The 572,417-nt window shown below is 45.0% G+C and overlaps 7 protein-coding genes and 3 long non-coding RNA genes across 27 annotated transcripts; 8 read left to right on the forward strand and 2 right to left on the reverse strand.

Annotated features, from left to right (window-relative positions):
• Nucleotides 1-15,994: 15,994 nt before the first annotated feature.
• Nucleotides 15,995-252,043, forward strand: INPP5A (inositol polyphosphate-5-phosphatase A). Of its 2 annotated transcripts, XM_054204457.1 has the most exons (16): nucleotides 15,995-16,134; nucleotides 75,422-75,463; nucleotides 89,211-89,311; nucleotides 90,746-90,833; nucleotides 143,194-143,257; nucleotides 147,044-147,147; nucleotides 157,498-157,550; nucleotides 163,176-163,295; nucleotides 178,870-178,954; nucleotides 211,148-211,243; nucleotides 211,579-211,653; nucleotides 225,571-225,644; nucleotides 244,606-244,717; nucleotides 248,914-248,982; nucleotides 250,282-250,369; nucleotides 250,464-252,043. In XM_054204457.1, the coding sequence occupies exons 1-15, from the start codon at nucleotides 16,060-16,062 to the stop codon at nucleotides 250,360-250,362; spliced, it is 1,239 nt and encodes a 412-aa protein (XP_054060432.1). In that variant the 5' UTR covers nucleotides 15,995-16,059; the 3' UTR covers nucleotides 250,363-250,369; nucleotides 250,464-252,043. The 2 variants fall into 2 exon arrangements, with proteins under 2 accessions (XP_054060432.1, XP_054060433.1); XM_054204458.1 differs by lacking the exon at nucleotides 250,282-250,369.
• A 2,277-nt stretch (nucleotides 252,044-254,320) lies between these two features.
• NKX6-2 (NK6 homeobox 2) lies at nucleotides 254,321-256,271 on the reverse strand. Its single transcript, XM_054206575.1, has 3 exons — nucleotides 255,857-256,271; nucleotides 255,375-255,547; nucleotides 254,321-254,569 (listed from the first exon to the last, which is right to left on the reverse strand). The coding sequence occupies exons 1-3, from the start codon at nucleotides 256,269-256,271 to the stop codon at nucleotides 254,321-254,323; spliced, it is 837 nt and encodes a 278-aa protein (XP_054062550.1).
• A 33,026-nt stretch (nucleotides 256,272-289,297) lies between these two features.
• LOC128911330 (opsin-VA-like) lies at nucleotides 289,298-296,762 on the forward strand. Its single transcript, XM_054206034.1, has 5 exons — nucleotides 289,298-289,658; nucleotides 291,152-291,362; nucleotides 292,007-292,124; nucleotides 295,477-295,716; nucleotides 296,532-296,762. Exons 1-5 carry the CDS (start codon nucleotides 289,298-289,300, stop codon nucleotides 296,760-296,762), a joined length of 1,161 nt encoding a protein of 386 aa, XP_054062009.1.
• A 20,159-nt stretch (nucleotides 296,763-316,921) lies between these two features.
• On the reverse strand, nucleotides 316,922-400,118 carry CFAP46 (cilia and flagella associated protein 46). Its single transcript, XM_054206742.1, has 59 exons — nucleotides 398,186-400,118; nucleotides 397,520-397,644; nucleotides 396,417-396,548; nucleotides 393,883-393,947; nucleotides 393,174-393,338; nucleotides 390,855-390,978; nucleotides 389,223-389,317; nucleotides 388,317-388,424; nucleotides 387,218-387,317; nucleotides 384,288-384,386; nucleotides 382,732-382,922; nucleotides 378,507-378,735; nucleotides 377,182-377,302; nucleotides 374,626-374,749; nucleotides 373,622-373,752; nucleotides 370,942-371,087; nucleotides 370,277-370,410; nucleotides 368,486-368,698; nucleotides 366,927-367,140; nucleotides 366,446-366,595; nucleotides 365,602-365,709; nucleotides 363,714-363,895; nucleotides 361,594-361,725; nucleotides 360,921-361,086; nucleotides 358,800-358,884; nucleotides 358,551-358,689; nucleotides 357,841-358,024; nucleotides 357,219-357,372; nucleotides 353,950-354,173; nucleotides 351,781-351,906; nucleotides 351,206-351,373; nucleotides 350,700-350,848; nucleotides 349,126-349,224; nucleotides 348,736-348,865; nucleotides 347,666-347,812; nucleotides 346,047-346,247; nucleotides 344,425-344,531; nucleotides 343,419-343,601; nucleotides 342,513-342,642; nucleotides 341,457-341,645; nucleotides 340,553-340,741; nucleotides 339,729-339,863; nucleotides 338,595-338,774; nucleotides 334,681-334,848; nucleotides 333,457-333,554; nucleotides 332,657-332,736; nucleotides 332,065-332,216; nucleotides 330,119-330,240; nucleotides 329,634-329,716; nucleotides 328,538-328,702; nucleotides 328,316-328,392; nucleotides 327,673-327,733; nucleotides 327,551-327,586; nucleotides 325,470-325,572; nucleotides 324,226-324,338; nucleotides 319,946-320,027; nucleotides 319,121-319,257; nucleotides 318,540-318,626; nucleotides 316,922-317,772 (listed from the first exon to the last, which is right to left on the reverse strand). Exons 1-59 carry the CDS (start codon nucleotides 398,232-398,234, stop codon nucleotides 317,636-317,638), a joined length of 7,923 nt encoding a protein of 2,640 aa, XP_054062717.1. The 5' UTR covers nucleotides 398,235-400,118; the 3' UTR covers nucleotides 316,922-317,635.
• A 1,195-nt stretch (nucleotides 400,119-401,313) lies between these two features.
• On the forward strand, nucleotides 401,314-421,407 carry TCTN3 (tectonic family member 3). 5 transcript variants are annotated; one of them, XM_054206844.1, is made up of 13 exons: nucleotides 401,314-401,704; nucleotides 401,824-401,942; nucleotides 405,708-405,838; nucleotides 406,165-406,273; nucleotides 406,344-406,462; nucleotides 407,570-407,605; nucleotides 407,993-408,067; nucleotides 408,169-408,294; nucleotides 409,330-409,425; nucleotides 409,640-409,737; nucleotides 410,367-410,532; nucleotides 411,265-411,330; nucleotides 420,591-421,407. In XM_054206844.1, coding segments are annotated over exons 1-13 (1,365 nt in total). In that variant the 5' UTR covers nucleotides 401,314-401,702; the 3' UTR covers nucleotides 420,813-421,407. The 5 variants fall into 5 exon arrangements, with proteins under 5 accessions (XP_054062819.1, XP_054062818.1, XP_054062822.1 ...); XM_054206843.1 differs by having other exon boundaries at nucleotides 401,317-401,704; nucleotides 411,265-411,402; XM_054206847.1 differs by lacking the exons at nucleotides 401,314-401,704; nucleotides 401,824-401,942 and adding an exon at nucleotides 404,259-404,368 and having other exon boundaries at nucleotides 406,165-406,462; nucleotides 411,265-411,402.
• A 1,659-nt stretch (nucleotides 421,408-423,066) lies between these two features.
• LOC128911703 (uncharacterized) lies at nucleotides 423,067-429,043 on the forward strand. Its single transcript, XM_054206997.1, has 5 exons — nucleotides 423,067-423,084; nucleotides 423,700-423,981; nucleotides 424,289-424,491; nucleotides 425,342-425,402; nucleotides 428,924-429,043. The coding sequence occupies exons 1-5, from the start codon at nucleotides 423,067-423,069 to the stop codon at nucleotides 429,041-429,043; spliced, it is 684 nt and encodes a 227-aa protein (XP_054062972.1).
• A 2,181-nt stretch (nucleotides 429,044-431,224) lies between these two features.
• On the forward strand, nucleotides 431,225-462,998 carry ALDH18A1 (aldehyde dehydrogenase 18 family member A1). 6 transcript variants are annotated; one of them, XR_008467034.1, is made up of 19 exons: nucleotides 431,232-431,365; nucleotides 434,256-434,377; nucleotides 434,923-435,046; nucleotides 437,243-437,466; nucleotides 439,091-439,240; nucleotides 439,328-439,432; nucleotides 440,698-440,856; nucleotides 441,432-441,522; nucleotides 443,399-443,523; nucleotides 447,558-447,702; nucleotides 450,774-450,847; nucleotides 451,517-451,616; nucleotides 452,747-452,967; nucleotides 456,370-456,507; nucleotides 456,616-456,811; nucleotides 456,964-457,085; nucleotides 459,351-459,537; nucleotides 460,114-460,270; nucleotides 461,034-461,129. XR_008467034.1 is itself a non-coding variant. In XM_054205710.1 (19 exons), the coding sequence occupies exons 3-19, from the start codon at nucleotides 434,953-434,955 to the stop codon at nucleotides 462,314-462,316; spliced, it is 2,409 nt and encodes an 802-aa protein (XP_054061685.1). In that variant the 5' UTR covers nucleotides 431,232-431,365; nucleotides 434,256-434,377; nucleotides 434,923-434,952; the 3' UTR covers nucleotides 462,317-462,998. The 6 variants fall into 6 exon arrangements, 5 of the variants coding, with proteins under 5 accessions (XP_054061686.1, XP_054061685.1, XP_054061689.1 ...); XM_054205710.1 differs by lacking the exon at nucleotides 460,114-460,270 and adding an exon at nucleotides 462,135-462,998; XM_054205714.1 differs by lacking the exon at nucleotides 460,114-460,270 and adding an exon at nucleotides 462,135-462,998 and having other exon boundaries at nucleotides 440,698-440,850.
• A 3,946-nt stretch (nucleotides 462,999-466,944) lies between these two features.
• On the forward strand, nucleotides 466,945-473,926 carry LOC128911740 (uncharacterized). Of its 7 annotated transcripts, XR_008467157.1 has the most exons (6): nucleotides 467,397-467,561; nucleotides 469,415-469,473; nucleotides 471,097-471,228; nucleotides 472,429-472,525; nucleotides 473,322-473,364; nucleotides 473,776-473,926. It is a non-coding gene; the product is annotated as an uncharacterized LOC128911740 (long non-coding RNA). The 7 variants fall into 7 exon arrangements; XR_008467159.1 differs by lacking the exons at nucleotides 467,397-467,561; nucleotides 469,415-469,473 and adding an exon at nucleotides 466,945-467,326; XR_008467156.1 differs by lacking the exon at nucleotides 469,415-469,473.
• A 1,110-nt stretch (nucleotides 473,927-475,036) lies between these two features.
• On the forward strand, nucleotides 475,037-479,580 carry LOC128911679 (uncharacterized). Its single transcript, XR_008467136.1, has 3 exons — nucleotides 475,037-475,190; nucleotides 475,950-476,132; nucleotides 478,287-479,580. It is a non-coding gene; the product is annotated as an uncharacterized LOC128911679 (long non-coding RNA).
• Nucleotides 479,581-481,211: 1,631 nt separating this feature from the next.
• On the forward strand, nucleotides 481,212-485,256 carry LOC128911800 (uncharacterized). 2 transcript variants are annotated; one of them, XR_008467173.1, is made up of 5 exons: nucleotides 481,212-481,864; nucleotides 482,374-482,453; nucleotides 484,537-484,599; nucleotides 485,016-485,071; nucleotides 485,158-485,256. It is a non-coding gene; the product is annotated as an uncharacterized LOC128911800 (long non-coding RNA). The 2 variants fall into 2 exon arrangements; XR_008467174.1 differs by lacking the exon at nucleotides 482,374-482,453.
• Nucleotides 485,257-572,417: the final 87,161 nt, after the last annotated feature.

Raw genomic sequence — 572,417 nt, forward strand, 5'->3', positions numbered from 1 at the left:
GCTATGCCATAGGGTTCATCCCCAGCTGAAGTTCCCTGCGGGCTGATGGCTCCATGCTCAGGTAGGTTGCATTGTAGCAGCTCAGGTAGAAGCAGCCATGCGTACAATGGTGGATGTCTCTCTGTCCACGGCAGAAGAGCGAGGGCTACCAAGCAGGGACGACTCTTACCCTGCTGAGTAATGGTCTGCGTCAGCCTAGCGAAGAGCCGAGCGAAGCTCCTTAGCTACAGGCTGCATCGACTGCTGCTGCTGCACAGACCTGGAGACACCAAAGGGTTGAGAATGTTTTCACAGCGGTTTCCCTTCCCTCGGTCCCCTCTGCAGGGCTGGGCTGTCACCTCCCCTCGTCCCTGAGCGGGTGCTGCCCGTGCGTGGGTGCACAGTGGTGGCAGCAGTGTGGGGAGGACGGGGAAGGGCGAGAGCTGAGCCGCATGCCTGGTTTGGGAGCCCTTGGAGGTGGATGGGAGGCCACGCTGATTTCTGCTGGGGCCGGGCAGGGAGGCGCTGGGGTTGCCCCGGGGCAGAAAGAGCCCCGGAGAGAGCCCCTGGGTGGGCCAGCAGCAACCAGCGGGGGAACGTCCTTGGGCCTTCCCACAGAGCAGCTTCTCGGTGACTCTGATGGCTCCGAGAACGGGGATTACCCCGGTGCTGGTGAGTCACCAGCATCAGATGTTAGCGTTTAGTTTGTCTTTTGTAACACAACTTTGGCTGAGAATCCGAAACCTCACCAAGTTATAGCTTAGACCTGGTTTTCTGTTCATGCTAAGCTCATCTTCAGCGGGGAAGTAGTTTATAAATTATGACCCCTTTCCTCCCATCTTCCCACGTAGTAAAGCACGGAGGTCAACGGTCTTTAAAGCCTGCATCAGTTCTGAGTCTTCTTTCTATCTCATCCACACTGTAAAATATGCTACAAACAAAAATTATTGGGCAAAGAAGGCAGAGAAATATGGTACACATTTAACAATAATATTTCTATATAGAATTCCATAGTGTATTGAATCTATTTAATGAGTTTTCTAGATTAAGCTGAAGTCTAGGGAATTTTTATTATAATGCCATACCCCATAAAAATATCTATGGTCCTGAGAGAACAGGCACTATATTAATCTATTTCTTTAATGTTAGGTGATTAGGTAATAGACTTTTTGCAGCAATGATATTGACACTATTACTTCTTGTGTTACTCAGTTAAAGAAAAGTTCTGTTTTCAGCTCCTTCTCCGTCCCAGCCCCACGACAAAACGGGTGTAAATGCAGGTGGCTGAGTAATCGATGGAGTATATCCTGAATACAATCCCCATTATGAACTACAGATGACATTTATAATTTTTACCAGCCCCTGGGCAGATGGCGAAGGGAGGGAGAAGACCAGGCCCCTAAGGAACATTTGCACTTCGCCAGCCCACTTCTGTAAGGGGCCCAGACGGCCTGTCTCTCTCCGGCTTTTGCCTCTGCAGGAGCTGTGGGGAAGCACATCCCGGACCCGGCCTCCTTCCAGCTGTTTTCCAAACGCAAGGAGGGTGCACATCCTGACCACGATGTCCCACCCAGTGCTTCACAATCCGGTGCTTGAGGTTTGCTTAACAGATTTGAGGAAAAACAATTTTCTAGAAAAATCTGGGTGTAGAAGAGGATTTGTTATGCTGGGGTACCTGAGAGTTCGTCTTGGGCAGCGAAGGGTTAGGAGCCCTAACGGAGACAGCAGAATTGGCCTAATCGCACGGACACACACCCAAATTACATCATGTTTCTTGTTTAAAAGAAATAAAATTCTGAGAAACATTAAGTGGCTTAAATTATAAATGAACCGGTTCCCTAAGTGAGATCTGTGTATGAACTGTTTGCTAATGAAACCGGGAAGGCTGCAATTACCTTGTACGCAGCTCACTGTGCAAATAACTTGGGAAGGGGCTGCGGCAGCCCCACGGGTCCCGTACCGACCAGCAGCAGCCAAGCCGTGTCCCCGGTGGCCCCCTGCAGCGCCCGCAGGGGCACAGCCCCCCATGCTCCCCCGCAGGGCTTGCGGAACGGGCCAGACCCTCCCGGGGCCGTGGGACCCCTCTGCGGCACCGGCCCCGGCCACTGCTCCGGTTCACAGCTCCGGTTCGCAGCTCGGTGGCATCGCCCGGCACGTCCCGCGCTTTGTAACGCGCTCAGCAGCGGGGTCACCCCGGCAGGGAGCAGCCCCCCGCGCACCCCCTGCGCCTCCAGCGCCGTCCGCCTCTGCGCTGGTCCTACCTCCGGGGCAGGATTTGTTTAAAAAATAAAAATAAAAAATCCTGACAGTCCTCCGCAGACATCCAAACACAATTTAATAATTCTAAATGACCAGAGGATGGGTAATCCTTCTTATGCTGAAAAATGATGGCCTTCTGGGATGAGGTTTTTAAAAATTTTCATTATGAAATTGCTTAGCATAAGTCGTTAATTCTCTCAGTGTGCCACCACACAGCTCACAGGTCCCCTGTGGTTTTCTGGTTTTTTCTTTGTTTTTAGGGAAAAGTTTGTTCAACCAGGCATAAATCGGCAATATAATAAATACAACTTTTCAAAACAACATACAGAATTGCATATATTGCAACAGCCATTTTATGGGTATATTCACACTCAACAAACTGTGCTTTCTCCTGTTACTTTTTTCCACACTAATCCCATGATGCTGTCATCTTTTGGGGGTTTTGTTACCGTTTTACATGAAAACGAAGGATTGATACCACAGAGTTGGGTGTTTCTTAATATCCCTGAACCGCCCTTTGTCTGCTGTTTCAGGAGACTCCTCTGAAAGAACTCAGCTTTTCTTTTTACTCTGTACAAGAGCTGGAAGAAATGGTATAGTTCTCAAATTGTCTCAAGGGTTGATATTGTCCTCTGGGAGATAGCTCTGCAGGAGAGCAATCGGTGGTTACCTGCTTGTATCCTGCTTTCTCTAATCTGCTCCGTGTATTTATAGCTTTCCATATCACTCCTTCGTATACATCTCTAAAACCTTGTAATGTTAGAGACGACACTTTAGCAGTGAGAAAACGCGCCTGGACCATCACCAGCAGACAGTGACATAAAGCGAGGTGTAATTAATTGTGAGTGATCTCAACAGAGTGGGTGGAAGCTGCGACCGAGGTGCCCTCCGTGTGCTGCAGGATCCGCGGGCGCCTGCGGAGCGCGGTCCTGCTCGGGAGCCCTCTGCCCCGGCCACTGCCCTGTCTCCTTCTCAGTGTCCGTGGCCGCGGCACTTGAACTCCGGCAAGGTAAAGCTGTTTGGCTTTGGAAAGTCGGGTGTCCTTCCTCTTTCACTACGGTGATGATGGTCTTTACGTACTTTCTCACTTTTGTATCAGTAAAGGATGTTGGAGGTGGAACATTACTTTCACATGCTGCCTTACAGAGGATGGGGGGAAAACCGAAGGTTTTCCTCCTTATGCCAAGGACGAGAGTCGGGCAGGTCGGGCGCTGGGATCCCTGCCCACCCCAGCCTCTCCGTGGCCCTGCCGGTGACAAGCCATGGATGCACTAAGGCAGATTCAGTCCGTGAGCGACATGTCGTGGGGCACTTTTCTCTGCCCCTGAACATCAACAATCTCGTTAGTTTTCCCAAGCCTGAGGAGGTTCGGACTTGGGACATGAGAAGCAAACCCAGGCGAGTCAGAAGAGTCCCACAGTTATTTACTAACGTTCTCCGTGCGGAGGCAAAGCCCCGGTACCGCCACATCGGGAGCCCGGCAGCTCCTGGTGACGCCTCTCCCACTCAGCTCCACTGCCAGAGCCCCGGCACACGCCTCTGTCCTGGCAGGGAGCAGAGTCCGGAGCACACGGGACAACAGAAACCAGTATGGCAACTGCTGCTTTCATTGCCGCATCGGAATAAATTACCACTCGAGCCATATTTAAACTGAATAAATAAATGGTGTTGCAGTTTTCCAATGCTCCAGGCCCAACCATTCCTTATTCCTGTTGTTGGGAACGCGACTCCCTGCCTCGGAGCGTGAGCGATGCTGGGAATGGCACCATCCTCCTACCTGCCACCGCCTTCAGGCGTCGAGACCACGTGGCGAGGAGTCGCGGTGCCCTTCTCCAGGAGCAGCTGAGTGGCACTTGGGGGTGAAACGCCCCCCCCCAGGTCTATACAATGGTGTAGGATTTCCCAAGTGCTCCCGAGGTATGGCTGTTTATGAGCTGTACAAAAGTAAATATTTGGGTGGCCTTTAGCACTGGAACAGCAGACCAGGTGGATCTATCCGCAGCTAAATGCTCATAAGGGAAAGAACTATAGGAAGAGAACAAATATGAGAAATACAGAGAGTCGAAAGACTGTTCATCTTTTATTCTGCAAAAAAGGGTAAAAGCAGAAGTTGCAAACACAATTTGGGGGGAGGGCAGTTTTCTGCTTCTACAATAATATTCAGCGTGCCTAAAATTTAAAAAGGACAAAATTCTCCACTAATCTGTATTTGGTGAGTGACAAACACTAGAAGAACAGACTTAAAAATGTCTAGGTTAGGTTGCACCCCAATTATTATGGGAATTCAGTTAAGTTTCATGTGTCAGTGTGGGTGATGCAACACCACAAAGTCAGACAGAGATTAAGGACCCACCGGAAACTGAAGGCAGCACTAACGCTGCTGTAAGAGCACTTGTGGAATGCCTGAGAGGGAAAAACAGCAGCACAAGGGCAGAACTAAGCCTTAATGAAACCCACTATTAGTCAGCATAGTTGGCCTTGGCCCATCGATCCAGCCTGTCCAGGTCCAGCCTGTCCAGGTCCCTCTGTAGAGCCTTCCTACCCTCACCTGTGGGCTCCCCGTACAGTGGTTAAACCCCTCTGCCAGTAGCCCAACAATGCTAATCCAGAGAACACTGCACTGAAATACATGTTGGAAGATGAAGAAGAAAAGCACTCATTCGCCCTATCCCCCTTTTTTCATATTGGGTAGTTGCAAAGTCTGCAGAGCATCCTTGTGCTCAGAGCGCCTCGGTCCAGTAACAGTAGTAACGTCGCTGAAGAAAGTTAGAAAGTAAGGAACACGTAGCGGTGATAATTAGTGCAACTACATTCACTAAATTACGAATCTCATGGCACAATGAGCAAGTAAAATCATCATACAGTCACAGAATCCCAGGTTGGACAGGAGCTCAAGGATCAGCTGGTCCAACCGTCCTTGGCAAAGCACGGTCTGGACAAAACACGGCCCAGCACCCTGTCCAGCTGGATCTTGAAAGTGTCCAGTGTTGGGGAACCCACCACTTCCCTGGGGAGACTGTTCCGACGGCTGATGGTTCTCACTGTGAAAAATAATCACCAACAAAAATTTAAAAATAATAACCAACACCGAATAGCAACAGGTTTTTGATAACTTTTCTGCAGCTGCCTAGACTGGAGAACAGGCGATGTGTACCACGGTTATGGGGTAAATGTCATAAACACCCCCATGGAAGAGCCCAGGGGAGCGGGCAGCTGCACTGGCTTCGTCTCGCACGGATTCAGGAGGGAGGAACAGGGAAGGGATGGCGTTAACTCTCTCTCTGTTCTCTAGCAAATAAAACTAACGTAGCTGAAGGTGATCATGTACACACGATTATCGGGATGAACTGACAGCCGTGCACTTATCCTCTTGTTCAAGATGCTTTTGACACAAGGCTCTTTAAATAGCTCTATATTATTTAAAGAAGTCGTCTCATTGGCGCTGGCACGGCAATGCCTCTCTGAGAGCCCGTGGCTCATTAGCTGCATATCTTGGTCTAACATATAGCTGTTTCCTGGCTGGTAAGGCGTGTTTCCTTCACCTTGCCCCTCGGCCAGCAGCAGGGAACTGCAGGGAGCCGACCTTGAGAACACCATGGGCGGGAGCTGCCCCAGGCTCGGGCCCTGGCCCCAGCTCGCTGCGGATGGGAGCCTGGCTCCGGGTGGTCGGAGCCACCGAGGACACGCTCGGGAAATGGCCCCCGCCACTAATGGCCAATGTGAAACGGAATCTGCGCTCATCCCAGCGAGCTGCCCTAACTTCCCCAAATGAGAGATTCTTAAAAAAGAAAAACTGGGGTCATCGTTTCTTGTTCTGTTTTTTTATAACGAACGGAATGCGTTTTTGTGCAATTGAGACATCTTCTCTTCGCAGTGCCATTGAACACAGGAGGTTCCTAGTTGAATTCTTTCCTCATAAAAATGTTCTTTTTCTGCAGATTGGCGTGACAAAGAAAGAAAAGCTCTGTAAAATCTCCCTATCCCAACATACAACTCATTATTGTACAATTTCCTAGTGCCATTGCACATGCGGCATTTAAACTGCCCGTGTCCACCATGGACGCATCAAGCCGGCCAAGCTCCCACCTGGGGATGGAAGGGGTTTTTGTGGTTGTGCTGTCACTGCTGGTTTTTTTCAACTGGACCTTAAAACAGGCTTAAAACAGCTACACTTGGCAGAGCCCGGCACCTGGTACCTGGCTCTTGAAGGGGCCAAAACTGGTAACCTGGTGTGATAAGCAGAAAGCCAATACTAAGAAATAAAATATGCTCAAAAAGGACTTGCTATTGTTTTAAGTGAATTTTTTTTTTCTGTTGGGTTTTTTTCAGTGTGTATACTTTGATTACTAATTACCTCTTTTCTCATACAACGTTGGCATTCATATTTGAATCCCATATGGACCAATTGAGGCTAACTTTCTCAGCCAAAAGATTTATTATTATGATTTTCTAAGTGTTCTCAAATCATTTGGTGAATCTGAAAGATGCTGGACAACCCCGTCACGTGGTTACCGTCAGCAGCTGTGCCCGGATGGCATCCTGCTCAGGACAGCACCGACTCCTGCACGCGGGACCCCCCGACCCCCGCCCGCCGCGCCGCTGGCGCGCCACGAGGAGCTCCACGTGCCGGGGGTGTCATTTGTGTGCCAAAAGCGCACTACGAACAACTTCACGTAGTCTGTGTGCTGCTCTGGGAGTTAGATCATAGCAAACGGTGCTATAGGCATCAACGTGAAACAGAAAGTTGAAGTCTCTGGTTTGTATTACCATCTTCCTGTGGTACATGTTCCGGTTCTCACAAACATCAGCGTGTTTGGGGATATTTTATACAGGGTGCTGGAAGCCTGAAATAGCGCATAGGTGTTGCAGAGCAAACACTGCAGCTGTTCCTTGTGAAAGGAGGGGGTTTATGAACCACTGAGTTTTATTTCTGTGCGCACCAGCCCAGTTGAGATCCTTATAACCCTGGACTTTGTAACTGCCCAGTGACAAAACTGATACTGCAGCCCAGGGCAGCAGCGAAGGTGCAAACTTCACTATTTGCACTTTCCTCAGTTGTTGTGGTGCCGTCCGCAGCTGCAGAGCGTTTCCCCGGCCGGGCAGCATCGTGCTGCAGGAGCCGCGTCGGGGGGAGCCGCGGTGTTGGGGGGAGCCGCCGCGGCGGAGGGTCCCCGGCAGCACATCAGCGTCCCCCGCGCTCCTCAGGAACCCTCGAGCGGTGCGTGTGGGGCTGTAACCCTGGGTTCCCCGACACACCGCCCCGAGCCTCTTCCCTCTTGGAGTGGAGACAAAGCACAGGGAAAATGTAAAAGCAAGTGATTGTAGAGGCCTACTGAAAGGAAATAGATTTTTAAGGGTTTGGCCCGAAGAGCTGCTTTTAAGTGCTCTTTGAGGTTTTTGCTACTGCCAGGCTTCTCTCTTGGGAGCAACCGTGGGACTCCACATTCACAGTGCAGTCCTGAAGTGCCTGTGTTGGGCATTCATCCTAACACCGAACGCGCCAGCTTTCTGAAGGGCAAAACCCTGATGGCAATCAAACACCCCGTCCAACTTCTGCGGCCCCTGAGCAGCTGAAAGAAACAGAATCTCACTGAAGATACCGCTCTGTGAAAGCCTTTCTGTTCTGATTTACTCCCGCCCGGGGCGCTGGGGTCGGGACAGTGACGGAGACCCCTGGCACCAGGGGGAGCATTTGGGGGAAAGGCTGCCTGGGGCGGAGAGGAGGAGGAGGAGGAGAAGGAGGGGGATGGTGCTGGTGCTTTTCTGCTTGCCAAGACAGGTAACTGCAGTGGAGCCGCGTGGCACGTGCGGAAAGGGACTGAACAACAACAGCACAGCCAGCGTGCAAAGGCAGATTAACGCATCTGACACGTGGAACGTTTGGCTTGCTAACCGCAAGAAGATTTAAGGGTAACACCTGCATGTAGTTTGCTGCAGACCTGGCTGCACAGGGCTGTCACCTGCCCGTGGATGGGCAAGGCAGGCAGAGAGCCAGCCATGGCCGGGGAGGCGGCAGGTCTGAGACCCCTCGGGCTTCACTTACAGCTCACAGGACACACACTCGTTCATCTGCCGTCTTCCAGACAGAACACGCAGCACCTATTTGCTGAGCCATTAACAGTTTGACTTGTATCAGCTGTAATTTCGGTGCTAAAAACTGATCAGCTGCAGCTGTGCAGAATCACAGCAAAACGCTTTAAATACAAATTGCAGCACAGGTGTTGGGTGTTAAGACAGGACTCCCCCACTCGGCGACAAAACCTAAACAGCTCATGAGGCCAGTCCTTAGAAATGCCGAAAGATATTTAGGCCCTACAACTAAGCAGGAGCTGCAGACTGTAAGGGGTAACTATTTTAAGGAGTTGTTGTTCACCAGAAAGGTGAAATCCAAACAGCTACAAAGATATTTTTAGTTTTATGGGAGTGTGAATGTTGTCAGAACAGAGATGCTAAAGTACACCTTAACGTTCTGATATCATGAAGATGCCCTGTGATGTGTGGGGAGTTACCTCAGCCATCGCTGTCTTCTCTGCTTCGACGCCCTCTGCGCCAGGAACAGCCACAACAGTCCCAGGGTCGGCTGGAATTATTTCAGATCAAATGTAAGTATTTTTTTCATACCTGTACTTGCTGTTTTCCCTTCATTTCTATTAAGGGAATCAGTATGTTTTCCTCTGTTTTACTGCACGATTCAAAGTTAATGATGTGGCTGTTCTCTGCTTGCTCAGTGGGAAATATCTATTAACTGTACTGATGTGCCTGCTTGCGGGATTCCCTCCCAGCCTCCAGCGAGGACCGAGGAAAGCTCTAGTGGGTGCGCAGGTGACAAAGTGGCTCCTTTGAGGCGTGCGCAGCCATCTCGGAGGCCGACGGTCCCTGTCAGGGCCCTGGGGACATGGATCCTGATCAGCCCAAACGTCCCCGAGCAGCCCCAGGCACAAGGGATGCCCCATGCTCACCTGGACTGACTCAGACACTTCAGGAGTTACACTTCTTAGACAGCTGTCCCGGACAGTTACTGCAGCAGCTATATACTATGAATTTTAATTTTTATGCACAAAATATCCCATAATGGACAGCAATACATTTCTGTTGAGAAATATAACTGGAGCTGTTTCCGGTTCAGAAGAATTTCCAATGACTGAAAAATAAATAAAGGCCGTGTACCTAGCACAGTGCCCCGAAATCTGCAGGACTCGGTCTGACGCACTTTGGTTTGACATCGGCAACCCCTGGTCTGACGTGCGGGTTCGATACTCGAGTACCAGACCCGGGGTCTTCCACCTCTGGTTCCTGTGGCTCCGGGGCCACGATAAATTTAGGGAGCAGCCACTTGTGTGACCCTTCCTCACTTCCAAAGTGGGAACTAAAAAAGGACAGTGACAACTCCGAGACCATTTCCTTCAAGCTGTGTTTTGCCGTCTAGAAAGTACAAAATGGCCCATTTAATCAAATGCAGGGACAGGCTCACAAAGCCCACTAAGATCCATCTCTGAGAAGAACAAAGTCCGTCCCTCGGGGTAATAAAAGAGCTTTCAGGCAGCAAATACTACATTGCATTTAAGAGTTTTAATCTGATATAGTTTTGGGGTTTTGTTGTTTTTCCTGCCAGTATAAAAAGCTCTTCATAAAGATCCTTCTAATAAAAGCATAAGCCAATTAGTAAAGCCATAAAGACAGTGATGAAAGTAAGTCAAATGCAATTATAGAGGAACTGCACAACAAGCGTATGAGTGCTTCCTCTGTTGTCCCTGGCCATGGACCGGGAGCCGTGGCCCCTGCCAGACTCTGGTAGCCACAGCTCCGCGTGGTCCTGGGGAGATGTCCCACCTTGCGGAGACAGCAGACCAGTGACATAGGACCAATCTACTTTTAAAAAATAAATTCTCTGCACCATTTATCACACCTTATTTTATTCAGGGCAGAGATACATCATTTAGCAGATTTTTTTTTTTTGACCACAGCTTCTTCTTCTCCAGGCACGGTGCAATCAATATCTGACATCCACTTCCAAAAGGCGAACTCCTCAAAGGCTAAGGAAATCATAATTATGAACCAAACTAGGTAAGCACTGCGTTATTGTTAAGGCGGAATCTGCGTAGCACCCAGCTGAGGCTGAATCTAACCAAAACTGATGAGTGCGTCCCAGCTGCAGGGTGCCCTTGGGCCACTGCTCGGCACCAGCCCCAAGCCACCTCCGCGCACCCCGAGGCACAGCGCCTGTGACAGCCTCGGCTAAACCTGCCACGTGCCCTGGCCACCTGCGCCCGCTCCCCACCTCACCCAGCCCCTGGGGCTGCCCCTGCCCCGGCCGGGGGGGCCCGAGGGAGGCCGGGAGGGCCACGGAGCGTTTGTGGCCACCAGTCACGGTGGTTTCACACACCCACGCTGACGGCAGCGGCACAACAGCGCAAAAATAACCAAATGCGATGCTTGTTTGTTTGTCTTCTGAAAAACGAATGGAAATCTGTTTTCTGTTAATACTCTCGGGGAGCTGGCCCGCCCAAGCTTTTGGGTGAGGTCGCAGTACTTTTATCAGCTGAAAAACTGAGTTTGCTTCCAGCCAGACTTTCACAGGTACCAGCCTCCACAGCAGGCAGCATCCATCTTCCAACCCCCACTGAAACCCATTGTCCTAAAATCTCCAGTCCCCCCAGTCTGCGGGCTGGCCAGCCACAGCCCAGACGCGGGGAAGGCGTGAGGCCGGAGGGTCCAGGCTCTCGGCACGTGCCCGGGGCTGCCCCTCGATGCTGCCCTCCTGCCTTCACACTGCGGCCCCGCCTGAGCCTGCGTGGGCTCCACCGTCCCCGTCTGGCAGCAAGTGATGCTCTTTGCCTGCCCGTGTTTGTCCGCGCTCTCCAGAAGGTGGAGAGCGGGTCTGGGATACCCCACATCCCTCCTCGGTGCCAAGTCCAATCACATGTTCTATGAACCTGCCCACAAATAATGTCAAGCAACTCTGTTGTCTTATTTGTGCTTTATTTCAGGAGGAAGAGCTGTGGAAATATTGGAACTTGGGTCAAAAATGCAATAGCCCAAACGTCCAAGACAACTTTTCTGGGACATCTGTGCAAGTGGTGATGTTGTCTTCCAAGTCGTGTAGGTAAAATTTGTTGGGACGGTGGATTTGTGCACTCATCTGACCCTCAGGCTTATTTAAAAAATTTAGATTCAAGACTGTTTTTTAGTTCATAGTGGCAAAGCCACTTAGTAAAAACTAACCTGATTCTTGAGCCCTCTTGCTTAAACTTAATAGTCAAGGCAGGCGCCAAGACTGAAAATACTCAGATTGCACTGTCTGGGTTACAAGTACTGGAAAACCAGGAGCTGTAACAGAAAACATTAGGCAACCTCAGCTGGAAGTGGTGCTTTTCCAACAGTAACATCCCCGACCAACACCAGCCACTCTTCCCACTCTGTGCCGGGGAGGAAGAGAAACGGTCCCGTCTGCGTTTGCACCCCTGAGCTGGGCTCGGGGCGGGGGCCGGCGCTGTGAGCCTGGGCTGGGCGGGGGGACACGGCGGGGGCCGTTACAGCTCCTGCGCGCTGAGGGGGTGCAGAGAGGCACTTTGATGCTTACTCCTATTTCCCCGTCGTTATACTGCAACATCTCCTCTTGCAGTGTCTGGGGCAAAATCGAGTGTCAGCTCTAGAGTACACACTTAGGTTTAACAGTCGTGTCAAAGGGGAGATAATACAGACTTCAATGTGTTTTTTACCTATTACGCTTTCACTGTTGCCACTGGCAAACTTTTGTATTTGGACACAGATTTGCCCCTTTTTTTCTTTTCCTTTTTCACTGCTCCCTCTACCCCCACCCCAATAGCACAGGTATAGATCTTGCTCCTCTGAGTTTACCAAGAATCAGCTCTGATCCTTTTAGCTGTGCAAAATTAGCTGGTGTACCCTCTACACCTCCCCTGCACCAGAAAGTGGCTGGCAGTGAGCATCCCCCATCAGTGTTTGTACTGGGCTTCTGCATCTGAGCCTGGTGCTTCGGTCATTCCTTGCTTTTTTTTAATTGGAGACTTTTGTTACTGTTGAATGCTGCCATTTGATGGGACAAAGGAATTCTGACCCTGCCAAAAACGGCCAAAAGCTGGAGCAGTTGGGATCCGTTGCCTGGCGGAGCATGGTCTGAGCTCTGCCCCTCCGAGACCCTGCCCTGTGTCGCCAACGCGAGCCGCTGCAGCCCCTGCGAGCGACGGCACCGGCTGCTCCACGCCGCCTCTGCTGTCCCCTGGGGACGGTGGGCGCTCTGCTCGGCCTGCGCCCCCCGCGCGAACCCACGGCTCTAAGGGACCGTTGCACCTCGCCGAATGGTCGGCACTTCTTGCTTTGGGAAATGCCTTCTATTATAATCCTTTATTGGGCGAGTCAGCTCTCAGGAATTCTTTTGAAAATGCTTCATAGATGACACTATTTTATGTTCCTGTTTTCCCAGATTTTATCCACTCCTTTCCTTGAAAAAGGCCCGGGATTCACAGGCATCAGCTCAGTCATCGGTCAGTCATCGTTTTACTTGTATGCAGTTGCGACACTTTCATGCTGTAGTGCTTCCTCTGCCGAAGAAATTGGCAACGCGCGCCCACATTGTAGCCCAGTGATTGCTGCCGGGGTTCTGTTCAAGTAACTTCTTGTGGTCTGCAGCCACTTCCTATTCTCGTTTCCTGTTCCTGAGCACTGCCAAACTCTTCACCTGGATGCCATATGGCTCAGGATCCCTTTCCAGCTGGGTGTAATTTGACCCAGCTTCCTCCAGTGCACCCTGACTTTGCTGTAATCGCCGTGGGCTGAGATGTGTAAGACGCGTGTGCCAAAAGCACAGCAGCCAATGGGGGTTTTCCTCTCTCTCTCTCTCTCTTTTTTTAAATTTTTTTCTTGTGTGTAAACATGCAAAGATATATCAGGATGGTCTGTTTGTTCAGCTCATCTTTGATGCCTCTGATGGCTGCATCCAGGTATGATCACGGTGTCTGCAGTGCAACTTGATGCAATTGTTGTCTCAGGAGTCGCAGAAAACCTTAGAAGAAATTGCCCAGAGGAGTCCTGCAGCATTTAGCGCCTCTGGGCACAAGCATGTTCTGCACTGCGTTTGTCTGTATGTCACAGCTCACTGGAGGTCGGCATCCCACGTATGAGGCAGACTTCCACAATTTCTGCTTGCTTTTTTATTTAATTGTATATTTAACTTGCACCTTGTAACAAAGAAGGCCAGTGGTCGCAGTCTAGCAGAGCTTTTGTCATTCCACTTGCGTCCCTGCCCGAGAAAGTTTGCCCCAGAGAAGAGACTTTACGGGACTTATCGAGTGCGTTGTCACTGGAAACGGCCATCTCCTCTTGCAGGTTGGCTGACGCGCTCCCTCACCCGAGTCTCTCTGTAGCTGTGATACACACCTGTAACATGAAGAGCGCGGTAGGAGGGTGAAATCGATGCGTGGGAGGAACCCACTGGAACCGAAAGCCTGGCTGCTGGGCGCTGGGTGCTGCTCCCCAGGGATCACACGGGGACGGAGGGGAGCTCCGTCTGCTGTCCCACCTGCAGGCGGAGGAGCACAGCTGTAAGGCACCAGGAGACAGCCTTTAAATGTTCCTGGGCAACTGAGCGTTGCCAAAGAGGTGCGATTAAGTGCTGTCAACTTGTTGTACACTAGATTTATTATTTGAATCTCTTCTTCTAGTGCCTTACTTCAGGAATTACTTTTTCTAGGCAAAGAGTAGTTGCTCTTGTGTAGTTAGAAGTTTCAGGTATCTTTCCTTGGCATTCAGCTGATAATTTCTATTATCATAACGGTGTGCAGAATCCCATAACTGAAGACGGGCTTTATTTACCTCCCTTTTTCTTTTTTCTTAATACTGAGAAAATCTTGTGGCCTGTTGCCGTCCCTGACGTCAGCTGTATCAGCTGGGCATCAATCCCTTCTTTGCCTGCCACCGTCCTGGCTTGGAAACTATTTTTCTGCCGCACATGAAATCTCAGGGACTGCAAGCGTGAGCAGCTGAGCTTGTTTGTCTGATGTAGCTTTAATTTGGGAGAGGCTTGTTAACTGACCATAAGCAGGCTTTGTCGACTACAATGCAAAATATAATAATTTTTGCATAAATTACACCTGAAGGCCCATGGGGAGAGATATTTTCTTTGCCTTGCGTTTGGAGCCGTACGTGATTGTTTGCTGCCTGTCAGACACCGCTCCCTGGGGAGACGCAGCCAAGAGCTGAGGAGAAACAACGTTCTGCTGGGGAGCAGTAACAATCTCTTTATTTCTCTGCCAGGGCAGGCACATTTCTCTGGCCGAGCTTTCGTCTTCAGTGTGATGTCTTCCTGTCAATGGGAGGGACGCTTCGGTCTTTGGTGGTTTTCCGTGTCACCTCCACTACAGCGTGTGTCACCTGTTGGAGGTTCCGCACCATCCCGCGTTCTGCCCCTATGTCTTGTTCTCCCTCAGACTCGCGTGTGCAGTTGCTCCTGCATCGCGCTGGGTTCCCCTTTTCCCCGCTCTGCGGTGACCCTCTGTCTGTACCGTTTATGTGCTGTTTGGACAACGGCTTCCCCGCTCTGACGCGCGGTGAGGCCTCTGCAAGCCTGGGAGTGCCGGCTTCTGCACATTTTGTTCCCGTTACTAATCAGCCATGAAATATAGATAATCTTAGGAGCTGGTGACTTTGCGCAGCCTAGCAAAGACTGATTTATCATTTCTCTGGTTTCTTAAGCAAAGTTACTGAAGAGATCCCCTCCCCAGGAGCTGCATTTGTAAGCTGGAGGTTCCTGTGGAGCATTCCCAGGCTCTGCACGCGCCGGTCCATCCTACCCCTTGGCGGGCCCGGCTCCTGCGGGGGCAGGCGGCGCTCCGTCCGGCCCTACCGCTGCCTCTTACCTCCCGTCGGTTGCGATAGCGCCTCGCCGCGACGCCGGGGGCTCCCCCTCGGGAGGAGCGGCACGATACGCCTTTGCCAGAGCCATCGAGGCAGAGGGGGCCCCGCCGCGCCGGGGTGTCGGTACCCGGGGCGGCCGGGTCCGGGCACTTTCGGGCCGCCTGAGGAGCGGCACGGGGGTCCGCACCGCCGGAGCGCACCGCCGCGCTCCCGGGGCCGACCCCGGGCGACCCCCGGCAGCCGCCGCCGCCGCTCCGGGCCGCCCCGCGGCAGGAAGCGCCCGGGCAGAGGCGAGGCCAGTCCCACCGGGCCCGTCCCCCGGGCAGGGTCTGGCCGCCCCAGCCCCGCTCCCGCCCAGGTGAGCGGCGGCCCCGCCCGGGCGGGCCCGGCCTCTCTGCGGGACGGCGCCGCCGGCCGCCTCCCGAGGGTTGGCGTTGCCCTTTTAAGAGGCGCGCGGGGCCGCTGTGACGTCGCGGGCGCAGAGCCCTAGCCCGGCCCGCCCGCCGCGCCGCCAGAGCCGGGAGCGGCGGCGGCGGCAGCAGCGCGGTGCGCGCAGCGCCCGCCCGGCCCGGCCCAGCCCAGCCCAACCCCGCGCCGCCGGGGAGCGCCCGGCCCGTCCCCGCCGACACCGGCCGCCCCGTCCCGTCCCGCCGACCTGCCATGCGCCGTGGCCCGGCGCCAGCCTCCGCCGGTGGGAGCCGTCCCGGCAGCAGCGCGACGGCGGCGGCGGCGGGCGAGCGCTGAGCGCCGCGGCCCCGCAGCAGCCGCAGGGCGGCCGGCCGGCCCGCCGCGGCGCGGATGTGCGCGGGCTGCCCGCGCCGGGAGCACTCGCCGCGCTGACGGGGCGGGCCAGGCGCCCCGCTCGCCGCAGCGCCCCGCGCCCGCCCCCGGGCTCCCCGCAGCGCCGCCGGCCGCGCTCCGCGCTTCCGCCCGCCCGCCGCCGGCGCCATGGCGGTGAAGGGGGCCGCGGCCGGCGCCGGGGTGCTCCTGGTGACGGCCAACGTCGGGTCCCTCTTTGACGACGTAAGTACCGCGGCCGCACGCGCCCCGCCGGAGAGGGGGTCGGGGTCTCCTCGGTCCTAGCGCCGCCGCACCGCCCCCCGCCCGCGGCTGCCGCCCCGTCCCGCTCCGGCCGCGGGCGCCGGCGGGGGGCGCGTCCCGGCAGCCGGCCGGTGCGCCAGGGGAGAGGTGAGGGGGGGCTCTGTCCTCTGTCGGTCCGGGAAGCCCAGAGCGGGGCGCGGGGATGCGCGGCCGGCAGCGAAACGCCGTGCCGGGGATGCCGTGTGTGCCCCGGCCTCCGCCGTACGGCTGTCATCGCGCCCCGCGGGTCCCGGCGACGCGCGTCCCCCTCCGCGGCTCGGGAGGGGCGGCGGTGTCCGGGGGGGAGAACCCGGGGTGCCCCCTTCCCGCGGGGACAAACGGCTTCTGCTCCGAGGCGTCCGGCCGCCGGGGTCCCCTCTCGTCCCCCCGCACGTTGGGGCGTGAAAACACGCTGTGCTGGCTGTTAGCGCAGTGCGCGCAGGGGAACGCTGGGGATGTTTCCCATCGCCGCAAGTAAGGCGAGTGCAACAGCCGATCTGGTAGCGGTTAGCGAGGAGAGCGGCGCCTTCTTGCAAGTCCGCGTGAATTAAGACAGGTATTTGCAAACGCCTGGAACAGCAGCCAGGCTCCTAAACCTGCTGGGCTGCGCCCGGGTGAAGTCTGGCACCGCTGAAGTCGGTGGCAAAGCGCTTCTGGGGCTGAGCAGTGCCGGCGTGTCACGTACCGAAAAGGGAGTGTTTCTGGGGTTGCAGTTTGTACATCTAGCAGAGAATTGGGTCTGGACTTGCACTGCGTGTTGCTCTTGCCGTGTGTGTTAGGGCTGGCTTTGTGCTCCAGCCCTATGTACAAATCGCTTTGTGCACTAAAATAAGTGTGGGGTTTTCCTGCTCCTCCCAGTCTTCAAAGTTTGCTGTCTTTTTTCATCGTTTTGAAGGCTGACCTAAAGTACACACTTTGATTGATACGTATGTAGCCAAAGGATGCAATTCATCTTTTCACCAAGTTTAGTAAACTTTGACGAGTTATCAGCACGGTTATTTTTTGCACTTCAATATGTCTGTTCGTATTAAATGACCACTGAAAATACGTATTTCATAATAATTTTCATGACGATGGCCTTAGGCCTGTGCAGTGTCTGTCTGAGTAAAGCCGCGTGGCATCCAGCAGGACTCTGCAGGTTGTTACGGCTGTTCCTGTTGCTCGAGCCCAAAGGGGACACCTCGCTTTGACCCAAGCCTGCTCTCTGACCCCAGCCTGCTATCTCCTGTGGCGAGTGCTGCGGTTCAGAGTGCTCTCCTGCCTTCCCTGGCGGCTCAGAGTGATAAAAGCCGCCACTTTGGAGCATGTCATTGAAGAAATCCTGTGCTGTCAGACTAAATGATTTTCCGGTTGTTCCTAGTTAGCATTGGAGACTCACTGGCATTCCTGGAGAAGGTGAAGGGTGTTTGTTGTTTATCATTCGGTGTAACCAAAGAGAGGAACGCTTCTGCTCTAGGCAAGCGACTCCTTTGCGATGAAAAATTAATTTTCTACAGCAACAAACCCGGGCTTATTTGGATATGTTCCACTGCAGGGTGGGGAATGGAAAGACTGGTCTGAACTTTCGTGATTACGCTTCGGGTTTGTTGCTGTTGGAGTTGGGACTGGCGACTGCCCAGTCGGGTTTCTGGAGTAGTTCAGGCACAATAAAGATGACATTAGCTTGGTTTGTGGAGCTGTCAGTGGCTGTTTCTGCTTGTTGGGCTTTCCCTGTCAGTTGAGGAATAAGCTTCTCTGCCGTGACCTGAAGTGACTTCAGTTATAAACAAGGACTCGTCCTTTGGTAGACTTCACCGAAGCTGGGCTGGAAAATGACTTCCACTTCCTTTAATCTATTTTTCCCATTTCTGATTTCAAATTTCAGTTGGTGATACATATTTTACTTAAACACTACATTTTTAGTGGGCCGCAGGGCAGTGTGACAGTACGTGTGTTCACCGCACAGTGCAGAAACCCCGAGCAGACGGGATAGTTGGGTGTGAGTACCCTGCACCCACACAGTCCTGCCTTCCCTCGCCCCGGGCTCTGATTCACGGCGGGCCAGGAGTCCTCCAGGACCGTTCCTACACCAGGCTCCAGGGCAGGTGCCCCCAGGCACAGGGCTGCTGCGGGCAGGCTGCGTCCCGCAGGGTCTCCTGGTGGCGTGGGTCTTGCCCCGTAGGGTGGGACCTCTGCTCCCCCTTCCCATGCCAGCGGACCCTCGCGCGTTGGCTCTGCGGTGAACCTCTCATCCATTTGTTTAAAGTAGCCTGAACATTACTGTGTGGCAACAGTGTGATTTGCACTTTAGATGCGTTTTGTACGGGTACTGTTTACTTGGCTGGCACATGCTGTACATGCAAATGCTCTTTAGTTGAGACGGGTATTTTGTAGAATAATTCGGAATATCTTTTGTAGACAGGTTCATCTGGGTGGGATAGTCTTTCCTGGGTCACTGGTATTGCTGACCTGGCTATAATTTTGCAAAGAGGAGAGAATTGCTTTATTTGTGCTCTCCGATTGCCAGAAGCGAGTTATGATAACATACTGGTTTGCTCCTGCCAGCCATCCACAGCCACTCATGGCCTGTTGCAATGCTGACCTGGGAGCTCATGAATAAACATGTTAACAGTGAAGAGGGGCTGTGCTGGGTTTGTTTCGTTCCTTGAGTAGTTTTGCTGCTTCATTAAAAACATTAGTGCAGTATTAGATCTACAAATATCCTTCAAAGTTTCATGAACACGTGCATCTCATGAATATGAATGCGTATGACTTTAGGTACACTTGTGTTTACGTAATCATTTAATGTTTGTCCTGCTGTATAAACATTTCCTGTTTTTATCCCAGTGTGCTCTTGCTAACAACGGGGGATGGAGTTCAGGTTGGCTGTGGGTCGCTCTTTCTCTCTTTCCCTCCTCTGATGGCCCTGCCCGTAGCAGAGGGGTTGGACTAGGTGATCTCTAGAGGTCCCTTCCAGCCCGAACTGTCCTGTGATATGAGCCTCTCCCTCTCTCTCTCCCTCCCCAATTTCCTTGCTTTCTTTGCTTCATCTGTCTGCTCTGGCGGAATTTCACATTTACCTTTCAAGGAGCCTTCTGCTGTAGTGCCCACAAAATCGATCTGCCTGGCATGTCTCTGCTCTTACTGTATAGGATTTTAATTACTTTAATGTGCCGCTTTTTTCTTCCTATCTGCTGTATCCTTTTCATTCTCTTCAGTTGCTTCTAAACGTGTCAATGCGGTCTGTTTTTCCTTGGGACAAGAGCCCGTGAGTCGCAGCGTGTTTGTGGCAGGCGTGCGGAGCGGCTGGGCGGCAGGGGCACCGGTGGTGGGAGGCACGTCTGTCCCCAGGTCCCCAGAGCTGCCCGCAGCCAGGGCGGCAGCCTCTCTGCCCCCAGCCCTGGCGGGCTTCGGGGGCCGGCTGTGGCACTGCGTGCCCTGGGGACGCTTCCCCGGCAGCCACGGAGCTGTGGTTGCTCCTGCTGGAGGGAGGCGCATGGAGAGCCCTGCAAGTCAGGTTTTGTTGTTGTCCGAGAAGTTTTGTTCCTGTTTGCCGCATATTCGCTGAGTGCGGTCACAAATACTGAAAAAACACCTTAGTGCTCACACTTGAAAATTGTGTCTTAACGCTGTTTGAGTTTTTGGTGACTTTAGCAATGCATGTTGTTTAAACCTCTGGGCGTAGGTCTTTAGGGTAAAGATTTCCAGTGTGCACAGCAGGCTCAGCTGTACAAGTTCCAACGTTTCTGCTTGGGTTGGAAAGTAGTTAATTTGTCCCAGTTCCCTTTGAAATTGGCACGTATGAGCCCAAGTCAGGTAGGTGCTTCTGAAACGTTTCCTTCTGCCTTCCTACCACCAAAGGTAGGTAGCTCTTCTCTAATGGGAGGTCGGTGCAGTTCTTAAAGTCTCAAGACAAACCTGGGCCAGAATAGGAGTGCAATGATGACAAGAAAGATAAAAGCTAAACAGAACATATTATTTTATCAGTTTAAAAAAGGAGGAGAGAAAGTAGGTTAGGGAATCGCTGTGTGGTGCGCGGGTACTAACACTCGAGGTCTTTAAGTGACTAACAGCGTTACTGTCCTACCTGTATTTTCTTTGACTATACGAAATACTGGCCTTCGAGCGACAGTGCTGGGATGGGGCAGGAACCTTTCACATTCCCAAGGGGCCTTGGGACCTACTCAGTGTTTGGGTGAACATCCCCCTTTCTCACACAATACACAAAGAGGGCAGGGGTGCAGTTTCTTGTTCCAAGTCCTGTTTGAAGTAGTGTTGTTGTTATAATTACGCATATTGCTTTAATTCTGAGTACGAACTCGGAATAACCTTTACTGCTGTTAAGAGTTGAAGTCTGTCAATTGAACTTGAAATACTTCCCATAATAACTTTTAAAAACAACCTGCTCTTCTAATGGGTGGTGATCACAGTCTCGATGTCTCTTTATCGCATCAGATCTTAATTTTCCGATCCTGAAACAGTGGGTGTAGTTTTATTTTGATGTTAGATACCCGTGGATTTAGCTGGTATTAGGTGATAATGATAAGGGGGTTTTTGGCTTTGGGTTTGTTGTTTGTTTTCATTTATTTTTCTGTGCCGTCTCCCCAGCCCCCCTGAGTAATTATGTGAATTTTGTGGAATATTTCAACTGTGGTGGGATGGGAAATGTATTAATTAGGTTTTGATTTCTAAATAAGTATTAAGACTAGCTTGTTGCAAGTCAAGGCACCCTCTTCTTCAAATCATAGCTACTAGACTGAGTGAAAAGTAATGTTTGATTCATTGTGATTTAAAAAAAAAATAAAAATTACATTATTTCAGTGCTGAGAAACGCGTATTCCATCCTTGCTGCCAGGCTGCGCTGATGTTGTCTGGAGTGGAAGAGACAACTAAACAAACGTGCCCAGGCGAAGGCGATGTTTCTGTGAGGCGTTGAGGTGCTCAGGAGCGTTTCTGGCCGGAGCGGTGGGGCTGCGGGCTCCCGGCAGGCAGGGAGGGCAGAGGAGATGCTTGTTTTCTGGCCGGGCGGGGTGAGACCAGCAGAATTCGGGTGGCTGGAGGAAGAGGGGCAGAAGAACGAAGAGGGTCCCGGTCGGGCTTTGCCAGCGGGTTCGCGTGCTCTGGAGCGGACTCCTCCTCTGGCCGTGCTCCCCAGGGCGCGCGCGGAGCCGCAGCGGGAGCGGAGCCCGCGGGCGGGTGGCTCTGGCAGGACCGGAGCCCTCCCGGCACTGCGCCTGGCTCTGGGCAGCTCTGGCGAGTGCCCGGGGGGGCTGCCCCGGACCCGGGTTGTTTATCGCCCTGCTTTCTGTGATGCTGTAAAATCGCGCGCTCGTAGCTGAGGACTTCCATTTTAGGAATACATACTCTTGAGCAATAACGTAGAAGGCCAACGAAAAAGTGTTTTTTTCAGTGTTCTCTATTATGGGAACCCTAAAAATAAGTAATCTCTGTTTTCTCTTTATCTATTTCTGCACTCCTCACTTTCTGGTTTCTGGTTATTTTGGCGACTTCTTTCTGATTTTAATTTGTTGTGTGCCACAGGTAATTTCTTAAACATTGTTGCGGTCTTCTGTTTGTTTGTCTTTCTATGGCAGACTCTCAAATCAACGTTTTTCTTAGAGTTTCTGCTATTGTTATTTTTTAGGAGACTCTTTCTTGTTTTACTCAATTCTAAACCCCTGTGCAGGAGGTGAAATTTTGAGGTAAGACCAGAATTTGGTACTACCCAAAACTTCTTGAGCTATGTGAAAATGATGATGGGGAGGAGAAAACTGTTTTGTTACCCTTTGCAGTGCTTGTGCATTTGAAACAAATATTATTATTTTTTTTTAATAATTGAGGGATCTGTTGTATCTTGAGAATGAAATTGCTGGTAACACATTACCAGCAGGACACAGCTGTTGGCCCAGATGTGCAACGGAGCAGAGCTGAGCGGTGGCCCACCGCGTGGTGTCTGGCTGCTGAATAGCCCTCATCGTGTGTAGCTGTTAAGCTGCTGCTGTGAAAAGGTGTTTTGGTTTGAAACTCCTTCGCTGCCTCTTGTTTTCTTTTACTTCTGTGACGGGGGATGAGCGCGGGGACACGTACGTGGACAGATGAAGTGGCTTTGCTGGCACAGTGGAGCTCTGCCAGCAGTAATGCTTATGCTGGTCTTTGTTACAAACATGTTTTTTCCAGGGATAACCTGGAACCGTTGGTACTTGTGCTTTGAAAAAACTGTAGGGTAGCTGGGGGGAGGATTGTACCAGTTTGTAGCTCTTTCTTCCTTTAGTCTTTAGGTAGGTGACAGTGTCAAATACGTACGGCGAGAGTGATGTGCTCACAAGTGCGTGGTTTTGAGGAGGTCTTTCTGAAGCCCTTCCCAGCCTGCTCGCAGAAGATCTAAGTACTCGTGCTGACTTGGAGCTTCCTAGGTGTCTTCCTAAGTGATTCCCAAGCGATTCAGCTCTCAGCCTCAGCTGGGCGAAGGACGGCACAGCAGCGTGTGCTGGTGGGGTTGTTCGGCGCCCCGTGCACCCCCTCGGGTGGGAGCATCCCCTGCCGGCTCTGCGCTGGGTCCAGGCCTGCGTCCCCCCGGGGCTTGTGTGGCGAGGGCAGAGGTGCTGTGCGCGGCCGGCCCTGCGCACCCGGCCCCTGAGGGACCGAGTGAGCGGTGATGGCTGAGAGCGAGCGGCAGAGCACCTTCCCCTTGTAGGTGTAAATGGGGATCACGACCCGAAGCAGCCGTGCAGTAAAGCACTGACGTTGTTGTACATCCACATACCTCTAAAATTTAAAAGCGCTATTCTAATTTGCTGAAGACGATTGGAGCAACACAGAGGGTGGGGTTTGTCCACCAAGATGGAGTTGTATGCTTAAAAAATCACTTCTTTTTTTTTGACAAAAAATGAAAAAAAATATTTTTAGCAGATATTTTTACAATTCTCTGAGCAAGAGAGTTGTAATTAGGAGCTTGCACAGTGTTTAGCCTCCCTTAAGCAGGAAGCTCAGAAGATTATCTCGGGGACCATCTTTCTTCTCCTTTTGATTAAGTGTTATCACTAACAGCAAGAGCACATGTTTACATGAGGAAGTAATGGTGGCAAAGTACATTATATAATTACAGTTTTCTGTTAATGTGGTTTTATAGCAGGTGGAGTAGAGTTAGCTTTTTGTAACTTGCTGGGTTTGTGCAAATTGCCAGTGTATCAGTGTGATGGTTTAAGAGGATTTAATTCCCAAACAGTTTGAATACGGAGGTATGCAATGGGAGTATGATACCTTAGGAAGAATGCTTTACGTGTGAATCTGTTACCTTATTAGCTTGTAGGAGCACTCTCTCATTGTCAAATTTTCAAGGTTTTGTTGCTGTTTCAAAAGTTTTCATCATAAATTTTCTTACCACAGAATTTGACTTTGAAGGGAGTCAGTCGCACATAGAATACCAGTCAAGCCCTCGGATTTCATGATTTTTCTAAAAGGCTAATCTCTTGTTTACTTACGTTTTCACTTTCTCCCTTTTCTGTTACTTATTTTGTTGTGCTGTTCCTATCTTCTACCCCCTGCAAATGTATTTCCTCTTATCTCAGATGCTTTTTTGTCCTTTCTTGTACTGTGCGTACTTGGCTCCTCCTGGAAGCTCTCCCCTTATTCCCCATCTATTATTTAAAGTGCGGATGTCACTGAGAAAAGCGGCCTTTTCATTCGCAGCTTTGCGTGTGCCTCGGAGCCATCAGGAAGGGGAGCCTGGTTCCCCTGCACGCCGTATTCGTGGCCCCAGGCAGCAGGAGCTGTTGGGCTGCAGCAGGGACGGAGCGCGCGCAAGAGGGATCTGATTTATGAATGCACGGCCCCGGGGGCGTGCCGGGCAAGGAGCCTGGTAAAGACAGAGCCAGGACAGCAAACTTCCAGTGAAGTAACCCCCTGGTGTTACAGAGCTGTTTCACGTGGAGCTTTGTCTTGGGCCTCCAAATGTCGTTGCGCAGCCTTTAATGCAACAAATATCTTGCTCTCTGTCCAAGAGGTGATTCCGCAAGGTTAAACTCAAAGCTTCTTTGCCAGTGGGACAGACCAACACACCATTCCTTGGCATCCATGCGAGGAGAGGCGATCAAATTGCTGAAGTTCCTTGGAAGGGAGCCTGGCTGTGAGTGTGCACCCTGGGGGTTGTCTCCTCGCTGCCCCCACCAGCTGCTTTGCTCATAGTTTTACCTGTCCTCTGCCCCTGAACTCTGACTTTAATTTGAAAAAAAGGGAAGAAGTCAGGCGGGGAGGTCCAACTGCAGGCCAGTTGTATGCTTTTACTGTGTGGAAGCTTATCAAAACATACCTACAGTAGCGTAGTCTAATATGTTATTCAGTATTTTCTAATCATCTTTTTTTACTCTCTCGTAGATAATAGGAAGTGGTCACAGAAAAAACAAGACTTTCTGCCTTTGCTTGAATAGCCTGTAACAGAGTCGTTTAGCATCCTTTTTGCACCTTTATTACTGAATTGGCAAGGATTCTTCCCCTGATGAAAGTTCTGGGGAAATGTGTTATTTTGTATTATGTAAAAGATCAGACTACGCACAATAATCGTCAGACTGGGAAGAGTGAGTTTTAAAAGTAAAATGTTTCTTTTACTGCCTTTTTTCCAATGGTGTATAGTAGTTATTCAACATGTTCTTTTAGCATTTTCATTATTCATACATCATTTTTTAATGTAAATGTACAGTTTCATCACTTTCATTTCTAACATGTTATTGGAAAAGATATTAAAATTAAAGCATTTACTGACAGCGAACAAAAGCGATCATTGCTTTTATATAGTATTTTGAAGTCAGATATAATTAAGATTGTTTTCATTAATGTCTTCAAGTTGTTAAGCACTTGTCTTTGTGAGTCTGTCGGCTTTCACAGGTAACATCCTTGAAAGCAGAAGATACAGGCCGAGAGAAGTAATTTAAAAAACCCAACCGGGACAGCACTGAAAGCTTTCTCTCACGGGGTAGGTCACTGAGATGCCAGTTGAAACCGCTGCTGGTGGTATGACTGACTCCTGCGATACCGAGGGATTTGCCAGAGTTTAGCTCAGCCCGGGAGCTGTGCGCTGGTCGTTCGGGTGACACTGGCGATGGAGGGGGACAGTTACACACCTGAGCTTGCAGTGGGAAGAACTTTCACGTTGTGGTTTGTGCCTGGAAGGATTTTCACTTCAGGTTTTGGGTTGTCCTCAGTAAAACATCTTCTGGTCTTTTCTTACGCCTTTTCCCAAATCAATGAAAAGCTGTCCTGCCTATGTTCCTTGCCAAACAGATGTTTTTAAATGCCCCGCTGTTCCTACCTTTTCTCTCTCCTTGGTTTCCATTGGTTTCGTCTTGATTTCTTTTCTAACACAATTTGCAATCAGAAACTCTTGTAAGGAGAGGCTCTAATGTGACATGAAATTGTAGTGGAGACAGAAAAAACCCATAAGCTGAAACACAGTGATGGGTGAGGAGCAGCACGGCGAGCTGCTGGGGGTAACCCGACCGCACGGGTCACGGGCAGCACCCAGGTGATGGCGCATTCTTTCCCCTTTAGTTTGAGGAAGGCAGAGAAGCACCACCTCCTGCCCTCAACACAGCCTGTACGGGCACGCACCACACCTTATTACTGGAGAAGTTCCTGGCCAAACAAAGACTTAGTTAATGGGAGCTGTATGAGCTCCTGCTTAGTGAGGGGTTCCTTTGGCTTGTGCAAGCTCCAGTGAATGGCAGAACTGGCTCTTGGTGGACTTTGTCTTTTGAAGTCTATCTACTTACAGGAGTAAGTAAGAGCAGGGAGAGATGCTCCGTCTCAGTCTGCCTCTTGGTGAGGCTCGCAAAGACTGTTTACAGGATGTTAAGTAACGTCACCTTTCTCTAGAAAGTTCAGATGTTATTAAAGGGCCTCGCTAGCACGCCGCGGGAGGAGCGGCTGATCACAGGCATTAAGTACCATGGGAACAGGCCGTATCCAAACTCATTTGTCGTGCTGTGCGTGAAGCAGAGCTGCCTCTACTTGTTTTCTCTTCCTCTTCCAGTTTCCATTGCATTCTTGAAAATAGATTCATTTTTCTATTGCCCTTGAATGTATCAGCAAGCCACTGCATATCAATGGCTGGGCTCCTCGGAGCGCCTCCGTCCCGCGCTGTTGGCACTCCGAGCACCGCAGCAGGCGAACAGTGAGGGGCAGGCAGGCTTTGTGAGCGGCACGCAATGCTGAATTCTTTTGTTAAAGCCTTTTAAGGGAGCTTGTTTTGAAGTTTTTGTTTTTCTGGTGTGGCAAATTCTCTAATTTTAGAGGCTTTGCCAATCCCAGTGGGAAAAGCAAAACTAGTTTTCCCGTAGGAACATCTCAGAAATGTACGCTGAACTCTCTTTGGCAGTGTTTATTTACGTGTCAACCAAACATTAAAAGAGTGGTTCAAAAAATCACTTGAGGGAGTTCTGTATTCATTAAGTACCATCAGACAGCATTACCTATATTTTATTTACTTCAGAATTCTTGTTTATTTAGGGACAGAATTCCAGCTTTTCATAGGACTAACTGGGCAGTGAAGACGTTCCTATGTAACGCTGGGCAGACAGCTGTCGCTGGAGCTGGTACTGCAGCAGATTTGCACAAAGAGGGTTCCTTTTGACATAAGCGTTGGCTGTTTGTGTGCCTGACCTCACTGTTCAAAATGTTTTTTGAAAACAGCTGTTCAAAGCGAAAGTGTTGGTCTAGAATTCCTATTGCAATTTTTACTGGAGGAAGAAATGGAAGAACAATTTTTTTTAAAATTTATTTTTACTTCAAATGTTGCCAGGCACATGAAGGAGTCAAGAACTGGGTGGAACAGTACGATAGGACCAACCCACTCACTTCAGAGAACTGGACGTGGCCCAAAAATCTTCTGCTAAAGCAAGTTTGTTTTCATGAACTGGCAATGTTGTTTTTCTGGGCTGGAAGGACAGACTTTATCCAGGCTTGGCTGCTTCCGAGACCACGAAGCCAACTCTCATTTGTCTTGGGGGACAGCAATTTTTAGCAAAAAGGAAGCAAAGCTTTTTCCCTTTAGCTGTCCTTCCTAAAGCATTTGTGGTTTATGACCACTGTGCACCTTTTACTTACCTCAACAAAGATCTTTAAGATAATTTAGGAAAAAGTGGGAAAGGAACCGGTGCTGTGTGGATCTCCTTGTTCTTACAGGCTATCAATGCCATTGTAGCCTTGCTGAAGGGAGAAGACATTGTATGCCCGGATGGGTGAAGACAGAGCTGTGTAAGCCAGGTGAAGGGATACATCCTTGTCTAAGTAGGTGGAATTTTGGTGCAGGACTTGCTTGCTTGTGTTGCTTAAAATAATGAATGTGTGCCAAATGAATTGGTTTTTCATTTGTATGTGAATATTCCGTGTTGTATAATGGAAATCTATAGTAAACAGATGAAATGTTTGCCTTATGTTACGCTCAGAGCAATGCGAGAAAGGTACATGAGGCAACGCCTTCCTACTGCAGGGGTGGCCAAGCGCTGGCACAGGCTGCCCGGAGGTTGTGGAGTCGGCATGCTTGGCGGTATCCAGAACCTCTCTCGTCCTGGACGAGTGGCTCTGGGTGACCTTGCTTGAGCAGAGGGTTGGACCAGGTCACCTCCAGAGGTCCCTGCCAGCCTCAGCCAGCCTGGGATTCTTTGTAGCCAGACATTATATGGGTTTGTTCCCCTTGTTTTTTGCTGCTGATGCTGTTGCCTTTTGCTTTCCCACACTCGCAGAAGACACCTGCCTAGTTCTCAGTTCATGTTTTTGTGGCAAATCCTCGTTCCCTTTTTATCTGCTTTTCTGTTATGGATGTTGACCATTTCCGAATGCTTTGCAGAGAGACTTTGGTCCAGGAGCTGGAACATGTACATTTGAAAACAAAGGCTGTCCTGCTTTCCTGAAACCTTGAGGAAAAACATGCACGTTGTCTGTCAGCTTATAAAGTTTCTCTAGATCTTCTGAAAGCTTCCTCATATGCTTGATGAGTGTGCTGAAACCGAAGTCTCTAAGTCAGGCTTTCAGCTCTGATTGGTTTTTGTTTGTTTGCTTTTCTGTTGACATTTCGGTAGGGAGTAAATACGCTGTTCCTGATGACTTCAGAACTGGAACGGTGGTAGAAGCACAGGAGCCGGTTACAAGTGATGGGGACGGTAAGAGCAGCGTACGGCAGGGTTCGCTGACAGCGGGTGGACGCGGTATTTACCCCAGAGGCAGTCACAGCGACGGTGCGTGACGGCAAGAGATGAGATAGCAGAACCACTGCTTCACTTACCTGTTTCTGTTTTATCTGCTGCGGTGTTTGCAGCATTACTCTTTGTTACTTGAAGCATAATTGGTCCAAAGAACTGAGTTGAGAACTGGGAAGAGATGTTGCCATAGTACAAAAGGCAAAAAAAAAAAAAAAGTATTCCTCTTCTATTCTGCATTTTTGTTCAATCACCTGGTAATGTATGGCAAGATGACTGGCTGTCCGTATTTGCAGCAGTTCATCTGGCATAATCGGAGTGAAGCTTCTGCCGGTATTTTAAAATCCTCTGCGTCGCTTCTGAGAAGTGGCGTGTCTGCCCTGTCCGAGGGGCCATACGGAGGTGTTGGTCCGGAGCCGCAGGGCCTCACTGCTGGAGGTGAGCTGGGCTTGCTCGGCAGGACTGGGCTCGCCCGGCGCACTGCGGTTGCCCGCGTCGCCTCCAGCAGCAGGGCAGGTTCAGACCCTTCCCTCTGCTGAGAAGAATTCCACAACTGATCTCAAATTTGACTGCTGCGTGGCTTAAGGATGTCACCTAATTCGTGTCCCAGTGCTGCCTCTCTCCTCTTTTTCCGGATGCAGAGAGTTGCAGTGTGCTGGCAGGCAGTTCCTCGGGAGCGAGTGGCTCCACGGGAGATGGGGACAATGCAGACAGAGGTGACAGGTTTCGAGGATGCTCTGGGCCGTGGTGGGAGGCGAGGCAAGGCCATGCCAGTGGAGTCTCTCGAGGCTGCAGATATTTTACAGTGCTGTCTGTCCATCTCCCTGTTCCCTTTCCGAGCTCGATGCTTGAATCTCAGCTGTTCTGCAGACTTTGGAACCTCCAACAGCTCTCCCCAGCCATCCTGGAAAGTCTTCTTCCTGGAAAGGCCGCCGCGGAGGGGAGGAGGGAGGGAAGGCAGGATATTTGTGCAGCGCTCGAGAGCGGGGCTTTCTGCCACCATCACAGGCAGCTGCTGCTGTTCCTGCAAGGGGCTTCCCCGGGCAGCAGGAGGATGGAGAGGTGTACGGAGCGGCTCGTCAGGGCCGGGGGCTGATCCTGCTCTGCTCTATGGGGTTCACGTAGTGCTCCAGTGCTCCCGGTCCATCGCTCCATGGGGCTCCTGCTTGGCCTCTGCCTTGTTCTGGTTTCTCTCTGCCAGGGGGCTGTTCCCGAGCAGGGGCAGGAGTCCCGCTGGACGGGGCCGGCAGAGGCTGGAGGAGCGGGTGCTTCCCTGCGGGCCTGGAGCGGGAGCGGCGCAGCTCACCCGCCGGCCGTGCTGCAGGCGGACGCGTCGCCTCAAAGTTCAGAAGCGATTCTGAAGCTTCTGGGTGTTTCACAGGAGGGGATGTTCCCAAAAACCTTGGTTAGGAGAACTCATCGTGCTTTTCCTTAGTGGTCATGACCCCGCAAATAAATGCGTTTTGCAGGTACGTTAATTCTTTGATGGGAGGGTCTCTGTCTTACCTGTTGCTCGAGGTCGACCAGCAGGGCTTTGTCCTGACGGCCTGTGCAGGGCTGTACTGTGAAGACAGCAGGGACCCCGTTGTGCTACGCAGCATAAATGCGCGGAAGGTTGCTCTGTTCTGAACAGTTTGTGATTTTTGGGTTCGGCTCCTGCAATGGGATCCAGAAGTGGGGACAAGGACTGGAGCAGGGGAGGATGGGCGGTGTTCCTGTTTGTGGCAACCATTTCACTGGCATGTCACACACATACTGAACTCTTAATGAGTGTCCTGGACAAGAGACATTTGGTAAAACAAAACACAAAAAAACATCGAAGACCAAAACCCATTCCTAAAACAAGAAAAAAACCCAAACAAACCAAATCCCCCAAAAGTTAAAATTGTTACACAGCCTCGTACTTGTAAGGAATATTGTTACTGGTTTTTCTTCCAAATATAGGAATAAACCTACGGTGAATTTCCTTTAGTGTTGGTGAAAAGCAAGCTTTGCTGAGGAGCCTGTAGATACTTGGATTGCTGAACTGTGTTCCTCAGAGCTCCTTAGAGTTTTTGTTGAAAACTGGAAAATACCTTAGATAGCACTTTAACCATGTTTGCTTGAAATATACAGATACTGACATTTCCTTGCATGATATCATCCTAGAGGGAAATTCCTCTTGCCACTCCGGATTTTCAGAAGGTTCAGTGGTATTTTAATTAGTTGAAAAACGTGAAGACGTTATCCAGAGATCTCGGCAGAACTGAAGTTCTTATATAGTCTCACAGCACTTCTTTCAAAACCTCTTAATTAAATCCATGAACTTAAAAGCTTTAAGAAAATGGAAATAGGTGATTGTTCTCATTAAATGAGTATAGAAAGAAGTGGGAAAACTTCTGAAGATTTTTTTTTAACGTGGGAATTTCCAATAATATTTCTGAAATGTGACATTCATTCAGACAGCTTATTAGACTATTCCCTGTGTTCTGTTCTGTATTTCAGGCTTTTCCTTGTTTAAAATGGGTATTTTTTCCCTTAATTAGTATATTTTAAGCTAAAGAATGGGAAATTTATGGTGCCAATGATAATAGATGGAGATGTTCACGGGCTTCCTGTACTATTTGTGTAATGTTTCGGAACGATTTTTCCTTTCATTCCTGTGCCCAACCTGATGTCTATTATTTTAAGTATAATCTTACATTCAGTAAAATAACCTGTGGGATTGTGCAAGTATTTAGAGCAATAAGTAAATCATAATGTGAAAATACAATAGGAAGATTCATCAAAACCAGATCTGAAATTGAGGGTTTTACTTTAGTTGACTTTTCCATCTCTCTCTAAACACTGTCTGTGACTTACCACGGGAGTCAAATGTGTGCTGTTCCCAAATAATTTAACGAACCATGAATTCAAATGGCATTCTTTAATTCATTTTGGAAATAGATGTTACCAGGTCTCTGAGAAGAGATGGTAGAAACTGCATTCCTCCCAAGATACTCGATTCTGTACCGGAGGGAAAATACCCTTTTCAGTACTGTATTTGGAGTACTGAGACCTGTGAATAGAAGGTCTCCTCACAGGTCAGCGTACCCTGGAGTGATTTGCCTTTTCAGAGAACTGTGGCCTTTGCCTGTTCCTGGAAACTTTACGCACTGCTTCACTTCCTTCAAAGGTGCAATGAATACTGGGGGGAAAGTATGTCTGCTTTTTTATTGTGGTGTTGTCTTTGGACGAGTTTTGTGTGTCTAGCACCTTCTCTCTTATCGCTGAACTAAGTGACCTACAGGCTAAGTTGCCTTTTGATAAACCAAGTTAGGCTATGGGAAGTCATTAAAAAAATAGCTAGAGAGGCTGCTCGGCTTATATCTTAAGATGATGAAGGCCAATGGCATCCTGGGGGGCATCAAGAAGAGTGTGGCCAGCAGGTGGAGGGAGGTCATCCTCCAGCTCTGCTCTGCCTTGGTGAGGCCGCACCTGGAGTGCTGTGTCCAGTTCTGGGCTCCCCGGTTCAAGAGGGACAGGGAACTGCTGGAGAGGGGACAGCAAAGGGCTACCAAGATGATTAGGGGGCTGGAACACCTCTCTTATGAAGAAAGGCTGAGGGATTTGGGTCTCTTCAGTCTGGAAAAAAGACGGCTGAGGGGGGATCTTATCAACACTTATAAATACTTAAAGGGGGGGTGTCAGGAGGATGGGGCCGGGCTCTTTTCAGTTGTGCCTGGTGACAGGACAAGAGGTAATGGGCACAAACTTGAGCATAGGAAGTTCCACCTAAACATGAGGAGGACCTTCTTTCCTGTGAGGGCGGCAGAGCCCTGGCACAGGCTGCCCAGGGAGGTGTGGAGTCTCCGTCTCTGGAGACATCCCAAACCCGCCTGGACGCGTTCCTGTGCAACTGCTCTGGGTGACCCTGCTCTGGCAGGGCTTGGACTGGCTGAGCTCCAGAGGGCCCTTCCAACCCTACCATTCTGTGATTCTGTGATGATTGGTAGAGCTATTGAAACACTGCTTCAGTTAAATATTACAGACCTTTCTTTCAGTTCAGAAACTCTCTGAATGGCAGATTTTTTTGGTTATCGTTCCCGTCAGTGTGAGTGGTGTCGGGATGGTTGACATGTGCTGCAGTGCTCTGGAAGAGATCTGCAGAAACAGTCCTAAACCAGTGCTGCTCCCTTCATTTGCGCCCAGGTTTTGTCCTCCGTTGCCTTTTGCCCAGGCGTTGCACTGGCAGCTGTGCCTGGCCGCTCTGGAGACGCCAGAAGTCCGTGTTTCCTGGGATGTCTTGACCACGTACATCAGTGAACAGGGTGATGGGTTCACCTCCAGAGTTTAGACATGTAGCTTGGTTGTCTGGGGGAGGTCTTTTGGGTTTTTGTGGTGATGGTGATTTGGGGCGGCGGGGGTTTTGTTGTTTTGGTTTTGTGGTGGGTTGGTTTTTTTTTTTCATATTTTGAAAGGGACTGACTCCTGACAATGAACTTGAAGAAAATGTGATGTGAACAGGTGGTGATAAATACTGCCACGGTGAACTTTATTTCCTATGTTTTGCTAGAGAGACGGTAAAGCTCTTCAGCCCTCGTTATCCTCATCTGGCTTTGAAAGGACTTCGTGGCAGCATGCTTTCTTGGAGCAGTGCTCTCCCTTCTGTCTGTCTTGCACCTTTTCGCCTCATTTTGTTATTGCCTGCGCTTTGAAGATGGATAAAATTGAAATTCTTGTGTCTGAAGCTGTGTTTCATAAATATTTCTGAAGTATATTGTAAGATCTACTAGCTATTTAGAAATCTAAAATGGGAGTAGCAACTGAACTGAGCTTAGTATTTGTGATTATTTAAGCTCATGGCACCTGGAGAGCCCAGTGACAAGTACAATTTGCAGTACAAATGCATTATAAATGATAGTGTCTACTGAGAAGACAAGGTCTCAGTATGGGAAAACAGAGTGTTTGTAAAACCTTCCAAAAATTTGGTGCCTGCTACAGAACCTGGAGTACAGCAAACGGTTTACCCAGTGGAAAAATGCAAAGCAAATGCCAACAGATGTGGCATTAACAAAGCTCATTTAAATTTCCCGTGCACCTGACAAGTGAATAATTGCTGCGTGCACAGTTAGCAGAGCTGTAGGTATATGGTGCTTGGAATGTATATTTTGTGTTTATGGAGCCTGTGCTACAGTTTTGCTCTTTTTCCTAATAAAATGCTAGGTTTTGCTTAAGTCATGTAACGGAGAATGTGAGTGAGCTGAGTCGGGTGAATGGTTGTGCCATCAGTGAAGTGTCCGCAGTCGGCACTGGTGCCAGCCCCCCCGCAATGCAACACCTCCCGTCTTCGGCCCTGCTGCCGGGAACGCACAGGCGCTCTCTGGAGATGAGCGTGGTCTGAAGAGGAAATCCAGCCTATGGATGGATTTGGGCGGGAGAGCTAAGGGTGGCGAGAACCAGTTCTTAGGAAGCCCGTGTTCCTTGCAGGTCTCTGCAAATGGTCATTGCAGGTGTTTCTGGTCAGTGGCAGCGAATATTGTACCACTTGTACAACAGCTCAGTAGGCATCCTGATAAAAACTGAAAGGCACAGTTGTCTGAAATGGCCTCGATCTAGACTGCCTTATTTCAGAGGGATTTACTTGTCTCTGATAAATTGCAGAGCATGAAACCAAGGCAGGGAGCAAAAAATTGCCTGCTTTCATTTAGTAGTGCTTCAGACTTTTCGCTGGAATTTATCACTGCATATTGTTTATTTATTTGAGTGTTCTTCGCAAACACTGGCAGCATCAGACTTAACCTTAAAAAAAAAAAAAAAAAAAAGAAGGAAATGTGCTATTTCTGTTCTACCTTGTTTTGTTTAATTGAATATTTTTTGAAATGTCTGCCGTCTTCGTTTGGCAAGGCCTCCTTAAATCTCCAGCCATGAGAAGCACTGCTTGCCATCTGTGAACTGTTTTTTCTTTTTTTTTTTTGGGTTTTTTTTTTTTTGTTTCTAAAGTTGCTGTTCTTTTTTTAAACTCAGCATAGACATTCCCAGCAATTACGGAGAAGTGACTTCATTTCTGACAGCAGGCTTACGCTGACCTTGCTGAGAGCCCCCGCGAGCAGCTCGTTTGCCGGGGGGAGCCCCGCTTCTGCGGGAGGAGCCGTTTCTGGTAGCCTTAGATGTGCCCCGCCATGGAGCGCTGGAGATAATATGGAAATGAAAACACCCGCGTTTCTGGATTTGTACCAGGGAACTGCTAATTTTTCTAGTTCAACAGCATTTAGGACTAGCGTGTCTGGAAACCGACCTTTTTTCAACTTGTAAAACAGAACTGGGTTGTTTTTAAGACATTATTTGAAACTAGTTTATCGCTCTGCTGGTCTTTAAACCTGGCAAGTAGCTAAAGAGTACAAATCCCAAATGCAGTCACTGTTGGTTATCTTCCTTCAGAATGATTTTTATTAGTTGGTATGTTGCAGCAATATGTATCTCATTTATACTGACGTCAGTTATTCCTATCAGTGAGGAAGATGAACTCTGTCACATCCTTTTACTTAGTAAGCAAAAAGCTTAAAGCGCACTTAGCTTTTCTCTTTGTGTATTTTCATCGTGTTTTGAACTTAGTCTTCAATGTTTCAAAACTGCTGAATCTCACACTTTTATACCTGGTTTTACCCAGCGGTTGGGAGAGCTGTCTGTTTTCCCCCGTTCCTGGTGGTCCCTGACGGGGCTGGACGGAGCGTTGGCCGAAGCTGGGGGCTCGGGGCAGACCTGCCTGCGTTTGTCACCCTGGCGCCGTCCCTTCTGCGGCAGGGGCATCTTTGGTGGGCCGAGGTTTGGGGGGCGTCATCTCCAGGCGTGGTTCTGGCTGCTTCCTTGGCTGATTCCTGATAGCACTCTGGCTTGGGGGAATTTTAAATGTTAGACGTGAACTTGTAATGATAATCTTTCATGAAAATGATTCAAAATTATTAACCTAAGTTTTGGCCTTAACGTAGTTGCTTCCTTGTCTCGCATAATTTAGTGGGTTTTCATTAAATACCACAGAAACTCTGTGGCTGTGTACAAGGGAAGACTGGAATAGGAAGATGTCAGGAGATTTTTTTATTTTTTTTTGTAACATGACTAATCAGCATGGGGCCATTATGTCCAACACTAGTTTGTCAAATAGTTTTGTTTGTTTTGATGAGAGATTTCATAAGCTAAGACCTTTATCTATGTAACTTCAGTGAACCCTCGAGCGTTTCAGTGTGAGTAAAACAAACCGGATTTTCCACAAATATAAATAGTGAACCAAAAATAGCAGTTTTCAAAGAGAAACAGCTCAGAATTGGGTTGGAGAAGAAGAAGGTATGTATTATTCAGGAAGGAAACAGGAAGCATTTGAGAGAAGCTGTGTGTGAATTCTCTCACCCTGTGTGTAAGGATTACCCCCAAAGGTGATGTTTTCCTATATCTGCAAATATTTATTACATTAGATGGATTGATATTTTAAACAAAGTAAAGCTCTTGATGAAATTTAGTGTAAGTTTCCATATGGAAACTATGTCAAACATAATCAAAGCAGACATGCAAAGTATTAACAATTATGCCTAGCAAATCCTTTAAGGTTTTGAGAAGACCTTTATGCGTTAGGGACTAGTATGCTTTTTTCAGATATGCACTGAAATAGGATTTTTTCTTCTCAAACTGCATTAATGACTTGAAAAGTGGTCTGGGAAAATAGCCACAATGAGTCACTGGTTGTAAAGGACTTGCCATGTGTTTTTAGAACTCTGCCATTCTTTTCCCACACTCCTGGTAAGCCTCTCACGATGCATTGCATTCGGATACACTTTATGGTGTTATCACAAATAGTGTGGATTTCCAGTTGATCTTCAAGCAGAGATGTTGTGACTAGAGTTAACAGCTACCTGCAAGTGTTAGTCAATTTTCTATTTACTTCCTGAACTGTCTTCTTGGACAGCTTTTTAAAACTGATACACCAAGTCCTACACTGGTAGTGCAGTATTTTTATTGTGTTTTGCTTGTCTTCATCAAGTATTGTGTGTGGATGTATATAGACTGAATGCAGTGTCAAACTTGTAATAATAATTTAACAAAAATATCGGAGCAAGCTAGTTTTTTTAACAGTTGCTACTTTACACCCCGCCCCCGACAAAATGTGTGTATATGTGTGTGTGTGTGTGCGTGTACGCCTCTTTTGGGTAAAACAGAGATGCAAAGACTAACCAGAAAGTTGGATTTTAAGTGACAGGGTGCAGTGCTTACTAACATTTACAATGGAACTCGGTTCCCCTGAGCTTCTGTAATGTAATTGAAGTGTTTTCAGTGCAGGCGATGCTGGCGTGATGAACCGGCACACTGGAGGGTGCCCCCTCCGCCCGCGCTGTCTCCCCCCTTGCTGGGGCTGGGGGGAAGGACTGCAGCTCACAGATGTCCCCTCCTGCTGCTCCCTGTCACAAAGTCCCTGTGCTACCTTCACTTCCAGGATTTTGTGCCTTTTCTGCTCAGGAAAATATGGGTAACGAGAAGAGATCAATTAACATTATTAAAATACCGTTTTCTTAGAGCTAGCTTTGAAGTCCTGTTGCTGTTACCTCAAAGGTGATGGGAAGGGGAAAAATGAGATTTCTTGGTATTCCCAGGAAATGGGGAGGCTCCTGCCAGCTCCAGCCTTCTGCAAAGGTTGCTTTGCGCCAAAGTGACTGCTGAAATTCTGAAAAATCCTTCTCTTTGGAAAGCGGTTGCAGCAGCAGCTATCTGTGGGACATACTGCGTCTAACAGATGAAATCTTTAGTGAAACTCTGTAAAACAAAGCTCTATATAAAACCTTTGTGGCCAGGTGCAGTGTTGTATGTTTGAGATACTCTCAATGTGATATAATTTCCTTGGGCAGGAAACGACCTCATTCAGCCAAAGTTTCGTTCTTCATCCCACCAGTCTGGAAGTAACTTGATGCCTGGTTTTTTTGTTTGTTTTTTTTCTCTTCTAGCCTTCCCACTTTTTCCCACTCTGCGCATCTTTACAAATACAGATTAAGGCTGTGCATTGTAAGTCAGTTCTTCCCTTTTTTCTTGAAACTGATTGTCCTGTTTTGACAGAATGTGAAGTGACACAATCCAGATGGGTCCAGCGGGATATCCAGGGCTCTTCTCCAGCATCATCTGAAGATGCAGATTTCCACAGTAGTAAATACCAGTGATTGCAGAGGAGACAGGGTCAGAACCATTCCCGAGACTCTGGAGAGGCAAATGGACAAGTAATTTGATTGCTCTTTACAAACACCTGGGCATGAAAAAGATACTACTGAGAAGCCTCCCCTCTTGGTGACGAAGGGGAGGGCAGATTTGACTTGTCCTACAAGACATTCCCAGTGCTGCTGGTATACCTGGTTCTCAGATGCCTCGCCAACATGTTTTATTCATATGGTTTGGGGTTAAGCTCGTTTTCAGATGTGCTGGCAGATAGGCTTTGCAAAGCTCTTTGGTGTTTCTCCCCTTCATCCCCACCAAAGTATGTGGACTGCTTTATATGTTCATCTTCATTCTTATCTCACCTAATTAATTCCCAGGCATTGCAAGAGCCCTCGACAGCGATGATACTTCCAGCTCTCCTAGCATCTGTTTTCTCTCAACAATTTAATCTGCTGAGAATTGAAATATTTAATTTATTAATTCTTCTGCAGCCAATATATATGGGAATGTGGGTGAAGTTTATCATAGCATAGCTGTGATCTCGTGACTCCTTTTGAACTTTGTGAAAGCTATCACAGAAGCTGTGTGTGTACTGCGAGGAATGAGAAATGCTTTTCTTTTTTTAAAAAAAAAAAAAAGGTAGGCTGCCTGTTTAAATTATTGAAGAATGAGAATCTAACAGAGACAGCTGCTGGATTTTTAAAGCCTACAGAAACCCAAAGCCTGTTAAACTTCACTTGGCATCGTATTCCAGCTTCTCACACGTGATACCAAATAACAGATTAATTTGAAAATTTGCATTAAGTGTGGATTTTAATGAATGGTTCTGTATGCTCAGTTTAAGACAACCTTGGGTTCTGCCTTTTGGGGTAAGTGTCACTGTTGCTGTGGGTAGATCTGAACCATTTGGAAACTAAGCAAAGAAACGGTGCTTAAAAATGTGCCCTGTGTGAGCATATTAACTGCTCTCGCATGCAGAGGGGACATATTTCAGTGAACACACAGGCAGGTGTGACCTGGCTTTACAGTGTCAGACTGCTTTCCACCCTTGTATTCCCCGTTTGCGAACAGTGACTTTTCAAATGCAAGGGGAAGACTCCTACTCTTACTAGCTATGCGTACAATACCAGTGGCATTACCTGTAGCCTTTATCGCATTGTGATAGATTGTGTATTTTTTTGCCCCTTTGTCTTCTGGACGAGGAAATGTATACTGAGCTTTTTATGCTGCAGGAATTAATGACGGTGATTGTCATTGTTGTTACTGATTTTCTCCTCAAAACTTGACTGATTAAAATTCTCTTGAAATCAATGAGTCTTTTAAAACCAGGTCCTGTAAAAAGTGATGATGATGTTCTCTAAAATTCAGTGCTCAGATGAAGGATGTCTCTCCATCATCTGGTCTTGTGAGGAAATGCAGAGGGATCTGACTCGGTAGATCTGGTGCGTAGCTGCCGAGGCTCACGGATTTGAGGAGAGGGGGTCTGACTTTGTATTAATTTGCTTTTTATACCAATGATGTACTTTGGAAATCTGATGGTTTATTATTTCAAAACCATTCTTGTTACCTACTTCTGATACAGTGTTTTGATATCTCTTACTGATAGCTGGAGTATTGAACTTTCTGTGAGGCTGTCCAGGGAATGTATTAATCTTGTACATTTTTTTTCTGTCTTCTATGCAGTGACTTTTTTTTTTTTCTCTCCGTTTCTCTAGGCTTTCTCTTATTGTAGATGTCCTCATTTTTACACTATACCATCCCTTCTCTTAGCGTTTTTCCTGCTGCTCACATACCAATAGAGCAATAGGACTGTAACTTTCAATCCCTCCTACTGAAATAGGACAAGTCTTTCAGAAAGACACCAATGACATTTTCTTCTTGAACTTTGAAAAATGCAGAACGGGTCAGCTCTGTATCGCAAGGAACACGGCCTGTTATATTGGTTGTGAATCCACCGTCATTGCCAGGAGCGCTGTGTGCCTGCAGTATTACCAGCTTTTAAGAATTACTGTGTTTAACAGCAAGACAGAAAATGAAATGGATTCTGAATAGCTGTCTTGTCTATCAGGATTAATTGTTTATAAGCAAGATCGTGTATTAATGAATTGTCACTCTAAAGCGATGGTTTCTGAGTGTGTTTGCTGTAGAAAAAGAGGGAATATTGGTATGTACTGATTTCATTAAAAAAAATTCCGATAGTTTGTTAGGGGCACGTGTATATAGTGGCATGTGCCCCAGTGCTCCTGCCGGGCTGGGCTGGCTGGCCGCTCCTGTGGGCGCAGTGTGGCCGGGGTGGCTCTGGGGGCTCCCCCGCGCCCCCCATCCCCGCGCCCCGGGGCCGGCTCTCCCCTGAAGGCCGTGTCTGTCGAGCAGCCATCTTCCTGAGTGGGGGAAGCTGGCGGCGGGTGCTGCTTTGGGAGGGAAGAGGCAGGGCCCGGCCGTGGGCGCAGGAAAGCCGCGGAGCTGCCGCTGGCCGTCAGTGGGGTGTCAGCTCCCTCCGGCTGGGCTGATGGTCCGGGGCCGTCGCCCTCCCGCTGGCAGCGGCGCTGGCTGCCGAGGTGAGCCCGGCCACGGTGCGGTCTCCTCTTCTGAAGAGGATTATCTCAGGGGCTGCCTCCATCCAGCCACGGTTACGTAGACCAGCGTCCCTCTCTGTGGTGATTGCGTGGTAACATTGTTGTGGTAACGACAGCTCTTCCTTATATGGAAAAGTAATTTTTAGAAAGTAAAGTATTTTTAGCTTCCCTAGCTGAGTTACAGCAGCTGGGAAGGTGGAGGGGCCAAAGCATTGTCACCAGAATCTTCCCAGGAGTTACCTGCCCGTGATTTGGGTACACCGGTTTCCAAACTTGACGGTACTTTCCCATCCCTCCCGTACATCACCAGAAACACTTTCTGTCCCTGTCCCTGGGACACCAGTGAGTCCCGGCAGCGCTGCGGTGGCTCTGCCTGTGGCAGCTCGTGCTCCTGCCGGCTTCAGCGCCATCTCTGCCTTGCAGCCGTGTCTCGTGGGGACGCCTTTGTGCCAGCCCCGAGAGGCAAAGGGGCCTCCTTGGATTGTCGCTGCTCCTGGCATGGATGGTACTGGTCTCTGGTGCCGGCTGTCCTGGAGAGGTGCCGGCAGGCCTGCCAAGGCCAGCTCTCTGCCCCGGTCCCTCCCGGCAGCACCAGGTTTGTGTGCCACTCTGGGTCTGGGCGCCCTCTCCCGTGCCGGGGGCTGCCACAAGCGTGCGGTGCGTCCGGAGCCAGCGAGTGCTTTCTGAGGGCTACGGGCACCCTCAGCCGCCTGGCAGAAAGCGGAGTGCCAGCCTCGGCCAGGGGGTGAAGGGTGAGGGTACCCCCAGAGTGGGAGCTAGCGCGGGAGCTGCGGGAGTGAGTATGTGCGTGCGTTCCCCGGGGAGAACGGGGTCCTACACGCTGCTGGGGATCTCCGTTCTGGTGAATCCCTCGTGGCATGAGTGAAGGATGGGGTGCTCCGTCTTGTTTAAAGTAATCTCTGGGCTGTGCATGTCTGGCTGTTTTATTAACTCTTAAATATTTACATTTTGGGATGTTTTCAAGAAGGTGAAAGGTCCTCTCTAACACCAGGGTTATTCTCGTTACTCTGATGGATTGTTTTTAGCATTACTTCTCAATAGTACCTAAAAGTACGCGTCCAACACATGAAGAAGCTAAAGTTAGGTACCAGCATATACATTTAGGAATGATACTTCTGATACTCTTAAGGTTTAATTTTATGCTGCAGTAAGTAAAAATTGTGTTCAGGAGCCAGCCATCTGGACATCAGATAAAAATTTAAATCTGGCACTATGCAAAGAAGGGAAATCAAAAGATGATGAAACCGAAACTTTGTGTTGGGGCTGGAGCGGCCAGAGTTCCTTTGGGCAGTTCTCTGCAAGTGCGTTCGTGCTCCGGGTATCAGGCTTCTCGCTGGGTTTAGCTGCTGTGGAGCTAAGGTTGATGTCTAGCAGAATCGGGAACCATATAGGCATAAACTGCCTGCTGGGTGTTGCCATCACAGGAATGGTTCTCTGCTGTTAAATACAGCTGATGAAAAGACATTTTAACCTCAAGCTCAGACTCTAAATGTAGTGATAAAACCGAGATCTGTCACCTGTTAAGCTTATTGGAGAGAAAATTAGAGAATTAGCAAATTCTCTAATTTTTCTAATTCTCAAATTTCTCAAATTTCTCTAATTAGCAAAATTAGAAAATGAGAAAATTAGCAGCAATGGCTGGGCTGCTCCTCACGGTCCTGGTGCTCCACGGCTCCTTGCAAGCCCGTGCAGGCAGAGTGGGGCCAGCTGGGAGACCGGAGTCCAGGTCACACCTGATGGGAATTAAAATACCCTGAAGAGGCAGCCATTGCTGAGCAGGTTGTAAAGCAGTGTGAAGAGTGAGGAGAACCTAGAGGAGCTGCCTCAGGTAAGGGTGAGATCTGCCTAGTGTCAGCTGAATGAGCATGATTTGGGACTTGTAGAAAGCTTAAGTATTTAATGAGATCTAAAATAAGTGAGAGGAGTGTTTGGGAATTAATACTCTTTAAGGAAAAGCAGAAGTCAAATCTGGGGCTCTTTCGTGGCTCTTGTTCCCCTGTCCTGGTTGAAACGTGCTGGAATTTCCCTGTTGCTGCTCTCATGCTGCTGCCACTCGACTCCTTTCCAGCCTGACAAAGCTGTTTGCCTGGGAATGGCAGATGTCCAGGAAACAGTTCAAAGTCTGGCCTGTAACTTTAGTGCCTGTTCTAGCTTAGCCTTGGATGCTGTGAAGTTCTCCGCTGAGTGCTTCATGTCTTTGTGGAAAATAATGTATATTGGATAATGCAGGGTGAAATGCAAGCTAAAACACTTTAGAAGCACCAGAACAGACTTGGAGCCTAACTCCCCAATCTTTTTCTATTATTTTTTAAAAAATTATTTTAATTGCTGTATTTGCTTTATTTCCAATGGTGGCAACGTGCATTTAATGCATTAAGTCACACTTACAAGATACTATGAAGTCTTCAGTTAAAAGTGCTGTGTCTTCACACTCATATCGTATTAGCTAGTAACATAGTTTAGTAGAAGTGGTTTTGGAAAGAACCCGTTGATTTTGAGCACCTTCTTCAGAGTAGTTATGTCTTGTGGAGAGTAGCCGGCCTTGTGGGATAAATATCTGTTGTAAGGCTGGGGTGCATCTTGCCTTTTAGTTTCATTCAGAGGAAATCCAGTAGATTCATTCCTATCAACAATAAGTGGAAAAAAATCAGAATTTTGTTGTTGTTTTATAAACAAAAATTGATACAAAGGAATGTATTTTTGTATGCGAGTCTTCTGAAAGTGAAGTAAAACCATAATGACAGGTTTTCATAGCTCCAGAAGACATGAAGACTGTGACTCCTTAGTGCTCCTGGTGTTAAGTATTTGCTAACATATTCACAGTGCATGCAAGATTGGGTCAATGCGGGAACAATGATGCTTTTCTTCTTCACTACTCCTTTCTGGTAATAGTTGTTCTATTTAATAGCTCCGCTGAAGAGCTCTGAATAGCAGTCTCTCGTGTTTAACAATATCCTTCTGTTCTATAAGCATAGGACTGTGTCCAGGATCACCTCTGCTGGAATTAGAGAGTATTTCATGAGTAACCTTGACTTTGAGTTTTAAGGCTACTAAGTGAAGTGGTTTTGTCCCTGATTGTGTTGGAACTGTGAATGAAGCAGTAAAAAAAAAAAAGTAATCCTTAGTTATCCAAGCTTACTTGGAACCTCAACTTTGTTAAGGTACAAATGAATTATTATTTTTTTTAATTAAAAATGAAAATCTTTCCTTCTGTAAATAGACCTTTCCTGCTCATACTTAACCATATAAAAATCCAACCTGAAATGATGGATAATTGGGAGGAAAATGGATTTAATTAATTTTTGACTGTATCAACTTGCCTGCCTTTTAAAGGTCTCTGAAATCCTTACTTAGCGTTGGCAGTGGTAGTTTTAACGTGCGCTTGCTTCCCCTGCTATTCCATGTAAACTTCTGTGGGGTTTGAAAGAATGCTAGGGAATTCGGGCAGGGAGCGTTGTCTCACTGGTGCCGCCAGTTTGTTCAACGCGTCCTCGCCCAGAGCCACAGCGGTGACAACCGCTGCATGGCCACTGTGTCTCCCCACTGCCGTTGATCTTGCTGTTACAGCAGTCAGTGTCGTTAGAAACTCTGCCGGGGCCAGAATACCGCTTCAAGGACTTCAGTTCTTCATAGGAGATCTAGATATATACATATATCTATATAGATCTATATATACACCCCCCTGTATATAGAGGCGCATCATTCCTTTTGAGTGAGTGAATTTGCAGTCTATAATCGGAATTCAGCTTGGTTAGATCAAATTGCTCCCCTGAGGACCGTTGCTACCAGTCTTTAGCTAGGTATTCATGATTAATTTTATATACGTGCTATGAATCTGTCTAGGTTTTGAGAATCTGCTTTTATTCAGTCCTGTCATTGGGCTGTAAATATAATATATTGCTTAAAAATCATAGCTGAACTGTGGAACAAAGTTGAGCATGTTTAATCTAGGCTGCTTCGTTAATTGCTTTTTGTCACTGTCATCTGATCTGCATGGGATTGCGTGGATGAGAAGCCTGATCTGGATGGTCAGGGAACCTGGACTGGGATTTTACTTTGAATCTTGTGGTTTTATCCTGAATTTTCTGACTGTAAAGCTGCATGTGAAGGATGTGTCTAAAGACAGCTGTCAGCGCTGTGCTATTTCGGTTAAGATGGGCCCCCTTAAAGTGCACTCCCCTCTCTGCTGCTCTGGGAGGCCCTGCTCCGTGCTCTCTGACGCGCGGCGAACGGGCAGCTGCTGGTGCCGCTCGGCACGTCCCGGCTGGGAAACAACCCTGGGAGCAGAGCAAAGCTACACGGTGCTGGAGGTGCAAGGTGGACCCTGAAAGAGTATTTGCAGGCTGCTTTAATGAAGAGGCTAGAAATAACAAAGTCCCTTCTCCTGGGGGAAATTAATTGCTCTGTAACGATATGCTCATTTTCCCTAGCCCGGTGAGACTTCCCCGTCATCGTGCCCTGGTTTCTAGTTAGGGGCTGCTGCTGTCGGCTCAAGGCGCAGTCTGCAGCTTGAGGCACCAGTCACAGGAGAAGACTGGGGAACAGGGAGGGCTGCAGCTTCCAGAACCCTCTTAAGCCCTCAGGAGTGGTCACAGCTCCATCGTTTACTCTTTTGCACTTTAATCAGTATGTACTGTGAAATGATCACTACAGCTAATATCTTTCTATTAAAGACTGGAAATTGGAGGCCAGGGGGAAAATTCTGTGATTTTAATATGGTTCAGAGGTTTGGGGTGTCTTTTAAGGATCTCTGACAGGCAAGTTATGGTTGAAAACATGAGTAGATCTATTTTGGATGTATTAAACTATGTCCTGTCACTTCGAACTGTCTACTCTCAAAATTGGTGAAAAAGCAGATGAACTGATACTGAGCTCTAGTGCCAGCGTGGTCAGGCTGTCCTTGTCACGCGAGGACACCTGAACTGCCTGGGTGGGTGGAATGTTGATCATCTGAACCCTAGAAAAGGCAAGGTAAGAAAATGGTTGCTTTTGCTGTGGAATTTGTGAGAAAGTTTGAGATTTCTATTTTGATGTGAATGTGGTGAGCTCTGGGGTCAGACAGTGAACATACCAGGACGGGTGTAGCTAATCCCAGTATACCAAACCCTTTTAGCTTTAAATAGAGATGTAAAATAGGAGTACGATAGTCTGTGTATACTAGATACCAACTAAGACTTAGTTAAGTAATAATTTTTTCTAGTTAATTAACCCTGACTGCATTTAAGAGTAAATCTTGTATGACTATGGAAAATACTTTGTGTGAAAACTGAAGGAGGGGAGCAAAAGACAGCTCAGCATGTAAAAGGGCTGTAAGAACAGAGTGGAAAAAGATTTTTTTTTTTTTTTTTGCTTGTTCAGTTGGCTTTTAAAATGCCAAGTATAGTGCCTTCGCTTACATTTGGCTTTACAAGGAAACAAAAGATACTCTGTCAATGAAATGTAGGGCTTACTTTTGGGGGGAGGGAATTCCATTTCTCCTTAGGATGTGAACTTTGTGTTAGTGTTGGGGTCGCCTTCTCGTTGTCTCCCGAATGCCGCACAAGACTGTTCCCCTCTGCGCGGCCTGGGGGGCTCTGGGGGGACAGAAGCGGCCGAGCTGGGGCTGCCGCGGGGCGTCTGCTGCGGGGGCTTGTGAAACAGCTGCTGGGCTCCTTCAGAAGGGCTTGGATTGGTGAGAGACACAGGTTTTACTGCTCGGCTTGCTCTGAAAACTGAAATCCCTTTCAAGGATGGAAACAGGTTTTAGTCATTATTGTGTAAACAAAATTATTATTGTGTAAACAAAATTAGTATGATTGTGGATTTTTTGCTGTAGGATTTGACAGTTTACATAACTTTTCCCTCTGGAGTAGACTATATATTGTGTTGATGCATTGCAAGGTACTATGAGTTGGAAAACAGTCTTTCAGTGTAGAAAGCTGTTGCACAGTGAAAAATCTCAATACAGGGAGCGTGATACTGCTGCTTTTCTCAGTGAGCGAAATCTAGAGAAATAGTGTGCATGTTTAAGTATTTAATAAATAATAGTTGTGACCTCTGTGGGGGATGCCAGCTCCAAGGGCAGTCAAACAAATGCTGTGCTCTGCTGTGGTTGCTGCGGATGAGGCTGGGGGCTCTGCCTGCGTGGCCTTGGAAATAGACAGGCTGTGGCCTTGGAAAATCTGAAAACAAACGTTTTTCTACTGTGTCTGGAGCAAACTGGCACCATGCTGGCCTCTGGGGAAACTGCTGAAGGAGGAAAGGCAGGGGAATAGTGTGTTTCCACGTCTGTCCTGTCTTCTTTGTGTGCCTGGAAGTAGGACGTGATGTCTCAGTCCAGTGGTGTGACTGGCTTGCGGCCACGCTCTCCATCCCTGAGTCCAGCTATTTGTGTCATTCCTGACCTCTGTGCTGTGGGTACCTCCTGCTTCACACCAGATATGAGTCCAGGCACAAAGGAGCATGGGGACAAGCTGGGGACCGGCGTCCAGCCTGGTGTCCACAGGCTGGCTTGTGTCCACACGGTGGGACAGGTCCCGCCTGCGCTGCAGGGGCTGTGCTGGGGAAATGGGGGCAAGCGGGCTGTAGGTGGGCTCTTTGTCGAATGCTCCGTGCTGGCTCTGTGTGGTCTCGGTGTTTAATTTTCCCTGTGCAGGCTGGGTAGGATTTTTCTTACTGACAGTGCCACCCTGTCACTCCTCAGAGGAGGTGTGATGCCTTCCCTTCGGCTCTGCTCTCCTCTGCCTCCCGACGATGGGGTCACCCCAAACGAGGGTGACGTTTTGGCTGGCTTTCGGGAGGAGCGAGGGTGAGTTTCCTTCCAGAGGAAGGGTGTCCCCCCGGAGAAGCTCTGTGCTCCTGAGGGGTTCCAGCTGCGGCTGGGTGAGGGGAGCCTTGGTGGGTGCTCTCCTCCGACACTGCGTGGGGTTTCTCTTAGGGCACCCACTGTTCTGGTGTCAATGCTGCGCTCCAGCTGGTGTAAATATTCAGTGAAACTAAAAACTGGAATCGCAAAGGTTTTGGTGCTACAACCTGTGGCATTTTTTTGGAGTTGTGTTTGTTTTGTGAGTTTTTTGAGGGGGACGAGAGAGAGATCAGTGAATGAAGTCAGTTCAAAGCTGCTTTATTCTAGTGGGGTTGCTGTGAAAGCTGTCTCTGAGTCTACAGCTGTTGAGAGATTCAGCAGAGTAAGTTTAAAATACCTAATGTTACAGTGAATGGTATTTTTTGTTTTACATGTCTGCCTTCCAACCGTACTTTCGTCATGACTGTGTAATTTTGAATTGTTCATGCCAATTCATAGGGATGCGTTCCCTAGAAAAAATAAATCGAGTTGTCCCAAATTGTGCGGGCACGGAGCCCCCAGCGTGTGTCCCCTGCTCCGGCAGCGCTGTGGAGCGTCGTGTCCCGGCACGGCGCTGCTCGGGGAGTGTGTTTTTGGAGGTGCAGCCCCTGTCCTGTCCCCCGCGCCCGTCACAGCCCTTCTCCTCTGCTCTCCTCTCCTGGGATGAGCTGTCGGGAGGCAGCAGCCCGAGAGCCGCGGGACGATTTCCTGGCCCAGCCTGTGCCAGGGGAATGGCGGCCGTGTTAACCGTCTTAATTCTCAATCTCGAACATCACGGCAACCTTTTCTTTTACTTTTCTTATAGCAGCTGACATATCATGACATAAATATCTGTTTCCAGAGCTCTCCAAGAGAAACGTTTAAAAAACCATTTACAACTGCCCTTCTAAGTGTGTCCTCATATTTGCAGCGTTCTCTTGAAGTGCATCCTCGAGCCGTCGACCCCAGTGAGTGGGTTTCGGTTGAGTCTCACTCGAGTCTTCAGAGAAAGCTCGAGGTGGTTTTTCCCAGTGTGACCTATTACGCATTTGGAATGTTTCAAACTGTTCAGAAGAATTTCAGGGGGAAAAAGTCAGTAAAAGTAATCTTTACTTTTTGTCGGAGTCTAGCTTGAGCCTGCATCCCATTTTCCTAAACAGGAAAAGAGCCATTCCAGCGCCATTCAGAAATGTTGATACTAGGTGAAGTGCACTTCCTTGTGACAGAGAAAAATAGAGGTGTTACCTCATTGCAAACAGGATATCTCTTAATAGTTAGGTTTAAATATACAAAATTTTCCATAGTGGCTTTGAATTTCTGGAGCCACGAACACAGAATAAATTCTGGCTGTAATAGTATTGTTACTGGCTGGCGGTCAGGAGATTTCCACTGGTACCTCGTGGGATTGCTCGTTTGGGTTTTAGTGTTGAATCAAGCCTACTGCTTCATTAAATGTGTCCACAAGATGTTTGTGGTAATAGTTTTTGTTATGTTTTTGTCCGTAGGGTAGGGTTGCCTTACGCGGTGGCAGGAGCAGTGCGAGGTCGCCAGCCTCGGGCTCCCCCGGGGAGTGGGTGACGTGGGCGTCCCCCTCCCCTCCTGGGGTCCATCCCTGTGGCGGATGCACCCTTGCTTCTGATTATAGGAGGCTTTTTGAGATGGAAAATAAGTTTTAAATCTGTAGATGTCTTCCTTCCCCCAAGTCTGCGTTTTCAACAACAGGATTCAGTTGATGGTGAATATTCAGTTACAAATAGAGAGTGATTCGTTTTCTTTAAAACACCAAGGACAAGCAGGACCCAGAGTACATACTCTTGCAGTATGACTTGTGTTTTGCTTAATTGTCAAGCGTGTATTTATTCTAGTCTAGTATGCCAAGTTGTATATGTACAGTAGGTCAAGAAGAGTTCCATAATTCTGGGAAAATGTAACGTCAGTTCTCTTGCTGCAGTCTTGTCTCTTGTTTGAGTGAGAAATGCGTTACAGTAAGGAAGAATGTTCTGGGCATGTAACTTCTAAATAGAAAGTCTCTATTCCTGGCTGTGTCTTGTGAATAATTCTTAAGATGAGTGTAGAAAGTGAAGTGCTATGTAATGAGTTGGGGGGAAAAAAATCTGACCTCTCTCTCATTTGGCTCAATCCTCTTATTTTATGAAGAGCAGTAGTCTGTCTTCTTCAGCCCCTGGTTTTTAGGGTGAGGATCAGGAAACTGAGTGAGTAATCACTGCGTAGTTTTTGCTGGTGTTTTGGAGGTGCGCTGGGGGGCTGGGGCGGGTACTGCAGGGTGCAGCCATCCCAGCGGGGCAGGGAAGGCGCTGGGAGGTGAGGATTCTGCCCTGCAGGCTCCCTGGGCCTCACTGGCACCCCGCTGCCATGCCCCGGCTGGAGCACAGCCCGGGGGCTGCTCCGTGCCCCTCCTGCCCGTGTGGCCACGGTCTCGCCAGGTCCCCATGCTGGGGAAGCCTGGCAGGGCTCCCGTGGGGCGGCCGGTGGCCCACCTCACCTGTGCCCGGCGGTGGCTCCTCCATGGCCCCAGAGCGGGCGTCACGTCCGTTCTGTGGGGCTTCAGTGCCGCGCGGGTTGAGGGCACTTCTGTTCCTACGTTGAGGGATTTTCCACAGTTAAGTAAACTTCCCCTCATTGCAAAAGATCTTGCTGACCTCACAAGCCAACTTCAGTATTAAAGAGTTAATGATGTCACTGAGAGGCAAAGCTATCTCTTGGCTGTATATTAAAAAAATATATAAACACAGGAAATACAGTTCTTTGCATTTTCTTTCTGACTCCCAGATATATTCTTATCTCGGAAATGCTCCAAGATAATTTTCTCCAGCTTCTTATTTCTGTACGGTTGAATATTTAAAAAATAGTGAGCTCTAACAGTTCTACTTTTTAAGTGGGTTATGTCGCTGAAAGTTCAAATACCTCATGCTTGTGTCATGTACTTTAAAGCCTGACTCTTGCAGTCGGCACACTGCTGCCCAGCCTGTGTCCCGGCGGTGAAGAGCCCACGGGGCGAACGTGAGGTAGGAACGCTGCTGTATGGGTTGGGCAGGGAATTAGTGATCTTTGGTGTGTTTCTGCAGCGGTGCTGAGGCTCGAGCAGAGGGTACGGCAGGCCAGAAGACAAGGCACAGCTCTCTGTGGCACATCCTTTTAAACTCGCCGGTTCCCACGCTGGTTATTTTGAGGCTGATGTTGGGGGGGAGCCTCCAGCAGCGAGGGGGTCCCCTGCTGGCGTTGGTGTATGTCTCCCGCGGCTAAAGGGCAGTAAGGGGGCTGGAAGGAGCTTGGCACGCTCTGTAGGAAGGGTGGAAGTTCAGCAAGGGGGATCCACGTGCCCAACCCCAATGCTGGTTGCTCCGTGTGCAGTCGACGGTTGGGTGAATATGTACAGTTGTCCCTTTGACAACCCGCGGGCCACGATTTTGTGGGGGGAGAAGAAAAAACCTGTGAGAGTCTGAAGACAGGGTGCAGGAGGGCTGGGGCTGGCGGGAGCTCGGGGGTCTCTGCCCAAGGGCTGGGCAGCTCCAAGGATGAAGACCCCACGGCCTCCCTGGGCAGCCCGGTCCCGTGTTCTGTCACGCTGTGGGGTGAGTACAGCGGGGATGGGGTGGGGGGGGGGGGTGGGGTGTCTGTGAGCCCCCCTCCCACACCAGCAAGGGGCTGGGCGCAGCTCATGCGGAAAGCACGGGGCCTTAGGCCTCTTATTTTGGCCAGTACTTGGATCTGGCAGGAATGGCCTTAGGAGGCTACAGCGCTCTACAAAAACAGGCAAGAAATGGTGGAATTGGGGCCAGGCTTCCTCACAGCATTGAATCTGCAGGTTCTTGTGCAGGTGGGTGCAGCTATAAACTGGGAGGTTCTGCTTTTTGTGATTCGGAAAACATTTCTAGATCCTCTGCGTATATTTTTCTGTTCTTCTATCTGTGGTTTTGTATATTGCCAAGCCTGGCTATTTTTATTTTTCTGTTTATATCTGTGAAGCTTTCTAGCAACAGCGTCTTCCCCCACGAGCTTGTGAATCTCTTCTGGAGTCCCACACGAGTAGTTTATCCACACTGATGCAGACAGTATTTTCCTGGCTCCTCAAGTCCAGGCTCAGTCGTAATCTTGCTAATATTTTGCGTGCAGTCTGGGCTAATGGTGGTTCCTGCTGCCTGACTCCTGTTTGGGTGGTTGTTTTGCATCCTGATGGCTGTAAAACGCTTTTCCCTACCTGTGATGAATGCAGTCGTGTCTCGCCTAGCGTCTGTTCAGCCTGCGCTTGCACAGATAATGCTCCTAGTCTGTCACAGAGAACTTCACCCGCTTCCTTTATTTCACATCCTCTTGTTTTGCAAATAAGCTGTGTGGCTTAGTGTAAAATTCCCTTGTTTTCTGCAGCCTTCCTGAGACGTTTTTTGTCGAGTAATAGTGGGGGGTTGGCTCCTGGTTGGTTGGTTTGGTTTTGTTTGGCCAAAGTTTCCCGTCTTGGTTGTTCCCCTGCTGCATTTGCCAGGAGACGCAGTTTTGCTCTATCCCAGGATGCTTCTTATGTTTGGGAAACCTCCTCGTAAAAATCTTCAAAACTTTCTTAAAAGCTTTCAAGGGGGCAGTGCAAAAGTTTGACCAGAGTTGAACAGCTTGTGTACTGAAAACAGCAGCCTTCCATGCGGACTTCTGGCCTGCTGATCTCCCTGTAATCTTACATTTTTAACAGTTAAAATATAATTAAAGTCATATTTGCATATACATATATAACACATCTATATATATTTATATATAACAAATGCATTGGGGCACAGGCTGTCTCTTTTCCCCTCAGGTGTCCGTCTGTAGTTGCTGGCACGCCGGGGGCTGGCGCTCCCCCTCGCTGTAATTCAAGGTTTCCGTGAGCGGGGGGAGCGGAGGGGGTGATGGGGGAAACGGTGGGTGGAAGATGAGACGGGAGGTGACGCTGCCAGTGGTGACCTGGGACGTGAGAAGCTGAGGCAAGGTAAAGGCGGATGGAGGAGTGCAGTCAGATGGGAAGCAGATCACAGAAACCTCGAAGGAGAGTCGCCGGGGGCAGTAAGTCGGGCGGTAGAACTTGCTCACCTTCTGCTGGCGTAGCGCAGCTCTTCGTTGTCCCAACCGCGGCTTCTTTGCATCTGCGCCGTTGTTTGTGGCAGCAATGTATTCCTTATCCAGCTTACTGTCCTGCTTTACCCTTCGTGATTTCATTGGTGTAAAATTAGTTGCTATTTAATATTAAACATATCTCAAAAAGCTGTTTTATAAAGCATGGTAAATAGATTGTTTTTCACTTTTACAAGGAAGACACTTTGAAAAATTAATTTTGCAGAAGTAATACCCCTGAGCACCCGGGAGCTCAGTACAGCTGTGCAGTCTGCCGCGTCGCTGCTCGTGCTGTGGAAATAGTTTTGTTTCCGTGCCTGGGGCTGGAGTTGGAGGTGTTCCTGCCCTGTTTGCAGAGTGTCGAGGGGCAGCAGGATGAGTGGTGTGGTGTCGGGGAGCTGGCGCGTCCCCCCGCGCGGAACTGTAACTGCTGCAGACGCTGGGAGTCAGGCTTACTCACCTGCTTCCTGCTTGTCACACCGCAGAGAGCACTTGCGTCATGTTTTCAAGCTTTTTTCTGTATCCACCTGTGAGAAATTACATTTTTCATAGAAATAATGACTGAGGTACTCACCTGGCATTTGGAGTTTTCTTTTTTTTTTTTTTTTAAAAAAAGTATAAATCACAAACACAAAGCAAAAACTACTGAGTGTTGAGGCGATCAATGCAGTTGTAGGCGCTAACAACAAAGATTGTACTTGCTGCCTAATAAACGCCTGTAAGCTGCCAGTGCCGTTGCGTGGGTTGAACAGCAGTAACCTTAGTTCTGTGCGTAACCTCCTGCTTTGAAGGCAGTCCGTTCGCTTCGGCAGGTATATTGTAAAAGTCTTTTAATTTCTGTACCGTTTGCTTGCTGACTAGTGTGATCCTTCCCTGTTACTCAGTAAGAATCTGCAGAAAGGTAATTTGGGCGCTAATTCTGTAAAGCATGATGTGAGGTCAGCTGTGGAAATGGGAACGCTTTAGCTCAATTTCCATTTTTGTTTCGCAGGGTTACAGTGAAAGTTACAAACCCAGTAAATAAAACCCATTAACATCTGTCACTGGTTTTGGTCAGGTTCAAACAAAAAGTTTCTTGGCTAAAGAATGGAAAACTTGCAGGGAAATTAAGATGGAAAGCTATGGAAAAATCCGGTGAAGCTTGCTTTGACAGTTTTTCTCTTTGAAACGCCAGTTTGGGTTTTGGTAGCCGCTTTCCAGCCAGAGGTTTTTTGCAAACGCTGTAGGTATTTAATACCTTTTACACCCCTGCCCACTGGTCATACTTGTTTGAAAATAACTTAATTCATTGATTAATCTGTCCACACCTGCAAATGCACAGTCAGCTTGATAATTTTCTTTGAAGAGTTGGTTAATAATATATTAAAATTAAACCTTTATTCAGGTGGTGCTAATACTGTACGTTACGTTACTCCTGAAGAGTAACGAAAGCTTTGATACTTCCCTCTGGTGGTGATCCTAACGACCTTGTGTGTTGTATCCATAGTCATACTCAGGAAAAAATGGAAATTTAATGTAACAGTTTTTGAAGAGTTTGGTTGGAAGACAAATGGAAGTTGGATAACTGTGTATCAATACTTCAATATTAAAAACAAGGAAAAATAAGATAACTGCCTATAAAGACAGAAGGAGGGGAGGATGACATTTGGGGTGTAGCCTCAGAGCCGACGGGTTTGGGGTGGGGGCAGTTGCGGTGAGGCTGTTGCCGTACGGAAAGAGGTCTGCTCTAGGAACATTGCGTTGCGCCTGTCAGTTTGGCAGTGAGTAAAAGTGTCTCGTTTTAACCATATATGGTAGGACCAGGGAACAAACTAAGCTTCATTTTGTGATCTCGGGTTGTTCTCAGGTAACTCTATTGGACTTCTTTGGGTAAAAGTAAAGACTTCTGGACTGGATCTTCAATTTGAGTTGATGCATACATTTATTTTACACAAGAAACGCACTCTTTATCTTTGTTTTTCCTGTCGAGGGGTCTTGGAGCGTATGGCTGGAGGCAGAGGAGCTCGGGAGGAGTCTGTGTGGGGACGGGCTTGGAGAAGTTAGTGCGAGAGGGGCCGTCTCTGCCTGCAGCTGGAGGAAGGGCGGTGTGGGGAATGCAGCGGCGAGCAGGGGGCCAGAGCATCACCGGGGCCGTGGTACCCACAAGCACCACGGCAGCCGCCAGCCCCAGCCGGGCTTTGGGGGAAATAACCAAACAGATGCAGCAGCCTCCAGTTTAGCTCATGCCGATGCTCGTTTGTCCTCTGCGGCGTGGGGCAGTGGGACAGCTGGAAGGCAGAACTGAAATTAGATGGCACCGTGCGTGTTGTGGGTTTGGCTGTGGAGTGGGTCACGCAAAAGGCTTAAGTCTTGTATGGTTTGTTATGAACACGGTTTCACTTTCTCAAGCGAAACTGCGAGGGCTTGGCTGAGAAACCACGGGCTGGGGCTGCGAGGGGACCTGCAGGGAAGGGGGCACCTGTGATTTTGAGCCGGTGTTCCCTGCAGCGTGTGGGGCTTCCCGGGCTAATAAAAGGTGCAGGCTTACAGAGCTGGACTAAGTCTGTGTGCTTGAAAAAGTAAAATGTCACAGGTTTATATATCCACGAACGTGATGAGGAACAGTCAGACGATCATGCAAGGCTGGGGTGCTAATTGGGTATATTTCTGATCCGTGAATGGTTTTGTTGCTTTGGGTTTTTTTAGAATTTATTTTAAGCAACGGTTGATTTTTCTCAAACTGGAGAAAAAAGTTCTTATCTCTGCTGTTCATTAGTCTGCAGTTTCTTCATGTTAACGGAGCATGTGTTCTCATGGTCAGGCGTGTTTTCGGAGAGCCTGCACCATCTGACACAGTGCCTGCTAACGTTCCTCGCTTTTGTTGTCTGCCTGACATTTCCTTCCTTGAGAATCTATATTTAGTGTTAAGAAGTATTCACTGTGGCATAGGACGCGAAGCAGTTGCCTTTCAAGCAAAAGGAAACTGTTCTCTTTAGGGATAAGAGTGAACGAAGGGCAGGATTTCCTGTGGAAACTCACCCACATGAGAGCTGACTTTTACTTTGAACTTTATGGCAAAAAAGGCTAAATGAAAAGCCTGGATGATTTACATCAACGTAAAAGAAGTTTTCTGGCCTGTAACCCCCTCCTTTGTACTTCTCGGCACGTTTGCTGTAGCTGGAATTAGGCCTTCCCCTGGAAGGGGGGAACAGGACCAATTCAAACCCAGGCTTGTCGGGAGCTGACGAAGTGACATGTGACTGTGTGGTTGTACAGGCACTTCCCAGCGTGTGGTGCATGTGCTGAGGGCAGCGGCTGTAGTGTGTGCCACGCACACAGTCCTCCTAATGCAGCTTGGTGCCATGGAGCGCAGGGGAAGTGCTCTAACGCCAAGGAGTTAAAATCGGCTTTTTCAGCGCGGAGCGGCAGGGTTGGGTAGGACGAGCTCCGAGAGCAGCAGATGTGTTCCCTGGTGAATGGGATCTGTTTTCCTCTCCCTTATTAGTGGCTGTAAAAATAGGCTCCGTCTCAGGATGGAGTTGTGGACAGGCCGAGCCTGTCCCCGTGCGGTGGAGCGGACAGGGTGTGCGGGGCCGTGCCCAGGAGCCGGGAGTGCTCCGGGACGCGTGCCCCCGCTGCATTGGCAGGTGAGCGCGCGGTGGGTGTTGGGGTGACTCGTTTACCGTGCAGGAGCTCAGGAAGCTTTGCATATGATTTTAATCCCTCCAATAGCCATGCTGTGCCCCCGCGGGTGGGTATGGCCGGAGCCACACGGTGCTGGGGAACCCACCACTTCCCTGGGGAGATCATTCCAGCAGCTGATTGTTCTCATTGTGAAACACTTTCCTCTGGTGTCCAATTAGAACCTCCCTAGGTGTTTCCAACTCTTCTTGCACCGCTGCCTGATTTGGGGAGCATGTTTAAAAAATGGAATATCCCAATAATGCTCTTTGCAGAATTACAGAATGGTAGGGTTGGAAGGGACCTCTGGAGACCAGAGGTCTCCCTGCCAGAGCAGGGTCACCCAGAGCAGTTGCACAGGAACGCGTCCAGGCGGGTTTGGGATGTCTCCAGAGACGGAGACTCCACACCTCTCTGGGCAGCCTGTGCCAGGGCTCTGCCGCCCTCACAGGAAAGAAGTTCCTCCTCATGTTTAGGTGGAACTTCCTACGCTCAAGTTTGTGCCCGTTACCTCTTGTCCCATCGCTGGGCACCACTGAAAAGATCCTGGTCCCATCCTCCTGACACCCCCCCTTTAAGCATTTATAAGCATTGATAAGATCCCCCCTCAGCCGTCTTTTTTCCAGATGGAAGAGACCCGAATCATTCAGCATTCTGTACAAAATATTCCTGCTTTCCTTATTAATCATAGAATCACAGAACGGTTTGGGTGGGAAGGGACCTTAAAGGCCACCCAGTGGCACCCCCTGCCCTGGGCAGGGACACCTCCCACCAGCCCAGGTTGCTCCAAGCCCCGTCCAACCTGGCCTTGAACCCCTCCAGGGATGGGGCAGCCACAGCTGCTCTGGGCAACCTGGGCCAGTGCCCACAGTGGGCCGGGAGGGCGCAGGGAGCGGGCAGGACGGGGCAGTGGCGGTGGGCATTGTGTATTTGCTTCGTCAGACAGCTGGTGGCCTTTTTCCCCATTTAGCTTCTGTGGGGACTGAAATTCAGAAAGGAAGTGGAAAAAAAGGATTACTTCCGTGACAGCAGTGAATTTCACTTCTGCCTCTCCCTAACAACAGCAGGAGTGTTTGAATGGGAAAACTGTCTGTGAATACCCAATTATCTGTATGATTTCAGAGTTGAAAACTTTGTTTTGTAGTTGGCCCTTACCATTACACCTGGACGTTGGTACGAAGTGTTTTCTGAGGGTTCTGCCTGCCCTGCTCCTGTGCAGTAGTGAACAGGTGTCCTTTTACGTGAACTCTAAGCTGCTGCCTGGTGGGTGCTTTTATTAAAGCTTTTATTAAATTAAGTATTTATGTAAATTCCAAAATTACCATAATGCTGCCTTTTTGACACTGTAGGAACCTCATAGGAATTAAAAAAAAAATACATTCTAAATACTGATTTGTGTAACACTTTGTTATCTCGTGTGTTTATTCATTGTTTTCTTCTTCCATGAAAGCTGCTAAAACTCCCATTTTATACTCTAGTGCATTTCTTTTTCTTTGAGGGGTGGGGGACTAGTAAAAACTTCACTTTCAGAACGTGTTATGTTAGGGGTGGGTTGGTTGGTTGTTATTTCCCACTGGTAACATGAGGATTGAGCCCTGGCCTGTTGCTAAAGGCATATCCTGAGTGAAACTAGAGAAACTGACTGTGCGTCCAGTCTCTGCGTAGAAGCCCTGGGGCCTTAGGACTGTTAATGGATCTATAAAGCAAGAGGCTCTTTGCTGTAATTGGGGCCCAAACACAGTCCCTAAGATTTATATACTAAAATAAAGAACTAGAGAAGTGAAAATTCTAGGCATCTAAAATCACTATTGCAATATTGCTTGATACTTAGGTTTGTGAACATCAATGCCAGATTTAAATGTGCATCCATTTTAAAAGGAACAGGGAAGTATTTATGTATTTCATTTGAGAATTTTCTTCTGCTTAAGCTAAAACGGACTGGATAAAACACTTCACCAAGGGCTGTACATATGTCTCTGACAATTTACATCTTTATAAGATTGCTGATCTGCAAGATATCTGATGGTCTTTTATATGGGAACTTAATAGAATACCAAGGATGTTATTTCCAGTTGCATATGTCGGTTTTGCTGCTTTGGCTTCTTAGAAATTGCATCAATAATGTTAATAAAATCAAGCAAAACTGTTTTCCTTTTAGCACTTTGTTTCTCTAAATTGTTTCTTGTCAGTTGTCCATGGCTTTGGAGACTTATTTCTCCTAGTATACTTTATTTTTACCATTAAAAAAAAATAATGTAGATATTTTTCTTCTAAAATTCTTCTTCTTGGAGCAAGTGGAATGTTGAGTGCAGTTGTAGCACATAAACCTCCTCCTGGAAGATCCTGAAGGTGCAAGAAGGGAGAGGACTGGGCTCCCCTTCTGTCCCTGCTGAACAACCAAGGTGTCAGTAACAACATACAGGGCAACTGGTGCTTCCTGGGCTGGGCTGGGTTGGGTTTTTTTGTTTCGGTTGGTTGAGTTTTTCCCCCCATCCTTCCTGTGTAAAGCAAACCCCAAACCTTTCCTTTTGCTTAGGGACACCTGGTTGTGACACACAGCAGTGGAAGAGGTTGCTCCAGTCAGGAGAAGACCCCTCAGGTCCCATCAACTAACGAATGAGACCACGCTGAATTTTGGTACCTGCTCTTCTCCAGAGTTGGCGTCCTGGTCATGCAGCGCTCACGTGCTCAGCCCTTCATTAGGTACCCAGAGCAGCCTGGTCTGAGTCTCCTGCCGGGGCAGAATTTGGCAGAGACTCATTTTCCCGCTGCCAATAGTGGCCCAGGCACAGCATAAATGGCATTAGCCCCCACCTCCCCTCACGCCAGCTGACTCTGGAGGGAGGTTACAGCACAGTCAACTTGCCTGAAGAGTTTGGGGCTCCACGGTGCACAGAGGTCCTCGGTCTCACCAGGGCCGAATCCAGCCTCAGTGTTTTTGGGGTGTTAGCAGGTCTGATTTCTGTTTGTGGGAAGTGGGGTCCCGATCACCTTCTGAAGTAGCATCGCCCGGCGCTTGGGGCCGTTAAAGGGTGCGAGCTGTGCTGCGGGAGTTGTGTGGTGCCCCGTGGTTCGGGTAGGGGATGTTGACCAGAGCAGCTTTGGTGCTGGCCGCTGAGGTGACTCCTGAGCCCTGCCATCACCACGTGCTTTACTCGGGGCTCCCGGTGCTGGGGACTTGGTGCCATGAAGCTCCCGGGAGCCGGGCGCTGTTGGGCCCCGATGATGCGCGGCTGACCAGCCCTGCCTGGCTGGGTGCCCTGCCCTCGCCCTGGGCTGCGTGTGCCTTGTCTCGGGTCCTTCCCGGGCTGCGGCGTACCCTGCTGATCCCACGCTGCCCACCCTGCAGCTCCTCTGCAGCAGCAGATGCTTTCTCTCAGCAGAGCATTACGCTGCGTGTTGACGGAGCCGTGCTGGCGGATGGGTCACCCCGCGGGAGGTCACTGTCCGTTCTAAACCCCCTCTACCCCGCTCTCTCCCGCAACGCCAACGCAGCGCTGGCACGTCCCTGTGGTGGCTCTGAATAAAGCTGAGAGTAACCTGTGTGGGTCACTGGGCTGTTGATCGAAGGTGCACTTGTTACAGAAACACACAGAGCAGTAAGGAGAAGGAAGAAAGTAACACTGGAAACCCACTCTAGATCAAATTTTAATTAATTTCTAAGTATTTCCCTCATCGCTTTATTTCTGAAATAGGATGTAAACAGCTTGCCCGTGGTCTCCTCTGCTGTCAAACACATCGTTAAGATCACTACCTAGTTCTTTTACTGTGATGAACTGCATTTTGGCATCCCGCATGCGTCACTCGGCAGTAAATTGACTGCCGTTCTTAGGACTGGGGTGTTTTGGCATGAAAGATCTCTTCAGATTTAATAGGGTGCGTTGGAGCTGCCTCACTGACAGGGTGCACATCGCTGCCGTGGTAGTCCTCAAAGTGGTTCTGCAACGATTCTGGGAAAGCCTCGGACTTTCATCCCCTGTCAAAAGGCGTTTAGCTCGTAAATGTGGGTATGTCTCGAGGAAAGTGCGTTTATTGCTTGGGGTAGTTGGTACACTGCTGTACACCAGTGCATGTAGCTCATGAATTTGAGCTCTTGAGCTGTAGTTCATGAAAGCTCTTGTCTACAAAAGCGAGCATTTACATAATATTACATTTGTTTTTTTCCTCGGAACATATTCTACCTTATTAATTTAAGACAATATTTTATACTGGCCTCCTACTCCGCACTTACCGCTGAGCCGTCGGGCTCACCGGTGTCGCAAAGCTGTAGGAGGGCTTGGCTGAGCTGTGGTGCTCTCGCCGGCGCATTTATTCCTTGCGTGGGAGCACTGGCAGTCTGTGGCATTGCTGCTTCGAGCCACCAGCACAGTGCATCCGTGAAAAGGTGTGCCACTCTCACGGCCAGCAGGATTAACGAAATACGTACGATATCTTCGAGGCTCCATAACACCTAGCCTGCGGGAAGAACTGTTTTGATCATTGGCTTTAGTGGCTGCTTTCCCTGTTGTGCCATCATTGCCTCATAGGAGCTCTGCAGCTAAAAATCTCCTGAGTTTTTAACTACGTCCCTGTCATAACTTAGACATAGGAAAATTCAAATGTTGTGGTAGCAGCAACAGCTACAGGGTAGGTTACAGCTCTCAACGCATCTCACTCTGACCTGGCTCAGAGAACCATCTTCTTTATCAGGCTCTTGTCGGTGATGACAGGGATTTTCTTTTTCTTCCATCTAGCTCACGTCTAACTTCTCTCGCTTACCTTGCTTGCTAGGAAGATCTCCGCTCGCTGAGCGCCTCAGAGGTTAATAGAGATTACTTGCGGTGGGCGGGTCCGGTGCCCACACGCTGATGACCCATTAATTGGTACTTGGTGGTACCGTTGGCTGGTGGGTCCGTGCCCACCTCCGTGCAGCTGGGAGACGCGTGTTGGGACAGCGTTGCTCCCGGGGGCTGTGCTGCAAAGCACCTGGAGCACAAGCAAGGCTTTGCAGAAGAGACTCTCAAATCCCAGGGATTAACAAATACATTCCGGTCTCGTTTCTGGTCTTGTTGGGGGCGTGGGGTTTGGTTTTGTTTTGTTTTTTGTCCTTTTTCAAAGTTCATTGGCTCAGTGATTGTTCTGGTGGGATTTGAGAAGAGGGGCACTTCAGCATGTTGTAGATTTCACTTTTGAAACTTATTTGTTTTTAAGATCCTTAAAAACAAATGTTTTCATACCATGTACATTTAAAAAAACATAGTTGCTGTAGATAACAAGTAATTATCCCAATATTAAACCTAGGGGGAATTTTTAAAGGTCTAATTTAAAATAAATAAAGAAACTCTACAAATATGCAAGATAGACCCTGGTGGTGGCTGTGATTGTGAATATTGCCAGAGCTCTATTTTATCTATCCATGTGCAAGAGCAAATTAATTTTATTTACACTCTTTTTCAGCATAAGGCCTGTTTTCTCCGTGCTGTTCCAAAATCAGGAAACAAAGTAGTTGAAAACTTGAGTGCATTAATGTGGCTAATCGCTGCTATTTGCTGACAATTATGATTTGTGTGATGTTGTAAATACTGGGTGTTGGATTAACTCTTGTTGTTAATACTCTTAACACGCTGGTTATTCAAATAGCCTTTAATCTTTCAATAAGATGCCGGTAATAGAAGTCAAATATGAAATACATTGGGAGTTCGCCAGGGTCAGGATAGTTAAGACTCGTGGCTTTTTTTCATTCCAGTCTTTGCAGTTACTTGTAAATCTTTATTCATCGGCTGTGTCTGTGCTGCGGGTAGGCTGGCAGGATTTACCCTACAGGTGGATGTGGACGGAGACCATCAGTGGGGGCTGAGGCCTGCTCTCCGTCGCAGTGCGTGCTCGGAGACAGCCCGTGCGCGGGGGCTGCCGGCTGCGGCCAGTTCCCGGGAGCGGCAGGGACGAAGGGCGTCCGTGTGCTGCCCGCCTTCAGAAAACATGCTGTTTAAAGTGGCCTAACTTCGCTTCTTCTAAGGCTACATCTGGATGTGTGTCAGTGGGAGGTGTCCCTGCCCAGGGCAGGGGCGTTGGAACCAGGTGATCTTTAAGGTCCCTTCCAACCCGAAGCACTCCATGGTTCTGTGACCTGTGTAAACCTGCTCTTGCTGCCATCAGATACGCTGTGTTATTTTCTACACAAACAATTCTGGATGTCTGAAAGTCTTATTGCTCCATCTCACTGTAACGTAATCCTTAAGAAAATGACCTATTATTTAACTCCACTAAAAATAGTTATGAAAGAGTGTGTATCTTCAATTAATTATAGTGTGGGAATTTTATAATTGAAAGCTGAGCTTCGTTAGTGTTGAGAGAAGTCTCTTTCTTTTGTTCTCTGACACTGGGTTAACTAAGAAAGCAATAGACTTGGGACACATACGGATGCTTTGTTTGGAATATATACGTGTATATGTAAATACACACCCATGTATGTCTCTGTGTGTGTGCACTTATATGCATATACACCACCTTTCTTAAGTCTGCTGCTTTACTAGGTTTTCGTTCGTACGTATATGTGAGCAGTACGGCATTATGAAGGAAAAGAGGAAATGTTTGCTTTTCCTTTTTTTTTTTTTGTTTATTTTGTTTACAGCCCATGGTTAGAGTGACTCTTGTATCACCATTGCCCATTTAAGACATTATTTGGTATAAGTGATATAGGCTGAGGAAAGAGGGTGCCTCTGTGGATGGCATTGGGTTTATCAAGCCATTTATTTTTTAAAATAATAGAATTATATCCATTATTAAAGCTGTGAGTTGGCTCATTAGCAGTCCCTGTCAGTCAAGGCATACATGAATAATGAAGGGCCAGAGCAGCGTTTGGGTATTTGTCAGTAGGGCTGTGTGTTCTCCCTCGCGCTGTTCTGGGCTGCTGGGAATGTGTTTCCCAGGTGTTTGGCAGGCACAGCCGTTAATTGACTGTGAAAGCCTGTAAGACGGTATTAGCTGGATAAATCCCGCAGCGCTGCGTACGAAGGAAGTTTGGCGCTGACAACTCTCGCTTTAAGCAGTTTTTCATGTGAAGTGTTTTTTCCAGCCCGGGTACTGCCAAGGCCTCCGGGGGGGAGCTGGGGGTCTTGTTCCCTGCTCCGTGTCTCCGTCCCTGGGGTCCAGCCCCGGGCGGGCTGTGTTGGAGCCTCCCTGCCGCTGCTGCCTCCCGAGGGCAAGCGGCCGCCTTCCTGCGGTGCCAAACGCAGCCCGTCGTGCTGCTGAGCTGTCTTTCTGCAGGGCAGCTGCTTGGCTGGAGGTACCGGGTGTCCCCGCAGGTGGCACCCGTTTTTCACGCAGGTGAAAAACCCGCTGGCACAGCCCCGCGTCGCTCCCTCTTGCAGCAACTGGCCCAGTCCCCTCCACAAAGCGTCGAACCCGTGCTGCGGCTCAGGCACGTTCTGCTTCCTGCAGAGATGGGCACAAACACGTTCGAATGAGTTGCTGAACCGGAGTCTTGCTAAGTAATAGCATACACAAATCATGGGCTTCTCCGCCGGTTGTTCTCCCTGCGCGCGGATGGCGCTGGTGGCTGGCGAGGGGCAGATCTCGCAGAAGGGCTGTTCCGGGGTGGTGCTGCCCCTCTGCCGTGTGCAGCGCCTGGTGTTCGCTCTAATGCTGTATTGCGGCAATATGCTCTGGGTGCAGTTTCCTTCTTTGCACTTGGGAGTTAGAAATGTTGTGTTACAAACTTGTGTATTGTATGTGATTCATAAACTTTTTCCTGAGATTTAATTGTTCATATGAATGATAGATTGCTTTTAGTCACTGCCCTTGAATCATCCTTTATTAATGCAGGCATTGTTCACACTGAACTACCAATTTCAATTTTGTCACATAAACTTTATTTTTTCTGTTGCTAATGAGTGGTTTTCTTTTTTTGGTGTGGGGCTTGTCATGGTAGGTTTGTTTTTTCCCTTTCCGTTTTTCTTTGAATGGTATTCTTGGTTGGACTTTCTGTTCCCTTCTGCCCATGGAGTTTAGGAGGCGCTCCTGAATATCCACATTGAGACCCTGGGACAGAGCTGCGGGGCAGGAAAGCACGCTGGCAGTCCTCTGAGGGTGCAGCCTCTTGGTGCTGTTCCCCCCTCGCTGTCATGTCATGTCCTGCCTGCAGGGAGCTGCTGTTCGCCCCCGGGCACCCTCAGGTCACCTCTCCCTTCACCTGCCGAGCACCCGGCAGCGGGAGGCTGCGGCCACGTGTGCCGCGATACGCGCCTTGGCTGCGGCGTTGGCCTGGGCACAGGTCTGGCCAGGGCCGAGGAGCCCACGGGGCTGGACTGAAACGTCAGGCATGGCTCTGTCGAGTGGCCCAGTGTTTTGTGCTAGCGACACTGAGATCTGCACACAGCAGGGTGAAAAAAAGCACTTGCACAAATTAGAGAAGCTTTTGAACAGGCTTTATTCTTGTCAGGCCGGGTTGGGATGGGTAAGTGGTCAACGCACAGCAACTGGGTCGCTTTCTCCTCTTCCTCCTCCTCCCTTAAAGTACAAGGGCACTGGCTACAGCACTTTGTACACCCCAACCCCCAAAATAAACTACATTTGGGGACACTTTTGCTAACAGATGTTCTTCTTTAATAGGAAGTATTTTTTGTTTTAATTCATTTTTTTATTTGAACCTCCTGTGTCCGGAGTGAGGTTTGCTTTCTGTAGGTGCTGTGGGTGGTGTTCAGTGATGGTGCTTCTGCTCACAGGCATGACGCTGTGTCTCTTCTGCTCAGTGGCTGCTCTGAGGCTCTCTGGCATCGAAGCAAGCGTTGCGCTTCAGCCGTGGAGTCCTGTTTGTCGTAGTCACACCAGAAGGGGCCATGTCTGGGTGCTCGTGATCTATCCTCTATCTGACCAGTGACCTGGGCTTTCAGCTGTTTCCATCACACTACCACGATGCCATACATCACTAGTTCTCACATCGCTGCATTCTGTGTTCTCCTGCAAAGGCTCATCCTCCCCATGGTAAAGTTTCCGATCTTCCCGTGTTCACCCTCGTCCTGCGTGAGCCTGCTCTGCTCTCCATGCCCGAGGCCCTGCGCAGCCGCAGCGCGCTGGGAGGCGTCTCTATCTCTCCCGGGTTCAGGCCGAGCTGCTGCAGCAGGCTCTGGTTCCACTGCTGGGCACGTGCCCCCTGGTTGCAGACGATGCAGACGCTCGCAGTTGCGTGCAGTGCCCCGCTCTTGCGTTACGTGCAGTTGTGCACTCAAGCAGTCACGTGTTGCCTGAAATTAATTCACTGCAAATGCCGGTGTCCAGTGCCTGTCTCCAGGAACGATGCTGGGGTCACTGGTTGTAGGGTGGGCTGGCTGGGTCACTCCAACCATGGCTGCATCCATCAGCAGTCGGCAGACACGGTTTCCATGTGTGGGTCAATCGGCAGCTGCTGCCGTGGCCGGCCGCGCACATCCTGCGATCCCTGATGTTCTGTGCTGGTGCTTGTTCCAGCACCGTCCGGAGAGGCTGCGGTCCTGATCCTCAGTGCGAGTATCCATGGCAGGACTGAGCCCCACGTGGTACTGTGGCCAGGACTCTCCGCTTTAAAAATCTCCAGGCTAACATCCAGGGGCCAGTCACTGTCTCTGCTTGTCGATGTATTAGCCCTTTCTCTGCAGAATTGTTCTCGGCAAGTTCCCCTGAAGTCATAGAATGGTTTGGGTTGGAAGGGACCTTAAAGATCATCCAGTTCCAACCCTCTGCCCTGGGCAGGGACACCTCCCACTAGATGAGGTTGCTCAGAGCCCCGTCCAGCCTGGCCTTAAAAACTTCCAGGGATGGGGCTTCCACCACCTCTCTGGGCAACCTGTTCCAGCGTCTCACCACCCTCGTGGTGAAGAACTTCCTCCTAATGTCCAGTCTGAATCGACCCATCTCTAGTTTTAATCCACTCCCTCTAGTCCTACCATGACCCGACATCCTAAAAAGTCCCTCCCCAGCTTTCTTGTAGACCCCCTTAAGATACTGGTAGGCCACTGTAAGGTCTCCTCGGAGCCTTCTTTTCTCCAGATGGAACAACCCCAACTCTCTCAGTCTGTCCTCATAGGAGAGGTGCTCCAGCCCTCGGATCATCCTCGTGGCCCTTCTCTGGACGCGTTCCAGCACGTCCGTATCTCTCTTGTAGTAGGGGCTCCAGCACTGGACGCAGTACTCCAGGTGGGGTCTCATGAGAGTGGAGTAGAGGGGGAGAAGTCCAAAGGTTGGTCCTCTGCTGCTTCCTCTAACAGAGACTCAGCATCTCTTTGTGGTCTCTCTCCCATGTGCTGTTGTAGCTGTGCTTCTGTGCTCTAAGTGTATCGGTGCTCCTTGCTTTGCCACACGCTGTTCTCTAGAGCGTGTCCCACGGGTCCGCTTCCCGCGTGTCTCACTGTCAAGCTGTGCCTTGGACGTCTATGGTCACATCAGTGCCTTGGCCATTCAGAAGCCAAAGTTTGTCGAAACCATTTGTGAAGAGCACAGTTGGTTTCAGTGGTGCAAGATGCAATTGTTGAAGTTGGGTTTTAGAGGCAAGATGTTGTTTTGCTTTTTTAAGCACTATTTAAGCAGTAATCGGCCTTACCAGCTGAAGCTGCTGTGAACTGGAGCTTGTTTCAGCTGCTGCTCACGAGATGTTCATTCCTAGCCTTCCTTTTGTGGGGGTCTGTTTGATTTTTTTGTTTGTTTATTTTAGGGTGTTCTCATAACATATTAGGTTGGTTTCTAGGTCAGTGAGGTCCTGAAGTTTTGGGAGATTTTGTCCAGATTGGAGTCCTGACAGCACGTGCTACCGTTACTTTTTAGGAGTTAAAGAAATGTGGCTCTTTCCCCTTCCCTCTCTTGTGTCGTTAAAGGCGAGATTAATTCTGGTCTTGGTGTCAACTGTACTGTATATGTCTTTACCTCCAGCTCCTTTGAAGATGCAGGCACTTGATCACTGCTTTATCACTTTTGTTCAGTTCAACTACATCATTCCTGATGCTTCCCTAAGATGGGGCCAGAATAGTTTATTTACTTTTTAACGGATTACCCTTTGCTGTTATTGTTTTAGGCTGCATTTCCTATGTTTGAGTGTTCCTGGGTTTTGAACGCAACGTCCCTGGCTGGGGAGGTCTGTCTGCTGGTGCCTCTTGCAGCCTAGGCACGCGTGGTTTCCCCTGTGTCGAGAGGTGCTGGTGTCTCATGTGTACAGGGTAGTTCGCAGACAGCTTCAGTTACTTAGAAACACCTAGCCTTCAAAGCAGGTAGTAGACGCTTAGTATTTTTCGTTCAGCTTCTGATGTTTTCTGACAGGATGCCCAGGCTTTAGTTTTTCCTGCTGTTCCTGCTGGAGATGTGTGCTAGCGAGCGCACGGCTCTGGGCCACAGCCTGTTACCTGTCTCGGGCTCTCTAGAGCTGCGTCGCCCGCGTTCCTGCAGCCTTTCTCCGTGCTGAGGCTGCCAGCAGCGTGTTTTCTGCATTACTCCACAGGAAGCCGTAACTGCTTCGGTTTCTTTTTGTATTCCCGACGTGTATTGTGTCTTGATTTAGACACACTCACAGGAAGGGAGATCAACAGAGAAGAAGGTAAACAAAATAGGAGGCTACTGCATTTTTAGTAGGTACTCGGTGCATGTCAGGTGGAACAGGAGAGACCAAGACGGTTGTTTCCAGTGCCCCTTTGAGATGCCGCTGCGCCAGGGACCTCAGTCCTGAAACGCCAGCCCAACCCTGCAGTGACTCTGGTGCCGGCATGGCCCGTCCTCTGTCCAGGACAGCCCGTCCGTTAGTCTGCCCCGGTAACGTACTGCTCTCCTTGAGTTCTGCCACCCTTCCCTGTGAGGGGGACAGGGCTCTGGACGCAGAGACTTATGCCCTTCTTCAGGCACAAGGCCGCCGCCAGCACAGACCATCTTCGCTTCTCGGTGTTTGCCCTCTGTGTTGTGCCTGTCCCCTTTGGCACTGGCAGGGAAACCCAGCATCCCACGGAGCAGGAAGGGTGGGCAGCAGTCCCTTCCTCTTCCTTGCTCCTCCTGTCCCCTAACGCACTGATTTCCCCCAGTACTTTTGTGTCTTCATTTCTCTTGATTCAGCATCCAACAAGCCACTGCTTTTCTCAGCCCAGGAGTAAAACTGCCCTAAACTTTACAAAGAAAGACTTGTGTGTCCAAAACCCCATTTTTTTCAGCTGCATATTTTTCTGCTGCAACTCAGGAAAGCTTGTGACACTGCATTTGTATTTGGAAGTTGTCTGTGCAAATGCATGTAAAAAACCCATAGCATTTAAGTAAAAGTTCAGGTTTGGACTTTTCCTTAGAAGTTTTCTTCAGACTCATGAGTAATTCTTGTTTTCCTGTTTGATCCTGGTTGGTTTGTCTCCGTTGACTTTGAAATCTGGTAAACCAATAACGTGAACGTAACGCACAGGGTATCATCTTTTTGTTTGTCAACTATGAATCTAAAGTCGGTACAGAACACCACAATAACGGTACCCATCTGATGTGCGTTTTCTTCAGCATCATCTGTGCAGTCCGATGTTTAAAGCATAGCAAGGAGAGTAGTTACGACTCTATTTGAAGGTGAAAAAAGAATTTAAATCAAATAGGCCTTTGAATATAAATGTCAAGAAGTAGCCAGTAAACTTCTAAAGATAGCATAGGAGATTCAAACTCTTGATCTAAAAATCTTAATCTAAACAAATCAGTGGAATCGATGTAACAGTCATGTTGATGGACCTGAAACCAGTTTTTGAATAAGCCTGGTAACTGTGGTCAAACAGAGCTTGATTAAAGGTTTTGTTTTTCATTAAATAAGTAGGAAACCAAATACAGCAAATGCAGGGAAAAATATCCTCAATTTCACATTTTTCTCTGGGTGGAGCATAGATCGAATGGAAGAGCTGAAAAAGGCTGTGTGTTGCCTGGGATTGCCCCCGTGGAGGATGTGACTTGGGTAGGGCCGGTGCGTTGCTGTGCGGTGCCAAGAAACCTTCCAGCTCAGGGTTTTGGGGATCCCTCCCTCCACGTAGGGCTGTTTAAGTCGGGCATTTAGAAATTGGGGTTGGTGGTACTTCCCGTTCAGGTTGGCGTGCAAAGTCCAGCCAGCCAGTTCTCTTCTGTGTTCATTTTGGAGTTCAGAGAGTTTTCACAAAGTGAGTCAAGAATTTTTTCTTTTAGCTTAAAAAATGAGCCTATTCTTAGCTAAAAATAAACTTCACAAAATAGAACCTGCTTTCTATAATTCATCTACTTTCTTCCATTTCCCTCTGAATGAAACTAAAAAGAATTTTTCCAGGCTGTTAATTTGGTTTCATTTAGTTCGCTTTCTTTTTTTTCTTCTTGAATGAAAGGCTTCTTACCCTGTCTAAATATATTTTCTCTTTTTCCTTTTTTGAAAAGACTTCTTCCCTGTCTGAATATATTTTTGCAACAGGCTTAAAGCTTTCTTTTGGCTGTTGGGTGTAATTTTGTAGGAAATGGAAACACTGGGGAGAAGAGAGACTGCTTGTATGTTCGCTTTGAAAAGCCGCTTGTTTTCGGGATGTTACCAGCTCATGTGGTATCCATGCATCTGCAAGTTACTAGTTTTTCTTATAAGCCTGACCAATACAGTAACCAGTGTGACATAAATAGACTTCAAATGGAAACTAGGCATGAAAAGAGATAGTTTTAGTGGCATTTGGAATTCCAGGAAAAGGTCAAAAGAGCTTTTAATTGAAGGGACCAGCAGTGCGCGTGTCCTGTTACTGTAACATGGGTTCCATATGTTCTGCAGACTGGAAAGAATCACAGAACGGTTTGGGTGGGAAGGGACCTTAAGGGCCACCCAGTGGCACCCCCTGCCCTGGGCAGGGACACCTCCCACCAGCCCAGGTTGCTCCAAGCCCCGTCCAACCTGGCCTTGAACCCCTCCAGGGATGGGGCAGCCACAGCTGCTCTGGGCAACCTGGGCCAGGGGCTCACTGCCCTCAGAATAAAAAGTTCTTCCTGAGATCTAGTCTGAATCTTCCCTCTTTTAGTTTAAAACCTTTTGTCCTCATCCTATCACTACATGCCCTTGCAGGAAGTCCCTCCCCAGCTTTCCTGGAGCCCCTTTAGGGACTGGAAGGCTGCTATAAGGTCTCCCCGGAGCCTTCTCTTCTCCAGGCTGAACCCCCCCAGCTCTCTCAGCCTGTCCTCCCAGCAGAGGGGCTCCAGCCCTCCCAGCATCTCTGGGGCCTCCTCTGGCCCCGCTCCAACAGCTCCGTGTCCGTCCTGTGCTGAGGGAAGAAGCTGTGCTTGTTTCGAGGGCTAGGGTTTGCAGCTCTGAGTTGGAATGTGTGCTGTTGGATGGAACGGTAGGATGAAACCAGGACCGGGCTCCTCAGGGCTTTGGGGTGTTTGCTAGGATCAACTGCAGCAGCACAGCCCGAAGAGCAGCGAACCCCCCAAGCTTTGGTGTGCTTTGAGGAGACAGCCTGTGCACATCTGCTGGGCTCGCGACCAGCACCTTTGGAGGCCGTGTGGAGCCGGCTGGGGGCTCTCCGGGCACTGGGGCAGGATGGTGCGAGAGAGAAGCACTTGGCGCTCGGGAGACAGACTCCTTCTGAAAGGATGCTCAGACCTTTCTCTTGCCTCTTTCTGGCAGATCCCCGAGGGCACGAGCAGAGCTGGTGCGTGGCGGGGGAGAAGGGCCTGGGGCAAACGGGGGGCTGCCAGAAACAAGGAGGCTGATGAAGTGGGGTTTGGGTTAGTGAGTGGGGAGAAATGGCTTCATCAGTGGGTGGCTATAAAAGAAGCTAGTGCTGAAGAGGACAAGGAAAAGATTAATTTCAGTCACATTACAAAAAGAATTAGGTAATTTAATGAAGGACAGAGTGTGGAGAGAAGGGATGGGAAGAAGGCCAAAGAGTCTGGAAGACCTGAAATGTAATTTGCCTATTTTTAGACAGAAAAATAAGAGAAAGATAAATTACCTTTCCATTTGATTGTTATCTCCAGTCCTTCAAAACTTAAAATTATTTCATCTCTACGGAGGTGACCGGGGAGGATTTCGAAGCTAGATTACAGAATGTTACCACAGAGTGGTAAAAACAGAAGGAAAGGATGTGGTGGTGCCATGGGACCGGAGGAGGAGGAGGGCACGGCAGTCGGGAGCGTGGCAGGGCCCTTCTCCCGGTGGGGTTCCTGCGGAGCCAGGAGGTGACGGTCACAGTTGCCATGGGACAGACCAAACCCCCGGCCCTGCAAGAGGGGCCCTTGTTGGCAGCCCCAGCGCCCTCCTTAGCACTTCATCTCCTGAAATTACCTGCCAAGGGACTCGACTGGCATCTTCCAGTGCTGTTTCTCCTGCTCAGATTTGTGTTTCTCTCATCACTTCTTCAAACCTTCCTGTGGGATCCCAGAAGGAATTAATCTGCGGGTGTGAGAGCTTTATTCTGTCCCTTTCATGTTATTTCATGGGGCTTTTGCCTCCTGCTGGCACCTGTTTCAGAAAATGTCATTTGTGAACTGTGATGATCAGCTTCTCGCTTCTTGCCAGCTGTAGTGCAATTAACAACCCTGTGCAGAATTAACTTGTTTAAAACTCCCTGTGGAGCTGGGTGCTCAGCTGCCGGCCCGTTTTTGGCTGGTCCGGTGTCTCCCCGCTGCCATCCCTGGGGCAGGATGACGGGCGGGATGGCGGCTGTGCTCCTCAGCCCCCCTGGGATGGGCCTGACCCCGCAGCTCCCGGGGCCCTTGTCACGGTGCATCCCTCCGACACCCCTCGGCCCTGAGCGCTCCCGACTCCGCAGCTCTGGCACTGCGGTGGTGCTGCTCGGGTAGGAGAAAGGACAGAGGACACTGGGAAGGTCCTACAGCTTTTGGTGTGTTTTTTTCCCTTCATCTCATACCTGGCTTAGTTCTGGAATTATTTCTATAAATGCCTTCCCCCCCGAGACTTTGTTCTCTGTTGTTAATTAGTTTAAAGGGCTGTGCAGGCAAGTGAAGTTGTAAAATTAGGTGTACCTCTACTTAGTGACCTGAATTCATTTTTCCTCTTTCTGCTTGAACGCTGGCCTGTGCCAGCAGATTCAAAATACACTGGGTGTCGGGAGGGGTTATATTGGCAGGGTGCGGAGCTGTGCTGAATTTAGTTCACAAGGGGTCGGGTGCAGGTTGTCCAGGCCGTTGGTGGGATGGTGTCCTTTCTTCCTGAGCCAAAGTTCTCAATGCACCTGGAGAAAGTGCACAGCAGCTCCATAGAGGATATCTGCCATCAGCTTCCAGGGAGTGACTGTTGGGGTTAAAAAGAAGAAGAAAGCCTTTTTTAAAAACAACCAAGAACCCAAACTCCAGAGCATTGTTCCTCCGCATGAATCTGTTTTCAGGCTGCTCCCGCTTTTTCACAAATACAGGAGTTGGTAGATACCGTAATAGCTAAATGTGGCAACAGGAGTGCTATTAGCAGCTTTTATCTTAATCGTTGCTTGTGGCTGACTCCTGCTTACATTCAAAATGCGTTCCTGGTCTACCTTCAAAACGCAGCTGCTGTAGGTTTGTTTCATGTAGGTTTGAGATCTTGAATTTCCTAGGGAGCTATGAGTTTTCTGTATGTATTTGCATCTCCTCCACTGGGAGGTGCGGATCGATACAGTGATGGTCTCCACTTATAATATCTGTTATCCAGGGATCTCAGAGCCGTCCCGTCCCAGGCTGGGTAGTGGAGGTGGAACAAGCAGGTGCGTCGTTGGCTTTTCTGCTGTGACTTGTGGGACCACCAGACAGAGAAAGGTCCCGTCATCCCCAGTTCGTCTCCAAGAGCTGTGGTGGCAGAGCTGACGCTAAGAGCTGGGGCTCTCTGGTCGTGCATTCCTTCAGCCTCTTCCTGCTGCTTCAACATGAGTCCATGTTAGGTGGTATGTTGGTGGTGTCTTACTGCTGGAAGTTCTAGCTACATGCCCGTGACACTCGCTGCAAGCAATGACCCAGGGCTTCAGGAGGACTAGGAGCACAGGAAACAAAATCCAGTACCCCCTGGTCCCTTCCCAGGAGGGAAATCATTATTCCTCCTTGTGGCAGACTTTGCTTTTGGGTGCTGCGCTGGGCAGGGGAGTGGGGCATCGTAGGAGAACTGGGGAAGCCTTGGCTCGCTGTGGCCTGTGAGGAGCCTCTGGAGGTGCTCGTCTGAGGGACTGCTGTCACTGCTCAGGGTTTAGTTTAGCAAATTTTTCAAGATTTGATCTGATTTCTCAAAAACACTCTCGCCCAGCATATGGGAGGTAGGTGCAGAGCTGCTGGAGGGCCCTGGAGTGGCCTCGTCAGCTTCCCTCTGAGGTACTGGGTTTTTTCCTGTTTAATCTTACAATGTTTTCATTTAGTCACCTGGCAAATGGGGAAGCTTCTACTGCTTGCAGTCGTATACAAAAACAAAAGTAAGGTTGTGCTTTATTTTCTCCCCTGGGATTCCTCAAGTATGAATAACTTGCTTTAAATATTCTTGATTGGTAGCAATTTTTTCTCCCTTAAAAAGCCATAGCTAGTATATATTGCCATGAATAGCTGTGCCATCCTTATTTACAGATTCACACTCAGGTTTAACTGAAAATCTCAAAACATGGTAAATAAAAATCTTCTGTTTGTGCTTAACTTAGAAAGACCGTGTCTGAGACTAGGTGAGGTCTCAGTGAAGAGTCCTGCGCTCTGGAGCGCGTTTGCCTCAAATTGGGGTTTGCATTCTTTGGGCTATTGTCACCCGTCACTTAGCCCCTGCCTGTAAATACAGACTGAAGTGGGGTTTGGTTTGTTTTAGGGCGTTTACAGAAGTGACTGACTTCTGTTAATTTTAAATTATTCTTAAAACTTAAGAGGTCCCCAGGACATCTTGCGACTGGCGTAAATAAAATAAAGAGAAATGAGGAGCGCGTGGGGTTTGTTTGTTAACATGAGAATTGCCTGTTACCTACTGAGTAAGGCCATACTTTGTTTTGAAAACAAATACACAGCACTGCTGAAGTCTGCTGGGTGCCTCATGCAGGACTCACTGATCTAGTTCTCATAACTAGCAGAAAATTTTAATTACAAATTTAAAAATCCCCAAGATCTTGCTTTCTTGATAGTTTGAATCTGGCCTTTTGTTTTAGCTCACACACAAATCATATACAAAGCACGTTCCCAGTTCGCATCTGTCTTGTAGAGTGGTTAAAAAAACCAGCAGATCATTAAATCCTGTGCTATCTTCATAACTTTCAGCGCAGCTCCCGGTTTGCTTGTTTTCTTGTTGCTGCTTCTATAAAAGCAACAGTCCTTCCTTACTGTTCCTCAGTGGGTTGTCTCATCAAGTTCAGAATGAGTAGGAAAAGAGTTGCGTTGCCAAATGAGCAGTTGACGAGACAGCATTTCTAAAAATGTCTTATTGCCTGCGTGGCTGCCTTCAGTTGTCGCTTCTGCCCGCGGTTCCTTGCCCTGGCTCTGCACAAGGGGAAGGGTGCGGGGGGCAGATGGGGATGGTTGTTAATCTGAGCCGTCCCCAGGCTCGGGCCAAGGTTCAGCCCCGTTGGCGTCGGGCGCGGGACGGGGGCCTCAGGCTCTGGCTGGTGCCTGGCCCCCGCGCCGAGAGCAGAAACTTCCATGGGAAATACTGAGAAAGTTCAGCGCTAGGAAAAGTAGTTGTTCCTAAGAAGTGGAAATGTCACCTTCTTGACCAATAATGTCTGAATTCCAGAATTGTCAAGAAGGAGTGATCAATAAATGGGAGGTGATGGTTACAAGGGCCAAAAGTGGCGCTTTTTTCCCCTCAGCTTTCAAAAAGCTTTTGTAGACTTTGTAGGCTTACAGAACTGGATGACTTTTATAGGTTTGGAGACAAAAAAAACAATTTATTTTTTTTTTTTGTCCTACTTAGAAATCTTTATAGCCACCTATGGGGAAATCTTCATACAGCAAGCAGTCAATATGAATTATTAAGTTTAAAGTTGTATGCAACAATTTGAAAATAACACAGTCAATGGAAAAAGAGAGCAGGACCGCAATTTCATGGCTGTTTATTTGCCTGCAGGCAGCTGGTGCCATAACTGCTGCTAACGGGAGGATGCTGAGGCATCCCTCTGGCTTTCCGTTCGATGCTGTGCATTCCCGCTATAGCTGGGAGAGGGAAGTCTGGTCTGGGTTTTCATTCCTCACTATGATGCAGAAATTATCCAGAAGTCCTACTGTTGAAGATAAAACTCAACAAATGTTTTTCTTGTAGCTGTGGGAGGATTGGCCATCTCCCTCCGTAATCGTGTACAGGGTGGGGTTTGTTTCTGAGAATGCAGAACTTCACACTTTGCTGCTTCAGTTTTCATAACTTTTGTAGCAATCTTGAAACGCTTCTCCCAGTTTGTCCTTGCCAGGAGCTCTCGTGCTGGAGCATCCTGCACCAGCGCCGTCCTCCCTCTGCGCTGCTTGCTCGTTAGCAGTAAATGCCTGTAACGAGCAGCTCGGGTGTCGCCAGCTCGACTGGAGATTCTCATTTCCAGCCAATCGGTGTGCGCTTCTAAAAGCACAGATTTCAGTTTGCTTCGGGTCTGTTGATTTAATTGCTTGATAACCTTGCTGTGTATGACTTGTGAAGTCCTGTGCAAAACGTACCTTCTGGGTGACAGTCCGAGGAGCGGGGACTCGGAAACAAAACTGAGAGTTCTGTCCATGACGCTTGGGGAGGAGCATCCTCGTGTTTGTGCTGTTTTTCTTAAATTGTGGGGAAGAATCCCCACTTGAGCGTACTGAAGAAAGCAATAACTATCGGGATATTATTATAAAAATACATTACTCTTATTCTTAATTCGGTTTTGTATTTTGTTTTTCAGCCAGAAAATTTACAGAAGAATTGGCTTCGGGAATTTTATCAGGTAAGGTAAAACTTATTTTCTCGTGGACTTCTATGCACATTTGCTTATTGGCTTAATTAATAATTTAAAGATCTTTTGCTTTTGAAGCCACTAACTGTTCTATAGTCAAAACCAGTCCAAAAGAGCATGTCTCTTTCTGGATTTCAAAGTAACGATTATAAAAGTTCAGTATATAAACACAATTTGTTCTCATTGACAATCCTCTGCCTAAGAAAAGGTTTGATGCTTTATAAATATTACTTTAGTTTGGCATGAAATGGCCTTTTAAGTTTCCCGAGTAAGAAATATATTTGGGTAATTTAAAAAACAACAACAAACTGTTGATAAGTCCAGTTTACATTTCTATTGAAGTGTAAGTTTCTGGTGTTGGTTTGCAATAGCTCAGTCCTGCTGTCTGCTCTGCTGGAAAGTTTTCTTGTTCAGGCAACATGAAAATACTTGAAACTGAACCCGTATTATCAGATGTGTTGTAAACTTTGGGTGTGGTTGGTTTTTTTAAGCAGAAAAGCCACTGTGACACGTTGTGCTGTTGCAGTGGAGACGTGGTTAACTTGCTGAGATCAGGCAGAGACAGGTCAGTCAGCCATAGGGAGCGAGCCCTGGCGGGACACGAGGGTGTCACCCTGCTCGGCGCTGAGGGGGCCGGTTCACCCCGAGAGCGTCTACCGCGGCTGCCGGCACTGCTCGATTCTGAGATTCCTTCAGTCCTTTTTACATCTCCTATACAAAAATGGTTCAAGCAACAACATTCTGCTATGCAAGTTTTAAAATGAAACTGTATACAGAAAATATTATTAGCAATATTTTGCCTTTTGCATTTTGTAACTGCAAACGTCCTGTAATTATTTATCTGGTCTGGTTACTGGTGCAGCCTATGACCTTTATTGCGATGTTGGAAAATACCGCAGTTAGCTGTTTCTGGCGAGTGTAATGGATTTGCAGAAATACGAGATACAATAACCAGTCATATTCCCCGCGATCTGTTGACTTCACAAAAGATCCATCTGTTTATTTTTCTTCTTTCCTCTTGAGCGATTACTGCTGTGTGTACATGATGCTCACACCCTGCAGGCTTTCTTGGCTGATTCTCATTTAAACCATCTCCGCACCTTCAGGAAAAGCTCTTCCCATGAATAAAATACAAAGTACATTTAAATAAATAGAATTTAAATAAATAGAAACAACTTCTTTTTAAGATCGCCACATATTTTTCAGCATCACGTTACTTATTTATGCTCCTTTATCAAGGAGCTCCTTACATGTTCCCTTGTTTACTGGCAAGGGGTGAGCCCTACGGAAACGGCTGTGAATAGTTGTGGAAAACAGGAAAAGGAGGGGAGAAGAACGAGCTGCGGGTGTCCCGGAGCAGAGACCACCAGCACTTAACTGGACGTGGCCTGTCTTTGGGCCAGTGACTGTCGTGTGTGCAAAGTCCAAGACAGGCAGAAAGCGGTTCACGAACACTCCCACGTGGCAGCCACAGGCCGGGTCCGGGCCAGCCCAAGTGTAGCTCAGGTAGCCCTGAACCCGCCCCTGGGCTGCAGCGGTTCTGCTGCCTCCCCCCTCCCTCTCTGTGCCTCTGCCCCTCCGTGTCTGCAGCCCGAGAGAGCCGCGTTTAAAGGAAAAAAAGAAAGAATCCAGAACCAGGCAGCTGGCAGTTGTGGTGCTGGTCAGGCCAGGCGGCTTCGGCCGCTCCGGAGCCCTTCTTCTTCCTCCCTCCCTGGGCAGCGGGACGCTGCTTACGCCTGTTCACAAACGCAGCGGGAAGTGGAGTAAAACTTTATAAAAAGCTCCTTAGGGAAGGGACTGACATGCCGGTACCTAAAGCAGCCCGGCACAGCTCTGATGCCAGGCTTCGGAGCAAGCTAGCAAATGTATAACTTCAGAATTATTTTTATTTGAATTCTGCGTGCATCATTGAAAACCTCTGCAAGCTGAAGTTCATCAGAAGTACTGGAAAATGACTCTCAATGCTTCTTCGTAAACTCGAAACCCAGATAAACCGCAGACCACAATTTTTTTCCATTCTTCTGAGGAATTCAATTTGCATATGTAGTTGTGTCAATACAGTTTGCATAACTTCTGAGGATGAAGTCCTTTTGTAAGCAGTCAAAATAATCTCCACAAAAAAGGAAGCGCGATTAACGTTCGAAGTTTAAAATGGTTCTAGAAATTAGACCCGTAAGGAAATACGGTTTTGAATTGATGTCAAAGAATAAAAGGAGCATTCTGGGGGCTCGTTTTTAAGTTCCAGTAGATTAAAATGTGGGATTTTAATTACTGTGACAGGTATATGCAAGTCACTTCATTTATGTATCATCATCGATTGTGTGCTGTATGCATTTCTGAGAACGTGGTGGCATATGGAGGACTTCAATAACATTCAAATGTCACATGCTAAAATTTTTAAACTTCTGCCATTGATCTACAAATATGCTACGTTATTAACGTGAAATATGTGAAATATCTAATCTGTTAAATTAAACGGTTTGTCTAAGAAATACAAACAGGAAAAAAATATTTTAAATAAGCTTCCAGGGATGTTTTTAATGATGGCTTACAGTGTATCAGCCTGTAGAGTGCATGCTGCTTGGTTGCTTTTGTTGGCAACGCGGTTGATGCAGCTGAGAGACGTTGTTTTGTCCAATCTGTTTTCCTTGGGCTCTTCCCTCTCAGTCTTGCCCAAGTGGAGCCTGCATTTTGGGTAACATCTGACTTGGTAGTTTAAAATTGACTTAACTATCAGATACTGGGTAATTTTCTACCCGTTCGCTATTATTTGCTGCTTTTCCCCCAAGGAAAACTAAAACAAGATGAAGGAAGGGTTCAACTGAACTCAATTCCGGATATTTATAGGTATTGGCGTTCGGCGTGCTCCCGGAGGGGGGTGGCGGAGCCTTTCCCACGCATGCCATGGAGCACGGGAATAGACGCTGCCCTTGACGCGCTGCTGACAACAGGCTCCTGGGAGGAAAGAGGGGCCTGGATCTCAGAAACTCGCTTGTTTCCCATCGCGAAACTTCCAGTGAAGCTTTTCCTCCTTGCTGCTCTGCTTTTTCCATTTGATCTGATGGGTGAAGCCATAGCATTCATTTGGAGGCTTCACAACGCTTTTCCTTATGATCTAAGCCGTAGCTATTGTACTTTCATTGCATGTAGATAAGTAAGAAGGCTTAAAGCCAGCCAGCTTTTGCAAAAAAGTAGTAGTAGAAAAAGGAAGTCAACATCTCTGGTAGCGCTCCAGTGGGGAGATGCTTTAGGAGCAAGAAAAGGCTTCTGAAAGATCCAGCCGCCTGTCCGTGAATGCTTAACAAACTGATGGAAGTACGAAGTACATCCAAACTGTACGAAGTACATCAAAAACTTTCACCAAATGATTGAGGAACACTGTGTTCCTTCTCTTCTGTGGATTACAGTGTTAACTTTAACGTTAGCGGATTTTAAATTAACCAATAAGCAGAAAGAAGCAAATGTCAGCTCCCCTCCCACGTTCCCCCGTTCTCCCGCGCTCCATCCCCGCGGTGGTGGGAGAAGCGGAGCAGTGCTGCCGTGAGGGCAGCTTCCAGGAGGAGTCACCCTCCCGGAGCCCCTGCCTCTGCTTTGGTGTAGGACAAGGTGGTGATTTGTTTGAAGATGTTGATTTTTTTTATTTTTTTTTCTGAGCATCTTGTCAAGTAGTGATAATACTCTTCAGAAGGAGCACAGAGTATCTGAATTGAGTTGGTGATTTGTGTGCTCTGGATTTGGAATCCCTTGAATTCGGCTTTTCTCTGTGAAGCCAGAAAAGCACCTGTCCTATAGGAAAGTGAAGAATTGTGTTTAATTCATCACCAAAAGCTAAGCTTCAGGACCGTGCTGTCCTGAAATATGGCAATTTGAGAATTGGCCCAGTGGATATATATATTTTTTTTTTTTCTCCTAGAGTTGTCATCAGATTTTACATCATACTGCCTCTTGACTTAGCATCACTGAAGTATTTTTTTAATTTGTGATCATGAATAAGGCGGCCAGGAGTATCTCTCCTAGATCCATAGTGTTTTGAAAGTCAGCTCTCTCTGGAGAGCTGCTGGGCAGGGATTCCCATCCCCTGCCTCTTCCCAGCCGTCCTCAGCAGGGTCCGGGCTGCACCCCATCCCTGCACCCCGTGCCACCCCTGCTCCTGCCGTCCCCTCCGAGTCCGCCCGGGCGTGGGGGCTGCCCCCGGGAGGGCGCGGGCGGCAGACGGGCCGTCCTGCTGCGGCAGGGCCCTGGCCGGGGACAAAGGGACTGCAGGGAGGTGACCCCGGGGCTGGAGTTCCCTTGGTGAGGAAGGGGACATGTTGTGAAGGGGGCTGACAGAGGGCATGCTGCAATCTTCTGGAGCGGAGATACAAACTGTGCTTTGCTTTTTACCTTGAGAAGAGGAGGAGGAGGAGGAGCACTTGATGAGCTGCTGCCACCTGAAGTCGCTTTTTCCCTTGTTAAGCATGGAGTTGGAAGGGGCGGTGAGGGGTTACGTTTACTTGCTGTCTAAAACATGCTGTGATGTGGGGATGGAGGCTAGGTTGCAACTTCCAATGCAAATTAAATTATTCCTGAATTTCTTTGTTTGTTGTTGCAGTCTCTTTCCTCTTTGTGCGAGGAAGCCATCGAGATTATTGCAATGATCTACTACCCATCAGTAGCCGTAGCCATTACAGAAATCTGCTATTCCCTGGACGCGGTAGTGCTGCTGTAGACGGATATACATCCATTCCTAATATGGATCTTTATACATGAAGTGAAGTATAATGAGTGTAAGCCGGTGCTCAGGGAAGCCGCACAAACGTACCGGGTGTCCCTGTGGCGTGTTTTACAAGAGACTACTTTTTTTTCTGACTTTAAAAAAAACCCAAAAAAAGGCAGAATAGAAACTGTGGGGTTAGAAGATAAATGCCCTTGAAAATAGGGAATACTGTAGTGAGATAAAATACCTATGAGAAGAGACATCCAGCCTACTGAGCATTGTGTTTAGGGAAGGAGGAGGACAAACAGCAAGCAATCGTTTTGCTAAGAATCACCTAGGTATCACGCAGAGGTGATGAAAAGAAGACGGCTTGCCTGTTGGGAGAGTTTTCACTGGGGGCTGTGTCAGCGTCGGCGCAGCAGGCGGCGGCCCCGTCACAGACCAGCTTGGGGTGTCAGCGGCAGTGCCTGGGCTTGCACTGGCCGTGCGAGACGGCACAGGGCTGCCAGCATGTTGTGGAACAGCCCAGCACATCCCCTGCTTCGGTTGGTTTGAGCTGGAGAAGCGCGTAAGCGTTTGTACAGGCGGGTGGGACGGTCACCGGCGCTGCGCAGTGGGTCTGGAAGGGTGTCTTGGGGCAGGCAGCCCGGCTTTGCCGAGGCGACGCTGAGCGCCCGGTACCTGCAGCCCGTGGATAGGAAAAAACTCACCCGCCTCCCACAGCATAACGTCTCTGGCGCCAGCCCGAGCCCCGCAGCGGAACAGGGCGGTTCGGTAACGCACTGTCCTCCGCTTGGCACTCCTGCGCCATCCTCCCACGATGCCCTGCAGCTGCCACCCCAAAATCCCTGCGCTGCGGGGACTGGGCGCAGGCACTGAGGGGGAAGGATGTCGCAAAATCCCCGGTTGTGCAGAGTCTGCTCTGGTTCCTAACGTTTGGAGTGGAAAATTATATTTGCGGTTGAAAACAATCCACTGGAATCAAGATAAAAGAGAGGAGTCTTGTAAGCAAGTACGTCATACCGTGCGCTTGGTAGTCAGGAGTCGCGGGACATGGTGCAGAGGAAACCTCCTTACAGGGAGGCAGAACTCAGTGAAGCCCTGGTCTGGTTACTGTGCCCCCTCTGCTAACTGTGAATAGTTACTGGCAACTCCCATCTTACATGTTTTCGTTTAGACTCCCATCCTCTTCTCAGTAAAAATTCTCCTGGCCCAGAGCAGAGCTCGGAAGGCAGGAGGGAAGGCGGCTGCTGGGAGGAGAGCGAGCTCCAGGTGCGAGAATGGTGGCGTGGAGCATCTTGTATGTGATGGGGAAGAGTTTAGCGCTTAAGAAGAAATTGGGTGATTTGGTGAACTAGATGTTATGCAAATGTAGAGCACTCACAGAATATGCAAATCGCATTATTGTCCCACTTGTGTGGAGTGCCCAGGACCCTGGCTGCAGCCTTCCATCAGCGCGCAGGGGGAAAATACGGGGGAACAAGAAGCTTCAAGAGCATCCAAGAAGCTCTTTGCAAGGGAGGGACATGGGCACACAGGCAGGGCTTGTGTTGATTTGTTTACTTAGGGCTTTTTTCCTTTTCTTTTCACCTCCCTCCCCATCCCTTGTACTTTCTTCAGCTGCGTCAGGCCTAGTGTTTGGGGCAGGAGGAGTTTAGGAGCTGGAGCTGTTGAAAATCTGTTTTGTAGCATTCATGGCAAACGGTCATTTTAGATGAAAGTGTGGAGGCAGAGGGTTTTTTCCCTAATGCAGTTTCCATGTTGCTTAATGTGTTTTAGAGTATTTAGAGCCTTTATTTGTAATAATATGGAAGTTAAAAGTTTACCTAAAAGCTAAAGGTCATCTTGGTATTGCTGCATGGAAACTTTCTGTATTACTCTTTAAAGAAAGAAGGAGAAAAAAACCAAAACCCCAAACAAACAAAAAGACCCACCAGCAACTCAGAAAGTTTGTTCGGTAATTATTTTAGTGGACTTAATTCTGTTTGTGTAACTAGAAAGGGTGATTAACCTAAACACTCTGTTACGGACTCCAGCAACCTTTGTGAGTTTTGGCTATTTCAGATGGGCGCTTTTTCCTCAGGTGGGGGTGTTTGGGGTTTTGTTTGTTTAAATCCATCGCCTGAAAACAGGGCAGAAATGCCAGCCTGCGCTGTGCGACGGACGCGTGTGCGGCTGTGGCGCGCTGCTGGAGGCTGACACCTCGCTGGCGATGGCTGGGGTGGGCGATCCCCGCTCCAGTGGGAAGGCTCGTGCCCGCGCTGGGTGCCGTGGGGCCGGGGGCTGTGCCTGCACTGGGTGCCATGTGGCCGGCAGCCAGCCCAACCCTGACATCACGGAAACTTGCGGCATCCTGCGCCCGCTGGCAGCAGAGGGCCCTCCGTCACTGCCAGCCCCCCTCTGCTCGCTCCCTGCAGCACCACGCCAGCACCCAGCACGCCATCCCCCCTTGCCCGGTGACGAGCGTGTCGGGTCCCCGCGGAGCAGAGCCCTTCTCGGGCGGCGGCGGGTGAGCGGGGAGGTGGTGAGGAGCAGCATGATCCCCGGCCCTGCCGCCGGTGGGGATGCCGTAGGTGCCGTGTCCTCGGGGAGCAGGGGCATGGCCAGTGGCTGGTCTGGGAGGATTATTCCCGTTTCACATTTTGCAGTATGGACTCTTAAGTAATTAATCCCTTATCAGTTTATGTATTGGTTCCTTTTTCTATAGCGTACATCGCTATGTAACCATAACCTGTACTTGGAAACGCATTTCCCCCTTACTCAACCCCTCTTACTGGTTTCTGTCATTAAGCTGAAAATTTCCATGTGTATGCCTCATCTGAGTTTTAAAGGAAGCCTCCAGAAAAAAACGTTTCTTCATTCTGTAAATCAGATTTAGAAAAATACTCATTCCTGGTTTGAAAAAATAAGCGTGAGTACATGCTGGTAGTCAGAGTTTCTTTACAAAGCCGTGGTACCTGTGGGTTTTGGAGCAGGGGCTCGGCGGTCCTGGTGTTGGCCCAGCTGAAGGTCCATGTTTCGCCTGTCCTCCGAGGGCAGGCAGGGACCCGGGGGGGGCAGGCGAGGGCTCCCCAGGGTCGCCCGCCACGCTGGGGAGCAGGGGCACCAGAGCGGGACACAGACCCCAACAGCCACGGGCACTGCAAACAGGAGCAGGGCAGCCCGAGCCATGGCCACGGCTGAGCCCTGTGGTGGGTGCGGGTCTGGGATCGCCCTGAGCCCCAGGGCCAGCAGCCGTCGGCAGGCGGCCTCGCTCCAGTGACTCGGGTGACAGAGTAATAGGGGAGGGGTAAAGCTGCTTACCCCGCTGGTGATAGCATGTTCCTACATTACTTTGTGAGAGTTTAAGAAAAAAGCCTTGAGGAATTACTTAGAAGGACCCTGCAGTATCACTAATGGTCAAGAGCTCAAAATGCCACTCATGGAGTTCCCTCTGCCGTGCCAACCTGATCAGTAATTGCAAGTCAGTCTCCTCCTGTCCTTAGTTTACTGCACACCATTAAATTACATTAAAATTTAGTAGCAATTGCTAGATCATGACTTTCTTGGCCGCGGTCACCCTGCGGTATGGTGAGGTACCAGCGGTGATGTTCCCCTGTGGCACTCATATGTGCGTTGAGGTCGTACAGTGGTAACCCCTTCACACAGGCTTTTTCTTCTCTAAAGCGTGACTTGCTGCCCACGAAGCACAGCTCCGACTCGCAGGCACAGCGGGGAGCGCTTCTCCCCTCTGTCCATCAGATGCCAGGGGCTGTTGTGCTTAAGAAATAAAGATGATTAACAACACACGCGGCGCGTCCTGCCCAGCACCCTCCTGCCGTGGGCGGGGGCAGCCGGGAGTCCCGTCCCCCCCGCTGGCCCTCCGCTCCTGTGCTGCGCTGCTCTCGGCTCTGACAAGCAGGGCAGAGGGTTCGCTGACAAACCCCTTACCACTAAATTTTTGAAGAACTTGGACCAAGTCTGTCCAGTCATTTATGTAGACAGACTATGGATAACAACTTTGGATGGGGGAACTGAATTCAAGTTCCATAGACAACCTGATTTCCAGCATTTCTTAATGGCAGAAGAACACTTTCAGGTTTTAATAATGATCCTCTCTCGTGGTTAAGGTGTAATGTCAGATGTTTCGTGTCCATGGAAGAAGAGCCTGTCTCAGGGACAGGGAATTTCAGAATGCTTTAACAAAAAAACCCACTATGGCTATCATCAGAGTCTCTTGACTCACATAACAAGAGCTAGAATTGGGATGTGTCAGTTAATATAAAATACAGAAATACAGGGCACAGGCGTATCTGGGCTGCTGCTGCTGGGCTATGCACTTGTAAAAATTTATCTATCCTCCCCCCTCCCCCTTTTTTTTCCTTCTTCAGACTTGCAGAAATTGCAAATACTTTGGATGCTTTAGGACCACAAATGCTAAGTTGCTAAGTTGACTTGTATATATTTCATAGTTCAGGAGGAGACTAAAGCTCATGGCTTGATATTTCAACTGTATTAATAATTAAAAAAAAGTGATCCTGGATGTGGAAGCTCAAGGCTCAAGTTCCTCTCCTGCCTTGCTTGGATCAAGGTCTAGAAGCGGTGCCCTCTCTCCTCTCTGAGACTCCTCCAGCCGTTTGCCGAGTCCTCTCCCCATACCCTCTGCCCCGTGGCTTGCCGGGCTCCGGGCACCGCCACCGCTGGGACCCTGTCCTCCACCCTGTCCCCTCTCCAAATAGAAGAGGGCCTGTAGGACTGGAAAGAGGTTAACTCTTTATTTTTCACCAGTTTTATATTTGTACTTAAACATGTTGGAGCATCTTGTTCAGTTACCCATATCCCAAAAAAGAATCCCTTGTAGCTTCCCTTGCCTATTCTTTTGTACCCAGAAATTGAGAATAATGCCCAGCTTTGTAAAAGCATTGTGCTGCTGTAGATGCAGACTGAGCGTTTATGTGATCGTGTATATGATCTTTAACCTCTGGCAACTGCGAGTTTTCAACTCTGAAGTATTCATTACCCATTATTATGTACTGTTTGTTCTTTCATAACAGTAGAAAACTAGTAAAAGGTAATGAAGCAGAGCCAATTTGCTCTCAGTTGGAGGGTATTTATTATACGAGAGGATGTATCTAATATTCAGGTATGCTTTTGAGGTTTAACCTGCAAGGAATGCCATTAAGGCCTCTCACCACTATTAAGCCAATGCATTTCCCCATTAAAAAAGGCATAGAATTTTTTTAATACTTGCTGTGATTTCAAGCTTTTGGGGATTTGAGTATGAATAAAAACCACTCGTGTCCCGCATCTCAGTTCTGAGTCGGGAAATGTTTTCTGTTGTTGCTGGAGCACAGTAAAGTTGTCCTCCAGAGTTTTCTCAAGGCAGGACTCCATGGTCAAGGCTCCCTGTTACTCATCGTTCGTAAATGTGAGCTAGCCTATGCCTGAAACCATTTAGTTTGCTTTTGTCTTACCAGTTTACTATTTTTATTAGCTGTGTAAGAAGAGATCTTAATGAAGCGAACTGTTGCAGCAGTTAAAATGAACAACACGACGTGCCAGCACATTTTTGCTGTGTTCGCAATAAGCAGTTACTGGATGTGTTGCTTTGAAACAGTAAGAGTTGGATATGTTTGCTTTACAAGATTAAATAGTTACAACTGTTTTCTAATTATGGTAATTTCATAGAGCTATCCAAGTAGATAAGATCAGGACTTGGAAGCCAAAACTGATTTGGAGCAATAAAGCACATGGAGAGTTGGGACTGTGCGTTGTTTAGGGACCACAAATGAGCTCTGTTATGAAGTTCGACTTCGCAGGCTGTGTTTGGTTAATATTTATCTCCAAGATAGTGAAGAAAATGAACCAACCAGCTAACCTTCATAAAGATGCTTGACTGTTAGTTGGTTGCTAATGGACTGTGATTGCAGGCTGCAGTGCTGCCCTCGCGCTTATGGATGTCCCACCTTCAGTTCCATCCGTGGGCGGCTGGTGCTCTGCAGGACAGGGTCTTTCTTACAGTGATGATAAATTAGACCAATCCCACTGCAAGATGACTAGCATAGTGGAAATGTTAGTGGTGGGACCACCGTGGTCCCAGCTTGCCCAGCCAGAGGCTCACAACCCTGCTGTGAGTTGCGGCTCGCTCCCCGGCCCGCGGATGAGCCTAGCTGGTTCAACACACATTATCTCTAGGCAGAAAGGGGCATCTGTATGGGGACACTTGTTCCCGTTCTGCCGCGCAGCCCCCGTGCCATGACTGTGGGCAGGACGGCGTGCCCTGCCAGCTGGAGCGCCCCGGGAAGCCGCTCGGGTGCCCATCCCACCACCCACGGCTCGGTGGAGCGGAACGCCGCTAACCAGAGAGGTTCGTCTTGGGCTTCCACAGCGTAGCACAGCTCTCAAGTTTCCACCTAATGGTTCTCCCTGAAAATCAAAGTAGACATTTAGACTTGGAAATGGAAACCTCTCTCCTCAGTGTTGGTAGTTGTAGCCAAGAAAGACTTTTTGTGTGTTCAAAACCATGTTAGATATGTGTGCCGTGTTTGGTGTTAGGCAAGACACCTAAGAAAAACATTCTCAGCAAGGCTTTCTCTTAGTTGTTTGTAAATCTATAAAATCAGCTAGTATTAATGTAAGCTTTCATAGTTATGTCAAATGTATATCAAAGGAAAAGTATGTGTGTGTCCCAGTTGGGTACAGTTTCTTGGGTTCCAGGTGGTTTTTTTAGCCATCTGTTCTGTAGTCTGCTGCTTATTTATTACTCTTATAAATTTATTTGTCTCAGTTGCACTTTCCATTAGGTCCTGCTCTAGCTCATCCTCGGTCCTTACTGACGACAGCCCGGTTTAAAGTGAGATTGCTACGTATCGTACGTGTTGGGCAGAAACGGGCACTAATGAGCTAACTGAAGTGCACAGAGATGTGGGAGGGAGTGTTTACTTTTTTCCTTTATGTAGTAACACTTGTCAGTAGCTTACCTCAAAATGCTTCACCGAGCAGGTCGGTGCCGAGATGTGTTTCGATGATGGGGAAGCTGAGGTACAGAAGAGGAAGTGACTTATCTGAAGTCACTCGGAAACCAGCGACCGTTATCTCCTTTTTGCGAGTCTAACGTAGTTTAGATTAGAGGTGCTGTAGTTGACAGAAGTCACTGCGTGATCTGTAAATAGTAGTACGCCGTGTTCCCTTGGCGTTGGCGTTCCTGAGGCACTGCTGGGTTCCCATGCCCCCATCAGCAATGGACCGGGGCTCCCTCCTGCCGCCCTGCACCAGCCAAGCTCCCGGAGCAGTGATGCCTCGCAGCCCCGTGCCGGGTGCCGGGGAGGCTGTGGTGGAGAGCGGGGTCCCCGGGGCATCCCTGTCGTTGGGACGTGCACAGAGAGTCCTTCGTCCCTCGCACTGCGCTTCCCCTGAGCTGGCCGGCCACGTTGCTGCCATGGGGAGGTGGCAGTTCAAAGCAGGGAAGGGTTACTGCTTGCCTCTGCTCAATGGAAAGCTGCTCATTTCATGTTTTGCTAATCTTTAATTCATTGCCGTTAAGCTCGATTTTCTAACGAGATTATTTGCATGGTCAGGAATGAGGAATTTTGCACCCTGTCATCAGGTGAGATGACAATTTCTCTCTCCCGTGCTTTGAAAGAAAGATTTTTAAAGACCTTTTTACAGTACAGTTAGTCACTATTGATTTACATAATTAAAAGCATGACTGCAAGGGTTTATTGTGTCTGTCCCTTTTCAGAGTTTCAGGGTGCCAGCAGCAAAAAAAAACAAGTACGAAAGGAGAGCTCTCCCTGTTATTTTTTTCAGTTATTCTTCATTGCAGTGCGTTGGAGTTCCAGAAGCGTGTGCAGTCATCGTGCCCATCCCCTGCGCGCCCGTCTGCACCCACCCCCAGTACGAGAGGGGGGAGGATGGGTGTGCGGTGCCCCCCGCGTGCCAGAGCCACCCCATTGCCGAAGCCGGCAGAGGGGAGTTAATTTGTCGTTCGGGTGGAAGCCAGGCTGTTCCTCCCCTGAATGGCCGCACGGACAACGTGGCCTTTGTGCTGGCTGGGGCCGCCGAGTGCCACCCAGTCCAAAACAACAGTGGACCGTGTCGCAGATATTGAACGTGTTATTCACCCTGTATGCTTGCACCAGCGCATACTTGATTATTTCAGACTGTTACCCTTTTAAAAAATTTAAATAGTTCTGTAACTTGTGTCCATTAATTCATAAGATAATAAGACATGAAATACAAGTTGTAGAGACTCGGTATCAACACAGAGACATTGGTCGATGTGTTGTTTACAATGGTGAATACAGTTAACGCAGAGAAAATTTATTAGAACAAAATGACATTGAATGTGTGTTTAATGTGTCAGCAAATCTATAAATAACTGTATATTTGATTTGGTGCATGACCAAGAAAGCGTACGTTCTAGGGGTTTCAGTGTGATAATTGCATCCTAGTGCTGACTACTCAGTGCTCAAGATACTGGCGTTATAGAGGACTAACACTTGAACTGGGGTGATGGATTTACATGCCTCCTGTATTAGATACCTGTCTATACGTACATAGTGCGTGTGTGTTATTTAAATACTTTTGGAAGATGCTCCGTAAATAACAATATCAAATGTGACAGCTAATCAGCATTCTGTCATGAGCTAATTGGAGATAATTTTGTAAAAGTGGAAGAAACCCCACTTAAATTGATTCAGGTATTTGAACTCTTTCAGCTCGCAGACAAGGAGATGCTGTGATTATCTTAATGGTGTTGGGCCCAATTTGAACTTAGTTGGAAGAGGTTATGTATGTGCTTTAAATGCCTAGGAACTAATTCACAGTTTAAAAAAGAAAATAGTAGCTAAAAGTATTTGAGATAATTTCTGTGTATTATGAGTCTTTTATGTGCATAAGAAATGGTGCTCCCCTTATTGCTGTCCTGCCAGTCGCCTCTCAGGTAACAGCGGGTAATAGCTCTCCTTTCAGAGGTGACACATCTGGATCTGTGTCGTTGACGTTGTGTGATAACAGTTTTGGGGACAACTTTGTTGATACTTGTCTCTCTGTTGGTTTCAGGTTGTACATGCACACAAGCCCCACTTCATGGCTTTACACTGTCAAGAATTTGGAGGAAAAAACTATGAAGCTTCCATGTCTCACGTGGACAAGTTTGTTAAGTAAGTAACCGGGGAGTTATAATATGGAATGTTGGAATGTAATTCTATGGAGTGTGGAATGTAATTCTAAGCAGACGTTATTAGCTGTGTGAGTGTATAAGCTCTGAAATGTTTTTCAACTTCAGCACGTCGTACGGCCTTGCAGAGGGAAGTGACGAGGCAGATGTTTATGCTTTGCAGTATTAAAGAAATGAGGAGAAGTAATGAGTCTCCTCTGGCCGCGTCCCGGCAAGCCAGTCCTGCAGAATACGGAACATGGCTCTCCCTCTTGTGTCATCTCTGGGATGAAGCTGCTCGTTCCTGTCGGGACGGGGGGGTACCGCCGGGGCCGGGACGTCCCGCTGCCTTCTGATAGCGGCGGCGGTTTTAACAGACAACGAAGAGGGAGCCGGGGGGGCGCGGCGCGGCCGGAGCCCGGCGGAGCGCAGCCCGTTCACAGAAGCTGCCGCGGGCAGTCAGGGCGACCGCTCAGCGAGGGCGCCGCTGCCGGAGCCGCCGGGGCGGTGTGCGGCGGGGGCCGGCTGGGTCTGGGCAGCCGCGGGACGTGCGGTGCCGCCCCTGGCGGGGCCAGGGGCAGGTGACCGTGAGGGACACGCATCGGACCCCGGGTCGCCGCGCTGGGGGTTCCGGGGCGGTGGGGCCGGGCCGCCTCCGCAGGGGCTCCCGGCGCCCACCGGCCCTGCGGTGGGGCCCGGCGGGGGGCGGCCCGGACGGCGCCAGACGCGCTCGCCGCGGGCACGTGCGATCCGACCGGCTCCCGTCCGTCTGACCGCCCGCCGGCAGGGCCGCGGGTGGTGGAAGGTGCGGCCCGGCCCCGCCCCGCGGCGGAGCGGCAGCGCCCTCTGCTGGCGCCGGCGGGCGCGGGCCGCCCCGAGGCCCCCTCCGCTGCCGGCCCCGCCGGTCGCCGGCCGGTGCCGCGCTCCTGAGGCCCCTCCCCGGCCCGGCCCGGCCCCGCCGGCGGGCGGGGAACGGGGAGCGCGGCCCGGCGGGGGCAGGCAGCCGCGCCGGGGGCCCGCTGTGATCCCACCGCCGCGGGGGCGTCACCCTGGTCCCCCCACACCGGGAGCCCCCGGCCCGCGCCGTGCGGGGCTCCCCGGGCACGGAGGGCTCTCAGCCGAGACGCGGGGCCTTTAGCGCCAGTCGCCCGATCGTAGAGGATTCTGTGGTCTGGAGCCCGTCGCAGCAGTGCCCCGGTGGCGCTGCAGAACGGCACCGCTCCCGTTGAAAGAGCAGCCCGTGTGCTCGGCTCCGAAGCTGGCAGGTGCACGGCTGTGGCGCAGGAAACCGCCATCCCCGAAATTCACACAAAAGGGGATGAAGGGCTGTGGTTCCTCTGGGTGATATTGGGGACATTACAGAACATTTAGTGATGCTAAAGCAATATGGCATCTTTACATCTGTCCTCATGCTTTCTATCTCTTCTTTCTCTTTTAGAGAACTGTTATCAAGTGATGCGATGAAAGACTACAACAGAGCTCGAGTTTACCTGGATGAGAACTATAAATCACAGGAACACTTTACGGTAAACTTCTTTCTTTCGCAAGTTCAGTTCAACTGATGGCGAATTAAACTGGTTGGGGTTTTTGATTGTTGTGGGAGTGTGAGCGGCGTCCATCGTGAGGAGGACTGCATCTTTACTGAGTGTAAATGCTGATCTCACAGAAGCGCGTCCATTTAAAAATGAGAATATCGGAATGCACAGAAAGTCTTGTCTTTTGTTTAAAATGACTAAGTTTTTTTTTTTCTCTTAATAATCAACTTTCTCAGTGGGTCAGAATTATCTTCCACTTACGGAAGCATGTTGCTGTCTGTCGGTCTGCAGCGGTGCCGGCCTGCGGGCAGTGAGTGGCGATGGGGCTTGGCGAGGGCTGAGGACTGGCGCTAGGGCTGTCTGGAGCTGGTTCTCAGGCTCCCTCGCCTGCAGGATGTGCCAGAGCACAAGTTTCCCCAGCGTGCGTGTGGTGTTTAGGTAAACGTCCAGGCATGTGCGCAGAGCAGGAGCGACTGCGTGGTCATCGCCACAACCATACAGCGTGTCACCAGGCCTGCTGTTCGTCTGGGTAATTAGCGCTAGATTGTGCAAGAAAGAGCAGCCCCGTGGAGGTGAATCCGTGGCATCTCCAGTCTCTGCAGGATGGCACCTTCCCTTTCCCCCAGGACACTGGCCGGGGTGGTCAGTGGCTCCGAGGAGCCCTTTGCCGGCTCGCTGGTGCTGCATGGGGGTGGATGGCAGCGACCGGGACCTGCAGCCCAACCAGGGAAACCAGCCCCCAGCACGCACAGGCATCCCGGCTCGGTAGCATGTAACCTAGGGGAATAACAACCTGGAGAGGTTTTTATTTAGCCATTTTTTAATGACTCTGGCTAGGAGCCCAGGTAACATGGTATGGGAGGAGAGATATCCAGATTTTTTTTGTCTTTGTCATCAAAGAGGAGAAAAACAAGATTATCACCTTTACTGAGCCTTGGTGGGACCAATCTTGCGTGAGGAGTGTAAGAGCTGTGTGCTGGAGACATCCAGGACACCCTGGTAGATGAAGGGCAGTAAGACAGAACTGCGTGTTTTAGGCTCTTATTGCTCAGGACTGCGTCCAATAAACCTGCTCGCTAACGAAGCCCCCGCAGGGTCCCGTGGCAGGGCTGGGGTGGACCTGCAGCAAGCACCTCCTGGGACGGGCAGAAGTGCTGTCAGGGCTCTGCACAGCCTCAGCAGGGGCTCGGACCAGGTCACCTCCAGAGATCCCTCCCGACATGGACTCATCTGGGATTGTGAGGAAAAGGGGTAGTTGTTCATCTGTGATCTTAATTTGGGAAACACACTGTAGAAGACTAACGCAACCTATAACAAAATATCTATAACTTTTTTAAGAAGAGGGTCACAATGCTTTGTACTATTGAAGTTATATTATTTAACATGAGGTATGTTTATTTTTGATGCCATTATGGTGTATAAAGGCTCTTAAAGAGGTTGACAGCAATCCTGATGTAGAGCATGTGCTGTTTGTGTCGATGAAGTTCGATCTCTGTATTTTGCAAAGGTCCTAGTTCAAGAAATAACGTGGTTTTTTGTTTCACGTTTTAGCATTATTTTCTAGGCACTATGTTTTCTTGCAGTATTCCCCAACCACCTTTGTAATTCTCCCTTTCCTGTCATAAATACTACTTTGCATATCTTCTTCTCATCCTGTATTTACTAAAGCTAGCCCTTCCTGGAAAAAGAAATTCTGTCAACACAATCAGTCAGTAAAGAGGGGGGAAAAAAGACTGCTTATACCAATGTTGCTTTCCATGGAAAATAGTCTAACCAAACATGTGCTTTTATTATTTGATTAAATTACCCTCTGTAGAACTAGTGGCTGTACCGACGTAAAGCCGGTTTGTGGGGGTGTCCGATGCAGCCCCAGGTGCCGGGCTGTCTGTAATGACACCAGAGCGGTGCTGGGGGGCTCGGCCGTGGCTCCGGCTGTCTCTGGTGGCAGGAGGCAGGGGTTTCCCGGAGGAGACCTGGGACCGTTTCAGATGTGGGCTCATCCGCATGGGTTACCTGGCAGTGAGCGCGGAAGCGCTGCTGGTGGGACTAACACACAACGAGGTTACTGGGAAACGGCGATGAGCGTAGCACCCGCGCGTGACGGTGTCTGCAGGAGAGCGGGGGCTCCCCGCCTGGAGGGTGGGTTTATGTCAGACAAACTGGGGACAAGCTCCCGTTGCAGTGCTGTAGCTGGAGTAGGAAAGCAATCCCTGAAATGTAGCTACTGGAGAAGGAGTGTAAGAGAAATGGTGATTTTTTTTTCTCTGTAGACAGATGTGGTGAAGGCAGCATGGGTGTTCCGGCATCTGGTTCTTGCGTCAGAATTTTTAAAACCATAATGAAAAGATGGAGGTGACACAGAATGACAGTTCTGGCTTTTTTCTGACTGTCTTTCTTTCCAACCCGTAAGAAACTTTAAGAGCTGAATCAGTTCAGTGTGGAAAAGGGAAAAAACCAAAAGATGAACAATGGTTTTATTACGCTTTATATTACTGTAATCGTGAGAAAATGCCGTGTGCTAGGGGAATATTTCATACCTTCCTTGTTAGACTTTTAGTAGTAGTGGCTTAGAACCAAAGCTGGAAAACCTGGAAAGGAGAGAGGATGCACCTTCAGATTGAGATGCTTAAACTTTTGACTTGTTAGTCCACTTTTTGGCACTTAGTGCTGCCAGCCATCACACATGGTTCCCGAGACGATTGTCATGAACCAAAGATTCATATAAATGATTTTTCACACATGTGATTTGAACTGGCAGCTCTTCAGCTCCTCTGCTCAGCCTCCGCGTGCACAGAACTGATGCGCTGGCTGGCTCTGCACAGGGATTTCACCGCTGTGGTGTGTCCATTTAGGGTAAAGTTTTAGTCTTATCTCCAGTGTGGTTTGGCTCGCATGATGTTATGCGTCTCCCTGCTTCCTCATTAGTTCTGCTTGATTGCAAAGTTCTTTAACTTCTGTGGGCTTTTTTCCATCCCTTCTAAGGCACGGAGTTGGCAGCAGATGGTAGCCATGTAATTATTATATTATTACTTCTTTGTCTTTGAAACATAAACACTTATCACATATATTGTTGTATAATGCTATTTTCTTTAGAAATGGAGAAGCCCAAGTAGTTGCAGTTTGGCTAACCTTTACCCCTGCTGCTTTCACATCCCCTTTTCTAGCAGTTTCGGCACCGCTTCTGCTGTACGGCTCTCCTTGGCTCGGCTCCTGCAGAGCTAAGTCAGATTTATCTGCCCGTAGTTCCTCCCTTGGCAGCGTGAGGACTGACGCTGCCGTCTGAGGAAGCGTTTCCAATAGCCTGTCCCTTCGGCACGTCTCTTCCAGCCCGAGGCAGCGGGTGCACGTTTTACGTGAGTGTTGTGAAGTAAAAGAACAGTGTGATAACGAGATGTCTCTCATGGAGCGATTTGGTTTTAAAAGCTTTATTAAATTCACTACGTATTAAGGATCAAAATGGTTCATTTTGCATCATCCCAGACACAAATAAAGTTTAATACCAGGCATTTGTCATTGATGGTGACATATACCTAATGTGGTACGAACCAGGCAGGTTTTAGGTTTGGGATTTGTGTGGAGAGCGCGGGGGGTGACATGACCGGGGAGGAAACTGCGGGTGGGTTGGTTGGCTTTGTCCCACCGCAGGTGGTAGGATGAGGCTGTGCGGGAGTTTGTTCCGCTCAAAACGCACTAAATGACAGACAGCGAGCACAGCCCCGGCCGGTGGGACGAGCCGCGGGGGCGGGGGCTGGGGGATGCTATGAGATGCTGCTGCCGAGATCTCTGAGCCGCGGCCCCCTCGCAGGGGCTGCGGGATGGGCTGAGACGTTTTGGCAGCGACTCTTGCCCCAGGCGTTCATGAAGGCAGGCCTTACGAGCCACGTCAGCGGGGGTGTCACGGGGAGCGCAGGGTAGTGCCCACGCACGTGGAAGAAGCAATTCGTATCACACTTCAGAGATGCATGGTTCTCTAAAAATTAAAAATGATCTGAAGATAAATCTCTTGGCAGATGGCTGCTGCATTAGGGCTAATGCTGCTCGGCCCTGGGAAGGTGACAGTGACGGAGTTAAGAGCTCCCAACAGTTATGAATGAGGTTTGCGGGTGACAACCTTTGCAAGCGTAACGATGGCTTCCCAGAAGCTTCAGATTAACTAACCAGCAGCTCTGATGCTGTTCCGGTTATGACTGGAAATACAGATGGCAAACGAGCGTGGGCAGACTGACCCCTGTGCTAGACAGAGACTTGCAGGGATCCAAATGGGTTGACAACGGTTTTTAACATTCAGCTCCTGTGAATCTCTGTTTGAAACCGTGATACTTTTTTTTTTTTGTCATGTAGAATGTAATCTAGAAGGTAGATCAAGGGAGATCTTAGTTTCTGTTAGAGAACGTATAGTTAGTGAAGAGAGGAGACAGATATAAGAAGATCAAAATAGGTAAAAGCCTGAGAAGCACAATTGTGTTATTTATTTGTGAGTACACCCGATGGACTTCACTCTTGATAAAGCAGCGCTGCGCGGTTGTGTTGATCTTCCCTAATGTCCTAGCATTTACATTTTCTGTTAATTTTACTGTATTTGATATATTTCATGTAAGGGAAAAATCATAAATTTTGATGCTTCTCTATGTGAAGAGTTACTCAAAAATAGTTGGGTTTGATGAACTTTTACCTGTGGATACTTCTCAAATAGCCTAAGTTAATTGTGAATAAGGTGCTTTTATTCTGGAATAAGAGCATTCATACTGAGGCTGAAGAGCAGCCAGAAGTAAGTTGATGTTTTCATCAAATCCGTAATTATTTTAATATGAAAACAGATCAGTATAATCAGTGACATTTTTTATTGTAATTAGATCAAAGCTAGTTTTGTTTGGTGCCCTGTATTTATTGATTTCTGTGAGATTCAATTAAGGTTTTATATTGCTTAGCAAAAGCCTTTTCTTTTTTTTTTTTTCTTTTTTTCCATTGTTAAAAGAAGGCCGAAGGAATGCCTGTCTGCCTTAAACCGTACTTGCTGTGTTGAGCGCGTGGTTGCAGCAGGTCAAGAGAATCTTTGTTGCAGCGAGTCAAATCCTGAGGACGGGCTCACGCCGGGAGCTTTTGGGGGCATGTCTGGAGTGGCGGGGTGGGCTGGCGGGTTTGTGGAAGCATCTCCACAGCGGTGTAGTTGCTTTACTTCTCAGTATGGATTTATCTTTCAAAATAAACGGAATCCTCAGTTGCCTGCTTGCTCAGCCCAGTAGGTAGCCTTGCAATGAGAGTAATGCTGCTGGGCGGTGCAGCTCGTGAAGTTCCAGCTTGCGCCTCCTGGTAACGATGTGTTGCACTGTAATGAGTTCATGGCATAGTGGCTTTTTCAGATGTTTTTCAAATTAACAGCAAAGAAAGATACTTTTTGAAACTAGCGTTTCTGACATGAGGAAGATGTGTTTAAACAACACTGGCACCATAAACAGCAAATATTATTTTGTACTGCTAATACAAATAAATTGAAAGGAGAGGGGATGCTGCGCTCGCGTGGCTGCCTTCTTCCAAAGTTCAAGTTTTGTGAGAGAATTACTGAAATGAAACTTGCCTTAAATTAGGACCCCAGAAATGGACAAAGATAGATCGTTAGTGGAGATTAGAGCAGATAACGGTCCCTTTTTCTGACAGGCTTTATTCGCCCACCCCCTGCCCAGTCTGTTAGGCGGCCGGGACGCCTGGCTGCAGCCCAGCGAGGGCATCGTTCCTGGGGAGCGTGTGTGTCTCCCGGAGAGCAGCTCTCTGGAAACCCTGGGTGGCGGCCGTCGCGCCACCTCCCCAGCGGGGCACAGGTCTCTGGGGTTGTGATGGGGACCCGCCTGCTCCTCGGGCTGCCCCTCCGCCCCCGTGTGCCGGGCTGTCCCCATCCGTCCCAGGTCCCCTCCCTGCCCTGGCATGGTGGTGGCTGTCATGGGGCTGCGCTGGGGGGGGTCACGCCATCGGGTGTATCAGGACAGAAACAGTGAGGGTAAGCACCTGGAATGCTTAAATTCTGCGGTAACACAGACGTTTTCCTCTTGGACTAGGTAAGTGAGCACGTGCACTGCCATAACCATTCTGTGATTCTATGATCATGGGTAGAAAATAGTTATGCTTTTTCTTTTTTTCCTGATAGTTTTTACTTGACTCCTTACACTCTGTGCCAGTAGATTTTAGATGCAAAATGTCTCTTAAACTAAGCTAGATGCAGCATTGGGCGGCCTGCAGCAGGGTCTAGGACGGACCTTTGCTCGAGTCAGTCTTCAACAATAATGACCTGAGCTGGGGTGACGGGGAGGGCTCCAGCGGGGAGCGGTGGTCCTAAAAACCCAAGCGGGCAACATTTTATTCAGGTGTGTTGTTTTACCTTAAAATTGTATCTGCTCATTACTGAGAGAATAGTAAAGTTAATTTTTGTTAGATTAATGATATTTGAGTAATATTTTTGGTTGAGCTGAGTTCGAATAATTGGCCATTAATTGAAAAAGGAAATTGAATTGAATTTATCTTGTACATAAATCCTGTCATAGTTATTAATGGGTCTTAGAAAATATCGGCCTGTTCCCAGAAATGAATGGTGTACGCTGATTCTTCTGAGCTTATTAGCTGTGGCAGTTTGGAGTTTTGTGAAATAAAAAAGATGATTTAGGAAGAGAGGCATAATTGAATTGAATATTGGGGGGATTCACACGCCTGATGAGTTCTCCGCCCGTTTCCCCGTTAGGAGCGTTCAGGCGTTTTCCCTTTCTGCCGTGTTTCCCCAGGAGGGGGGGCTGGAGCACCGCTCTGTGCCGCCGGGCCCCCCAGCCCCCCACACCGCGCTGCGGGGCCGGTCCCCGGTGCGGGGCGGGCTGCGGGCGGGGGTTCCGCCCGGGCGGTGCTGGGGACGCCCGGGGATTTGTGGCGGTGTGCCGGCGTGCCCGCTGCCGAGCCCGAGGCGTTGGGGCACGCTTCCTGGCCAGGCTTGTCCGTCACCGTGCCCTCCGCCTGAGTTTTCTTCTGCGATTTACGTCAGCCTCTTCCCGCCTTGTCGTTTTTTCCCTTCTCTCCTTTCCGTGGATTTTTATTTTGTACTTGAGTTTGGTTTTTATAATATATTTGAAAAATGCGCCGAGCTAGAGAAGGAGGATGTCACTCCTCGTCTTCAGCCGTAGCATCACAATAAAACAAAGTCTCCCTGGCACTGGTTGCGCCTCTTCATGTTGGCGTGATCGCAGCCCCCCAGCTCGTCATCCCCTCCTGGCCCCGCTGTGGTCGGGGTGGTCTGCGGGACGTGGCACCCTCCTCACTAGTTGGGGGGTGTCGGAGGGGACAGGACCAGGACACTCACCTCCAGAGACATCGTCCTCCTGGGGCTTCCTGGGGTCTCCTGCCCCGGTCCTTCAGAAGGGTGAGCTTATTTCAGGCTTCCTACAAGCTGTACCTACACGAAGAAGCGTTCATGACATCGCACTGGGTTCCTCAGCACGCAGCGAGGTGGGGAGGTGGCAGAGACACTGTACCTGAGGGACAGGGCGGTTCTGCAGGGGAAGGTCACACCAAGGGGGTGGCATTTGGCTCTCTGCTGGAATTAACTCCTGTGAGGGTCACCCAGGGAACCATCTTGTGGAACAGAAAGTCCACAGGCTCCTTTCTGAGAAGCGCATACAAAAACCTATGAGTATTGTGTCATCCCCAGCCTCCCCACAGCATCTCTCATCATGTTTCTCTCTGCCTCGCTGTCTTTTTTTTTTTAAAGTAACAACTTTTTAAGCAAATCTTATTATGCAAGTTCTTTGGGACTTTTTTTCTTGGTACTCAAGTGCACAGGGGTGTGTATTGTGCTGGTGGGCTGTGATATGACCATAGAACTATGGAACTGTCTAGGTTGGAAGGGACCTTTCAGATCATCGGGTCCAACACTGACAAAACCCATCACTAAACCGTGCCTTTAAGCCCTGTATCTATCCATCTTTTAAATCCCTCCAGGGATGGCGACTCCAGCACTTCCCTGAGCAGCCTGTTCCAATGCTTAATAACCCTTTCAGTGTAAAAACTTTTCCTAATATCCGATCTTAACCTCCCCTGATGCTGCCTGGGGAGGCTGTCCATGAAACGCGGCAGATGCTGCGGAGGGGAGCACTCGGGGCTGTGTTGGTGCTCGCTGCTGGGATCTTTTTTACTTTCTGCTAATTCCGCTTCCTAGGTGAGAACGGGGGCGATAAAACCGATTGGCAAATTCGTCACTCTTCCCTGCGAGCGCCCCCGAAAGGCCGGGAGGGAATCCTGCCCGCCCGCGCAGCGGTGCCGGGGCTCAGTGGCGGCGGCCGGCGCCGCGCGGGGGCGCTGTCCCGCAGCCGCTGCGCCTGGACCCCCGCGCCCCCGCTCCGCACCCCGCTCCGCACCCCGCTCCGCACACCGCGCCCCCGCTCCGCACACCGCTCCGCACACCGCGCCCCCGCCCCGCACACCGCTCCGCGGCTGCGGCCGTGAGGCGCGCGGGGAGAGACAGGGCGGGGGGCTTGGAAAGCCGCATCGCGACATTCGGCCTCTGCGTTAGCTTTTCTCTTTTCTTGTTGATTGAAAAAACCCGAGTTCGCGAAGCGAGCCGGTGAGCGTGGGAGTGGATCCCGCCGCTGCTGACACAGTCATGGCAAAACGGTTGTGTACGCGTTGTCGTTTTGTGACACGGACGTGTGTTTACAAACACCTGAGATGAAATCTCCCACTTGATTTCTTAGCGAACCGGGTCGGCCGTCAGGGAATCGCTTCCAGTCTCGTCTGGATGGGGAGTGGGATCTGAAAGGTGTTGCCACAGCGGTACCTGCCTCTGTTTTTTGACTTACCTTTTTTCCTATGCATTTTTGAAACAAATGTATAAGACGTTTATAGAGCTGTTCTTGCTGTAAGGAATTTCATGGCTTATTTTCCACCTGTTTTCTGACGCTTCCGTATAATTGGAAGAGGGGGAATAATTACAAAACAGTGAGAAATTTTACAGATCAGTAGCCCAATAATGCAGTCTTGGGTCAATTCCTGTTGTTTACAAATGTGCTAGTGCTGAGGAAATCGGTGATATAGCAGCTTCTTTATACATAGAATCATTATACTGTTTGTATTAGCTATGGATTTACAATTTATATGGAATTGCATTTTCTCTGGGCTGTGTATTTTATATTCAGAATTTCATACTGCAGTCATGCGACAGACTACATGCTTAGAAAAAATGTGGGATTATTTATAAAGAATAATTACGACCTGTTTTTGTAGAAGCCCATACATCTAAAAATCAGCTGGAATACTTGAAATTAAATTATAGACTATAATATCTGAACACAAGGGGAAAAGGCGTATTTCTAAGCTTTTAAAAATTAAAAAAGACTTTTCTGATTCCTGTTGGAAAAGTGAGGCTAAAACAAACTTTTTAAAAAAATACCCTGTAGCTGTCACGTAAGGCAAGAGATGCTGTGGTTGTTGGCGACTTGGGCCGGTACCTTCAAGGTGCGTGGTGCCTCTGTGCACGGCACTGAGCCTTGCAGTCGCTGGTTCGGAATTCCCTGAGGGTTGCGGTGATTTGGAATTACCTGGGCCCACCTGGCCCCGAGCCCTCCCTGCCGCCGGGGGGGTGTGGCGGTGGGGAGGGTCCCATCACCGGGGCGGGCGGTGTTGGCACTTGGCTTTGTCTGAGCTGGTGAGGAGGAGCAGGACCGATGGAGACCTGCTCTCCTTCCGCTGTCGGAGCGTGTTGCGATTTTGTTTGATTCTGCCTTGTTGCATATTTAATTATTGTGTGTTCTTAAAGTAATTTCTCCAAAGATTTATGGGAAGAATTATTGGTTGGCTCAACGCGTACATCAAAACACTAAATCTTCTCAATTGTATTCCATTTATTTGACAACTCTGCTTTTGACAGTTCCGTGATACTGCAGAGATATTCCGGAGGCTTTAACTCAGAGCCCTTTGCAGATTAGTATTTGCTGCCTGCTTTTTGTCTGACAGTTCTCAAGCTTTATTTAGCTTTTTCCTTTTTTTTATAGTACGTGATACTTAGAATTTATTCTTCTTAATCCCATCTTGAAGAACGAATATAATTCAGTTTGGTACATAAATTTGCATGCAAATAGTAAAGAATTTTGAAGGAAAACATGGCTAATAGAGATTTTCACTTATTAAGAATGGGATAAAAGTCCCATTTTTCAGGCCTTTTTTTTATATTATTTTATTTTAGTAAAGTTTCTTTTGAAGTCCAAGACCACAGCAAATGTTCTTGGGGTGAAAGGAAGAAATCCTGGGCAGAGGAGCCGAGGAACGGCTCTGCAGAGTGAAGGCTGTCCTTCACTCCATCCAAGGCTCCAGCCTCCATCGTGGTGTCCGTGCTGCTCCCGAGCACAGGAGACCTCAGTTCCATCCCCAGACCCTGCACCGCGTCCCGGGGGCCGGACTGGGGGACGCCGGTGGTGCCCAGCGGCCTGTGGTCGCTGCGCTGGCCGGGGGCTGTGGCTCCTGGCCAGTTGGTGCCTCCATGACCTGGGGTCGTGGCTCTCAGCCCATCGGTGCCCCCGTGGGCGCTGGGAGGCAGACGGTGCCTTCCCTGAGCCATGCCCGGTGGCAAGCGCTCCCCATCCGGGAGCCTGCCAGAGAGCCAGGAGGAGGGTGTTCTACTGCTTGGGATCCATCGTTAGCAGCTCGTCCACAAGTGATGTGTGGCCAAAGATTAATAACTTCTCGCGTTAGTGGTTTGCAGGCAGCTGCTTGCCCTAAGTGTTTCGGTACGTGACTGCCTCCTGCACATCTGGCAAACATACGTTGGTAAACATTTAAATGCTGTAAATTACATTTCCTGGGACCTAACCCTTCCCTTCTAAGCCACGGGAACGCTCCCAGCCTTCCCTGGGGACGGCGGGGCATCACTCGGCAGCCCCCGCCGTCCCGAGGGCAGGCTGTGCCCCGCTGCGGGGCTGGGGGCTCGGCGGGCGGTCTGCCGGCGCTCGGGAAGGTGTGCCATGCTCAACGGAACAGGAAGAACAGTCACGAAAAACAGCCTTATCCGCTGAAACAACTGAAGGTCTGGCACAAATAGTACAGTAAATGCTTTAATTTGAAGTTTGCAAAGCCCCACATGGGTCCCGTTCAGAAATTTGGGGGCATAGTTGCCAGGTTTTGTCCTTCTACAGGAAAAAAAAAATTAAATTGTTGAAGTATGGGGCAACTGGATGCCTTGTTTGCATCTATATGCGGTAGGGTTAAGGGCAGGACCGTGTATGTATACATTGCTCCAGCTTAGCCGCAGTGTTATTAACAGCACTTTTCAAGTAATGCGTGTGAGGAATTTTGTTTGTGCGAACAAAATGTTTGATTTGGAACAGCTCTGGCTTTCAAGAAAAGATGTGAGATTGGAAAATGTGAAAATAATTGCTTAAGGAATTATGAAACGCTGTTTAAGGAACTTGCTAATGTGTTTGTCTGAGGCACTAAATTCTTAAGTAAGAGCAGCGTGACTCTGTAGAAAAACGATACGTATGCTATTTACTGATACAAACTAATGGGTTTATTAGTGTTTGAAATAATGTTATAATACAGTATTCATAGCCGAATAGAAAGCAATACGTGAGCCTGCCGGCTCCCTTTCTGTGCCTGCCGCGGGCAGCCGGGTCTCACCGCAGAGCTTTTACAGCGGTACATCTCAGACAGGCTGGGAGCTGCACCTGTTTTTTCACAATTAAAAACAAATGGGTAAGAGGAAAAGACTTTGTTGGATTACAGTAGGTAACCATAATCTCGAGATATGGCTATCAATGTGAAAAGGCAGTACGCGGCCCAATTACCACAGGGGAAAAAGACGAATAAAAGCCTGCCGAGCTCTGGGTGAGGCGGCGCTGGGTGAACCCGCGGGCTCTACGCCGGGGCTTGGCGGGGGACGACTACGCTGGGAGAAGGCAGGAGGAAAGGGCTGGGGCTGGCAGCGTCCCCTCCCGCCAGCCCCCTGGGGAGGGTGGATGCACCGGGCGCCAGACCCGGCCGTTGCAGGGAAAGGAACGGTCAGGGGCGTTGATGCCTGTACGAAAACCCCGCGGCCACGCGCACGCCACTCTGTTAAATTTCGCAGTGTTTGCAACGTACAAACCCAAACTGGAACCCTTTGACACTGAGGAAGTGTTTCCACTTAGTTTTAGAGGGCTTTCCAAGTGTCTATTGATCAGTGTTCTCTAACAGCACAGAAATAATGTGTCTAATTTAACTGGCCACATGGAGGAGTATAGAAAAAACATTAGTTATCCCTTGAAAGGCTTGGAACATCGATAGGAGGACATAACATTAATGACTTTCCTATACACGAGCTTCAAAAATGGCTAAATGAGGAAGAAATTACAAATTTATTTTCCTATAATTTCAGCAGTTGTCTTGTTTTACTGCACCAGTAAAGCATTAAGCAATGAAATGTCACACAAGGAGTATTTTCCTGATAATTTGTCTGACATGCAAAGCATATAAAACAAAAGGGAAAAAGATGGAAATGTGGGGTTTAGTCATTTTGACAAATTTAGTGATTTTTTGCTCATGAAGTCTGGCTGAGAGTCTGCTGCTTCTGTCCAAACCATTTCAAATATTGCGGTTTTCTGAGTGGCTCACTGCATCAGGAACGTCTTTGTTGTCTCAATTTTCTCCTTTTCCCTGAACACAGATTGGTAATTTATTAACATAAATAAATTTATGGCAAATATTATTTAGATGTCAAGGTTTTGTTTTTCGAATAAATGGGATAAATACCAGGTCTCCAGAGGTGGGTAGCAGAAGTCCAGGCTGGGAAAGGAAATGTTGTTATCAGTTCCCTTCCTTTGCGAAGTATTGAATTGTAAAAAGGAGTTCTGGGTTGGTTTCATTTTATCCCATCTTTTCCAGATAAACAGAAAATTTTGTGGGGGAAAAAAATACCTGATTTCTGAATGAACTAAAACCGTAAACATTCATTCTAGAGCTGGCCGGCATTGCTGCCTGGTTACCCGCAAATCCTTCGTAGACTGAAGTGTCCAGTGCAGGATTCCCTTCCCGTCGGGTGGGAGCTGGGGCTGGGGGCGAAACGCTCTTGGTTGTTGATCCGAGTAGATTTGGCCATGGTGCGTGGAAGTGTGTGTGCAGCAGGTTGTCTTTTGTATTCTTCCAGTTTGACTATTCAGGTTGTGCATTTTTGATCTTCCAGGGTCAGTGGAGGGGCATTTACCCTCACACTCTGAGAAAGGCTCCCCAGCTGCGCAGGAGGATGCATTATTTTTTTCTTTGCTAGAAGTCATTACTGTGCTGGGGTTATGAGACATCATTGCTTCCCTTTCCTTACCTAGAAGTGCGATCTCTGTTACACCTGCTTCATAATAAGCATAGAAAAAATGTGCTATAAATGGTAACCGTCATCCCATGAAGTGCTTCATCAGGCAACGAAAGTTGTGCACAAGGAGGTGATTAAAAAAAACCCAAAGCCAAACACAAACTTTCTTCGTGGAAAGGGTTGTCAAGCGTTGGAAGAGGCTGCCCAGGGCAGTGGTGGAGTCGCCATCCCTGGAGGGATTTAACAGCCGGGCAGACGTGGGGCTGAGGGACGTGGGGTAGTGGTAACTTGGCAGTGTGAGGCTGGTGGCTGTTAGGTTGGTGATCTGAAAGGTCCCCTCCAACCTCAACGATGCTGTGGTTTGCGGGCTGTGGATCTGGAGTGCAGGGAGGGGATGGGGGATGGTGGTAGGAACAGCACTCGGATCGCTGGTCAGGCAACAGGGACCTGTGACAGGGCCTGAGGAAACAAAACAGGCTCCGTTTCTCCTGGGTAACAAGGGCAATGAAAGGGCAAAACTTTCTGTTTGGGTCACTGACAAGGAAGTGCATCAGAATATCCAAGAGGGAACATCGGACAATTTATAAAGATGATGGAAGGTGTAAATCTGTGTTGTGCAATATTAAGCCACACCTTTAACATACTTGTGAGAACGAGCAGACGTGTGGGTACTCCTGCCTACGGTGACAAACTCGTCCGTGTCCCCGGGAGCGGGCTGGAACGGCCGGTGTTGGTGGGTACGGCTCGCTGGCGTGGGAGTGTGGGGACGGGGGCTGTCCGGGGACTGGGGCGAGAGTTTGGGTGGTCTGCATATTAAACGTTCGTTATTTGGTGCTTGACCACTTATATTAGGGCTGTCAGGGGGTTTAGATCACAGAGGAAGAAATCGTATAAGGAAAGTAAGTATGAAGGGATGGATAATGTATGGGAATGTCAGAAACAAAGTACTAATGATCAGGAAATACATGGGCCTTGAGAGTGGGAGAAGACAAAGTAAATGATATCTTTAATGTTAAAAAAAACAAATGACACAACCCAAACAACAAAAAAAACCCAAACCAACTCCTTTTGCAAGAATTCATGTCTATCTCAGCTAATTATCATAATGGCTTATTAATCTCGGACTCAAAAGGCTGCAACTTAAACTGTCTTGCATGCCTGGAAAAGTCTCTAAAAAAGATGCATTTTTTCTGTACGGACTCATTGTTGTGAAAGCAGCGTTCCTTCCAAAGAGAAGAAACACCTCAGCACGTGCTAACCTTTTCTTTCTGAAGCGCGCCCTGCCCGCTGCTTTGCTTTCGTTTTCGTGTTGATGCTGGGTGGAATCAGCGCACCCGCATCCCCCGCAGAGGTACCCGTGCGCGCATCCAAGCGCTCCCAGGTCACACCAGTGTCTTCTTTTGACACACCGCTTCTCAAAGCAAGCTGCGGTCTAATCCCCTAGTTAACACGGTACGTGAAAACAGATAGTACACTGATGGACTTTTATGTGCGTGGCGGGGAGGGTTTAATGCGTGGTGAAAATACAGCACTGAGTAACATCCAAAAAGTATCATGGTATTCTGGACACCTAACGGGGTATTTCTGATATTGTAATTACACTTTTAGGATTTAAAAACTGTGTTTCCTCCAAAACCAGCAGAAAAATCTTAATAGAATATAGAAATAAAGGCCAAGATTGGGTGGAGGAGAGTTATGTACCTCTGTTTCGGATGTTGCTTTATTTTATTTCCAGTTGGCTACCCCAAAACTGAAATATTGCTGAAGTGCTAATGGCTTTAAAAGTGGAATTAACATTGCTTATCAGTGAGCGAGAGTAAATTTACAGTATACAAGCTACCCTGTGCTTTCTTCCGTAAGAACAGAGTGTAAATCTTTGTGCTCGAACTCTCACGCTAACTGCTTAATTAGATCTAGATCTGTTGCGCTGGCTTTAGGCATTTCCCCAAAGTCCATACCTTCCCTGGCCTCACCCTCCGGCCGGAGCCCCAAGGACCACTTGGGTGGTACCTCGCTCCGCGGCAGCAGTGGGAGAACGCTGCCTGTCTGTCAGACGGCCCAGAGGTGTGTGGGGACGGGAGCGATGGGAAAAGCCATCTGGAGGCTGCTGCTTGCCGTGGGAGGATTGAGCGCAGAACAGCTGCTTTGCTGAACGTGCATTATGGCCAGTAATTTCTCCATGTAGACAAGGGTTATTCTTCTGTATGTGGCAATGATTTTTTTGAGAGGCAAAAAAAGAAAGTAACTTCAGTGGGCCTGGAAGAGTGAGAAACATCTGAGCTAAAAAATTAGAATACTTTGAAAATACAAACTTCAGTAAACTGTTTTGTGTCAGTAAGTACCAATACACTGCTTTTGGGTCCCTTTGCAGCGGAAAAGGGTGGCCTTTTGGGGTCTCTAGTAAACAGCATGAGATTTGAGGAGAATTCAGCGCAGTGTGGGGCTGTGCGGGAGACGAACAGCAGCTTGTTTGTCGCTGAGCGCAGTGAAGCGATGCTTGGGGCTGCTCCGCCGGGGTCGGCAACCAGCGCGCTCTGGCGTGTCTGGGAGCAGCTGTTTGGGAAACAGGCACTTTCTTAGGGAAGCGGTTGATTTTAGGTTGTGAGTTTTGGCAGCCTCGAGGAGAGATCACCCTGGAGAGTAGGAGCGAGGGCAGAGGGTAGAGCCGCCAGGTGCTGAGCACCCACGTGTCCCCGGGGACCACCAGGAGCAGCTCTCGCACCCCCAACTCCGAGACGTCCAACATGTCGCTCGAGCTCTCTGCCCTATGCCCATCATCCATAAAATGGTACTGATCGTTGCCTCTGCTCTCGGATTTACTACCTTTCATTGGATATTTAAAATTCACTAATATTAATATACCGATATTAATACTTCCTCCCCTGTTTTTTTCATCCTACAAAGTACTTTAATTATGTACACGTATATGCAAAGAAACGGGATCTTCTTCCGTGGCAGCAGAAGCCCGCTTTGAAGACGCTCCCCACCAGAGCCTCGTGTCTCTTGTAGGCTCCAAATCCGTATGGAGTCCAAGGGTACCTGATGATGTGAACATGATTTCAGCAGGACCTGAGTAAATCTTTTGTCCTTGCTGCAATTGTACGTACGCTTACATTATGTTTATACACTTGGCTCCCATGCAGTTTATGAAACACAGAGAGCGGAGGGCTATCACAATTGTCCACACTCAGCGAAGTGCTGTATGATAAGAGGTACTGGGAGGTTTGCAAAAGGACATGCAGCTGTATGTAATATTGGCACCTGTTATCATGGAGTAAATAAAATATATTGTAACTCTAAGGAGAAATGAAGGCAAGAGAAGTGTTAAAACAGAAGAAATAGCAACTGCTACAAGCAACCTTGAGAACAGTTAGTCACTCAAGACATCTTATCCCGTGACTGTGATGTCCATTATGTCAGAACTTGTCAATAATTCTTCAATTTGACAGGTATTTGTCCTCTTTATTTACCAGGGGTTTTCCAAATCCGAGAAGCTTCCATTTCCGTGTATTGCCAGACAGACTTGTCGGCTTCTCATGACACAGCTTTGGCTGGGTATCCTGTTCGTTGGATGTCGGGAAGAGATTTTATTCATGGTTGGCTGTAGTCTTAGGAAGTCACAACAGGCTTGAACCTCCACGAGGACCAAGACTATACTGATTTCTTAGAAATCAGCGGATGGTGAGAATTGCCGCCTGTAACTTGGTTCCTGCTAACTTCCTCATGTGGGGGGACCTCTGCCTGCTTTCAGGTCATTTCTCAGACAGGGACCTTAACCCAGCAGATGGGCACATGCTCCACAGCAGCCTTCACAGTGAAGGCGGCCCAGGTTGGCCCAGAGCAAGTTCAGGCTTCCAGTGAGAAATCTGTATGTGGGAATTCTGTCATTTAAACAAAACCAGAGAGAGGTGGTGGGGAGGGGACCACAGGGTACTTCGAGTACAGAAGGCTCTAAGATGTATCTTGGGACTCTGCATCATTTCAGCCCGGATTAAATCCAGTCCCTGAGCTTCCGTGGGCATACTCAGACTTGAAGTTTACTATTGTGTTTCAGAACTGTCAGTACGTTCTATATGCAGATGGCGTATCTAACAGGGCCAAACTGGGAATCTCAGCAAATCCTGGAGCAGGTTGTGGAGCTGTAGACGATGTCACTTGGCAAGTGTTCCTTATGATTTCTAGTGCACTAGAGGTCTACTTCATTTTTTTGCCTTTAACCGTGAGCCAACAAAATAATCACTTGCAAAGTGTCCGTAAAACTTGTTCAGAGATTGCAGTGGCTGTTAAGACATTTTCATTTTCCAGTGAGACCTTACTCACAGGCCAGTAAAATGTTGCATCTTTTTACTGGCCGAGTGGGAAGGATGATGCTCCTTAGTAAGGATACTGGAGTGGAGTATCTGGAGAGTGCCGTCCAAGCTGTGTCTCCCTCAAAGTGTATCCAGAGTGATCGATGCTCTCCAAGGGGCCTAGGACCTGTCCTCAGTCGTTAGCCTTTTCCCAGGTGAGAGCTTTCAACTCATCAGCTTGTTTTCCGCAATCCTTCTGCCAGACTTCTCAACAACCCAAGAGAGTGCCAGGACCCTATGGCTACGCTCAGCCAACTCTTGAAGGGTTTGTTCTCTGATCTCCTGATGCTAATGTAAGAGTTAAGAATTTAATTCTTTGACCTGGATCCAAAGCTGGTTTTTTTGTAATTGGGGCTTTTGTTTCTGATTGACAGAGATCAGCAAACCAAGAACGTTCTACTGACTTGCAGAGGTTTAGTTGGGAAATAGGGTGCTTTGCAGGGAAGTCGAAGGACTGTTCCTTCTAAACAGTGTCACAAGAACGCAGATGACTGCATACGCTCAGATCGTTTGTTAGCTGCGATTCTCCGCTGTCATCCTTCAGGACTTGAGTTTAAAAGCAGGCGTCTGTCCGTCGTAATCCAGAAGAGGCGTGCGTGGAGGGCTGTGCGCTGGCTGCCATGCCCGTCCCCAGGGTAGTCTCCTCGCCCCGACTTTGCAGTGCTGCTGTCGGCGCGCCAGGAGCTGCTCGACTTTCCACTAATGCCATCGCATAACGCTGCTCCTTTCATACGACCTTTAGCTCTGGTACATAATTTGGAGAAATAGTCCTGCATTTACTTTTCAGTTAGTATTCTGGAGCATACCCCAGGAGGATGACTATCATTTATTACTCTTCCAAGTACAGGACTTCATGAAGGCAATTTTTTAAAGAGCCTGAGCTATTAATTATGCTGAGAAAAGAATGTGGTACTTTGAGCAGCCCATCCACAAAGTAGCATTTCCTCCTTGTTTCTGCTTCGTGTTGTCTAGGATGCATTAAGAAGAAAGTGTGAAATTTCCTGATAAATGCTTCTTACTTGTAGATACTTTTCCCATTTTGGTATCCACCTAGTTTCACATGAGCTAGCCTTGTAAGGAAGGATTGCTACACTAAATGGCAAATAATGGCTATTTTGTGGTATCACCAATGACTTCCTGGGGACAGATGTATACGTTTTGTTAAGAAGTCACTCAGAGGTGTGCAGTTAGTCCTTGGGTTTGAGTTGCAATTCCTTGACAATGAGAATATTCGGTCCCTGATTACAGTACCGTCTGCTGTACCACGTTCTCGTACCGCCTATGTCCTGTCCCCGACCTCCATCTCCCTGACTTGGTACAGTAAAACCTGCAGTTAATACTCTTCCAAGAATTAAAAAATAGACTTCCTTTGTCTGTGGTGGTTAGTGTTTGGGTAGGATCTCGATCGTCTTGCCCTGGAAGGATGAATGCCATTGAGAAAGGGCACTTTGAAGCTGTATGTAAAAGGTGCCTCGTCAGTCAGTAGATAACATGAGAGGAGGTGGCTGGATTGAGAGGAGTGAAGTTAGCTGTGACAACGCGGGACGCGGCACGTGCCATTTGCTTTGGCTGTTGGAGAGGCAGCACATCCTTAACCTGCTGCAATGAGCGAGCCGTCAGGGCAGCGATCTGCTGGCCGGGCCCATCGTGCTCCCAGCCGTGGCCTTCAATAGCCGTGGGGCCAGGAGCGGTGCCTCCTGCCGCAGGAGATCTCCCTCCTGCGCGCGTCCCCTTGCGGCTGACGAACAGTATTTTGAAATTTATGGAAAATTAATTATCGATTACAGATGTGCCCTGGTTCAAGGAAGGTAAAAACGGATGGATGCATTTATGATGAGGGACGTAATCCGCTTTATGGAACTGATTGTCTTTTTCTGCGCTCCTTCCCTCCCTCGTTTTCCCCTTGCTCCCCTCCTGCCCCCTCCCCCTTCCCCTGCGCTGGGTAAGAGACAGGCCTGATAAAGTGAGAGGAACAAGATTGGTTTTCTAAGGGCACCGGGCCCTTCACGACCAGGTAAATCACGGGCTGTCTGGCTCTGGGGCTGGGTGATGACCTGCTCCCCGCGCCGCGGCGCTCGCACCCCCCTGCGGGACGCCGTGATGTGCGCCCGGGCGGCTGCGGGGGGCTGCAGTGAAGGTGAAACTGTCATATCGATCTTTTTAGCACTAAAATATGAGCCACTTTACTCCGCTCCCCGATGCTGTGATGTGAAAAATAATAACTCGGATCCAAATTAAAAATATTGATCTCTGGAAGGTGTTGAAAGTAAATAAACACCTTCCGAAGTTTTCGGGTCAGCCAAGAAATGGTATTCAGCAATAAATGTGTCGGCATGTCAGAATCCAGGGTTCTTGATCTGTTTTTCCTTTTGAATTGATTTTTCATTACTTACTTCCTAAAAGTGTTGGAATTTGGTCCTCTACCGTTAAATCCCAGTGTTTGGGCAAATTATTTCTTTGGGGCTTATGAGGTGCTCCTAATCCACTCGCTCATTGATTGATTGATTTTTGACTCAATAAACTTGCATTACCCTTGCTTTATTTAAGGCTTCCATCATAATTTTTTGTACATTTAGGCTTGACTTTTTTATTTCCTTCTAACAGATGAGCTGACATTGGTCTATCAAACATGTGGGAAAACAATTGCCACAAGGTTAATTTTATTGCCAGCTCCATGCATTTTAAGTAGGTGCCAGGTATTTTCCACTACAGGCTGATAAATTGCGGCTGAACCACTAAAGCATAAGAATGAATAGAAGCACTGTAACAACAACAACAGAAACCCCATATAAATGCATCACATAGCATAAGCATTAAACGGATTATTTTTGCTTCATTGGTTTAACTTCATTTTACATGCCAGCAGAAATAGGTGTGCGGGAGGGTAATGAGCTCTGCCCGGGCACTGACGCTGAGCAGTAGGAATGGGGGGGATTTCTGATTAGTGGGAACAGGAAAACGCAGTATCGCGCCTTCTCCAAAAAGTCGTTCTATCTTACAAACCAGCCAGTTTAATTTTAGATATCAAAACGTTCTTTGGGAACAGATGTATCGACGTTGCTGTTCTCTGGCAGCTCTTACGAACCTGCTTTTTAACGTTGCTTTAAGGAACGGCAGAGGGTCTGCTCTGCGCTCGGAGATGGCAGGAAGGGAAAAGCTGCGACGAGATGAGAGTAGCTGCTTCCATTAACAGACAGAGAAGTTTGGTCAGCGTTAAAAAAGTGTGTCGGAAAGCCCCGTAAGCAACCAGGTCTTTACTGTAGAGTCTTAAACGTATCCCAGTTCTCGTCAAGTCAGTGCTCAGACCTTTGCAAATTCCTCTGCCCGGGAGTTGGCATTTCAGTGTTCCTTTCCTGGGTTTACTGTCCGGTGCCTGATGGTTCAGATATAGTTAAGCTCATGCGTTCATTGTGTTTAATACAAGGAGACACGATCAATTAAGAGGAATAAAACTAGAGCTCCATAAATTACTTTACAGAGCTGTTCACGTTTTAGTCATTGTCCACTTTCCTGCGTAACTGGGTTTTGTCAGCCAGATTTTGCTTTTGTTCATGTAGGTCGTGTTAACGTCCAGAGGCTCCTTGGAAGTAGCTGGCAGATACTTACAGCTGAATTCTCTCAGATGCATCCACATGCAGGCATCTGATTAAGGTTCCTTCTTAAGGTTTATACTTTTTTAAATTATTGACTCTAAAAGCCTGTGTCTGTCTAGCATTCGTGTGGCTTGACACAGAAGTACGCTGCCCAGCTCGCTGGTTCGTAACGCGTATACATAAAAATACGTCTCTATCGCCATCTGTTCAGTGAATACCGGCCTGAGACAATTTGTACAAGTTTTGCATTTTGGTTCAAATGCTCTCTTGGCAGTGTAGAGATGAAGAACAAGAAATAATTAATAACAGTTTTAAAACTGTTGTCATCTTCTTTCATAACTTCACAGCCGTTATCCTGTGGGCACATTTGATGGCTGTGTCCAGCACAGTAGTCACTTAGATTTTTTTTTCCTTTCCTATTCAGAAGTATTTCCAAGGGGAAAAAACCAATATTAGGTATTTTCTGACCTCTCAGAAGAGTTCATTGTGCCCTGGGCTGCAGGAGGGGTCGAGGACAGCATCCCGCCTGCTCGCCAAGGCTCAGTGGCCGTCGGGGCTGCAGGAGGACCAGGATCCCACCGGGAACGGGGCATCCTTTCGGCTGTACATTCACAGCTCGCGCAGCAACATCAGTTTTGAAGAAGGTTCAAACTCCTTGTTATGTGGGTGGTATAGAAACCACTCATTCTATAGAGACAGCTTGGGTGTCCCTGCCCAGGGCAGGGGGGTTGGAACAAGGTAATCCTTAAGGTCCTTTCCAACCCAAACCATTCTATGATTTGAGTTCTCCTCTTGGAAAATTACAATCTTTTTTTTTTTTCCCCTCACCCGATAATTTGCATACAGACTGTGAATGATCTATGATCCAAGGCCAAGTGCAGTGAAATTATACGACCTTATGATAGGTAAGTTCTTGATAGCAACAGAATTTACCCGCCTTTTTTATGTTTAGCCACTGACTTCTGTGGGTCACTGGTCCATCCCCTGCTTTACTGGTGCGTGCCTTGAAGGAAACGTGTGACGTGTCGGAACTCGTAGTGTCTTTGGGTTGGTTCCTCCTGAGAGGAGCGTCCCTGTGACAGCTGGCTGTGAGCCCCCGCACCCGGGCAGTGCCGGCGCTGCCTGATCCTCGCTTGGGGACGAGCAGCAAGACTTACTGGAGCTTGAGAAAATACCAGGTATGAGGGACTGGCAACGCAGGGTGTGGCTAGTCTGGATAGGAGGACGCTGAGGAAGGCAGGGGGAATAAACTTTTCCCCATTTTGTGTGGAAAAGACATAAAGCAAATTAAAAAAGAAAAAAAGCGCCCCTAAATTTTCCAGTGGAAGCTCCCACCAGCAGGTTGTGCGAACAGCTGTGGGCGATGGCGTACAGTCGGTCCTGCGGTGGTAGCAGAGACTTCCCAGTGCCAACCCCTCTCTTTCCATTGTTCTGCTTTATCTTGAAAATTAGAGTCACACTTCGTATTTTCAAAAATCTTTTTATTTCATTGGCAAAAAGGAGAACATTGAATTTCATCATCCTGACAGCTGGTAATACTCATTCATTGGTTTAAAGAGGTTGCGACGCAAGAACATCAGCAGCTGCTGTAACGCTGTGTCATTACTTTAATCACCTCACATTACCCTAAACAAACTGCTACTGCTTATGATATTAAAAAAAAAAGTCAATAGCTGTTTAACTATTACTAGTTGTGTTCAGTTTGTCCCTTTAAGTTAAGATCAGAATTTTGTCCAGAATGTCTTTTAATTCAATCACTTGTCACTCGACTTTCTTAAAGAGTAAGAATAATCTGTAAGTGACACGTTGGCAAAGGCCTGACCAGGCTGTGCTGTGGTCGGACCGTATATCAAGGGAAAAGACAAACATGATTGAATGCTGTGTCATAGCACCACATGTGGGAAACAAATATTCTGCAAGAAATCTATTGGTGAACAAACTGAAAAATTGTTAAGCTCTTAAAGAGCTTAAAGGCTTGTTAGCATTTTTTGACAGAAAACCACTGCAGCGAACATAAAAAGAAGGAGCAAAAAGTCATAATGGCTGATTCAGAATTTAGATTTGTGGTTCTGCCCGTTCAGTGCTTCCTCGGTAAGGATGCTCGCTCCTCGGGCTGGAGCCGGCGAGGAGCCTTCTGTGGGCGCCTGTGAGCCTTTTCTCTCCGCTGTTGAGAACTGCTCCAGCGGCTCAGTTTTCAGTGGTGCTCAGAGAATTCAGCAAGTTACCTTTTGTCAAAACTGTAGGAAAGTCTTAGTAAGACAGGACACGTTGGTTTTTTTATAAAATGCTGTTTTCCTTGGGGTGTTTGTATGGGTTTTGCCAAAGGGACTTGAGCCCACAACGTGTGGGTCTAAGGCGACCACCGCGAGGGTCGATGTGTCCCAGCACGGAGGCGCCGGCCTGGGGCGAAGGCATCACGTCACCGCCATGAGCCCCCTCGCTGCGTGGTCGGAATGAGCCCGTGGGCACCGTCAGTGCGAGGATCAGAGGAGATTAATAATCTGTCCATGCGCTTTGGGCTTGCTTGTTGATAAAAGCCTAGCAGAAAAAAATCCACTGATATTCGACATAGTAGTAAAAAGAGAAGTTACTTTCAAAGAGAACGATCATGAGCATAAAGAAATATCAGTCTGCTCCCAATAATGTTGTTTTTGTTCCTAAAGTCCAACGTTATTTCTTTAAAAGCTTATCAAATGAAATTTTAAAAGCAAAATGAAGTTGAACGCTTTTCCTACCTTCAACAGTAAAGATATGTTTAATAATTCTTAACGAATCTGTCAGTTGTGCTAAACTTTACCGATGTTTTCTTTAGTCTTAAAGCACCAAGATCGCTGATAATAAGCTTTGTAAAGCAAACACAGGTCAACGCGTGCATGATAAATGGAGCTATTATTGTACATAGGGAAACAATTAATTTGTTGCTCCAGATGGTCTGATGTCCGTTAACATGCCCTGCTAATAATGCAAAACAGAAAAGCTGTAATAGAGTGTAGGCAGGTTTTAGGTTATGTACAAGGGAGAGGATTCTGATAATCTATCCAGACACTAATGTGGAAGTAGTATTTGTCTTTCTCTGCCTCCCGCTAGCGAGTAACGAGCTCGTCCTTTGGCGGGTCAGGTTGGGCGGCTGCTGTCCTCCCTCCCGGCGCAGAATCCCCGCCGGCTGCTCTGCCCGGAAAACGAGAGCAGTGTTCTCTCTTTTACTGCAAACACAGGGAAACTCGAGGAAAAACACCCCAGTCTTATTCAGTTCTCTTACCACGTTACTTCTTTTTAATATATGTTCTATTAATTCAGTTAGGTGTGGAATGCGTGTAGCATCATACAGTCAGCACTCCACATCTGAATTAATTTCTGTGCCGCTTAACCGGGGAAACGTTTTAAGATGTCAGCAGTGATAATTTCGCTGCGGTGTGAGAACAATGTTACTTTATGTTGCCCAACTTAATTGTAAAAAAAACTCCAAAACCCATCTGTTTGATTTCCTCTTTAAAGTTTCTTGGAGAAAAGTGATCTCTGACTAACACATAGGTGCCTCTCGTCTGCTCTGGCAATAGCCAGGTCTTCGTGCCTGTCTCTAACGCGAGAAAAGAAAGAATAAAGCAGTGTTTGAAGATACCAGGGGAATCCCAAAGCAACAGCGGCTTCACTAGTTTGATGTGCTTTCTGATCATTTTTTTAAAAATAGCAGTTTGGTTCTGTTTTGATGCAGTAGCTTTGTAATTTAAAGTTTTCATAATTAGCAGAGCAAAATGTAGTTAACTCACAGTAACGTTCAGTGGTTTTCCAGATTTAAAAAACACAAAACAAAAAAGCAAACGCCAAAGCAACCCATTGAGTAGAGTCTCCCAGTTCTGAACGTTGTCTTCCGAGTTCGGAGTCTGTGGCTGTTATTTCAGGGGAAAGCTATTTTGAATGAAAGCAAAGGGAAGTCGGGAGTTTAATTTGCCCGTTGCCTCGCCAGCAGTTCTCGTGTTTCAGGAGTTAGCAATGACATAGCAAGCGGGACGCGACTCCATCAGGTTTCCTTAAGTTGCATTTCAAAATTCTGTTTGTGCTCGAGCTAATATATTTAATTTAAAATGTTAAACCTCTCTTTAAAGTTTAGTTATTTCTTTTGTTCTTCATTGTTGTAAAAAAATTTTAATGGTCTTTGGTTACCCTCTTAGGGTTCTTCTTTTGACAGTTCATCTAAGAAAATCTGGGATTTGATAGATTTTCTGATTAAATACTTGAGACACCGTACATGTTTTAATTGTCCTGAGATACATTTTTCTTGAGAGTCTGTGGCAGTCTGCAGTCTGCTTTTTAGAAACACTGATTGATGAATTCTGCTGTAATTTAAACTAAAAGTTAATAAGACAGGCCTACACGGATCTGATGCAGGTTATTAGACCTGTAAGACACTTTGATATATGCCATTTATTATTCAAAGAAGCGCAAGCCAAAAATGTTTCATGCGCGCTAATAAAAATTCAATATCATTATTTCAGAGAACTTCAGGAAATGCAAACGGTCAGATAAACTGAATTTATTAAAACAAAGCCCGGCGAGGGGAATGCTGATTGACCCCTCGGGGCTCCGCTGCAGCTCTTGGTGCCTCTTGCAGTGGAATTTGTCGCTCCTCAACTTCCTCTGCAGAAGGAGTTTTCCACTTTTCCTTATGTTGAATTAAATCCACGAGATTTGGTATTTCGCTTTTGCTATCTGCTTCAAAATACCAGATATCGATGGCCAGTGTTTTGCCCAAATTGCTGGGCTTTTCCGTTTCCTGGAGTCGTGGAGATGAGCTCAGGTAACGATAGCTCGGCTGCGATTTCAGCTTGAAATACAAACCGAATCCTGGGGCTGTCTCATAAAGTTTAAGGTTTTCTATTATTAAAATCTTCCTTTGAAATAATAAATGACTACGGGCTGTCACGGCAGGGTCTAGAAAGGCCAGCACGTAGAATGGGCTGAGATTTCATCTAGGCGTAGTTGAGTTTTATAGATCTATTTATGAGATCCAATACTGTAATGATGTAATTTTACTTGTCTAATAAATGTAGCTGTACAAGCAAAGGATAGCAAACATTTCCATTGTGACCAAAATCCTTTAAACTGCAGCCACTTTGATCTTAGAGCTCATGCTATTTAATAAATGCTGGCTATTCTTCTAACAATCACAATTATTTAAAGGGTTTTCAAAAGGGATAGAGCAAATCAAATAAAACAATTACTGTTGTATCTCATTCTGAAGTTAAGTGTATTTTTTATGTGGGTCTTGTTTAGTGTCTCCTCCCAGTTTTCATCCATTATCACAATAATTGAGTTTGTAGCTGGAATTAAATTTATCAAATTGCGTTATCCTCTTTTGAAATTGGATAGGTATCCTGGCAGTGGGAGCTAGAAGTTAATCTGCTTTGCTAAAGCCTCCAGTGGCACAGCGGCAACAGGATTGAGAAGGCTCAAACATTTTCCTGTCACCCTGGACACGATGTAATTTCTCCTCAATCCCTTGTGCAAATAATGACATTTGAATCGAGCATTAACAGGCTTAATTACTTTAAAATTGTCATTTTAATTTACACTGATATAGTATTGATCATACAAGCAGAGATTAAGCTGTTCACTGGAGCAGATGATGGGGAATTAAACATTAAAGGGTCCTCGTGGGGCTGAGAGGCCGCCCAGAGAGTGCCAGAAGAGGAATGATATTTCTCCGTAATGAACTGGCGGCATGCAGGGACATGAATCTTTGGCCTACTGGAAAAAGGGAAATAATGGGGTTTGGGAAGCATTTGCAGGTTATTCATTCGCTGCCATGCACCAATTCTCCAGTGATTCATCCACCTCACCAACATTTATTTATCTAGCAAATTCAGGAGCTCTGACCTTTCTGCTAAGTACATTTAACATAAGACGGAGTGAAATATTTCGGGTGTAACTTTTCACAAATGTTAGTTATTGTTTCTTATTTCTGACTAATATTAAGCAGAGTTATTTAATCCGCCATGCGTACTTGCGCCCATTTGCGCGACTCCCGGTGATCAAATGGACTTCATGAAAAGATCCGGGTATTGTGGGGCGAAGTGAGGTCTTCCAAAGTCCTTGACCTCATTTAGCTACAGTCTGATTTTCTTCTTCGGTAAACCCGAATTAAAGTTAATTTAAAGCAAGCTGGCACAAGTTTACGTGGGAGATGATACAGCACGTAACAGTGAACACGACGACTAATCCTTGTAAAACCCCTAACCTAAAAATGTCGCCGCTCGCGTGAAGTATACTTCAAAAGGCCGAGAAGATATATGCAATAGTTTAAGACCAAAATTTTCCTTTCAGTGATATGGATTTGTCTAATAATCTGTTTGAAATGTGATTAGGAAACAACTATCGTTATTTTGATAATTTACGGTTTACAAATTCAAAATGAAACGTGGATGCTAAGTTATACAAAATCAGTGTTGCGTTTTCATATATAGCAATGAAATTTATTTTTTTTCCTGTGTTGAACTCGTAAGCTGGTTTCCCTTTATGCCTCACATTTTAGTTTTATCAGGGAAAACTATAAACAGTCGTGTGACAAAGCAGGACACTAGGTGAGTCAGAATTCTTGCAGTCGTTGCAATTTAAAACAGAGCGTATCCTTTCTGAAAATTGACATTTTCCCATTCGAGAGAGCGTAGGGCCAGATCACAGCCCATTGGCTTCAGGTATTAAATTCTGTTCTGTCAGGAAATATGTAAATTCCTGAGGAAATCATTGAAGTCGATAGCGTCCCGCGTTTCTTCGTGTAACTTCCTTAGGATGCCGTTTCTCTTGCGTGTAACAAAGGGACTGTTCCTTAAAAGTAAGGAAGGTGATGCAACAAGGAAGTTGAATTTTCCTGTCAATTATGGTTTTTTGCTCTTAAAACAGGAAGATGCATTGAATAAAAATATTACCAATTGCCAGATACAAAAAGGATTTTTGTTTTAGGGTTCTGAAATATGTAGCAATGATTTGTGTTTGCTTTTTTTAAAAAAGCTTTCTTTGGAAGCTGAGAAAAATTATGTTTATCATTTTTATCAGAAAGGATGTTCTGATTGGTTTTGTGTGGGCAGGTTTTAGGGTTTGGGCTTTTTCGATTGCAGCCTTAGGCACATAGTTGTTTGCTCTCATCATTTTCTTGTGGTTTTGGCTGCTATTGTAGGTCTAATATTTTTTGTTTAAAAATATTACCATTTTCAGTGAAGGTTTTTTCAGTTTTCTTTTAAATTGTCACATATTTCCTAGGCTTTTTTACATAGTGGAAATTCATTTTACACTTTTCCATCCTGCTTTTGGGCTGCTGTTCAGTTCCAGACGCTGAAGTGAGTCAATGTTGGCCTGCGCAGACAATGCCTGCTGCCGACAGACCAGCGCGCTGCGCTCAGCGTGACGGCGGGAGGTGTGGACGCGCCGTCCCCGCCGTTGGAGGACACCCCGCTGGCCCCACGGGGCCGGTGCCGGGACCCGCACTGCGCGCCGAGCCCGCAGCGTCGGCCGCAGGGAGAGGGCGAGTGTGGGAAGGAAGAGAAGGGAAAGGAGAAGCCCGTGTGTGGCTGCGGTGGGAGGAGCGGGATGCGCGCTGGAGGAGAAGCAGCCGGGAGAGGCGGTGAAGCCTCGCGAGGTCTGTGTTTGTTCAGACAAAAGTGCCTGTAGGTAGCAGGGACAGGGCTGACTGATGCGCACACGAGCACATGCAGAAATGCTGCAGTATGCTTCAGATGTTTTCAGGATATTTTGTATTTCCAGTATGAGCCATCTATATGGGGTGACATTAAAATGGTAGTCTTGGAGAAGATGAAATATGCAGAATCGTATTTCCAGCTGTATACGTTTGAACACAACTACTTAACGTTATGTACAATAAAAACACCGTGTGACATAGCGGTTTTATGGGCTTTCTGTTATCTTACACTATCATATAACTTTTAGTGATTGAGACTGAATTATAATATGGCCAATCTTTGCTGTATTTCAGACACGTTTGGAGGGTGTGTATGTGCCACTCTGTTCTCCTGGGCTCTAGCTGGTGTCCTTGCTCTCCCCGGGCCCGCGGGAGAGGTGCAGTTCCCCCGCTCCTTGCCCACTCTGCGTTCTGCACGGACGCATGTGCATGTCCTCTGCTTGCTCGCTTACACTGAGGATGTGGAGCAGTGGAGGAAGATAGGAGCTCGTGCTATCTTTCTTCAGTGTAATGCTATAATTTTGGTCTTTGTGGCACATAGGTATTTGGGTCTATATTGCATTCTCGCAGGAGGGTATTTCTGTTTGGAGTGACGCGGTGTGTACCTGACACGACGACGTTGTGTGCAGGGATAGCTTGGCTAACACGGGCAGGCGCGGTGGCGTACCAAGGTTTGCTGGACACTGCCCGGAGCTGACCCTCTCCCAGAGAAGGTCCCACCGTCAGCTCCAGACCCAAGCCATGCGGACGGTGGGCCCCCAGCAGAGGCTGGCCGTCCCCCGGGCTGCTCCCACCCGTCCGTGGGGCTGCCGAGCCCGGGGCGCCCGCGTGCATCAGGAGCTTCTGCTGCGGGAAGGTAACAGTCCATCTCCAGTTCTTCGGTAGGCTAATGTATCACCGCAGACACTGATATAGACATCTGAAATATAATTAAATGGCTGGAATGCTCTATTTGTCTAAACAAGACAAAGCATGGAACGGGTTCATTTGACTTGAAACATGTAATTAGCATAACCCTTCTGGATGCTTGTTTTATCATTTGCAATATAGTAAAAGATTGATTATCGTACTGTACCTTTTGAATTTCATTAATAGAATTGTTTTGTCCACTTGATTAATATGTTGCCTCAACCCCAGAATAATCAGATTAAACTAGGTTGCCTTGTTCCTTTTGACTTGTAACATTCTTATTTCCCTACACTAACTTTTCACTAAGGCCCCATGTAAATTGGTCTTTGGTACATTTTGTCATCTTCAGCGCATTTTGGCGTATGTCCATTCTTGAATCTCTCCTAATGGTGTAGACTGGGTATTTTACTGTTTGCACCTATTTTATAAGCTAAATGACTACTGTCTTTTAAGTTTAAACAGTCAGGGATGGAAGTAGGGTGTTTTCACTACAGTTCCTTTGACAAATCAAGTGTCTGGTATCCATATATGTTATAGTCTTTTAGGTATTTTAGGTATTATTTCGTATCATGGATCCCCAATTCTGAATACTTAAGCCTTGAGACAAAGGGGTTTGTTTTAATTACTGTCTTATTTTCTAAACAAACCAGCTTACACAAAAGACTGAGCCTTGCTCTTCTCAGGAGTTAGTATTAACGGTTTTCAGTTGTATAACGATGTTTAACGTTCACGTGTTGTGATCCATCGGTTGCCAGTTGCATTAAATCAGTGACGTCCCAACAGTGAAACAGGTTCTGTTGCACTGAAATCAGCTGTTTAAAGGCACATTTATTTTTGTTGAACGCTTTTATTTTAATATGTTCAGGTTAAAGTCTGTTTGTGGAATCTTTCCTGAGTGCAGAGGGACTGAACTGGGACTGGGGCAGGGGCAGTGGCCGTGCAAAGGCGCCGGTGCTGGGAGGAGCCGTGTCTCCGGAGCTGGGCAGAGCAGACGAGCCCTCACTGCCAGGAGAGGCTTCTGGACGCAGCTCGCAGAAACACACGGGTGAAAACGACGCTTCCAGTTTTGAGGATCTATGTGCAGATTTCACGTGAAGCTGCCGTCATCTGTACAACACAAGGGAAGCCTTCGCCTGCGAAGGCTGTGTTGTTTTCTTGCTTTACCTTGCATGCCTTATTTTCCACCATCTCAAGGAGGATTTGCTGCTTGATTAAGTAAAGTTAGACCTGGTAAAAAATAGCTAAGACAGCAGCAGCCAGTAAGAGTGCCACTTATATTCTATTCCATTGAGAAACCTTGTAGAATTAAATGGTTTTGCAAAAGTTGTTGCTGTTTCTAGGCTGTATGATTACAGAAACAGCAGGCGCTACCTGTACGCAGACAGGTATAGCCTGTATGCGGCAGTGCGTTTTTCAGTCCTCGGAGGAGGCGCGAGTGTGAACTGCTTTGGTTTCGCTTGGTGTCGAGTAACGGCCGCAGCTCCGCAGTCCCGGATTTCAGTGTTCTCTTAGAATCCTGCAGAACCCAGCAGCTTTGCTGCTAGAGTGCAGCCGTGCTCTCGCGTGCTCCGCTCTGCCGGGGCTGCGGCAGCCGCCTCAAGGGCCCGCGCGGGGCGGGCATCGTCCCACGTCTGGGAGAGCAGCACAGCGGGGCAGGGGGGACCCCCACTGCGGTTTCCTTCTGGAGGGTCGGTGGGGCCTTAACCAAAGTGCCTGGACACGCTGCGGGATCTGAAGTCTGGAAAACCCTTAAAAACAATTGCTCTCAAATTTTGTGGAAATTATGACCATGCATATTAAATTTTTAGCCATCAGCCATATTGAAGTGGTTTTGTGGAGGCTGGGGAATCAGTAAGGAAGGTGTTTTGTGGTCATGGAATTAACAAATTGCTGTTAAATATCAAAGCTCTTTTCTGTGCTGTGTAAAAGGAAGATTTTTGAGTTAAATTTCATCTCGTGCATTCTGATAAAAGCAGAATGTGAGAAGACACACTTTCAAAAAACGTGTTCCTGAAGTCTTGGTGCAGCCCCTCCGCAAAGGAGTGTCCGGTTTGGCCCTGTTTGGGCAATTCTGGACTTGGTAAGCACTGGGTTGTTGGTGCTGCTTTCAGGGTGGATCTTGTTCGTCTTTTGCTTCTCCTCAAGTCACGCAGTCATGAACAGCAATCACGTAACTGGCTCTGGCAAGAACTCTGTTTTCTCTGGCGTTCTTTTTGGCTTCTGCTCAAATTTTCCTTTCAGTTATTAAGTAGTAGTATTTCAGTGTGTTACAACTTGAAAAGGTCTACTGAATTTTGAGCTCTTCCATCCTGTGTGGAATAAGAGCAAGAAATCTATGCAATTAGTCCCTTTTATGTTCATTCTTCAACTTGCAGGAGTCTTGCTCTGGCTTCCTCTCATGTGCAGGCATTCCTGCTCTGTCAGCATCCTCCTTGTTACCGGCTTCAGCAGAAGTGTCCCCTCCGTCGGGCAGTGTCTGCATTTCCCCCGCGGACCTGCAGCGCTGTGTGCTCGGTGCCTGGGGACGGGCGTCCCTGCGCTGCCCCCCACCCCTCCTCCCCCGGCGCCTGCCGCCCACCGGGCCTTGGGCAGACCAGTGTGCGGCAGCAGTGTCCAAAAATCACGTATTCCCAAGGCAGTAAGTAAGAGATTTCCAGGTCAAGAGTACAGTAAGCTTAGGAAAGTTTATAGGATTCTCTTCAGAAATGGTTTCTTTTAGGCCTCGGTATCCTGTAAAAGGAAGATCCCAGTGACCGAGGGACGAGAGAACACAAAATCCTTCCAAAATGACAGATCTGCAGAAGGGGAATCTACAGCTGATTGGGTCACAAATAACAGCTAGGACTAAGGGCAGTGTTCTTTCTGTATAGATTTGTCCTGAGTATAACTAAACACAATTTCATTCTCTAAAACCCTACTGTAAGTGACGCCTGTTGTGCTGGGTCCCTGGTGAAGTGAGGCTCATCCTCCCCTGCGGGAAGAGGCGGCAGGAATAACCAGGTGGCTCTCCCCGTGTGCACAGACTCATCTCAGATTGTCAACTGCAGACGTAGTTGTACCAATTTCTGCAAAAATGATTGAGGGCTCGGTAGGAAAGCAGGGCGAGAACAAACGCCGTCTCAAAGTCTTGACAGTATGGATCTGAACACAGGGGAATCGTTCTCCAACAGAAGGGAAGTTCTGACTGTGAAATGAAGTAAGGGAAGGGGCGCTTATGCAATATGAAAGCAGAATAAGGCAGAGGAACAGTGACGGAAGGTGAGAAATGCTGATGGGAAAAGGATCCTTTGTTACAAGCAGTGCCAAACCACCTCCGCTGCTGTTTTATCCATCTCAAAGGGTGGCCTTGGCCAACACTAGTCCAGGGGTGTGCGCCAGGGAAGACCTGTGTCTGATGGTGGAGCCCATCTCCTCTGCCTGCTTCTGCATACCCCACCGTATGTAGTCTCACTGCAGACGCTACTGGGATCATCCCAGCTGTTAATTACAATTAACTGATGGGTGCTAATTGCAGGCGCTCCATATATCCCCACTCTGATAGCCTGTGGCTGTGGAATGAGATTGATTTTTTTTTTTTTTTTTTTGGTCCACCTCAGTTTACACACTAATAACCGTATGTCGGAAGGAAGTTAAACTGTGATTCTGCTGGTTCGTCAGTATGCTTCGTCTGCACCCATCATTTCACGATTCAGTCGGTGCCACCATGGTGACAGTGTGTGCCTGTGTTCCCCAGCAGGTCCCAGGCTCAGCGGGATGGCTGCTGTGCTGCCTCGGGCTGACGCCTCCACTCGGGGGGAGCAAGGGGTTCACTCTCCACTCGGGGAGATCGAGGGGTTCGCCCGGAGACTCCTCAGGGGAGCGAGGGGTTCACTCTCCACTCGGGGAGATCGAGGGGTTCACCCGGAGACTCCTCAGGGGAGCGAGGGGTTCACCCTCCACTCGGGGGAGAGGGGGGTTCGCCCGGAGACTCCTCGGGGGGAGCGCCGTGTCGGAGCGGAGCCTGAGCCGCGCTCCCCTCAGCCCAGCCGCAGCCTCCCTCACTTGGCGGTAACCTCTCCCCTGTGCTGGCATCTGCGAAGGCTAGGAGGGTTCTGTGTCAAAGAAGTCAGGTTTCTGCATATTCCTTTTTAACTTTTAATTGCTGATACGAAGTTGCTTCAGAATCTCTTGGCAACTTTTCCACTCCTTAGTCCTGGGAGGGAGCACACAGTGTGATAGAAGTACTTAGGACATACTTCGCATCTTTCCCGCAGACATCTTGCTGCATGAAAACTATGTATATACTACCTACAGAGTTCATATATATGCACGCACGCATGCATGCATAAATAGATGTGAAAAATACATGAACATTCAAAATTTCTTAGCAACAAAACGTGAATGAATCATAAACTTATGTTCCAGGATTAAGATTTAAGTTTCTGTCTACCTGGGTCAATGTTTGAGGTTACTAAAGTGTTTGAGTCATTGAACTTTAAGACTGCATTCATCACAGCTTCCTAGACTAATATAAATTTCTTCCCATTAAGTCAATAAGCGTGGTTACATCAGACAGCAGTTCTGTCTGGAAACTAAGATTAATGCCCATCATAAAAGTGACATGAAGAGACAACTTGTTTGATTTATATGGACTATTTTTGTCTTCCCAGTTTTAAAATAAAATTCAAGTTATTCCTTCTATCAATATAGAGGTTTTCTTTCTCACTTTTACTAGAACAAAAACATTCTTTTCAAATGGTGGCTTCTTTTTAACTCAAGTATGAGCATATAGAAAGAAAACCCCTACCTGTAGGTGGACTAACAGTATAATTGACATATTTTTCACATCTTTGAGAGAGATGCTTTTTTTTAAAAAAAAAAGGTTTTTTTAGGCTCTTTAATTCATCTGTTGCTGTTTTCTGTAAGAAAGTGTATTCCTTTTTAGCAATGGAAATTGGTTTCTGTTTATCTGGTTTCAAATTCACACCTGAAATCCCGTTGACGGTCGTGCAGCAGCACAGCGTGGTTCTGGAGCCTTGCTGCGACTCCCATCGCCTGAGTCGAGGCCTTGGTCTTCTGAGTTGTCAAAGCCATCTCCTGGCCCACAGTGGCCCCGCTCGGTGCCGTGGCATCCCTAGCTGCCATTTCAGTCAAAAGCATTGACATCATACCGAGCATGAACATAGCTTAAATTAATTCCATTGAAAATTTTAGTACGGTTAGGCCGCAGGTGCAAGTTTGGAGGCTTTTAGTTCTCATCTCCTGTACTACCTTTTATCAAATTTCCTATGATCAAAGAGCACGCTACAGAGCCATGAGCTTTGTTTCTGCGATGCAGTGCTGTTCTTGACATGTTTAAATAGATTATCATTTACTAGCTCAAAGCTAGAAACTGATGGTATGTGGTGATGCTAGGAAGGCCAAAAGTAGGATGTGAGCAAGGCAGTGGTGACAGACTGTAACTGAAGTATCTTAAAATCACTTTTCCTATGCTCTATAGAGACGTTTGGTTTTATTTTTCTTTTTTAGATTTTTTTTTTAAAGTCAGGCGTGGGTATTCAAATGCTGCTTTTGTAGGAAAAAAAACCCCACAAATTAAGATGGGAAGCCTTTGAGCACAACGGTATTGTTGTTTCTAGCACAACGCCATGGATTCCGTTGTGACAATTCAATAGCTGAAAGTCCATCTGAGACTCTGAAAGGTAAAGCATTAATAGAAATAATGAATTACAATTCCAAGCAAGAGATGGCAAGCACGTTTCTAACCGTTTCTTCCTAAACTGTCTGTGGTGTTTTCTTGTGAAATGAAGTTTTGCAGAAGGGCGGGTGGCATCCTTCCAAGATCCTCCTGCCATGAAGCTGGGTTTCTGCTTCAGGATAAATCTCGAGCTGGCGTGCCCAGGGAGGTGGCAGAATAAGGCACATTCATCCTAACGCCTTGTTCGTCTCAGTGCTCACACCGGTAGAAGTAGATCAGAAGGTGGGAGCCAGCATTTTCTTTCTTCTGACTGTACGTCTGGTGTCTGTCTGACACAGGAGTGGCCTCACAAAAGGAATGATCTGCTCAGGAACAGAACGTCAGCAAGCGCCTTACTAGATTAGCAGAATTGCTGGAATTTCTTTTACTAGCGCAAAGTAATGTCTTTGGGATGTCCATGTGGAGAAGATACCTTTGCTGGACATCAGGCCTTTGCTTCGTCTTTGCTCTCATTACTGGTTCTCTGAGACTCGTCAGATCTCCCAATTCTACAACAAGGAGGAAACAGTAGAGATAGGCCACAGTAAAACTCTCTTTATTCAGGCTTTTTAGGATGTTGAGACAAAAGAGCTTTAACGAGTTCTACTGTTTGCTGCCTGTGTTACCAGCGAGTCAGAGGGGACAGCTTCCAGTTTTGTCGTGAGTAATTCAGTTTGCTCCATGGCTTGCCAGAATTTAAAGAGAAAAACGTTCTTGTGTGCCATCAGAGCAACGGTACCTGCATGTCTGTAACAAACTTCAAGTAAGTGTGCTAAATGTTTTTTTAATTGTAATTAGTCAGGAACATGTTTCTTTAAAAATATGATTAGCTTAAAGCATTATACCACATAAAACAGGCATTTGTACAATTTGAGATGTAGATATGGCTGTTTTGGGGTGTATACGGAATGTCAGCGTTTCGTTGAACTTCAGACCCGAGCTCCACGTGACACCAGGAGTTTCCATTGCTGTTTCCAGCAGTTACTTTAATTCTAAAAATCTGAGTACAAGCAGAGTACATGTAAATGTACAAAATGTACCGGATTATTGAAATTTTAAAAATCAATTAAAGCTTTTCTGTAATTGTCCACAGACACTGCATGCTCCGGTTGAATGACAGTAGGTAATTTGTAAACTGTTTAGGTTCATTGTTGGCCATCTCTTAGAATTGATTGTCCTTTAATTAACTTATATCTATCATGCATGTAATGCAATTTCCAATAAAAATTACAGCATTTTAATTGAAATTGAAAAGTTCTGAAAGGTAGAAATATAAATAATATGTATTATTTATGTGCATGCTCCAACTTGCATGGACGTTCTGAAGAGATTTTAATAACAAGGCAGGTTTTCCACTTGATTTAATTATCAAGTGACTTGACTGAGTATTTAGATTAGAAGAGTATAATTTGGTTTATTTCATAAAGAAAAGCTTTACATCTTTATGTCCTTATTGATTTGCCAATGCTACTTAAGGAGTTTCAATTCACAAAAGTTACATTAGTCAAAATACATCTTTTGGATTGGTAAATGTAGCCTTATTTTGGAAATGAGACCACTTGAAGAAAATGCTGAGTATAGTTTAAAATGAATTATCACAAAGCATTGCTCCTAAATGTACATGAAGAAATGCAAAATGGCAGCAGGCATTCTGTTCTTTTACATATAATTATTGTATGTATTTCCAGAAAATTATTGTCTTTGCAGTAATCCTGGCCTTTTCTTATGTTCACTAAACCAAATATGCTGGATGTGTTTTCCTGTATGCTCTTATTTTAGCTTGCATACACTGAAAATTTTTTTATGATTCTTCCTAACTCAATTTTCAGTTTTTTTAATGAACTTTGATGGAGGAAGCTTAAATGATTGTATTATTGCTGCTTTGTTTTATATTATTATGCCTTTATGGAATCAGTGCAGCAACTGGTGCAAAGGGTGCAAGTGCTTATAATATCTAATCACATAAGTCATACTGCTCTTCGTTCCAGTGAAGTGAAGCCTTTTAGGAAATACTGGGTTTGGCCCCTTGTTAGCAGTAATAATTAAAAAAACCTTATAATATGCGTCTTTGTTTCTCACTGAAGTGGCCATGTACGGAGTGCACTGAATCAGGTGTCAGTGAAGGAACACTTTGATTTTTAATACCAACGCGCTGTATTAACAGCATTGGATAAAAGACAAAGAAAAGCTGGGAGAGAGACAGTTTTCCTGTTTTTTAAGGTAAAATATGTTGTATTAAGTCGGTAAAAGTCAGTAGAGATTCTGTTTTTCAAATATGGCCAATTCTCACTGTATTTGTTGTTAAATACATGACTGTGGTGGCAGAAATAGGCACTGAAAACCTTAACTTTTTCGTAGTGTTTTTAGAGATTTCAGACCTTTTGGGCACGTTACAGCGGAACCTGAGAATACAGGCTGAGGGAGGGTGTTAAGAGCAGGGTTACGAGCACATTCCCTGCAGCCCCGGTACCATCGCCCCGGGGCTCGGCAATACAGAGGTTCCGGAATTCTCTTCTGTGCAGCAAATGGGTGCTGTTTTGCCGTCCCATGCTTGGGTTCCCATACGATTGCGCTGACTAAAGAGCACGGCGCTGTGGGTTTTGTATGCCGTAACCTGGAGTCACGGTAGGTGAGGTTTTGATGGCGACGGTGGGTGTTTGCAGAGGTGCTGGCTGGTTGAACGCACCCTTCGGAGTGTTGGTAACGTGTGACCCGATGGAGTGGTTCTGCACAGCTGTGGATGCGTCAAGTGGCGTCACCCAAAGCCACGCCACCCAGACCCCACATGGGATGATCTCCCGAGAGCACAACTGGCCTCCGCTCTGCTCACCCGGGCTGGGCCATGGCTCTGGGCTCCTGTGCGGGGCTGGGAAAGGCAGCGGCGACATGCCCGTGTGTGCCGCCATCCTCCCACAGCCGCGCGGCCAGAATCTGGGCGGCAGCAGTTGGGAATGCTGAGGTAAGACGTCTCCTGTCACCTGCGCCATGGGAAGCTGCATCTTGCTGAATACGGAAAAGAGTGTCTTAAAACAGCGGTTCTGTGCAGGGCAGTTCTGGTGGTTTCTGGTGGTTTCCCTTGACCACGCGGTTGTCTTTTGTCATGCGGCAGGTAGGCTGTGCTTCACCCCAGCTTTGATTCACACGATGGCTCCCGCGGCTCTCCTGGACTGCAGAGGTTTGCCGTTAACAGGGACCTGATTTCCAACTGCATTACGCTCCCGATTGTACGGCTGCTCAGAAAGGCTGCTGCACGGGTACCAGGTCTTTGTATCTAGGCCAAAAGCACAAGAGTAGTATCGTTTAAATTATTAATTCTGGCTTCCCAGCTGGCTCCCATAGATTGCTGTATCATTATGTTTTCGGTCTTCTTCTCATGCAAGAATGCGAATCCGGTGATTTCAGTGTCCTCAGGGTTGATGCCCTTGCAAGAAGCTGTTCTCTCCCTCAAACCTGCGTCCCTTTTTTTAAGGCTGTCTTGTTACACTGCAGTTCATCTTTGTTATGGTAATTTAAAAATTTAACAGGTTTATTAATCCTGCAGAATTTATTATAGTCAAACATGAGATATTATTAAGTTGCTATTGTACGAAGCATTTACCCTCGCTGTTGGAATGACTTGTCCTCTGCATTGGCAGACACAGAAACATTCATTTTGTTTCCTAATTAGGAGAGCTGCAATCAGGAACCATGACAGAGTTCAGCTCCTCAGTGTACAGCATGCCAGGTTCCATAGTGCAGGCTTTATAAAATTCTCTTTAATTCAGGAACAGAATATCATTAACTTTGTAAGTGGATGAATACAATGGACAAGCAATTTAATTAACTTCTAACATTGGATGTTGGACAGGAGACAAAATGAAATTATGCACATATTTCTTATGCAGGCAGTCAACCTTGAAAGGGGCTTGATTGTGATGGGTCAGACAGGGGGACAGCTTTGTCCAATTATTTGATGTTTAGTCCTAGAATATGAAATTTGAAATTTGGTACTTTGTAAATCAATCATCTCTTATTTTGAGGCAGTTACAAAGGTTCTTTGAGACACAAAACAACGACCAGTGACTGTGACACGCTAAATACAACCTTTTACCACATGGTACCTTCCTATTTGGAGATGACCTGTATAATACTAAATGAAATGGGCATTAATGCCTCCTCATCAAATTGAATTTGCCATCTTGAGTGTATTATGTAAGAATATATCAGTGAAATATAAATTGATTTAAAGTTTTTAAAATTAAAATTATTTAGAGTCAAGTAAACGTGGTAAGAGTCATCCAGCTCACCAGTCTCCTACAAAATGAAGCACTTTTTTTTAGTAGAAGAAAAATACGGAAGATGTTAGATATCCAGCAGGCCCTCCCGTCTGATCAGAAGCCATCCAACTTGCATCCCAGTTCCAGTAGCACTGCAAAGGCAAATCCTGTCTCGTGTAACGCAGCTGGGAGGGACTGGTGGCTGGTTGTGAGGGCGCAGCAGGGATCAGCCGCCGTACCGGCTGCAGGAGCACTTCGGGATTCGAGCAGAGCTTTGCTTGTTCTGCCTGCCGGCCCGAGTGCCGTGCAGAGCTCTCTGGGTACAACTCACTGCCCCACTGCGGCTGTTTGTTGGGCTTGGCTGTACAGAGCGAGCACTGATCTGTAGCAGCAAAAAGACTGGAAGAAATTACCCAGATTTTCTTGCTGGGCTCACGTACATCTGTCAAGTTTTGCTTCAGAACTAGTCAGGAATTCTGCCCTCACAGCATCTCCCTTCTGCCCCTGCTGATCAGGGGAACGCTCCCAGGAGGACAGCCCATGGACTAGGTCTCTTCGTGGTGATCAGACACCTGCAACTAGTCCAGCTTAATTTCTGTTCAGTCTGCATCCGCTTTGTCCTGTGTCAGTGTTGCTCTTCAGCTTTAGTCCTTTCCATTCCCCAGTGCTATTCCTCGGCTCTGGTTTATTTGCAGCTTTGCTTTGTTTTGCTGGGGTACAGAGGCAGCCTCCTTTAAAAGTCACTTCTTGTAGGACAGGATCTTATTCTCTAATCCTGATGGCCTTTTCTCAGTGTGAGCAAGCCTTTTACGTGGGAGATGGGAGTTGTTAATGTGGTTCCGGATGATGTGCCACCATCACAGTTGCGTGCCCGCATCTCCAGTGGTGGCTGTCCCTCCTGTGCGGCATGCTGAGAGCGCGCTGCCTTCTCACGGCTGCGTCCCTTTGGGGGCTTGTGGTGCACTCGCTCATGCAGCACTGGGAGGACAGAAGTACATGGGAATAAGGAATACATTTCTGGAAGAGGTGAAGTGCTACCTTGGTCCCTGTTGCTATTGGTTACACTCCTAAAATGATTAAAAAAATAAACATGAAATAGAATATAAAATATAGCTTGCTTCCTGAAAAGTAGTATTCTGCACTTTTGTGTTATCTTCTGCAGCCCAAGACTCGGTTCATGAACTGTTACCAGTTATCCACTGGATAAATCTGGCTCTTCATACAATATTTTGATCTGTGTTTGTCAAGAAATAACTGAAATAACAGTTAAGTTACTTAAGCATTTAACTGCATATCTCTCTTTAGGTACACTTATTCTGTCTGCTATGCTTACAGATAGAAATTAGATTTTATTTCTCTCTCTTCCCATACTGAAGAGCCGGTGAATGTTCAGAGCCCTGCCGTGTCCTTTTTCTGGCTTTGAAGCCACCGGCGGGGTCCTTGGCAGAGGCTTTGGTGGTTTGATCCCACGCGCTTCTTGCAGTCAGGCCGTGGAAAAGGTGCTGGGGCAGGATTCGGTGTGGCCCTGAATTATGGTTTTGAATCCTGCATTCAGGCAACCGCCTTTTCGTATTGGTGCGGAGCCAAGCTGCGTGCCTCTTATCCTGATTGGGGGCCTCTAGAGTGCTTCTGTAATAGAAATATTAAATAACAGGGTGATTAATGACTTTGTGAAGGTTCTACTCTGACTTCAGGAATATTGATAAGTGGCCTTTTTTTTAACTGTTCAGCATACATACACTTTCCTTAAATCTTGTTGGCTCCTTGGTCTGTCAGTCATCTTTGTTTTAGGAAAAAGAACCTCTGTATGGTTTTTTTTTTAATCGAATTGATTTGTAGTTAAGATGTCAATATCAAAAGTAGTATTAAATATTCTGTGTCAGCGTGGTAGGTTACATATGTATCATTCATCTACTTACCAGGCATGTTTATACATAGCTTAGATTTTTTCTTAATTTTTTCTTTTCTTCTTAAATTAACTAGTCACAAAGAATCTTTTAAAATGGAATCTGATTTTTCATTTGCTATATTGATGCAGAAAAGAAATTATAAAGAGAAAGTAGTAGAGGTGGATCACATTAGCTGAAGATCACTTATTTTTTTAGTCTTCAGAACAGGAAAATGAAAGCTCCTGGGACTTTGCTTTTTTTTCCAGAAAATGTACTATTGATGGTTGCTCTTAGCAGAGAGACCTCTCTGAGGTATCCATAAAGACCAGGTCTGCAAGCAAGCTATTTTTTTATGATGGTCTCTTGATTAAGCATCTGAAGGATTTGGGATTTAGATATCGTGGCATTTCTAAAACAGTTACTCCAATCTGTCACGTAGACAGGTCACAACCTTTTTAGAAACCTGGACAGATAAACTCATTTGAAAATATCTAAATCTTGGTAATAAGTCCAGACATAAACAGTACAAGCTATAAAACTATACATAAACACTCCTGGATCAGTTGTTTCCTGAATTACATTTAATTCAACTATTTTAAAAACAAAAAAAAACCCCAGAATTTATTTTTAAATTATTTGGATTTTTTTTAGTGGTAACTTTATATAGTGACTATTCCTCTTGATAGTTCAGTTGTTATTGGTGTCACACTTAACTTCTGAAGAAAGAAGAAGGAAAAGAGTGAGGAAGCAGTGCTGGAAGTTAAAGGTATGTCTGGTGCTGCTCAACTACAACTTAATAGGAGAGGTTGTGGCATTAAAATTAGTTGAGGATGGTTAGAAATCACATTTCATGTTCTGACAGCTTATTGAAGCTGCAAACATGGGAAGTGTGAGGTTATTCAGCTGACACAAAGTGTAGTCAGAAGTGTAACCTCACTGCCTAGCTGCAACGGTACAGCCCAGAGAGTCAGAAAAATTGGCAGGTCCATGAAATAAATAGATGACAAACAAATTAGAACTTTTTAAGTGAAAACCAGCATGTGGATATTAATCTAGAAATCCAGAAGTACTTTTGCAGGTATGGGTCTAATACAACTGCAGGAAACAAATAATCAGGATTCGGGTAGACCCAGTGCTAGATCCCCTTTTTTCCCCACCAGCTGTTCCTGCAGGCTTCTGCTCTCAGAAGTCTCCGCTGCTTCAGCAGCATTGACTTAATTGGGGAGCGGTCACTGGAGAAACTGGTAAAGATTCTAGCAATTATGCACGCAAGTTGTGGTACCTCAAGGTGCCTCTTTACCACATAGGTATGTGTATATTATGATACGTAACATTGGTTTAGGTTTTATTGAGTAAGAGAGTCTTCAATACCAATCCGGCAGTGGTTTTACTCTTCTCAAGTGAGTAATTCCATTTGCTTTAACGAGAGTATCACGTGTAACTAAGCAGATATTTTTAATACAGACCAAGTTACACTATGCCAAGAGAGATTTTGTCACTGAATATTTGGAGCCCGCTCACTTTTCCACTTTATTAAAGGTGTAATTATTCAAATACTGTTGAAATGAAGGCGATACCCGTGTTTGAGATAGGAAGGCGCAGAAGCAGTGCGTAATTGTTTGGAATGGTCTGGTCCAGGCTCCGGCTGTCTGTGCGCCAGGTAGACGAGGCCTTTTGGGGGAAGCTCAATAGCAGTTTAATTGTATGTACTTTAGCTGATAAGTCTAATTCAGGAAATGATAAATTGCTGGACACCTCATTTATTTGCAAATAAAAAGTGATAGACTATTTTATAATGAGTTGATCTGTGTACCCAGCCTGGTTTTTTAACCTTGAATGAATAATAGACATTTAGTGCTAATTTAGCTATGCTGGATCAAGTAGCCTATGAACAGAGTTGACAAGCATATACTTTAACATCGCTCGTTATTTGTAGTTACCGCGCCGGTCGCTATTTGGATGTGTCAAGCCAGCCTGCCCTTTTGCTGTGCCCTTTCTTCACTTCTTGGAAAGTGGCAATTGTATGAAAATTAACTTGTTTACAGCAAACTAAGGACAGGTGTTTTCACTACATGTTTCTAAATTGCCACAGGAGCCCAGGCTCGCCTGTGGCTAGTGTCCTGGCAGAATTCGGGAGCCATTTCGCTGTGGCTGTGCCCTGTTGGCAGCGTGTCGGGGGGTGGCTGGGATCGACCTTGGCTACCGAGTGGCCCCACCGGCCACGGGACAGGACGGGACACTCCGCACATGGCCCTTCCCGGGCTGCTGGGCCAGGGAGAGGGGCTGTGGGCTGGCCGGGGGGTGCCGGGGCGCTGGGCACCCCCCACCTCATGGTGGCCCCATCATAGTCAGGGCCTGCGGCCTCCCTGGAGAGGCCACGGGGAGGTTGGGCCTGTGCCCTTTGCCATGTCAGGTTTTTCTGTTTGAAGTCTCTCAGGCTTCATTGCGACATAAATGGGTGCAGATAAGGCGTCCCCGTATAGTACCCGATAACAGCGCTTTTATGTGAAATTATTGTCTTCCTGTCTGGAGTCACTGCAGCTTCTCATTTGCTGTGTTTCCCCTGACTGAAATGTGGCAGCTAATAGACTCCATTTTAGTAATGGGAAAATCATACGTGCGCTTGATGTTTGGGTTTATAAATATGTAAAATATGCTTTTAATTGTTGTTAGCAAAACAGGCAGGTAATCGATAATATCAGGTGTGACAAGCTTGGTGCGGACAGGCAGCGTCGGCCGAAGGACTGGTGGGAGATAAGGCCTTCCTGTCAGCAGAGCCCCGCGCCGATTAATATTCAGACATTGTCATCTTCGATGATAAATGAGTTCCTTGAACTGTATTGATATAGTAGGTTAAACATTGAAAAAGTTGGGTTGAACTTTGACTTTAAAAATTCATTAAAGCTAATTATGGATTTTATGACTACATGAATTACAGTTTCTGTGTCATCATTGGCAATTTATTTTCAATTTATTTAAAGCAATTTTTATATATTAGCTGTATCACATTTAGTGAGGTAATGCAGTAAATGTTTACTCTGTACAGTAATTAAACTTTTATTCAGGTATTTCCTTTATGCATTAAATTTCCACAGTTGAAACGAGATACTTTAAAAAGAAATCATGCCAATTGGCTGTTAAAAATATTATAGCTCTTTTAATCTTCAGACTTTTGTGGCAAGATTTCTGTATAACGAAAGGAATAGCGTTTTTAATAATGCCAGATGTGTAATCCATCAGAGCCAATTTGTTTATCTTGCCATCACGACCAGTTTTTCCACATGAGTCTTTTGGCAGGGAATAATGACAGACATTTCCAATATTGTAATATTGTACTGAGTATCATTCTGGAACCTAATTTAAAGCAGAGAATGTTTAACTTCAGTCTACTAACAGGGAGAACATATCTAGTTTTTTCTCTGTGATAATTTTGGGGGGGAGATGCACAGCTCTTCTAATTAACATACGCTGCCTGTAAGTTGAATTTGCTGTTTCTACAGTTGCAGTACAGCTCTGTGCGTGCGTACGGTGATAACAGTCAGGTACTTCTGTCAGTCCTGAAAAAAGGCATTTTGTTAGTAACAGCATTGCTGTGAGATAATCCCCTGGCCTTTTCACTGAGTTCCTGAACGTTTCCGCAAGGGCTGTTCTCACAAAAGCTCTTGGAAGCCGGGATGTGTTTGACTCTGTACTCTGCAGTTAGTGTTACGATATTGAAAGAGTTTCTAGGAGTTCACAAAGGAAATTTTCACCAGTTTACCTGTAGGATTTTGTGTGCAGGTCTAACCGATCGATTTTAGGGGTGTTAAAGCAAAGCTGCTTAGTTACAACATACAGGGGAGACAGAAGAATAATCGGCAACCAGTTTTAACATTCTGGTGCATTTCTAAGCTACTTGGCCAAGCTAAAAATGACTATTTTCATGATTGTCCAGTCTGACTTTTCACCATGATGCTTTCTGCTCTTTTAGCTAGGGTGTACGTATATGTGTATTCATACCTATTTACAGGGCTTAAACATCTCTATAAAGCAGAATGTGAAGAAATTTAAATAGAGCTACCAGCTGTGTCCGTGTGGTATTTCTTCATGGCCAGGGGTATTTCTTTGAATTGTGTAGGTTCTTACAGGAGTAACTGGGCGACTCAGACTCCAATACAGCCCTTTCTATTTTGCCAGCTCCTGGCTTCGCTAGCAAGGCAGAAAGCCACCCGGCTCATCAGTCCAGAGGGTTACACATGTGGTCGCCATGACCACCTGAGGCCAAGGGGTTGTGCGTATCTTCCTGGACTTTGAGAAGCTTCTGGTATTCCTGAAGTCAAGGTGATTTGGTGTAGTTACAGACCCAAGGGTTGGCAGGTTGGCATGGCAAATTAAGAACAACTGATCTGAGCCAACCCGTGAGCTGTCTGTCCATCACGCTGCGATGGGGCTACTGAAATACAGGTTCCGTGACTAGGATGTGTTTGCAGACTGCTTGGAAAATCAAGCAGAGGAGACTGTGGCTGCTCCCTTCCCCTCGTTCTGGTGAGACGTTACGCATGCGGCAGAGCACACACCATCTCCTGTCCATTCCGTGCTGCGACTGGGGCTCAGAGCGGCGAGCAGGAGCTTGCCCGCTGTGTCTGAGCCCTTCTCTCAGACATGGGGTTGCTCTGAATGCTCCCGATGAAGGTCGTCAGATTGATCCGTTCAGGGGATGACTGCGGCACTGTCCGGGGCACCGCTGCTGCTCAACATGCATCCTCCCCGAGCGTACCATAAAGCCAGCACCGGTGACCCTCACTGCCTGTTATTTTTCAGGCTTCTACCCTAAAAAGACTGTCGTAAAGAGGGCTTAGATATTTGCACATTTGCTGATTCACTGTTCTGCAGTCACTGACGTAGATGTAGCAGAAACTGAGGAAGCAAGGTACAATCCACGACAAACTGAGGAATAAGGTACAATCCGTAATAAATTGAGGAATAAGGTACAATGCATAACACAGCTTCTGGGGTTGTGTTGTAGTAGAAGCACCTGCTTACAAGTGGCATAGAATTTGTGCTAACAGCAGAAGTAATCGATTTCAGCAATCCTTGAAGTGGAACAAATAATAGTTTTCTTTCTTTATGTTGAAATTTTTAAAAGTTGAACTGTTTGTAGTTTATCGGGGTTACGGGGTAGTTTATAATTTGTAATGTGTTTCTGTATGGTATTACTTAGGTACTGTATGTACTACTGTACTGAATGCCACTACTTTTTCCAAAGAATATTAAAATTGTAAATAAGAAAATAAATCAAAGTTCTAGACTTTGGATTAATATCATTTAACTTTGTTGTTAAGCTGTCATTTTATGGGAAATAAATTGGATTAATATAATCTCCTCAACAAAAGGGCCTAGGCATTAGGCCCTGAAAGAAAGTTTCTTTTTACTTATATTTAATTGTGTTAGGGCAGTGAATTATAACTGCACTCCATCATTTTTACAAGTTAACATTTATGTACATAAACCTGATTAAGTCTATAACAATGCGGAAGATAGTGATAGCCGTAATTTCCATTCCATTACAGTTGTGCTTCTTTTCAATGGTGTGTTTAGAATTACACGGTCAAAGCCTATCTTAATGTTAGCAGTATCGGTTCCTGAAACTGTACAGTGTTACTTAATCACTATCAGAGATTCTTTGTGCGCAATTAGTTGACACTCAGTGCTACAAATGTAGACTATCAAACCAAACTTTTTCTGCATAATTCTTCAAAATTACTTTTTAAAAATGAGATTAAAACTGTAAGTGAGAAAATCAGGATGTTCAGCAAGTTGTAGCTTGAGCACAAGTGGCAGTACTACTTGTAATAGAATTACGACATCTAAGTAAAACAGTTTTTAGAGCATCTTGGTTCTTCTTGGTTTACTCATTGGCATGTTACATAGAGAAACTTCAGAATTCATAATCCTGTTACCTAGATTTAAATTTTCACCTGTCGTTAAAATTATTTGTGCCTGATTTGGACAGGTCACTATTTCCAAATAATTTTTTTTCGTTAGCCTTACATTTCCGTCTCAGCTGTGGCAAGGGGAGTTCCAATGAGGATGGAGGGAAAGAAGTTGACCCTGAAGGTGGTGAGTCGCTGGAACAGCCCTGAGAAGGGGAGGCAGTCTGCAGCCCTGCGGGTTTGAGAATCCCCCGGGCAACGCCCTGGGCGGGCAGGTGTCAGCCCTGCTTTGGACGTGGGTTGGTCAGGAGACCCCAAAGGTCCCTTCCAGCCTGCGTGATGCTACTGTCCCAGGTCATGAGAAGAAGAAAAGCTCCCTTAAAAGCAGTATTTAAATGTTATAGGTAGGCTGGGCTGGCCATGTTACTGATGCAGCCCAGGATTTCCCATTCCAGTATCCCTTTTTCATTTGCTTTTTTAAATTTTTCAGACTTGAGGCATTTGGGATGATGTTTTGCAGGTGCTTGCTGAGGCTCATTTTTTTTCTTCTGAAGACTATTTATGGAGCTGAAAAAAGGCTGTATTATACTGAGTTCTTACAGAGTAATATTGTATAACAAAGTGTTATCTTTATATATGTCAGATTTTGCCCTGTGCATTGAAGAAAGAGATGGACCAGAATTCAGAAAGGAGTAGGAACTGGGGAAGAGACTCAGGTCCAGAGAGCATGACTTTAATGTACTCTATTAAGTTGATAATAGCTTCTGGTAAAATAGAGTAATCATATTTAATCAGATTTTATAACTGTGAGAACTTGTCCAGCAGTTTATTCTTTCCTTTTTTTTGTAATATATATATATATATACACATATCAGATTCAACTTATTTAAATTTGATATAATACTTACATTGTAAGCTTTTATCTGAGGTCAGCGCTCTAAATAAATAAGCAGGTGAGAGCTCAGCTGTAGTGTCCTTCCACCCAGAAGTACTCTACTAAATACTTGATTGCACTGATTTCAGTAGGACAAAAACCGTGTGTGTATAAAATGCATCGATGTTAAGAATATGAGATGCTTATGCATAAGGTGAAATTCTGTGATAGAGAACCACATGGCGAGATGCCCGCCCATGCGAGCAGTGTTTAGGCACCCATTGCTGTCACTGACCTCCGGAGCCCGCGGGCAGCGAGGGTACCGCAGCGGGGCCCGGCTCCTGGCCCCGTCCCATGACCCTGGTTTGGATCAGCCTCGCTGGGACTTGCTTTTATCAGGAGGATTCTGAAAATAACTTTTCCTTGAAGACAATGCATCTGAGCAGTGCCTATGTGCATTCAAAGAATCGGGCACTGTTAACATAGAATTTGCTGCCTTTCCACAAAATCTGAAGTTGCGACACCGTGTATTTTTCGTCTGTTGTTTTAATTGGGGACTTTTTAGGAGTTACTTTCAAGTTCAACAATTGAATTTTATCTGCAGCTTGCACGTGGTTTTCAGACTTTTGTCTAGTTTTAGCTCTCAAAGAGATAAAATACACTATAAAAAAACCCTCTCTGTAAACATATTGTTTAACTGTATGTTTAATTGTAAATATATTATTTAAGAATAATCTCCTGTTTTTAAAATCGAAAGGCCAGAGTATAGTGAAAGTTAAGCCTGAGATGGCAGCATTTTCTATTGCTAATGACATTTCTTCAGTCAGAAATTAAATATCAGGTGGCAACATTTTTATCTGGTATCAGGATTTATTTTTTTCTGGCAGCGTGTCCTTGTTGCAGGACAGTTAACCTTGAGTCCTCTGCAAGAGTGTCTCCTGCATTTTCTTATTTGCCTCCCCCACGTTATAAAAAAGCCAACCAAAGGCCTAAAGGAAGCTGACTGAGTCGCAGGGAAGCGTACTCATCAATTAAATGCGTGACAGTGTTTTCTGTTGGATGGCCTAATATGTCAAGGAGATGGGCAGGACCCCATGTTTGTGCTTTTGACAAATCAGCAAATGTTTAATCTCTGGATGTGCAGCGTCTCATAAATAATGCAGCAGTCACTGAACCAAAACACTACTCTGCCAGGAGGGTCTCTGTCGTTATAGGAGTAAAAAACAAAATGAAGCTAAATCATCCTTTTTTGTTTAATGCGTTGCCTCTTTTCTACTTCTCAGTAAGAGTTCATCCGGTGGCAGGCTGCTGCCTTTTTCCCCTCTCAACGTCTGTGGAGGTCGTCAGATGTATTTAAAGGCTCATCAAGTTCTCATTTATAATTTATACATTTTTTATATTCTGCTACAAAGCCTGTTTGCACTACTTTTAACTTTCTCGATTGATTTTCCTTTACTCTCTTCTAATACGTAAATTTCCTCTCATTAACTGGAGGAAGACTGTATTATAGGACTGTGAAGAAGTAAAAGCAAGCAGCAAGCGCACAGCGTGTGCAGGTGAAGTCTTGGCAGGAGGGGATGGTCTCAGCCCGAGCACCCGTGTCGGCAGCCCCCCCTCAGGGCTGGGCCGGAGGAGGTGCAGGGTCACTGCCCTGAGCACGGCAAGAAGAGGCGGTGGCAGGACGGCGAACGGGATTGTCCGTCTTGAGGAAACTTTGTAAGCTCCAGGACAGGGAAATGTTCTGGCAGGCTGCATCAGGAGGTGGTGGACGCCTCTTCTGCAGAGACTTTTAGGTGCAAGTTAGAAAATTGTGTGTCAGCCGTGGCCTAAATTTGTAAGTTGCAAACCCTGGACGATGCTGTGGTGGAGGAGTCGTCCTTTCTGAGATGACAGGGTTGTCTTTCTGTGTTGCTTCTTGCCTTCTCAGAAGCAGTCCGGGTACAACGTGCCAGGCTGGGATGTGCCAGGTCCTGTCTGGGTGCAGGTACTGGACCAGGAGAGGGGTGGCCAGCTCCTCCTGACGTGGTGAGCCATGGGGCATCTGGCCAAGGGCAGCAGCCCCGGGCCCTTCTCCAGCCCTTGCAGGTTCTGCGTGGGCAACCTGCTGCCCGTGTGTGACCACGGGCATTTTACCTGCCGTGTTCGAGAGCCCCCTCCGGGCTAGATGGTGTCTTGCATTTCAGATCATCATTTCTCTGTTTCACTTGCGTAAGACACTGTGATTGCAACGAGCATTATTTTCCCTCCACTGGGACAGTGTGTGCTCGGAGCACAGTGCCATTAGTGCCGGCTGCTCAGCCCTCTGTAAGCTGGATCCCAGAAGCCTGAGAGTGGGGACCCGGAAAATGAGGGATACGTGGTTATTAGGCGTGGGAAGCTTGGGGGCATTTCCTCCTATCTCCTGGGAACGCCGTGGCAGAGAAAAGGGCTGTCCCACCCACAGGAGGCTGACTGCCTTCTCACCGGCACACCCTGCACGATGATCGCTCTGAAGACGCCGTTTGAGCTCTTGTCCACGCTGGGACCAAAGCGGTTGTGCCTGTGCACCTAAGGGGAATGCTTGGGTGGTGTCCTGAACACAGCTGTTTTCTTAAATAATGGACTGAGGATTGAGAGCTCAGAAATCTTCAGAAACCAGGAAATTACTGAAGTATTTGTAAGGAAGAGCTACTAATATTTTGCTGAATATGGGTGGACTTCGGTATGCTTTTAAAATCAGTTTGCTGAGATGGGAGTTTATTTGCTTTTCTGAGTGCAGTGGAGACTACTTGTATGTTTACATGCGTTACTCGGTCCCGGACTAATCATTAAAACTGTAACAGATTCTGCGGTTGGATTAGGCCACTGTTTTGAAAAAAACTAAAGAGAGTAGTTGCTCAGGAGTAGATCAGCAGGATTTATAAGGCCTGTCTAAATCTGAACTATGCACTAAACTCTGCTTCTGCTTATACTTAGAAACACAGCCATTATGCCAATATCAAGAAACGGTGCGTGTATTCAAACATCTAAGCCTCTGCTAGATGTTTTTATATTCTTTCTCTTCGGGTGTGCACGTTGTTTAGCGGTGGTTTTAGTCAGTGTCAGGTTGATGGTTGGACTCGATGATCTGAAAGGTCCCTTCCAGCCTGGGCAATTCCGTGATCCTGTGGCTGTGAGCAAGCACTTGCCCCTGTGGGCTTCACGCGAAGGCAGGAGCAGCAGTTGCTCTGGGTTCTGGCTAGCAGAGGTGGACGTGCTGCACTCATCAGTCATTATAGTTACTGTCAGAACACTTATGACCAGGGGAGGCTGTACAAGCGTGTGCAAATATTGCCAACGCTCCTGTTGGGTTCTCAGCGTTAGGCCTGCTCTGCGGCTGCCAGAGTCTCTCGCTCTGCTCAGCTCGGGAGGAGGATGGAGAACCTGTGACCGGCTCTCCACAGCTACCGCATCCCTCAGCCCTTCTCCTTTCCATACTGCACCCTCGCCAGAGGCGTTTGTTCTGCTCTGAAAGCGAAGCAGAAATTGCCAGGCTGTTAAATAAAATAATTGTGGGGATGTTTTCGGTGTTTAAAAAGGTGCTTGTCTGTATTACTAATTGCATCCATCTGTTTGGTATTTCTAAAAGTACACCTGGTAATTGTGCCCTCACCACGTTCAGTCAACTGTTAAGGATCTTCTTTATAGTGGTTTATGGAACTTCAGAGAAGCAACAAACAAAATAAATATTTTTATAAATCTTAGAAAATGTGAAAGTTAGTAATTTTACTTATTAGTATTTAATTTCTTATCTTTTTTTAATTGGAAAGGATGGTACTTTTTTGGTTTTAGTTAGCCAAAGTAGATATTTTTATCATTTCTTATTTTTTTGTTTTTTACAGGCTCTAGGAAGTTTTTACTTTCTCCATGAATCTTTGAAAAACATCTACCAGTTTGATTTTAAAGGTAAGCGAAGGAATTAAATGTTGTTAATTGTCAATTGGCTTTATATATCAGGGCAGCTTTTCTGTCACCATTTCTGGTGGTGGTGCCTAGCAGTTTTTCCATGATATGCAGACTTCTGTATAATGCATGCAAGTCCATTGATGGCAGACGTTACCTTTTATAGACCTCTTAGAAGAAGTCAATGGACCGGCCACAGGTTGAGAAACGGCGCATTAATCATTCCTGTGCAGATGGATCTTTGGATCCGTAGAGATCCCTGATGATTTCAGAAGAACTGTGAATGGCCACAAGGTTCTTCCAGGTAGATCAGATAAAGAACCAAGACCTTGAATGTCCAACAGTGATGGTCATTTTGCAAAGCAGCTGAGGTAGATTTATGGCTTAAATTACTTGGGAGCAGTGCAGGTCAGTAGGAGAGTGTCATTGTTTTTAACCCACATTGATCCATCAGGTTGGAGGTCTTGCTAAATCTCAGAAGTTTAAAAGTAATGCTGGGCTATGTACATTAAATATTAGAGGTATCATAGCAAATTATTGAGTGCATAGAAGTGTACAGAGAAGTATAGTCCTGCAGTGTATAGAGAAAAGATTATATAAAATTTATGTTATTTCACAGTTGAGAACTGTCTTTATATTAAATACAAAAATCTTCTGAGCTTCTGAGCCTCATTTAGCTTACTGAGCTGAATCACATTAGTACTGCATCTAGCGTGCCATTAATTTGAGACACTCTTGAAATGGTGGTAACTATGGAGTGAATTAATTGTCTTAATTATATAGATTCATTATTTTTGTTCTCAGTAGACACAGGTTCTCTCTGCTCATGTAATTGAGGGTACAGCGTCTTCCTGCCCTGCAATGTTTGAATGGTACTTCTGCGTATATAGCAATTGAAGATTTAGCCCACATAAGTCCTCCTGTCATCATCGGTTTCAATGCTGAGGGAAAATTTCAGCCGTAATATCGCAGGCAGCTCAGAGTAGGTTTTATTTCTGAGAGAGAGGGCTGGAAAACTCAATAGTGATGTAGGGGCTTCTGATGAGAGGCCATGCCTGGTCTTTCTCCCAGACCAGAAGAGTTTAGCAGACTCTAGGTAACGACGGGATGTTCCTTACCGGATGAGCGGTGTGCAGGGTGGAAGCCCTGGAGGGAATGGGCGTTGCAGTGAAGCTGGGTGTCTAAGGTGTGACCCCTCCTGGGGTGGACAGCCCACGGGTCCTTGGGGTGTGAGGAGCAGCCGGGGAAGGAGGCAAAGAAACTCATGGTTTTATCTGAGATTAGCAGGCAGCGTTCCCGACTGCTTATCCATTTTGCCTTGTGAATGACTTTGTGTATCAGTGGTGTGGGAACTGGATCTGCCCACCTAATTCCTCAGCCCACTATTTCATGGCACCAGCGCTGGCAGACCAGCAGTTCTGCTGTGAATTCCACCTAACGTTCCCTCCCGCTGGTCGTAGACGAGAGGTGTCCTGCTCTAGCGACATCTGAGAGTGAAATTACAGCTGGTTTAGGCAAAGAGGAGCTTTCTGGGTTTATTAATCGTTGAGGGACAGCTTATTCGCTACTGTAAAGAAAATGTAAGAATTTTTAAAAAGTGAGAAAATGGAAGGAAGAAGAGTAGGGGAAGAAATTCGGTATAAAAGAAATAAGCAGATACTTGTTCCAGAAAATAAACACTTTAAATGTTCAGTGCTTCGTTTTGCTCAGCAAAACCTGAGCAAAGCCAAATGAGGTGTGAACCATGCTCCTAAAGTTGTTGTTGGCCCAGTCATCACTTGGAAAGAAAAAACTTAATAAAAATCCAAGGAAAGCGGGTGCTACACTGAATCGGTGTTGTAAGTCACCCGCTGCTCTCTTAATGTAGCGCAGAATCAGTCTCCCAGTGTAGTGTTTGTAAAATATGGCCCTGAAGGCTCCCATCTTTCAGGGGAAATGTAAAACTTGCCTCTTCTCTCATGACTATTGACATTTTCACAGTGTATTAAGCTCTTAAATCAGAGGAAAAATCCAAATGGATACAAACGTTCTCTGCACAAAAATCATTATGAAATTCTGGTTCTACTCAAAAGCATGCAAAAAATAGATGTTTATATACAATTCAATATTCCTGGAACATCACTGTGTCTTTTCAGAATTCACTGCACCGTTGGATGTGACTGAATACAGTCTTTGGAAAAAAAGATTGTCTCTGTTTTTCAGTTCTCAAGAAGAGATATTTGAGATTTAAAATGAGAACAATTTTCTCCTACAACTTTACGTGTTTTTTGCTATAGCATAGAAGGTGTTGATTTTTACACTATTTTTATGGTGGTCAGAGGCCCAAAAGTTTGCTTACGATTTAAATTGTTGACAGGCTCTGTGTCCTGAAGGGCCATCAGCCAGCAGAGGGGTATCAGGCCAGTTTCAGGCTACCTCTTCGATTTACAGAAAGTCTCATTTTCTCTGGTGTGAAATCAGAACTAGTGTAGAAGCATTTTTCTTGGAGATACACAAGCAGGCACGCTTCTTTCCTCCTGCGTGTGCATCTCAGCAGTCACGTAAATGAATCGGTGGTTCGTATTTAGCTTTGATGTTAACGTCAGTTGATGGTAAAGTGCCTCCTCTCTGCCAAGCGCTGCCTTTTATTCAGGTTCTCACAGCAGAAGCCTTCAGTCCTCACAGTTCTGCCAAGTGGTTTCTGTATCCTGAATGACATCGGGATCTTTTCGCTGACACTGTTAAACTTACTGAAAGAGGCACATCCGTCCATGATCTGCTTAGAATGATGCCACATTAGTTTATCAGGATATTTGTTTAGTCTTCCTGTGGGAGCCAGATCTCAAAGCAATTGGCACATAAAGAATGATACTTTTTTTTTCCCCTGAAGATATATTGCTACATTACAGTAGACGCTTCCTCAGATTATATAAAATACTTTATCTAGACAAGTTAAAGTGACAAGTTTTTGTATTGCTTGGTATTTTCACCAGATATCCAGTAGAACTGGATGTATCAGGGCTCTTGATAATAGTTGTTTTGGAATTTTTCTCTTATACATTCCTAGTCAAAACTCAGTCCGGTTGGGTAGTTCCAGCTTAATGGTAGCTGTAAGACAGCTGCCCGAATTCCACCGTCAGAGGAGTTTGGTACGTGAAGTCGGGTTCTCGCCTTTAGACATGCCAATACATTGCTCTGATCAGGAGAGAGACCCAGAGGAGACCTTGTGATGGGCAGAGGCCCGGGACGTAAATGAATGATTATGTACTTGTTTGGTGACTTAAAGATGTGATTACTGATGTGTTACAGATGTGCATCAGTTGACGCTTAGGTAGCTAGACATCTGAAAAAAAGAGTTGCTAGATAAAACATACAGATAACCACTATGCATAAGTAACAATTTTCACCTTAATGTGTTTTCTATTAATTAATATTCCCGTTACTTATCCAGTGTAGATCACTGGATGCTGTCTGAGGGCGCAAACAGGCATCTCCTGGAAGAACCATGCCAGCAAGTTTGAGTGCATGAGACACCTGGTTCATAATTAGAGCTCCAACACTTTACAGGGCTCTGGATAATAAAAATAGCAGCAGCCCTGACTGTAGAGCTTGAAAATGCCTGATGTAAACAAGCGTGTTCATACCTGGCGTCACGCGTTCTGGTTTCCCCCAGAGCAGCTCAGCGCCTGCGTACTCCTGCTGGGACCCTGCCGCCTGTTTTGCAGATGCCACTGCTTTGCCAGTGAGTGGTCTAAGTGCTGGTAATGGTAAAAGACATGTATGTTAATTTTGTTTTGTATCTCTTCCTAGCTAAGAAGTATAAAAAGGTTACTGGGAAAGAAATCTACTCAGACACTTTAGAAAGCACGCCCATGCTGGAAAAAGAGAAGTTTCCACAGGATTATTTCCCTGAGGTATGTACAATCCCGTGGAGCGTTCCCAAGTATTAGGTTTGTTTCTGATTTGCTGTAATTACTCGAGTAGCTACTTTTAGTAATGTAAATAAGCTCAGAATCCAGTCTTGGGTTTTTTTGGTTTTGTTTGTCAGTTCCTTGTCACCTGTAATGTATATTTTTAGTCGTTGCATGGATTTACCAAATTCAAATGGACCTCTTTGTATAGTAGGAAATCCTTGTGAAGGATGGAGACAGTGATGAAAAGACTTGTTTGTGCTTTTAGAACCAAAGAAATAGCCCGCAGTGCCAACTGCCCGTCTGTTCCAGGGAGACGTACTCCTTGGCAGGGGGAGATGCGGCTTTGAATGGGTTCCATCAGTATTCAGGGGCAGCAGCTCTGCAGTCGCAGCCATCCTGGTTTCTGTCTGCACAGCGGGGTACCGCTGCCGTCACCGCCAGCGTGCGGGGAAGAGGTGGTTCCTCAGCTGTACGAGAACACACGTAACTTGAAAACATATTGATCTCTTCCTCTGATGCGCCCTTGTACCTCCTTTTTTTGTTGTTCTCTGAAGAACGGGGGAGCACTGCGCGTCAGAAGGTGAAGGTCCTGTGGAACCCAGAAACAGGAGCGCAGCTGAGGGTTTCCTTCCACTGTACCTCCAAGTGCAATGCACGTGCAAACACGCTCCTTGCCTGCAATTCTCTTCTTTGATGCTTACTTTAATTTGCTCATTTTTCATTTCTTAAGAACATCTAGAACATGGGTGTTTAATGGTTACTGCAAGCCAAGTGCATAAATTTGTTGAATTCCCATAATATTTGTGGGTCAAACAGGCACATTGCTGCTTTAATATTAGAAAGAACTTAATAAACTTGAAAAACTAATTTAGAATTTGTAAATATACACACTTAGAGATATTTATATAATGCCCGTGGGCTTGGGAGAGCATTGCATAAATAATTACAAGGGTTCATGGGATGTAGGTTATTCTTTTACTTGACTTTGGTACTAAATTATTTATATTCTGTATCTCTGTACTGGAAGGGAAGCTGCCTTTGACATAATTTTACTAGCTTTTACCTCCTGTGAACAAACATCTTAAATACTTCCTTGAAGTTAAGTGTTACATCATTTTGAAGGAACTCCAAGCAGTTACTCAGGTATTTATTTTTCTCCTCCATCAGCAATAAGCTGTAGCAGTATGGGTGACTGACAACGTGAGCAGGAAACAAAGAGTGCTGTTGACTGATTTGATTGTAGTCCTGAGAGCAGTGAACAGCAGTGCGTGAGCGCTGTTAGCGCGCTTAACAGCAACGGGCCAAATTATGGATTGTTCATTGATACCCAGGAAGAATTATTTCCGTCCTTATTTCACCGCTGTTGTTTCATCATGAGACTGGCAAATTTGTTACTTGTTCGGCATCGTTTATTACCGCCTCTTACATGAACAATTCTTCACAGTCCCCTGGAGAAAGGGCTGGGTCTCGTGGCTTTCCCACTTTTTTGTGGATCCGGGGTTGTGTCCGTCTCTTGTGGGCGCTGGGGGATCAGTTGTTCCCACGCTTGGTTTTGGAGCTGTAGCCTCTATATTCCATAGACCTGCAGTGCTGCTTTAGGCACAGGACTGATGGGTCCAGAAGCCGAGGAGCAGCTAAATGCCCTTTGACGCCTTCATACCGCACCCATTCCTGCCGTTACCTTAAATGATTTTTCTAAGGAGAAAGCACCACGTTCTGGTGTTGTCAGGGGTACCGTTTACCTGGAGGAGGAATAACAAGGAAAAGAGAAAATCCACAAACCCTCACAATGAGGATATTAACACTCCCTGAAGCACCTTGGAAGTTCAGTCCTGTTCCTGCAGGCAGCACTGTTCCTTGTAACGGTGTTGTGGCAGGACCGATGGAACAGGCTGGGGATTTACCTGTTGTGTTTCAGAGCTTCACACGGGGGGAGAGGAAACGGTAGGGGCTCTCCAGGGCTGCGGCCATGCAGATAATAGCAGCAACGATATTTACGGTTCTCTGACTTTCCATGCTCATTTGGCGTGCAACCTAGGACAGACCAAGCCAGCATATTTTTCACGTGACTTGAAAAATTAGAAAGTAATTGTGGTGATTTTTACACTACGCTGTTTTTCATTTTGGAGTGAAGACCAAGGGGTCTCTCAAGCACACGTAGGCACAGCAACACAAAAAAAACAACGGTGGCATAGTTTGGCTTCTCATATACATGTTTCTATTTTTAAAGCTAAAATTAATCTTGTTATCACCTATATTCTTCCTAGCCAAGTGTTGGTAATAATGATGCTAATTAAAAGACCACAAAATTATGTGTATTTTGAAAATTTGAATTGACACAGCAGCATGCATGAACAGCGTATCTGTCCAAACGTTACATTTGCATGCTCCTGTGTGTTTTAGCCAGACTTCTAATATCACATTACAATATTTTGAGTGAGAAATGGTTTAAGACTGATTTCTTTTCTTTTTATTACTGCTGCTTAAGGATGATCTAAAAGTAATTACAATGATTGAGGCATAATGCAATTCAAAATAATTACAGCCCACTGCATATAAAACTAACAAAACTTTCTGTCCTGATTTATGGGTCCTCTTGGCTAGGCATAAGACTCAAATGATGCCTCGGGGAGCAACACTCCAGATAATGTTAGGCCATTTAAAAAAAAGCAGATTTGTGTAGTCTATCAGGCCTGAGTAATTTTTTTTTCCTATAGTGAGAAATTGGTTGTTATCATAGATCACAGATACTGCTCAAAGCTCTTATGAAAGATGAATTAATTTCACTAATGCTTTAATGCAAACCTTTCATGGAGAAGGCTGTATGGTGATAACCTTACCGCGGTCTCTCCTTTCTCAATGATGATTTATGTTGTCTTTTAGTAGATGAAACTGCCTGTATTCACAATCCATCTGCTGGCTAAAGGAATCCTATTAACAGAGGATCTGAGAAGAGACTTAATACTGTAAGGTGAAAGATGTGGTATCCCCTTTCCGGGACATGAAGTAGGATTTTTTTTTTTCCTATTTTAAAATGTAGATACCTCTCTGAGAGTGTACGGATGATCTATATCATCTCTACCTGGTTTTATGCTGGTTTACAGATGGTGGATCGGCTAGTGACTATTTTTTAAAGTCAAAATAAAGATGGTTGCTTTGAAATCTGCAGTAAGAAACAATTTTCTATTTTCTCTTTCCCAAGCTATAGTTCTTTAAATTCTGTTTCCAGAATTTTCTTCTTTCCAAATACTGTGTTTGGAAATACTTGATTGATCATCAATTGCACATCATTGATACAAAATACGTAAGGCACGTTGTTCAGCTGCAGTATATACCTAAGGTGAAGGATGGCGTTTTTGTATTTAAGATGTTAGACAGTGCTTCAACTGCTGGGCTGCATTAGGTCCAAAGCCTTTTGCGTTCTTAATTTTAAATAGGCAAATTATTAATAAGTGAATTAGTTATTGAAGTTAAAGGAATTAAGTAAGTGTTTTCGAGTATCTGAAGGTAATTTACAGGTTGGAGTGGGGGAGTATACAAATGACACAATAAAACAAGTGTCGTTTTATGATCTAGAGGCGTAGGTGTCCTTGCTTTACTAGCCTGGGCTGGGTAACCTTCTCCAGCGTGAGCTGAAGGACCTCCCGGTCTCCTGCGCTGGCTTTTACGTGGGCCAAGTAAAAGGCCCAAACCATCGTGTTTCTGTCCACCACTGTGGCTTTGGTAACTATTTGAAGTCACATGTTCCAACAATAATATAATTTTGCTGTACACATAAGTCCTAAAGAAAATCTCAATCAGAAGAGAACGTGTCAAATGCTGAGTTAGGCTTATCCTGACTGTAGCAGCAAATATGTGGCAAGATGGGGGTTCAGATTTTGTGGGTTTGGGACAAGTCATGTAACGTTGCTGTTCTTGGCTGTTCTGTGTGCGACTGTCATGTTATCACCGTGCTGCTATTGCCTTAATAGTATACATTCTACTATTGTAATTATCTACCTTTAATGACTATTTTATAAAATAAGTTTTGTAATGACTCTTTGCTTTCTCAGAAAAAGCGAAATGAACTACAGAATTACTGTCGTGTTTTGGGTTGGGCATGTAAAACTTAGATCCATTGTTTATACTCCTACCAAGCCTAAATTCTGCTGTTCCAAAGAAAGGAATTCTTACAGACTTCAGTGTTCTTTGGAGAGCTTAGTGAAATCTAGGAGGAAAAAAGAAGGTGCCTTGTAAAATAGGAGGAGTCCTGTATCTCTGATGGTGGGTATGAAGCATGAGAACAGGCAGGTGGTCCGTGCTGTGCTCTCAGACTCCTACCGTTGCTGTCCGCTGGTTTTGGCATGACCTCCACAGGAGTGTTACCCTTCGGTGAGGCCCCTCCAACTCCCCATCCCAGCTCCCGCATTCCCCTTGATCCGCTTACTCCTCCGAGGTTGTCGAGCAGCTGCAAGAGGGACCCGAAACCTCTGTCCCACCATGTGTGCTCGTACCCATCCCTCCCACAGCCCTTCTGCCCACTTGGCGTTGTCCCTTACAGCTTTCTTACAGATAAATACTTAACTTGATCTTTCAAAAGTTGCATCACTGTTGTGTTTCTGTTTTCTAAAATAACTTTTAGTGAAGAAATTCTGTATTGCTGCTGGTTGGCTACTTCAGTGCTGATGTGTACAGGAAGAAACTGACAGCACTCACGATTTGCATGGCCCGTGGCTTTGTATGTGAAAGGAAGTGGAGCAAGTGTAGGTTTTATCCCACATTTCTTCTGTTTGCTTACATCGTGCACAGATACTTAAATGTGGTCTTCCGATAGATATATTCTTACTAAATTCTTTATACTGTATTTTCTGGTAAATAAAGGGTAATGAAAGGATTATCTGAAAAAGGAAATTATCAGTTAAATTATTACACTACATGATAGACTTTGTCATTAGATAGATTGACTTCATATTCTCAAGCTCTCACTGTGCATTTTTTGATGAGTGCCACAGGTATTTTCATTTGCAGACTTTTAAATTTATGTAATGACTTCTAAAAATCTTTAGCAGTAAAAATATGACCGATAGTGCTGTTAGAATGTTTGATAGTGTTCAACGGCTGAACTGGGCTTGAGTCTTCCATATACTACTTGTTAATCTGAAATACAGGGAAATTAGAAAGGTACTTGGAACAGTTTGTGTACAAACTCCTAAAAACACAAGAGCATAAATTCTTTAATTCGGTAAAGTTGTCTAAGGGAGGACAAGAAGTCATTTTGGGTCAGGAGCTACACTCTGCGTGTTTTTTCTGGAGAGTTGTCATAATACACGCCCCTTTTCCTGGCTCGTTGAACACTGAGCATCCTGTGAGTAGGTGAAGCACGGGCTCCTGCGCGCGGCGTTGAGGAGGAGTCGTGCTCACCGCAGCGATGCCCGACATCGCGTGGTGCCCGCGCTGCTCGGCATTCAGCTGTTCGTGTGCAGTGTTTCCCATCTCCCTCCAAACCGCCGTGTTCCTTTAAGGAGCTGCAATTACACTGCAGTCATTGCCACTTTAATATGTCTTTCCTTCGTGCCCCTGCTTTGTATGGTTGAATAAACCCTTGCTGGGTCACTATTTAATTTGATATGGTCCCTCTCAGTAAAATGATGGAGAAAAGATGAATTAAGGCTCTGTGCTAGTCATTATCAATCATGGTTTGTGTGCATTACTTATTGCTCACAGTGCTTTTTGACATTAGCCCTCTATAACCTCTCTCTTCATGTTAATGTTGTCTGGAGGTCCTTTTACCCGATGTAGCAGAGGTTATTTATGTAGGTGGTGTTTCTAGGGGGTTTTAAAAGGTCAGCACGATCTCCTGAGAGACTCTATTCACAAAGAAAAGGCTAGTGGAATGTAACTACAAGTTTTCAAATTGTGATTTTTTAAATATATTTTTTAAGGACTTGTAATAGAGAGGTGTCAGAATTTCCATTATCTTATCGGAGTATCCTTATCAAAGTAAATTTTTGGTAGAATAGCCTCTAATACATACTACTGCCCTTAAAACCAGTATTTGCAGTGTATGTGTTTGGAAACGCCAAGCTACTGTAAGAAATTCTGTATTTTACAGTGTTATGACATAGCAAATATCCTTTCATTGGCTTATATCAGCATATCGTTGCATGAAACAGAGTAAGGCGGCATAGCGGAGGGTTGGGCCTGCTTTATCCTGGTATCGCTTGTGCTGGTGAGGTCATTGGTGGCAGAATCAGAGTGATGGCCTGCTGGAGAAGTGGGTGATGATTGACAACAGGACTCTTGGTCTCGTACACTTCAATTGCACAAAACCTTAAGCTAATTGTACGTGCACGAGCCCATGGCAGCAGGCAGGGCCATCCAAGGGAGAAAGGGATCTGGCTTCTCACTGCTGCCTTAAAAGGGAGAGGTTCCTGAGGGCAGGGAAGATACAAATGTCACAGCCATTTTCAAGAAGGGCAAAAAGGAGGATCCCAGGTGGCCTCTCCTCAGTCATGGAAAGGCGGTGGAGCAGATCTTCCTGTATGACCAGTTGCGTGGACAAGGGGAGTGCTCTGGATGTTGTATACATTGACTCTAGCAAGGCCTTTGGTGCAGTCTCTCATAGTATCTTTGAAGCCCAGTTAGTGACATGTGTACCAGGTAGGTGGAGGATAAGATGGCTGGAAAGTTGGCCAACCACCAGGCTCAGAGGGTGGTGTGCAAAGTCCAGCTGGCAGCTGTTTGCTGGTGGTGTTCCTCAGGGATGAACGCTAGGATCTGTACTGTTCTTGATAACAGCTTGGACAATGGGATGGAGCACATGCTCATCTTTGCAGATGATGTTAAGTTGAGGGAGCAGGCAACATGCTGGAGGGCGGGGCTGCTTTGCAGAGGGACTTCAGCAGGATGAAGAATGGTCTGATGGGAACCTCATGGAGTTCAGCAAAGGTTAATGCCGAGCCTCGTCCCTGGGATGGGATAGCCTCATAAAGCAGTACAGGCTGGAGGTGACTATCCAGAAAACAGAAGAGGACCCGGATCTTGTTGGATAGCAAGTTGAGTACGAGCCAGCAGTGTGCTTTGGTGGCAGAGGCGGCCAACAGCATCCCAGGATGTGTTAGGTCCCAGGAAGGGACTCCTCCATCTATTTGGCACTCCAAGGCACTTCACATCTCCACTGTCTTGTTTGGGAACCCCTGTACCAAACAGACGTGGGCAAACTGGAGCAAGCGTAGAGAGGCACCTCAGGCTGGAGCACGGGGTGTGGGAGGAGAGGCCAGAGAGCCCATCTGTGCCGCCAGGGGAGAGAGGTGATGGGGGACCATGCTGCTGCCTGCAGCGGCCGACTGGTGGCTCTTGAGGGACGGGGCCAGGCGTCTCCGGGTGGAGTGCAGCAACAGGACAAAGGGCAGCAGTCATCAGCTGCAGCAAGGGAAAATCTGACTAAATCTGGGAAAAGATTTCACCATGAGGGTAAACAACAGAAGAGGGGCCCAGATAGGATGTGGAGTCGCTGTCCATGGAGATGCTCAAACCCCAACCGAGTGTGGCTCTGAGCAACACCACCTACTTGGCCCTGCTTTAATGCTGCGTCTTTTGAAGTACCTGTTATGTTGCCAAAGAGGAAAATAGCAAATGAGAAATGACAGCTTGATTGAAGACATTATCTTGGGCCACATCATAGGCTTGGACTGTTTGATTTTAAGGTCTATTTATTGTTCTTCAGTAATTAAAAGTTCAATATGGTTATTTTTAAGAATGAAATGACAGAGCTCCCCTTTTTTGATTGAGATTAGATTTAAGCCATTTTGAATGCTTTTAGCATTTAACTTGTTTCATTGTTTTGCTTCTGAGTAAATGTTGACATTTTGCCAAATCTCAAGTTGTAACTGTGCTGTCATGATCCTCACAGAAACTGTGAATAGAAGAGACCTTATTGGATTACGGGATTTGTAGTTCAGCCACGAAAGCCGGACTATTAGGAGGATTTGGTGTGTTAGCCCTCCAGCCAGCCGTTCCCTGACTGACCAGGGTGACTGCTGCATCTGCAGAAGAGGTTATTTTTCAGTGTTGAAAAAAAAAACGCTTACAATAAAGTAGATATTTATTCACAGTCACCACAGAGTCTTTCTCAGTATAGCTGCAGTTTAAGAAAAATCAAAAAGTTGGGTTCACGTAAGACAAAAGAAGTAAGGATTCAGAGAAATTAGTTCTCCTCTGAGTGGATCTGTCAGATGGATTTTGGAGTAGTGACCTGTTCGGATTTCCTCCCTGAATACGACCTTGTTAGACCTAGGCATATTTAGTTGCTTTCAAAAGCCCAAAGTCTTACAAGATTTAGGCACCTATAAGCATCAACAAACAACTGGTGTTAATGACTAAATATCTCAAAAACACTTTTCCCCCACGAATGTAGTTACAGAATTGATGTGGTCGTCAGCCAAGAGTCACCAGACAGGTCTGCAGGGGGTGCTGGTGTAGCCTTCCCCTTCCAGAAGAGAAATCCATTTATTCTGTGTAATCCTTCTGGGTTGAGGAGGTTTTTCTCCTTTTGTCTACAGGAAGTCTTTACGTTTGGCTAAACATTTATTTTATTCCCTCTTAGCATATGTTCTCTGAGCTACTGACAGCCAGCTGTAAGTAGAGACGTAAGTCAAGAACGGAAAAAAGTTGTTCATTGTGTGTCCACAGCATCAAAATACGAGTTTTGATTCACTGCATGAAGAACTCCGTTGTTAGTCGCTGTTCTTGGACTCGACTCTTCAGAGGACTGTTTCCTTGTGCTGTAGCAATGCAAAGCTGATCAATCCGTGCAGGAAAAGCCTCCGGCCCTTCGTTGTCCGGGCCAGCAGAGCTGGCTCCCGCTCCGCAGCCCTGCGGGTCCCCTGCGGCTCCCGCAGCAGGCTGGGTTCTGTCAGCCTGGGTCGGAAGGGTCGGGGTCGCACGCCTGCAGAAAGGGGATTCTGAAATTGCCACCCGAAATAAGAAATGCTGAAAACGGGTTTCCCAAAATCTGGAGTACATAACCGTGCATAAATTTTGCAGACAATTTTTTACTTCTTAGTTTTGTAGCATGTAGGTAACACTTTCTCCACAGAATGACAAGCTCTGAAGTTGAGTGCGATCAATGAAATAAGCTGTCGTTTACAAGTAACTTTGCACATTTTCCTGGGTTTGGGTAGAAGAGAACAACTGCGTGTCAGTAAATAGTTTTCACATTAAAGCTTTCAAGAATAAGCTGGTTTTATTCAGTCAAATAAACGCTTTGCAATCTTCACAAGCATATTTTGAATGCAAGGAGAACCCAGCACCAGTGGTAAAGGGGCCCGAGCAAAGGAGCGGTGTTTGGCCGTGGTTACTGGGCTGGTGCCGGAGGAGCGGGGAGGCAGGTAGCTGTTAGCCAAAGGGTGGTCAGGAAACAGCCCCTTTAGGTGTTGCGAAGCACTTCACTGTCTCAGCAGTATTTGGGACTTCAGAGTTCATGAGGGCTGTCTGCTCCCGGTGAGATGGATAAATACAGCTGGCAAGTCTCTTCTGCGGGGAGAGCCTTAGGACAGCGATACCCCGGGACGGGGGATGCTCTGTGATGGGCGGCACTTTATTCGTAATAAGGACTTGCGGTGTTTTGCTGCAAAATCATTGGCGTCATTATGTAGGCCTGTCTGGTGCAGTATTCATTACCAGAGAACATTAGCCTAGCCCCACAGTCATTCTTAACAGTGAATAAATAGGATGCAGAATCATGTCTTTTTGTAGGAGGCTGTAATTTATGGCAGTGACTTAGGAGTGGTGCGGAAAAAAATCCTGTTTCTGTATCAGGAGTGCCATATGTTGGCACGAGCTGATTTGTGGCTTCTCGCGGACGTTGCAGTTTTGATAAATGTAATGTTTTACCATTATTTAAATTCCCTTTAACTTTTATAGAAATATTGGGTGGGTTGGCTCAGCAGGAGAAATAGCTTTCTAGCAGATCTCATTCATTTTAATTTGATGTAAATCTCTGATGACATTTTACAGTTCAGGTAAAATTAGAAGGAAGCCAAGACATTTGAGCATAGGCAGTAAGAATCTCCTGGTTTAGGCTAAGCGTAAGTACAGTTGTAAAGCTTTCCTAATTGGTTATCTTTCAGTTACAAACAGCTGTCAGGCCTTATGTTAATTTTACATGTAAGTTTATAACTGCTGCAGGACCAAAAATGTAAATAATTCCAGGATTTATGAGAGACAGAACCTATGTTTCCAAGGTACCTCGGTGTGTAGCACATACGTGCAGCCTAGGGATGAACTTTGTTTTATTTTGTTCTCTGTAGAAGTACGTTTCACAGTAATCCTTTACTTAAGGTGACTGATTCTTATTTGTGTATTTTTCAGTGCAAGTGGTCCAGAAAAGGTTTCATTCGAACAAGATGGTGTATTACTGATTGGTAAGTTGCACCTTTAAGTTATTTCTGATTAGGTATATATGATCTATGTTTTTGTTAACAACTATTTCAAAGAAGGTATTCATATATAGAGATTGGTTCAGTCCTAGAGCAGATTGGTTCCAAAACAGTTGCTTTGCTTTATTATTTATTGAGCACGTTGTGCTCAGTGAGTTGTAACGATGCAAACAGAGTGTTAATATTCACGTGTATGTGCAATTGGCATGAGATAATTCAGGTCACAGGCAACCCCTCAGCCAAGCGTGACCAGGAAAGCTTGGTGTCTGTGCCAAGGCCAGAGTCACCGTGCAGAGCTGAAGGCGTCCCCCCGCTGCCGCTTCACGTCTCGCCCGACACAGCCGGGGCTCCGCAGCATCTCTCCGGGCTCAGATTCCTGCGCTTGGGTGTACGCAGCCCTGGCCTCCCGCGTTTACAAGGAAAGAGATTGCTCTCTAGGAACTCTTTAAGCCTGGTCCAGTCTCCACTGCAGTCAGTGGAGGGACCCTACCTTCAAGGAATGCAGCTTTTTTAAACCAGTTCCTGCTATATTACTTCTACTGGAACAGAACTTTTTTATTTGTCGTATTCAGGTCAGGATTCTCATTTTAAACCCAAGGCAACCCTGTGGTTGCCTGTCTTCGTCCTAGAGCAGAGTGAAGCCCCTGGCAGCAGGGTCTGGCGGAGGGGCGGCAGGGAGCACACCTCTGCTCTGCGCTCGGCGACAGCGAGGAAACCTCCCACCCAGGCAGACCTAAATGCAGCGTAACCTGGCTGTCGTCAGAGCAGAGGGAGTTCCTCATGAGATGTGCTGCGAAAATCTGCAGAAGAAACAAACATTTTTTGCTCTTGGGATCATCCAGCAGCCCAAAGGGGCAGGAGCCGAGGGGTGCAGACAGCTATCGAGAGTAGAAGTTGAACATCATTATGGTGTTACACACTAGGTCACTGTCTTTGGAAGAAGCAGCGCCAGCTGGTGTTGACCAGAGGTGTGTCTCATAACTGAAGAGATTTACTGTCTGTGTTTGAAAACGCTGTCTTTAATAACAATGATAGTAGTAGTGTTATGTTTGGGAGCAGCTGGTTGTGCAAAACCTGAGAGAGCTGGAAATTATCCTGGCCTTAACACAAGGAGAGCTCAACAAGGAAACCCGCAGGGGGTTCAGATTTCTCCAGTCCTACCTGGAAATCTGACCATACTTTTTCACCATTTAGTCATAGTTCTGGTCTGTAGTGCTTATTTATGTTATAGTCACCTAAGGATATGTGACTAACATTCAGCATTTTTCCCTTCCTCCTGTGATCATTTCACATCTTAAAATTGTAAGTTTGATTTTAAAGTCTGGTGAGCGTTCACACAAGATGACTTTCGAGTGGTGAACAGTATTCTTGCTTGTTTGCATAAGCTTGTTTATTAGATTAAGCAGTTTGTGAAAAAGGAAAAAGCAGCAGGTTTTCTCCTTTTACAGGCTTTTGACCCAGAAATCAGGCAGGCAACTATGGGATAATGTAGGTTCTTGTTAATTTTTCCAGATCCATGTGAACATGGCACATGATTCCAGCAGTAGAGATCTGCAGAAGTGGGTGTTTAGCACCAGTTCCTAATCTGGCCTTTCCTCTTATGTCATGACTTTTCCAGGTTCTGTCTCTCCTATCCTCTTGGATTTCTCCTTTACAGAAAAAAATAACGTGAATTTATTTTTAGGCCTTTCCAAGAAAAAAAGTTCTTCAGAGAGAGATTCAAAGGAAATGTTTTCTTGCAGGCTGATATTAAAAAAGGACGTTCTTGGAAGGAGCAGCGTGTAGGTAGAAGTTCTGATCAGATAATGTGCTATACTTAGGTTTCTTGAGGGTACGTGGGGAAGTGAGAGTGAGGAGGCTCACAGCGTTTTCTGACCTGCACTGAGGTGAGCTATGGCAGAGCTTTGTGCCTGGAATAGTCTGCGATGGTGACCCACAAGGTATAACAAGATCTCAGATGTTTCTGATGAGCCGCTGAAGGGGCAAGTTACTGTGAACAGTGTCTGGAGAATGAAAGTGAAATATTGCGGAAAATACAGAGGGTTAGAAAACACAGCTAATTATGGCTAACTGCATAGCGTGTCTGCTCATGGTATGGTAAGTGTTTAAACCCAGCCTGTGTGCATACGCACGTGAACAAAGTTCTGGCCTTTTTCATAATCATGACTTTTGATCTGTACAATTCTACATGCTAATAGTTCAATAAAAATATAGCCAGGAGATTGTTGTTAATACTTCTGTGTGAATTCTTGAAGGGAGCTATTAATTTTCCCTGCCGAGGAAAACATCAGTATAGAATGTACCTCCCGTCAAAAACAGAGGGCTTCCAAAAATCCCAAAAAGTGACCTTAAAATTATCAGAGAACTGTCCTCTTTTTCCTCCTCTGAGATTCATTGATCTGCCCCAGTTGAGTTCTTCTGTGAATCCAGATTTTTCACATCCGTTATTCTTCATTAGCTACTCTTTAGTGTGAACGAAGATTTAAGGAATCTTGGGGCACTCAGAGATTTCATTTTAAGGAAAAACAAAACACAACTGCATAACTACATGCACTTTTTTTTAATATCTGGAGCATAGTGGGGCACGAGTGCTATTTATTTCTATTCCAGTAGTTCCTAGTGTTGTTGTCTTAGTAGGCGTGAGATAGTGCCCTGAATGCATTACAGCCTTAAATACAGTTTACTTATGTAGTTTATATTTGGTAGGGAGGATGGAGTAGAGAATACATTTACAGAATGTAGATACGGCACCAACCTGGGAATTTTTGCAAGTATATCCGAGGTCAGAATCAGCAATCAAAATTGTTTTGGTATTTTAGAGAAGTAGGATTGCAAGGTTGAAGTCAGAAAAGTGCAAAACATTGCGCTTTGAGGGGGGAGTTCAAAAGCACAAGTACAACGTTGGGAATGACTGACTCATTATCCAGACTGGAGAAAAGGATCAAGGGAGAAGTTGTTGAATGTGGTTCATTATTATCTTACTGGGGTGTGTTAACAGATACGTCATGTAAAGGACATGAAGGGAGGAGGGCATGGTAATTCTTTAACTGAGTGCTGCCAAGGCCTTCAGTAGAGAGTACTCTGTCTTGTTTTGAGTGCTGTGCTTCAGGCAAGCTGGGAGAAGAACAGCAGAGTCGAGAATGGTAGGAGTATTTGAGCAGGAGTTGAAAAATGTGGCTCGCGACATCTGGGAGACTGGCTGCTGTCTGTCTCCCCTGCAGAAAGGGCTGACAGAAATCAGTTTCATTTGCAGGGAAACAAGGTGATGTGATGAAACAGGTAATATGATCAGCTACAACCAAATTTTGCCAGCATTTTTTCTGAATGTGAGAGTAAAGCATTTTAAATAGCCTTGTTTCTTATAACAGTCCGCTGGGACAGACTTACCTCTGCTCTGGCATGTAATGTCTGTTTATTCGTAGTTTAAAAGAAGTTCAAAGAAGTTATTCCTAGGAATTTTTTTACCCTTGTCAGTCCAATGCAAGTGTAATAATCGTTATTAGTGTTCATGGAACCTACCCAAAATGTATTTTTTGAAACACTAGCCAAAATTGTGCCCTCAAAGTGAAGTGTGACAGGTTTTATAGCCCATAGTAGTATCATCCATGTAGGGGGTAATGGGGCACACCACGTTCTGCAGGTGCTGGAGGGACCTCCTTTCCAAAACATTGTCAGTGCTGTGCCCCCTGTGGAGCTTCCCAGAGACACCTTTCCTTCGGTCCCTCCATGCAGTGTGCAGGAATTCCTGCATATGCTGGTTGGTTTGAGGGGGTTTTGTTAGCAGGGGGGTGGTGGTGTTAAATCCGAGTGGCAAGAGTGTTCCAGGTTTTCTGGTTTCACTGTGACTCGCCATGTTCCATCACCAAAAGAGCTGAATAACAGAGAGATGATAAGAGGTTTTTAAAAATGCAGACCAGGTCTCTAGGACACAAGAAGCCACAAGCAGAGCAAATATAAAGCAGAATGCCAGCTTGGCCGTAACATCTGGGTAGCTTTTGGTTCGCCACTCGGATGTGTCCTGTCTGTCAGCAGAGGGAAAGCAGAGTTCAGAGAGTCCGCGTGCTTTCCACAGCAGGGGCTTGCACTAGACGATCTTTAACGGTCCCGTCTGACCCAAACCATGCTGTGATTCTGCAATTTAGCTTTTGTGCAGAGGGGCAAAAGAAGGTATTTCTGTTTCAGGGGGGTTTGAAATCGGTTTCTTTGATTAAGAAGGAACTTCCAGAATATCCCTATTTCTCTTGTCCTCAACCAACCCAAAATCCGTAGATTTTCTGTAGAAGCAATATGGTTCTTTTCAGAAATCTCTTCTGCCAGTCTTCGTCCACTCCACAAGGCAGACACGGGCACAGTAACAGTGGTGCTTGATCCCGCGTGTTCCCCCTGGGGCAGAGTTCCCAAAGCCGGGACAGCCCTTACCCCGTGGGATTGTCTCCTTTGGGGAGCACCACCAGAAGCGGGGGATGAGAACGCAATGGGCTTTGGGTGGGCCAGCCCGCAGCACGTTGGGGGCCACTCTCTGATCCCTGCCCCACTGCACGGTAGCAAAGAATGAGTTAATGCTCCTATCTTTCACGCTAGGAAGCAAAGCTGGGAAATTTTACAAATTTTACTGATTTTCTGAAGCTAGCTCCTCATTCAAGTCTTGTGAGGAGCGGCTGGGGGAGCTGGGGGTGTTCAGCCTGGAGAAAAGGGGGCTGAGGGGAGACCTTCTCGCTCTCTACAGCTCCCTGAAAGGAGGGGGCAGCCAGGGGGGGTCGGGCTCTTCTCCCAAGGAACAGGCCATGGGACAAGGGGAAATGGCCTCCAGTTGTGCCAGGGGAGGTTTAGGATGGATATCGGGAACAATTTCTTCATGGAAAGGGTTGTCAAGCGTTGGAAGAGGCTGCCCAGGGCAGTGGTGGAGTCGCCATCCCTGGAGGGATTTAACAGCCGGGCAGAGGGACATGGGTCGGTGGTGACTCAGCAGTGCTGGGGTAACGGTTGGACTCAACGATCTGAGAGGTCCCTTCCAGCCGAAGCGGTTCTATGGTTCCATGGTCCTGCAGGCACAGTCCGAGTTAAACAGCCTGTGTCCTCTGCCCGCCTGGAGGTGGTGTGTGCATTGACCACTGTTACCTTGGCATTCTCCACACAGGGACAGATAAGGAGTTGCGGTGATATGATTTATCCTTCATTGTCGGTAAAATTCTCCTGTCAATAGCTTTTCATTTTGGTTATTGCAAAGCTGCAGTTCTACAAAGTACTTAGTTACAGCTTTTTTGTGTTTGTGTACACATTCAATTTTGTTTTAAAAATATTTTAGTGAGAGGGTACTGCTTGATTTCTGTGAATTGTAACTGACAAATAGCTTTTCATTTTCATATTATGCATATTTTAAGCAAAAGCCTAGACGCAGTCTTACCTGTGGATGAGTTGTCATAAGTTTGACGATAGTCTTTGACAATTTTCCGATGATGATAGTTTAATTTGTACAGTCCGTGTGAGTAATTATCAAGGTAACATTAGAGAGAATACAGTAAGTGTTATTATGTTGAATGCTTTGCTGATGCAACAAGTGTTTTTTTCTTTTATACTGAATCATTTTATTTTTTTCCTTTTTTGTCATAGTGCCTTTGACTTGGTAAACATTCATCTTTTCCATGATGCTTCCAATTTAATTGCTTGGGAAACAAGCCCATCGGTTTACTCAGGAATACGGCATAAGGCTCTTGGCTATGTACTTGATAGGTATGTATTGGCCTTTACTAGCCTCTTTCAATCTTCTGTGTTTGTAAGCGGTCTATAAAAGATGTTTCAAAAGGCACATTCAGAAACGCAGAGATTTTTGTTCTGTGAACTGAAAATGGTCACTTCTTATCAGAGTTTTCTAGATGGTACCAATTACAGATCAGTTTATGACACTCTTTTAAGCTAAATTACTGCAATTGGAAAATCTCTCTGAAGTCACCAGAACTTGTAAAGTAGAAAGCAGGTTTCTTTTTTAAATGTGTTACTTAGATTAGCTTCTTTTTAGTCTGCATGGAGTCTAATAAAGCTGCCATTCAAGTATGTTTTCAGTTACAGAATAACAGAATAATTCCCGTTGGAAGGGACCTCTGGGAGTCTCTTGCTCGTCCTCCTGCTCAGAGCAGGACCGACTGCAGCACTGGAGCAGGTTGTCCAGGGCTTATCCAGCTGAGCTTTGAAAAGCTCCACGCACGGCGATGCGCAGCTTCTCTGGGCCACCCATTGACCACCCTCATTGTGAAATGTTTTCTCCCTGATACCCAGTCAGAATTTCCCTTGAAGCAGTTTGTGTCCATCGCCCCTCGTCTTTTGGTGTGCATTGGTGAGAGTCTGGCCCTGTCTTTTCTGTAACTACCAAATAGGTAAAGCCAGCAACAAAATCCTTCCGTCGCCACCTTTTCTGTAAACTGAACAAATGTTGTCCAGACCGTGCTGTTTCCGAGAAGGTTGGACCCGATGATCCTTGAGGTCCCTGGTACGCTGTGGTTCTATGAAATCCGGCTCTTTCAGCCTCTCCTCGGAAGTCACGAGCTCCAGCCCCGCAACAGTGAGCCCTGTGGTGTTTTAATCTCAGTGCTGGCTGAGCGCGGTGAGCAGCAGCACAGCACTCGTGTGCAGTCATCGCTGTTATTAGTGGCGTGGTGTATAATGGTGTTACAGAGTGGATTCGTCTGGTGGGTGGGACAATGCAGAGGATAGTCCTAAAAATACCCAACAATTTACAGCTGCCCTAATTAGCAGTTATAAAGTCAGAAAAAAAGACAGCTTTTCCTTGAGCAAGAAAAAAGTATTTCTGCAGGGACATGTGTGTATTGGCAAAGTAAATAGGTATTTCTCTTACGAGGTACTGCTTGGCTTCATGACTGCCTGAGAAATCGAGCTTTAAAAGGTCTCTTCAAAGCAGCTATGGCATACGCTGCGGTCCGTGGCATGAGATGGTGCTTAAAACAAACAGCTTCGGATGGAAAAAGCAAGATCAGAGCACTGGATGGGCTGTGTTGCTGCCCGTCCCTGCTGTCGGGGGGCGCGGGGTCCCCGAGCTCGGGCAGGGGCTCCCTGTCCCACCCCGGCACGGACCCCCGCCGCCTCCTGACCAGGGCTGGGAGAGCAAGTGCCTGCGACTGGTGGGGAGAAAGAAGAAGAAAACCTTCAATTTTAGGCTGCTCAACATGACAGCGCGTGGTCGAGGGGACTGGGGAGAAGGACGGGCTGGATGTGTCTCTTCCTCCTTCCCTGTGCATGGCAGCGAGAAATTCCCCATCCCCACCAACAAGGAACTGTTTACCCTCCTGACTCTCCCTGGCAGCAGCCCAGAAGCTAAAGACACTGCTGCACCAAACTGAGTTATGTGTTAAAAAATATCTTTGCGTATGCAGCGTTGTCATTTTTCCCTATGTAGGTTTTGACTGAAAAAGGTTCTGAAATGTGGGAGTATAAATACCTTTTCAATCACATTCTATCCAAAGTTTTATTTCTTTCTGTAAGTTTTATCTTACTTAAAAGCAGGCAGATATTTTAGCAAAAGAGACTGCTTTTTCCGCTATGTATAGAGAAGTGCTTTTCCTGTGCACCCCAGCAGAGGGCTAAGTAGGAATTTCTCCAAAATAGGCATTTATTTTCACTTTTGGGGGTGATACAAGGATGAAGAGGAAAAATCCAGTATGTCTTCTCTTGTATCGCTTGTAAAACCTGTTCAGATCCTCAGGAGATACTGGAGGCACTTGGGAGGTTTGCAGATAGGTAGCATGCCGTGGTTTATAAAAGATCCCCTTGTAGAGGACAGAGACGCAGTACGATCAGGATCCGCTCTCAGTGCGGTCTGAGACACGGGTTTTTGAGTTCGGTGACATACAGCAGTTGGCAAAGGCCTAGTTTTATTTCATTTTTTCTTGGCTCCACTGGTCTCCTCTCCTTTTCTTGTGCTTTGCACGAGGGAACTTTAGCAAACCTGTATAAACCCTTTGCATTATTTATTGCACGCTTGTTTACAGCATACCGTGTGCTTCATTAGCTGATTTTGGCTTCGGACCTCCCACGGTGCCCTGGCAGGGGTAAGGTAATAAGACTGCAGTGTTGGTGTCAGCCGTGGGTCAGAGATGTCACGATGGTATATCTTTAAAATGTGACACTGCCAAGAACTGCCCCGACTCCCCGTCCTCAGACAAGAAGGCCCGGGGTGCGGGGCTGCACGCTGCCGCTGGGAGCTCGCACCGAGATGAATTGTTCATTTTGAGGGAGCAGCCAGCCGCAGATCCGGACCTCCAGAGCGCAGTGATGGGCTGGCTGGCACAAAGCGGGGGCTCTGTAGGAGCAGTGAATAATGGGAAACCCCTTTCACGGCGTGGCTAACCTTTTGGCAGCCACCAGCAAACTCTATTCTGATCTGCTGATTGGGGAGGACAATACACTGAAGCTCACTTTGAATGAATGCTACCACCAACAGTGTCCCCATTCAGAGGGTTTTGGGAACCATCTTTGACCATTGTCTGCCATCACTCCTTCAGACATAGGAAAAGGGAAAGTGAGAGCGTCTATAGGGGGAAAAGTACTTCTTTTCTTGGCTTTAATCTCTCTTTAAAGCTTCATAGATCTACATTTCCAGCTGAGCTACTGGAACTATGCAGTGTCTGATAAATACAGAAGAGAGAGGTTTCAAGCTGAGCTTTTAAATCCCCTTATCTGCATGAACTAATAATGCAGATTTAGTGCTGTTAAAAACAGAGACTGATAAGTCTTTTCCTTTAAAGCCTTTAAACTGCTAAAGAGCATTTAACAGCAATGCAATTCAAACCCGGTGAACAATACTGAGAAGGAAAACAGTTTAATGAGCTAAACCTTGACTGAATGAAACAGAAACACCTTCTCACAGTTGATTTAGGTCACTGTGGGAGTAAGTGAACGCGCAGTTCTGTTCGCGCTGCATCTTCATAAACATGAATTAAGTGCAGCCTTTTCACGTAAGGTAAAAGCTGTCACGGGGGTTTGAAATATCAAAAAGAAAAGAGTTTGCAAATAAAGCTCAAATGAATTAGTTTAACTGTTAAAATCATCGGGGAAGCCGGTTTCCCCAAAATTATTTTAACTACAAGGTTTTAACACGTAGGCACAAAGCTGCACCACATCTCTAATTGCTGAGAAGCGGAGGAGTTTGAGGGGAAAAAACAAAGGAAAAAGTGTCAAGCGAGCGATTCAAAGTTGCGCTAGAAGTTTTCTTCTGAGGGAATCTATTAATAATCATAATAAAATGTTTTGGGAGTAGAAAGGTTTAATCGTACAATGGTGTTCTGAAGTGATTTAGCTTTAATGATGATAAAAATGAATTACGTAGCGAGAAGAATGCTTTTAAAGACAGCTGGCTGGTACGTGCTGCCAGATTGTCGTTAGCATTTGCCATTTTGCAAGTGTGAAGAGAACGTGGTGTTAGACTCTTTAAAGGCTTAAGAGAGTGGAATTACACTGGTGTTAAACAAATATTTGCTTGTATATTTACAAATACATATACAGTGTCTATGTAGAAAATTGGCGTGTGTGATGAGTCTTTGTCAGTGTTAATGTAAACCCAAACTAAATTCCCAGAAGTGAATTTCCGTGTTCCAGATGGACACAAATACAGTCAAAACTGAATTTGCTTTATAAATGAGAATAAGAACACCTGCTTTATATTTTGTGGGGCAAAAAAATTCTTCCAGGCCCGTTTTGGGTAATTCCCACGTACAGTTAGCCCTATTTGCATAATACTTGCATTTTTGTGTTTTCTAAAGTTGGAGGGTTTGCGCTATACATGAGAGTAAGAAGGGACATGTAGTTGACGCGTTAGTTTAGTCACTCATGCATCTGCTGTAACTAGTGCTTGTGCATGTGTCTCACTAATTAATCCGGGTGGCATATTAGTCATGTCCTTTAGAGGCTTGCTGGGGAGCAGGTCTGCTGGGTGTAGCAGCCTGGCTGGAGCAAGCCGGAGCTGTAGGACAGGGTCTGTACGAGCCCGAGAGGAGAGTTTGCGAAGGAGAAGGACGTGAGATGTTAGCCTGATCCCGCGGGCCTCGGTGTGCCAGCCATTTAAACTTCCTGAAATTATCTAGAGCATTCAGATCCATAAAATGAATGTGGTTTTTTTAAAAGAAAGTGACAGTGCTCTTCTGTTTTCCTATTGAAATGTTCCCTGGCCTAGTTCAACAGAAACATTTTTACATTACAACTGTGAAATCTTGGCATAAAGCTCCCCTTTGTGCCCTTCATTATTTTCTCACAAATATAGTCCATTGTCACATAGCTGAAGTTAATTTGATCAACATTGGGACATTTAACTTTTATGTCCGGTCAAAGGAGCTGTTTCATGCTCATTTTGGGTATTCAAAAGAAATGATTGCCAGAAAAATAATGTTACTATTAACAATTCAGAGCAATTAGTTTCCCAGGGAGAGGCGATGTGATGCACCGGCTCCACACAACTATTCTTTGTCATTTTATGGATGCTCATCAGTCAACTGTCACATCTTCTCAAAGACCCCTCCAATCTAAATGTTTCTCTTTGGGCTTTTCCCAGAACTAGCAGCTGAATGAGCAAAAGAAAAGCCACTTAGTTTCTAGGCAAAGGAAAACTTCGCTCTAAAGATCTGGGTCATTTGAGAAGATCCTAGGAGTAGCTCGCTTTTGGGGGGGGGGGAAATCTTTTTTTTTTTTTTTTTTTATTTTACTTATTTTTTTTGCAGCAGTGATTTTAACACCACGTGAAAATTCTCTGTAATCATGTGCCTTCAAACGTTTAGTGAAATTTCAGTGTATTCAAATAGAACGCGCTCCCAGGGCAAATAAACCTCCCGTCCAAATGTCTTCTAACAAAGGTTTAAAACCCCAGATCGCATTCAAAAAGACAGCTTTTCATTAAACACCCCGAGGCTCATCTCATTAATATTCAGTCATTCCCCCCTTAAACTAAGGTTAAGTGCTCTCAAAATTAGCGTGTTTGTATAATATGCTCTTTAAAGGGTAAATCCAGCAAAATTGTCTTGTTACTTTCAACCTGTCAGATACGGTCAAAGACACTTTTTCTTTGCTTCTTGGTTTTCTGCTGGCTCCAGCTTTTGCATGTTTGATGCAAAATTTAACTCGTATGTCCTTCCTGATTACAGAAACACATTTTGAATTTTTATTTAGGTTATATTTTTAGAAGAAAAATAATTTCATGCTTTTGTGCATTATACTGGAAAATATACATGATGATAATTTTGCCCTTATTCTGTTATTTTCAGTACTTGGGGCTCTTTTATTTTTTTCTTTTTGGCATTAATAACTGAACAGGTTATTAATAAATTTGTGGCATTTGTTATTCAAATTGTAAATAAAAGATCTGATTTTTCTCTCACAATAAAAAGAAGTCTGCAGAGAGGACAGCAGGTGCGGAAGCAAAGATCTGACTGGAGAATCAGCAATCCAAGATCCAGGACTTTAAGAACTTGCAGGTGTCACACAGAAAGGTGTCGCTTAAAAAAAAATAGCGTGGAGACACTAAATCACTCTTCACTTTGGCTGCCTGACGTGGGTGGAATCGGGGCGCTCTCGGAAGAAATGCTGACAGCAAACGCGCTGAGGTCTCCTGGGGGTTCCCCCGAGGCGACCCCGGTGTGGGTCACAGCAAGGGGCTGCCACGTCGGCCCCGGAGCCGGGGCCGCTGTCACCGCGTGCTGACACCCCCTCGTCCCTCCTCAGGGCTTTGCCTCTCTCTGCCCATTTTGCAGTGGCGGGTGCTCTGGAGCTGCCTCAGTCGCTGCCGTGCCTTTGTCGTAGAACAGAACTGGTGTAACGACAGGCGGGAGTGGATGCGTGGTAAAAATATACCGCTCCCGGGAGAACGTGTGTAATTAAACACGGACAATTGAAGAAAAGAGAGAGTGCCTCTTAAAAAAGAAATGGCTGCAAATAACTTGTTGCCTGCTTGATTTTGCTCTGAAAATGGCTCTATATGAGAACGTACGGAGTGCGTCACCTTCTCATTGAGTTGTATTTCTCTTTTTACTGTAATTTGTTCCTTAGAGAGTCTGGAGCTAGATAAAGAGCAGTCATTAGTGTCCAGCTAAAGGTGACACTCACATCAGCATTTGTTGTGGTTTGTGTCTTTGGAAATGTTCTATCGTATAGCCTATAATCTTCCAGGATAGCTGTGATTCAATTAAGAAGAATCTGTATGGGCTGTTGATCCAATTTTTATTCATTTGCAGAGAAATGAAAATAAATTACTATTGTGATTTTATTTACAGTGCTCGCTGTAAGATGATGCTATGAGCTGAGAGTTATAAAACAGAGAAACAGTTGAAAGAGCTCCATTCTGCTTCCCTTTGAGGCCGTGGGCGCTGGGGGAGTAACCGTCTTTCAGCATTTTCACTGCCAGGGGAAGGCAGGGGCGCTGTGCGAGGAGGTGCTTGTCTTTGAGTCTCGCGTTCTGTGTGCTGGAAAGACACGTACTCTCCTGAACAGGTGAATAACCAGGTGCAGGGTGCCGCGTTTTTAGCCACTTGTCTGCCTGTACCAGCGCTGGAGTGGTTGTAGAGGGGCTCGGCAGACGTTCTTCGTGGGCTGATGGGTAAATGGTGGAACTGCTTCCCCTTTCACGAAAGCATTGTCTGTCTCCTGTCGGTGCAGGGGTTACCATGCAGCTGAGATGATTCCGGTTCTCACTCCAACAAGGAAAATGGTCCTGCTGTCTCTATACCCACCAGAATCATCTTTGTTCAAACCTAATGTTGACAGCTCTGATTTTTTTAATCGGTGTGCTGTTTTCAGAGAAAGGGTTTTTTCCCTTCTCTTTAGCACTTCAAATGTTTCTGTCACGTCACCCCTCGCCTGTTTCCGCTTGTAGCTCCGTAGTCCACTGTAGTGCGATCTTCAAAGGGGTGGATGCCCAAGCTAACAATTGGGTATGTAAAATTTGTTGCTAATTAGCTTTTCTCAACACCAAGCACTTTTTAATCCTTTGCGAGTGAAGTCTTTCTGTGTTTCTAGTCATTTATTTGCGTTACCCTTTTCTAGAAGCTGTTGGGTTTGTTTTCAGTTCAGTGTCCCTGTGAGCCGAGCGCGTCCCCCGGGAAGCCGATGGGAGCATGCGGGTTCCTGTCGCCTGCAGCGCCCCGGGGCTGGCCTGGCCACTGTCCTGCCACCCTCCGCTGCCCCCTTCGCCCAGGCCACCAGCCATCGGGTCGGACTGGGAAAGGTGTTTCTTGCAAGTCTGGCAAGATTTCTGAACCATTCTGCTGCTGTTCCCTCTGATGAACTCTTTAGGGCACACAGTGTCTCTCTTCTGAATTTTTCTAGATTTGTCACAAAACCCACTTTTCCCAGGCTTAAAGAGTTAATGGATCATCAGTATGCCATTGCTGTGTATCCTGGTTATTTTCTGGCTTGTCATGTGCACTTTTAACACTGGGCAGACACAGGATTTTTGCTTTACTCCCCCACACCCCAGCCCTGCAGGACAGTAGGCAGGAACTGCAACGCCTCTGTCTCTCTGCGAATCCATACGGCAGCTTTCTGCTGCCTGCCTATGGCCAAGTGTTCCCAACACTCAGCAGTTCCAGAAGTGACGTGGAAGAATTTTAATCTTCCATGATGAAGTAAAGGAAGATTCAAAAAGACGTGCAATTTCTCTGGTTTCTTCTTGTTGTTTTTCTCTTACATCAGATGAAGTGCAAGAAAATGTCTTTGTAACATAACAGCAGTGCCGTAGCATTGTATTCTCCTGTAGCAAAATTGACAAGTACTTACATCATTATACATGGCTGCTATTTCATTAGGCGAATGTCAGTGTCAGGTAAGATCATGGTTTTGTCAATATAATGAAAATACCAGTCAAGTGAGGAAAAAGTCACAATTTTCCAGCTCTAAAAATTGATTTTTATTGCTCTTCTTGTAATCCTTTCTTTGGATTAAGTATTTATTATTGATGTGGTCTTTCTTTTAATCTTAATAGCTGCTGACATTGTAATTAATTAAAAAATACAACATTTTTGCCCAAATGGCACTATATTGAAATTAAAAGTGAACGCCACATATTAGTTAAACAGCCCTGGCAAATGTCTTGAGTGCTAAGATGATTGCCTAAGCTTCTTGACGATTCCCTTCATCTTGCTCTGTGCTGCTTGACCTTTTGAGATGTTTTGGTGTTATTAATAGGTTTTAGCTATTATATCAGAAAGAACAAGGCACAAAAATATGATAAACTTTATCTTTTTAATGACAGTCCTACAACACCTCAGGCATGCCAATGAAGGCACTTACATCTCTTCTTTTGAAGCACACTTAGACAGTCACCGGGTAACCTTTATTCAGAATTGATGGGGATTTTTCTGAATTTGTCTCTAAATATGTATCTGAGAAGGCAAAATGGTGCGAGCTGAGTGCTGGCTGTGCTGCAGGAGGGAGGCAATGGGCAGAAGAGGTCACGGGGTCCTGCTCCAGGGAAGTTATCAATGCCCCGTCCCTGGAGGGGTTCAAGGCCAGGTTGGACGGGGCTTGGAGCAACCTGGGCTGGTGGGAGGTGTCCCTGCCCAGGGCAGGGGGCTGGAGCTGGATGATCTTTAAGGTCCCTTCCCACCCAAACCATTCTGTGATTCAGAGCTTTCTTTGACACCTCTGCTGGAGGTGGATCTGCCACAGACCAGTTCTCCAGGTGCAGGTGTGCAGGCTGATCTCTTTGACTAAAACTTATAAAGGAAAAAGTAATGAGGATAGATAGGAGCAGCAGAAAACTGAAAGGCGATGCAGCAATCCTGTATCAAGTTTTGTGTAAGCCAAAGTCGAACATTTCCATTCTCTTGATCTTCAGTTCCTTAACGTGGCTGTGGTGGAAGACAGTTTTCACTGTCATCGTTCCTTGGCTTTCCACCAGAATTCACTGCGGGAGTTGTTATCACCTCTGCCATTATAGGTCTCTGGCAAGGAGAGTGTCTATAACCTTCTGGCTACCTCCAGACTAGCTCTTGGCTCCCGCCGAGGGGATGGTCAAGTCACCTTCTGCTTTTTTTTTTTTTAGCCCCTTTCTAAACATTCCTCTTTGGAGTAAGATCCTCCCATTCAAGAAAGCGTCAGTTGAGCTTTCCCTTCGCAACCGTGGCCACCAGTACAACCCAGCCGCCCTCGGCACGCGGGTGCGTATGGGGCTGTGGGGGCTGCCCGTCCCAGCTCCCGCGTGGCGCCCGATGGCCCTGCAGGCTCCATCTCCCCAGTGTTCCCCCAACACTTCGCCCATCGGCGGGGATGTGACAAGGTTCAGAGACACAGCCAGCGTTACTTTTATCAGATTCAGATCAAAGCAGAACCTGTGGTTCAGCGCCCTGCTTCGGTCAGCAATGCGGAGGATCAGCAGCTTAACCTGGGAAACGAGCCCGAGCTGTCCTCCCTTCTCCGCGTAGTTCGTTGTGATTTTCCTATTCTTTATTTAGGAAAGGACATTTTATATAGGCATCGCATGTTCTCTGTAAAAGCAGCTTTTTCTGCTTTTCCTCTGCGTGGATAATGTGCAAAAACAAAGAGATTGTGGAAAGATAATTTCTTACCCCAGAAGTTGTACAAGAAATATGGAAGTGCTCATATTAGCTGATATTTAGCTTAAACACATTTAGTTATTATAAAAATTTGCTTACTGAATAAAATATGGCTTGACCTCTGGATTGTTTCTTCCCGAGAAACGTGACAGAGTCCCTCCTTCTCCTCCATTCAGCCTGCTTGGCAGAGCTGCAGGTTTTTTGTTTTGTTTTGTTATGTTATTGTTGTGTTTAAAAAAAAAAAAAAAAAAAAAAACAAAAAAACCCCTCGAGCCCCTCTTTTCAGCCGTGTCAAGTTAGGATGAATTGGCCGGGCAGGCATGTTTATAGACTGTGTGAAGAACTTTGTCTTTGTGTGGGAATGCTGGTGACACTGGTATGGCTTGCCTGAATGAACTGCGATGACGCGGCTAATAAGGTGTCCTGCTGAGCGCCGCGGCAGCCGTTCTCAGACCTCCCACTTAATGCCATTCAGCTCCAGCTCAGTGTAGCTAATTTTTCCCATTCCCTCAATTCTTTAGGCCTCCTTACAAACAGAAAAGTCAACTTTCACACCGAGGAGAAGATAAGTGCTTTAGGAAATAATCGTGTAAACAGAATGTTACCTTCTGACCTGATGCTGATACCTTGGTCCGGGACAAAACCCAGCTGGCTATTGCATTAGACATGGCTATTAAAGGAATAATGCTGCTGATCCTCCTTACAAAGTGCCCTGAGAAATGGTTTAGCCAAATCACAGTGCCTCTTGTCACACTGAATCATGTTCAGCTGCTCTCTTCCATGACCAAGCTGCTGATATTTAGCCGCTTCCTTCCCTTCTCCTTTCTTGTGACAGTATGGGAGGGGGACAAGTATGAAAGCAAGAGAAAGTCGGTCATGTTTCTGATTGCCCTGTTGTTTTCTGGCTGAATTTCAGTGCTTTGAAACATATGCACAGTACACCATATAGCTTTTATAAAAGAGGGTGCATTTCGTAAAGTAACTTTAATTGTAACTACTGAGTACTTTTAAGTAAATAACCAAAGGATTTCAGTGATTCTGGTAACACAGAATTGTTCATTTTAAGGTTGCGCTAAGCGATTCCCTTTGGTGTTCTGTGTGGAGACTAAAATTAATAATTAGACACAGATTTCTAGTAGTATCGAGGAGAAGAGGAACCTCGGCTTGGTAGGAGTATGACATCCAGATCTCCTAAATGGCTTTGAAAAGCCTGACTCGTCCCAATCCACTCAGCTGACGCTGCCATCCAGACCCAGAGGTCTGTCTTTGCATCAAAGTAATTTGAGGTGTCCCGGGCTCCAAAACCAAACCCTGAGCATTTGCTTCTCCTGTGGCATCTGTTTGACCTCTCCTAGGTTTGGCTGCCGCGCGGGTCCAGCCGGTCCCTGCTCGGGGCTGGGCAACACTCCTGTCGCCGGGATGGGTCAGGCGAAAGCTGTTCAGCATCATCGCTTGGAGGGTTTTGGAGGTTTCCCGTAATTCTCTTGCTGCACCCAGAATAACAGACAGTTTTTGTCATAGGTCTTTGAGAAAATGTGTCGGGGCACTGCCATGCTAAAAAGCACTGAGGGGTTGATGTCATTTCCCTGCGACGCAGCAGAGCAAGAACATTGCCAGCGCAGACACAGTAGCTTCTTTCGGGGGTTGTAGAGCAGTAGCTGATACCCAGTGTGAGGCAACCTGCAGTTGTCAGACCAAAATAAGAATTACACATATTTATTTTGCAGCAAAAAAATAGCTATAGTAATTTAACAGCAGCTTGCACCCTTGCCAGTGAAGTTTACTCCTTTAAAAAAAGTGTGAACCATAGATCTGACTCATCAAAACATTTAAGCATGTGAGTAATTTTGACTGTAAACTTTACTTAAAAGTTAGAGTTGCGTGAGTGTTTCCTTCGTTTGCTGTGCTGTCATGTCTAAGAAGCCGTTCAGCTCTGTTTCAAAAACTGTTTGTGGCCTGCCTCTTCTGAAAATACAAAAAAATTTGAAAAGAAACAGAGAATAACCCAACCAGTCCAGAGGACTTTCCATGTAGAGCCATCAGTTAAAAATGTAGAATTAGTGTGAGACTGGCAAAATAATTAAAGTAATGTGTTCCAACTGTGAAGATCTGTGTTTGTGGAACTAGTGGAAGAGAAATCATCTATGGCATTTATATTTGTGTGCTTTAAAGTTTAACAATGTCATCAATAAACCCATAAGCGTGCATTTTTTCCAGTGATCCTTATTTGCCATATTAAATTTGTTATTTCCAAAATGCACAGAAGTAAAAGACGTTTCCTTGGTACGTTCTGAGTGCAAGTGACCTCTTTTCTCCTAAGCAATACCTTCTGGAGCAAGACCAAAGGATTAGAAGAGTCAGTGTGTTCTTCCAACCTTGTCAAAGGGAAGACTTCTCTTTCTAGAGAGGAAGGGCTATGATCTGTTTTAGAAGTTTTCTCTTTCATTTGCATTCACGTGTTGGGTACATCCTGGTTGCCCATCAGCTCTTGATGGCCCTGTGTAGGTGACAGCCAGCAGCACAGCCAGTTGAGGCGTTGATGGTCTTTTGTTTGCTCTTGCATAGACTTGTCAAGTGAAATATTTGTAGCTTCTTTACAGTCATGAAGTTTTTGCCTGAGTCACCTATTTTGTCACAAGCCGTTTAGAAAAGTTGTACAGGAAAGAATGGAGTCTTAAAGTGTGTTGAAGCCCTTCGGGATAATGTGGTGGTCGGCAAGTACAAGTTAAAGGCAATGGCATTAGGTCTTCCCACTAAAACCGTAAGATTAATGCTGGCGACACAGGTTGGCTGCTTTCTTTTTTATATGATTCAGATTCATCATTCCATTGACTGATTCATGGCAACATTTTTAAAGGATTATTTTATTCATGGTTAAAGGAAGGGCATTGTAATAGAAACAAATAGCAAAGTAGAAGAACGCAGATTTTTGAAGCCTTCCTAATTCATTTGCAAGCGCTTGTTTAAAAAGAAATTGTCTTCTGACTTCTCATTTACTTGTACATGTGATGGACTGTATGTACTGGTGGCTTGGTGTGCCGAAATGAGAGGACTGGAACACTTTTGTTTAGCTCTTGCTCCAGTCCCAACACCTTCGCTCTGTGTCTCCTCGGTGCTGGCGGCTCCTGTGTTTCCCAGCGCTGGCGTCCCCCCGTGTGGGATGCTTTTCCTGCATGTTCCTGGGAGAGGAAATACTGCTGCGCTCTTCTTCATTGCCATCTCCTTTGCTAACTCGTAGTTGGATTCGAAGAGCACAGTCAAGAAGGTTCGTTCTTGTGCCGTTGATGCATTGATTCAGTGCAATCGTAGGCACCAGAATAGAGCTATCGGAGTACCAAACTGCTGAAATAATTCCAGGATTTGGGAACTCTTGAACTAATAATAAGTTCCAATGGCAAGGACAGTAGGTTACATACATGTATTGAGTCATTTAAAGCGTATAAAGCATAAAATATCATTTAATAAGTACATAAATGCGTATATCCCTTGCTGTACCACTGCTGGTGATTTTTAGTGTACACCTAAATTTCCCCACCTGTGGAAAGGAGAAATGTCAGAAGCCACCTAAAGCATCAGACCGGAGAGGTAACGTGGACACTGTTTTACTTGAGTCTGCCATGAGACGCTCCTTCTAAAATGTGCAACGGGACAAACTACAAGGGAACAACTGGTTAAAATGATCAGTTTTAAAGCTGACATTGATTTGTATGCAAATCATGTTTAAATCAGGTAATGTGCAAAACTATGAAATGACGGAATTCTAATTAATTGATCAGAAGCAGACTAATCAGCTGTTTTGCTCATCAGTTAGGAGACATTTTAAATGGCTATTTTTGGAACAGTCTGTTTATTTGGAAAATCCGTCTTTGCATAATACAATCAGGGCATCATTCTCATAATATCAATTTGTTTTAAGAGGCCTTCTCTAGACCTTGATGTCATTCCTGCAATATCTGTCATTTCTTTGTCAGCAGTAAATGGCAATGAGCAAAGCCAAGACTAAGATATGAATCAGGAAAGTTGGCAAAGCAAGATCAGTTTTTCTTATACATAAGTTGCATATCAGATTTTGCAATGATAGTGTTAGCAAATTGTGGTAATGTAAATGGTTTAACTTTTAAGTTCTCATTTTCCTTTCGTGTGCCATGAGGGCACTAATCAAACTAATGTTATGTACAGGTCAAGAGTGACAGGTTTTTCTCAGTGCTTGCTGGGAGCTGACAGTAGACAGTATTTATTAACAGTACCTGCAATAATTTGTCAGCTGAATGGGGGATTTGCAGATTTTCGTACCAGAAAAGGATAAGCCTTTGCAAGAGATTTTGCTTCAAATGATCACTACCTTAGGTCCAATGCACATTAATTTTTCAATAGAATAATATTCCTTACGTAATAGATTACTGTTGACTAAAAATGTGAGATGTTTTTAAGAGCAGAAGCAGTACCTCACCGTAAATCCAACGTATCTTTCTTTATAGCTTTGAAAAGTCTAAACGGATGTAAAGTATTAAAACTTTTAAAGCCGTGTGAAATGGATGGCCCCTTGCCGGGCAGTGTTGTTCAGGAAGAAGCCCACGTACTGTGCATTACGTTACAACCCCTTCCCTGTCTGGGAGGGTCCCTGCCTCCGGCTCGGCTGGGGTTTCTGGCACCGTCACGCTTGCGTGTTTCTATGTGCCCAGAATGTCCAGGGTGTATTGCCTTGCGTTTGTTCCTTATTTCTTATCCATTGTACCTCTAATATACCGTTGCAGTGTTTGTGCATTGTGTCTGTGTATGCTCTCTGTAGCTGTAGCAGTTGCATTTCAGGTATTTCACACCTTCCTCAGCAACTGATAGGAAATTAATTGTATTGATTCCTGTTTTGAAATTAAGCGTGAATCAGTGGATTTCCAAATGCCAGGATCTCTGGAAGCATGTAAAATTGCACATTGTTAGGAGTACCAGAAAATTGTTAATAATAGGTAAGCTAATAATGTAATAACAATCTTTAATAATACAAGATTTGAAAGTTGAACAGTAATGCCTCATCTCCCTGTTTAGTACTGAGCAAAGGCTTGAGAAAAAAGTCAGTCTTTACTCCCCATCTGGAAAGATCACCTTTTAGGTGTTAGCGGCAACCCCAGTGAACATCTGCTTAGACCGAAAAAGAGAGCCGTCTTTCAGAGGACTGTAACTGAGCCAGGACACACCTCGCGCGTCAGTCTCTACCGGCTGTGATGATGAATGTTTAGCCCTAACGCGTCACTTCTCATGTAGTTCTTGGAGTACAACAAACACTGGAAAACGTTACGATCGCAATCTTACAGATAAGTGAACTGGAAGGTAGACATATTCTGAACTCACCACTAATTTGGGGCTCCTAATCCTTAGCTGCCCAGCCCAAAGCCTTACACTCCAAGTTCCAAAGGCGCGGGGTACCTCTGTGACGCCCCCAGGATTTCTGTGGTGCCCAAGTGCTGGTTCTGCGTTACTTGCACCAACTGCTGCAAACTTGCTTTCCTCCACAGCGCTCCTCCAGCCAGGCAGGGGAAATCAAATGCATTATTCTACTGGGGCTGGAGTTAGAATTGCCTAAGCAAAGAAAATCAGCCCAAAAACATGGTTAATATATTGTTCCAGTATAAACCGGTAGTTTTGATCGTTCCAGTAATTATTTCTGAGATTGTGCTTGGAAGATAAGCTACGTGTATTTGTGCATCCTCGCATATGCAGAAAGCTGAATGACAGGTTTGCTTTGTTTTGTTTTTTTTTTCCAGAATTATAGATCAGCGGTTTGAGAAAGTTTCGTATTTTGTCTTTGGAGATTTCAACTTTAGACTGGATGCCAAAGCAGTAGTAGAGGTAGGACTTTTCTTTTTCTTCTGTTGTAGACCCTACCAGGTTTTATTGCTCAAATGTTTTTTCCTGTGCAAAAGCTAAAAGCGACCTAACGAACTAATCTTAATATCGACATCAGACTTGCCTAGGAATACTTCCAACAGGAACATCTGACAGGTAACTAAAAATCACTGTTGTGAATCTGCGGAAGCAATGAAGAAAAACGCAGCTGACCCGCTGCACTTCTCAGTAGCAGAGTGTAAAGTGAGTATCGGCTGCAGAGCCCACGCCACCTGCGCACGGTCCCGGCTGTGGAAGGGAGGAAACGTGGGCACCCAGCCGAGCCCTGGAGCCTTCCCACTGCGCGCAGGAGTCTCTTCCTTTGGCAGGCAGATTCCTTCTTTGAAATCTCTTCGGGCTTCAGCACGGGATCCCACATTTCTGTTGTACATTTGTGACTTTGCCATACGTTTGTAGCTCACAGTGAATCTCACAATTGTTTACTGCAAGCGAAGTAAGTGCTGGTTCATATTTCTACACTGTGGGGAAAAAAGGAGAGACATTTCCTAAATGTCTGTAATAGAACTCCACACTTTAAAAGTACAAGCAGACGGTTGTGCAAGCCTTTGTGGCAGTAGCATCTCAGCGTGGACGGGTGACTGGAAGTTTGTATAAACCCAAAAAGAACGCAGTAAACCCTTTTCATCATGAGTTGAGGTTACCTTGGCTTTACTGCTAAAGCTCAGCTCCAGGTAACACGGGGTCAGAAATAACATCCAGGTTGAAATCCAGTTTAATCTCATGGTTTTCACACTTTAATTCTCAGAGATGCTGTAGTGTCTTTTTGGTGTCCTTGAGGATAGGCATGGATCTTCTAAACCAAAAGCTTTTATTTTGTAAATCAAGCAGCGGGAAGCGAGTGGCCTGTGTGCCCAAGGCTGGCTGCCCGTCATTCGGTGCGGTGCAGTTCTTCCTTACCCAATCATCAGTCCTTCACCTGGTGAAAAACAGGAGTTTGACATTACAGCACTGCGTATGTAGCTAATAACTTCCTTCTCGGAATCCTTCATACATTGCAGTCATTTAACCAGCCACCTAAAGGCAGAATTGAAATGCAGTTCAAGTCACTGCTTCAGAATACACAGCCCCATATGTTGAGGACTGAATCCTGCTCTGCTACACTGCTGTTACCATAGTTATCACTAATGCTTACAGATTACTTGGTTTTGAAATATTATGCCTGTTTGGTTTTTATTCATTAGCAATGCGATAGTGTTATTGAGAACGCTTCTGTCTGAGAACACCTCCTCTATCAATCGTGCTGCAGCAGAATTCTCTCCTACACCCACTATTGATGAAGGGCGCTGTAAGTTTTTCCTAACTTACTAACTGCCTAGCGGTCTGCAGGATTGAAACTGCAGAGAATGCTTTCTTTATTTCCAACAGAATAAGATTCGTACATTTATGTCTGTGAGTTTCAAAGCGATCCACTTCTAACAAAACAACGTCACTAACCATAGATGATGCTGAACTGCACGACAGGCAGTAAGGGGTCGGGTGATTCCTGGTCCTGACACAGTCGTACACTCGTGAACACTCGTGTCAGTTAATGCTGTTGCATATCATTGCATATGGTATGCATATGTGTTGCATATGAGCACACAAGGTGTAATCTGAAGATGAATCAAATTCACTTACCCGTTCTTGCTAGGTAAGGTGTGTGCTTGCGTGGCTGTACAAAGCGTGAGAATAATGCGTATTTTCTGTTGCTTTTTTCGAGAAGTAGCATACCCCATTAACCAGAACTTCACCCAGCTACTTAGCAACAGTAATTAAACATAATTAAAGTTGATCTAGAAACTTCCACGTGTAATTTACATATGCACAGTTAAAGTCATATTAAGTTTGTTTTGGTACAGTTTGTAAACCAGCATGTCAGAAGATCCAGAAGATTTAAGAAATGGTTGTCTGATGGAGTTTACTGCACAGAAGCGGTAGTACAGGCAGTGTGTCTTTGACAGCATCTTAGCACTGCAGCAGTCATGAATGAATCAACAGTAAGCATACAGCGCTCTGCTTTGACAGTACAGTCCAGGCTCCTGGGAGAGAGACCAGTCTCTAAAGCATACTTTGGAAGGGCGGAGTTGCAGGCCACCTCTGGCAGGAAGCATTCTGGATAGGACCTAATGGTTTGGCTGTACGTAAGATACAGATCCAGTCCCGGATCACTTCACAAACTAGTTAAAAATGGTGTTTCTCACCTCTGCCATTCTCCACGGCTGGCAGAGGGCAGATGCCGTGGCGGAGGCCGGGCACAGCCGGGAGTGGCGGAGCAGGAGCACAAACGGCCCAAGGCGATCCCTTCTCTGCCTTCTCCAACGCTGCGCCAGCCCGTGTCACGCAGGCACCTCACCTCCAGGAGACACCCTGGGCCCCTCCGTCTTTTCAATGCGTGCCTGTGCAAACTGCTGTTAACCATTATTGCGACTATTCAGCAGTGTAGTGAATCCTAGGAATTTTAAGGGTTAATCCGTTGACCTGTCATCTTCGTATATATTACTAAATTTATCTCTGCTTTTCTTGCTGACCTTTTGAGTGCCCCAGTGTGCTAAATGCTTGGACACTAAGTGCTGGGAGCGATACGTGTGTTGCAGAAATGTAGGCTGTGCTTACACCAAACACAAAGAATAAAGTATCTTTCTAAAGGATTTCTCAATTAAGCCGTGGAAAGGGAGAATCTGAGAGCTGTTTCAAATGTGGAGTCCAGACACTGAAGTGCAGTGTGGTAAATCAGATGCCCAAAATGTTGTGCTTATTAATTCATAATTAATAGACAATAAATCATTAACATATAGTTTATTAATCATTTTATGGGAATCTTAATCTAAAGCCGTATTGATTTCCTCGCTAGGGAAATCTGCTTTACTGTTGTTGGCGTAATCGGGGGCGGGGGGTGGGGGGGAATCAATAAAACAGGTAAAGGCCTCTGGCAATTCTGAGATCCATGTGTGCGTTAACAAGCGCGTTGTCTGGAGGGATAAACTGGCAAGAAAGAAATAGGACGTCTGTAGCATAACAAGCACAGCAAATACAATTGTTTTACAGTAGATTTGAATTATGGATTGAGCATAATTTGTAGCTTGGCATGATGATGTTCAGAGAAATACCTACCGCTCATCCATTTAAAGCATTTTAAAGCTGTCCTCAGCCTGGAAAGGGCCAATGATAAGGTTCCAGTTTAGTCCAGTTTTCTTTGGCCGATGTGTGATTCAAAATACAGGGCGCATGAGAGGAACCACGAGTTTTTTTCCCGAAGTCTCAGACATTTGTGTGCCTGGGTGTGTGCCCGGCATCGAGGACATCGGCGACTCTTTGCCAGGTCTCGGGCAGTGACACCCCATCTCGGCTTTGGCTGCGAGATCTCGTACGCCATCCTTGATGCCACCCTCTCCTTGGGACAGGCTAGAGCCCCCAGAGACTCTTTGCCTCCACATAAACATACGGAATGCTTCTCCTTCTGTCGCTTCTGTCTCAGCGAGTCGGTTCACTAGTCTTGCTTTATTTAAATCACCATTTAAGTGTTAGGTGGGTCTAGACCAAGGAAGAGTATTTTTGCTGTCAGCTGGCCGTAGTAACAGTCTGTATTAATCTTTGAGAATTACTGTCTTTTCATGTTGAAAAAAACAAACTAGTTATCCACTGAAACTCTTCTCTGTAAATCTTCCTAATACCGTTTTTCCATCTTAGGAGCAGGTACAATCAGGCTTAATAAAGTAGGCTTATTTTGGAATAAAAACCTATTTCTGGCTGAGATTGATGATTCAAAAGTCTCTCAAAGTTCCTTGTACTTCCAAGAAAAGAGGAAGGATAATTGTGTGCTCCTCAATTCCAAGAATTGCGACTTAGGAATGTAAAGTTCAGTGTGCAAACCGTAGGTCTTTAGGAGAAAGTCATATTAATCACAGAATCCATTTGCTCCAGGTAAACCGTAACCTTCACTTGTATCCAGAAAAGACAGTTTTCATTTTTCCCTCACTAAAGGACATTTTGTGAGGGTTGATAGTGACTTGGTAAGCTGGAGAGTGGTAAAGTGTATCATACATGAACATTTATAAAGGTAGCAACAGAAATGCTGTTTCGAGATACCAGTCATTTTGGCCTACGAAAAGCTTTCAGGCTCCATCTGCAGAATGAGAAGCAAAGTCCCCATCTTAAAACCCGGAATCCGTGCTTGTACACCTGCCCTGTCTACTTAATGGGTTACATTACAGTACAAGGTATTTGCTTTCTAGACTTCTGCCAAGCAGACATTTGACAAGCCATAACTGGAAATGCTGATTAAATGTTTTTGAAAAGGTAATAACTATTCATAAAGGAGTTGCATATCTAGCTCCGTCATTCACTCGCATTGTGCCTGTCTGCCACCTCTGGCCCTTTGCCTTTATATTGTCTAGTAAAATAGGAACAACTTCATTCTAGCATGAGTTTTTAGCTCCTGCCATATTGCTGATGCTACAGCGACTCACAGAATTTTCATTTGATGGTACAGTCTTGGCACAATATTGTCTTTCATTTTGAAAAGGACAGTGGTGGCATCGTATCTTTTTATCCAGTGTGCTTGTGCCCGCAGAAGTTGAAGGAGCGCTGCCTGGTAGTGCCGTGAGGTGCTCACCCGCGGAGCACAGACCTCTTCCTCTAAGAGCTCACTCGCTCTTTCGAACAAACACCTTCTGTTCAAAAAAAAAGCTGGTAAAGCTAAGTAATTGATTTAGATCTTCCTCAAATCTGGAGAGGTATTTTAAGTGGAACTCATTTCATTATGGAGTCTTGTGTTTTGTGCAGTAACTAGGATCTTTGCAAACTCCAGCCAGCAAACGCGCATGTGTGTGTGTTTTTCAACCAAGTTTTATTTGAGAAGATGCTTTGAATACATCAGGAAAAGTAAATGTAAGAATTGCACAGGCTCATTACAAACACAGCAGTCATTTCTTTTTTTAAAATTCTGACTTCTTTTGCTTTCACAAGTGAGCATTCAGGAGAAATTAGTAATGTTTAATTGTATTAAAAATACTGACGTGGCATAAAGAAGTAAGTGTATATAGTCGTGGGCATACGCAGTTCTGCCTCCCAGTCCAAAACCGAACTAGACATTGTTGTCTTTTCTAGAGAGTGATGATGAGCAGATGTCTATATGCATAAGTATACATTTAAGATCTGAGCTGTATCCATTTAATTCATAGCCAAGTGGTCAGCTCGTGTAGGTCCTGCCGAATTCCTCGGTGCAGGATAAGTGAACCACCTGCTGTGTGACAGTAGTTCCAGACAGCAAAACGTGGCATCTGAAGCACTGAAGTATTTTTAAATTGTGGTCTATATCTTTGGACTATTGCTCTCTTTAACACACTTTATATTAAGATTATTTTCAGCAAACAAACTTAAATTTCTTCTAGCTATAACTGTATATTTTCCTCAGCAGTTTCATAAATTAAAACAAAAATTTAGAAACATTTTTCTTTCCACATCTTTCCATATCATATTGATACTTAGTATTTTAAGCATTTTATAATTTCCATAACTACAAATTTCATGTTTTTTCCCTTATAAACATAATCTATTACAATAATTAGAAATAATACGGTGATGTGGGGGTTTGTGACCACAAATACCATTGCTTTTAGTATGGCAGAAAATGTGATTACAATTGGAAAATTATTAAATTGGAAAATGTTTAAAGTGGGGATTATGCAAATTGCGTTCTTTGAAACCATTTCAGCATAGTAAGGCACTTGCAGGGAAACACTGCTAAAAGAAAACAACATTAATGATCACGAAGATTACACAGGGACTGTGTTGGCCGCAGTATTTACGAAATAGCTGATGTTTCAAATCTGTGGCAGGGGAAACTAGAAGGCATTTTCAGAAAAAGAAAATGTATTGGAAACCCGTGCTTAGGACACATGCTCTTTCAAGTTCTTAGGTCTTGAATAACGGTTGGAAATCACTGAGTTGGTTTTACTCTTCTAACTAGGACTATGAACCTGCCTGCTAATGCTGGTTCATACCATACTTGCATTTCAAACAGACCTAATCATAGAATGCGGGTGGTTTGGTTTGGAAGGAGCCTCTCGAGACGCAGTCCAACCCCCTGCTCGAGCAGAGTCACCTGGAGCGAGTGGTACTGGGCCGTGACCCGTTCAGTTTCGAATATCCCTGAAGCTGGAGACTCCACAACCTCTCTGGGCAACCTGTGCCAGTGCTTGGTCATCCTCAGAGAAAAAAAGTGTTTCTCATGTTCAGAGGGAGTCTCCTGCATTTCCGTTTGTGCCCAGTGCCTCTTGTCCTGTCACTGGGCACCACTGAAAAGAATCCAGTAACGTTGGATTAACTGCCTGGGTAAGGGTTCCCTCAGCCACCACTGCGTGCCTGGGTGCCATCTTATCCCAGTCCTCAATTGGTATCTGCTCTCTGCCTTTGGGGCCATGGAAAAATACCTTTTGTTTCTCTTTCAGACATTTGTCTTACCTGTGGCTGTGTTCTCCCAGTCTTTTCTCTAGCTCACTCGCTCCCTTCTCGTCCCAGGTCTCCGCCCCATCTCTCCATTTGCTGGTTGGGATACGGAGAACAGAAAGGTCTGCAGCTCTGCTCTTCTCCTGTTCTTATTTAACAAATATTGAAATGTCTTTAAAAAAATAAGGAAAACATGTATGGAAAAATAACCTTTTTTCTAGATTATAAGAGTACGAGAAAGAATGTGGTCAAGAATTACTGATGTGAAATTACTAATAGTTACAATTGTGAAGAGTAACTTAAACATCTATGTACCAGTCTGGTTTTTGAGCATGTAGTTAGATTATTTTATTCTCCTTTAGAGACCCAAAATCTGCAAGAGGTGAAACTCGCGTCTTGTACACGTTTCATAGCCTATTGTGTGATGCCAGAGTAGATACATAGCAATAAATACACATTTTCAGGTGATTTGTGCATGTTTTGAGGCTGATCTCAAACCTTGCTGCTCAGGAGTGGTGAGTTGTTGAATGTAGTTGGAAGGGTTGAAAATACTGATGCAGTGAAAACTGTCAACAGGTAAAAAACCTGTCTCTACCTATTCTAGGCTTACATCAACATTTGTAAGTCTAATCCTCTGTCCTTCCTCTTCTGCCAGAACGGAAGCAGTTTAATGCATTTTTTAGATCAACAACAGTGCCGTTTCACACACGTGTTTTAACATTGCGGTTGTGCCCGTAAGCCGCTCAAAACCTGACTCACAGCCACCCAAAACCCACAAACTCAGAAATTTCTAGAATTTTTAAAATTTTCTAAAATTTCTGAGATGAGGTACGTGTCTTTCAGCCGATTGCTGCATTGAAGAACAGTTAATTGTGGCCTTCCTGTGGCAGCAGGACAAAATCAAGAGGCACAGGTGTGCAAATGGGCCGGTAGCAGGCCCCTTCTTAAAAAAGTAGCAAATTAATTAAAGCTTGACTGAATGTTGACAAAACCAGGACTATCAAAACCTCGTTATGTCCTAATTAAATCTTTAAATAGTTAGAAAGGAAAGCTTCTAATAAAGTGCTACAGATCATGCAAAAGAGCTCTTTTTTACACCTGTGAAAGGATTTGTTCGTTCTTTCTCCTGTTCTCCAGTTCGTGTGTTCTTTTGCTCCATAGTGGCCGGTAGTTTAAAACTGCAGTGGGGTTCGCTTCTTCCTTCAGTAAAGTGATATTAAGCCATCCTTATAAAAGAAGAATGGCATTGCTTTATTTCTGGGATAAACCTGCATACCATGGAATAAATTATTCTTAATAGTTTACAAGCTTCAGATCATGTTTTCATTCCAGTTAGAAATGTGCATAATTGGTTTTATCTTCTCAAATAGTGCATTGTAAATAACTTTGTCTCATAAAGATTTTAACTTTCTTTACAAGCTAAACTGATTCTAGGAAACGTTGGAAACAAAATCCTGTGTAAAATGAAAATGTAATAACGATTTATTAAATTAAAATGCATAAAACTTCAGGTCTAATAAGGACAGTTTTATTAATGAATGTAAATTGCAGGAACCCATCTGAGGCACCTGCTAAATGTTCATTATAAATTACTCTCATAGACATAGTGATGAGTTTCATATTGTAGCCAGGCTTATAAAAGCATGCAGATTGCTTCCCCAAGGGACTGTATATTTACTTAACAGTGCAGTTAATTGCAATTATTTATTTTCCAGTGATTGCAAATGGCTTCTGCATTAAAGATATATGTGGCTATTAGGAATTATTCAATTACCTCTCTTTTTCTCAGTAGTCTTAAGTCAAACCTGAGCTCAGATTCCCAGAGGTAAGTCAGCAGCGTATTAACTCAGTGCGTTCCTTAGCTTTCTGCAGGGGCCAAAACTGTGTAGCCTTAAGCCCTCTCGGCAGAGCTACCTTGAGAAACACTCATTACCCGTCCCCGCAGCTGATTTTTTGACATCTTCCGTTCCATACTGATGCTGCCACGCTTATTGGCAAGATTCATAGGAGGTTAATTAAATCCATCTTCAAAACAACGAGGGGCCAATGAGCCATATCCTCGTTGCAATAGTAAATTAAATGATGCAATTGTTTCTACTTCCATCATGGATAAGGGGAGAGATGAGTGAATGAATTGTTCTCTGGCTGCCTCTCTGGGGCCCTGGAGGGTCTAGTAGCATGTGGTCGTAAACCTGCTTTTAATTTGTGGCTACAGGAAAAGATGACACTGTTATCAGCAGGCAGAGGTCCCGCACAGCATCACGATGTGAAAGATGACGCTGTTTAAAAACTAAAAGGAACTCTATTCCCAGCAGGGTTTAGCAGCTCCTCCTGTTTCAGATGCAAATTAATACAAACACAGTTACAGAGCAGAACAGAAAAGATGATACGTTGATCAGATTTGGCACTGCTTGGGCCGTAATTAAAACGTACACAAATTAAATACAATTATCTTGTGCTTTCTAATAGGACTGAGCATCATTAAACTAATTAATAATGCAGTCTATAAGCTCAGCTCTGCTGCTGTGACTGTTCAGAGTGTATGTTTTACGCCTCGTGGCAGCGACTGGCAGCTGGGAGGCTCAGCTGGCGGCAGTGACAGCGGTGCCAGCAGCGCCCGTCTCCGCGCAGCCCGGCCGGCGCTGGCCCTGCCACACCTGCCACCCGCCACCTCGCTGACGGGTGACGGGAGCACGGGGGCCAGGCCCTCCTCTCCTCGCTGCTGGCTGCTTGCTGCCAGGGAAATATCTACCCACCTGTGGGGCGGCCTGGAGGGACAGACTGAGGGCAGAGATTTGTCCTGTGCACTAAGGCGGGGGGAAGAGGGAAGCTCCTGGGGCACCTGCGTCTTCCATAGAGGGCTCGTGGGTACCTGTTGGCACCAGGAGCAGTGCTCCTGAGAAAGCAGCCAAAATCACCTGGAGGGAGACCTTGCGGCTTCCCTCGGGCTGGCTGGTTCAAGAGGCTGAGACTTTATTCAAATGCACATAGAAGAATTGTCTTGACAGCAGGTTCCAGTTAATAAGATAGTAATGCCCGATCCCAGGTATCCACTGCAGCCTTCCCAAGTTTAACAGTGCTCACCTGTCTAACGGGGTCCCAGGTTAATTTCTGCCTGGTGACCTACTCATTAAGAAACAGATCCTGACATTTGTTTGCCAAAACTTTGACAGCGCTCAGGCTCTTGCACCTGTAACGTGGAGCATTTGAGACCGAGTACAGGAAGCACTTTGTTGTGTGCTTGTCTGTGGGCGTTAGCAACCGATTGTTTTAAGTCATGGAAGGATTTGTAAATATTTTTATAAAAGCAGGTGTAATTGGAATAATTAAATAGAGTATCATAATGCATAGTGAAAGCCTGCAATAAATATGTAACTAAAGCCACCTCTTAATTTTTTTTCTGCTTATATCTAGTGTAGAAACTCGTCAGTTCATCTGAGGCAAAATATCACTGGGGTAGATGCTATAAAATATTTTTTTCTTCATCTAAGAATTATGTCATTTTAGAAGAAATACATGTACATGGAAAAATGTATTCTTTTTACATTTCGCTTTATTCTGTTTGTTACCATGATACAAAATGTTAACATCTATGGACGAATTATGCACTGGCATTTGAAAGGCACCCATTGATGGTGTAAAATAGAAGAGGGGAAAAAAAGTTTGCACTCTGCGTATTTGCAGCAGTATATCAAAAGCCTATACCTGTTTTCATTGTCAGAAATAGAAGCCTAGAAAGAGTCTTTTCAAAAACACACCATGTAGTACAGATTGATATTTTGCTTGCTTATCAAAAACAAAATTGAGAAAGAATTTGATATCCATCTGAAAATGAAGGAACAGGATCATATCTGCCCCTGTACTGTACACAGGAGCTCCTGTGGCAAGTTTTGTTGTAGAGCTGGAGTCAGAAATGCAGTAAGAGTTGGTGAACTGAATACACAAAATCTCTGTGTGTGTGTGCAGCTACGTTAAAACATTTTAAAAATGTGTTTAACATATTTTTACCTGAAAATAGTCATTCTCAGAAGTGGGAGAAATGTACACTAAGGAACCAAGATTGATATTTTGTGAAAAAAGGAAAACATTATTTTTATTTAGATTTGGACACATAGTTAGCGTTGGCAGAAGAAAACGCGCTGTCTTTACTGTAAAGTGAACGGTGGCACCTCCTTCCCACTGCCTAATGGTGAATGCAGTAGTACGTATGGAGCATGGACAGATTGCCTTTTTGTGCTAGGCCATGTATGTGAGTCAGGCAGCCAACACCTTTGTGTAGAGACAGCAGTTTGCTGTTGCATTAAATCGTTCGGCGTGTGATTCAAATCTTTGATCACTTCTGTTTCCTTTATAGTTAAGGCCACCTTATGTAAACTGTTGTGTAGTGACAGATAAAAATATTCAGATTCATATGGCTTGGGTTTTTGTATGCAGCAATGGTACAAGAGCTTTCTGAGTAAAAGACGGCTTCTGCGTCTCCTTTCATGGAGGCACAGTTAATACGGCATCTTCCCACAGGACAGACTGGTTTGTGTGTGAGCCGCAAGACACAGCATCGCTCCGTCGCCACACCACAATGATGCTTTATGGCCCTGCCGCGGCTGGAAAGCTGCTCTGCTTTGTTCAGCTCCGCTGGAAACTCGTACTCCATGTCCCGCTTTTCTAGTGGAGAGGAAGGGCTTTCCTTCAGACTTTCAGGGTAAAAAAGGTATTTACTGACTCCAGTGGTAAGTGGTTTATGCACTACTGCTTTATCAGTGACTAGTGGCCCCAGGACCCCATCATGCCTTGGTAGTAGAGTATATGACAAAAAAGACACTACTGTTATCTGGTTCTTAATGGGATCTCTGCCATGAAGTCGTCGAGGTAAAGGCGTTCAGTACATTTTGTCTTGGATTGTAACCTTACAATGTAAGCATACATGTAAAGCTCTTTGACAGACTTAGATTTTTAGCTTGTTTCTCTTTCTTCTGTCTTCTTCGGACCTCTCTGCGTTAAGATCACTTTACAAGCATATGGAACTGGTTTGAAAGTCCCTATTTTACTTCAAATTAGCGTAGACATCAGTATTAATTTTAAGATGGTTCAGAAAACACACCCTTAACTACGCAGCAGCTTGGAATATTTAAGTGCAGCGTGTTACACTTTTATCTCCCTCACGGTAGTTGCTGTGTCATTTCTGTAGCAAAGAGGTAATAAATGGGCCAGCGGCTTCTCTTCATCAGTCTTTCTGAGGAAGACTCACACAGTGGTAGTGAACATAATTTCTAAAGGATTGGGATTCGATGCAGGTCTCCAGTATGTTTTGTCATTTTGTGCATTATCAAATGAAATGTTGATTCTCCAATCTGCAAGATGTATCCGCAAATCTACCTTTATTAATATTGATAATTCAGACAGCAGTTTTACCTTTCTCAGAACAGGATTTCCCATAAAGTATCCCATTTCCTGGTCCCAATTTGAGATAAGAATTCGACATCTCAAAGCAAAACATGCAAAGTGACAATCCACGAATTGCGCTCGCGGTGGCGGGCGGAGGCTGCCGGGCCTGGGCCTGGTGCTCCCGTACCCCCTGTGCCATGGCGGGCCGTGCCCCACGGCGTGGGCAATGGCAGCCTCCCAGCTGGGGTACGTCTGGGAGCGCCGGGCCTGGGCCGTCTGCTCTGGGTCTGCCCAAACATCCGTGTCGCATAAAGAGGGTGGGTTGTCGCAGAAATTACATCGGTTGGCCCAAATCTAGTTTTGTCCTAACTAGTAGCCATCACGTCTGTCCGAGGAGGGGCCAGTTCAGGTGTGCAGAGCACAGAGGGGTTGTGCCTGTCAGGTCCCGCTGGAAGATGGGGTTTGAAGGAGGGACCGCTCACCCCCCCGTGCCGACCTCATAACCATACCCGTGTCGGCCTGTCGCGAGGTTCAGGTAATCGGTATGTAGTAAGATGCTTGCTTTTAAGCTCTATGTCTCTGAGGCATAGGAGAGGAGATGGGTAGTTATTTTAAATGTTCCCCTTACGCGAAGGCCATTTGTTTCAGCTATGCTGAAGAGGTCAAGGGGTGGAGTGACGATGTTGGGACCATTCAGCTTCTCACTAGTCCTGCCTAAGGACCGAAGGACCACGGGGGGTGCATCTTCTGCGTGCTGCGCCTTTGAAACGGCGTCACCTTTGTCTTGGTAACACATGGCCGTAGAGGTTCGCTGTGTCCTGTGCTGCCTGCGGCGTCTCTTACATCTACAGGCCAACCATGGAGGTCAGATTGGTTTCTTCTTACACAAAGTCCAGAAGTCTTAATGAGAGGGCGAGGTGCGAGTTCCTGATAGCAACTGATGTTCTCTCTCGTGAAAATTTTAGCATTTCTTCTCTATGTTATTTAAAGTCTAATCCTGAATTTTTGCATTACTGCTTACACCAGAACTCTGTTAGGATGTTATTTACAGCTATTAGAAGCTTTCACAATGATCAATAATGTGTAGTAATTTAATATGTAAAGCCATTAAGGGGTTAAAATGAATTTTATGAAAAGAGATTATAGGATCTTTATCACATGTTGTTTATCTGATCAACAGTTAACAATTTAAGACAGTATTATCCAAGTAAAAAGAAGATTTGTTTCAGATACTGACATAAACATCCCCTCATAATAGTGGCTTTTCATTTACTGCATTGCAATGTACCATAAGCTTAAAGGCACAACAGCTTCTTTGTGTCTCTCAATAATGCTTGTCCAGAGTGATGTCAGTCAATTTTTGACCTATACAGTCTGATGTTATTCTCAACAATCTTAGAATAGATTTTTTTTTCCTTTAATGAGTGAGGAGTATGCCAATAAAATCCTTGAAAATTATCATATTCCTTTATAGTGTCTTCCTCTGGAAGAACGAGGTATATTACCCACGTGGACATTTTTGTTAAGTCATGAGGATCTTTCATCTGGCTTTTACTGCCTTCTCTTGTTTCCTTGGATTATTTTTTTTACATACCATTGGGTCATTAGAGGACCACTCCCTTGTGGCTGGCTTTCCAAACACTTTGTAACTTGCGGTGTCAGTGGCATAAATAAATGCTAACAGTTAAATAGCACTTTCTAGTAGAGGTTGAAAACAAAGCTGTATACATGAAACAGCATCCTGGTAGGGGCAAATTCTGAGCTCAGCCTCCATTACGGCATGCTGGAATCCCATGGAATAGCATAGAAAAAGTAAACCAAGGATGGGCCTGGGCTTCATTCCAGATGCACCTAATGCCTGCAGGGGTGGGGGTTCGCCCCCAGCGTGTCCCTTGGGGAGCTGGTGCTCCCCGTCCCCGTGGGGTCCCTATCCCCGAGGAGGCAGCACTCGGGGCAGGACTGAGCAGGCTGGCAGCATCGGTGGCACAAAGCGATGTGCTCGCCCTGTCCTGCTTTCCTGCCAGAAAAGGAGGAAAATCAGCTTTCTGGAGGAAAAACATCTTCCTGAGCTCTGATGCAGCACAGCTGCTCAGCACGTGCCATGCTGACCTTGGTCACAACCTGAGGCCACCGAGCTCGGTCCTGCCCACGTGGTTCAGAGCAGGGAGGCTGCTCGGTGCCTATGGGAAGATTCCCATCATCTGCCATCCAGCCTCTGGAGAGATACCTGCACGTAGCCCTCAGGCAGGAAAAAGTTGTTAGTTTACTCTCCAGCCTGAAAAAGTCCAGTATGGATTACAGTGGCATTGCTGCTAGTTACATTAAACTCCTACCCTTACTGTGCGGCACTCAGGTCAACTTGCTTCCATAGAGACAGTAAAGAAATGCATATACTGGATGAACTCTTTATGGAAATCACTTTGTGTTTCTATAGCCCTATTTCTAGATTACTTTTATTCACATAACTCTAATGCTTCCCTGAAAATCAAACCAGTTTTAATTCTTTCTATGTTTTCAGCTGAACACAGTGTAACTGTAGTACTGTCATTAGGCTTGCAGAAGCACAAACTTAACCCAGATAGAGTTGGACTTTCCTATGGGTCCCGTATTTCCCCCTCACTGTCGCTTGGGCGTTTTTGAGTCATGAATTCCCTGCAGCACATCCCCTAAGCTCTCCGTGGAGAAACAGCTCCAGGCTGCAGCTGCCACTGCTTTCCTTCTCTGCCCTTCAGTGTGAACCACGGCAGGGTTCACACACAGCAGGCTGCACTGTGCAACCCGGCCGTTACCAGCTTTGGAGTAAAGTCAAGGATGTGCTAAATGCTTGAGTGACAACAACTGAACTGAAACAAGCCAAAGGTCCAGAGTATACAAGAGATTTAAATTAGAGATTGCCAAAGTGGGATGGAAATTTGTTTTTCTTCTGTCTGCTGGATACTTTACATTATATAAAATGAATACTAGATGATAATTGCCAATCTGATGTCTTTTATTGATTTAATTCAATAAGCAGCTTCACCTCCACCTTTTGCATGCACTCGCCTTAAAATATACGCATTATGAAGACAGTGATTCAAAGTCTTTAGAAAATCAATATCAAGAAGGGATTTTGTTCTTCAAATATTGACAGCAGAATAACTCTAAGAAACAATGACAAACAATAAAAGCAAGGATAGACAAAATTAAGGCTGTAATTCTCTTGGAGTTAGGCTCTAAAGTAGTCTCAAACAATTGCTTGATATTGCATATTGTATGTGCTTTAGCAAATGGCGTGCGTTGATCCCTTGCTGTCAGAATTTCTTGTTGAAAACCTGTGACCATTGAAACGAAAGGCTGGTTTTGCCAATTATTTCTATTCAGTTGGCGGTTTCACTTGAGTTTTTGACAGTAACTTGCAGATTTTTTTTCAGTCATGAAAAAAAATCATGCACTGGGAAGTTACAGAAGAGTATATGTAGGCTGTTACTGTTAGCATTGTTCCCGCCTTTGATAATTCTCCCATAACTAAATAAAACTTACATTGAAGCCTGTAATGTTACAGTATTTAAACTGAGCAGCTCTGTGCGCTAATTTATTGCGGTTTTGTAATGGTAATTTTAAAATCCTTTAATACTGTCAGCTGAATTCCCTGCACATTGAGTATAGTTCCAATATACTCTTTTACGGAGTGAAATGCATCCTTTAGTTAGTGCAAATCGTACTGGTTGCTTAGTTGTTATGTTTCTGAAATCAAATTGTTATGGATAGTTCACTACTGCTTCATACAAGTAACACTATGTTATTAACATTTATCCATAAAAAATATTTTTTAAATGCTATTCAAAACTCAAGTCTGTTTTGATTTTCTCACTCTGAAATATCTGAAGACGGTCCAAAAGTCTAGATAATGAGTAGTGAGTACCCACTACACAGATAAGAGAATTTCTTTTCAGTAGGTGTCGAAGGCTTATCAAGTTTCAAGTATTACCCCACTTGCAAATGTAATTCAATAAACCAGTAAGATTTATTTTTAATTTCTGCCTTTCGTTTTTGCAGTTTTAACAAGTGCTGAATTTCACGAGGATGTCAGTATCGGACCCAAGTGAAAAGTTTGAGAGCTCGGTTCACATCTGATAGTAGAAAATGCGGAGTTAATGTTTTCCTTGAATGTATTGAAAACCTCTTTAACTTGACATATTTCTGTATAATTTACAAAAGGAGGAAAGCTTTGAGCCGCCTGTGCCTGGGTGATGTGTCCTGACCGTTAAACCAGTACGTGGAAGTTGGGTGGCTCGCTGCCGTCTCTCCGCGCGGCTGGACGGCAGCACTCTGCGCACAGGCGCGCTCCCAGCGTCTTCGCTGGCGCAAGGCTTTTGTGGAGCTGAGGCAGAGAGGAGCCTCAGCAGGTTGCAGACAGGACGGGGCCATTCCACAGAACAGGGCGGTTTTGATCAGTATCCTGGATCATCGCTCCAGCGGTTGTCTTGTTCCTTCATTATTCTGTCATTTCTTTTTCTTTCCTTGAGTCGGGAGGGTCATTGGCTATGTTCATTACTTTCAGACATCTAGAACAGGATCGATATTTTACTGTATCTGACCAGCTTTCCATTTTGAAAGTAGGACAAAAAAATTTACATCTTTTATTTCATATACTTAATAAAACTGAAAATGGTGTTTTAGAAATAGAGAGGTCTTCTCTATGTATGTCTGCTCTACATGCTAAAAGAAACAGAAAATGCCCATCATGTGAAGATTATGAAGCATACGGGAGTCGATTAGTAACAGAGGAAGATTTCTACTGGTAGGACCAGCCAATTTTACTTGTCCGTCTGTAGCCAACAGTCTTTAATGTTGGTTTAGAACAAATTGGAGTAGCTGGGATGTTGCAGAATGCTAAAAGAGGAGCAGATTTCTGTCTGTGGTCAAGGGGGAAGAAAGGGAAGCACTAAGCAAGGTTCTCATTAGCTGAAAGCTCGTTAGCTTGGCATTCATTTTAGGCGAACTAGCGGAAAAGTTGCTAGTGAGAAAAAAATTGAAAGATAAAATGCAGTCACAAAATATGCTTGAACAAGGCAGTTTGTCATGAGATTAACAACTTTGATGAAAATGGTAATCAAGTTATCATATGGCAAAATGAGTTCATTGAAAACATCATTGTTTAACTTTGCATTTGGCTGTTTGCATCTGTAGGAGCACCCAGGGGTCGTTAGTAGTCACAACAGTAAAGACATTGCAGGCAAACGGCCCAGCCTCAGCTCCCGTGGCAGTGCCACGGCATCTATAATTAATGCATCTGTAGGTATATTTTTTTAAAATTGCAAAGTTGATTTTACATGTGGCTGCAGAGCTGGTATGTTGGAATCCATGAGACTTCTTCACACCAGGTATTGAAAAAGCTTGATTTGGCCTGAGAGGAGAGTAGGGCAGTCTGTCTCTTTAGCGAGACTCTAAGCCAGATCTGGATGCAGCAGGGGAATTGCTTTCACAGGCAGTAGCAGGTTTGCTGGTCTGGGCCTCCGTTACGTGTGACTTGAACAGCCCTGCTCGTAGTCCAGAGAGGGTTTCCCCGGAGGTGGTAGTTAGAAGACTGCAGTCTCCACGTTCTGCTACGTTTGCAGCAATGTTCCCGTTCCTTTCATGTCTAAATGATATTTAGAAGCTGCTGAGAGACAATATTAAATGAAAAATCGCGCATGAGAAATTAGCCACAAGAGTGATTAATAAGAGGTTCTGTTCTTGGAACGACTCTTCGAGGAATTGGTGAACGCCCTGTGTCTTCCCAAGAGCTAATGTCTTTCTGAAGATTTGTTTTAGTAAAAGAGATGCCATTTGCTTCAGTGCAGGAGGAAATTGGTGCAGCGTAGTGGTCTGTGGTATGTGTGATTAGACTAGACAAATGCATGGCCACTTTTGGCTTGGGTTTTTACTAGTAATTTGTTAAGGCTTCCTAAGCAGACTTAGATACTTTCTGTCTCAGATCTTCTTTTCAGTAAAATTATTTTTACAGAGCTTCATGCTGGTGAAGGAGAATACCACGTCTTTGTTTCTTTACCATGTGCATCTCGCTGATGCTAATAATTAACAAGTTAAATCTGCACCTGACCACAAACAGCTGATGAAACATTTATTTTAGTTATCCACTGGATTCCTGATAGAGACAATCAATAAGTAAAATCTATGCAAATGTGCAGGGTTCAAGTGAGGGCTATCCTAAACAGGACTTAAGCTATGCACCCGCCTTTGTGCCAAATTTTCCAGGTTTTTTTTTTTCTCCTGTAATGAATACATGTATTTTGTGCATTGGAGCATGGCACAGGGCCTTTTGGATGGCAGGCTCTTCAAGAAAGAGGAAGAGAGTTTTAATCACAAAAGCAGAAACTTCAGTCAGAGAAGTGATTCTGCACTTTGTTTCATTTGTAAATGGTGCGTATTGGCTTTTGTGAAACGGAACCCGGGCCCAATTCAGGACAGCGCTTCATAGATTCTTTACGCGGGGCTTTTTGAGTCTGAAATAGTGCACATGAAAAGAGAAGGAGATTGAACATAATTTGTTCCAACAGCTAGTCTGAGATTTTTTCCAATCAAGATTCTTTAGGCATATTCCTCTTTGTTGAGCTATAAGCAGCTTTTAAAATAATAGCATTAGCCTATATTTCAAGACTTCACTGGGTGTTCCCAGCTATGGTGATTAGTTATAAGAAACGAGAAATGCATGTATTGTAACCTTTTAATGGATATGGGAGACTTGTAAACTAAGTCGAGATTTGAGCAATTCGTAGATTTCAAAATGAGCTGTAGAGTTCATTGAAAAAGAAAAATGCATCATTGAAATTCATGGTGCCACTTTGGTTTTCTTTGCTGAGATTTATCATTGAAAGCCATATTGCTTTCCCTTTGCCTTTATTTAAAGCTCTTCAATACATTGTTTTTAAGGTCCATTTCTTTTACAAGCTTTTCCTTTCAGCTTGCTCAGGGTATCGGGTCCTATGAACATCTGTTTGTGCCTAAAATCAGCCAGGACCTGGACTGTATCCTGCCTCCCTACTCCCTTTTGTTTCCAGAGGCTATTGTTTCCGATTTCATGCTATCAGAGGGGCTGCATGTTTTCCTGTGTGAAGTTGTCAGAGAGATAAAAGCACAGGAGCAGGGTCACATTTCGAGGGATGGGCATGAAAAATTGGTAAAATGTATCTTGAGGGCCACCCACAAGACTTGCTTGAAGAAATTCAGAAGTAGAGAGTAGAATTGTAATTTTAAAATCGTGCAAATTCCACAGTGGACTAACTAGTGGTGAAATAAGTGTTTAACTGGCAGAAATCTCTTTGTCAGATTTACACGTCGTTGACTTATTCCTGTTAGGTAGCTTGAGAGTCTCCAGTTGCATTTTATTAGAAAGAAAATACCATCATCTTCATTACGGTGCCTGCCCGTGTCTCTTCAGTACGAGAATGAGATGCCAGGAGATTTATAGCAAGCGTGTTACACCTTTCAGTCATCATAATACCCCAGGGAAAAGAGGAACATTAGTGAAGGTGTCTACCTGTCCACAATTACCGATATGATATGAGACCTGCAAAAAATACAATAAGGATGGTAATGGTAGAAAGACAAATAGTGCAGCTTAATTAACGTAATGAAATACACTTTCCAGGAAGAGAACATGACACTAGGCTTGTAACTGTGGCTGTGGTTTATAATGCTGTAAACCATGACTAACCAAAGCGTACCGATCCTTTTGTCGCTCATGAGTTCCAGAAGTGGAACCCTAGTATCAAAGGATGCAAAATAATTCAGTTGGGGGCTGGGGGGAAGAACATCTGCAGTTACCCATACAGCTGATTTAGGCGGTTTAACAGAGCACCCTCTCGCATCTGCATTGACGCAGCAGTAAGAGGTTGTGTCTCTTTCTCTGAAAGTACTAAAAACCCGATAAAAAGTTCTCTCCATCCTTAACATAGTGTCACTATAACTAAAGCAGTGTCTTGCCATGTTGCATATCATATGATTTTAACCGGTTTTGCTTAGGTCTTGACTAAATAGAAAATGAAGAATATGGTTTTAGTAGTACTGTTTTAGGTCAGTGATTCACTAAGACGGTTACTTTTATTTTAGGAGCTTGTGATGAAGATTTTGTTAAAGTGCATGACAGAAAAAACAAATGGGATATGCGAGTTGTAGTTTTTTTCATAGGCAACTGATAGATAAGGGATACCAAGCAAGGCATTACCGGCTGCCATATAACTTCCGAGTTAGTAACTGATGCGTGTGATACAAAGCAGTCTCATACCGGAATTTTAAGGGAATGTGGGTTTTTTTCCAAATCTTTGTGGTAATCTTTTCCAAAGATTAAGTCAATTATTTTCCTTAAATGCACACATGATTTGCAATTTAATGTGAGAAACTAAATACACATTCTAGGTTTTGTTGAATTTAGCAACATTTTTGGCTGTGGAAATTCAGGGGAGCACACTAATATGCAGATTTTTTTTCACTTTTGTAATACAGCACAAAAAAATACTAAATCTGGTTTATTATTGAATTTATATCCTTTATATATCCTTTACATTTATATCCTTTATATATCCTCTAGATATATTTGTATCCTTTATATCCTTTTTAATCCTCTATATTTTTTGAGATGAATTTCTTTATAAATAGAAAAAGGACAAAGCAGCAGATGAAGAAAACACTGCAAAGTGTGTAGCAGTTCTGTAGGTGAGTTTAAATAAGAGCACTGAGTGAGTCTTTTTAAGTCAGAATATCACTTATTAGCACTCATGTTTTAGAGCCTGTTGCAGCTTCTGGTGGCCCGGGTCGGGTGTCTGGGTCCCGCTGCGGGGCAGCTGTGGGGGCGACATCCCCTCCCACGCGTGTCCCGTCCCTCGGGACGGCCAGGGAGCAGCGCTGCCGCGGTCCCGTGAGGCTCCGCGCAGGAGGGCTGCCGGGGGTTGTGTGGGACGCCCCGGCCCGGCGCCACGCTCCGATGGAAGGCAGGCAGCAGAGCCTGCACCTCCTCAGAGTGGAGCGTGCCAGCACGTCTGAGGGGACGCCTCTGAGGAAGTCACAGGTGAAATTTCAGTTTTGGGGGGAAGACAATCACATGTTTGCTTATTTATCGGCATGTTGACAACCGTCTTTCATATCTTGCGTCACATCAAGTATTATGGAGAGGAATTGTAACTTCTGTTGTGAATAATGCTGATCGTGTCCTTTTCTGGGCTTGCGGGTATAAGTTCTTTTCGAAATCGCAGCTTTTTTATCCCAGCAGTTTTCTTTGGCATACCTGTCTGATTTGGGATGGGTAAAAGAATTTACTTTGTTTAGCTTTCTCTCAAAAGGGAAAAAAGCAAAGGCTAGAGTAAAAATTAATAGCACATCTTAAAATCCATTACAACATCTCCCTTTTTTCTGACTAAAAGTGAGTGAAAAAGGCCTCTCTAGAGGAAATAAAGAAGAAGTTATTACAGCTTTCACTTTTTTGTAGAGTATGAAAAAGCTTTCTGTATGTTAAACAGTCTTGTGGACATCTGGCATGATTGGTTTTAATCTGCTGACTAAAAAGTCAGGATTAAATCTTGCTTTACACCTCTTTGTATTGCAGTCAGTAAAGTGACAGAGCTGCTCTGAAACAATGGCGCTACTTATTCCACCCAATATGCCATGTGGTAGATCACCCCCTTTTTCAGCACCACTTCTCTGCAAAGACAATGAAGCATCTGGTGGGGTTTTCCTGTGTCCAAGATATTTTTTGTCAGTAATTTCACTCAGCCGGTCTGCTTAGCTCTCCCTTGGTGCTACTTTTTGAGACGGGGTTTGCCAAACCCAGTGGCAAGAGGTCAGGAGGCCAAAGTGATGAATTTTTATGTGCCTGTTTCTTGTGTTTCTGCTCAGTCATGATTCTTTGCGCGCTGTACTGCCTCTGAAAGGGAGCCACAGTGAGCAATTTGTCCTCCTGGGCCGCAGAGAATGGGGAGGCAGATGAGTTAAAGTAGCATGTATGACTCCGGACAGAGACGCACACAAATGTTTTCTTACGGCGGAACAGAATACTCCTGTCACTATTCACTGCGAGAGGGGCTTGGGAGATTTGTAGCCTGTTGGCTTTCGATCAAGTGACAAATGAATTTAACAGCACTTAAAGATACAGTGAAAATAGCACCTCACTAACTAGTCCGCAGCTGTTAGCTTAAAAATGATGTTGCATTAACACTTTTGAACTTGCGTTTTCCCCCTCTCTGCATAATTGGGAGCTCTCTGTATTTCTCAGCATGTTTGAATCCTTGAATTGCCTTAAGGAAAAAAATTTCATCTGTGTTTCAGAAACTCTGTAGAGTATGCGTTCTGGTCGTTTGCCCAGTTGGGCCCCCGTCCCCTCCAGATGCATGGTTGATCCATATGAGCACGAGGACCGAGGAAGCCGCGTTTGTGGCAGAGCTTTCTGTCCTCTCTCAGTGGTGCTCTGTAACACCCGGTGGTGTCGAGCGAGCTGGGGATCTGCGTTCGTTGCTGCGTGAAATCCCTCTGGATCCCCAGCCAGTGGTGTGAAGTTGCTGTTCCTCCAAGTCCTGCTCTCTCTCTGATCAGCCGTGTCACTCTAGTCGGTTGCAATTTGTTGTTGATCAGCAACTGCGCTTTGGACCCGTTCAGTGGAGGCGATGTCCTGGAGGGAATTCTCAATATTGCTGTAATGCACAAACCCTTCATACTTACGCTGTCAGAAACCACACCAAAGAGGACGCAAAGCTACCTTACCAGGGCTGGTGAAGAGACGCAGTAAAGAGGACATGCCGCCCTATTTCCTACTCTCCACATTGACTATTTGAGCCCACAACTGTTTCCTCTGTGTTGCCAGTCTTTTTCTTGGCTGTGGTGTATGTGTCATACACATTCTGATCTGTCAATCCATCCTGCCATTTATCAGGGAGAATATGGTAAACCTTGGGTCCACACCTTGCACAGTATTTTACAAAGATACCTTTCCTTCATTTTATCCAAAAAGCATTTCTTTTAATGTGTGAATGAGTGCTCCTGAAATAGGTGCACTCCACGATGGTTTGCGTCTTGTCCAAGAAGCAGAAGCCTGCCTGCAGGGTGCCTCCTGGGGCACCAGCCCCACAGCCCTCCTTCTCGCGTCTTCAGAGCCAACTGCCCGCAGGCTGCGTGAGGGCAGCCATGGGAGGGGAGGACAGCCTGGCCTCGTGGTTCTCTGAGCTATTGGAACATAACCAGCTAAAAAGGATTATTTGAACTTGCAGGCTGCTGCACTCATATTCCATTTAAAAAGTGAATAAAGGAGCAAATGATGTGGAACCAGACGGGGAGTACATCGATGAGAAATGAATGAGATATGGCAGGGTGAAAAAGAGCCGAGTCAGGGAGGCTGGAGAAACAGAGAAAGGGGAAAAATACAGTGAGGAAATCATCCATGTGTTGCATCAGCAAGGCATCACCCGATCAGCCAAGTCTTAGCCTCACCGTAACACTGTACAGCACATTCCAGTCATTAACACAGTGAATTTCACTGCCCCTTTGGAAAACTTGCTCAGGTCAGAAAACCAGATACAGTGAACTGGAAATGATTCTCCTGTCTCATTTGCTCCCTTAAAAAGTAAACTTAGAAGAAGGGCATTCTTTTCCCATAGAGGGGAAGCGGTGGAAGAGTATTGACGTCTCTCCCACTTTGCCGCTCGCGCTTGTGGTCGTTTGATGGGGTGGAGGGCACGTGTCCATCTCAGAGCTGGGCTTGGGCTTCACAAGAGCTGGCAGCCCCAAACACACTCGTGCCTTGTGCAAGTCACTTTCCTGTTCCAGCCCTCAAATTTCCTCTTTGTTTAAGAGACTAATTATTTTTGCTATTATGCTTGATAGGAAGAAAAAAAACCATTTTGTACTTCTCTGTATTTCTCACTTTGTGATTAAAAGCAGCTAGTGTCTGCCTAAAGGCATCTAGAGTTTAGGTAGATACGTGGTTTGATTTCAGAATTGCCCAACACTTCATGTTTTAAAAGTCAGCTCCAATTTTCCTTTCTGAGGGTAAGCTTAATGGAAGTCAAGTGCAAAAATACTATTGAACAGTGTATTGGGCGTGCATCGTATATTACACAGATGACACCTGCTGTTGTAAGTCTACTTTGTGGAAGCCAAAGGTTCCCACTCTTCAGAGGCTAAGCCTTGGTCTTGAGCCATGTCACACCATTGATTTTTTACAAAACTTCCCATTAATTTAAAGGGCAAACTCCCGCATTTACTGGTTTTGTCAGTGCTAGTTGGTGGAACAAAATACTGCATGGGAGTGTTTCTGAGGCCTGCTGTTTGTTCTGAGTGAGGAACCATGGAAGTACTCTCCTGAGCAGAGCCCTTCGCTGGTGACGGGGCAGCGCACGCTGTCTTGGCCCCAGCAGGCCGTCGGTCGCAGTGCTCCCTGCAGTGCTCACAGGAATAAAGATGACAGACTCGTTATTTGGAACCCCGTGACGTCCAGTTGTGGAAGTGAGTCAGGAAGCACCAAGTAGTTTTGTTAGGTGTTGTCTTAAATTTTTGCTACTTCATGTTACGGCTCCCATGTTTCATTTCTTACAGCTACCTTAAATTACATTAAATACGGAGGTCGCAGAAGCAGTAATGCCATCAGCACAAACAGAGGCAAATGTAACCACTCAAAACAAAGGCAATTGCAAAGCACACAGGAGCAGATGGGGTTCATGGGCTATTTTGCTTTTAAAATGAAAAGAAATAGAAGGTTCTTAGTCTGAAAGTTAGATAAAAGCAAGCTTAGCTTTTAGGAGAGAAGCTGCCTCTTATTTCATTCCTCCTGAATTCAAGGAACGGGGGATTTTACATTTCTCTACAGAAACAGATTTACATCACAGATCCTGTGTGCTTCATCAAAGTCTTTGCTTAACAGAAGCAATACATACCGTCCTCCGCTTAGTCAGCTGAGTGAAAAAAAGGGTAAGTGCTGTGAAAGTTTCCAACAAGGAATTTTTCAAGCTGGTATTGCTGCTTGGCCAAAGCAGAAAAAATAACGGAAGAGAAGTAATAGAAGAATGTCTGAATAAATCTCAAGAGGTTCACACATTATGCGACAACATACATACAGCAGCATTCCATGTGAACGGTTGGACTGTTCCAGTTCCTGTAATTACGGAAAAGCAAATAATTGTCTTTGAAAAGTCCCCAGGACCCTACTTGCCACCAAGTAGTGTTGCCAACAACTAGGGAGATGGACAGGAGGAGGGAAGGGATTTTTCTAGCAGACTGCTTCAAAGTTCCAGATCTTCTCGTGGCGTAGGGTTTATCCAGATCGAATCAAAGTCCTGAACGCATTCGAAACTTACTCTCAACGTCGGCAAGTGAATTTAAACTGAGAGGGCAGGGGGACCCTTTACCTGGAAACTTCCCCGCTGCCTGCAGAGGCCCTACAGCGTTTTGTGTTCCTGGTGCAGGCGGGTGCCAGACGACTCGGGCTCAAGTCGTTTGCGGGTCAATGTGCAGATCCTTAGCTGAACTCAGACTCGGAGATCGCAGTCAGGAACATGAAACAAGAGAATCCAAAAAGTTGTGAACCTGACCAGGAGGAGTCAGACAGAGAAAACTGGAAGCTAACCACCATGCGCGTGAGTATGTGTGGTGGAAAAGGAATTCTATCCTGATTATTTAATACTCAGAAAGACATACAAGGAGGGAGAGGGGACAAAATTAACAGTAATACAAAAAAAAATTTCTCTTTCTTGGTTTGACAAAGTGGGGTGTGGGAAGATGCTGTGGGGAAAAATTTAGAAGTGTGAGAAACTATTATCCCTTATTCTTTCTCTTCAGATCCGTGTAGGTGAGTGAGTAGTACTTAATGTTCTGCTATTGAATTTAGAATTAAATTGTCATGTACAAAATAACAGCTAACTGAACAAACTGCTTGGTTTCAGAAGAAAACAATGTTTAGGATAATTAGCCAAAATTAGGAAAGTCAGATTTAAACATGGGAGGTTTATAAATGAAGCACATTAGCTGGGTTAAGCACCCAGCTGAAGCAGCTGGGTTAGGTTATGTTAAGCATCTAATAACCAGATTGGATTTTATTGCTGCTAAACATGTAAGAATGCCAAGAGGAATTTCTTTCAATTGCCACCAGATGTATATGTTGCAGGCAAAAAGGCTGCGAGGAGGCAGCTGATAGCTGCAATCCAGTGGTCCTGTCTCTCGGGACAGAGCTGTAATAGCACATTCTTTCCAAGAAGGCAAGGCTGGGCGTTTGACACTGTCCTCCAAACCTGTAATCTTGGAGAATCTTAGTGGCAAAGGCCTTTTGGACTTAATTCAGATTCTTTTCTGAAGAACAGAATGAAAAAGAGAGCTGCCATTGCCACCAGCTGTTGGCACAGAGGAAGGCGGCAGAGGGAAGGCAGGTCTGCGGCCGCGGGCAGGCGGGGTGCAGGGTCTGGCACCCCCCTGCTGCCCCCAGCGAGCGCACGCTGCGTCCTCCCCCGTTAGTGCAGGAGGCGACGCTGTAAGGGCCGGGGCGCAGGGAGAGTGCCGCCAGCAGAGCAGGCAGGGGTGGCCGCTGCCCGGCAGGGGCTGTGCCTCAAACTGCTATCGCAGATTACTCGGTGCGGTACCTGGAAAGCCGATGGAAATGGGTTTGCGTTGCCTAGTGATACACCTTTGATAACAGTGGCATGAGTGATCTAAGTTTCTGGACAAGAAAGTGCATTTCATGGTGAACTCAGTGCAGCTGATGTGAAATTGAGCCCAAGGAAACACACGTTGTTTCCAGCAGCGATCATTTATTTTAGGGGTGCGGGAGATCTTTGAGGATGGGAGATGATAGGGTCTTTGTGCTGAGCTTTTTTTGTCACAGACACTCCCCAAGGAGGTATTTTAAAACCAAAATATCCCTTTGCCACAAATCAGCAAAAGGGTGGTGCGGTGGAGACCAGCGTCCTGCTGTGGGTCTGGGGCATCTTCTGGGCCAGGCATTCACCGGCGGGGAACTGCTGCTGCTCGGAATGGCCCGTGACGTTAGATGGGCCCTACAACGAATCCAGGCAGCAGTGCCACGTAATTCGCATTGATTTGCTGTCAGAAGGTGGGCCGTAGCACGCCACATAAGCAGTGGGCTGGGAGGAGGGACGGGAGCAGGGCAGGAGGGATTGCTCCCCACCCGGCCATTCCCTCCCCCGACAGCTGCCGACGGGAGCGTGCTCTCCGTCATTGATACTTCATGTGGCTTCTCGTTAATACTTTCTTATGTTTGTTCTTTACTCAACTAATGCTTTTCTCACTGCTGAGTTAAATTCCTGCTCTTGGAAGATTATTAGTATTAAAAGCGTAGTACCTTGTCTGAGACATTATTGCTATTTCCGCGCAGTTAAAGTTAACAGAAGCTAATATACAGTCTAAGGGATGTTTTTCAAATAGAAGTGTATGTCCTCTCAGGTGGGTTTTTGTTGCTTTACATGGGGGAATGTATCTCTCTGATTTCCCTGATTGCAGCAGCTGTGGGGCCCAATACCTCTGCGCCGTTGTGAAAAATGCTCTGAAATAAGTCGCCAGTTCAATGGCAGATAGAGTTCAAAAACAATGTTACCTATCCTATAGCTAAATGCACAGGTTTCATCGACTCAGAAAGTTACATTTAACTTTGTTTTTCTCACTTGCAAATTTTATTTCTCTTACATCGCGTGATCTGGTGAATTTACTGTTAGTATATTCCCAACACCCAGGAAATCACATCAGCCCCTCAGAGGTGAGGAGGAGCCCCAACAAGACAAATGTTCCTGTTATTCCCAAAGTAGCAAATCTTTTACCTCACTGATTGTTTCAAATACAATTTGCATCCAGAGAATAATAAAAAAGCATTTGCTTATCCTAATTTAATAAGTGTCAGATTGATTTTGGGTTTTGAGCAGCATTTCAGAAGAAGAATTTCACTGTCATAATTAGATAATACGTGTATCTCTGTCTTTTCTACCCGGCCAGAATCCACAGAGATGTAACTGGAATAAAATGAAATATCTTAAATTTAATCGATTTGGTTGCTCATGTGCTCAAGACCTTATTTCAACTGGCTCTTGTTAGCATTCTTCAGACTCTGCACTTCTCTCCTGGCACTTTTAGCAACAAACATTTCCGTTTTAATCCAGGCGGCTTACTCAAAATTGCAATTGCAACTACTGCTGAACTTTTTAAATTATAAAGGAGCAATGAATATATTCTACTTTCTTTTTTTTTCTTTTTAGAAGAATTCAAAGTAGTAAGTCCTAAGAAGAGTATTCAAATCATTGGGGAAAATAATACACATCGTTAGACTCAGTAGACAGAGGCAGTAGGAAAGCCTGAGTCTGTGTGTGCTTGGATACCACCTTTTTTTTCAAAAAAAATTTGTTGAAGGAATTACAAGCATGCAATAACGCAGCTCGCACGTCAAGAGGTGGGCTCAGGCGCCTAAAGGATGTTCAGAAAGCAGGAGTGCAAAATCAATGAAAAATCAGCTGCAGTTTTCCCCAGAGCACTGCTGGCAGGAGGCAGCACTACAGCTCACAGCTCTTCGGAGTGTTTCCACGTAAACGCGATATAAAAGCAATTATATATTACAGAATATTGTGTGTGTGTGTTTTATGTGTATAACACAATTGTTTTAATGTCTTTATCCCTTTTTACCGTAGATGTGCAGAGATAGAGTCTAAAACATTTCAATGTGTTGTATATGGGAGCAGATGTCTTTTGAAGGTTGCATTTATGCTGTAAATCGAAAGGCTTTCAGTTTGTGAGGGTTGCAGAGTTTGGAAGAAATGCCAGATTTGTCTCTTGTCAACATGAAAAACTTTCACTCCTGGCTTTGCGTAACAGTACGTTTTTATTACGCTCCAAGGCAATTATCAGGAAAGTTATTGCTATGTTCTACAATTCAATATACATAAATTATCACAAAGGATTATTTACAAAATACTACGAAGCGTCTACCTGTGTGGACAGTGTATGTGAAAACAGGAGTAAGACACGTCTGTGTTTGCTAAGCAAAGGCTGAATACTGAGTTCTCTCTCGGCTCTGAATACAGCTCTCCTGCAAACTTCTTAACCAAATCTTGTTTCCAAAGAAAAAAAGATTTTTTTAGAAAGAGACTTGGGTAGAGTTTTGATCTCCAATTTCCTCTCTTCTGACTTTGTAAAAGAGTACCTTTGAGGGAATACCCAAAAAGAAACCGTGTGTTTTCATAGCATTTTGATTTTCTTTACCAGCAACAAAAAATCCCTTCATAAGTAGACTTGTCTAAAAAGGCACATGTTCCCGAAAGTTTTCTGCTTGGGTGACTACGACTTTGTAGAAATTGAAAGGAGGAGGAAAAAAGGAGTGCTCCAGCTTGTATAAGAAATGAACCTTTGCCCAATCACTTTTTGTCTGTGAATAAGGTAACTTTTTGTGCTTGTGAAATTTGAAAGCAATAAGGTATGTGGGTCCTTTCTCTGTATTGGTTCTCAAGAGTCGATCGCGGGGTTTTTTCTTTTAGAGGGGGCCTGAAGTTGTGAGATAAAGCAGCTCAGGAAAAAAAAAATGTTCTCAAGCAGATGCCTTTAAGAGACAGAAATCATGAATTTCTTGAATTGCAACCACTCTGGGGGTGGCTACAATGACTTTTTGACAGTGACAGTAACTCTGCCTTGTCTTTTCGAGCCCTTCTTTGGCCCATTCACTCTGGAAAGCTGCTTAAGCGCACTTAAGCGCATTAGCATTTGGATGCTCGGGGACCGTATTGACCCTCATTTGGAAAGTTTAAATGAGTGAAAGATGGAGCGATTTGTTAGGGCTTTAGAAACCAGCTTTAGAGAGCGGCGGGTTTTCCGCTTTGGTTTGTTCGGGTGCTTGTTCTAATCTGGTGCGCTGTTTAAAGGCGACCAGACTGATTTGTGACACATGAGCCCAAAGCGCTATTTTTTTGGGCTTGACCCGATTAGCTGATCTGTGCTCTGAATTTCAATAGCCGGTATCGGAGGGAATGGCTCGCTGGTGGATTACCTCACCGGGTCCGCCATGGACACAGATGGCAGAACGGCAATTCCGTGTCCAAACAGGCAGGAGGGATCCTGCAGTACGCAGAGGGTGCGAGGCAGAAGGTAGTAGGTCTGGACTTGAAGAAAGTGGTACCGAAATGACGTGCGGCGTCCCTGATGCTCCGGTGTGCCTCTCCTCCTCTCTCCCAGGCGGAGTCAGCTTTAACTGGCTGGTGCGGCATCTCCCCTCTCTTCTCTCAGGCCTTTCAAAAAAACACCTTAAAATTCTGCAGAAGAGATGAAGTTCTCAAAGGGCAGCCTACATCTGTGTCCGGGCGACCAGAACTCCTTCCTCCAGTGAAAACTATAATTTCATAGACACCTCAGGTCGCCTTGGTGCCATGAGCGTGCCAAGCTTTTTAGAATAAAATGCAGTTAGATGTTTGTGGTCTGTAGACATGGCACTGCTTTCCTGGGGGGAGGAAACAGCCAAGAAAAATTTGTCAGTGAGGGACATCGTTTCTTCAGTAAGATAGGAACTGGCAGTTGTTCAGCTCACAGGTTTTGTATCTTTTTTACTGAATCACACTCCAGTTATCCTTTAGAAATGAAATTGCTTAGCTTGTTGCTTTGTGTTTGTACTATGGCAACACACAGGGGCCTTTATCAAGGATCATTTTTTAATGTCTTTTATCAAATGGGGGCAAGAAGTCTGTTGACAGATTGTTTCCATTCTAGCACTGGTAAACCCAGCTGAGATCTAAAGTATTTGGAAGCAGATGGATTTTCGTTTAAAGACATGTTTGGCATCTCCTTCAGAAGAAATTCAGAATGTGAAACTGAGAAGTAAGCTGTAGTTCCATGGTGTTGTGTCTGATAGATACTGCACTTCTAATAATGGATGCCAATATAAGTATTTATATTTGTGAGAGAAAGAAACGTGTGGTAGGATGTGGAATTCTATTACCCTATTACCATAGAATTTATTTATTTTCTAAGTGAATATTATGCAAAAGGAAAATGTTGTCTGGCCATTATGAAAAGGAACAGAACAAGCAGAGCAGGGAAGTCGCCTCTTTGCCTCTTCATGACTGAGTTTTCTTTAGCACGCCTTTGTTAAGAACCTCTAGCAAAATAAGCCTTTACTCAGAAGGGCAGTTTTTGCCAATATCCTTACCCAGGGCCGTGCGTAGGTCCTGTCAGCAGCCCGTGGCTCGGCCGTAGCGAAGGATGCTGAAGTGTCCCAGGCGTGGGTGCACATTTTCTCTCTGCCTTTGAGTAACACCGAGGTTTTCTCAGTTCCCCTTTCTGTCCTCAGCCTTGTGGTTTCCAGCAGCCCAGGCAGATGGGCTGGGGCACTGTTACACACCACCCCGCAGCTTTCCCCAGGCTGGATAACTACAGAGCACTCTGTGACGCCTGCCTACCCCACAGTTAGCGTGTAGTCTATTTCTGCATTTCAAAGCACCTAACATGCTTAAAGCTTCACTAAAAGTATAGGTTAAGTGAATCTAAAGTATGTTTTAAAGTTAAATATATGCCTAACTGCTTTGGTAAAAGCTCTGAATTTTCACCTGTTACAATGCAACAGAGCAAGCCCTTTAAACAACCTATTCGGTGTTACTCTCTAGGTCAGCTTTGATTGTCATTGAAACTGGGCCCCAGCCAGGCAAATGGCAAATGAATTGGGGCCTGGCACTTCCTTGGAAATTCATACCTCTGTGCCTGATAAAGTGTGGGTTTATAATATGTTTTAGACACCCAGACCTCAAAATATCTAGAGATGTGATGGTGTCTCCTGTTTAAAAGGATGCTGGGTGGGGAATTCATTATGCAGAATAAACTGTGGAGCTTGTCAGATTGTATAAGTGTTGCTCAGACTTTAAAATTATACTTGGAACATTAATTTACAAGGCAGAAGTTTTTGCAAACAAGAGTTAACCCGCAGAACTGTAGTGCCAATGGAGTTATCAGCTTTTAAGAGCGCGGTACAGAAGCCAGTAGGGCTGTGGAGTCATTACCTGTAGGAAGTGGCGTTTGAGGATATTTACAAGGAACGTGTGATACAGCGTCCGACCTGTGAAAGAACCCGGGTGCATGGTGCTAAGTTAAATGAATATTTGGCTTATCTGATTGATATGTTCTTAATATTGCCTGTTCCTCTCCAAACAGTAATTCAGTTTATTGTTTTAAATCCATCATGAGTGGAAGTAACTTAAATTAGCAACGCTTTGTATTTTGACCTACAGCAAACCGTATTTTCAGGGTGGCATTGAAGGTACATAGATTGATAAAGTTCAATGAAATGTGGCCTTACGTTTTGTATAAACTGGTTTCCCTTTCTCCCTTTGTGTTTTTTATTAGACACTATGTGCAAAGGCTACAATGCAGACTATCCGGGCAGCTGACACAAATGAAGTAGTCAAGCTAATATTTCGTGAATCTGATAATGACCGAAAGGTAAACAACTTAATGCCCTCTGTACCCCCTGTGTAAATAGAAACGTTGTTGAATGTTCGCTTTCTTTTACACAAAGCATGAATATAGTTGTTTCAAACTGATAATTTAAAGAGAGGGGAGGGATATGGATTGTCACACCTAATGCTCAGTTAATTGGATCTTTTTAAGCGATTGCCAGTCAAGCAAATGGGCGAGCTGACATGGAGCTTTAGACATGCGGAAGCATCCTGCAGTTTTAAAGGGTTGCATGTCTGTAAAAGGGTCACTTACAACAGCTGTGTGTTAGGTAGATGAGTCCAAGGGCTTTGCTGACCTTTCTCCTCTATTTTTTTTAGGTTATGCTACAGTTAGAAAAGAAGCTCTTTGACTATTTTAATCAAGATGTATTTAGAGATAACAATGGCACTGCGGTAAGTTCATTGCTAAACACTTTTGAAGGAATAAGTTGGAAACTCATACACAAATCGTTTCTCTGCCAGCCCTTTGTCCTTATCAATCCTCCTGTCTACAAAATGAGAAGATACGATTCATCTAACACCATAACTGCTCCAAATTTCCTCCTCACTTAGCCAGCTATTTTGTGTACGTACTGCTTCTTAAATGTGGTGTCTGTTTACCTTCTTTTTCGTAGAAAAAACTGTAAATTAAATACATGTGACAATTCACTTTTCTTCTCTGTCCTCTGGTCTGCATTTCTTCAAGCATCTTGTTTCTTTTACCAGCTCTTCATTGTGCACCATAGTAGTGTAGGAGAAGCCTTTAATGCAAAGCTGCTCTGAAAATATCTGGGTCTTCTGAGGATACAAAGAATAATAGAGACCCATGAATAAATAGAACAGAAAGCTGAAACCCTGCAGCAGACTGGCACTGTTTGGGCAATCATATAGGGCTTCCCACGAGGAGAAAGCAGACAGGGAGCACTAACGTTCTGATTTGTAATGAGGACTGCAATTTTTCTGTGGAGAATGGCTTTATATCTTCTTTAAGGTGATTTTATTTCCAAATGTAGACACTTAATTTTGGAAAATCTCTCTATCACTGCTTGCAGCTTTCTTAATTTCGTATAAGGTTCCTAGAGTTATCTATCTAAAGGAAAAACATTAAGCATCCAAAAACCCAACCCAAACAGTTACGCACAGATAAAAACCAAGAATTGCATGTGGGAGCCTTATTGCGGGTTTCGCTGGCCAGAGCCTCTGCCTGTGGCAATGGCCCAACTTCACTGACATCAGCAGACCTACGCTCGCTCGTGTCAGATCTTGGTCTGCCTGTGTATGCATCAACTAAAGCACTCATGTGGTGAATATTCTGAGCTACGTACATAGGCCAGGCTACGCTAGACAGAGAAAACTATCAGAAAACTTGGTGTGTTGTGGAAACTGTGTGTCGAAGTCGTTTGGGCAGGCTGACAAGCTAGCCAAGGTTCACCGTCTTTCTTCAGTCCTTTCCTCAGCGTCGCTGACTTTTACCTTCCTTCCTCATACCCAAAATAAAAGAAGATGAGGAATTCGTCTTCTGTGTCTCAGCTTTGTGGAGAACCCGTCTGGGTTTTGCCACACTCTGTACCCGCTACAGACCTTGCTGCTCACACAGTGTATTGCTGCGGTTTGCATAGGGATGGGACGTGCACGGGATCCAGGACCCTCTCTTCTTCTCCCCTTCCTACGGCTTCTTCTCTCACTGTCCGTAGAAAGGCTGTCTGCAAGGGTCCAGGCAAGGAGGATGGCTGGAGCCCTTCTGTTTACCCTCTCTGTTTTTAAATTGACTTAACACCTAGGAGGTTAATTCCATGTGAGAATCTGAGATCTCACTCGTTTCTGGAGGTCAGAAGAGTTTGACGAGTCAGACTCATGAGGAAAGTGAAGACCTGTTTCTCCTTTCAGCATCTGTTGATGTCCATCCTCTTCGGTGGGACTGCTGTCCCTTCTCCCGGCACGTCTGTCACGTGTGGCGCGTGCGCTCACCACAAGAAATACCTGTCTAGGCAACATATCTTAAAAACAGTTACTGTGAAATAAATCTGGTTTGGGGTTGGTTTTTTTTAAAATTTACAAGGTGAATACATCCTTGGGCAATACGTAACATTTTTTTCACTGATGTTTTTCAGTTTGGGGGACATTTAATTCAAAGTTATAACGCTAATCCCAGTTTCTGTTTCCATACTAATCCCGTTCCTGTCCCAGATTTTCCTCTAAGGGTATTATTGTTATTACAATTGTTTTAGCTTTTTTTAAAACAACTCAAATGTTTGTAATTTTTATTTTTTCCCAGTGCATTTCTGAAGCTTTTCTTGTTGGTGCCGTTTACCACATCCTAGTGGTATTTCGGCTGACTTTACGTGCATGGAGGTGGTGTGTGAAGGCATAGGCAGAATCCCACTTAAGCGCATGCCATTTCAAAATCAGCAGTTATTTCATTCACGCATCAAGAAGCGGGAAATCTTCCAGATCAAACATGGAAGGAAAAGATAAACGATATAATGAGCCATTGGAGATAATCTAATCTTCATGGTCTAGTTAAACACGCAGCACCATGATCACTAAAAACAAACTACCTATCTAAAAGGATAAATGTCTCTGTGCCGAATTCAACCCAAAAAATCCATCGCATCCTTCATCAACCGCCGGTCTTGTACCAGCCTGACAGAAATTTAATTCAAGCTGGCTCCTGAAAATAATTATTGTATTTTAAGAGTAGTAATCATTGGTCGGGACATGATTGAATGTGTCCATGCCTATTGACTTTTTCTATGATTTATAGCTTTGTTTAGTCGATATTCCCATCGAAATTGTATAATTAATTATAAGTGGGGCTGTCAGGTCTGCAGGATGGAGTGCCCTGATGAGTATTTGGGAAGATTAAATTTTCCTTAGCTGTACCAGTGCAAGGCTTGGGAATTTTCACAGCTCTATGGCTGTTGGATAAAGATGTTTTCTGTGTGTTTAGCAACTGCTTTAGCTCAAAATCCATTGATTTTTCTGAGGGTATTTTTTTTTATCAGTGTGGTGTCTCTTCAGTAACATTGGAATCTGTACAGATATGACAGGACCTGACAAATATTTGTTATCAACAGGCTACTTTGTCATTGTCCATACACAGTTATTCCTTCTTTTTTACATTGTAATCAACAAATATATCTTAAGATATATTTATAAAAATGAGTATTTTTTATGAAAAATCTGATATAGATACAAATTAACTGTTCAACAGAAATTCAGTTTAAAATGCGTGCAGTAATCTGTCAGGTCTAATTTTTCCAAACTAATCTGTAGCTTATCCAGACTTATCTGTAACTTATTCCAAAGTTCGCTTAGCAATTACCTATATTTATTACCTCGATAGTGCTATGACCATTCCATATCATTTTATTTCAGAAAGGAACGCTCAGATTATCCAGCTGTGTAGTGATAGAAAAAAGAGAAAACCTATTTGAAAATAGCTGCAGCCGTAATGCAGAGCTCTCTTAATATTGAATTCGTATGTTCCGAATTGTACGTCAAAGTTACAGTATGTCGGACGGAGCAGGGCGTAACTCCAGCAGAACTACCGTGCCCGGGTGCTGTGGGAAGGGTGTTCCAGAGCAGTGGCGATGAGAAGGGTGGGACAAGAGGAGGTACAACGTGTAGAGTTTCACCTTAGCGTCAGACAGATTCCAGTGTAAGTTGTTGCTTTTGAATTAGAGAAAGCTGAAGGCCTCTGGCGCTGCTGGTTGGGTGCAGCGAGGCTGTGCTGTACAGCGCCGCCGTCCCTCCCGCTCCGGGGATTTGCCCATGAGCGGTGGGCAAAGAACAGACGGGGCTTCTCTGGTCTGAGCGGCTGCTGGCCCCTTCCAGAGGCGGCAGACCCAGCTGGGAGCCACCGCTGTGCCCCGACCTCTCTCGTGCTCCTCTCCTCGCTGCCCAAAGCGCAGGAGGAGGCCCCATGCAAGGGAGGGCTCGGGGTCCACAGTGACGGCCGCCCCGACCTCACCCCGCTCACGAGGGCGCTGCTCACGCTAAACTTGGCCCAAGCTTTGCGTTTGACCGCTCTCAACTGATCAAAATTAGCGTGACGCTGCTTTCGGGAGAGTGGCAGTGTGCAGGAAGTTTACTGCAGGGGGATTGGACTAGATGACCTTTGAAGGTCCCTTCCAACCCAACACATTCTATGATTCTAAGTTCTTGAATAAATTTACACTTTTACCTTTTTTTTTTTTTTTTCAAATTCCTTAATCATTTATGATACATCAGGCTATAAGTGTTGGCTTTTTTTCAAAATATCTTGTATTTTGTAGTTCCCTGTTAATTTCAAAACAGTTGAAAGAAAAGCAAGCCAAGGGTAATTGTTTAATTAAAAAATTATAATCATGTTATTGATTTGTACAAAAGAACCGTGAGATAAATTCTGTTTCTTCAGGAGTCAGTTAAATAAATATATAGTAACAATGTAAAAACTCTTAATGACTCCAGGGGAATGATTTAATCGTTAGGAATTGTTTCATGATAACTACAATCGGAAATGAGGAATGGTGCGTACATTCCTATTTTTCGTATGAACCATAATAAAGACTCAATCCAGATAGAAACTAATGTTCTGTCCTTAGGATTTTAACCACAGCTGTGTAATAAGAGTAACCAGTGAATTAATTGTCTTAAGAGTTGAACCTGATGTTATTCCTACTAAAATCAGACTCAAGAGAGGGTCCGTTGGTGTTCATGGTAACGGGTAGGAGCTGCAGAGCTGTGCTGGCAGGGCTCATCCCTGCCCTCTGTCCTCCCCGCGACAGCGCCGGCCCCACGCTGGCACAGACACGTGCTGTCAGCGGTGGCCACCCATGTCCACCCGTGGTGGCAGCTGCTGCCCTGGCCACCGCTGCTGGGAGAGGTGAGACCGAGGGTGCCGGCCCCACCATAGCTCCCGGAGAGGCAGGTGGTGCAAAGGACATGGCTGTTACCAGCATCAGTTCCAAAACAGATTGGAGGGAGTTATGCAGAAAAGCCCAATGGTCTCCAGCCTAGATATTCATGAAATGGAAGTGCTTCCATTTCTTACTTTAATTGTTTTTATAATGGGAAAAAATAAGCAAAGAGCTTCACGTTGCTGTCAGTGGTCCTTCAGCAGTCTCTTGCTGCAGAGAACAAACAGTAAACTTGTACAGAGACCACATTCTTGTGCAGTTTCTATGTTTTCAACAGTGGAATCATCCTTCGAGGGTAGGTTCCCTTTATTCTGTGTGTCTGTTTAGCTTCAACTGATACAGTATGAGAAGAAAATTATAATGTGCTGTAAAAATGGATTGAGTTATAAAGGTCTTGTTCTCTCTATGCCAAGTAATGATTTAAAGTGATTTGTTATCATGTTAATTAACTGAGAGGTATTATTACAAACAGTTCAGGCAAACATACTTTTAAATGGTGAGTAATTTGTTTGTGGGTTTTTTAATATTCCCAGGAAATCCTGAAATGATATGCAAATTGAGAAGAAAGGTTTAGTCCACGGGGGACCTTTATTAAGCTTTTTGTGAGAATATGTGTGCTCGTGAAGGTTAAGGATCTGGCATCACTGAAAATGTATTAATCAACAGACAAGATATAGCACAATGCACTCTTCCCAATGGCCTTGGCTCTGACCCTTTTAAAGATAATGGGAATACTGTCCACTAAGAACTAGATTAGGACGATCAAGTGCATTTCATCAGGGTTTGACTTGAACCATGATCCCAGAGGTGAAAAGGCAGAGGTTTATCCACTGAGCCAACCAGCCCCTGTCCAGATAAAATCTTGAATATGATGTATAAGGGCAAATTAGGATAGAGGAAAGAAATTGATTGCTTAGGACCATTGTTACCTAGGACTGGTCATAGGAAATCCTGTGCGTCCTGGAACTGCCTCTTTTATTTAAGGGGGTCATCTGAGATGCCTGCTTTTCTTAAGTACTAGTAGGAAAATGGCTTCGTGCTCTATTGCTTTACTCAAAAACAGTAGCCCTGTGCTTGGAATTGTGTTTGCTTAAGTTAGTGGTTACTTGATAGGCCATTGGATAAACTGCAAAATGAGTAATGACAGACATCGGAAATATTATCAATAAATTGCTCTCACTAGCAAACATAAATTTAAAGCCGGATTGCAAGCACAAGTCAATCAAGATGTGCTCAGCTAGCTATTTACTGACAGCTTCGTGTTCCAAATAAAAGAATTATTCCGGTGTAGAATTTGCCCATATCCCAAAGTTACAAATACTATTTCATGACCTTTTGTCCCGCTGTCCTGTTCTACACAGCTATTGTAAGTCCTAAGGCAGGTCAGGTGTACTGTGCTATATTTCTTTTTTTTAGGTTCTGGTCCTTCTTTAAGTATATCTAAAGAACAGGTATTTGCACTCTGTAATCCAGCCTGTAGTCGGTACGACCTGCAGACATCCTTTGGCCCCGGGCACCCTTTTAACCTTTGCAGCACACAGGAGGATATCGGGAGAGACAATGTCTGCACCTGTATTCCAGTTTATGGATCTCACCGTCATGCCTTACAGTTAAGATCTGTGCATATACAAAAGCACCCTACCTAGGCTTCCACATCTTGCCTGAAGTCTACAGCAATCCAGATAAAGATAGAAAGGTGCTTAATTTTTTTTCGCCAAGTCTCTGCAGTAGTCCAGTCCTTCTTCATTCTCCAGGTACCCCTCATAACCTCACAGGTGGATGTCTGCATGCACAGAGGTGTGCACACACGCATATAGACCAACAAGTAGTAAGTTTAACATGAAACGTCATACTTAAGGCTGCTTTCATACCAAAAGAATGTATGAGAGCGGAGCACTCAGTTGCAAGGATGCGGAGAGATGGGTTCTGGTCCCTGGTCCTAGGACTGTGTGTGCGTTTCACACTACGTAGGTGTTGAAAGAAAAGCCGTGTAGGCAGCTCCGGACACACAGGGTATGAGTTTGAGTCTCCTCTGGGAGAGAAACTCCTCGCGTTTTAGGTGTCGGGAAGTTGTAGATGACCTTTCAAGATGCCTGGCTGTGTGCGGGGGACTGGAGGCGGAGTGGGACGCTGGGCCCTCAGCGGCCGCTGGCGCCCTGCCCGCTCCCCACAGGACGCGGGTCAGCTTCAGGGGAAGGCTCAGCCCTCGGTGGGAGTTTTCCCCAAGTAAGAAACAAGGATCGTAGTCTTTCTTCAAGGAAGTTCCTTTTTACAAGTGAGCTCCTACAAAAGTTCCTTTTTACAAGTAACTCTAAAAACTGTATTCGACATTTTTTTATGCTTTTGTCAAATTGCAGCTCAGCAGACTGACAATTTGACAGGACAGTGCATGCTGGTTTTAACTCCCTAGTGGAACAAATCCGTGTTAATGTTTCACCGTAACAGACGTGTAAAGTTTAGTGAAATAACCCACTGAATCTGTCGCATTGGCAAGCAGAATATTCCTAATTAAAATCTCTTATTTTTAAAGTTAGCATCCACACAGTCATTCTTGCCACTTTGAGTGAGTTCTGTTACAAGCTGTTGTACAGACTTAATGAATTAATTACAATAATGTTAAAGTGTCTATTCCTGCAAAGTTTCGAAAAAGGCAATTTGCATGAATGCAGTTTGGCAGAGTCAGTTTTTTTAAATGAAGACAAACACGGGAATCCCCGAAGAGTGAGTGACAAGTGCAGTTTTTACCACTAGGAAAGAGGAGGCTCGTACTCAGACTTCGTCCAGCTGTAAAGTCACTGAGAACTGGCTCTCACCGAGAGTCCCCATCGCTTTCCCTCTGTATTGATGGGCTAAAGAGCAAGAAACATCCATCCGCTGGAGACGGGGGGCTGGCGCTCGGCGTGACGGGAGCTGTAGTCTCTGCGTGGGAGCTGTGAGCGGCTTTTCAGGTGGCCGGGGCTCTCGGTCGGGCGCTGGGGAGCGGGAGGGATGGGGGGTGAGCTGCCTCTGCAGAGCACGTGGTGGCGAGGAGCCCTTGGGGTGTGAAAGGCGCGTCTGTTGTCAGCGGAGTGTTGCTGCGAGTGGCTGCTGCTGCGTGACTGACTCTGTACTCAGCCTGATGCAGTGCTTTTAACTTCTCAGCTAACTAGTTTAGTCTTTACATTTACTTAAGTTCAGTCTCCTGATTGAGAACTAGTAACCTGAGTAGTACAGCGGGATTCTATGTTTTTTTCGAGTAACACAAATATCCCAGGGTAAGATCTGGATTCTCCGCTGCGTGTTGGAGCTCAGAGGGGTGCCTGCACCCCGGGGAGCTGCCAGCAGGGTGCTGACTCCCAGCGCCTCCATACTCCTCGTTCCTGCCTGAAGTCCATGGACTTCAACTGAAAGCATCCACACGGGGCATTTAGGAAAAGCAAGATTATATGCAAAATCCAAACGTATGAAAATGCCTAAAAGGGCTACAGCATCCATTGGAAAAATGTAAGGGGTACATAATTGGAAAAGTTTGAAAGCACATTTTAATCCCAGTCACTGTTCAGGTGTGTGTGTTACAGCCCAACAGATACCATAAGGCACTAGGCATCTTTCAGAACGAGCAGCACTGCGGTGGGTGAGCTCTGACGGGTGTCTGCCTTAGACGCTGATGCTGCTGGAAGCCCCAGTCTGGGGCACATTCCCCTGCCGTGTCCTGGGCGCTTGCCCTGCCCTCCCTGTCACTGGCACCGCTTTGGGGACCCGGTGCCGCATTACTGCCTCTGGCGGCTCACGGGCCCTGTGGCTGTGGCCACCTCCAGCCCTGTGCGGGCCCTGCGGCACAGACCCGGTGAGAGAGGGCGAGAAGTGTGGGAACACGAGAAGCCAGGCCAGGGGACAGAGAAGGGAGCTCTAATGAGACAGAGCCAATAGTAGTCTCCAGTAATTACTCTAGCGATCAATAGACATCAAGGGAAAGCGTAGTTCTTTCTAGACATTTTAAGCAATCTAAATATTTCCATAACAGAAATACTATTTTTAAATGCATTTTCCAGAGCAGTTTTCTGAAAAAGTTGGCATGCTTATTAGAAAATGTTCATGTCCTTTAAACCATTGGAATGTCTCCTGGGAGAGGGAGGCATATTGTCAAAACAAGAACAAAACAGTGTTTTCCTGGAGGAGCTTCCACTGAATTCAGAGATTTTCTGAATTAGTACCGGCATGGGGAGCCTTCAGTGCTGACAGTCTTGGGCTGCCTGTGCCTAACTCTTCTCATGCTGAGAAAAAGACATGTGGTGCAGTTTCTCTGTGTGCCATACGTCCGCATTTATGTAGGAGTTTATGGTTTGACAACACAGCCATTCGGGATGGATAGACAAATTCTCAGGCATATGCAGAAATACAATAATATACAAAAACAGTGCAAGTGGTACATTTATATTTAATAATTTTGACTTTTTTCTCTGAAACATGATTTTAAAGAATGACTTTATGAGAGAAAAGTAAGATTCAAAATATATAGCAGTGGATCATTTTACAAAGTCTTAGCTTGAGCAAACAGTAGCTTTAAAATAAGGCCAGAGCAGAATTGTGTATGACATTTTCATGGGTAAGTGGGAGGGATCAGCATTTCCACAGACCTTTATTTGAAGTCAGTAGACTGCTGAATCAGTTTCTAAATATTTTTCTTTGACTGGAAAGCTGGATAAAATTACTGTATTTCCAAAGTCTCTTGAAAAAAAATGTATGCTATACAAGACTGGCAAAGGAGGTTAAAGTGACCAGCGTCCACGTATTTTAATTCTCTGAGGTCATTTCTGTATGCTCATCTCCTCTTTTTGGTCTGAAACTTCATTTCCCTTTCACAGCTGTGAATTCTCTGGTGGGCCCTGCAGATGGATTTGATAAATGCTGCTAATATCACCTTCTGATCTACCAATGCTCTGACTTTGGTCTGTAGGTCTTGATGAGTAATTGCCATTGTTCTACTCCAATGACTGAATTAAGTCGCCCTGTTCGAGAGGGTTCGCACGTGTGTCATTTTAGCCAAGGTGGCCTGTTGTGGCACGCCGATGGACATTGACCTTTTAAGCGTGCCTCTTCACTTTAAACTGAAGCTAGCAAAATTACCTTGATTTCTACAGCTGGCTAAACTCTTATAATTCTTTGATTACTGTCAAGCTACATAATAACAAAATTTAGTATTCTGGTTAGTTGTTTCCTTTGGCCAAAGCGCGCGCTGCCTCACCACGTGTGGCCCCATGAGCTGCAGGGACAGTGAGCTGGCGCCAGACTCGCTGGAGCAGGACCCCGGGCCCTGGGATCGTGCATCGCCTCCTCCTCCGCCCTTGTACGTCAATGCGCGTGTACCTCACAGTGCTGACAGGGGTAAGGGAGGAAAAAAATAAACTCTCTTCAGCAGCTTTTGCAGACATCACAGTCACCTGGAAAAACTAACAATTTTGATAATTGCCTTAGGAGGTGGTGGGCATGCGGCTGTTAGAGGCGACATTAAATGCTTTTAATTCCACTCAAATTAAATAGGGAATATCCTTTACTGCAAATGCAGTCATTCTTAATGCTGTGCAGAGAACTTCACTGATACCAAGCCAACTCCTGCGCGGGTCAATAGGAGCTTCAGTATAACTGAAGCATTTGGCTCATGAAGTTTGCTAAACAGAAATACATAACTTCAGACTACAAGATCCTATCAATAAATGTACCCTGTTTTTAAAAATAATATGCTGCCCTATGCGTTCTTCCTCACAGCCACAGGCCTGTGGATGTGTGCCTTTCTACACCTACTGTGTGGCTGCATTCCCCACGGCATATTATCTCTGCGTCTCGTGAGGTATTAGCTGACTATAGGTGTATCACTCGTATGTATGGATGTTATTTTCATTTGGAAGATGTTAATCAAACGTTCTTGTTGGGCTGGACATTGTAGAGCAAATATCTCGACATAATATCAGCAACGCAGTGGTTACAGCAGATAAAACCTGAGCCCTGCATCATCCTTGCTATCATTTATGTGTAAATACATTGGTGAAATTGAGTTGGGGGAAAAAAAACAGTGTTCTGAACTCCCTGTGACATATCGTTCTGAAATTAACTTCCAGCCACAGGATTTTAAAATCTCTGTGTAATTGCTGAAATTACCCCAGCACGTCATGTAACACCTTAAAGATTTGGTTCGTAAGGATGATCTCATAATGAGTAAATTAAATGGAACAATATATTGATTTTTAGGCTTTGGACTTAATTTCCTTGTCATTTTTAAGACATTAGAGTGACAGACATACTCATGTTTACTGTTGCAGTAATGACATTATTCACAATGCAGTTTAGTGGACAATATGGAAATAAGTGAGAAGTTTGTGCTGAAAATTGCCGAGAGTAGAGTATGTTCAGAGTGGGGTCTTTTTAAATACTTGCTTTAAAAATAAAGACGTTACCCTGTGAGATTCTGCCTGATCTCAGTATCATCTGGCCTATATTAATTTTCTGTAGTGCCGAGGAGCTCCAGACACCCAGGTACCTGTCACAAGGCAAACACAATGAAGTGATGCCCGTGTCGGGTCCCATTCCTGCTCTTACTAAGTTGCATTGAAAGTGACATTTATAACCGTTTGTGACAAGACCTAGCGGATGCCTTGGTTTTTCACCGATAATCTTGCATCTTGAGATTGCAGGCTTCGGTGTGAACCCAAGTGCTTTTAATACCAAAAAAAAAAATAGTTAAAACATGCTCTTCTACTTTAAAATTAACTGGAGGTTTTTTTAAAACGCACAGTTGAAATTTTCATTGTTTCTCCGCCTCATCTCCCGCACTGTCTGCAGTGCTGCCAGGTAAATGGAGAAAAGCTTTGAGGGAGGTTCACGCTGCGCGGTCCTGAACACACGAACAACTTGTCATTGCCCTTCATTAAGAATGAGCAGATGTTGTGTAGTTTGTGGACACGGTGGAACAGAAGCTTCCAGATACTGTAACACAGTCACTTAATATCTAGGCAAAAATGAATAATTTGTTAAAATTAAATAATTATTTTAAATATAGCAAGAAATAAAAGTTTGTGTAAATAATCCAGTGAAAGTATTTAACTGTTACACACGTGAGGATGAATTGTCTACAGTGAGCATTCCCGAAATTCTAGGCACCTGGTTGGGCTTTGACATCCAGCTGGGTCATCCTGAGGTTTTGGCTGTGTCATTTCAGGTTAAAGATGTCCCCCTACCTGGGAGAGCTTGGGGACTGATAGAGAGCGCAGCACACAATGCCGTCTTGTTCCTATTATCTGTCCTCTCTGTCACCAGTGTCAGCAGCTCATCTGCATAGCACAGACACAGCTAAACAAGCAACTGCCGCAAATAAACACGCCGGAAACTTCTTCGGAAAGTAACGCACCTCTGAATGCTTAGTCCTCTAAACCCCAGCCTTCATTTAGCTTGCAAGTATCATGACGGCAAGAACAATCTGAATGTATAAAATTTTGAAAGTGTGAATTGGTGCGAGAGGACAATGCATCTGTTTAACATCGCCAGCCCTCGGAATGCCCATGAGTAATTTATACCATTGTGTTCTATGGAGCATTGTCCTTCTATTCAGTCCTGGCAGTTTTCACACTTCAGAAATAGCTCTCTTTCTCCTGATGCTTCCACTTTCCTGCTCTGATCTGTTTACTTGGCAACAGTCGGGAAAATGTATTTGCACTGTATTAATAGATACGTATTTCAAAGAAAAGTTTTAACTGGGGTGGTAGATTTTTTCCTTGTGTTAGAGTCACGATGGGCAGATAATATCGTTAAGGTGGAGGGAGACGCTTGGAGCAGGAGAGGGACGGTAACATTTGTTTTCATAGCCAGTTCCTGCGTGTGTTGTGGCTACACGTCTGTCTGCACATACTGAAATAGAGCATCCCAGGCTGAAAACATGCACCATGAGCCATTTTTTCCTGAAATATGTTGAGATTGTTTCAGTAAGAAAAGTGGTTGAACCATCCCAACATTTTTAGGATTGAGCACGTTATTAGAATCATCCCATAAGTTTCCACACAGATGTCTATGAATATTTGTCCAAACACCTTTGATACTGAGGGCTTTTGATGAGATGTTAAAACACATAGAAATTGCCTGCAGTTATTTGCGTTGCAGAATCTTTTCCAACCTGCTATCACAGAGTTTGGTGTCAATGCACTAAAATAGGGAAAGCTGCCCATCATTTGGCATCCTCGCGTCAAAGTAGGTCTGTATGGCAACACGGCAGCTCCGGGTGGGCCATGGAGAGGGAGCTAATCAGCAGTGCAGGTGGTTCAGGTAGCTGCTTTTCACACAGATAATTAATGTGTACAAGTAGCTGCTAATTGCACATTTCAGGAATGATTTATGAGGTGGCAGAGGGGAGAGAGGGACGCAATCTAATTTCTTTGGGAACCTCTGCCATTCATACAATGGTATCAGCACAGCTGTGGGATGGGACGTGATTAATGAACAGCGGGCAAACACGCCGCCGTCCTGCGGGACGCCGTTGGGATGACACGCTCCTCGAAACAGAAAGTGGCACTTGGAGCCACGGCCAGCAACAGTGCGGATTATGAGCTTTTTGTCCTTTACCTCGCTAATTCACTCGGACGACAGGTTTAACACCGGCCGTGGATCTGAAATAAGGTCGTTCGTGTCCATCAGAACAGTTATTGGCTTAAAGTGGACAATTGTCATTGACTTGTTTGCGTTTATGCACAAAAGACTGCAGATATTTATTTTCTCTGTAGGGGTCCGGGGGAAAACAAATTTGGCAAGGACTAATATTTATACAGGACGTTAAATCTAGAGTTATGAACATCTCTGTTAAATACCTGCTTCCAGCACTGCGTGGTGGCTGCTGCCTGGGAACACGTTTTGCCCATTGCCACGTATCCCTCTCCCTGCTATCTGACATGCACCACCCAAAATAGGTGTGCAAAACCACCGCTTGTCTTTGCTTAGGAAGAGTGATGTGCACATCCCCGTGTTTATTGTACCTTCTTATCTGAGCTGGAGATAATATAAAGTAATGTGGTACTTTTTGCTGGCATTTTTGTGGGCTGATTAGCATATCAGTTTGCTGTACTTTTTTAATGCTAGTCTGGTTTATCTTTGAAAAGACTGCTAATAAAATTTGAAAAAATTTAGCTGTCTTGAAATAGTAAGTGTACGTATAGGTCGCCGCTGTAAAGAGCTGGTGTAACGTGCTTCGCTGAGATGAAAAGGAACATTTTAAACACTTTCCTCAGTGAACTGTTTATGTATCAAAATCGTACTGACTGTTTTGCACTATGTTTTAGAAGTGATTGTATGAGGGATTTACCTGAGCTGTGTAGTCAAAGTCTCTGTTTATTTCCTTTCTTATAATGTAGCATTTTTAGATTGCTTCAGTTGAACGTTAAAGAGTGAATGCCTTTGTTTCTATCTTTTATAGCTTTTAGAATTTGACAGAGAGCTGTCAGTCTTTAAAGACAGATTGTATGAACTGGACATCTCATTTCCTCCCAGGTAAGATTCATATATAATCCATTTATTTCACTAGCTAGCTAAAACATAATTGTTACTAGCATTGTAGGTAAAATGAGAGTTCGCGTACATACTGTAGAAATGAGGATGATCTTGGTTCCTTTCATAAACGTTTAGCCTTCCCGCACCCCCCAGCCCTGCCCAGTGACAGGGTGGTCCGCGTGCGACGGTGCCCCACGGCTCATCCTCCGCGCTCAGCCCGTCCTGTCTGGTACAGCGGCTCGTGAAGCAGACCCGACGTGGTCGTGGGCTAGAGGTGGGGAGCTACTTTTAAGCGCTGGACCCAGACAGCCTGTTAAAGTACCGTATTGCGGCCATAAAGGCGGTCTTTGCCCCACGCTGTTGAAAGCGGGCTGGCCGTGCGCGCAGGAGTGGACTCCAAGTGGGGGTGCAGAGCCCAGTGCCATCGCGTGGGGGTGTCAGGAAAGAGGACAGGAGCTTAGATTCTGCTTTTTCAGTTTCACTAAACATGTTCCGTAACTGCTAAGACTCTTAGAGTAATTTGGCTTTTTAATTTTTTAATTTTTTAATACACATGCATGATTTCAATCAGCTGTATCCCTTAGGTGAATTTTAGCTATCCTACAAAACCAAGATTTTTTGCAAGTGGCAGTCCTGTTTGGGAGAAATCTGTGGAAAATTTGGTACAATTTTAAACATGTGCGGACCCTTTCCAAGAATGAAGAAGTCGAATCTCACAGTTGCTTTTAAGGGAAAGAAATACTGCATATGCAAAGAAAGTTAAAGTTACAAGAAATCAGAGATAAAAACATACTTTTTATATACTTTTTTTTTAATAGATACAATATTCTTAAATATTGCTATTTTGTCCTTTACAGACAGATAGAAAAGTATCGTGTTTTGGCATACACTAAGAGAAAATTTGGAAAGCTTGCCTTTTTGTTATCATAATCTCATTATTTCTCACCAGCCAGCTGCGATACTGATTATATTGATCCCTTGGGATAATGGAAGTATGCATGGAGAGGTTACCACTGCTCTAAATTGTTCTTATTGATTGAGTATGATAACGGAAGACCAGCAGTGTGTACATCTCTGAGTGTATTTCATTAGTTGCGTACCTGGTCAGGATAAAAAGAGGTGAGGGGAAATAGGTAGGAATTTTGTAACAGAAATGCTCTTCTCCTTGATTTCACCAACATTAGTGCTTTCAGCCAGAACAAGGTTTGGCAGAATTACGTTGTTGCATGAATGGTGTGCAGATTCTTCACGCGTTTCTGTCAATACGGTGTCATTCCGCTCTCAAGCAAAGGTCAGAAATTTGGTGTGAATGGTCTTTGGAACCCAGTTGTATTTTTCATCTGCCTGTGAAATGGTGTGAACATCTGGCCGAGGTCTAAACCTTTGAAAAATTTGTCCTCACAAATATGTCCAAATCTCAGTAGAGATTTCTGTTATTACTGTAGTGGTTAGGTTCTTTGCAAATCACAGCTAGACGGGATACAACCCAGGGTTTTCCTCGGGGCTACCAAGGGCCATGCCCTGCGAGGTTGTGGGCCGGTGATAAATGAGCCTTCCTCTCCTTTACGTCCTGTTGGAGCGAGTAGCAGTGGGAAACCTCCATGGATGAAACACAGGCGGAACAAGAGCCAGGACCAAAACTGCGCGGGAGCCACTGGTAGCTGTGCAGGGAAGGGCTCAGCCAGGACGCAGGAGGGTGAAGCCTCTGCCCAACCTGAGGTCTCCAAGCAAGGGGACCAAGACTTGCAGCCAGAACAGGAAAGCTCTAGCAAATGAGCTGATGAGAGACAAGGACAACGAGACAGGGCTGCAGAGGAGGGAGGACAGGGCAAGGATGATCTGGAGTAATGGGCGGGAGTGGTGAAAAGCGCAGGAAGAGCGAGATGGCCACAGGACACTGCCCGGAGGACATGACAGGGAGTTGGTGTTGCCCTTCCCAGGTGGAAACGGGTAGCTGGGAAAAAGATTTTCTGTGTCCCTTCCTAGCACTGATACCCAGAGAGGGCGACAGGCTGCTGCTGTCGGAGGCGGGAGTGCCTAGGGAGCCCTCTCGGGTCGAGGTAACGCCAGTTCTCCTTGAGGTACAGCCAGAATGGAGCTTGAAAGTGGCATAACCTAAGACTGTATAAAGAGATAGAGAAGCCGTGGGGAAAAATGGGAGGTGTTTGACAAAAGAATTAGAAGTTAAACTGGGAGTAAATACTGGAGGGCTTGTGAGAGCTGTGACTGAGACTTGCTGACATTGCTGTAAAACCAGCAGCGAGCTTCAGGGGACGGATGGGGAGGACCACATGAACAGGAGCAAGAAGAGGTAAAGTAAGTATTAGCTGCATTTGTGCTCTCTTGCCTCAGTATCGGAATACTTTGACTCAGAGCGTTAACACCAAAATGATGTATGTTGGTACCATTAACGTTTTAAGCTACTGTATCTACTCTGTGAGTCTATTATTATCTAGAACAAAAATAGGAAATAAAGTGTTACACCAGAGATGAACCCCTGGTAAAAAAGTGAAAAAACAGGTGAAAATGTTCCATCACAGAAATCCCTGTGGATGAAACACAGATTTTGATTCTGTCTAATTGACGTAAGGAGTGAAATGAAAGGAATACCCTGTAATATGGGCGAAGTATCATATCCTCTCCCCTCCCCTGCCGGATGCTTGCAGGCTTGGCTAGGAAGCTACAGGAGCAGCTCTCTGAGGCTGTCGCCAGCCTCTGATGGCAGCTTACCCGCTGCCAGCTCCTTCTTTCTCAATCTTATGGCTTGTTTTTGTTTCCTTGCAAAACTGAAGCCAAATCCAGCTCATATCGTTGTTTTGTTTTGTACGTGCCACCAATATTAGAGATAAAATATTTCATTAACTAAAATTTTGGCTTGCACAGTTAAAGTTGAGGCACTGAGCCCTAGCTGTCGTTGAGCTGCGTGACGGGATGCTGTGGGCGCCTCGGTGCGGCTCTGCATCCCCCGCGCTGCCGCAAATCCTGCCTGGGGCCACAGCCAGCGGTCGATCACTCTTGCTTCTGGCCGAGATCCGGACCACTTCTTGCCATGGAAGATCCCATAACATTTTTGCAAGAGCAGAGATGTCTAGACAGACGTTCTGGCCAAAGTCCTGGTAATTGGATTCCACCTCCCCAAACGCTTACCACCCTGCGTAACTAAATAATAGTAATAATAATAAATAGTAATTAATGTTTGTATACTGGAAGCTGGCATTTGTTTGGTGGCATGGAAGAGATGTTAACACTGAGCTTATATAACACAAAATTTCTTTGAACATAAGCGGAGAATATTGATAAAATATGAGAATTGAATACGAGAATATTGCTAAATATACAAGATGTAAAACCAGCAAGCTAAACTCATGCATATACAAAGAGCAAATTGGCTTTACATTAGGGTGCTTTTTTTCACCCATCCCTCCTCGTGTTCTGGGTCATACGTCAGGGAATCCTGCTTTCCGCTACGCAGTCCTCGCACGGGCCCCAGGCTCAGCCAGAAGTCCTGCCTCGGTGGGGGACCGAGAACGGGATTCACGGCTGTTAGAGTTACTGCGGGTCAGCGTCCCGGTTTTGTTCATGAAATGAACACATTGATTTTCCTGGAAGAAATAACATGATTTATTTTTCTTTGTGTTGAAATAATGACCGCAACGTGCTATGAACTGCAAAACCAGGTATTTTGAATAGGTAAAAAGCAGGGGGTTTACTGTAGGACATTTTAACATGGAACCTTTTCGCTTATGCAAGAAAGAAGTGAAAAATATGGCCTAAATGTCTTGGTTTCACTTCCTAGTAGTTTTTCCTCCATTTTTCCCCCATTTTTTCTTTTCTTCTGGAAAAAAAATATCTGTAGCTTATCATGACTTAGCTGCTTTTATTTACTGTCTGTAAATACAAGCTTAATATATAAGATATTTGTCATATATCCAGTCAGACTAGGTTTTGGATTTTTAACCAAAGGACGACATGATCAGTCCTGTGTATTTAGAAACTAATTCTTTAAGCTTCTTGGTATTCTCAGCTGGAAAGTGTATGGTGCATCCGTTTGTTCTGCATATGCATCGAACAAAGCCTTTTCCACTGGAGGGAGAGACAGAGAAAGCTCCAGTCACTTTCTGTGTCAGGCTTACGGGCTTAATCAGTGAGCATTTGGATTTAGAAGGAAGTCGTAGCCAACTGTAATGTTAGCCTTAAAGTAGCATTTCAGAATTTGTTTTATACATGATATTTTAATTACGGTCCATTGGTTGAGTCTATGAATTACTCTCTACTTCTGTTCTTGGTCCGTGGCGTTACGGTCTCACATCATGGGATGCTGGCCAGCAATTCAAGACAAGAGTATCTCGGTTAAAACGGTACTGAATACGCTTAGTACTACATTTCACGTCTCTCAAAAAATGAAAGATCAGTTAGGATGGGTTTCTCTTTCTTTCATTTGCTTCATCATTTGCGCGTACAATTAGTTGCCCGATTTGCAGACAGAGTTCTGCAAATCAGCGGCACAGTTGCATGCCTGCCTTACTTGTAAACTTTTCCCTCAAAAGTCATACTCGAGATTCAGCGTATTCTTGAGATAAATGGAAAAGGTCATATCCCTTTGAGTTGCAGCAGACTAAGTTACTTATAAATTCATTTTTTATCAGCATAAACTATTTATTTGCTGGACTGTATCATGAGATCTTATTGATACACTGCCATGGCTGCCCTGGGGTTGAAAGCTCGACTCCTTTGATTCATGGTATTTTTGTGGTTAACTTCAGTGAGGCCAAAACTTCACCCTGAGCAGTGTTCTTGGTCTGTTTTCCTGCCACTCCTCGAGCGGCATTACACCGTGACCCAGCCACCTCAGCTATAAATACGGGTAGGCAGAGAAGTGCTGCGCTGTTATGACCCACATTTCACCTTGCTTCCCTGACGAATGCAGCGTGAGATCCCGGTCCCCACCCGCCAGGCAGTGCTGGCTGGGGACCTGGTGTGGCCAGTGTCGGACAGCCAACTCCAGTTCTTCATCAGAGGGCTTTGGTTTGAATGGAAACCACTGGTTTTGTAGCATTAAAACTAGCAAAGTCCTAATTAGAATAATATGTAAGAAAACATTCTCTTTGCGTGGCACGACAGAGATGCCTTTCTTCGGGGGGAAGCCTGGAGCCACGCCGGCTCTGCCCAGGCTCTGGCCAGCGCTTCCCTCGAGCACCACGGGCGGTGAGCCCAGGCCTCGGTTTCCCCGCACAGTCCCTGCTCCTGCTTTTCACCAGTGCCATCACACCTTCGTGTGCTGTAGGGACCTCCTCTTCAAGACTGAAAAAACCTGTTCATACACAAAGGGTGGCCAGAATCGTTTCTGTCGGGTTGGCTGGATGAGGGGAGAGCCGTAGATGTCATCTACCTTGACCTTAGCAAGGCTTTTGACACTGTCTCCCATAACATCCTCATTAGGAAGCTGAGGAAGTATGGGCTAGACGAGGTGACAGTGAGGTGGATCGAGAGCTGGCTGAGTGACAGAACTCAGAGGGTTGTGATCAGCGGCACAGAGTCCAGTTGGAGGCCTGTAACGAGTGGTGTCCCTCAGGGGTCAATACTTGGACCAATTTTGTTCAATATATTCATTAATGACCTAGATGAGGGGACAGAGTGTATCCTCAGCAAGTTTGCTGATGATACCAAGCTGGGAGGGGTGGCCGGCACTCCAGAGGGCCGTGCTGCCATCCAGCGTGACCTGGACAGGCTGGAGAGCTGGGCAGAGAAGAACCAAATGAGGTTCAACAAAAGCAAGTGTAGGGTCCTGCACCTGGGAAGGAAGAATGCCAAACACCAGTATATGTTAGGGGCGGACATGCTGGGAAGCAGCTCTGAGGAGAAGGACCTGGGGGTCCTGGTAGACAGCAAATTATCCATGAGCCAGCAGTGTGCCCTTGTCGTCAAGAAGGCCAATGGCATCCTGGGCTGCATAGGGAAGACTGTGGCCAGTAGGTCGAGGGAGGTCATTCTCCCCCTCTACTCTGCACTGGTGAGGCCACAACTGGAGTACTGTGTCCAGTTCTGGGCTCCCCAGTTCAAGAGGGACAGGGAACTACTGGAGCGAGTCCAGCATAGGGCAACCAAGATGATTATGGGACTGGAGCACCTCCCTTACGAGGAAAGGCTGAAAGAGCTGGGACTCTTTAGCCTGGAGAAGAGAAGGTTGAGGAGGGACCTGATTAATGTTTACAAGTACCTAAAGGGTGGGTTTAAGGAGGACGGAGCCAGGCTCTTTTCAATGGTTCCCAGCGACAGGACAAGGGGCAATGGGCACAAGCTAGAACATAGGAAGTTCCGTTCAAATACACGGAAAAACTTCTTTACAGTGAGGGTGACAGAGCACTGGAACAGGCTGCCCAGGGAGGGTGTGGAGTCCCCTTCTCTGGAGATTTTCAAGACCCGCCTGGATGCAGCCCTGAGGGATGTGGTTTAGGCAATCCTGCTCTAGCAGGGGAGTTGGACTAGATGATCTCTAGAGGTCCCTTCCAACTCTGAAGATTCCGTGGTTCCGTGTCCAACGGTATTTTTCTCCGTTATGACTGTTTTGCAATTAATTTCTTGGTCCCTTCTTCTTAATTGGAAAAGAAGCCGTGACATTCATGTAGGCATGTATTTTTATGCTGGTAAGAATTTATTTAAAGGAAATCACTGTACTTTGCTTTTTAGGTGAACCTTCTAATAAGAAGTCACTGTCCAAAATTTTCATACTCCATTTTAAAAGTTATAGTATCTTCTCATAAAGCCGCGTAAGTTCTGCACAACCTCACGTCACGGTGCTGCGCTGCTGATGGGTTCCAGTTGGGTGTCCAGGCTCGGCGGTCGGGCACAGGCTGCCGGCGGCTGAACGGGCGGCACCGGTGCCTTGTGCTTCGCCGTGAGGACGCCACGCGGGCTGTGAATCCATGTGGGGCTTGTGCGGAGGCAGCTGCGGGTCAGGCTGGGCAGGACATGCCCCGGGGACCAGCTCACGGTGCCGGAGGCAAGGGGCTTGCGGAGGGACAGGCAACAAGCAACAGCGTGCTCTGTCCTGAGGGGAAAGGAACTGCTAAATTGCCTTAATACATTGATAAAAATCTCCCATATTCATAAACGTTAGGGGAACTGACCTTCCATGAAACTTCACAGGAGCAATAGGAAGAGTTACCACTCTTGCTGTCTAGGATGTAGGGAAAATAATAAAAAAAAGATTAGTAAGTGAGAAAAACAAAACAAAGGGCATTTTTAATGTGCTTTCTCATAAAATATGCCATTTAGAGTATTAAAAAGTGCCAATTGTCTGTTATAAAAAAAAAAATCCATATTCTTCTTATCTTTTTATTTAGGGACCTAAAAATTCTTGTCAGACCTTCTTGTTTACAGTTTTTCATTCCACTGAGTTAGCATTTCAGTATAGGTAGTAATAGAAATGTTGACTCCTTGAGTAATTTTATAGCTATAAAATGCCGTAATGAAATGACGATGTGTTGTAATATTTCTATGTTTTTCTCTTCTCCACTGTGTTTGTAGTTGCCCATTTCATTACGCTTATCAAAATTCATGTACAGTGTGCTTTTCTGTAGTTTGTTACCGTCTGTTTTCAGTTGTTTGTAAATTACATTCAATAACTAGTGAGAGCACTTAATTCTTACCACTTGTTAGAAGAAAACATCTCAGGAATCATCATTCACAGGTCTTGTCAAAAAACGAGGTCCTTGTGTATTTCCAGCTACTGTATCATGCTTTTTAATACCAGCTTTTCAAAACTGAACTTCATGTAAACCTTTTCTTACTTCCGATCTAGTACCTGTGCAAATGGTTCCTAAAAGTAAAATTTTGATACGGTAGCAAGTATTAGTTATAAGTAATAGTTACTTTTTAATTCTGTGGAGAGCAGACACCCTGTACTGAGTCAGGAACAGTGTGAAATATTTTTTTTTAAACTACTGACTTCTTGCCTGTCTCTAAGCAATAGCACAGATAATTCCATAAAGAAAATGAAATACCAGAGGCCGCCTTCCCTGCATTGGTCCATTTGCCAAGCCTGGACAGCCGTGGTGAAAAGAGCGTTGCTGTACAGCTGTCTTCTCACCGTTTGGTGTTTAAAAGAGCGCTGAAGCCAAGCTGATGCCCTCCGTAACAAGTTAAAGCAAATCTTCCGTGCTTTCTGATCCTTTGAATGAGGCTCCACCTTGGTTTAAACCCTCTGTGGGAAGGTGTGTTAAGTTGGCTATCCATTGTGAAAGGCTGTGTAAAAGCACAGTGTAGCTAAATTAATATAACCTTACGGTCCTGGCTTAAATCACTAAAAGCTATTTTTCAAGGCTTTATAAGTTTATAATGACCATTAAATTTTACTGTGGGTTGAAACTTGACATGAGAGGTTTCCCTTCGGTTCACAGCAAGGTTTCAGGAGCAAAGCACCTCGTCAGGCTCTTGCTTGAGTGTTTTCCAGCCCGTAGAGCGTATCTACTTTGGGTTATCCGTTGTGAATACAGCAGGCACAAGGTCAGAAAGACAAAAGTACCAAGTAGAGGATGCTGTCACCCCGTGGCCAGCCGTCCACCTGGGAGCGGAGGAGCGGAGATGAGTTCTGCTCTCAGGGTTGCTTCTGCATTTCACAGGAAACAATCACTGGACAAAATATGGAAAACAGTTCTAGGAGCGGAGACCCCAGAGCCTGGGCATGGTTGATAAGATGGCAGGTGGATGAGGATTCTCAGAATTACTGCATTGGCCTTAGTTGGGTATAAATATAGCCATTAATCCAAAATTTGACTTTTTTCTGCCCTTTGGAAACAGCGGTTCGCTTTTAAGTTTTCAAACTACTAAGCAGTATGCAAATGGCATTTGTGGGATTTTACATAAATACATTAATATTTTCAATCATACATTAATTTTGGTAGGTATAGGCCATGATTATATACGTAATAATAGTTCTATGAGAATTTATAGTTACAGTACATTATTGTTACAAATTGAACTTGTAGCTATAAATGGAATGGTATTAAGGCCACACAGTAAATTCATGTTAATGTATATGCAAGTGGGTTTCTGCAGTGTCTCGGCAGAGTCTGTGTTAGTGAACGTTAGCGAACGACTCTTCCCAGTCGTCTTTGTATGTGGGGAGATTCCAAAGCCACTTCCGAACTCTCCTACCAGCCACATCTAAAAACAGCATTTCTGCAGGATACTTATGGAACTCAAAACAAAACTATTGTTCTTCTCCAGTGCAAAACTGCAGTTTAGTTTAAGACCATATGTCTGCTTGATGTTATGTTAATTGTTCACCCCCCCTGCATGACCATCCTGCCGCGGCGGGGAGGGAGCGGTGGTCAGGATGTCACCCCTCAAAAGCATCCAGAGCAAAGCCTTGGCAGAGCATGGCACTTACAGCACCTGCTTAATTTGCAAGGCTGTCAATTATCTCCTCTCTCCTTCAGCAAGGCCCTCAATATCTAGGCATTTTTCTAAATTCCCCTTCAATTCTGAGTTCCTTTTAATTCTTTAAGTACGTTCTTAAGTGGTACCAGCTTACCGCCCTGCATAACCCGTGCATCGCAGCGGAGCATGCCAGTGATGCGGAGGAAGAAGGTCGTAGCCTGGTAGCTCAACCTGTACGTGCTGCGGCCGTTTCACCCCCATCAGCAGCCTCTGCCCCCCACGCTCCCAGCACAGTCTTGCACTGCGCAGCCGGGATGGCCAGAATCCCGACAAGGGAGAGGCGTCTGCAGAAAACGCAGCCCTCTCTCCCAGCCAGCAGGGAGAAGTCCTGACCCTGCCCCAGGGCCGGTGGTTCCTCTCCACAGCCGAGACGTCGTCTCCCCAAAGTCCCCCCTTCCTTGTTCGTCCTCCCTTGGTCAGAGAACAGGAGAAGTGTCCAGCGACGCTGCCTTCAGCAGCAGCAAACCCTTCCTCCGGGCTCCTGAAACGTGCCAAAAGCGGAGGCTGGAAGAGGAGTCGCAGCTTAATAAGAAATCTCAGGCTGCATTACAAATCTGCTATCTTTAGACAGACTATAAAAACCCCTTCTAATGGAGTATTTTTCAGACGTTATTCACCCATTCCTGTACTCCTATATTTTGAGGCCTTTTACTTTATATAGTGAATATTCATGTTTTCATCTCATTACCCTTTGTAATCTAATGTAGCCCATAGCAACCTTAGCCGTTGGAGACTAAACACAATTCAGAATTTTAAACTCGGTAAACTCTGTCAGTCAGGGCTGAGCGGCCTGGCCCTGGGCAAACAGCAGCCCAGCGTGAGGCTGGAAAAGCATTTGTGGCAGTCGGCAATCATTGCAAAAGGCAGTAGGTGTGAAAAAAGAAGTAACAACATTGCGGTCAGTCAATATACAGGTGGGCAATTGTTACCCTTATCACTGCTCTCCATTAATTATTATAATTATTCTTGTTGCTGTTGTATAGCAAAGATAGGAGCTGACTTTAGCAAGAGTTCACACCCACCTACAAGGTTTGCTTTCAGATAAGTCTGCGTGCACAGTAATCTTGTGTATTAATCATTCTTTAAAGTGACCTATTCCTGTTTGTTGTTGCATTAGGCTGTCATGTAATCTACTGGTTGGACATATGTTTGTGTCTTAGATATCCTCTGTGTGGTATTTTTCTCAAGCAGACCCTCTGCACTGGCAGTGTCTTGGCTTTGACACCTCTCACCAGGAGACGGGTTGAATCTCATTTACTCCTGGAAGAGCGTTTCTCCTTTGGAATTCTCTCTGGCTCTGTTCCCTTATTCTGACAGAGTCCTGTTTAGTCTATAATCTGTTCATTCTCTACCCTTGTATTTTGTCCCACGACCCTTTTTTATTCTAGTAGGTTGCACAAGGATGCATCTATTTTTCCTGGTGTAATTAGCAGTGGGGAGCGATGCAGGCGGCTCTGCAGGAGGCAGAGCGGTGTTCAGAGGCACTGGCTTGTCCCTTCCCTCCTCAGCGTCCCTCCAGAGAACAGCTCTGCCGGTCGTACCCAGCCCCGCGGGGGCTGTCGCACGTATCCCGGTTGTTGCCCTGGGGCGGGAAACGGTAAGGCGAGGTGGTGGTTTCGGTGCCGACGGGCTGCCTTTGCTGACCAGCCCCTCCCCGACCGACCGCCCGTTTCCAGAGCACACGGACCATCTGGCTCCGGGACAGGCACTGTCGGTGCCCCTGGGGCAAACGGGGATCCCCTCCTTGAACATCACCTCAGCAACGCGCCGGCTCCCGATGTCTCACAGGAGCGGGAGCTGGGCACCTGAAGAGATTGAAAATTGTTAAAGCCCGAGATTATTTTTACGCTTGCTTTATCAGCTACTCTTATAACACGTGATTTTTCTGCCAGTTAAGAAGTATTTTCCACCAGATAGAAATACTTTTTACTCATTCAGGCACTGTAGAATGCCCTCCAGGTACCAGTGAGGCATCTTAAATCATCAGCGAATCCCGCAGCCCCTGAGGAACAAGGGACTCTCTGTCATTGTCCATGTTCTTCCAGCATCTAAGGCTGGAGCACAGAAACAGCTCCCAGCTGGAAGCAGAAAATACAGCTGTCATTTCCCCCAAAACAATGAGAATTTAGTCATTAAAATGGTTTTCAGATAGCTCTTATCCCCATTTCTCTCCTCAGATTAAATCAGTACAGCTATCCCCATCATTCTCAATTAATTTCCAAATTAAAATAGCGCATTTCTTTAAGTTGTGAGGAACTGGATAGAATTATCCAAGTAAGCAGTTCTGTTTATTTTAAGGAACGTGGCAAAAGGAAAAAAGAGAGGAAAATCAATGGAGTAAAAAAGTTCCAAGGACACAGTATTACTGTATGCCGTGTGTAAGGTGAGGGTTACTGCAAGCAGAAAGTCAAGCAAATTCTGAACAGAGGATGGTCTTTGCCTTTAACCCGGCCGTTCGCAGTGTTCCTGTCCAAAAGACCTGTAGAAAGCCCGTTGTTTGGCTTCTCAGCCCTGTCCCACCTGTCGCCTCAGCTTTGCCGTAATGTTTTTCCCCGTGTTATAATTTGTAAATGACAGCCCAAAAGTAACTTACTCTAGGCCAGTCACATTCCCAGAAGAGACGTTTAGCTCAGTCACAGCCACACACAGTAATATCAGGCTGTTTTTCTGAAACAACCAGCACCGCGTCCTTCCCAACAAGCCACCGTTGCTCATCATTATGTATATCCACTTGCAATAGTAGCGGTATTAGATATATTTGGCAGAGTGCAACATTATTGTTATTAAAGCAATAGAGTGCGTCGCTCATTGTCCGCCCGCTGAGGCATTGGTATTGCAGAATAATCCATTTTTGTGTGCGGGGCCCCCGCCGGAGGCTGGCGTTGAAGGGCAAAGCGCGGCACGGCGGTGGCTGTCACCCCCGCTCCCGAGGGGCCGAGGGGCCCATGGTCCCGCTGTCGCCATGTGGGGCCTGGGGTGTCCGCAGTGGGCAAAGGGATGTTTTCTCAAGGGGAGTGGAGGTGGAGGCCAGTTGTTGCTCACTGCAAAAAGCTGGCTGTTCTGGGTGTCTTTTGTTTTAACTGAAAAAGGTCCAGAGTTACAGAGGTGATACAGAAACCTTTAACTCCGAAACAAATCATGACAGGTATTTTCCAAAGCAGCATGTTAAGCCAAAAAGCGATATGCCCTCTGTAAATCCCCGAAGAAGATTCAGGTCAATGCGCGGTGTGGTTACCGCAGCTGTTTGTGCGGTGGCCAGAGCGGGGGCTGGTCCTGCTTGCCCTCCTCACCCCGGCCGCTGGACCCCCGCTGACCCCCCTCTTTCCGTCACCTTTGGCTGGGATTGTCCCCGCCATCACCATGGTGTTCGTGTCGCCGGTGCGAGGAGCAGCTGTTGACACATTGTACTTTAATGCTGTGTTTGCAGGGCTGTGTTTGCCCTCCTGATTTGGCCTAAGTGAGATGCGTGTCGCGGCCCGTTTGCTCGGCAGAGCATCGTGGAGGCTTGTCAGTGTTCTGGTACTTACGAAGCAGCTAATTTAATTCAAACAGCAACGCGTCTAACTGCTTAGCTTTAACTGTCTGCTGCCTAAAATGAGCGTATGAAGATAAATTACATGGAGTCATTTGTTAGGAAGAAACCCAAATCCCCCTTTCAGATTCAGGGAACTAAAGAGTGGGAATTCAATTTGGAGGAAGAAACTAACAGTCTGGTAGCTGACAAAAATTAGATGTCACACTTTGATTGGTCAGATGACATTTTATTGAAATTACAGTCATGTACCAGCTCACGCTGATGCCGAGTTGGGACCTTGTCAATTAAAAATATAAAAATATTTTTATTTACATCTTTGGCCTTACAACTTTTGAAGCACCCAAAGCTTGAACTGGCAGCCTGCATTCACTGTCCTCGCTTCTGGGGAAAACACCTTAGACAGTCTGAAAGTGTGTCAGAGCTGTAAGTAAGTTGGTCCAACGTTTTCTTATAAAATATGAAAATTGTAATTGCCTGATGAGAAGCAGTTGGGATTTTTCCCCTTTTGAAGTTCTTTCTCAATATCATATATAAATAGATTTCAGAGTGATAGAAGGTGTAGTAAATGCAAGGACTCATACCCGAGTTCAAAAATAAAATGGGCCAAATCAAAACTGTGTTATAAAGAGCTCAGTTTTCATCAGTGCTTTGTAACTCCATCCTATCTCAAACATTTTGTATTAGAAAGAATTCAGTGATATAAAATGTGTGGACAATTAATAGATGAGAACAAGTGATCTTTGAATAGGAGGCATTTCCATTCCCTGAAATGTGATGAAGTTTGCCTAAACATCTGCGTGTGAATATGGACATGGGACACACAGTTTTAAAGAATGACCATTATTGTACTGAAAAAGATGACATAGCTTAGTTTTTCCCCACTGTTGCCTGGTGGAAATGTCTTGACCATAGAAAGCAGAACCCCTAAAGCAACGCCGAAGCGCGTCACCAGCTGCAGGGCGTATTCGCTGCGTCCGCTGCCTGCAGGACTGAGCCAGGACACACAGCTCTTAAAGGTAATAACACGCCAAAGTGAATTAATTGTTTACTGTTAGAAAGTGCATTTCACCCATCTCAGTAACACCTTTTATCCATTCTTACACAAGAGAAGAGTTCATTAGGAGCATTTTTCCTGACTGGAAACGCCAGTTAAGGAGACATTTATACACACAGTATTGTTGGCTTGTGTTTCGAGTTAAGACACTGCTGACAGGATGGTTTATGATGTCAGAAGACTTTTCACCCTGCGGTAAGTATTTTTGTAAAGGTGTCCAGTCATCTTTGACAATACCTGTCAACAGCAGCAGTGCAGTGATATCACTGACGCTCTTAATGGTTTGTTTTCCCCCAACAATTGCCAAGTAGCTCTCATCCTTATTAGCTGTAATACCAGCAGTTCATCGGACAGCCTGTTCCGTATTAACAGAGTTAGTTAATAATTCATCAAAGTATTTGCTGAAATTTTGACAACATTTAGCATTATATTAATGATGTTGCTTTAATTAGTACCTTTTGGTAGTTTTATTCAGAAAACCCACCTGACAGTCATTCTTCTGGTTGAATAAAATGGGTGTAACTGAAATAAAAGTTTGTGAAATAAGGTGGAAAAGCAGCTAGAAGAAGCATTTTTAGAAAAAATAAATCCTGGACAACTGGAGATAAATCATACAAGCCATTGTCCAGAGGCATATACAGTCAAAGGATATTTTGCACAACTCTACTGGCTTTCATACACAGAGAATAACAGACTATTTTTACTATTAGTTATTCATCTAACATGAATGATTGAGATCCTAAATTTCAACTTTTCCACTGTTTTAAACGGGGCAGAAAAGTTGTTCCACATGGAATTCCTCATTTCTCCATTTGTATTTTCAAATGTATATAATACAGCGTGTGTAAAGAAGTCAGTAACCATACTGAATACTAAAGTTGGGAAGTATGTACAGTCTTAACTTATCTATAGCACCTGTAGGTGTTAGCATTATATCTATTTATCTTTTATATTTAAGTGCTACCTAGAGGCCTTTATCTGTTATGTCATCATTTTTACATGAGCACTCGCTATTCATTCTCAAGATCACTGTTTTCTGTACCTTGCACAAGATAAATTGTGATTGAGGCAGAACGCTACTGAAAGGAAAAAAAAAAGACATTCTTTCCTGTCTAGTCACAGGACTGAGAGAGCTGGTTCTCCCTTTTTCTCTGCCACAGTTCTGGTGGTCAAGACTAATCGTGCGGGCACAGAAAGGCGGCATGACGCTTACCCTCTGGGAGATTAGTATTGGAATTTTTAACTTTGCATTATGTGGTGTAGAGCCCTTAAAATTATTTTTGTCAGATTTGCAGTTGTTCTTATCAAGCCTGTCACTGTTTGTGCAATTCATAGATCAGAAAATCTGTTAACTAACATCATTAACTGAGTTTTGAATTAAGAACTGTGAGATCCTTACTTGCCTGGAATGGGTGTTTAAAAGAGGCTGGAGATGTCAGCCAAACAAAGTGATTTTAATGCACTTGACAGTGGACAGTCTTATGCTTAATGACTTTTGGAAGATGTGTATTGCGAGAATAGTTCTGCTCTTTGCGTGCACACAAATTTAAATTTACGTTATTCTTTAAAAGAGGCTATTTATGCTTTATTTCAAAAAAGTAGGTGAGAAAGGAAGGAAAAGAGGAAATAAACCATGAAGCCCCCCTAGAGAGAACAAGAAGTTAATAGTCAGATAGAAGTGTGTATTAGTACACGTCTATCCCGGTTAGCCTGTTGAAGTCAGTGGAAACACTGTCTGGTTTCTTGAGCACCGTCTTGGCTCTGTGCTGCTGGGGCAGTTGCTGTGTTGGCAGGAGCAACACGAGCGTCGAGACCTTGTGTCCCGCTTTCCCCAACACGGGGGAGCGCAGGAGAACAGCCCAGGGCTGCGGGTTCTGGTGACGGGTCTTGTGGGCAAGGCTGAAATTCGGTGCTGCTGTGTGCGGCAGTTCTGAGGCCTCGCGGGTTTTTCTCGTCTCTTTGATTTTTGCAACATCTCTCTGTTACGGCAGCACCAGAATCACCAGCCTGGTTCCTGAAATGCTGGTGCATCTGTCTGTCTCCTCTGGCAATTGCGTCTGTTGTCTGGTTTAAATCCCATCAGCTGGTGGGAAGGCGTCTGAAAGAGGTAACACCGTGTGAGACACCAGAGCATCCGTGGGGGAGAGATCCCTTATAAACACTCCCACCACGTAAAAGCTTCAGAGTGCACAGGCAGATGGTTCAATTCTGGGAGCAGTCACACAATTTTCGTTCCACTGTTCATTTAACTATGAACAGGATGATGGAGGCAGGTACTGGAGTCTATGTTGTTTGAAAAGTTTTATTCTGGAATAGTATACATTTGGCAATGTGTTTCATGAAAATTTCTTCAGTGACAGTCTGATTCCATAAACCTCTAATAGAGCTTCTATTTGCAAAAGTCTGTTTAAGATAAGTGGCATATAATAAACTAACTAAACTATCCTGCCCCCAAAACCTGTTAAGTCACAGAAAAGAATTCCAGCAATTTTGAGTCATATTGAGTGAGCTGTGATCACTTTCTGAGACCATCTACGAAAGAAGCCTGCTTATTCCAAAGTATATGTGACCCTTCTAGAGCATGAAGGAGGAGAGCAAATAGTTTTCCTTATTTTGGGGGGTGTATCTAGTTAGGATTTTTGTTACGTCAGCATTTCACGGCGAGCGAGACTTGCACAAGCCAAAGAGGCGGAGGTGGGGAGGGAGAAACCTGTTCATTAGAGTGCAGCAAGAAGGAATGCCCCGCACTGCCGGCCTGGAGGAAGGATGCTGCCTTATAAGAAGGAGAGCTTGCCCCACTTTATTGTATTAAGTTATTACCTACAGATCATTTTGTCTGGATAACTTCTGCAGCATTTATTTTCGTCTCTGTCCCAGCCATTAGAAATCTTATTTGTCAAAGATATTTGTAAACTCCAGTAACTTCTCGACTGGGTGATCAGCACTAAAGACCTTGAAAAATTGGCAGAAGTTTTCACCCTGTGAAGACGTTAAGATCAATAAAGCAAATTGATAAATACCATTTCACAGAATATAGGCTCTCAGATGAAATGCTTTAACACATAGCAGTAACAGATCATTCCAGGTACGGAACATCATACTTTAAAAGCCATACAGTTAATGCTGTAAAAGGAAGGATTATATGAAATGTGATTGATTCTTATACCTTATGTCATAAAAAGTATCTTCAGTTGTGTGGGGTTCTTGAGTAACTTAAGAAAGAGATTACCAGAAAAAGTCAACCCTTAAATTGCAGACAAAGAGCTTCTCCTACCAATAGCATTACATCATCAAAATATTTCACAGACACTCAGAAATAAGCTGTACTTCTGTATGTCAGTGAAGCAGCAAATTGAATTCTCATAATATGTTTTGAAAATGAGTCTTGTTAGGTTTGATGAGGTGGAAAAGGTACTGAGATCACTGGATTGTTCCAATACGTTCCGTACGCTTTTCTTGGATGTTTGCCACGGCTAATCTTTTTAATGGCAGTGTAGCTCGTAAACCCATTTGGTAGAAAGCTGTACGTCTCAGTTTCAGGCTATCACACCAAGTAGGGTGGTAAATAAGTTTCTCTTCAGGCATGCAAACCCTTTTGTTACAATACCAGAAATTTTATTTTAACACACATACCAGGAAAACCTCAGTGTTTCCGTTATGAATTCGGTGATGAGCAGAATAAAATGCAAATGCCATTTTAAATACGCCCACACCTACATGTGTAGATAATAAGCACCAGCCGTATGGTTTTTGCTTAAAGACGTTTAGCAAGGACAAACTTCAATTCATTCGGGCCCAATATTCAAGAAATCGAGCCTGTCACAAACCCTCTGGATTTCTCCAAAACCCCTCTTTGAGGAGCTTGGGGCTTTTCCTTTATTTCTGGGGGAACGGTGGGCCTTACAGCGTGATGAGCCACCATCAAACTCAAAGTTCCATCGTATTAAACTAGTGAGAACATTTGGATAAACCGAGGAAAACTTTGGCCTCAGCCTTCTGGCTGTTAACCAGAGGTTGCTGCTTCAGGTGCCTTCGACGGTTCCAGCCCGTGGGCTCACACGGACATGTTGAGTTATATTATTTCAGGCTGTTCTGTAGGTTAAAACAAACACTTTCTGTTGCCTTTTAAAGCAAAGTTAGAATGCACTGGAGATCCCATAGCACATTTATAATGACCCCACAGCAAAGCTACCATTTAATCATCTTCTATTCCAGATGTCTTTAAAAAATTATTTACTTTTTGTTAACACAGTTTCATATAGAGTTACAGAAACTTACGTAGTCAGCATCATTTTCCTTAAACCACATTCCTAATTCCTTGGTTCTGAAGAAATCCCCTAAAAAGCCTGCTTTCTTGTCATTTCTTCCTTTCTGTCAGCCTTAGAGAATCCATACAGGTGGTTTTTGTGTTCAGCTGCAGAGATGACAGTGCCCTGAACTCTCTTTTCTGTTAAATCATTCCTGGATAACTCTCCTCGAGAGAGTCATGCAAAGAAAGCCCATGAGATTAACCTTTTTTTTTCCTAGGTTTCCTTTTCCATCTTCTACCTGTTCATTTTCCATACTCATAGGCAGCAGCCTGCTCTGCACTTGAGTCGGTTCTGAGCTGATTTTCATACTTCGACATGGCTGAATAGTCCCTGGTCTTTGGACACTCTCAGGTGCAAAAATGCACGGTCGGAGGTGCGAGGTTTGAAACTGTAGTGTCTGAAACCCTTGGCCTAAAGTCGGATTGTAGGTACGAGAAGAGAAATAAGGAAAGAGCACGTGAGAAGGAAAGGGGGGGAGAAAAGAAAGATAAATAAGTATGAGAGGTGTCTAAAGAGCTGCTTTTTGCTGGTTACATTTTTTAATTAGTGTAGTCATTTGAGCCAGAGGATTCCGACGGCTTTGCAGAGTTGCTGATGGTTGTGGCTGTGGTTTGTTTGCAGTTACCCGTACAGCGAGGACTCCAGCCAGGGAAAGCAGTACATGAATACGAGATGTCCGGCCTGGTGTGACAGAATCCTCATGTCCCACTCAGCCAAGGAGCTCATTCTGAAGGTGAGTACGGACCTGCGGCCACCCGGCTGTTCATGGAGGGAGGGCTGATACACTTCTGCTTGTCCTTGGATTCCCAGTTGCCCGTAGCAGACGCTCACCAAGCTGGAGATGGCGTACCATGGCAATAATGAACGGTTCTGCTTTCTGGTGCGTTCCGCCCGAGCATGTGGATTAGCCCCCGGTAGCCCCTTGGCTGTTACCAGAGCTGCTTTTGGTATCTGAGCTGCCAGCACGTGCTGCCTGTCGCCTCTTGGCAGGGCTGTGCTGGGACGTGCAGCACTGCGAAACTGTGCCTGCTTTAAAAAAGAATAATAAAAAATAAAAAGCCCCCGTCAGTCCCCCAGTACAGTCCGCTCTACGGTAAGGCAGGTGACAGTACTGCCCTCACTGGGGATTCAGCACAGCTGCAGACAAAATAAGGAGGAGTGGCTGCTGGCTGAGGGCTCCGGCTGTTGAAAGAAAAGCCTGTGCAGCAACAGCTGGACGTACCCGAGCTACAAGCGTGGTAGATTTAGGTTCCCGCTGTTGATGGTGAGAAGCAAATTTCCCAAGAATATGTCAGATCCTGGATGGGCCACCTCTCCTAGTGCTGTCCCCTGAATGAGGGCAGAGTCTCCAGCAGGTAGCTCCTAACTTTGGGACGCCAATTAAGTGCCTAATTTAGCCATCCCATTAGAGCTTTATAAAGAAGGTTGTGCAACATTTTTAGAACATAGAGTTCCTCTTGGGACTTTAGTGTATAGAGGTAAGGTAAACTTGGTGGCGCTCTGTCGAAAGTTAAATGACCTCGGTATAGTTCAGAGCCTTCCAGTTATCCTTTCTCTCCTCCTGGCTGCGCTCCGCTCTCCTCCTCTCCCCGGAGCCCCGAGCCAGCTCAGCCGCTCGCCTGTGCCAGCTTCGCTGCCCCTGGGTTTTCCCGCGTGCTTGGTCATGGCAGCTCCCGCGTACGCTGGCTGTGGGTGTTCCACAGGACGGGGAGCACGCCAGGGGACCTGTGACACGAGGAGCCTTCCCGCTCCCCTCCCCGCCGCGGCCGCCAGCGCCCGGCCGTGCTGTGACTGCTCAGCGCCGCGCGCGGGGTCACCTCCCTGCCAGCCCTGTCACTGCCTCCCGCACAACCGGCCTGACAAACCCAAAACTGCCCCAAACCCTGCGTCTGTCTCTGTGCTCCTGTGTATCTAATGCCCTTTCATGGGACAGAATTGCAGAAAATAACCTTTGCAAATACATCCATGTTCTACATCTTAATGGCTTTTTTTAATTTTCTGTTTAAATTAATGAAACCCTCGAAACGTGCTTTCCTGAAGCTTATGGCCTTCTGTTTCTCTCTCTCATCAGGGTTATTTATCTCCTGATTAGACTGTTGGCTTTGCAGTGTATAACTCACTGAAAGGCTGAGAATGTTTTTTCCGTAGCTACGCAAATTTCAGTTTGATGTACTTCCTCACACATTTTAATGTTGAAGAAGTGTCTGCATGATATCTGGAAGTTTCGCCCAAAATTTTAGACAATGCACGTACCACAGTATTTACTAAAAAAAAAAAAATCGTGAAGCTAAGAGGAATATAGGCTTTATAATAAAATGGTAATGTCAAAATCAATGTTATTGGATCTTCTTACACAGAAATACCATATGAAAAAGTGAGACTTTACCCAAAATCTTACAGATAGTACTTGGCGCCCATGAAATTCCTAAAGAACAAAGGATTAAAACCATGGAAAGAGTGGCCAATGAGGGAAGATTTTTTTTAAAGCAATGAATAAGGAGATAGAAGTGTACACAAAGGCTTGAAGAGTGTAAACAGTACAGAGGGAAAGGAATTCTTTCAGATTATCTAGGGGGGCATAACTTGGATATAATGGGAGAAAATTAAACAAAGGAAAACAAAGTTTGAGCATTAAAGAAATTTGTAGCTGTGAGGTCACTTAGCCCAATTCTTAGTCTCCATGGAACAGAAACCCAGTCAGTTGGGTCATTCCAAGCTTATATTTAAAAAAGGCGTATAATTTTGTCTCTGCAGCTTTGCATTTGCAAATGACAAGCATGCAGTTTGGGATGTCTCCAGAAATGCATATGCAAAATTACAGCGGCGGATGAGGCCAAACTGGCGGAGTTGTTTAACTCAGGGAGTCCATACCAAGACAGGAGTTAGCTTATCCTGCACAAAACCAAACTGTAATTCTGGCCCATAAAGCTTAATGAAAATATTCAGTAGAAAAGAATGCTGAACTGGTAGAGGAACGGGCAAAATGACCGTACAAGTTTTTGCAGTTCTACACAGTGAGCAGCGTTTGCCTTGCCGTGGAGAATTCATTCTGTTGCAAAGGCTTAGCTTTGAAACTTTAAAAGCAACTGTGAAGAAGGTAAAAGCAAATGTTAATAAACTGATTACACTGTAACCAAAACTTAAAATATAAATGTATATGAATTTTTGAAGAATTTTTGGTTGTAACTGGCTACTGAAAATCCGTATGCAGGTAATTATTTTGCAGTATTAACTTTTCTTACAGGCAAGTAAAGCATTTATTTTTCTGCATTAGCAATTCTGTATTTTATTTCAAACAAAACTCATAGTAAATCTTCTGCATTTTAATCCCATGCAAAGAAAGGACAGTATGCACAAATTACCAGGCTGTGCGGTGTGTTCAGCCACACGGTAGGCATTACAGATTGTAGAGACATGGGGCTGTAAACAGCTTTCATGCAGCATCATCTATCATGCCATGGTCGGTTACCCCACCATCATGTTATTTTATGCTTCCTGAGCCCTAAAACACCAAAGGTTGCCCACTGCCAGGGAGCTGCGCTGACGCCTGATCGCGTGAAGTAATGAATGCTCAGCCAAGTGTATATTGTTTCTGCTTGTGCACCGCTGTAATTTGTTTATCTGTCTAAAGATTATGCAGTTGAAAATCCACAATTTTATGCTGCCTTTGTAAATTATCAAGTCGCTTTTGATGAATGTATCCCCACTTCCGATGCTAGTGGCATTATGATCTTGAAATATTGGAAAGTGCTCATGCATACAATGCAGAAGGTTATGTTTTTATATTTTTGGCAGACAACCGTGCTATAAAGTAAATCTGACCTTAAGCTTCCTTACTGCATTAAAGATAATTCAGTTTTAACTTTATAGTCCTAAATGCTACTGTTTATATGAAGTTATTGCCCAGTCAAACTTGACTGATTACAGATGAGAAAGTCTTGACTGTTTCATACAAAATAAATTAGTATTGCCAACTAGTTTAAGGCACATCTATGACTGCATGAGAGACTCGAGAGTGTGCAGATTGCAGATTTAATTAGCTTATAGGAATTGTTTAGCATAATAAGAAATTGTCTTGTATGGCAACGTATTTGTATTTATTCCCGAAGGACTGTGCTAGAGAGTCAAAACGGAGTCTCAAAATCGCCTTTATTGCAAATGGCAGAAAGATGAGTACATTTTATTATTCATTAAGCTACAAACGCTGAAGAAGTCAGCATATAAGGATAAAGTTCAACATGGAACAAAATGAAAGCAATTCGTAATGGAGACTGGAGGAATGTCATCTCTCATTTGCTGCCCATTTTCTTAAAATCACATAATAAGGCTTTTTCTCCGATGAAGGAATGTATCTCGTAGAAATAGTTAAAGATTATACTCATAAACTGTAAATAATTCGTTCATCTCTCTGAACGTTTAGAATCACCTATATGATGAAACGAAATGCTCTCCTGAGGCAATGTGGATTGCATTTAATTCGAAGAACAACATATTTCCCAGCTAATTCAATAAAAAATGCGTGTTGTTCTTAAAAGAAGGACTGTCCGGCTGTGCTGGCTGCGTGGCGCTGGCGGAAGGCCAGCGTGCCACCGTAACCACGGCAGCGTTCGGCCGCCCAGGCCTTACTCACGAAAATGCCCTGCGGTGCCAGCGGCAGGGAGCGGGCGCAGGGGCTCCGTCCGTTACTGCACGTGGACAAACCGCACAAACTGCCGCCAGCAGTAACAAAAATCCATTCCACGGCTTAAAAATCCATTCTGCGTGGTCTTTTCCCGGAGAGGCCAAGCAAAGGTGTGTTAATATCACTTCATTCAGAAGGTGGCTTGAACTATTTGCGTAAAGAATTTCCACATTTCTTTCTGTTTCTGTAACCTGGAGAATACCGGAACTGACTGTTGTTTCGTTGTGTTTTGTTTTTTTTTTAACTAGTCAGAAAATGATGAGAAGATAGTAATATATGACCACATTGGGCCAAATGTCTGCATGGGGGATCACAAGGTAATTAAATTAAACATTTTAGTATTGTATCTTCTAAGTATTTTTTGTTAGGAAGGAGAATGTATGCACTGGTTTCTCTTAATTTTATATTAAAGTCAAATATACCTCTGTCCTATTTTTAAGAGAAATTCTCGAAAATGTTTTAAAGTTGAATTCAACTGAAATCAGCCAGTATATTAGAGTAGGTACTTGGGTGAAACCAAATAAAGAACAGGTTGATGTGCGCTACAGTGAAAGCATGATACAGTCTGGCAGCTGCCTGTGCGCTTACAACTATTCTTGTAAAACAAACGTGTTTGCATTGGGTTATCGAAATTGCTTCCAAAACATTTAGTTTCAATTAATTCGGTGCCTAGCTGTGTATTAGTAAAAGAACATATTGGCAGTTCCATATTTAAGCATCAAGTGAGAAACAGGACGTATGAATTACATAAATACTAGTTGTTAAGTGAAAAAAAAAATGATGTGAGTTTTATAACCAGTCTTCTCTGCGGAAGGTAAGAGGAGGAAGGCCAAGTAAGCAATACAGCAAAACTGAGTGTTTGCTTGCTTTGAGAAAGAGCTGATCGAGGAGTAGGAGGTAACCTCTGAAAACTTACGTAAAAAGTACATAGAACTTATACAAAAACTCAACTAGAGACTTGCAAAAACTTGGGACCTGTACGACAGCAGTAGTGTGTCCGTCCCAGAGACGGTGCTGGGGCTGGTGAGCGGTAACTCCGTGCCGGATAACGGGTAATTACCCGTGTGTGCGCGTATGCACGTAAATCCAAATCCACAAACCTACACCTCTCTTTACTGTCACGGCCAGAGTTCTTGTGAGGCAGAGCACTGTTTCTCTAAGGAACATGCACTTACGATACTTGGTCCAGAATCGTCCAGGTCAGGTTTTAAAATACAGCAGTTCACCAACTTCTCCAGTAACAGGCGGAGGTTGGAGAGGTGGCAGCTGAAGGACAGGCAGTTCAGAAACACTAATTTTGTTTCCTTTGTCACCGTGAATTTTTGTAGCGTGGCGCTTTCAGTGGAGCTAATTCTGTGATAGCAGGGAGTTGTCTGTGGGACCCGATCCTCTTCCCACAGAAATCGGTGGCAAATTTTCCCTTAGATTTCAGAGGGAGCAGAGGTCTGTAAGGAGCTGGTGTCGTTCTCGTGTGCATTTTGTAGTTAGAGTAATCGGAAAAATCATTGCATCAATTTGTTTCCAGTCATGGGATTTTTGTTGTGTTTGCTACTGACTGTAAGAAAAAAATGTTTGTTTCAAATGTGTAACTTCTATTTTTCCCTGACTTGCTGCAGCCTGTGTTCCTGTCCTTTCGAATAGCTGCTGGGGCAGGTAAACCTATTGCAAATGTGCACAAGTGTTGTGTCGTGCAGTGATGTGGTGGTAAATATCATTTTTTTTCCTTTACGTTTACATTTCCTACATCATTTCCCCTGTGTTTATTTTTCTTTTTAAAAAAATGCCAATTCTGCGACAGGAAAAAGATGCCTACGAAACGAGAAGATTTTCCGTGAAACCACCCTGTAGCAAGGAGGGGAAGGAGCCCGCAGTATACTGAAATACATAATTGTAACAGCTGTATCGGTAGATAAAGTCCCGAGTGCCACAATTTTAGACTGCTGGTCGTACACTATGCTTCAGCATCTGGACTCTGTTCGAGAAAAGCCTCACATACCTCACTGTCTTGTATGTTCATGTGACATCAAGTAGAAACGTGGAATTATTTTTTATATATATGTCACAATTCTGTTGCCAAAACTCTAAATAGACAGCAGAGTTATGTATTTTAGATTTCACAACTTTCAACTTTTAATAAGTGTTTGTCGATGTGGAAAAGCTATTTCAGCATATTATAAACTTTTAAAGGTGTCATGCCTAACATTATATATCTTTACCACTTTGGGGTTTTGTACATTGGATTGTATAGATAGAGATATTGATGGTTTTAAATGGTATTTTCTTTGTTGACCAAGGCTTATGGTTTGTGTTTTAGTTTTAGTATTTTGTTTTTCATTTTTATAATTTTTTTCTCATGTTATTTACTATACTGCCATGTTACATGGTTTTTGAATCACACAGCAGCTGCTTTCTATACATACATATATATGTGTGTGTATATATATATGTATGTATGTGTATATATACACAGATATATAAATAATTTATAAACCTGACCAAAACTTACGCTAAATATACTTTCCAATATGAATGCTTGAGAGTGCCATATCAGCAGTTAGTGTTGGAGTCTTAGCAGGTTTAGTTAAGTGTACATCAACAAACAACATTTATATAATAAATAATATATAGCAGTGCCATCCTGGATACAGATATATAGCATACTATATAGCACATATATTAGCAGTTTCACTTTGTTACTCCTATAATCCCTTCTTTCTATGTAATAGTAAAGATTGAATGTGAAGTTCTTAGCTAGGTTTGGGTGTAACTTTCCAGAATTTTGTAAACTGTTTTTGTCCGTCTTTGTTACTGTTTTATGGTGCCAAGTATTCTATATTGAAACAATAACAACACGGGAGAAGAACATCATAGTCTGCTTCAGGTAGCAACTGTATTGGGCACAGACTGTATTTATACAGTGTTAAAGGAAAAAAAAAAAAGACTGTAAATTTTCCTGGTTAGTAGCTCGGTGCAGCCTACAATATAATCTTGTTACGAACATTTTTCTCCCACCACTAAATACAACATTAAAAGGTGATTAGGGAGTCTGTTGATGAAACACAAATGTATGTTTTATTGATTTAATTTAGAACACTACAGAGTTCATGGACTGCGTGATGGCATTAGATTGATGCTTGATTTTGGTATAAATCACTACCATTGAAAATGATTTGATGTCTGCTTGCAGAATGTTTTCTCAACAGTACAACCTGGGTTTATATTAAGTACTGTTGCCCAAAGGGTGTCTGCAGCTCTGTATTGTTATCGTGCCATGTTGCATTATAACCACACAGTAATTCTATTTAAGCGAACTCGACTCATGATAACTTTGAAGGCCTTTAGAAATGAGTACTCTGGTTCTCAAGCAATAAAACTGATCATGGTGAATGTGTCTGTGTCTGTCCCTTTGATGTGGGCGTTGGGGATTACAGGGAAATTATTAAATTGTCACATTTTTTATTAATGAGTTACCTTAAAATCTCCTGCCAATTTAACTGGGTTATTTTTCGCATGAAAACTTGTGTAATAGAATGCAGTTCTAGTGTTAATCAAAACACAGTACAAACCGAGGAAAAGGCACTTAGGAGTTTGTATCGGAGTAAGAGTGTGGATGTCCAGCGAGTAATACAACTTTATGAGCTATTCACGAGACGCCAGTCCCCAGCAGTTCAATAAATACGCCGCCGTAAACTCCTTTCTCATTATCTCTGGTTTTCGGGGGGGGGGAAAGCTGCCTTTTCAAACTCAGACCGAAGCCCCGTTTACAGATAAACTCATCAGGGCTATAAACTGCGAGACCATAAATAGCCCCAGTCCGCGGAGAGGCGTTTAGTTACGCGGGTGACCTGTCGAGGTGATTTGTTGGACGAGGCTGAGGTGTAACCCGCAGAAATTCATAAAACGCAACTTTAGCATTTAAACACACACACACGAAAAAAAAAAAAACACACAAAAAACAGAGGCGTTATCTGGGGAAGGCGCGGGGTGAGCCGGGCTGCGGGGATATTCCCAGACGGAATTCCCGGCTGGGGAGGCCACCGGGAAGGGCCCGATCCCGGCGGAGCCGCTGCCGCCGGTGGGTCCGTGCTCCGCCGGGCGGGCGCTTCGCGGAGCCGCCCCGTTCTGTAAAAAGAGAGAAGGACTCATCGCCGAATACGGATTCCCGATTTCCTTGGGGCACGTTTCGTCTAAAGAACTTTAAAGCAATAATCCGGCTTTTATGATTTCGGTGAGTGGCGGCAGCCCGGGCGCTCCGGGCCGTTCCGAGGCCCGGTACCGGAACGGCAGCCCGGGGCTGCCGCGGATGCCCCGTCCCGCCCCTCCGCACCCGTTGCGAGGCACCTGGACGGCTGCTTAATTACCTGGGTCTTAATTACCAGCTGGCAAACCCGACTCGCCGGTGCCGTTCGTGCGGGGCGAGGGTCGCGTTCTCCGGAGCTCAACGGGAAGGTGAGCGGGGGGAGATGAGGCTGGTAGACACCCGCGCTACCGAGTTCGGGGGGTTTTACCGCCGCCGGTGTCCGGGACGAGCCCCAGCCGCTCCTTCCCGCTCCCCGCAGGAAAAACCAACCGCCACCGAAACGGTTTTCCGTGCCGGTGCCGGACGTTCGGCCCCGTCCATCTCTTATCGGCTCTTCTTCCCTTGGTGCGGGGGGGTCCCGGCCGGCGGGTTCCCCTGCGGCACCGAGCCCGGCTCCCGGCGCTGCCGTCGGGGCAACCCCCTCCAGGCCCGGCCGCACTCGGTCCCGGCCGCGGGGCTCGCCCGGCTCAGCGGCTCCGTTTCCCCTCCGGAGCGGCGGCGGGGCCAGGCACCGGCTGCAGGCGCCGGACGGCGGAGCGGGGGCGGCGGCGGGGCCGGGTCGGGCCGCCCGGAGCGGGGGGCGGCAGCGCCCGGGACGGCCCGAGCCGGGGGAAGTGGCCAGGGCGAGCGCGGCACTAAAAATTCGAGCCCCCGGAGCGTTGGGGCGAGGCAAAAATGTCCCTGCGACAGGCACGGGCCCCCCCCGGCCCCGTCCTCGGCAGCCCCTGGAGCGAGGAACGAGAACGAGTAATGCGTGAAGAAACTCGCTAAAGGAGAAGCTTGTTAAATAATTTATTGGTTTATACAAAGTCTTTCCAACCCGTCTGGAGACGTTATTTGATGCTAATGTAAAATCAAGTGTCCGTTTTTCTCACGTGCTTTTTTTGGGTTGTTTTCTCTTTTGATATTATTAAGCATAAAATCCAGAGGCAGGAGAAATCAAACCGCCAAAACACTGAGTAGAGGGAGGGAGTGAAAGAAAACAGATTTTTTTTTTTTTACACTAGAAATATACATCACAAAATCTGAAATTTACTATATACAAAGTGGCTGAGCTTGGATTTAGCGACCCATACAAAACGTAACAAAATCTGATTGTTAGGAGCAGGAAAATCGTCAAGAAGGCTAAAAGAAAACAAGGGCAAACCTTAAAGGGTCACAAAACAAAAACCAAAAAAGTTGGAAAAATTCCTCTGAAATTTACATCGATGAGAAAGAAAATAATTTCATAACTTATTCTGTAAAAAATATATACATTTCACATACATCTTAGGCTGTACAACACACCACTTTAAACATCCAGGTACAACTCATCTCCGTCGCGGCGCTGGGAGCGGCCGGCGGTGCCCGCGCCCTCACAAGGTGTCCGAGCTGGTGCTGCAGGGGCTGACAAGGGACAGGTTCGTGGATTTGTGCTTTTTCAATAGCCTCGTGATTTTTTCGTCGTCTGAGTTGGGGTCCAGGGGCTTGTTGTACTCGTCATCGTCCTCATTGTCCGAGCTCTCCTTCAGTTTCTCCGTCTCCGAGTCGTGCTTCTTCTTCGCCGAGGCCATCTCCGCCGCGTGCCGCTTCCGCCACTTGGTCCGTCTGTTCTGGAACCAGACCTGGGCACCGGCACCGGGCACGGCTCAGCTCAGCCCCGCCGCCACCCCCCGCCCCCCGACGGCGGCACCGGGCCCGGGCCGTGGCCGCCCCTGCCCGCCCGTGCGGGGTCCGCGCGGAGCGGCCCCTCCGGGGAAGGGGGAGCGGCGAAGCCGCGGGGTCCCGGGAGCGGCGGGGAGGGGGCTGCGGCCACACGCGGGGTCACCCGCGCCGCTCCCCCGGGATGTCGCCAGCCGGAGCCGCGCGACGGCAAAAGCCGCGGTTTCGCGGGACAAACATCTGGTGTGAACGGAACACGGTGGCCAGAGGAACAAGCGCTGCTGGCTCCCGCTGCACTTCAGCGCCGCGGCGCACCCGAAGCCTTTGCTAAAAAATTTGCGTGGTTATGCCAGGTGAAGTTGTGCCAGTTACTGGACACCGTCTCGGTTGGAAACGGACCCGCTGAAAGCAGTTACCTGCGGGGGACTTTTTGGTTTGGGGTTTGGTTTCGTTTTGCTTTGGTTTTTTTGTTTGTTTTGGTTTGTTTGTTTTGTTTTTTTTTTTAATATATTACATACCTTTTCCTTAAATCGTTTGCAGCACAGAAAACTCTAAGCAAAAAATAACTTATGTAGAAATTGGCCTAAAACTTACCCAATATCCAAATGTAATTTAAAATATAATTGACTTAAAAAAAAATTCCCTGTACGGTTGTACAGTTTCAGCGGTGGCTGATAACTATCGCAAAAGCCCAACGCCTCAGCGCTGCTCGGCAGCGAGCGGGAGGCGGCGGCGGGGAGAACCCGCGCCCGGCCCGGGGGGACCTACCTTCACCTGGCTCTCGGTCATGCCCAGGGAGTAGGCGAGGCGGGCTCGCTCCGGTCCTGCCAGGTATTTCGTCTGTTCGAAGGTTTTCTCCAAAGCAAAAATCTGCTGCCCGGAGAAAGTCGGTCGCGAGTGTTTCTTCTTGCCGTCCTTGTCCAAAACCATCCCCGTCTGAGCTGAAAGCGGAGGAGAAACGGCCCCGTCAGAGACCGGGTCTGCGCCGGCCCCGGATGGGGAGCGGGTCTCAGCCCGGCGCCGCGGCTCCGGGTGTCTGCCGCCGCGGGACGCCGCTGGCTCCGGCGCGGGGTCCGGCCCGGGGACGCCTCGGGGCGCCGCGGCGGGACGAGGTGACCGGCACCGGCCCGCGGCCTCCGCCGGGCCGCCCGCCCCGTCCACCGCGCCCGCCCGCCCGGGGCCGCCCCGGCTCCCGGCCCGGAGGGGCCGCGCCGGAGCCCCGCGCTCCCCGCCGAACCGGCCGCACTTACCGGGACAGGCGAGGCGGGGGTCCCTCCAGGGCGATCCCTGCACCACTCCCGGCCAGAAGATGGGCGGCCGCCCCGGCAGCTCTGCCAGCGGCTTCGGGTACCGGGAGACGGCGGCGGGGTTGAAGTACATCCCCGCCGAGGCCGCCAGTCCGTTGATGCGGGGCAGCCCGCCCAGCAGGTTGCTGGCGGTGCCCACCGGCCGCCCCAGGATGTCGCTTATTCCGTGCGGCGTCCCCAAGGGGAGCTGCGTGTTGAGTCCGCCCAGGGCCGGCGCCTTGAAGCCGGAGGGGTTCTGCAGGGCGTAGGGGAAGAGGGAGGTCTTCATCTCGGCCATGTTGTGCAGCGCGGCCAGCGGCGTACTGCTGAGGACGAACGCGCTCTGGCGATTAGCATCCATCTGCCCCACCGCTAACATTTGCGGGCATCAGCGAGTGCGGATCCTTCTCCCCCCGCGCCGGGAGCGCCGGCGGCGGCGGGGCGGCCCCTCCTCCGCCCGCGGGGCCGGGCCGACCGCGAGTACTGAACTTTGCCGGGAGCAGGGAGACCCCGGCGCGGCCGCGCCCGCCCCCGCAGCTCGGCGACGCGCACCGCGAACTTCCAGGCTGGAGCGCGGGGAGCCGCAAGTCGGGGCAGCGGCAAAGCAGCGGTGAGGGCGGCCGGGGAGCGCAGCCCCCGCCGGCGAGGCGTGCGGGGCGTCCGCAGCGGCTCCTGCGCGGGATCCAGCGAGGGGGGGGGGGCCGGGGTCACGGTGCCGGCGGGGCCGGGCTGTGCGGGGCCGGGCCGGGGCCGCGCGTCCGGCGGCGGTAGCGGGACCCTCCGCCCGCCCCAGCCCCGCGCGCAGATAACCGCGCGGGCACCTGCCCGCCCCGCGCCCATTGGGCGGCCGCCTCCCCGCGCCGCCGCCGCCGCCCAATCGGCGGGCGCCCAGCGCCCCTACCCTGACACGTCACCGCCGGGACGGGCGGGACCCGCGCGCCGTGGGAGCGCGCGGAGCCGCACGTGGCCGCGCCGCGCCCGACGGGACCCCGCGCGAGCCCCGCCCCGACCGGGACCCCCGACCCCCCCCCCCGGATCCCCTGCCCTGGGCCTTTGGGCGGCCGGCCGGCCGGCCGCGCCGTCCCCCCGCCGCCGCGGGCCCCTCCGCCGAGCCCGGCGCTGGGAGACCCGCCCGCCGCGGCGGGGCCGGCAAGGCGGCCCTCGGGCAGGGCTATCCCCCGGTCCCACCGGGCGCCGCTCGGCGCGGGGGGGGGCGGTCCGCTGCCGCGAGGCTGCCCGCCCGGTGGCCGCAGGGCTGCCGGGTGGTCGGTGTCGCCCCCGGTAGCGCGACAGCCGCTGCCCCGCCGTGGAGCCGAGCGCTCAAGGCGCGGTCGCCGACGGGCGCGATGTCCCGGGAACCGCCGTTCCGCCCGGTTTGCGGCCGGTTTTGACACGCTCCGGGAGCGGGGCCTCCCGCCGAGCCCCGGCCGACAGGGACAGCCCTCGGCTCCGAGGGGAGAACGGCTCCTGCATCGCGGCGGAACGGAGCTCGTTCGCACAAATCAAATTACGGCGGGTTTTCTTCTTAATCGAAAACACGCTTCCTTGTCAAGAAAAGAAGAATTCGGATTTGAGGTTTTTAGAGAAAATGATTATGGAAACGGGGTTCATAGCGCGTTCTTCGCCTTCTCCCACGGGTTTGACGCTTTGCTGACCAGGGAAAATACTAACCACGACAAGTGGGGAATTAAAACGTTTCAAAGCGCTCACAAAGTAAACACGAATCGAATTCATCACATCAGAGCAATTATTAAAGAGCACGTTCCTTCGGATGTTGTCGTGTCTGTCGCCAGAACCGTTTGCAGGTGAAAACCGTTCCGTTTGACCCGAAACAACAGCCCTGACGCCAAAGTAAGTTTGGGAAGGAATTACTCGGTGTGGGTTAATGAGCTTTGTTTTCGGTCGCTGTCACAGTCCGTGTGTACGGGCGTCCCCGTAATTAACTCAACGCGTAAACGCCAGGGTAAAAACGACGCTGCTCTAAATTAGGTTTAATAAACGATTTAATGGCGCTTTTTTCCCCCTCTCTCTGCTGCAAGCGGCAACGGGTGCATCGGGCAGGAACCGGGTAACACCGCGCTCTCCGCCACCCCCGGCCGCCCCGACGGGCTCCGCTGGCCGCCGGGCTACGGCTCGGGCAGGGTGGCGAGTGCCGGACGGGATGGGCCACTTGACCGGCTGGCCCCATCGCCAGTGGCCGCCCGGGGGCGACGCCGGACCGCGACGGGCCGGTGGACGAGGTGTCCGCCTCCGCCACCGCCCCGTCGCGGTCCAGCGTCGCCCCCGGGCGGCCCCTTTTATTCATTAATTGTTATTAATTAGCCAGCGCGTTTGGGCTTGCCCCGGACGGGAGCGACCTTTCCTCCAAAGGACGTGGGAGCAAAACTGAAGTGAGGAACGTGAGATTGACCTGAGGTCGGTGCGTTCCGACGTGTTCGGAGTGGAGTGTTACAGTGACCTGTCCGGTATCAAATACGACAGTAGAGGAGACATGCCAGGGCTCGTTGGACGGGGCTCTGAGCAACTTGAAGATGTCCGTGCTCATGGAAGGGGTGTTGGATTAGATGGCCTTCAAATGTTCCTTCCAACCCAAACTATTCCATGATTCTATAACTTCAGACAAATCTGTTTAACCTACCAGTACTACTTTTTTTTGTTGTGCATACAGCCTTTTCTTGCAGCTTTTGTGCAGCTGAAAATGTCTGAGAGGCTAGGTGCTACTAGAGGATAAACAAAAATAAGAATAATCTGGTTGTGACAATTATTGGGGTTAAATGCGTGTGCATTCTCTCTCACTTTATGGACTGCAGAGAAGTCTGATGTGCAGTACATGAACGCATCCCCGCTGTGTTGTACATTATTCCAAAGTGCAGCTGTAAATGTCTGTGTCAAAAGAGAGTGACTGGGCAAGGGGGAACCCAGGGCAGCTCTCCACACAGGCTTATTCTGAATTATTTTGCTGCTGGTGGAGGTAGGAGTGAAGCTTGCCTGGGGAGGGAAAACGATATTGTTGCATGGGGTTACTTAGAGCATTAGTGACAAGAGAGCAGGAAAATGCACGTTGAGGCCCTGTAATCGCTGTCTGTCTGTGTTTCTGACAGTATGGATGCTGCTACTTCACAGCACACCTAAAAGAGATCCTTGTGTTTAAAACTGAGGGGGTGTTTTTGGCTAATAATGCAGTCACTAGAAAACAAAGTCATTTTAGACTAGATGATCTATGTTGAAGCATCTTCACAGGATGATGTATGTTCTGGGAAAGGGCATATTTAATATTTTTCATTATGATCCTTGGCACAAAAAGTAGGAATATGCTAATGGTGCAGAGCTGAGAGTCCTCATCAGTACAGAGCAGCACACAAGAGAAACTGGATGACCTTGAGAACAGGGTAACAGAAACATGAAGAAATGTAAAAATGCAAAAATGAAGTTATTGCCTTAGAGTATGGTATTATTGTAGTATTGTACTTAGGGCGAAATACAAAACAACATTTCATACAGCTGTGGCAGAATTTAAACTCTCACATTTAGGAGAGAGATGTGCAGAATTTCCCCATGGGCTTGAAATTGCAGAGAATAAAAATTCTGTGATGGGTCTTGCCCAGCCATCTTGGCAGAGCTGGCCAGGTAGGTGCTTGTCCTCTGTTCGCTGGAGACTGAGACTAGGGTGAAGTTCAAGACAAAGAAAGAAAATCAGTTGTGTAACAAAGGATCGGATTTAACAATCCAGGAAATCCCCTTATCTCTCAAACTCTCCTTTTCTGTTTCCCCTTGTTAATCCCGCTTCCGGGCAGTGTCCTCTCCCTTCTCCTGCTTTGGAGAGCCCGGGCAGCAGAGAGCGACCGCAGGGGACATCAGCCCCTCACGGGGCACATCCGCAGGTGAAAATGCTCCACACAGTCAAGTATCTGAGGGCTTCCAGCGTATTCACTGTTAAGTCGCGTGTACCCAGTAGTTTTGATTTTTTTTCTTTGAACGTTTCAAGGCGAAGTCTCATGATAGGTCTGCACAGAGGCATAAGGCAGATGGGTCACCCCCCTCCATGGGCCACATATTGTCAGTGTTGGCTCCAGCGTTTGGTCTGGACAAGGCAGTGGAGCCCATGGCAGGGAGCGCTGGAAGAACCGCAGGGGCGGGAGGAGCCTGTGACCTTCCCAGCTTCCTCTGCCTCTGGCACAACCCGGCATCTTTGTGCTCACGAGGACATTTACTGAAAACTGAATCCACGGGCAGAATAACCATGAGACGGCCATAATGCCCAGCACAGAAATGCTGCTGGTCAGGGCGTCCATGTGTGCCACAGTGAGAAAGAATACAGAGAGAAATGCCGGCCGACCAGTAAAATTTATGGATTCTGTACTTTGCCATTAAAGGGGGAGCACATTTGCAGAAGAAATACATTTTATTTTTTTTTTTGATGGCTGGCTGAGTCATTCTGTTTGCATGCACAAAAATGTCTAGTAAGTAACTTTCCATGATGGTGTGAAAATTAATTCTCAAAAAAGATATGGAAAGAAAAAAATGGCAATAGTGTGTCCTCATTCAAGAGTTTGTGCTTAAGCTGCATGGGGTTTTGTTTGCAATCTGTCATTATGAGCAAAGCATTACTAAATATCTCTTTTTAACAGCTGTCAGGTAGTCTGTATTTTTATAGCTTTCTAATACAATGCTCCTAATGATATGCTTAATTTGGAGTATCATGTTACAAGGTTGTATAAATAAAGCTAACTGAGCACTCATTCATATGTAGACTTCGATTTGCTCTACTTTTTTTTTTTTTGTAAGGCTGGAAGGAATCTTTTTCTAAATCTTTATCATTCTTCTGCTTAACAAGAAATCATTACCCAAAGTGCCCAAAGCTAGTTATCCCCAGTGGTGCTTAAGCCCAGAACTCCTTGTCAGAAAGTTTGTCGTCTTGTGTCCTTCGCCAGTGATATTTGAGACTTAATTATAGTGCATTAAGAAACTCATTTGCAAATTGTCTTACAACTGAGGGATGCAGTTCCCCCTCTGCAGAGTTCAGCCCCTGTCCTGTGCTGTAAAACCGAAAAAAGACCCTGTAATAAAGGTTTCATATTTTCTTGCCACCCTTCCAAACTGTTACAGAATTAGAAAAACTCTCTGCATTGGCTATTGCCGCTGCTCAGCCCTATCTCTGAGGGGCCTGAGTGCACCGATGGCCCCTCTAGGCCCCAACCAGCTGCACCTGAGAGCTGCCCAGTCCCAGAGCCCCGGGCTTCCCTGGCCAGTTTGGGGGCGGTGGGGCTGGTGCTGGTCACTTTACTCAGCCCCATGCTCAGAGACTGCCCAGGAGGCTGCTGCCGTGGTGGGTCCTTCCGTCAGCACCTGGAGCAGAACGTTCGGCTGCAAGGATAAATGAGACTGATTTAGCTCCGAACAGAGGATGCTGGGGCTGGAAACAAAGCGCCTTTCATAAAACAGATCTGTGAGAGGATGGAAAGCTTTCCCGAGGGTCGTTCTGTCTGCAGGGCATTTGAGGTAGGCAGCATGTTTGGCAATTTAGCCATCTGGGCATCTGGGTTTTATGATGGTTTCAGAAAGCCAAGAAATTCTCATATCTTCTGTCTTTCTGGAGGATCACCCCCCTTCTGAGAGGTGTGCGTTTGCTGCAGCTGGGGCAGAGGCAGCAGCTCCGTGCGGCTAGTAGGAGTCTACCCATGGTAGCACTGAGCCAAGAGCAGGTGCAGGGCGAGACCTCACTGAGATTGCAGCACGATAAACTGGACTAAAGGCCGGGCTGTTTTCTCTGGGCTGTCGCTTGTTTCTTGTCACACCTCTTCCCTTTCCCGGGCAAGTTTGGGAGGCTTTTTGTGATTTACCTGTTGCAAATGAACAGTTGTGGCTGTGTGACGTTATTTGGCTTTCTAAGTTTTCATAGCTTAACAAAAGAGCTCAATATAAAGCTTTCAAGCTCCTCAAGGCATGTTTTGGCCTAAAAGTTGGATCTACCTTTTTTGTTCCTAACCCACGCCTTCCTGGCATGGGTTAACTTCAGCTATCAAGCATACAGATGAGACTGCCTTTTCGTACTCCAGACTGCCTTTTAGCGTTTTCTAGAAACAACAAAAGCAAAAGGCCCAGTGTGTATTGCAACCTTGTGCCTTTGTTGGGTTTACTCTCTTTTTAAGGCTTTAATCTCATTTTGTAGAATTACTGGGGTGGAGGGAGCTATATACATAAATCCTTTCAAAATAACTTGTTTCTGCTAGAGACTAGAGTGTGATTTTGAAGGTATCGTCAGGAGGTTTTTCAACCCCTCTGTGTGAATTCACTGGTCTGCTTTGCATTATAAGCAACAAGTTTTTGAAGCTCTGGAAACCACGAATTAGATTTAAGGGAAGTACTTGACATGTTTAAATGACCAACCATTACTGTAAGTATCATCATTGGTGGAAAATAGCATGGACATAATTACATATATAATTTTTTTTAAGACAAGAAATGAAGCAGTATTTTTGCAGGTGAAACTTCTGAGAGATTTAAGATACGCAGTTGTCAGCATTGGTTTTGTTCTATCATCTGTTGTGTCTGATGAGAAGTGCTCTTAATGATGACAAGGTGGGCAGCAGTTTCTTGGCTCAATGTCCTTTCCAAAATGAAGGGCTTTTCCTCCCCCACTGGAGCTGGGAGTCAGTTTGTGGTTGACTGGATTTGCCAGTGCAGCTTCCAGCACATCACTGGTGTTGCTTAAATTCCCAGACCTTTAATATTTTTTTAATTTATTTTATTTATTTGTTCCTGTCTGGAAACCCTGTTTTACCCATTGCTTTTCTTCTGCTAATGGCTTAGATTACTGTTAGTATTAAGAGCATCGCCGCCTTAGGTCGTCAGACCTGAGTGTCCCCCAACCCTCTCCCCTTCCCTCTTTAGACCAACTTTTTTTTTCCCCTACTTGTCTTCACTCTAATAGTTTATTCTTTTAATGAGAGAAGGCTACAAGTTATTCTTTCTAAGTGAGATAAGCCCTTGTGAGCTCTATTTTATCTAACCAAGACTGGGAAATCGTTTGCCCTTATTTGTATTAAACAGATGTATATACTTTACCGCAAGTCATTAGTGCTATAAAGAGATTGCCTTCCTATTGATAGCCTAGATGGGGGAATTCAGGAGTAAATTGCCAATAAATAAAGAGTGTGCTTGTAAGCACTATTGATTCTCTCTGAGCCACAGAGAAGTGTTTTGTTAGTAAAACTCTTCCTGAATGTGCAAGTGAGGTTAAAAAAAAAAAAAAAAAGAAATTAGTGATTACTGAAAGCAGGGCGAGGGGAGTGGGGGACAGCTTTGGGTGAGAAGCTGACATTGTTTTTCCTTGAAGGGTACAGTTTGTAAAGATAGCTGCAAAAAATGTAACAGCAATTCTTCTGGCCACCCCCGGAAATCCTGGAGGCAATCATTAGAAAATTGAAGGATGGGCACAGCATTTCCTAGAGCATGTAACTGCAGAACGGTGGGAGAGTTTCCCAAATCACCATGAAAGGAATAGAAAGTATAATTTCACAGAATCACAGAATGATAGGGGTGGGAAGGGACCTCTGGAGATCATCTAGTCCAACCCCTGCCAGAGCAGGGTCACCTAGAGCAGGTCGCACAGGAACGCGTCCAGGAAATGAAAGAAGGAAGGAATCGGAAATGAAAGATTGGTGGGATTCAAATTCCTTTTGTCCTGTTTGGGCTTTGGAACAGTCTGGAAGTTACTCTTCTGAGCTGTTTGGGGGATGCTTTATTGTGTGCTGGTGGCTGACGTTGGAAGGCAGTTCAGGAGCAGGTACAAAGAGGAGCAGAGCGTGGGGATAAGCTGAAGGGCAGCAGAGCCCCTCCACTGGGAGCTGGAAGAGCAGTAGATTAGTCAGGTCCATGGCTGCTATAACCACGGTGCTGTTCTCTCTTCTATGTTTCTTCCATATTCATCCAGTTTGCTGAAAATTAGTATTATTTACAGAGTTGTCTTTCTAGAAAAGGCAACAGGCCAGAACTGGATGGGCAACAGGACAAAGCCAAGCTGCAGTGGAATTCTCTGCTGAAACCACATTCAGTGATACCATTCCCACCATCTTCAGTGCACACGTTCCATGACGTAATTGATATTTGTAAACCGAGAGGCGATTCCTTTAAGATTATCTCGACAGAATAGCAGTGAGTATAATCTTGCAGAATCTTTGGCAAATCTTTTAATTGTGGTTGATTAGAGGATTCTCCTGGTGATGTGCTGATCTTCCTCACATTTATTTAACGAAGACACAAAACAATGATAAATGCTGGGCATACAGCAACCATTTAGTTATATTAACACAATACTGGTGTTACCCTGAATGTGGAGAAGTAGAGCAGCTAAATAAAATTCATTTCACATGGTTACTCTTACTAGCAAAAAAAATTTACTGGACTGAGGCACATTAAAGATGTCCTATGTCTTCAGAAAACTGATTTCTTCAGACTAAATTTCTTCTCTAAGGCTGGAAATGTAATTCATCGTAATTCATCACCAAAGATTTAACACCAGGAATATATTTTTGGCAATGACAGCCTTTGGAAGACTCATTAAAAATGACAGTATGAATTCAGAAAAAGTTTCAGGTTATATGACAAATTTATCATATATGACAAATTTATTTATGCATTTTCCCTCACCATTAAGACATATTACATGTGAACATATTTAGGAAATGATAAACTATCTGTTTTTCTTTTTTTAAACACATATCTTGGCTTTTGTTCTGAAAAGCTCTTACAGAATCTATTACCTCTTCTCCCTTCTGGTTTTATCTTCTTTTCTAGATCTCCTTCTTTCTATCCATCTTTGTTCCCACAATCAGTGATGAAGTTATTTAAGTTTTCTTTGGGAGATTTGTTGGATTTCTTCCACAAATATTTAAAAATGAACAAAGAATGGTTTTTAAAATTCAGCAGTTGTCAAAACACTCAAGAAAAGAGCCTTCCTTGGAAACAAAACTGCTTATGCTGTGCTTTGTCTTCCTGTGTAACTTTCTTCTGTATTCAACCAGCCTGCTGAAAATCAGTATTATTTACAGACCCGTCTTTCTAGAGAAGACAATAGGACAGAATTTAATTTACACCACCTGAGGGCACTGTAATACTATTTCACTTCATTTTAAGGAAAAATGCAAAAGGGTAGTGTTTGAAATGGTCCCCATTTTTCTTCCTCTTATGATTGTTATCAAGTGCTAGAAGTAGTGTACCACTGAAATGAATGAAAATAATTTATAAAAAAAAGATACGCTGTCGTAGGCAGGTCTCTTGGAAACAAGATCATCCTTCTCTCATGTCACTAATATTGTTTCCTTGTGCTTACTGTAGGTTGACGATAATTTTATATACAATGCTGTTGTTACTGTAAATGGTGTGTTACTAGTACGGGAGCAATCGCTGTATGCCCGGTCGTGCTGCCGTTTCAGCTGCGCACATTTGCAGCCTCCCGCCGGTACCCAGAGATGTGTGGGGCTGATGTAGAGGCACCCAGCGGTGGTGGCGGGTTCCTGTACGTACACCACCCACCTCGAATGTGGCGGTGTCAGAAATGAGAGAAGTAGGAAGCTCCCTACGCGGACACTCCAGGTTCGGTTTACTTTCTCAGTCTCGCCAGGTTACCTTCGGTCTCCCATCTCTTCCTACGCTGCCGTCCCCCTCTTTTCCTTCTGGTTTACTGTTTTTCTTTCTCTGTCTCCTCTCTAGTAATTCGGTTTCCCCATCCCGTTGCTTTCCCTGCTCTCTGGTAGGCGGAGAAGGTCACCAAGCACAGTTCAGCCAAGAAGGGCTCTGTGCAGGACGGGAGGAGGCAGACAGGCTCCGGCCCCCGCAGCCCCCCTGCTGCCAGCGAGCTCCTTCAGTGGACTCCTCTCACACCTTCCGCTTCAAAGCGCATCCCAGAGCCCTTTTGTCCCGTTTGTACAGCATGAAACACAGAAAAACCTTCACGTCAGAAACTAGATAGTATTTCTAATTTTGTTAGAATTATAACCAAGTGTGCTTCCGCCAGAAAAAACCTCTAGACTGTTTGCCAAATTTGGGCGGGAGGTTCCCATAGCTCTCTCAGGAGGAAAAAGGCCATCAAATGTCATCTTCTCCACACTGGCTTTCAAAAACACGCGTCCAGTTCCATGACTGAAAATGCTGCAGTGATTTTGTGCATTTAGACTTTGTTTTTGAGTGTAGCAACTCTAAAGTGTTTGTTTAAGAGCAAGTCATCTGTCAAAGTCACAGTGTTCGAGGCATTGGCGTTGCATTCTCCTGGGGCTGCCCCAGCAGCCAACGCAGTCCCATGATGTTAGCAGCACTCTTATTTTTTGAGTTTGGTTGTTTTGGCGACCCAGGAGTACATTCAGGAATAGTTCTATAGATAATATACTCTCCAATGAGCCAACTAGACTGACCCAATAATACTTTTAATTTGTGCATGCTAATTCGGTTGACAGCATGCTACTGTTTCTTTTGCACTTGAGGCCAGCAGTGAACGAGCTCAACTGTTTTTTCCATAACAGGATTTCTTGGTAGTATGAATGGAAAATAAAAAGTTGTGTCAGATAAAGTAGTTTTAAAAATAGACTGGAATGACTCATGTTGAGAAATTATCCTGAAAGTAATTAAAGGAGTTTAAAAGTTGCATATTTAAACAGAATTCTACCTTTAAAAGTCATGGTATGAGCCCAGTATTAGGGACAAGAATAGATACGTAGTTATTTGACAGATCTAAGCTCTTCCAATAAAGCAACTCCAATAAAGCACAAAAATACAAGAATATTTTGTATAAGTAGTCCTGTTGGTTTGTATGCTTAAAGTTATCTTTATAGATACTTAAATAAGCAGTGAGACGAGATTAACTTCTTGCAGAGGATTTCCTTCCTTGAAATCTGATCAGTCTAATATGTTATTTTCTCACATTAAGGTCGTCGATAAGAAATATGTCTTTTACATTCCTGCAGTCTGACCAGGAAGTTAGTTCTCGCACTAGCGGGAGGCTGAATTATTGTGGAGAGGACCGTTGGTACGCCGAGGAGCAGGGGGGCTGCACCCGCTTTGGAAGTGCTGTGGGAGCAGAGGTGGGAGGCAGGCACCCCGAGCGGGGATGCCACCACTGGGGAGAGGTTGCCGGTCCTGGCTCAGATCCTCCTCTGAACCGCTGCTCTGCAGAGAACTTTAAATGCTGAAGGGCTGAGAATAAGATGAGTAAGAGTGCTTTGAGGGCCTCTGTGCCATCTAAAAAGTTGTGCATTTTATCTCAGGGGCCTGAGGTGGAACTTACAGGTGAGAAGTCCCTTGGCATAAGGTTTGCTAGTAGCTCAGTGGCTTTAGTTTTTGGCTTTAGTTTTTTAATTTTTAGGCTTGAGGTTTTGATGCTTTAGTTTTTAGTTTTGCCTCAGTGTAGTTGGAAGTCACATTGTAATATATTTTATGGGGTTAAATACAGAAATAAACTAAAACTATGAACCAAGGATACACTTACTTGTAAAATTCACATGGAAAATGTGGAGAGAATAAAATCATAAAAGCAAGGGAGGGAACCAAGATTTTAGTCCTTATAATCAGAAGACAACAGCCAGAGACATTCTTCCGTGCTTGCTAAAAATAAACCCTCAGCTTTTCATAAGCAGATTTTTGTTGATGTAGCGGCAGGTATTGACACAGATGAGAGATCCAAACCCTTTCACAAAACTAGAGAATGGTAGTTGAGAATAGGAAATGTGAAGGTAGAGATGCGGCGATATAAGGGTCCTGTACCCTTTAATCTTATTTCCCAGCTCCAGGAAAGCTTTTAGGAGGAAACACTGTGTGTTCCATAGCAAGTATTTATTGAATGAAAAAAATGTTAATGTAATTTTATTCCTAGCACATTTTTCCATATGTGACACTAGCAAGCACTTGTCGTGATATTTTATCAACAAGGAACGTAACTTTTTTTTCCACATGTACACTCTATATGTAAAATCACGAGGCATAACTTCACTTTGACACAATCTAATGTGTACTTTCTATCCTCTTTCATGCCAAATGACCAATACCTCATTTTTTTTCTTGCTGGCATTAATTTTTGCTTATTTGACATCCAATTTGCCAAATGAATGATGACAGTAATCCTTTCTTCTGTACCGTTGCTTCATCTTATTCCACGCTATGTATTCAGGTTTTCTGGGGTCACTCCCCCTCCCCGCCGCCCTTTGTTTTGTGTTCTGTGAAGATGAAAGACTGGATTTATTTATACTAATTAAAGTAATTCTGAATAAATATATGTTAATTTAAGTTCTGATAAACCAAATTGCAATATTAAATGTAAAGTGTAACTGCTTATGAAGAACATAAGGACTCTTTAATTGTCGATGGTATAGAAAAGCTCGATATGAACTCAAGTTTGGAAGGAACAAAATGACTAACAAAATCTGTCACTAAAACAGGGGTTAAAAGACTAAGAAGCAGTAGTTACAAGACGATATGGAAAGGAGGGTTCAAAGGGACCGTCTCCAAGGAAGAAAGGATGGTGGAAAGATTTTACATTTTTTCCAAACGCAAACACTTAGAAAATGGCTACTTTAATAGGAAAGGTAATTAGAACAGCAGTTTGGACATCTGTAAATGTGAAGAAGGCAAAAAACGTCATGCATTTTGAAGGAAAAAAATAGTTTTCCGTAACGACAATACTTCTCTTGAAATACATGAACTAATATCCTAATTTACCCAAAGAATAGTACCAGGTGGAAGGTGACAGTTGACTTTCCTGCTTAGTGCATGCCTGTTACTGCAGTTAATAGAGAAAATGAAATGTCTCACAAAGTGTATGCATACCCAGCATCACACAGGAGACAAATTTATGCTATGTACAAGCCTGCCAGTCTACCCAGGCCAGTTCCAGCTAGAAGTCACATAACCATGTTAATGCTAAATCAGATTAGTGAGATCTGATTACTAGTCATTTATCAAGTTGCATAACGTGGTGAGTTTTTTTTCATGAGTTAAGGAGCTTACTTTGTGCTGGATCTGTCTTGCCCTGCCTGTTCTGAGTGGACATTCATCTGTGCTCATGGCAGCTGCTGCTTTTTGCATCTCCCCATGGTCATACGAGAAGATGATGTCCTGGGATACAGTACTTCTGATAGAAAAGTCAACAAAATTAGGGCAGTTATCTTTGTACACTGCCTTTCACTATGGCAAATTCCCTGTTCGTTCACCCTGCATCCTTGCATAAGAGACCCTAATCTTCTCTCTCAACACGCGTCTTTGCTTTTCTTCCCAAAGCACTCATTAACAGAGGTGTGGTGGGATCTCATGCACAGGGTGTCCCAGGCCATCTAAGTTTGTCTGCAAGCTTTCTACATACATTCTGAAGCTGTCCTTGCAGTTATTGCTGTTTTGAGCCCGAAGGACTGCTTAGCAGACTCCCACCTACGGTTTCACAGGAGGTGACTCTCTGGGCTGGCAGCAGTCACTCCAAAGGGCATCCTGCCCACCAGGTGCAGGGCCAGCGGTGGCTGTTGCAGTCTGTGTCCTTCCCACAGCCAAAGAAAGAGCTGGCAGTGGTTCTTGGTATATTCTTACCAATTCCCCGCATCCCATTTTCTCCATTAAAGCCCTGACTTAATGGGACTCGATTTTGGTGAGAGAATTTAATGGCATTTGGATCAGTCTAAGCCTTCCTTTTTATGGGCTGCAAGAGATGGTAGCTTTTTGTTTAGGGCTGCAATAAATACTGTGACTTAAAAAAAATAACCCTGAACAATCATCTTATGCATACAGGCATATATATCTGAAAAACATTTATGCTGGGAAAAAAGAGAGTCACTGAACTGAGATGTGATTTTGCTTTCTTCACGGAGCCCTCTGTATGATGGACAAGTGACGTATGGGCTGGTTTATATAGTAGTTAAACTCAGCAAAGCAGGTTATAGTTGTCTCTTGAAGTGGTATCTCAGAACATTTCGCTTACTTCTCATAAGTTCTCAGCAATAAATGCTCTTTCTATTCCAGTACAAGTACAAAAATAAAATTTATTAGCTAAAACCTAATTCAGCTGGACAAGAGAGTACATAAAAGACGCTATGCCATCAGAAAACTCCAGTCATAGGCAATTGTAAGCTAGATGGAAGATGGGAAAATTAATTGTGATTGACTAATTCTCTGGAAATACCTTCTTCAGCTTAAATGTAATACAGCGCAGAGATCAGTGATTTCAAATAATAAAATGTTTGGGATACAGGGATAAGCCCCATTCCATTGTGAGTAAAGTCTATTTTAATGACTTCATCCATATGGAGCTACTTTATGTATATAATAATTAAAATAGTATCATAGCAGTGTTGGTAGAAACTGGCAGCCAATGCTTAAAAGTTGCGCTGTTGTTGCCACAAGTGCAGAACTTCAGCTGACTGATCATCGCTCAGAATGGTGGTTTCACCTCAAGTGTCTCTTGCCTCTTTTTTTTTTTAACTGTCAACTAAAATGATCTGATTCTGACTTGAAGGCGAACATACAGTACAACTGAGAAGCTGTAAAGCTTTGCCTTATAGCTTCTGCAAATTAATATGAAGTTTACTGGGGACTTATCATCTGAATGTAGAGTTATTTTAGCTGCAATGTGTCTGCCTTGAGCTGTTGCCAGCCAAAGCTGGCCAAATTTGGGCAAAGTCAGTCTTAAAAGAAAACAAATTCAATCCACATGTGGGTGTATTTCTAATTATTTTATCCCTCCACATTTTCACCCCCCCTTCTCAGCATGGTCCAGTGGAGGGCCACGAAGATGATCTGAGGGCTGGAGCCCTTCTGCTGTGAGGACAGGCTGAGAGAGTTGGGGTTGTTCAGCCTAGAGAAGAGAAGGCTCCGGGGAGACCTTATAGAGACCTTCCAGTACCTGAAGGGGGCTACAGGAAGGATGGGGAGGGACTCCTTATTAGGCATTGTTATGATAGGACACAGGGTAATGGCCTCAAATTGAAAGAGGGTAGATTTAGATTGGATATCAGGAAAAAATTCTTTACAGTAAGGGTGGTGAGCCCCTGGCCCAGGTTGCCCAGGGAAGTTGTGGCTGCCCCATCCCTGGAGGTGTTCAAGGCCAGGCTGGATGAGGCTTTCAGCAGCCTGGTCTGGTGGGAGGAGTCCCTGCCCATGGCAGGGGGGTTGGAACTAGATGATCTTTAAAGTCCTTTCCGACCCGAACCATTCTATGATTCTGTGATTCTGTCTGTGATTGAGTTAATCTCCCCTTTCTCCAAACACAAATTACAATTACTACAAGTTCCATACGTAGGAGGTCACTTTTAGGTTACCTTGTTTTAAGCAGTCAAGAGCAAAGCCCCAAGATTTTCAGCAGAAACCTCTCGAGAGAAATCCCAGCATCACAGTTCAGAGGCCCGACAGGCTGTCCTGCCTGCAGATTCTGCTACGAACAACTATATCCTGCAAGCCTGTGTTCCTCTCATATTGTAAATGCTTCGAACACTCCCTATCAAAAATGGAGGTGGCCGTGGTTTTTCTGATAATGACTGCTATTGCAGAAAGAGATGAAGTTATTCTTATATCTGTCCAGCTTGTAGGTACTTTGGGACTGTATCAGTTGAAAGGCACCATGACGTTAACTATTATTATGGTCAGTTTTTTGTTTGTGTCGCGCCATGGGAGTTCTGGCCTTTTTCAGGGCAGTGGTGCCGGGTTGTGAGGTGAGGTGCTGAGAATGGCGTCAGGAGGGAAGGTCTGCTCAGGTGGGAGCCACTGCAGTTGGGTGCGATCGGTGTGGACACCTGCTGGGCGATGCAATGTGTGTAACCTGGTGAGGACAAGGAAACAGCTCTTCTGCTTTTTTTTTCCCTCTGGTGTTGATTTTTGTGACACTAGTGTGCAGCCTGTTAATGCAGAAGAAGTGTTTGGAGGAAATTTGTTAGGTGGCACACTGTTATAAAATAAAACCAGAAGTTTGTCGGATAGGTGATATACAAAACCCAAGACTAAAACAGAAAAGGAAACCCTGGACATATTTTGTCCAGGAAAGAAAAACAGTGAGGGGTACAGGGAAAGCTGAATGAGAGCATAAAGCAAGCCAGACTGAAAAACAAAGCAGACAGCCGTGTTTTCCCACTAAAAGAAAACCTAAAATTATTTTTTTTTGAGCCAAAGCTCAAATCTGTGATCTGAACCTTGAAGAAGAAAGAGCTTCTTTCATAAGTCGCTATCTGTGTTACCTTTTGGCTGACTGTCCTTCCCTCGGGGCTGTTCCCCTGCACCAGCAGCAGCTTCTTCCCATCGGGATTCACAGACCGGGCTGAGACCGAGTCCCTGTGAGTTCTGTCAGGTTGTCCCAGCGCATCCCACAGGTGTGAGCATCCCTTTGCCAGCTGGGAGCTTGACAGTGTCACCCTCTGAGACGTAGCTCCTTGTACCTACCTCTTACACAATAGCCTAATTTTAGCTTAAGATTCGGAGTCTTATTTTTATCTTTTACATGTAAAGAATGAGCCTTGTTCATTTATTTTCAAGAATTCTGATAGCCATCCATCCTACCTGTAGGCCTGGAGGTGTTTTCCCACCACGCCGCAGCGCTGCCTCGGTGTGCTGGCTGTCCCGAAGTCACTCCGACAGGCGGGACGTGCCCCTTTCAAGGAGCAGGGACTACACGTGTCCAACTCAGCTGCTGCTCCAGGAAACGGCTGTATAAAGCATAACTTTTAGCCTCTGACACTGTTAATTGGATGCAACATAACGTATTTTGGCTTGTGGAGGGGCTTGAAATCAGTCTCCGCCATTCTGGCTGTGTACTCACCTGCTGTACAGTGAACTAGGGATGAACAGTGGAGATTTGGATAATAACTTCAGGTGCATCTCAAAAGGAGGTGCATTAGAAATATCTCCATGTGCATGAAAGCACCCACCAGTGTGTTCCGTTTGCAGAAGTGGAACTTGTGTTCATGTCACCCCTAGCTGGGGACACCTGGCACAGACAGTGAAGCTCTGCCGCTGTCTGCAAAAGAGGCTGCAACTGAGTATTTGCTCATAGTGCTGGAGAAATAGAAAAGCCACCTTGGGTTTTTTTTGCATTTCAGGCTGATTTTTCAAAGTGGGCAGGAAGGGATAGAGATGTTTTATGTAGACTCTTGAATACTCTTAGCAATATCCTATATTACTATTTAGAGCAGAACCACATATTAAGTCATGTAGGATCAAGTCAGGGTCAGCTCTTGAAGTCCATATTTGCAATTGACTTTCAGTAATGCCTTAGTTCTTATTCTGTTAAATTCCATCAATTTAATCAGAGGTTGGATGAGGTGCTTCAGCAATGAACTGACAAATTCTGCCAGCGTAATGATACAGCACATACAGGTCTTAATGTCAGTAATCTGCAGCCGAGTCCTTTCAGCAGCTGCCTGGGCTGTACAGGGACCGGTTTGGTTAAGGGTAGGTTCAGCTGTTGCTGTGAAGCAAAACGCTTGGCTGCTTTGGTTTCTGTTGGTGCTGAATTTCAGCTATCAATATTGTAGTGATGTTTAGAAGGCTTTGAGAACATTTTTCAATCTCCAGCTAATCTCTGTAAGCAAAATTAATTCCTAAAAGTTGAGCTAAAAATAACGCATTTTGGGGCTAGGAATTAGCAGCAGAACTTTGCTAAATGTAACATGTATATAATTTTGAGACCCTTGTAACCAAAACAAATTCTAACATTGTTATCTTTAATGAGGCTTTTTATTTCTCTGATTTGGAAAATATTATAATGTCTTCCAACTCTCTGAATATATTCAAAAATTTTATTTTGTCGTGAGACTATTTGCCTTGTTCTGTCTTAAGAGCAGTCCTATTTAGGTCAGGTCAGAAATAGAAAATTATTTATTCATACATAGTCTTTAATCCACATATGGGCTAATTTAACTATTTTCTTGCTTATAATGAATTTAAAATTTCACATTTTTGCAGACTCGGACGTGCTCTATAAAAGCCTAATGCGGGCACACAGAACTTTTTCAGTAAGTCTGAACAGAAATGGCCTGCAACTCTGAACTTTAATACCCTCAGTGAAGCAAAGCATGAAGATCTTGTGCAGGGAAGAATGGGCACAACAGACTACACAAAGTCCATCACCTAAAACTAAGGGGAAAAATGCTGATTCAAAGCCACTTTCAGTCTCACAGACTGAATAGGAATTTTGATTGGGTGCATTTATAGAATATAAATGAGAAAGGCAAAACAGCAATTGTGCGTTAAGGCTTTTCTGGACCAAAACGTGGTCGCTGTGGGGAACCTGAGTTCAGTGCAATTCAGTACATTGCACAATCAGATCCTAACACAGCATACATCAAACCTGGGTGTTGATTTGCATCTAGAGACAGGAAGCCAGTGACAGTATGTCAGTTATGAATTTGGGTTAAAAAAAAAGGAAAAAGAGAGAAAAAAATGTACAACATGGTCTTCGACAAGTAAGAATTTTGTTAGGTGACTGCTAGCAAACCTGCTACAAAACTGCTAGTACAAAGTGTAACGAGTCCTAGCATCAAGAGGTGCATCAATATTTGCCAGCATCTGTGTTCAAGTAGGTAGAACTGAGGTGCTGACAAAACCAAACATGGAGTCGGTATTTTCCCGTAAATCACGTCCCACTATTGGAATATTCTTAAAGAGGATAGTTAAAATTGACATAGTTTTTGTTTAGAGAAAAGTCTTGTTTATTCCTTCTTTTTTTTTTTTTTTAATCAACAGTGAAGGTTAAAAGCAGCTTCTGCTCTGAATCCTTCCTTGTCAAATACAACGAGCTTTGTTTTCATCCTTTGCAACCGGAGTCTTGATTTCCCTTTGTGAGGTGCAATGGCACACTGGTTGTGTTTTGACTTTTGGCAGCTATTACAGAAAGTGGAAGGATTGGCAAACAGGAACAAGTCACATTAGTTTTGTGTTACAAGGTTCAGTCTACTAGAATATTCTTGAAGATACATATGCGGGACGGCAGTTTGTTAGAAGTATGAACTGCCAGCACTGTTCAATACGTTTTTACTTAAAAACATAAATGCACAGGATCGAAGAAGAAGCAGCTTTATCTGTGTAGCTTTATCTGGCTTGCAAGAGCCATTGATTGTAACAGTATGCATACCATGTCATATTAAAAAAATAATCAGATAAAACCAGGCAAGCAAAACACTTTATTTCACATGATTTGCTCCCCCTTCTATAATCCTATCATAAATACTTTAAAAAGTCTGTAACTACTTCATGTGGTGTGAAAAGGCTGTTTTTCCAACAATTCAGAGACTGTACTCAGAGGTGGATGCAGGACTTTGGTTTCCTGAAGAGTCAAACTCCCGCTGGAGGTGCAAAGGACAGAAGCGACAGTACGGCCATCGGGACCCTGAGCATCCCCCCAGCCAAGAGTCGGCCCCGCTGCCCTGGGGGGGTGCATGTGTCTCAGCCTCCATTGTGCAATTATTGCCACATGAGAGTCATGCCTAAACTTAACTTGTGCACTATAATGAGTAGATTGCCAGGGAAAGGGTTGCTCATGGTATCATTACTCCACGGTAGCAATCCACAGTCTCTTAACAAAGACTAAAAGCATGCAGGAAGAAGTGGACTCCTTTCTGAGGGTAAATCAGAGGTTTGAATCTCAGAGGTCAATTTCGCAGGACTCACATCAACTAGAAGATAAAACATGCACATTTTGTACACAAAACTGTGTCCTTTTGTTCACATATGCAACTGCAGTAGTCTCACCCAGGTGAAGCAGCTGACTCGCTGTGATCAATATAACCATTTGCCGAAGGGTTTGCAGGATCAGGCCAGTAGGTTCTGATTCAAAAGGAAGGGCTTCTAGTGAATTTAAGATCAGGTGTTTTGAGGGAGTTGTAATTAGCAACTCAAAAGGGTGGGTCCAAATGGGTTATTTATGCAGAGAGTTCCAGGGATGTTGGAGGGTGTTGTGGAATACACTTGCAAGGATTTCTTTGCAAAGTAGGAGCTGTTCTGGTGTACTCTCAACCTGTCCCAGTACAGGGAGAGGTGCCATTTCATGATGCGGTGTCACCCGCATGGGTCCTTCCAGGCCTTGCCCCAGCAGCCAGAGTGTGCTGGATGGTGCTGCCACGGATGGGACCCCTCTGCCCCGTGTCCCTGTCAGGTCTGATGGTTCTTCTGCAGAGCATCCACAGCATCCTTTTGCCAGAACCATCTGCTTCTCGGAAACAGAGGAAGGTGATTTGTGCAAATCTGGACACTTTGAAAGCAGCGTGAAAGGCAGCTGTGTGCTTAGGTGTGTCTATTGATTGGAAAGGGAAAGGCAACTTTATCAAAAAGGGTAATGACTAACCTCCTCACAAAGATGAGAGGTGACCAGCTCAGTGCATCGGACCATGCCTGGAGGTTCTTCCTTCATCTTCAGGTTTTCTTTTTACCTAATTATTTTGTCTTATTCTTAGGCTTCTTTTTCATATAATGCTTTTCTCATCAGAGTAAGGTGACAAATTCACAAAGGAGCTGTGAAAAGACTTACAATAAGAATGAGAAAACACTAAGTGTCTCTACATAAGGAACTAATCCTTTTAGCCCTCCTGGCTGAAATTGGAGGGGAGGAGTGGTGGTGTGGGGCTGACAGGTTTGGGGAGGAGTGGTAGGGCTGTGCCTGTTCCTCTGAGCCGTGCCTGTTCCTCTGAGAGTGTACTTAGAATTTCTATGTTATTTCCATTTACCAGGTACATTGCAATAGCACCAAGGTGCTCCAGATAAGCATCTCAGTCCTGCTGTGCAATAAACAGTGGTCTGCAATACATAGCAGCACTGTGTGTGGTGAGTCCATGGTGTCTAAATGCAGATGTGAATACTCTTGGCAGCGGTCATCCCTATTTCTTGGGGTTTGATTAACACTAACATGCTATAAGCCACGGAAAGAGAGATCAATATGTCTGAATATGCACCACCCAACTCCTTACAATGTGTAAGAAATACATTATACGTAGTTAGAATCTGCGTTTCCTTCTCAAGCTAGATTGTTCCTGCTTCCAAAAGTGCGAGACTGTTTCTACAACTGATAGCACAGTGTTAGCTGTCTGTGTCAAGTTAGATAAGGAAAATTAATAACAAACGGCAAAATAAAAGCTCTTTCACTGGCAGACAAATTCATAAATATAGATGACTGCTGAACCTAATACAACATCAAAACAGACATCAAGTTCCTCCTTAGCCACTGAAGTGGTGAATGTTTCCTAAGATATAAACATTTCCGCAGATAGTGCTGAAAATGAATCAGAAGACAAATCACAGCCAAGAGAAACCCAGCAAACTGGGACAAGGTTAACTTTATGACACAGAGCCAAAATTGTCTGATAAACATTAAAACCTTTAATTTAATTTTCATTGTATTTTAGCAAGCAATGCCATTATATAAGGGACCTAGTTCCTACGCTGTAATCAGTGGTTTGCATTACCACTCAATTTTCACATCAAGACTTAATTTTCATCTTTACTTTGAATTTAATATTTTATATGTGTCTCTGATCGTCAGCTTCCAGACGTTTCTCCTAATGATTCTTCTGCTTTACACGAAAAAAAATTCTTATTTCCAGTTTGTGTAGAGAAGAACAGAAGAGAGGCACATTAATGGCTCAGTGCAATAATTTTATGTTATATAAAATATTTATATTTGTATAACTGTAACTGGGGAAAACCTTAGTTATGTAATAACTTGGTTCAACACAACTTTGTGTTGAAAAAAATAACATCATGTTAGCCATGAGTTGGTGGCCCAGGCATGAAACGCCCTTCTCTGTTGAACAGAAAATGTATTTAATAGATGATTATGATTTGCCTACCTGATTTTGGTCAGGATATTGTGGCTGAGCCCTGACTCAGCTTGTGCAAGCTGCAGAACTGCTGTTTGGTGGTAGCAATACTTTGGCCAGAGTTTGCCAATGCAGTGAGGTCCCATGTGGGCTCCTTCACAGTGCAGTGTCTGTGGGGGCTCGCCTGGCTTCTTGGCTAAGCCTTGCACTTGCCATGGCAGTGACGTTCCTCACTACCCAGCACAAGCCCTGCAGCTTCTTTTCTCACTTAGAAGGTCACTTCCTTTTGTCAGCATTGCCAATAGGAAAATGTTTGGGACTCGGTCGTGTAGGCGTTCATGCCTCTTGGCCACTTGCAGCCTGCTGAGAGCAGTGATGCACAAGCCAGGGTGGCACCGCCCCTGCCTGTGACCTTGGACCAGCGCTAAAGGCAGAAAGGTTGAACAGCCTGGTGGTTGGTTGTGTGCGTGTTTTAGATTTGATTTGCTGTATGTTCATGAGAACTGATTTATAACAATATCTAGCTGTTGCTCAGCACTTCCTATCAGTGGATCTAAGGCACTTTATGAGGGAGGCCAGGCTTGCTATACCAATTTACAGAAGGATAAACTGAAGCAAGACGTTCTCCCAGAGTAACGCAAAGGTACTATAGAAGTAGACCCCTAAGACTGGGCTCCTGTGAGCTTTACAGCCAGCTACATAATGCCAAAAGTTGTCGACAGTCTGCTCACACGTCACAAAGCAGCTGGCTCTGGGACTCTCCACCCATGGCATCTTACAAACCATAAGAGTGCTCCCCTCTCACTGCAGCTCAGGTAGGTCACTCTGCTGCTGGTAGTGATGGGGCGGGTGCTATTCCCGAACCCCGTCCCTTCCCACAAAGTGCATTTCAGAACAATTTTGAGGGCTCCCCACAGGTCCCAGTGGCGCACAGCAGCGCTCCACACCATGCTCCTGTGCTTGCCTCACGTGGACGTTCTCAGTACACCTAGCCAGTGCGCTGCTGGCAGGGAACTTCTTGTGACGGTGCTGAGACTTTTGGTGCCTGGTGTGCCTATCAATTTCACCTTTTGGAGATCTGATAATCCCTCAGTTGAGAAAATAAGGGGGAGAAGTCTCCTAGTTTTACTGAACTGTTTGACGACTGTTAAGTATTTTTGCTGCCTTCTAGTTCCTTCCTTCTTTCAAGAGCAGCTGCTCCTCCTCATCCACTTTGTGGCATCTCTCATTTAACACTGAACAAAGCTTTCATGTAAAAAACACATTTTAGAAAATACTATGGTGCTGTACAGCAATAGAAATTATGCCAAAACCAAGCTGCAAGTGTTAGGCAAGCCTGATGTCCTGTTCCCCACAGCAGTGGGGCCAAAACCCAAGGGCTGTCCCCCGGAGAGGTGCCAGCACTGGTCCCCGAGGAGAGGGAGCCGGAGCAGGCAGAGGTCCTGGGGGGCAGCAGGGCTGTGGCGCAGCTCCTCGCCAGCCGCAGCCACCCCCTCCTTCCCTGAGCCCTTCTTGAAGGCTTCGGCAGTGCTGTCAGAAGGGAGGGAGCCGCAGAAAAGAAAATTGTCCTTCTTCCCATCTGGGGAACAAGATTTCTGCTGGGTGCAGGGGAACAGAGGCATTTAATTGACAACTAGTCCTTGGAAAGGACAAGGACACAAATTTGTGTCCACCCTGAGGGTGGCAGAATTGAAGTAGGCCTCTGCTGCTGAGAAGCCCAGAGTTACTCTGACCAGGTCCAAAAAGATATTGAATGTAGCTACAGTTGTCTTCCATGGGAGCTGAGTGAGCCCACCACACCCTGGATGAGTCTCTGCACTTTGCATCATCATGCATGTATTTATATTTTTTAATATGAAAGAGTACCATTGCGGTTGTTTCTAAGAGAAATTTTGACACAATAAAATAGGTGGCTGGCTTAGCTGTACTTCATCAGAGAGCAGGGTTTTTTCAGTCAATGCATGCATAACTCATTTTTGAAAGCTCTCATGATCATTATTCATTGCAGCTTCCAAGAAAACATGGCTGTGAACCCAGAAGTGAAGGCTTTGTTTAAAATTATTTATGACACTAAATGTATTCACAGCATTATGATATAGTTTGCTTAGAGCATTTTGTGGTAATTTTATTTGTCTACATTGGGAATAAGCATAAAATTAAGGTCCACTTTTTCATGTTTGAAAATTACCTAGTGCTGGGCACTTTTAATCAAGCTTTTGTACTGTCTGCCTGAAATGCAGAGAGGGGGTATTTTTCCTAATTATACATTAAATCTGAAGTACAGAGGAGAACAAAATTCCTGTCAGTTCCTCATGCCCAGGTTTTACATTGAAAGGCCAGGAATCCCATGGATGGCGTGGCTCTAAGTTCACCCTCTGCACAGTTGTGTATTCATGGTGCAAGGGTTTTGGTGACTCAGTGTTGCATGACTTATTGCTCCTCCTGCTTCCCCGTCTCTCCTGTCTATGCGCTGCCTGCAGCTGAGCACCATACCACCAGGGTCCATCTCCATGATCTCACCTGCACCTTGGTCCTCTCCCTTGTCCTGGCTCCTGTGCTGTCAGACCCTTCTCAGGGACACTTTGTCATGATACGCTGATAGAAACTTCTGGCTGCATTTCTTATTTGTTTTTATTGGTACTATATATATGGCTCCAGTGAGTTGTATCTAAACATGGTGTATTTGGGGACAAAGCAAACTTACTCAGATGGACTTTGTGTTCTGTGCTTGTCAACCTGTATGGCTACTTCAGAGCAAGTCAGCCAAGCTCAAGGAAGGAAAGAGAGCAGAGTGTCACGTTTATCACTGCTGCTCAGGAATGGCTTAAAACTCAGATGGAGATAGGCAGTGTTGAGCCTTTGATAAAAGTTCAAAAGTCTTAGGAAGCTTGTGACTCTGGATGAAAGCTTCTTTGCTTGCTCTGTAACTATTGATCTATTTGTCACTCCTGCAGATTAAGTACTTTGTCATTTGAATAAACAGTTTCTTTAGCTTTGCTAATTTTTTTTTTTTAGTATATTTTGCTGAATTACTGTGGCTAGTTGCAAAATGTAACTTGTTTTTGTTTCTGTAATTTTCTTCTGGGTGGGAATGTTATAAATAAGTGATGCTTAGTTTAATGCATACATTGAACATTTTCTTCCATATTCTCTACAGACTGAGGCACGTGTTATCTTCAAATAGGTAAAGTAATAAGCAGTTATTTTCAGGCTGTGGGACCTGTGCCTGGTGATGGTTCAGGGTTGTGTCACACAGTTCTCGAATAAAAAAATCTATTATATGATTGTTGGTGACAGGAGGAATTCCCAATGCACAAAACCAGCCTGTATGTGCACCATACAAAAGACAGGGTAGGACTTCTCTTTCTTGTACTTTACTCCAAAACATATTTAGTTACTGAGAATCTCTGTGGACTATGTCCTTCAGAATTACCCAAGGAAAATAGTAATTTCCAACAAGCTAAGAGATGGAGTGATTTAAAGTATTTATCCCCTGCAGACGGAGTCAGGGTGGTGCCGTTGCTGCAGAAGGCAGTGTGGGATCAGCATGGGCGAAGGATGCCCGTGCCAGCACTAATGGTGCTGGGCAGTCTGGCTGAGACCCCTGGCAGAAAATCCACTACTCGGTGAGAGTGGAAGGCTTCTGTTGATCTTCATGGGACTTGACTGAAGTCTTTACTATTTCAATGTTATACTCTGCAGGGGTTTCTCCAATCTTTTCTTCTGCTCTCCTATTTTTCCTCTGAGGTTCCTTCCTAACAAGGGATTAATTTAATAAGACCTTTTATCTGGCCTCTTACATGATATTTCATTAGGATTTTGTTCATGAAAGTCAATTGTAAAAACAATTTAAGTGAGAGAAATTTCAAATTATGTTTACATTGAAAAAGAAACCTACAGATATGTGAGGAACTTCCTGTTCCTGAAGATAAATCCTGTAGGACACCCACAACCAAAGATGCTCCACAACAGACAGATACATAGATGTGATGTTCTGTCAAACGGCAGATGGGAATTTAGTGTTTTTCCTTTTTTCTCGGGAATCTCTGGGGTAGGTGTTAACACTTATAACACCATCAATCTCATAGAATGAAATTTAGCCGTGAGAGAATAACAGACTTGGCCCCAAACAAGTATAAATAAATCTGAGTAGAAGGCAAGGTCGTGTTATGTTTGATTTATATCACGCTAATGAGATACCATTGGCTGGATAGTGACTCTTACTGATTTTGTTTTGTCAGAGAATTGCTTTGGAAAACTACCTGAGGAACTGGAGCTCAGACCTGAATCAGAGTCTACTGACAGACATAAATGTTCAAATTCAGGCTTTAAGTAGAAAGCAAGAGATGGCCACTATTATAGTTCACAACATAGCTGGCTGTGAACGTCTGGCTAAACAAATGGATGTAACCAAGTGCACAGGCCAGTGGTGTCCATGCTGCTTCAGAATAGTCTATATTTTTAGAAATTGCAAGTATGCAAATAATATTTCCCTTATTTCAGTACCATACTTCCAGCTAGGATTACAGGTACCACAAAGAAAGTGATTTTGAAGTTTTGGTAGGAGCCGCATAGGTCCTCACCAAGCTTTCACATACCCGGGACCCATCTCTCTTTCTTCCAGCTCTCTTCAGGCCCTGCTAGCAGAGGACTGCATGGGAGAAAGCAGTGCCATGAACTATATTTATTTTCAGCTGCATGGTGGCTAAAGGGTAGAACCCTTCTGCTTGTAGCCTTGGACATGGCTGAGCAGCAGCGAGCCCTAGCCGGGCTACCCCAGCCTGGTGCTGAGGGTCGTCAGGGCTGTTTGAGTGGGAGACTCATTGCCCTCCCCTGCACTGGCCCGTGTGAGCAAGCAGGCAAGTGGATGAGTATGTGGACAGTGGCTCCTTGTTGTTCCTGTATATACACCCTGGACCTTAGAACATAAAGCCATTAAAGTACTGTTTACTGACTGTCACCACTTAAGGCTACATCTGTACTAATCAACTACATGGGTTGGGACACAGACTTGAGCACCAGCATGCAAATGTTCGTATTCCTGCTTGTTAGCCTGTTCCTGACATGTTTTGGGTGACATCAGGTTGTGCAGACCAGGCACGGTCTGGGGCTGCTCTCAGCAGCCACAAGCACAAGCCTTTCCTGCGGTGAGGAGGAGGAGAGTGAGCTAGATGGACAGATGTGCTCATGACACTTGCACAAGCCCTGTCCCAAACCTAGATTCTTTTTTTAGGGCAGCATAAGCTTACAGTTTAATTTCTGATACCTAAAAAAATATAAATAATAAAGAAATAAAATGACCACCAAATCAGTCACATGCTCACCACAAGCTATGAATTTCTGAACTGTAGCCAAAAGAACTTGGCATCCCAGATCCAAGATTTTGTTTTGGCTCAGTTTTATTGGGAAGTAGCTTTTAATATGGGCATCAGAGAGGGATTTGAACAAATATCTTTCATTCAAAGAACTTCAGCTTTCAGGGATATTGGGACTTGGAGTTAAATATTGCGGTGTTGGCCCATTTCTAAAGGAACTAAAAATTGACTTCCCAGTGCTGGTGCTAGTCTGGTGCTCACTGTAGCTGTGAAGGCTGACGACATTCTGAGCCTTCTCGTTTGCTTTCCTCCCGTCCACAGCTGCAAGGAGAATGTTAAAATGTCTGTATGGACTCTGTGCACCTCTGTTCAGTTTGCCAAATGGAAGAGATTGAGGTTCACAGGGACTTTGCCATAAAGATTTTAAGTGTTGAAGAAAACAAGTTACGTGAATGAACAGAAGATATTTGGAGTTTGGGTTGTTCTGAGATTTTTACTCTGTCTTTATTGGGTACCTAATGAACTTGTGAGCTAAACACTTCTGAGCCTGCAGGGACTTGCCTGCAAGGTCTTTGTGTGAAGTAGAACTGACTGCAGTGCTCACATAAATCTTCATGAAACCAATTTTAAAACCTCGTATCTTTTATTGTTTTCCTTGAACAAGTAATATCAAAAGGGAATGAACTTGTCTGTTGTCTTTTACCAGGAGCGTAAAGCTACAGAGTGAGAAAGTGTTGCCTCTGCTGGAAGGAGAGAAAAAGTCACCTTGTGACCTGCTGCTGTCTGAGGTCTAGACATGATAAAAATTGGACTTTGTTACAAAAATTAAGTTTAAAGTCAAATGTTGCAGAAAGAGTTTGTGAATATTGTAGGAGAAATAGAGAGGGATTTGTTTGTTTACTTTTGTTCTGCTTTTTTTGTGCATACAGGCTTTTCTTGCTGCTGTTAGGTTAATTGCTCAGTGCAGAGCCAGCTCTAGCCTTGCTGAGGGCATAGAAAGGACTGGCTGCTCCTGCGCCAAGGATGGGGGCAGATTCAGTTTTGGAGGAGTTTGGTAACATTTCTGCCCCTGACAGTCTCCTAGTTCCCAGCCAAGACTGGCCCAAATGCCCTTCTCCTGCCTGACCCAGGTGTGCCTGCTGCATCCAGGGGCTGCACACAGTCCAAGAGCAGGACGGCTCCGTGCTCTAGTGCTGTTGGGGCTGGTGTGCCCCATGGTCACCTCACAGCCGTCTGTGCCCTCCTGAGCGTGAGAGGGTGACATGGGGTACAGACGGCCCCAGCTGACTGATCTCCGCCATCCCTCTGCCTCTGGGCCAGAAGGGACCCTGAATGTCACTCGAGTCTGGTGCCCCCTCTGCGCCTCAGTGGGCTAAATCAGCCCGTACTGCACATGCTGATGTGACTGCTAGGGTAGAGTCTTCACTGATTCACAGCCTCTGCTATGACTACAATGTAGAAATGCTCGTATTTATCATTCGGCCTAGAGAAGAGAAGGCTCCGGGGAAACCTTATAATGGCCTTCCAGTACCAGAAGAAAAAAAAGGCCTTTTTTTTTTTTTTTTTCTTACAGGCCTTCCAGTACCTGACAGGGGCCTACAGGAAAGCTGGTGAGGGACTCTTTATGACGGAGTGGAGCAATAGGATGAGGGGGAACAGTTTTAAACTGGAAGAGGGGAGATTGAGCTGAGATGTGAGGAAGAAATTCTTGGCTGTCAGGGTGGTGAGCCCCTGGCCCAGGTTGCCCAGAGCAGCTGTGGCTGCCCCATCCCTGGAGGGGTTCAAGGCCAGGTTGGACGGGGCTTGGAGCAACCTGGGCTGGTGGGAGGTGTCCCTGCCCAGGGCAGGGGGGTGGAATGAGATGATCCTTAAGGTCCCTTCCAACTGTAGCCATTCTATGATTAAACGCCTGACAACAAATGTTACAGAAATAAAAATCTAAAAAAAACTTCTACATATAATCACTCCCAAGAAACACTTACTCTTAAGATGATGGTGAGAGTCTATTTGAGCATTGACTTTTAGGCCCCGATGAAACTAGTCGTGGGCAAGGGTAAATATGATGACAAATGCAAAGCTGCAAATTGTACTCTGACCTTAATTTCTTCATGGATTTGGTCTCTATCTAATACCAATTTAGGGCAAATGCCATATACTGTCTTTAGGGACTGAAAAACAGATAAAATTTATTTGATGTCTCTAATAACAAACTCTTTTAATAATGGTTATTAATACTAAAGATTCTCATGTGCATGATTCTCCTCAAGATAGTAGGATTTCTTGCACGATTAAGTCCTCTTTCCTCTGAATGAGGATTTCATAACAGAAAAATCCTCTTAAATAAGAAATATCATGTGAACAGTTTTTTTTACTTTGAACTGCCAGGTGAATACACTGGATAACAATTCACAATGATCTTTTGGGGAATCTACAATTTCTGAGGAAAAACAAACCACAGAAGTGTTCTTTTGCTCATTATAGTGACACGGTCAGCTCTTTCAATGCTCATGGACTTTATTGCTTATTGTTAAAACAACAATTTCTTTCACTGCAGTGTTAACAGATTAGTATCATGTGAAAGCAAGTGGGTGAAAAACTCAAAAATCTGTGGAAAAACTTTCATAGTGACAGCAAAATAATGTCAGTCAGAATCAGTAAAAGTACAAAATCATTGCCTTTTACTTAACTGCTTTTATGCAATGCCCAAGGAACTGGGTTTAACTGTGCTTTGCAAAGCACTGTGCTATCATAAATTAAACAAAGCCTTACCTGCTCAGATGAGGCCCCAAACTGCAAGATATTGTTAACATGGCTTAAATAAATATAGCCTGCTAACAAATTATTCTCTTTCTGATGCTCAGTGTGTGCTTTTTTTTTTTTAATTTTAGTTTCTTATTCATAGTTAACACATTTTGTTTAGCTACCAGCTTTGTTATACATTGCTGGTTACTGAAATTCCTGCAACTATGCTGGTATCTTTCCCAGCGTAGAACACCTCTTTTGTACGCAACTTTTATCTTTTGACAAAAAGAAATCTCCACTCCCATTCTTTTAATGAGTAAAAGAGCAAAATAATTCCTCCAAGTCACCCAAAAGGGCAAGGACAATTTTTTTCCATTATGATAGTTCAGTGTTTTCTGACAGGCTTCAAATGTGTAATTGCTGGCTTCCAGGAACTGTGAGAAGATAAAACTGTAGCCAAAAAGAAAAAGAAATGGTTGTAGGAAATCAGTTTAAAAAAACAGGTGCCCATCTCTGGAGTACCCTCTGTAAAGGCACACTTGCAAACCAGCCACCTAGAAATGAATGCTTCAGCGAGACAGCCTGATCAACTGGAAAAGCCCACTTTACTGATGATTTTTTGCATTGGCTCTTGGATGTTCAGCGTGTTTTTTAGACAATATCCTCTCACCGAAGCTTTTGCATGGGTTGTATGAAGGTACTTTACAATATCTTTATAATATTGTACTGCACAGGAGCAGCAACGCTCTCCTCTGCTCCCACTTCTGATGCTCCGAATGATTTTGTTCAGTCAGGCAGCAGGAGGAGATATTTATCTCAACGTGGCCTGGCCAGGTCAGTCCCTGGGACAGGCACTCACATAGGACACCACAGCCTTTGATGCAGGCACTTTGGTTGTACCTTAAGTGAGTCCTTCACTTCAGAATCCCACAAACCATCGGTACAGCAGAAAATGCTGTTTGCTCTAATTAAATGTGACGAAATGAAATCCTTCTTGGGGACAAAGCAAATCTTTCACCATCAGTTTGAGGAGTGAAGGCCACTGCTGTCATTAGCTGGCAGCACCTTGGGACTGACTGTCACTTGCTCAAAACCTGCGAGAACCAATTCAAGTGCACCACTAGAAACCTCACACGGATGTTAGAGTTTAATTCGGGGCCAGTTCGCTAACTGCCACATACAATTTCAGGCACCAGATCTGATCTCAGTTAGCACAGTTCTTGTCATCCCGATTTTGCCTAACAGCTGGAATTATTGGCGGTGCATTACACAGGTGCTGTGAGTTACACGTCCCCTTCACCTCGCCAGTTGTATGTTCCCTGCTCCAACCAGCAGCAGTTTAACCGGAGCCTGAGGCTGTTTATTGTCCACCAACTTACCTCTTCGTAGGAAGCGTTAGTCAGGAGCACCTTTGCCAAGGAGGCATGTCATGCTTCAGCTCTGGCCAGGAAGATGAAGACTTCAGTAGGTCAGTGACCAATGGGGACTCCTCAGTTTGCATGTGCGCCAAGTTAATCCACAAACTCTCAGTACATGGAAGTCCAGGAAAAGGAATTTAACACTAATGGAAAACTCAACCTTAATAAAAGGACCTAAAGATCTAGTGATGTCATGCCAGCAAACAGCTGCCTCTTTAAATGGAGGCCACAGACCTGAGATGCTCCTGCTCTCCCTGTGCTCATAGAGTGACGCTTTGACTTTCTGAATTTATCCGATACTGATTTCAGAAAAAAATCTCAACAGTACTGGGAAAAAAATAAATCTATGTCTGTATTTTTTGGGGAAAAAAAAGGCCTGCAGCGCAAGATTGGTAGCGAATGTAGAGCAAAGTAGCAAATGCAAACCCATCATGCTGGAAGAAGTGCAACTGCTGTAAGTTGTAATAGGCAGTCGAACTGCGCTGAATCATGCCGTACAAGGACCGGTTGGAGGCATTTTAATGTTGCTGTGTGTTGATCCTTCTCTTATATATGTAACTTGGAATTTTTTAAGATTCCTGTTGAATAAGTATTATTTTGTGAGTATTTTTATTACTGGATTTGATCTGCTTAAGCACTGTCTCTTTCCTTTTCAGCTGAGTATATACTAACCATTTAAAAATATCTTTGTTATTTTGGTTATGGTAAGTAGGAGTTGGGGCTTTTTTCTGGTTCAAAATATTCTGAAATTTTCTGATGCGTAACTCTTACTGTAAGACAGCGTCCAGAAACCCTTTTGATTCCATTCCTGTGTACCAAAAGATTTTAACCTGCGTTAACAAAGTGTTTCACACAGAAGCCAAAGCAAATGCAAACTCAAGGGAATGTATGGGCAGGTGATGTTACTCATTTTCACTCTCACTCAGCTCTTGTTTGTTTATTCATGTGCTGTGTGTGGTGTGTGTCCGAAGTGTGAAGTCTCCAAGACAGAAACTGGCTTGCTTTTGTGGTTTTGACTCTGGTTAACACTGTGAGGCTCTGATTAATGATTATGGTCCCCAAGAATTATCTCACAGCATAGCTGAATGATTTCCATATTATTGGGGTATCCAGCTTAATTTGTGGAATAATTACTGGCAGCCCTTTAGAATGGGAGCACTGGAATATCTGTCACAGTATTGTGTCTCATTAGGGTGCAGAGATGACTGAGCTACTCATCTTGGGAAGTGAACACAAGTAACCTTAGCTGATGATGATTATTAAGGAGTTCAGATTCATCCAGTCATTTTTATCAGAAATATATGACTAGCTATTTTCCTGCTGTCTGTTGTCATGCTGTACTGATTTTATTTCTTTTGTTGTTATCTGCAAACTCTATCTTTAAAACATCGTTGTGCATCTTTGAGTTTTTATCAATAAAGCTGCAGTTCTAGTCATTATGCCTTCATCAGGGATAATATCTATTACTGTCTGATAGAAGCTGAAATTCCACTGAATAACATAGAAAACTTATTTAACTGGGAGCTTCAGCTCCGAGGCGGTCAGCCGGCCTGAGGTGTGGGCAGGGTTTGTAGTGCCAGCTCCCTGCCCCGTCCACAGTGGCTGCGGTCACCCAGCGTTAATCTTCTCAGGGCTGCCCTTTTTCCAGACATCGACTCCAGTGGGAGCCTCCCCCTTGCTGCGCTCCGGGCAGGAGGAGATCTCTCCACCCTCGCTGTTAGCCACAGGAAAGCTTCATTTTCACAATGCTAAAGGTCAGGGCGGGTTCCAAGCAAATGCTTCATTTTCCCCTGCAGGGTGGGGTGATCTGAGGGATGTTTGAGCTCTGCTGTCGGCTGCTGCAGAAGGAGGAAACCTGCAGCTTCTGTAGCCAGGTTTTACTACAGATAAAGAGACGTCTGCAGCAGGCGACTACGGGCAGAGAGGGGCAGAGGTTGCTCTGAGAGATCTTCTCACTCATTCCTGTTCCCACATTCACTGCACAGCACTAAACTTTCCTCCGACCAAAATTTTGTTTCCTGGACTATTACCGGAAAGCAGAAGCATGGAGAGTGTGTTCACACTTCTCTTGGAGACAGCAAATTTCTCCTTTTAATCCTGAATATTATTTACAGATTAGAAACTCCAGTATTATACAACATTATTTTTGGCAGTGGGAGAGAAAAAATGGATGCATTTGCAGCACCTGAAAATGAGTCGCTGTTGCCCAGTTCCTCTGGTCCTGACAGGTGGGATCCTTTCTGCCGTCCCCTGGACTCCATCCAGCCCTGGCACTTCAGGCTTCTGGCAGCAATAATGTTGGTGGTGACCTCCCTGTCGCTTGCTGAGAACCTGGCTGTAATCCTGGTAACTTTTAAGTTCAAGCAATTGAGACAACCTGTCAATTACGTTATAGTCAATTTGTCTGTGGCTGATTTCCTGGTCTCACTGACTGGTGGCACCATCAGCTTTTTAACGAATCTGAAAGGTTATTTTTACATGGGATACTGGGCTTGTGTACTGGAAGGATTTGCCGTCACATTTTTTGGTAAGCCAGATTTTGTTTGTAGTTGTATGTTCTTTTGCTTCAACTTCCTTCAACGTATTCTGCCAGTTTTCCTGCAGTGTCCCAGCTCACTGACTTTGCATGCTCTGAACTCACTGGTTCCTTCCCCAGTTACACTTTGTGTAGCGGATCTCATGTGTGAGTGAATAACGTAGATCACTATCTCTGTCATGTGTCAGTGGCTTGTCGCATGTATACTGGTCATTGAATATGTTTAATATAATGAGAAAAAGCTTGCTAATAGAAAAACAGCGTTGTGGAGGTTTTGGTAAAACAATGTCAGGAAAAAATTCACTATGTTTAGCTATTTTCAAGGTTTGTATTTAGGTTCGTGCATATGTGGATAAGTAAGAGAGAGAGAGAAAAACGGCGAGTGGCTGCTCTTAAACTGTGGAATGTATCAGGGCAAGGAAAGATCTCATGTTAGCCACCCTGCAGTGGCTCAGGGACCGGGACACACCTGGAACAGGCACTCCAACACCAACACCTTTTTGTGATTCTTTTTCTTGACTTGCAAGTATTAGAAGTAAAAGGGAAAACCCTCACCACATAGTTCCCTGTGTAAATACAGCTCTGCGGAATAAATGGGGAATTAGTTTAAAACAGGACACCTTATTTGAGACAGATGTTCACTCCTGCCTCCCTGTTCCTGTTTGTGAAGCTGCGTGGCAAAGGCAGCCTCCCAGCTCTTGTCACTGCTCCAAACGAAACACGTTGCTGATCCTCAGCTGAGGAGTCCCGCAGGTGCTCTCAGCCTGGTTAAGCTAGACAGAGGTGAGGGACAATGCTACTAAACCCTTCTGTGGGATGTCAGCCATGTCCCATGGGGAACAGTCAGGCTATTTGAAGATTTTGGTGGCTAACCAGGTGATATGTGCCTAATAAACTGATACTTTGATGTTGTGGGCAGCTGTCTGTAGGTGAGTTTTATAACACTGATATATGACATTTTCTTGCAAAGATAGCATTCAGAAGATATATCTTAATTTGTTAATTTGGAAGCTACACATAATTTGCAGCTTTTCAGAGTAGAACCAAATGAAAAAAAAAAAAGTAATTCAGTTAAATGGCCAGATTAGCTGATTGGTTTTGTAGTCATTATAACTTAGACTGACAAAGTAGACAAAAAGAAAATCTTGTGCTCTTAATACATATTAGAATAATGCACATAAATTGTACGCCCTTTCATAACTTGGCTTGATGGAAAAGATGCCTGATGTGGTGGGCAGTCAAACACTGGAACAGGTTGCCCAGAGTGGTTGTGGAGTCTCCGTCTGTTGAGATACTCAAAACCCAACTGGACTTGGCCCTGGGCAACCGGCTGTGTGGACCGTGCTTGTGGGGGGTGCCTGGGTGTCAAAGTAGATGGATTTCAGAGATGCTTTTCAACCTAAACAATTCTGTGATGTGGGGTCGTGTTTGCTTTTCAGTGAATCTGCCCGATTTTTGATGGTGACTGTGCTTTCTTACTACAGGCATCGTTGCTCTATGGTCTCTTGCTCTGTTGGCTTTTGAACGGTACATTGTGATCTGCCGCCCTTTGGGAAATACGCGCCTGAGGGGGAAGCATGCAGCCCTAGGCATTGCCTTTGTGTGGACCTTTTCCTTCATTTGGACCATTCCACCAACAATGGGCTGGAGCAGTTACACCACCAGTAAGATTGGAACTACTTGTGAGCCCAACTGGTAAGGCCGCTCTTGCAGAGTATGATAAAGAAATGAAACTTGCAGCTCAGAACGTCTCAGGGGCAGGAATTTAAAGGAAAGGTTTAAAGATGATGTACATCTCTGCAAAAATGGACATAAAGAAATTTGTAACAAAACTCAGCAAAATTTGCCGTGAGCAGATTTAAAAAAGAATAATTCTAAAGGGAGGATCTTCCATCTCTAATAAAAATAACCGTCCTATACCTTGTGCTTTTTTCAGAATTCAAAGAGGACAATGAGAGATATTTTTCAGAAGACAGGACAAAGCCCCAAGCAACCTGGTCTGACCCCATAGCTGCCTCCACTTTGAGCAGGAGGTTGGACGACACGTCCCTTCCCACCTGAACTGTCCCACAGTTCTGTCATACTGTCCCTATGGCCACAGGATCCTGTCCTCAGTTCTGTCATACTGTCCCTATGGCCACAGGATCCTGTCCTTGCCACAGCCAGGGAGGTGGCCCAGGGCTCCATCTGCTGATAGGACTAGAGCTGTAAAGAGGCACTTAGAATAAAAACAGTTGACAAAAATACTAGGGGCAGCTTTGAAGAGCAAAATTAACACTTCAAGAAAACAATACCACATGTTAGTAATACATACAGAATGTATTTTGTGTTTTATACAGGTACTCGGGAGCTTATACTGACCATACGTACATTATTGCATTCTTCACCACCTGCTTTATAGTGCCTTTATTGGTGATTTTGGTATCCTATGGAAAACTGATGCGGAAGCTACGAAAGGTAAGAGGCAGCACTTACAAGTAAACTTTTAAAATGTGTATGTATGCAAACATTGGGAATTTTTCTGATTGATTTTCTATAAAGATCAGACATAAACAGATCAAATTTCCAGGCAGCAAATGCACTCAGTTATCATCCCATGTTATATAGTTATCCTTAATACATAGAAATTCATGCTATGGTTACAAATGACTTTTCAAAGTGTGCAGTTTGCAGCACTTACCAGTACATCTCATCAACCAAACATCATACAAATAACGGAATGTCTCCCTCATAAATAAATAAATTGAATGACCCACTATTGGTTTATTTGCAATTGTACTTCAATTCAGTGACGTTTCTTAAGACTTGAACCAGGTATATCAGAATTTAGCTTAAAATGACTGCATTTGTAAATTTTAAGAGTGCTGGCTAATACTCTATACCACTTGCATGCAGAATAAGATGTAGCATTTGTAAATAATGTCATACTGTTTAGTAAATAAAATATGAGATTGTCCAGGAACATTTAAAAGACTTGAGAAATGCTTTTGAATTTTATTTAATGATTATGTTGTTGATCTGATCCAAAAGAGAATCTGCAAAAAGTGAAAAAGAAGACAATAGAATAGGAAAATTCCTATTTGGGACAGGATTTGGGGACAATATTTTGGGACAATATTGCTATTTCTGTTTACTGAAAAGTTGCTTTGTCATAACTGCTTCAGAAATAAATTCAGTAAAGTTCTTCAATTTACTCATGTTTTTAAAGTATTTGGGGTAGTCAAATGCTGGTATTTATTCTGAATGTTGTTTTCTCTAAATAAAACAAAACAGAAGGGAAATGCAAAAATATTTTATTTATTCATTAGAAAATACAGGTTAGAACGTGCGTAGTTCGGGTGACATCGCAATTCCTCTAAAGTGATTTTTCTTGATCTCCTCCTCCAGGATGCATTTAGGGGCAGGAGGTTAAATGGCTGTGGGAGGTTGATTTCAGTATTAAGCACAAGACGTTTCTGGAGTCGAATGTGACCTGCAGCATGGGCGCGTTGCTGCTGGCAGTGCTCGTGGTGGGGTAGTACAGTGTCTGCTGGTGGGGGGTGCAAATGACAAAATATAGAGATGACTGAAGAAAATCATTGCTGCTGGCTTGGACTCTCCTAAGAGAACTTGTAAAACCATGATTCTGTTTTCTGAATATCCATCTGCAGGGATTGGGAGGGGTCCACCTCCAGGAGGGTGTCCTGGGAGGGAGAGCCCATGGGGTGGCCCGGTGGCCTGGCATGAAAGGGAGGGATGTTAACCCAACACAGGGGGTGTGAAGGAAACAAGACCACTTGTCAAGCACCCAGCACTGTGATGGGTCTGCCAGAGCAGTGGCCAATGTTCTACTGAGATGCTTCTGGAGATGCAAAAAAAGGACCATTTCCTTCCTCTGGGACAGCCACTTAAGAGGCGGCAAGTTAAAAACAAAGTAGGGGAGATGAGGAACAAGGGAGGCAATGAAGGAAAATGTCACCATCAGAAGAAGCCAGTGGGTGGTCCATCTTGCCATTTGGGCCAGGTTGGGATGTCTTCTGGAAGACTGATCTGTGCCATGTGGTGGGTCCCAGTGTTGGGCTGGAGGCACTATGGTGTGATCTTCCTAGGCTGTCTCTCCCACTCCTCTCTCCATTATCCAGAAAGAATAGCAGTAATATTTAAAATGTCACACTTCTCGGCAAGTTGTGTGTTTCACACTCCCCTTGCAGCTTGGAGACCTGTCAGACCACAGGGTCAGGACACGCTGGGGCGGCTTCAGGACGCCTTGTCACAAATGGTTCATCCGTGGCTCATGCCAGTGCTTGCCCTGGGCTTTTGTTGGCTTTTAGAGAGGTGTAACTGACGGAGTTGGCCTCTGTTACTTAGAACAGCTTAAAACACAGTCTGGTGCAGAAGAGCCAACCACCTGCAATATATTCTGTAAATTTATAATGAATTGCCATAAGGCTCTATCTCACAACTAAGCTAATATTTGAAAATCTGACTATGGTGAATAGGCACCAGAACTGGGGTCTTGATGTTCCCAACCAACCCTCTTCCCAGATTTTGCCTGCCCTGTCCCATGGCTGCCACAGGGCGGACGTGGTCCTGAGTGGCACCGTCTTGTCGTGGTACACCCTGCTCGTCCCTCAGTCCCTCTGACCCCAGCTTCACGATGCCAATAGTAGCTTTCAATACAACTGCAAAACTAATGAAAGAAATGAATCTTTAGGAAAAGATCTAATTAACAGTTTACAACGGAGATAAATTATTGTGTCTCTATTCCTTTGTTTGTAAGATAAGCACCAGTACATGGTTCCTTATCAGTTTCATGTTCTCAGTTTTACAGGGAAAGGAATCCACTGCCATCCACGAAAAGCCATAGCTGAGAAAGAGGCCAGGCTGATGAGGCACAGACGAGACAGTCAAAAGCACAATCCAGGAGATTGTGTTCCTTCCGCAGGGTGACTGCAAGGGAGGCTGGGCTGCTCTCTGTGTAGGTACAGTGAATACGAAAAAATGCTATAGAAATGCCATATATTGGCAGGGAATATCTTAGGGATACTGCTCCTACCAGTATCTAGATACAAAATGTTGTTTAGTCGGCTTTCCTGCAAGCCAAGAAGTCTAGTTTTATTGGTCTTTGGGCAGATCCAGAGCTGCTGTAAGCTGAGGTAGCTCCGTTGAAGTTAGTGATGTACAGCAAGTTGTATCACCCAAAAATGTAGCCCTAATTTCTGTTTCACATTTTTAGAGGTGACTTAGTGTTATCAGCCACTGCCAGTCACTCATTCTGTCAGGGGTCATTGTATTCTGTTATTTGGCATTCTAAATAGAGGCCAAATCTTGTTTCTGATTTGACTAAAATCATTAGGATTACTTTTCGCACATGTGGACTTTAAAGGCATTTCTGCACTCCTTGGGGCAGCACCCATGAAGTTACCTGAGCTACACTGACTTTTGCGAGGCTGGACAGCAAACCCGTGCCATCGCTTCGCTCCTCATGGCCTGGCTGAAGGTGGCTTGGGAGTGTCTGCAGGCTGCAGTCGTGATGGACTGCAGTTTCTGCATGGAGATTGCCCCAGTAGTTACATTTTCCTCTCAGTTTGGCAATACAAATATAAAGATACTTAAGCCAAGGAAAAGTTAATAATGGCAGTATGCAGTAATTCATGTCCCCCAGCAGTGACATCGCCACCCTGTGGTCCAGTGACAGCATCCCTGTGTGCCGTCGTACTGAAGGAGAGTACATCTTTCCTTCCGGCGTGGCAGAGGATTAGCCTTCCTAGGCTCACTGGTTGAAGGCCTTGTTGTTTGTTTTCTCGAATCCCCTGTCTTTTCTTCAAAGGTGTCAGATACACAAGGCAGGCTGGGAACTACCAGGAAACCTGAGAGACAAGTGACCAGAATGGTGGTTGTTATGATTGTTGCCTTTCTAATCTGCTGGATGCCGTACGCTGCCTTTTCTATCCTGGTGACTGCATACCCCTCCATTGAGCTGGATCCTCGTCTGGCGGCAATTCCAGCTTTCTTTTCCAAGACAGCTACTGTTTATAATCCAATTATTTATGTCTTTATGAACAAACAGGTAACGTATGCTCTCAAAGTGTCTTTAACACTCGTTTTGTTATTTTGTCTTGCTTTATAATGAATTATTTCTACCTACCTACATGTTAGTTAACTACCATGGCAATATCCAGCATTTAGAACTAAAAAAACCATAGTCACTGTGTATCTATCTACTGGAAGACAGTGTAAGTCTCTGTGCCTTATTAAAATACAAACATGAACAATTATTAGGTTTAGACAGTATAAAGCAAAATCAGCCCTTAGTGAGCATCAGCTAGTTTTCTGTATGAAAATTCTATTTTCGAGGCTGTCCCACCACATTTTTGAAATTCTTTAGGAATGCAACACCAGTGGGTTGATTTTGAGATGGGGTAGAAGTTTTCAATTGCTTGAATTTGTGTCAGGGGAAATGCTGCGTTTGTGGTTGGTTGTATGGGGAGGGTGGAAGCATTGCACGTGCCTATGGGACAGCGACCTTTCTTCTCCGGGGTGGGGCAGAGGGTTGGATGCAGAGAAAAAGAATTGACAGGGGGGTGAACCAGAGTGGTGCGTGTTCACTCTGGTAGCGGGCCTGATAATAAACTCAAATAGATTTATTCGAGCAGAGGGATGGCATCAAGCAGAGTATAAGCACAAAAGTGAAAAGAAGAAAAAGAGTAAGGTGACTGTTCAATAAGAAGTGATGAATACATTTATTTATTTATTCAGTGCTGCAGAGAACACTATTGCTTGTCTCACATTTTGTGGACAGTACCCTGACACAGACTGCTTTATTAGAGATATTTTAAAATTGCTTATGTGTTTTGATTGATCTCCTTTTTTTCAACTTTCTAGTTCAGGAAGTGTCTGATTCAGATGTTCAGCTGCAGTGCCATCGAAACTGCAGAGTCCAACATGAACCCAACCTCAGAGAGAGCAATGCTAACCCAGGACAAACGAGGCAGTGAGATGTCCACCATGGCAGTACGTAGCACCATCTCTAAGAGGAAAATTGGAGATGAACACAGGAATTGCCGATCTTTTGCTCAGTTGGAAGCTTCAGAAAACAAAATCTGTCCCATGTAGGGTGGGAGATATGACCATTAGCGCAGTGCTGCATCATATTTCCTAGTTACCACCACTTCATAAAAAAAATGCTGTCAGTGGGGACATGATGCTCCTGTGGACACTGACTTTTGAGATTCTGGGCTCCTGAGTGCTTGTAAGAGTTTCTTGGCTCTGCAGTTGCAGTCAAACACCGAGCCATGAGGTGAGTCCCTTCCTCCTCTGTGGTGCTCTTCCCAATCCACAGCCTGCTTCTTCCTGAAAATGACGTCGGGAGCCCCGTGTTGCTCTGCTGGCTGTAACACAGCAAGGATAGGAGAGCTTTACAGTGGTGATGGGGCCTTGGTACTCTGGACAAAAACTTGAAGTGGCGCATGGCTTCAATATGCTAATGGTCAAATAAGTAATATATAGCACCCAGCTGACTCCGTTTCAACCAAAGGAGGTTCAGGGAGGAACAGGTCTGAGTGCTTTTTTGGTTTGTTTGGGTCTTTTCACTAAAAAAGCAGAGAAAGCCAGAGACTTCTGCAGTTATGTCCTTGATGAGAACCTCATCTGGGCCACTAAAATCTCCATCAGCTTGGACAAGCCATTCAGACTCCCAAGCACCATTTTACTACAACAGGCCCTGTCAACAGCTGTTCATATCCTCTTTCTGCATTCCCTCTTTGTCAAGAAAATCTTCTGTGCTCGTGGCAGCTTTTGAAGTAAACTAATTTGGCCTAGATGATCATTGAAGGTCCCTTCCAACTGAACTATTCTATTAACTCAACTTTAGAAGAGGAGCTAGTAGGGTATAGGAAAGAATAACTGTGCAGGAGAAGGGGCCAGTACACAGCTTAGAGTTGTGAAGCTGAGCTTTGAGGGACAGAAGTTTTTCCTGTATGTGCCTGCACTGTGCAGAGCTCACATCTGTCATGGTCTTGAGACCATGTAGCTCTAGGTGACAACTATAATTTCTGTTTCTTAATAATTACAATTTTCAGAAATCAGTGGTTAGAGAATACAAACATTATGCATGTGCTGGGCCACCTTACGTTGGAGCATGTTGGATGTCTGTGTTTTCCACTTGCACATTTTTACTTTTCTCACGCTGGGCCAGGGCCTGCTTCTCCAGCACAAACAACATCCCGGCCCAGTGGGCAACCTGCAGCAGCCAGTGGCACCACGCTGCTATTCTCCTTGGAGGAGCACTTGTGTCTCTGTCCCTGCAGTCCTTTAATTCCTGTTTCTGATGAAGTCACATCCTCACTACTTTTAATTGAGCTACTGATCCTGGCATAAATCATTAACTCGTCATTACGCCTTTCGTGTCAGAAGTAAGGAGTGCAACATAAATACACTTTCTGTAAACAGTGAAAAAGAACGGAAATTGCCAGCTTTCCATGGTTGTATTCCATCTCATATATTTAATTCACACAATGACATGCAGCAATATACTTAGATTTAGAGGAATGTCACTTAGGCACAGGCAAAACCAAATCAGGCCATGAGCATAATAAAGATAGTGTTTTAAACAGCCATTGGTGAGCATCGTATGAAATGTGGCTAAGACTTGGCATATCAGATTTTGAGTCCTGTGTAAGATCTATACTTAACTGAATGCATTGTAGAGGAAAAGGCAATGGCTGATGATATTTAAATGTTTTAGTGTGGAAAAATGTTATTTCTAGATGAGACATTAATACAGTGCCAGTCGAAACAAATGTTGCTCCATAATTGTATACAGAAGCTACACCAGCTACACACTGTACAGGCCTTAGCGATAGAAATGTGATATGGAATGAACCATCCAGTGTTCGGGTTTACTTCAAAAAATTATGGTTTCTTTACACAGAATAAAAACATTTTCTTTCTACCAGATTTTTTCTTCTCTTTTTATTTTGTTAAGTTACATTTTGAAAAACAATATTACCCTGAGAAGGAATGACAGGCTACCTGAGATGTCTGTGGTCAGACCTGGTCCCAGAGCAGTACTTTGCTGAGTTGGACGTTGAGAATCGTCCCTGCAGCTGATGGGGATGCGGTGGATCAGGGAAAGGTAACACAGAAACAGCTCAAAACCTATCCTGAAACCCTGGTGTCTGGCGACGGCTGACTTCTTTACAATTCTCATGCTCAAGAGGAGAAACACCACAGCTCCTGACAGGGTGGAGCGACAGGGCTGGGCAGCGTGGCCTGCAGCCACCCTGGCCGTGGCGAGCTCACGTGGCTGCTTGGCCACCTGTCCTGCCCGTGGCCCCTTGCGGCATTTGCACTGACTGATGTACCGAATAATTCAGCTCCTGTATTTCTGCACAGCCCTGACCTTCAGATGCATTTTGCTCTAGCTGTGTGAAGGCACTCTGAACACTGGAGCAGCAGTGACAGTAACATGAGGGAGAAACCATGGGCTCTTCAGTCCTCCTCCCTGTCACCAGCCTTCTCATGGGGATGTGTCTGGGGGGTCCCACCATCCACAACCCGCGCTTCTGGAGGGAAGCTGAGCTCAGCCGGGGAGGAAGGACAGCCTGCTTCATGTTATAATAGGAAACTGTGCACACCTGCTTTAGGTAACTGCTGATGATTTTTTTTTTTTATCAATCAAATATGTGAGAATTATTCAATAAGATCTTTCTGTTACAAGAACCTTTATAGGTGTCTAGGTAAAATGTGATCCCTTGAGCAAGTGTACTTCTGTAAAGCTTTCCCTTAACACTCTAAGGGGTCGGTTTCTCTGGCCCTGCTCCTTTTCCCCTTTCCCCACCTTCCCACTGCTCTCACAGGACAGCCATGAGCACAAAGGACCCAGTCATGCTCTTTGCTTTGCATCTTATAAAAGCACGAGACAGCTCTTCGGACCTTTCCTACATGTGTCCTTTGCAGAAGACGAGGAGCCATTGGGAAGCAATGGTGGTTGACCATGCACGGGGTGAAGGGCAGCTGAAGTGCTGCGAGCTCTGTGGTTGGAGGCCCAGCACGACGGCTGGGCCGACACAAAGCCGAGCTACTGGAGTTACTCGCTGGAGCGAATGAGCAAACACGGGAGGGCGGGATGGACACCTGTACCGTTGCTCCAGAAGAGAGATCTGCATCACGGTGAGTTCTCCTCACCCAGCGACCGCTGCTGCTGTGCCAGACACCACGAGGCATGGATGTGGTCTCCAGCAAGGGCCAAGGTGTCAGGAAGAAGGCACTGCTCAACGAGCAACACCCGGGAGCACCCAGGGCTCCTGCTTCAGCCAGCCTGGTTTACTGCTGTCCCACCCTCGGTGGTCCAGGCCAGCGCTTGCTGTAGGAATCTTTTACCTTCTAACGTTTCCCACAAAGGGCAGCCATGCCTGTGCCACCCCGGCCCCACCACCCTTTACCCTGCAGGGGTCAGGCTGTGGAGCTACTTGACAGTTCCCTTTGTTAGAGAAATTTAGTTGCAAGACATAAGTAATCTGCAACATTTTAAAAACCTATTGTTAATAAGCAATTTTTATACACGGTGATCTTCCTCTTAACTCATCCTGGACTCAAAATTGATCTGAATTTTATTCTTTTTATATTTTCTGAGTAAAGGGATTGTTCAGATTCAAATGCCCTGTTTTCATTTTAGAATGGTAAGATCCAGAGTGGGGAGTTACTCTACAAATAACATCATCAGCTGCACGTGGGAATTCACTGCAAGACAGCTACGGTCTTTGTATTCATCTCACAAAATTTCATGAGGTGAGTGTCTTTTACAGTATAATTTTGGCCTCAGTGGGCTTGAATTTTTGCAGTGCTCAATCTTAAACCCAAACTATGAACCTCATTCTGACAGCCACATCCTTTCATGATTCATACGCTTTACCATTAATCCTGTGGGATCTAGAGCAGAAAAGTGAACAGATACACATGCCTCTTTTAAATGTTTTGGAAATACTGTGACTCAGGAAGGGTAAGGTATTTGATTGTTATTTGTATATGTATTTTTGTGCTTATTAGTCTCTAAACAGTGAGGTATGATATGAAAGCAAAAATTCTTGCACTTAAGACTCTGGTTTTCTCTTTCAAGGATATGTTGACCTAGGTTAATCACATGTTAATGGTATTGGATGTATTAAATCATGAAGAATTGGCAGAAGTGATAGTATTTAATTAAAAGCAATAGAATTATTTTATCTCCTGAGAAGGTGAAGATATGTAGAGTATAGCTCTGTGGTACAAAATAAAGCATCAAAACTTAAGTAATGGCAAAGAAAAACACAATGCAAAAATGCATGGAAAACCTTAGAAAATAGCAAGTTAAAATGAGATTCACCATCTGATAATTGGTTATATCATGCTCAATACAAGTCACGATGAAGTGGTACTGGGGAGCCTTTTAGATTATTTCACCAAGGAAAAGTTGTTTTGCATCCGTAAGTTAATAAGGACACCAGTTTGTAAAGACAGTCAGAGACAGTGTCTCCAACTAACACAAATGGAAACGCACCCACGTAATGCACTAACAGCCGATGCGAGGTTAGCGGTGGGTCATGCTGCCGTTGTGCGTGGCGCGGTGGTTGCTCTGACACCAGGCTTTGAATCGCTGCACTCAAAACACCATAAGGACGGTGTTCACAGGGCAGTGTTAGGGCAGCAATCACGTTTCAGCCACGGAGCAGACAAATAATCTCGAGGTTTTATGAGGAAAGGGGAGAACTACAGCAGAATAGGAACAACACGGGAATCCTCAGAATGAGAGAACGTACAAGAATACACTGAGAAGTCAGGACATTAAGCCCTGCTGCCTTTTGTCTTGTCAAAAGCAAGTGCTAGACAGAGGAGGCAAGATTTTCTCCCTATGCCCAGCGCAGGAGCCCACACCCGCAGCGCTCCAGCCACAGCCACCCGAACGCCTTCACGGGCACAAGCTCTAACATGACTTTTTTGTCTGTGCAAAAACAACTGTCACATGCATTTCTTTCATGGGAAACAGTTTTGAGATAACTTTCAGGGAGTGACTTTTAGAAAAAGATTTGTTTAAATTTTGTTTAGAAACTGCAGCATTTTCTGTACTTTTTGGTTATTGAAGTTCAAAGATTATAAGAAAACACGGAAAAAAACCCTATTTTCCTATAGATTATTAGAGGCTTCGAATTGTTGCTGTTCTCTGGCTGACAACAAAGCGCTGGCAGTATTCTTTTCACAGAGAAGTCTTGGTCAAGGTGTTAGTTTTTAAAATCAAAAAGAAATTTTAACCACTTTCTTACTGCTTGCCCTTAACCATTCTGCTCTTGTTCAGATCACTAGTTGAAGGTGTGACAGCATTAATTAGACATACAGAAGATAAAAAGTGTTTACACATTTCACAGTCAACTCAAATTTGGAGAAGCATTGTGCAGAGCCAAAATGGCACAAAAGAAGATGATAGATAATTATGAAAAATCAAATTAAATATGTGTTAAAGATGATAAAACTTGCACTCAGTGACAGGAGTAACAAAAAATGAGGAGTGATTAGGACAGAATTATGGAGACTCTTGCCAGGGAAGACAAGAAACTTCTACATGCAGTGCAATAGGTGCTGTGGACATCGAAGAGGTGCAGCTAAAGTACGATAGAGGCTATGGTTACATGAGATAAGGCAACATAGGAGTAGTGGCCAGAGGAAAAAATGACATAGTAATAATAATAATAATTTCAGACGTGGACAGAATATTTGTGCCAAAGTGGAACAAAGACGTTTCCCCAGGTCAGAAGAGACAGTTCTGTCACTGATGCTAACAGGACTGTGGGAGGAAGAAAGAGTAGCAGCCGTGCAAATCTCAGAAGAAATAATCAGACATACAGTTTTGGACACACAACTTTTTGAAATTGATTATGAAACATTCAGAAAACAGAGACTGCCTAAAACACAGGACTAGAATGGACGGAGACACATTAGAAATAAAAAGCTAGATTTCTGTGCTGTTAGTAGAGGAATCCACGGGAGTGGAGGCAATTGGTTAGGTTATGCAGGAAAAAGTGGATAAGGAGATAAGGAGAAAGTCTCATGCCCTGAGTGACTGGACAAGGAGTTATATCAGAAGGAAAACAATGTTCAGTGGTGTGAGATACAGCGCAGGACATTAGGATGGAGGATGTAATCAGTACCAAGAAGACAAGTGGGAAACGCAGTCTGGAGCGCCAGGTTTAGAGATGTTAACAGACATTTGTTGAGAAGCAATTTATCAGAGCGAAAGACACGTGAGCCTGAGAGAGGGGGGTGTAATCTGAGGCACCGCGGGAGAGGAGATGGTAGATGGCTACCGACTTTCAAGAGTATTAGCGACAGGAGGTGATGGCTGGGGATGGAGCAAGGCGCCCGGCACCTTTCTGGAGAGAAGCATTTTTTCATTGCCAAGGGAAGTAAGCAAGGAAGCAGGAGAAATTGAGGAGGTAAAGAAAGCATATGAGAAAGACAGGGATAAGCGAGCATTCGTTCATAGTCTGTTAGGAGCAGTGGGATTAGCATGAAGGTATCAGTAGTTTATTTTCAACAGAAAAGTTCATAATTTAATTAAATATACTGAAAAACACGCAAGCAGGATCTAAATGACACACAAGGGTTCATCACCTAAACCTGCGCTCCTGGTGTGAAGCTCTGTCTCGGGAGTTTATGGAGAAGCAGTTCACGTCTAACGCCACATGTAGCTCCTGGCTCAGCTCCCCCTGCTCAGGTTTGAATGGTTCCCCTCCCGCACACTTTAATAGATTACGGTTATGGTTGTCTTATATCATTTTGCCACCCCGTTAGACAAATGCTCTGACAGGCAGCAAGCGCAGACATAAAAATGTGGGCTGCAACAGGGTGATATGAAAATTAGTGATTCTGGACAAATAGGAAATTAATATTAGAGTCTAATTAGTCCTTCATTTCATTTGGAGAAGGAATTAATTAGTCTTAATAGGACCACAGAGGCATCACAAATGTTTTCTTTCCATCAAGCAAAGCCTCCATTGAACAACAATTAATCAATCATTCTCATAAAGCACAAGGTGTCAGCAATATTTCTCACTGTCCGTAACACTGTTATTTTTAGGTCCTCACAAGTATTCTCTGTTAGGACCAGGTTTTGTTTGGTTTATTAATGTGAGTACTCCCATAACTGTGGGAAAAACCATTTTCTTGACCAAGGCCATTGGCTCTTACCTTCTGCACATATGAAAAAATGCTTTTTTTTGTCAATGTTTACCAGTTCTCCAGCATTAACATTCCCTGTCTCTAGTGAGATGCCGTCTCTTATGGGAGGTTCCCATCTTTGATACAAACAAGGAATAATAGAATCTGTGGGAGTTTTCATGTTAAAACACCTTCAGTAACGCTTTTCAGAAGGAGGATACCTTTTTTCCTGCCCGTCAGAGAGTACTTTTTAAAACATGTCGTCCAACCAAACAATATTAGCCCTGACACAAAGCATCACAGAGTTCCCAGCAGTTCATTGTTAAGTCTTTTCATGTAACACAATAAACCAAAATTGTTAGAATTGCAAGCAAAAATAAAGGGGGGGGAGGGGGGAGACTCTTTTTTTTTTTTTTTTAAGAGTTGCACACAGTGCATGAAGAGACACCTCTTGCATTACTTGGTAAGAGCACAGCACGAACATTTCACCATATGCAAAAGGACGTTATGCAATGGATGGTGTTAAAGATGTTAAGATTTCATGGCTAAAAGGTGTGAACACTGCCAAAGTCAATGTGCTCACACTTGATTGTGGACTAATAAACGGCCTCTTGTGTCCTTGCATTTTTGTCTTGCCATCCAGAGTACGCCTAGAAATCACATCCCTTTTCTAAAAAATGTTTTATAGCATTATCTACGGTTTGCAAAATTAGCAACGTAACACTATGTCATTCTTCTGCTTTGTGATCATTTATTACATTTTAATGATGCAACCTAGATGAAATAACTGCCCTTTCTATAAATCTTCTATGACATTGGGGGATAATCTCTTTGTGGTTTTGCTTAAAAACATCAGCAATAATCCATCAATTTACTTGTTTATAATGGAAATAGCATTGTTATTTTTTTTTTAATATTAATTATGGTTGCCATAAGAGCTACTGCTGTATTATGAGGTCATGGTTGTTCCTTCGGGATCATAGTAATTTTCCATAGTCTCAAATCTAGAGGAAGAGTACATTTTAAAATGTGGTAAGATCAACTCAACTCACCACCCACTAGCGAGGAAGGAAGCCAGGGCTTAGCCACTGAATGACATGTTGGTGCTCTTTAAAAAGTTTTCATGTTCTTGCTTTAGCAACAGACAACACAGCTTCTCCAGGGATTCGCTGCTGCTTTTTGAAGATACAAATACCTTAATGCGCAGATTTTGTTTCTCCTAAAATCATACGTAGCTAGAGGAGACAGTACCTGCTCCAAGTGAAAGGGCGTGGACAAGGGCAGAGATTCTTACTGAGGACTAGCTCTACCAAAAGTTCATCGTAAGCAGGATCGCTCCGGCATAGCTCTGAAGTAGGGAGATGGAGACTAACTTCCAATTCATCCATTTGCATAATAATCAGGTTGTACCTTTTGCGAGTATTTTTACTTTGGTTTTTTTTGGTAAAAATGCACTTAATCACATGTCGGTTTCCACTTCTGAGTAACACTTCTGAGTGTCCTTGCCCACACTGAGTCCTATTGCCAAGGGCTCTGAAAGCAAAAAGGCAACTAGCAATCAAACCAAGTTTGATAAACACGTTTCTCCATGTTTCTGGCCTTAATTGCAGTATCACTGCTTTTTCTTTCTTTCCTGCTTTCTCTTCCATTCACTGCTTCTCCAGGCTCAGACCAAAACCCCCAAAACAAAACACTTCTGATGTTCTCCTTCAGCTTGCTCTGACCTGCAGTTCTGTGACCCCACTCAGAGGAGCCCTTTCCTGACAACAAATAAAGGAGGGAGGGGGTTGATGGGATCCTTATGTGAGATGGGGTGACTTGTCTAAGCCTAAGTAGGTCTATTGACGTATGCTTTGAGTCTCTACGGTGTTCCTCTACCACTATTCCACCCTGACTGTTCCCACAGATGCATGCAGGGCAGACAAGTTTGTTCACAGTCCAGCTAAAGGAATAAAATACATATTCACCAGCTAAAACCTTTTCTGTTTAATTTTGACCTCAGTGAAAACGATTATCCAAGAAAACAGAGTCATGAACATTAACAGTAATTCTCATTTGAATTATTGAGAAATATAATTTGTAAATGATTAGTGAAGAGAAGATTCTTAGAAAATTTATGATAATGTTCTTTATTATAATACTTCTTATTATAAATTGTACTATTCTTTCTCTTTATTGCATTTATATCGAAGCCTCTTTCCTTTTCTTTGTCACAAAGAGTTAAAATCTGTAAGAGAATTTAAGAGCTTTTCAGTAATTTGGCACATCAGTTTTAGCTCAGCTATTATCTAGCTGCATCAAGATATTAATGTAGTCATCTCTCTTTAGTCTCAATGAATTGCTATAAAAATGTCAAACAATTAGATTATATTGGCCAACATAGCCCTGTTTGATTGAGTACAGATGTAGGCCATGTCCCTTGAATCATACTGATGAAGAAGCAGAAAGGCTTGTAGAACTCCAGCACAAATTTATTTCAATATACGTACCATTTAGGTTTCCAATGTCAGTACTTGCAATACTAATAACCAAAAAATGCTAAATAGGTATTTTCAGATGGAATAAAAGTCAATGTCATTCAGGACAAATACTAATGAACTCTGTTGGAGGAGGAAAAAAAATACCTATAAAGATAGCACCAAAGCCAGTTGGCTGGTACAAACATAGACACGGCTCCATTGCACAGCTGTGACTATACTGAAGGAGCAAAATTAACAACTCTCTTACTTATGGAAATAGTACTACTTAAATTCTGCCTCTGCCTGGACCAGAAAATATAACACATACTTTTGAGTCAGGAAAACAACCTGTGTAAAAAAATACTTGACAAAGATACCTGGTTAGAAATGTCTCAGTGTTGGCTGCTACGCTGTTTTGGGGCTCAGTAAGACCATGGACATCCCTTTTTCTGCGTGTACAACGTGTGCCCTCCAGCTGCCTGTGCAGCCCCGCCGTGGAATGCACAGGAAGGTACAAGTCCTTCCAGACAAAATACCTCTCAGCCATCTGGTGTCCACACAGACCACATGTAATTAAAAGCTAAAGCTATGCTGTTACAACTTAAAAGCTGAAAACAGTTTCTGTTCCGTATATGACAGAAATTGAGAACATGGTTAAGTTGTTCACATTTTGCTAGAAAAGACACATAATAGGCAAAGCACACTGGCGGTGTGTCTGCATGGTATGGTCTTCCTCTGCTGAAGAAGTCCATTCCCATTCTACCCCAGCAAATCCTTATCCACGTGCATCTGAGCTAGTATTTGGTCTTGAGCAGCGGTGCAGCAGAAAGCATGCACCTGGGATGTTAGGGTCTAAGATTACAGGCTAATTGTCATAAACAAGAAGGCCTGGTGAGGATCAGATGAACAATGACAAGGGAGGAGCTCAGGTAACCTGAGGTAAACAGTGTCAGGAGTCAAGCAAGTTGCTACTCTTAGGGCTACCAAAGGAGGACGATCAGCCTGTTGCCTTGGGATGAAACTCTCCGAGATGGGTCAAGGAGAGGAGCTCCCTTCCCATACACCTTGTGGAGTGAAGGAGGTCACTGTCTACAGCAGAATAGAGGATGCAGAGAAAACCAGTTTTGGAGTTTTAAAATCTAGTATGAGATGTTTTAAGGCATTTATGGGAATTGATGAGACTTATGGCATGTTTAGAGGAAGGACCAAAGCTGGGAAAAGGAAGGCTCAAGATATACCCAGTGCAGGGAAATAGAGGCGAAAGTGGCGGCCAGTTGCACGTAAACAGGCTGCTGGTCAGTATGTTGTCTGACTGGACCTGCACTTGATCACCACAATCTATCCTATCTTCTCATTAATCCTACTTCTAATTCTGTGTGGGTGTGCTCTCTGTTCTGAGTGGGCTTGTGTGAACATGAGTAAACTTCCATTTACTAAATTAGCCAGTGAGTGGGATAAGAAATCTGAGTACCAGCATCTGGAGTAGGGACATGAACATCCAAGGCTGTATCTTTGGGTGCTGGCAATCGGGGATATTATGCTCTGCATAGACTGAGAAAGAGGAACTGAGCCTTGATCTGACCCACACTTCTGGGTTCCAGGGAGAAGATGACCAGCAGGAATAACTAGGAGACAGAGATCAGGCAAGAATGTGCAATGGAATACAATAGCAAGACTCAAAAGGACTTCGCTAAAGTCAAATGACAGAAGAAAACATTTCCATTTATTTCTGCAAGACATAAAAGTAGTGGCTGCTGTATATGACAAGAGCACCTGTTTATACCTTTCTCAGGCATTGTGAGTGATGCTCTGAGGGCACTAACGCAGGTAGGAAAAACTGAATCTGCTTGCTTTCTTGAAAAGTAATTTCACAGCACTCTACCTCAGGTGATGAAGGCTGCTCAGGGCTGTGAATTTGGGAAGTGTTACTGTGCTGGACTTGGATAACTTCATGGAAAAGATGGCATAATTCTCTCCAAACCCTTCTTGAACTGCCTTTTTTTCTTTTTTTTTTTTTTTATGTGCATATCACTGATTTCATAGATGAGAGCTCTGACAAGAGCCAAGACATTTTGTTCTAGCTTTTTATTAATTATTTGTCAATGATGAAGACACTATGTTTAGATATTCTTATGAATTTTAAGTGACATCGGGGTCCTGATTCAGTGACCATGTACCTAAATAGTTTTTCCTCTTTTAAATGCTATGCCAGCATCACACTTATTGCTATATGCAATTTAGCTGCTACCTCTCCATCAGGATTAATCAACTGATTACAGATAGCCATCTACATACTTCAGCTGCAGCACACGATTCTATGATTCTACACTTCACACTAATTTATCTGATATTCTGTAAGCTAATTCAAGAATTGCGAGTCTAGATAAATTCTGAGGATAGAATTTATCAGATATATTGGATATATTCATTATATATATATATATCAGAATTTAACAGAACTGCAAATATTTCTGGAAACCAATTCTTTTCTTCCAACAGAAATTCTTAGTTAATTCTCTGACAGTGTATTGACAAGTAATTAATAAGTACCTGTCACATCAGTAGAAGAATAAACTGTTCTGCTGCTCCAGGAGTGCTGAGAACTTCAGCAGACAAGCTCGTTAATACTAGAACGAGAGTCAAGATGTCTGCTCTGAGCAGACTAAGTGTTTTCCTCACAAACCCTTTTCCCCCCACATTCCTCTTCTCTTCCAGGACATTGCAGATTACAGCTCTGCCTCCAATTCCATTGTCACTGTTCTCTCCTCGGGTTCGCTCTGTACTTACGAGCTCGTTCTCCACGCCATCCAGAGCAGTGTTCCAAATGCACGCTTCTGGCCTACAGCATGGAACCATTTTCTCTTACTGATTGATTGTGGTCATGCCTTCACCATGCTAATCAAAACAAATTGTGAGCAGTCATCTGTCTCTTAAAACTTGGCATTAAACAGAAAAACAAAAGAGAGAACAGCAGTGTGGACACCGTCCTTGTGATATTATTAATACATATGATGTAGTACACAGGACCCAGTCAGATAATAAAACACCCATGATATATATATTTATTTTCATAAGGAAGTCAGTACGGCTTATTGTTGTTCAGGAAAATTACTAGCTGCATTTTTGAAAAACACAGTTTTGGGGTGGTTTTTTCTTTGCTGCAACTCTCCCTGCAGCGTAGCTACTATTGACTTCCTTCACAATTGATGTACTTCTGCAGAATTAAGTAAAAAAAAAAAAACAAAATGAAAAATAATTTTAGACAATAAAGGACCTAACTCGATTTACTTCAGTGTTCTTATCTGTAGCTTATCTCAGTGCACCTGTAGCATGGAAAAGTTGTTTTGTCAACTCTTGAATTATTGAAATGTTGAATACGGGTACAGTATGTCCATTAAAAATGGAAATCTGAACTACCCATTCTGGTAAGGAACATGTGACCGTAACTTCGCTCTGTTTAAAAAAATTAAGTCATCAAAAAGGCTAGGTGGAAATACAGAATGTTATAAAAAATATTTTCAAATGTATGTTCAGAAAATAAAACAAATTCCTAATTAGTACAGCCCTGTTGGATGATTTCTGGAAAAGCTGTTCATCTTTTGAACATCTAGTTTCTCCTAACAATTTCAAGTGGCAAATGTCAAGTATGACACCATCAAGAAAAGTGATAGGTCACCAACATTCAGTTGCAGGAGAGGCGGCAGTACTAGAGCTCAGTACTGATCTCGCTTTCAGTTCCGACTTGCCAGTTTTCACCCTCTTCTGCCATCATGTGTCAGGCTGAAGCATTATATGACATAAAGAAAAAATAAATCACAGTAGTAATTCAGTGATAAAGAAATATCTCCCAAAATATTTCCCACAGTAATGGGCGCTGCCACCGAACTGAAAAGCTAAGTGAAAAAGGAAGATGTTATGTTTGAAAATTTTCAGGAAGCTAGTCAAATTTCTGTAACTTCTGTTAATGACATCTTCATTTGCTGATTGATAGTGACACAAAACACTGAGGCTTATTTCCCTTTTGATATCTTGTATCTTCTTAGGCCTAAGATATAGGCCTTTACTTCTGAAAGGGGTCTTTATTTTGTTGGCTTCAGCAGTATTGAACATAACACTGACTTGGTATATGTGTACTCTCTTAACAGCAGAAGAATACATTCTATAGAACCATAGGGTTGGCAGGGCCCTCTGGAGCTCACCCAGTCCAAGCCCTGCCAGAGCAGGGTCAGCCAGAGCAGTTGCACAGGAACGCGTCCAGGCGGGTTTGGGATGTCTCCAGAGACAGAGACTCCACACCTCTCTGGGCAGCCTGTGCCAGGGCTCTGCCACCCTCACAGGAAAGAAGGTCCTCCTCATGTTTAGGTGGAACTTCCTATGCTCAAGTTTGTGCCCATTACCTCTTGTCCCATCGCTGGGCACCACTGAAAAGAGCCTGGCCCCATCCTCCTGACACCCGCCCTTTAAGTATTTATAAGTTTTGATAAGGTCCCCCCTCAGTCGTCTTTTTTCCAGACTGAAGAGACCCAAATCCCTCAGCCTTTCCTCATAAGAGAGGTGTTCCAGCCCCCTAATCATCTTCGTAGCCCTTTGCTGTCCCCTCTCCAGCAGTTCCCTGTCCCTCTTGAACTGGGGAGCCCAGAACTGGACACAGTACTCCAGGTGCGGCCTCACCAAGGCAGAGCAGAGTGGGAGGATGACCTCCCTCCACCTGCTGGCCACGCTCTTCTTAATGCCCCCCAGGATGCCATTGGCCTTCTTGGCCACAAGGGCACATTGCTGGATCATGGCCATCCTGTTGTCCACCAGGACTCCCAGGTCTCTTTGCACAGAGCTGCTCTCCAGCAGGTCAGCCCCAACCTGTCCTGGTGCATGGGGTTGTTCCTCCCCAGGTGCAGCACCCTACACTTGCCCTTGTTGAATTTCATAAGGTTCCTCTTTGCCCAACTCTCCAGCCTGTCCAGGTCTCTCTGGATGGCGGCACAGCCTTCCAGTGTGTCAGCCATCCCCCCCAGCTTTGTGTCATCAGCAAACTCGCTGAGGGTGCACTGTATCCCCTCATCCAGGTCATTGATGAATATATTGAAGAGGACTGGACCCAGTACTGACCCCTGGGGAACACCACTCGTCACTGACCTCCAACTGGACTCTGTGCCCCTAATCACCACCCTCTGAGCTCTGTCTTTCAACCAGTCTATCCACCTCACTGTCCATTCATCAAGCCCCCTCTTCCTAAGCTTCCCTATGAGGATGCTGTGGGAGACCATGTCGAATGCCTTGCTGAAGTCAAGGTAGACCACATCTACCGCCCTCCCCTCATCTATCCATCCAGTCATGCCATCATAGAAGGCTATCAGATTAGTAGATGTACTACTCATGGTAGATGTACTACTGTAAATACAATGTTTAATATCTTTAAAATATGCATGTATATATTAATAGACATCAAGATTCAGATTTCAAGGAATAGTATAACTGATATATTATGTACCAGCAACATTGTTAACATATCATACTGCATTTTTGTAAAAATGGGATTAAGTGACCTAAAATTATTCCGCATACCATAAGTCTTAGGCAACCCTCTGGAAAGCTGCTATTTATTAAATTTGTGTCCTCTCATACTTAAATGAAGACTTTTGTGACTACTGCTTTTGAAAATAACACCTACCAGGTTCATGAAAGACCACCCGTGTTCTGCTCTCGCTGGCAGAGAAATGCTCTATCTACTCATTACCTGGCTAATGACTCAAGTCTTCTGCAGACTGGTAAATATTTCAGGGCACATAAACACGCCCTCAGCTTTAACTTGACCACATTCTTAAAATCCACACTAGTAACTGCCCATTATTGTATCTGCATAAAGACACATCAGTTGGAAGCATGAATTAATACCTGAGGGAGACGTTAAAAAGCTCTTCCTTCCGGCCTTACAGGTGCCGAGCTGCTCTTTCATCCACAGCATACAGAGGAGGGGATTTGTGTTCACAGGGGATGCTGGCTCCCCTCTGACATCCTATTCCCCGACAGCTTTCAGGTCAGAGCAGGTGCCACAGTAGGGGTCAGAAGGTTTAGCAGGTTGTAAAGTCATTCAATTAGTGTTCAAATTCAGAGGAATGGGCTTAAATAGTCATGGGGATATATCTTTACCACAATCTCAGATCTGCTCTACCACATCCCTTTGCAAAGTGGGGAGACGCGTACCGAGAAGAGCAGCTCTCACAGCTTTGGGGAGAGTGACACGTGCAATGAGAGCATTTACACCAGGGACTAATGACAGAGCTTATCTTTTTTTGTTTTATCATTTTGCAGCAAACTTGCTGTGGTTCTTCCCTGCAGGCCATTTAGAACTACATGCTTTTTTTTTGGACAGCTACCTACTACTCAAATTATATTCTTGTCCTAGAATATTATCAGTAAATTCACCATGATTTTTTTTCTCCTCACATTTTTCAGATTACATAAATTTTAGCTGACCAGTTCTTTTCATGCTCAAATATATTATGAAATGTCATTTCTGTTATTAAAGCTAATTGATAATGTGATTTGTTATGTTGCTGAGACATAATTCAGAAAGTTATTTTAAAGCCGTTGATACATGGAATAGCACTAACTGTTTAATATTTCTTGTATGAATGGATACAGAGCAAGGGAACGATGTGGTGCCATGTAGATGAAATATTTTCAGAAGCTTTTATTCTTGTTGTTTGGGCTTGTGCCAATGTCTTTCTAGTAGAGAGCTCATACGTCCTAAGCTGAATCGACTGTAATTTATTCCTTGGTCATTAGTTAGTAGGATTTTTTCCTCCAAGTTGCTGAACAATATATAATGTTTTAAGAATTAAGATCTCACAGTCAAATAAATGAAGAGTATTCTCTAGAATACTCCTCAAAAAAGTAGAAAAGTATTTTTTAATAAAAATATTTTTATTTATTTTTAATTTTTATTTAATAATTTCTCACTCATTATAATAAAAATAATTTCTCAGTCTTGTGACCTCCTCCTGCAGTACTGCGTCCAGCACAGGAAGGACACGGAGCTGTTGGAGCAGGGCCAGAGGAGGCCCTGGAGATGCTGGGAGGGCTGGAGGCCCTCTGCTGGGAGGACAGGCTGAGAGAGCTGGGGGGTTCAGCCTGGAGAAGAGAAGGCTCCGGGGAGACCTTCCAGCCCCTTCCAGTCCCTAAAGGGGCTCCGGGAAAGCTGGGGAGGGACTCTGGAACAGGGAGGGGAGCCATGGGACGAGGGGGAACGGTTTTAAATTGAAAGAGGAGAGATTTAGACTAGATATAAGAAGGAAATGTTTTATGCTGAGGGCGGTGAGCCCCTGGCCCAGGTTGCCCAGAGCAGCTGTGGCTGCCCCATCCCTGGAGGGGTTCAAGGCCAGGTTGGACGGGGCTTGGAGCAACCTGGGCTGGTGGGAGGTGTCCCTGCCCAGGGCAGGGGGTGCCACTGGGTGGCCTTTAAGGTCCCTTCCAACCCAAACCATCCATGATGATATTAATACTAGGACTTGCCTTTTTGAATTTGCTATTTGTATGTACTTAATGAATGGTTTAAAATAATCACATCAGCATCCCATCATGACTATTTCCATTGCAGTTACTAAGGAGTACTCTTTCTATACAAAATCTTACATGAAATCAACTGTCTTAATTCCATTATTGTATCTACAGATGGAAATTTTGGTCCACTCATTTCATATTCATTGTGGCACCTTGTATGACTATGCTACTATTTAGTTCTACAAATAATTTGAAGCCAAGGATCCTCTTGAGGGTCTCACATATTAGGCTGCTACAAGATAAACACAACCCTCTGCTCCTTCTGTGCTGCACACAGATCTTCTTTGCTTTCATTGCCACCATCTGTTAGCTCACTCTGTGGGGAGAAAGCTCGCTATTGTTAGTCCAGATAATTTGCAATAAGAGCACCTCATTATTTTTTTGTTTTTGGGGGAGGTGGTGTACCTTGACTTTAACAGAAATAACATTTACCCAGACCTTCGCACAGTCTGTTTGAAACCCGACATGGATTTCATTCCATGATCACAGAAGACAGCTGTTTTTTGTTTTTGCAATCGCTCTCTTCCCTAATTCTAGACTCCACGTTATAGTTCTCAGCTGATGGGCAAATGACTCATCAATAAATGGAAACATTTCTATTTGGTCTGGTGAATATGCCCTAAACTGTCTGTCATGTACCATTTCTTGGAACAGAGTTGGCTGACCGTAAAATTCTCAAGTGAGAACTATGCTTGTGAGAAAATGCTTGTGTATGTGACAAAGATGTAAATTTAGGACTTAGATTCTTAAATGCTGAGACTTGTTAAGCATATTACAGTACACTTATCATTGACTGTAAGTGGGGCCTTTTTATGTTTCTTAATTAAAACTCATATTGTGCTCACAGGAGAGTCCTTCTGCCTAAATTTTCAACCACAATCTGAAGACTATCAGAAAATTTTAAGGTTTTAGTTACTCATTCAAATCAGGTTCTGAAACAGAAATTTTCTACAGTGTTCCTTCTCAACCTGTCTTTGCTCAGTTCCATTCCTATTCACTGTCTTTAACAGACAAGAATTCTGAACTCTAAAGCTGTATCAGCTGAGCTGCTGAATCCTTCCTCTGCGTAAGCAGGTTCTTCTCTTTTGTTAAATTGCCATTGTAAATTTAAAAAAAATATAAGAGATGGTAATTTGTCTATGCTCTTTTTCTTTTGAAATCATTCCAAGTTCTGCTATATATCTTTTCCTGAAGTGACTCTCTACTTTTGTACAATCATGTCACTGCACATTGCTAGAAACATATAATGGAAAAGAAGATATTATTTCCGGTACTAATTCCTGAAGGAATGAACTAGATGCCTTCTTATGTCACTGAATGTATATCCACTGTCACCTGAAGTACAGTTTATCATCTACTCACATAGTCCTACTACTGTTAATGGTTTTACTGACTGGTATTTAGCACAGAAATACAGAGAATACGCTCCTAATACCCCAGGGCAATTTGGTTACGACTACACTTCATGGCCCTAAGTCAATTATTTTTAATGCCTGAAACGCCAATCAAACATATTATGTAATTTTGCATGCCACCCACTTTTGCTACACTTACCCAGCATACATTACCCATTTGTAGGTATTCTGCCACAGTTTCTCTGATCAGTATTTCCAATATCTGACTCTTACAGGTCTGAAGTTTCCTGGATAAGGCCATGACTCTTTATCAATGCTTTCTGATAAAGTAGTGCTGTCAGACTGTAAAGAAATTTTTGGTCATACTCATTCATCTTTCTGGCAGAGGTTGCGGCAATGTGGTTAGGGCTAAAGTATCAAATACAAATGGGAATATTTTTGGAGAAAAACACTTTGGTAGATTAAGTTATTGCCATCAGTTTCATAAAAAAAACCACAGTAGTAAATGATTTAATAAGCCCATTGTACCTGGATATCAATGTTTTTTCTAACCTTTGCTATCTTGCAGTTTTTATCCTGGATTATTCTCAAAGAACAATGCTGTCATTTCTGAAGCATTGGAACTTTTCTGGACTTTACTATTTGTGAAATTTCTTATTTCAAGAAGGTTGAAGTTAATACAAATTCATGAAAACTGTAATGTAGCAAGGCAGAAAAGACTTCATGATTCCCATTGAATACACTTTTTTTCTAAAGCCTTTTATGTTACAGAAAAAGGGACAGCGCTAGAAAGATGGCATTCCAGGTAAAAAATGCCATTAACAGCAGGGAAATACAATTTCATTGCAATGAATGTGTTGGAGAATATGTGGAAACTAATCTAGGAAATAATTTAAAAAATTAACAATATAGCGGACCTTTGCTATACTGAACAAGTGTGCACATGTGCTAAAGTCAAGAGAAATTGCTTCTTCAAACTCAGAACTACTTGTGCTTCCCAAATACCATGCATGGGATTTTCAAAAAGCAGCTGTGTAACAGTGATGCAATGAAAAGGCACCTGGTAAGACCTAAAAATAGACAAACAAATAAATGTGAGAACTTGAGGAAAGGGACTCATCCCAGTATGTGGTGAAACATGGCAAGTTCAGAGACTTGAAAATATCTTACACTGAATCCTTAATTTTCAGGCTGGATAGCTTACGTACAGTCTATGATCTCTTCTTTACTTAATTTGTATTGTTACTGAATGCCCAGATACATGCCATAGAAAATATATGTCCTATGTCTAAATAAAGAAGAAAATTACATATAAAGCAAATAAAAATCATGCAGGTTATGAAACACAGTTTGACAGAGCAGCTGCAGTTCATATAACATCACCTAATTAAATTGTGAGAGCAAGGGGGAAGGAAGCACAAATTTATATTGTGTGCATAAAAAAAGTATTTTGCAGGTCATGTTTTTGTAATTATGGTCTATAATAGCGCTCCATCTCTTATCAGGTTCTAATTCACTGTAGCACAGCAGGTAGCCAAGAACCATATCTTTTCAGTGTCATTTTAATGCTCTATCAGGAACACCAAAAAACTTATCATAGGAAACAGACATCACCATTTTACTGGGGGGAGGGAAAAAAAAGAGACTCTTTAAATGGTTTTAATTGCAATAACGATCAAATCTTTGTATTTTCCATAAGTGCTATATAATTTTACATTTATTTCTCCTGTTATCACTACAAATAAAGTGTTAAAGTATGTATTTTAAAAATGCATTGTTGAACAACAGAGCATGTTACAAAATCTAAACATATATTAATCTTATTTGGGATTTTGGAATAATTTAATATATCTTCATCTGTTATTCAGGAAAACTACAGGGAAATAAAGCAAGCAGAACTTATTAAACATTTTGTTTTCTAATTAAACTGCAGCTACCACTATATAAAAAGTTAAAAATCAATTTACTCAGAATAAGATGACTTGGTAAATTTTTCAGCTATTCTCCTGATAAATCTTCCATGTCAAAAATAAAATACATCAATGAAAAGTTTTTCCAAATGGAAGCATTGACAATGTTACATTCCAATTCCACTTGTGCATCAGTGCCCAAAAATACTAGCCTAGTTTCCTTTAAGAAGTGCTGGTAGTCACCAAATTCTTTTAAGGGATTCACTGAGTTCAGAAAACCTTAAGAGTACTAACTGAAATCTCTAAAATAAATGTTCTTTGATGTTTTCCTGACACTTACTCTAATATCAAACTGCTTACATCTGAGCCAGAAATCAGTCTATCAGCAAAACGCATTTTCTTAAGCTCACCTCTCCTTTGGCCAAACAGAAATAAGTATCTGCCACACCTTTAAATGCAAAATGTGCCCTACACACAGTGCAGTGATACTGCTAGTGTGAGAAGTCTGACAGAAATTACATCATCATTATGTTGGGTAAACCATATAGCACACAATTAAAAAACGATGGATGAGTTGCAGGAAGATTTGAGGAAGTGTGAATGGTCTGTTCTTCTCCTTTGTCCCCAGGAGAGCTGTGAGAATCTGCTTCCACTATAAAAATATTTTAAATATATTATTATTTCTGAATATGACTGAACATAAGAATGCTTTAAGTGCAGTAATTTATCACATCTTCTCTTTGATTAGTATTTGTGGTTCTTTTACATTCTTTTTATAATATTAATAACTGCCACTAAATCCAAGAAGCATTTTCTGACAAAACAGAAAACTAGGCAACGTTTCTGATCTGAACTCTCTCTCTTCAATTCTATGACAGTGTAAGTTATAATTAAAATTTATTTCATTTACCCTTATTTTAAGACGTAAGTCAGATACAATGAAAAATACCTATATAATTTTATAAAGAGTATATTAAAAGTTGTTTTACTCAAAAATCCTTCTCCGCTCTCCAACAAGAGGCCAGGTGGAATTTTGTGGATGTAGTGCGCCCCTTACAATGCAGACTGTTCAACTTACTGTTTTGCAGTCTATAATCCACACCATTTATATTGTTCATGTCACGCTCCAGATGTAACTTTTGACTCACACTGTTTCATTTTGTTACAGTTCAGCGGAGCGTAAATTTTAGCTTTTTGTGAGCTATGACAAAGTGTCCCTAAAATTTTACATACGTAAAATACAGCTACTCCAATTATAATATTGTATCAGTGGTCTTCCCACTCTCAATTCTTGTGTCACAAAAATTTGTCATAGCTCATCTGAAAGATTTCACTTATACCTGTGAACTACCCGTAGGTCTACCAGGTTCTAGTTAACATGCACTGCCAGTCTTCTCTACTAAGCTTTTTAATTCTTACTTTTAATAGAATCCCTTTCCCTGTGAATCTTACTCTTTTGAAGAATATGGACTGTCTGCCCAGTTGTTCTACCAATGTTCAACAAACCTGGAAAGAAATATTAGTTTCTGTGAGGTTTTAACGAAAGTTTTGAAAAACAAGAAAATATCAACCATACAGCCTGAGGTCTTTATGTTTATATCTTAATGTAAAAGGATACCTTTACAGATTTAGTTTTGTATCTCTGAAGATGTGAGTTGTCTCCAGCTTTTTTCCCCCCCCATAGTTTATGTAACTACAGATTGACAAGTCCTAGGACACTGCTCCTCACCACAGAAATCCTATTCTTACCATATGACCATAAACACCACCCCCCCCCAAAAACTGATTTAAACAGGTTACTGTTCTGTTTGAAAGATCAACCTGTCAACAACACGGTGGCTCCTGCACGCAGTTTACCTCCCATGGAAACTCCAGGCAAATTTGGTGGGGAGCAAAGAAAGAAGAGAGATGGGAGACAAGTAGATATGCACTCTATGAGTGCATATATACAACTGTCTGAAACAATATACACGCAAACAAAGATGAATACAAATACTTACTCTCGGAGAAAATCTCTAGCCTTTCTGCATTCTCTTGCAAGGTAGTGTACCACTGGTTGGCTATTATAGAACGAACACCAGTAAGGCTTAGAAGCACTGCCGTCTCTGTTGGTCTCTCTATAGCAATACGTAGACAACTAAAGAAAAACAAAAGTATGAGATCAATAAACTAAAAATGAACAGAATATATGAAAAAATATAACTTTTCTTTATATAAAACACTTTTTAATAAAAGGAGAAAGAGAATGCCAGACTGCATTTAGAGAAGAGGAAAGGAGAGGTGACATAATAGACATACAGTGAAAGTATATAAACCCTGCCACTTGTCCACTTAAAAGCAAGGAAAATACTGAGGTGCTTTTAAGGCTAAAGAAGCTCTGATTAATAATATTAAAGATTCTGAACAGGTTATTTAACATGCCATAATAATTTATTTAAATAAAAAACTGGCTGACTATTAAACTGCTCAGTGTATGAAACCTTAGACGGACTCTTAATGGTTTATCTGTAAAAGGGAATTTTTATGTATCTTATTAAAACATTTTGAGAATCTTGAACTCAGAATTGGGAAGTATGTGGATGTAGCAACATTTCTGTATCATATTTTCTTCATCATTGACTTGTAACAGAGCTTTCATCCTTTTTAGCCCTACGTAAAGAATGAAGTTACAAGATAAAGAGGCTAACTTCCCCCTTAGGTGCAGATACGAGCCCTTCTACTTGCAGAAGTAAATGAGAATATTTACAACTCAGCATTTTAACTTTGCTTTGAAATAAAAATAATCTGCCTTATTGGGGACTTTATCAAAATAAACTTTATCCTACCTTTTGTGGATATCAGACTTTGTAATTCTTTGATGACTTTGCTTTGATCGCATCAGATCTAGAAGTATGATCAAATGGCATTCTGGAAAAAAGTGTTATAGCAATGGTATCTGCACTAATAATAATGCCCAACATAATAAATATAAGTAAATCAGGCCTTTCTTAGTTAATTGCTTTCTTGAACACAGTCTAAACAACTAATATAAAATTTATATATTTCAGCCAGAATTGTTAAGTATTAAGTAAAAGAACACTAATGAAGTCACCTTAACATTATTTGATGTAACTTTGATACACTTTTCCACAGTGTTTTGTAGGGTTTTTTTTTTCTTTCACCACCTTCGTATAACTAATAATGAAGTCCACATACCATCTTATTACAGGCTAATGACCTATCTACATGACTCCATTCTGTAGTTATAAACTCTTGTAAGATGGAGGTATGGAAATGTTATCTAATGCAGCTCCTCTCCACAAGTTAGGACCAAGTTGCATCTCAATCATCCCTTATTTTCCTTAAAGTCCTTCACTGAAATAACTTAGAACACACTTAGAATTAAAAAGCTTTCATAGAATCATAGAATCATAGAATCATAGGGTTGGAAGGGACCTCTGGAGATCATCTAGTCCAACCCCCCTGCCAGAGCAGGGTCACCTAGAGCAGGTTACACAGGAACACGTCCAGGTGGGTTTTGAATGTCTCCAGAGTTGGAGACTCCACCACCTCTCTGGGCAGCCTGTTCCAGTGCCCTGCCACCCTCAGGGTAAAGAAGTTCCTCCTCATGCTTAGGTGGAACTTCCTATGTTCAAGTTTGTGCCCATTGCCTCTTGTCCTGTCCCCGGGCACCACTGAAAAGAGCCTGGCCCTATCCTCCTGACACCCACCCTTTAAGTATTTATAAGTGTTGATAAGGTCACCCCTCAGACGTCTTTTTTCCAGACTGAAGAGACCCAAATCCCTCAGCCTTTCCTCATAAGAGAGGTGTTCCAGTCCCCTAATCATCTTTGTAGCTCTCTGCTGCACCCTTTCCAGCAGTTCCCTGTCCCTCTTGAACCGGGGAGCCCAGAACTGGACACAGTACTCCAGGTGCGGCCTCACCAAGGCAGAGTAGAGGGGGAGGATGACCTCTCTTGACCTGCTGGCCACACTCTTCTTGATGCACCCCAGGATGCCATTGGCCTTCTTGGCCACAAGGGCACATTGCTGGATCATGGCCATCCTGTTGTCCACCAGGACTCCCAGGTCTCTTTGCACAGAGCTGCTCTCCAGCAGGTCAGCACCCAGCCTGTCCTGGTGCATGGGGTTGTTCCTCCCCAGGTGCAGCACCCTACACTTGCCCTTGTTGAACTTCATAAGGTTTCTCTCTGCCCAGATCTCCAACCTGTCCAGGTCTCTCTGTATGGTGGCACAGCCTTCCGGTGTGTCAGCCACCCCACCCAGCTTGGTGTCATCAGCAAACTTGCTGAGGGTGCACTCTATCCCCTCATCCAGGTCATTGATGAATATATTGAAGAGGACTGGACCCAGTACTGACCCCTGGGGAACACCACTCGTCACTGGTCTCCAACTAGACTCTGTGCCCCTAATCACAACCCTCTGAGCTCTATCTTTCAACCAGTTTTCTATCCACCCCACTGTCCATTCATCTAACCCACACTTCCTAAGCTTCCCTATGAGGATACTGTGGGAGACCGTGTCAAACGCCTTGCTTAAGTCAAGGTAGACCACATCTACTGCCCTCCCCTCATCTATCCATCTAGTCATGCCATCGTAGAAGGCTATCAGATTAGTCAGACATGATTTCCCCTTGGTGAATCCATGCTGAGTACTTCTGATAGCTTTCCTTTCCTCCACGTGCCTTGAGGTGACACCCAGAACGAGCTGTTCCATCATCTTTCCAGGGATGGAGGTGAGGCTGACCGGCCTGTAGTTCCCCGGCTCTTCCTTTTTGCCTTTCTTGAAGACTGGAGTGACATTGGCTTTCCTCCAGTCCCCAGGCACCTCGCCTGTTCTCCAGGACTTTTCAAAGATGATGGAGAGCGGCCCAGCAATGACTTCTACCAGCTCCCTCAGCACTCTCGGGTGCATCCCATCAGGGCCCATGGACTTGTGAATATCTAGATGATCTAATTGGTCCCTCACTCGCTCCTCCTCAACCCAAGGGAAGTTTTCTTCTTTCCCTGTTACTTTATTCAATGCCTGGGACTCCTGAGGGCTGGGCCGAGCAGAAAAGACCGAAGCAAAGAAGGCATTCAGTAACTCTGCCTTCTCCACATCCTCCGTCACCATGACTCCTGCCTCATTCAGCAGTGGGCCTACAACTTCTCTGGTCTTTCCCTACTGTTCAGTTTGCTGCAGCTTAAACCTGCTACTCTCAAGCAAATGAGAACTAAATTACCTTTCTGCTTGGAAAGTCTTTGACTTACTCAAGAACTATTACCATGTATCCCCTCAATATGTCAGTCTTTCCTCCTAAAGTATGTTTTATAAGCACATATACACATGAATGCACATACATATTTATTAACAAAACTATGCACACAAATCTGTGGTATAGCCTTCTGTTCTCCACTCTTAATGTTCTGCACCAATAACTTATTCTATTTGTTCAATATTCTTCTCCAGGTGAGACCTTTGCAAAACTAAGTAGTGGGGAATTATTTCATATATCTTGCAAATGACAGCCCTGTATAGTTACCCCTATACAGAGCTTTATGTTTTCTTTTTCCCCCTAGCAAGATGACATTGTTTAATTTGTGATCCACCTTTTGACTCTACTCTGTAATTCTGCCCTTTAAGCAGTCATTCCCTAACTTATCAATGTTTATTTCTCTTTAAGCATAACACCTCCCTCTAGGCTTTTGTGAACTACCTCCTGCTAAACATTTCCGTAAAGCAAGGTTAATTTGCATTCTAATTCTGCATTTCAGGAGTTGCTGAACCACCTCATTCTCTTTCTCAGCCTGGTCTCATAACTAGATTCAGCTATGATATATTCTATTTCACCACATCGATGATCAACAACAATATTTAATAATAGTGTCTCCAGGTTAGAGCCCTAAGAAACCTCAGACACACTTCAGAGTTATTAATAAAAGTACTTTTAACATGAAGATTGGCTCTAGAATAGACTCAAACTCAGTCTGCAAGACAACAGTAATTTTATCAGCTAACAAGTACAAGTTGTGTAGGTGGTCAGAAAATAGAACAATCCTTTGAGGACTAAAATCAATACATTTGAAATTAATTTATTTTCCATTAAAGAAAATAAGATGCACTGGAGAATTAACCCTGGCATATTTTAAGGGCAGGACACAGGCTGAGGGTTAACAAGGTGCTCCGAAACTTTCCAAAAGTTGCCAGACCTGTAACTATCAGGTCTACAGACAACTGAAACCTCATATTCAAGAGTGACCAATGTGTACAGGAAGACATATTTTCTTGTTTTCCAATAATATTTACATATACATGTTTAAATCACTTTGAAAATCAACGCTTCCTGAAGAAGCTTCCTGTTGCTTTGCAGGGCTTCACAACCTGATGTGTACTCTCCTTCTTCATTTTACATCTCAACATGATACAGCAATGTAGCAATTTGGCTACCGTGACAAATTAAACACAACTCCAAAGTTGAGCTCCTTCCAGATGTGCGAGGGGAATATGAGGGGAAAGGAAGATTGGGAATCCAAAGGAAGATTGGGAATCCAAAATCTGCTAACACAGCAGAAAGACTAAAGAGTTGTGAAGAAGCAGCGAAAAAAAACCAAAACAAAAAAAACCAAACCAAAAACCCAAACCTTCTCAGAGTCTATAAATGCTCTGTAACATCAGAGTAATCATTCAGATCATTCAGCATTAATGCAGTCTTGACAGACAATTCTGCTTTGCCTGAGTGGAGACTGAGGAATTTTGGAGAAGTGGTACTGCAGAGGTTGTTCTTAACAATAACAAATACCTTGCTACCAAATACTAAATTCCATAGAAAAGAACAGGAGTCACTGGGAAAACCATCGGATGATGACTCAGTTTTTGGAACATAAGAAATTCCAACATTTGGAAGTGGAGATGGACTAAACTTATTTGTGAGGAATAACAAGAAGGCTGTGAGAAAGAATAAAATCTACATATTGCAAAGGTCTTCTGATTAAAACCCTGAATCTTGAAAAAAGCCCTTAATTGCTAACATCAATACTGTGATAACGATACAGCATGAAATAAACACAACTGGGAACAAAAGGCAGTGTAATTAAAAAAATATTTTTCAGTTTTCTTATCTCACTTGGGATGTTCATAGCAGCCAGTCTGTTGAGTAAAATATGAGACATAAATCTCTCCATCCCGTAGAACAGAAACGCACTGCAGTTTGTCAGCAGCTGCTCCCATTCAGCTTGGCTGGAAGGAAGGAAGAGAGAAAGGAAGTTACTGAAAGAATATTTTTCAGAAATTATCCATAGGAAACACTTCAGTGTTATTTACTCCAGAAATATTTGTAAGAAAAGTCAGCATGCAAAGCAAGGAGACAAACAAGACTGCAGAATTCTACGGAAAGTGTAATAATTCACATGGACTGTTAATAATTATTATTTGAATACAGAGGTATACTTAGTGTAGTAACAGCTCAAAGTAAAAGAGAGGCATAGTGTATTTTTTGATGAATACCAGCCTCCTAAAAACAAAAATAAATCATCGCTGTATGCACTGTACAGCTTTGAAATAACAGTATTTAACATTCAATGGGAGTATTCATGTATGCACCCATCGGGATATCAGGAAATTAGGTTTTGAAAAGAGATGTGAATAATCAGCCTAGCTGGCAGCAGTAACTATGCAATTTGATAACAGGTAACCATCTTTGTAATTGCTATGAAGAAACACTAGAGTAACTACACAGTGATTTTACCTAAATAGAGAAGATTTCAAAGGACTGATTAAACCAGCAGTTTTAAAGGAAGGTCCAGTGATGACTGAGGGTCATCACTGCTTGACCTCTCGAGATCCCTTTTATCCCTCTATTGCTATGATCTTAAAAGTACTTCTGTAAATACGAAGTGTGTTTATGAATAAACTCCATAAAATGGTATTAGTTTTACGATCAGATGTTTGAAATTGTAAACTGTGAGATGTATCTGCACTACTTTGCTTCTGAAATCTGTGCTCCAATCTTAGAGCTGCTTAGAGATGCTATAGTTTTTAATACTTGGATTTAAAAACAGTTATGAGCAAAGCCAGAAATGACACTTATGCTCACATATACTTAAAATATTCATCAAACACTGCACCAGTAGACTTTTTGTCAAAACTGCATTATCTACATATACAGCTAAATCACTTTGTGGCACTATATTTCAGATCCTTAAAATATTCTGTCTACAAATCAGTGTTTGAAACAAAGACAATTGTTAGCTATGCATTTACCAGCTCAGCAAAACATGACCCTATTTTACGACTGAAGCCTCTAGGAATAGGCACAATTTTAAAAAGAAAACATGGATAAAACATGAAAGCAGGTAGAATATTACAAACCTTGGAACACGTATGTTGCCAACAACTCCTTCCCACTTTAGTGTAAATAGGTCATGGTATTTTTCCAGGATTTCCTTTATTTTTTGGGAAGGACTTACAGCTTCTGTAACAACAGAATTTCATCATTATGAGCTTAGCATGCTACAAAGGAGGTTGGGCAATCTTAATTTCAATATTTTTAAAATGAAAATATAATATTCAGGGGGTTTTAGGCCATCATTAGATCTTAAGTTTTTTGAAACCTAAGTCTGGCTTTTAAAACTGTAGCAACTGTGACATCCTCAGAGCAAAATTGTTTGTAATTCCCATCTGAAAGGTATATTTTATAACTGACAAAGATTATTCAGCAGACAGGGTAAAGACTTTAAAAGTATAAAGAAAAAGTTCTAGACACCCTGAGAAAAGTGTGAAGAGTTGAAAACAGCAGCACTGCTCATGCAGTTCTGTTCCAGAGGCCCAGCGAGGACTTCAGTAGATGGAGAAAATAACTGCATTTCCAGAGCCCTGATTTCAGAAATCAAGACTCCACACTCTCTGCTCTCTGCAGACATTGTATATTTAATGATAATTAATTTCGTCTTTTTCTGAGGACATTTTCATACTACTGTAAATTAAAGATACACTCTAATACGCTCTAGAGCCAGATATTGAGCACATGGTGAGCAGCATTATATTTATTTCGATCTGCTGTGATTAAGAAACTGCAGACATATGGAGACAATCTCTGTTATGCTACTGAATGTTCAGTAGCTCCTTTTGCATTGAGTTTAGGTTTAATAACTATCTCAATTAAAGACCTCCATTAAATCAATTTTTGGCATTTGACACACATGTGAGTGTGTTAACAAATGTGAATCAGTTAAATTATTGCACACACTGGGAGAAAAAGTGAGGTAAAACAGTATTCTTAAAGTGTTTGTGTCAGACTGAATTAATGTGTCCAGAGGAGGGCACAAAGCTGATGAAGGGCTGGAAGGAACGTTCTGTGAGGAGCAGCTGAGGACTCGGTTTGTCTCCTTTGGAGAGAAGGAGGCCGAGGGGCCACCTCATGGCTCCCTCCAGCCTTCTCGGGAGGAACGTGGAGAGGGAGGTGCTGAGCTCCTCTTCTGGTACCCAGGGACAGGACGCCTGGGAATGGGTCAAAGCTGCGCCCGGGGAGGGTCAGAGTGGACACGAGGAAGCATTTCTTTATGGAGAGGGTGATCAGACCCTGGAACAGGCTTCTCAAAGAGGCGGTCGATGCCCCAAGCCTGTCAGGGTTTATAAGGCATTTGGACAATGACCTTAATAAGATGCTTTAACTTGGTCAGCCCTGAAGTGATCAGGCACTTGGACTAGATGATCACTCTAGGTCCTTACAACTGAAAATATTCTATTCTATTCCATTCCATTCCATTCCAGTAAATGCCCACTGCCTTGATAAATACATTCCAAAAGGAAATAACAACCCTCTCAAACATCCTTACAGTACTGTTTGTCATAGTAACTTTCACCTTCCAAAGGACCGCAAACACTTTACGTGTTACATGTGCTTCGTTGCAGTCTTTAGCTTGAGAACTGCTGTTTAGGTGTGGCAAGTCTGACCGATCCTGTCCCAGCCCATTCCCACCCACTACCATTTGTTCCAAGCCCATTCATGGCTTTCAAGCAAAGTTCTTCTATAACAAAGAAGATCATACAAAGCATCATTCAATTAACCTATATCCTTCCCTGCACTACTGATAATGTATCTTAATGGCATCTATTTGAAAAATCAAAAATGCTATAATAAATTCTTGAAAGTAAGCATGTGTTTTTAATTGGATTATATAGCAAGAAAGATTACTGAAGTAATTATTTTCTTGGTGACAGATCAATATTTAGTGATATGAAAGAAATAATACGACAATCTAATTTCTTTCCTGAAACAAGTTATATTGTTTCACTGATGCACCAGTTGACAGCTGATAAGAAATACTGTTCTGATGAAAAGCAAAGCTTTTTTTGTCAGCATCTTGATGTCATGACTTCATTTTCTGTTTATAAAAATTTCTAAATTCCATGGATAGCTTGTGGAGAAAATATTATTTAATATATATTACCTGCCTCTCTTCCTTCATTATAGGGGTCCACAATATCTGATAAACGGTTAAGTGTAAACAATGCAAAACAAAAAAAAGAAAGTTTAACAGATACTAATAGCTAATAGTTTCTGAAAGGATACATTTAAAATTATGAGTATCAACAGGCAAGCAATTAGAGGGTAAATCACGATTAACTGGTGCCTACAATTAAAAAGAATACATATTCTATTACATGCAGAAGTTGTAATCAAATATTAACAGTATTGCATTCTTTGTGTGAAACAACTAACAAAAAGATACCCTAGAGTTTTGAAGGTAGGCTTAAAAGCAGCATGATACTCAATAGTCAATGGAAATTAAAAGCATAAGCTATTCTACAATGCATATACATATATATATACGTGCGCGCACACAGATATAGATATATATGCATACATACCTATATATTTATAAAAATACGTGCATACACTACATAAAATACACTATATTGTTGGGGGAAGTATTTTAGTAACTTTAAGCAGCTCCCTTGGTGGGTTACTAAATATGTCACATTTACACAAAGAGTACAATTTTTCAAAGAAACAACAACTCTGTCATTATTGCAAAATCAACAACAGCAAAATTCTTATGGACTGATGGTATACTTATTTCACTTCAGAATTCTAGCATATATAATGAGCTTCTATGCAAGCCGCCGCAAGCCGCCTGTAGTTCTTTAACATTTTTTACACAAAAATAAGAGATACTCCTATTGAGTTTATTTTAAAAATGTGCAAAGTTTACCGTTTTGACATTCTTTTTCTGATGAGCTTTTAGTTTTGTTTCTTTAGATATTTCAACGCCTGTTTTAACTTCAGTCTCTGTGGAATTGAAAAGAACAGATTTATTTTTTTAAAACTGTGGACAGTTTTAGAAAATACAACTTTCTCGAAGGGTTACTTACATTTTTATGTTGTAAAAATTAGCATCAGTCTGCTAATGCAAAGAATGTTTATCTAATAGTACCTGATTTAGCCAGATATATTCGATTGTAGAGAATCTGGAGAGAAAAATCTCTGGATACAGAACTTATTCCTTCCTCTTTAAAGATACTCAGAGCTTCCAAAGGCAATTCCATAAGTAATGTATCTCCTAGTAATACCACACACAATCCTAAATCCAGAGGTGTACCTGAAGAAATGTGGCAGAATATGATTGAGATTTTATAGTTCTCAGTGTGTATATAAATAATTGAAGTTACATGTAAAAACCTAAATTTCCTCTGTTGTATGACACCTGAACTCTATTTTACTGTGGATTAAGTGCATTATACAAAAGTCACTCCTAAAATGTTGTCAAACTTCTATGCATATGCACTTGTGAACACTGATTCTTCGGAAAGAAAAACATCCCTGTATTAATAACCAACCATGTCAGATTGAAGTCCAGATGTAAGCAGTGTATTTAAGAAAATCATATTTGAAAATGCAAAATTGCCTTAGCAATGTTTGGCTAAACGGTACAGAGTTGTAAAGGAGCTCTTATCCAGTACTAACTGTGTCTTTCTGTAGGAAACTTTTTGTTCCTGTTATTTAGAAAAAAAGCACTGACTGTCATTATGACAACATTTTCCTGTTCTACAGAGAAGCAACAAATCTGTGGAAGACAAGTTATTCAGTCTTTGTAGAACGATGGAAGCAGCCAGCTACCAGATTGCAGAAAGAAACTCTTGCAGGTAAAAGCAAATGCAAATGTGTATCTTTCTCTAGTAACTTTTAATTGAGAAACTTCACTGCTCCCCACCGTAAAGCAAAAAACTCATCCCCAAAGCAAGCCATGGACTTGGCTGCCTCTTCCCTTGCACATGTTTAGGGACATATTCCAGCATTAGGCTTGCATTAAAGCACACAACCTGTGAGTCCATAAAATAAAAAGCAGGAAAAGACAAAACAAAAAGAGATCAACAGACTTAAGAAAGTTCGTTCCTTTGGCCTTTCTCCTGAAAAGACTGTTTGTAACAAAGCCGTTTTATTTAGCCGTCTAAAGTATCGTTTGGAAGACTGTAAGTACATGCAGAAGGACAGCTCCATCCAGCGTATAAATAACTCAAGAGAGCACATACCATGCATTGTAGTGTGTTTAGTCTCCTTATCTTTCACTTTTGTTTTTCCTGATTCAGGTGCTGAAACTGATGTCCTCTGTTCTCTGGGAAGAGGAATTACAGTGAAAACATTACCAGTGCTAATACTTATGTAAGTAAAAGTTTTCACAGGAAACACGAAGACAAAACTGCTTCAATCTCAATGAAATTTTACACAAAAGATGTACTCCCTTTGCAGTTGCTGTCCTTCGGAAATCCCATCCTTAACTAGTTAAATTATAATATTTCATCCTGAACTCAATATTGTATACCTCAAGCTTGAGAACAGTGCTGTCACATGGTTCAATCCTCTTAGTCTTGCATATCCTGCATATACGGTCTTTCAAGATGTAAAAAGTTCATTCATTGGGGTCTATTCTTGGTAAAACCATTCCTGTATTTGTAGTAGGACCTGTGTCACTATTCTAGTTTCACAAATGATGATGAAACAATTCTAAATGTCTTACCCAATATCAGAAAAATCAATCTGTGACACGACTGGTTTCAGATATTCTTCCATCATTTGTAATATCTCAGTGAAATCTGATGTCAAATCATGTCCATTATCGTCTTTTTTATCTGTTGGAGTCTATCACACACATTGCAAGAGAAAACAGAATACTTATAAAATGCTATTTAACAAGGATGGAGGGTGTATTATGTTAAATCAGAGGTTAAATCAAATCATTTGAAACATCATAAAATGGAAGATATAGACAGTCAGTTTCAAAACTACTTTACTTCACAACATCGCTCCTCTCAGCTTTTTGCAAAATATTCTAACATAGGAATCAGTACAACATGCCAATATTTATTATTTAAGCCATTAATATACTTCTGCAACTTCAATGGGGAATGGCAGGGAAGTCCAGTAGAAAGAAAAGATAACAGGAAGAAACTGTGAAAGGACAATTTGAGAAGTAAACAGAAATTGAAAGATAAATGCAGAAGCAGCAAATGAAAGTGTATGAGGGATCAGTGGAGCCAATTTAGGAAAAAAACAAACAGAATGAAGAAAATAGATAAGGAGAGAACGGAATTATGTAGGAGAACCTGACACTAAGAACTGAAGCTTCTAAAAGGCAATATAGATGGACACAAAAACACTAACTGGAAAAACGAGCTCAACTAAATGGCGAAGAATGTTGGTGTTAATGAATGGACTTCTCACCCAAAGCTCTGTTCGTGTGGCTCTGTGCAGGTTGCACACGTAATTATTGAAAATTGAATGTGCAGGCATTTTAAAAACCTAAGCCACTTTTTTTTTGTCAGTTCTACCTGACATTATCTTATCACCTTTTTCTTTACTTATGCAATTACAGCAATCTTTACATGACTTGCCATTACAATAAAGGCTGGCCATGGACAAGATAAAAAGTGATCAACACTTCAACGATCTGCAATAATCGGTATTTCATCTGAAAGAAGCTAACATGATGAATAAAACAGAATTATAATTCAAGAAACAGAGTTGTCAAAATGGTGTGATTAAACTAATGAAAACTTGAACAGAAAATTCAGTATGATCCATATTTTTTACCTTTAACAATGAAAATAAGTCTATACCAGCTTTTCTTAATATGCTATATTTAACAGTGAATTTTGATTGACATTGAAAAACCTAAATTTTATCTAACTGAGCTAAAATTGAAGTAAATTAGAATGCTAGGATGTAGACTTGCACATTTCATGTGTAGAAAACTTTCTGTCACCTTGCAGCTTAAAAGCTTGTGTGAAAGTCGCAGGCTTTTCCAGTGCATCTTTATGCTACACAACTTGTGTTCACCGACCATGGAAAACAATGTCCTTATAGAACTGAGCCTTCTTGCAGTAACAAAAAACTTTTATCATTTACCATTTAAGAGTGTTCAATTGGAACTGGAATTACAATTGAAGCAAAACTTTGTGACCAACGAACTTGGATCAACTGCGTCCAGATCAACAGCTGAAGTGCAAAAGATACCGTGTGCCCTAGAAAGAAACTTTTCTGTGTTGAAAATCAGTAATAAATCTCTGGGTAAGATAGTTTTATTTTTATTAAAGGGTTGAGATCTGTGATCTCATTTTTTCTCTTGGGACAGCTGAGGCCTTCATGTGATATGAAAGCCAACGTACATTTGCAAATGCAAATCTTAGAGGTACAGCACATTTTCAAGTAAATTGATCTCGATTGCGTCAATTTTCAATTCTAATAAACTACTGGGTATTTCAAAACTGCTGAATGACACTGAAAACAGCAACAGAACAATACAGCATGATTAAATTTTCAAACAGAGTACACAGCATTTAATAACTGTGAAGACTAGGGATGTTTCACTTGGATAAACTAAAAATTCTGCATAAAGAGTGTTTATGATAGCTTTTTAGTACGTGTTTTTCACTCTTTTAAATATAAGGTAATCAAATATATTACCACATCTGTTTTGGAGACACAGTCTTCCAAGTTTTGAATGACAGTCTGTTTAAGTTGACTCTTCATCTTTTGCTGCTTGTAAACACGCACTTTTTCCAACAATACACAAAATGTATCAGGATTCACAGGAAATCGAGAAATTTTAGCTTGCACTATTTAAAGGAGAATAACAGCATCTTAAGACTACTCTTTTTGAGACATCATACTTGTACTTGATGAAATGATTGCACAGAGACCATCAGTTTCTAAAGCCATGGTATTCTTTGAAAATTAAATAACTGTTTATATATATATATATATATTTATCACAAAATACATACAGAAATGTACAATAAAAGAATCTCTACAATTAATTATCTATAACAACTTTAGCCCTCAAATACAAACAACAATTCTGTAAATGGTGACTACATACATTGTATCTGATAATGAAACACATGTATTTATGTATTTACTTTCCTCTGGTATTAACGAGAGTTACATTATTTTAAACATTATTTTAAAATTTTACTTACTGTAACAGTGAAAGTTATGAGTCTTCTCATAACATCAGTGCAATTATTTTTATCTCTTAAATGTAAGAGGCACTTACCCGTCGGCTGAGCGGGTTTTCCTTTTTGCTGTGCAGTACCTGCTTTTGGCTTCTCAATCAATGAACTGTACAAATTTGATCTATGGAAAGAAGAAAACTGCTGAGTAGATTATTTGACCGAGTAAATTATTTGACTGTTCAGCCTTGTTTAAATGAAGCAAATTTATTAACTGAGTAATTATTACCCTCTAATTTAATATGCTCACAAATACTCTGAAGATGCAATATTTACCCCCACCTTGAGATGCAAAAACCTGCAAAATCTAACTGGAACAAACTGGGAGCTGTAAGGAAAATTCTTTCATTGCTATATATCCAGTAAAGTGGATTTTTATTTGTTCCATGACACTTGTTTAAGGCTTTTCACAATTGGTAAAGGTATGCATACTCAGCTGCTATAGCTCAAGTTATAAGTATTCGCTAATTAGGCTGCAGTAATGAGATTATTTGTGGCTTTATTAAACAAAGTATGCGAACTCCTAACATTTTCAAGAGCAGAAGCAGTAAGAGCTGGAGACCACTAACAGAATTTAGGAGGATACCAAGAATGGCCTGAAACCTTTCAAGTGACGTTTGGAGATTAAAGAGATAACAGGGGAAATCAAACGTACAGAAAAACATACAGCTTTGAGCTACAGGCTGTTTATTTATATATTAATTTTTTCACTATCCTAAAAATCAAGAGCAGCAAAATTAGAAGTATAAGGGAATAAACAACCAAAACAGTGATTGTTTACAAGTAAAAAAACATTACATTTGTTACAAACAGAATGCTAAACCAAAGTGATGAAATTTTATACCTGTCTTTCGAATGCTGGAGAATAACTATGTAGAAATTAGAAGGCAATTCATCCATTATATTAAAATGTTCAACAGGAATACAGAGATTTCTCCATGCCTGTAAAATAATTCAAAAGTAGTTTGCCACAATTCATAAATCCTTAAACCGTGCCAGCTACAGCTGATCCTTTGTATCTAACTTGCTGGCAGTTTTTCATTTAATTCATTTCTAACCTAGGGTCTTCCAATCTTAGTTCTGATAGCCACTTTTAGATCTCAGACATTTGCAGAATACACAGTTTTCAGCCAGCTTAGACCGAAATGACAGAGCATTTGTCTCCCAGAAAAGTTTATCCATTATTTGCTCCAGAACAACAAATTACATGAATTACATTTTACTGGTTGGTTTCTTTAAATATCCAGTTGCAACACCACAGTTTAGTTGATGCCCAGACTGATGGATAGGCTGTTTGCTAAAAAAAGAAAAAAAAAAAATTTAAAAAAGCAGGCTCTTTTCATAGGGAAACGCTTGCATGGGAACCTGAGTGTCTCAAACAGGATGACTGGATGCTCTCCAGACAGCGACAGGAGTCTCTGTTGCTTCGTTACAACAGCACCTTCAGCTGGATTGGGTGAGACTCACATGGAATTAATGATTTAAGTGTGCAGATAGTACAACTCTGACATCCAGCTATAGCAAATTGTAACTATAAGACAAACTGGAATTGCATCCTTAAAATCTCACTTATCACTTAAATTATGCAGCTCATGCCACACAGATAGCCTAGCATAAACAAAACCATAGGACCGTACATACCATACTCATAAAGATGTATTTTGATTCATGACCAAGTCAACCCATGACTCAAATAAGGAGGAGGAGGCGGTGGCTTAATATTAACATTTTAAACTTTTTTTTTTAATACAAAACTTTCTGGGCAGGATAGTAACTGAATTAGCAGAATGTTTTGCCCAGTAAAAGACATGACTACTTATGGTTTTGGTGCCTTAACATGCATAAGAAAATAAGAAAAAAAAAAAAAGAAAAAAGGTTTAATTGAGTTTAAAGAAAACAGATGAAATATTATTTAATTCCAGGAGCAACTGAAATGATAGATATCTGTGTGTGTGTGTGTATATATGTATGTATATGTATATATATGTATGTATATATATGTCTCTCTCTGTGTATTTGTATAACATGCATATAAACTCCTAGTAAGCAGCACGTCTCAGAAAGTTACCATTGAAGTAGCAATCAGTTGCTGTTCCACATTTTTTAGAAGATCACTTGTGTTTCTATTTTGTTTCAGATGATTCTGAAGATGCAGTAATGCTGCCAGCTGAGAGCTGCTGGTGTTAGATGTAGCTGTTAGAAGGATACGCTCCATCATCATAGACGCTGAACAGCTCTGTAAAATTTGTTATATCTATTTATTTTCCCTCCGCAAAATAATATAAATACATATATACCCTGTGTTTGTTATAACATACATATATGTTAAAGTCTCTTGCTTGAAAGGTGAGATGGATTAGCAAAAGCCTGTCTGCTGTTTGCGCTTACAACCTAATGTAAAGAGTCTGGCAATAACTTATGAAGATTTCTTAAATATGAACAGCTAGAATTGACTTCTTTGTCTACATTTATTATCTATGTTCCTGCATTTTGTCATCTAAGGTCTACATGGAAAGGTAAATGCCTGAGTTCTGAACTTGGCCTTTCAAGCAAGCTGAGTCTTTTTGTGTTTCTGTGCCTTTTACTGTATTGCCATCACATCACACGTTTTACCAGACTTCCTACAAAGAGCAATATAAAGGGTAAGACTTTATATCCTTTTCTTTCAGTAAACGTACCAATCCTGTCCTTTGAACCGATGCTTGCTAAGAGCTAAAGTATCTTTTTTTTCTTTTAATGCAACTGTCACATTAAAAAAAACGCAATTCACTTTAACATAATCAAAAATTCTAAAGGGAGGCTTAATATTGACATGGAGTGACATTTTAAACTTTTTTTTTTCTGCACAGGATAGTAACTGAATTAGCAGAATTTTTTGCCCAGTAAAAGACATGACTACTCATGGGTTTGGTGCTTTGGTATGCATTCTAGTTAGCTTGTTCACTAACAAGTATGAAGGCAAACCATAAATAATATGGTGTGATGCATGAGTAGAGGAATAAAGTACTGAGCTATGAAACCCAGTATTAGCTGCTTTCTGATTTATCAGAAGACCTCTTTAGTCCATTCTATCCGTGGGTGGAGGTATTTTCAAACCTAAGTGTTGACACAGGGGCAGGTGCTTACTGTCTGTCATAATTTCCTGCGGTTGCCTTGATGTGGCAGGAAGGAAATTAGTATAAGGTGCGTTTCTGTATTTCCACAATGAATCACAGAATCACAGAATCTTAGTGGTTGGAAGGGACCTTTGAGATCATCGAGTCCAACCACATAAAAAAAAACAACAACAAAACAAACAAAACACACACACAAAAAAAAAGCACCCACCAACTAAACTCCACACCCACAATCCCACACACAACACCCCACCACAAACCAATAATCTTGGGCACTAGAGCATGCCCTGAAGAGCCTTGTCTACATGTTTCTTAAATACCTCCAGGGATGGTGACTCCACCACCTCCCTGGGCAGGTTGTTCCAGTGCCTGACCACTCTTTCAGTAAAGTAATTCTTCCTAATATCTAATCTAAATCTCCCTTGCCACAGCTTCATACCATTTCCTCTGGTCCTGTCATTATTCCCTTGGGAGAAGAGGCCAACCCCTGCCTCTCTACAGTTTCCTTTCAGGGAGTTGTAGAGGGCAATGAGGTCTCCCCTCAGCCTCCTCTTCTCCAAACTAAACATGCCCAGCTCCCTCAGCCTCTCCTCATAGGACTTGTTCTCCAGACCCCTCACCAGCTTGGTGGCTCTCCTCTGGACACGCTCCAGCACTTCAATGTCTTTCCTGTAGTGAGGGGCCCAAAACTGAACACAGCACTCGAGGTGAGGCCTCACCAGTGCCCAGTACAGAGGCACGATGACTTCCCTACTCCTGCTGGCCACGCTATTCCTGATACAAGCCAGGATGCTATTGGCCTTCTTGGCCACCTGGGCACACTGCTGGCTCATGTTAAGCCGGCTGTCCACTAACACTCCCAGGTCCTTTTCTGCCGGGCAGCTTTCCAGCCACTCAGCCCCAAGCCTGTAGCGTTTCCTGGGGTTGTTGTGACCAAAATGCAGGGCCCGGCACTTGGCCTTATTAAACCTCATCCCATTGGCCTTGGCCCATTGATCCAACCTGTCTAGATCCCTCTATAGAGCCTTCCGACCCTCAAGCAGATCAACACTCCCACCTAGTTTGGTGTCATCCACAAACTTACTGAGGGTGCATTCAATCCCCTTGTCTAGATCATCAATAAAGATATTGAACAAGACTGGCCCCAAAACTGAGCCCTGAGGGACACCACTGATGACCTGATGCCAACCAGATTTTACTCCATTAATCACAACTCGCTGGGCACGGCCATCCAGCCAGTTTTTTATCCAGCGGAGGGTACACTTGTCTATGCCATGATTCTCCAGTTTCTCCAGGAGAATGCCGTGGGGGACGGTGTCGGTCAGGTACCGAGGTCAGGCTGACAGGCCTGTAGTTTCTGGGATCCTCCTTCCAGCCCTTCTTGTAGATGGGCGTCACATTGGCCACCCTCCAGTCATCTGGCACCTCTCCTGTTGACCAGGATTGTTGATAGATAATGGAGAGAGGCTTGGTGAGCTCTCCTGCCAGCTCCCCGAGAACCTTTGGGTGAATCCCATCCAGCCCCATAGACTTATGCGTGTCCAGGTGCATAAGCAAATCATTAACTACTTCCTCCTGGATTACAGGGGAGTTGTTCTGTTCTCCATTCTTATCTTCCAGCCCAAGAAGCGGAACACCCTGGGGGTAGCTGGTCTGACTATTAAAGACAGAGGCAAAGAAGGCATTAAGTATCTCAGCCTTCTCCTCGTCCTTGGTTGCAAGGTTTCCCCCCGCATCCAGTAAGGGATGGACATTCTCTGTCACTCTCTTTTTGTTGATGTATTTATAGAAACTTTTTTTGTTGTCCCTTATATTAATTGCCAGGTTGAGTTCCAGCTGGGCTTTTGCCTTCCTGTTTTTTTCTCTGTATGACCTAACATGATCTCTGTACTCCTCCTGAGTTGCCTGTCCCCTCTTCCAAAGGTGGTAAACCTTCCTTTTTTCCTTAAGTCCCATCAAGAGCTCTTTGTTCATCCAGGCCGGCCATTTTCCCCGCCCTTTAATTGTGTGCCTCATGGGGACAGCCTGCTCCTGGGCCTTTAGGATTTCCCTCTTCAAGAGCGTCCAGCCTTCCTGGGCTCCTTTGTCTCTCAGGACTACCTCCCATGGGACTCTCCCAACCAGGGTTCTGAACAGGCTAAAGTCTGCCCACCGGAAGTCCAAGATGGAGGTTTTGTTAACCCCCTTCCTTACCTTACTATGAATGGAAAACTTAACCATTTCATGGTCACTAAGCCCAAGACGTCCTCCGACCTCCATGTCCCCCACTAGCCCTTCTTTGTTTGTGAATGAAGATGACGCTGTAGGAAGTGTGTATTATCTGTTCCTGATGTAGGGAATATAAGCCTTACAGCCTTTCCTCATCTTCTCTGTGATGAAGGCACACACTCACATGAATGACTCTTACACCTTTGAGCCATCTATGGGGCCACGCTGTGTAGGTGTTGATTTGACAAACTGCACGTAAAACTCTCCTATCTACTTCAAAATAATGAATGAACAAATCCAGAGAAACATTTTTAAAATTATTTGTTAGGGAAGGATGAAACGGTGTTTTGTGGTAATGTCTTACTTTAGCTAATCACATTATACTAATGTATTCATATTAAAATCTTTTCATGTATGCAATCACCAATGAAAACATCAAGTCAAACACAACAGATACTAGAATTATTAAAAGCCACTGATCAATTGAACTCAGCAAACATATATTTGACTACCTGTATTACTCGCTAGTTCTTACATGTATCCATACATTGTGTTCTGTATGACCAATTTTCAGGCTATAGGAATAGACATTTTTGCTTATGTAACTTAGACCACCCTTTTTATACTGGAAAGAAGCACAATCCATTAGCTGCATTACCTGATGAAGTGCCAAAAAGTGGCTAGTTGAAACTGGATCAAATTGTTGAAAGCATTCAACCATTTCAAAACTAGCAGAAGCCAGAACATCGGTAATATTATGACTGAATGCAATACCCATACACTGTAGCAAAGCTTCACTGGATTGAGAAAGATATTTCCGAGCCAACCTATGTTCCTTCTAGATGATAAAAATAAAAAGGTTTATATTTAAAAATGTATTATTATTATTAAATATTTATTATACGTATATAGATATTAATGTGTTAGAAAGGATAAGTATTACTTTTTCGTAACTAATTTTAATGCTTTTTCTCCTTTCTAAGGCATTTACTTAATGTATGATCAAAATATGCAAATACAGATTAATTGTTTAGCAGACACCAACATCTGTTATAGAACATTAAACAATAAATGTTTTAATAAGATCCTTTCTTTAATATAAACTGTGTACTTAGCAGAATAGTATTTAAATTCCAGGCAGTATGAACCATTCAGAACACAGGAACTTTCTGTTAGTTCTCAGTAGAGTTGTTTCCATTGACAGTTAAGTATATTTAATATAAATAAACCACAAATCTCTTATCTCACATATTTATTGATTATAGTAGCAACACAAACTGTACATTCCCAATTCCTAATGTGCTTTGAACTGCAGTAGTTAACAGAGATCACCTCACCACACAATACAACTTGAATTTTGTAAGAATTTTACAAATGTTTTGTGGTAGTTATTTCTTTCTTTGTTCCTAGTCTGCAAAATGCCATGCTCCCTTAGAAGTGCATGTCTGTGAAGCACAGAGCAAGCTGCCTGTTCACCTTGCCCTGGCTGCTGCATGCTCCATCAGTGGGAAGCCACCAAAGGAGAAATTATTTCCTTCTGGGAGCAACTGGGAAAGCTCAGGCAGGGGCTCCCACAGCACGTACTGAGGGGCAGGACAGACACACACAGCAGAGGAGTGATGGAAAGCTGTTTTTTGGGGAGTGTTTTGGAGATTTTTTTTCTTTTGTAAGATCAAATTTATGTTACAAACATTTCCATTATTAGTTCAAACAGAATTGAAAAGGTAAGGTGACTATTATTCCATAAAAAGAAAGCACTCAAATTCAAATGCAAGCACATATGCCCATATACCTTTAATTCCTGTATTTTTCTCCTATGCTTATCGTATTGACATTTATTAGTCGGGAAACTGCTGTCTGTCACTTCCTGTTCACTGCATTCTGCTGAAGTCAGGAAAGATTTTGCGATGTCTGATTTAGCTTCTTCCTACTCATCACAGTATAAAAAAAGACAAATTAATCATTTCATTAAGTATGGCTTGCTTCATTTCTTTTGTGAAAAGTCCAGGTGAAAATGGAACTCAAAAGAAACGTTAAGATGAGAGATTTAGCAATATTATTAGGCATAGAAATTTATTAATATGTTATGATGACAATATGACTAACAGAAACTAAAAAGGCCCCCCCATACAACCTCTAAGATTTTGATTTTATATTTGTCCCCAGTTAATTTCTTCTGAACACTTTAATTCATCACTGAATTTATAATGACTGAATCAATTTTCCTTTTCTTACATAGCGTTCTTACTACAACACAAAAAGGAATTTACTAATCTGAAGTTTTCATCCATAAGTCATTACTTCTTGTTTGCATGGATTCAAAAACCAACCTACCTAGCTTTAGGCATTCGAGGAATTTTTTTTCTCTCTTGCAAATATTGTAATTAGCAAATCTCAGGAACGAATAAAATAATTATCTACACAAGGATGGCATGTAGGCAGAAGCACTTTTCTGAAATTACTTAGTTCAGTATATATTCTTATTATGGCTTGCATGAAATATGTAAAACCTAGTTCTAAATAAACAGTAGCATTATACAAGTGTATCAGAAAAAATATTGTGGCAGACAAACTTTACACATAGGAATGAATTTAAATGCAGAAAAGAATGCATACCATAACATTTGACTTCCAGTACATCTCTGAATGTACAGGATCTGCGTTAATGGCAAGTAAATGAAGAGTTTTCCCAGTGAGATATAGGCATTTGGATTTGATGTCAGGACAGCCTTTACAAAGACTCTGTAAGTTTGCTAACTGAGCCAGTGTAATATGACCCACGGTGCATTCCATGCGCTTCCAATCCTGGTAAAATACGTATTTATTTTTATTTGCTCATATATCCCCACACATACAGAAACATACTTTTTTAAAAAAATGTAACACACACATATTTACATACAAACACATTTGTTAAATGTGATGACACTGTCAACTACAAATGAGCTATCTTTAAATAGATATACAAATTCATTAACAATTGAATAAAAAAAAAAAAGTACATCGCAACATCCATAAGCAGATAACAATCAGTGCTGAGCAAAACATGGGGTAAGGGGAGGGTACCGTGGAGAACGGTGGGGATACTGTGCTTTCCTGCAACAGCTCTTCCTGTTGTCATTGTCAGAGACAGAATAATGGGCAAGAATTACTACTCTGATCCTGTGGGGCACATCCTATGTTCTTATTCATCAACTCAGCTAGGCAGTTCTGCTTAAAACCAACTGTTTTATAGAGAAAAGACAATAATGCAAAAAAACCCTCCATTAGTTATAAACTCAGTGGTTTCTAAGTCTGCATTTGGGAAACAAAACCTTTCCAAGGAAGCAAAACAAACAAACAAAACCCCAAATCAATAAACCATCCCCAAGACAAAATCCAACTTTTTTTGCTGCAGAACTACGTGAATGGTCTGGGGACCCATTTCCTCAGCAGTGGAAGTTCTGCTATGGAGAACATCCCTGGGAAATTTTGTTATACCTTTTATATGCAGATCATAGGACTAAACATTTTATATTACCTGTTCTGTTGCATCATCTTCAATAGTTCCCCTGATGAATGCCTCCACAATTCTATGAGATGATGCTTCTCCCACTTTTTCAAGCTTTTTCTCAGTAATAACAAGATTAAAAATATCCAAAAGAATTTCTACAAGATTTATTTTCCTGTTAGCTAGTTGCCTCATTAATGGGATACTAATATTTGTAGTCTGAAAAAAAAAAGAAAGGAAAGCAGAATTCTAACTTCAAATATTTTTGCAAATTTACCTGATGAGATGTTAGCATGTTGCATTTCTTTTAACTAAAGAAGGAAACATTTTAACAATATCACATCAATAGATCAGGGATATTGCTATGAAGATATTTAAGTAATTTAAAAGATAAACTCCAATGTCAAATATATTACAAAGCAATCGAAGTAGCTGCATAGAAAAAGAGCAGCTGCATTTTTGGTTTTACCATTTTATGTATTTGGTGCAGATATCTAATTCCAAAGGAGTTACAAATGTATACATAAACCCAGAATTTTTATATTAATCCTTTTGGTAGCTGCACAAAAAATACTTCTCTTTAAAAAGGCAAAGCAGATAAAAAAAGCTGAATGCTAGCGTATAACAATGAGACACTATCCAAGTAGGCTGCAGGCTTTCATTACCCAAAATACACTATTTTGAAGACAGGCTTTCTTTAGTTATTAATGTTCTGTGTAACCTTTTTTTTCTCTCGCCTGAAAAATAAACAATTTATTGTGGAGAATTTTAAACTTGTGAGGTATTTAGAGAATAAAAAATATCTCCAAGTTTAGACTTTCTCTTTTGTAGCTCTTAGATAAATTTTAAAATTAAAAAAAAAAAACAAAAAACAACCAAACAAATCCTCTCATTTCTGCTTCTCTTCTTCCCTTTTTAAACTCTAAATTCTTTTGGAATGCAATGTTTCCTTCCATATTCAAACAATGCATCTCATTTGGGACTTCCAGGAATTATCCCAGAATGAGTGAACGATATGTACAACTAAATTAGATTTCTTTTCCATTAATAAAAAAAATAATAAAAAAAAAAAATATATATTCATACCTCATTAACTGCAAATAAGCTACAAACATTATGAAACACTTCCTCTGTTTCAGATACTGCCCTCTGAGCTAAGTTATAAGCATCTAGATAGTGACTGTGTTTTTCATTTCTTTCCTGCTTGGCAATCATCCTGAAAAAAACCCACATAAACCCAAAAGAACTAATGTAAGAAAGCATTTATTTTTATGGTATCAATGCTATTGAACATATATAATAAAATAAATAGATTAATTAATAGATAAAATAGATTACTTTTATACCTATGTTTTCTAAATGTTCAAACAGGAAAAGTGAATGTTCACACATTACTTTTTCAAGGTCTGATTCTTGGAACTGTACCGCTGCAATGCAAGAAGATGCCAAGACGCAAAGAGAAGGCAGGCAGATAATACTCTAGAGCACGTATTCCCCAGGAACAAAATGGCACAATAGCCAGGTACAAAACGTATCGCAGTTGCTTTAAGGGGACATCCTAGAAACAGCTGGGAGTCACGCCATACTGCATTTTGCACTTTTGTGGCAATTTCTAGAGAACCATTTCAACAGTAAGAATTGTAAAAGCCTAAAATACTTGAGAACAATTGGCGTGGCTGCCAAAAATGCCTTTACAAATGGGAAGAAAAACAGCTGCCTTAAGAGCCCTTGATACTTTGTTTTGACCTCAAAAACAGTACAAAAATCACCACTACCATGTACAATTAACTCTGCCTTCAGTGACAGGAATTTTTGATTCTACAGTATTTTTCTGAATATGGAACACATCAGGAATGCAAACAGACGTGTAACACCAAGATATAAAACCTGACATTATCTGCTCTTTTCCATCTTTAATTAGACTACAAAGATGTAAACAATACACTTCGTGGAATAGTTAAATAAAATTTTTCATCAGAGGTATAATCTTACCTGTGAATATTTGCACGTTCTAGCAGTATCTCAGCACTGCAGTTTTTATGCCCACAATGGAAGAAGTCCTCCTCAAGTTGAACTAATTTGTTGTATGATTCCTGTAGCATATGTGGCACCTGACAAGACTCAGCATTAACTGTTATACAATCTTGGGCAAAATGTACCTGAATAAGTGTTTTCCTAGGAATAAAAATTAAGTACAAGACAGCAGTCAGAAAGCACAGGCTTTGTTTGACAACAGACAAGTTTCTCTCTGTTCTCCTTTAAATTGTAAGAAAATTAGAAAAAGCCTCTTCATTCTTTAAATCTGTGCTCTACAAATTATAGTAGGTCCTGGAAAAAATAAAACTATTTTATTTTCAGATTAGAATTGAGGTGTCACTTCTTCCATGTATCTAATTATTCAAGCTGCCTAAGCCCAATCAGTCTTCTAAATACAGTTGAACTGACAAGACCATTCATCTTCCCTTTCTAATCCAAGAGTTTCACATTACTGTAAAGAGAAGGAAATGGAAATGTTGTATACTTCTCTCCTTTTAGCAACACGTTTTAAGTGCTCTGTACTTGGAATTCAATGTAACCAAAATCATTGTTTAGTTTCACCATAAAAAGACTTCTTGGATCACAGTGAGGAGAGAAGTAGGTCAATTACGCAGACTCCAATAGTGTTGTGGGAACATCTGTGCTCAAACAGATCCCTCTGCATAGGGAAATGTGTCTTGCTCCTTTGGGTAACCTACAACACAAACTATGCACAATAGGTTCTGGTATCTGAACTAGCTTGCTAACTTAACAGATAGTAGGGCTACAGACAAGAATGAAGAAATTGGAAAGGAAATTTAAATTTACAAAAAATAATAAACATAAATTACTTAGAAGAAAAATATTTGAGAATCCACAGAATGCACCATATTAAAATAAAGATAAATGGTAGAAATCACCATATATTTGCAACGTAGTTGCATAGTAGAGGCTGGGTGTATTTCAATGAAAAGACAGTTACCTGGCTTGAAGGGATGTAATTATAAAACCCAATTCTGATTGTCTGTTAGGTCTCTTCAGTAAAGTAGATCTCAGCACATTTACAGTGCGTTCCAGTATCTCACAAGCCTGCAGGTAACGTCAGAAACTGCATAATTCTGTTTTAAATGTCGGTGTATAATATTAAACATTTATCTAGAAAGCTTAAATTTTTTACAGAACATGTTAAGTATCTTTCCCTAATGTTCCCCAAGATGACTGATTCTTGATATTCACATAGGGAGGGAAGATGAATCCAGACTCATCTTAGAGGTACATCGCAAAAGGGGCACCAGGCAACAGACCCAACTTGGAAAAAGGGGCATTATAAACAGATGTTCCGGTGTTTGGCCACCTTCCTAGGCACTGGGGTTTTTTGTGGGGGGAAGGTGTGTAACAAGGGCCTAGAAAGGTTGTGGAATCTCCATCCTTGTAGACATTTGAAAAGCGGCCATATATATGGCTCAGAGCAACATGATTCAACAATAAGGCCAGATTCCACTTCCAAACTGCACCTGTTTTTCCTGAGGTTAGACCACATGACTTCTAACCTAAACAGTCATTTGATTCTATATTTCACAGCCATCTTCTTAGGGACCAATTCCTGCACCCTTACTTACGCTGACTAGCATATTCATCCACAAGTAAACCTTACACTATTATAGTTTTGCCACCTGGGGATGTAAAAGAAGTCCCCAACTAATAGTTTTGAATGAAAAAGCCCTTAGATGATGCTCAAAACCTCAGCCACAGATTCATCCTTATTAAAAAATTCTGTTGCTGCAGTCGTGTTGGTCAGACATAGGGAGGGGAAAAAAACCACCACCTTACACATTTCGTTAATAGCTATATTGGTAAAACCTTAGTAAACACACTCACTGGTGACCAGGTATTTTGTCCATCAAGGATTGTGAATCTGAGTTCATCCCAAATCAAAATAATCCCTCTATACAAAACAGACTCGCACAGATTATCAATAAAGGACAGAACATCATTGACACAAGAAGATTATATTTATGCTGAAACTCATGAAAGTTAACGGTTGACCAGTAAATGGATACTTTAATGTTAAGGGTCAAGTAGGAAAAGGTTTTTAATAAATATATATATTATACTTACAGTAGTATCTTTCAGAATATAGAAATAACATTTGTAAAACTATTTGAAATATTTGAAAAGGAAGTGCATACTAGGAAATAATATTTAAAGTTATAGTCTTTATTAAATACGGAAAATAAACACATCAATTTTAACAGAATTGTCTGAGTTCAAAAGCAGTCTAACCAAGAAATTAGATCTCTGTGATTTAATTACATATACTACGTTACAATTGCTCTTGTTTCCATATAAGAATATACAGTTTATCATAAAAACATCCTAAACTTCTGTGGGTAAAAATCTCTTTCTTACTGGCCTGCATCTGTTTGGAATCTGTAAATTAATGTTTGTTAAATGCACAATAGAGAAAACAACAATAACTGCATTTGACACCTATTTTTGCTTTTATTAAAATGCAAAGGCTATAACATTTCTCTTCACTGAAAGAGAGGCACCACTGCTGCAAAAAAAAAAAACCAACCACCAAACCCAAAAAAACTTCCTTACCATGCTCTGTTTTCCTTCCCCCTCCTCCTCTAGAATCGCTTCTATGAGACTCAGAGTACTGTTGTACCAAAACCACTCGTTTCCTCCCAGAAGCTGTGCTTTCTCCAGGAGTGCTTGAGCTTGTCCATGGTTTCTCTCCAGGTTAGCCAATACAGCAAACAGGTACAAGCACCTTGACACTTCGTACGGGGCCCTCAATTCCTAGAAAGAAAGATACATGACCTATGTACAAAAGATCCACTACTGCTATTCATATTTACTTCTATTTGTATTTTAGATTAAACTTATGAACAGGCACAGAAATGAGAAGCGAATGGTATTTCCCCAATTATCTGTCTAATTTCTTAGTTACTCCTTACATTACTTTGGTTTTTTCAAAACCATACAGTACTTCATACCAAAAACTTCAAATATACTTTATATTTCTTCACGTTACCGTATCTTCTAGCCTACAGGTTAAACAAGCTATTTTTCTGCTGTTACTCAGTATGTATATATATGCTGTCAGTTGTCAGTATGTGATGAAGAAATGTGGTGCTGAATTTCTTTTTTTTTTGAACTGGGATCTAGATACACTAGAGCTCCAGTAAATTTACAATGCTACTTTATGCTAGTTATAAACTATATACTAGTATTATACAAGACACAAATATAGCGTACAATGTAGACAGTATACTAGCATACAGACAGACAGGATACTGGTAGGAAATTGTATCATTAAAATTAGTGTCCTCCCCAATGTCTTTTGAACTTTTCTCAATGTACAATACTAAATTCATACTTTAATAACAGACAAGTATTATTGAATATATTATTCATATATTACTATTCAAAATATTCAAAGTATTCATGATTCATGCTAAATATACACAGGCAGGTTTTTTTACATGAGAAAAAATTATTGTGTGGAATAACAGGCTAACAATTACATTATTTTTTTAAAACTAAGGGATTTTCTGTAATCTTTACATTCTGTAAACATCATTCTGTAATGTTTCAATAACCTGTGTAACCAAGAAGAGAGCTGCAATGGAGAATGGTAAATATAGGAAGAATATCTTTAATGTAAACCCTTCATAATAATGAGACGATGTGGATTTGTTTGGTGGAACATACAGACACTTATTTCAGATCTGCCAGAATTCTAAGTCATAATTTCAGTGTCAGTGGCTGTTTATCAAAACACAGTTAGCAGTAAAACGGTAACAGAATTCAAAGTGATATAACTAGACTTTCAAATGGTCAAAATGTTGAGAAGATGCAGCTAAATGCTCACTCTCTCTCTCTCTCTCTCTCTCATGAGCAAATCTTGAACAACCATAAACTATTTTAACAAACAAGGTTTAGATATACAGACATCTTCAAAGGTCACTGCAAAGCAGACAGAGATGTTGACGCTACTTCACTATTTGAAATAATTTTCAGACAATTCCCATAAAGTTGGACTTGAGTGCAATGTATTTATACATGCTGAAACTCAAAATGACGTAGGTTTGGGGCGGGGGAAGGTTTGGTTTTGCAATTTGATTATTATTATTATTAGGAACGACTGCATCAAAATGAACACTTTTCCTACCTGTTTTATTAATTTTTCTTTTTCTATTTTATTTCTGATGTACCTGAGTTGCAGCATGGGCCTCTGAGAGTAGAAGTCTTGCTGGTTGATACAAGCCTAACTGAATTAGTACTTCAGCTTTTTCCATCCATAAGTAAGGGAAAGAAAGTGCACTCAGTCCTTTTCCTGTTACCGTATTTAACTCAAAAAACTGAAAAATAACAAAATATTACACTTTCATAAACTTCAAAACTAAACCAGATGGAATAAAAATTGTTATTAACTACCATATTCAATTCTTGATATATCCCACAGTCCAGCTCTATTTTCTACCTTCGGAATTTGTTATATTACAGGAAAAACAGGTTTACTGTCAGATTTAGATTTTATAATAAGTATTCATTCAACTAATAAGTATATACTATTAAAACTAATTTTAGAACAGATTAACTACTTCAGATCTGCTACTGTTGCAAAGTAGTTGATTCTTGGTAATAACTAAAACAATCGAAGATAAAAACTGCAAGAGTTAAAAGAGGTTACTCGAGGGATTAGTAATTATAAAAAAAAAAGATATTTTACATGCACAAGAATGCAAAAATATACAAAGAGAGCAAAATGATACCAGGAAAACAAGGACAGAATTGCCATAATAAAGAGGAAAGTGGAGGTAAGCTTTAAGAGTATCAGTAAGGCAATTATCCTTTCCTAGATTCCTAAAGAGACAGAGCTGAAATATTTGCATGCCTTTAAAACAATATATAAGAGGCAGCAAAACAGTATGCAGTGATATAATGGAGAGATGAAGAAGAGAAAACTGAGACCAAGAGCAAATACAATGTCTTTTTTGCTTCGCAGTCCTTTTCATTGTTTTGCGTTAGTTACAAATTCCATTTGTAGAAAAGTAGTTATACTTTGTATGAATACAGATTATATTCCTGTTGTTCCACAATACAAATAATATACCAGGCAAACCCAGCTCACATTCAGCTGAATTTTAGTAGTAAGCATTTGTAATGATTTTTTGTATTCACGTACTTCTCAAGTATAAAATTATTTAAAAACAAACTAGCAAGTATTTTAAAATAAAAGTGAAGAGTAATTTATTAAAGAAACTGGAGTAGAAATAAAGACCTTTTCACTTAAAGTAAGGGTATTCTCACCCCTACTACCATTCAGCTGAGCATTTTCAAAAAATGTTTTTCTTTCTTCTGTCTCAGTATGTATTTTTTTTTCTTTTTTCAGTGCAATCTCTTGCCTACACCTAAATCACAAGAAAGAAAAAGTAAATTAAAGTATAAAGTATTTCATAATGAAGTATTACTGCGTTAGGCGTTTTCACCATAGGCTTACTCATGGATAGATACAAAAAAATCATGCACAGAATTCTAGGGCACAGCTAATATGACAAATTCATGCTAAGAGATCATTGTTTTTTAATAATTTTTCTTTTCCACCAACAGCACTCATCGACTGTAGGGAAAAAAGCCCAAATAATACAGCCTCTGTAGTGAAAATACATACATTGCTTGTTCTAATTCACTGATATGTGCTTCTCCAGCAGTTTTCTCATGATACAAAGATGCCCAATTCAGTTTTAGATCTGAACACACCAGGGCAATTCTAGGAATAAAAAGAAGACATGTTTAAGAAACAATCAGAATCTTTCAGATGTTGTTTCAAATAAACACGTTATCTATAAAGAGCGTACATTCCACATTTGTCAGTCCTACCTTCTTGTGTCTTGATTAATACTGGCAATGACAAAATTTTAAATAAAAAAGGGGGAAATGTGGTAGTTGAAATTATCCATTGAGAGAGATCATAGAAATACAGAACGGTTTGGGCTGGAAGGCACATTTTGAAGCTCATCCAGTCCAACTCCCCTGCTGTGGGTAGGGGCATCTCTCACTAGCAGCCCCAGGCTGCTCAAAGCCCCGTCCAACTGACCTGGAACACTTCCAATGATGAGGCATCCACCAGTATCCCCAGGCCATCTATCAAACCCTTATCTCTCCAATTTAGTGGCGAGAATGATATGGTAAAAGTATAAAAATATTCATAACATGGTCTTACTACAGCATGCAAAAAAAGCCATACGTGTGTGTGCTAACCTACTTTTCTGTACTGAGTAAAGAGGAATATATTCACGTACACCTATCTGATCACATATAAAAACTAGATCATATATATAAATAAAATGCCATGAAATAAAAACAAATATTGAGAAGTCAACAAAAAAATTTGTTTGGCAAAGCTTGGCTGCAAATCAATTTCCTATTAGTAAATCACTTTTAGTCTTGTAAGACAGCAACTCAGTAATCAATTGGCAATCCAGATAAACACACATACTATTTGTATACCGTAATATTTATCTGTTCTGTTATGTGAGATCTGTTTCAGGCATTTAAAAACACATTATGTGGCATTTCACAAACTATCAGGAATTAAGCAAACAATTATTGTTTATAACTGTTAATTATTAAGCAAACATTATGCAATACATTTCAAAAAAGCACGATGAAATGTTTTACCTAAAACAGCAATAATTTGCCATTGCATGCATATTAAATATTTTTGCATCAAAACTTCTAGGGCTAATCATCCATAAAAGTAGCAGAATTTCGGTCACAAAGGCCCATCTCTATAAAAGAGAATGTGCTTATTGGGGATACTTACTTGGGTTCTTAAGGTAAAGACAATCTATTTTTGATGCAAGATGGGAGTCCGCCTTTTGAATATTTAAAAGATAATACTTTTATTGAATTTTTTTTGTACTTTACTTTTTTCAGTTAGGTGACAACAAGGCATTACAAAAATTATTCACATGAAAGTGGCTTGAGTTCATAACCTGGTACACCTTTCCCTGTGGAGATCACGTTTAGTAGCAGGTAACTTGGTGGCTTTAATTCCACAAGTAAACCAGTTCATCAAAACTCTATTAAAACGTATTAAAAAAAGGAATGAAAAGAAATAAAAAACATTACAAATATGAAACAGTAAGTCACAAAAAGCCTTGTTATTATTTAGTGAAATATTAATGGATGGTCAGCTCCGTTCAGTTTCTCTTTTATGTAAAATAAATAAAGGATACAAACCGAAGATGATAAAGATCAGACAAACTTCTACATTCCACAACTTCCTTAGCAATAACTTCAGCTAGCTGAAAGATGGGAAGAATCAAGTGGGGGCAAAAAATTTTCTGTAGTTCTTTAGATAAAAGGTCCATAAAATACAAAGTGCATGTCTGAAAAGAAATTATTTTATTTCAATCAGTGAATAAATTTTAAATTAACAATTACATCTTCAGTTCCAAATTTTAAACAAAAAAAAAAAAGTTAAACAAACTTTCAAACTGAAAAAGCAGCTAGGTACACAGAAAGCCAGTGAATTTATTCTGTAAGTTAAGTTCATTTCAGAATGCAGAGGATAGGCTAACACTTTGGGAAGTATTAATGAATACTATGATGAGGAAGTATTTTTGACAGCTGTCTGAACATACCCTTTATCGCACCAACAGAAAAACTGAAATGCAACATAGTTCTCTGCTACTCATTTTTTTCCTGAATAATAAATGCTCTAGTATTTTGAGAAGTATACTTACAGGTTTTGGGAAATTATCCCAGTTAATACCGTAACTATTTGTTTTCTGTTTAAAAGTATCTCTGATTTCATCGGGACAGTCATAATGAGCCCATTCTTCCACACTTGCTGGTAAGGTATGAACCGATCCTTTCCCTTTAGGCTTCTCTTTCACAACAGAGAGTTCAACCTATAATAAAAAACAAGAACATTTATGAGGCCAAATTAACATTCTTATTGGTATTAAATATCTACATAACTTTAAAAAAAAAAAAAGCTATCTGCTTAATATCTTTTGAAGTATCATCTCTTTTTTTTTTTTTTTTGACTTCTAGACTGTGGGTTTTACAAAACAGGAGCATTTTGACCACTGCAACAAACAAAACAAAAGAAAAAATATCTGTAAATTTATGACCTGTCAAGTCCACACAATCAAGAGTGAAGGTATGATATACAGATATACAGACTCACAGAGAAATTCTTCACAGACTATGGGAGTCTTTACAGGAAAATATCTGAACTATTCAACAAATGAGCCCCGGGAAACATCTCTCAGGAGGAGATCATTGTTTTAATTCCACAGGAAAGGGTTCTTACTTGTTTCTCTTTCTTTTTGCCTTTCTCTTTTTTAGGAGCAATTATTGACTGTGCCTTCTGAGGAGCTGTAAATTGTGAAGACTTTGATAATTCTTTTGTAATAGGTTCTGATGCTGACAACGATACCTAGATAACCAAATAATTACAGTTAATTATTTCCTTTTTTCAATAATAATGTCAATTTCTAGTAATAATGATTATTCACCATAAGTCACTATCTACAGCTATTAACAATTGTCACATAACATGTTATGTTTGCGTAAGAGCTTTCTTCAGAAAACTAAAATTTCAAAGACTCCCAGATGCTCGCACTGTTTGTACCAGCATTTAGGATGATCATGAAAAGCACTTCATCAGCTGAGAAGATGACATCATCCTTGCGATAAATACTACTGCTACTTTTTTAACCTATATGGTTGCGAATTCAATTCTTTTTTTTTTTAACTGCTAGTCTAGATCTCTTAATCTTCTACAAAGCATGAATCTTATATCAAAGTAATCTGTAAGACTGCAAAGATCCACTCTGTTCTCCTTCTGGATTAGTATTCCATAACGCTATGAATGAATGTTATAGAAAATATATTTCTAAATTTCTAAGCATATGAAAGCATCCATTGAAAATTTCTCTGTGCATACAATAGCACAGCTTCTGATCTTACCTAAAATAAATACAAAAACCCACAATGATTTGAGAAGACGAATATATTTTGCTGGAGGGCTCAAAAGTAGAACACAAAATATGAACAAAAGATCATGCTGGATGCTGCACAACTTGTGAAAATTTCAAATTAAAGGCAACACATGTCTTCAAAAAAAAAATCAGAGGCAGCTGATTTGGCTTGGATTATTTAGGTTTTCGGAGAACATTTTAATATCTTCTACCAAGTTATTTACGGAGTCCTAAACACTTGAGAGCCTGCTTAGAAATGGACATCTGCAGTTGTCTGCTTTACTTTGTACTCCAAAACAAGGTTAAGCTGTCATATAGTACTTCTATTCCTTTAATGCCACATGGTTATCCTTTTTTTCACAGTACTGTTCAGCTGTAAATATGAGTTTTTAGAATTACTGTCATTGTCCTACAACTGGCACTGACATTAACTCTAATTTGCTTTATTTTTAATAGTTTGTTCAAACAGTAATACTCCTTTCAGGTTTTTTTTCCTCTATTAAGACACTCAGACAATCAAGTTCAGGATATTAAAAATTATGCTTATACAAAATCTGAAAATATCAATAGTCAATTTTTATTTTTCAAATTCCTGTCTTCCATCAATTGTTAGAGTCTAAACTGATTTCACAATGAAAACCTGATCATAATTACCACAAGAGTAACACATTGCAGGTTTTTACAGCTACTTAGAATAAAATTGTGCACAAGCTATGGTTTACCAATCTAGTTGATATGTCCCATCTAAGATTATTTCTATAATGATTTGCCGCATTACTATTGTCAAGTATCGATTTAGTCTCTTCAAAAATTTACTTATATTTAATATATAATTGTTTTCCTATGATTTTTGTTATGATTCTCAATAGCCATTTAAATTAGGCATTCATATCAATGAGAAATGAGATATATTTGTTTGATTTGAAATGCTGTAATAATCAAAAAGTGATTAGAGAATAATAATTGGTGGTCACTGCCTGCCTACACTTTTTCTCAAAACTTTACAAATGAATCAACATCTGCATTTAATTTAACTGTCACACAATTCCTTTCAGTCAAATGACAGCCCCTTTGATTCAACCTAAGTGAAGGTCCATCTGTAATTACTGTTCCTCAGAAACGTCGGCGATGTCCTTAGCATGTATTCTGCCACTACTGACATTCTTTAACAATTACAAATACAAAATTTTAGAACCTTGGAGTACGTTCATACGTTTTGTGCCAAGAGAAACAATGGGCCACTGCTTTTATCCTTAGTCTCTTCTCTGTTTTCCTGAGAGAAAAATTCTTGTTGAATCCTTAAAACTGAGAAAATACGCTAACTATACCATAAAATTGGAAATTCTAAAGACGTAGTTAAAACACCAAATGAACAGCTGTTACCATAATTACACAGGATAACTTGAAATATACTGGCCACGTTATAACATAACATAACATAAAACATAACATAAACCACAACATAACATAAACCACAACATAACATAACACAACCTCACCTGCCAGATCCGGACAATACAAGCATATGCCATCAAACAGTGCTGCTGATGAAAAGGAGAACTATGACCAGAAATAAAAGCCATTAATGTCTGTACTCTGAACAAAGCTTCCAGTTGTTTAATATTACTAAAATCTTCCAAATTAATTTGGGGCATGGTATTATTTAATCCAATGTCTATCTTCAAATTTTCTGTAAGCGAAAATTTTGGTGTTGTACTTCTTTCTGTTAAAAAACAAATAACATGCACACAGTGACAGTATTTAAAAATGTATTCAAAAGTTAAAATTTCTGAATTGAAAATGAAAATATTTATGGAAACAAACAGAAACATGGAAACCCATCTACTGACTGTCGTCTTTTGGTGACGCAATGCTACTTGTACCATGTTTTTAATGAATAAAATAACAGATACGTATATTAAATGATGTAAGTCTGACACAGAAATTAAATCCACAGCAAACACACTTTAATTATGTCTTCTTGAAAATAAATCTGTGGGAAAGACAGTCTAGCTTACTAATTTCAGATACTTAAGTAGTCTTGCAGTCAAATCAGAATCCTCTTGATCCTGGCTAGAAGCCATGGTGGCATAGAAGCCATGGTGACCATACGCCATGTCCTGACTACCAGTAGCCTAGTCAGCACGAAGTGTATTTGGCCAGCACTCGTGCAAAACAGAAACAGGCAATAATCCACTAACAGATGGGTCAATGTCAACTAAGTCGAGAACACAGCTCAAGGTCATCCCTGTGTCTGTAATGAGGTATCTGAATGGCTCTTGATGGCAACTTCAGAAGATACTCTGCTACTCAATCCTCTCCTTTGTGCCGTATAATTCCAGTAATTTTTCAGTAAACACTGATGTTTTATACAAATTCCAACTCTGCTTGAAGTTCAGCCCAAAACCAAGTCATCAGCAGATTTTCAGCTTAAAGTGAAGTACTCTTAAGTGTCTTAAAGTGAAGACACTGTTGTCTTTCAACATCAAATTGATGTTCTACAAGATAAAGCAGAGTGCAGTAACATAACACCTATGACATAATCCAATGACTGTTACAGATGAAGTTATTAAAGTAACAAGCAAATTGAGTGAATTCTGAGCGTGACTGACACAGTATAAAGTTAGGTAAAGGGACAGTTCAGCAGATTAATTTTATTCTTTCCTAATAAAAGACAGATGGCAAGATACAGACAGGATAGGTGACCTGCGAAATTGGCAGGAAACTGGCTAACAGGCTGCACTCAGATGATGGTGATCAAGGGTTTTCACTCAGGCTGACAGCTTGTCACAAGTGGGGTCCCCCAGGGATCAGTACCCACGCTGTTCAACATCTTCATAAATGATCTGGACGATGGGACTGAAAGCATCCTCACCCAAGTTTGCTGATGACACCAAACTGGCTGGTGAGGTGGACACGTCAGCAGGAAGAGCCTTCTTACAGAGAGACCAGGACAGACTGGAAAAGTGGGCTAGAAAGAACTGTATGAAGTTTAACAAAGACAAGTGCAAGGGACAATACAACCAACGAGCCCAGTACATACTAGGATCTGTGTAGCTGGGGAGCAGCATTGCTGAAAGGGACTTGGATCCTGGTGGACAACAAGCTGAACATGAGTCAGCAGTGTGCTGCTACAGCAATGAAGACAAGGTGGGTCATGGGCTGCATCAGCAGGGCGTTACTAGCAGAGGCACAGATGTTGACCACCCCACCTACTGTCCTCAGTGCTTGTAAGGCTGCAACTGGAATACTGTGTCCAGTTATGGTCCTCACAAATTAAAAAAGACATAGACGGACCAGACAGAGTTCAAAGTAGGGCCACAAAGATGATCAAAGGGCTGGAGAACCTGCCCTATGAAGAAAGTCTTAAGGAGTTACGTTTTTTTCACCCTGGAGAAGAGACGACTCAGGGGGACCTCATTACAGTTTTCCAGTACTTAAAGGGCAGCTACAAAGAGGACAGAGGCTCTCTCTTCACAAGAAGCCACGCAGAGGGGACAAGGGGCAATGGATACAAGTTACAGTGGGACAGTTTTATCTTGATATAAAAAAAAATTTTTACAGTGAGAGCAATCTATCGGTGGAACAACCTCCCCAGGGACGTGGAGTCCCCATCACTGGAGGTTTTCAAGACACAGCTGTCAGGGTGCTAGATAATCTCATCGAGGCTCCCTTTTCCACAGAAGGTTGGACCAGGTGATCTTTTGAGGTCCCTTCAAACATGGGCTGTTTTATATTTGAATCTAATTTTTCTTATTATGTCGGTTTCCATTAAAAGTTTTGTAAAAAATTTCTTGAAACATAGGGGGTGTAAGAAGTCCACTAACCATAAGCAACCACTGAAACCGGGTGGGAAGATCGTGAAAGAACAAGTACAAACTTTACATCGCAACAGGGCTGTAAAAAAACCCAACAAAACCACCAACAGAAAAGCATGAACAGAATATTGCTACTGTGACTTTAATCAAATGTGTGATACCAGAGATACTGAACATTTATCTTTTTCAATGCAAACTCCATAAGTACTTCTCTGATCTATCTCATCTATCCACACAAAAATAAGAACAGAGCAGTTGATGATTAATGCCACACGGTACAGTATTGTTCTAGAAATTAGATACTTTTTTTTTTTTTTCAGAATAAGTAATGGGGTATCCTATCAAAATAGGTCGCTGAGTCCATATCACTGGAAGTGGACACAAAGTAAAATGACCAAAGAATTTTTGCAGAGTTACATAAGGACTTGAAAGCATGCATCCCTTTGAAAGTAATTTTTGAAAAATCAATCCTAAAGTACTAGATAAAGCCAAGGAAAGAGCAACGAATCTAAGTACCCAAATCCTGGCACAGAAACCATTTCCTACAGTTACATCTGGCCCTCCATGACGATGCATTTGAAACATCGAGCTACTGAGCACTGCCTCCTGGTGGCACCTCACAACTCAGGAACCCCTGCCTCAGACAGGAGCTGTATCTTCCTACACCAAAAGACCGAGGGTAGGTCTCCATGGTGCAACACAGAATTCACAGATACGTTTAAGCTAGCCTTGAACAAACGACAGTGAATACTGGAGAAAGTGCCACCAAGCTGGTGCCATTCTTCATGGTAACTAAGCTGTAAATCAAAATATCCTTTGTGTTTGCTGCTGAGAAATTCACAGAATCACAGAATGATAGGGGTGGCTGAAGGGACCTCTGGAGACCATCTAGTCCAACCCCCCTGCCATAGCAGGGTCACTCCTCTGAAGGATATACACCTTTTACATACCTTCTTCTTGTGAGGACTGCATAGAAAATTTCATATGCAGCAAGAGATCTACCACCCAGTCCAGAGGTTTAATAACATCATTGAGGGGAAACTGGTTACAATATAGCCATTCAGCAAATTCCATCAGATAATCAACTTTCTGCCATTCATTTTCCTGTTTATATAAAAGTAATAAAGGAAGAGTTTGTTTACATTTGGTGATGTAAACCATCAAAAAGAAATTCCGAAGTTCAATATAGTCTTAACAGAAGCAAAAAATAATAATTTGACAGTGAGCAGTTTTATTGGCATCACATAATCAGAGTTAGGCTCAATGGAACGTAACAGAAAACTTTAGTTATTTATATATTCAGTTAATTCTTTGCTTTACCAAAATTTCTTGCAACTGGCTACTCTTAGACATTTTCTTTGACGTGACTCAACTGAATTTTCACTGGATACCAAGATTCAACCATACACAGTTTTCCAACTGAAGTGTAATTTCAAAGTTATAAAAAGTAATGGTCAAGTATATGGCCTTCCTACCAGCTCAATTATATACTTCACAGAACTTGCAATCTTGTGAATCCCTCGAGAAACGTCATTCTATCAGCACTTGAACATATAGTAAAAACCGACAAACCTGTAAAGCAATGATTGCGTTTTGAAAACAGCTTAACTGTCCAACAATACTTCTGGAGCCTGTTACCAAATGACGCCACATATGTGACAAATAATCTTCACTTTCATCTCTGAATTTCTGCATGTCCATCATAAAATTGTATCCCGATCCTGCCTTCACTGCAGCCATATGTTTAAAAATCAGGCTAGAAAAAGACAAAAAAACATGGCAAATTACTTGCAATTGTACCTATAAAGTAACTTTGTGAGTAGGGTAGATATACTAGTTCATATCAGTATAGTACGGAGATGTAAAGTACATAAACTGACATAAAAGGGCATATATCTTTGAACTCAGTTAAGACTATGTAAACAGTACTCTAGATAATTTAGTTTCCATTTAATATTAACGTCTTTATAGCTAGGAAAATTAAAAGTTTATGTGCCACAATTCATGTGCCTATTTCTTGTAAAAGTAAGATACTACTTATATACAAGTTTTTTAAAAAAATAATTTACAAATATTATGAACAGATTAACAATAAGAAGCACTGCCAACGTATGTCTCTTTCATCGAAAAGACACAACAGTGTTTTCTGTTGTAAGATCTGACAAGCTGACAGAAACTAATCATAATATTTTCCACATGCAAAATAAAAAAAATACTCAAGAGTTTTACACTTCTCAAGAATCAGGATGCTTATTTTAACAAAAATAAGTCAACCAGCTTACAGCCTGTGTCTTGTCTGAGGCAAAACTCTAATAGCTTCATCCAGGACTTTCAGTGCTGTCTCCCAATCAGCTTTATCAGCATATATGTGGAATAATAACCCATATAAGGAGGTTCTTAATGTCAGATCTTCCTCAGCACCTTTGAAGTATATTCAAATGATTTATTAACATACTGCAGAATTAGAATAATGATATTACAAAATACTGTTTTTTCTTTTATTACCAGATCAAAATAAGTTAAGAACATGCCTGGGAGAAAACATCCATCTGATAACCCGACGTTTTGAAAATCCTTTGTAATCCACTGATGCAAAGGCAACGTATCTTTCTTCTCCTAAAAAAGATGCCCAAAAAAAAATTTTTTTAAAAAGCACCTTTTATCTTTTGGTTAACGTATGTATTTAAGTATTACTGTACTTCTGTTTCATTTGTACACCAATTAATATTGTTAATATGAACTAGTAATGTGTTACCTAAATAGCTACTTGTGCAGGAGCTGAAAACCACAGCCATTTCTCCAGAACAAGTTTATAATACAAAACCAATACAGCAATAACCAGACTCGGTAACATTCAACCAGTTACATTGATTAAATAACGTGAACTCTTGATGTACTCTGTCAGAGAACCACACAAGAGTTGAGGCTGGCAGGGCCCCTCAGGCCTCTCCAGTCTAGGCCCCTGCTCGGAGCAGGCTAACACAGAGCAGGTTGCTCCGGGCCTTGCTCGCTCATCTTCTGAGCGCTCCAAGCCGAGACTCCACAAGCTCCCTGGTCAGAAATGAGCAACAGCTTATTTTTTCAGACTATTTTCAGATCATTTTTAAAAGGTGACTTAACATCTTTTGTACCATATAAGGTCTCCCCGGAGCCTTCTCCAGGCTGAACCCCCCCAGCTCTCTCAGCCTGTCCCCACAGCAGAGGGGCTCCAGCCCTCCCAGCATCTCCGGGGCCTCCTCTGGCCCCGCTCCAACAGCTCCGTGTCCTTCTGCTGTTGGTGCCCCAGCGCTGGAGGCAGCACTGCAGGGGGGTCTCCCCAGAGCGGAGCAGAGGGGCAGAATCCCCCCCTCACCCTGCTGTCCACGCTGCTTTTGATGTCTTGCTTTTTAATACAATTTATTGAGGGTTCACTCTGAAAATACGCTGTGGTAGTGAGTTAAGTATATATACATAATGAAGTATTTCCTTTTATTGGTTTTAAAGATATCACCTCTGCAAATAACTAAACCTTTAGAACTGTGCCTATGGGCAATTACTGTTATATACCCAAACACTGTCAAAGTTCCATTAAGTTTACAATCTTCACTGCACTTCCAAGTACACGGTGTACTCATCAGTTCTGTCTCCTACACACCCAGAATCAAGCAGACCAGTCACCGTCTCTGACTATTTGTGATTTATACATGGCTTGAGCACAAATCAAAATTAAGTTTTCTATTCTTGTACTACACTGCTTGATGATCTAAGGTGCAGACTCACATTGGTACCACTGAGCTTGAATGCAAGAGTTATTAATAAACCCTTCAAGCTCTAATTGAAATTGTGCCCATGGAAATGCACAGGAGAACTCATATCAGCTTCACCGACACGTAAATCAAACCTAGAAAGAGAAATGGATTAGCTCTGGAGAATTTTGAAGTAAGAAAAGTTGTAAATGTGTAGGGACGTTTCAGTGTGCAGAAGAAATTCCATATGGCGAGATGTGATATACAATATACATCACCTACATATTGTTTCAAAACGATGTCTCCAGTTTACACGTGTTCATAATCAACAAGTATTTAATTTTGTCACTGACTCCCAGCACAGTTTGAATTATAACTACTTCCTATTGCCAAAGTGCTAGTCTGTTAAAAACTGGAGATATGCAAAGTAAAAATTCGTTTTTACAGGTAGAAGAGAAATTTCAATTTGCAGGTGTGGGGAACCTTAATTTAGTCAGTTTTTTTTTCTGAGTTCATGTTTTAAGATCCGTTGTCATCCTTTTTGGATAAGACTCTTTTTTCTGGATTTTCTTTCGAATATTTTCTAAACATTCCCTTTTGTAAGCTTCACAAAGTGAAATACTACAGCCCTTCAGACAGCAAATTATTTCAAAGAAAACTGTTGCAAGTCTGACAATTACCTAAAACCAGAAGAATCACTAAATGGAAAAGAAGAATATGTGATTCCCTGTACGTGTGAATGGGTGCTATGTGAATGCAAGTTAGAAACCATGTATGTGTTTATGACAAATAAGTCACTTGCCCCTCTTAGGAAAGGTATCTCGAAGAATGCATCCAGAGCTTCAGAGCAAATGAAAATTTTTCTTTATCACCAGCACCAATCACTAAACACATGCACAATTCACAATACCTATTAGATATTCTTACCTGTTTATTTTTAGATTCTGCTTTAATTATATTCTTAAGAATTATTTCAGTAGGTTCTTTAAATTGCTCTCTGTCATTTGGAGAACTTAACAAAGGTAGACATGTATTCCAAAAGTGTCTGGCTGCAAACATGACAAGGGAATAATTCCTGGCTTCACCTGCGTACCTGAAGAAAATGAAGTACAGCTTAATAAAGGAAAACAATCACGCTCTAACCAAAATAAAGGATTTTACTTCTACAAACATCCAGGTTTACCTGACCTAGGCACCACCATATTTAATCTCAGCAATGAGATGGCACATGTGTACAGTCAAGCAGTGGAGCAGGTTTCTCACAGAGGTTGTAGTCTCCATTCCTGGAGGTTCTCAAGACCAGACTGGACAAAGCCCTGGGCTGGCCCCGCTTTGAGCACGAGTTTGGACTAGAGCCCTTCTGAGGTCCCTTTCAACCTGATTTTACTATGATCCTATGACATTACAAGATCAGCTATGTGGAATATATGGTATTTGATAAATTTACTGAACTGTAAAAACCTGTCAAATCCTTTGTTAAGCATTTCAGCTCACAATTATTTTGATTTTTATCAGTCTTGGGAGAGAATATGTTGATCCCCAAATCTGTAAATCAAATTTCAGGTCTGTTTTATATTAGTCCTCTCAAAATAAAACATACCTGGCACTCTGAACAAAGGCTTTTGATGCTGCTATGCGCAAATGTTTTCTTCCAGACAAATTTTCCATTATACTCTTCCCTTGTATACAGGCAGTAATGCTTAACATTTCTTGTCCCACTCTGTTACCAGGCCTGAATAAAGGCAAATAATTAAAGAAGTGCTAGTCTTACAGTCTGAGAATATACTAGTTCCTATTAATGATACGTTCAAGTTGTTACTAAACAGATGTCCCTAGCTTTGGAAGTTACAAATGCTTCTACTGACTTTTCTTTTAAAACCAGAAAATATTTGAAAAACTGAACATTTTGTGAAAAGATATCAGAAATAAAATATCTTTTTCACAGCTCTAATGAAAATGACTGCAAATTTAGATTAAAAAAACTACATCTACATTTAGCAAGGGGAGAAAACAGATTTGGGGTTTTCTCCTCATTATTCACTATTGTACATCAAACAAAATATTAGTCCAAAGTCAAACTTACATGGCAAGCAATTAAGAACAGAAATAAGGAAAATTAGACAACTTCTGATAATTTCTTTTGGAACTGGTCTTGCTTATGTCTGGTAAAGTATACACAGGGCTTTGGACCATCATCTGCTCCATTTAAAAGAAAACAATGTAGATTTCAGTCCCAGCAGTTAATCAGTTAAAAATAAATAAGTAAATAAATTTGGTGCCTCTGTTTAACTGTGATTTTGTAAGAAAAGAAGTAATGCAATTTGCAAGGGTTTTTTTTAATGCCTCAGCTACAACATGCAACCATACACAGAAATGTAGACATTCTAGTTGGTCCAGTTCCTATCCTGTGGTGAGAACTATCATGCAGTTATGATTTGTGTTTGTGAGAGGACACCAGTGTTCTACATTACAAGTTAACAACAACAAAGCTAAAAATAAGTATTTAATCCTCCTTTGTCCTGAAGTTGTGCTTTACCATGGGAAGACTAAGTTTATTTTCCATTTCTCTGGAAATAGCATTTAGAATCCATGCCTACATTTCTTTGTCAACTAATCAAACATTTCATCATTCACTACTTTGCAGATTGTTAGATATGCAGCAAATATTTTCTCAATTTCTGTAATGTACTGAAACTATATATTTCGTACTAATATATCTTATTTGGCTTTACATGTTTTTCCCCATGTAGCAAACAATCATGAATTTCAAAGAGCAGAATTTTTTTTTTTAAATAGGAATTATTTTTCAGAGAGAAAAATGAACAATAAGTTATATTCAAAGTGTTTCACATGCTTATTTCAACCTTCCTACATTCCAACAAACTGTTACTCAACGAAGCTGATCCCTTCCTCTTTTGATACAATAACATTCTGGTTTTGGAGGAGGTAATATTAAAAAATAGAAGGATCAAAAGATTCTTCCTTTTTATAATAAAGGACTCCATCAACAGATCCCTTTATATACGACACCTTTTTTTTTCTTTGAGATCAATGTTTTAAATTATCAGTTAGGTAAGACACCGGGCTTTTATAGAAATGAGTTACATTCCTATTGCACCCGTATGCATAGGTGTTAATAAAGACCATAAAGGCTACTTGACACCAGAGTTTGGAATAGAGTAGCTGCCATCACCTATTACCACTCACAGCTCCGTCGTGTTCCGTGAACTGTGTAGACCCTTTGTGTGACCCAGTTCAGCACTGGAAGCAATTAGCATCAGAAAAAGAACTAGAATAAGCTACTTCCTGCTTGGAAGTTACAAAAGTGTGAAAAGACCACGATGGCCAGAGAACATTTCAGAAAAGCAATGCTCCCCAGGAAGACGTCTGAATGCACATATATGTATGACCTTTTGTCTCACTTGGATAACAAAATTCATATTTCCTGAACTGGGTCCAGAGCCACAATCTGGATCTCACACTGCCTTTTACTCAAGCTACGCTGCAGAGTTAAAACATCATCTGCAGTACTTAAGTAACTGGTAATGACAGAGTCAGCAGAAGTAGGAAAATTTCACTTTCACCCCTAACTGTACAGTTGCTTTGTAAAAAAAGATTCTTTCACTTTTGTTTAAGTGATCAGATGCATTTACTCTAGATGCTCATTTCAAAATTTAATTCAAGTATACCACAGCATCATGCAAAATTCCATGTACTTACATTTCATATTTCTTAGTATCTCTATTGCGGAAAAAATTCTCATCTGTTTGCAAGATCCTTTTAGAACAAGTTGTCACTATCTCATAGTTATGTGATAGATATGCAAAATACGTAAGTCGTGTCAGTATCTGCAATTCCACTAAGGAATCTGGCCAACTGCATTCTAAAGCCAATTTCACTAACTGGGGGGGGAGGGGGCAGTGGGGGGAAGAAAAGAAAAAAAGAAAAGAGTTAAAATTCTCAGGTTTTTATCATGCTCTTCTCTTACATGCTTCTCACTTACATGCTTACAGCTTACATCCACCCAGAACAAGTACGTGATAAAACAATCAAGAAAAACAAAATGTTACAAGAACGATCAAAATATACAATAGAGAAGCATCGCTCACCCTGTAGCAAGTATTACAATAGTGTATGTACATCCAGGTTTAAGTATGCATGCCTTTTGATCAGCAGTATCTGCCAGGACATATAAATATGTCCTCAGTTCTCTTCTGAAAAATCAGCGGAATGGGACTTCTGAAATTCAGAGTCCATTTTAGTTTAGCCAAAGGTAAGAATGGGAGATAGAACTGGTTTTACAACAACAGTGTTTCATATATAGTTTTATTATAGGATCTAAACATCTTCCTTGCTTTTGCAGGTGTCAGTCAGAAAGTTCCATCTTTTTAAGATAATGGGAATTGTTAACCAATTGGTCAAAATGAGGATATTACAATACTGCTCTCCAAAACTAAGCCCCTGAAGTAATAGCTAAAGCTAACTCATAGTATTTGGCATAAACCTGTAAACCAATTAGAATTAGATACCCATATATTTATACTGACAGAAAGATGGACTTCTGCAAAAGTGTAAGACAACGTCACCAAATTCCTAGCTAAATGGGGAAATACATCTTAGTCCTTTAAGAAAGCTCTTTAACAGGAGGTAGAAATTATAAACACAGTAATCAAACAGGTGAGACCACAACTCACTGTTTTGAAAATATAGGGTATAAACCTTTCTACATCACCTTTATTCCTCTTGAATAGCTTGGTAACCAACAGTAACACCGGAAAAGTGTGGCACTATTCAGCATGAGTAATTATGGAAAACTGATCAAAAGCAAGTACTTTAAGAAACTATGACTCATATAAAACTCATCCAAAAGCCACCTGATTCTTTAAATTGTAGTCGTGTTCTACCTTGCAACTGCCAAAAGTAAATTCAATATAACGTAAAGTTTTCTGTTGAAATTCTGAATACTTCCAATACAAACACTAAAATACACCTCTCTACAACTCCCTGAATGGAGGCCATAGCGAGGGAGGGGTTGATCTCCTCTCCCAAGGAACAAGCGACAGGACAAGAGGAAATTTTCTTCACCAAAAGTGTTGTCAAGCACTGAGCAGGCTGCCCAGGGAAGCGGTGGAGTCGCCATTCCTGGAGGGATGTAGAGGTGGTGCTGAGGGATATGGTTTAGTGGTGCACTTGGCAGTGGTGGGTCAACAGACTTGATGATTGTAAAGGTCTATTCCAACCTAAACGATTCTATGATTATGTGAAGTTTTCTCCACACAAAAATGGAAGGTCAGAAGTATGGGTCTGTACAGAATTCATCTGAACCCATTATGCTCATCTGATGGTTATGGAAATAATCTGTGAGAGCAACATGGGAATAATTCTAATACTGGCATTCTAATGCTGGTTTTTGGATAAATGAAAATATTCAGTCACAAAATTCTTCTACCTGTCATAACTATTCAATCTCTTGGAAAGTTTTAAAGGAAGTAATGGTACAATAAAAGTTTCAAAATTAATTTTGCTTCTACACAAAACTGAAACTGAAAGCACATTTATACTATGCAATTTCTTAAAACTTGAAAGCTAATAAAACAAAACTAAATACCTGAGGTAAGCTAGGCGCAGTGAAATCCATGAGGCCCAAACCATTACATGAATACATTTCTAGACCAACAAGAACTCTTGCCACAGGATTTTGTGCTCCATCATCATTCTAAGCAGAAATAAAAAATTCACATTAACAGATTTTATTTTTTTTTTTGCAAGTAAACATTATTAAGGACATTAATTGAGATGACAAGGTAATAATAACTGTGTTTGAAAACCTCAATTTGCATTAAGCAAGCTTCCTCTCTTCACTATGTCCTTAAAATGGTGGATTTTATATATTTATTTACTTTTAATTAACATTGTGAACTCTGAACTACTACAGTTTCAACATTAAAAAAACCATAGCAAGAATACAATGAATGTAAATTCCATATATCACTGAGGGATTAAGGTTTTATAAACAGAATAAAATAAAAAGATAGGAATAAAATATTTTCCAAGTTACTAGGTCCATATTCCATATATTAAGAGACTGTATTAAATGTTGATATAAATACGGTTGATTTTTCTTATTATTTTTATGTAGCAATTTTATTATTTTAAATGTATGAATTCAAAACCAATTTTGTTATACAGTCATCATATGCCAGACATCACCATAATTACTCTTAGCAGCTAAAAACAGAGGGTAGACTCAATGGTATGCCCAATGTGAAAAATTTGCTGCATTCCATAAAGATTTATGGGAACTACAGCCAAAATCTATTTTCATCATTGTATTCAAATATATAGAAGAAAACACACATTGGTAATTTCAGTAATTATTAAATGAACTTCTAAATTTTTTAATTTTTCAAAGAAAAGTTTAAACATTATGCAGGATTTCAGAGATATAATACCTCCTCCTCAGTGCCAAGTTTATGTCCAATCTGCTGGTGGTTTAACTGCTTTGCTTTCACCCAGGTCGCAATGATCTGCTGTTGTGCAGCAATAGGTACTGCTTCACTAGGTACGGTTCCAGCTGTCGCGTGTAGGGCAAATTCACAAATCTAAAGCCAAGAAGAAAAAAAAAAAGGCTGAAACAGGAGAAATGTGGAAAGCTCTTTTGTATGGAACATGATGTCAATTAGTTATTTTAAAATTGTTGCATATGCACCTCTAAGCCTAACAACATCTTATTAAGTCAACCCATACAGCAAATGGAAGTTACTGTACTCAGCCCCAGTTGGTGAAGAACTTCAGCATGCATTTTGGGAGGACTTGTGCTGACTTTAAAAGATGGTAGCTTATTTTTTGGAAAAATTTGTACAATTTAATTTATATGAATTGTCATATATGACAGCAGACCAAAAAAGACTATAAAAAATGAGGGCTTTGTACCTCTAAGGCAGCTTTGATATCAGGAAGTCCACTGGGATCTACTGAAAAAGACTGGATGACATTTGCTTTTTCATGTTTCTTTGCTGCAGCTTTTGTGCTTCTGTCTGTTGCTGCATCGCTTTTTTTCATCTCAACAAGTTTTGGCTTTGGAATCCAACGAAGAATTAAGCCCCGAGCCAAAGCATTACATAACATCAATAAAATCGTAGTACTTCTGAAGAAGAAAACAAAAATCAGAAGTGCACACTGCATCAGATCAAAATAAGAGGATGCAATAAAGTTTATTACTTTCAAGTAATAAACCTTACTTGAAAATGTAAATTTTTTTAGGAAGCAAAGTTATGGATGTTACAAAAAAAATTTCCCATTGGAAAAGCAGTTAAAATGGTTAAACGTACAAAAAAACCCCACAACCAACTTCCATAGTTTACATGATACTTTTTCAGCTCTTTCTATAATTGAAGCTTCTATTTCCTCACAGAAAAAAAAAAATATAAGTTCATACTTACGTCAGACAAACACATTTAAAATATAGTTTTTTATTAGTAGCCTGCTATGCATGAAAATAATAACTATTTCCTAAAAAATTAACCTAGCCAAACCCCTCACATAAAACCATTTATTTATTACACTGTATTACTCTTCATGCCAATCAACTGCTGAACTGGAATTACCATTTCTGGTGGGTTTTTTTTTTTTTTTGAGAAAACAGAAACTGAATTATGACTAAGAGGTTATTGCTAATACATGCTAATATAAATATCAGAATTAATAACTAGGTATTAGCAGTCTTCATCTCTGTACAAACTGCACTTTAGGCTTAGTTCTCCAATACTGTCAAAAGAACTGTCTTTGCTGCAGGTCCTAACAGTTTGCCTAATGCTGAGGTCACTGTCAATAACGTGCTAAAATTTCTAGGATTTTGTCCCACAGTCAGACTTTGACTAGAGGATCTCCTCTGTCATAGTCGATGACTCTCCCATTGCATTTACTACAGCGCAGGGTTTCTCTAAGGCACTGTGGAATCCATGTTCCTATTTTCATGGTCTATTAATGTGCACATTCCCTTTATTTTTTTTCTCTTATATTTCAAAACCAGTAGTAACCACCTTACTCTGATTAGAAATATTTACAATTAACTATATTTACAATATAACTCAATTTCAGAGCAACTGACAGCAAGCAAACACATTTTGAGCTGTCCTGGAAACTTGCAGGCTAAGAAAATTTTCCTGATTCTTTCTGACTAACTTAACAAAATGCTATTTCACATACACATGTTGCTATTCCACAAGAAAATTAATATTACTTAGTCTAAAGTGAATATGGCTTATAGTGAAGAGTAACAAAGAACAAAGAGAAAGCATTAAAAAGCTATTTTCACACCACAAAATTAAATTTCTCTTCTGAACTCTCCGTATATACCAAAGTCATTCTGCTAACAATAAAAGCCAGCAATAAGAGTCCTTCACAGCACAAGGTGATCTACAACGGTTGTAAAATTATTTTTTCTGTTTTAGAAAAAAAGAGCATGTTCATAACCGAACATCTAAATTTACCCGTTGTGCCCAACAGTCTTGATGGCCCCAAGAAGAGTCTGCAGATACTCAGTAATTTCCCTCTGTCTTCCTGAAGAGATGAGATGTCTATTGTAGTTTAAGACATACACCACAGCATTGTGAACAATCCAGGCTTCATTCAGCTCTTCTCCTATTTCGGCTGCACGCTGGAAGTTTTCCATAGCATACTGAGATAAGTAGTCTATCCATAAACTATAAAATTAATATAAAGAAGCTGTTATTCCAAAACTTCAACGCTAGAAGGGATTACATCATAAGGTTAAATATGCAGTTATACATCTCGATCAATAGCAACAAAATTTTTTAATGACTTTTCAGTTGCATTTATTAAGTCTTCATCCATTAACTTATATTTTACTTGGATGAGAAGATGACTCAGGAAAGGAATTAGCATCAACGTAAAATGAATAGTCTCTGACACTCAGATGCTATTAGCTTAAAAAATAGTGGTTATAGTTCATTCTTCATCCACATGTTTTTTTAAAATGTGTGTATGAATCCACACATCGGTGCTAGAAATCATTAAATATCTGTCACAGGGCTCTACTTGAATACAGACACAAGTAAGGCATTCCACTCAAGTGTTAAGGAGGCGTCTTATTCACTTAACAACTGCATGTGTTCTTACATTCAAAGATATCTCTGGATGCTCTGAAATACTACATTAATTTTTAATAGAATAACAGCTTTTTCATAGTCTAGGCCATAAATTTCTTTCAATAACTTTCTCTTTTTCTTTTCTTAATTATCAAGATGTACCATTACTTAGAAAAAGCAATATTAAAAATATAGTCTCAAATGACCACACAGAATGGCCATGGTTAAGTCACTAAACCAAAAGCACAAGCTGACACAGGGTACTACTATGTCAACAAAGGGACAGGACACAGCAGACCAAGGTGCTTTTTTTTTGCTATGAGTCTTTAATTCAATTGGGTAACTCAAAAACAGCTTAGTAGCAAATTTTGGAACAGAATCCTCATCATCTTTGTTCCTTGGTTCTCCGCAGTTTATACTTTTTCCTGTTTTACTAAACAATTGCAAGCAGATAGTGTGAGATACTTTACTTAATCGTTAGACTAAATGAACGTTCTTAGGGACACAACCCTGGGATCTTACTCCTGCAAGACATGACCACTCTCACAAGAAGGCTAATATTAGTACGAATGTGAACACAAGAGAGTTTAAAGATCACATTCAGAATTCTCCCCCGTCTCCCCTCCTCTTTTGCAAGAAATAATTGTGTGAGACCAGAAAGAAAACAATACTTGCTATGTTCTACTCTCCCTTTTTCATTTCAGTTGACTGGATGGAACAGACTAAGTTCTTGCAAACTGCAGTAATTCATTGTATGTATTTGAGTACTCAGAGACCATTATCGCATAGGAGCTACAAAGCAAGACAAAGAGGGTTTTTATTTGGGGAAATATATATTTTAATATAGAATTTTATGGTCTAACTGTAAATATAACACAGTTTTAATAGTTTTTAAGGTTGGGATACTAGCTTCTAGTTTCCCAACATAACACAAAGAAATGTTAAATGAAAAATAAAATGCACACTCCAGAATGAAAACAAACTAAAGAAAAATTATTTTGAGCCATTATTTTTAGATTCTTTTCCTTTTCCCATTACCATGACTACCTAAAAATATAAAGCATCTGGTGCAATGAATTCCACTAAGAAGCTATAACTTGCAATTATCATCTGTGTGTGATAATAACAATCTGTTAGAGTTCCTAGGTCTTGTTATATATTAAAGAAAAGCACCTGTACGTTTTCCATTCTGGATCATTTTCAGGAATATATGAAACATATCCTGCACGATACTGGCTTCTGTCTTCTGGAGGTACAGCATGATCATTCAGTTCAATTCCCTGCAACCTTAATAAATTAATAGTTGCCTGGAAAGATACAGAGAAATAAATTTTCTACCCAGTTTATCACTGTGAAAATAGACTGTGACTTAGTATTAGTGTTGTTACCTCTTCAAAAATTAGAAAATACAAAATGCTTTTTCAGATGTTGTACAGGCACGTACAGCTACATGAAATGCAATGTAAAATACTTGCTAGTCTTCCGAATTTCTATAGCTAATTTTACTAAGTAATTTCATTGAGAAAAGAAAAAAAAATTTTTTTTAAGTCATATTGGAACGTTAAGGATCCAGAAATGTAATGTCACATGTCAAATATTTACAATAGAATCCCTTGTAAAAAAGCATTATCACCACCTGCAGTGAAACTATTGCTATAGTTACTTTCACAAAGTATTTCAATAAAGATGCTTCATGAAACTACTTATTCCTTTAGTTCCTGTGGAGGTAGACAATAATTAAACTCAGAATTCCAGTGCTTTAAGATTTATTCATAAAATTATACATAAACCAAAGCTAAATGAAACAAACATGAATGACAGCTATGTAATTTATTTACCTCTGCGTTAATGAATCTTATTTCTGCCAACATTCTGAGTAAATCTCTTTCAAAAGAGAAGGATTTAGCAGGTAGTAATGATTCTCCTGGTAAGCTGTCACCTTGATCATCATCCATCATAGCTGTACTAGCTTTCTTCTTCTGTGCTACAAATCAATCAATCAATTCATTATTATTACCATGCAAATCAGAAAAAAAAATCACCTTCATTTTAAAATTTAAAAATCCCTACACATTCTTAAATCCAGAAGAAAGAGTTAACAAGTATGGATTTAAAATTATTTCACTCAACTTTTTTTTCATCAGCACAATTTATTGCACTCAAAACCCGTTCTTCTCAAGCAGTGCTGAGGTATTGGTTATCTGTGATTTTACTGCATTTGTGCATAAACTTCAATATATGCAACAAATAACTTGCTCCAGCCATAATGTGCATACTGAAATTACATTAGTTATGAATATAACCTATGGACTCCAGTTAAATTTTATTACTTCAATGGAAGTGGAGTGCTGGACATTATGTAGTAGGTAAAATCTCACTGTGTTTAAATTACGGATGGGGCTGACTTTCTGGAACACACACATCAATAAAGAGAAAAATAGCATTATTTTTCTTTGGTTTAATAATGAAGAGAAAGGACCAAAATTATTTAAATATAAACACAAAGTAAAAGCATAAATGCCGTCACCATGGATTCCCGCTACACTGTTGGCCAATAGCAGGTGTTTGAGGAAAGGCATAAAAGTAGGTTACACAAAGCTACTTTCTTTCCTGGTCTATCTTCACAGTTTTTCAGAATCTCCTGAACCACAGGTTGTTTGACCCATCAAGTTCAATATTCTTCAATAAACGTACCTAATTAGTCTCTGTCGAATTTTTTAAACAATTCTTCATTCTCCCAGTCTCTGCCTTTGCCTTCTGCAACTTGGGCAGTATTGTCAGAGCTCTTGCCGGTGAAGACTGAAGCAGAAAAGTCATTAAGCACCTCAGCCTTTCTCCATATCCCAGGTCACCAGGTGTCCTGTTTCCTTCCGGAGAGGGCTCACATTTTCCCGTCTTCCTTTTACCGCTGATGTACCCGTAGAAGCTTTTCTTGTTGCCCCTCATGTCCCTGGACAGATTTAACTCTATCTGGGCTTTAGCTTTCCTAACCTGATCCCTGGCTGCTTGGACAATTTATCTGTTTTCCTCCCAGGCTACCTGCCCTTGCTTCTACCCTTTACAGGCTTAATTTTTTCTGTTTGAGTTTGTCTGAGAGCTCCTTGTTCATCCATGCAGGCCTCCTGGAGTTTTTGCCTGACTTCCTCTTTGTTGGGATGCATCGCTCTGGAGCTTGGATGAGGTGACCATTGAATATCAACCAGCTTTCTTGGGCCCCTCTTCCCTCCAGGGCATTATCCCATGGTACTCTGCCAAGCAGATCCTTGAAGAGGCCAAAGTCCGCTCTCTGGAAGTCCAGGGTAGTGAGCTTGCTGTGTGCCTCCTTGCTGCCCTAAGGATCTTGAACTCCACCATCTGATGGTCACTGCAACCCAGGCTGCCCTTCAGCTTCACATTTCCCACCAGCCCCTCCTTGTTGGTGAGAACAAGGTTCAGCATGGCATCTCTCCTTTGTTGGCTCCTCTGTCACTTGGAGAAGAAAGTTATCATCGACGCATTCCAGGAACTCCTGGGTTTCTCATGCCCTGCTGTGTTGTCCCTCCAACAGATATCGGAGTGATTGAAGTCCTTCAAGAGGACCAGGACCTGTGAACATGAGGCTGCTCCTATCTGTCTATAGAGGGCCTCATCCACTCGGTCTTCCTGGTTGGGTGGCCTGTAGCAGACCCCCACTATAACGTCACCTGTGCCTGCCCTCCCTTTAATCCTGACCCATAAACTCTCAAAGAAACATGGCTAGTCTGGAGATGCAAAACTTGTGAAAGAAAATAGGTAAATTAATGCCCTATTTTAATTGAACCTTGAAAATAACCTAGAGAAAAAATGTGGAGTAGGTTCAATTAACATTGGCTAGAGGAAAAAAAAAATAGCCAACAGGGCATGTACTAGAATTTAATCTATTCTTAAAGGTGAATTTTATGAACTCCCAGGCAAAAAAAACCCAACAACTTTAACAGCTGCTTGCTGCTAGTGGTTTGAAAGTGCTCTTTCCCTGAGTTGAGAACTCTTAACACGTGTGGTAGGTTTTCAGCAGACCCCCAAGGAACAAGGCACAAACAATGCTGGATACCTCAGAGGAACCGCTAATAAGGGAATAAAGGATAAAAAATCTTACCACGTAACCCTCACACAAAGTGACCAATAATCCATTTTTCTTCAGCTTCCTCAGGTAATTAAGTACAACAGAGATGGATAATATGGACCTAGATGACCATTAGGGAATTAACCTATTTTCTTATATAGGTAGATACATTTCATATAAGTATTTTTCTTTAGCACCGGTGAAACACTTCTGAAGGCAACATATGGTTTCAACAGAAAAATGTAGGAATTGATTTCTAGATTCGGAGGTAGAAAGAATATTCCATGGACGCCAACATGCAGTGACAGACCAGAGTCTTAGGGAACTTTGGGAAGGAGATGGAAGAAAATAATAATATTGGCTTACTCCTTCAAGCAACTCTAATAAAACAAGGAGAAAGTTTCTCTTGCAACGCTCAAAATAATTTGTTCACTTACCTTTTTTAGGTTTTGTTACCTTCCTAAACAAAGTATCATCATACAAGAGACAAAATCTGCATGCTGCACGGCAGACATCCCATACTTCTTGCTTACGTGCAACTTTTGCCAAATCTGCCCAAAGTATAATTCTACCAAAGAAAAAGCATACATCAAATTACTTATCAGCAGGATTATCTTCTACACTTCAGGATTGCAAAAAAGTCATATCAATAATGATGGCCATCATAAATAAAATTTTAAATCTAATAAAAATTAATAAATGGAACACTTATTATCGGTAGCAAAGATAACACTATTACTTTATTAATTTAAAAAAGAAATCCCCTCAGCATATCAAGAGTGGGATGAAATTCTTGATCTGAGTAACTATACCAAAATTTCAAGATGTGTGACACCCCTAATTATCTATCTTAGAAACTAAACTAAACTAAATATTTCAAAATTGATGTTCAGAATGTCTAAGTCTTGAAAACAAGTTTGGATTTAGAATTTTTTTGAAAAAAATTTAAACTTCATCATGGGAATTTTTAGTGCACCTTTTACATAAAGAATGTTGAAATGATACACAAATAGTCAAAACAAAATCTGTGATCTTCCTACAGATTAATCTTTCTGACTCTCAGGATCAACTACTTCATTTCTTTATTAAGAAGCTGTAGCATGTGATGTGGTACAAGGACCTAAAAAGTTTCAATTGTACATCAAGTTGTTCAGTCTTCCAGCCTTAATCCACTCATTCTTCTGTCTGTTCAGTTTGTATCAACGGAACAGGTGAGTTTATGGTGCACGTGAACAGCAAAATAATACAATTATGCATAGCATGGGAACATCACGGAACTTTTCAGACATAAAGTTAAACACATGCTTAAGTGTTCTGCCAAGTCCGAGTATTCAGCCACTTATAAGCTATCACCAAGTACTGTAACAGCTGCAATAAGGAAACTCCCCGTTAGACATTTCTACACAAGACAAAAGAGACACTTCTTGTCTACAGTAATTACCTCTCTCTGTCATTTTCATTTTTTGAGTGTTTCAAATGTTCATCAACTTTCTCCATGCTTTTAATATGATGTTGTGCTTTTGCACAGAGGTAGCTTATTTGACTCCTACTTTTACCTGAGGAAACTTAGCAAAGAAAAAAGAATATAAGGCAATTTTTAGGTATTAGAGATGAAAAAATTCATATGAAGGTATGAAATTTGATTCATAACTACTTTCTGAAACACTGGAAATCCAGCCCTTTTTTCAGACCTTCAAGCTTTCCCAAAACCGACCAACCAACATGAAAAGAACCACACCCTACCAGCATCCATTCTGTTTTTCCTATATCTTCAGATATAGCTGTCCCATACAATAAATTATTTATGCTTGTTTGGCCCCCAAATGTCTCAATTACACCTCTTTTCTCACAGGGCATGCATTGCTCTAATTAGCTTCAGTCAAGAGTAAACGGATGAAGCAAGAGGCAAACTTCACATTCATGCTGAATTTTAAGAACACTTATCTAATCAAACACATTAAAGTTTGTTTTTTGTTTTAATTTGAGAATACTGACTTGTGTTTTACTTAGTCAACAAGATGTTAGGCAAAAGTATTAAACAAAGAAACAACCAGGGAGGAAGGGCGGAACAAGCTGGCGCCCTGAGGTAGAAAGTTACTCCAGTGGTACAGATACATCAAAAAGATATTATTTTTTGCAGTGTAATGACACAGAGGAAACGCTTTGCATTAGAATACAAGTAACTTCATGTGACTGGGAAACCAGATGAGTTTGTACTTTCACTTGAATCTAAGTGATAGTCCCTAACACATAATGCAGACTGAGTTAAGTTTTAATTTGATCCTCAAAAAATTTGCCAAATAATAGCAGCAGATACATATAAAGTATTTCTGGCTTTAAAATATTTGTATAACCACTTTCACTTACATTGATTTACAATGAAAAGAGGAAGGCATAATGTCTTACCATTCTTGTTAAAAATATTTTGCAATGCATTATCCAGCTTGTGATAAGGCTGTGTTATTTAACTATACACACAAATCAACTGACAGAAATTGTTCAGTGTAATACATAATGACAGTAATATCATGTAAGGTTGTAGGGTAAAGAACTGTGGATTAGAAAAGTACATTGTTCTCTGGATCTGCGGGTACAAGTCTCAGTAAATTAGGCCAGCATATACATCAAAAGAGAATGACATGTTGATGCACAGCTCTTTATGCAACCTAAAAGAAAAAATAACCCTATAAATCTGATGTCCTGTCCTATGTATGTTTTAATAATACAGTTACATATATATTTTCTTACTCCTTCAATAAACACGTTTGATTTTGTTGTAATATAAGTGTCAGGGAAAAAGCAAAAAACTCTTTGGATGACAGCCACAGGAACAACTGAAATCTTTCAAAACAAAATTTTACAAAACACTGCATCAAACAGATAGAAAGTATTGTAATAACTGTAATATTGTGATAATCTCACTCATTTTAATGACTTATCTTGGAAGGCTAATGTGTAGTAAGATTTTCCTGAGGAAGTGTGAATATAATTTTACAGTTGTCAACTCAAAATTCAAGAGCAAGTAAAAATACATGCACGCTTTTAATTCTATTTGTTGCACAAATACAATGCATTTTACCACCTTAAATCATGTATGAAAATGTTTTCCAATAAAATAATTTTCACATACTGAACTGCACTGCACGAAGTCGGAGTGTTGATTCTGTAAATAACACTCTTAGTTGCAAGTCATCAGTCGATCAAGTTTGAAATGAGAATATGCAAGGTGACTGCTTTGAAGAGAATATGCAAGGTGACTGGCTGAAGAGATGGCAGGAGAGAACCACGTGGCCTTCCAGAGCACCACAGGGTGCTACGGGAGCTACACGACTCCCGTAGCATTCCCTTCCTCCAGCATCATCTCCACCCTGTCAGTACACCGTTATACTCAGAAAGTTAGGTTAAATTAGTCACACGTTTGCTTTATTGACAAGATACAATAAAACAATTCGAGCCATCTGGAAAATCTGTTCCCTAACGACTCTTCTTCAACAACAGGCTATATAGTCACAAACTGCAGCTGTTTGTGGCATAAGGAACATGCCTATTTATGATGCGTGTTTTACAAAGTAAATAAAGAATCCATGCCTAAATCTCTGTGCAAAACTTGCTCTCTCAAAAGCAAGATTTTAGAATAAAAATACAATTACAGTACCCAATATTCTGGAGTGAAACTTCAGAAAATACCACTTAAAGCTGACCTTGGGTAAGACCACATAGTGAAAATAAAATTACAATACAACTTACAGCACAACAATAAGATTCAGATGAATTCAGTGGAGAAAACCAGAAACATTTCCTCTTCCAGTGTCACAATGTAAATCTTAGATCCCGAATGAAATCGATAGCTTTGCCACAGAATTCAGCAGAACAGTCATTTCATCTGTATTGCAATATTCTCTACATGTTGCCACTAGATGTTACGTCCAACCTTCAAGACCATGCAAAGCAGTCAAAGTCAAGTGTACTAACTTTCAGTCACACATACGTACATTACCTTTAACTTCATTTTCACTGTTGAGGACTATTTGAAATGAATCAGGAGCTAGTGCAAGACCTACATTCACCAGAAGGGACCTCTTTTTCCTCACATTATCCTTCTGCTTTCCCCTCTTAGCCTAGGTAAAGAAAAGAGCTATTTGTTATAAGGTTAATTTTTATTATATTCCTATTTATATATCTTATTTACTAAACATAACAGAGTATCTTATTTATTAAATATAACAGAACGCATATCATAGAAATTGGTACTACCAAAAAAATACCTACAGGAATTGTGTATCTTCATATATCTTACACAACATTCTGCAGTATTATTGTTGTTGAAAGTGACTGTAGAAATTTGGTTGATCTTGACATGCATACATCATAGATAACTGAATACAAAGTACTGTTCATGCTCCTCACGGATCTTTACAGTATATTCCTCAGTGTATAACCTGTCATTATGTTACACTTTCTTAAATAAAGGATAGTATTTATTTAGAAGCCAACAATTACGTACCCATTATGCAATAACTAGGAATTGCTACAAAATATAAAAAATTGCTAGTCCACTTAGAATTGTCTGAAGTCAGAGGAAGTGCAAGTGCTTTTTTTAAAAATAACATTTAAGCAGAAAAAGTTTGCATGTAAAAGTATTAAAACTAGACAAATAATCGTGACTTTACTTTTTCTTAATGATAGACATATCAACTCACCAGCAGCTTTCCAGTACTGATTTTAGGTTCAGTGAACACATCTTAATTTCTGTGAACATCCCAAAGTGGTGTAGAGATGAAATTTCTTTTAGCCAGCTAACAGTCAGTTGCCAATGTGCTTTTTGTTCAGGTACTGAGGCACCACAACAGAATTAGATGCAGCAGCTCTTCACAATGGCTACACTGTGACTTATTTAACTTCATTTGTAAGCGTGACATAACACTGATTTATCTCAAAGCCAGCTAGGATATTTAGCTACGTTGCCACTGCTCCCCTCATTAATTAAAACACTGTTCCATGCAATGAAATCTCAATTCTTGACAATTATGAATAGGCTTCTTTTTTGCTGGTATTTTTTTCTAATTAATAACTTTCCCTCCTCTCCTCCCCCCCGCCAAGAAATAAGCTTTGAACGTAACTGGAACAAAAACCTCTACTGCAATCTTCAGAGCGTGAAGCAGCAGGACCACCATAGAGAGAATTCAGAGTTTTTCAAGGCAACCAACCAATGCCAATCTGCTGAAAGCAAGCTGATGCTAGCTCTTCTTAACAGCTGGCTTCCTCTGCCAGAATTTAATAAGCAAACCTATTTCAGCTACTGACCTTATTCTTCACAATTACCTGTTCAATCATCATTACTGCCCGATCCTCTAGACGCTCAGGTGACTTATACGGTATAGTGTGCAAACGAAGACGGTTAAAAGTCAATCTTAGATGTTCTTGATACTGCCCACTGTTGTTTAGATGTATGGCTTTTTGCAAGTGTTCCACAGCAGTCTCTATTCTTTCCTCATCTTCTTCAATACGAGCTATTTCCATGTGAACTTGGCAACGCAACAAAATCAACATGCTAAGGAATATGAATTTAAATGTAAACTGTTAAAATGAGGCAAACTAAAATTCTTAGACCTAAAAATTACCCAGAAGTGAAACTTAATTATTAAAAGTGACTCCAGTATGAAAATAGGTACTCCTTTTTTAACTTACTTGTCGCTTTCATTTTCGCTATCATGCCTTTTTAATGAAATTACTTAGAAAATTTAAATGCATTTTACTTCCATTAACCCTGCACAAGAAAACAGAGCCATGAGGAAGCAATGCATCTTGCAGACATACTGATCTTTATGTATCACTCTTTTTCAGTACCACACTGAAGTTACCACTTAGGCAAATCAAGCAAAGAGATTTTCAAAAGTATTTATTAACTCCTAGAGAGAGCATGATGTACTGGATAACGGCCACTTTTGATAAAAGTTTACTCTCTATTCATAACATTTAAGTAGCACCTAATACTTCTATAAATCTAGCCCCGACTGTACTGGCTCACCACTGTTCAGGATTTGCACACTCCCTGCAGGCAGTGTCTCTGCCCAGGTGTTGCTGAAGGCACTCCACAAGACCAGCACATTTTCAGTGGAGACTGCACGTTCTCCAGGCCCAGGGACACTCCCTTCCCTATCCATCACCTGCCCCAGGGAGCTGTTCGTGACAGCTCTGAGCTCTATGTGAGACTTTAGATTATTTCCAGGAAGAAAAACAAAAAATTCGATAAATGAAAGCAATCTTATGAAAAATAGAACAGAAAGAAGAAAGTTCTTTGTCATGCCAAAGATCCAGTGTATGTCCACATTAGAGCTAATCTGACTGAGCAAGTATCATCCTTTTACTGCTGACCAAAATAGTGACAAATAATGCTACAACCAAACCAAAAATGAAGACAGGCAAATGAAGAGGGACAAGTGACTTCATTCAATCACTAGTGACAGTACCACCTCAGAGCTGAGGGTGAGTCTACTGGTTGTTAGAAATATACAGATAACAAAAGCCAAAACCCTAACCCTCCAAAAACCTAACCTGCAAGCTTTTAGAGAAGAATTGTCATTACTGACATTTTGTATAAATACCAAAGTCACATATGCTGATATTGCAGTCTTTATAATGAAAGCATAAGAAATACTTGAATAACAATATAGCAATACAATATAGGTTTTTTATACATGTGTATATCTGTTTCTCAGGCTTCTGCTTCCTCTTTATGCAAATAAAAAAATACATTTTAGAAAGACTGAAAATATATTCCTCGCCTTCCTCTGTAATACTTTTATCAGAAACCATCTTCTGTTCTGCTCAAACAACAGATTATATTCATTGTAACTAGCTCTACTACAAAAGTTATGATCTTTGTTCTTAGTAGTCAGCCTACACGTAAATCCAAACTTAACCAAGTACCACGTACTACGGTTTTCTTGTTCCGCTCAAATTAACAAAAGAGGTGGAGCTATTTAGGTGCTTAAGTACAGCATAACAGCAAAGAGAATACATCTAGAAAAACAATACATTTTCTTAATCAGTAGGTTTTTCAATTAAAAAGAAGTATCACAAAGATACAAAAATAATATCTTCCAAGAAGTGTCCTATTTGATATGTAATACAGAAGCCATGTGTTTTTTTAAAAGTAATTTTTTAATTGTATGGTTTTAACCCACAAAAGCGATACTAATACAAGGATCTAAACCACATTCCAACACATTTACGCATACTGCAGCTTTGGAATTTTCTCACATAATTTTGATTAACTACAGCATTTTTCAGTTCCTAACAAATTTCAATATTTGCTATAGGCCATTAAACAGTGTGATATTTTGCCTAAAAAGAACCTATATTTAAATGATTAACGGGGGAATACAGGCAATCACGGAATCACGGAATCTTCAGAGTTGGAAGGGACCTCTAGAGATCATCTAGTCCAACTCCCCTGCTAGAGCACGATTGCCTAAAGCACATCCCTCAGGGCTGCATCCAGGCGGGTCTTGAAAATCTCCAGAGAAGGGGACTCCACAACCTCCCTGGGCAGCCTGTTCCAGTGCTCTGTCACCCTCACTGTAAAGAAGTTTTTCCGTGTATTTGAACGGAACTTCCTATGTTCTAGCTTGTGCCCATTGCCCCTTGTCCTGTCGCTGGGAACCATTGAAAAGAGCCTGGCTCCGTCCTCCTTAAACCCACCCTTTAGATACTTGTAAACATTAATCAGGTCCCCCCTCAACCTTCTCTTCTCCAGGCTAAAGAATCCCAGCTCTTTCAGCCTTCCCTCATAAGGGAGGTGCTCCAGTCCCATAATCATCTTGGTTGCCCTACGCTGGACTCGCTCCAGTAGTTCCCTGTCCCTCTTGAACTGGGGAGCCCAAAACTGGACACAGTACTCCAGTTGTGGCCTCACCAGTGCAGAGTAGAGGGGGAGAATGACCTCCCTCGACCTACTGGCCACAGTCTTCCCTATGCAGCCCAGGATGCCATTGGTCTTCTTGGCGACAAGGGCACACTGCTGGCTCATGGATAATTTGCTGTCTACCAGGACCCCCAGGTCCTTTTCCTCAGAGCTGCTTCCCAGCATGTCCGCCCCTAACATATACTGGTGTTTGGCATTCTTCCTTCCCAGGTGCAGGACCCTACACTTGCTTTTGTTGAACCTCATTTGGTTCTTCTCTGCCCAGCTCTCCAGCCTGTCCAGGTCACGCTGGATGGCAGCACGGCCCTCTGGAGTGCCGGCCACCCCTCCCAGCTTGGTATCATCAGCAAACTTGCTGAGGATACACTCTGTCCCCTCATCTAGGTCATTAATGAATATATTGAACAAAATTGGTCCAAGTATTGACCCCTGAGGGACACCACTCGTTACAGGCCTCCAACTGGACTCTGTGCCGCTGATCACAACCCTCTGAGTTCTGTCACTCAGCCAGCTCTCGATCCACCTCACTGTCACCTCGTCTAGCCCATACTTCCTCAGCTTCCTAATGAGGATGTTATGGGAGACAGTGTCAAAAGCCTTGCTAAGGTCAAGGTAGATGACATCTACGGCTCTCCCCTCATCCAGCCAACCCGTTATAACATCATAGAAAGCTATCAGATTGGTGAGGCATGATTTGCCCTTGGTAAATCCATGCTGACCACTTCCAATAACTTCCTGTTCCTCTACGTGTTTGGAGACGACATTCAGAATGAGTTGCTCCACTACCTTCCCAGGGACAGAGGTGAGACTAACCGGCCTGTAGTTCCCTGGGTCCTCCTTCTTGCCTTTTTTGAAGATTGGAGTGATGTCAGCCTTCCTCCAGTCCTCACGCACCTCTCCTGTTCCCCATGACCTTGCAAAGACAATGGAGAGTGGTCTAGCGATAACATCTGCCAGCTCTCTCAGCACTCGCGGGTGCATCCCGTCAGGGCCCATGGATTTATGAATGTCCAGCTTGGCCAAGTGGTCTCTGACCCAGTCCTCCTCAACTAAGGGAAAATCTTCCTCTCTCCAGACCTTCCCCCTTGCCTCCAGGGTATGGGATGCGTGAGGGACGGCTTTATCAGTGAAGACCGAAGAAAAGAAGGCATTCAGTAACTCTGCCTTCTCTGTGTCTTCCACCACTAGGGCACCCGTCTCATTCATCAGTGGACCTATATTTTCCCTAGTTTTCCTTTTTCTGTTGATATACTGGAAAAATCTCTTCTTGTTGTCTTTAACTGCAGTGGCCAAGCTGAGTTCTGATTGAGCTTTGGCCCTTCTAATCTTCCCCCTGCATAGCTTTGTTATATCTTGATAATCCTCATAAGTTGCTAAGCCCCTTTTCCAGAGAATGTAAGCCTTCCTTTTTTTCCTGAGGTCCAGCCAAAGCTGGACCAATATGCAATATGCATATGCAATATGCAATAAGCAATATGCAGCCCTTAATTTATTACAAGCTAGTGGAAAATTTTCAAAGACACTTGACATCGTAGAGATTGAGCTTTTAAATGAGTCTGATGCTCAGTCATCAGACCTTTCAAAGTAACAAATAAAAAAGAACAGAGTGTAGAAAGTTACCTGTCAATCTCTTCAAGGACATCAGCAACTGATATCAATAGCTTTCGCAGATGCTGATGCAAATTGTGTTGTAGTAGCGGTAAGCACAGATTCCACTGGGTTGTACAAACAACCTGAATCACATCAGGATCTCCCAATTGAACTGCGCGTTTTAAGGTTAACTCAAGATTTTTTATCAATTCCAGTTGAGCCTACACAAGTGAAAAATTAATTAGCATATATTGCATTTAATGAACATGAATACTTACACGTTCCTCCAAATTTTAATCTTAGGGCTGCTTCCAATAGAAAGAAGTGCCTCAGCCAGCAGACTTCGGAAACTTTTTTTTTTTAAATATTTTTTTTTTAAAATAATTAATAATTCTTTTTTCAAGAGGCATTGATAAATAAGGAGTATTTCTTTTAGGCACTCCATGTTGATACTACATATTTCAGACAGAAGTCTATCAGCTATTCCCCTTTCTTATGATAAACAGAAATTGATAATTGTGAAATATTTGTGAATTCAGAAGGCTTAGCGCTTTTTTTCTTTTATACTAAGCTACAAATGCAGTGTAGGAGAGGAAAACTAGAAATATTATGAATGGGATTTGCCATACGGGCAACTAAACTTGGTTCCTATTAAATCTAAAAGCAAATCCGTACCTAAGTAACAGACACCTGCTGATTATTTTCTTTTTAGAGGTCATGTGATTAAAAAAAAAAATCAAACAAAAAACCTCTCCAACTGCATACACTGTGGTAGGACTATTTAGAAATACCTAAATATTTAAATATCCTATTTTGTATTTAAGCAGTATTAGTAGTGTTTTATATTATGAGGGATTTGTGATTTTTTTTCAAAAGGTGAATGGAATTTCTGAATTCCAAAATGATAAAAGTCATAGATAGGAGTAAGTTTATGCACTAACACTATCGATTTCTAAGAAGCACATTCATACTTCCCATTTTAGGAACTTTAGGTGCCTCCAATAGCTACTCTAAATTGCTCGTTGTAGGCATCTGTCTAATCCCATTGATAATATTAACAATTTAGGCTTCTACTTTTGATGGTCTGATTATAACTGAGCCAACTGACTACAGAAATCTAAGAAAATCGTCCCCAGTGTGACAATTTATCAGCAATAATCTGCATTTCTCCAACACAAGAATTTGTATGAGATCGCCCATAACATGGAATAATAATTGAGTTGGACTCGATGATCCTTACGGGTCCCTTCCAACTCGAGATGTTCTATGAAAACACCTCCCATAAATGTAACATATGAAAACAAGAAGAGCGTTACTTTTGCATGCCTCAACACTACTATCTTTACTCCTGGAAAGTAGTACATTATGAACCTCTACAGTCAGACAGAAGACTTAAGGGAGAAACATTCAACTGTTGTTTATTTTTCCCCGTTTTCCTCTTGGCAGCCCAATAAGAAAGAATATAAAGTTTAAAAGAATTTCTTAATAGTACAGTGTAATTCAGACACCTAAATCCAACGCAATTTTCCACAGTTAACAAATTAAAACTTTTGCTTTTCTCTCAAAGTTAATGGTAAAGAACATACCTCAACAACTCCTTTGGTGTAAGTCCCAATTTTAGTGCCAATTTTTTTTATTTCATATTCATATTCCAGGCATTCTATTTCAATAAGTTTCCCTTGCTCCTATGAAATATTAATATACAAAATACTAATTTTAATAATTAAAAAGGAACACTATGAAGATTAAACCTATGCAATTACACTAATACAGCACTGTACTTTCTTACTGAAAATCCCACTGTACTAGGCTAATTAACTGAAACAAAAAAAAAAGGGACTAGAGTTTGTTGTTTGAACAGCAGTCACTTCTTACTAAGCCAAAGCTGCAAAATAACAACTAGGATTTTTAAAATTGTTCATTGCCAGACTTTGCAATAAGAAAACCAGTGGACACTTGATTTTTCCTATACTGTAATTGGATTTCAGTTCTGGTAGAATCTTGCTCACTAATGTTATTAAAAAGGTAAATGGTTGGAATAAACAAGAGCCAGTCAAGACCAAAAGGATTCATCTTGATGGACAGTGCAACTTTTAAGTGAAAAAAGAGGTTAGATTTTTAACACCTCAGGAAAGATCTGGCTATTACATCATGCAAATTATATATATGGATCATCTAAGATACTTTGTATTCGGTTTCATATGGTGCAGCTGGGAAAGCCAGACAGCACCTCCTTTCATCCTTCATTATGAACTACTATCAAATCACTCAGCATGACCTTTGCTAATTTAACATCCCCATGACTGGAAAACAGATGAGATCTTGAAAAACACAGATGAATGCAGAACTGCCACTACCATGTAATGACAAATACATAGAGAGATGGAATCCGTGTTATGGCTGAGAAATCTGTCAGTACATGGCAAAATACAAGGAACTAGAACTCAATGTAGATATCTCTCACTACAGCATGAAGAGGCCACTGCCAAAGCGATGCTGGGCAATCAGAAGATGGTCACCTCAAAGCCCACTAACTCTAAGGAGAAGGGATGGTTGAAATAGAAGGTGCCGCAGAAGGGATACCTGGTATTACTGCCTTATACAAATACTCAAACTAAATCCACGTGAATCTTTGATCTAGGGGATCTGAACACATGTTCCAGTGGAATGCTATGGAACTGTGTATGATTTTAGACTTGTGGGAAATTTTCAGAAAAAATGGGCCTGAAGCAGACACTTGGAATTAAAAAATTTCAGTGAGGATATGTAAAATTTACATTACAATTAACTCAGAGTAGAATCATTAGAATAGAAATTTGGAAATGCGTTTTGAAATTTGTTTGGCGGTATTTGTCACGTGTTTCCTTACATGCGCATTTCAGATAACTAAAAACTTACTCATGGGGCTCCCAGCACAACCAGGCACTTTTTCATACATTTTTTTATCTGAAAAATATATTAATTTTCTGAATACGATGATGAACAGTTCTGTTTCTCAACGGGTGCACTTATTTCAGATGGGATAGAGTTAGTTTTCTTGGTGGCAGCCAGTGTGGGGCTATGTTTTGGATCTGTGCTGCAAACAGTGCTGCTAAAGCAGGGATGTGCTGGTTATTCCTGAGCAGCGCTTGCGCAGCACCAAGGGCTGTTCTGCTCCTCATCTCACCCCACCAGCGATGGGCTGGAGCTGCGGAGCAAGGTAGGAGGGGACACGGCCGGAACATTCCAGACACAGGATGTCCTGCTCAGCAATAAAACTGGGGGGCAAGGTTGAGGGGGGGAACACACATTGCTTGGGGACTGGCTGGGCAGTCAGTTGGTGGTGAGCAATTGTTTTCATTTACATCACTTATCTTTTCTTGGGTTTTATTTTTCTGTGGTTTTTTCCTCCTCTTTTACTTACATCATTACTATTATTATTGTTGTTGTTGTTGTTGTTATTTCTTTTTAATTATTAAACTGTTTTTATCTCAACCCATGAGTTTTCTCACTTTCACCCTTTGAATTCTCTCCCCCATCCTACTGGAGGGGGACTGTGTGAGTGGCTGCATGGTGTTCAGTTGCCGGCTGGGGTTAAACCATGACAACAGGGAAGGAACAGAAAAAACAAATCTCAGAGCCAGCTGGACATAAGCATCAATAAGGGCATACACATTGAAAGACCAGTTATTAGGGAGACCACAGAAAATTTTAATCTAAGAATACCCCTACAGTAACATTCTAATAAAATTACAGAAGAGTAAAAATTATCAAATATTAGTAATAAAAAAATCAAATAATAGTTTGCTGGAAAATTAATCATTCCTACTAAAGGAAAATGGGAAATGTATAGGAATAAACACTATAAGGAAAGACTCAGGCAAATGAAAGGATTAGGGAGTGCAGTTTGTGGCGCAACGTCTCTGGATTTCTCACTCCAATGACAGAACTATACTGCTTTCCAGAAAAGGTCACAACTTTGGGGCTTTTTTTTGGAGAGCTTTTCTGAACTCCTGCTCCCATCAGTCCCCTAACTGCACTCCAGACAAATGCTCCGTTTTCTCCTATCAAAATTAGAATTCATACACTGTTTGGCAAGGTTGATATTTTACTCATAAAAACTAAAGTTGGTAAGTGTAACGTTAACTGCTTTTAGAGCTTACATCCTGGTGACCAATTATAGTCTCAATGGGTAAACTGGTTAAATCTTCAAAACCTGCAGGCAGTATTTAACTTCCAGTCAAATTGTTCCACAGGTAACATTTTAAAAATATAGGCAAAAATTTATAGTCAACATTTATTTGCCAAAACTAACTGCACCCTATTCTACCTATAACTTACTTTCTGACCTTACATCTTCTCTCTAGTTTAGGAATCGATCACTTATCCAAGTAATTATTTATAGTAATGAATACACAAACAATACAGAGATGGACAGAAGATCCCAGAACTTCACTATTATTTTTAAAGTACAATTACATGGCGGGAAGAGGGGTGTAAAAAAATAAAATCAACTGTAATTAATATCAATACTTACAGTAATCCCAGCTCTCTTCAAATCAAGTATACAATCATATGCAAGCTTAATGCAGTTTGCTTTCATAGAAAAACGAGCTAGTTCCAGAATCAAAGGAATCCTTCAAAAAAATAGAAAAACATTGCTTCAGAGAATATGATATTGCTCTTTTATGGAATTAGAAAAACACTATATGAAAGTAGCTTTGTGCAGCATACCTGAAAACCTTGAAGTCATCTGAATATTAGAGGACATGTGATTATACTAGTAATCATAGATTAGTAGTGTAAAAAAGATTAAAGTTGGCTACATGAAAAATACAAAATTTCATCTGTTTATGGAAAATAATTAGTATACTTCTACTGTATTCTTGCACAAACTGTTCCTGAAGATCATAAAAAATACAGAACAAAATTTGTGCAGCACAAAGATGGGGAAATAACAAACAAAGATTGCAGGTAATTCTGTAAATACAATGCAGTCTGACACACAAAAAACAGTCAAATCCATCAGTCAATTATTTAGGAGCTAAGAACACAGAATGCACACACTAGGAGACTGTGTTCTGAATGTTTGGATCTCTGTAAGTAACCAAATGAGCATAGCGTACTGTCTGGGATAGAAGTAAAGAGATACCTGAATATCGTGAAAGAAAACTGATTGACCTTAACAAGTAAAAATGTAGTATTACTTCTATATGTAACTGCTATGATATAAGTACCGGAATAGAGAGTTCAGTTTAATCTGCATTTCAAAATTATGTTGAAGAATTGGGAAGGGCCCCAAGAAATGCTATAAATAAACTAAAGTCTGAAAAGCGGTTGTCAATTCTACAACCTTTTAAAAATCTCATGTTATCAACAAGAAAGGGTTATTGAAAGATTTAATCATGTTATATAAACAGATACATGGAAGATGATACTTAAGCTTGGGTACTTTAATAAAGCCCAATAGGACCTTTGTCTTGTTTAAGATGACCTAAGCGTTAACGCAACACAAACTGTTATAACCAAGTACAAGTTCACTCTCTTCAAGGTCAACGGGAATTTTGACAGACTTCAGTGGAAGCAGGATCAGCTTCAGCATCAACTTTCATGGGGCTACGACAAGTAAAACTCACTTCATACTGAGAACAGATGCTGGAGGCACATCGTATTGTCTCAAGAGTACGTATACAGAATTCAGATTTGCGGTGGCATCGCTTGGAAATTCATTTGTGTCCCACTGCCTGCAATATATTAGGAATTCATCATAATTTTTCACAAGAAATGTTATTGCATTAAAAATTTGAAGTAACTCTCCTAACTTTAGAACGGATGGCTCTTAGTCCAACGTACCAGTGGGATACCTGGATTTTGAAATACCAAAGAAAAAAACTTCTAAAAACAAAGTCAACAAAAGCTACTTCAGTAGGCCAAGCAAGTTACTCAGAGACAGCTAGATATGAAGCAAAAAGAACTTTCCAGCATAAGAATTAATATTTCAGATGGTAAATTTTATTCCAGAAGCAGAGAGAAACAGTGTGCACAACTTTCCTATAATGTCAACATGAATTAATCCACTACGAAAATAATTAATACCTTTAAAATGCAGAAGTGCTGAGACATTGAAAAAAAAATTTGATTTTGTTATGAAGTCTAATTTTCAAAACTGTTTTATGCCTTCAAAATTTAAAAAGTTTAAACAGTATTATGCTTCCCACCCTTTCGATTCATGCGTTATATTTTAGGTGTGATTTCCCCACTTGATCTTTACTCTCTTATACACTATTTGTGTACCAAACCACAATTTATTGGATACAAAAATGTCTTTCAGTCTCTTAAATTCTTTCACCTCAGAATATCTGTACTATACAGTATTCCCTACATTCCCAAAGAACTATCTCACTTTTTAGCTGAGGCTGTTCTCTAGGCAGGCCTGACAGTTACTACCCAAACTGTCACTATGGTTTTCCTTTTAAGAAACTAATACTTGCGTAATACCAAGCATCAAAGTACAAGTGGAAGGATACATTTTTAATACTTACAATTTTAACATCTGCATTTTATAAATAATTGAAAAATGGATGGAATTTTCTATTTCCTTCTCTACCTGGGAAACATCCATTAGTTTGTGATATACCTATAAAACAAAAATTTCATTATTAATTGACTAAATATGCAAACTAAGGACAGACACTCAACACAGCTAAAATAAAGCAGGTTTGTTGACTGTAGGCTTTTTCATGGACTTTAAGGGCAGTGAAGGCTACTACGATAATCTGTGTTGTTCTGCATAGATACCACAAAGTTCACCTAGTAGAGCTATACTAATCTTCACATAGCAAGGACCAGAACTATTAGCAGAAATCTAAACGTGCAACTAACATCTGAGTCAGAATTCTAATTAATGCATTTTTAATAACACCTTTTGATAGCATTCATTCTGAAATCACCTCATCCAGCTTTGAGAAATGAGCCCTATGCAAATTTACCTGTAACTATAAATTATATATAACAAAAAATATTATAAAGAAATTACAATAAATTGTGGTTACTTCAATTTAACTGTAGCGTTACACATTAAACATGTGCACATCATTCCTTCTGACTCTCTCACACTGACTGCCTGTAGCAATCAATACCCATTACTAAAGCTGTACCGAAGAGTAAGTTTTGCAGGACTGAAGTATGCTGTTAGTAAAGCGCTCAGCAGTGTGGATCATACTTGTGTAGCCCTGCTGAGGCACACAGCCCAAATGAAATTTTAGAACTACTTTATTCTTCTGTTTAAGGCCGTGGTCAAATAGCTTTGCTCAACATTGCCTCTAAAAAATACAAAAGTCATTCTGACCTTGCCTAAATGTTTTTGCTTCATTAATATTGCACCTCTGAAAGTTTGCATACCGAACCGCAATCTGTTGGATACAAAAATGTCTTTCAGTCTCTTAAATTCTTTCACCTCAGAATATCTGTACTACGCAGGATTCCCTACATTCCCAAAGAACTACCTCACTTTTTAGCTGAGGCTTGGTTCTCTTAATTCAAATGTTAGAGAACTTTATATTCTAAACATACGCTCTTGAAATGCAGGGATTGGGAGTAGACAGAAAAAGACAACAGATGTTGTACCAGAATGAAAGAAAATATGACTGCATGCAACTTCCAAGTTTTATTTGCCTATTTCTGCTTTTGCCACATTCATCTTCACCCTCTTATTTCCCAAATTAAGGGCTTGTAAGAAATGTGAACTATTGTCATATGCTCCGATTCCCAGAACTATTTATAGGGTTCAAGTTGGGTCATTTAAGTATTTATCAGCATGAGAAAATTGAACAGAGATGGTAAATATGCCCTCAATGGCATAAGGCAGGTTAAGTTGCACCCACTACACCTTCTGTGTTAATAGTCATTATTCCCAAACAGAATTTTTAGCATTAGCAACAGTTGTCTTGATGATATTATGTTGTATTAAAATAACACAGAGCAGCAGGGGACTCTTTAGCTCATAGTACCAAAAATATACAAATTGTAAAAATTTCTGCATATCTACTGTATCATTTGGTAGCTCAAAAAATTTAAATTAAGGAAACAACACATTTAACAATTATATCTGTGATCTTATTAAATGTAGAGAAAGCTCCTGTCTTATGGGAGTTTAAAATATTTTACAGCATTACCATTAGAGAAAATATTTGAGCATATTTATCTGGAACATTTTCCTTAATAAAGCTTGTTGCAGCAGATGAAAACTCTTTTGCTTCTTTCAGTTTTGAAGCATCAAGGAAGCACTCGAGTAAATTTCTGCAGATCAAATAAATATTTGTATTAAATATTTATTAATGCTTTCTAAAATAATTCTCATTTATATTTTTTCAAGAGACTCCTTACATCCAAGGTACCACTCCTAAATGCAGTACAAGCAATTAGTGCTATAAAGCATTGACTCAACATGAAAGAGATCCTCTGTGTCTTTTTTTTTCTTCCAGAGATAGACGTCTGTTAACATACATTTAATGCAGATTGCAAAAATAATCTTGGAAAAGGAGACTTTTGTGAAAACTTTTCTCAACAGGACACCTGGAATTAAGATGATTAATTATTTGAAGTTGCATGAGAAAAACATTTCCGTGAGATGTATTCTAAGAGTCTCTCTTAACTACTAGAAAGGCTAGTATTTCAAAGCAATCTAGCAAACGAAAACTATTTATGTTGGGAACTGCAACATATAGACTGGATTTTCAATATTTTATCTCATTTAACTGAAAAAGAGCCTGTGATTCCATGAAATAAATTAACAACAACAACAATAATAAAAATTACTCAAAATATAAATACAAATGTAAGAAAAAAATAAATGCTACCATTAGTTTCATAACACAAACACATTGTGTGCACTTGCTAGTTCCCCCCAATACCTCAGCAAGAGTATGTTTATTATAAAAAAACTGCATGCATGGTATTCCAGATAACCTTTACCATACCCTTTGGAATGTTTTGTTACTTAATTTTTTTATATCCCTCCAGTTTCAGCTTATAAAGAAAACGCTACAGAGCAATAAACCATCAGCCACAGACCACAGAAATAGAAATGTTCACAAAGAGAAAGGAAAAAACTGTGGCAGAGGCATAACAGGAACTGGAAATGGTCTGTAGAACAGCAGACAAAAACATCTCCGAGAAAAGGCTGTTTGACCTTGAAAAATTACATGGACAGTCTTCATTTTGCACATAAAACTGTTTCTCTCAGTAGAGATATCTCAAGGTTTATGCTCCAGCTTTACTCAGGAAATGTATGAGTAGTAATACATTGATATTGATACACCATTTATTACCAATTATTTTCAAATAATTGTAATAATGCAAATGTGTATAACAGTACCGGTAGCACACTGGGTTGATTGTAGGGTTTTTTTGACTTCCATTTTAATCTTGCTTAGGCAAAAAAACATTCAGTTCAATTCTAAAACTAAAATTACCACCAACAAATAAATTTACTAGCAGAATCAGGTACTATAAAAATATCTGCCTTCTAACTTTCGGTATTCCTTACAATCTTTAAATTAAAAGATGAGAGCTGAGACTCAATGCCGCCTTTGCCTCAGTCTTCACTAGAAAGGTCTCCCAGGCCTTGTGTCTGGTGAAAGCATTCAAAAAATTCAGTAAAGCAGATCTACAGAAGAGGACCTGGGGTCCTGGTGAACAGCCACCTGACCAGCAGCGAGCTCTGAACCAAAGGCGCCCAACAGCATCCTGGGCTATACCAAAAGGAGCACACGTAGATCACAGAGGCACGTCACCGAGAAGATGGATCCAGGCTCTTTACTAAGGCACATGGCAGGAAGACAAGTGACAACAGGTGTACATTGAAATAAAAGAGCTTCATAGTGGTAATAAAGAAAACCTTTCTCCCCCTGAGGACAGTCGAGCAGAGCTGCTAAGCTCAAGAGAGGCTGTGTGGTCTCCATCCTTGATGGCTTCCAGACCTGAGGAGATAAAATCCTGAGCCTGACCCCAAAACTGATCTGGCTTGGAACACGAGGTTGGATTACCCACCCTAGGAGGTCCCTTCCCACCTGAATTGCCTTGCAATCTTAAGGTATATGCTGTATCTCCAGATAGGATAAGTTATGTTTCTTTACCTGAAGAAAATAGTTCTTAAAGAAAATGGGATTTTGTCTTTCTCCTCACTTAAAAGGACTGCACGTAAGCACCACTCAAACACTACGTCCAAAATGACTGATACTTCAGATCAGACCTAGGGCCTAACTGGCTCTGCCGCTAAAATTTTAACCTCAAAGTAAATATTAAAATGAAGCACCTTTTATGTTAAGTGTACATTTATATATCTTTTAAAAGTTACAAATTAAGCTTTCCACAATAAATGCCCGTACAGTGTTACCAATGAGATATACTTTATTAAAGACTACCTCAGGTGGCAGCCACACGTACAAGGGGACTACAAAATGCCCGTGTGAGAAAAATATAATTAAACTTACATCATGAGTTCTGCTCTCCATTCATTGTCTTGGTCTTCAGTTTGGTTTAACGCTTTAACAATCTGAGAAAGGCTGGGAATAAGACAACAGCGGAATCCAGGCTTAAGATATGGCCTCACAAGTTGCCAATAAAGAACTGAGGCATTATATACCAAAAAATAATATCTGAAAAACAAAAATCAAGAACTTAGTATTTCATGGTCTTAGATAAACATAAAATTATAGAGTATTTTAAGACACTTCTAAGAAGCAAAACTGGAACTTTGCCTATGTGTTTAGATAAGAACCAATCCTGACTAAGAACTGAGAACACAAGTACAGCACAAGAGGAATGCAATAACTCTTGCAAATATTCTCTACCCAGTAATTAACCACTTAAAATAAGCTAACATGGTGCTCTCCTACTGAGCGTAAATACAAAAGTGGAAGAAATTCTCAGATATCTACCAGCCTTAAATAGGTTGATTCATCCCATCTGTTTAAGACTGTTCAGTATTCCTATATTGTTGCAGCATGGACAGCAGTTATAGAAGTACAGTAACAAAACAGAAGGAAAATCCACAAAAGAAAAAAAAAAAAAACCAAAAAAAACCAACCAAAAAACACAACTCCAGACTACCCAGTGAAAAAGTGAGACAAACAACTATGAAAACCTAACTCAGTAACATTTCCTGAGATTTAAAGAGTTAATCCTTCCACTAGGGCCTACCTTCGGTCATGGGTGGCAAAATCTATTGCCTTCATGAAAAACAGCACAAACTTTTCAAACTCTTCCTAGAACAGAACAACAAAATTGTTGATGCAATCTGAACATGGCTTTTATAAATCAGTACATTTTTCCTATTTCAAAACACTCACATCTCATAATTTTTATTTTCAGACCAATCTCAAATAAAACATGCTGCCATAATAAGTTGCTGCCATAGAAACAGAATAACTAAAAATTGGTGGCATTGCCCATCACTATGTTTTCCTGATTTCAAATTTTAAGACTATGTTTTCAATTTCTTTCACTTCTGCCAAACTTTAATTATCATGACTGAAATTTTCCAAAACTGCAAAGCTGCATATTCAGCAGATAAATCTCAGAAACATCCAAGAGCAAAGCCAGGGAAAAAAGCAATATTGGTTTGTCCTATTAAAATACTTGAGGTATTATTTTCTTCAGAAAAGCTCCAGCAAGAATTTGCCGACTGAATGGTGTGTCAGGCATGCTCTTTATCATTAAAGCACCTGGGAAGCAGCTTTCAGAGGAGGACACCAAGTTGAACACAATCCAGTGGCACGCCCTTGCTGCAAACATGGCCAACGGTGTCCTGGGCTGCCTTGCGAGGAGTGCTGGAGCAGGTCGAGGGAGGGGACCCTCCCCCTCCGCTCAGCACTGGTGAGGCCACACCTGGAGTGCTGTGCCCAGCGCTGGGCTCCCCGGTACCAGAGAGACACAGACACTGCAGAGAGAGTCCAACAAAGAGGATGAAGGGACTGGAGCACCTCTCATATGAGGAAAGGCTGACAGAGCTGGGACTGTTTAGCCTGGAGAAGGCGGCTCAGGGGGGATCGCATTAGTAAGTACAAATACCTGAAGGGAGGGTGTAAAGAAGATGGATGGGTCATAAAAAGGGATTTTTGAAAGCCTAAGAGAAAGATGCAGTGGAAATGGCAAAGCAGAGGTGGGACTGGATGGGCAGGAAGGGGATGACACCAGAGGTCTCTCTATAATGAGACAGAACAGAGTAACTGAAAACTCCAAGAGAGCTGGGACTGATTTACTGGACTCTGGGACTGGCATAAGAAGGCTACTGAGCAATGAGTGGGAACCGCCTAGATAAAGAGAAAACTAGAATTAAGAGTCTGAGATGTATTAGATACTAAAGCAGAAAAGTTGCACTTGGCCTATAAGCATCTTAATCAGCCAACAAGGATTCCTTGGGATGGAAACCAAAATAAGGACAAATTTATGTTTTCTAAATGAATGATGATTACTAGTCATACAGCATGAGATGATGTGCCACTCCTATTTCCATAAATGAACACAGCAGTGGAAAAAACTTTACAACTGATACAAAGCGTATCTTAAAAGAACATTACAACACACGGCACAGGGGAACCAAGTCTGGATTGCGCATACTGGGATGGTTCTTAACTTCTAAAAAGTTAGCAAGAGTCAAGAGGAAAACAGAAAAATTTGGCTGAGATTTAGAAAACATCACCGAATAGTCTGTTTAATTTAGCAATATAAAAGGCTAACTGGACATTAGAGAATATTTTTCAAATGTGTACAAAGTTCTAAAGGGACCACTGACCAGCTGTTCTGCACATGCGCTAAGAGAAAGCAGAGGTAGTACAGATAACATCATAGGGAAAGGATTCCAGCTTGAAAGTTAATTCAAACACAGTACTCAAAGAAACTACAGCAATATCTGCCAGGAAAACTTGTAAACACAAACATTAAGGCCATTTTAGGGGCTGAGATATCACTGACAAATTGGCAAAGCTGACTGACCACAGTATGAGGACAAGTGAAATACTAAATACAGAAACAGATCCCGCTCCATTTTCAGTTCAGCAGGAGGTAAAAACTGCTCATTGTGTACGAACACGGTTATCACCAAATGTTAACACACAGAAGCTTTTAGAAGCAGAAGCATCCTGCTGAGTGGCTACCAGAAAGCTTCATCTTTCACTTCAAAAAGCCACATCCAATGTAGTACGTGCAAAGGTTCCTGTGGTGGAAGCACATTGCCACACAAGAGAAACAAACTGTACAGCCTTTCTGAGGGTGCCTTTAGTCCTCCATTTCCCATGATTCTGCAAAATGCTTACTGTGATCCTGAACAAAACCGGTAATTGTTTTACCAGTTTTACATTTGGTCTGAAAGTATCATATTGATGTAAAAAGTGAAAAGGCTTACTTTAAAACAATCAACCGTCTGAAAAATTTTGCAAGCATTCTTTTTTCCTCCTCAAAGTATTGCAATATTAGTCTAATTCAGCTGTTAAATTTTGTTTACTCCCAATATATTTTCCTTTGATTTTTCCCACAGTCCTGATTACCCTTGTGTATTTTAAATGACTGAAAGCAATGCATAAAAACCTAGGAAGAAATACTCTTAAAAATTGGCTTGTTATAATCATAGAATCATAGAATCTTCATGGTTGGAAAGGACCTTTGAGATCATCAAGTCCAACCATACACACACCAAAAAAAAAAAAAAAAAAAAAGCAACCTTCATAATTTCTCACCAAATTATCTGTGGAGAGTGGAGTGTGCAACTGGCCTTGGCACAAATACGCTCTGCCAAGAAACTGGTTCACAGGAAATCTTCCTTTAAAATACATCTGTAGACAGTCACTGCTCATTTCCAGATATCCCAGCTAAGACCAAAAAGAGCATTTTGATATTTAAAAAATACAACAGATACTTAATTAAGAATTGTTAGTTTTTAAGAACGCATGCCTACTCAAAATGCAACATCCAACTGTACACCAGTATGCAAACAATATTCCATAAAGCCGCATATAAGATCTGGTACGATTTCCTAAAATTTAAAGCTAGACTTTTGTCATTACAAATGTATAGAAAAATAGCTCCTTTATTTAACAAAGCTCCTGAGTCAGTCAGTCATAGAACCCCTTACAGTATACAAAAAAATGTTTCCTTTTTTAATAGCCATTGTTAACATAAAAGCAAAATTCTTAGTAGAAAGTCTTTTTAAAAGGACAGATATTAGCCCGCAGGATTTTGTATGGATGCCAGTGCTGCGCCTCAATTTTCAGACAACAGATAGAATTTGAGTGGCTTGCAGCCTGGAAACAAAAACTTTATTAGAAACTCTGCTTGAAATCAAATCACTTGTGTCAATGGATTGAAAATTAAAAAATACTTCAAAATTAAGAACCTCTACCACGTTTTATAGAAGTCAGCTCAGTTAGCAACAATCTTTCATAATTCAGCATGCCGCCTTTTCTTCTTTTGCCCAATAGGGACTGTTCACAAACACATTTTCTTCAGTCATAACCAAGTTGCTAACATTAAGTTTTCCATAATGAGAAAACACAGGCATGTCAACTATTTTATACTACTACGGTATACCTTGCACATTTTGGTCTAATTACAAACTTCAGAAACCACAGTTTGCTGACTGATTATAAAGAAGTGATAATTTAGAGGCCGAGCCTTAACTGAAAATGCATCCTTAAAAAATTGCTCTCCAAAAACAGAAGCGTGAAATATTTTTCACAGGTACTTCTAGGAGTATTTTTAAGTAATAACTTTAACAACTGTAAATACAACATGTCATATAAATGTTTTTATTCACTACAGATAAACTGCCTGAATTACAAACCTGAAATGCCTGTTCAGCGCATAAAACATATAAGTCGGTGCTGAAGTTATCTGATGAGTCAAGTGCAGATTTTCCCTGACTGGCTGATTTGATCAACTCATAAGCATTCTTCAAAGCCTGAACATCTGAAATAAAAAAGGAATAAAGCTCGTAACAGATAATTTATGCTTCAAGGTGGACTGACAGACATGATTGCGTTACTGCAAATCAACTGTATGGCACCCTATTTAGCCTTTACAGAAATAAATTAAGGAAAATTATGTCAAACAAATGTTGTTCAAAGTCAGCCACAGTTGTAAGATGAAGAATTAACAACTCTCTGGGGATTTAAAATTACTAACGTTAGCACACAAGAAAGTGAACTACTTAGACGGCCTGATTCGCAATTCCCTGAACTCAACAGCACTCCTTCTGCTGACAGAGATTTGATCCTCAAAGCTTTTGTATGAAGTAACCCTGACTGGAAGAAAACTAGAATAAATTAAGACCACATAGCAGTTACTTCTTTTCACAGCTGAGAAGCACATTTAAAGCATTCAGAGACAGAACAAGTTTTCTATAGATTCAGAAACAAAACAAGATCAAATCGTTTTCGCATTCAAAGTGCGATCTTTATTGCACTTATTTTAGAGAGGGGCGGCACTCCGCGGCCCGGCCCGCCCTTACCGCGGCGGCTCTGCGCGGCCCACAGCCGCTCCCTCACGGACGGATCCATCCCGCCGCCCGCACCCCGGCAGCCGCGGGGGCTGCGGGGGCTGCGGGGGCCTTTTCCAACGGGGCCTCCCGAGACCTTCCCCTGCGGACGGGAGACGGGCTGCGGAGGGTGTCTCGGGCCCCCTTCTCCGCCGCAGCCCTCCTTCGCCGCCGCCCGGCTGCCGTTACCGCCGCGCGCGTATCCCGGCAGCGCTCCCACAACAGCCCCGCCGCCCCCCCGGCGGAGGGACCGATGGCCCCGCCCCGGTACGGGATGTCGGCCCGAGTCCAGCGAGAACGAGAGACAGCACAGGCCTCAAACCAATCACGGGTTTGCTCCGCAGGCACTAACTGTTCTATCGTAATCGCTTCCCGTCTCCTCCGTGCTCTGGAGTCCAGAGTCAAACGCCTCGTTTCACGCACTACAAGTTTATCCTTCTCAGAGGGGCTCTTCTGTGGTGCATTTTTTTAACATGTAAGAGAGAACAAAAATGGTTTCCTGTAACGTTTTCTCGCCTTTCTTCCTGCTCTGCACCCAGTACCTCGGGAGCCTCCGGCCAAGTGCCCTCCCCGTGTTGCGGATGCCGCCCTGTGTGTGGCTCTGAGGAGGCTAGACATACACGTCCTGTTTAAGCCCACGCTGCACGGTAACATAAAGCCATGAACGCACATAATATGAGAAACCAAGGGGAGAAACAAAATTTCTAGGCAGCAAAGAGATTTAGACAAACTGGAAGTAGTATTATCTATAGACGCTATGCATCTTATTCTTTTTGTTTAGAAATTGATCACGAACCGGTAACTCCTATTAAATTATTTCCATTATTAATTCTCTGAATAAGAGCTTAAAACAAACTATTTGGATTTTAATTTGTGTCATATGTTCCTAGAAAGCGCTCATAACTGGAGAAGTAAATCTACTGAGGAGTGAAGTATTTTAGGGAGAGCAGGGGACAGCAGATCATAAAGAAATACCCAATGACACAATGCATCTGTTGGTTGTGCTGTCACTACTTATTGCCAAAAAAATAATGGCTTAACGCCTCTCTTCTCCATCTCCGCTTCTAATGAAAATCTAGTACTTACTGAGCAGCATAAGAACGTAACTATATCAGATCAGAACTCTGGGCAGTTAGGGTTCCTTTGATGAACAGCAGCAAGCTAAATAAGAGTTTAGAACAGGGTATTGCGGTATTTCCTCAGAAAGGAACGCCCTAAACTTCCAACAGCTCATGACCACCAACCTTTGACATGCTTTCTGTCATGAACTTGCCTTATTTGACTCTTTTAACACATGCAGACTTTTATCTATATTATATTGTGCCAGTGAGTTTCAGTCTTTAACTAAATATTGCATGAAAAAGAACCTCAAAAAAAGTACCCCCAAAAATATTTCAATTTTAAAAATTTAACTTTCCAAGCCAAAGGCTGCCAGGAATTAGTTCTGTGTGGTTTTAACTAAGCTCTGGCATTTGTTTGAGAAAAATTTTCATGATGTTGAAATTAAGAATCCTTCTCCCATCAGGACAACCATGCAGAAATGCTTGTAATGAAAAGTCTAGAATTACTGAAATACTGTGTTTCTCTCTAGGCAGCTCTGCTGCCTAGCTGCCAAATGATGCACAGCAAAAAGAGATTACTTAGTGACTTAAATTATCATGTAAATGATAGCAGAATAGGATATCTCATGTTGAACATTACACACAACTGCTCTAAGGCAATCATTATGCCACCATATGAATAAATTAACATTTGATAAATTCTAGTTAACGTATAGTATCTATATCTGATATGCTATATCTATAGTTTCTAGATCTTCTGATCTAGTTGAAGATGTCCCTGCTTACTGCAGGGGGCTTGGACTAGATGACCTTTCAAGGTCCCTTCCAACCCAACACGTTCTGATTCTGTGGTACAGTTACCCGAAATTAACTCTTTTAAACATACTACTATAGAAAAGCAAAACCCAACAAATTAAGCACCATATAACCATAGCAGAAGATTTAATTCTACCAGAGAAATAGCATACCAAGATTTGCATCTTTAAAACGTGAAGTATGCAGTAAACCTGCCGTTTAACTTTGGAAGACGTGCCCGTGGTGGGCCCTGCAGGGCGGTGCGGCACCGCCCAGTCCCTCACACCTCACCTCAACCCCTCACCCCCCGCCCGCAGCCCCTGCAGGGCCGCTCAGCCCCCGCCGCAGACCCTCGCCCGCTGCGCCGGGGGCCCGGAGCCAGGGTCGGCCCGCCCCGGGAGGCACCCGGGCCCCGGGCAAACCGCCCGCTCCCCCTGGGCCTGCAGCGGGCGAGCGGCTCCTTCAGGCCCTGGGTACCCGGGACGAACCGCGGGATCTGCCGCGCAAACCCTGGGCCCCGCGGGACCGGCGACCGCGCTAACGCTGGCCGGTGCGATCTGACGGTGAGAGGGTGTCGTGGAGACACAGAAACTGAGTCTCCAGGGCGTCCCCACGAGGAGAAGAAGGAGCAGCTGTTCCTGGGGAAGGTCCGCCCAGCTCCGGGAGCGGCAGCCACCTGCCCAGCGGGAACACCGCCGCTCCCATTCCCCCCGCGAACCCCACAACACAAAACCCCCCGCCGGCTAGCCGGCGCCTGAAGCCTTTCCGCCGGCAGCCGCCGAGCGCGGCCGACGAGCCCGGCCCCCGGCACAGCGCCGCGCATGCGCCCCGCCCCCGGTGGCTCGACGGGCCGCGTCCTTTGGCGCGGCCGTGACGCCATGGCGGGGGCTGGGGGGCTTTTGCTGGCCCTGCTGCTGGCACGGCTGGCCGCCGGTACCCCCAGCACCCCGCCCGATGCCCCCGGCACCCCGCCTGGCACCCCGCCCGATACCCCCGGCACCCCGCCCGATACCCCCGCTACCCCGCCTGGCACCCCGCCCGATACCCCGCCCGATGCCCCCGGCACCCCACCCGATACCCCCGCTACCCCGTCTGGCACCCCCGCTACCCCCGGCACCCCGCCTGGCACCCCGCCCGGTACCCCCGGTATCCCTGGCGCCCCGCCTGGCTCCCTGCCCGGTTCTCCGGGCACCCCCGGTACCCCGGCCGGCACCCCCGGCGGTAAAAGGTGGGCCGGGGACGGGCCGGCTCTGTGGCGGCCCCGGCAGAGCGGGGCCTGGCGGGGCCGTGGGGGGCTGTTGGCGGCGGGAACGAAGGAGTCCTGTCTCGGGAAAAAGGACTTTAGTATACGATGGGGGACAGTAAAGCAGTGACGCGCTGCGGGGTGCCGTCACTGGGAATGGAGGTTTCAGCTGTGTGTAGAGTAAAATCTGCGGGTGAAATCTGTCTGCAGGTCGCAGTTGTGAGGAGAATCGAGAGGAGCTGCAATACACAAACGCTGAGTTTCTTTAGCACTTCCTCTTGCAGGGAATTTCAGAGTGATTTCTAAGTACACAAATAGTATCCACAGAGTTACTGCAATGACAAGAGAGGCTTTCTCTAATTGTTTATCAACGCAAATTGTACAATAACTCATGTAAGCTGATGAAAAGTAATACTGTGTTCTGTTGCTGGCATTTAGTAATGTAAAATTTGAAATTTTGCAAGAATAGTCTCTTTAACGTTTTACTGGGGGGATGGGACTTGTCTTTGCAGGTCTGTGAGTCGAGTGTGTGTGGAAAAGTCGCTGGTGTTCAGGAGTAACACCCCATACCCCACCGACACTGTTGCTGTCCCTGGTGGGCCTGATCTGTTCTGTGTGCAGCTGGAGGACTGTAAGTAACCTTTCTTTCCACACGTTTAATTCATAGATTGCCTCTGCTCAGGGAGTCATTTTTTAAACTTGAATGTTACAGTTGTTGAGTCACCATCCCTAGAGGTATTTAAGAAACGTGTAGATTTGGCATTTCAGGGCATGCTCTAGTAGGAGAGATTGTAGGGGGTTTTTTTGTGTGTGTATGGTTGGACTTGATCTCAAAGGGTCCTTTCCAACCATGAAGATTCTATGATTCTAATTGTTTGGGCTGTTATAGTTCCAGAGAGACCATGGTGAAGCAGGTTTCCATCACCAAAGACAAACAAAACAAAAAAAAGGTCATTGCACTCAATTTAAGGGTTGGGTCTGACTAAAAACAAATCAGCCTTTGTTAGTTGCTTCTATATCTGAGATTCCTTGTGCTTAGAGCAGCAAATAAGGGTTGGTATTTGAAATATACCACTATTATCCTTTTCAGAAAGTGATTTCTTATCATATCTTAGATTATTTCTTATTATGTCATATGCTTATCTTCACACTTTCTTACTGCTGGTGGTGATTTTTCTCTAGTAATCATATACCCTCATGCCATTAACACTTTTTTCTCTTTCTGCTTTCCACATTGTTCATTGCAATTCACTAGGGTCTCACATTTGAACGCTTACCATTTTCTCTTTTTGAGTCTTTTGCCTGGGAGTTTTGACCTACAGTCCCATCTACTTTGGACCTGAATCATAGAACGTTTTAGGTTGGGAGGGATTCCGAAGGTTAACTGGTCCAACAACTAGTCAAAACAGGGTTAGCTTCCTATTATCTACTCCTCCTTTCAGCTCTTCAGAGATGTTGCCTGAATGTTTTGCATACAGGGTAGAGCAAAGAAACAGTGAGAGCCTCATAGTTTGTAGTGTGATAAGTAGTAGTGCTAGAACTTCACCCATTCCAATTTTCAGTAGGTCTCAGAGTAAAGATAAATTTCAATGAGGGTTTAACCACATCTGGAAGTGCCCTCAGGCTTCTGGGTATTCTGGCGTATAACTTCGAAGTAGATAAATTTTATCCTTTTCCCACACCACCCATAGCATCATAAAAATAGGATTAGAAGGTTTCAGAATTTGTAATCTCATCCAAAGGAAGGACCATCTGTGTCCAGATTGATGGCACCATATTTTTCTGGCCAGTTAATATTTGGGCCCCATATCTATCACATGATTAGGCCCACTGAACAAGCCCTAAACATTTGATTGCACGTGTGCGTTAGGTGTAGCACACCTGGGAACAATAGAATTCACTGCTTACATGGCCTTTTCCTTTTCTGTACTTCTTGTTGCAAGAACATCTGGGAAATACTTTATTTGGGATCACCTGAAGGATGATAAAGTTTTCTGGTAGAAACAGCCTTCTCCCTGTTGGCCTTCCTCAAGGAAATACAGAAACACATATGTTCTCATCAACTGATTGTGGAAGAAGGCTTTCCAGGATGGATGGTGACATGAGCTATCACTGACAGAAATAATATAGTCAAGCCAGTTCCAGAGGGCCTCCTGGAGAAGCCAAGTGGGAACAGGCTCTGAACCTAATGAATTATCGAGGCCAGTGTCAAAGAGATTGTGATGCACAAGGGGACTTCACCTCATTGAAACCATTGCTAGCAGATACCAGAGCAGTGTTCGAGTTTTACTAATACTTCTTTATGATGCTTCTAAAAGATGCAGGCTTTTTCTTCCTCTGCTTGTCACTAATGGCTCTTTCCATGACCATCCTTGTTCTTTCTTGACTGCAGTACTCCATTTCAGCTGTCTTTCCTGAAGTGTAAAACAGCCTCTGCTTCACCCAGTCATCTTTCTTGTCTGTTTTTCTGACTATTGCCATCCTTCAATTCCTTTATTTTTCTACGGTTTCATACCATTGTTCTCCATCTGACAGCTGTTACAACTGTGGTGTTCCTCTAACCTTGATAGCTCATCACACCCAGTCTTCTCTTTCTTTTGTGCCCTCTGTGGCCCTTTCTTCCTTTTGCAGTTTTTCCCAGTGCCTTTTCACTGTCTTGTGCTAAGTGTGGAGTTTCACATATTTCTTTAACTGATTTTAGACTGTATTGATACTAAGTGGAGCAGTGTGACTGCTCACCACATCCCTAACAGCTCCTTCTGTCTAATGATCATGTAGCTGGCTGAGTCAGGCAGTCTTGCTGATCCAACTGACAATTAGTTAACTAAGAAGAGATCAGTTTTCAGGGACAATTGGAAATACTGGATATTTTAAAAATACTTAAAGTACTTTTAGAAGCATTACTGTTTCACATACTAGCTCCTCAAGATAACAACTTTGTCTTTAGTCTTTGCAGGGTATCACTGGTATTTCCACTTAGAAATCAGTGGAAGAACTAATATGAGTGTGTTTTAAAGTTACAAGAATCATTATCCACGAGCCTGACTCCTGTTTTGGGTGGGTTTTTTTAAAGTTTGTCCGGTTTCAGACAAATTAAATTGTCTGAAATTCTGTTTTGCCTTTTTCTACGAGATTAAATAGCCTTTAGTAGCTAGCATGCTTTCTTGAGAAAACTACACTATGAACAAGTTATATATGTCTTTTCTCTGAAAACTTAAGTTTTGCTGCAGAAGGCCTTCCAGTTTTCAGGTATATTTTGCCTCATGTAATGTTGTTAATCTGCGTTAGCAAGTATTCAGCTTTGATAATAGAAGAGCACATAAAGAACTGCGTTCCAAAGAAAATAAATGGTTGTGAGTAGCACAACTACCAATGTTTTTTCAGTCTAAAGATTATACCCTTCAGTGAATAATAACAAAGCTGCTCTGCGCACCTATTTTTGTGAACCTTGCAGGAACTTAATACTCCTTCGGCCTTTATCATCTTAAAATATTGACTGCTTGACTGATGCTGTATTCGGATATAAAACAGCTTTTATTTCTGTCTGCTGCTGTGTACATTGAGCATCTGCTCTGCCCTTGAACAGCAGAATTACATTGAGAGTTTAAGTTCTTTTTATTTTTTTTCTCCCCCCCCGCCCCCCCCAACCTACTGGACTACCTGAATTCTTTTTGGTACTGCTGTAATCGAGGGTACTCCACTCACTTCTATTGTCGATATGATCTGTAGTCCTCCAACCTTGTAAGGCATTTTATTTGGATGTATTTAAAAATTTATTGTTCAAACAAGTCCATTAGGATGCGTTTACATAGTATGTCCTTAATAATTTGCCATTTTATGACTTAGTGTTTTAGCAGCAATAATTTAATACATTATAACATTGTAACCATACTGAATACCACTGGGTCAGGGGGGCATCACTGTGGGATACCAATAGAAGGTCTGGGGTTTTTAGGATGCCTATTCCCTGTTCCTACTTACTTTGATTTTTACCAACCTTAATTATTTTGAATCCATTTCATGTTGCTTTTAGTAGACTCACATATTGGTAGTGTTTTGTCATTAAAATGTCACATGTGTCTAATTTGGGCATCTCACAGAAATTAGAGCACATATTAAGATCATTGTCTTTGGCCGTTTTCATGCTTTTTGGACAGTCACATTTGTGTATTAACACTTGTTTCCCATGAAACAGTACAAACTGCTCATGATATCATCCTATTCATAGCTCATATTAGCCTGTTAGCAGTGTTACTATGGATTAATTCATATAAGGCACTACCTAGCTTATAATTACTGAACTTGTTCCTTTCAAAAATATTGTCATGATATTTACTTAGATCTGTCTTTTCTAGTAATTTGATATTGGCTTTTTTTTTCTCTTTTCAACCTTTAGCAAAGCTGAACTATTTCCAACAGCCACAGGATATCAAAGAATCTGATTTTTTGAAGTTCTTACAGAAATATGGCAGATACTCTTTCTTAGCACCCTCACAAGTCCAGCCATCATTCTCTGCCTTTTACCGGGTGAGTTGAAAGAAAATAGCAATAGTTTGCAGATACATTTTTACTAAAGCTGGCTGTAATGAGATTGAATGAGAACAGATTGAAAGATTCTTATTTTTCTACCTATAGCCCATATTATCTCTCAGTTCTTTTCATTCCTAATTGTGTAAAAAGTTCCTGATAGTTTTCTTGTATTTAAAAGTTTGGACAACCCTTTAGACAAAACCAGGTGTACACTAAGAAGAAGTATAAATTTGCCTCTGTGCCCTGTTGATGTCATCACCTTGCTCTTGGCCTTAGTATTCCACAGTCATTTTGTCTGTGATTTGTCCAAATTGTCTTTTCAGGCTGGAGATCCAATCCTCATCTACTTTGATTCATCATCTGTACTGAGCACGCTTAGACAGCCAGTAAAAATGGGAGCCAGTGGACTTTGTGTTGATGGAAATCCTGCTGGTTAGTAAAGGGGGAAGAATTTCTTAGGGTGGTTTGCTTCTGTTTTATCTGTTGTCCTGTCCTAACTCAGGCTTCCTGGACAGTAAAAGCACAAGCTGTACTCGGATTTTTGCCAACTTGAGCAAGAGCTGCGTTACTGACCCTGCCCTAGATGCTGCCTCCTACTACCGTGACTTCACTGTGCTAAAGGTGCATGTCATATTTCTTCCTTTTGCTCAATGTCTTATTTGCTTGGCTTTCCATTGCAACTTCAGCTAACTGGAAAACTAAAGGTCATCTGGTATGTCATCCCTGATCTCCCAGTTGTTAAGGCTTTCTTGCTGGAAATCCTGTTAGAAATGTCATGGTTAGTCATAATACCTCAGTTGAAACTACTTTCCAATAAATTTCAGTTACTAGCAAATTCTTAATGCATTTAACAGGTACTTTATTGATACTTCATAGTTGTAATGGTTTAACTAGAAGTCTCTTGCATTTTAAACAGCCTGTTTATCAAAGTATTTGTATCTGTTTCATCAACCTGATCAACCAAGCAATGCATGTTCTTAGTAAAAAATGAGGATTTGTTTTATACAATGTGTTATCTCTAAAATCATACTGAAAGCCAATTATCAATATTAGCTTTATTTACATGCATAGATTGAATTCCATATCAATTTCTCCATAATTTATCCTGACAATTTCAAAATAACCGAATTATTGTTCTGGGTTCATCATGCTGGTCTTGCTGAATGTTAACATGAAAATATCTCCTCTTGCCTTCTAGAGTTTCTCTGGTGTTCCAAGATAAAATGGCAGTGTAAATGTTAACACCTTATTAAGGCTAATGACTCAGTTTACCCTTATATTGGAAATCTAAAGCTACATAAGCATAGTAGAGAATCTTCTGTTGATCAAATTTAACTCATGTTTTCAGAGCTTTCTTTGTCACTGTGGCCAAAATTTAATTTTTTCTTAAATGGAAGCTGAAGTAATTATTTGATTCCAGAAGGGGAAGCTCCATGAATGGATCAAAGATGCTGATATTTTGAAGTATCTGCATTCTGCAGGTCATCAGCAGAGCCAAGAATAAAATTTGTCTTCTGATGTTCTAAAAATGCTTTCTGTGGATTATGTCTGTGATTTCTAGATCACAAATTGATGACAAGTTTTACGCATCTGGAATAAACAAAGTAATTTTTCTCAATATAATGTGTAGGCTCTATTTAGTGATGGTTTCATGACTTTAGGCGCTTGCAAACCCAGAAAATCGGTTGGTTTTTTGGTGTTGTATGTTGGTTTGTTTGTTTTCCCCAGGTCCCAGTTAAGGACACCATTGTGCAGTCCATGAAGGTCAGTTCTATTGTCACTAAAAATAGCATCTGCTTCTGAAATGAAATATCTGGAACGTTAGACATTCGTAGAAATACCTTTGGGTTGGAAACTTGGGGGAATGGGAATGTTCTGTGTCTGAAACAAGACTTTTTTTGACAAAAGTGTGACATTATAGATAAAAAATAGGGATTTAAGGACAGATGTGCTTTTAAATGAATGGGCATAGACAGGGCTGGAGTCAGGGAGGTAGCTTGTTTTCTTAGAAAAAATTGGGCATCTGGAGCAGGGTGATGTGTTCACAGATGACTGCTACAGCAGGAAGGTAAATCTGACTTGACTGGAAAGAGTAAGAAAGGCAGACTCCTTTTAAAGACTTGCTAATTGTTAATATGCTTACTGTCTCAGGTAAAGGTCAGCACAACCACACCACCTGGAGCTCCCCACATGAAAGACAACATGTGTATCAACGTTGTTTCGGAGGTACCTGAGTCTTCTTTCCTTTGGTCAGCTCAGCACCAACTTAAAGTCATTGCCCTGTTACCTGACTCTGCCTCTGATTCTTCTCTGAATTGGACTTTCAGGTGATATATGAGATAGAATTCGGTGGCACACATGGGATTCAGAGTGTTTCTGTCCGGTTCAAAGTGAGCAACATCTCTGGGAACTCAGGATCCTCTCTGCAGCAGCACTTCACTTTGCACTTCTGGGTCAGTGCCCCCTTCCTCCCTGGGCTCTTGCTGAGTTTGTAGTCTGTCGTTTGTGACCAGTTTGGTACAGATGAGATGTGAAAATATAAGAGCAGTGTCACTGTGGTATGGTAGTGCCAGAACCCTGGGACACAGATGATGGTCAAAGGAAGCAGGGGACACTGCTCTGGGCTCAAGTAGATCATGTTAGTAGAAAAAATGAGTCTCAGTGCAAGCATGTAGTCTTGCACTGCACATGTTTGAAGGGGTTTATTGGTTTTAATCTGACTATTTTTTGCCACTGTTTTGATTTGGTTTGGGGTTTGTTTTGGTGGGGGGAGAAGGAGAGAGGATGAGATCAGGTTCACCAGGAAGGTTTTGTGAAGGGAGGGTTGGAGCTGGTGCTGTATCTGAGGTGTTCAGTGTTTGTGAACAAAGTTGCTAAATTTATTTCAGGTACTTATTTAACTCTGCCTGTGCAGCAGGAAAAAGAGTTACTGTGGAAGGGGTGGAAATCTGGGAAGTACTAATGTGTGTTGCAGTTCATAAAACCTTGTCCCATAGAGGCAATGTAAAATAGGATAAGTGGTGACCTCAGAGGTTGGTAAGTGTGCAGTGCAGCCTTGCTGAAGTTATCCCCAGAGGCTCTCCCCATAAAACAATTTAGAAGTGGAATCTGCTACTCGGAATCGGGGTCAAGGCAGGGTTTGTTCTGCAGATCATCCGTAGAATTGCCCAGACTGATATCTTCACTTCCTTAGAGACAAATGCTGAGCAATAGGAATGTGTTGTCTCAAGAACCGTTCTGGTAGTATCTACATTTCAGGATACTGGCATTTAATTTTTTACCGCCTGTCCTGCAGAAGAACTTGGTAGGTAAGAAAGAGAATTTGGAAACAAATAATAGAGATTTTAGTAGTGCATAATATTCAGTCATTCAAAAAATGGGTTATGTTTATATTTTTCAGAATGTGAATTTGATCTTCTGAGATGAATGGATCTTATCGGTGCTAATGTTTTCCTCTTCCTTTCTGTCTTCCCTTTGCCTGTTTGTAGACCAGGACTCTTTCTCATATGTTGCCTAGAAGCGGAAACCCTGGCTATATCACTGGAGCACCACTGTTGATTGCAAACAGTGGTGCCATGCAGCATGTATCCTTTTTCTGCTCTCAGGTCTTATTCATCACTGGGTTTATTGACTTCTGGTACTCTGCAGCCATCAGCAGGCCTTTTGGTCACCACTGAATTGCAGTCCTGTGATAAGGATAAGGAGGAATGTGCGGCGAGAGGATTGTTAAATGCAAGTTTGGTGTCCTGTATTGTCTGTTCATGCTTTTGTTTGGCTTCTTGACATGCAGTCTGTCAGATGAGCATTTTACGGAGCGAAGGTGATGGAAGTTGCTCACAGTTCCTCAGACACACAGTACAATTTGGAAGAAATACAAGGACAGGCTGCAAGCTCAGGTAACAACACACTGCAGTCACCCTTCCTGACATGTTTGGAAGGTGTGGACTCACTCAGCACGTTTTTCCAAAGTCTCTCACGCACTGCTGTGGAGCCAGGTCCTTCACGGAGGTCACCAATGAACCTCTACAGATCTTACATATACTCATATATTTCGTATACTTTCATATACTCCTAAGAAGACTTAGTATCAGAGATGGTGGACCTTTAGAACAAACTGCACATTGCGAAGATCTTCTGGGACATTTTGAGGTTGCAGTCTAGCAACGCATCTTGGGCGAGAGTAGTTTGTATTTGAGGAGTGTATTGGAACCTTAAAAAGTGATTGTTTTGATGATTTGGGTCATTCTTTTGTTGCTGACAGGGCAGGCATATGACCACTGATGTGAAAGGTGGCTAAATAGCTGTCAGTTTTCCTTATTGTGTGTTACTCTGATGTGTTGTTCTTCTCCCTTCTCATTGCAGAGAGGATTGAAACTGCACCCATTTAATACCAATACATCCATAGTGATTCTGTTAACTCATTACAAGAGCAGAAGAAGTACTCATTACAAAGGAAGGATGTTGATGGCAGTTTTTTCCTGCCCTTGAAATCACTTTGTCAAAGCTGTTATTTTCTCATTTCCAGCCTGTCCCCAATACTGGAAGAAAGTGACTGTAGTTACATCCAGCAGAAGTTAAACAAGGCTCTTCAGGGGATGAACAGAGCAGAGGACCTTGCTATAACTGGCAGCGCTCATTTGACCCAGGCAGAAGAGTGGACGGCCATTCTGATTCAGAACTGCAGTGTGCAGGTAATATGAATGCAAAAAGACCATTTGTGAATATTTTTCCTTTCATGTGTTTGTGTTGCCTTGGGGAAGCGTGGGCATGGGAAAAAAAAGAACCAGCTTGTTCATCTGAACTTACTTTCTTTGTGTGATAATCCACTGACTTTCAGGAGTCTTAATGCCATAAGCGGTCATTCATATTATTAGGATACTTACTTAAAAAAAAACCAACCAAAACCTGAGAGATTTAATATCTCTTAAATCCTGTTCCTGCTATATAAATGGGCAAAAGAGTTTAATACTGAATCCAGCATTATATTACCTAGGGTTCAGACAGCCTTCTGGAACTAATACTACCTGGTTACTTCCTATTAATTTCATGCTTTTATTATTATAATCCTTTCTGATTTTCTAGGGGTATTTATATATTACCTAAAAAGGGTAAAACTTTGTGATCCAAGCAGTTATGGAGGAGGGAAATTCTATTTTAATAATTATTAATCTGTCAGGAGATGGCCTAATAGAATACAAAATCCAAGTTGTAGAGCTGAGACAAATTCTGTTTGGAAAGGAGATGACGAGATGGATATAGCTCTAAAATGGGTGGTTGAGCTGGCCAGAAGTTATGGGGTTAGTGCTGAAGTGACTGATTCAGGTTCTGTGACCTATGCTATCCAAAATAGTAGACTTTGACCATAATGGTCCTTTTTCACCTTTAAAATACTATATTAAGATGTTTGGTGTATATTTTTTCAGGCTGTGAATTGCACTTCCTGTTGCGTGGTTCCCGTGACCCTGGAGATACAGATACTGTGGACAAAGGTGGGCCTCCTGTCCAACCCACAAGCTCAAATCCTGGGTGCACGGTACTTTTATCAGTGTCGCCCCCTGAAGGTATGGAATTTAAAATCCCTCCCTCACATACAGAGGTAATTAAGTGGGATTCATGGGTTATTTAAGAACCAAGGAGTCATATGGCCTTAATATTACTGAGCTGAGATTTACTGAACTTTAGCAGTGGTCTGGCTGCAATGGCAAGAGTTCTATTTAACAGCTCCATAGAGGGAGGTGGGTTTATGGTCTTATCAGTACTGTCCTCAATCAGTTGAGGACAGTTGAGGACAGGTACCTGGAAGAGCTACCATCTTTCCAACCCCAAACCACCTTCTGCCACTTATGGACTCAAACTTTAAACTTTTTATTATGCTCAGTATAAAGTTGTCATAACAAACATTCAATAACTACATGTTTATCTAGTTGTCTCTTAAAGCCTTGGTATGGAATTTGAGTCCATTTCTACTGCATAGACTCCACAGCATGCTGATAATCTGTGCAAGAAGGTATTTCTATTCCTGTAGGGGTTCTGAAATTACCAACAAGTAGCTGAGGAAGAGGCTAATGCTGCTGATGGCAGCAGATGTGAAGGATTAGGGGGGAAAGGTTCAAAGCCAGAAAGCAGGTTTCTAAGAGAAGATTACATGATGGAAACATTCCAGGTCAGGTTGGACGGGGCTCTGAGCAACCTGATCTAGTTGAAGATGTCCCTGCTCATTGCAGGGGGCTTGGACTAGATGGCTTTTAAAGGTCCCGTCCAACTCAAATTGTTCTATGATGTCAGCAGGAAGGCGGAGCTAACAGGTCCGAAAAGGAGAACAGTCTCTGTAAAGCATGTGTCAGTGGATCCCATTTTGGTGCAAGGCTGGATTCCTGACCTCAAAAAGGCTTTTGGGCAGCACATACATTTCAAGGCTTATACTTCTCTGCAAGGGCTTTAGGGGGAGCAGCTGACACCTGCCCATGGCATTCTCATAGCAGTAAGAATGACATGGCGAATGTCTGTCTGATCTGTTGTTACTCTTTGAACTTCAGACTCAGTCTAAATGAGATTTTACATCACTTGTTTGGATGTGTCTCATGGTACCTCTTCGTCCTCCCTTCTTGCAACATACATGAAAAGAACATGATAGGAAAATGTTCACCTAGTAAAACACGTTTCCCTGAGGCAAACGGATATCCCCACCCCACGAAGATATTTTCTATATCTGAGCTGTTATGGGGCTCCATTAACAAAACTTCTGCCTGAGGAGGGAGACTTGCATTCCTAGAAAAAGTACAGGGTGCATATCCCTCCGTAAGGATGAGTCAAGGAGGAGCTATGGGATTCAGATATCATCTGCTTGAGCAACTGATTACTTTAGAGCTGTAAGGTATATTGCAAAGCAAATGATAAGAAAGCAAGTTCGGGACTGGTCTTGTTTAACATCTTCGTCAGCAACATGGACAGCAGCATAGAGTGCACCCTCAGCAAGTTTGCCGATGACACCAAGCTGTGTGGGGCGGCTGACACGCTGGAGGGAAGGGATGCCTGTTGTGTGAACAGGGGCAAAGCAGTTTTGGCAGAAAATAAACGCCCTTGCATTCTAACACTCCTCACCAAGGTGGGAGGCCAGGTGTGGCTAGCTTTAAATTCTGAGTGATGCCCAATTCAGCGCTATCAGTCCAATTGCGTTTAATATGTATTCATAGAATCACAGGGTTGGAAGGGACCTCTGGAGATCATCTAGTCCAACCCCCTGCCAGAGCAGGGTCACCCAGAGCAGTTGCACAGGAATGCATCCAGGCGGGTTTGGGATATCTCCAGAGTTGGAGACTCCACCACCTCTCTGGGCAGCCTGTGCCAGGGCTCTGCCACCCTCACAGGAAAGAAGTTCCTCCTCATGTTTAGGTGGAACTTCCTATGCTCAAGTTTGTGCCCATTACCTCTTGTCCCATCGCTGGGCACCACTGAAAAGAGCCTGGCCCCATCCTCCTGACACCCGCCCTTTAAGTATTTATAAGTGTTGATAAGGTCCCCCCTCAGCCGTCTTTTTTCCAGACTGAAGAGACCCAAATCCCTCAGCCTTTCCTCATAAGAGAGGTGTTCCAGCCCCCTAATCATCTTCGTAGCCCTTTGCTGTCCCCTTTCCAGCAGTTCCCTGTCCCTCTTGAACCGGGGAGCCCAGAACTGGACACAGTACTCCAGGTGCAGCCTCACCAAGGCAGAGCAGAGTGGGAGGATGACCTCCCTCCACCTGCTGGCCACACTCTTCTTGATGCCCCCCAGGATGCCATTGGCCTTCTTGGCCACAAGGGCACATTGCTGGATCATGGCCATCCTGTTGTCCACCAGGACTCCCAGGTCTCTTTGCACAGAGCTGCTCTCCAGCAGGTCAGCCCCAACCTGTCCTGGTGCAGGGGGTTGTTCCTCCCCAGGTGCAGTGCCCTACGCTTGCCCTTACTGAATTTCATAAGGTTCCTCTTTGCCCAGATCTCCAACCTGTCCAGGTCTCTCTGGGTGGCGGCACAGCCTTCCGGTGTGTCAGCCACCCCCCCCCCAGCTTTGTGTCATCAGCAAACTCGCTGAGGGTGCACTGTATCCCCTCATCCAGGTCATTGATGAATATATTGAAGAGGACTGGACCCAGTACTGACCCCTGGGGAACACCACTCGTCATTGACCTCCAACTGGACTCTGTGCCCCTAATCACCACCCTCTGAGCTCTGTCTTTCAACCAGTTATCTGTCCACCTCACTGTCCATTCATCAAGCCCACTCTTCCTAAGCTTCCCTATGAGGATGCTGTGGGAGACCGTGTCGAATGCCTTGCTGAAGTCAAGGTAGACCACATCTACCGCCCTCCCCTCATCTATCCATCCAGTCATGCCATCATAGAAGGCTATCAGATTAGTCAGACATGATTTCCCCTTGATGAATCCATGTTGAGTACTTCTGATAGCTTTCTTTACTTCCACATGCCTTGAGATGACGCCCAGAACGAGCTGTTCCATCATCTTTCCAGGGATGGAGGTGACGCTGACGGGCCTGTAGTTCGCCGGCTCCTCCTTCTTGCCTTTTTTGAAGACTGGAGTGACATTGGCTTTCCTACAGTCCTCAGGCACCTCGCCTGTTCTCCAGGACCTTTCAAAGATGATGGAGAGCGGCCCAGCAATGACTTCCGCCAGCTCCCTCAGCACTCTCGGGTGCATCCCATCGGGGCCCATGGACTTGTGAATATCTAATTGATCCCTCACTCGATCCTCCTCAACCCAAGGGAAGTCTCTTCTTTCCCCGTTACTTCCCCCAATGCCTGGGACTCCTGAGGGCTGGGCCGAGCAGTAAAGACTGAAGCAAAGCAGGCATTCAGTAACGCCACCTTCTCCGCATCCTCCGTCACCATGGCTCCTGTCTCATTCAACAGTGGGCCCACAACTTCTCTGGTCTTCCTTTTGCTTCCAATATACTTGTAGAAGCCCTTCCTGTTGAGCTTGACATCCCTAGCCAGGTTTAATTCCAAGGCGGCCTTGGCTTTCCTCATGTCATCCCTGCACGCTCTGGCAGCATTCTTATAATCCTCCCAAGGGGTCAGTTCCTTCTTCCACTTACTGTAAACTTCCTTCTTCCACTTGAGCTTTTTCTGAAGCTCTCTGCTCAACCATGCAGGTCTCCTGCGTCCCTTGGCCGATTTCTTTCTCTTAGGGATGCACCGATCCTGAGCTTGCAGGAAGTGGTCTTTGAATATCAACCAGCTCTCTTGAGTCTCTTTGCCTTCCAGAGCCCTAGCCCATGGGATCTCTCCAAGCAGTTTCTTGAAGAGGTCAAAGTTAGCCCTCCTGAAATCCAAGGTTGTAATTTTACTTCTTGTTGTTTTATGCGTAGTACCCATGATCCTGAACTCTGTCATTCCGTGATCACTACAACCTAGGGTGCCCCCAACCTTAATGTCCTCCACCAGTCCCTCTGTGTTTGTAAGTACCAGGTCCAGGAGTGCTCCTCTCCTTCTTGGCTCCTGTACCACCTGTGTCAAAAAGTTGTCATCAATGCACTGGAGGAGCCTCCTGGACTGTGCATGCCTGGCTGTGTGGTCTTCCCAGCAGATATTGGGGTGATTGAAGTCCCCCATGAGAACCAAGGCCTGCGATTGCGAGGCTACCTTCAGTTGTCTGTAGAAAGCCTCATCAGCTTCCCCATCCTGATCAGGTGGCCTGTAATAAACATGACAACAGTGTCCCTCATATTTGCCTGCCCCTTAATCCTTACCCACAAGCTCTCAACTCTCTCTTCATCTGCCCCTAGTGAGAGCTCAATGCATTCCAAATGCTCTCTCACATAGAGTGCAATTCCACCACCACGCCTCCCTGATCTGTCTTTCCTGAAAAGGACATAGCCATCCGTGACAGCATTCCAGTCATGCGAGCTGTCCCACCACGTCTCAGTAATTGCAATGAGATTGTGGCTCTGCAACCGCACACAGATCTCCAGCTCTTCCTGCTTATTCCCCATGCCACGTGCATTGGTGTATAAGCATTTCAGAGAGGGAGTTGTGTGTGTAGTTTTGACCCTTGAGATGTGGTGTGCCTTCTGGCTTTCAGAAATACTGAATACTGAATACTTTCAGAAACACTGGCCCACAAGTGCTGAGCAACTATGCCCTGGCACCTCACCAGCAAGCCCAGTACCGTCCCCCCCCGCTTCAAATCTAGTTTAAAGCCCTCTCAGTCAGCCCTGATAACTCTTGTCCTAGAACTCTTTGTCCCCTGGAAGTCAAGGTATTCCTGCCTGTTAGCAGCAGGCCAGGTGATTTGTAGATCAGGCCATGATCAAAGAACCCAAAGTCCTGCCAGCGGCACCAAGCTCAAAGCCAGGCATTGATCTGCTGGCTCCTCCTATTTACCCCCTCATCATACCCCGCAACTGGGGGGATAGACGAGAACACAACTCGTGCTCCCAATCCCTTGACCAGGCGTCCCAGGGTCTTGAAATCTTTCTTCATTGCCCTTGGACGACTTCTTGTTACCTCATCGCTGCCTACCTGAAAGAGCAAAAGTGGATAGTAGTCTGAGGGTCATACCAGGGAAGGAAGCATCCTCTTCACATCCTTGACCTGGGCCCCAGGGAGGCAGCAGACCTCCCTACGTACCGGGTCTGGCCTGCATATTGGGCCTTCCGCTCCCTTCAGTAGTGAGTCACCTATGACAAGGACACGTCTTCTTTACCACGGAGTTTTTGATGCGGGGGGAGGTCAGACTAGACCTTGCTGACGCCTCCAAGGTAGGAGAAATATTGTGCTCATCATCATCCAGGTTCCTCTGCAGAGCACTGTACCTGTTAAATAACGGCACCCAGGAAGATGGGGTAGTCACCGGGCAGTCTCGAGTACGGCACCTGTTGCGCTGAGGAGGAACGTCCTGCCATGCTATTAAACTATTATGATTTGGATACACTAATAGTGGACTGCACCTTCAGTCTAGTCGTGCTCATGAACTAGCATGGCCACTCTCCAGTCTTTGGTCGCGTTCAGTGAGAAACCGAAACGACCAGCTACTTAAACAGTGCAGTTTATTTAAACAACAGGTATGTAGGTTCTTAGGATTGCCGGTGATAAATACACTGTCTGCAAAGCACGTGCAAATGGAAGTATTGTGACACATACAAAACGCCCGACAAAGTTATAAACGATACAGCCTGGCTATAAATGTAGGAAAGAGATTCTCTAGAGAAATTTCTAAGTTTCCCGAGAAAGCACTTGGTATGATCTAAGTCTTACCCAAACGCGTCCCTATGGGGGGGAAGAAAGGCTCAGCCCGTTGACTGATCCCAGAAATCAGTGATGGAGTTCTTCGCGATGGTGTCTTCCCCGGGTATCCCCCCTCTCTCGGGCTATTTTTATACTATTTGTTATCTTCAAGGTGGAGTTTGAGTGACTTTAGTCATACATACGTTTATTATGATTGGTGTAAAATTCTCTCGCTTCACAATTAAAGGTATAGTTTACGAGAAATTCAGGGCACAGACTCAAGATGGAGTGGTCGCACCTTGGAGGCGGGTAGCCTTTGGGATGGAGGTGTATTTTGGTATTATAATGACATTATAATGAGCAAAGTTCACACAAAGGACAGCATTTCATCAAAATTTGACAAAATATTGGCTCTGAGTATCGAGCGGGCAGCTAATTGGCTGTTTCATGGTATCATCCCATTCCCGTATCTGCTATACATCATAAGGTAAAGCCACGGAATAATGGCATCCCGCCCCGTACCTCATGTAGCTTCACAAGCATCCTTAGCAGGGAACCACAGGTGTTGTATTCTTCATGCCAGCTGCGGCTATTTTCTACCTCAGAAGCCTCTTGATTTTATACTTTTCCTTAATGTGTCAACAGTGCTGTACTTTTGTATTTTTAGCCAGTTTAGTAATTATTCCACAATGCCATCCAGAGGGACCTTGACAGGCTGGAGGTGGGCCCATGCCAACCTCATGAAGTTCAACAAGACAAGGTGCAAGGTCCTCCATCTGGGTCGGGGCAATCCCAAGCACCGATATAGGCTGGGCGGTGACTGGCTTGAGAGCAGCCCTGAAGAAAAGGACTTGGGGGTGCTGGTGGACGAGAGGCTCCACATGAGCCGTCAGTGTGCACTAGCAGCCCAGAAACCCAATCGTATCCTGGGCTGCATCAGGAGAAATGTGGCCAGCAGGTCGAGGGAGGTGATTCTCCCCTTCTACTCCACTCTTGTGAGACCCCACCTGGAGTACTGTGTCCAGTTCTGGAGCCCCTACTACAAGAGAGATATGGACGTGCTGGAGCGTGTCCAGAGAAGGGCCACGAGGATGATCAGAGGGCTGGAGCATCTCTCCTATGAGGACAGACTGAGAGAGTTGGGGTTGTTCCGTCTGGAGAAAAGAAGGCTCCGAGGAGACCTTACAGTGGCCTACCAGTATCTTAAGGGGGCCTACAAGAAAGCTGGGGAGGGACTTTTTAGGATGCCGGGTCATGGTAGGACTAGAGGGAATGGATTAAAACTAGAGATGGGTCGATTCAGACTGGACGTTAGGAAGAAGTTCTTCACCATGAGGGTGGTGAGACGCTGGAACACGTTGCCCAGAGAGGTGGTGGAAGCCCCATCCCTGGAAGTTTTTAAGGCCAGGTTGGATGGGGCTTGGAGCAGTCTGGGCTGGTGGGAGGTGTCCCTGCCCATGGCAGGGGGTTGGAACTGGATGATCTTTAAGGTCCCTTCCAACCCTGACAATTCTATGATTCTATGAAGTTTCTGGCAGCAAGAAAAAACACACCGTTAAACTAGTACCGACTTCATCAGTGGCAATTCACAAATTAGGACTGTTAGTAAAGACATTTTGGCAAGGGTACCAGTTAGTACCGTACCCAGCAGCTAAGAACTGCAGCTGTTTGTAAGCATACCAGTGAGATTGCCAATGCCTGCTGTATATTACTTTAAATTATGTCACTTCCCAGTTTTAGCCTACAGATCCTCTATCTGAGAACTATCCGTTCTTTACAGAAAACTTTTTTCCTTTAGACCACACAGTGTCACTGGGGAGTTGCCTTAGCGATGGACCAGAAGATGCAGAACACAGGAAAGACATCCCATTTTCTACAACCCTCCACAATATCTGGTCACAGTTGTATTTGGACTTCCTGAAAAGACAAAACAGTCTTAAATGATGTAGAGCTGTAGAGGAGCATGCTGGGAGGTGCTTGTGGCTGCCTTCACCCAGCTGTTGTGTATGGGGCTGTTTTCCCCCACTAATCTCTCTGATTTTAAGGCAGATTTTGAAGGTCCAGACACAAAGCCACAATAATTTTGAGGCTTCTTGTTGACTAAGGCGATTGTCCTACTGTGTGTTTACTCATTGATAGCAGAACTTAGATCCATCAGGAGTGAAGGGGAAATTCTACTTGTAACTGCACAGCAGTGGTACCTTGTGGCACGGAGAGCGAGAGGGCCCGACTGCAGGAAGGCGTTAACTGGCTGGAAGCGGGAATGCCATGGATAGACTCCTTGCAAGGGAGTGAAGCGATGAGATAAGAAACAGCCTCAGCCTTGTCTTGTAGCCATCCTGGAGCTCAGGGGCCACCTTTGGGCAGCAGAGCCAGGCTGGTGGATGGACCCACAGCCAGGCTGAGGTGCCCCATGCTGACGCTCTCAGTATTGGTGCTGGTGCAGGTGTATCTGCTTATGATGCATCTGTGCAAACTCCGTGTAGAACCATGTATGGTGGTAGGACTTTGCCCAATGCATTGTTCATTACATTTTTCTTTTATATTTAAGCACAAAAGTATTTTAAATTTGCCTCAAGAGGTACCATGAAAATTCCCCAACAGGAGTCTCAGTATTTTTCTCTTAAGAGTCATGAATTCTGTCTTGGAGCTTTTTGAATGCTTCCTGCACAACTCTGCTCTAAAGGCAACCTTCCAGATTGTTTCCAGGGAAGTGAATGAGGTGGTGATTTCACATATACACGCGCAGAAGGTTATGCTGCCAGTAGATCCCCTCTCGAGGTTAGCATGCAGAGCCAGGGCAGGGAGCGAGGTTGCTCTTCTGGCAGAAGCATGGTCTTAAATCAGCCCAAGCTGGCCACCAGCTCAAGCTCCACATAGCTTGAGAAGTATGTTGTCTTACAGCATTCTGTTGAAACAGAAAGGAACTGAGGCCTTTGAAATTCAGTCCCTTGTTCCATCTTTACCTCCCAATTTGTCTCCTTTCTGAAACAATATCCTAAACCATGAGTGAATAAATTCATTGTTGTATTGGGTCCCTGCTTTATTTTGTTGATATTTTATTGAAAGGATCAAATCTTCTAGCAGTGCTGTCTGTTTGTGGCAGCAGTCACCTGTTCAAAGGGCCAGGTAATCTTATCTTACATAGAATATATAATTTTACAAAAAATAAAGCTATCTTTGCTTCTGTTCCTATTACCAACTAGCTGATAGGTCTGTCCTCTGAATAGGCAGCTTTCTCTAGCAGAGCATGAGTCACGGCTTCCATTCTGGAGATCTGTAACATACAATGCACAGTAGCTGCTGATCTTCCCCGAGACCTGTGCCCTTGATTTATCTGCTAGGTATCAATTTTGGGAAAGAGGAATTACTCCACTAAAAAATGTATCTGGAACACTTAAAACTTATGCCATCCTAAAGACATCTTGCTTGCCAGTCATCTGCAGTGGGTCTACATTAGCAAATGAAGGACAGAGCTATCTTTTGTACTAGGCTTGCTAAACTCTTTGTGCTTTCCTTCTTGTTACAGTTCCCAAGCAGAAGCACGGTACCTCTGACAACTGTCGTTACCTTCACTGACATGACGGAATGGCCAGAACCTCCACGAGGCCAGCCCCAAATGCACTGGAAACTCCCATTTGACATTTTTTTCCCATTCAAGGTGGCACTGAATTTGGAAAGAAGTTATAGAGATTATCTGGCTGTCTGTTTCTTCTTGATTCTAATAATCGCTAGTATTCTCTGCTTCTGAAAAGTCATGTAGACGAGGCCTGTACTGAAAGTTCAGTAGGTGAATTGATAAATTCAGAATATGATCCAGATCATAGACTTTTCTCCTCAGGTTCCCGTACTGTGCCTGTGATATCTGTGTGCCTTTTGGTCTTGGATTAAGCCATGTGATGTAGCTTCTGCCCTGTGTCCTCTAATGCCCCTATTCTCCACATGCCCCATCTGTGAACCTTGCTGCAGTGAAACACGTGAGAGATGGAGGGATCAAGAGACGTTGCATTAACAAATAACAAGGAGGATGTTAAAATGAACGTTCCATGTTCCCAGAAACCACGAGTCCTTTCTAAACCACGAGTATGGAGAGAGGAGCAAAGTTCAATCCAAGCATTTTGGAGCTGCGTTCAGTCATCTTCCTATTGGAGAAGCACCTGAGTTTTCTACGTGGAACTAAATGAACATTTACAATACAGGAGCCCTCACAGGTGACCTGAATTTTATGAGTAGACATGTCTGCCAGTCACCTTTAACGCATTCTTGATACATGACAACCATGCCTCTGTGACAGTTTTTGACTCTTATTTTTCTATGTCTTTTCAAATACAGATATTCAATTGAAATTCTTGTTTTAGTAGCTGTTTACATTAGCAATAGTGTTACACAAAGCAAAGTAATTGTAAATGTCCCATCCTCTGAAACAGAATTGAGTTTTAGTTGTTTGTCAAGATCTTCCTGATTTTTTTTTCCTTGAAGGAACAGGCCCAAATATGTTTTTTCCTAGAAAAGAAACATTCTCTTTGGGTCCAGACAGGAACCGGGCTGATAATGATCACCACTGAAATTCTAGGCAGCACATGAGAGTGAGTTGTGAACAGTCCTAAAGAAAAAAAAATTCAATTATTTTAGGAAGAATTTGTAGATGTATTATAAGACGGAAGCTTACTGCACTACCTTACTTCTGGCTCAGCCTCTGGGACCAGAATGTAAGTTTGTTGTGTTTGAAGTTGTAGGTGATGTTCTGATTATCTAGTCTGCCCCACTGCATCACACAGGCTAAGGAAATCTGCTCAATCATTCCATTAAGTCGTTGGACTACGGTGTATTTTTTTAGCAAAGGATGTATTATTTATCTGCAATTCTTCAGATGGAATCAATAATAGGCAAGAAAACCAGAGAAATCTGGCCTACCTTTAACAAAATGTATTTGTTGCTTTTGTATGTATATTATGTATGGCAACTTTATTGCTCTCCCTCATTACAAACGTTAACAGAGCAGTGCAAAAATAAACTGAAAATCTTGTAATTAGTCAGGATATCAGAGGAGATAACCTGAATAAAACAAAACCATGACCCATCTAAAGCATGCAGATTATGGAGTAACTTCACACATTTAACTTTCTGATTGCTTTCATGGTTTATTGGCTTGGAAAGAATTCCATGCAAATACCTGCTGCTTCCATTGAAAGCCCATGGAAGCCCGTCTGCACACGCAGGCGTTCTAGTGTTACCTATGGCTGGAGGTGCCAGTACAGCGACAAGCTTTGGGTTCAGACACATGTGGCTTCTCAACTGTGCCTGTAGTATCTTTGCAAAGCTTTTAGCAAAACACATTTGTAGCATATGCCACGTGTTCTCTTATGCTCCTCATTTGTGGAATCCAGGAAATTAATTTAGAGGTGACAGTAACTGAACTGAACAAATGCTTAGTTGGAGAAACTTGCCAGATGTCACGATGCCAAGTGTGTCAGGATATGGCTTGATTGAAAAGGATCTGGCATCTCTGTTTTCCGCATTATTGACATAATTCAATTAGGTGACTACAGAGATTTTCATTCTGTGAGCAGCAAATACATGGAAACGCTGTAAGAATGCATCATCTTACTATTACAATTCTCTGTCGTATCCCTACCCTCCATTATGCCCTATTTTCTAGCACACATTTTTTCCTTATTGCAGGAAATGGAGCTGGAGGGAGCCTCATCCATAATCTGGTCTGAGGCATGCTCAGTTCCAGCTGTGCCATACCACACAGATAGGGGTTAGAGTCTGCGGCTTCCTATGACAGTTTATTTCAGTGTCTACTTTGTCATGTCATGTTTTTCCCTACTGTCTGAACTTAAATGGCGTCTGTTGCAACTGAATACCAGGCAACAGTATGCCATTGTCACACACAAGCAGCCTTACGTGTCAGATGTGCAGAATGGGGTATTTATACTCCATCTCCAAATGCTGTGTCATTTGTCTGCTGACAGCACTCCACCTGGAACTGTCCTTCGAATATGTCCTGTTTTGAGGCAGTAAGTCTATTTTTATACTGTCCAAGTGAAAGATGCAATTTTGGATTACAAGGTAGGAACAGAGTTAAAAACTTGACAAGTGCACTGTTAGTAGTGATGTGAATTAGCCTGCCCACCCAGCTCTGAAGATTTCTCTGGGGGGTCGTCAGGTTGTTGTGCTGGAAGCAAACAGCAGCGAGCATTTCCATTCCTGCTGTCCGAGAAGCTCTGCTTCGGGGTGCCACTTCTCGCGTTCATCATTGATTCCTCCCCCCACCCAGCAAACAGAAATAACATGTAAATTTCTGAAATGAAATATTCTGAAATCATACCCCCCTTCTATAATGTAAGAATGTATGTAAAATGCAAAGAAAAAGCCAAAGAAGAAATCTTACAAATTCCCATAAGCTCCTTAGCGTGCTTCCATTTCCTTCAGCGCAAAGTACATGAGCTGCTGTTAAATTTGCCAAGTTTTAGCCACTGTTTACAACTGGGGTTTGTAGCGAAAGGTGAGGTGCCTTACACACTTGCTGCCTTCGTCTGGCTCAGCTTTGCCGGGGGCTACTGTGTGCCCGTATACCTTAAGAAACAGTTCTTGTAAGAACGCATAAACCGGATCCCACTACACGCCCACAGCGCCTCACGGGACCCCGGCACCGGGATCCCCGGCGCGTCGCTTCACGGGTGCCCTGTCGAGGACCCGCCGGGGGTAGGGGGACGGGACGGACACGACACGCTCCCCCCGGCCGCGTCCCGCCCCGGCCCGCAGCTCGTTACAACAGACCGCTGACCGGCGCCGCAGCTCGACAGGACCCGCCGCGGCCCGAGCTGGCGTCCCGCCATCGCGCCCGGTTGTACCGGAATGCGCCTTCTGCCTCCTCCCTGCGGGCCCGGCCCACCTGGCACTCGTTGGCCCGGGTACCCTCCCGTGCCGGCGCACCGCCGGCAGGAGCACCGGCAGGAAGGGTCCTGGCAAGCTGCTGCCGCCCCACGCCGCCCGACAGAGCTCGGGCCGGGCCCGCGCGCGCCGCGCTTCCGGGGCGGGGCGGGGCGGGGCCCGGCCAGAAGGGACGCGGGGAAGTCGGGCGGGCGAGTGCGGGCTGCGGCAGCCCCTGGTGCGGCCACCTAGGGGGGTCGCGGGGCCGCCCCGTGCCCCGCCGCGCCCCGCCCCGCCTCCCGCCCCGCCTCCCGCCGGCGCTGCGCCGCGCCGCGCCGAACGTGGGAGCGGTCGCTGCCGGTTCTCCTCCCGCAGCTGGAGGAGCGGGAGCGGCTGCTGCGAGGAACGGGGGCTCCGTGGGGAGGAGCCGGAGCGAGCGAAATCCTGAACCCGCCGCCGTGCTGCTGCCTTGGGGTGCTGCCGCCCTGGGGTGTTCCTGAGCCGCGGCGGAGCCGGGCTGCGGTCTGGGCCCCGCCAGCAGGGGCTGCTCGGTACGAGCTGCGCTGGCCTCGTCCTCGGGCTGGCGCGGTGGGCGCAGAGCTGCTTCCTCCGGAGATCCCGTGTGCCTTGCTCGTCTCTTGTGTCTGCTGACAAGACTTCTTCATCCCCAAAGAAGATACTTAATCCCTCCTGACACTCGTGTGACACATAAAAGTTATTTCCTGGGTTTTGATCCAGCTCTCGGTGATAAGCCCATGGTGTTCGCTTAGTGTTTCTTCACAGGAGATATCGCAGGATCAGATTAGAGGTTTTTTTTAAGAAACCAGATAGCTCTCTGAAAGAAGTAATAAAACTGTAGATAAAGGAGGCTTAATGAGCAAAGCTTTTGTGGTTTTCCAAGAGCCTTTGGCAAGTGTCTCTGTACTATGAAGTCAAGAACAGTTGTATTTTCTTCAACGAAAAGTAACTAACATGGTTCCATAAATGCTTACACCTGTGCTGACTCTTTACCCTAAAAAATTATGAATTCTTGGAAGTGTTTACCTTCTTACCAGATTTGCTCTTGATGACACTGAGAAGCGATTTATAAAACATAAAAAATAAAGCGCTTTTCCCTGTTCTATAGTAAAATATTTATATTTAGTCACTTTAGAAAGTATGTTACCTTTTTTGTATTTGTGTCAGTGAATAATTTTTGTTAACTGCTTTACTGATTGATTTGCTTGTTGCTGTACTGCCTTCCTCTTCTAAGCTACTCTTCGCCAGGGTTGTTATAAGAAGCGTACTCAATAGCAGAGTGAGCATCTTTCAGGCTTAGCTCCAGTCATTTTTCAGCTGCTCTTGTTCTATGTTGTGTTAGCAGGAATATGAAAGCAATGGTATTTTTATGTTTTTCTGCAGCATCCAGGGAAGAAAACATCTGAGAGTCACCATGGGTGATACTCTGAAAAGTCACTTCAAGGTATAGCGAAAATAGAATGGTAGAAATTATCAGGTAAGGAGTGAAGTACAGAATAAAAGACCCTATCATGCCTTTATAGAAATCCTTGCTTTGTCCAAACTTGAGTACTCTGTGCAGTTCTGGACTCTTCCTTGGGCAATACAATGTACTCTTTTTAGGATAATCGGGGAGGTGGAGGAAAAGCAATGGAAATGATTGTGTATATGAAACAGCCTTGATGTAAGGAGAGCAAGGGCATCGTAGACTGATGTATTTGTGGCAGTGTCCTCTAAGGGGTTGCTGTGCTTCCCTCAGTAGTACTCAGATGACGGTACAGACAGGTGGGTCAGTTGGTCTCTGACCAGGATATCGCCATGATCAAGCTGTTTTTTGGAGGGGGGTGGGAAGTGCAGCTTTGAGCAGGAGGGGTGGCAAAACTGGTGCACTTCTGGTGCTAGAATTGTGTAGCGGCAACTTGAGCATCGCAGCAGGGAGAGGAATGAGGGGGGGTGCTCTGCAAGTCTGTGGAGTCATGAGTTGTGTGGAGAAGGTGAACAGCCCCAGAGCCACACAAAGCTGGAGACCAGGAGAGTAGTTCAGGTAGTTTTAATTGTTTTCTTGTCCTGCCTATGTGCTTTATCTGGACATCTGACAGGCTGCTGTTCTACTGATGTGTTTTATTTTATTTCTTATTTTCCTCATTAGGATTTGTGTGTCAGCTTATCCTTTATAGAAACTGAATGCTGTCTTTTTTTCTCCCCAACCCCAAAAGAATAGGGAAACGCATTGTGAGGGCAGAGAATTAAAAAAGGAAAGGTAGGTAAGGGCAAATGGCTTAAAAATACGGAACCAGAGGGAGTGCTGAGCTGAGCATGCACGGTTCCCTGAGAGTGAGATGCTGATGAATGTTGTTTCGGTTAGTGCTCTTCTTGGAGAAATGATAGGACAGGGGCTTAGAAATAAATCCTACAGTTGGTGAATATTCCCTAGTTTTTCTTAGGAAGTTGTTGCTGGCTGGCTTAACTGTTGGCAAAAGGCCGTTGTTGAAGAGGTACCACAATGGGGCTTTGGATAGGGAGGGTAAGAATAAAAAAAAAATTAGTAGGGCGAAAAAGTGCAACTAACGTTTCTGTAATTGGTACTGGAAGAGAGGCTGACACCCAGGGTACTAAATGTAGAAGTCAGTCTTTCTCCTGAAATATTAAACGAGTGCTGACTTCAGTCTACATTTTTCAAACTTCTTTTCATTCTATCCTTGCATTTCCCTGACTACAGTTTCTCCTGGATATGAACATGTGCCCAGGTTCTTGATGTGCATCTTGTCACTTAGTGGCACTATTGTCACTCTACTAACCGTAGTTATTACAAAATTTTTATTCAGTCTCCACTGCTTTTCCTGAATGATCTTTGGCATTTGTGCAACCTTCATTTGATGGCTGTAGGGAAACTGGAACAGAACTGGGATGCCTGTTCTGTCATCTTTATTCTTAACAGCTGGTGGAACCTGATGTTTTGTTGCTCAGTGCTGAATACTGGTGGTACAAGAAAGTAGCCGTATTTGATGCAAGCAAGAATAGAGAGATAATGTTAGGAGGAATGAAATGCTTGAAAGATGCCAGATAACCCTATCGTGAGGTTTCTTAGTGAGGACTAGCGCTTGATTAAATTAATCTGTGTCCTTATGTTCCTCACTTAGTAATCTTGATTAAAGCAGCTTCTTTGTGTGATTGTTTTTCATTAGGTGGGGAGAAAAAGGTCTTTGGACAGAGATCCCCCTGTGTTTGTTGCAATTGTGTCTAGGACTGTAGGTGGACTGTAGCATGTCTGCCTGCACAGATTGTTAATACCTTCAGGATGGTTCCATGCTTTTTCTTGAAGATGGAACTCTCTTTAAGATTACTCAGGATGTTCACCAAAACCACAGTTCTCCATTGCTCGCTTCCTACTATGCTTGCTGTACACCGAGGTAAATTACTGCCTTCCAGGTAGGAAATCTAGGATTCCTTGCCATTAACAAGGGGAGGTACCAGATGACTGGACGGTGGCTAATGTGACGCCCATCTACAAGAAGGGTCGGAAGTAGGATCCAGGAAACTACAGGCCCGTCAGCCTGACCTCGGTACCAGGAAAGATCATGGAGAGGATCATCTTGAGTGAGCTCTCACGGCAACTGCAGGACAGCCAAGGGCTCAGGGCCAGCCAGCATGGGTTTAGGAAAGGGAGGTCCTGCTTAACCAACCTGATCTCTTTCTATGACCATGTGACCTGCCTTCTGGATGCGGGGAAGACTGTGGACGTTGTCTATCTGGACTTTGGTAAGGCCTTTGACACCATCCCCCATAGCATTCTCCTGGAGAAGCTGGCAAATCATGGCATAGATAAGTGTACTCTTCGCTGGGTTAAAAACTGGCTGGATGGCCGTGCCCAGAGAGTTGTGATTAATGGGGTGAAATCCTCTTGGCAGCCGGTCACCAGTGGTGTCCCTCAGGGCTCAGTTTTGGGGCCAGATTTGTTTAATATCTTTATCAATGATCTGGATGAGGGGATTGAGTGTACCCTCAGTAAGTTTGCAGATGACACCAAACTAGGTGGGAGTGTTGATCTGCTGGAGGGTAGGAAGGCTCTACAGGGGGACCTGGACAGGCTGGATCGATGGGCCAAGGCCAACTGTAGGAGGTTTAATAAGGCCAAGTGCCGGGCCCTGCATTTTGGTCACAACAACCCCAAGCAATGCTACAGGCTTGGGGAAGTGGCTGGAAAGCTGCCCGGCAGAAAAGGATCTGGGGGTGCTGGTGGACGGCCAGCTTAACATGAGCCAGCAGTGTGCCCAGGTGGGCAAGAAGGCCAGCAGCATTCTGGCTTGTATCAGGAACAGCGTGGCCAGCAGGAGCAGGGAAATGATGGTGCCTCTGTACTCGGTGCTGGTGAGGCCTCACCTCGAATGCTGTGTTCAGTTCTGGGCCCCTCTGTACAAGAGGGACATTGAGGTGCTGGAGCGTGTCCAGAGGAGAGCGACCAGGCTGGTGAGGGGTCTGGAGACCAGGTCATATGAGGAGAGGCTGAGGGAGCTGGGCATGTTTAGTTTGGAGAAGAGGAGGCTGAGGGGAGACCTCATTGCCCTCTACAACTCCCTGAAAGGAGGGTGCAGAGAGGTGGGTGTTGGGCTCTTCTCCCAGGTGAAGAATGACAGGAGCAGAGGAAATGGTCTGAAGCTGCGGCAGGGGAGGTTTAGGTTAGATATTAGGAGGAATTACTTTACTGACAGAGTGGTCAGGCACTGGAACAGCCTGCCCAGGGAGGGGGCTGAGTCACCATCCCTAGAGGTGTTTAAGAAATGTCTAGATGTGGCACTTCAGGGCATGCTCTAGTGGCAGAGATTGTACGTTGTTTGGTTGGACTCGATGATCTCAAAGGTCCTTTCCAACCATGAAGATTTTATGATTCTATGATCCTTCCATAAAAACTGCTGCTTTCAAGTGGCAAATGAAAATACTGATTTGGTTTCTGTTCATTTTCTCTTACCAATTCTTCCTCTATTTCAGTGTCTGAAAAAGAAAAGCAGCTTCTCATTACCTGCAGGTGTTGAGGGGAACCTGTTGCATTTTATTTGGAAGCACAGTTCAAATAAGTTGCACGTGCTAAAAGTTGGCCAGGTAGCCTAAAATGAGGGCACTCTTGTTTTTTGTTAGGTGTTTAAAAATCAAAATGAAGGTTTGGCTTAACATAAAAAAATCAGCTGCTGTGATGTGTCTTTAATGACTGTCCTGTCTTTTTTGTGAGCGGCCAACATTCTGGTCTTCGCGTTGTCTTTATTCTGCAGTTATACACATCAGGATTATCTTTGCTAATAATTGGGAGCGGGGTGGAGGGGAGAGCAGGACTTACGTGTGCTATGATGATTAAAACAAATTCCGCTTCTGGTGAAGTGGAGATCTCCAGATGGTCTTCTACAAAGTGATGACCATAAGGGTATTTTGGGGGAGGTTTTGGGGTTGCTTTGTTTTCCCTCTTTTGGAGAGAGTGAAATCTTAATGTCAGATAATTGTGAGTTGGGTCTTCTACTAATTCTTGAGACATTGAGGTTTTTGCAAGTGTCTTGAACTCTGCCCCTACCACTTCAATATTGTTCACTCTTCATGAGGTTTTCTCCACAGTCGTGAGACTTTCTGTCATGGTTTTGGCTTTCTCTTCAGAGAAGATTGTTTCCTGGTCCCAGAAGGTGATGCGTTAAAAATGTAAAAAACAAAACAACAAAAAACCCCACAAAATAAACAACCCCCAAACAAACAAAAATATCCCACAAATCAAACAAAATCCCAAATACTGTCTTGTAACAACATGAGAGTGCTGTTGGGATTTGTTTGAATTCTAATAGGAAAATAGGAATATAACAGTGGTAGAATGGTTACAAACAGAAGACAGTATAACTAGTATCTGAGTTGAACTGAAGAACTATTATGAATTTTTAGTGTCTTTGAGGATGAGAAACTGTAGATTTATGGTTGGTACTTCTTGCAGTGATAAGAGTGCTTGCAGAGGGACACCAAGTTGGGCGGGAGTGTTGATCTGCTGGAGGGTAGGAAGGCTCTGTAGAGGCATCTGGACAGGCTGGATCGATGGGCCAAGGCCAGTGGTGTGAGGTTCAACAAGGCCAAGTGCTGGGTCCTGCACTTGGGTCACACCAACCCCAAGCAACACTACAGGCTTGGGGAAGAGCGGCTGGAGAGCTGCCCCACAGGAAAGGACCTGGGACTGTTGTCTGCATATGAGCCAGCAGTGTGCCCAGGTGGCCAAGAAGGCCACCAGCATCCTGGCCTGTGTCAGGAACAGTGTGGCCATAAGGACTGGGGCAGTGACCGTCCCCCTGTACTGGGCACTGGTGAGGCCCCACCTCGAGGGCTGTGTCCAGTTTTGGGCCCCTCACCACAAGACAGACCCCGAGGGGCCGGAGCGTGTCCAGAGAAGGGCAACGGAGCTGGTGAGGGGTCTGGAGCACAAGTCTGGTGAGGAGCGGCTGAGGGAGCTGGGGGCGTTCAGCCTGGAGAAGAGGAGGCTGAGGGGAGACCTTCTTGCTCTCTACAGCTCCCTGAAAGGAGGGGGCAGCCAGGGGGGGTCGGGCCCTTCTCCCAAGGAACAGGCCATGGGACAAGGGGAAATGGCCTCCAGTTGTGCCAGGGGAGGTTTAGGATGGATATTGGGAACAATTTCTTCATGGAAAGGGTTGTCAAGCATTGGAAGAGGCTGCCCAGGGCAGTGGTGGAGTCGCCATCCCTGGAGGGATTTAAAAGTGTAGATGTGGCACTTGGGGATGTAGTTTAGTGGAGGGCTTGGCGGCGTTAGGCTTAGGGTTGGACTCAATGGTCTTAAAGGTCTTTTCCAACCTAAAAAATTCTAATATTCTCTTAATTTAGAAACGAACAGAAATGGGATATGGGAAGTAAATGAAGAGCAAAGCCAGGAATCTTGCCCTTGTGGAGGGGTTTTGGCTACGGTGGAGGAAACGAAGGAGGTGAAGGGCCGAAGGAGGTGAAGCAGCTCTCAGAGGTTTGGCTGCAGATCCCTGTCATCCGCTGCCTACATCAGACGGGGCAGGGAGGCCGGCTGTGGGTAGGGCTGTCTGGACTAGTCTGGGACCAGACAGAAAACAGCTGTTACTGCCGTAACCTGTCGGGCCCTGGATTTTGTGCTGCAACGTGGAGCAGAGTTACATCATCCGCTGGGGCGGCGGCGGGACGGGGCCGGCAGCCGGCCCGCCATGGCGGCGCTGAAGCAGCCGCGCGGCGGGCGGCCGGGATTGGCTGCGGCGGGTCAGCTGGTCCGCGGCGGCGGCAGCGCGCTCGCCCCGCCCCGCCCGGGCCGGCATCGCCTCAGCGGCCAGGATCGCCTCAGCGCCTGGCGGAGCAGCGGGGAGGGGAGCGGCGGCTGGGCCCGGGTGCTGGGGAAGTGAGCGGCGCCCGCGGGTGTCGCCGATCCGCGCGTAACAAGTAATCTGTCCGCCGCCGCGTCGTGCTGAGCTCGGCTTCCCCGCCGCGCTCGCGTGGGCTCTGCTGCTGCACGGCCGGGCCTGGCCCGGCGCTGCTGCCGCCGCGTAGCGCCGTAGGCAGGGTGCGACAAACGGGACAGCCCAGACCTGATCCAATGCTGTCCCTGAGGTCCTTCGGGCGGTTCGGGCAGGCCGGTGGCAGCCGTTCCCCCCGCCGCGGGGGCCGTGACGCCGTTGCTGCCGTGAGCCTGGGGCGGCTCGGGGCTGGGACGCGTGGCTCCGAACCGGCCGCGCTCCTGTGCAGCCTCTGCCGGAGCTGGGCAAGAGCTGCTCGCCGGCTGCGCTAAAGGCAACTTGTTTGAAGCTTTTTTTTCTTTGAGTCAGTTCTTCTGAACTGGTTTCCCTCTGGGAAGGTTTATTGGTTTTGAGCTTGCACTAAGAATTGTAGACTTTTTTTTTCTCTTAAAAAAATTTTAGTTGGTAAGGTAACTAAGCTGTTTAAATAACTATCCCCCCTGAGTGGTACAGGGGACTTATTTGTGTTATGGTAAAGACTTATTTCATTAAAATTGTGTGCCTTTCCTTGGAACTTGATTTATCTCTGCATAGTTGCTTAAGTGTAGTACAGTATAGCCCTTTCTATAGGAGTTTGGTTTCCAGGTTTTTTTCACGTGTGGAATGTCCTAACGCTTGGCTGAAATACTGGCCTTTATATATAAAACTGAAAAAAAGTTTACTTAGTTTTATTTTATCAACTCATTGCAAATAATTGTAGACATCCCGTGGGCCTGCAGACAACAGACTGAAAAATCAGTGTTATAGATTGTTGTTTAAAGGCATCAGTTTTAGTATTTGAGACCTCTGATTGCTTGGTCTCAGTGTAAGTCTCTTTACACAGATCTGGAACAGAATCTAAATGCACTGTGCTACTTAACAGCTGTTATGAAGATAATAAATTCATGCAAACTAGCCAATAGTATTGCTTTCTATGAGTGATAATATAAGGATAACTTTTATTATTTAAAGAGATGATAGGATAATTATGTTTTTAAAAGTCAGGTTTGGAGACTAGTTTGAAAGGAGTAGGTTTTCCTGGTAGTGAAAAAAATAAATTTTTAAGGTGATGCTAGAGTCTTGGAGAAATACCTGAATAATGCATTTTGCATTTCTTTTTATGGCTCCCTCCCCTCCAAGTAAGGCAGAAGTTTTTAATTTGTTTTTTTTTTTTGTTTGTTTGGTTTTTTTTGTACATAATTTTAAATTCTGTACCTGTTTTTGGATTGTTACTGAAGGCCAGAACCATTCCAGGTATGGAAATGGGAGTGGAATGGAAAAGGAGGATTGAAATTAACTTTAAGTCCTTGATTGAGTGAGAGGAGAGAAAGTTGTTCTGCAGCCTCGGACTAGCCTGAAAGAAAGCTTGTAATGTACAGTGTGTCCTGTTCTCTGTCTGTGCTTTCTGGCAGCATCGTTCCCATTTCACATCTCTCTTTTTCTTTTCTTGATGTCTGCTGCTGCTTTAAAATTTCTGTCTCCTTGTTAACTCAGTCTCCTTGCCTTTTCTCACAAGCTAGTTTCAAAAACGTGGTATTTCTTTCTAATCTTTGTCTTTCAAAAGACCTATACTGTCTGCCACTTCTCACTCCTCGCAGTCTGCTCGCTCTTAGCAAAGCTATCTCTGGCAAAGGGAAGCGAGAGCCAGTCTTCCAGAAGGATGAGGTTGCTTTTAGTTGCCAGCAGCCCTGTAGTGAGAACGTGCAGTGGTTCTCTGGCAGATCAGTAGGAGCAACCAAGGAGACAGCACAGCTTGATCTAGCTAGTATGGGTCTGTGTTCCAGTGACAGTGCAACACCAGGTGAAGAGTATTACTGTAGTGGGAGTTGAAGGCCTGACAGGAGAGGTTGTAATAGGAAGTGTCTGGGGGTGTAACTTCAGGTAGAGTGCCTGGTTCTGTTCCCTAAGGGAGGGAGACTGTAAGGGAGCTGAAGAGGAGCAGGCAGTCCCACTCGGGATAATTGTGGTGGAAGGGGTTCTGGTTAAAGGACCTGCTGTTTGCCAGTCCAGGTTGTCAGGAGCTGCTGGACTTTGCACATTCCTCTGAGACATAATTAAGGTCCTACTGGGAAGATGATGGCTGACAGTAGATGCCAGGGTGAACTTCAAGGTGGAAGGGTCAAATAGACAGACACATGAACAGCGGGAATTGTTGTGGCCCCCAGAGGCAGGTCCATGAGGTGCCTCGTAAGGGTTCAAAGACAGAATGTCTAGTTGGTACTGTTCACCAGCTCCTTTAAGCTTGCCCGGTTATGAGGAGAAGACTTGGACTACTTGCTCAGTTGTAACATCTGCTCCAAGTCCTTTGTCTGCCTTCTGCTGGCAGTGGTCAAGACTGCCATTTCTGATTAAATACAGAACTGGAGCAGTATTGCAGATTAATATTGTTAAAATGCCATGCTGCGTAATCTTTACTAGACAAAACAGGAGAACTGTTATCTGCTGGTGGCTGCCTTGTGTTACGTAGAGGTGTATATGTAGAAGTAAGGGTTATAATGAAGTATAACAACAATACACTGATGCAGGGTAATGAAGCAGCTTCAAGTGTTCAGGTACATGTATGCCAGAACTGCCAGGTGCTATAATTGTCATTATATTTCTAATAGCAGTTTTCCAGTGTAGTTACTATGAGCTCTCCTTGTCCTCCCTTCCGTACCTTCTCCCTACCACAGCCCGTTCAGTGTTGTTTGCTCTATTCCAGTGGTGCAGAGGGATGGATTGAAAGCAAGTAAAGGAAGCAAAATTTTGTAAAAGGGGAAGGAGAGGTTTCATGGCTTAAGCACTGTCTGGCAGAACTGGATTTTTGTTAATCTCCTTTGTTTCCTTTATGATACTAGGTGCATTACTTCCACTAGACCTGCCATAGGAAATCGCTAATTGTGTATCCCTTGTTTGCTGGGTACTTGTAGTGGTGAATTTTGAGTTACAAGAATCCTGGGTGTTTACAAGTTCAGTTAAGGTAAACTAATGCCAAATACCTTGTAAATTCATGTCCTTAATCATAATCATGGTTAACATCTTGTCCTTTGGTGTAGTACTCAGGGAAAAGTGAATCAGCATATCTTCTATATTGAATAGGGCTGAGATTCATGAGAAGTATAGTAGGTGCTCTGTTGTGGGGTCTGGATGATGCAACCTCTCTATCTTTTTTTTTTTTTTTTTTTCTTCCAGGCTTATCTGTGGACAAAGTTAGGGCTTTTCCCCATTGTTGGTACACTCGCTACTAGTCTCTTCCCTTCTTGAGGAACCATGTTTTGTTCTAGATCTTTACTAATTATCTTCTGCCAACAGGAAGGAAGAAGGGGCCTTCAGTTCTTCTAAGTCACAGCCTGAGAATTCTGCAAAACAGAGAGTAGGCTGTCTGTCTCTTGCACAAGGAAACTGCCTTAGGACTGTACAGGACAAAGAGGAGTTGAGGGGGGGTCGTGGGTGAGGAGTAACTTATAGGTGGAAATTCACTGATATTTAACCAGTTTCCCTCCCTCCTTTCCTTTTAACTTACAGATATCCTCGATTTGCAGAAGACATCTCAAAATGTTGTGTCGAGCTGCTCTGAGCCCTCTTGTCCATTCCCCTGGACGGTGCTTTGTGTTGTCGCCACATGCCATCACAGCCATTTCCCGTTTATGTATGTATGAGAGAAAGCACACATTTCTAATAATGTTGGCCAGTATGTGTCTGGGCATGCCTATGCTCTTTCCTGTGTTGAAAGGGAAATCACCTCATTAACATCATTCAACAGTTACAACCTGTAGAGTGAGCTGCAGTTGAAGCTGTACTTTCTTAATGTTACTTTTTCCCTTAACTCAATAATATTCAGATGGATGTGTGAGAGTGTATTTTTCGTTCTGATGTGCATTTCAAGCAAAAAAAGCAGTTGTGAAAGTACTGCTATTGTAAAAGTTTTTTATTTCAGCCTCGTGCTTTCCTAGAAAACAAAATCTGATTATGCCTACTCCCCATCTGCATTTTCAGCCCACAGATGTCTTGAGTAAAGCAAGGTGCGAAGCTCAAATTTATTCAGATTAGATAAAAGTGGAAAGATGCTTGCAGGAAACCTGAGTGTAAGTACATGGCTGCCCTGTAAACAGATGTTCCCTGTTAGGTTAGCAATTAGGACTTTAGTGGACATGAAGTAAATTCTCTGTTTGTTCTAGAACCATTGTCTTTTACCTTGTTTTTCTGAAAAAATAAGTGGTTCCTTTTCAGATACTGGTTATCCCTCAACAGCTGTCGTCTTGGAACCTTCTAAATCCTGAAGCTCTAGCCAAACTTGCTAACGGTGCAGTCAGCTCCTGCATCCAGGTCATCGATAAATACATTGAACCGAACTGGCCCTAGATTGAACCCTGAGGAACACTGCTGGTGACTGGTCGCCAGCCAGATGTAGCCCCATTCACTACAGCTCTTTGAGCCCTGCTGTCCAGTCAGTTCTTCACCCAGCGTGCCATGAACCTGCCTATCTTACAGTTGGACAATTTCTCCAGAAGGATGCTGTGAGGAACAGTATCAAAAGCCTCACTAAAATCCAGAAAAACTACATCCACCACCTTCCCTTCATCCATGGGGCAAGGAACCTTATCGTAGAAGGATATCAAATTAGTTAAACAGGACTTTCCCTTTGTGAACCCATAATGACTGTGCTTGATTATTGCATTGTTCTTTAAATGCCTTTCAATAGCGTCCAGTAAGATCTCCATAATTTTTCCATGAATGTGTGCCATCTTTTGACTAAGTTGCACTTTTGGTCTCAGAGTGTTATGTCAGTAGCCATTTCTTCTGTAATTACAACAGACGTATTCTCACTCTTTTTTGCTATACTGGTATTTTTGAGACTGTCTAAGTTGACCTGGTTTGCTGCAGTTTCTGAATAGTAATACAAGAAGAACTAGGTGGAGGATAAGGAAATATGGTTTCAAGTTCTTTTCAATTAATATTTCTTATCCGTATTATATCAGTTATCCAGTTAACACACTTGGACTTCTTATCTGCAAGAGAACTCCTTCAGACACAATTCTCTGTGGCTCTGCAAAACTTCATGTGAAGTATGTTGGAAGTGGTTTCCATCTGCCTTCGTTCCTTCAGCTTGATTTTGGGATTTTATGTGTTTCAGTCCACCTCTTTGTCAATTAGAAAGGATCCAGACTATTCCTTTTGTTTGTACCTTGATAGTCATTATTCTCTTTAACCTGCTGTGCTGATAGTGGTATTAATGTCCTTTGCAGGCATTTTGAAAACAAAGATTTTCCTGAGAAATGTTCCATAGCTCATTGACTTGGGCGAAGTGCCAGCCTTATGTGTCTTGTGTCTTACCTGAGTAATACTGTGATTATCGCTTCTCCCTCCAACACCTATTTATCCTGTAGGAAGGTGACTTCCAGTTCATATGTCCGTCATTCCCCTTCTGCTGCCCCAAGTTGAGCAACATGCAAAAATACCTGACTTAGAGTGGTTGTAAAAGCTGCATGTCTTTTATTTCCTAACCGTCAAGCTTTCTGCACTAGCACAGGCAGGAAAACTCTCTAGCTGTATTTAGTGAGGCAAGGCAAAGGAGATTGTTTTTAAAACTAGTATTTCTGATGTGAGCTCTTTTACAATGTTTTTCAGTTTGGTCTTCTAGATTCCCAGAGTTAGAGCTCTGTGACACATGAGATGCTGCCTTATATACCTTAGGGTTGGTTAGTGCTGCTCAGATATTATCAGTTCTCACTTTATTTTGGTGACTTGAAAGCTAGCTTCTCATTCCCAGTCTTTAAAGGCTTAAAGTTTGAATGAGACAGTTAAAACTGTGTTTTTCTTTCTTGTTTTCTTTCTTTAACCACAGATCTCCCTCGCCATAACCAAAGACTAAGGAACGAATCCGTCCGTTGTTGGAGCAACATCCCATTTATCACCATGCCGCTCAGCCGTGCACACGGGAAATCGTTTGCGCACCGCAGTGAGCTGAAGCATGCCAAGCGGATAGTGGTGAAGCTAGGTAGTGCTGTTGTGACTCGAGGGGATGAGTGTGGCTTGGCCCTTGGGAGGCTGGCATCTATTGTAGAGCAGGTAATTCTGTGACTGAAGTGCAATATTTGTTTTAACTTCAGGTACTTGGTGACTGTTGGATGGCACAGAAGATTGTAGGAAAAGCTCATAAAACAGTGATGGCCCTGTAAAGCAATGTCTTGTCCTTTCCCTTTTTCATCCCCCTGTGCTGTGGTAGCATAAACCAGGTAACTCAGTAAATTGATGTTTGAAGGTGTGGTGGGTTGACCTCGACCAGCAGCTAAGCACCCACGCAATTGCTTGTTCGCTCCCCACACCTCTGCCCCACCACCAGTCAGATTGGGGGAAAAAAAATAAGAAGAGCAAGAAGTAAGAGAACTCATGGATGGAAATAAAGACAGTTTAATAAGTGAAGGAAAGGGGAAGAGAAACAAGTGATGCTAAGGCGGTCACTCTCTACCTTGCACGAGCAGACCGATGCCCAGCTAGTCCCCAAGTGATGGCTGTCTTGGAAGACAACTCCCTGCCCTTTCGTATTCTGCTACCCCGGTTTTATGACTGAGCATGATGTTTTATGGCATGGAATGTCCCTTTGGCCAGTTCATGTCAGCTGTCCCAAATGTGTCCTCTGCAAACTTCTTGCCCAGTCCCTAGTCTACCTGCTGTGATGGGACATAATGGGAAAAAGAGAAGGCTTTGATGCTGTGCAAGCACTATTTAGCAACAGGCAAAACATCAGAACGTTATCAACACTGTTTTAGTCCTGAAATCCAAAACAAAGCACCATATGGGCCCCTGTGAAGAAAGTTAACTCCATCTTGGTCAGACCCAGTATAGAGGGAGAGATTTGCACACGGATTTTTATGCAGTAGGTAAGACATGACTGGGGCATTACTTGGATCTCATGAGAAGGTGACACTGAAGTTTGTGAAGTCCCTTGTGAGTAGACCCTTCTTGATTACCTGAGCCTTTGCAGATTTCCTCCAGGAGAAAGCTTGAAACCTCATTACTTGTGGGAAAAACTGATGGGATCAACCCATGGACTGGTTCCCCAAAATGAAATTATGACTTTGGGGGCGATTGGACATGTCTTCTCTGCGAAGTAAAGTTAACGTAATAAATTAAATTCATGTAAGACATCTAGCTTTAGAGCTTTGAAAGGAGTCTGGCCTGATATATGTAAGGAAGAGGCAATTAAAAGCTGTACTATCAGAGTTAGCTTCTTCACTTCTAGAATATGAAGTTGCTGTATGATGGCAGCTTTGGGAATGGATGGTGAGTAAGAAGGTTGGTGGAAGGTACAGCTGCTGCTTCACAGCTTTTTCATATCTTTCCTTATCTGTAGCAACGGAGGTGGAGGGGCAAGGGGTATAGAAGTGTTACCAAGTAATATGTATTGTGAAAATTCAAGCATGACTCTCATAAAAAAACTGGTATCGTGAAAAGAAAGTTTAGTAGGAGCTATAGATTGCATGCAGCCCTTTGCATAGCTCTGAAGTGGCCGGGAAGGTGCACAGGAGTATCATAGAGAGCGGTTGCCTTGCTTTGCGCATTTATGGATAAAGTGAAACACTTGCATCAGCAAGAACTGGTGAGCATAAGGTTGTCTAAAATAGCCAGAACTGTCTGTCATTCTAGCAGTGATCATACTCCAGGCCCTGTTTCTTATGTTCTGTACTTACAGGTGTCAATGCTGCAAAATCAGGGCCGAGAGATGATGATTGTCACCAGTGGTGCTGTAGCTTTTGGGAAGCAGCGGTTGCGTCATGAGATCTTGCTTTCTCAGAGTGTGAGGCAAGCGCTTCATTCAGGCCAGAATCAGCTGAAAGATATGGTGAGTGTCTGGCAGCACTCCTGCTTTTCCTTGAATGTTGGGTATTACCTGCTCAAGTCACTGCCTGACAGCTGTTTATCTCTGTAGGCGATTCCAGTCTTGGAGGCCCGAGCCTGTGCAGCAGCTGGCCAGAGTGGACTAATGGCTCTGTATGAGGCTATGTTTACACAGTACAGCATCTGTGCAGCTCAAGTAAGGGATTCTTTCTTTCCTAGACTGACTACTTCAGGCAGTGATCGAATTGTTCTTTGAATTTTTCCACGTTTTATATGCTGCTATCTTTTACTATAGCCTTGCACTTCCATTGCCATCCTACTTTTGGGGCTTATTGTAGCACGAATGGTAGCTTACACAGGAGTGCCTTTCTAAGTATTTCTGAAATGGAGTTATCTGTCGTCAAGGTGAAGGAAATATGCTTTTTCTTTTTGGAGTTCATTTGTGTCCTGCTCTTATGTACAGGGTGAGGTCTGGTCAAGCTCTGGTCTGAGCTCTTCACAAAAGCTAAAGTTGGTGATCCAAAGTGAGGGTTTAAAAATCACAGGTGGCTGAGCTGCCACACGTTCTGTAAAGCTGACACAAGTGTATGTCCAAACTTCAGAACTTGCTTTCCATCTTCTCCTCGAACCTTTCTAACTTCTGCGTGATGGTATCCCTAGCTTGGGTCTTCTACCTGTACTGAATGCTGCAACTGTATTAATTGAACTTAAACACACTTTACTTATTTTAAATACTCTGAGAATACAGTATTGCATCAAGTGTAAGGCCTTACTTGTTCAGATACTTGTTATGAATTTAGGAGCCTAATATGAAGTCTCGCTTGGAGAAACTTCTTCCTGTTATGTAGTATAGCTGATATCACTAAAGTGTTTACAGTATAGCTAGTAATCACTATAAATTGTGCTGGATTATAATCTTGTTCAAGTCTGCAGACAACTGTCATTCCTTTGATTTAAAAGAATTAACTGCCCATGCCAAAAACGTCAGTGTACACATTGATTGCAAGTGCTATTCTAACATTTGTGTGGTGGAGTTGTTTGCTTGGTTCTCAAATGTCCAATAGCAGAGTAAAAATGAAAAAATCTTCTCATCAGAGCAGACATTGAGGTTTTTTGTGTGTCTTAAAATCCCAAAACAAAGGGGTGGTGTTTGCATACAGGGAGCTTTAAGACCAGCATTCTTTCAGAAAAGCAAGTGGGTTCTAGAGTTGAAGAGAAGTCTTGAGAGAAAGCATCCCTTTGCTTGCGACAGCAGAAACAGTACAGTGGGAGGGAAAACAGGAAAGGTAGTGTCTTCAGTAATCTTTCTTGCTTGTATTCTTTATCTTTTAAATGTGGCTTATGTTTCTTTAGTGTCCCAAAGGGCATGACTGATCTGTTATGATACGTTAATACATATGTTTACAATGTTCTTGTGAAAAGTGGTAGGCTAAGTATATTTATTTTTTTTCCTCCTTTCAGATTTTAGTCACCAACCTAGATTTCCATGATGAACAGAAGCGTCGGAACTTAAATGGAACATTGCACGAGCTTTTAAGAATGAATATTGTCCCTATAATTAACACTAATGATGCTGTTGTTCCACCTCCAGAACCAAACAGTGATCTGCAGGGGGTAAATGTGGGTAAAGTATTGCAAGGGGGTTGGGTCCTGCTTGGGTACCGCACTAACGTGTAGTACACTAATAACTGGGGACCTCTAAAGCCTGCAGCAGGGAAACAGGCATACAAAACTGGTAATGTGGACAGAGGGTACTGGAAGACTATGCTGACCTGGCTGTTTCTGACATGATACAGTGCTGTGGGGTGGAAGCAGGGCAGATGATGTCTGCTCTGCCACAAGCAAGCATGTCCAATTTGGTTTTCACTGAATAGTTGAAGTTGGAAGGGACTTCTGCAGGTCGTCTGGTGCAGCACCCCCACTTAAAGCAGGGTCAGTACCTCTTGTTCTGTCACTGCAGCAAGGTGGAGGACACAGGTACTGATCGCACTGCTTGTCACAGTAAAGATACTGCTTTACTGCATTCCAAAAATGTGTGTATTTTCACACAGAGATCACCAAGTTTCCAGTGGGTGTCAACAAAGTAGCTCAGAAGGATTTGGTAGTGCTGAGAGAGCTTGCTTTTGTATGTTGCAATGAAGTATTTCCTAGTTCCTCCTGCTTTTCAGTGCTGCTGATATGTATGTGCATTGCAGGTGATTAGTGTGAAGGATAACGACAGTCTGGCAGCACGGCTGGCTGTGGAAATGAAAACTGATCTCCTGATCGTTCTCTCAGATGTAGAAGGTTTGTGAGTCATTTCTTTACTTTCTTGTTTTATCGAAGTACATCAGATAGTCAAACCAACTAGGTATTACTGTATTTGGGTTTTAGTTCATATATTTTACAGGAACAATTACAACGTACCACATAACTCCTTAAGGCATATATCCAGTGCTGATGTATAAGCCAAAGACTTTGTCTGCCACGCTGTTGAATCTGGGTGGGTGAGAATGCGTGTGAGCTTGAGACTTGTTCCAGAGCCCAGAATACCGTATCAGAGAGGGTACTGATAGGACAAGGGGTAATGGTTTTAAACTGAAAGAGGGGAGATCTAGATTAGATATTAGGAAGAAGTTCTGTGCTCGAAAGGCGGTGAGACCCTGGCCCAGGTTGCCCAGAGAAGCTGTGGCTGCCCCATCCCTGGAGGTATTCAGGACCAAGTTGGATGGGGCTTTGAGCAGCCTGGTCTAGTGGGAGGTGTCCCTGGCCCGGCCAGGGGGTTTGGAACTAGATGGTCTTTAAGGTCCCTTCCAACCTAAACCATTTTATGATTCTATGATATGTACTGTAGTAGTTCCGTTAGCTTCTCAGAATTGTATGATACAGTCATGAGTAATATGCAGGATAAAGGGTGTGTGTTTCAAATCAGGAGTGCAAACCAAATACTGTTCAATAGTTTGTTTCTTCTGGCAGCAGGTTCTGTCTTTCAGTGAATTACAGGTGCATTACAAGTCCTGGTCATTGCCTTCCACATACCTGGAATTTGCTAGCTTTTTCTGTCTCCCAGACATTTGGCTTACAATGCTCTAGTCTTGAGCTGAGTTGCTGTCACCTATGGATTTTGAAATTCCTTTTCTAGAGAGAGGAAGTTAGTGGGTGGAGTTCCAGATGAGTGCAGTCCGCATCACCCAAGTCACATAGTCTTTTCATCTTCTCCAGATGTGTTTCTTTCAGTGAATCCTGGACTTTGTCAGACACTGTAGGCCCTGAGGAGGAAGGAGGTGCCTTTCCATAAACACAGTTTATTTTAGCAGATTCAGCTGGATTTCATGGTTGATTCCAGTTGAAATATCTGTCTGAGAACAACTCATAAAAACAATAGTCAAAACAACTTGTAAAAAAAAAATTAACACCCAACACCCCCATCCTCCAAACTTACTCATTCAATGTGACATCTTGTTTATGGGAAGGTGTGTGTCTTCTCCCTCCCAAGCTATCAAGGAAGGACACAGATAGTCTGTACTTGTGCTCTCTAGATTGTAACGCCAGTATTTGTTCACATAGAATATCTGGGAAGTGTGGTGGTAGAGTTTAGGTTTATCGTGTTGGGTAAACTGAAGTGTCATTCAACTGCAAACATAGTTACATAAAATGACCAGATTTTTAAAAAAAAATTAATAAGAGTACGTCTCTGTAGTGTTGTGTTCCTTCTTAGCGGAATTTGATAATTACCCTTTTTACATATTTCTGAATTGCCCAGTTTTTCACTGTACCACCCAGCATTGAAGAATATAATCTGAAATTTTGGTGAGGGGGACTATCCTTTGCCTGTTCAGTTGTGGGCTTGTATATGTGAGCCTTGATTTTGAACATATAAAAGCTGTAAACTGTCTCTCTAACCTCAACCAAATGTCTGCTTGCATGCTGATATTTAGCATGTGGGGTTTCAGTGTGTTATTCATTATGCTTTCAGTAAAGCTGTACTTCTCGAGTCTGCCTGTTAAGTGTTTCATGCTTTCGGTCCCACAAAAAGCAGGGTTCACTGACAGTTTTCAATCCTGTAAAGTGCAATACATCTTTTCAGCCTTATGGGTTTTGTTGGGGTTTTTTTGGTCTTTTTTCATGGATGAGCTTTGGAGGTGAGGGTATATACCTGACAGATTTTTATTTTTTATTTTAGGACTCTTTGACAGCCCTCCGGGATCTGATGATGCAAAGCTCATTGATATATTCTACCCAGGAGACCAGCAATCTGTAACATTTGGAACCAAGTCCCGGGTGGGAATGGGAGGCATGGAAGCCAAGGTAGAAATCTGGAACATATGCTTTGTTGTTGGGAAGGAAAGGGAGATGTGGGAAAGGGAGATAGATGATGGATCTTGACAGGTTGCAGGAATGGGCAGACAGGAACTTTATGGAGCTCAATGATGGGAAATGCTGGGTCCTACCCCTAGAGAGGAACAACTCCGTTCACTGGTGTGGGCTGGTGAGTTGACTGGCTGGAATGCAGGTTCACTGAAAAAAGGACATAGTGGTCCTGGTAGACATGAAGTGGAACGTGAGCCAGCAATATGTAGGTGATTCTACCCCTCTAGAGGGTAGAGGGGTAGAATCTCTCTCTCGTGAGACCCCACCTGGAGTACTGTGTCCAGCTCTGGAGTCCTCTAGCACAGTAAGGATATAGACCTGTTGGAGCAGGGCCAGAGGAGGCCATGAAGATGATCAGAGGGCTGGAGCACCTCTGCTATGAAGACAGGCTGAGAGAGTTGGGGTTGTTCAGCCTGGAGAAAAGAAGGCTCTGGGGAGACCTTATAGCAGCCTTCCAGTACCTGAAGCGGGCCTACAGGAGAAATGGGGAGGGACTCTGTGAGGGACTGTAGTGATAGGACAAGGGGTAATGGTTTTATACTGAAAGAGGGGAGATTTAGATTAGGTATTAGGAAGAAATTGTTTCCTGTGAGGGTGGTGAGACGCCGGCCCAGGTTGCCCAGAGAAGCTGTGGCTGCCCCATCCCTGGAGGTATTCAGGACCAAGTTGGATGGGGCTTTGAGCAACCTGGTCTAGTGGGAGGTGTCCCTGCCCTGGGCAGGGGGGTGGAACGAAATGATCTTTAAAGTCCCTTCCAACCCAAACCATGGTATGATTTGCACTTTGGGCAAAGTAGGCCAACAACATTCTGGGTTTGGCCAGCAGGTTGAGGGAAACGATTATTTCCCCCTACTCAGCATTAATGAGACCATATCTGTAGAGTTGTGTCTGGTCCTGGGCACCGTGGTACAGGAAGGACATGGTGTACTACAGTGAATCCCAACGGAGAGCCATGAATATGATTAAAGAATCAGAGCATTTGTCACACTAGGAGGGGCTGAGAGCCAGGACTGTCTACCCCGGAGAAGAAAAGATTTGTGTATAAATACTTGAATGGAGAGTGTAGAGAAGTCAGAGACAGACTCTTCTGAGTGGTATCCAGGGAACAGACAAGAGGCAATGGGCACAGGCTGAAATACAAGAAATTAAATTGAAGTGTAAGAATTTTACAGTGAGGTTGCTGGAGCAGGTTGCTGAGAGAGCTTGTGGAATCTCCACATTTGGAGATGTTCAAAACCTGACTGGATGGTGTCTTGAGTAACTTGCTCTAGCTGACCCTCCTTTGAGCAGGTGGTTGGGCTATATGATCTCCAGAGATCCTTTCCAGCCTCAGCTATTCTGTGAGTACCCTGGAATGGTGTATGAATTGCTTTAGTTTCTCTCTTTCTTAGGTCCATGTGAATTGAAAAGAGCAACTAATGAATTACATTCCAGTAGTTTTAAAAATATGAAATTTGGAACTGTATTAAGTTGATGTTTTAAATTCAAATAAGAGTCAGTCCTCACTTCTTTCTCACGTGATAATCCAAAGACTTTGGTAATCCCTGTCACTTGAATCTGATTTGATACCTCTCTTTTCTGAGTTTGTACATGTGCTGTTTGCTTCTGAAGGATGTATTGATGGTGACCAAGGTACTTTAGTTCTTGAATCCAAGATGAGTAGGAGGGCCCGTGGTTTTCAGTGCCGTGTACAGTCGGACATCCTCAGTATTCATTGCTGAGTGCGTAAACATGGTGGTGGTGTGAGACTTTAGCATATGTCTCTCATGGTGCTGGCATATGCACTACAGTAGTACTAATTGGTGCGGGTTTCCTAAAGACCCTTTTGGAAGGTTGTCTGTAAAAACTGAAGTAGATTTTGACTAAGCAGGGAAAGACCAAAGTGAAATTCTTCACCAGTTATCTTATGTTTTATTTCCTTTTCTGAAGAATCAAATAAGGCATACTTCAGTATCAGAGCACGGACGGGAAGGTGGCAAAAGGAGGACGAATTTGAGTGTAATGATTTTGTAACTATGGGATGTACAGAGCTTGTTTAGAAACACCTTTCCCTTCGTCTGACCTCTGGAATAGTTTAAACAGTTCTGGGTATTGAGGGGAAAGCTGCCGAGGTCAGAGAGTACTTGTAAAAATAGTAATCTGTTAGAGATATTTGGTATCTTTAATTCTGTCACATAGAGGCAAATGTCAATGCTGCTGTTGAAACAAAAATTTGTTACAGTTGAGAATTGGGCGATATTTTTTGAAAACTGTAACATCGATAATAGAATAAACAGATGGTAGCTCGAAGTACAAACCTTTATTATCAGCATGAAACTTGACCAAAAATGGAGCAGTTGATGGTCTTGTGGTAGTCAAGAGTTTGATGTGATAGGCATATCTGACAGGTGTTGTCTCCCAGTGAATATGGACTGTAATACCTAATCGAGGAAGCAGAGAAGCTTTTGCAGTAAAATAAATGACATGTAGTTAAATATAGTGGTGGAATAATGCTGCCCATACCTTGATTGGGAAAAGAAGTGAAGGAGACCACAGGCAATACCTCTTCAGCAGGTAACATCTGGAATTTGGGTTTGTGTTTTTGTATTTTGACATGAACCAGTGAAATGTTGAAGGAGGGGAAATTTTAGAGAAATCATGTTGTGATGCCTTAAACAATGACTCAAGTGTGTGGAAAGAATCATTGAATTGCCTAGGTTAATCTTAGGACTACGTGGAGATTTCAAAGGACCTTTACTAATAAGCTGACCCTGCTGTAAGCTTAACATTCTGTAGAAGGACTAAGGAAACTTCATTATGCCAACACTGAAGTTAGAAAGGGAACTCGTGTTGCCCTTGATATTAGGGCAATGCCTACAGAGATACAGCCCCTGAATTTCATAGAGCTCTCGTTGATTATCATGCCTGACTACCCACCCACCCTCCATGTCAGCCTTCGGCACACAGGTGATCTGGTAGTATCACTGATTTCAGTACCCAGTCTGTGGACATCAGATTGTTCGTGTTTCAGACTTGCTTCTTGCCTTAGATCTTATGTGTGTTGCTTCCATACATTGCTTAGTATGCTGTGGTCCTGACCTTTGAAGATGACTCCTAAATGCTATATTTACAGAATCCTCCTCCAAAATAACTACAAAAAGGGGGAAGAATACCAAATAAAATGCATATAATTAAAAACTGAAGAAGTGCAAAGTCTTCAAATAGAGCCTACTGAAAGAAGCAACTATTAAGACAATAGGTGTATTCCCAAGCAAAAAGTAGAAGCAAATAAATAAAAAATCCGATGAGAACATGACCAGGAAATGTGAGCAAAGCAGGTAAAAATGTGTGGAAACCTGAGTAACTCTTCAGCAAACTTCATAGCTTCACCAAGGGGTTAGAAACAATGAGAATACCTCTGCATCTTAAGCAGACCCATGAGGAGTGCTTTGGCTGATCAAACTTTAAGGGAGCAAAGCAGACAGCTTAAAGGTATTGATCAATATTTTAACATTATATGGTAACGACTAGGACCTGAGCAAGAATAGTGCTCAGCAGTACAAGTAATATCACGTGGTCACTTAAAGTGGGTTAGTTATTGATGGCTAATCAATGTCAGGGAAAATGGCAACAGAATCTTTTCAAAAATGAAATTTGGGTTTCTTCAAACAGTAAGAAGAACTTGCAACATAAAGTAATGGTGAAAAAGAACATAGGACCAAAGTGCTCTTGCTGAAGTCATGAAAAAAATAGGCTTTTAGGAAAAGTTGAAGTACGCTTATAAAGTGGCAGCTAGTTAAGAAAGGGGAGGTAAAGTGAAAATAAGTGATCTCATTCAATGCTACATTATGGAAGTTCCAGAGGTGTGTTGAATGCTCTTTGAAAGCGTAAGTGGTCAATCTGGAGATCAAAGTGGAGCAGGAAGTCTGGTTGAGAGTGGTGCTTCAAATAACAAGTGAGTTTCCTGGAACTGCCTCTATCCTTTTCTGTAGGTGAAAGCAGCTCTGTGGGCCCTCCAAGGAGGCACGTCTGTAGTGATTGCAAATGGAACCCACCCAAAGATCTCGGGTCATGTCATCACAGATATTGTGGAAGGGAAGAAAGTTGGAACTTTTTTTTCAGAGGTAAAACCTGCAGGTGAGTACAGAAGTAATGTGTACATTGAGAGTTGTAGACATTTCCTGAAAGGTTAGAATTAAAATTTGGCTAGACCTGTATGATAACTGGGAAACCATACCCTGCTTGAAGAACGGATTTTGAAGGGTATTTCCTAAAGTAGGAGTAGAAAATGTTGAATCCTCTGCTCTGGTTCCCTCCAGCTGATAAAATGCAGCATCAGACTTGCATTTGAAGAATGCAGTGAGTAGAATTTTTACCATTTTTAGTCCTAGGGGTTATCATCGAGGATGGACAATTTCAGCGTGAAAATGTGGACATAGAATGTGCTGCTGAACTAAGATAGTAAACACTATCTTAGCAAAAATAGTTTTATTTTTTATCATAAATTCCTTTTAGGACTTGGTCTTCTAGTATTGTAGGTAAGAATATTTTCCTGCCACTGCATTGCTGGGACAGTGTAACAATCGCTGGAGGAAGTCAGACCAAAGATCTGTGACCGTAGCAGAATAGGACAAATATGGAGTGATACTTTGCATATAATAATCTTCAATGAATTTCTTGTATGAATTTGTCAAATCATCCTTTGAACCCGTGTAAAGACTTAGCATCCACAGGGCTCTATGTCATGATAGTCAAGAGCCTTAGCTGGATACTCTGTAAACTCTGGAGCTAAAACTAAATGAAGAACTGCTTGCTTTAATTTGGGGTTGGGGGACGTTTTGAATTTTCTTCCTGATAGCTTAATTTGATGACCCTACTGCCTGTATGGGCAATCAGCCCCCATTCAACTTTGAAGATGTGAGACATCGTCTTTCCTCTCACCATCTCTTTTCTGTGTGCAAGAGGTTTGGTCTTAGACATTACTGAAGCTGTTCCAAAAACTTGGTCATCCCCGTTTCTCTTGTTTGAAATTGTTTTCATTGTATTGTAGCCCTTTTGAGATGGGCAAAAAACAAAATTTCACATAGTGTTCAACATGCAAATGAAGCTTTAATTTATGATGGCAGGATTAACTGAGTTTTGATAAGACTGATGGTGTGTTCTGTTCTCTAGGCCTTTTCTAATAGTTCCAAACATGTAATTTGCTTTTTGATGTTGATGTTCACTGAGATGATGTTTTTGTAGTATTGTTTGTTACAATACTGAGGTCTGATTTTTCCTCTTCCCCTCTACATTGCTTCATGATTATCTGATTTGAATTTCATTTGCTGTTTCATGGCTTAGTAACTTGGCTGCAGAGGAATTTGCAGAATTGCCGAATGCCTGAGGTTCGAAGGGACAGTATGACAGACAGCAGGGTCATCTGGTCCTACCCTCTGCTCAAGCAGGTTGCCCAGGACTGTCCAGACAGCTTTTAAGTATCTCAAAGAATGGAGGCTCCACAACCTCCCTGGGCAACCTGTGCCAGTGCTTGATCATCCTCACAATGCAAAAGTCCTTCCAGATGGGAGGCACCTCCCATGTTTCAGTTCGTGTCCATTGCCTCTATCCTGCCACTAGGCACCACTGAAAAAAGCCTGTCTCCATCTTCTTTACACCCTCTCTTCAGGTATTTGTACTTACTAATGAGATCCCCCCTGAGCCGCCTTCTCCAGGCTAAACAGTCCCGGCTCTGTCAGCCTTTCCTCATATGAGAGGTGCTCCAGTCCCTTCATCCTCTTTGTTGGACTCTCTCTGCAGTGTCTGTGTCTCTCTGGTACCGGGGAGCCCAGTGCTGGGCACAGCACTCCAGGTGTGGCCTCACCAGTGCTGAGCAGAGGGGGAGGGTCCCCTCCCTCGACCTGCTCCAGCACTCCTCGCAAGGCAGCCCAGGACACCGTTGGCCATGTTTGCGGCAAGGGCGTGCCACTGGATTGTGTTCAACTTGGTGTCCTCCTCTGAAAGCTACTTTCTAGGAAAAAGTGTGATAGTTACATTTTCCAGTTAGTCTCACCATAATAAATTTGTATCAGCAGTAAAGCTTTTCGTCTTGTGACCCCATTCTGAGTCACTTACAGATATGGCAAATGGCGAATATCCCTGTGGAATTTTACTGACACTCTTCTGCTATTGTGGCAAGTATTTACTCCAGTCCTCTCTTTGTCTTCTATTTTCCAAAGAACAAAATTTGGAAATTCAAGTAACTTTTTAAAGCCGACTATATTTGCTTACATACATGTCACTTTTATCAAGACCAAAATACACCATACTTTGTAAAGTATGACTTCGCTTTAAAAAGCTGTTTTAACACTTCTTAAATAAATCCCATTAATCACATGTCCAGAAGTTCTTTTCTTATACTTCCCGCTATATCTTTTGATATTTTCCATAACATTGGAATTCCTGCTCTGGCAATTTCCATGGGACTCTTCTTAAATGGAAGTTGGGTCATATTTCTCACCTTCAAGTCATCTGCTTTACAGGCAATTTCAGGAGAGTTTAAAATCATGACTTAGTTTATCCATGAGCTACTTAAGACCCCTTTGGGGAAATGCTGCCTGAACCTGGTGACTTGTTTTGAAATAGAAACAGAAGTAACCTGTTCCATGTAATTTCAGTTTGAGAGAGATTCTTTGAGGTCCTGACAGAAAAGAAGAAAAATCCCACCTTTCTTCTATAGGATCCCTTTTAAAATGTACACGGGGAGAGACAGAAGGAAAGCGATTCTGCAAGCTGTTACTTAGATTGGATTTTGGCTTCCATCGTTGTTTGTACATTCCCATGCTATTTTATAATCCTGTCTTTTTTCCTCAGATGGATACTTAAACTTTTCAAAGTTTGCCTCCTTTCTTTCGGTAGGCTACCGTGTCCTGAGACTTAGCTTTTGCCTTTGTCAGGTCTTTTTGATACATGGTGCACACTTGCCTCAGAGATGGTGACCTTACAGAATCTCTCTGATGACTCTTTACGTTTGGGGACCATAACAGTACTTTGTGTCAGGTACAGATTTTCCCGTTCTAGCATACAACAGGTTTCTTGAATATGTCTGTTTGAGACTCTGTACCTCCTTTCCTGCTTTGAGCAGAGAACCAGAAGATGGAAGGGCTATTGTTCACTTCCATATGTGCTGTTACTTTGTCTGCATGGCATATTTTTGGCTTTTTTTGCAGGTCCTACAGTAGAGCAGCAAGGTGAAATGGCACGAGCTGGTGGCAGGGCCCTGGCGGCTCTACAGCCTGAACAGGTGACAGAACAGTATGGCCTCACTTGTTAATCTTGTGAATGTGTGGCAAGTTTTACAACGTGGATTTATAGCAAAAATGGGCCCCCTGGGACAAGAATCTATTCTTTGCCTGCCAGATCCATCATTTGGATTGTAGCATGCTTAAAGAGATGAGAAAAGCAGAAAGATAATGTACCTTAGGGCTATGAGGTAATATATGCTTTCATGTGGGGTTTATAAAAATTGTAATAGTGTTGGATATCACACAGAAATGAATTGTGATCAGAGCTGCTGAAGAATTGCCTGGAATAACCTGCTCCGTTCACTTCTGTGTGTAGTGTATGCAAAAGAGGAGCTGTAGACAATCAATTACTCGTCTGCAGCTGGGTAGGTAAAATGTGGCATCTCTTGTGAGGAAGACAAGGTGGTCTTAAAGGAAGAACTTTGTGAGTTTGGTGAAGAAGACCGGGCATGGGAAAGCAAGATGATAAAAAGAAAGTAAAGATTGAAGCAGTATTCAGCCTTGTTTTTTTAATGTGATGCAGGCTGGAAAAATCAGCTGGCTGCAAGTATTTGGGGGGTCAAGACAGTGAGAGACTGTGGTCAACATAAGTGGACTGAAATGAACCAGATGTCAAATAGCATGGGCTTTGTGTAAGAAGTCAGTTCAGAAACTGTTTTCTCTTTCAGAGAGCAGAGATTATTTATCGTCTTGCTGATTTACTAACTGACCAGAGAGAAGAAATTCTCTTGGCAAACAAAAAGGACTTAGAAGAGGCTGAAAGTAAAGGTAATATTTTAAGTCCTTCCACGGTAATCCTGTTGTCTTGAACCTCTCTGGGCTTCGAAGGAAGTGAGCAGAACTAGAATCTTCTGTCATGTGGGATTGGGTTGTATGGCTGTCACAGATTAGTGAATGCAGGACCTTGAGAGCTTGTCAGTGTAAACAGCTGCAGCTTCCTTAATTACATAAAACAGATACCTTCATCAGAGAAGATACTGAGGCCTTGCAAAACACTAAGCAGTATATTATAAAAAAAATAAAAATTAGTGCTCACATTTTGCCAAAGGAGGCTCACTTTAGAAATGGAACATAACAAACATAATGTCTGTTACTGTCATGCTTAATGTGAGTATTTTCTGTGCTGGTTAAGATAATGTTTGGCTTCTGAGGGGAAGTCTGTCATCTCTATGCTTAAACTGGTGCTCTCCGAAAAGAACCTTGTCCCCTTCTGATTGAGGAAGGTTCTCTTTAGGTGGCTTGGATTAAACCCATTCTTCTATGTTAGATTGATGCATTCATTGAGAAGTTGAGATTGGGATGTGTACGTACAGGGATAGCAAATGTATGAAAATAACACATCATGAATTGTAATACTTTGTGGAAGACGCCAGGGAACCCTTTTTTTACTTGACCAGAGTACTTGAAGGTACATTGCTGGGTTAACTTACTGTTTGAACGTGTTCAGATTAAAAAATTCAGGCAGTTCTTGCCCAGTCTTTCTTAAACAGAAACACTATGTATGTGTCTGTGCTTTGGGATTTCTATCTGTAAAACAGAAAGATGAAATTACTGCCTGAACCTTCTAGAAGTAGTGCAAGGGTAGAAATGTGTAAGAAATTCAGACATATAGCAGTACCTGAAATAGGATAAACCTTATGTATGGATGTTGATGTTTTTTCATATACAAATCACTTAAACCACATTAAAAGAAAATGTGGTGGTGTGTAAAATCATTGCCACATTTGAGTGGTTTTATTGTGGCTACCAGACTTAATGCTTTGCATTTTTCATCTCAGGTAGGTTTTTTGATAGGGCATGTAAATACCTGAATTTTCCTTAGGTTCACCACTAAAGTTGCTTTTGCATGAGGCTAGACAGACCAATCTGTCTCTAGCACAATTTTTTCTTTCTTTTAGGGAGATTGGCACTTCCTTTGTTGAAACGTCTAAGTCTGTCTACATCAAAGCTGAACAGCTTGGCTATTGGTCTGCGTCAGATTGCAGCATCCTCCCAGGACAGTGTCGGCCGTGTAATTCGACGAACACGAATAGCGAAAGACCTGGATTTGGAGCAGGTGACGGTGCCTATTGGCGTCCTTCTCGTCATCTTTGAGTCCCGTCCTGACTGTCTTCCACAGGTGTGTAAGGAGGGCAGATTACACTGTTGGGAATTCTTTGATGACAAAAGAAAGAGTGTTTCTGTTGGTGAGCAACTGGGAGGCTGCAAGAAGTCTTGTCTTAAAGGACAAGACTTGGATTCTTGGATTCTTCTAAAGTTGATTTTGTTGGCATCCCTATTTTTCCTGCAGAGATAATCTCAGGACTTGCTTCTGCAGTGTTCAGTTATACAGGGCTGTTTTGTTGGGGGTTTGTTTTTTTGTTTTTTTTTTGTTTTTTTTTTTTGTTTGTTTTTTTGTTTTTTTTAACCCACCTTGACATATGGAAGGAGTTATCTTACATTCAGATCGTGCAGTTCCTGCATGTGTTTTATGAATGTGTGTTCAGTGCCGAACTCACAGCTTGGGGACTCCTACCAATGAGCACTTGTTTTATCTGTCCATGCTGCATACAGCTGAACTGCAGGCTGGGGTTGAACAGGAACTGTTTAATACAGATGCTAGTAATTAGCTGTAACTGTTAGGAATACATGATAAAAAAAATAAATTAAAAAAAGGCTGAATACAGAAAGCACAGAAGTTCCAGGCTTTGAGTGGTCTGTCCTGTACTGATACTGCTTGCCTACAGTGGGGCAGAATGATAGCTTTTACTCAGTTGTAGTGAGGTGGGTATGAAGAAGAATGGTGTTCTAAGTTCTGAAGTACTGAAGTTGCTGGAAAGGGTAGTGAAAATCTTGAACAGTGTACTGTAAGTGAATGTCATTTATCTTGTTCCAGGAATAAGGCAGGCATCTTAAAGGCAAACACCTTCATCTGCAGTGCTGTGTGGGAATATTGCTCTGAGTAAATGCTGTTATAATGCATGAAAATACGGGGGCAAACTAATGTTGCAGAGGCAACCTTGATCATAGTTTCTAACTCCCAACTACTTTACTGAGTAACCGTAGTATATTTTTAAAGGAAAACAAACAAAAAAGAATTATCAACACATTTCCTACAATTAACATTAGGTCTCTAGGAAGATTGATTGAGGAATTCTTTGATATGTGAGTAGGTGTTTGAGGAAAAAGTGATGGGTACAGGCACTTCAAAAGACTTCGAAGTGAGACTCAGACAGTGGGTAGCTTGGTACTTCATGCCTGAATTTTGTGAGCGGTTCCCATTTCATACTGAAAGGGAGTATGCTCTAGGCAAAGTTCCCATGAAATGAAAAGGCACTAGTCTCCCTTGTCTACCATTATTAGCTCCTTGCTGCTAGGTCTGTTCTTCGTAGATAACCAGTATGTTTCCTGGTTGAATTCTAGTCTGTCTGCCTGGACTTCAACCCTGGTCTCTTGCCTTGTGTAGCTCATGTCTCCTTCTTTCTCCTCCCCTTTGTCTTATCTCTAAACTTACACCTGACTGACTCTTGCTGGCTTCCCCCCCCCCCCCCCTTTATTTTACAGACTTCGAATAGCTTGTCTTGGTAGTTGCTTTTCTTTCTGTCAGCCTCCTGCTCACATATTCTCATCCGGGTTCTCTGATGCAGCTTCAGAGGTTCATCTTTGATACCTCCGTGTTTGAATTGCATGGTTTCTGTCCCATGCTGTAGCTGATAGTAGGATGGTCTCTGAGTGCAGGGGAGCAATTCCCTCCTCTTAGTTTACTACTGCATCTCATGGTTGTTCGGGTAAGGAATTACAGAGGAAATTTGATTTTGTCCTGAAAGAGAGCATACTCGATTTGCTCCCTGGAGATAGCTTATGCAGAGTTCAGTCTTGAGCTGCAGTAAAGGTGAAACTATTGCAGATTACCAGTTAAGATTTAATAAGCTTCCAATGAGCATATACAAATAGCATGTTTGCCACCAATATTTACAAGGCCAAACTGTGAGCATCCTTCACAAGCTAATTCCTATAGATTCCATGAAATCCAATTGTTGCTCTGAGAAGTATAGTCATGCTCTACATGTCCTTTGAAGGAACTGAACTGTTTTGAAACCCTTTATCTTCTGTTCTACTTTTAATCACAACATTTTTTTATTTTTTGTGTCTTAATTCTTGATAATTTTTTTGCTTTTCACTTTTTTCAAATCAGTTCATAACCTTTCTTTTAATCTTATGCCTGCAGAGCAGAATTCTTTATTTGAATAAGCTTATTTGTTTAGCGTTCCCTTGTGGTACTGACCTCTGGAGAGGCAGATGCTTACAAGATACTTTCAAAATACAATCAGACTGCTTTTTAGTGTCTAGTTTTATAAGTTAAAGACACAAAATATTTATGTAAGACAGGCTTCTTAGACTATAATACTTCAGTGTATTTTTCCGAAGTATTTCTTACATTTCAATATTCTTTTCAAATTGCTGACATCAGGATGAGATACAACATCAAATATTGTGATTGTTGTCACATGCTTAATTTGTTCATTCTAAAAGGTTCTGGAGAGGGAGTGATTTTGTTTTCTAAAGGAGCATGTGCTATTTTTTTTTAAATAGGCAGACAAATTGCGAGGCCACTGTGAATGGGATTGGAGTGAGGAAGACAAAAAGGGGTACAAAAGTAAAATAAGTCTGGGAAGAACGCTTTATCATGTCTGACATACTCCTAGGTAGAAAAGAACAAAAAGCTGAAACAAACAATAAAAAAACTACCACCCCTCTGTTAAAGAGGTTTTCAGTTTAGTGGCAAAAACAGTAATAAGAATGAATGTCTGGAGATTTAGCAAATTGGGTATATGTTTTCAACAGCAGAAGTAATTTTTTATCTAACTTCCAATAAGCGGTGGCTTCTTTGGAGCATTTTTTTTTTTTTTCTGAAATGTTGTGTTGCGGGACTTAAATGGGTGAAATCTGGCTCCTTAAACAGAAAGGCAACAATGCCAGTCATTCTTTCTGGTTATAAATGTGAAAGCAAAGTGATAACAGGTGATGCTGGGTGTATTGTCTAGAAGGCTTTTTTCCCACACTTATGGCTAGTGGTGTCTATTTATGACTCCTGTTTTAGGCAGCACAATGAAAATGTTCTTCCTGCTCATAGGAAGAACTCATTAGACACTTTCTGCCAGAGTGATTAGGGACAAGAGTTCTTGCACTTAAAATTATTCTCCTTGGGGTGATTGCCCATGCAGCTACCCAATTCATAGCAGAGCCTGTACCCAGGGTTTTCTCTGATGTGTCCACTGCAGTTTTCCCCTGGCACTAGTACCCTGAAAACTCAAGTTTGTTCCTGAAACACTAACACATCTCATTTCTGGAGTTAAATGTGCTGTTACTTATAATGATTTTTGGTGACATAAAATGATAACTGTAGATTGAGTAAATTGACAGGTTTAAAAATACTGTTCCTAATCTATTTTGTGGTTGTTATTCCAACAGAAAAGACAGATTACTTTTCCGCCCACCCCCTTTTTTTTTTTTTTTCCTTAAATAATTTATTTTCTGACAGGTTTCTGCTTTGGCCATTGCTAGTGGAAATGGCTTACTGCTTAAAGGAGGAAAAGAGGCAGCACATAGCAATCAAATCCTTCATCATCTGACACAAGAAGCACTCTCCCTTCACGGAGTCAAAGACGCAGTGCAACTAGTAAGTGCCTAGAATTAAATCAACAATTCTATGCTATGGTATGCATAAAAAGTATGGGCAGAACTTGGGAGTTCAAACCATAGACTGTTTGTATTGCAACTATCACAGGTGAACACAAGAGAAGAAGTGGAAGATCTCTGCCGTTTGGATAAGCTGATAGATCTAATCATTCCACGTGGTTCATCGCAGCTAGTCAGGAATATCCAGAAAGCTGCTAAGGGAATCCCAGTGATGGGACACAGCGAAGGGATCTGTCATGTATATGTGGACACAGATGCCAGCGTTGAGAAGGTCACACGAATAAGTAAGCTGGGAGAGGGTGACTTGAATCTCATGGGTGTAACTGAACTTCTTATTTGGAGTATGTGATATGGTTATCATAATTGATAATTCATGTGCTGTTGAAAATCTTTGTTGTAAATGTTACGTAACCAATTATCTACTCTTAAACCTCAGTCAGAGACTCAAAGTGTGAATATCCTGCTGCCTGTAATGCTCTGGAAACTCTCTTAATTCATCGAGACTTGCTGAGAACCCCGTTGTTTGATCAGATCATAGACATGTTGAGAGTAGAACAGGTTAGTCACTCATACTTTTGTTTTGTCGTTGTTTTTTTTTTTCTAACACTTTCAGAAGCATTTGGTCTAGCTGGTGTAGCCCTGTTTAGTTTTATGATGGCATAACACAAGTTATCCATTTGTCTCTTGGTACATGTAAATAAACTTATGGAGAACTTTCTTTGCTTCTCCACATAACCCCAAGTTTTTCCTGTAGAAATGATCTGAAAGCAGCTTCTTAGGACAGCTATGTGCCATTATTGGGATATAAATACTTCCTTTTACATAGGAAAAAAAATCATATTCTGTCTTAGAAGAGCATATACGCAACCCTTTCTCCACCCTTCTTGATTCTGACTTAATTGCCATTAACCTCCCAGATGCAAAGCCTCTTCTTGAATGTATTAATTTAGCTTCTTGCCCAAGTGAATTCCCTTTCAGCTTTTCTCCTTTCTGAATCTGCTTCATCAACATTTTTTTTAAACATTTCATCCTGCATGCCCTTTATCCCCACCCATTTTCTCTTCTAGCATGTCAAAGGAACAGCGAAAGGCGAGTATACTAATTAATTGTCTTGACATGGGTAATACTTTGTCAGTAAAGGTAGCAGAGATGCATAGGGAGAGAAATATCCATGAGGTAGTGTGAATTGCACATAAGTTGAGGATTTTCACACAGCAGTTTGTATTTGGCAAATAGAGGGTACAGGCAATGATTAATGCAGGTAAAATAGAGAGGTCGTGTTGATGTTGAAAAGGTCACAGTAAAAGAAGTTGATAGGTAATCAGGAGCAAGTCCTCACTTAATGGATTTTTTTCATGTCTTGTTTTGTTTCTTGGGAAGGGTAGAGTGAAAGGCAGATCTCTGGATTTTGGATGGGAGGAACGTGAAGACTAGTGCATTTCCAACACCACCCACTCAGATCCTAATGCAGTGGGGAGGATGTTACCTCTGTCTAATCTGACCTGACAACAAGACACATGCAAATATTTGGCAGGATTATGCAATTAAAGTAATTTGCAGTTGCACAAGAAAATGCCATTTTACAGATACCTTCTTAAAAGATTTCAAATTTTGCAGACTTGTGCCTTATTTCCCATTTATGTTTGTCTTGTCAAAAATTCCTGTGTTTCATTTGCATGGGGATTTCTCTGCTGTATCAGTTCTAAATTACCTCACATTGTTTAGCTGTCTCCAGTGCTATGATTAAACGCAGAGGTTGATAATCTGCTAGATCATCTTTATAACAAATGAAAAATACCTGTGTGAGTTTTGTGTCTGAAACATGCTTCAGAGAGGGCTGGTGTCAGTTTACAAAATAAAAGCAAAATAAAAGCCATTCAAGATCTTAAGTCATTTGGCTTAAGGGCTGGCTGCAATATTTTAGCTGTTTTCCCAGTACTAGTGTTGTACTGTCCTCCTGTCTGGTGACTTTGTGATGCTGTTACTTTAAATAATTTGAAATGAGTCCTGAACTAGGAGTATGTCATGGTAGGTAGCCAGCCTAGCATGTCAGCTATTGTACCTTGTCGCTAGTTCACAGGTCTGCTAAATTTCCCAAAGTGTAGGCTTGTTTTTGTTATGCTGCATGCAGTGAACATTTGATCCACAGATGTTGTGGGTTAACCCCAGTCAGCAGCTGAGCACCATCCAGGCGCTCGTTCACTCTCCCCTGCCCCAAGTGGGACCGGGGCAAGAATAAGAGGATCAAAAGCAAGGAACCTCGTGGGATGAAAGAAAGATAATTTGATAAGTGAAGGAAAGAGGAAGATGAAAGGGGAAAAAGAGGAAAAAAAATAGGGGGGGGGAAACGCCAAACAAAAAAACAACTCCAAAAACCCACACAAGGGAGGCAACGCTAATTACTCACTATCTGCAACAAGTAGACCAGTGCTCAGCCACTCTCTGAGCAATGCCTCCCTTCTTCAAAAAACCCCTTCCCTCCATTTGTGTTGTTGTACATGACGTTATATGGCATTATATGATCAATTTGGGTCAGCGGCCGTGGTTGGGTCCCCTCCTAGCTTCCTGCACACTCCCAGCCTTCTTGCTGGGGGTACAGAGTGGGAGAAAAAGAGAAAAGCCTTGATGCTGTGCGAGCACTGTTCAGCAACAGCCAAAACATCAGTGTATGTTCGTCACTGTTTGAATCACAAGTCCAAACATAGCACCATAGGGACTGCTATGAAGAAAAATAACACCATCCCAGAAAGAGTACAAGAAGCCTCACTTTCACCTGGAAGGCATTGGTATGGTCAGCAGCACAAAATGTTTCTGGTATTGCAGGTGAAGATTCACGCTGGCCCAAAGTTTGCGTCTTACTTGACGTTCAGCCCTTCAGAGGTGAAATCTCTCCGCACAGAATATGGGGACCTGGAGTGCTGCATTGAGGTGGTGGACAGTGTCCAAGAGGCTGTTGAACACATCCACAAGTATGGAAGTTCTCATACAGATGTTATCATCACAGAGAATGGTTAGTGATCCATCTGCTTCTTTAAGCTACTGGTTTGGTTTGACTGACAATTCTTGGTGTTAGTGTATTGCAGTAGTTATTCTTCTCTTGGGTCAGCCAGCTGGAGGCCTATGAACTAAATGTGCCTACAGTCCTGTTTAGCTCAGGAAAAACGTATTGTGTGGCCCTTATTCCGGGACGTTAAGGAACGTGCTCCAGCAATTGGCCAATGGCTGATGCATGTGCTCTTGCCAGGCAGATTGCTTTGTGTTCCTGTGTTGTGCAGACATGCTGCATCAGAGGGGTTTGCAGGAACACCTCCTGCATCCTGGAGTTGTCCTTAGGCCTCTAAAGGCTGATGAGGTGAGCTTCTATAGTAACTCATTGGAGGGAATAGGGATTGTAGGGAAGATCGTACTTTATCCACTTTGTCTTCCTGTGTCATTTTTATATCTTGCAAGCAAGGACCACAGATGATTTCCCCCTATCTCTCCCAGTCCTTTACTTCCCACTTCTGCATCCCTAGTATAAAAGCTACAATTATCTCAATTCCCAGTTACTTGCCTCTTAGTTGTGAACTTGTGCTCCTTTGTGCAGCTCCCATCCCGAGCACCTGTACTGCCCGCAGTTTGAGCACTGCTGAGTCACAGCCTGGCTAGAGCTGCGCCCAGCCAAAGGCTGACCCTCAGACCCAGCCTGGAACTGCCGAGAATCAGCCGCAGTGAGGTCGTGTTCGGCTGCGGTTGATCAGTGTGTGAGTCAAGCAGGCCTCTGTTTCTGTACTGCCTGCCGAGCTTAAATGAGCGTCACTAAAAGGCATGCATTTGGTACCATGACCTACTGCCACAGGACCTGGTGCACTAGTGATATGCTGGGGAGTGTACTGGAAATAGAGCTGATGTTCAATGTTCATCTTGTTGCTGAGGGCGACTGACCTGCAGCTCACAGCCTTAAAGAGAACTGGGTACTCCAGAGGACTAAGACTTGCATATCTCTGCTTGAGCTTGCTCAGGTCTTGCATGTTCTGTGTTAAACTGATTCCGTGTGGTATTTCTGCATTGCATTTCCCAAATTTTAGCTCCAATAGCAATTTAGTTTAGGATTTTTCATTATCTAGAATAATTCAATGTTTGAGGCTAATGGAGAGCTGACTCTGTAGTTTAATGTTCTCAGTTTGACAGCAAAATAATATTTGGGGAAGCTGTTCTTTCTCCCCAGTCATACACCTGTCCCATTTGCAGGTTCTAGACTGGATGTATTTAGAATTAGACATCTTTTTCCGTTCTTCTTATCTTTGCAAGCTACTTGTAGCATTTGCAGCTGTGTCTACTTCGTAAGCATACTGGGAAGAAGGTGTAAATGAACATGTCTTAGCACAGGCTGTTTAAACACTGTCTGATAAGGTGCATGTGAAAGTGGTATTGTTCTATCTGTTCACTGCATTATGTTATGTTTATTGGAGTGCATGATCGTTCTATATGTACTGGATTTTATTTTTCTCTCTGCCTCTTTCCCAGAGAAAACAGCAGAGTTCTTCCTCCAGCATGTGGACAGTGCTTGTGTTTTCTGGAATGCCAGTACCCGATTCTCTGACGGCTATAGATTTGGACTTGGTAAGAGAGAAAACACTGCAGGGATGTGATTTGCTCTTGTGAGAAAAGCATAGCAGTCTGAATCCTGGAAGATAGGATTAGTCTCTGATCTTACTGTCTAATGTAAGGTTTTTAGGAAAGGTAAAGTAGCAAAAGTTGAAGCCTAGACCTTTCATCCATGTGAAACAGCAGATAGTTTGATAATTCTTTTCTGCCAGAACTAGCTAATACTGGTATACAGACTGTTTAGATTAATTTAGCAGGAGGGAGCAAAGATGTTTTGGATCCTTGGAAGCGCTATTCAATCAGAATAAAGTATGTTGCATTGCATGTAACGATAGAACAATGCAACACAGGGTGTGAAACCGGTGAACAGTGTTTCTTTTGTTTATCTTTCTAATGATGCTGTGAAGAATGCCATGCTTTGTTCCTGCTGGGCAGACAGCTCTGTCCAGTGTGCCAGCCCTGCAGTGTTGAGGAATGAAAGGCAGGAACAAAACTGAGTATCAGTTGCTTTAACAAACAGGTGCGCCTGCTGTGAATTGCAGAAGTCAAGGGAAGCATTCTTTCCTGAGGCAGAAAATCAGAAATCTCTATAACAGGTTATTACTGTGTCAGCTGGAACATTCAGTGTTCTATGTGATTAAAAAACTCGAGTTAGGGTCTTGCAATATCTCCTCAAAATGATAAAAAAAGGCTTGACTAATTTAGCGCTTTTTTTTTTAAATAAAAAATTAAACCCTTAGGAAACAAGTCTAAGAGATACCTCTGTCTTGCATCTTTCTCTGTAAAAGTAACTCTGTAACAGCCAGAAGTATAAACATTACAATTTATAATGTAATAGTTAAGTTTCTCTAGCTTTTAAATCAGAACAGGCAAACATAACTTCTGGCATTTGGCGAGGAGCAGAGAAAGACGGGTCGTTGAAAGGCAGGCAGCTGTTTTTACATAAAGGTGCAAAACTGCGTAGTATGAAGTGACCATGTTCTGAGGACTAACTGCCTTTATCTTGTGTGTTTCCTGCAGGTGCTGAAGTGGGAATTAGTACTTCTCGTATCCATGCACGTGGACCAGTGGGAATTGAAGGACTCTTAACTACGAAGTGGTTGCTGAGGGGGGACAATCATGTTGTTTCTGACTTCTCAGAGCATGGCAGCATGAAGTATCTTCATGAGAGCCTCCCTCTCCCTCAGAGAAATACCAACTGAGAACATCAGAGCCAGGGGGAAAACCCAGGGGTATAAATATTTCCTGGTGATGTTCAGGCTTCAGGGCGCACTCTGGGGAGGGAGTTTGTTTTTCATCTTCAGGAACATTTTTCTCGGTCACTGCACAGTACAGTGAATACAAAATTGTCCCGTCTGTGAGATATTTCTTTTTTCCCCTGCCTCTTTCTGTTTCCTTAGATAGTATCTGCAAACTGATATCACTTCTCCCAGAGACAAACTTCTTCAAAACATACAGGTAATGTAAGGAAAGGTTTCAATATCTGCTGCATTTTTTTTTATCCTGATGCTCCCTATAGCAAATATGATTGTTGCTGGAGCATAGTTGTTTTTTTTTCATAAGTCTTTGTTTTATTCAAATATCTGTTCTGGAGAACGAACTTGATAGTTTGGGGGTTTTTATTCATTTTTATGATCATGGCAGCTCTTGAAAGCTGGAAAGCTTTACACTTACTTTCTTTCTATTTGATTACTCTTATGATAAAGGGATAGATGTTCCAAATGCACAGTAAGCTTTCGACCAAGAAACCTTTTATATCTAATTTCTTTGTATTGTTGACTATTGTAGATAAATAACACAGTTGTCTATTACGTGAATTTTGTTACTTATTTGTACCAAAGGCTTATTTTTCTTTGGTTTTATATAAAACTTGAGCTTCTACAATCCCTCCTCCAAAAGCAATGCTACTTTGACATTGGCTTTTTCTGTCCAAAGCTGTGAAGAAGTGCTTTCCTCGGTGCCCTGTGGCACGATGCTGGGCATGGCTCTCCCGGCATGGCTCTCCCTCAATGGCCACCAGGCAGAGCCAGTGGCTCACTGCTCCTGCAGTCCGGTGGCAGGTACAGTCATCTCCAGCACCGTATGTGTGAGTCGCTGCATTGCATATGCCAGGGCAGGACTGGTGCGGTGCTGCGAGGGTGCCCTTTTCTGCCTGTTTCTCGCAGCCACTACCTCAGCATCTTCTCCTGTGCTGTTGGTGCCTCACGAGCCTGTTCTGGCACGGTTCAGCTCCCCGTGGATGCCAGGGGCCCACAGACATTGCTGAGGCAAGCAAGATGCTGCAGTAGCTGTGGATGTCTCCTGGTTGCTGGAGGTGGCACAGCAGGGGCCGCGACGCAGACGCTGCCGGGAGCACAATGAGGGGAGGCTTTGCCGGGCCGTGTCCTGCCCTGAGGGCCCTGGTGGCATCTTGGCAGCCGCTGGTGTGTGCGCTCAGCCCCCGGGAGATGCACATGGGAGCAGGGCAGGTCCTGGAGCAGGATGATGCTGCTGGGTCACACTGGCCCGAGGCTGCTGGCAAGTTGCAAGGAAGTTTGAAACGGGTGGAACAGATTTAAGGATATTTTGAGTTGGGCATGATAAATGCAACTCTAAGAGAGCTACCAGAGAGCTGTTACTGGGGAAGCGGGAAGACAGGCTAAAATGGATTCCTCCACCCAGCTTCAGGTGCCTGGAGGCCTCCCTGCCACCCCTCAGCGACCACGGGTGCCTCTCTGAGCCTCTCCCAGCCCCTTGTGCCCCACATGAGCTGCCTGTAGCACTGGGTCTCCCAGGGCACCCTCCCTGCCCAGGCAGCCACCTGTAGGACCTTCTGGGATGGAACTCTTACCCTGACCCCCTGAGGCAACTCCCCTCCTTCCGCCTTGCATGCTTCTCCCCCAGCCACCAAAACAGCCCCTAAAAGTTCTGAAGCCATCTATAAATCCTATACAAAGCCCTCAGTGATCCCACACCCAGCCCCAACACTGAAACGTTCCATACTCTGCCCTAACTTTGACCAACTCCAGAACCCTCCCCAAAGCCTGGCCCATTACCTCAGAAAAAACCCAAATGCTGTGCCAACAGCAGCAAGCTAGCCCTTGAATATACTTTAATCTCATATAACATGACATTAGAGTCAATTAAGGGAAACGATATTGCCAGAAACTTCTACAGAAGACGGAGTTACAGCCTGGACTAAAGTAACTTCTGTTAGAAACTGCTTGTTGGTTTTGTCTCCCAAGGGCAGCACTGAGGATTAAGTGATCCATTCCTACCCTGTAGGTACCATTGACTGTATTTGGCTTAGCTTTGCTTTTGTTGTTTCTGGTTTGTTTTGTTTTATCATATATGCATATGAACTATATGCAGTACTTACTTTTTAGAGTAGTACAGCTGAGTTGAAGAGCTCGGAAGAGGGGAAGGCTGTGGATGTTGTCTACCTAGACTTTAGTAAAGCCTTTGGCACAGTTTCCCACAGCATTCTCCTGGAGAAACTGGCTGCCCGGGGCGTGGATGGGCGTATGTGGTGGTGAATGGAGTTCAGTCCAGTTGGTGGCCAGTCACAGTGGTGTTTCCCATGGCTTGGTGCTGGGGCTGGTTCTGTTTAATGTCTCTATTGATGACCCGGAGAAGGGGATCGAGTGCACCCTCAGTCAGTTTGCAGAGGACACCGAGGTGGGCAGGAGCGTTGATCTGCTGGAGAGTAGGAAGGCTCTACAGAGGAACCTGGACAGGCTGGATCAATGAGACAAGGCCAATGGTGTGAGGTTCAGTAAGACCAAATGCCATGGGGATGTATGGGGCAGGGCTGGGAGGTGCTGCGAGGGGGGGTTATGGGGCAGGCCTGAGGGCATGTGTAGGGCAGGGCTGGGGGTAAAGCACAGGGGAGATATATAGGAGTGGTGGGGGTTGATCTGAGGGGCCTGGGGCAGGTGTGGGTAGCTGCTGGTAGGGAGGTACTCAGTGGGGGCCGACAAAGGCAGAGGTGACCCAAAGCTGACCACAGGGGTATTGCATCCCATGGGCATCGTGCTCAGTATAAAAGCTGAGAGACCAACGGGTCAGCCTCTTCCTTCAATGGCTGGTGTCCAAGGAGGACTCTGATGCTGGTTTTGCATATATTGTATTTTTCCTTTTTTTCCTTATTACTAGGATCATATTTTATGTTTACTGATAATATTTCATTAAAGTAGTTTAGTTTCTTCTCGACCCATAATGCTCTGTCTTTGTTATTCTGTCTCCGTTATCTTCAGGGAGGGGAGAGAGGTTAAAGAGAGCAGCTCTCGTTTGTTCAGTGCCCAGCCTAGCCCAAAGCACAGCAGGTTTTTACCCCTCTGTCCCCCTCCCCGCTGCGGTGCCAATTACGGGCGGCGCGGGGCGGGGCCGGGCTGCCCGCGGTGCCCAGCAGAGCCGCGGCGAGGCTGGTGGCGGAGTTCCGTTCCGCTGCGGCCGCGGGAGCCGCGCCGTGGGATCCCCTGGCCGGAGCCTCGGTGGGTGGGTCCGGGCTCTGCCCTGCTGGGGTCGGCGAGGGCGGCAGCGGCCCCGGGCCGAGCGCTGCCCCGGCGTCGCTGCGGGGGTTTCGGGACCGAGCCCGTGCCCGGCCGGGGGGAGCAGGGGCGGCCCCGCCTGGCTCAGCTGCTCCTCGCTGGGGCCGGGCTGTTCCCAGCGCGGGTCGGGCAACGGCGGCCCGGGGGCTCCGGCGGCGGCGGGAGGGTCCCGGTGCCCGCAGGGGCGGGGAAGGGCCCCGGCTGCTGCCGCCGCCAGGGCTGGGGGCTGTTGGGGCGGGGGGAGGCCGGGCCGCGCTGGGCTCGGAGCGGGGCGGCTGGGCCCGGCCCGCCCTCGAAATACCGGACCCCAGGAAGCGCTGCGGGGGTCCACGCCACGGGTTTATTTCGTGCTGTCGCACGCAACTCTATAAAGGTTTTAAGGAGAAAAAGCCGGGTTTGGGTGAATTCTCCGCCGGCGGGCACGGCCGCCCGGCCCCGTTGCCACGGCGACGGCCGCCCCGCCCCCGACGGGGCGTCTTCACCATGGCAACCGCTCCCGGGCGGATAGGCGGGAGGACGGACCAATCAGAGCGTGGGTGCCGCGCTCCCATTGGTCGGATCGTCTCGCCGCATTACTATTGGTCGGATCGCCTCGACGGGGGTGGGGCGCGGTGTGGTTAAAAAATGTTAAAACCTGTTAAGTCTGGGTGCATGGCACTGAAATAGAGAACGAGCTCTCCTTTTTATAGCTATTGAAAAATAATATTCATTTCTGTATCTAAAATTAGTTCAAAATAAAAACCTCTCTCTCTAAAGATGCTCTGATTCTATATGATATAAAGGAGTTTAGACTGCAAAAAGATTTTCGAAACATTTATTTATAAAGAGCTATTCAAGTGTCAAAATATATGTCTAAACAGATAGCTAGTCTAATTAGACGTTCTATATAGTAACTGTTAATATTGAAGTCTAAATAGATCTAACTCGTACCAGATGTTCTATAGAAGTCTAAATAGATAATCTGTATTCTCTAAGAGTGTGTGTGTGTAGATACAGCACTGTAAGTGCGCATGCGCGCCCCACAGCCCGCAGCACCGCACCGCGGCCTCTCGCCTGCGGTAGCGGATTGTGGCCGCAAGGACACGGCAGCCAGCGCAGCACCGCTGTGCACTGGGGGTACTGGTCGTCCCAGCTCACCACTTTTCGACCAAAAGCCGGTACTGCATCTGGAGAGAGGCCTGCTGCCCCCTCGGCCCCGCCTCTCCGCCCTCCTCTTCCGTCCCCCTCAGCTCCGCCTCCCGCTCCCCTTGACCCCGCCTCCCGGCCCTCCCCGACACGGCCTGCCGCCCCGCCGCGCAGGTGCAGGCCCACATACAGCCGCAGCGGTCAGTTCCTCCCTCCGAGCTGCGGGAGCCCAGCTCGCCCGCGAAGTGCTGGACCCCAGGGAGCGCTGCGGGGGGGCCACGCCACGGGTTTATTTCCTGCTGTCGTACACAACTCTATAAAGTTTTTAAGGAGAAAAAGCCGGGTTTGTGTGAATTCCCCGCCGGCGGGGCGTCTTCACCATGGCAACCGCTCCCAGGCGGATGGGCGCGAGGGTGGGCCAATCAGAGTGCGGGCACCGCGCTCCCATTGGTCGGATCGTCTCGCTGCGCTTCCATTGGTCGGATCGCCCCGCCGGAGGTGGGGCGCGCTGAGGATTGACGGCGGCGACGGGCCAACGGAGCGGCGCGGCCCAAGAAGGTGGGGGCGGGCGGCGGGGCGGTGACCCATGGGCGTGCGCCGTGGGCGGGGCGGGCCGGGCCCGGCCTGAGTGCTCCAGAAGCGGAGGCGGCCGGGGGAAAATGGCGGCCGGCTCGAAATCGGAGGCACATGGTCCGGGCGGAAAGCGGGGCCCGGCGGGCGGGCGCGCGGCTCAATCGGTCCGGGCCCGCGGGGCCCCCGCGAGCACGTCGTGAGGCAGCTGGACCGCGTGAAGGTGAGCGGGGGGCTGCGGGGGACCCCTAAGGCGGCCACGAGGGGTGATGGGGGGGGTACGGACTGGGAGGGCCCTGTGCGGGGCTAGGCAAACGGAGGGCCTGGGGGGGACATTGTCGGGTCGGAGGGAAGTGGTTGGGCCCGGCTCCCCGCGGGGTCATAGAATCATTTAGATTGGAAAAGACGCTTGGGATCATCGAGTCCAACCATCAACCCCACTCTACAAAGTTCTCCCCTACACCGTATCCCCTAACACCACGTCTAAATGACTCTTAAACACATTCAGGGATGGTGACTGCACCACCTCCCTGGGCAGCCTATTCCAGTGTCTAACCACTCTTTCTGTGGAGACCTTTTTCCTAATGTCCAGTCTAAACCTCCCCGTTGCAGCTTGAAGCCATTCCCTCTTGTTCTGTTGCTAATTACCTGTGAGAAGAGACCAGCACCAACCTCTCTACCTCTCTACAATGTCCTTTCAAGTAGTTGTAGAGAGTGAGGAGGTCTCCCCTCAGCCTCCTCTTCCTCAAACTAAACAGTCCCAGCTCCTTCCATCGCTCCTCATAAGATTTATTCCCCAGGCCCTTCACCAGCTTCGTTGCCCTCCTCTGCACTCGCTCCAGCACCTTGATATCTCCCTTGTATTGAGGTGCCCAAAACTGGACACAATACTCAAGGTGTGGCCTCACCAGTGCTGAGTACAGGGGGACAATCACCTCCCTGCTTCTGCTGGTCACACCATTTCTAATACAAGCCAGGATGGCATTGGCCCTCTTGGCCACCTGGGCACACTGCTGGCTCATGTTCAGGCGCTTGTCAATTAGAAGCCCCAGGTCCTTTTCTGCCAGGCAGCTCTCCAGCCACACTGCCCCAAGCCTGTAGCGCTGCATGGGGTTGTTGTAGCTCAAGTGCAGGACCTGGTACTTGGCCTTGTTAAAGCTCATTCCGTTAGCATTGGCCTGTTGATCCAATCTATCCAAGTCTCTCTGTAGAGCCTCCCTGTCCTCATGCAGATCAACACTCCCGCTTAGCTTCGTGTCATCTGCAAACTTGCTGATGATACACTCTATGTCCTTATCAAGATCATCAATAAAGATGTTAAACAGAAATGGTCCCAACACTGAGCCGTGAAGAACATCACTTGTGACCGGCCGCCAGCTGGATTTAACTCCATTGACCACCACTCTTTGGGACTGCCCATCCAGCCAGTGCTTGATCCAGCAGATCGTATGCTCATCCAGGCCACGAAGAGCCAGTTTTTCCATGAGAATTCTATGGGGAACAGTGCCAAATGCTTTTTGAAAGTCTAGGTAGACAATATCCACAGACCCCACAGGGTCCCTTTGGCCTGGGGGGTTTGGGGTGTGGTGCCGGCGATGCCAGAGAAATAAAGCCCGGCAGGGCGGTAAGAAAGTTGTGCCTGGGCCGTGCCGGTGCTGCCCCACAGGGACGCGGGGTCGGCCCCCCCATAGGTCCCCAGTGCTCCCCCTCCCCCAAAGTGCCTGTGGGTCCTCAGGGTGCCGGGCTGTGGGGTGGCTGTGCTCCCTCAGCGTCGCCCAGGGGGACTGCAGAGGCGGGGAGGAAGCGGAGAGCGGGGGCTGGTTTGGGGCCCCACACAGAGACCAGGTCTCCTCCTTCCGGGACTGGCAAATGGGCTCACGTGTCTGGTTTGGGGGCTCAGAAAGAGGGGGAGTTGTGTGGCTTTGGGCTCAGGGAGAGGGCTCTCTCTCTGTGCAGAGGGTCCGTCCTGGCCCCACTCCCAAGGGCAGAGGTGGGGTGCGGGGGGTCCCCCGGCTCATCCCCGTTGGCTGGGTGGGACAAACCAGGGGGCTTATTTCTCGCCTCCTCTTTTCCCAGGATCACCTTCTGCGGCATGGCAAGAGAATCCCGCATGGCTGATTCCTCTTGCTGCTCAGGTAACGGCACACACGGGGCTGGGGGAGCAGGGAGAAATATTTGCGAGTTCAGGGACGCTACAGATACTCCCCGTCAAAGCTGCAGAAAAGGCACATTTGCTGCCAGCGCAGAGAAGCTGAGGAGGAGTTGCAATGAACAGAGTGTGCCTCCTGCCTGAGCAGGGCCCTTGGTAGTTATGAATGGTTTCCTTTGGGGTCAAAGCCTGAACTTTCAGCTAGGATAAATTAAGAGCTGCCTGTTACCTTTGTTAGGGTCAAGTGTTTCTCTTCTGTGTGTTCCTATTGGTTCCAGGGGCAAGTGGGAAATAGCCTTTTCTTTTCCTACGTGTAACTCAATTTGGGCTAGTCTGTGGTGTCAGTCTAGTTCATGTTTGAGCACCTAGGTGCCAGTAGAAATGTACCGACTGAAATGTGATGGAAGTCGATGCGTTGCTTGATTTTTTTATTCTTTTTTATTATTGTTGCTTGACTGTGGAGGGCGTGTTTTTCTGTGGCTCAGTCCGCATTGTTCCATGGAGCCTCCAGTCTTGGACTTTTAAGCAGAAAAAGTTTGTCATTCCAGGAGAGGACTGGTCCTTCCTAGGACTTGAGGTGTGGACTTGGAGGGTCTCTTAAGTACGTGGTCAGAATGAAAGCCAAACTTCACTGGATGTTGCTGCTGTCGGTCTTCCCTTTCGCTAATGTCCCCGCAGCTTCCTCATGGGTGGGAGCTCTGAATCATCCTTAGTTTCTTTTTCAGTCTCTAACACGTTTTTTTGTCACCAGAGAGAGGTTATGTTTAAAAGTTCATTAGTTTCCTCCGGACCGTGCCAGTGACTAAAATTGAGTTACGATTCTTCAGCCAGAAAAATGACACCGCTCTTAGAGATCCAGGCTATTTCTGAACATGTATTTGTCACATGCAAATGTCCTTGGGCTGCAGATTGCCTGCGCTTGGTGCTCTGATGAGATGATACGCTGAGACAGGGATGAGCTCCGGCAGCCAGAAAAGACATGAAGCCCTGGGGTTTTTGTCTGTCTGCTTGTTTTCTGGGGTGGGGGTGCGTGTGCTTTCAAAAACAGAGTGCACTGTTGACCTCAGGTGTCAGCCTGCCGAGCTCTCTTGCTGCCCGACGTCTCCGTTTCTTTGTCACTCCTCTTTCGTGGCTACAGCTTTCGTTTGAATAATTTTAGAGGAGCGATGAAGCGACTCGCCTGCGTAAAAGTGCTGGTGATACCGGGAAGGAACGGAAGGTCCTTGTAGTGTGGACTTTGAAGTAAATGTGAAGGCTTTGTCGGCTCTCCTTCTATGGTTTTTGTATGAAATAGTTTAAGAAAACACTAAAAAGAGTATAGGGTCCGTTCCGGAGCATGTTACGCCCATGCAAGGCTTGCTTCCCTGCGTTTATTTTCTCTTCCTGAAAGCACAGTCTTCTCTTTCTGTGTGCTTACCGTTAAGCGATGCCGTGAAAAAACCTGTGTACTAAAAGGGGGAAGAAACTGTTCGTAAGAGTTCAGATGTTCAGGGGAAGCAGATTCTGTGTTCACGATAAAAGCTTTATGCTTTTTCAGTCAATAAGTCTTTAGGTTATCTTATAGCGGGAGTCGAGAAACCTTACTGAGATACTGGCATCTGTCCTAAAGGCGATCGAGGTCAAAGGAGAGACGTGGACGAACTGGGACAAAGCGGTGTCTCGCTTCTGCATGTTTTCCAGGCGTTCCCATGAAGCACCAGCAGCGTCGTAACTAGTGACGGCGAGTCCTGATGTGGTTTTGGTGAGTTGTTGCTTCCATCATGTCCTTTGTCCATAACCTACGGTGTGTCATTTTGACGTTGGCTGGAAAGAGATTTTCCTAAATGGAAACGTTTCTCGCTCAAAGCAGTTGCCTTTCTATGAAGTTCTCATCAGAGCAGGTCATCACAGATGAAGCACTGGGCAGGAGAAGTCACGAGCACCGAGACTTTGTGCTGTCTTTGCTGGCATTTGTGTTCTCGGTTGTTACAGTTGAGACGTCATAAAACCCTGTTCCTCCGCGTGTTCAGCACGGCCAAAAGCATTCGCCCATCTGCTGGTGCTTTTTGGTACCCTGATGGATCGCGGCACCAGGGATTTGATTTTCCCCCCAACCCTCGAGAGTAAAACCATTTTGGGGGGGATCTCTTATCTCGCTGATTTTTCTATGCTAAATGAAACTTTTTAAAAAAAAAAAAGCTACAGTTGTATAACTTACAAACTGACTCACGTTGTTTAACCTGCCACTGCCGAATAGCTGTGGCGTATGTTTTATAAGGCGTACGGAAGCAGTTAGGTATTTGTCGTACTTGTTTAAAATGAGAGGTGACTGAATGTAACGGGCTATTTTCCTCTGATATTTTGCATCCCCTGAAGTTCTGCATTTCTGTCTGGCTTTCAGTGGCGTGTGTTTTCCGTCAGCCCGGGGAGTTGCCTGAGTGCGGACAGAAGGGAAAAATTATTCCCCGCACGGGAAAAAAAATTTTTTTTTTTTTTGGAGGGGGGGGAATGGATGAATTCCCCAGGAAAGCGTGGATGAAAGGGGCGATGAAAGCTCTGCCAAGGGACAGCGAGGACAAGCCACAGCTTTGCCTCCTGGCACCTTTGGTGTGGGAGCAGTCGCTGGAGGTTTGATGTTTTTGTCCCAGCCCTGGGAGAGAGAAATAAGGTGTTTTTGAGGATGAAGTCTCCAGGAAAGCAACTTAAGAGCCCCAGGGTACCTGGGAAAGTGGCTCTAGTGCAACTAAATCTGCCAGTGAGTCAAAAAAGTCAGAGTTGTCAAAAAAATGCAAAGATCTAGTAACCCGTATCAACAACTGTGCCAGAGATGGTGTCGAATACTTTTTCCTCCACTCAGCCATAGTCTTTGCAAACCTTCGCGAAAGAAGGAAGTTTTAGATTCCTACCCAGCTTTGTGCTCAAAGTTTTATTTTGTTTTGGTTTTTTTCCCCTCTCTCAGCAGAATGTCAACTGGCAGCGTTTCTCCGTGGTTGCCCTTTTGTTGTGCCGTGACAATGCAGGACAGACAGAAAGGATCTGGAGTGCTCTGTGAGTATGAGGTACGTCTGCGATGCGCATATGCTTTTTTCCTAAGTGTGGACTTTGAAGTTAACAGGAAGGCTTTGTCAGCTCTCCTTCTATAGTTTTTGTATGAAATATTTCAAGAAAACACTAAAAACAACGTAAGGTCTGTTCCGGAGCATGTCACGCGGCCAAAAGCATTCGCCCATCTGCCGGTGCTTTTTGGTAGCCTGATGGATTGCGGCACCAGGGATTTGATTTCCCCCCCCGACCCTCAAAAGTAAAACCATTTGGGGGTTTTATGTTGCTGATTTTTCTATGCAAAATTAAACTTAAAAACCAAAAAAGGTAACGTTGTATAATTTACCCACTGACTCGCATTGTTTAAAGCGCAACTGCCCAATAGCTGTAGCATACACTTTATGAGGCGGAGCGAAGCATTTAGGTGTCGGTTCTAAAGGTTTAAAAAGAGAGGCGACTGAATGTTACCGGGTTTTCCCTGCCATTATGACAGAGTGCTCTGAGGTACTTTATTTCTGTCTGGCTTTCAGTGGCATGTTTCCCTGGTAGCATCTCTATCGAGCAGTGCTGCTGGCCAGATGTCCCTCCTCCTTGTGTAACACCCAAAAAAACCTGCAGTCAAATGACAACTGTGTATTTTGGAGAGGGGTAGTTTAATGGTATCAGTTCACAGTGGTGCAAGTTGAACTAGTGCCACAGGAAAGTGAAATACTTTTAGACTATTTTTAAAGAGCGTATGTAAACATAGGCACACCTTTTCAGCATGGAGCAAATGACTGAGCTTTTTTCTTTATTGCTTCTTTGGCTCTTCAGGGTTTGACCCGTCCCCCTTAGTTGCATCGACCCTGCGAGCGAGGTGAGCGGCGGCAGCAGCGCGAGGGCTGTAGCTGCGGTGGTGGCTCCGTCAGCATGGATTCTGGTTATGGCCCAGCTCGGTCCTGCCGCCCTGCATGCAGGGTGATGGATCTCCCTGTGGCCACGCTGGGAGGAAGGGGCCAGGCATCTCCCAGCGCCAGCCGGAGGGTTTGCCTTTACGCTAAGAATGTGTTTCAAATGGCATCAATTAGCCTTAATCCTGACTTTAAGAGTTGAGCTGGCGCTGGCTTTAGAAAGCTGTGCTTTATTTGGAGCTGAGGCGTTTCTCTAGAATCCTCCTGTAGCTCAGCTGCTGTCCCGTCCCTTGGTCTGAGGGAATTCCTCTACTCTCTTCTCTTCTGCGCTACTTTTTTAGCATGCTGAACTCTAACTGGGGATTTTTGTTTTCCAGGTGCCTCGTTGTAGGTGTCTCGTGCTGCTCGAGAGATGCCCCAGCCCAGGTTTGCAGCTGGTGGCGGAGCCCCACTGAGGGGAAGGGGCCAGCCCTGGGTCTGGGCGTTGTGTTCCTTTTTTGGGGGGGGAATAAAAAAAGGGGAAACGTGTGTGTGTGTGTGTCTGCGGGGCGATGGTGTCATTGGGGACACTGTGACATCACCGGGGCAGGGATGCGATGGGTCGGCGGAGGACCAGGTGAGTCGGGGATGTGGGGGTTATGTGGGGTTCCTCCCAGGAGGGGCGCGTGCGCTGTGGCCCGGCCTCCCGCGCGCACTGGCCACGCCCTCGGCGCGCCGTGGTCCCCGCCCGCGGTGGCGCTGTGCGTTGCTTCCGCAGCTCGTGCGCGTCGTTGCGGAGGCCGGTGCGGTGAGAGTCTCCAGAGAGCGGCAGCCAGAGCGCGACCCAAGACCGCTGGGACTCCGGCGAGATCCGCGCTACCTGGAGCGTGATCGGTGCCGCCCGGCCAGCCTCGAGAGCGGCCGTATGCGGTGCAGTATCGGCTGTTAGGCGTTACTGCGCCGTCAGTTTTACGGGTGTCCATCTCCATGGCAAGGCGGTCCTTCAGGACCCTGGAAGTGCCCCCTCAGTCCTCCGATGCGTGTCTCTATGGCACTTTAGTCGTCCAGGCGCCCCCTCAGTCCTCCGACTCGCATCTCTATAGCACTTTAGTCTTCCAGGAGGCCGGAAGTGCTCTCTCAGTCCACCAGCGTGCGTGTCTATAGCACTTTAGTGCTCCAAGAGCCCGTAAATGCTTGTCAGTCTTCTGGAAATCATATGCTTCTAGCACTCTTCCGAAACCATAAAACATGATTAACAGTTAAACACAAAAATATCTGAAGATCGCAAAAATAAAGTGACCCCCGCATAACTCTCCACAGCAACAACTGGACAGAAATCAAAAGTGGCAAAAGAATGCTCGTCCCCTAGTGCCGTAAAGCTGTACTGCGCATGCGCACGCCTAGTGCCGTAGGGCTGTACTGCGCATGCGCCGCGTTCTGTGCCATACAGCTGTAAGGCGCATGCGTGCCCCAGTGCAGTACAGCTGCACTGCGCATGCGCGACGGTTCACCGTACAGCTGCACTGCGCATGTGCGCCCCCTAGTGCCTTAAAGCTGTACGGCGCATGGCGCCCCCTAGTGCCGTACGGATGCACTGCGCATGCGCGATGCTTTCCGCCGTACAGCTATATTGCGCATGCGCGCCCCCGGTGCCGTACGGATGCACTGCGCATGCGCGACGCTGTCTGCCGTACGGGTGTACTGCGTGTGTACCGCCCGTAGTGCCGCACCGCTTGGTTGGCGTGGCCGCTCGGTCTGGTCTGCCCTGCTTGGCCCCTGTGAACACGTTATGAGGTAGCTGGATTGCGTGAAGGTGAGCCGAGGGCGGTGGGGAACGTGGCAGGCAGCGGCGGGGGCCTTGAGGGAACCCCGAGGGATAATTGGTGGGGCTCGGGGGGATCCCCCAGGGGATTGTGGGGGCTGAAGGTCGGACTTGAGGGAAGCTGTGGGGAGTGGAGGGACTGGGGGGACCCCGAGGGGTGGTGGAGGGAGCTGAGGTGGGGGGACACGGGTGTTCTGAGCGGGAACGGGGGCGCTGAGTTGTCCCTGGGGAGTGGCTGGGGTGGGACAGGGGTCCTGAGGGTAATGGGGAGGCCTTGAGAGGGGCTGCGGGGTGCCGAGGGGTCCCCGATGGGGAATAAGGGATGATGGGGGGGGGCTGAAGGGACTTTCTGGGGGAGGGGGAACTATGGGGGGGAGTGAGGGGACTGAGGGGGACCTGGGGGGCCGAGGGGGCCCCGAGGGGTGAGGGGGGACCTTGAGGGGGGCTGGGGGAACGGGGGGGCTGAGGGGGCCCGGACAGTGGGGAGGGGGGTCCTGAAAGTGTATTGGGGGCAAACGGGAAGGTCTGAGGGGGTGGCTGGGTGGGTGGGTGACTGTGCTGGGGGAGCCCTGAGTTTGGGGAAGGGGGCTGTGGCCTGAAGTGGGTGCTGAGTTGGAGAGGGGCTGTGAGGGGGAGAGGGGTACAGGCTGAGGGCTGATGGGGGGCAGGGCTGGGGGTGTGAGGGGAAGGTCGAGGCATTCTCCAGTGTTTGGGGGTCCCCGTGACCCTCCACTGTGTCCCATCCTGCAGGACAAGGAGTCCTACAGTGAGCTGTACTGGAAGGTCTGCGAGAGGCTCAGCACCTTCTCCGAGGTCATTGTCTTTGGCTTCAAGGGAATGTCCCCCATGACTGGCATGTTTCCCCCCCCAGCGCAGGCTGCCCCCTCACCAGTTGTTCCTCGGGGGCCTGTGCCGTCGCCATCCATGTCACAGGTATGGGGATGCTGGGACCCCTCCGGAGCTCTCTGAGACAGTCTGGGACCCCCCAGAGCCCTCTGATATCCCCTGGGATCCCCCAACCCCTCCAGGATCCCCCTGAGACCCCCTAGAATCTTCTGGTACCCCTGCTGCCCCCACAAGAGCTCTGTGGGATGTCCTGCTTCATCTTTTCCCAGGACGCTTCTGGGACTATCTGGGACCATCTAGGACCTCTCATGTTCCCCCCAGGGTTCCCTGGAGCCTTCTGGAATCCCCCACATTCCCCCCAGGACCCCTCTAGGACCTTCCCACACCCCCTCCAGGACCCCACAGATCCCCCCTGGAGCCCCCCAGGACATGCCAGAGCCCTCTGGCACCCCCTGGAGCTCCTCCCCAGTACCCCCCATGTCCCCCTGGACTGTCGTGGGAGCACCCTCTTACCCCTTGAGAGCCCCCCAGAGGCCTCCAGGACCCCTGGGACCCTTCTCCACACCCTTCAGGACCTCCTTGAGCCCCCCCGGGCCCCACAGAGCCTTCTGAGAGCTCCCCCGGTACCCCCCACATCTCTGTGGGACCCCCTGCACCCCCGGAGAGCCTCCCAGGATCTTCTGGTTCCCCTCATGTTCCCCCCAGGGCTCCCTGGAAACTTCTGGGACCCCTCCAAGCCTTCCAGGATCCCCTGGAGCACTCTGGGTCACTCTGACACCTGCTCTAGGATCCCCTAGAGACCCCCAGAGCGCTCTGGGACCCACTGGAGCCCACCCCCGGTATCCCCCACATCCCCCTGGGACGCTTCTGCGACCTCCCCCCAACCCCATGAGAGCCCCTCAGAGTCCTCCAGGACCCCCTGGGACCCTTTGTCTTCCCCCAGGACTCTCTGGGACCCTCATGGGACTCCCCACATTCCCCCAGCACTCCCTGTAGCCCCCTGGGACCCTCACACACCCTCTCCGGCACCCCACACATTGCTGCCAGGACACCCCAGAGACTTCTAGGGTCCCCCTGGAGCGCCCCCACCGCTACCCCTCACATCCTGTTGGGACCCCCCGCACCTCCCGAGAGCGCCCCCAGTGCCTTCCAGGATCCCCTGGAGCCTCCTGGGACCCTCCTGCACCTTTCCTCCAGAGCCCTCCAGGACCCCATGGACCCCTCATATTCCCCCAGGACTCTCTGGGGCCTGGGAACCCCCACATTCACCCCCGGGACTCCCTGGAGCACCCTGAAACCCTCTCACCTTCCCCCTGGGACCCATCCACACCCCCTCAGGACACCCCAGAGCCCGCTAGGACCCTCCTGGGACCCCCCATTCCCCACTGGGAGCCCCTGGACTCCTCCATGGCATGCCCCACATGCCCCTGGGAGCCCCCACGCCACCGGAGAGCTCCCTTAGAGCCGTCTAGGATGCCCTGGGACCCTCCCACACCCCCCCAGGATCTTCAAGGGAGTGTCCCCCATCACTGGCATGTTTCCTCCCCCCAGCGCAGGCTGCCCCCTCACCAGTTGTTCCTTGGGGGCCTGTGCCGTCGCCGTCCATGTCACAGGTATGGGGATGCTGGGACCCCTCCGGAGCTCTCTGATACCCTCTGGGATCCCCCAACCCCCCCAGGATCCCCCTGAGACCCCCTAGAATCTCTTGGGACACCCTGCCCCCCCCACAAGAGCTCTGTGGGATGTCCTGCTTCATCTTATCCCAGGACGCCTCTGGGACTATCTGGGACCATCTAGGACCTCTCATGTTCCCCCCAGGGTTCCCTGGAGCCTTCTGGAATCCCCCACATTCCCCCCAGGACCCCTCTAGGACCTTCCCACACCCCCTCCAGGACCCCACAGATCCCTCCTGGAGCCCCCCAGGACACGCCAGAGCCCTCTGGGACCCCCTGGAGCACCTGCTGGTACCTGCCACGTTCCTCTGGGACCCCACCCCCTGAGAGCCCCCCCAGGGCCCTCCAGGATCCCCCTGGGACCTGTCGTGTTCCCCCAAGACTCCCTGGAGCCTTCTGGAACCCCCCACATTCCCCCTGGGACCCTCCCACACACACCCCCCAGAACACACCAGAATCCCCTGGGTCCCCCCCAGGACACCCCAGAACCCTCTGGGATCCATTGGAGTCCCCCCGGTACCCCCCACATCCCACTGGGACCCCCATTACACCTGCTTCCCCCTCCCAGGGGACACCAGCTCCTGCCAAATGCTCTGGGAGCGCTGGAGCCTGACAGCATCTCGGCAAAGGAGAGATGAGCGAGGAAGCGAGCGGGGACCCCCTGGATGCAGAGAGGAGGATAAAGGAGCTGCGGAGCAGAGACCAATGGGGGCTCAGATGGGATGAGAGAGAGGGAAAGAGAGATGAATTGCCACAAGGTGCCCCAGGTATTTGCTCTAAAGCTTTAAAAAGAGGGAACTGAATGTAACGGATTTTTTTTACCCCTGATATTTAGACAGCATGCTCTAAAGTACTTTATTTCTGTCTGGCTTTCAGTGGCGTGTTTCCTCGGCAGCCCAGTAGCATCTCTCTCAGGCAGTGCTGCTGGCCAGATGTCCCTCCTCGTTGCGTAGCACACAAAAAACCTTGTAGTCCAATTATAACTATGTATTTTGGAGAGAGATAGTGTTATGGTATCAATTCCCAGCTGTGGAAGTGAAATCAGTGCCTGAAGAAAGTCAAATACTTTTATAGCGTAAGTATTTTTATTCGGTGTATATAAACCTAACGCACACCTTTTCACCGAAAGGGAAGGGACAAGGCATTTCCCAACACCAGTGAGAAGGTTTACTGTTACGCTAAGAACGTGTTCAAAATGGCATCGGTTAGCTTTAATCCTGACTTCAAGAGTTGAGCTGGCGCTGGCTTTTGAAGGCTGTGCTGTGTTTGGAGCTGAGCTGTTTCCACAGAATCCTCCTGTAGCTCAGATCCTGTCCTGTCCCTCTGATGGAATTCCTCTACTCTCTTCCGGGCTATTTTTTAAGATACTGAGCTATAACTGGGGATTTTTGTTTTCCAGGTGCCTTGTTGTAGGTGTCTCGTGCTGCTCGAGAGATGCCCCAGGCCAGGTTTGCAGCCAGTGGCGGAGCCCCTCGCCCCGAGGGAAAGGGGCCAGCCCTGGGTCTGGGAGTTTTGGGGCTTTTTTTGGGGGGAGTAGAAGGGTGTCTGTCTGTGTGTGTGTCTCGGGGGGTGATGGTGTCATTTGGGACACTGCAACATCACTGGGGCAGCGATGATGCAGCAGAGGAGCAGGTGAGTGGGGGACGTGGGGTTACGTGAGGGTCTCCCAAATGAGGTGGTTCACAGCCCCAAAACATCTGAAAATCTTGGAATGCGTTAAAAAAATGTGAAAACCTGTAACTATGGGCGCGAGGCACTGAAATAGAGAACAATCTGTCATTTATATATGAGAAATATATATACTGAGAAATAATATTATGTATGTAAAATAACTTCAAAATAAAAACCTCTATGTCTAAGGATTCTATGATTCTGTGCTTGTGTTATATAAAAGATCCTAGAAATAAAAATATTTTAAAAAATGTATTTATAAAAAGATATTAGTGTCAAAATAGATGTGTAAGCAGACAGTCTAAATAGATATTCTGTATCATAAATGTTAAAATCTAAGCAGATTTTCTACATAAGTGCAAACAGGTGATATAAATTCCCTAAATAGATAATGTGTAAATAACTAAGGGGGTGCTGCCGCCCGGCGGCTGAAGGCTGGTCCTGCAGGTGTGCGCTCCTCCGTGCGCTGTGGCCGCGCCTCCGGCTCGCCTTGGCCCCCGCCCCCGGCGGCGCTGTGCGTTGGTTCCGCAGCTCGTGCGCATGCGCGGTTTCGCGGGGGCCGTTCCGGCGCCGGTCTCGAGAGCGCGGCGGCCGGAGGGCGAACCAGGACCGCCGGGACTCCGTCGAGCTCCGCGCCACCTGGAGCGCGATCGGTGCAGCCCGCCCGCCGTCGAGAGCGGCCGTCGGCGCTCCAGTGTCGGCTATTACGCGTTACCGCGCCCCCGTCTGTGCCCGGCAGTTTTCCTGTTGTCCATTTCCATGGCCCCTCAGTCAGCCGACGCGCCTCTCTATGGCACTTTAGTCCTCCAGGACGCCGCTCAGTCAGCCGACGCGCCTCTCTATGGCACTTTAGTCCTCCAGGACGCCGCGCAGTCAGCCGACGCGCCTCTCTATGGCACTTTAGTCCTCCAGGACGCCGCGCAGTCAGCCGACGCGCCTCTCTATGGCACTTTAGTCCTCCAGGGCGCCGCTCAGTCAGCCCACGCGCCTCTCTATGGCACTTTAGTCCTCCGAGGTGCCGCTCAGTCAGCCGACGCGCCTCTCTATGGCACTTTAGTCCTCCGAGGTGCCGCGCAGTCAGCCGACGCGCCTCTCTATGGCACTTTAGTCCTCCGAGGTGCCGCTCAGTCAGCCGACGCGCCTCTCTATGGCACTTTAGTCCTCCAGGACGCCGCGCAGTCAGCCGACGCGCCTCTCTATGGCACTTTAGTCCTCCGAGGTGCCGCTCAGTCAGCCGACGCGCCTCTCTATGGCACTTTAGTCCTCCGAGGTGCCGCGCAGTCAGCCGACGCGCCTCTCTATGGCACTTTAGTCCTCCGAGGTGCCGCGCAGTCAGCCGACGCGCCTCTCTATGGCATTTTAGTCCTCCAGGACGCCGCGCAGTCAGCCGACGCGCCTCTCTATGGCACTTTAGTCCTCCGACGTGCCGCGCAGTCAGCCGACGCGCCTCTCTATGGCACTTTAGTCCTCCGAGGTGCCGCTCAGTCAGCCGACGCGCCTCTCTATGGCACTTTAGTCCTCCAGGACGCCGCTCAGTCAGCCGACGCGCCTCTCTATGGCACTTTAGTCCTCCGAGGTGCCGCTCAGTCAGCCGACGCGCCTCTCTATGGCACTTTAGTCCTCCGAGGTGCCGCGCAGTCAGCCGACGCGCCTCTCTATGGCACTTTAGTCCTCCAGGACGCCGCGCAGTCAGCCGACGCGCCTCTCTATGGCACTTTAGTCCTCCGAGGTGCCGCGCAGTCAGCCGACGCGCCTCTCTATGGCACTTTAGTCCTCCGAGGTGCCGCGCAGTCAGCCGACGCGCCTCTCTAGGGCACTTTAGTCCTCCAGGACGCCGCGCAGTCAGCCGACGCGCCTCTCTATGGCACTTTAGTCCTCCAGGACGCCGCGCAGTCAGCCGACGCGCCTCTCTATGGCACTTTAGTCCTCCAGGACGCCGCGCAGTCAGCCGACGCGCCTCTCTATGGCACTTTAGTCCTCCACGACGCCGCGCAGTCAGCCGACGCGCCTCTCTATGGCACTTTAGTCCTCCAGGACGCCCCTCAGTCAGCCGACGCGCCTCTCTATGGCACTTTAGTCCTCCAGGACGCCCCTCAGTCGGCTGACGCTCGTCTCCACGGCACTTTAGTCCTCCAGGAGCCCAGAAGTGCCCGCTCAGTCCTCCCACGCTCGTCTCTATAGCACTTTAGTCCTCCAGGAACCCTCTCAGTCCTCCCACGCGCCTCTCTATGGCACTTTAAGTCCTCCAGGACGTCCCGCAGTCCGCCGACACGCGTCTCCATGGCGATTTAGTCCTCTAGGATCCAGAAAGTGCTCATCAGTCTTCTGGAAATCACCTGCTTCCAGCACTCTTCTAAAACCATAAAACATGATTACCAATTAACCACAGAAATATCTGAAGATCACAAAAATAAAGTGACGCCTGCAGAACTCTCTTCTCTACAGCAACAAGTAGACAGAACTCAAACAAAAGCGGTAAGAGAATCACCAGAGGCAAGTGCCCAATAGAAATAAAAGTGACTGTTGCTTTGCCTGCTGGGAACTTAAGGCATAAGAAAAGGAGCTCCTACCCCTGTGGCCACCTCTTTGCCTTCGGGGGGGGGGGGGTTGTCCCCGCCCCTTTCTCCAGGGGATTGTGGGAAGGGTGGTGGGCGGGGCCCGATGGCAGTGGGCGGGGCCCGGGGTATATGAGCCACAGGCTCGGCTCAGGAGCTTGTTCTGCTGCTGGGCTCCTCTGGGGTCGGTGCTCTGCTGGGCCTTCATTTGGCTGCAGCTTTGGGGCAGGCATGTTTTGGTATTTAGGGAGGCAGAGGTAAGAAGGCTGAGCTAAGACCTTCAGGACCAGTACACATCCTGCCACCTGTATAGTAGAAAGTTGACTGGTATGCAGCTTTTTTGTTTCCTTTTTTTTCAGGTCAGTAACTTTGTGATGAGTGTTTAGGGGATGCCCAGATGGTTTAATAGTGTGCTTTCCTCTATTCTAGGAGTGCTGCATTTTCCTAGAATTCCTAACTTTATTGAAGATGGGCCAGAGGTTTTTTCCACCGGTTTTGCAGTATGCTGTGTGAGTTGCTGATCTTGTTTCTCTTAATTGGGTTGATGATGAGATTATATTGTTGGGGTTAGGGTGAGCATTTTGCATGCATCTGCATATTGTACTTTAGCACTTCTCAAGAAAGCAGCAGGGATGTAAGGCATAGTGTCATTCAGGGTATGGCATGGCTCATCACCTTTCCCCATTGCCCAAAGAGTGCCGTGGTGTCCCTAGAGTTTTTGCAGCTTGCAGCAGGCCCCTCGTAGATTGTGTCAGGGCATTACTTATTTTGTGGGTCTATAGCAGAGCCCAGAGTCCGTGGGAAGACAGAAGATAGGAGGTGCCTGCTGAACACAGGGTATGGCTCAGAAGAGCAGCTCCTTAGGAGTGGCTGACACAGGGGTTTCAGGGTTGCAAATATAGAATGGGAGCTGTCAAGAAGAAGTGGGGGTCCTTCCCTGACAGTTGAGGAGAAGAGGTTTCTAAAAGTTTTGGTGCTGGGGGTTGGCTAGGAAATGGAGGCAGGTTCATCAGTCTTTATCATATCGGTTTTGCATTTGGATTTGGGTGTCAAGAGGGTCTGGTCTGTTCTAGTCCCTTGCATTTGAGGTGAGCTGGATAGTATTGAGGAGGAGCATGGGACTGGTGATTTCACAGAAATGCAATGGTAATTTTGTGTTTGTTGGTATCTTAGGTGTCATAAATAATTGCTGCTGCAGCCTCCGACTCTAGAATCGGCGTGAAACAGGTGAGCGGATTGCCATGGCACCTCTGAGGATGAGGGTGCTGTAGAAGAGGTTGGCCTCTACTATCAGGGTGGTCACTGCTGGAGCCATGGTTTCTTTTTGTTTTACAGTTGAAGAGGAACCTGGTGACTGCAGGAACACATCAGTTAGCTGTTTGTTGTGGGTTTTTTGTCAAGGATGAATTCAGACCCCTGGCTGTCTGAAAGCTAAGTAGAGGCACAGGCGCTGGAGGGGGGGCCAAGGTTGACAGTTTCAGGGAGGAGTTTTCAAGTCAGGGTAGAGCAGAGGGCTATCCAGGAGGAGTGTCCTCTGAGTAGGTAAAGGGAGTGGGTTACTCTTCAGCAAAAAGCTAGTGTGTGCTGGGCAGGGCAGTTCTGGCCTGTGTCTGTTGTTGTGTAGTTTGTGTGCTGTCTTCCGTGTCTTGGACTTTCCTTAGGTTTTGATATCCTCGTTTCTCTTTGCACTCAAGGGGCACAGCATGTGCCTTGGGCAGCCCCTGTAGAGTCTCGAATGCCTGTGCTAATTGGCAGAGCACCCAATGGGCACTTCTTGCATAACAATTTTAAAGTGCAGATCGGACTTGCCTCTTGGAAGTTTCTAGATGGTCCTCTTCTGCAGCATCGTTCGTGGCTGCATGAGCAGCTCTGTTCTCTGAGCTATAGCAGCTCTAGCCATCTGCTTTTATGAACTGGGATTTCTTCCCTGCATCCTTACATTCTCAGGTCTTGAAGCCAGGCTTCCTGCACATATGTCATCTCCATTTTGACAGGAACTTCTTGGAATGGGCTGTTACATTTGACTCTCTTATGATTTTTATGACTTTGCCACAGAGCCTCCTCACGTCCATGCTGTGGCCATTGGTCTTCTTGCCCAACAGCATCTCTTGTCTGAAAGTCATTCTTCTTGTGGAGAGTTTTCTCTTATCTTGGAGTCACGTTGTTGTCTATAGTGCTGCGTGGTGTTGGGCTGCACGTGGGTGTGTTTGGCGTGGAGCTGCCCTGCCTGGGGGTGTAGAGTCAGGGGTAGGTGGAACAGCAATAAGAGTCTATGGGTAATATGTTGATCTGCCAAGACTGTTTAGCCAAAGGTTGTACAGTCATCTGGGATCAAGCAGCCATTGGCAGGGACAGTCATTTCCATAGTGTGTTATGGGGATGATTGGAGCCTCCTGGGAGGGCCTGTTTGGCAGTAGCGAAGCAGATTGAAGGTGTTAAGGCTTGTATGTGTGGGGATTAATGTTGGGTCCAATTTTTTTTAATGGCAGGTTGTAGTTGGAGCCTAGATGATATTCCTAAATGGAAACAAGACCCCTGGAATTATTCAGCTACTGATCAGCATCTGGGTGACTTGTTTACTAATTTTTTCAGATGCAGAGGGACAAGATGTGCACCAAAGAGTCATGGAGAAGGCAAGCAGGACCCTGTAAGAAGGTGGGTCAGTTCACGGTGCTGGAGGGAAGATGTGACTGGTGGCTATATCATTATATTATGGCTTGGTGGTGGGGTGTGGGTGTTTTTTTTTTTTTTTTTTTTTTTCATTTTGAAGGTATGAAGTGATGAGTAAAGCAGGATATTGGCACCGGATGTGACTCTCGGGCAAGGTGGTCAATGAATAGTGGGCTGAAGCAGCAATTCTTCTCAGATGTTATATTGTGGGTGAAGTTTTTAGTGTCCTTTGTGTCTGTTTTACAGGTAGTCTGTAAGCCTCAAAGCAGCAGCCCAAAACCATGGAGGGCAGGTGGGCGAGAGGCCAGGGTAAAGGAGTAGGAGACAGGAATGGCTGTAGGCAGGCTGAGGTGTCAGGCAGTATGTCAGCATATGTCTTTTGGTTGGCTTTTTTTTTTCAGGTGCAGGATGCAGGCTCAGAGGGACTAAGCCGCATGCTGATGAGCGTGCTGAGAAGGTGAGGCGGTTGTGGGCCACATTGGTGTCTTAATAGTGAAGTATTATACGGCAACCTGGTTAATTATTTATCTTCTGGTTTTGCAGGTGCCCTGTGAGCCATCTTTGGAAGTGGGTGAGCATTAGAGGTGAGCCGAGGCAGCAGTGAGGAGGAGCTTGTGGCTGGTGATTTCTCACACGTGCAACAGTAATTTTGTTTCTTGGTATCTCAAGCAATGATGGCCACAGCATTTGACTCTGGAAGGAGCAGGTGAGTGGAATCCCATTGCGCTTTTGAGGAAGGGGAAATTGTGGAAGAGGTTGGCGGTGGCCTCTCTGAAACTTCTTGCTGTCACTGTTTGGTTTTCTTTAATTGTAGATGATGATGAACCTGGTGACTACAGGAATGTCCCAGATAGTCGATGTGCTGTTTTTTTTTTTTTTTCTGTCGACATCGGATTTAAGACCTCCAGCCCTCTGAAAGCTAAGTTGAGTGGCCAGGGCTGGGGAGGGGCTGGAAAGGGAGAAGTTTGTGATTTGCAGGGAGGCCTCTTAAAGTTAGAGAAGGGCAGAGGGCTGTCCTGGAGCCATCCCCTTTGAGCAGGTAAAGGGAGCAAGTTAGTCTTCAGCATAATGCTAGCATGAGCCGGGCAGGGTGGTTCCAGCCTGCATCTGTTGTGTTGTTTGTGTGGTCTGTCTTCTGTGTCCTAAACCTTCCTTGGGTCTCGATGCTCTCTTTACACTTGAGGAGCACAGTCTGTACTTCAGACACCATCCCAAGAGTCTTGAATGCCAGAACTCATTGGCACTGCCCCAGTCAGGCCCCACTTTTCTTGCATTATAAGCTTAAACAGTGGATCGGCCTTGCATCTCGGAAGTTTCTGAGTGGTCCTCAACTGCAGCATTGTTCCTGGCTGCATGAGCAGCTCTGTTCTCTAGCCATCCATTTTCAGTGACTGGGACTTCTTCCCTGCATCCTTAAGTTCTTAGGTCTTGAAGCCAGGCTTCCTGCACGTACATCTCAGTTTGAGTCACTTGTTGTCCCGGACCATTACATTGTACTCATTTCTTGGGGTTTCCCTAGAGCCTTCTCGTGTCACCATTGTGATCTTGCAGGTCTTCTTGCCTAACAGTTGCTTATGTTGGTGTCATCCTTCTTGCTGAGAGTTTTCCCTCATTTGTGAGGTGCATTGTTTGTAGTGTTCTGTGTAATGTCGGTCTGTGCTTGTGTGTGTTTGGCTCGGAGCTGCTCTGCCCGGTCATGTAAACTCTGGGGTAGGTGGAACATCAATAGGAGTCTATGGTTAGTTTGTTGATCTACCTAGACTGTTGAGGCAAAGGTGGTACAGTCAACTCCCATCAAGTAGCCATCAGCAGGTTGTGTGGGCAGCTCTTTAATTAATGGGGTTGTTTTGGGATGAGCAGAGCTATGTGGGAGGGGCTGTTCAGCAGTAGTGAAGCAGACTGCATCAGGAAGATGTTAAGGCTGCTTTGTGTGGGGTGCAGTGTTTGTATGTTGTGTGGTTTTTTTTTTTAATGTCAGGCTGTAATTGTACTCCAGATGGTACTTCTAAGGCAAAACGAGACCTTTTTGAGGGTGTGCGCGTGTCACATGGGGTTCCCCCTAAAAGAGGCAGTTCACAGCCCAAAAAATGCCTGAAAATTCATGTGGGGAATGTGTGTTTAAAAAAACAATAAAACCTGTATATATGGGTATGAGGCATTGAAATAAAGAACAATTTCTCATTTTTATACATATTGAAAAATATGAGTGTATGTATATAAAAAGGAATTCAAAATAAAAACCTCTATCTACTATATTATATAAAGGATGTTATTGTATTAAAAGATCTGTCCCATAGCCAATTTTTGCCTTCATGGTTCTCTCTCTGTCTCGCTCCCTGTTGCTTCCTCCCGTCTGATCCGTAGCCCATAGCTGTTTTCTTTCCCCTGTGGCTCCCTTTCCCTGTTTTTTCACCGCCCACCCTTCTCTGCCCTGTAGTAGATTGCTGTTGCATTGGGTTTAAGTGACAAGGTTTTGCTGGCTGAGTTGTGGCGGGCAGGGGTGGGTTCTGTGAGAAGACACCAGAAGCTCCCCCCATGTTGGGCACAGCCAGCTCAGAGAGGGACCTGCCGCTGGTCAAAGCTGAGCCCATCAGCAACACTGGCCAGGAGTGGAGCAGAGAGTCCCTGCAACAGGTGGCGGCCCTGCTGTTGGAGCGGAAAAAGAGTGCGAGGAGGAAGGAGCAGCACAGACAATGTGAGATGAACTGACCACAATCCTGACTCCCTGACACCTCCATTGTCTGGGGGTACGACGTAGAGAAGTCATGAATGAAGATGATCCCAGAAAAAGAGAGAGGTGGTGGGAAGGTGTTTTTTTTAAAATTTGTTCTTATTTCTTATTTGATTGACAATAAGTGAATTTCCCCAAGTTGAGTCTGTTGTTTTTGTGACTATGAGCGATCTCTTTGTCCTTGTCTCAACCTACAAGCTTTTTCATTTTAACTTCTCCCCTTGTCTTTTTGAGGAAGGGCAATGATAGAGAGGCTGGGTGGGTACCCAGGGGCCAGCCAAGGTCAATCCACCACAGATTACTTCTATTAAGCTTTGTGTCCTTGTCTTTTAATACTTGACTATGTTTCTTTTACCCAATCTCTTTTGAAACTTTATTTCTCTCTTTCCATCCCTTTCTCTTAAATTCTTGCTTAGGTTTGTTGAACCCAGTTTGTTTCTAAAATTTTCTTGCTACTTTTCCCTCTCTCTGTCTCCCCAAATTAATTTTAATTTATTTCCCATGTTCTTGCACCCTGTCGCTTTTCATAATTCTCTTCCTCGATCTCTTTCTATGCACTTCTGCATACCTATCTTTTAAGTCTTTGGTAGGATTCTCATATCCTATGCCTTTCAAAATTTTGTGTCTATATCTCCTCCTAGCCATCTGCCTGCCTATAATTCCCAATTCTCCCCTCTATTTTCAGCACACTGTAACTTTTTTCATTTTTTTTCTGCATCTGCCTGTCACTTTTTTGCTTATGTTTCTTGTACCCTGTCGCTTCTCAAAATTTTCTTTCAATGTGTACTTCTGCCAGGGTCCCTGTTTCTATTTTGTATTTCTTGATCATATTTCTTTTCCCCTGCTCCTGTGTGTTGTCTCTTCTTATCCTGCTGGTTACTTCCACCTCTCTCCCCTGGTCCCCGTCTGTCTCATTTATTTCTCTATCTCTCGTGGTTTCTTTGCTGCTTTTTTCTTCCCTTTTGTCCCTCTGTCCTGCCGCCTTTGGGCATGGAGCCTTGTAGCCAACTCACTGCCGGGATTTCTTGGGCACGTTAAGGAATAAACACTTCCTGCCTCCTCTGCGCCCCTGGAGGCACTTGCTGCCCCCAGGGTGCAGAGCTCATTGCCAGGGACAGGCTCAGGGGAGGGGGTGATGTGCTGTGGGGCTTTGGCAATGGCCCCTCTTCCCAGTGGGCTCCAGCTGGGGCTGAGGCAGCCCAGGTGAGACCCATGAGGGGAGGATGGGCTGGGCTGGGCCAGGCTCAGGTTCAGCCAGTGAGGCTGAGGTCGCAGCTGGCTCTGCTGTGCTGAGGGGCCTGCCTGGCCATGGCTGCCTGCTGGAGCTGGCTGAAGAGTGACACAAAGGGGGTTCCACAGGCATGTGCCTCCAGCAAGGCACAGACGGTTCCCACGGCAAGGAAGGATCCCTCCCAGCCATCCCTGACAGAGCGCACCACCAGCACAGAGCGCCAGGAGCTCGCTGCCTCTGTCGTCTGCACATGTGAGCCACCGTGCCTCTGGGAAGCATAGTGGGGGAGGAGTTTAATGGTATGCTTTTTTTTTTTTTTTTTTTTTTAAATTCCAGGTACACTGCATTTTGAGGAATTCACAACTTTACGGAAGAGGGAGCTGTTTTTTTTCAACGTGTTTGCTGTATGCTGTGTAAGTTGCTGATACCGTTTTTCTTTATACGGGTGATGGTGAGATTATTTAGCAGGGGGTAGGGTGAGCATCTCGAGTCCTCCCTTTCCCCCTTACTTTCCCACCATCCCCCACTTCCTCATTTCGAACCCCCCTGCTCGCTCTCACCTCTTTCCCCATTTCCCCTTTTCTTCTCCTCTTTCCTCCCCCGTCCTCTGTCTGCCTTTCTACTCTTTCCACATTCTCCCCCTTGTTTCATGTCACCCCTTTTCTCTCTCTTTGCTCCTCCACGTCCCACCTTTCCACTTCCTTTACCTTTTATTCCCCCTGTTCCAAGTCTCCCCTTTTCCTCTTTCAGCCTTCTTTGTTCCCTCTCCCCCACATTCCTCTCTGTCCCCTCTCCCCCCTTTCCCTATGTGTCACTCACTGCCTCCCCCTTTCCTATTCTCTGTCTCCCTTTCCCTTCTTTTCCCCATTCTACCCCCAAGTGCCCTGTCAGCCCTTCCCCCGTCTTTGTTCCTCCTTCTCTCGTGTTCCCCCCTTTCTACTTCCTTTACCCTTTCTTTCCTCTGTTCTGTCTCCCTTTCCCCACCTTTTCTCTTGCAGCCTCCCCTGTCCCCCTTTCCCGTTTCTTTTCCCATCACCCCTATCCCCTCATTTCCCCTGTCTTCCCCCCCAGTTTCCCCATTCCCCATTTTCCTTTTCTTCCCCCGTTCCCTTTCCCTTTCTCCCCTGCCCCCAACCTGGTCCCCCATTTCCCTTTTCTTTCTCCCCTGTCCCTCTTTCCACTTACTTTGCCCTTTGTTCCCCGCTTGTCCCACCTTTTCCCCTTTCTCCCCCAGGTCCCCATTCCATCTTTTCTGCCTCTTTCCCACCCCACATTCTCTCTTGCCCCCTCCCTTGTCCCCGCTTTCTCTGTTGTCCCCCATGTCCCCTATCCATCCTTTCTGTTTCTTTCCCCGCGTGTCCCATCCCCGCTTTCCCCTCTTCTCCCCCTGCCATACCCCTTTCCCCCATGCTTCCTGTCCCCAGCTTTCTGTCTTTTTTCCCTGTCCCCTTTCCCATTTCTTACCCCTGCCCCCTCTTTCTCTCTTGCCCCCCTTTCCCCCTGTCTTTCTCCTCTTTTGTCCCCCCTTTTGTCCTCCCTGACTTTTCCCTTCAGACTCCTCCTGTCTCTACCCTTTCCCCGGCGTTCCCCTTTCTCGCACCCGTCCCCTATCCACCTTTTTCTTTTTCCACCCTGTTCCCTCTCACACCTTTCTTCCTTTCTTTCCTCCCCATTCCCAATTTTTCCCCTTTCTTCCCCTCTACCCCCTTTTCCCCCCATCCCCCCTTTCCACTTTCTTTCCCTCCCGTCCCCTTTTCCCATTCTATCCCCCCTGTTCCCTGTCCTTCCTTCCCCCCTTCCTTCACCCCTTGTCCCCCGCTTCTTTCTTTGGCCCCTTTCTTTTCCTCCTGTACCCCTTATTCCTTTCCCCTGTCTGCCCTTTCCCCTTTCTTCTCAGCCATCCTCTCTTCCTCCTGTCCCTCTTCCCCCATTCTTACCCTGTTGAGCCCTGTTCCTCCTTTCCTCCTTTCCCCATTCTTTCCCCCTCGTGCCCTCTTCCTCCTTTCCTTCTTTCCCTGTTATTTACCCCTTGTCCCCTCTTCCTTTTTTTATTTCTTTCCCCATTCTTTTCCCTACATCATCTCTTCCCCCTTTCTTTCTTTTCCCATCCTTCCCCCCTCTACCCTCTTCCCCCTTTCTTCCTTTACCTATTCTTTCCACCCCATCCCCTGTTCCTCTTTTCCTTCTGTCTGCTTTCTTTCCCCATGTCCCCTTCTTCCCCCCTTCCCGTTTCCTGCTATTCCATTCCTTCTTTCCCCATTCTTTGCCCCTTCTCCCTTGTTTCTTTTTCCCCTTCCGTCTCCATCCTTCCCAGCCACTTCTCTGTTGCATCTTGATATTGTTCACCATTCTTTTTTCCTCATTGTTCCTGTTCTTTCTTTCCTTCTTTCCCCATTCTTTTTCCTCTGTCCCCTTTCTGCTTTTCTTTCTTTCCTTCCTCATTCTCTTCTCTCTGTCCCCTCTTCCTCCTTTCCCTTCTTTCACCATTCTTTCCCCCATTCCCTGTTCTTCCTTTCCTTTATGCCCCCTTTCGCGCCCCCTTTCGCGCCCCCTTTCGCGCCCCCTTTCGCGCCCCCTCTCTCCCTCTCGCGCCCCCTCTCTCCCTCTCGCGCCCCCTCTCTCCCTCTCGCGCCCCCTCTCTCCCTCTCGCGCCCCCTCTCTCCCTCTCGCGCCCCCTCTCTCCCTCTCGCGCCCCCTCTCTCCCTCTCGCGCCCCCTCTCTCCCTTTCTCCCTTCTTCTAGCCCTCTCCTTTTCTGCTTTTCTTTCCTCCCCTTGTCCCTTCTTTCCCCCTACTTCCCCCACTGTTCCCTGTTCCTCCTTTATTCTTCCCCATCCACTCTTCTTTCTTCCCTTCTTTCCTCATTCTTCCCCTTTCCATATTTTCTTCTTCCCCTTTCTTTCCCCTGTGCCTTGTTCCTCCATTCCATCTTTCCCCCTCGTACCCTCTCTTCCACCCCGTCCCCATTCTTTTCCCCCGTTCCCTGTGCCTTATTTACTTCTTTCCTTCCCTTTCCCACCACCCATCTCCTGTTCCTCATTTCTTTCTTTTCTCCATTTCCCCCATTTCCTGTTTCCCCTTTCCTTCTTTCCTCGTTCTTTCCATGTCCCATTTCTTCTACCACAATATCGTTTCTCCTTTCATTCTTTTGCCTGTCCTGTTCCTTCTTTCCCCATTCTTTCCTGCCCATCCCTTGTTCTTCCTTTCCTTCTTTCCTAATTCTTCCCCCCATTCTGTGTCCCCTTTCCTTCTTTTCCTGTTCTTCCCCCATATCGCCTGTTTTCCCTTTACTTTTCCACATTATTTCCCCGTATTCTGTGTTTCTCCTTCCTTTCTTAATCCATTTATCCCTCCTGTCCCCTGTTCATCCTTTCCTTCTTTCCCCTTTCTTTTTCCTCTGTCCCATGTTCATTTCCTTTTTCCCCATCCCTTCTGCCTGTTTCCTCTTCCTTCTTTCTGCCTTCTTTCCTTTCTGTGCCCTGTTCCATCTTTCCTTCTTCCCCCATTCTTCCCACCCTATTCCCGTATTTAGCATTTCTTCCTCCTCTGTCCTTTTTTTTATCCCCCATCCCCTCTTCCTCATTTTCTTTCTTTTTCCTCCTCCTCCTCTTTCCTTATTTCCCCAATCTTCTCGTTTGTCCCTTGTTCCTTTTTTCCTTCTTACCTCTTTCTCTTCCTCCTCATTCCCTGTTCCTTTTTTTTCTTCTTTCCTCATTTTCCCTCCTGTTGCCTGTTCCCCTTTTCCTTCTTTCTGTGTTATTCTCCCCCTGCCCCCTATTCCTTCTTTCTTTCTTTCTCTGTTCTCCCCCTGCGGTCCCACACTTCCCCTTTATTCCTCGCGTGGCCTCTTTCTTCCCACGTGTCCCCTGTTCTTCCTTTTCTTCTTTCCCCATTCTTTTGCCACTGTCCCCTGTTCCTCCTCTCCTCCTTACCCCATTTATCCCTTCTTTTCCCTGTTTGTCTTTTCTTTTTTACCTTCTCCTCCTCCTTTCTTTATTCTTTCCCCCCGTCACCTCTTCCTCCTTTCTTTCTTTCCCCATTGTTTCTTCTCATCACCTGTTCCCCATTTACTTCTTTCCCCAGTCTTTCCCCACTGTCACACATTTTCCCATTTGTCCCTCCCTGTTCCTTTTTTCTCCCCGTCCCTTTTCTTACATCCCCATTTTTCCCCCGTCCCCTCTTCCTCCTCCCCATTCTTGCAACCTGTCCCTTTTTCTTTTTTCCCTTCTTCACCATTCTTCCCCCACCTATCCTGTTCTTTTCTTTCTTTCCTCATTCTTCCACATCCCATTCCATCCCCCCTCTCCTTCTTTCTTTTTATCCCTGTCTCCCCTTTTCTCCTTCTTCTCTCCATTCTGTTCCCCTTTTTCCTTTTCCCTTTTCCCTGCTTTTCCTGCTTTGTACCTGGTCCCCCATTTCCCTTCTCTTCTTCATCTGTCCCCTCTTTCTCCCTTTCTTCCCCTCCCATGTCCCTACTTTGCCCCTTATTTTCCCCCCTTGTCCCCCCTTTCTCCTACAGGTCTTCTATCCATCCTTTCTGCCTCTTCCCCGCCCCGTGTCCTCTGTCCCCCCTTCCATCTTTTCATTTCCCCCCCAACATACCCCCTTTCCCCATTCCCCCTGTTATGCCATTTCTTCCCCCTGTCCTCTGTCCCACCCCTTCCCCCTTTATTCACCCCCTGTGGCCCCTTCCTCCCTTTCTTGATGCCCTGTCACCTTTTCCCTGTCTTTTACCCCCCCCCCCCTTTTTCTCTCTGCTTTTCTGCTCCCCTTTCTCCCCTGTACCCCTTGTTGCATTAAGAGGCAAAGTAGTTTTGGCAGAAAATAAACTGCCTTGCATTCTAAGACTCCTCACTGAGGTGGGAGGCTAGGTGTGGCTATGTTTAATTTCTGAGTAATGCTCAATTCACCACTATCAGTCCAGTCGTGTTTAATATATTAAACTGTTATGATTCTGGATACACTAACAGCGGACTGCACCTTCAGTCTAGTCATGCTCATGAACTAACACGGCCACTCTCAAGTCTTTGGTCGCGTTCGATGAGAAACTGAAAGGACTAGCTACTTAAACAGTGCAGTTTATTTAAGCAACAGATATATAGGTTCTTATGGGTTGCCGGCAATAAAGACACTGTCTGCAAAGCACCTGCAAATAAAAGTATTGTTAATTATACAAAACGCACGACAAAGTTATAAACTGGCTATAAACGTAGGAAACAAACCCTTTAGAGAGATTTCTAAGTTTCCCGAGGAAGCACTCGGTATAGTCTAAGTCTTACCCACAGGCGTCCCTATGTGGGGGAAGAAAGGCTCAGCTTGTCGATGGGTCCCAGAAGTCAAAGGCAGTCTGTGATGGAGTCCTCCTTGATTTGTTCATGATGGTGTCTTCCCTGATATCCCCCCTTTCTTGGGCTATTTTTATACTATATTTTACCTTCAAGGTGGAGTTTGAGTGACTCTAGTCATAAATACCTTTATCATGATTGCTGTAAAATTATCTCGTCTCACATTTAAAGGTATAGTTTACGAAAAATTCAGGGCACAGACTCAAGGAGGAGCGGTCGCACCTTGGAAGCGGATAGCCTTTGGGATGGAGGTGTGTTTTGGTGTTATAATGACACTATAATGAGCAAAGTTTGCACAAAGGACAGCATTTTGTCAAAATTTGACAGACTGTTGGCTCAGGGTAGTAAGTATGCAGCTTATCAGTTCCATAGGACCATCTCGTTCCCGTATCTGCTGCATTATCACAGAGCTTGGCTGTAGAATCTCCACCCTACTCCATCCTCCGTGTTGCTTTGCACGCAATATTGTACAGGGACTTGCAGATGTAGTGGATTCTTTGTATACCAGCTGCGGCTGTATTCTACCCTAGAAACTTTTTGATTTTATACCTTTCCTTAATGTGTGAACAATACTGTTTTTTGATTATTTTAGTAGTTATTCCAGACCCCTTATTCCCCTCCCCTTTCTGCTGATTTCCCTTTGTTCTCCCCCCATCCTCTCTCCACTTCCTTCTTTCATTATTCTTCCCCCCCATCCTGTCCTCCCTTTCTGCCTTTTTTTAACCCCGTCTACTGTCCCCCCTTACCGTCTGCTTCCATTATTCTTCCCCTTTCCCCCATTTCCTTTTTTCTTTCCCACTGTTGTTTCTTGACACCTTTCTGTCCCCCCTTTCTTCCAGTCCTGTTCCCTTTTTCCCTTTCCACGTTTTTTCCCCCTTAGTCCCCTGTCCCCCTTTCTCCTTTCTTCCCCTCCCTATCCTGTCCCCCTTTCCCCCTTGTGCCACCTTTCTCACCCTTGTTCCCTATTCATTCTTTCTGCCTTTCTTTCCTCTCACTTTCCCCCTTTCCTTTCCCCCCTTTTTATTCCCCCCCTCCATCTACTTTCACCATTCTTTCCCTTGGTTCCCTGTCCCCTCTTTCCCCTATATTTGCTTCTCCTCCTCCTTTGTCCCCCCTTTCCTTCAGCCTCCCCTGTCCCCCTTATTCTGGTCCATTCCCTGTCGCTCTATTCCCTTATCCCCCAACTCCCCTTTCTTCCTCTTCCCCTTTCCCTGCCTCCTTCCTCTCCCCCCCCTTTCTTCCCTTTTCTCCTTCCTATTCCACTATCTCTTTTCTTCCCCTTTTACCATTTCAGTGCCCTTTCCCCTTTCCTCCTTCCCATTTACCCTGTTTTCTTCTCCTTTCCCTTTCCTATTCCCCTATTGCCTGTCCTCTTTCCCTTTCACCTTTCCAACTTCCTGTTTTCTATTTTCCCTTTCCTTTTTCCCAAATCACTTTTTCACCTTCCCCGGTCTCCTTTCCCCATTACCCTTTCTATTCCCTGTCCCATTTCCCCTTCCCTATTCCACCATGACCTCTCCTCTTCCCCTTTCTGTATTCTTATTACCCTATTCCCCTGTTACCCATCCCCTTCTTTCCCTTTTCCCTCTTGGCAAGTCGCTTCGGGTAGCGATATGGATTGCAGCATCAGGGATCCCACCATCCTGGCACCCCCCTTCCCCCCCAAAACAAAGTTAAACCATCTGAGGATCTCTTATTTTGATGATTTTTTTTTGGGTAAACAAAACTCTAAAGAAAGTTAAAATTGTACAATTTATAAACTGACTTGCATTGTTTAAATTGCAACTCCCATATATCTGTAGCATACAATGTATTAGGTGTACTTAAGCAGTTAGGTATTTTTTCTATATCTTTACTAAAAGAGCTAACTGACTGCAATGGGCTTTCCCCCCCCCCCCCGATATTTTGACAAAGTGCTCTACAGTACTTTATTTCTGTCTCACTTTCAGTGGCACATTTCCCCGGCAGTCCAGTAGCATCTCGCTTGGGCAGTGCAGATGGCCAGATATCCCTCCTCATTGCGTAACACACAAAAATCCGTAGTCAAATTATAACCATGTATTTTGGACATAGATAGTTTAATGATATCAACTCACAGCTGTGCAAGTTAAATTAATGCCAAAGGAAAGACAAATACTTTTATACCGTATTTTTATTGCCTGTATATAAACAGAGGCACATCTTTTCAGCAAAAGGGAAGGGACAAGGCATCCTTTTCTTTTAGTTTTTGCGCATGAGCCCAGTTGCTTTTTAAATTTTTTCCTACTTTTTCCTCTGTCTCCCCAACCTAATTTTAGGTTCTTGCCCATGTTTCTTGTATCCCGTCCCTTTTCATCGTCTTCCTACATCTGCCTCTCTGCAGTTCCATGTACCTGTTTTAATTCCTGCGTATGATTCTTGTATCCTGTTGCTTTCAAAATTTTCTGTCTCCCACTAGCCATCTATCTATAATTCCCAGTCCTTCCCTCTCTGTCCTGCACCCTGTCACTTTTTACACTTTCTTTTTACATATCCTTGTCCCTATTTGTTAGTTCTCACCTATGTTTCTTGGACCTTGTCGCTTTTCAAAATTCTTTTTCAATGTCTCTGTCCTGCATCCTGTTTCTATTTTCTATTTCTTGCCTTTGCTTCTTTTTCACAGTCGCGGTAGAATTTTTCTGTGCCCCTTGTCTTGTCTCTTGTCTTCTTGTCCTGCTGGTCCCTCCCACCTCTCTCTCCTGCTCCCTGTCTCTCTCATATATTCTTCCATCTCTCTGTCGCTGTTTTTTTTGCACAGTCTCTCCTCTCCCTACGTCGCAGTCCTGCTCCCCACTCCTCTCTTGTTTGCGGCATCCTGTTTCCTGCCTTCCTGTCCTACACCTCTTCTCCATGTCCCTCTGTCCTTTCTGCAGCTTTTTTCTTCCCTTTTGTCCCTCTGTCCTGCCGCCTTTGGGCATGGAGCCTTGTAGCCAACTCACTGCCGGGATTTCTTGGGCACGTTAAGGAATAAACACTTCCTGCCTCCTCTGCGCCCCTGGAGGCACTTGCTGCCCCCAGGGTGCAGAGCTCATTGCCAGGGACAGGCTCAGGGGAGGGGGTGATGTGCTGTGGGGCTTTGGCAATGGCCCCTCTTCCCAGTGGGCTCCAGCTGGGGCTGAGGCAGCCCAGGTGAGACCCATGAGGGGAGGATGGGCTGGGCTGGGCCAGGCTCAGGTTCAGCCAGTGAGGCTGAGGTCGCAGCTGGCTCTGCTGTGCTGAGGGGCCTGCCTGGCCATGGCTGCCTGCTGGAGCTGGCTGAAGAGTGACACAAAGGGGGTTCCACAGGCATGTGCCTCCAGCAAGGCACAGACGGTTCCCACGGCAAGGAAGGATCCCTCCCAGCCATCCCTGACGGAGCGCACCACCAGCACAGAGCGCCAGGAGCTCGCTGCCTCTGTCGTCTGCATGTGTGAGCCACCGTGCCTCTGGGATGCCTCATGGGAGAAGAGCATCGAGGCACCCACCACCCACTCCTAGGCAGGCAAGGGTCAGGCTGCCAGCACCACCGAGGAGCAAGGGGCAGAGAGAGAAGCCTCTGGGCCATAAAGTCTCCCACCTGCGCCAGGAGCTGTGGTGAGTCACATGCCCTCTCATGTGTGTCCAGGCCCTTCCCTGCCATGCTTCTCGTGATCTCTGCCCGTGTCCTTGCCTGTCTTAAACTCTGGCTCCCCAAAAGTTTTTGCTCTTCTGCCAATGCCACCCTGTACTCCATCCCCTTCTCCATTTCCTTTCTGTGCCTCTGCCTTCCCAGCTCCCTATCTGCTATTATTTCATTCTTCCCACACTGCCTTCTTCACTATTGCTTGTGAAAATTGCATTTGTAGGTCTCCCTCTACTCAGTGACCCATCTCTATTTCCAGTGACTCCCTCTGCTCCACCCCCCCATCCCTCTTCCACTGTCCTCTGTCTGTGGCTGTTGGTCCAACTCTATCTCCTGCTATTTAACTTTCTACCTGTATGGCCAGTGCCCTGTTGCTTTCCAAATTTTCTTTCTGTGTCTCCACTTACCCAGGTCCCTGTCTGTGTTTTTTAATTCTTTTTGCCTGTCCTCTACTTTGTTACTTTTAAAATTTTGTTTCATTATCTTTATTTATTCAGGTTGTTGACCCTATTTTTTTCTCCCTCTTTTCTTGATCTGTTTGGTTTTTAAATTTTCTTACTATGTCAACTTTTATCCAGTTTGCCATCCTCACCTTTTAATTTTTCCTGTCTTTCTCTTACCACCTCACTTTAAAAATTCTCTGTCTACTTTTAGGAAGCTGCCAATACCGATTTTTCTTTGTTCTGCATTGATTTGTACTTCGTTGCCTGTAAACATTTTTATTTAGTTTGCTGTCCCTATGTTTTTATCTTTTTTTCCTTTCTTTCCATAACCACTCTTGCTTTTAAAAGGTTCTTTCTGTCCACTTTTATCTCATTCACTGTGTATATTTTTAATTTTTTTATTTCATTAATGCAGAGCCTTTTTAGAATTTTCTTTCTACATCTCCATTACACTTTGCATTCCATATTTCCTAGTTATTTCCTTTTGTTTCACCAATCCCCATCACTTCTTAAATTCCTTACTTTTATCCTGTTTATCTTTATTGCTTATCTTTTCTTTTAATTATTTCTTGTCTTTTCTTACTGCCATCGCATTTAAAAACTTCTTTCTATATCTGTTTTTGTTCGCCATCCCTATTTTGTAATATTTCTCTTTATTTACCCTACCAGCTAGCACTTTTTAACTGTTCTTACTATGCCTACTTTTGTTCCCTTTGCTGTCATTTTAAAATTATTTATTGTCTTTCCTTAGTGCTGTTGCTTTTTAATTTTTCCTTCTACATCTCCGATTTAGTTTGCCATTGTTATTTTGTAATTTGTTTCCTTGCTTCTTTAATCATGGATGCTCTTAAGATTTTCTGTCTACATTTATCTCCTTTGCCGTCTTCAGGTTTAATTATTTCTTGTCTTTCCTTAGCACATTCTGGTTTTTGATTTTCTTTCTACACATTTTGAGTTCACTGTTTCTATTTTTTAATTTTTTTCCTTATTTTCTTAATCCCTGTTACTTACAAAATTATGTTTGAGCTCTTTCCCTCAGAAACCCGTCCTCAGGTTTGTTTGTGCCTCAGAGCCCTCCTATCATCCTCTGCACCACCTAGGATGCTTCCATTTGGTCCCCGGCCTCCTGAGGACGTCTGTACTCTGTTGCAATCCCCCCCGGACTTCCTCCTCATGTCCCTGTACCTTCTTTGGTCTCTCTGGCCCATTCAGAACCCCTCTCATGGTGTCACAACCGCTATAGATGCCTTCAGGGTTGCCCTCAGTACATCATCATCTTTGTTGTGGACCTCGCACACCCCTCTCCTTCCCTCAGAAGGCTTCCCGACTCCATATCTGTGAGCCGGTGTCCGACACTGAAGTTTTGCTTAGCATAAGCACCTAGACTGGCGAAGCGTTACCTGCAAGATGTAACCCAGCAACATAGCAAACTTTGGCTGAACTCCTTCTTAGTCCTAGAAGGATGGATAGTAGTTTTGTTTTACTTTGATACATTGTAACTTAACTAACGCAATGAAATTGTATAAGTAACATCAAGGAAGATTATATGCTTAACATTATGAACTACGGTGACCGTTATGATCAAAGGAAAGGGAACTCTAATTCTTGGAAATGAAAAAAGGGACCATTCTATCCCAAGTCAGCAGAAGGAGGATAAAATACAGGTGCAGATGTGACAAAGAGGTCACAAAACCAGGTCAGAAGGTAAAAGCATTTGCACCAAAACTCCAGTCATCAAAGAGGACACGTAATGGCTGAACAATTTTATCAGAGATGAGACACACGCTTGTCATGTGAACAGGGGCACAAACTGCTTATGTCATAGATTTTGAGGCTTTACAAAGCACAGGAAAAGTATTGAGGGGGTCCCTCTTCCGAGGTACCCAGCTCAAGCTGTATTAAACTGACTCTGTGACAGAACCCAGGTCCGAATTGTCCTTTACAGTTGGAGGCTAAGACTGGATCCAGCCACACCCAGACTCCTCTCCGAGAAGGAGTTTAGAAAGCAAGGGAGTCCAGTCTGAACCTCACTGCTTGTCAGGAGGGTCTTCCCGGGCTCTTCTTCAACACCCAGCCCCATTCTTCTGTCTTCTTCTCCTTCTAGCCCTGCCTCTATTAGTTCCCTGGCCTCCAAGGCAACATTTACTCAGTTCAGATTCCCCCTGGATTTAATCATCATGCTTCCTATCATTTTTCTGTCTCTCTGGCTCCATCGGGACTTTTCTTCTCCTGGTCACGATGCCCCCCAGGAGTTTCCTGGCCCTCCACATCCATCTCGTAGCATTTTAGGTGGGTCCATCTTTGAGTCGTAGAGCTGTCATTTGTTCCTCTATGCTACCTAGGATTCCTATGTTCAGTCCCCGGCCACATGGGAACATCCATACTCCCCTCAGATGATCATCCGAGTTCCTCCTTGTCCTCCCCAGCCTTCTTTTGTCTACCCGCCCCGCTTGACGCCTCTCCACCCTCACGAAGCTTCCCAAGACCTTCCTCAAACTCCACAGCCTCTCCTAGCATTTTACCTCCCTATGTCTCTTGTTCCATCAGAGCCTCTCGTCTTTCTTTGCTACACGGCACCCCGTCATGTTTCTCTCTGCCATCGAGGGCATCTCCGTTCAGTTCCTCTCTCATTCATTCATGTAGTTTGCCCAGACCCCCTCCCAAGACTCCTAAGCCCTCGCTGCGTCTCTGAGCCTTCTTTTCCTACCCTGCCCCCTCATAATGCCCCTGCTTTCTAAAGCTGTGTCCTCCGAGTCCTTTCTCATACCCCACAGCACTGTTAGCACTTCAGCTCCCTTTTGATTTTGGTTTTTTTTTTTGCGCTCTTCAAAGTGCCCTTAACTTCCTCTTTGCTGTTTAGGATGCCTTCATTCTGTCCCCGGCCCCCTAACATCATCTGTACTTTGTCAAAATCCCCTTCAGAGTTCTGCCTTGTTATCTCTGAGGCTTACTGGTACTCTCCCGCTCCCATCACCGAGCTCTCATGAGACATCCCCTATGCCCCAGAGCCCTATTTTAGTCCCAGAGGGCACTTTGAACCCCTCTTTTCCCCTCAGAACCTTTCCAGAGTCTGCAACCATTAACCCCATCAGTCTTTTGGTCCTCTCATCTTTTTGGTGCACTTGCAGTCCGTTCCGAGGGCAACCATATTTTGCTCGATTCCCTTTTGAGCTCATCATATCCCAAGACATCTTTGGTTTCTCTGGCCCCTTCGGGACCTCTCTAATCTCTCTGACAAGGCCTCTCATTCTGCCAGAGCCTTTTCCAAAATCATCTCTGTGCTCTAGAGCAGTCTGTTTGGTTTCTGCATTATATTATGTTTCTATTTTGTATCTGGTACCCTAACAATGTCTGTCATAGGCTCAGATCTTTTCTTAGCCTTTATCTACTTTTATCGATATGTCTGCCATGATTATTTTTGTTGCCTTTTACAACTTATTTTTGTTCTAGCTACTTAGATGTTAATTAATGTACTTTATGCAGTTTCAGGTACATTACTTATATTTCCATGCTTTTTTGTTGCTTTCTGTGTTTTGTGACTGAAGTAGCACTGTTGAGTAAATAAGTCAAAAAGAGATCATCAATATGACTCAAAATTGCTGCTAATTTAGAGTAAATAACTTATTTTGCAGAGGAAGATATTGTTGAGAATGTTTTCTCATAGAATCTGATTCTGTTTTGTCATTCAGTCCCATCCAGAATACAGTTCTGGCAGAAGCTCAGTAACACACATGGTCTTACTAGAAACAAAGAATAAGCCCATAGTAGTATGTTGGGATTTTTTTTTTTTAAATGATACTCCAGTACATAAATTGTGGTGGTTTTTTTCTATCTATGTTCCACAAAAAAACCAATCTAATTGCCTACCTGGTCATGTTGTTGATATAATAGATAGAGTTGTAGTAAAACAGCAGGTATCTCTTCTTCCAGTAAAGGTCACTCTCCTCCTTTGCCACCTCACACATTGTAAATTTAAGGCAAATAACAAAACATGCTGCTCCTCTGGGCACTTTTATGCTTCTGTGGGGTTGGCCCCGCCCGTTACCCAGAGGATTGTGGGAAGGGCAGTGGGCGGGGCCCGGGGTATATGAGCCACAGCCTTGGGTCAGGAGCTCATTGTGTTGCTGGGCTTTTCTAGGGTGAGGGCTCTGTGGTTTGTTAAGTAAAGTGCAGCATTGGAGCTTTTTCAGCTGTTTGGGTAGCTCTCTTTTAATATTAAGACTAGTATAGGTAAGAAATTAGAGGTAAGACTTTTCAACTAATGTAAGGCTTAATGCCATATATAGTAGAAAATGGACTTGTATGTTACTTTTCTTGCGTGTTTTTTTTTTTTCAGAACAGTGGTTTTGCAATGAGTGTTTAGTGTGGCTAGGTGGTTTAATAGTATGTCTTTTTTTTGTTATTCCAGGTGCTGTGCATCTTACTGTAATTCCTCACTTTGTTGAAGATAGAATTCTGTTTTTTTTCTAGTTTTGTACAACACTCTTTTAGTAATTGTTTTTATTAGCCTTAATTGGTCCAGTTATGAGATTACTGAGTGGGAGTTAAGATGAATGTCTTGTATGTGTATATACATTGTATTTTAGCACTTTGAGGAAGCGGTAGGGATGTAAGGCATGTTGCCTTTCAGGGTATGGGACAGCTCATTGTCTTCCCTGGTGGTATGCAGAGTATCATAGTGGCCCTAGAGCTGTTCTGGCTTGTGGCAGGCCCCTGGTAGATCATATCAGGGCTTCACTGATTTCATGGACTTGTAGCAGAGCCTGGAGTCTGTAGTAATACACAAGATAGGAGGTGACTGCTGAACACAGGGCAGGGCTTGGAAGAGCAGCTCCCAAGGAATGACTGATGCAGGGGCTCAAGCCAGCCAATGGAGGGCAGGAGCTGTCAGGAAGAAGTGGGGTCCTTTCTTTGATGGCTCAGGAGAAGAGAAGGGGTTTCTAAAGTTTTGGCGCTGGGGGATGGCTGGGAAAGGGAGGCAGGTTCACGATTCTGTCTTAGACAAGTTTTGCAGTTGGGTTTGGGTGTTGATGACATCTGGTCTGTTCTAGCCTCTCACATTTGAGGTGAGCCCAATAGTAGCGAGGATGAGCACAGAACTGGTGATTTCACATAAGCGCATTGGTAATGTTGTGTTTCTTGGTATCTTAGGTGCCATAAATAATTGTCACTGCAGCTTTAGCCTCCAGAATCAGTGTGGAGCAGGCGAGCGGAAGGCCATGGCGTTTGGGAGGATGCGGGTATTGTGGAAGAGGTTGGCGTCTCCTCTCAAGATGCTTATTGCTGATGCTGTGGTTGCCTTGGGGATTCATGTTTTTTTTTCCTTTTGCAGAGGAAGAGGAGGAAGCTGATGACTGAAGGAAGATATCAGATGGCTGTTTTTTGTGGGTTGCGTCAAGGATGGTTTCTGACCCCTGGCCATCTACAAGCTAAGTTGAGACACTGGTGCCCGAGACGGGCCAAGGGGATGAGGTTGACAGTTGCTGAAAGGGGTCTTTGAAGTTAGCGTAGGGGCGAGGGCTGTCCTGGGGCACTGTCTCCTTTGGGCAGGTAAAGGATGTGGCTTACTGTTCAGCGTGATGCTAGCACATCCTGGGCAGGGCAGTTCCAGCCTGTGTCAGTTGTCATGTTGTTCGTGTGGTCCATGTTCTGCGTCTTAGACTTTTCTTGGGTTGCGAGGTCATCTTTTAAGCTCCAGGAGCACAGCGTGGCGCCTCAGGCACCCTCCCTAGGGTCTCGAATGCTTGCACCCCTACGCATAGCACCATTCGGCTGCTGGTCTTCTTGCGTTAGAAGCTTAAAGCATGCTTTGGTCTTGTGTCTTGGAAGCTTCAGGACAGCCCACTTCTGCGACTGGGGCTTCTTCCCTACGTCATACATTCTTAGGTCTTGAAGCCAGTCTTCCTGCGCATACATCTTAGCTGTCTTGACAGTCCCTCCTTATCAGAGATGATGATGTTGTAAACTTTGTTTCAGGGGCTTCCATAGAGCCTCTTCACATCACCACCGTGGTTTCCAGGTCTTCTTGCCTGATGGTGACTTCCATCTGGGTGTCATCCTTCTTGCTGGGAGTTTTCTCTCATTCTTGAGGCGTGTTGTTTTTAGCATTCTGTGTAGTCTTGGTCTCTGATTGTGTGTTTCTGTGTCTGGCTCAGAACCCCCCTGCCCAGGTGTGCAGAGCTCAAGGCAGGCAGAATAGTGACAAGAGTCTATAGTTAATATGTGGATCTGTTGAGACTGAGGCAAAGGTTGGGTAGTCATCTGGAATTGATTAGCTCTCAGTAGGTTGGGTGCATGGGTGTTTCATTAGTGGGTGTTGGCATAAGCAGAGCCAAGTCAGAGAGGCTGTTTATGGATAGTGAAGGAGATAATATCTCAAAGATGTTCAGGCTGCTTTGTGTGGGGTGTAATGTTTGTGGGCTGGTTTTTTTTTTTTGATGGCAGGCTGCTGTTGACCCTAGTTGAACAATGTTTCTAAGTAGAAACAAGACCTTTGGAATTAAGCTACTGCTCTGCATTAGGGTAATGTTTGATATTGTTTGTTTGGTTTTTTTTAGAAGCAGAAGGATGAGATGGGCAGAGTGACTCAGGGGAACCAAGAGGAGCGCCGTACGGAGGTGGCTTGGCATGAGGTATTAAAGGGAAGATCTGACTGGTGGCTCCATGAATACAATTGGGCACTACTTTTTTTCATGTGAAAGTGAGGTTGCGTAGCCATGTGCTACTGTGCTGGACTGAGGTACAACAGAACCAGTTTTCCTTTCAGTAATTCTACTTTTCAGGTAAGTCTCTTCCAACTAACTGAACTGGCTGAAGATAATGACGTCTTTTTCAGGTAGTATCCGCTTCCAGATTGCTAAGAGCATATATTTACACTTAATGCCAAGGGATGCTATGCGGAGAGGCTCTTGCTTATACTTATTGCTGTAACAGTGCAGCTCTGGTAACTTTTATGTATGCCCTGTTGATGGGTTGGAAGCAGAAAAGCATAGAGGGGTCACACCCGTGGTGAAGAGTAGATGGGACCGGTGACCCGAATCTGACTGATGGGGTATTGCATCCCATCCTCATCACGCTCAGTATAAAAGCAGATGGATCAAAGGGGTCGGTACCTTTCCTTCAACGGCTGGCGTCCGAGGACTCTGCTGTCTGTTTGACATCCTTCAATCCTGATCTGTGCATTCATGCAACCAGATCCAGAATCCAGTTCCAATCCATTGGCAAGTCCGTTCTTGGACTTTGCCCGTGCCTGCTGGTGAAGCGATGGGCATCCTGGGAGCTCGATACTGGGTTGTGTATATATTTTAACTATTTTATTTTTTCCTGTTGTCTCTCCTCGGTATTACTTTTCTCTTTACATTTCATTATGAAAGAGTTCAGTTTCTTTTCCAGCTCCTAAGTCTCCCTCACATTCTTTCTTTCCTTCCTCAGGAGAGAAGTTAAAAGAGAACATCTGTCACTTGGTTTAATGCCCAGCCTGACCTGCAACAGCAATGACAGATAGGGCACCGGAAGAGACTTGGCCGAGGTGAGCGGCGACCTAGAGCATTGGTTCATTCTCAGCTGCTGTATTACAGGTGGTGCACAAGCCTCTGCTTGCACTCTGTCTGTCGGTCCTATTCAGAACGTGGTTCTGGCAGAAGTCGGGTAATGTAGGAATGTATCTGAGAGAAAATGGCCACATGAGCCAGCCTCCCTACTATGAGAGATTAGATTAAGGGCAAAACAGGTGGTAGAAGATGGAATTAGTACATGGGGAAAAACAGGAACTGAGAAGGTAGAAAACATGTTGTGCTAATGACTAAGCAATTTATTATGCGAATTCTTGTAACCAATCTGATGTGTGAATGAACTGCATGGACAGCGCGTGGACAGTGTAACTAGCTAATCAGAAATAAGCGAGTGGCATGTACGGTTACAACACAGGGTATAAAAGATGATGATCTGTGCTTAATAAACGGCTTCTGTTGATTCACATTGGATCGTCTGGAGTCCAGTTATTTCTCCTCAGATGGTGACCCTGACGTGATACCGATCGGCGCTTGGCTTGAGCAACGGAACGCGAGGGGCGGAAGACCCAGAAGGAGATCCACCGGCTGGAGGATGGCTCAGCCGGACTGAGACCGGGCAGATTGGGTGGCAATCCGGAATAGAGGAAACAAACGACGTGGCCACGGGCACCCAGAGAGAGGTGAGCAGCCGGGGCAGGAGATGGGGCAACAAGTAACAAAAGAAGAAGGGGCTATATTAAGACTTCTCCTGCATATCCTCTCTAAGAGATGGGTGAAATACAATGAGCGTATGCTCTGAAGGTTGTTAATCTGGTGCAGAGAGAACGGATTCGCACCAGAGCCCCAGACAGCTTTTAAACCAGAAATATGGGAGGCTGTTGGGAAAAAACTGTGGGAAATGATAAGTAAAGGAGACAAAGAGGCATCACCGTTAGCGACGACATGGTGGTTGGTGTTATCGACCTTACAAAATATGAAGGCGGAGCGAGCCACGGCAGCCAGGGCTTTTGCAGCATTACAACCCACGGGAGGGGGATCGAACAGGCCAGGTCCGAAGGTCTGGGACGATCCCCTGCTAATCCTCTCTGCTCCACCTGAGGCTGATGGAGGAGGCAGAATGTCAGTAGAGAAGGACAGAGCCGGAGCTGTTTGCTCCTGCCGTTGCCCGCCTCGCCCCCTCCCCTTCCCAGTCATCTCCCTGAGATAGAAGTGCTGTTTTTGTATGTCTGCTGTGTAAGTGTGTGTGGGTGCCAGCTTATACCTGCTGATCAGCATGTGTGCTACTGCTTGCTTTTTGTTGTGTGCAGTGTCGTTAGGTGACTCCACTTGGGCAGGTGTTCTCCCCAGTGTGGTACTGTTGTCGTATGCAACTAGGGCTGACGCTCCGTCAAGTGAAGAAGTTTGTATATACACAATGTTTAGACGTAAGGCAAGCGCACCCCAGGTAGATACACCAGGATGGGCTGTAGAACCGATGGAAGCCCTGAAATATTGGGGGAGTTGTCACCAGCCGACATGTTTATGGTCTCGGGAACAACTTGCCCGTGCAGGGCGTATCGCTGGTGGTTTGTTGTTTGTCTATAAGATCATGGTTGATTGGGAAAAGGAGTTGAGCCAAAATCTATAGGATGCTCTGTAGGAAAATGAGAAACTTAAGGAAAAATGAGAAACTGAGCTCTTGTTGCAAAGGCAGACTTTTATGTCAGTCGTAAGTGATTGGGGGGGGGGGGGGGGAAAGAAAGGAGGGGGGAGGAAACCAAACAGGAACAATTAGATGGGAAATGTGCCACGTTAGCACAAAAGTATGCCATATGCATTATGATAAAGCATCAGAAAAAGAGAAATAGGACACCTGATTCAAAGCAGTACCATAGAGAGATGTTTTTGGTTTTTTCCTATATGTGTTATTGCATGCCTCAGTAGATTGCTCTGTGTTATACCCTGCGAGACTAAAATGAACCCCAGCAGAAGCGGTCTCTTGAGCAAGGGGGTGGACTACAGGAAAGCAACGGAAGGTCGGCAGAGGATTGTAAATATGCTCAAGGGACTCGCACCTGTGTGCAGGAAAACACATATATCACACCAATTGTTATTCAGTCTTGGGTGCTGGCAAGAAAAACATTTGGATGACATAAGCCTGTAATGGACTCACAGACACCTTATCCAGCTGCTTGAGAATCTTGGCCTGTTGTGGAAGAAGATCAAAGCACAGTACCAGCAAGAACAGGGAGTCCGCATGCGCTCTTGATAACAAGGACTCTTTTGCTGCCAAGGATTCTTGATAACAAGGACTCTCTTGCTGCCAAGGATAAGTTTAACAATGCTACTAGTTCAGCTATTTCTGAGTTATTGCTAGATGTAGATAGTATTTAATATGCGACGCTGCAAAACAGAACTGCTACTGATTTTTTGCTTTCAGCTCACAGACATGGTTGTCAAGATTTTAAAGGACTGTATTGTATGAATCTAAGTGACCACTCCAAGTCCATCCATGCCCAGTTGCAGGAACTGCACTGACCGAACCAGCAACTTGTGGAGGCCACTGGGTGAAATCTCTTTGCTCGATGGACTTGGGGATGGGGTTGGTTGAAGCAAATTATACTCATTGCCTGTGTGGAAGGAATTTGTCTGTTATGTTTAGTATGCTGTTTGCCGTGTTTAATAAGCATTATACGATCAGTTGTAGGTGCCGCTTTGCATCGTACCCTTGTACGAGTTGTAGAATATGTTGCTCTAAAAACCATGTGTGTATCCATGAGAACCTGACCTTCACAGAAGAAGATAACAAGAAGGGATTACAACAATGTAGTCACGTATCAGACAGCTGCTGTTGGCAAAGCTGGATCATGAGTTTGGTGAGACTCGCTGCATACGCTGGCCACGTGTGCAGCGACTCTAGCCTGTACTTTTCTACTCATTCCAGTGCAGGAGGGTCTGGTGGGACTTGCTGCGTGCACTGGCCATGCGTGCAGCGACTCTAGTCTGTACTTCTCCACTCAATCCAGTGCAGGATATAAGGGGGCTGTCTCGGGTCAGAGAGGGGGAGAGAGACATGAGCTGAGTGAGGGCGAGAGAGACATGAGCACACTTTGAAGATACAGGGGATGACCTGAAGCACTGTGTCTGCCCCCGCCCCCCTCGTAAGTTCTATGTTCATCAACCCCAACAGCTCCAAAGGCATTACAGCATGTTGCAAGATAAGATATAGTCTACTACTGCTGCGAGACGCACTGAACACCTTCCTACGAGAATTTCAACTTTACGCCCTGATAGGACAGTGGGTGGGATGATGCACTCGCAAAGAGCCTGACTGCATTAGAGTGGGTATTTTTGCCACATACCTTTTCAAAACCAGTAACTATGATGATGGATATGACACCTCAAGAGTGATTGTATAAAGCAACTCATGTTTTAAATTTTCTAAACATGTCGTCTTTGTCATCCCCAGCAGTAGAGCGACATTTTGTAAGAACTGTTCAATGGCCTGAACAACCGAAGGCGTATTATAAGCACCTTAAATCGGGGTGCGTGCTAACCACAGACAATACTGCAACAAATAGTAGTTGTAAGCAAGAAAATTCTGTAATGATTTGTACTTCTCATCTGTATGTTTGCTTTGGCTCAAAATGCAAGTATACAAGAATGTAATCAATCTTATTGTGTAAATTTAACACGAGTAAGGTATAAAACAGCAGCAGTATGGATAGGGAATGGGCAAAATGCATTAAAACCACATCTTTCTCTGTATTGTGATTGGGAGTGCAACTCTCAAAGACTTTGTGTTACATCTCTCCCCTGGAATACGTTGCTGCATGGCTGAGAAATGATTAAACACCATCTCCAAGGTGCTTTTGACATGTTGTTGCAACAAAATATTCGTCCTCTACATGATCAGCTAAAAGCTCAAATACTAAAGATTCAAGACTTAATGAACCGCAATGTATTTGAAATATTACAAAAGGATTTCTCGTGGGTAAATCCAAAGAAATTGGCTTTCTGGGCTAGATTTAGGAATCTGGGTACTTATTGCCTTAGCAGAGTTCTTTTTGATTCTGTTTTTGATTGTGTTTAGTATATAACCTGCTAAGAGCGTCACAACGAGTAGAAGAACAAGTCATGGCGACCTTGTTAATAAATGGTCTGGTGTTAAACAAAAAAGGGGGAGATGTGGCAGATCTACGAGCAGAGGCCTGCGTACGGCCAAAGACACAGTGAGCAGAGCACACAGGAAACATAGAGCCAAGAGAACAGTTCATACCTTCACTCCATCCGGTGATGACCATATAACATTTTCAAATCTCGGACAAAGAATAGGGCTAAGTGTTCTTCCTTCGCTAGGAACAGCAACGGCATTAAATATGTTGAATAAGATAGGGCGTTGGGCAAGTAAACAGATAAACCTTACAACTGAAATCATATCTAGCTTGTTTACTGATGTTGATAGATTTCGGCATGCTATGTTGCAAAATCGAGCGGCTATTGATTTTTTGCTGTTAGCTCAGGGTCATGGATGTGGAGATTTTGAAGGTATGTGTTGTATGAATCTTTCCGACCACTCATCATCCATTCATAAGCAGTTACGGGATCTGAAGGATAACATGTCCAAATTAAAAGTGGTCAAAAATGGTTTCGATGATTGGTTAAGCTCATGGGGTATAACGGGATGGTTATCAGACTTACTAAAGCAAGGGCTCATGCTATTGTTGGTTATATTATTATTGATTATGGTAGCCTTGTGTGTTCTCCGCAAAGTGACTGACATGATAGAAAATGCCATGCAGAAGGTCTGTCCGGCTCAAGAAGAAAAAGGGGGGGTATTGTAGGAATGTATCTGAGAGAAAATGGCCACGTGAGCCAGCCTCCCTACTATGAGAGATTAGATTAAGGGCAAAACAGGTGGTAGAAGATGGAATTAGTACATGGGGAAAAACAGGAACTGAGAAGGTAGAAAACATGTTGTGCTAATGACTAAGCAATTTATTATGCGAATTCTTGTAACCAATCTGATGTGTGAATGAACTGCATGGACAGCGCGTGGACAGTGTAACTAGCTAATCAGAAATAAGCGAGTGGCATGTACGGCTACAACACAGGGTATAAAAGATGATGATCTGTGCTTAATAAACGGCTTCTGTTGATTCACATTGGATCGTCTGGAGTCCAGTTATTTCTCCTCAGGGCATGGCTAGGAAAGGGAGGTGGGTTCACGATTTTTTCTCGGACAGGTTTTGCAGATGGGTTTGGGTGTCGTCGGAGCCTGGTGTGCTCTAGGCTCTTGCATTTGAGGCGAGCCAGATAGTATCGAGCTGGGGCACGGGACTGGTGGTTTGGCAGAAGCGTGGTGCTAATGTTGTGTTTCTTGGTATCTTAGGTGCTGTGAATAACTGTTGCCACAGCGTCAGACTCTGGAATTGGCGCTGAGCAGCCAAGCAGAATGCCTCAGAGTTCATGAGGCTGAGGGTGGTGTGGAAGAGGTTGGTATCTCCTCTCAAGATGGTTATTGCTGGTGCTGTGGCTGCCTTTGGGATTACTTTACTTTTCCTTTTGCAGAGGAAGAGGAGGGACCTGGTGACAGCGGGCGTGTATCGGGTGGCTGTTTTTTGTGGACTGCATCAAGGAGGGATTCAGATGCCCGGCCCTCCGAAAGCTTAGTTGACAGTCAAGCGCTGTAGAGAGGTGGAGGTGGACAATTGCAAAATGGGATCTTTGATGTTAGCGTAGTAGGGGGGGGCTGTCCTGGGGCACAGTGTCCTTTGGGTAGGTAAAAGATGTTGCTTACTGTTTGTCATGATGCTAGTGTGTCCCTGGCAGGGCAGTTCCAGCCTGTGCATGTTGTTGTGTTGTTCATGTGGTCCGTGTTCTGTGTCTTAGACCTTTTTTGGGTCTCAAGGTCACCTTTAAGGTCCAGGAGCACGACATGGCGTGCCGGGCGTCATCCTTAGGGTCTCGAACGCTCGGACCTGTGGGTGTAGCACCATTCGACTGCTGGTCTTCTTGCATTAGAAGCTTAAAGCGTGTATCGGTCTTGCGTCTTGGAAGTTTCCGGGTGGCCCACTTCCACGACTGGGATTTCTTCCCTGCGTCGTTACGTTCTTAGGTCTTGAAGCCAGGCTTCCTTCGTATACATCTTATCAGTCTTGACATTCCCTCCTTATCACAGATGATGGCATTGTAAACTTTGTTTCAGGGGCTTCCATAGAGCCTCTTCACATCACCATCATGGTCTCCAGGTCTTCTTGCCTGACGGTGACTTCCATCCGGGTGTCATCCTTCTTGCTGAGAGTTTTCTCTCGTCTTTGAGGCACTTTGTTTTTAGCGTTCTTTGTAGTGTCTGTCTGTAACTGTGAGTGTTTGGCTCGGGGCCGCCCTGCCTGGGTGCGTAGCATCCAGGGTGGGTGGAATTGTGTGGAGAGTCTATATGTAGTATATGAATCCCTGTAGATCGGGGCAAAGGTGTGAGAGTCATCTCAGGGTAGCCATCAGGAGGTTGTGTGGATAGCTCTTGCATTTTTGTTGTTTGGGAAGAGCAGAGGCATGTTGGAAAGGCAATACAGTAGTAGTGAAGAAGAGTTCATGTCGAAGAGGGTATGGCTGCTTACCGTGCGGACTTTTTTTGTCATTTTCTTTGTGTAAGGTTGTATTTGGACCTTAGATGGTATTTGTAAAAAGGTGCAAGACTTTGTTATTATGACCTTATTGCTCTGCCTCAAGGTGATTTCGCTGATGTTCTTGCAGATGCAGCGGGACAAGCTTGGCAGGGCAGCGTAGGAGAGGGGAGCAATGTAAGAAGGTGAGTCAGCACGTGGTATTAGAGAGAAGATGTGGCTTTGAGTACTGCATGTATTGGTTCTTTTCAATTTGAAGTCTTGAAGCAATGAATGATATGGGATGTGGGGATGGGGATGAGTCAGTCAAGGTCAGCAGCGGTGGGTGGGCTGAAGTATCGCATCTTCCTCAGATGGAGCAAGTTTTAAGCAACCCATGCTGGTTGGGTTTTACAGGCGGTTTACAATCCTTTAGGTTGCACGCCTCGGGAGGATGGGCAGGCAAGGTGAGGGAGCAGGAGGTGGTAATAGGTTCGCACATGTTTGGGTTTTGGGTGGTATCTCTCCCGTAAGCTCAACAGTAATATTGTGTGTCTAGGTGTCTTAGGTGCCAGAACCAGAGAGTGCCACAAAGTCTGAATCCGGAATCTGTGTGGAGTAGGTGAGTAGAAGGGTACAGCGCATCTGATGTGGGGGATATTGCAGTACAAGTTAGTGTTGACAGACGCAATGGTGCCTGATGGCACCATTTTGTGGAAATTGGGATTCCCTTGTTTGTTTTTGCAGGTGATGAAGAGGAAACCCAGCAACTCCAGGATGAATCGATTTGATACATGGTAACTTTTTTTTCTTGTTGAGCAGGGCTCCAGAGTCCCAGCTCTCAGAAAGCGAAGTTGAGGTACCGGCGGCGGAGCTTCCTCAGGGAGAGGAGGGGATAGGGTTGGAAATAGCAGCGAGGCATTTAAAAGTTAGCGTGGCACTCCAGGCTGTCCAGGAGCGGTCCCCTTCAGGCATGTAAGTGGGGCGGTAATTGTCCTGAACGTATGTGAAACTATCTTGCATTACACTGCCTTGTGTGTGTTTAGCCTGGAATCGTATTGCTTTGTAGTGTTCTCGTCTGCAGTCTCAGACAGTCTAGCATGGTAACGCCTGTATTCCATTATGTCTTGTGCTGTATTTCTCGGTCATTTTCTTGACAGCCATCTGAGACTGTCATGTTGTACCGTTCGCCATGTTGTTACTTTGATGGATTGTTCTGCATCTGACTGTATTGGATTGCCCGGCTCTGTATTGTTTTTGCGTTGTGTTGCTCTGTAACGGTCTTGACTGCTATCTGAGAATGTCTCGCATTGTATGCTTATGTATCTTTTGTTTTGTGTTGTCTTGTGTATTCAAAATACTATTGCATTGCCCGACACCGTATCGGTTTCGCATCGTAGCGCCCCGTAATTGTCTTGACTGCCACGTCGGACTGCATTGCATCATATAGTTCTGTATTTTGTTTGGCATTGCATCAGTCTGTACTTTAAGTTGTATCACTTTGGCTGCCCGTATCTCGGTTTTGCGTCGTATCCCTTAGTCATTGTCTTGATTGCCATCTGAGATGATCAGGCATGGTAACCTTCCATATTTTGTTTTGAATCGCATGGTTGCGTATTTGAACCTCTGTTTTGTCACCTGGCTGTGTTTTGGTTCTGCAGCATATGGCTTTGTCATTGTCTTGACAGCCGTCCGATATATTCTGTTATCGTACCGCACGGTATTGTGGATTTTTTTTATTCTCTTGTTCTTCCTTTGACTGCGTATTGCATTGTTCTGCCCTGTATCATGGTACGTCTCAAATCGTTTCGGACTGTCACTGTTTTGACTGTCACGTGAGACACTCTGGCATTGTATCCTTAAGTATTTTGTTGTGTATTTGAAGGCTGTGTATTTGAAATTGTATTGCATTGTTTGGCGCTATTTCAGTTTTCCATCGCATCACTCTGTATTTTCCTTAATTGCCATCTGAAACCATCTCGCATGGTATTGTTCCGTATGTTGTTTCTTTAACGGATTGTTTTGTATGTGACCATATATTGTGTTGTCGGGCAGGGCGTTGTTTTCGCATTATATCGCTCTGTAATTTCCCCGATGGCCGTCTGGGATGGTTTTGCAGGGCACTGCCCCGTATCGCATTTCGTCTTGCGTTGCATTGCCCCGTAATCGTCTCGACTGCCGTCTCAGGCCCTCTGCCATTGTAATTGCTGTATTGCAGGTTTTTTGATTCATCGTTCTTAAGTTACCCTATGTATTTTATCGTATTGCCCTGTATTGTGTTACGTCTTGCATGGTATTGCTCTGCATATGTCTTGACTGCCATCTGAGACCGTGGAGTTGTACAGTTTGATATGTTGTTTCTGGAACGGATTGTTTTGTACCTGACCATATATTGCATTGCCGGGCAGCGTGCTGTTTTTGCATTACGTCGCTCAGTAATTTCCTTGACTGCCATTTGAGACTGTCTTGCGTCGTAAGCATAAGAATTCGGTTCCGTATTATATTGTTGTGTATTTGAAATAGTATTGCTCCGCCTGGCTCAGTATCGGTTTTGCATCGTGTTGCCCTATCATGCTCTTGACTGCTATGCGATCTATTCTGGCATCGTACCACACTGTATTGTGGGTTTTTTAATCGGTTGTTCTTTGACTGTGTAATGCCTTGTACCGCCCTGTATTGTGTTACGTCTGGCATTATATTGCCCCATTTTAGCCTTGACTGCCTTCTGATCTATTCTGGTATTACACTTTAATGTATTCTGGGTTTTTTAATCAGTTGTTCTTCGTATGGCTGCGTATTGTCTTGTTACTGCCTCGTATTGTGTTGTGTCTTGCATTGTATTGCCCTGTCACTGTCTTGACAGTCATGTTACACATTCTGTCCTAGGACTGCACTGTATTGTGAATTCTTTAATGGGCTGTTGTTTCTTTGACTGTGTATCGCCTGGTAGGGCCCCGTATTGAGTTACGTCTTGCCTTATATTGCTCTGTCATTGTGTTGACTGACCTCTGATATATTCTACCATTGTATGGCACTGTACCATCAATTCTTTGATTGGCTGTTCTTTATTTGATTGTATGTTGCCTTGTACTGCCCTGTGTAATGTTAGGTCTTGCATTGTATTGCCCTGTCATTGTCTTGCGAGTTATTTTAGTCTCCAGCACTGTATTGTGAAATTTTTAACGGGTTGTTTGTTATTTGACCACTGTTGCGATGTGACCCCCCCTTTTCCCCCTTTTTCGCCCGGGCTGCTGCTCGAGCAATAACAACCAGCGGGAGTTGCTATGAGTGGCACTTGAACTTTGTGGGATGGCTGGCAACAGAGTCAAAACACTCTAAGTCAGTTAGTTTGCTATATAGCGAGTGGACAGACCAAGAGCCCTTTGAGCTCTCTTGCAATGCAGCAGCCTGTTCGCCAGCATCTCCCCTGGAGCGGGGACACTCACTTAAGGTTCTGCTCTTCGAGGCTGAGAGATGCCATGCCGTAACAGAGTATCGGTAAGTGACTAATAGCATGCCAAACTTTACAATTTAGCTCAGCGATATAACGGATTGATGGCGCAGCTAAAATCCTTCAGAGGTAAACGGTTGCCCAAGTCCAGGGCAAGGATCGGATCCAGCCGCACCTAGACTCCTCTCCGAGGAGTTTAGAAAGCAAGGGGGTCCTTTCCAAGCCTTGTGACTCAATGGGAGGGTCTCCTTAACGGATAGTGTGACCGTGGCCCCTAGGCAGTAAATAATCCGGGGTACATGGCCATGGAATCTGGTGAAGCGCTGTCACGTGGGCTGCTACCTTTGTTGAATCACTGTGTGTGTGTTTCTAAATGTTTCTCTACTTTTCTCTTAGGAGTGAAGTTAATTGCTCCGATTGTCACAACCGCGTATTGCCTTGTCCGGCCCTGTATGGTGTTAAGTCTTGCATTGTTATTGCCCTTTCGTCTTGACGATCACTTCAGAGATTCTGTCCTAGGACTGGACTGTATTGTGATGTCTTTCATGGGTTCTTATGTGGCTGTGTATTGCCTCGTACTGCCCTGTATGGTGTTATGTCTTGCACAGTATCGCTCTGTTGTTGTTTTGACTGTCATCTGATCTATTCTGCCATTGTACGCCACCATATTGTCACTTCCTTCATCAGCTGTTTTTTATTTGACAGTATATTGCACTGTACTGCCATGTACGCTGTTACGTCTCGCATTGTATTGTCCTGTCACTGTCGTGTTTGTGATTTTAGACTTTGTGTTTAAAAATTTCACAGTCCACTGCAGTCCTACAATTGGCTGTTGTTGATTTAACTGTGTATTTCTTAAACAATTCTCAATCCCGTGCAGTCCTATAACTGTTTGCTGTTTATTTGAGCGGGTAGTGGGTTGTACTGACCCGCATAGTGATATGTCTTGTGTTGTATTACCCTTTCATTGTTTGGATTGTCATTTCAGCCATTGTGTTAAAAAATTCTCAATACCGTGCAGTTCTAGAATCGTTTTCTTGTTATTTCACCATGTATCGGATCGTAGTGCCCGGTATACTGTTAGGTCTTGCATTGTATTGGTCTGGAACCATCTTGATTGATATCTGATATATTCTCGCATTGTAGTACACTGTCTCGTCAGTTTTGTAATGGGTTGTTCTCTGTTTGACTGCATATTGCATTCTACTGCCCCCTATAATGTTATGTCTTGGATTCTATTGCTCAGTCATTTTATCGAGTGCCATCTGCGACTGGGATTGCAGCACACTCGTCTGTGGGTTTTCGATCGGCGGTTCGTTATTTGACTACCTATTGCCTCGTCCTGCCCCGTGTTGTGTTTTGTCTTGCATTGTATTGCCCTGTAATCGCCCTGAGTACCATTCTGGTATGTACCGCTCGGTCTTCCGGTTTTTTTAAACGTTTGTTCTTTATTTGGCTGCGTATTGCATTGTAGTGCCCTGTGTGGTGTTCTATCTTGCATTGTATTGCCCTGTCGTTCTCTTCACTGTCATTGTAGACGCTCTCGGACAGTAGCCATCTGTATCGTGGGGGTTTAACCGGGTGTTCTTTCTTTGACCATGTATTGCCGTGTTACCGCCTTTGTGTTGGGTCTCGAATCGTGTTGCCGCGTCATTGTTTTGACTGCCATCTGATGCATCTTAGCATTATACTGTCCTCTATTGTCTTACGTTGTGCATTGTATTGCTCTGTCATTATCTTGCCTGCTGTCTCACATCTGTTGGCATTGTAACGCACAGTATTGTGGGTCCCTTCGTCGGTTGTATATTGGACTGACTATTGCACTGTACTGCGCTGTGTAATGTTACGTCTCGGATTCTGTTGTCCTGTAACTGTCTCGACCGCCACCTGATGCTCCGTGGGATAGCGCTGCCCTGTATGTTGGGGTTTTGGCAGGTTGTTCTTTCTTTAATTCTGTTTTGCATTGTACTGCCCCGTGTTGTGTTGTGTTTGGCATTGTATTGCCATATAATAGTCCTGAGTGCCACGTGATATATTCTGGCATGGTACCGCACTGTGTTGTGGGGTTTTTTTAAGGGGTGGTTGATGTGAGTGTGTCTTGCCTTGTACTGCCCCGTATCGTGTTTTGTCTTGCGTTGTATTGCCCTGTCATTGTCTAGACGGTCATTTTATACGTTCTGTCACAGGACTGCACTGTATTGTGACTTCTTTAATAGGTGGTTGTTTCTTTGACCGTGCAGTGTCTTGTAGTGCCCCATATCGTGTTATGCCTTGCGTTGTATTGCTCTGTTGTTGTCTCGACTGACATCTGATAGATAGTCTGCCACTGTATGGCACTGTACTGTGAATTCTTTCCTTGGCTGTTCTTTATTTGATTGCGTATGGCGCTGTACTGCCCTGGATAACTTTGTCTTGCATTGTATTGCCCTGACGATGTTGTCTTGCTTGTTATTTTAGATTGTCTGGGATTGTACTGCACTGTATTGTGAGTTTCTGAATTAGTTCTTCGGTTGTGTGTTCCATCACACCGTCCTGTATTGTTATGCATTGCATTGCCCCATCATTGTTTTGATGGTCACTGTAAACATTGTCGTAGGACTGCACTGTATTGTGGGTGTGTTGATCGGTTGTTCTTAATTTGGCTGCGTATTGCCTTGTGCTGCCCCGTGTTGTGTTATGTCTTGCATTGCATTGGTCTATCATTGTTTCGACTGTTGTTTTAGACTGTCTGGGATTGTACTGCACCGTATTGTGAATTATCGAATTGGTTGTTCTTTGTTTGACTGGTGTGGTGGTGCGGTGCCCTCCTCCCCCGTTTCCCACCCCCTCACCCCCCCAACCCCCTTTTCTCCCCTCCCCGCAGGCAACAGAGTCAACACACCGTCTGGAGTGGGGACTTTAGATATTTTTTTTTCCCAGGCTGATATGACTAAAAGTCAATTAGCTGCCTCTACAACTAGTGGACAGGACAAGAGCCCTTGGAGCCTTCCTGCCCGGCAGCCGCCTGTTCGCCACCACCTCCGCTTGAGCGGGGATGCTCATGTAGGGTTCTGCTCCTCGAGGTTGAGAGATGCCTTGCCGCAGCAGAATCTGGGGTAAGTGACTAATAGCATGCAGAACTTTGCAATCTTAGCTGAGTGATAGAACGGATTGATGGAGCAGATACAATCCTTTAGAGGGAAACGCTTCCCAAGGCCGGGGCAGGGATCGGATCCAGCCGCACCTAGACTCCTCTCTGAGAAGGAGTTTAGAAAGCAAGGGGGTCCTTTCCAAGCCTCATGACTCAAGGGGAGGGTCTCCCTGACAGCTTGTCTGACCCTGGCCCATGGGCAGTAAATAACCCGGGGTACGTGGCCGTGGAATCTGGTGAAGCGCTGTCACGTGGGCTGCTACCTTTGTTGAATCACTGTGTGTGTGTTTCTAAATGCGCTCTGTTCTCTAGCCATCTATTTTCAGTGACTGGGACTTCTTCCCCGCATCCTTAAGATCTTAGGCCTTGAAGCCAGGCTTCCTGCGCATACATCTTCTCAGTTTGAGAGTCATTTTGTGTGGGGTGTAATGTTTGTGGTTTCGTGTGTGTGTTTTTTTTTTTTTTTTAACGGCAGGTTGTAGTGTTACTCTGGAAGGCATTTCTAAGTCAAAACAAGACCTTGTTGTGGGGTGGGCGGTGTGTGTCACACAGCGTTCCCCCTAAAAGTGGAGGGAGAGCATCTAGGAGGACGATGCAGAGCTGGTGGTCGGGGAGAGGCTCAGGGGAGGGGGTGATGTGCTGTGGGGCTTTGGCAATGGCCCCTCTTCCCAGCAGGCTTCAGCTGGGGCTGAGGCAGCCTAGGTGGGACTCATGAGGTGAGCATGGGCTGGGCCAAGGGCTTAAAAAGAAAGGCTGCCCTGGGGATAGGTCTGCTTTGCCAAGGGCCTCTACCTTCCAAGTGGGCTGCCTGGGCACAGCTGCCTGCCAGCGCTGGCTGAGGAGTCAAACGAAGGGGGTTCTGACAGGCAAGTGCCTCCAGCTAGGAACAGACGGTCCCCGCAGCGAGGAAGGATCCCTCCCAGCCATCCCTGCCAGAGCGCCCCACCAGCACAGAGCACCGGGAGCTCGCTGCCTTCGTCGGCTGCGCGTGTGAGCCTCATGGGACAAGAGCATTTCTCCCTGCCCGCTCCTAGGTGGGCAAGGGTCAGGCCGCCAGCACCACAGAGGACGAAGGGACAGAGAGAGAAGCCTGTGAGCAGCGAAGGTCTCCTACACATGCCAGGAGCTGCGGTGAGTCATGTGCCCTCTTGTCCATGTCCAGGCCTTTCCCTGCCATGCCTCTTCTGATCTAGGGAAGTGATCATCCCCCTGTACGCGGCACTGGTGAGGCCCCACCTCGAGTACTTCGTTCAGTTTTGGGCCCCTCGCTACAAGAGGGACATTGAGGTGTTGGAGCGTGTCCAGAGAAGGGCTACAAAGCTGGTGAGGGGTCTGGAGGACAAACCTTATGAAGAACAACTGAGGGAGCTGGGGTTGTTTAGCTTGGAGAAGAGGAGGCTGAGGGGAGACCTTATCACCCTCTACAACTACCTGAAAGGAGGTTGTAGAGAGATGGGGGCTGACCTCTTCTCCCTGGTGACAAGTGATAGGACGAGAGGAAACGGGTTCAAGTTATGTCAGGGGAGGTTTAGATTGGATGTTAGGAAACATTTTTTCACTGAAAGGGTTATTAAACATTGGAATAGGCTGCCCAGGGAGGTGGTGGATTCACCATCCCTGGAGGTGTTTAAAAAAAGGGTAGATGGGGCACTTAGGGACATGGTTTAGAAGTGGCTTTTGTCAGGGTAGGTTAAAGGTTGGACTCGATGATCTTAAAGGTCCCTTCCAACCTCAGCAATTCTATGATCCTATGATTCTATCTCTGCCTGCTGCCTTGCTTGTCCCGGCTTCTGGCTCCCCAAAGCTTTTTGCTCTTTTGCTTAATGCCAGCATGTTCTTTCTCCCCTTCTCCATTTCCTTTCTGTGCCTCTGCATTTCCAGCTCCCCATTCGCTATTATTTCATTCTTCCCACACTGCCTTCTTCGCTATTGCTTGTGAAAATTGCATTTGTAGGTCTCCCTCTACCCAGCAACCTGTCTCTATTTCTAGTGACTCCCTCTGCTCCACCCCTCATCCCTCTTCCAGTGTCCTTTCTCTGTGGCTGTCAGTCCAACTCCACCTCCTGCTATTTAATTTGCTGCCTACCTGTATGGCCAGTACCCTGTTGCTTTCCAAATCTTTTTGTGTGTCTCCGTTTACCCAGATCCCTGTCTGTGTTTTTTAATTCTTCTTGCTCGTCCTCTACTTCGTTACTTTTCCAGTTTTGTTTCTTTGTCTTTATTCAGTTTGACCCTATTTTTTTTTGCTCCCTGTTTTCTTAATCTGTTTGTCTTTTAAATTTTCTTTCTATCAACTTTTATCCATTTTGCCATTTTCACCTTTTAATTTTTCCTGTCTTTCTCTTACCCCCTTGCTTTAAAAATTCTCTGTCTACTTTTATGAATCTGCCAGTACCAATTTTTGCCTGTTCTGTATCGGTCTTGTACTCCTTTGCGTTTACACTTTTTTATTTATTTCGTTCTTGCTATGTTTTTAATTTTTTTCCTTTCTTTCTGCAATCAGCCTTGCTTTTAAAAGTTTTTTTTTTCTTTCCATTTTTATCTGGTGCACTGGGTATATTTTTAACTGTTTTCTTATTTCTTTAATGCAGAGGCTTTTTAGAATTTTCTTTCTACATCTCCATTGCAGTTTGCCGTCCGTGTTTCCTAATTATTTTGTTTTGTTTCCCCAATCCCCATCACTTCTTAAATTTTGGTTTTTTTGTCTTGTTTGTTGTCTTTATGGCTTATCTTTTCATTGAATCATTGCTTGTCTTTCCTTTCTGCTGTTGCATTTAAAATGGTCTTTCTACATCTGTCCTTGTTCGCTGTCCCTATTTTGGAATATTTCTCATTATTTACTCTACCGGCTACCGCTTTTTCAGTGTTCTTGCTATGTATACCTTTGTTCTCTTTGCTGTCATTTTAAAATTATTTATTGTCTGTCTTTAATGCTGTTGCTTTTAAATTTTTTTTTCTACGTCTCCGATTTAGTTTGCCATTGTTATTTTGTAATTTGTTTCCTTGCTCCTTTAATCATGGACGCTTTTAAGATTTTCTGTTTACGCTTATCTCCTTTGCTGTCTTTATTTTTAATTGTTTCTTGTCTTTCCTTAGTGCCCTCTGTCTTTTTTATTTTCTTTCTAAGTGTTTCGAGTTCACCATTTCTATTCTCCAGTTTTTTTTTTTTATTTTCTTAATTCCTGTGACTTATAAAATTTTATGTCTGAGCTCTTTCTCTCAGAAACCCGTCCTCAGCTGTGTTTGTGCCTCAGAGCCATGTTATCACCCTCTGTGCCATCTAGGATGCTTCTGTTTGGTCCCCAGCCTCCTGAGAACATCTGCACTCTGTTCCACTGCCCTCCCTCCACTTTCCTCCTCGTGTCCCTGTACCTTCTTCCGTCCCTATGGCCCATTCAGGACCCTTCTCATCATGTCACAACAGCTATCGATGCCTCCGAGGTTACCATAAGCACCTATTCAGCTTTGTCATGGACTTCGCACACCTCTCTCCTTCCCTCAGAAGACTTCCCAAGTCCATATATGTGGCACAGTGTCACACACCTAAGTTTTGCTTAGACCTGCGGAGCCTTGGGCTGCAATATGTAACCTAGCAGCATAGCAAACTTTGGCTGAACTCTTCCTTAGTCCAAGAAGAGTGGATAGTGGTTGTGTTTGAATTTGATATATTGGAACTTAACTAACACAATGAAATTGTATAAGTAATATTAATGAAGAGCATATGCTTAACATTACAAATTTAAGTGACTGTTATGATCAAAGGAAAGGGAACTAATTCTTGGAAACTAAGAAAGGGACCTTTCTATCCTGAGTCAGCAAAAGGATGAGATACAGGTGCGAGATGGGACAAAGAGATCAGAAAACCAAGTAAGAGGGTAAAAGCACTTGCATCAAAACTCCAGTCATCGAAGAGGACATGTAAGGGCTGAACAATTCAATCGGAGAAGAGACACGCACTTCTCACGTGAAGACAGGCACGAATAGCTTATGTCACAGACTGTGAGGCTTCACAAAGCACAGGAAAAGTATCGAGGGGGTCCCTCGGCTCGAGCCATATTAAACCAAGTCTGTGACAGACACCAAGTCTGTGCAGAACCGTTCTTTACGGTCGGAGGCTAAGACTGGATCCAGCCGCACCTAGACTCCTCCCTGAGGAGGAGTTTAGGAAGCAAGGGGTTCCAGTCTGAATGTCACTGGTAGGCAGGAGGGTCTTCTGGGCTGTTCTTTGACACCCAACCCTGTTCTTCTGTCCTCTCCTCCTTATAGCCGTGCAGCTATTAGTTCCCTGGCCTCCAAGGCAACATTTACTCAGTCTAGATCCCCTCCAGATTTAATCATCACATCCCCTGTCATTTTTATGTCTCTCCGGCTCCATTGGGACTTTTCTTCTCCCAGTCACGATGCCCCTCGGGAGTTTCCCGGTGACCGGCATGCATCTCGTAGCATTTTAGGTGGGTCCATCTTTGAGATGTAGCACACTCATTTGTTTCTCTATGTGACCTAGGATTCCCGTATTTCGTCTCCAGCCACCTGGGAACATCCGTACTCCCCTCAGATGATCATCCGAGTTCCTCCTACTCCTCCCCCCAGCCTTCTTTTGTCTATCAGCACCCCTCAATGTCCCTTTTTTTAACCCTCACTAAGCCTGCCGAGACCTTCTCGAACTCCACAGCTCCTCATAGCATTTTATCTCCCTTTCTCTCTCTTTTGTTCCATCAGAGCCTCCCGTGTTTCTTTGCTACGTGGCACCCCTTCATCTTTCTCCCTACCATCGAGGGCGTCTCCATTGAGTTCTGCTCTCACTCATTCATCTGTAGTTTGTCCATACCCGCTCCTGAGGCTCCTAAGCCCTTGCTGCGTGTCCGAGCCTTTTTTCCTACCCTACCCCCTCAGAACGCCTCCGCTTTTTAAAGCCTTGTCTTCCGAGTCCTTTCTTATACTCCACAGCACTTCAGCTCCCTTTTGATTTTGGCTTTTTGTGCTCTTCAGAGCACCCTTAATTTCTTCTTTGATGTTTAGGATGTCTTTATTCTGTCCCCTGACGTCATCTGTACTTTGTCAAAATTCCCTTCAGAGTTCTGTCTTGTTATCTGTGAGGCTTATTCGGTCTCTCGGGCAGGGACTCATCCGCTACCATCGCCGAGCTCTCGCGAGACATCCCTGTCCTGGTTTGAGGTAAAACAGAACCAATTTTCTGATTTGTAATTTTACTTTTTAGCTGGGCCTCTTCTAACTGACTAAAGTCTGAAAATAACAGCATATTGTTCAGACATTGGTCACTCTCAGAGTGATAAGACCTGATTATACCAAGGAATGGTGCGTACAGAGGCTCTTGCTATAACAACCATGGTCAGCTAACTTCGCTGCTTGCCCCATTAGAGGGTTGGAAGTGGAGAAGCATAAAGGCGTCACACCTGCAGGGAGGAGCAGAGAGGACAGGTGACCCAAAACTGACCAACAGGGTATTCTATCCCATCTGCATCACACTCAGTATAAAAGCTGAGGGATCAAAGGGGCAATGCTGCTCTGGCTCGCTCTTCCTTCAATGGCCGACATCTGAGGAGGACCCTGTCTGTTCGTCTGCCTTTGATCCCGATCCAAGCACTCCTGACTCTAGTTGTGGAATTCATCTCCTGTCCATCGCTGACTCCAGTCTGGGACTTTCCCTGTGTCTGCTGGTGATGTGATCGTCATCCTGGGAGCTGGATACAGTTTTATATATATTGTATACTTTTTTCTTTAATTTTTATTATTCTATTATTATTTACTATTCTCTTATTTATTATTATTTTCATTGAAGTAGTTTAGTTCTTTTTCTAAACTCGTAAATCTCCTTTTCTCTTCCTCTGCTCTCTGAGGAGAGAGGGGGGAAGGGCCATCTGTTGTTCTGATTGGCCAATCCAGCCAAAACCATGACAATCCCTTACGCACCAGAATCTCATTTTAGCTCTGGAGCGCACTTTGCACCCTTTTTTCTCTTCAGAACCTTTCCCGAGTTCGCAACTGTTAACCCCAGTCTTTCTGTTCTTTCTTCATTTTGGCGCGCCTAAAGTCAGTTCCCTGAGGACAATCACACTTTGCTCAATTCCCTGTTGATCTCATCGCATACCAAGATAGACTTAGTTTCTCTGGCTCCTTCAGGACCTCTCTAATCTATGCGATAACACCTCTTTCTGCGAGAACTTTTTCTAAAGTCATCTATGTGCTCTTGAGCCTTGTGTTTGGTTTCTGTGTTATATCTTTCTACTTTGTATTGGGCTTCCTAAAGATGTCTACCGTAGTCTCAGATCTCCTCTTAGCCTTCATCTACTTCTATCAATATGTCTGCTATAATGATTTTTGCTGCCTTTTACTATTTGTTTTTGTTCTAGCTACTTAGATGTTAATTAGGGTGCTTTATGCAGGTTCAGGAAATACATGACTTGTATTTCCATGCTTTTTTATTGCTTTCTGTATTTTGGGACTCAAGTAGCGCTGTTGAGTAAAAAGTCAAAAAGAGATTATCAATATGACTTTAAATTGCCAGCAATTTACAGTAAATAACTTATTTCACAGAGGAAAATGTTTTTGAGAAGATCTTCTTATAGATTCCATTTTGTTATTTGCTCCCATCCAAAAAGGGATTCTGGCAGAAGTTTGGTAGTACACTCGGTCTCGCTAGAAATAAGGAATGACCCCATAGTAATATATTGTGTTTGGGTTTGTTTTTTTTTTTTGAAGGACACTCAAGTACATAAGTTTTAATGATAATGTTGTTATTGCATTGAATAAACTACTTTGCTATAGAGATAAGTCTGATGTTTATTTTTTCTATCTACATTCCATAAAAAAATAATTAAATTGCTTACCTGGACACATTGCTGATGCAATAGATGTAGCTGCAAAGGAGGAGCAGATAAGTTTTTTTTCTAGCAAGGGTCATTCTTACTCTTCACTACTTCATAGATAGTAAAATTAAAGCAAATAACAGCACCTACTGCACCTTCAGCTGCTTTTATGCCTCTGGGGTTTGGCCCCACCCACCACCTTTCCCACAGTCCCCTGGGTAAAGGGTGGGGCCTGAGGGCCGCAGGCGGGGCCTGGGGTATATGAGCCACAGCTTCATGTCAGGAGCTCATTCTGCTGCTGGTCTTTTCTAGGGTTAGGGCTCTGGAGCTTCTTAAGTGTTGTTTTGGAGCTGGTTCAGCTGTTGGGGAAGGCTTGTTTTAGCATTTAAACTAGTATAGGTAAGACATCAGAGGTAAGACTTTTCAATGTAAGGATGGTTGCTATAGAAAGTGTAGTTATATGTTGTTTTTTTTCTTTTTGTATTTCTAGTTTTGTAGGGAGCATTTAGTTTGTTTAAATGGTTTACTAGTATGTGTTGGGTTTTTTTGCTTATGGCAGGTGATGTGTGTTTTACTATAATTTCTGACTTCGTTGAATGTAAAATTTTGTATTTTTTTCCAATTTTGATGCACGCTATGGTAGTTGGTGTTTTTATTAGTCTTAATTGGGTGCGTTACAAGATATGGGAGTGGGATTTAGGGTGAGCGTCTTAGATGTATCTATATATTGAGTTAATTTGTTTTGAGAAAGCAGCAGGGATATAACAGTAGGGATGGCTCATCATTTCCCCCTAGAGCACACAGGGTATCACAGTGGCCCTGAACCTTTTGCAACTTGCAAGAGGCTACCGGTAGGTTCTGTAATAGTTTTCCTGGCTTTCCAGGTCTGTAGCAGAGCCCGGAGTCTCTGTGAAGGCAGAAGACAGGAGGTGCCCGCAAAACACAGGGCGGGCTCAGAAGAGCAGGTCCTGAGGAGCAGTTGGAAAATGGGGGGCAGGAGTTGTGGGGAAGCAGTGGGCCTCCTTCCCTGACAGTTCAGGAGAAGGGAGGGAGTCTCTAAAGTTTTGGCATTAGGGGATGGCTAGGAAAGGGAGGCGGGTTTACGTGTCTTTCTCAAACAGTTTTGTAGCTGGGTTTGGTTGTCAATGGTATCTAGTCTGCTCTAGGCTCTCGCATTTGAGGCAAGACAGATAGTATCGAGGAGGAGCACGGGACTGGTGGTTTTGCAGAAGTGCAGTGGTAATGTTGTGTTTGTTGGTATCTTAGGTGCTGTGAATAACTGTTGCTGCAGCATCCGACTCTAGAATCGGTGTGGAGCAGGCAATCAGACTGCGTCAGCGTTCAGGAGGCTGAGGGGTTTTGTGGAGGAGGTCGGCATCTCCTCTCGGGATGCTTATTGCTGGTGTTGTGGCTGCTTTTGTGATTACTTTTTCTTTTCCTTTTGCAGAGGAAGAGAAGTAAGCCGGTGACCGCAGGAATGTATCGGATGGTTGTGTTTTGTGGACTATGTCAAGGATGGAATCAGATGCTAGCCCTCCAAAAGCTAAGTTGAGAGACCAGCACCGGAGAGGGGCAAAGGCTGACAACTATGTAATGGGGTCTTTGACGTTAGTGTAGTGGGGAGGGCTGTTCTGGGCACAGTCTCCTTTGGGTGGGTAAATGAAGTAGCTAACTGACCAGTGTGATGTTAGCGCATCCTGGGCAGGGTAGTTCCAGCCTGTGTGTGTTGTCGTGTTGTTTGTGTTGTCTGTGTCTTGCATCCTGGACCTTTTTTTGGGTCTCGAGATCATCTTTAAGCTTCAGGAGCACGGAATGTGTATCGGGCGCCATCCTTATGGTATCGAACGCCTGCAGCGGTGGGCGTAGCACCAACTGTCTGCCTCTCTTCTTGCATCAGCATCTTAAAGCGTGCATCGGTCTTGCATTTTGGAACTTTCTGGATGGCCCACTTCAGCAACTGGGACTTCTTCCCTGCGTCGTTATGTTCTTAGGTCTTGAAGCTAGGCTTCCTGCGCATCCATCTTGTCGGGCTCGACAATCCCTTCTCAGGAACTGTGGAGTTCCACACTTTGTTTCAGGGGGTTCTGTGGAGCCTCTTCACATCGTCACTGTCACAGTCCCACAGGTCGTCTTGCCCGATGGTGACTTTGGTCCCGGTGTCATCCTTCTTGCTGAGAGTTTTCTCTCATCCTTGAGGCGTGTCGTTTGTAGTGTTCTGTGTACAGTCAGTCTGTGTGTGTTTGGCTCGGGGCTGCCCTGCCCGGGTGCGTAGCGTCCAGGGTAGGCAGAATCACGATGAGAGTCTGTAGTGAATATGAGGATCTGTCTAGAATCGGGCAAACGTTGCTCAGTCGTCTCGAACTGATTAGCTCTCGAGAGGCTGCGTGGACGGGTGTTTCATTAGCGGGCGCTGGCATAAGCGGAGCCATGTTGGAGAGGGTGTTCGCGGCTAGTGAAGGGGACAGTATCTCAAAGATGGTAAGCCTGCTTTGTGTGGGGTGTAATGTTTGCAGGCTTCTCTTTTTTGGATGACAGGCTGTAGTTGGACTTATGTGAACAGGGTTCCTAAGTAGAAAGAAGACCTTTGGAATTAAGCTACTGCTCCGCGTTAGGGTAATGTTTGATGTTGGTGTGTTGCTTTTTTTTCAGGTGCAGAGAGATGAGGTGGCCAGGGATACCAGGGGAGCTGATGGGAGTGCAGGACAAAGGTGGGTCAGCCCGAGGTATTAAAGGGAAGATGTGACCGGCAGCTCCATGAATACATTTGGCCACTTCTCTTATTCATGTAGCCATATGCAGAAGTGCTGGTCTGATGTACAACAGAACGAGTGTTGTTTTCAGTCACTTTACTTTGCAGGTAAGTCTCTTACAACTAACCGAACTCTCTGAAAATAATGATGTATTTTTCAGGTAGTATCCACCTTCAGAGCGCCAAGACCTTGTATTTGCACTTAATGCGAAGGGATGCCGTGCAGAGAGGCTCTTGCTTATACTTATTGCTGTAACAGCGCAGCTAACCTTTATATATGCCCCGTCGGAAGCAGAAAAGCATAGAGGGGTCGCACCCACGGTGAAGAGAAGACAGGACCGGTGACCTGAACCTGACTGATGGGGTATTGCATCCCATCCTTATCACGCTCAGTATAAAAGCAGAGGGATCGAAGGGGTTGGTACCTGTCGTCTGGCCTTTGAGGACTCCTCTGTCTGTTCATTGTCCTTTGACCCCGATCCGTGCATTTATGCAACCGGGTCTGGAATCCGGTTCCAGTCTGTCACCGAGTCCGGTCCCAGACTTTCCCCGTGCCTGCCGGTGAAGCAGCGGTCATCCTGGGAGTTCCATATTGGGATGTGTATGTCCTGTATATATTTAATTGTTGTTACTGTTGTCTTTTCTCAGTGTTATTTTGCTGTTAAGATTTCATTACAGTTCAGTTTATCTTTCAGTCCCTAAGTCTGTCTCTCTTGTTCTTTTCTGCCTCAGGAGAGAAGTTAAAAGGGAGCATGTGTCACTTGTTTTACTGCATGGCCTAAGGCACAACAGCAATGACAGACAGGGCACCGGAGCAGACTCAGCCGAGGAAAGCGGCGGCCCCAAGCCTCGGTTCTTTCTCAGCCACCGCATTACAGGCGGAGTACAAGCCTCTGCTTGTGCACTGTCTGTCGGTCCGATCCAGAACACAGTTCTGGCAGAAGTCGGGTTATATGCATTGTCTTGCTAGAAATGCTGTATGACTCGTGGGGTTTCTCTTACGAGGAAACTAAAGCACACTGAGTCTTGATAAAAATATTGTTATTGTGCTTAATGATCTTGCCTATTTAGGTCAGGATGATGTCTTTCTCCTTCTGTCTATGCCCTGCAAAAGTTTAAGTTTACTTACCTACCGGGCCCTGTTGCTGACACAATTGATGTAGTTGTAATAAAAGAGTACGTATTGTCATTTCCTCTAAGGGTCGCTTTCTCTGTTCTGGTGTTTTGCATGCTGTACCTCTCAGGCCTGTGAGGAAAGGAGCAGCTGCTCCTCTTGCAGGTTCTATGCCTTGTGGAGGTCAGCCAGGCCCCTTCCCCAGGGGATGGTGGGAAGTGTGATGGGCGGGGCCCAGACTATATAAACCACAGCCTCTGCTGGGGAAGCTCATTCTGCTGCCAGGTGTCTCCAGGGTCAGAGCTCTGCCTGTCCTTCAGTCTCTTGCAGCTTTGGAGGCTGCTCAGCTCCTTGGGTGGAGATATTATCCCATTTAGAGAATCACAAGTGAGAAGCTGGAGGTGGTAAGACCTTCAGGACCAGGTGAGGTTTGGCAGCACATATAGTAGAGAGCGGCCTTGTATGCTACTTTTCATCCTTGTGGTTTTTCAGGTGAGTCACGTTGTAATGAGCGTTTCGGGGCAGTGAGACCGTTTAAGGGTATGGTTTTTTCTCTTCCAGGCACGGCCATTTTTCTGGAATCCCTGGCTCTATTGAAGATGGAACTTTCTTGGTGTTTTTTTTTTCCACTGGTTTTGCTGTATCCCAGGTAAGATGCCAATAGAATTTATCTCAATTGGGCAGATGATGAGATTACTTTGCAGGGACTGGGTGAGCATCTTGTCTCAAGAAAGCAGCAGGGATGTAAGGTATAATGTCTTTCAGGGTGTGGGGCAGCTCATTGCCTTCCCCCACTGCGTGTAGTGTTCCGCCGTGTCCCTGGAGCACTCGTGGCTTGCGGCAGGCTCCTGGTGTAGGTCGGGTCAGGGCTTCGCTGACTCTGTGGGTCTGTAGCAGAGCCCAGAGTTCGTGGGAAGACAGAAGATAGGAGGTGGTGGTGGGACGCAGGGAGAGGCTGGGAAGAGCAGCTCCCGAGGAGCGTCTGATGCCGGGGGTTTGGGCTGGCAAATAAAGGGTGGGAGCTGTGGGGTAGAAGTGGGGCTCCTTCCCTGACAGCTCAGGGAGAAGAGAAGGGGTTTCTAAAGTTTTGGCACTGGGGGAGGGCTAGAAAAGGGAGCTGGGTTCATGAGTCCTTCTTGGACAGGTTTTGCAGATGGGTTCGGGTGTCGTCGGAGCCTGGTGTGCCCTACGCTCTTGCATTCAAGGCAAGCCGGATAGTATCGAGGAGGAGCATGGGACTGGTGGTTTGGCAGTAGCAGAGTGGTAATGTTGTGTTTCTTGGTATCTTAGGTGCCATGAATAACTGTTGCCGCAGCGTCAGACTCAGGAATTGGCGCTGAGCGGGCGAGCAGAATGCCTCAGAGTTCATGAGGCTGAGGGTGGTGTGGAAGAGGTTGGTATCTCCTCTCAGGATGCTTATTGCTGGTGCTGTGGCTGCCTTTGGGATTACTTTGTTTTTTCTTTTCCTTTTGCAGAGGAAGAGGAGGAACCTGGTGACCGCAGGAACATGTTGGATGGCTATTTTCTGTGGACTGCCTCAAGGATGGATTCGGACCCCTGGCCCTCGACAAGCTAAGTTGAGAAACAGGTGCCTGAGAGGGGACAAGGTTGAGAATTGCAGAAAGGTGTCTTTGAAGTTGGCATAGGGGAGAGGTTTGTGCTGGAGCGCCATTTCCTTTAGGCACATAGGGGATGCGGCTTACTGTTTGGCAGTGTAGTGTGTCCCGGGCAGGACGGATCCAGCCTGTGTCTGTTGTTGTGTCATTTGTGTGGTCCGTGTTCTGTCTTAGACATTTCTCGGGTCTCGAGGTCGTCTTTAAGCTCCAGGAGCATGGCATGGCGCCTCAGGCGCCATCCCTAGGGTCTCGAACACCTGCACCCCTGCGCATAGCACCATTCGGCTGCTGGTCTTCTTGCGTTCGAAGCTTAAAGCTTGCATTGGTCTTGTGTCTTGGAAGTTTCCGGATGGCCCACTTCTGCGACTGGGGCTTCTTCCCTACATCGTTTTGTTCTTAGGTCTTGAAGCCAGGCTTCCTGCGTGTACATCTTATCGGCATTGACAGTCCCTTCTTATCACAGACGATGAGGTTCTACACTTTGTTTCAGGGGCTTCCATAGAGCCTCTTCACACTGCCACCACGGTCTCCAGGTCTTCTTGCCTGATGGTGACTTCGATCCAGGTGTCATCCTTCTTGCTGTGAGTTTTCTCTCATCCTTGAGGCGCGTTGTTTTTAGTGTTCTGTGTAGTCTTGGTCCGTGATTGTGTGTCTGTGTCTGGCTCGGAACCCCCCTGCCCAAGTGTGCACAGAATAGTGACAAGAGTCTATAGTTAATATGTGGATCTGTTGAGGCTGAGGCAAAGGTTGGGTAGTCATCTGGAATTGATTAGCTCTCAGTAGGTTGGGTGCGTGGGTGTTTCATTAGTGGGTGTTGGCATAAGCAGAGCCAAGTCAGAGAGGCTGTGTATGGATAGTGAAGGAAATACTATCTCAAAGATGTTCAGGCTGCTTTGTGTGGGGTGTAATGTTTGTGGGCTTTTTTTTGTTTGATGGCGGGCTGTAGTTGGATGTAATTGAACAGTGTGCCGAAGTAGAAACAAGACCTTTGGAATTAAGGTATCGCTCTGCATCAGGGTAATGTTTTTATTTTTTTTCTCTCTTTAGATGCAGAGAGATGAGATGTGCAGGGCGATGCAGTGGAGCCGAGAGGAGCACTGTACGGAGGTGGCTCGGCATGTGGTATTAGAGGGAAGATGTGACTGGTGCCTCTATGAATACAACTGGGTACTTTTTTATTTTCATGTGAATGTGAGCTTGTGTAGCCATGTGTGAGTGTGCTGGTCTGAGGTACAACAGAACCAGTTTTCCTTTCAGTAATTCTACTTTTCAGGTAAGTCTCCTCTAACTGAACTCTCTGAAGATAATGACGTATTTTTTAGGTAGTATCAGCTTCCAAAGTGCTAAGACCTTATATTTACACTTAATGCCTCGGGATGCTATGCGGAGAGGCTCTTGCTTATACTTATTGCTGTAACAACCTGTGTCAGGTAACTGTGTGTGCCATGTTGGAGGATTGGAAGCGGAAGAGCGTAGAGGGGTCGCACCCACGGTGAAGAGCGGACAGGACCGGTGACCCGGATCCGACTGACAGCGTATTTCATCCCATCCTCATCACGCTCAGTATAAAAGCTTGAGGGATCGAAGGGGTCCTACCTTTACTTCAATGGCCGGCATCCGAGGACTCCTCTGTCTGTTTGTCATCCTTTCATCGTGATTCATGCGTTTGTGCAACCAGATCCGGACTCCAGTTTCCATCCGTTGCTGACTCCAGTCTCGGACTTTCCCCATGCCTGCCAGTGAAGCAATGGTCATCCTGGGAGCTTGATACCGCGTTGTGTATATATTGTATATATTTCCTTGTTTTCTTGTTACTGTTGTCTTTTCTTGGTATTATTTTTCTGTTAATATTTCATTATGGTTCAGTTTCTTTTTCAATCCATAAATCCGTCTCATTCTTTTCTCCCTTGGGGAAAAAAGTTAAAAGGGAGCATCTGTTGCTTGTTTTAATGCCCTGCCTAAACTGCGACAGCAATGACAGGTAGGGCACCTCAGCGGACTCGGGCGAGGTGACCGGCAGCCCAAAGTGTCAGTTCTTTCTCAGCCGCTGTATTACAGGCAGCGTACAAGCCTCTGCTTGTGCTCTGACTGTCGGTCCTATCCAGAACAGAGTTCTGACAGAAGTTGGGTTATATGCGTGGTCGTGCTAGATGTGCTGTATGACCCATTGTGGGGTTTCTTCTACGAGGAACCTAAAGCATGTTGAGTCTTGATAAAAATATTGTTGTTGCGCTTAATGATCTACTTTCCTGTGTAGGTTAGCATGACATGTATCTCTTTCTATCTATGCCCTGCAAAAGTTTAATTTTACTTCTCTACGCGGTCCCATTCCTGACACAAGTGACGTAGCTGTAGTAAAAGAGCGCTTCTTTTTTAATGTGCGTATGAGGTTACGTAGCCATGTGTCGGTCTGAGGTACAATGGAACCAGTGTTGTTTTCAGTCACTTTACTTTGCAGGTTAGTCTCTTCCAATGAACTGAACTGTCTGAAGATAATGGCGTATTTTTCAGGTAGTATCTGCCTTCAGAGCTCCAAGACCTTGTATTTACACTTAATGCGAAGGGATGCTGTGTGGAGAGGCTCTTGCTTATACTTATTGCTGTAACAGTGCAGCTCAACTAACTTTTATATATGCCCTGTCGGAGGGTCGGAAGCGGAAAAGCATAGAGGGGTCACACCCACGGTGAAGAGTAGATGGGACCGGTGACCCGAACCTGGCTGATGGGGGGTATTGCATCCCATCGTTATCACGCTCAGTATATAAGCGGAGGGATCAAAGGGGTCAGTACCTTTCCTTCAACGGCTGGCGTCTGAGGACTCCTCTGTCCGACAGGGTTTGATCCCGATCTGTGCGTTTATGCAACCAGATCCAGAATCCAGTTCCAATCCATTGCCGTGTCCAGTCTTGGACTTTGTGACTGCCGGTGAAGCGATGGTCATGCTGGGAGCCTGATAACGGCTTGTGTGTATATTTTATCTATTTTATTTTTTTCCTGTTATTGTTGTCTCTCCTCGGTATAACTTTTCTGTTTATATTTCATTGCGAAAGAGTTCAGTTTCTCTTTCAGTTCCTAAGTCTCCCTCATGTTCTTTCCTTCCTCAGGAGAGAAGTTAAAAGAGAGCATCTGTCACTTGATTTAATGCCCAGCCTGAGCTGTGACAGCAACGATGGTTAGGGCACCGGAGCGGACACGGCCGAGGAGAGCGGCAGCCTAGAGCATTGGTTCTTTCTCACCTGCCGTATTACAGGCGGCGCACAAGCTTCTGCTTGCGCTCTGTCCGTCAGTCCTATCCAGAACATAGTTCTGGCAAAAGTTGGGTAATATGCAGAGTCTCGCTAGAAGTGATGTGTGACCCCCAAGCATTGTGGGTTTTCTTTTACAAGGAATCAGAAGACATGGGGTTTTCTTTTAAAAACGTGTTTATCGGGCTTAATGATCTACTTGCCTATGGAGGTTAGGCTGATGTCTTTCTCTTTCTTTCTATGTCCTGAAAAAGTTTGTTTAAGTTTACGTACCTACCGGGCCCTGTTGCTGACGCAATTGACGTAGTGGTAATACAAGAGCATGTGTTGTCACTTCCTTTAAGGGTCGCTTTCTCTGTTTTGGTGTTTTGCATGCTGTAATTTTCAGGCCTGTGGGGAAAGGCTGCTCCTCTGGCAGGCTCTATGGCTTCTGGAGGTCAGCCAGGCCCCTTTCCCAGGTGCTGGTGGGAAGGCTGCTGGGCGGGGTCCGGGGTATATAACCCACAGCCTCTGCTGGGGCAGCTCATTCTGCTGCCGGGCTTCTCCAGGGTCACAGCTCCGCCGGTCCTTCCGTCGCTCCCATCTTTGGAGGCGGCTCACCTACTGGGGCGGAGATGTTATCCCATTTAGAGACTAGCAGGTAAGAAGTTGGAGGTGGTACTACCTTGAGGACCAGGTGAGGTTTGGTAGCATGTATAGTAGAGAAGGGTGTTGTATGCTGCTTCTCTTCCTTGTGTTTTTTCAGGTCAGTCCTGTTGTAATGAGTGTTTCAGGGGCAACGAGATGGTTTAAAGGTATAGTTTTCTATTTTCCAGGCATGGGTATTTTCCTGGAATCCCTGGCTCTATTGAAGATGGACCTTTCTTGGGGAGGTTTTTTTTTTCCACCAGCTTTGCCCTATCACAGGTAAGACACCGATAGAATTTTTCTAAATTGGGCAGATGAGATTACTACGCAGGGACCAGGTGAGCATCTTAGTCTGCAGCTGTAGATGGAGTTTTCACATTTCACAGGAAAGCAGCAGGGCCGTAAGGTATAACCTCTTTCAGGCTGTGGGGCGCCTGTTCGCTTTCCCCCACAGTACACAGGGTACTGCCGTGTCCCTGGAGCCTTTGCGGCTTGCAGCAGGCCCCTGGTGTAGGTCGGGTCAGGGCTTTGCTGACTCTGTGGGTCTGCAGCAGAGCCCGGAGTTTGTGGGGAAGACAGAAGATAAGAGTTGATGGTGTGGCGGTTTGGCAGAAGCAAAGTGGTAATGTTGTGTTTCTTGGTCTCTTAGGTGCTGTGAATAACTATCACCGCAGCCTCGGACTCCGGAATAGGCGTGGAGCGGGCAAGCAGAATGCCACGGCATTCGTGAGGCTGAGTGTGTCGTGGAAGAGGTTGGCATCTCCTCTCAGGATGCTTATTGCTGGTGCTGTGGCTGCCTCTGGGATTATTTTTTCTTTTCCTTTTGCAGAGGAAGAGGAGGAACCTGGTGACTGTGGAAATGTATCGGGTGGCTGGTTTTTGTGGACTGCATCGAAGAAGGAGTCAGATGCCTGGCCCTCTAAAAGCTAAGTTGACAGTCAGGCGCCGGAGAGGGGCCGAGGTGGACAATTGCAAAATGGGGTCTCTGATGTTAGCGTAGTGGCGAGTGCTGTCCTGGGGCACAGTCATATTTGGGAAGGTAAAGGATGTGGCTTACTGTTCAGTGTGATGCTAGCGTGTCCTGGGCAGGGCAGTTCTAGCCTGTGCATGTTGTCATGTCGTTCATGTGGTCTGTGTTGTGTATCTTAGCCCTTTCCTGGGTCTCGAGGTCATCTTTGAGCTCCAGGATCATCATGTGGGGCCCCAGGCATCATCCTTAGGGTCTCGAACGCTCGGGCCCGTGGGCATAGCACCATTCGGCTGCCGCTCTTCTTGCATTAGCATCTTAAAGCGCGCATCGGTCTTGTCTCAGAAGTTTCCAGACAGCCCACTTCCACGACTGGGATTTCTTCCCTGCCTTGTTATGTTCTTAGGTCTTGAAGGCAGGCTTCCTGCACGTCCATCTCAGTGGGCTCAACAGTCCATTCTTATTACGTACCATCACGTTCTACAGTTTGTTTCAGGGGGTTCCGTAGAGCGTCTTCATGTTGACATCATCACAATCCCACAGATTTTCTTGCACGACGGTGACTTTGGTCCCCGTGTCGTCCTTCTTGCTGAGAGTTTTCTCTCATCTTTGAGGCACGTTGTTTGTAGTGTTATGTGTAGTGTCTGTCTGTAACTGTGAGTGTTTGGCTCGGGGCCGCCCTGCCTGGGTGCGTAGTGTCCAGGGTGGGCGGAGTCGTGTGGAGAGTCTATATGTAGTACATGAATCTATGTAGATCGGGGCAAAGGTGTTAGAGTTATCTCAGGGCAGCCATCGGGAGGCTGTGTAGATACCTCTTCTGTTTTGTTTGGAAAGAGCAGAGGCATGTTGGAAAGGCAATACAGCAGTAGTGAAGAAGAGTTCATGTGGAAGAGGGTATGGCTGGTTTTGGTGCGGATTTTTTTTTTGTAATTTTCTCTGTGTAAGGTTGTATTTGGACCTTAAATAGTATTTGTAAAAAGGTGCAAGACTTTTTGTTGTTATGACTATATTGCTCTGTGTCAGGGTGATTTCTCTAATGTCATTCTTGCAGATGCAACAGGACAAGCTTGGCAGGGCAGCGTAGAAGAGGAGAGCAATGTAAGAAGGTGAGTCAGCACGTGGTATTAGAGAGATGATGTGGCTTTGAGTACTGCATGTATTGGTTCTTTTCAATTTGAAGTTTTGAAGCAATGAATGACATGGGACGTGGGGATGGGGATGAGTCAGTCAAGGTCAGCAGCGGTGGATGGGCTGAAGTATCACATCTTCCTCAGAGGGAGTAACTTTCAAGTTTGAAGCAACCCATGTTGGTTGGGTTTTACAGGCGGTTTGCAATCCTTCAGGTTGCACGCCTCGGGAGGATGGGCAGGCAAGGTGAGGGAGCGGGAGATGGGAATTTGTAGGGTTTTGAGCGGTATCTCAGCATGTGTTTCTTTGGTTGGTGTGACACGCAGGGTCAGAGGGGCGATGCTGCACGCCCACTGAGTAGTCCCAGGAAGTGAGGCAGTTGTGGACATGTCGGTGTCTAATAGCCCAGTACTACATTGCAGCTCAGTGGAGTGTTTGTCTTTTGGTTTTGCAGGCGCCACAGGCATCCGGAGCCGGACGAGCGTTGGAGGTGAGCTGGGTAGTAGAGAGGTAGTGCATGGGGGTGGTGGTTTCCCGTAAGCTCAACAGTAATATTGTGTGTCTTAGGTGTTTTAGGTGCCAGAACCAGAGAGTGCCACGAAGTCCGAATCCGGAATCCATGAGGAGCAGGTGAGCAGAAGGGTACGGCGCATCTGATGTGGGGGATATTGCAGTACAAGTTAGTGTTGATGGATGCGATGGTGCCCGATGGCACCATTTTGTGCAAATCGGGGTTCCATTGTTTGTTTTTGCAGATGATGAAGAGGAAACCCAGTGACTCCAGGATGAATCGATTTGATATATGGTAACTCTTCTTTTTTTTTTTTTTTGGTTCAGCAGGGCTCCAGAGTCCTGGCCCTCAGTGAAGTTGAGGTACTGGCAGCGGAGCTTCCTTGGGGACGGGAGGGGACGGCACAGGGTTGGAAATAGCAGCAAGGCATTTAAAAGTTAGCGTAGTGCCCCAGGCTTTCGAGGAGCGGTGCCCTTTGGGCACGTAAGCGGAGTTGTAATTGTCCTGACCGTATGTGACACTATCTTGCATTGCACTGCCTTGTATTGTGTTTAGCCTGGAATTGTATTGCTCTGTAGCGTTCTCGTCTGCAGTCTCAGACAGTCTAGCATGGTAACGCCTGTATTCCATTATGTCTTGTGCTGTATTTCTCGGTCATTTTCTTGACAGCCATCTGAGACTGTCATGTTGTACCGTTCACCATGTTGTTACTTTGATGGATTGTTCTGCATCTGACTGTATTGCGTTGCCGGGCTCTGTGTTGGTTTTGAGTTGCGTTGCTCTGTAACTGCCTTGACTGCTGTCTGAGACTGTCTTGCATTGTATGCTTATGTATCTTTTGTTTTGTGTTGTATTGTGTATTTGAAATAGTATTGCATTGCCTGGCTCTGTATCGGTCTTGCATTGTAACGCCCTGTAATTGTCTTGACCGGCACATCAGACTGCGTTGCATCGTATAGTTCTGTATTTTGTGTGGCTTTCCATCAGTCTGTACTTTAAACTGTATCACTTTGGCTGCCTGTATCTCGGTTTCGTGTTGTATCGCTGAGTCATTGTCTTGACTGCCATCTGAGATGATCAGGCATGGTAGCCTTCCATGTTTTCTTTTGAATCGCATGGTTGCGTATTTGAACCTCTGTTGCGTCGCCTGGCCGTGTTTTGGTTTTGCAGCATATGGCTTTGTCATTGTCTTGACAGCCATCCGATATATTCTGTCGTCATTCTGCATGGTACTAAGGATTATTTTTTTTATTCTCTTGTTCTGCCTTTGACTGCGTATTGCATTGTTCTGCCCTGTATCATGGTACGTCTCAAATCGTTTCGGACTGTCACTGTTTTGACTGTCACGTGAGACACTCTGGCATTGTATCCTTAAGTATTTTGTTGTGTATTTGAAGGCTGTGTATTTGAAATTGTATTGCATTGTTTGGCGCTATTTCAGTTTTCCATCGCATCACTCTGTATTTTCCTTAATTGCCATCTGAAACCATCTCGCACGGTATTGTTCCGTATGTTTTTTCTTTAACGGATTGTTTTGTATGTGACCATATATTGTGTTGTCGGGCAGGGCGTTGTTTTCGCATTATATCGCTCTGTAATTTCCCCGATGGCCGTCTGGGATGGTTTTGCAGGGCACTGCCCCGTATCGCATTTCGTCTTGCGTTGCATTGCCCCGTAATCGTCTCGACTGCCGTCTCAGGCCCTCTGCCATTGTAATTGCTGTATTGCAGGTTTTTTGATTCATCGTTCTTAAGTTACCCTATGTATTTTATCGTATTGCCCTGTATTGTGTTACGTCTTGCATGGTATTGCTCTGCATATGTCTTGACTGCCATCTGAGACCGTGGAGTTGTACAGTTCGATATGTCGTTTCTGGAACGGATTGTTTTGTACCTGACCATATATTGCATTGCCGGGCAGCGTGCTGTTTTTGCATTACGTCGCTCAGTAATTTCCTTGACTGCCATTTGAGACTGTCTTGCGTCGTAAGCTTAAGAATTCGGTTCCGTATTATATTGTTGTGTATTTGAAATAGTATTGCTCCGCCTGGCTCGGTATCGGTTTTGCATCGTGTTGCCCTATCATGCTCTTGACTGCTATGCGATCTATTCTGGCATTGTACCACACCACATTGCGTGTTTTTTTTTAATCGGTTGTTCTTTGACTGTGTAATGCCTTGTACCGCCCTGTATTGTGTTACGTCTTGCATTATATTGCCCCGTCATAGCCTTGACTGCCTTCTGATCTGTTTGGGCCTCGTACCACACTGTATTGCGGGTTTTTTAATCGGTTGTCCTTCATTTGGCTTTCTAACGCCTTGTACCGCCCGGTGTTGTGTAACATCTGGCATTATATTGCCCCATTTTAGTCTCGACTGCATTCTGATCTACTCTGGCATCGCACCACACTGTATTGTGTGTTTTTTAATCGGTTCTTCTTTATTTGACTGTGTAATGCCTTGTACTGCCCTGTATTGTGTTACTTCTCGCATTATAGTGCTGTCATTGTCTTGACTGCCTTCTGATCTTTTCTGGTATTACAGTTGAACATATGCTGGGTTTTTTAATCGGTTGTTCTTCATTTGGCTGCATGGTGCCTTGTTACCACCTGGTATGGTGCTGCATCTTGCATCGTATTGCCCTGTCATTGTCTCGACGGTCATTTTACACGTTCTGTCCTAAGACTGTGCTGTATTGTGAGTTCTTTAATGGGCTGTTGTTTCTTTGACTGTGTATCGCCTGGTAGGGCCCCGTATTGCGTTACGTCTTGCCTTATATTGCTCTGTCATTGTGTTGACTGACCTCTGATATATTCTATCATTGTATGGCACTGTACCATCAATTCTTTCATTGTCTGTTCTTTATTTGATTGTATGTTGCCTTGTGCTGCCCTGTGTAAGGTTCGATCTTGCATTGTATTGCCCTGTCATTGTCTTGCCAGTTATTTTAGACCGTCTGGCACTGTATTGTGCAATTTTTAACCGGTTGTTCTGTATTTGACCGCTGTTGCGATGTCATCCCCCTTTTTCGCCCAGGCTGCTGCTTAAGCTAAAACGACCAGCAGGAGTCGCTACGAGTGGCACTTGAACTTTGTGGGATGGCTGGCAACAGAGTCAAAACACTAAGTCAGGTAGCTTACTGTATAACTAGCGGACGGACCAAGAGCCCTTTGAGCTTTCTTGCAAGGCGGCGGCCTGTTCACCATCATTTCCCGGGGACACTCACTTAAGGTTCTGCTCTTCGAGGCTGAGAGATGCCTTGCCACGACAGATTCTGGGTAAGTGACTAGCATGCCAGACTTTGCAATCTTAGCTCAGCGATATAAAGGGTTTGATCACACAGATATGATCCTTTAAGAGGTAAACCGTTGCCCAAGTCCGGGGCAAAGATCGGATCCAGCCGCACCTAGACTCCACTCCGAGAAGGAGTTTAGAAAGCGAGGGGGTCCTTTCCAAGCCTCGTGACTCAACGGGGAGGGTCTCCCTGACAGCTTGTCTGACCCTGGCCCCTGGGCAGGAAATAATCTGGGGTATGTGGTGATGGAATCTGGTAAAGTGCCATCACATGCGCTGCTACCTTTGTTGAATCACTGCTGTTATGTCTGTAAATGTTTCTCTAACTCTCTCTTAAGAGTGAATTTTATCACTGCGCCCGCCACAACTGCATATTGCCTGCGTTACGTCTTGCATTGCATTGCCCTGTCGTCTTGACGGTCACTTCAGAGATTCTGTCCTAGGACTGGACTGTATTGTGATGTCTTTCATGGGTTCTTATGTGGCTGTGTATTGCCTTGTACTGCCCCGTGTAGTGTTACGTCTTCCATTGTATCGCTCTGTTGTTGTCTTGATTGTCATCTGATGTATTCTGCCATTGTACGCCACCACATTGTCACTTCCTTCATCAGCTGTTTTTTATTTGATGGTGTATTGCACTGTACTGCCATGTACGCTGTTACGTCTCGCATTGTATTGTCCTGTCACTGTTGTGTTTGTGATTTTAGACTTTGTGTTTAAAAATTTCACAGTCCACTGCAGTCCTACAAGTGGCTGTTTTTTATTTGACTGTGTATTTGTTAAAAAGTTCGCAACCCCGTGCAGTCCTATAACTGTTTGCTGTTTATTTGACCAGGTATTGGGTTGTACTGACGCGTACAATATTATGTCTTGCATTGTATTGCCCTGTCATTGTTTTGTTTGTGATTTTAGGCGTTGCGTTAAAAAACTCACAATACAGTGCCGTGCTATAATTTGCTGGTCTTTGACTGCATATTGCCTGGTTTTGCCCACTATACTGTTGTGTCTTGCATTCTATTGACATGTTGTAGTCTGGATTGTCATTTTACAGATTGTGTTAAAAGATTCATAATGCGGTGCAGTCCTATAATTGGTGGTTGTTTATATGACCGCGTATTGGATTGTACTGTCCGGTGTGGTGCTACGTCTTGCATTGTATAGTCCTGTCACTGTATTTATTGTCAGTTTAGAGATTGTGTTAAAAAAATTCTCAGTACCGTGCAGTCCTATAATCAGTTGCTTTTATTTCACTGTGTATCAGATTGTACCGCCCGGTATATTGTTAGGTCTTGCATTGTATTGCTCTGGAACTGTCTTGATTGATATCTGAAATATTCTGTCATCGTAATGAACTGTACTGTCAGTTTCATAATTGGTTGTTCTCTATGTGACTGCCTATTGCATTATACTGCCCCCTATAACGTTAAGTCTTGGATTCTATCGCTCAGTTTTATCAACCGCCATCTGTGACCGGGATTGCAGCGCACTCGTCCGTGGGTTTTCGATCGGCGGTTCGTTATTTGACTACATCTTGTGTCATCCTGCCCGGTATCGTGTGTTGTCTTGAATTGTATTGCCCTGTAATCGCCCTGACTGTCTGATCTGTTCTGGTATGTACTGCTCCATATTCCATTTTTTTTAAGTGTTCTTGATTTGGCTGCGTATTGCCTTGTAGCGCCCTGTATCATGCTGCATCTTGCATTGCGTTGCCCTGTCGTTCTCTTCACTGTCATTGTAGACGCTCTCGGACAGTAGCCATCTGTATCGTGAGGTTTAACCGGGTGTTCTTTCTTTGACCATGTATTGCCATGTTACCGCCTTTGTGTTGGGTCTTGAATCGTGTTGCCGCATCATTGTTTTGACTGCCATCTGATGCATCTTAGCATTATACTGTCCTCTATTGTCTTACGTTGTGCATTGTATTGCTCTGTCATTATCTTGCCTGCTGTCTCATATCCGTTGGCGTTGTAACGCACAGTATTGTGGGTCCCTTCGGTTGTATATTGGACTGACTATTGCAGTGTACTGCGCTGTGTAATGTTACGTCTCGGATTCTGTTGTCCTGTAACTGTCTCGACCGCCACCTGATGCTCCGTGGGATAGCGCTGCCCTGTATGTTGGGGTTTTGACAGGTTGTTCTTTCTTTAATTCTGTTTTGCATTGTACTGCCCCGTGTTGTGTTACGTTTGGCATTGTATTGCCATATAATAGTCCTGAGTGATATATTCTGGCATGGTACTGCACTGTATTGTGGGTTTTTTTAAGGGGTGGTTGTTTACATGCCTGTGTTTTTTCCTTGTACTGCCCCATATCGTGTTTCGTCTTGCATTGTATTGCCCTGTCATTGTTTCAACAGTCATTTTATATGTTCTGTCACAGGACTGCACTGTATTGTGACTTCTTTAATAGGTGGTTGTTTCTTTGACCGTGCAGTGTCTTGTAGTGCCTTGTATCGTGTTATGCCTTGCGTTGTATTGCTCTGTTGTTGTCTCAACTGACAACTGATAGATAGTCTGCCATTGTATGGCACTGTACTGTGAATTCTTTCATTGTCGGTTCTTTATTTGATCGTGTATGGCGCTGTACTGCCCTGGATAACTTTGTCTTGCATTGTATTGCCCTGACGTTGTCTTGCTTGTTATTTTAGATTGTCTGGGATTGTACTGCACTGTATTGTGAGTTTCTGAATTAGTTCTTTGGTTGTGTGTTCCATCGTACTGTCCTGTACTGCGTTATGCATTGCATTGCCCTATCATTGTTTTGACGGTCACTTTAAACATTCTGTCGTAGGACTGCACTGTATCGTGAGTGTTTTGATCGGTTGTTCTTAATTTGGCTGTGTATTGCCTTGCGCTGCCGTGCGTTGTGTTATGTCTTGCGTTGTACTGGTTTGTCACTGTTTCAACTTCTTTTAGACTGTCTGGGATTGTACTGCACCGTATTATGAATTATTGAATTGGTTGTTCTTCGTTTGACCGTTGTAGCGGTGTGGTCCCCTCCACCCCTCCCCCCTTTCTCCCCTCCCCACAGGCGACAGAGTCAATGTGCCATCTGGGGTGGGGACCTAGATATCTTTTTCCCAGGCTGATATGACTAAAAGTCAATTAGCTGCCTCTACAAATAGTCAACAGGACAAAGAACCCTTGGAGCTCTCTTGCAAGGCAGTGGTCCGTTCGCCAGCACCTCCCATCGAGTGGGGATGCTCATGTAAGGTTCTGTTCCTTAAGGCTGAGAGATGCCTTGCCGCAACAGATTCTCGGTAAGTGACTAATAACATGGCAAATTTAGCAATCTTAGCTGAGTGGTATAATGGGTTGATGGTGCAGATGTAATCCTTTAGAGGTAAACCGTTGATCAAGTCCGGGGCTAGGAATTGGATCCAGCCGCACCTAGACTCCTCTCTGAGAAGGAGCTTAGAAAACAAGGGGGTCCTTTCCGAGCCTCGTGACTCAACAGGAGGGCCTCCCTGTCAGCTTGTCTGACCCTGGCCCCTAGGCAGTAAATAATCCGGGGTAAGTGGCCGTGGAATCTGGTGAAGTGCTGTCACTTGCGCTGCTACCTTTGTTGAATCACTGTGTGTGTGTTTCTAAATGTTTCTCAACTTCTCTCTCAGGAGTGAAGTGAATCGCTCTGCCCGCAACAACCGCATATTGCCTTGTCTGTCCCCGTATGGTGTCGTGTCTTGCCTTGTATTGCCCCATCATCATCTTGATTGCCATCTGATCCATTGTGTCATAGTAGTGCACTGCATTGTGAATTTTTTAACTGTCTGTTCTTTATTTGGCTACGTATTGCCTTGTGCCGGACTGTATTGTGTCACATCTTGCACTGTATTGCCCTGTAATTGTCTTGACTGCCATCTGAGACTTTTTGAGATTGTACGGCAGCGTAGTGTGGGTTTTCTGACTGGCTGTTCTTTATTTGACTGTGTATTGCCTTGGACTGCCCTGCACGGTGTTCCGTTTTGCGTTGACATTGTCTTGACTGACGACAGGTGGGATTTGCCATTGTACTGCAGTGTGTTTTGGGTATTGTAACTTACTGTTCTTTATTTGACTGTGTATTGCCTTGTACTGACCCGCATAATGTTATGTCTTGCACTGTATTGCCCTGTCATTCTCTTGACCGACATCTGAGACTGTCTGGCATTGTAGTGTGCTGTATTGTGGGTCTTGTAATTGGCTGTCGCTTACTTGTCTGCGTATTGGGTTGTACTGCCCTGTATCCTGTAACGTGTGGCATTGTATCGCCCTGTCATTGTCGTAATGGTCGCTTTGGAGATTGTCATAAGTCTGCACTCTGTTGTGAATTTTTTCATCAGTTGTTCTTTGTTTAGCTGCATATTGCCTTGTACTGCCCAGTATTGTGTTACGCCTTCCGTTGTGTCGCTCTGTCGTTGTCTTGAATGACATCTGATTTTTTCTAACATTTGATGGCGATGTATTTTCAATTTTTCCATTGGCTGTTCTTTATCTGAGTGTGTAGTGCCGTGCACCTCTCTGTATAAGGTTATTTCTTGCACTGTATTGCCCTGTTGTTGTCCTGATTTACTTTAGAGTGTCTGGGATTGTATTGTACTGAATTGTGAGTTTCTTAATTTTTTTTCTAAATTGGAGTGCTGTGGTGGTGTGATCCCTCCTTTTTTTTTCTCTCCCCAGCCCCCTTTTTTTTCCCCTCTTCCCTTCCCTGCCGCCGCCCCCTTTTTTTTCCCCTCTTCCCTTCCCCACCGCCGCCCCCTTTTTTTTCCCCTCTTCCCTTCCCCACCGCCGCCCCCTTTTTTTTCCCCTCTTCCCTTCCCCACCGCCGCCCCCTTTTATTCCTCTTCCACCTCCTTTTTTCCCTTCCCCGCCGCCGCACCCCTTTTTTCCTTCTTTTTGCCCCCCTGCTCCCCCTTTTCTTCTTCCCTTCTGAACGGCCGCCCCCCTTTTTTTCTCTTACCCCCTCTACCCCACTTTATTTTCCTCCTCTGCCCCTCTGTCCCCCTTTTGTTTCTTCTTCCTTCCCACAGCCGCCCCCTTTTTTCTTCTCTTCCCCACCGCCCCCCTTCTTTCCTTCTTTTTGCCCCCCTGCTCCCCATTTTTTCTTTTCTACCCATCCAGCCCCCTCTTTCTTCTTCTCTTCCTCACAGCCGCCCCCTTTTTTCTTCTCTTCCGAACGGCTGCCCCTATTTTTTCCTCTTCCTTCCCAGCCCCTTTTTCTTCTGTTCCCACTGCTGCCTCCCTGTTTCTTCTCTTACCCCCTCTACCCCACTTTATTTTCCTCTTCTGCCCTTCTGTCCCCCTTTTTGTTTCTTCTTCCTTCCCACAGCTGTCCCCTTTTTTCTCTCCCCTTCCCACAGCCGCCCGTCGTTTTTTTTCCTCCTCTTCCGCCCCCTTCCCCTACTTTTTTCTTCTCTCCCCAAGGCCGCCCCCTTTTTTTCCTCTTCTGCCCCCCTGCCCCTTTTTTCTTCCTCTCCCCACGGCCGCCCCCTTTGTTTTCTTTTCCCTTCCCCACAGCTGCCACCCTGCTCCCCTTTTTTTTTTCTTTTCTTCCTATCCAGCCCCTTTTTTTCCCTCTTGTCCTCACGGCCGCCCCTATTTTTTTCCTCTTCCTTCCCAGCCCCCTTTTTTCTTCTCTTCTCATTGCTGCCCCCATTTTTTTCTCTTACCCCCTCTACCCCACTTTATTTTCCTCTTCCGCCCCTCTGTCCCCTTTTTTTTTTCTTCTTCCTTCCCAGCCGCCCCCTTTTTTCTCTTCTCTTCCTCACAGCCGTGCCCCTTTTTTCTCTTACCCCATCTACCCCACTTTTTTCCTCTTCCGCCCTTCTGGCCCCCTTTTTTCTCTTCCCTTCCCCACAGCCGCCCCTTTTTTCTCTTCCCTTCCCCACAGCCGCCCCCTTTTTTCTCTTCCCTACCACCCCCCGCTCTTTTACCTTTTCTACCTGTCCAGGCCCCTTTTTTTTTTTCATCTTCCGAACGGCCGCCCCCCTTTTTTTTTTTTCTCTTCCGAACGGCCGCCCCCCTTTTTTTTTTTCTCTTCCGAACGGCCGCCCCCCTTTTTTTTTTTCCTCTTCCGAACGGCCGCCCCCCTGCTCCCCTTTTTTTCCTCTCTTCTGAAAGGCAGCCCCTATTTTTTTTCTCTTCCTTCCCAGCCCCCTTTTTCTTCTCTTACCCCCTCTACCTGCCTTTTTTTTCCCCTTCTGCCCTCTACCCCCCTTTTTTTTCTTCTCTCTCCACAGCTGCCCTCTTTTTTCCTATTCCGCCCCTTCCCCCCCTTTTTTTTTCCTCTTCCGCCCTTCTGCCCCCTTTTTTTCTTCTCTCCCCACAGCCACCCCCCTTTTTCTACTCTCCCCACAGCCGCTTGTTGTTTTTTTCTCCTCTTCCTCCCCAGCCCTCTTTTTTCTTCTCTTCCGCCCCTTTTCCCCTCTTATTTCTTCTCTTCTGCCCCTTTTCTCCCCTTTTTTTCCTCTTGCGCCCTTCTGCCCCCTTTTTTCGTTCTCTCCCCACGGCCGCCCCCTTTTTTCGTTCTCTCCCCACGGCCGCCCCCTTTTTTCGTTCTCTCCCCACGGCCGCCCCCTTTTTTCGTTCTCTCCCCACGGCCGCCCCCTTTTTTCGTTCTCTCCCCACGGCCGCCCCCTTTTTTCGTTCTCTCCCCACGGCCGCCCCCTTTTTTCGTTCTCTCCCCACGGCCGCCCCCTTTTTTCGTTCTCTCCCCACGGCCGCCCCCTTTTTTCGTTCTCTCCCCACGGCCGCCCCCTTTTTTCGTTCTCTCCCCACGGCCGCCCCCTTTTTTCGTTCTCTCCCCACGGCCGCCCCCTTTTTTCGTTCTCTCCCCACGGCCGCCCCCTTTTTTCGTTCTCTCCCCACGGCCGCCCCCTTTTTTCGTTCTCTCCCCACGGCCGCCCCCTTTATTTCCTCTTGTTCTCTCCCCACGGCCGCCCCCTTTATTTCCTCTTGTTCTCTCCCCACGGCCGCCCCCTTTATTTCCTCTTGTTCTCTCCCCACGGCCGCCCCCTTTATTTCCTCTTGTTCTCTCCCCACGGCCGCCCCCTTTATTTCCTCTTGTTCTCTCCCCACGGCCGCCCCCTTTATTTCCTCTTGTTCTCTCCCCACGGCCGCCCATCGTTTTTTTCTTCCTCTTTGTCCTCAGCCCTTGTTTCCTTTTCCACCCCTTTCCCCCCCATTTTCCCCCTTTTTTTCCTCTTCTGCATTTCTGTCCCCCTCTTTTCTTCTTCCCCCCCATTTTTCCTCTTCTGCATTTCTGTCCCCCTCTTTTCTTCTTCCCCCCCATTTTTCCTCTTCTGCATTTCTGTCCCCATTTTGTTTCTTCTTCCCCCCCATTTTTCCTCTTCTGCATTTCTGTCCCCATTTTGTTTCTTCTTCCCCCCATTTTTCCTCTTCTGCATTTCTGTCCCCATTTTGTTTCTTCTTCCTTCCCACAGCCCCCCCTTTTCTCCTCTCTCCCCACAGCCGCCCCCTTTTTCCTCTTCCGCCCCTTTCCCCCCCTTTTTTCCTCTCTCCCCACAGCCGCCCCCTTTTTCCTCTTCCGCCCCTTTCCCCCCCTTTTTTCCTCTTCCGCCCCTTTCCCCCCCTTTTTTCCTCTTCCGCCCCTTTCCCCCCCTTTTTTCCTCTTCCGCCCCTTTCCCCCCCTTTTTTCCTCTTCCGCCCCTCTGTCCCCCATTTGTTTCTTCTACTCTTCTCACAGCCGCCCATCGTTTTTTTTTTCCTCTTTGTCCTCAGCCCTTGTTTCCTTTTCCACCCCTTTCCCCCCCATTTTCCCCCTTTTTTTCCTCTTCCGCTCCTCTGCCCCCTTTTTTTCTTCTCCCCCCACAGCCGCCCCCTTTTTTTCTTCTCTCCCGCCCCTCTGCTCCCTTCTTTCTTCTCTTCCCCCCGCCCCCATTTTCTTTTCTCTTCCCCCCGCCCCCATTTTCTTTTCTCTTCCCCCACCACCCCCGTTTTTTCCTTCTTTTCGCCCCCCTGCGCCCCTTGTTTCTTTTCTTCCCCCACCGCCCCCTTTTCTTCTTCTCTTCTGCACAGCCACCCCCTCTTTTCTTCTCTTACAAACGGCTGCCCCTATTTTTTTGCCTCCTTTTTCTTCTCTTACCCCCTCTACCCCACTTTATGTTCCTCTTCCACCCCTCTGTCCCCCTTTTTTCCTCTTCTGCCTTTCTGTCCCCATTTTGTTTCTTCTTCCTTCCCACAGCCCCCCCTTTTTCTCTCTCCTACCCACAGCCGCCCCCTTTTTTTACTATTACCACAGCTGCCCGTTGTTTTTTCCTCCTCTTCCTCCCCAGCCCCCTTTTTTCTTCCCTTCCTCACAGCTGCCCCCTTTTTCCCCTCTTCTGCCCCTTTCCCCCCCCCTTTTTCCCCTCTTCCGCCCCTTTCCCCCCCCTTTTTCCCCTCTTCCGCCCCTTTCCCCCCCCCCCTTTTTCCCCTCTTCCGCCCCTTTCCCCCCCCCTTTTTCCCCTCTTCCGCCCCTTCCCCCCCCCCTTTTTCCCCTCTTCCGCCCCTTCCCCCCCCCCTTTTTCCCCTCTTCCGCCCCTTTCCCCCCCACCTTTTTCCACTCTTCCTGCCCTTTCCCCCCCACCTTTTTCCACTCTTCCGGCCCTTCCCCCCCCCTTTTTCCACTCTTCCGCCCCTTCCCCCCCCCTTTTTCCACTCTTCCGCCCCTTCCCCCCCCCTTTTTCTTCTCTCCCCAGGGCTGCCCCCTTTTTTACCTCTTCTGCTCCTCTGCCCCCTTTTTCTTCCTTTCTGCCCCCCTGCCCCCCTTTTTCTTCCTTTCTGCCCCCCTGCCCCCCTTTTTCTTCCTTTCTGCCCCCCTGCCCCCCTTTTTCTTCCTTTCTGCCCCCCTGCCCCCCTTTTTCTTCCTTTACCCACAGCAGCCCCCTTTTTGTTCTTCTCTCCCCACAGCCGCCCCCTTTTTTTCTCTTCCACCCCTTTGCCCCATTTTTTCCCTTTCCGCCCCCATGCCGCTCGTTTTCTTTCTTTTCCCACAGCCGCCCCATTTTCTTTCTCTCTCCCCACAGCTGCCCCCTTTTTCTCTTCCACCCCTTTCCCCCCTTTTTTCCTCTTCCGCCCCTCTGTCCCCCATTTGTTTCTTCTACTCTTCTCACAGCCCCCCCTTTTTTCTACTTTTCTCACAGCCGCCCATCGTTTTTTTCTTCCTCTTTGTCCTCAGCCCTTGTTTCCTTTTCCACCCCTTTCCCCCCCTTTTTCCCCCTTTTTTCTCTTCCGATCCTTTCCCCTCTTTTTTTTCCTCTTCCGATCCTCTGCTCCCTTTTTTTCTTCTCTCCCCACAGCCGCCCCTTTTTTCTTTTCCCCCCTTTTCCCCCTTCCCCCCCTTTTTTTTCTTTTCCCCCCTTTTCCCCCTTCCCCCCCTTTTTTTTCTTCTCCCGACTTTTCCCCCCTTTCCCCCCCTTTTTTTTCTTCTCCCTCCTTTTCCCCCCTTCCCCCTTTTTTTTCTTCTCTCCGCCTAGCCGCCCCCTTTTTTCTACTCGTCCCACAGCTGCTTGTTGTTTTTATCCTCCTCTTCCTCCCCAGCCCCCTGGTTTCTTCTCTTCCCACTGCTGCCCCCTTTTCTCCCCCCATTTTTTCCTCTTCCGCTCCTTTTCTCCCCATTTTTCTTTTCTCCCCCTTTTCCCCCCTTTTTTTGTTCTCTCCCCCCAGCCACCCCCTTTTTACTACTCATCCCACAGCTGCTCGTTGTTTTTTTCCTCCTCTTCCTCCCCAACCCCCTTTTTTCTTCTCTTCCCACTGCTGCCCCCTTTTTCCCCTCTCCTGCCCCTTTTCTTCCCCCCCCTTTTTTCCCTCTCCCGCCCCTTTTCTTCCCCCCCTTTTTTCCCCTCTCCCGACCCTTTTCTCCCCCCCTTTTTTCCCCTCTCCCTAAGGCCACCCCCTTTTTTTCTCTTCTGCCCCCCTGCGCCTTTTCTTCCCTTCCTGCCGCCCTGCCCCCCTGTTTTCCTCTTCCGCCCCCCTGCGCCTTTTCTTCCCTTCCCGCCGCCCTGCCCCCCTGTTTTCCTCTTCCGCCCCCCTGCGCCTTTTGTTCCCTTCCCGCCGCCCTGCCCCCCTGTTTTTCTTTCTTCTCTTCCCGCCGCCCTGCCCCCCTGTTTTTCTTTCTTTTCTACCCATCCAGCCCCCTTTTTCTTCTTTTCTTCCCCCGCCACCCCCTTTTTTCTTCTCTTCCGGATGGCTGCCCCCTTTTTTTTCCTCTTCCTTCCCAGCCCCCTTTTTCTTCTTTTCCAACAGTTGCCCCCCTTTTTTCTCTTACCCCCTGTACCCCATATTTTTTTCCTCTTCCACCCTTCTGTCCCCCCTTTGTTTCTTCTTCCTTCCCAGCCGCCCGCCTCTTTTTCCTCCTCTTCCTTTCCCCACAGCTGCCCGTCTCTTTTTCCTCCTCTTCCTTTCCCCACAGCCGCCCGTCTCTTTTTCCTCCTCTCCTCCCCAGCCCCCTTTTTTTCTCTTACCTTCCCCACAGCCGCCTGTCTTTTTTACCTCCTCTTCCTCCCCAACCCCCTTTTTTCTTCTCTTCTGCCCCTTCCCCCCCTTTTCCGTCTTTTGCCCCTTCCCCCCCTTTTTTCTACTCGTCCCACAGCCCCCCCTTTTTTCTACTCGTCCCACAGCCCCCCCTTTTTTCTACTCGTCCCACAGCCCCCCCTTTTTTCTACTCGTCCCACAGCCCCCCCTTTTTTTCTACTCGTCCCACAGCCCCCCCCTTTTTTTCTACTCGTCCCACAGCCCCCCCCTTTTTTTCTACTCGTCCCACAGCCCCCCCCTTTTTTTCTACTCGTCCCACAGCCCCCCCCTTTTTTTCTACTCGTCCCACAGCCCCCCCCTTTTTTTCTACTCGTCCCACAGCCCCCCCCTTTTTTTCTTCTCTCCCCAAGGCCGCTCGTCGTTTTTTTCCTCCTCTTCCTCCCCTGCCCCCTTTTTTCTTCTCTCCCCAAGGCCGCTCGTCGTTTTTTTCCTCCTCTTCCTCCCCTGCCCCCTTTTTTCTTCTCTCCCCAAGGCCGCTCGTCGTTTTTTTCCTCCTCTTCCTCCCCTGCCCCCTTTTTTCTTCTCTCCCCAAGGCCGCTCGTCGTTTTTTTCCTCCTCTTCCTCCCCTGCCCCCTTTTTTCTTCTCTCCCCAAGGCCGCCACTTTTTTTCTCTTTCCGCCCCCCTGCCCCCTTTTTTTCCTCTTCTGCCCGTCTCCCCCCCATTTTTTCCTCCACCGCCGCCCTGTTTTTTCTCTTGCCCCCCGCCCCCCTGTTTTTTCTCTTCCGAATGGCTGCCCCTTTTTTCTTCTCTTCCGCCCTTCTGTCCCCCTTTTGTTTCTTCTTCCTTCCCAGCCGCCCGTCTGTTTTCTCTTCCCTTCCCCACAGCCGCCCGTCTCTTTTTCTCTTCCCTTCCCCACAGCCGCCCGTCTCTTTTTCTCCCCAAGGGCGCCCCCTTTTTTTGTCTTCCCTTCCCTACAGCTGCTTTTTTTTCCTCCTCTTCCGCCCCTTTCCCCCCTTTTTTTCCTCTTCCGCCCCTGTGCCCACCTTTTTTTCTTCTCTCCCCACAACTGCCCCCTTTCCCCCCCCTTTTTCCCCCTCTTCCGCCCCTTTCCCCCCGTTTTTTTCTTCTCTCCCAAAGACCGCCCCCCTTTCTTACCTCTTCTGCCTCCTTGCCCCTTTTTTCCCTTTCCCCCCTTTCCCCCTTTTTCTTCCTTTCCCTACAGCCAACCCCTTTTTTCTCTCCCCACAGCCACCCTCTTTTTTCCTCTTTTGCTCCTCTGCTCCCCTTTTTTTTCTACTCTTCTCACAGCTGCCACCTTTTTTCTACTCTTTCCATTGCTGCCCCCTTTTTTTCCAATTCTGCCCCTTTCCCCCCCTTTTTTGTCTTCCGCCCCTCTGCCCCCCTTTTTTTCTTCTCACAGCCGCCCATTTTTTCCTCTTCTGCCCCTTTGCCCCCCTTTTTTCTTTCTTTTCGCCCCCCTGCTCCCATTTTTTTCTTTTCTACCTGTCCAGCCACCTTTTCCTTCTTTTCTTCCCCCACCACCCCCTTTTCCTCTTCTCTTCCTCACAGCCACCCCCTTTTTTGTTCTCTTCCGAACTGCCGCCCCTTTTTTTTGCTCTTCCTTCCCAGCCCCCTTTTTCTTCTTTTCCTGCAGCTGCCCCCCTTTTTTCTCTTACTCCCTTTACCCCAGTCTTTTTCCTCTTCCGCCCTTCGGTCCCCCTTTTGTATATTCTTTCTTCCGAGCCGCCCGTCTCTTTTCTCTTCCCTTCCCCACAGCCGCCCGTCTCTTTTCTCTTCCCTTCCCCACAGCCGCCCGTCTCTTTTCTCTTCCCTTCCCCACAGCCGCCCGTCTCTTTTCTAATCTTCCGCCCTTGTTTCCCCCTTTTTTTCCTCTTCCGCCCCTCTGCTCCCTTCTTTCTTCTCTTCCCACCGCCCCCATTTTTTCCTTCTTTTCGCCCCCCTGCTCCCCTTGTTTTTCTTCCCCCACCGCCCCCTTTTCTTCTTCTCTTCCAAACGGCTGCCCCTATTTTTTTTCCTCCTCCTTCCAAGCCTCCTTTTTCTTCTCTTACCCCCTCTACCCCACTTTATGTTCCTCTTCCACCCCTCTGTCCCCCTTTTTTCCTCTTCTGCCTTTCTGTCCCCATTTTGTTTCTTCTTCCTTCCCACAGCCCCCCCTTTTTCTCTCCCCTTCCCACAGCCCCCCTTTTTTCTCTCCCCTTCCCACAGCCGCCCCCTTTTTCTACTATTACCACAGCTGCCCGTCGTTTTTTTCCTCCTCTTCCTCCCCAGCCCCCTTTTTTCTTCCCTTCCTCACAGCTGCCCCCTTTTTCCCCTCTTCCGCCCCTTCCCCCCCCTTTTTTTTTCTCTCCCCAGGGCTGCCCCTTTTTTACCTCTTCTGCCCCCTGCCCCCCTTTTTCCTCCTTCACCCACAGCAGCCCCCTTTTTGTTCTTCTCTCCCCACAGCCGCCCCCTCTTTTTCCTCTTCCGCCCCTTTGCCCCCTCTTTTTCCTCTTCCGCCCCTTTGCCCCCTCTTTTTCCTCTTCTGCCCCTTTGCCCCCCTTTTCTTCCTTCCCAGCTGCCCCCTTTTTTTCTCTTCCCTTCCCACATCCGCCCATCTTTTTTTCTCCTCTTCCTCCCCAACCCCCTTTTTTTCTCTTCCCTTCCTCACAGCCGTCTGTCTTTCTTCTGCTCTTCCCACAACTGCCCGTCTTTTTTTCCTCCTCTTCCCACATCTGCTCGTCTCTTTTTCCTCCTCTTCCTCCCCAACCCCCTTTTTTCTCTTACCTTCCCCGCAGCCGCCTGTCTTTTTTCTACTCTTCCCACATCTTTTTTCCTCCTCTTCCTCCCCCACCCCTTTTTTCTTCTCTTCCGCCCCACAGCCGCCCCTTCTTTTCGTCTTCCGCCCCACAGCCGCCCCTTCTTTTCGTCTTCCGCCCCACAGCCGCCCCGTTCTTTCTTCTCTTCACACCGCCCCCATTTTTTCCTTCTTTTCACCCCCTGCTCCCCTTGTTTCTTTTCTTCCCCCGCCGCCCCCTTTTCTTCTCTTCTGCACAGCCACCCCTTTTTTCTCTTCTCTTCCAAACGGCTGCCCCTATTTTTTTCCTCTTCCTTCCAAGTCCTCTTTTTCTTCTCTTAGCCCCTCTACCCCACTTTATGTTCCTCTTCCACCCCTCTGTCCCCCTTTTTTTCATCTTCCGCCTTTCTGTCCCCCATTTGTTTCTTCTTCCTTCCCACAGCCCCCCCTTTTTTCTACTATTCCTACAGCTGAGTGTAATTTTTTTCCTCCTTTTCCTCCCCAGCCCCCTTTTTTCTACTCTTCCCACTGCTGCCCCTTTCTTTTCCCATTCCGCCCCTTTTTCCCCTCCCTTTTTTCCGTCTTCCGCCCCTTTTTACCCCCTTTTTTCTTCTCTTCCCACAGCCGCCCCCTTCTTTAACCCTTCCGCCCCTCTGCCCCCTTTTTTTTTTTCTTCTTCCGCCCCGCTGCCCCGTTTTCTTCCTTTGCGCCCCCATGCCCCTCTTTTTCTTTCTTTTCCCACAGCCGCCCCCTTTTTATTCCTCTCTCCCCACAGCAGCCCCCTTTTTTCCTCTTCTGCCCCTTCCCCCCCTTTTTATCCTCTTCCACGTCTCTGTCCCCCATTTGTTTCTTCTCCTCTTCCCACAACCCCCCCTTTTTTCTACACTTCTCACAGCTGCCCATCATTTTTTTTCTCGTCTTCCTCCTCAGCCCCGTTTTTTTCCTCTTCCGCCCCTTTGCCCCCCGTTTTTTTCCTCTTCCGCCCCTTTGCCCCCCGTTTTTTTCCTCTTCCGCCCCTTTGCCCCCCGTTTTTTTCCTCTTCCGCCCCTTTGCCCCCCGTTTTTTTCCTCTTCCGCCCCTTTGCCCCCGTTTTTTTCCTCTTCCGCCCCTTTGCCCCCCGTTTTTTTCCTCTTCCGCCCCTTTGCCCCCCGTTTTTTTCCTCTTCCGCCCCTTTGCCCCCCGTTTTTTCTCTTGCCCCACCGCCCCCCTTTTTTCCTTTTTTTGCCTCCCTGCTCCCATTTTTTCTTTTCTACCCGTCCAGCCCCCTTTTTCTTCTTTTCTTCCCCCACCACCCCCTTTCTTCTTCTCTTCCTCACAGCCATACCCTTTTTTCTTCTCTTCCGGACACCCGCCCCTTTTTTTTTTCCTATTCCTTCCCAGCCCCCTTTTTGTTCTCTTCCCACTGCCGCCCCACCTTTTTTTTCTTACCCCCTCTACCCCCCTCTTTTTTCCTCTTCTGCCCTTCTGTCCCCCTTTTCTTTCTTCTTCCTTCCTCGCTGCCCCCTTTTTTTCTCTTCCCTTCCCCACAGCCGCCCCCTCTTTTTTTCTTCTCTCCCCACAGCCGCCCGCTTTTTTTCCTCTTCCACTCCTCTCCCCCCCTTTTTTCCTCTTCTGCCTCTCTGCCCCCCTTTTTTTCCTCCTCTGCCCCCTTCTTTCTTCTCTTGCCCCACCGCCCCATTTTTTTCTCTTGCCCCGCCGCCCCCCTTTTTTCCTTCTTTCCCCCCCGCTCACATTTTTTTCTTTTCTACCCATCCAGCCCCCTTTTTCTTCTTTTCTTCCCCCGCCACCCCATTTTTTCTTCTCTTCCGAACGGCCACCCCCTTTTTTTCTTCTTCCTTCCCAGCCCCCTTTTTCTTCTTTTCCTACAGCTGCCCCTCTTTTTTTCTCTTACCCCCTTTACCCCAGTTTTTTTTCCTCTTCCACCCTTCTGTCCCCTTTTTGTTTCTTCTTCCTTCCCAGCTGCCCCCTTTTTTCCTCTTCCCTTCCCACAGCCGCCCGTCTTTTTTTCTCCTCTTCCTCCCCAACCCCCTTTTTTTCTCTTCCCTTACCCACAGCTGTCTGTCTTTTTTCTACTCTTCCCACAGCCGCCCGTCTTTTTTCCTCCTTTTCCTCCTTTTTTGTTCTCTTCCGCCCCTCTGCCCCCCTTTTTTCCATCTTCCGCCCCTCTGCCCCCCTTTTTTTCCTCTTTTGCCCCACAGCCGCACCCCTTTTTTTTTCTCTCCCCACAGCCGCACCCTTTTTTTTTACCTCTTCTGTTCCTCTGCCCCCTTTTTTTTTTTTCCTCTTCTGCTCCCCTGCCCCGTTTTTTCCCTTTCCGCCCCCGTGGCCCTCTTTGTCTTCCTTTTCCCATACCCGCCCCCTTTTTTTCCCTCTTCTGCCCCTTTGCCCCCCCTTTTTTCCTCTTTTGCCCCTTTGCCCCCACTTTGTACTTCTCTCCCCAAGGCTGCCCCCTTTTTTACCTCTTCCGCCCCCCTGCCCGTATTTTTCCTTTCCGCCCCCCTGCCCCCAATGTCTTCCTTTCCCCATAGCTGCCCCCTTTTTCTTCTTCCCTTCCCAACAGCCACCCCCTTTTTTTCCTCTTCCACCCCTTTACCCTCCCTTTTTTCCTCTTCTGCCCTTTTTCCCCTTTCCCCCTCTGTTTTTCCTCTTCCGCCCCTTTTTCCGCCCTTTTTTTCCTCTTCCGCCCCTTTTTCCGCCCTTTTTTTCCTCTTCCGCCCCTTTTTCCGCCCTTTTTTTCCTCTTCCGCCCCTTTTTCCGCCCTTTTTTTCCTCTTCCGCCCCTTTTTCCGCCCTTTTTTTCCTCTTCCGCCCCTTTTTCCGCCCTTTTTTTCCTCTTCCGCCCCTTTTCCGCCCTTTTTTTCCTCTTCCGCCCCTTTTCCGCCCTTTTTTTCCTCTTCCGCCCCTTTTTCGCCCTTTTTTTCCTCTTCCGCCCCTTTTTCCCCCTTTTTTTCCTCTTCCGCCCCTTTTTCACCTTTTTTTCTCTTCCCTTCCCCACAGCCGCCTGTCTTATTGCCTCCTCTTCCTCCCCAACCCCCTCTTTTCTTTTCTTTCGTCCCTCTGCCCCCCTTTTTTCCTCTTTCGTCCCTCTGCCCCCCTTTTTTCCTCTTTCGCCCCTCTGCCCCCCTTTTTTCCTCCTTTGCCCACAGCCGCCCCCCTTTTTTCCTCCTTTGCTCCACAGCCGCCCCCCTTTTTTTTTTCCTCTTCTGCTCCCCTTCCCCGTTTTTTCCCTTTCCGCCCCCGTGGCCCTCTTTTTCTTCCTTTTCCCACAGCCGCCCCCTTTTTTTCCTCTTCCGCCCCTTTGCCGCCCCTTTTTTTTCCTCTTCCGCCCCTTTGCCGCCCCTTTTTTTTTCCTCTTCCGCCCCTTTTCCCCCTTTCTTTCCTCTTCTGACCCTTTTCTCCCCCTTTTTCCTCTTCCGACCCTTTTCCCCCCCCTTTTATCTTCTATCCCTAAGGACGCCCCCTTTTTTACCTCTTCTGCACCTCTTCCCCCTTTTTTCTTCCTTTCCCTACATCCGACCCCTTTTTTTCTTCCCTTCCCCACAGCTGCCCCCTGTTTTCCTCTTTTGCTCCTCTGCCCCCGTTTTTTTTTTCTACTCTTCCCAAGGCCGGTCCCTTTTTTCTACTCTTCCCACTGCTGCCCCTTTCTTTTCCCATTCCGCCCCTTTTTCCCCTCCGTTTTTTCCGTCTTCCGCCCCTTCCCCCCCTCTTTTTCCTTTTTCGCCCCTTCCCCCCCTTCTTTCCTCTTCCACTCCTTTTTCCCCCCTTTTTTCCTTCTTCTCTCCCCACAGCCGCCCCCGTTTTTTCCTTCTTCTCTCCCCACAGCCGCCCCCGTTTTTTCCTTCTTCTCTCCCCACAGCCGCCCCCTTTTCTTCTTTTCTTCCAAACGGCTGCCCCTATTTTTTTTCCTCCTCCTTCCAAGCCTCCTTTTTCTTCTCTTACCCCCTCTACCCCACTTTATGTTCCTCTTCCACCCCTCTGTCCCCCTTTTTTCCTCTTCTGCCTTTCTGTCCCCATTTTGTTTCTTCTTCCTTCCCACAGCCCCCCCTTTTTCTCTCCCCTTCCCACAGCTGCCCCCTTTTTCTACTATTACCACAGCTGCCCGTTGTTTTTTTCCTCCTCTTCCTCCCCAGCCCCCTTTTTTCTTCCCTTCCTCACAGCTACCCCCTTTTTCCCCTCTTCCGCCCCTCCCCCCCCCCCCCCCTCCTCCCCCCCCCCCTCCCCCCCCCCCCCCACCCCCCCCCCCCCCCCCCCCCCCCCTCCCCCCCCCCCTTTTCCCCTCTTCCGCCCCTTCCCCCCCCCTTTTCCCCTCTTCCGCCCCTTTCCCCCCCCCTTTTTCCCCTCTTCCGCCCCTTTCCCCCCCCCCTTTTTCCCCTCTTCTGCCCCTTTCCCCCCCCCTTTTTCTTCTCTCCCCAGGGCTGCCCCCTTCTTTACCTCTTCTGCCCCCCTGCCCCCCTTTTCCTTCCTTTCTGCCCCCCTGCCCCCCTTTTTCTTCCTTTACCCACAGCAGCCCCCTTTTTGTTCTTCTCTCCCCACAGCTGCCCCCTTTTTTTCTCTTCCACCCCTTTGCCCCATTTTTTCCCTTTCCGCCCCCATGCCACTCGTTTTCCTTCTTTTCCCACAGCCGCCCCCTTTTTCTCTCTCCCCACAGCCGCCCCCTTTTTGCTCTTCCGCCCCTTTCCCCCCTTTTTTCCTCTTCCGCCCCTCTGTCCCCCATTTGTTTCTTCTACTCTTCTCACAGCCCCCCCTTCTTTCTGCTCTTCTCACAGCCGCCCATCGTTTTTTTCTTCCTCTTCGTCCTCAGCCCTTGTTTCCTTTTCCACCCCTTTCCCCCCCTTTTCCCCCCTTTTTTTCTCTTCCGATCCTTTTCCCCCCTTTTTTTCCTCTTCCGATCCTCTGCTCCCTTTTTTTCTTCTCCCCCCACAGCCGCCCCCTTTTTTTCTTCTCCCCCCACAGCCGCCCCCTTCCCCCTTTTTACTACTCATCCCGCAGCTGCTCGTTGTTTTTTTCCTCCTCTTCCTCCCCAGCCCCCTTTTTTCTTCTCTTCCCACTGCTGCCCCCTTTTTTTCCCTCTTCCGCCCCTTTTCTCCCCCCCTTTTTTCCCCTCTTCCGCCCCTTTTCTCCCCCCCCTTTTTTCCTCTTCTGCCCCCCTGTGCCTTTTCTTCCCTCCCCGCTGCCCTGCCCCCCTTTTTCTGTCTTTTCTCCCCACAGCCGCCCCCTTTTTTCCTCTTCTGCCTCTCTCCCCCCTTTTTTCCCTCCTCTGCCCCTTTCTTTCTTCTCTTGCCCCACCGCCCCATTTTTTTCCTTCTTTTCAGCCCCCTGCTCCCTTTTTTTTTCTTTTCTACCCATCCAGCCCCCTTTTTCTTCTTTTCTTCCCCCGCCACTCCCTTTTTTTCTTCTCTTCCGAACGGCCACCCCCTTTTTTTCCTCTTCCTTCCCAGCCCCCTTTTTCTTTTCCAACAGCTGCCCCCCTTTTTTTCTCTTACCCTCTTTACCCCATATTTTTTTCCTCTTCCACCCATCTGTCCCCCCTTTGTTTCTTCTTCCTTCCCAGCCGCCCGTCTCTTTTTCCTCCTCTTCCTTTCCCCACAGCCGCCCGTCTCTTTTTCCTCCTCTTCCTCCCCAGCCCCCTTCTTTTCTCTTCCTTTCCCCACAGCCACCGCCTTTTTTTCTTTTACCTTCCCTACAGCCGCCTGTCTTTTTTTCCTCCTCTTCCTCCCCAACCCCCTTTTTTCTTCTCTTCTGCCCCTTCCCCCCTTTCCGTCTTTTGCCCCTTCCACTCTTTTTTCTACTCGTCCCACAGCCCCCCCCTTTTTTCTACTCGTCCCACAGCCCCCACCTTTTTTTCTACTCGTCCCACAGCTGCTCGTCGTTTTTTTCCTCCTCTTCCTCCCCTGCCCCCTTTTTTCTTCTCTCCCCAAGGCCGCCACTTTTTTCTCTTTGCGCCCCCCTGCCCCCCTTTTTCTGGTCTCCCCACAGCTGCCCCCTTTTTTTCCTCTTCCGCCCCTCTCCCCCCATTTTTCCCTCCACCGCCCCCCTGTTTTTTCTCTTCCGAACGGCCGCCCCTTTTTTCTCTTCTCTTCCGCACAGCCACCCCTTTTTTCTCTTCTCTTCCAAACGGCTGCCCCTATTTTTTTCCTCTTCCTTCCAAGCCCTCTTTTTCTTCTCTTAGCCCCTCTACCCCACTTTATGTTCCTCTTCCACCCCTCTGTCCCCCTTTTTTCATATTCCGCCTTTCTGTCCCCCATTTGTTTCTTCTTCCTTCCCACAGCCCCCCCTTTTTCCTACTATTCCCACAGCTGAGTGTAACTTTTTCCTCCTTTTCCTCCCCAGCCCCCTTTTTTCTACTCTTCCCACTGCTGCCCCTTTCTTTTCCCATTCTGCCCCTTTTCCCCCCCTCTTTTTCGTCTTTCGCCCCTTTCCCCCCCCTCTTTTTCGTCTTTCGCCCCTTTCCCCCCCTCTTTTTCGTCTTTCGCCCCTTTCCCCCCCTCTTTTTCGTCTTTCGCCCCTTTCCCCCCCTCTTTTTCGTCTTTCGCCCCTTTCCCCCCCTCTTTTTCGTCTTTCGCCCCTTTCCCCCCCTCTTTTTCGTCTTTTGCCCCTCCCCCCCCTCTTTTTCGTCTTCCGCCCTTTTTCCCCCCCCTCTTTTTCGTCTTCCGCCCTTTTTCCCCCCCTCTTTTTCGTCTTCCACCCCTTTTTACCCCCTTTTTTCGTCTTCTGCCTCTCTGTCCCCCATTTGTTTCTTCTCCTCTTCCCACAACCCCCCCCTCTTTTCTACACTTCTCGCAGCTGCCCATCATTTTTTTATCTCCTCTTCCTCCTCAGCCCCCTTTTTTCTTCTCTTCCGCCCCTTTTCCCCCTGTTTTTTTCTTCTCTCCCCACAGTTGCCCCCTTTTTCCCCTCTTCCGCCCCTTTCCCCCCCATTTTTTTTCCTCTCCCCAAGGCCGCCCCCTTTTTTACCTCTTCCGCTCCTCTGCCCCCTTTTTTTCCTCTTTTGCCACACTGCCCCTTTTTTTCCCTTTCCGCCTTCCTGCCCCCCTTTTTTCTTCCCTTCCCCACAGCCGCCCCCTTTTTTCTCTTCCGCCCCTTTTCCCCCCCTTTTATCTTCTATCCCTAAGGACGCCCCCTTTTTTACCTCTTCTGCACCTCTTCCCCCTTTTTTCTTCCTTTCCCTACATCCGACCCCTTTTTTTCTTCCCTTCCCCACAGCTGCCCCCTGTTTTCCTCTTTTGCTCCTCTGCCCCTGTTTTTTTTCTACTCTTCCCACTGCTGCCCCTTTCTTTTCCCATTCCGCCCCTCTTTCCCCTCCGTTTTTTCCGTCTTCCGCCCCTTCCCCCCTCTTTTTCCTTTTTCGCCCCTTCCCCCCTTCTTTCCTCTTCCACTCCTTTTTCCCCCCTTTTTTCTTCTCTCCCCACAGCCGCCCCTTTTTTCCTCTTCCACCCCCCTGCGCCGTGTTTTTCCTTTCCGCCCCCATGCCGCTCGTTTTCTTTCTTTTCCCACAGCCGCCTCCTTTTTTCCTCTCTCCCCACAGCCGCCCCCTTTTTCCTCTTCCCCCCCTTTTTTCCTCTTCCACCCCTCTGTCCCCCATTTGTTTCTTCTACTCTTCTCACGGCCCCCCCTTTTTTCTACTCTTCTCACAGCCGCCCATCGTTTTTTTCTTCCTCTTTGTCCTCAGCCCTTGTTTCCTTTTCCACCCCTTCCCCCCCCTTTTCCCCCCTTTTTTTCCTCTTCCGATCCTCTGCTCCCTTTTTTTCTTCTCCCCCCACAGCCGCCCCCTTTTTTTCTTCTCTCCCGCCCCTCTGCTCCCTTCTTTCTTCTCTTCCCCCCGCCCCCATTTTCTTTTCTCTTTCCCCACCACCCCCGTTTTTTCCTTCTTTTCGCCCCCCTGCTCCCCTTGTTTCTTTTCTTCCCCCACCGCCCCCTTTTCTTCTTCTCTTCTGCACAGCCACCCCCTCTTTTCTTCTCTTACAAACGGCTGCCCCTATTTTTTTGCCTCCTTTTTCTTCTCTTACCCCCTCTACCCCACTTTATGTTCCTCTTCCACCCCTCTGTCCCCCTTTTTTCCTCTTCTGCCTTTCTGTCCCCATTTTGTTTCTTCTTCCTTCCCACAGCCCCCCCTTTTTCTCTCTCCTACCCACAGCCGCCCCCTTTTTTTGCTATTACCACAGCTGCCCGTTGTTTTTTTCCTCCTCTTCCTCCCCAGCCCCCTTTTTTCTTCTCTTCCCACTGCTGCCCCCTTTTTCCCCTCTTCCGCCCCTTTCCCCCCCCTTTTTCCCCTCTTCCGCCCCTTTCCCCCCCCTTTTTCTTCTCTCCCCAGGCCTGCCCCCTTCTTTACCTCTTCTGCTCCTCTGCCCCCTTTTTCTTCCTTTCTGCCCCCCTGCCCCCCTTTTTCTTCCTTTACCCACAGCAGCCCCCTTTTTGTTCTTCTCTCCCCACAGCAGCCCCATTTTTTCCTCTTCCACCCCTTTGCCCCGTTTTTTCCCTTTCCGCCCCCATGCCGCTCGTTTTCTTTCTTTTCCCACAGCTGCCCCATTTTTTTCTCTCTCCCACAGCTGCCCCCTTTTTCTCTTCCACCCCTTTCCCCCCTTTTTTCCTCTTCCGCCCCTCTGTCCCGCATTTGTTTCTTCTACTCTTCTCACAGCCCCCCCTTTTTTCTACTTTTCTCACAGCCGCCCATGGTTTTTTTTCTTCCTCTTTGTCCTCAGCCCTTGTTTCCTTTTCCACCCCTTTCCCCCCCTTTTTCCCCCTTTTTTCTCTTCCGATCCTTTCCCCTCTTTTTTTTCCTCTTCCGATCCTCTGCTCCCTTTTTTTCTTCTCTCCCCACAGCCGCCCCCTTTTTTTTCTTCTCCCCCCTTTTCCCCCTTCCCCCCCTTTTTTTTCTTCTCCCCACTTTTCCCCCCTTTCCCCCCCTTTTCCCCCCTTCCCCCTTTTTTTTCTTCTCTCCGCCTAGCCACCCCCTTTTTTCTACTCGTCCCACAGCTGCTTGTTGTTTTTTTCCTCCTCTTCCTCCCCAGCCCCCTGGTTTCTTCTCTTCCCACTGCTGCCCCCTTTTCTCCCCCCATTTTTTCCTCTTCCGCTCCTTTTCTCCCCATTTTTCTTTTCTCCCCCCTTTCCCCCCTTTTCCCCCCTTTTTTTGTTCTCTCCCCCCAGCCACCCCCTTTTTACTACTCAGCCCACAGCTGCTCGTTGTTTTTTTCCTCCTCTTCCTCCCCAACCCCCTTTTTTCTTCTCTTCCCACTGCTGCCCCCTTTTTCCCCTCTCCTGCCCCTTTTCTCCCCCCCTTTTCTCCCCCCCTTTTTTACCCTCTCCCGCCCCTTTTCTTCCCCCCCTTTTTTCCCCTCTCCCTAAGGCCACCCCCTTTTTTTCCTCTTCTGCCCCCTGCGCCTTTTCTTCCCTTCCCGCCGCCCTGCCCCCCTGTTTTCCTCTTCCGCCCCCCCGCGCCTTTTCTTCCCTTCCCGCCGCCCTGCCCCCCTGTTTTCCTCTTCCGCCCCCCCGCGCCTTTTCTTCCCTTCCCGCCGCCCTGCCCCCCTGTTTTCCTCTTCCGCCCCCCTGCGCCTTTTCTTCCCTTCCCGCCACCCTGCCCCCCTGTTTTTCTTTCTTCTCTTCCCGCCGCCCTGCCCCCCTTTTTCTTTCTTCTCTTCCCGCCGCCCTGCCCCCCTCTTTCTTTCTTTTCTACCCATCCAGCCCCCTTTTTCTTCTTTTCTTCCCCCGCCACCCCCTTTTTTCTTCTCTTCCGGATGGCCGCCCCCTTTTTTTCCTCTTCCTTCCCAGCCCCCTTTTTCTTCTTTTCCAACAGCTGCCCCCCTTTTTTCTCTTACCCCCTGTACCCCATATTTTTTTCCTCTTCCACCCTTCTGTCCCCCCTTTGTTTCTTCTTCCTTCCCAGCCGCCCGCCTCTTTTTCCTCCTCTTCCTTTCCCCACAGCCGCCCGTCTCTTTTTCCTCCTCTCCTCCCCAGCCCCCTTTTTTTCTCTTACCTTCCCCACAGCCGCCTGTCTTTTTTTCCTCCTCTTCCTCCCCAACCCTTTTTTCTTCTCTTCTGCCCCTTCCCCCCCTTTTCCGTCTTTTGCCCCTTCCCCCCTTTTTTTCTACTCGTCCCACAGCCCCCCCCTTTTTTCTACTCGTCCCACAGCTGCTCGTCGTTTTTTTCCTCCTCTTCCTCCCCTGCCCCCTTTTTTCTTCTCGCCCCAAGGCCGCTCGTCGTTTTTTTCTCCTCTTCCTCCCCTGCCCCCTTTTTTCTTCTCTCCCCAAGGCCGCTCGTCGTGTTTTTCCTCCTCTTCCTCCCCTGCCCCCTTTTTTCTTCTCTCCCCAAGGCCGCTCGTCATTTTTTTCCTCCTCTTCCTCCCCTGCCCCCTTTTTTCTTCTCTCCCCAAGGCCGCCACTTTTTTTCTCTTTCCGCCCCCCTGCCCCCTTTTTTTCCTCTTCTGCCCGTCTCCCCCCCATTTTTTCCTCCACTGCCCCCCTGTTTTTTCTCTTGCCCCCCGCCCCCCTGTTTTTTCTCTTCCAAATGGCTGCCCCTTTTTTCTTCTCTTCCGCCCTTCTGTCCCCCTTTTGTTTCTTCTTCCTTCCCAGCTGCCCCCTTTTTATCTCTGCCCGTCCCCACAGCCGCCCGTCTGTTTTTCTCTTCCCTTCCCCACAGCCGCCCGTCTGTTTTTCTCTTCCCTTCCCCACAGCCGCCCGTCTGTTTTTCTCTTCCCTTCCCCACAGCCGCCCGTCTGTTTTTCTCTTCCCTTCCCCACAGCCGCCCGTCTTTTTTTCTCCCCAAGGGCGCCCCCTTTTTTCGTCTTCCCTTCCCTACAGCTGCTTTTTTTTCCTCTTCCGCCCCTGTGCCCACCTTTTTTTCTTCTCTCCCCACAGCTGCCCCCTTTCCCCCCCCTTTTTCCCCCTCTTCCGCCCCTTTCCCCCCGTTTTTTTCTTCTCTCCCAAAGACCGCCCCCCTTTCTTACCTCTTCTGCCTCCTTGCCCCTTTTTTCCCTTTCCCCCCTTTCCCCCTTTTTCTTCCTTTCCCTACAGCCAACCCCTTTTTTCTCTCCCCACAGCCACCCTCTTTTTTCCTCTTTTGCTCCTCTGCTCCCCTTTTTTTTCTACTCTTCTCACAGCTGCCACCTTTTTTCTACTCTTTCCATTGCTGCCCCCTTTTTTTCCAATTCTGCCCCTTTCCCCCCCTTTTTTGTCTTCCGCCCCTCTGCCCCCCTTTTTTTCTTCTCACAGCCGCCCATTTTTTCCTCTTCTGCCCCTTTGCCCCCCTTTTTTCTTTCTTTTCGCCCCCCTGCTCCCATTTTTTTCTTTTCTACCTGTCCAGCCACCTTTTCCTTCTTTTCTTCCCCCACCACCCCCTTTTCCTCTTCTCTTCCTCACAGCCACCCCCTTTTTTGTTCTCTTCCGAACTGCCGCCCCTTTTTTTTGCTCTTCCTTCCCAGCCCCCTTTTTCTTCTTTTCCTGCAGCTGCCCCCCTTTTTTCTCTTACTCCCTTTACCCCAGTCTTTTTCCTCTTCCGCCCTTCGGTCCCCCTTTTGTATATTCTTTCTTCCGAGCCGCCCGTCTCTTTTCTCTTCCCTTCCCCACAGCCGCCCGTCTCTTTTCTCTTCCCTTCCCCACAGCCGCCCGTCTCTTTTCTAATCTTCCGCCCTTGTTTCCCCCTTTTTTTTCCTCTTCCGCCCCTCTGCTCCCTTCTTTCTTCTCTTCCCACCGCCCCCATTTTTTCCTTCTTTTCGCCCCCCTGCTCCCCTTGTTTTTCTTCCCCCACCGCCCCCTTTTCTTCTTCTCTTCCAAACGGCTGCCCCTATTTTTTTCCTCCTCCTTCCAAGCCTCCTTTTTCTTCTCTTACCCCCTCTACCCCACTTTATGTTCCTCTTCCACTCCTCTGTCCCCCTTTTTTCCTCTTCTGCCTTTCTGTCCCCATTTTGTTTCTTCTTCCTTCCCACAGCCCCCCCTTTTTCTCTCCCCTTCCCACAGCCCCCCTTTTTTCTCTCCCCTTCCCACAGCCGCCCCCTTTTTCTACTATTACCACAGCTGCCCGTCGTTTTTTTCCTCCTCTTCCTCCCCAGCCCCCTTTTTTCTTCCCTTCCTCACAGCTGCCCCCTTTTTCCCCTCTTCCGCCCCTTCCCCCCCCTTTTTTCTTCTCTCCCCAGGGCTGCCCCTTTTTTACCTCTTCTGCCCCCCTGCCCCCCTTTTTCCTCCTTCACCCACAGCAGCCCCCTTTTTGTTCTTCTCTCCCCACAGCCGCCCCCTCTTTTTCCTCTTCCGCCCCTTTGCCCCCTCTTTTTCCTCTTCTGCCCCTTTGCCCCCCTTTTCTTCCTTCCCAGCTGCCCCCTTTTTTTCTCTTCCCTTCCCACATCCGCCCATCTTTGTTTCTCCTCTTCCTCCCCAACCCCCTTTTTTTCTCTTCCCTTCCTCACAGCCGTCTGTCTTTTTTCTGCTCTTCCCACAACTGCCCGTCTTTTTTTCCTCCTCTTCCCACATCTGCTCGTCTCTTTTTCCTCCTCTTCCTCCCCAACCCCCTTTTTTCTCTTACCTTCCCCGCAGCCGCCTGTCTTTTTTCTACTCTTCCCACATCTTTTTTCCTCCTCTTCCTCCCCCACCCCTTTTTTCTTCTCTTCCGCCCCACAGCCGCCCCCTTCTTTTCGTCTTCCGCCCCACAGCCGCCCCGTTCTTTCTTCTCTTCACACCGCCCCCATTTTTTCCTTCTTTTCACCCCCTGCTCCCCTTGTTTCTTTTCTTCACCCGCCGCCCCCTTTTCTTCTCTTCTGCACAGCCACCCCTTTTTTCTCTTCTCTTCCAAACGGCTGCCCCTATTTTTTCCTCTTCCTTCCAAGTCCTCTTTTTCTTCTCTTAGCCCCTCTACCCCACTTTATGTTCCTCTTCCACCCCTCTGTCCCCCTTTTTTTCATCTTCCGCCTTTCTGTCCCCCATTTGTTTCTTCTTCCTTCCCACAGCCCCCCCTTTTTTCTACTATTCCCACAGCTGAGTGTAATTTTTTTCCTCCTTTTCCTCCCCAGCCCCCTTTTTTCTACTCTTCCCACTGCTGCCCCTTTCTTTTCCCATTCCGCCCCTTTTTCCCCTCCCTTTTTTCCGTCTTCCGCCCCTTCCCCCGCGTTCTTTCCTCTTCCACCCCTTTTTACCCCCTTTTTTCTTCTCTTCCCACAGCCGCCCCCTTCTTTAACTCTTCCGCCCCTCTGCCCCCTTTTTTTTTTTCTTCTTCCGCCCCGCTGCCCCGTTTTCTTCCTTTGCGCCCCCATGCCCCTCTTTTTCTTTCTTTTCCCACAGCCGCCCCCTTTTTATTCCTCTCTCCCCACAGCAGCCCCCTTTTTTCCTCTTCTGCCCCTTCCCCCCCCTTTTATCCTCTTCCACGTCTCTGTCCCCCATTTGTTTCTTCTCCTCTTCCCACAGCCCCCCCTTTTTTCTACACTTCTCACAGCTGCCCATCATTTTTTTTCTCGTCTTCCTCCTCAGCCCCGTTTTTTTCCTCTTCCGCCCCTTTGCCCCCCGTTTTTTTCCTCTTCCGCCCCTTTGCCCCCCGTTTTTTTCCTCTTCCGCCCCTTTGCCCCCCGTTTTTTTCCTCTTCCGCCCCTTTGCCCCCGTTTTTTCTCTTGCCCCACCGCCCCCCTTTTTTCCTTTTTTTGCCTCCCTGCTCCCATTTTTTCTTTTCTACCCGTCCAGCCCCCTTTTTCTTCTTCTCTTTCTCACAGCCATACCCTTTTTTCTTCTCTTCCGGACACCCGCCCCTTTTTTTTTTCCTATTCCTTCCCAGCCCCCTTTTTGTTCTCTTCCCACTGCCGCCCCACCTTTTTTTTTCTTACCCCCGCTACCCCCCTCTTTTTTCCTCTTCTGCCCTTCTGTCCCCCTTTTCTTTCTTCTTCCTTCCTCGCTGCCCCCTTTTTTTCTCTTCCCTTCCCCACAGCCGCCCCCTCTTTTTTTCTTCTCTCCCCACAGCCGCCCCCTTTTTTTTCTTCTCCCCCCTTTTCCCCCTTCCCCCCCTTTTTTTTCTTCTCCCCACTTTTCCCCCCTTTCCCCCCCTTTTTTTTCTTCTCCCCACGTTTCCCCCCTTCCCCCTCTTTTTTCTTCTCTCCGCCTAGCCGCCCCCTTTTTTCTACTCGTCCCACAGCTGCTTGTTGTTTTTTTCCTCCTCTTCCTCCCCAGCCCCCTGGTTTCTTCTCTTCCCACTGCTGCCCCCTTTTCTCCCCCCATTTTTTCCTCTTCCGCTCCTTTTCTCCCCATTTTTCTTTTCTCCCCCCTTTCCCCCCTTTTCCCCCCTTTTTTTGTTCTCTCCCCCCAGCCACCCCCTTTTTACTACTCAGCCCACAGCTGCTCGTTGTTTTTTTCCTCCTCTTCCTCCCCAACCCCCTTTTTTCTTCTCTTCCCACTGCTGCCCCCTTTTTCCCCTCTCCTGCCCCTTTTCTCCCCCCCTTTTCTCCCCCCCTTTTTTACCCTCTCCCGCCCCTTTTCTTCCCCCCCTTTTTTCCCCTCTCCCTAAGGCCACCCCCTTTTTTCCTCTTCTGCCCCCTGCGCCTTTTCTTCCCTTCCCGCTGCCCTGCCCCCCTGTTTTCCTCTTCCGCCCCCCCGCGCCTTTTCTTCCCTTCCCGCCGCCCTGCCCCCCTGTTTTCCTCTTCCGCCCCCCCCGCGCCTTTTCTTCCCTTCCCGCCGCCCTGCCCCCCTGTTTTCCTCTTCCGCCCCCCTGCGCCTTTTCTTCCCTTCCCGCCGCCCTGCCCCCCTGTTTTTCTTTCTTCTCTTCCCACCGCCCTGCCCCCCTCTTTCTTTCTTTTCTACCCATCCAGCCCCCTTTTTCTTCTTTTCTTCCCCCGCCACCCCCTTTTTTCTTCTCTTCCGGATGGCCGCCCCCTTTTTTTTCCTCTTCCTTCCCAGCCCCCTTTTTCTTCTTTTCCAACAGCTGCCCCCCTTTTTTCTCTTACCCCCTGTACCCCATATTTTTTTCCTCTTCCACCCTTCTGTCCCCCCTTTGTTTCTTCTTCCTTCCCAGCCGCCCGCCTCTTTTTCCTCCTCTTCCTTTCCCCACAGCCGCCCGTCTCTTTTTCCTCCTCTCCTCCCCAGCCCCCTTTTTTTCTCTTACCTTCCCCACAGCCACCTGTCTTTTTTTCCTCCTCTTCCTCCCCAACCCTTTTTTCTTCTCTTCTGCCCCTTCCCCCCCTTTTCCGTCTTTTGCCCCTTCCCCCCTTTTTTTCTACTCGTCCCACAGCCCCCCCTTTTTTTCTACTCGTCCCACAGCCCCCCCTTTTTTTCTACTCGTCCCACAGCCCCCCCCTTGTTTTCTACTCGTCCCACAGCCCCCCCCTTTTTTTCTACTCGTCCCACAGCTGCTCGTCGTTTTTTTCCTCCTCTTCCTCCCCTGCCCCCTTTTTTCTTCTCTCCCCAAGGCCGCTCGTCGTTTTTTTCCTCCTCTTCCTCCCCTGCCCCCTTTTTTCTTCTCTCCCCAAGGCCGCTCGTCATTTTTTTCCTCCTCTTCCTCCCCTGCCCCCTTTTTTCTTCTCTCCCCAAGGCCGCCACTTTTTTTCTCTTTCCGCCCCCTGCCCCCTTTTTTTCCTCTTCTGCCCCTCTCCTCCCCATTTTTTCCTCCACTGCCCCCCTGTTTTTTCTCTTCCAAATGGCTGCCCCTTTTTTCTTCTCTTCCGCCCTTCTGTCCCCCTTTTGTTTCTTCTTCCTTCCCAGCTGCCCCCTTTTTATCTCTGCCCGTCCCCACAGCCGCCTGTCTGTTTTCTCTTCCCTTCCCCACAGCCGCCCGTCTGTTTTTCTCTTCCCTTCCCCACAGCCGCCCGTCTGTTTTTCTCTTCCCTTCCCCACAGCCGCCCGTCTGTTTTTCTCTTCCCTTCCCCACAGCCGCCCGTCTGTTTTTCTCTTCCCTTCCCCACAGCCGCCCGTCTGTTTTTCTCTTCCCTTCCCCACAGCCGCCCGTCTGTTTTTCTCCCCAAGGGCGCCCCCTTTTTTTGTCTTCCCTTCCCTACAGCTGCTTTTTTTCCTCTTCCGCCCCTGTGCCCACCTTTTTTCTTCTCTCCCCACAGCTGCCCCCTTTCCCCCCCCTTTTTCCCCCTCTTCCGCCCCTTTCCCCCCGTTTTTTTCTTCTCTCCCAAAGACCGCCCCCCTTTCTTACCTCTTCTGCCTCCTTGCCCCTTTTTTCCCTTTCCCCCCTTTCCCCCTTTTTCTTCCTTTCCCTACAGCCAACCCCTTTTTTCTCTCCCCACAGCCACCCTCTTTTTTCCTCTTTTGCTCCTCTGCTCCCCTTTTTTTTCTACTCTTCTCACAGCTGCCACCTTTTTTCTACTCTTTCCATCGCTGCCCCCTTTTTTTCCAATTCTGCCCCTTTCCCCCCCTTTTTTGTCTTCCGCCCCTCTGCCCCCCTTTTTTTCTTCTCACAGCCGCCCATTTTTTCCTCTTCTGCCCCTTTGCCCCCCTTTTTTCTTTCTTTTCGCCCCCCTGCTCCCATTTTTTTCTTTTCTACCTGTCCAGCCACCTTTTCCTTCTTTTCTTCCCCCACCACCCCCTTTTCCTCTTCTCTTCCTCACAGCCACCCCCTTTTTTGTTCTCTTCCGAACTGCTGCCCCTTTTTTTTTGCTCTTCCTTCCCAGCCCCCTTTTTCTTCTTTTCCTGCAGCTGCCCCCCTTTTTTCTCTTACTCCCTTTACCCCAGTCTTTTTCCTCTTCCGCCCTTCGGTCCCCCTTTTGTATATTCTTTCTTCCGAGCCGCCCGTCTCTTTTCTCTTCCCTTCCCCACAGCCGCCCGTCTCTTTTCTCTTCCCTTCCCCACAGCCGCCCGTCTCTTTTCTAATCTTCCGCCCTTGTTTCCCCCTTTTTTTTCCTCTTCCGCCCCTCTGCTCCCTTCTTTCTTCTCTTCCCACCGCCCCCATTTTTTCCTTCTTTTCGCCCCCCTGCTCCCCTTGTTTTTCTTCCCCCACCGCCCCCTTTTCTTCTTCTCTTCCAAACGGCTGCCCCTATTTTTTTTCCTCCTCCTTCCAAGCCTCCTTTTTCTTCTCTTACCCCCTCTACCCCACTTTATGTTCCTCTTCCACTCCTCTGTCCCCCTTTTTTCCTCTTCTGCCTTTCTGTCCCCATTTTGTTTCTTCTTCCTTCCCACAGCCCCCCCTTTTTCTCTCCCCTTCCCACAGCCCCCCTTTTTTCTCTCCCCTTCCCACAGCCGCCCCCTTTTTCTACTATTACCACAGCTGCCCGTCGTTTTTTTCCTCCTCTTCCTCCCCAGCCCCCTTTTTTCTTCCCTTCCTCACAGCTGCCCCCTTTTTCCCCTCTTCCGCCCCTTCCCCCCCCTTTTTTCTTCTCTCCCCAGGGCTGCCCCTTTTTTACCTCTTCTGCCCCCTGCCCCCCTTTTTCCTCCTTCACCCACAGCAGCCCCCTTTTTGTTCTTCTCTCCCCACAGCCGCCCCCTCTTTTTCCTCTTCCGCCCCTTTGCCCCCTCTTTTTCCTCTTCTGCCCCTTTGCCCCCCTTTTCTTCCTTCCCAGCTGCCCCCTTTTTTTCTCTTCCCTTCCCACATCCGCCCATCTTTTTTTCTCCTCTTCCTCCCCAACCCCCTTTTTTTCTCTTCCCTTCCTCACAGCCGTCTGTCTTTCTTCTGCTCTTCCCACAACTGCCCGTCTTTTTTTCCTCCTCTTCCCACATCTGCTCGTCTCTTTTTCCTCCTCTTCCTCCCCAACCCCCTTTTTTCTCTTACCTTCCCCGCAGCCGCCTGTCTTTTTTCTACTCTTCCCACATCTTTTTTCCTCCTCTTCCTCCCCCACCCCTTTTTTCTTCTCTTCCGCCCCACAGCCGCCCCTTCTTTTCGTCTTCCGCCCCACAGCCGCCCCTTCTTTTCGTCTTCCGCCCCACAGCCGCCCCTTCTTTTCGTCTTCCGCCCCACAGCCGCCCCTTCTTTTCGTCTTCCGCCCCACAGCCGCCCCTTCTTTTCGTCTTCCGCCCCACAGCCGCCCCTTCTTTTCGTCTTCCGCCCCACAGCCGCCCCTTCTTTTCGTCTTCCGCCCCACAGCCGCCCCTTCTTTTCGTCTTCCGCCCCACAGCCGCCCCTTCTTTTCGTCTTCCGCCCCACAGCCGCCCCTTCTTTTCGTCTTCCGCCCCACAGCCGCCCCGTTCTTTCTTCTCTTCACACCGCCCCCATTTTTTCCTTCTTTTCACCCCCTGCTCCCCTTGTTTCTTTTCTTCCCCCGCCGCCCCCTTTTCTTCTCTTCTGCACAGCCACCCCTTTTTTCTCTTCTCTTCCAAACGGCTGCCCCTATTTTTTTCCTCTTCCTTCCAAGTCCTCTTTTTCTTCTCTTAGCCCCTCTACCCCACTTTATGTTCCTCTTCCACCCCTCTGTCCCCCTTTTTTTCATCTTCCGCCTTTCTGTCCCCCATTTGTTTCTTCTTCCTTCCCACAGCCCCCCCTTTTTTCTACTATTCCCACAGCTGAGTGTAATTTTTTTCCTCCTTTTCCTCCCCAGCCCCCTTTTTTC

This window comes from Rissa tridactyla, chromosome 6, assembly GCF_028500815.1.
Source record: "Rissa tridactyla isolate bRisTri1 chromosome 6, bRisTri1.patW.cur.20221130, whole genome shotgun sequence".
NCBI classification, from domain to species: Eukaryota; Metazoa; Chordata; class Aves; order Charadriiformes; family Laridae; genus Rissa; species Rissa tridactyla.

What these genes read in the sequence shown, in the direction of transcription:
- NKX6-2 (XM_054206575.1), bottom strand. Translation starts at nt 256,271, where the DNA reads ATGTTAGCGGTGGGGCAGATGGATGCTAATCGCCAGAGCGCGTTCGTC. An exon ending in CCCCCGCCTCGCCTGTCCCG is followed by an intron (nt 255,548 to 255,856) that starts GTAAGTGCGGCC and finishes CTCCGCTTTCAG; the next exon opens with CTCAGACGGGGATGGTTTTG. An exon ending in TGACCGAGAGCCAGGTGAAG is followed by an intron (nt 254,570 to 255,374) that starts GTAGGTCCCCCC and finishes GCCGGTGCCCAG; the next exon opens with GTCTGGTTCCAGAACAGACG.
- TCTN3 (XM_054206843.1), top strand. An exon ending in CATTCTCTGCCTTTTACCGG is followed by an intron (nt 405,839 to 406,164) that starts GTGAGTTGAAAG and finishes TTGTCTTTTCAG; the next exon opens with GCTGGAGATCCAATCCTCAT. An exon ending in ACTTCACTTTGCACTTCTGG is followed by an intron (nt 408,295 to 409,329) that starts GTCAGTGCCCCC and finishes GCCTGTTTGTAG; the next exon opens with ACCAGGACTCTTTCTCATAT.
- LOC128911330 (XM_054206034.1), top strand. Translation starts at nt 289,298, where the DNA reads ATGGATGCATTTGCAGCACCTGAAAATGAGTCGCTGTTGCCCAGTTCC. An exon ending in TGATGCGGAAGCTACGAAAG is followed by an intron (nt 292,125 to 295,476) that starts GTAAGAGGCAGC and finishes TTTTCTTCAAAG; the next exon opens with GTGTCAGATACACAAGGCAG. An exon ending in ATGTCTTTATGAACAAACAG is followed by an intron (nt 295,717 to 296,531) that starts GTAACGTATGCT and finishes TCAACTTTCTAG; the next exon opens with TTCAGGAAGTGTCTGATTCA.
- ALDH18A1 (XM_054205711.1), top strand. Translation starts at nt 434,953, where the DNA reads ATGTTGTGTCGAGCTGCTCTGAGCCCTCTTGTCCATTCCCCTGGACGG. An exon ending in TGGGAGGCATGGAAGCCAAG is followed by an intron (nt 443,524 to 447,557) that starts GTAGAAATCTGG and finishes CCTTTTCTGTAG; the next exon opens with GTGAAAGCAGCTCTGTGGGC. An exon ending in TCAAAGACGCAGTGCAACTA is followed by an intron (nt 456,508 to 456,615) that starts GTAAGTGCCTAG and finishes CAACTATCACAG; the next exon opens with GTGAACACAAGAGAAGAAGT.
- LOC128911703 (XM_054206997.1), top strand. An exon ending in CCTGGCACTCGTTGGCCCGG is followed by an intron (nt 423,982 to 424,288) that starts GTACCCTCCCGT and finishes CGAACGTGGGAG; the next exon opens with CGGTCGCTGCCGGTTCTCCT. An exon ending in CTCTGAAAAGTCACTTCAAG is followed by an intron (nt 425,403 to 428,923) that starts GTATAGCGAAAA and finishes CCTCTATTTCAG; the next exon opens with TGTCTGAAAAAGAAAAGCAG.
- INPP5A (XM_054204457.1), top strand. Translation starts at nt 16,060, where the DNA reads ATGGCGGTGAAGGGGGCCGCGGCCGGCGCCGGGGTGCTCCTGGTGACG. An exon ending in AGATGGTGTATTACTGATTG is followed by an intron (nt 157,551 to 163,175) that starts GTAAGTTGCACC and finishes TTTTTGTCATAG; the next exon opens with TGCCTTTGACTTGGTAAACA. An exon ending in CCAAGGAGCTCATTCTGAAG is followed by an intron (nt 244,718 to 248,913) that starts GTGAGTACGGAC and finishes TTTTTTAACTAG; the next exon opens with TCAGAAAATGATGAGAAGAT.
- CFAP46 (XM_054206742.1), bottom strand. Translation starts at nt 398,234, where the DNA reads ATGGATCCGTCCGTGAGGGAGCGGCTGTGGGCCGCGCAGAGCCGCCGC. An exon ending in AATGAAAATGACAGAGAGAG is followed by an intron (nt 373,753 to 374,625) that starts GTAATTACTGTA and finishes TTTCTTTGGTAG; the next exon opens with AATTATACTTTGGGCAGATT. An exon ending in TCTGATCTTTATCATCTTCG is followed by an intron (nt 349,225 to 350,699) that starts GTTTGTATCCTT and finishes TTTTATTCCTAG; the next exon opens with AATTGCCCTGGTGTGTTCAG.